The 432,265-nt window shown below is 35.1% G+C and overlaps 1 protein-coding gene and 1 pseudogene across 4 annotated transcripts; both read right to left on the bottom strand.

The window, feature by feature from the left end:
- Positions 1 to 16,740: 16,740 nt before the first annotated feature.
- E(Pc) (Enhancer of Polycomb) lies at positions 16,741 to 388,578 on the bottom strand. Of its 4 annotated transcripts, none has more exons than XR_016550343.1 (16): positions 388,217 to 388,578; positions 316,034 to 316,193; positions 286,756 to 286,901; positions 255,246 to 255,341; positions 191,469 to 191,576; positions 182,170 to 182,237; positions 150,556 to 150,636; positions 142,152 to 142,284; positions 119,865 to 120,026; positions 104,393 to 104,479; positions 78,530 to 78,678; positions 78,288 to 78,416; positions 74,595 to 75,040; positions 38,425 to 38,716; positions 20,661 to 21,042; positions 16,741 to 19,535 (listed from the first exon to the last, which is right to left on the bottom strand). XR_016550343.1 is itself a non-coding variant. In XM_090413190.1 (16 exons), exons 2-16 carry the CDS (start codon positions 331,648 to 331,650, stop codon positions 19,451 to 19,453), a joined length of 2,241 nt encoding a protein of 746 aa, XP_090269316.1. In that variant the 5' UTR covers positions 331,651 to 331,725; positions 388,217 to 388,245; the 3' UTR covers positions 16,741 to 19,450. The 4 variants fall into 4 exon arrangements, 3 of the variants coding, with proteins under 3 accessions (XP_090269316.1, XP_090269315.1, XP_090269317.1); XM_090413190.1 differs by lacking the exon at positions 20,661 to 21,042 and adding an exon at positions 331,552 to 331,725 and having other exon boundaries at positions 388,217 to 388,245; XM_090413189.1 differs by lacking the exon at positions 20,661 to 21,042.
- Positions 388,579 to 390,065: 1,487 nt separating this feature from the next.
- Positions 390,066 to 390,184, bottom strand: LOC150093610 (5S ribosomal RNA; annotated as a pseudogene).
- Between the last annotated feature and the right edge of the window lie 42,081 nt (positions 390,185 to 432,265).

Raw genomic sequence — 432,265 nt, 5'->3', positions numbered from 1 at the left:
ATATTTCCACTAGATATCGTTGCCAAAGCAGATAAAAACAAAGATTGGTAAGTCCTTAGTGTGGCACTATCTTAACTTAGTGATAATGTGACCTCTCTGTCAGAATAGGAGAAAAGTGATTAATCATCATCTTCGAATTCCTGCCATGTACCCTCAAGGGATGTACAGGATATGACATTACTACATGAAAAAATTACATCATTACTAACTTCCTATCTACAATTTTCCTCCAAATCAGTCTGTTACTTGTCAAGACTCCAACATTATCAGATCTTATATTTCTATCGTCTAAGGCACTTTTTACCGTATCAATCCACCTATATCTTGGTCTTCCTCTGGGTCGTTTTCCTGCCAACCGGGCAGAGAACACTTGTTTTGCTAATCTTTCCTCGCCCATTCCGTTTAAGTGACCATACCACCTGAGATTAGCTCTGCTAATACATTCCTGGATGCTGACAATGTCAAGTTCTTTCCTAATATCCTCATTTTTAATATGATATTTCCATTGATGCCATCTGTTCACACCTCTAATCTTTCTCAGGACTCTCATATCTGCGGTCTCTAGTCTTTGGTCAAGTGTTTTACTTCTGACCAAGCCCTCAGATCCATAAGTTAAAACTGGTTTGAACACTGTCTCGTATACAGCTAATTTAGTCTTCCGACTAATTTCTTTCTTATTCCATATGAATTTATTCAATTGACTTCCCACCATACCAGCTTTGCTGATTCTGTTGTCTATTTCTATATTTAATTTACCATCTTCAGTAAAAATCATGCCTAAGTAGCTGAAACGTTTTACTTGTTCCACAGGTTCTCCATTCACAACACAGTTGACATTTTAAGTGATTCTACCTATTTTCATTGTCTTTGTCTTTTTATTGCTGACTTTCATACCATATCTATTACAACAGCTATTCAATTTAGTCAGAGAATCTTGCAGACTTGTAGCGGATTTATTTAGAAGTATAACATCATCCGCATAAAGCAAAGAGCTGACATTAACATCTCCAATTTTGATATCAGGTTTAATACCACATTCCTTCATAATGTGAACCATATAGATAATGAATAACAGAGAGGAAAATGTACATCCTTGTCTCACACCAGATTTAACATTAAACCATCTTCCTGTACTTCCTTCAATTCTAACTGCTGACTTACAACTCAAATAAAGATTAAGTATTGCTTGATATAATGCCCCATTGACACCATATAACTGCAGCGTATTGAATAGCTTCTCTCTTGGCACCTTGTCATATGCATTTTCCAAATCGACAAAACTTAAATACAGATCTTTGTTCTATTCCCATGCTTTCTCGACTATTTCTCGTAAAGTGAAGATCTGATCCTGATAGCCTCTATTTGGCCTGAATCCAGCTTGTTCTTCACCAAGCTTTTCTTCCACAATTCTTCTCAACCGTTTCTCAATTATACTTGCATAGATCTTGCCAGGAACACTCAGTAGGGAAATACCTCTGTAATTCTCACATTCAGTTTTATTTCCCTTTTTATATATGGGTACTATGAGAGCTCTACTCCAATCATCGGGAATTCGTCCCTCTGTCCAGGCTTTCTGAACTATGCAGTGCAGCCACTGTAAGACTTATATACCACCATACTTCAGCATTTCTGGTCGAATATCATCTACTCCTGCTACCTTTCCACATTTCAAGCCTTTGATAGCTTTTTCTACTTCAAGTATGGATATGTATTCCTGACTGCATGCCTGGTCAGTGTTTATCACTGTGCTGTCATCACTGCTTGTTTCATTTAGCAGTTTTTCAAAGTAATTACTCCATACTTCAAGGATATCTTTTTCTCCTGTTTTCATGTCACCTTTATCATCTCTAACTCCTTTTACAGCACTCTTTTCTCCATTCCTAAGCTGCTTCAACAACCTCCAGAATATTTTGCCACCTTCTTGATATTTATTTTCTATATTCTTGCCAAAGTCCTCCCATGACTTTTGTTTAGCTAGTTTTACACACTGTTTAGCTTTCTTACATTTGTTTCTGTATTCTGTGAGAGTAAAAGCTGACTTATTTGCCAGGAACTTTTGATATGCTTTCTTCTTTTCCTTCACTGCCTCTTTAACTTCCTGTGTCCACCAGGGAGTTCTGATTTTTTATCCTTGCACACAACCTCACCACATGCCTCTCTGGCAGAATCAACCAATGTTTTCTTCAGAGTTTGCCACCGAATCTCCAAGGTTTGATTCCTGTTCTCAAACTCTTTCATTTTCTTTTCAATAATCTTTCTGTATTTTAGTCTACAGTTCACATCTGAGAGCTGCTCAACTTTTATTTGCTTTAAAACTTTCTTACATGTTATTCTTTTCAATATGAAATTCAATTTTATCCTGCTCAAGACTAAATAGTGATCACTTCCAATTTCAAATTCTCTGTACACTCTGGTGTCCTGCACCAGGGAGAAAACATCACTATCAACCATAACATAGTCAATGAGACTTTTCTTATTCCTTGCCTCTTCTCTCCATGTGAATTTGTGCACATTTTTATGTTGGAACATGGTGTTAGTAATAACCAGTCCATGTCCTGAGCAGAAATCCAACAGATATTTGCCATTATTATTAGCTTTGCTCTTTTCTCCGAATTTTCCCAAAATATTTTTGTATGTCTCACAATCATTTCCTACTCTGCTATTTAGATCCCCAACAAGGACCAACTTTTCCTTTTTCATTGTGTTAGTTGCTTTTTCTAAAGCGTCAAAAAATTCCTCCACTTCTACCTTAGTAGAACCTTCTGTGGGACCATAGGCACAAATAAGTCTCATTGTCCAGTTCCCCATTCTCATATTTGCCCACATTACTCTACTTGAGACTGACTGCCATTCAAGAAGATTAGCCTCGTATTTTGTGTTGAATACTATGTCTACTCCTTGTTTTCCTTGATTGTCATTGCCTGAATATAACATTTTGTATTTATTGCTCAGAAAGATCTCACCAGTTTTGGTCTTTTTTGTTTCAGTCACCCCTATTATGTCGATCTGGTACTTATCTAATTCCTCAGCTAGCTCCATTTCTTTGCCATTCAGGCTTCTTACGTTGATAGTACCGATCTTTAACTCTGGTGATGAGTTGGGGTTTGTTTTCAGATTTGTTCCAGTAGCTGACTTTTCGCTGTTCGCCCTGTTTAACCGGGCGACGCCCCAGCCGGCATGAAATTTTGTCATGGTGTACCATCATTTTTTATTTTGGTTTAACCAATAAGAATACAATTTGGTCTGCAAAATTGCAAATTGCCAGCCCATCCTCGTTCGTTCAGTATCAAAGTAGATACCCAACAGGGTGCACCACGAGAAGGTGAGGATTGGACATTAGGTCAGAAGCCGTGGTCGGTTCTCCGCATTCCTTTAAAGGCTATGTGGAGGTCTCCTCTCAGTTATACAGCTTTGACCCTTAAGCACCCCGAAAAGTGATTAATAAAATATTTAATTGCTTCAAGGACAAAATCATCTCGCTATACATTTTTTTTTTTTTTTTTTTTTTTTTTTTTTTTTTTTTTTTGCCTTAATGCACCGGAACGGCGTTCCGGCACCTATTTTTTTTTTTACAGATTTGTAAATTTTTCAAAAGTAATATTTGAAATAATGTTTCCGCGTACATAACACGTCTACAGATGCGCACGCCATTAAGCATCTACGTTCGTGGCTGTATGGACGTGCGATTGACAACATGCGAAAGATTTTCGGTAAAACACTTATTTATCTAAAAAAATATCTATTGAATTGGCGTAAATTTAACGTCATTATTTTCATATCCTTTTAGCATTTTTTTTTTTTTTTTTTTTTGTTACTCTTTAGTGTAAAAGTCTGACCCCAAGTTTGAAAATGAAAAAGATTTCCAATTACTTCTCAACCACCGGTCCCATTAATAAAAAGCCCAGAATAATAACAGACATGACGCCAAAAAATATGGAAATAATGGTGCCAGTTGATGTTTTCGAATCATCTCAAGCTAATCTTGAGGACGAAGGTCAAACTGAAAATGACTGGTAAAATTGCTGGACATTACATCAAAAAAATGATTTTTGCTCGAAAAATGAATGGATGTATATTTGCAAAAAGAAAATTGGCTGTACGCGTTGCAGAAAAGTTAGAACCCTTTAGATTGAAACAAAGATGAGAATGGAAATTTCTAAAGAATGGGCCAACAATGAAATTACATATTCTGGCAAAGATATTAAGCTACAGATGAGCTCACTTCGAAAAAAAAATGTTCGATCACAGAATTTTCTGCACAAAATTAAATTATATTTAATTCATTTATGTGATTGTGACAGCAACAGCTGCTTTATATTTCATTTAAATTAAGATCTGAATAAAAGCTTAAAAAGATGTGAGTTCCGGTACTTTTTTTTCTAGAAAAAAAGCACTGCAGCTATAGATATATAAATTTGATTGGATAATGAGCACCTTAGTCTTGTTATAGTGAACTAGACTAGCAAGACTTACGACTTTGAATTATCACCTGGATGGTTATAATTTCGTTTTGTTAATTTCAAGGGAGGCTTAAAGTCGTGTTATTACCATTGTTGCTTTGAACTTGTATCGTTAGATCAATAATTTAGCTTTAAAAAGTTGACTTGCCCATTTCTAACAAGACTTACAATAAAGTTTTTTTTGTGGACTTTGATGATTAAAATAATCTCAGTTGGTATTAAAGTCCTGATATTGTCTTAATGTAAGCACCAGGGCCGGTTTTATCATTAGGCAAACCTGACAATCGCGTAGGGGCGACAGATTTTGCTACATAGTTGGGGAAAAATCATAACCTTCGAAAAAAAAAAAAAATTAGTTAAACCTTGATTAATAATAAAAAAAAACTGAAATAAGTCAAGCCGTCCTGGTGTTTGCTGATTAACCTACATTTTTTTCGCCTTTCTCTATTTCTTCCACTTCCCTACTCTTTGTATACTTAATCTCAAGTGCAGAGATTTTTCCTCCTGGCATATATACCAAGATGAGCAGGGAATGATATCTCTGCTGCACACGTACACGTTAGGCGTACGTGTGCTTGTGTGAGTATGACAAAATATATAGAGAGACAACGTATAGGGGCACCTAAATTTTCTTTGCCTAGGGACATCAGATACTCTCGGACCGGCGCTGATAAGCACCCAAGATCTTATTAGTATGTATAAGATACTGGTTGGTTCAGTGTGAGAGAGACTGGCCACTGAAATTATGTTTGAACTTAAGCCATGATTTTAGTTTGTAACATCACTCTTTTGAATCTTCTTTAGTCCTTTTGTTCATTGGATTCCAAAAAAAAATTTTTTTTTTTCTAAATCACCTTTTATTCCCTATAGGGCAGTGGTGGTGAACGTTTTTATGTGTGCATGCTAAAAATTTACAAATCAAGTTGTTGATGTGCCAGGCAGTTTTTAATAGGGAAAACATTAATAGAAAATTAATATAACTTAATTTATTTATTTGTGATATATATATAATATATTTTATTCATAATATTATTCAGTGTAAAATTGATTATTGTATTAAATTGATTTTAATGATGGTTTGAAAAAAAAAAAAACACTAGTGAGAAATATATTTAGTATTGTTCAGCTGACTTCTATGGTGACCATAGAAGTCAGCTGAACATGGGAAACAGCAAAAGGATGTCAACTTGTTAGCAAAATGCTTTACCGTATTTACACGAATATAACTTGCACCCCTGATTTTGCTTTACAAAAAGAGACATCAAAAAGTTTTGCATATACCTTGCACACGAAAAATGTTTAGAGATGTTCACGTCGAGGCGATAGTAACTCACTCCCCGCAGTTAACAACACGCCCTCCCCAACAGTCATTATACTGTAGATGCAATAAAAACAAGTAATTTTATTATATCCGTGTATAAGGTATAGAGCCTTTTGCAGTCTCTGTAGTATATTTCTCAACAAATAGTGCAATTACAGACAGCTGGAATAAAAAGGTTGTTGACTAATGAATCACATGTCCCCTCTCACAGAAACTATGCTGTATATCAAGCAAAACCAAATGTTGCACCGGAAATCTAACTAAAAACTATTGTCCAATTTTCAGTTACTTGACGCAGTCTCAACTCACGAAAAGTTTCAACCCTTGGTTGAAACTTTTCCTTCGGAACAATAAACGACATCCGTCGTGAATGAGTTAAAACTAAGAAATATATAGTGAATGTTGCTATGACAGTTTCAAATGTTATGGGATTTGGTTGAAGAGAATTAGCATTTCAACTCAATTGTCGGTTGTGTTTGGATTGCATGATCTTTTGTTAATACTGCACCAACCATATGCACGTCTTCATAGCTGCTCTCTCGTGTAAAACAAAATTTAACTTGTACATATTGTAACAATTAAAAAAAGAAGGGTGAATAATTTATAAGCATATAAAAGGATATCACCTGTAAATCATCGACGTGCCAACAAAATTCTTGGACGTGCCAGCGGTTTGCCATCAAGGCTATAGGGAATGTAGCAAGGTCATTTTTGCTCTATTTAGCTTTTGGAGACTGAGGAGAAGTCAGTCTTCACTGTAGCCAATCAGAGATATGAGGTAGGTTCCGAAAGTTTCCAGCCTGAAATACAAAATTCACTCTAATTTTAAAATGCTGTGTGTGACAGATACACCATCTATGGGGGAGCTTAGTGTATCAGTTTCAACATTCTACCTATGTTATTCAGTTAGAGGTACTCGTTTGACTAATGTGGCACGCTAAGTGGCTGTAATGTTAAAAATTGAGTATCACACTGGGATAAAGTTTTTCACCAAAGAACAACTTTCTCCAAGGGCTATCAAACAGCAATTGAAGTGTTTATATAGAAGTTTCTTCATATTCGACCATGAAGGAATGGGCTAAACAGTTTCACCAAGGAAGAGAGAGCATTGAAGATGATCCTCATGATGACTGGGGAAAACATTTTTTTGTTGAGAAGAAACTGCTCTGAGAGATCTCTGAATCTCAGCAAGGTTGGGGCTTTCTATAAAGAACAGCTGTCTTTCACATCATTCATGAGAAGCTTCATATGACAAAGGTCAGTGCAAGTTGGATGCCCAATTTCTCTGTTCAGGAGCATTGTGCAAACTGTTCCCACACGATTTTAGAGCTTTGCCAAGGGAATCCAAGAGAAGTGTTGGAATCCATTGTCACCAGGAATGAAACCATGGTCCTTTGTTATGATCTTTCCAAAAGGAAATCCATGGAGTGATGTGAAGCACTGCCGAGAAAAGCCAAGGTCATTCAGTTTGCATGTTCACCCAAGGAGATCATGGCTACAATCTTTTGGGATTGCCAGGAAATTCTCTTGACTCCAAGGAAAAGAATACCACTGTGAATGCAGAATATTATGCTTCACTCCTGTGCAAAGCAGGAATGAAGCATAAATTGTTGCAAAGGCTGTGGAGAAGGACTGTGGCTTCCAGCAGATTGAACATCCACCCTACAGCCCAGATCTAGCACCCAGCAACTACTACCTCTTCTCGAAACTGAAGAAAGACCTTCGAGGAAGAAAATTTGCAGGTGACAATGAGGTGAAAGATGCAGTTTTAGGTCATTATGCAGACAAAAGTACACACTATTTTTTCAAGTGCATCATTTATTTATTTTTAATTTTACAATTATAAATAGGAAAACCAATCAAAACATAAGTAGTCTGTATACAGTAAGATAAGACTTGGAGGTTGTTATGATGTGAAGGAAAACCAGGCTTCTCTGGCATATGCTAATTGAAGGATCTCTGATGCAGAGAGTTGGGGAGAAACTGGGAGAATATTGCTGATGTATTTCTAATATGGAGTTCGGGGTCTGCCTCTTTTTCTATCTGTAGGGGCGTAGAGGACCAGAGCATGAAAGGATACAGAGGATGAATGTCTAAGTTGGTGGCTGAGCCATTTTATTTTTGAACAGTGCTGACTAGAGGATCTTGCTGGGTTTCATCTAATATAGTAGAGTTGGGGATGTGGTCTTCCCAGGAGTAATCCAGGATATTTCTTAGACAAGTAGTTCCAAAGCTATTTATAATATTTTATGCTGCTTTTGTTGATATGTTCCAGGTCTGGGAGCCGAATAGAAAGATAGACTGGCTGGGGTGTGCTTATAAAGACGAATCTTCATCGTCTTTGAGATGAGGCTAGAATTCCATACTTTATTAAGACTTCTGTGGAACTGCAGTGCTTTCTGTTTTCTTTTTTTAATGTCTATTAAGGAATCTGATATACAAGGCTTCTACTTCTTCAAGGTGATCATTTTGATTTATGTAGATGTGCCCATTTATCTGATGTTTTAATATCTTTGTTTTTTGGGAGTTTAGTCCAAATATTTCTGCCTCATTGACTCCAACATTACAGATGCCCAAAACCACTTCAACAGCCTTAGGAGAACTGGTATTGGGCATTTGTAATGTTGGAGTCAGTGAGGACCATGTCTGCAAAGCTCAGGTCATCAAGGTACATTTGTATGTGGGTCTTTGATAAGAATTCCAGATTTAACTTGCATTAATTTGAAAATATAGTCAATCACTATGATGAAGAGATATGGAGCCAGAGTATCTCCTTGCAGGACTCCTGTGGTAATAGGAAAACTGTTTTGTCTCCGTTTAACTAGTAGTGTGGCTTGATATCCCTGGTAGGGTGCCCTGATTGCTCTGATAAGTTTAGGTGGAATGCTATAAAGTTTGAGCATTTCCCGTAGTCGTTCCCTGTCAACAGAATCAAATCCTTTAGTAAAGTCAAAGTTCAAAAGCAATGGTAAATTCTTGTCCTCTGAACCTTCTATTTTTTAGCTGGCAGCTAGTCTTCTAATGCAGTGAATGTGTTCTAGAGTACCACGTATTTTAAATCCTGCCTAGTTTGCGAAGTAATGGAGTTATATGTGGTTCAATTCTATTGTAGATTTTTAGTAGTGTAGAGAGGAGTGCGATTCCTCTGTAGTTTTCAGGTTTGTTTAGGTTATCTTTTTTGGAAATGGTATTATTAGACCCTCTTTCCACTGTTCAGGAATTTCCCCAGAGGAAAGCGCAAAGTTATATGTGTGTAGAAGTTGTTCTTTGATATCTGTGAAGCAGTGCTTTAAAGCCTCGACTGTGATGTCATCTGCTCCTGGTGATTTTCCTGCTTTTTGTTGTTCGAGGGCCATTGTGAACTCCTGCATGGTGAAATCGTCGCAGTTGATGCTAAGAGTTTCTATGTTATTATGGTTTTCAAGATGAAATGAATGTTTGGGGTTGGTGTGTTTAGAACAGTTTGGGAGTGTGCCTTCCATTCATCAAGTTCTTCGGTCTTGTTTTCAAATGAGGTTCCATCTTTTTTCTTGATTATCAATACTCTGGGTTTTCTTTCTGCTGTGCTCAGGGACCGTCATTTTGTTTCTCTTGTTTTGTGCAATTTTTGACAGTTTTCTAGCTTTTGACAGACGTTCTAGATGTAGGTTTCATTATCTTTTGAGAGAGCTTCATATATCTCTGTGTTTAATTGCTTTAGTTCATTTTTATATTGAAGGGAATCTTGGGTTTTTTACTTTGAGTTTTATTTTATTGCGCTTGTCAATCAGTGAGTTTGTTTCTTTGGTTACCTAGTCTTTATCTACACGTTTTGTGTCTGATTGAAGAAATGTTTGCAAGACTGCTTGATGAATCATGTTCATCAAGCAGTCTAGCTATTGCTTTAAATATGTTGTCTGCCTTTTCATTCGATACTGCTTGTGGGTGGTTGTACTTTGTGAGTTGCTGGAATTGATTTGCCTTGTTAGAGTCATTAATTCTTCTCAATTGTAAGATATGATCAATTTGAGCCTTAGTTCCATTGGGATGTTGCCAGGTCAATTTTTTTTCTAATTTATTTGGGAATTTTGATTGAAGAGATATTAAGTTCTGAGAGTTGCAAAAGTCCACAAGATGGCCATTTCCATTGGTTGAGTCATGGTAGATATATTGTCCTGTTTTTTGTTTTCCAGCTTCATCTTTTCTGATTTGTGCATTGAGTCCCCTCCAAGTATGTGCATATTATGTGCAGGTATTTTAATAATGTAGTCGGCTAGGTTTTGATAGGGTTCTTTGTCTTTATCCTCTGCTTCTGTAGGTGCATATGCCCATGTAATTGTTATTTTTGGGTTTGTGTTTATTATAATAGCTGTTATTCTTTTTGAAATACTTTTTATTGATAGAATATTTTTGTAGACTCTGTTGTTTACGAGGATTCCGAATCTGCCATTTCAGATTGATCTGCAGATGAGTACACAAAGGTCCATTTATGATTATGGGACCTGATTTCATTGAATGCCAGGTGGGTTTTCCATCGATGCCCTGTATGCAGTTTGCGTCCACTTGTTCTGCCTCTGCTCCCCTGCAAAGTTCATAAAAATTTCCACATTTTAGGAGGGTACGAACATTATATGTTGAGATGATTATGGGTTTCTTCCAGAAATAGTGTTTAGGGAGCTACTTTCCTTTATCAGGTTGAAGGCTTCCCTGTGGGATTTGACCTCCAGCCACCATAGGGGAAGGATTGAAGTGTGCTGTGTGGTTTCGTTTGGACTGTTGTTTCCTTTCGTAATCTAAAGTTATCCACGTATCGGGTGATTGGCCCTAATGTGCTAAAGGGCAGAGAGATTTCAATTCCAAGAGGTGAAAAGGGTATTGAAGTAAAGGGAGATTATGTTGAAAAGTGACACGGTTTTCTTTCTGTCACTTCTAAAAGTTAGGCTGGAAACGTATGGAACCACCCCCTCGTAGCTGGCCTAAGACTATCACTAATTTGTAAATGACATCTGATGAAAAGGCAGACATGTGCACCATCTTGTGGTACCTAACTGTAACATAGTATATCATTGTATATATAGGTGGCGGCTAGTCCATAAGGGCTGCAACCACTCCAGTATAAAATGTAAGTCCTGTTTTATTATCGCCGTTCTTAAATTTTCATATATTTATCTAAAAACCCTTATTTTCTTGTTTGTAATACAATACCGCTCGATAGTATTTTATACAATTCATTTTGTAGCAATAATTGTATTTTGCAATAGTCAATGTGCTGTGCAGGCTAGGACTAGTATCAGTACTGGCTGGTATACTCCACGCTGGAGCTGCAATCAATGCAGACCGCACCAAACCGCTACCTAGTGGGGGTAACATGTGATTTACGTGCAGTTTGGGCTGGTAGCATTGCAACCCAAGATAAGTTGCTTCCACATGAGCACAAACAACACAAATTAAGGTCGTTATCGTATAAATATATTGTGCGGTTTTCTTTTTTCTATTTAATTTATATCTTTGTAGAAATGAACGAAGAGAAGAATTATGATAAATATTGTTAAATTCTGTTATATTTCAATTTTATTAGTGATATAATTTTTTCAATCTTAAGTGGATAAGAAGGTGACTGCTGGACATATGGAGGGGCAGAATCGAGGAGAAAACCGGTAACTGAACTGGCACTAAACATAGTAATGTGCCACAAGGTTCAGTGCTGGAACCAGTGCTGTTTAATTTATACATAGATTTAAGTTCAAGTCTAGTCGCTGACTGAAGGAACTTTTTCTGAGCCTTTCTTCGACCTGTTCCAGAGTTAGTCGATCTCTGGTATGGGCAAGCGGGGTTTTTTCATATAATATATTATTATATGAAATTATATATAGGGAAATTATATTTTAATTATAATTAAATAATCCCTATAATTATATATAGGGAAAAATTATATATTATAATTTTTCCTATATATAATTATAGGGAGAGCCTGTGTAGCTCAGTGGATGTGGCGTTTGCACACCACCGCGCTTGGCCGCACGAAGGAAGACTTCATTTCGAGTCTAGTCGGCGACTAGAGGAAATTTTTCTAAGCCTTTTTTCGATTGGTTCCCGAGTTAGTCGATCTCTGGCACGGGCAAGCAGGTTTTTCCTCCCGGAAACTCGGGTTTTTCGTCCTGTAAACTCAAGAAAATCGACCGTAGAACCCACATTATTTCAGACATTAAATATATTGTGTTAGGGTTAGGGACCACGAGATGGCGGCACATTTGAGCCGTCTCTCTTCACTGCGTACCGCTTCATTAGTGATAGCTTTGGGCCATCTGTCTCTGATTGGGTATCAGTGGAGATTGAACTGCCCACTCAGTCTCCAAAAGTTAGATAGGGCTAAATGGCCTCGCCTACTCCCGTGTACGGGAATAAAAAGGCGTTAGCTGATTTTTTTTTTTTTAATTATAGGGAAAAAATACTATAATTACGGTATTTCTTTTCCTATTGTCAATGGAAATATTTAAAAATTCCATCTAATTCCAGTGTTTAAGACCACTAGCCGCTGCACAATTCCTATCACTACTGCTATAAGAATTATCTACATGTTAGCACAAAAAAAAAGTATATTTAATATACTGCCAGATATTTCATTTTGAAAATAACAAACTATCTTCAGTAGCTAGAGGGAAAACAGTTTTTTTACAAGGTAGAATAGAAACAGTTGATCATTCAAAATTAGAAACTACATTTCTCGACATTAAACTAACACCCATCAACTTTTGCCATACTGAAAACCATATTTTAATCTTCCTGCAAGCTCTCCACATCACCTTGATTAACTGTTACTCTACCTAATTTCGCATCATCAGCAAATAGCTGAATATTTCTTTTCAGGTTATTTCCCATATTATAAATAAATAAATAAATCTAACGCCTTTTATTTCCCTATAGGGAGTAGTCGAGGCCTTTATACCCTATCTAGCTTCTGGAGACTGAGTGGGCAGTTCAATCTCCACCGGTAGTCAAGCAGAGATAGCTGGCCCATGTCTATCACTAATTATAGCAACCACTGATGAAGAGGCTGGAAAACAAGTGCTGCCATCTCTTGGTACCTAACCCTAACACGATATGTTAATGTCTGAAATAATATGGGTACTACGGTCGATTTTCTTGAATTTACGGAATTTATGGGATTGCACTTGTAATGTGCAATGACAAGCGTAAACGAATATCGGTGAGTCTAGCTGCAATTGGCGCGATAATTCTCACAATTTGTTTCGTGTAATTGAAAAAATATAATTCTTTTCATATTTTCAACAGTGACACTCGTCATAATTCAGGCTTGTATCTATAATAAATAAATTATTATATGTTATTTTAAGAAAATAAAATAAGATTTACAAAAAATAGTTTGCCCTCACCATGAACACACACCAATAATAAGTTTCGTATCTCACAGAAATAACGCGCACAAGCATACGATACACTGCCCAAACGAGCAGTGTCGAAATCACTTGTAACATGCAATGAGAAGTGCAAACGAATATCGGCGAGTCTAGCTGCAATTCGTCGATTGTGATAATTGCGACACTGCGTTAGATTGCAGTGCATTTGTTTCGTAATTTAAAGCCTTAATCTAACAATTCCAATTAACTATTCAATGTCAAACCATAAGCTGTAACCTTTAACATGTTGTACTGCATTTATATAATGTTGTAAGCATTGTTATTATTTATAAACATAAACAAATTTAATTTTTTCATTTTTTCCTTGGAGTACTGCAGTGTCGCAGTGCTTATCTACGAGCCGCCACCTACTTGTCAAAGTATTCTTCATTAACCAAGTAATCTGATGAGCTGCTTTAGCAACTTTTGCTGTGTTGCCCCTAAACTTCAACTCCATATCCACTAACACTCCCAAGTCTGGCTTCATTCAATTTCCTGAAGTACAATTCCACCATTGTGGTATACAGCTGGTAATATTTTCACCCCAAAATGCATAACCTTACACTTTGCCACATCAAACTGACATCCATTCTCCTTTGCCCTGTCTGCCAATCTATCCAAATCATCCTGCAAAATTTTGACATCTCTATTAACTATTGCTCTACCCAACTTTGCATCATCGGCAAATAACCGAACAGTTACTCTCAGATCCTTTCCTATATTGTTCATGTATACAAATTAAACAGTAACGGTCATAGAACAGAACCCTGCAGCAAATCACTAGTCACAGGTCTTCTTTTGGACTACTCCTGAATAAACTACGCTCTGATATCTCTCCATCAACTACCCTCCTATATATCTCACCAACCCTATATCCATCCCCATGTGCTGCACTTTACTGATTAGAATTCCATGCAGTATCCTGTCAAAGGCCTTTTAAGTCGAGCAGTATCACTGTAAACCCATTACCTTTATCCAACTCAGCTGTCACTGTATTATAAAACGTGAGCAAGTTACTGAGGGATGACCTACCCTTCATAAAACCATGGTCCCCCATACAAAACAAATGAGTGACAACCACTTACTTAATCAAGTGCAGTTGCTGTGCATGCCGAACATGGAACAAATATATGTGGAATGGAGGAAAACATAAAAATAAAAATATTAACAATTCCAGTTTTGACACCTGAAGGAAAATATCAGAATTCTGAAAATTCATATATATATAACTTTTCATTCAACGTATCAGTAAAGTAATTTAATTGGTATGATTAACTTGGATGATCTTTAATTCTACTATGTTATTTTTAAGTATGATAAATTCCTTAACCAGGTAAGCATTATTTTTCAACTGCATACACCAATCTAGTTTCTGATTTGTATATATGTGTAAAGCATTTGTGTAAGAGCTGTGCACAGGTGTTCAGATGGTTTTCAATGTTTAAAGAGGGCAGGGAGTCCCTGGAAGGTGAACCATGCTGTTAATGGCTAGTTTCTGCATGGACAAATGAAAATATGATGAGAGCTAGGGAAATTGTTGCCCACAACATGTGAATAAGTAGGCTACCCGCTGTACTGCTTGGTCAGTAAAGAAACGGTCAGATTCATCTTGGAAAGAGATTTGCACAAGAGGAAGATTTGTTTGAGGCATGTGTCACACACGTTGACACAAGAACAGAGAGAGAGAGAGCACCAGGTCTCATGTCAAAATTTCATCCATGCAGTTGATCAAGATCATGATGTGTTGCAAAGAATTGTCACCAGTGATGCAAGTTGGTGTTTTCCATTTGATCTGGAAATGAAACACCAGAGCATCGAGTTGCAAAAATCACATGTCAAGGCAATGGTCATTTTTTCCCAACACTGCTGGAATTATCCACGACAAATTTGTTCCTGAGGGTATGACAGTGAACGATCAATGCAACATCTGTATGCCTGCACATAATGTGAGAGGAAAGAACTATTCCGCAATTGGTTTCTGTTTCAAGGCAATGCACCCTTGTACTTCCTGATGTAAAGCAGTTGCTTTACAGGCAGCTTCAAAGTCGATCTGTGTGATTGACCCCCCCCCCCCCCCCATTCACCGGATTTGACTCCCACAAACTTTTCCTCTTCCTATCCTAAAGATGAAGTGTGCTTTGAAAGGGGGAGCCCTTTCAAAGCACACTTCATTCAGAGATAGTGGTTCAGAGATATTGATGATATCGATTGCAGGGTGTGACCCAGAGACTGAAGGTGGTTCCCATTCAGGACTTCCACCATGCCTTCGAACATCTCTAAACATTGTATGGAGTTGGAGAGAGGTTATTTTGAATTTATGTAATTGATAATGCCAAATAGTTTCTTTGGCATTTGATATGTTTTGATATGATTGTTTCATTACTTAACGGGCACACTGTGTATGTTGTGCCAACTGTGAAATTTGGTATAGGCAACACCAATGTCCAGGGATGTTTGTCATGGTTTGGGGAATCTAATGCTACAGCTTAATCAGAGGCGTAGCTATGGGGGCAGCAGTCTGCCTCCAGGCAGCACTTTGAACCTTTTTGAACTTTTGCAGTTAATTCTAAAATACAGTCTCAAGAACTCATTTTCAAATATTGTAATACTACTGCGAATATTCCTCACAATTGCTGTAAGTGTTGCTAGTTTGAGAGGAATTTTTCTAAGTAAAACTGATTAAGAATTACCTACATTACTATGAAATAACTTCGCCAATATCATCACCAATTTTGCTAACAGAAAAATAACATTTTAGAATGTTGAAGTTTTACTTCAAAAATAAACACAGTGTTTTAATTTTTTCCGTATACGTCATTTCGACTTTATGTAGTATTTTTCGTGCGTATTGAGAGGGGCGGCAAAAGCTCTAGCTACACCAGAGCTTAATACTCTACATTTTCTGTGCTTCACCAAACTTGCCAACTTTATGGCAAATTCAGAACACCTGTAAAGTGTTCTGAATCAACACAACAATGTCCACGTCCACAAATGGGGTTTGTGCAAGAATGGTGATTGCAAGACAGATCAAATACTTGACATCAGTAACTGACTTCACTAAATGCTCTTCTGGATATTTTTGATCACATAATGTATTTAAAAATGAATAGATTACAAGCACTATATATATAATAATCAGCCCAAGTGCTTTAGTGTGTTGAAACAAATAATTTTCTGTGCCACAGTACTATAGAACTTAGCTATCCAACTCATTTTCTCTAAAATAATTTCATTCACTTTTCTTGATTCTTTCATTTACCCAATTTTGTTCCCAAGCAAAGTTATCTAACATATTAACAATTAAATTTTTACCTCTGTTGTTAAAACTCTATTTATGCAATATTTTAGGGTTTAGTTTAATGTGTACAAAGTGTTACATTATCATTTACATATGCATAAGTTATGAAATATAAACAAATATATAGATAATGCAGAAAAACTTAAAAAAGGAAAATTAATTCAATGTGCACGTGTGTTTTGAATCATGTTAAGCTTTCCAGTATGTTAATGATTTCAGAACTAAGGCTAAATTTATTTAACACAGACCAAAGAAATTGAAAGGTTCAAATTATTATTATTTTTAATTGCATGCGAGCTACGGTGCTATTTACAATGATACACAGTTTTTCTTGAAGTAAATACAAAAATTATATTACACAACTGCAGGGTTTTCCAAAGAAACCACACTTCATACAGGCAAAATCAGTGGTGCACAAACGGCCTGTACATAACACCATATCTTTACACAATGGCAAGGTTGTAAGTGTTCCCCATCAAGGAAAGTGATACTTCATAATGTTACTCTTCAACAACAGCACACTCACATCATTTATATGGGTACTCTTTAAATACAGTATGGTATCATTTCTAAATGATCCTTCCAGTAATGTATCATATGAACATGTTTAAAAGAATCTTCAATTTTTACATCATGATTACATAGCATACAATACAGAACTGACAAGGCTATATATTCTTAATACAGTGAAGGAATTGTAAATTGTCATCAACAAACCACCTACTGTATGACTTTTTTTTTTTTGTTTTGTTCACAATAATTTGAAGTTCTGAACTCTTTTTAACAAATTTCAGAGTATTTGTGCTATTTTCAAGTTAATCTAATTTTAAAAGTGAACTGGACTTCAGCAAAAGACTAAGATTCTGCTACATATACAACAATTTTTATTTATTTCTTCTTATTTATTTATTTTTTTATATATATATATACTGCAATAAATACAGGTATCTGAAAAGTGTGGGAAAGTGAGGTTACTCAAGTTCAAAATAAAACTAAGATTTTTTTTATTTGATTAAATACTGCTTAGATATCACAGAATAACAAACATTTGAACATCAATAAGTACTTTTCTTTTCTTATATTATGGCAATAAATATACAAAGATGTAACAAATTCTTGTACTGAAAATTAAGAGGGTGAACATTGTCATTAAATGTAATTGAAAAAGGAAGAAAAATGACATTATTTCTTCGCTTCAATATTCAAAACTTTAAACATTTTTGAATTCAGAAGGATGGAAACGCAATAATTTCATATTCATGTTAGTTAAGATTTCATGTAGAAAGAAAAAAAATATATAACTTGGCCTCTTTCTGAAATTAAGACAAAACTCAAGTTAAAATAACAGTTATACATTTTTGACATTCCTTCAGTATTAAATAAAATAACATATAATTAAACCACACTGATGACTTCCATTGTCTATCAACACATAAAGAGACCTGTCACAAGAGGAAATTAAATGTGTTCAACATGACATGAACATGACACTATAATGTTTAATGTTTGTAGAATAATAGTTCACATTTCTAAAATGCAAGAAGAATGCACTACCATTACAATAAATGTAGTTTCTTTTAGAATATTCTTACTGTATGAATACTACTAAAAGATATTGTTAATCACTGTATTTTTCTTATAACTGCTAGAAAAGTTGTTACTAAGCAACACATTTTCTACCTAGAATTCTGAAAGAGTATAAAATTTAATTTTAGGATAAACCAATGAAATTCAGATACTTGTTTTTTTGAAGCTGCACTCTCTCAAGTGCATTACTTCCATATTAAGTCATGAAAGTACTTGAGACACAGATAAACTTCATATTTAGACAGCAAGAATAAATAGTGTGAAAATGCAGCGATGTAGATTATAGCAGTTTATATAAAATTCTCTAATTCAGAGAATACCTTGCCAAGAACTATGGATCACAGTTTATAAATAAACATATACAATATTCAAAACAATAAAGATGTTTTAAAATGCATGAAAAAAAAAAAAATGAAAGTTCACAAGTCTACATTTCTTGATTCAATAACATAAATCAATTTTCTCCAGAACAAGGAAAATCAGACATTTTAATTTTTTTTAAAGTTTTAAACCAGTTATTTAATAAAATTATTAATTTCATCCTTAAAATAGAACAGTATTTGTATAATCCAATTTTTATTAATGTTCTAATCTTATTTTCATCTCTTAAAAGTGCAAGTGTTTATCAACTTCTTTCTGTTCATGAAAAACATATATACATTGCATTTCAATTATGCTAATTTCTATAGAAATACAGAAAGAATTTTTTTTCTTCTTTTGAAGAACAGCAATGTTTAAGTGGAAGAGCAACTTATTCTGAAATGCAAATATTTGTTTCAGATGTTTTAACCAATTTCTAAATCCAATTTTATTATATATATAGATATATATATATATATATCATTTTTTTTTTGAAATTTTCCATTTCAGCATTTAAAGAAAGGTTTACACAACAAATATGTATATGCATGTGTATGTAGATAAATAACACATATACATAGATTTTGTGTGAGGCAAATGTAAATGTGTGTGTGTGTGTCTATTACTGAAACTGAGTACCCTCATCTTTCTTCTACACATTCACATTATAAGAAGTAGACTTTGTTTTTAAAAACACTGGTTTCAAACTGATGCATACAATGATATCTAGTCCTGTACAGTTCACAATGCTACATGAGATGAAAAGTGAAATGTTAACAAATACTTAATGAGGTGACGGGAACATTGACACAGGAACTACCAGGAACTTTGGGCATTATTTCAAACATCATGAAGCATCACTATTCCTTGCTTATGAGCTTGCGAGGAAGATATTTGGTATAGCCCGGATTCACCACTTCATTAGGTACCAACGGAGTGTTTCAACACTATCCTGTGCGCGCAACTTGCTCCAACTCGTTGGCCAGAAGAGGGTCACATGTGCATACCATTCAGATTTCATCGAATATCAAGTTACATCCATAGGCAATCCAGTGCCACTAGGTACTTTTTCCATTTTAACTTTAGCTAAGTTTATGTCTCCTTGTTGCGACCTATAATAACATTAAAATAATAAAATAAGTAAAAAAAAATCATTAAAAAAACATGTTAACATTACTGGCTAAGAAAATTTAATGCTAGTCAATTTAGAAATTGAATTTGTAAGTTAATTTAGCCTAATTTAAATTTAATTGTTTATAAGGGTATCAGCCAGAAAACCAGAAAGAAACCTAGCCATCTACCTGTGATCTATGATTTAAGGCAATGTTCACTTAGGAATAATGACAAAGCTGGGATGGTTGGAATTATGGCCAAAGCAATTAGATCAGTATATTATATCTATCATTGCATATATTCTTCTGGTAGCCCCCCCCCCCCCCAAAAAAAAAACTGGCAAATGCTTGTTCCTTAAAGAAATAAATGCTTGTTTAAGGGACAAACAACCTCTGTATGAGGCTTACAAACTCACTTCAATTGAAAAGCCCTTACAAAGGTTCCTTGCATCCAAGAGGATTTGAACCAAGGTTTTCCAATGGAAAGCAAATGTAGCAGTGTCTTCATAACCACAGGGGTATTGCCATGATGGGATTTCAGGTTTGCTACAAAAAAGCTTAAGAGCAGAAAATGGCTAAATTTATATAATTCTTCACTTCTACCCTCCCCATTTAAAATGAGGTAAATGATAATTCAGTTCAAATAGTACTTATCCATGATACATATGTTTTGCAGAGATGATAATACAGTTTCAGTCAACAAAAATTACATTCCTAATTAAAACAGTAGTTTATGCAACTTAAATATTTATCTATTAATACGCAATTCATTGAATTTTAAAGGTTTTTCATATATTCCTATCCATTCAAAGAAAATTCGGAATGACATTTACAAACATTTATATGCAGAAATGAATGCACATTTCAAATGACCAATGACTGTTGTTTTGTGAGTCAATCAGCATTACCTTTTTTATTCTAATTTTTTTTTACTGTAATCACTCGAAGAATTTTTTTTTATATCCATCAAACTGATTCATCAACATTAAGAATCAACTTTGCATTACAAAATTGATGCTTAACTTTGCAATGCTTTATGCTGTACTATGGAGTCTTCAGTACCATAAATCATGGCAACTTTTAAGCTTTTAGGATAAAAATTGTATAAATTTGTACAAAAATTACCTGTCTTCATGATGGTTATTCTGCTCATAACATTACAGTAAGCACCAGCTGTAGTAACTCAGGTATGTTATTTGAATTCAACAACCGCTTTAGACATCTGATGACAGAGTGTTTCTCTGAGGATGATCCATTGCTGACTACCAGAGGTTTATACACAAGGATGCAAATCTGTGATGACACTTCTCATTCATGTTCAGTGCAAATGATGTGATGTGTAGAACAGTCATTGATATTTTGCAGAGGAATACACTGCCATCAGCTGCATTTTATTTTCCAAGTTTCCAGAAGAGGTTTTAGATTTCAAGACAATATTATCTCTTGTCACTAGGCCAAGAAAGTACAGGAAAGCTGTGGATGAATAATAGTGACAGGATGTCCTAGCCTGGAAAATCAACAGAATTAATTGATAGAGACTCTGATTAAAACATGGAACCATTCCATTTTTCAGGACTAGCTAAAGAGCTTGATTCATTCCAAGAAGATGCACTGCAAAAATAATATGATCCAAAGGAGGCCTAAAGAGTACTAACTGTCTTAGAAATAAATAATAATGTTTGTTTATTTATTAAAATTAAAAGTGTCTATTTTTTGTAAAGATATGTTATGAATGTGGTGTCTGAACACGTAAATTATTATTTTTACATATATTTTTTTCAGACTTTTATGGTACTTTCAATGAAGGACTTGCTCATTAACCAAGTTAAAGTTTAATTTATTTATGAAAGAACAGAAAAAAAAAAAAAAAAAAAAAAGGTATGGTGGAAATTTAGGAAATTAATAAAAGTAATATTTGAAAATGAATAACCAAATTATAAATTTTACATATAAACTATATTCACCTAAAAAATAAAAACAGAGAATACTGCAAATATTAAAAGAAATAAATAAATCCAAAACTAGCATGGCATATATTCTCAATTCCAGTTTCTTTGTTTCTCGAACAAACAAAAATCTGTACAGATTCCAAAAAGTATCTGAAGCACATAAGACATATTGTTACATAAAGAAGAATTTAAATTACTATTAAAGCTCTTTGTATACTAAAAGCAGTTGACTTTACCATAAATACAATGCATACTTTCTATTAGACAATTTTTCTACTGGACTGATCAGCATATCTATTAACATATTTTTATGTGATAGACATTTTCAGTTATGAAAGTACACCTCTCAGTAAAGAATCAGCTTGTCATGCAGATCATTTCTAAGATACGTGGGCTTTTAATGGGTATAGAATTTAATTGTAAAAATATAGATGAAAGGCAATAATATAAATTGGCGATCTCTCAAGGTCTAAATTTCCACCAATGAGATTTCATTGGTGGAAAAATCTACTCCTGCTGCCTTTCCACATTTCAGGCATTTGATAGCTATTTCTACTTCAAGTATGGATATGTATTCCTGACTGCATCCCTGTTGAGTGTTTTTTACTGCTGTGCTATCACTGCTTGTTTCATTTAGCAATTTTTTGAAGTAATTACTCCATACTTCATATCTGTTTTTCACGTCACCTTTATCATCTCTAATTCCTTTCACAGCACTCTGTCTTCCATTTCTGAGCTTCTTCAACAACCTCCAGAATATCTTGCCACCTTCTTCATATTTATTTTCTATGTTCTTACCAAAGTCTTCTCATGAATTTTGTTTAGCTAGTTTTATATAGTGTTTAGCTTTCTTACATTTGTCTCTAAGAGCACAAGCTGACTTATTTGCCAGAAACTTTTGACATGCTTTTTCTTTTCCTCCACTGCCTCTTTAACTTCCTATGTCCACCACGGAATTCTGATTTTTTCTATCTTTGCAGAAAACCTCACCACATGCGTCTGGCTGAATCAATGTCTTTTTCAGGGCTTGACACTGTATCTTCAAGGTTTGGTTCCTGCTTTGAAACTGTTTCATTTTTTCTTCAATAATGTTTGTGTATTTTAGTCTGCAGTTTACATCCGAGAGCTGCTCAACTTTTATTCGCTTTAAAACTTTCTTACATGTTATTCTTTTCAATATGAAATTCAATTTTATCCTGCTCAACACTAAATAGTGATCACTTCCAATTTCAAATCCTCTGTACACTCTGGTGTCCTGTACCAGGGAGAAAACATCACTATCAACAATAACATATTCTTATTCTTTTCTTATTCTTTGCCTCTTCTCTCCATGTGAATTTGTTCACATTTTTATGTTGGAACATGGTGTTAGTAATAACCAGTCCGTGTCCTGAGCAGAAATCCAACAGATATCTGCCATTATTATTAGCTTTGCTCTTTTCTCCAAATTTTCCGAAATATTTTTGTATGTCTGACAATCACTTCCTACTCTGCTATCTAAATCCTCAACAATGACAAACTTTTCCTTTTTCATTGTGTCAGTAGCTTTCTCTAGAGCCTCAAAAATTCCTTCTTCTACCTTAGTAGAACCTTCTGTGGGCACAAATAAGTCTCATTTTCCAGTTTCCCATTCTGATATTTGCCCAAAGCACTCTACTTGACACTGCCTGCCATTCAAGAAAATGAGCCTCGTATTTTGTGTTGAATACTATGTCTTCTCCTTGTTTTCCTTGATTTTCATTGCCTGAATATAACATTTTGTATTTATTGCTCAGAACGATCTCACCAGTTTTTGTCTTTTTTGTTTCAGTCACCCCTATTATGTCGATCTGGTACTTATCTAATTCCTCAGCTAGCCCCATTTCTTTGCTATTCAGGCTTCTTATGTTGATAGTACAGATCTTGAACTCTGGTGATGCTGAGTTGGGGTATTTTAGAGGTATCAACTGTCTAAGAAAGAAAATTAATCTCATTTTGAGATGCAGACATTATTGAGGTCACCCAAATGACAAGTACATCAGCATTTAAGGTAATGATATATGATGACTGGAATGAACACCAGAAGGTTGTGTGATACTGTTCCAAGGAGAGTCAAATGAAAAAGTAAGAAGAACATGTTCTGTCAAGAGTGAACATGTTAGCTTTGCCAAACCTTTCCATTTCCTGTGTCCAAATACCTTGTAAATCAAGAATGGACATTATATGGGATTAAGGACAAAGCAGTTAAGGCTATGAGTGATATGTCCATAAATTGCATGTGTTTTTCTGACCAGCTTGTCTGTTTTCATGGGATGAAAAATTCAAGTTTCTAGGAGGAAACCTGAGTTTCACCATCATTTTCACTCGGGTTTTTCCTCCTAAGTTTCCAGCAGGGGAAAATTCATATTGTAAGTGGCTTAAGATAAGAATTCCAGCTTTATTCATAGCCTGCATCGATGCCCACAACACTTGATCCCCTGCTAAAGATGGTTGGCATAATTTCTGTTCATCTGTGCTCTAACTCTTACTCAACCTGATGGCAGAATTACAATATCACCTAAAGATAAAGCATACCTCTTGGCATCATTCTTCTCATCCAACTCTTGCACAGAGACAAATTGCCATCACTGTTATCTGGAACAGTGCGCTGCATACTACCTGTAGCCTTCCATAAGAAAGACATCAGAAGAATCTCAATCAACTGGATTCAAAAAAAAAAAAAAAAAAAGCTTCTGTTCTTGATTGTAGACCTGTCCTTTATCACTTCTACACTATATTACACTCAGTTGTCATCCACCCCACAAGTAGGAAGGAAGCCCATATACAGCTGATTTGAGAGTGAGAGCGAGAGAGATGTACAATCAAACTATCGACCTGCTGCTTCACCACCATGCTGTATAATTCTCGTGGGAAGGCTTAGACGTTGGTTATACATTCTTACTAAATAGCTTAAGGAAATTACAACGTACAATAGAATATACATTAAAATAAATTTGAATACACTTCCAATATTTTGGCAACGTCATGTTGCCATTATCACAGGAACTTAAATACAAGACACGTGCACGCAGGCACAACACACAGTAAATGAGGAACGAAGCAGGAAGCTATTCTTTCTCCTAAAAGTCCTGATGGTGCCCCCTAGCAGGCAATGTTGGTATTCTTGGCTGATTGGGCTGAAGGTCTTCTGATGTAGGTTTCCCAAATTTGGGGCAGTCTCATGCAACTTCAACAAATTTGGTTGCATGAGACTGCCCCAAATTTAGGAAACCTACATCAGAAGACCTTCAGCCCAATCATCCAAGAATACCAACATTGCCTGCTAGGGGGGCACCATCAGGACTTTTAGGAGAAAGAATAGCTTCCTGCTTCATTACTCATTTACTGTTTGTTGTGCCTGCGTGCACATGTCTTGTATTTAAAATCATCCAAGAATACCAACATTGCCCGCTAGGGGGGCACCATCAGGACTTTTAGGAGAAAGAATAGCTTCCTGCTTCATTACTCATTTACTGTTTGTTGTGCCTGCGTGCACATGTCTTGTATTTAAGTTCCTGTGATAATGGCAACATGACATTGCCAAAATATTGGAAGTGTTTTAAAATTTATTTTAATGTATATTCTATTGTACGTTAATTTCCTTAAGCTATTTAGTAAGCATGCTGTGATGAATGTAATGTGAATGTAATGTGATGGGTACACTATTTTCAGGGAGGATAGAGAAGATAGAACAGGGGGAGGAGTACTGTTGATGATAGCTGATGTGTTGCAGCCAAAGAAAGTAGTATATCATGATGATAGACATGTGAATAAGAGTTCATTTGAGGCAGTCTGGTGCGAAATAGCGACCAACGCAACCAAATATACAGTTGGATGCTGCTATAGGCCAGGGAGTACGGGGGGAGATATTGAATTCATGCATCAGCAACTTAGTGCAATGAGTGAAGGCTTGGTGATTATTATGGGGGATTTTAATTACGGTGATATCAATTGGAAGGAGGAAATATCACGTAGCAAAAAGGAAATGGAATTCATACATCTTCTACGAGATAATTACTTGAAACAGCACGTAACTGAAGGGACACGTGGTGTGAGAGTGTTGGACCTGGTTATTGGTTCAGAGGTTATATGCATAAGTAAGGTGTCCTCGTTACCTCCAGTTGGTGAAAGCGATCATGTGGTATTGACTTGGGAGGTTGCAAAATCTGTGGATTTTTCTATTAAGAAGGGGTATGTACGGAACTACAGGTTAGGCAATTATAACAAGCTTCGGAGTGAGCTTGCAGCCATCCCATGGCAGAACATATTGCAAGGGAAAGATGTTAGCAGTGCTTGGGATAAAATCAGCGGGTATCTGAGGAAAGCAATATCAGATTGTGTCCCCATGGTTAGGAGGTCAAACAAGGCAGGCATTAGATGGATGAGCAGTAGTATCAAGCTTGAACTGCAAAAAAAGAAAATGTTATGGAGAATTTACAAGGAGAAAGGCGATCAGGACACCCATGAGCAGTACAAGGCTCAAGCTAGGAAAGTTACCAGCATAGTAAGAAAAGCTAAATCAGATTATGAGAAGACCTTAGCCAAAGAGATCAAGGGTAATCCCAAAGAGTTCTTCCGCTATGTGGCAAGTAAGAGGAAGAATGACTTCGGAAGGATAACCTTAGTGGGTGCTGATGGTATTGAGGTGACAAAATCAGATGTAATAGTCGAGTTACTGAGTGATCACTTTTCAAAAGTCTATCACCCAAGTGAGGATATCTCTATACCTACAGCAATACCTAATGTGAGAATTGAAGCTAAAGAATCAGAGGTATTAAATATATTGCAAAACTTAAATGCAAACACTGCGGTAGGCTTAGATGGAATATCAGCTCGGGTGTTGCGTGAATGTGCAAATGAATTGTCAACCCCTCTCACCTGGATATTTAACTTAAGTTTGAACTCTGGTATGGTCCCTAGGGAGTGGAAGTTAGGCAAAGTGGTTCCTTTGCATAAGGGTGGCTCTAAAACTGCGGTATTGAATTACAGACCAATCACCATCTCAGGAGTAGTGGTAAAAGTATTGGAAAAGTTGGTTAAAGACAAAATTCAAGAATGGGTGGATCAGGATATGATACTCTATAGAGGCCAACATGGTTTTGTTAAAGGTAGATCCTGCCTTAGCAATCTATTAACTATTCATAATAGAATAACATCTGAGTTGGACAAAGGAACTGGCTACACAGTGGTACTTCTGGATTTTGCTAAGGCTTTTGACAGGATACCCCATAGAACACTGTTACGCAAATTGGAGCAGATGGGAATGGATATTAAATTGGTGATATGGATAGGAGAATGGCTCAGGGAGAGATACCATAAGGTGGTGTATGGAGGAGCCGAGTCCAGAATGAGGCAGGTGACCAGTGGTGTGCCTCAGGGCTCTGTGCTTGGGCCAATGTTGTTTAATTTGTATATAAATGATATAGGAAAACGGCTTAAAGGGAGATATTCAGTTGTTTGCTGATGATGCAAAGTTGTGTAGTGCAATAAAAAATCAAGCTGATGTTGAAAGTTTGCAGGAGGATTTAAATAAGCTGGTAAAATGGGCAAAAGAAAATGGATGTCAGTTCAATGTGGAAAAGTGTAAAGTCATGCATTTTGGGATTAAAAGATTACCAGCTGTGTACTACATCGATGGAAAGGTACTCCAAGAGATTGATGAGGCTAGGGACTTAGGGGTATTGGTAGATAGGGAGATGAAGTTCAGAGGACACATTGCTAAGGTGTCCAAGATTGCACATAGGATTACTTGGTTGTTGAGGAACACACTGACATCCAGAGATAAAGAGGTTATTATTCCCCTTTATAAAGCATTGATACTTCCACATTTGGATTACTGTGCTCAGGTCTGGTCACCTGGATTCCTTGGAGATGAGGAGGCTGTGGAGAGGGTTCAGAGAAGAGTGACCAAGTTGGTGAGTGATATAAAAAATGCTCCCTACATTGATAGATTGAGAGCTTGTGGATTGCAGAGATTGGTTGATAGGCGAAGAAGAGGGGATATGATAGAAACATTCAAATTACTAAAAGGTTTTTATAGGATTGATGCAGGGGAAATGTTTCAGCTGTGTGAAAGTGATGGAAGAACAAGAGGTCATCTCTGGAAATTAAAGAAGAGTGTGGTTAACAAAGGTGTCAGAACAAGGTTTTTTGCCTGGAGGGTGGTGAATGAGTGGAATTCATTGCCTGACTTAGTTGTGAGCTCTTCGTCTGTAAATGAATTCAAGAAGAGATATGACAGATATTGTTTTGCTAGTTTGGGTCTCCCGCGATGAGTCTACTGACTCCATGGAGATACCCGTAATAATAATAATAATGCTGCATAATATAATGGAGAAAGGCATCAACAGTCAACTTCTTCAATTCCTGAGGAACTGTCATCTAATCAATGACCACCAATATAGATTCCATTAGTTCATGTCTACAATAGATCACACTGCTCATATATCATCCACCTTTGGATACATGCCATGAAAAGATCTGGAGAAAGCTCTGCCATTGCACATAAACATTTCCAAGGCACTTGATATGGTTTGGCATCAAGGAATTCTCAGCAAGTGAAATTGCTTTTGGGTCATTCAATGCATGTAATGGTAGAGGGTGTTTTCTCTTCAGATTTTCTTATTAATGCAAGTGTTCTCTGCTCTGTTATCTTACCTCATATACATAAATTACCTTTCTCAATTGCTTAAACCCTACCTACAGTTTTGTTGGAAATAGAACTCTCCATTCCTCCTACAATCATACAACCTTGCAGTGTTCAAACATCTCAAATTTCAAGATTATCTTCAATTGGTGTCCTAAACTCCTCAATGAGGTAATGACAACCTAGTCACCTCCAATGCTTCCAAATCACTATTTGGCCATTTTTCTTGCAAACCAAACCTTAGTTCTCTCCTTACCTTTGATAATGCTCAGTTGAATAGTCAACATGAGATTTCTCTTCTCAGGCTGACACACTTCGCATTTTCTGGAACAAACACTTCTATAACATCCTTGAGTACCAAAAGACTTGGCTTTTTTTTTTTTTTTTTTTTTTTTTTTTTTTTTTTTTTTTTTTTTGCTCAAGACCCACTGAATACAGCTTTCACATTTGGGGTGATTCACCAAAAACCATTCTAAATATTCTTGGTGCTGTCCAGAAGAGAGTACTTTGCCTAGCTAATGGTGAATTTCTGCATCATGTCTTCTATAGATATTTCACTGGGCACTGTTCAGCAGAACTGGAATCCATTCAGTTAAACCTACAATAACCATGAGAAACAGCTGCCTGCTGAGTTGAACTGCTAACTCATTGAACCTACTATTCCCATTCATCTTCCACTGCATGTATCTCACCATTCTCATATTCAATTAGGGAGCCATTTTCTGATCCATTTGACAGTACAGCATAAAACAGTTTTCTGAAGGCTGGCTGTTAGATAGTGCATGGGACCAATCCCAATGGTAACACATCTGTTGGAGGCTTTCCAATCAGCTGGTGAATAATCATGCTGCCACTTATCCTGCCAGATAGTGGCTGGGCACTCCCTGTGTGTGAGTTGTGTTCACAAGTCCCTCACCCCAGCTGCATGCCCCTTCTCTTTGTTTTCTGAATCAACCACCCTACACATGAAAATCAATCATAAAATTAATTACTATAATTTTAACTGCAGATACAAAAAAATCTCCCATAAAAAATTTAAATGTGAAAAATATAACAACAACAAAAAAAAAAAAAAAAAAAAAAAAAAAAAAAAAAAAAAAAAAAAAATTGGAACACTAATATTAATCGAGGCATTAATACAAACATTAGTGACATACATCACACACATCAAAACCTGATCACTTTTTCCTAACAGAACCTCAGCTGGCATCCTCTATGACCACCCCCCCCCCAAACTATTCCCACTATATCCTACATGTTGCATTTCACAAAAAGTACAAAATGTGTGCTTTTGTGAAATCCGATATCCCCTGTCAGAGGATATCTGATTTAGAATCCCCACTTTTCAATCTGCTCTGGCTCAAGATTTCCATACCTCACTTTACAGCCTTTTTGCTGCCTCTGACAATCCTGCTTCTCTTTTTTGACTACCTATCACTAAAAATTTTATTTCTTACAAACTAATCACTCAAGCTGTGAGATTATCCTCTTTGGAGATTCCCACCATGGGAATGGATGTTTATTATTGTCCTACTAGGTCTGTATGGAAAGGGAATCTGCAGCCCTGCCACTTCTTCTAGCAGAAGGCTTCGCTCCCAGAACATAGTGAGGTACAGGAGTGACCATGCAGCATCCACAGACGTCAAATGTGAATTCTTTAATGCAAATTGGCTCCCAACTTTAACTTCACGGATCCAGATGATAATGAAGCTGAATCATTTGCCATCAGTCATGACCTAACACAGTCAATCTATCAACCAGAATACCAGACAATCTTTATTATTCTACCAATGTTTTTGACCTTTTATTAACCAATTCCCCTCTAAATCTGGATATCTGATTTACCCTTGGCAACTCTAACCACAATCTTATTCAAGTCTCCTTCTCTACAGTATGTCCTCCACACAGCCAATCTCAACCTTGTACCCTATGGCACTATAATTGTGCCAACCGGGATGACCTCTGGAATTTTTATGCTGCTTTTCCATGATTAGATTAGTGCTTTTGCTCTCATGATCTAAATACCTGCACTGAAATAGTCCTCATTGGAATGAGAGAAATTCTTACTCCACTGCAAACCTATATGAAAGCCCTGGTTCACAAAAAAAAAAAAGTGCTTCTGCTGTCCATGATAAAAATGCAGCATATGCTCAATGGCTTAAATTAAAAATTCCAGCTTCTCATTCAGCTTACACAACAGCTAGAAACATGTAAAAAAAAGTTACCAACAATTCCAAAGCAGACTTCATAAGAATGAAATGCAATAAACTCATCTCCTGCTCAACTAGCAGTCAAGCCTTCTGGTCCCTTGCTAAGGCTGTTGGGCGTAACTTCTGCCTTTCCATGTTATAACCTCTCTTGCATTCTGACGACACCATGGTAACCTTACCCAAGGAAAAGGCAGACCTCTTGGTATCAGTTTTTTCCCTCCAACTCCTGCCTGAATGACCAAAGCAAATCACCTCCCATTCTTCCACAAATTGCCCAATGCAATGCTTCTTCTGAACTTTCTCCAAAAGGACATCAGAAACACCCTCATTAATCTTGATACTAATAAGGCTTCTGGTTCAAGAATCTCTGGTTATGCTCAAGATTTGTGCTTCAGAAATGACACTCATCCCATCTATGTAAAGTTTCATATTCCACTGGCATCTTACAGCATGAAGCCCACATCCAGCCTGTACCCAAAAAGAGAAACAAAAGTCAGCCATCTAATTATTATCCCATTGTTCTCATCTCAGTAATTTCAAAAGTGATGGAGAAGGTTATCAACAGCCAGCTTCTTCATTACTTGGAGAATTTTCAGTTAATTAGCAATCACCAATATTGATTCTACTATTCTCATTCTACAGCAACTCCTAGCTAATCTCACCTACCTTTAGACAATGGAAAGATTTGGAGAACCTTATGTTATCGTTCTTGATATTTCTGAGGTATTTGATTGTGTCTGGCACTGATGCCTTGTGAACAAACTGCCATCTTATGGCCTCCCTTCTACACTCTGATTGGATTGTCAGCTTCCCTCTCATCAGATTTCCCCATCAATGCTGGAGTGTCTCAGGATTCTGTGTTCTCGCCCATGCTCTTCCTCCTTCACATCAACGACCTCCCTTCTCTGACTTCAAATCCTATTCACAGCTTTGCCGATGACAGCACTCTTCATCATTTGATAAACCATGCAGTACCCTAATGTTAGATGCTTAAAGATAACCAGTGACTTGAACAGTGATCTCCTCATTCTCCTGAAATGGGATGAAGACAATGCAGTAAATTTTAATACCAGAAAAGCTTAAACCTGACTTATTGCCTGAAGAAAAACCCGACCTCATCCCCTCTCATTTTTGATATTGTTCCAGTTTCCTTTCAAGATCAACTTTCTCAGGTTGACTGTCACATCCAGTTTACCCTGGCACAAATATATTAACTCATATAGCCTCCTTAGGCTCTAAAAAGCTTGGTGTTTTTTTTTTTTTTTAAATATTACTTCTCTTCCTCTCAATTCCTAACACTTTATAAGTGTCAGATCCACCCAATAATTGGAGTAATGTTCTCATATTTGGATGACGCACCCAAGACCTCCCAGAGAATTCTTGATTATATTCAGAAGAGGCAATCTCTTAATAGGTGACCTTTCCTTCACAGACTCCCTTCAGTCACCTGATCGCGGGCGCTCTGTTTCAGCACTGTGTTTTCTCTATAAGTACTTTCATGGGCATTGTTCTCTAATTTGGCTGCTACAATTCCTTCACTTTCTTCTAATCACAGAAAAACTAGAACAGTCAATCAATGGCTAACACCCATACACTGCCCAGTTTCAAACACACCAAACAAACATCTCATTAGCTTCCTTCATTTCATCGACCTCTATTCTTTGGAATAAACTCTCCCATACTGTTTTTCTCACTGAGTACAACCTCACACTCTTTAACAAACATATCAAAGGCTACATTTTCTCCGTAATCACTTGCCCACACGACAGTGTGGTGTTAAAGGTCTCGTGACCTTCATGTATGAGGGGAAAAAAAAAAACACTTAGTTCTGTGAAACAGCCTTCCCCGTGAGGTATTCCCCAAGGAAGTACCTCCAACTTCTCAAAAAATCATATCAGCAAATCGTTATTCTTATTAGCATTGATCTGTTGTAGTCCTAGCATCCTCTCGGGGGGGGGGGGGGGGGGGGGTTTGATATATATATATATATATATATATATATATATATATATATATATATATCAAGAGTGTATATTCAGGGTGTGCTAGGTGTGTGGTGTACACCCACGGAAGAGCAATATCACACATATCACATTTTTGCATTTATTACTGTCAAAGACTCCTTTAGTTGTTTCCTGGCTTTGTGATCATCATCATCATCAAATTCCTGCCATGTACCCTCAAGGGGTGTACAGGATATGACAGTACTACATGAAAAAATTACATCATTACTAACTTCCTATCTACAATTTTCCTCCAAATCAGTCTGTTACTTGTCAAGACTCCAACATTATCAGATCTTATATTTCTATCGTCTAAGGCACTTTGTACCGTATCAATCCACCTATATCTTGGTCTTCCTCTGGGTCGTTTTCCTGCCAACCTTGCAGAGAACACTTGTTTTGCTAATCTTTCCTCTCCCATTCTATTTAAGTGACCATACCATCTGAGATTAGCTCTGCTAACGCATTCCTGGATGCTGACAATGTCAAGTTCTTTCCTAATATCCTCATTTTTAATATGATATTGCCATTGATGCCATCTGTTCACGCCTCTAATCTTTCTCAGGACTCTCATATCTGCGGTCTCTAGTCTTTGGTCAAGTGTTTTACTTCTGACCCAGCTCTCAGATCCATAAGTTAAAATTGGTTTGAACACAGTCTTGTATACAGCTAATTTAGTGTTCCGACTAATTTCTTTCTTATTCCATATGAATTTATTCAATTGACTTCCCACGATACCAGCTTTGCTAATTCTGTTGTCTATTTCTATATTTAGTTTACCATCTTCAGTAAAAATTGTGCCTAAGTAGCTGAAATGTTTTACTTGTTCCACAGGTTCTCCATTCACAACACAGTTGACATTTTCAATGATTCTGCCTATTTTCATTGTCTTTGTCTTTTTATTGCAGACCTTCATACCATATCTATTACAACAGCTATTCAATTTAGTCAGAGAATCTTGCAGACTTGTAGCGGATTTATTTAGAAGTATAACATCATCCGCATAAAGCAAAGAGCTGACATTAACATCTCCAATTTTGATATCAGGTTTAATACCACATTCCTTCATAATGTGATCCATATAGATAATGAATAACAGAGGGGATAATGTACATCCTTGTCTCACACCAGATTTAACATTAAACCATCTTCCTGTACTTCCTTCAATTCTAACTGCTGACTCACAACTCAAATAAAGACTAAGTATTGCTTGATATAATGCCCCATTGACACCATATAACTGCAGCGTATTGAATAGCTTCTCTCTTGGCAGCTTGTCATATGCCTTTTCCAAATCGACAAAACTTAAATACAGATCTTTGTTATATTCCCATGCTTTCTCGACTATTTGTCGTAAAGTGAAGATCTGATCCTGACAGCCTCTATTTGGCCTGAATCCAGCTTGTTCTTCGCCAAGCTTTTCTTCCACAATTCTTCTCAACCGTTTCTTAAGTATACTTGCATAGATCTTGCCAGGAACACTCAGTAGGGAAATACCTCTGTAATTCTCACATTCAGTTTTATTTCCCTTTTTATATATGGGTACTATGAGAGCTCTACTCCAATCATCGGGAATTCGTCCCTCTGTCCAGGCTTTCTGAACTATGCAGTGCAGCAACTGTAAGACTCTTATACCACCATACTTCAGCATTTCTGGTCGAATATCATCTACTCCTGCTGCCTTTCCACATTTCAAGCCTTTGATGGCTTTTTCTACTTCAAGTATGGATATGTATTCCTGACTGCATGCCTGGTCAGTGTTTTTTATCACTGTGCTGTCATCACTGCTTGTTTCATTTAGCAGTTTTTCAAAGTAATTACTCCATACTTCAAGGATATCTTTTTCTCCTGTTTTCATTTCACCTTTATCATCTCTAATTCCTTTTACAGCACTCTTTCCTCCATTCCTAAGCTTCTTCAACAACCTCCAGAATATTTTGCCACCTTCTTGATATTTATTTTCTATATTCTTGCCAAAGTCGTCCCATGACTTTTGTTTAGCTAGTTTTACACACTGTTTAGCTTTCTTACATTTGTCTCTGTATTCTGTAAGAATAAAAGCTGACTTATTTGCCAGGAACTTTTGATATGCTTTCTTCTTTTCCTTCACTGCCTCTTTAACTTCCTGTGTCCACCAGGGAGTTCTGATTTTTTTATCTTTGCACACAACCTCACCACATACCTCTCTGGCAGAATCAATCAATGTTTCCTTCAGAGTTTGTCACTGAATCTCCAAGGTTTGATTCCTGTTCTCAAACTCTTTCATTTTCTTTTCAATAATATTTCTGTATTTTAGTCTACAGTTTACATCTGAGAGCTGCTCAACTTTTATTCGCTTTAAAACTTTCTTACATGTTTTTGTGTGATCATGATTCCTAAAATGAAACACATTTTGCTAATGATTCATAAAGAGGACACTTTTCAATACACAAACATTGCATCACATCACACTAATAGCCCAGTTGGGCAGTCACAAATACATACACCTTTGGGTCCTTTGAACAGACATACAGATAGCACAATGGGTCAAATTCTTAGCGTTCCAGTGGTTTTAAACCATCCAAAAGACGAGACAGGGTGAGTGCTGAAACAATAAAACCTACAAATCAGTGGCTGTGATTGGTTATTGTATAATAAAAGCACGTAAACACAAGAAAGGTATTTAATAAGCCAAATATTTTGGTCTGAAAATTGTAGACCATCTTCAGTGGCACTACAAGAACAGTTTTAAAAAATACAAGGTGAAATACTAACAATAGACCATTAAAAATAGAACAAGTCGCATGATGTTATATCACTAAGTATTGAAGGGAATATTATTAAGCCGAGACATGATTGAAATAAAGATATTAATTAATAATATTAAATAACATAAAATTAATATGAATTAATGAGTTATCCTGATTAGACTTTCCCAGATTTTTGATACAGATATACAGTCATTCTGATTCAGGTTAGGATGATGGAGTAATGCCTCTATGCTTTCTTTGAATAAACGTTCAAATTTATAGCGGGATCTATGTAAGAGGCGAGTTTTTGACCAAAGGATGTTGTGGTTAGTTTCAATCCCGTGCTGAGCCAATCCAGATTTTTCAGGTTTGTTGTGATGAATGGAGGATTGATGTTCTTGGATTCTTTTTTCAAGAGAGCGTCCAGTTTGTCCAAAATAGGAGAGATCACAGTTGCATTGAATTTGATAAATTCCAGGAAGAGACATAGTTGAGCGTTTGTCTTTAGGAGAAGGAAAACGGGAAGATAATTTGTTAATAGGTGAATACGCAGCTGTTAACTCATATTTCTTCAGAATTCTTGAGATAGGTTCTGAAATCCCGGAGATGTATGGAATTGGAACTCGACGTATTGAATCTTTGTTGTTTAGTGGTGGATTATAAGAATCGAGAAGATGTTGTGTACTCTTTTCGGAAAAGCCATTGCGTTTCATATGTTGTTGGATAGTAGAAAGTTCTTTCTGTAGAAAACTAGAAGTAGAACAATTAGTTTTGGCTCTTCTGATTAGACATTTTATGATTCCTGTTTTTTGACAAGGATGATGGGCTGATTCTTTAAGAATATACCGACCTGTGAACGTTGGTTTCCTGTAAACTGTAGTTGTAAGAGTATTTAAAGGTGACCGAATGAGGAGAACGTCTAAAAATGCTAACTGGTTGTTTTTTTTTTTCCATTTCCATAGTAAACTTTATACGATGATGTAAGGAATTGATACTGTTTAATTTTTTTTTTTAATGTTTGTTGTGAGGACATATAGTAAAGATGTCATCTATATATCTTACCCAAAAGGATGGTTGAGGGAAAATAGATGAGAAGAGGACTTTTTTGGATGTTCTAAATAAAAGTTGGCTAAAGCAGGAGAGAGAGGACTTCCAATGGCCGTTCCTTCTACTTGGCTGTAAATTTGTTTTGACATAAGAAATATCCAGAGTGTATTACGAAATCGAATAGTTTTATAATGTCTTCTGGAAAGATGTCAGTCAGTAATTTTAAAGTCTCCTTGAGAGATACATTTGTATATAAAGATTCTATATCAAAGCACACCATAAGATCTGTAGGTTGCAATGAGATATTTTTCAATTTTTCTAAGAAATCTGAGGAGTTTTTAAGAAAGGAACTAGAATTGCTATGTGAGATTTCAATAATTTAGCTAGATATCTGGCTATACGGTAAGTAGGAGAATCAATACATCTACTATTGGACAAAGAGGAAAGTCAAATTATGTATTTTACGAAGACCATAAAATCTAGGAGGTCTTGCAAAATGAGTTTTAAGTCTTTCAATTATGTCTCTATCTAAACTGATGACTTCATCTAGGAGAGAATTTAATAAAATTTAATTTTATAAAACTATTCAATTTTGTAAACTGAATGAAAAATGGCACTACAACACAGTAACTGAGAATGAAGGTATGAAGCTATCGTTCTCCTAGAAGTCCTGATGGTGCCCTCTAGTGGGCTAAGTGGGTGTTCTTGGCTGTTGGGCTGAAGAACACCTACTTAGCCCAACAGCCAAGACGGCTCAAATGTGCCGCCATCTCGTGGTCCCTAACCCTAACACAATATATTAATGTCTGAAATAATGTGGGTTCTACGGTCGATTTTCTTGAGTTTATGGGACGAAAAACCCGAGTTTCCAGAAGGAAAACCCCGCTTGCCCGTGCCAGAGATCGACTACCTCGGGAACCGGTCGAAAAAAGGCTTAGAAAAATTTCCTCTAGTCGCCGACTAGACTCGAAACCAAGTCTTCCTTCGTGCGGCCAAGCGCCGTGGTATGCAAACGCCACATCCACTGAGCTACACAGGCTCCAGGTGAGGTCATGTTTTTTTAAAATTTTGGTAATTTTTATTGAGGTGCCTCGGATGTAGGGAATGGTGATGGACTTAGAGTAATCTTTGTTGTGGAGGGGGGGGGCTGTGGTTTGTAGGTTTTATTATTTTTTGGATTTTTTTGGGGGGGGTAGCCATTGGCTGAGAAAGTGTTGAGGATGTGATTTAGTTCAGTGTTTAGGGCCATGTCGTTAGAACAGATTAGTTTTGCCCTGTTGTATAGTGTTTTCACCACTCCATATTGTTGTGGGGGGGGGGGGGGGAATTGTTGGTGAATGTATCTGCCTTTATGGGTGGGTTTTCTATAAACTGAGAAAACCAAGGTTCCATCAGGCTGGCAGGTGACTCGTGTGTCTAGGAAAGGGAGGCTGTTGTTTTCCTCTTTTTCCAGGGTGAACTTGATTCTGGAGTGTTGGTTGTTTAAGTGTGTAAGGAAGGAGAGGAGTGTTTCAGAGCCACGTGGCCAAATAGCGTTGATTGTTCAATTCCCTAAGTGATTAGAAATGCATAACCAACGTATAAGCCTGTCTACGAGAAGTGTACTATTATATAAAGAATAACTAGTTTTTATAATTAGAATTAACATTTTAATCATAGTGAGACTATGGAGAATTATAGCATAATAGTCTCCTAATGTGTTATTAAATAACTGATATTGTTTTGATAAGTTACTGTATTTTTGAAAATCAGATATGTGATTATATAATCAGTAAACTAATGAAGGACAAGTGAATATTGTCAAATATTATCATCACTGATAAATTCTGTGTATTCATATGGGCATCAAAGAAAACAGTGATTTGATAAGACATTTTATGATACATAATTAGCCCTTCTCAACATTGTTAGGGATGAGAGGGAATGCAAGCAAGACATGAATGTGGAGAAGCACCATCCTATTTAAGGCGGAGATTCAGAAAGATGATCATGTGTTTTGGTTGTTGCCACAGTGGTGCTCAATTATTAGTATATGGGGTTGGTTTTTTTTTTATCCTCAAAACATGAACATAGTCCAGAACAATTTTTTAAGTTAATCGAGAGTTAAAGATGTAACCACCCTTGATGGACTGAAGAGATTTGAAATAGTAATAAAATTGTCTACATTAATGTCAAGACACCTACCCAAACAAACATACTTTTCAAAGCACTGCATACAGTGCTATGAAAATTGTGTGTAAAATTAAGTAAAAAAAAAACATTCCGATAAAAATATGGTGAAACTTACCTACTTTCTTCATTTCCATTCTGTTCTGTGTTTGTAAGTTTTAAGTCTGTACAAGCTTGGGTGTTTAGAGTTTTAGCTGCTATTAAGCCAACACAAATGCTGTCACTAGTTTCACTAGCAGTTACAGTTCCCAGATCTGTGGACGGTACTGCTGGTAAATACTGTTCTATTGATGGGACATTAGGAAGTGTAATTTGTATCACTGAGTCTAGAGGTGAATCTACAACCATGGAATCCTTAGGCATAGTATGAGAACTTCCTGCAACTTGATTTTTCAAATTTGTGTCTGAATCTATAAAGAGAAAATTAAGTTACAATAAGAATGCACTTTGTCTTGAAAAACATGAGTAATGCATTCTTTAGTAATAATAATATTTAAATGCTGAAATTTAGATGCAACAGACATAAATATATATTGGAAGTTTTCCACTTGGTTATACTATAATTTAAAGATACCAAGAAAATATATACTTGGTTTAATCCTTTATCCAAGTGTAAGCAAATAAGTCTGCACCTGAACTATTTCAGAACTGGAACAACTCGTATAAAGAAGCTATGACTTCACATCATTTGCCTTAGTATCCCATAATGCAAAGCACGTATCCTTACGGACATGTATAATGCTATGCATTATGGAAAGGGTAACTACCCAGACCAGTTTGACCTATATTGAGGTCTCATCAGTGTGAACCTGATTAATAATATGGTGTGACACCTTTTAGCTAGTCGTATATGAAAATATGACTTCTGCATTACTTCAACCTTAGTATCACCTCTGGGTCTGGCTCCCACTGATGAGACCTCAATAAAGGTCGAAACTGGTCTGGGTAGTCACCCTTTCCATAATGCAATGCATTATATATGTCTGCAAGGAGATCTGCTTTGCATTATGGGATACTAGGATACTAAGTAATATGAAGTCATAGCTTCTTTATATCTTCACATGTTTAAGTTTCCCAGTCCTAAAAATACTTCAGGAACAAACTTGTTTGCTTACACTTGGCCTCGTTGGCTGAGTGGTTAGCGTATCCACTCTTCAGCCAAAAGGTTGCGAGTTTGAATCCTGCCGTGAGCATGGATGTTGTTTGTGAAAATATAGTGGTGGTTGGTCGGCAGTAGATGGCATTGGTGTAGATCAAGGGTCTCCAAACTACAGCCCACGATATGATTTTATCCGGCCTACCAATTGGACTAATTTTTCAATAAGAATCTGCAAAAAAAAAAAAAAAAAAAAAAAAAAAAAAAAAAAAAAAAAAAAAGGGTGTTGATAGATTTCAAATGCATTAATTAAAATTGTGTTCAAAATATATTCCCGAATAGCAAAAAGTAACCATAATCCAAGTTATGGTCTTTCTGACTGTAAAAGGTCGGTTAAAATGGACTAACGAAGAAAAAAAATTTAAAAGAATTCAAAACGAAATAAAAAGTTACACCCGAATAAACTTTTTTATCAACAAAAAAATTTGTCGCACAAAATAAGAACACTTAAAAAAGTTGTTAAAAACATGGTTAAAATGAACTAACAAGCAAAAAACAAAATTTCCCGATCTGTATTCATTGACAAAAAACTCAGTTATACGAGTTTTTTGAAGCACTTCAAAATTTGAACCTGAGTTTAATAAGACTTTAAAAACACAAACTCAGTTACATCATTCACATTAATGGTTTTATTATAATTTGTGAAAAAAATATGAGAATTTGCTGATAGTGTTCGTTGTCATTAATATACAATAATTTCATCTCACATACTCTGTAATTAGTTTTTATCTGCTTTCAATAAAACTCATGTATCTAGTTCTAGAGTTTTTTTTTTTTTTTTACTACGGCCTGCTGTAGTAAAAAAAACAGTGCTGAAGTACCCAAAGTGGCCCGCATGGCGAAAAGTTTGGAGACCACTGGTGTAGATGATGAAGATAGATGCGGTTGGTGGAGTGTTGGAGACGGAGAGTTGTAGAGTAGGTACCCTCCCTCGATGAGTCTTTGGACTACTTACTATTATAATAAGGGAATTAACTAATGTAAAATATTCTTTATTAGTAGAATTTTCGCCTGAGTATCACAGGCATCCTCAGTACAAGTACAAAGGCTAATTAAACAATAACTGATATATTCACAAAGTGCCACCTAAGTAGCTAAAGTACGATAACTAAAAATGATTCTTAAAATTTCCTAAATTTATTTTGAAAAAAATAAAAAATAAAAAATTATATATAAATATACAGTGGAACCTTGGTTGTTGAACATAATTCATTCCTAAAGGCTGTTCGGAAACAGAAACCATTTTCTCATAAGAATTAATGTAAAATGGATTAATCCATTCCCGAACCCCAGATGATTGTTTATTTAAACCTTTAAAACAGTGCTTCATGCATAAGATCGTATACAAACACAATGAAAATGCATAAAATCTTACATAAAAAGAATAAACGAAAATTTAACTTCGTCTATATCTTACTCACCGGAAGGAGGTGAGTAAGGGGAGTCCGCTTCCATAAAAACATCAGGTTACTGTCCTTCTGGGTTTTTCTTCTCTTTCTCTTTTCTGTCTCTTGGCACCACTCGACTCTGCTTGAGACACACTGGGCCCCTGTCTCACTAAAAACTTGTAAAATGAGATTTGTTTTTGCCTGCATTTTAAAATGTTCCTGAAGTGAGACATAGCACTGTCATTGAAAAGGTTTATGATGCGGTTTGCTACAGCTCTGTGAGGGTGATATCGTTCCACGAAACTTTGCGCCTCACCCCATTTCACACACATTTCTTTGATCAAAGAACTAGGAACATCCTCAATCCCTTCCTCTGTGTCTGAAGACATTTCCTCCACCTACGTCTTTCGCTGCTCCTTCTCAAAGTGTTCCAGTTCTTCCGTGGTGAGCTAATTCCTGTGATCCTCCGCATCAGCATTGTCAACTTCCAAGCCCATGCTTTTGCCCAGAGACACAATATCACTGACAAGAGCAACATGCTCAGCCTCAATCTCTCTGTCTGCTACAGTCTGGCCACAATTTCCTCCAAGCCGAGTTCATGGCCCTGTAAGTTACTTGCGCCTAGGCTTTGTCAAGGATACTTAAGCAATGGAAGATGTTGAAGTGATTTTTCCAGAATTCTCTGAGTGTTAATTCTGTGTCAGAGGTCACTTCAAAACACCTTTGAAACAGTGCGTTGGTGTCGAGTTTCTTAAAGTTCGAAATGATCTGCTGGTCCATGAGCTGAATTAGAGAAGTTGTGTTAGGGGGCAGGAACTTCACTGTGATAAAATCAGACTCCTCCACTAACTCGTCCTCCAATCCTAGAGGGTGAGCAGGAGCATTGTCCATTACAAGAAGGCATCTAATTGGCAAATTTTTTTCTTGGAGGTATTTTCTCACACTTGGGGCAAAGACTTCATGGATCCACTCAATAAACAATTGCCTGGTTACCCAAACCCTCCACATAATAGGCAATTTACTTTTCATCACGTTATTTTTCTTAAACACCCTCGGATACTCAGAGTGGTACACAAACAATGGCTTGACCTTGAAGTGCCCACTTGCATTTCCACATAGCAAAAGAGTCAGCCTGTCCTTCATTGGCTTGTGTCCTGGCCATGCTTTTTCCTCCTGAGTGATGTAGGTCCTCTTTGGCAATTTTTTTCCAAAATAGGCTTGTTTCATCACGGTTGAACACTTGTTGGGTAAGAAAACCCTCAGCCTTTACATAGTCACTAAATTCTTGCACATATTTCTCAGCAGCTTCTTGGTTCAAACTCGCAGCCTCCCCATGCCTAACCACACTATGTATGCCGCTTCTCCTCTTAAATTTCTCAAATCACCCTCTACTAGTTTTGAACACATCAGTATCAGCACTCGTACCAGGGTTTTTCTTTAACAGGTCATCATGTAATTGCCTCGCTTTTTCACAAATTATAGCTTCAGAAACTATTGCTAGCTAACTGTTTCTCATTTATCTAAATCAGCAACAATTTTTCCACTTCTTCAATCGTCTGCGATCTTTGTTTAATAAGAACTTTCACTCCTCTTGCAACATCAGCTCTCTTGATCGCCTTTTTATTTTTGAGTATTGTACATATCGTTGATTTCGTCATACCAAACTGCATAGCAAGGGTTGAGACACAAACACCATTTTCATGTTTGGATATGATTTCTTTTTTTCATCTCTATCGTGGTTCTAACAACTTTTTTTTTCACTTTGCTGCTATCACTATTCTTCTCCGTCCCCATGGTGGCTTAATGAATAATAATTTATGGAGAAAAAAAACACAAAGAAAATCAAGAAAATGCACTGCAAATTTGAGCAAGTGGCTGCACTGAATGAAGGCTGCCATGTAACTGACGCTTTCTCGCCTTGCAGCTCAGCACGCGGAGCATGTGGTTGCCATTTGCCTGTTCAGAAACCGAAGCATTTTTTGTTTGGAAAATATGTTCGGGAATCGAATTGTTCGAGAAAAGAGGAGTTCGACAACCGAGGTTCCACTGTGTGTGTGTGTGTGTGTGTGTGTGTGTGTGTGTGTGTGTGTGTGTGTGTGTGTGTGTGTGTGTGTGTGTGTGTGTGTGTGTGTGTGTGTGTGTGTGTACACTTACAAAAGGTAGGAAAGATTAGCTGATTTATAGAGTACTATCTCCCACAAACAGGAAAGACACAGACCCATCGATCTGTTTAGGTTAGGCTTCACATGTTTCTTTGTAAAGCCATTCCATGAAGAACCGACTTTTGTGAATGACTTTTGTCTTTTTCCAATGAACTCTATGTCTAGTGTTGATGGCATGCTCTGGAAGTCCAGACTGTTCAGGTTCAAGATACTGAATATACAACTTGTGTTCTTGTAACCAGATAAGAGCAGATCTTCCTGTTTGCCCAAAATATGATATATTCACAAAGATGATATATCCAGGTGTCTACCAGGGAATCTGGCATACATCTGGATAGCTGAGATGTAGGAGCTTGTCCTTTGGAGACATGAGGAATGTAGAGATTTTTCTGATGGGGTCGAAAGGCAATACAAATACTTAGTGGTTTTAACACTTTAGCTATCCATTTGCTAACGCTTTGCACATAGGGGATAGGTATATGTTATTTCTTCTGTATTTGAAGAGGATGCTGAAACATGACTATTCAACGCTCTTTTTATGAAGGACTTCTTATAACATTGGATAAGAAGGAGGGATTAATATATTGCAATTCTTTCTGTAATAGTCCTTCTGAAGAACAAAAGGAGTGGGCTCTATGAACCAGTGTTTTTATAGTATCTGCATTTTGACTGGGATGGTGATGTAATTCAGCATGGATATAATGGCCTGTATGAGTCTCCTTCTTATAGGCTGTGAATTGTAGGTTACCATTTAGTTGGCGAAGAATTAAGAGATCTAGAAAGGTTAACTGCTTATTTACTTCTAGGGACCTCCAGGAAGTCTTTGGTCTCCCTGGAGGTGTTATGTAATAGTAATAATAATACGTGTGTAAAGGCTTAAGTGCTGTGAGGACATCATGTTGGAGGCTTAATGGATTTTTTACAACACTCAAAAAGAATTAAAATAGAATTTAATACTTCCTATATTTCGTCCTAGTCACTAGGACATCTACGGGGATTACAAAAACAATTAATGTAACATGCACACACATATCAAACAATACTAAGCCCAACCACGTGGGTGACACTAAAGTCCTATCTAGGTGGAGCACCCTCTAAGGGCGGTAGTAGGTGGCCTGGAATGTAAGGTGGGAACTCTAGTGATGAGTGTTTCCCAAATCTTCAGAAGCTTAATGCAACCGTATTTATTAAAATTTGGTTGGTTTTTGAGAGCTGCTGCTGCTTCTAAGAAAAGTCTCTCTTTCTTGAATTTGCTGTGGTGGAGCATGATGGTTTTCTTCCATGATACCCTGTGGGTGGTGTCCAAAACATGGTCAGCCAAGCCTGAATGACCATAGTTGTGTTTACAGATGTAAGACTTGTGTTCCTCCAGGCAGATGGATGCAGATCTGCCTGTCTGTCCAAAGTACGACAGCTTACAGGAACAGGGTACTTTGTAAACTCCAAGCAGAGAGAGAGAGGAGGGAGCTGATCTTTCGTAGAACGGATAAGGGTAGCAAGTTTGCGGTGGAGCTTATATGCTGTGTGTAGGTTGTACTTTTTTAGTATTTTGGCTATTTTTTCGGATGTGCCATGGATGTAGGGTATGGTGATGGCATTTTTAAAATCTTGTTGATGAGAAGGATGGGGAATGGGGGAGGAACTGATTATTTTTTTGATACTGTGTTCGCTGTAGCCATTGGAGAGGAAAGTGCTGTGTATGTGGTTAAGCTCAGTAGTGAGGGCGGTTCCACTGGAACAAAGATTGTGGGCTCTCTTGGTAAGAGTTTTAATAATGCCATATTGTTGAGAGGGGTGGTGGTGGGAGAGTTTGTGAATGTATATGCCTGTGTGTGTGGGTTTTCTGTATACAGTGAAGGCAAGTGTATCATTAGGCAGGCATGTGACTAAGGTGTCTAGGAAGGGTAAACAACTGTTCCTTTCCTTTTCCATAGTAAACTGGATTCTTGGATGTAGGCTATTGATATGACTGAGGAAGGAGTCTAACATGTCTGGGTCATGAGGCCAAATAGAGAACACATCATCTACATATCTTAGCCAGATAGAAGGTTTGAGTGGGGCTGAGTCTATGGCTCATTTTTCGAAATCTTCCATATAGAAATTGGGAAGGGGGGGGGGGGGGGAACCCATGGCAGTTCCCTCTATCTGCTTGTAGATTTTGTTCTTCCAAGAGAAATACCCAGATTTAATGGCAAAGGAAAAGAGATCTAAGATGTCAGAGGGAAAAATGTTTTCTAAGAGAGATAAGGTGTCAGTTAAGGGAATATTGGTAAACAAAGAGGAGATATCAAAGCTTACCAATATGTCTGTATTATTCAAGGTTAAATTTTCTGTGAGGGCTTTAAAGTCGGTCGAGTTTTTTTATATAGGAAGTGGACCTTCCGGTGAGGGGGATGGGGGTTCAGAGAGTTGGCCAGCTGTTTAGACAATCTGTAGCAAGGTGCATTGGTGGCATCTACTATAGGCCTGAGTGGGGAATTGGGTTTGTGTATTTTTGGTAAACCTTATATTCGGGGGGGGAGCGGAAAGGTTTACGTTTTTTCGTGACATCAGGGGGCCAGGAAGATACTTTTGTAAGTAAGATTTTTAATTTCTTAACTTGTGTTTTTGAGGAGTCGTGTTCTAGTGGGATGTAGGTAGCGCGATCGCGGAGGATAATGTTCATTTTACGATTGTATTCACTGGTATTAAGAATGACTGTGGCATTACCCTTATCCGCTCTGGTGATGATCCGAAAAAATAGCCAAAATACTAAAAAAGTACAACCTACACACAGCATATAAGCCCCACCGCAAACTTACTGCCCTTATCCATTCTACGAAAGATCAGCTCCTTCCTCTCTCTCTCTGCCTGGAGTTTACAAAGTACCCTGTTCCTGTAAGCTGGCGTACTTTGGACAGACAGGCAGATCAGCATCCATCCGCCTGGAGGAACACAAGTCTTGCATCTGTAAACACAACTATGGCCATTCAGGCTTGGCTGACCATGTTTTGGACACCACCCACAGGGTATCATGGAAGAAAACCATCATGCTCCACCACAGCAAATTCAAGAAAGAGAGACTTTTCTTAGAAGCAGCAGCAGCGCTCAAAAAACCAACCAAATCTTAATAAATATGGTTGCATTAAGCTTCCGAAGATTTGGGAAACACTCATCACTAGAGGTCCCACCTTACATTCCAGGCCACCTACTACCGCCCTTAGAGGGTGCTCCACCTAGATAGGACTTTAGTGTCACCCACGTGGTTGGGCTTAGTATTGTTTGATATTTGTGTGCATGTTACATTAATTGTTTTTGTAATCCCCATAGATGTCCTAGTGACTAGGATGAAATATAGGAAGTATTAAATTCTATTTTAATTCTTTTGAATGTTGTAAAAAATCCATTAAGCCTCCAAGTTGAAAAAAAAAAAAAAATAATTTCTTGGTATCTTTAATTTATAGATATAAATAGATATGCCTAATAGGGATGGCTCAAGATTTGCTCAAGCTGAAAGGGAGGAAACCTCCACACAACTTGCAAGAATGCGAAACTAAGTGAAGCTTCCTGTGGCACATCCAGTTAATAGGTATTCATATCCACCTGGATACTGAAAAAATGATGACCTGGCAATCAAGCACTTAGCTGACCAAACTATGTTCTATATCAGCTTAAAGCAAACTTTCTTACAATATAATCAAATGTGGCGGGTTGAGTAATCTCCCAGAGAAACAAGGTGCTGCTATGCTCATCAGGGAACCAGGATAAATAGAATGAGAACCCTATGGTTGATGCTATTCCAGTTATTGGAAAAATCTCAGTCTCAAGAAAATTGAAGCAGGTACCATCAATGTAAGAAGCTTCCTTGAAGGGAATATTGAATTAGCAAAGAAATTAAATAAATTTTAAAAGAAAGTTAAAATAGACGAGAGACTTCTAAATAATCCTCCTTAATGGTATCTCTACCTTGACATGGTAAGGAAGCTTGTGCACACCAGTGTCCTCAAGAGCTATGACAGTGGTAGCTAAGCTACTGGTAGAACCTCTCTAGCTGGACAGGTCAAGAGGTAGGGGACTAGGCTAAGATTTCTATAACTCAGATGCTTGAAGTGGAAAAATTCATTGGACCAAAACGACAGAAAACAACCAAGTAAAGAAAAAGGAAAATGTCTGAAATTAGGAATCTTGGCCATTTTAAAAGTAGCCACGTGGAATGCAAAGCATAACAACCAAGGAATTAGAATTAGTAAAACAACTAAAAACTAAAAATATTAATATAGCTGTGATAACAGAAACAAAACAGATATTAAAAGGAACAAAAGTTATAGATGATTTTACTGTGCTATATAGTGGAGTGGACCAACATACTTACAATATACAACATACTTACAATATAATCAAATGTGGCGGGTTGAGTAATCTCCCAGAGAAACAAGGTGCTGCTATGCTCATCAGGGAACCAGGATAAATAGAATGAGAACCCTATGGTTGATGCTATTCCAGTTATTGGAAAAATCTCAGTCTCAAGAAAATTGAAGCAGGTACCATCAATGTAAGAAGCTTCCTTGAAGGGAATATTGAATTAGCAAAGAAATTAAATAAATTTTAAAAGAAAGTTAAAATAGACGAGAGACTTCTAAATAATCCTCCTTAATGGTATCTCTACCTTGACATGGTAAGGAAGCTTGTGCACACCAGTGTCCTCAAGAGCTATGACAGTGGTAGCTAAGCTACTGGTAGAACCTCTCTAGCTGGACAGGTCAAGAGGTAGGGGACTAGGCTAAGATTTCTATAACTCAGATGCTTGAAGTGGAAAAATTCATTGGACCAAAACGACAGAAAACAACCAAGTAAAGAAAAAGGAAAATGTCTGAAATTAGGAATCTTGGCCATTTTAAAAGTAGCCACGTGGAATGCAAAGCATAACAACCAAGGAATTAGAATTAGTAAAACAACTAAAAACTAAAAATATTAATATAGCTGTGATAACAGAAACAAAACAGATATTAAAAGGAACAAAAGTTATAGATGATTTTACTGTGCTATATAGTGGAGTGGACCAACATAGCAGAGCTTCTAGTGGTGTGGCCATATTAATTGATAATAAATGTAATACAAAAGAATAATTTTTAAATGATCAGATTATAACAGTTAAATTAAAAATAAATAAAATTACTTAAATATCATTAGAAGATATGCCCCTGAAGAAAGTAAGGAAAGGGGATTCCGAACAGTTTTATGAGGAACTAGAAAAGCAGTTAAATAAATGTAATAAAAATGACTATATATTAAAGCAGGAGATCTTAATGCTAGAGTTGGAAATAATCCAATTCCAAATGTCTTAGCAAAATAAGGAGAAATTTGCAAGAATACCAACAGTCAAGAACTATTAGATTTCTGCACTTTCAATAATTTCAAAATAACCAATGCTTTTTTTTTTTTCAAAAAAAGAATATAAATAAATATACTTGGAATGGAAGAGGAACAAGATCTATAACTGATTATATCATTACTAATCATAAACTAACTCGATGAGTGAGAGATGTACATGTTTACAAAGGAAGCAAACTTTTTTCAGATCATTGCTTAGTAGTTTTAGAAATAGAAACTACTAAGGTGGAGAAAGGAAGTAAATAAGAAAAAAACAAGCATACAAAGTATATCTATTACATTAGAATGCTATATCAATCATGATTAACAGATTATCTAAAAGAAGTCAAAATGAATGAAAATATAGAAGAAGAAGAATGGAAAACTGATTAAAGATAATTTATAAAGCAGCCTTGGCATACAAATCACTTCTTCAAAAAAACCTACAAAGAAAACAGAAGAAATATAGCTAAAACCATAGTAAAGAAAGCTCACTAAGATTCTTGGGATAGATTTATTAACCTTTAATTAGTCACATGGAGTCTATTTGAATGTGAAAGCACTATTATAACGAGGTAGCTTGGTGGCAGTAACGAAACATTTTCGTACAACCTGATACTGTTGGTTACCACCTGCAGTAAATGGTCATAAAAGAACCTCATAATATACTTCCTCTTGCAACAAGACATATAATCCTGCATAATCAGCGTTCTCGTGAATTCTTTTTGAGACAGAAATTGCAAAATATATTAGTACTAGTGTTAAGAAAATGAAACTTCAAGCTGATACATAAGTTGATTCTACTTACTTAGAATGTTAATAATAACAAAAAGAAAAAGGAACTTTTTAACAATGTGGTTGAGTCAGCGTTTCAATTTGTTCAGAACATATGAGGGTGATCTGAAAAGTTCTCAGCCTCAACCATAGATGGCAACACTATCAGCAAGATTTTTTTTTCCCTAAGTTCATACATCTGTTATAAGCATCCATGTGAAAATGCAATTCATTCAATCAAGCAGTTTTGTTTTATACAGCTGCCTGAAGCAAAAGTGTTATCTGTATCCCTTGAAATAGATAAAATTGAGTTTCATGCAGTTATAAAATTCTTTGTAAAAAAAGGTTTAACACCAAAAGAAATTCATTCAAAGTTCATAAACATTTATGGGCACTCTTCTCCTTCGTTTTCGACAATTAAGAAATGGGCCACCAAGTTTAAACGTGGCCTTTGAAGATGATCCACGTGAAGAACGTCCAAAAAGTGTAACACCACCAGAAAGCATTCATTAAGTGCACGATATGGTATTGAATGACCGGCAAGTCAAAGTGCATGAAATTGCTGAGACTAGGCATTTCAAAAGAATGTGTAGGATATACTTTGCATGAAGAATTGCAAATGAAAAAGCTTTGCGTGCTGCGCTTGCTCACAGCAGATCAAAAATGCACTCACATGAAATTCTCTGAACAGTGCTTGGATCATTTTAACAAGAATAAAACTGTTTTTGTGTGTCAATTTATTACTATGGATGAGACTTGGATTCACCATTACACACCAGAATCCAAACAACAGTCAAAACAGTGGACAGAAGCCGGTTGTTCAGCACCAAAGAAGACAAAGTTGGTTTCATCAGCAAGCCGGGTCATGACATCGCTGTTTTGGGATGCTAAAGGCATTCCGTTTGTTAATTATCTTGAAAAGAGTAAAACAATAACCAGGAAATATTATTCTAATATTTTAACCAGACTAGAAGAAAAAATTTGTGAGAAAAGATCCGGTTCTAGAAGAAAATAAATCTTCTTTCATCAGGACAATGCACCTGCCCACAAAAGTGTTTTGGCAATGAGAAAATTAAGGGATCTGCACTATGAATTGTTGGAATATCCACCCTATTCCCTAGATTTGGCTCCCTCTGACTTCTATCTCTTCCCAAAACTAAAACTCTTCTTCACTGGTCAGCATTTTTTTTTTTTTTTTTTTTTTAAATCAAGAAGTGATTGCAGCTGTAGAGGGGTATTTTGCAGATCTTACTCTGAGTGGAGCATCGCAGGAATAAATGTATTAGTCTTCAGGAAGATTATGTTGAAAAATAAAAATAATTTTGAAATTATAAATTAGTTTTCTCATTATTAGGCCGAAACCTTTTAGATCACCCTCATATGACGGAGAATATTTACATCACAGATTCTTAAAATTAATAAATAATTATTGGAGGAAATCTGAGATTCCATCAGATTGGTTAAAAGCTAAAATTATATCTATATTTAAGAAAGTTTATTAAATACATGTGTTATTAAATTACAAAATTTACAGTAAAACCCTGAATAAAAGACTTTAAAATATTGCAAACTATCTACTCTCAGAAGGACAAAATGGTTTCAGATGTGAAATATCAAGTGGAGATGGCCAAATATTAGTTGTGAGCGGGCCATCTCACAAACTGAGATGGCCCAGGATGGGTGTGGAGAGTTTAGGTGTGAGGAAAGTTGTAGAATTTTTGGTAATATAGAGGAAGTGACTGGGGAAAGTATTGAAGAGTCACAGCAGAGAAGTGACGTTCGTAGGACTTGTACAAGCAGTAATGATTTCTTATGTTTATATACTAATGCTAGAAGTATTCAAAATAAGGGAAATGAAATAGTTGCTTTACTTGAGTTTACTCACCCCAAAACTCTTGGTATAAGCGATACATAGTTAGATGACGATGACATCCTGACAGGAATAGAGATGAACGGATACGATATTTTTTGTGAAAACAGACAGGGAAGAAAGGGAGCAGGGGTACTGTTGATGGTAGCAGATGAGTTGTGCCCATCTACGGTGTTATTTGCAAGGTGCAAATAGTGGCCACGGTTTTGAAGCAGTATTGGTGTGAGGTAGAAGTAAATTACAAAATTTACAGTAAAATTAAAAAAAGTAAACAGGATGAAACCTATTTACTTTTTTATGGACGACCTTAATTATGGTAATATAGACTGGAATCAAGAGACATCTCGGGGTAAAGAAAATGAATTTTTGGAGTTTTTGAAAGACAATTACCTTAGGCAATACATAACGGAGGGTACACGAGGATCAAGAGTATTGGATTTGATCATCTTGTCAGATGATGTTATTATAAATGAGGTGTGAAATCTTCCACCAGTTGGTGAGAGTGATCACTTGCAGGGTGACCAGTCATTAAAGGACATCTTTTAGAAAGGGATATATGTGGAATTATAAGAGTAATAATTATGAAAGCTCAAGAAACAGTTTGTGATAATAAATAGGAAAGAGGAACTGGATGGAAAGGATATCAATGCTGCTTGGGCCCTACTCAAGAACTATTTAGTGAAGGCAATATCAGAATGTCTTCCAAAGGTTAAGAGGGTAAATAGAGCAGGTGTGAAACTGATGAATGAAGAGATTAGTTATGCAGTCTGGAAGAAGAAAGTGTTATGGAAGAAACACATGATGAGTAGATAACAACCAGTTGCACGAGAAGTACAAAGAACAAGCGAGGAAGGTGACTCGCTTGATAAGGGTAGCAAAAGTGCGGTATGAGTAGTAGTTAGCTAAAGCAGTCAAAAAAAAAATCCGAAGGAGTTTTTTTTGATATGTGCCCAGTAGAAAAAAGAATGATTATGATAGGATGGGATTGATTGATGAAAACGGAGGAATGATAACCACTACAGTAGTTGAGATATTTAATGAGCAATTTATAAAGGTATTTCTTTCTTATGAATGTGACATCATGCAGAACTTGAAAGCAGTGGGAAAGGAGGAGGAGGAGGAGGAGCTGTTAGTAAGTGAACAGGAGGTATATGAGGAATTGAATAGACTTGATATAAATAAGGCTGTTGGATGTGATGCTATTTCACCACGTGATTTGAGGGAATGTTCCAGAGAGTTAACAACAGCGTTTGCATATCTTTTCAACATGAGTATCTCACTGTGTCAAGTTCCAAAAGAGTGGAAAGAGGGTAAAATTGTTCCAATTCATAAGGGAGGTGATAAGAGTAGGGGCTTTGAATTATAGACCAGTCTGTGTGTCTGGAATTGTGGTTAGGGTATTAGAGAAGTTAGTTAGGACTAAGATTCAGAATTGGGTTGACAACAGAAAAATACTATTTGGCAGACAGCATGGATTTACTAAAGGAAGATCATGCTTTAGAAATCTACTTACTTTTTATAATAAAGTGACAAATGCATTGGATAAGGATGTTGCATATACAGTGGTATATTTAGATTTTGCAAAGGCATTTGATAAATTGCCACATGACAAGCTCGTAATTAAGTTGGAACAGATGGAGGCTAAACAGTATATTAGTTCGCTGGATTGGAAATTGGCTGTCTGATAGGTATCAGCGAGTTGTCTTTGGAGGAGCGATATCCCAGAAGAGGAAAGTTACTAGTGGTGTACCCCAAGGGTCTGCTTTATGTCCACTGCTGTTTAATTTGTGTGTAAATGATATTTGGAGAGGTCTGAATGGTGATATGCAGTTGTTTGCAGATGATGCAAAGTTGGGGAGAGCTATCAGGAGTAAAGCAGATGCTGTAGCTTTGCAAGAGGACTTGAATACACTGGCTGAATGGGTAAATGAGTGGGGATGTCAATTCAATGTTGCAAAGTGTAAGGTTTTGAAATTTGGGAAGCAGAGATGGGATGTAGAGTACACAATCGGTGGAAATATCGTGGAAGTGGTAGAGTAGATGAGAGATCTGGGCGTAAATGTAGACAAGGACCTAACATTTCAGGGACATGTTACTAAAATTGTGAGGACAACACAGCAAATAATGGGAATGATGCGTAGGGCACTGACTTGTAGAAGTAAGGATGTTATGGTTCCTTTGTATAAGGCTTTGATCAGGCCACATAAGATGAAGGTGTGTTGGAAAAAGTTCAGAGATGATTGACTAAGGTGGTTTCTGGTCTCTTGAATATTGAGTATGAAGACGGATTGACAAAATGCAATTTGCAGAAATTGGTGGATAGAAGTAGGAGAGGGGATATGATCGAGACATATAAGCTGTTAAGAGGTTATTACATGATTAATGTAGGGGAGGTTTCGCACAGAACATGTGAAGATAGGAAGAAAACAAGAGGTCATCCCTGGAAGCTGTATAAGGAGAGTGCGAGCAAGGGAGTGAGGAGCAGGTTTTTTGCATGGAGAGCAGTGAGCGCAGAAACAGTGAATATATTTAAGGTGCAGTATAATAAACTGTGTGTGTATAACAGTGGGGCTTCTCACGATGAGTCTTTGACTCCACGGAGGTTTTTTTTTTATAATAATAATAATAATGTATAGACAATATTTATGTGTTAAAATAAATTATTGAAAAAAGATGAGAATTTGATTTAGAGATTCGCATGGCCTTTATAGATTATGAGAAAGCTTTTGATAAAATATACAGAGAAAAACTATTTAATATAATGAAAAAACAAGGACATCCATTATTTGGTACAAGGTTTATATAAAGATACAAAAATACAGTTACAGTTAAGTAATAAATTGTAAGAAGAGATTGAAATAAATCAGGGTGTCAGACAGGGATGTAGCTAATATCCAACTCTATTCAATATATAAATTGATGATCAGATTATTAAAATATGTAAAATAACAATGAAACAAGGTATCTATCCAGTTAACTAGAAGAACTGTAATCAATACAATGCTGTATGAAGACGATCAGATTATATATTACAAGACAACAAAGATGACCTTCAAAAATCAGTTTACGAATTAAACAAAATAAGTCAACAACACAATTTAAAAATTTCATAAAAGAAAACAAAATTCATGGCATTTAAAGGTCGAGATCATGTTAGATAAAAATAGTTATAGAAAATAAAATAATAGAACAGGTGACACAGTTTAATTATTTAAGCTGCATAATAGCATATCTAAAAGATAAAGATATAGATGAAAAAATAAAGAAATTTCATAAAATCTGTGAAACAGTTAAAAGGACACTGAATAAAAAAACAAGACGAGAAACTCGACTAAAATTTTACAAAGTAATGGCCACTCTCACTCTATTATATGGTTCAGAAACATGAACTGTTCACAAGAAAGACGAAAGTAAAATACAAGCTGCAGAGATGAGAGTTTTTAGAGCAATAAAAGGACACATATAAGAAATGAAGACATCAGTAAAGAACTAGATACTTATAATGTAAATGAAAAGATCAAGGAATATAGAGAGAACATCTATTTAGGATGGAAAGATATCAGCTACCAAAAGAAGTGGATAGATATAGACTAAAGGGAAGTGGGGAGGAGAGAGAGAGAGAGAGGAAGACCAGCAGTAAGAAAACTCAAATGCCTAATCCTTGAAGAGAAGAAGACTTCAAAATTATAAGAAGCATAAGATGATTTATTCAGAACTCAGGGAAAGAAAACATTTGCTATAGCACAGATAAACTCTCTGAATGGGGGTAAATTTCAAGCAGTGAAGTAAACAAATTTCAAAATGGCAAACTAGACAATGAAACATTTGTGCTTATGGTCCTATGGAAGTTCTAAATAATGATGTAATAGGGCAATTTTTCAAGTCATCAGAGACAATTATGACATACATGTAAAAAGGAAAACTCTTGATAAAAAGTTAAACAGTGAGGTAGGAAATTAATATCAAATATCTGCCAGCATAATTACCCAAATGGCTAATGAACCTGCTCTTCAAACAACAGGCTCTAGGTTAGTTAAACATAATATGGATTTAATTTAAGTAAATATGTTACTGGCATGAAACTTTCACCCTAATATCAAGGGCATCTTCATGTATGACTTTCAAATTAAACAACAAGAACAGAAACTGGCAGATTCAACAATGAAATACGTGAACTACATGTAAATGATGTTAAATGCCATGGTCGATATACATTAAGGTTTATAGTAAAAATAATATTAACAAGATATTTAAAAAATAAATAAATAAAATAATTTAAATAAGTAAAAATTAGATTAATTCTGGAATTCACGAAGCACTATTTAACATAAGAGGGATAATTTAAGCCTAGCGTTTCTGTTTAGATTTCGTAGATGTAACAAGCTTTTACAACTTTCTTTGTGAAAGACATTCTAAGAGATTAATACTTTTATGGAGAGCCTAAATTTTCTTTCAAAGGATTCAGTGTCTGGTGGTGATAGGGTGTTTTGCAAGTCCCAAATGTTCTGGCTCATGGAACTTAAAATAACCTAGTCTAAATGTTCATCATGGGCACAGCAGTGATGAACTTGCGTAATTATTCTTTTGGCATAAAATTTTTATCCTAGTATCAAAGGCATCTTCAATATAACATTCAAATTAAACACCAAAAACAGAACAACAAGACTATACCTTCATCCTCTTTCACATCATCGTAATTGCCAACAATTTTGTGGTGACATGGTGTTCTGTAACTCCCAACTGTTCTTGCTCATGGAACTTAAGCAAGAACAGATAAGCTCGACATACAGTTTTCATGGACTGTATGTGAAGCACACACTCTGCTCCACTGAAATGCTGCTCTCTCAAGAAATAAATCACATCAAGTCCACCTTCCTTAATAATGGCTTTACTGAATCGTATATCAACAAGATAATTGATAATTATAGTTCTCCTGTCATCATGATAGGGATACAGAGGTCATCCATTATATCACCATTCCTTATGTTAAAGGCATTTCAGAAGGTAAACCCAAATTATTTAGATCTGTTGGCCTGAAAGTGTCCTTTTATTTTTATCAGCAAGATATCTACTTTTCTAAGCTTAGCGAAAGATAAGCTTCCGCCTTTGGTCCACACCAGAGAGTATCAAATTCCTTACCAGTGTGTATATTGTATTTTGGCCAAACTGGTAGAGATAATATAAATTAAAGATACCAAGAAATTATATACTTGGTTTAATCCTTTATCCAAGTGTAAGCAAACAAAGTTTGCACCTGATGTATTTTCAGGTTGGAACAACTCGTATATAGAAGCTAATGACTTCATATCACTTGTCTTAGTGTCCCATACTTAGTATCCCTTAATATCCCATGATACTAAGGTTGAAGTAATTCAGACGTCATATTTTCATATACGAGTTGCCAAAAGGTGTCACACCTTATTATTAAATTACTCTGGATTAGAGAAAGTTGTTGGAATCTTTATAGTATAACCAAGTGAAAAAACCTCCAACAACTTTTTATAATCCAGAGTAATTTAATAATAAGGTGTGACACCTTTTGGCAACTCGTATATGAAAATATGACTTCTGCATTACTTCAACCTTAGTATTATCTCTGGTCTGGCTGCCACTGAAGAGACCTCAATAAAGGTCAAAACCGGTCTGGGTAGTGACCCTTCCCATAAAGCATAGCATTATACATAAAGGTGTAATATAATGTAAACCACATGATATGTGCTTTGCATTATGGGATACTAAGGCAAGTGATGTGAAGTCATTAGCTTCTATATATGAGTTGCCGCCATCCTGAAAATACTTCAGATGCAAGATTCAGATTACACTTAGATAAAAGATTAAACTAAGTATATAATTTCTTGGTATCTTTAATTAGTGAACATCTAGGTTAAGTTCCATGAGCTAGCACAATTGAGAGATTTGGAACACACAATCACCAACAGACACCAAATCCTTTGAGGAAAATTTAGATTCTCCATAAAAGAAAATAATCTCTTAGAAAGTGTTCATATGAAGAACATTGTGAAACTTTGCTGCATCAACTGAATCTAAATAGAAACAATGGACATAAATTATCCTTCTTGTGGGAAATAGTTCTTCTCCACAAGTTCCAGATTTAATTTAATTTATATTTATTTTTGTGTTTTTATCTTATTTATTATTATTGTTTTTTAAAATCTTGTTAAAGTTATTTTTATTAGAACCTTAATGTATTCAAAAAAGAGTAAAAAGACAAGCCATATAAAGTGGTGGGACTCGAACCCACAACCTCTTGGTTGGAGAGCAGGTTTGCTATCCACTGGTCATTGTTGGATATTTAAACAACAGAGTAGGAAATGAACAACTGGATATCTGAACATTCTGCGAAAATTTGGAGAAAGGGCAAAGCTAATAATAATGGTAAGCATTTACTGGACTCCTGCTCAGGACATGGACTAGTCATTACTAACACTATGTTTCAACATAAAGATATGCAAAAGTTCACATGGAAAAAGACACAAAAAATAAGAAAAGCCTCACTGACTACATCATTGCTGAGAGTGATATTATCATGCTGGTTCAGAATACAGGAGTGTACAGAGGATTTGAAATTGGAAGTAACCATTACTTCGCAAGATAAAAATGGGTATCAGATTGAAAAGAACAGTATGTAAGAAAGTTTTTAAAAAGAATTAAAGTTGGGCAGCTTTTGCAGGTAAACTAGACTCAACTATACAAACAATTAACTGCAAGTGTTTGGAGTTTCAGTGGCAAATTCCGAAGAATGATTGATTCAGTTAGGGAGGTATGTTGTGAAGTTCTTTGCAAGTACAGGTAACCCTCATATAATGCGGAAGTTAGGTACCATGGAAATGTTGCATTATATAAATCGCATTATGTGAGACTTAGATCACATAGAAAAAGTAGGGTTAGGTTCTGAAATCGTTTTTTTTTTTTTTTAATTATATAAACAGGGGTGCTTAAGGGTCAAAGCTGTATAACTGAGAGGAGACCTCCACATAGCCTTTAAAGGAATGCAGAGAACCGACCAGGGTTTCTGACCTAACGTCCAATCCTCACCTTCTCATGGAGCACCCTGTTAGGTATCTACCTGGATACTGACTGAACGAGGATGGACTGGCAATTTGGGATTTAGCAGACCAAATTGTATTCTTACTGGCTTAAACCAATATACAAAATGATGGTACAACATGACAAAATTTCATGCCGGCTGGGGCATCACCTGGTTAAACAAGGCCCGCGTTCTTTTCGCCAAGGAACCAGGGCGAACAGTGAAAAGTCAGCTACTGGAACAAATTTGAAAGCACACCTCAACTCAACATCACCAGAGTTAAAGATCGGTACTATCAACATAAGAATCCTGAATGGCAAAGAAATGGAGCTAGCTGAGGAATTAGATAAGTATCAGATCAACATAATAGGGGTGACTGAAACAAAAAAGACAAAAACTGGTGAGATCTTTCAGAGCAATAAATACAAAATGTTATATTCAGGCAATGACAATCAAGGAAAAGAAGGAGTAGCCATAGTATTCAACACAAAATACGAAGCTAATCTTCTTGAATGGCAGGCAGTCTCAAGTAGAGTGATGTGGGCTAATATCAGAATGGGGAATTGGACAATGAGATTTATTTGTGCCTATGGTCCCACAGAAGGTTCTACTTAGGTAGAAGTGGAGGAATTTTTCGATACTTTAGAAAAAGCAACGGACACAATGAAAAAGGAAAAGTTGGTTCTTGTTGGGGATCTAAATAGCAGTGTGGGAAATGATTGTAAGACATAAAAAAATATTTCGGGAAAATTTGGAGAAAAGAGCAAAGCTAATAATAATGGCAAATACCTGTTGGATTTCTGCTCAGGACATGGACTGGTTATTACTAACACCATGTTCCAACATAAAAATGTGCACAAATTCACATGGAGAGAAGAGGCAAGGAATAAGAATAAGAAAACAATAAGAATATGTTATTGTCGATAGTGATGTTTTCTCCCTGGTGCAGGACACCAGAGTGTACAGAGGATTTGAAATTGGAAGTGATTACTATTTAGTCTTGAGCAGGATAAAACTGAATTTCATATTGAAAAGAATAACATGTAAGAAAGTTTTAAAGCAAATAAAAGTTGAGCAGCTCTCAGACTAAAACACACAAAGATTATTGAAGATAATATGAAAGCGGTTGAGAACAGGAACCAAACCTTGGAGATTCAGTGGCAAGCCTTGAAGAAAACCCTGATTGATTCAGTCAGAGAGGCATGTGGTGAGGTAGTCTGCAAGACGAGAAAAATCAGAACTCCATGGTGGACAGAGAAAGTTAAAGAGGCAGCGAAGGAAAAGAAGAAAGCATATCAAAAGTTCCTGGCAAATAAGTCAGATTGTCCTCTTAGAGAACACAGAGACAAATGTAAGAAAGCTAAACAAAAGTCATGGGAAGACTTTGATAAGAACATAAAAAATAAATATCAGGAAGGTGGCAAAATATTCTGGAGGATGTTGAAGAAGCTTAGAAATGAAGGAAAGAGTGTTGTAAAGGAGTTAGAGATGATAGAGGTGACATGAAAATGGAAGGAAAAGATATCCTTGAAGTATGGAGTAATTACTTCAAAAAATTGCTAAATGAAACAAGTAGTGATAGCACAGTGGTAAAAAACACTCAACAGGCATACAGTCAGGAATACATATCGATACGTGAAGTAGAAAAAGCCATCAAAGGCTTGAAATATGGAAAGGCAGCAGGAGTAGATGATATTTGACCAGAAATGCTCAAGTATGGAGGTATAAAAGTCGTACAGTGGCTGTACTGCATAGTTCAGAAAGCCTGGATAGAGGGACAAATTCCTGATGATTGGAGTAGAGCTCTCATAGTACCCATATATAAAAAGGGAAATAAAACTGAATGTGAGAATTACAGAGGTATTTCCCTACTGAGTGTTTCTGGCAAGATCTATGCAAGCATACTTGAGAAACAGTTGAGAAGAATTGTAGAAGAAAAGCTTGGTGAAGAACAAGCCGGATTCAGGCTAAACAGAGGCTGTCAGGATCAGATCTTCACTTTACGACAAATAGTTGAGAAAGTATGGGAATATAACAAAGATCTGTATTTAAGTTTTGTCAATCTGGAAAAGGCATATGACAAGGTGCCAAGAGAGAAGTTATTCAATATGCTACAGTTATATGGTGTCACTGGGGCATTATATCAAGCAATACTTAGTCTTTATTTGAGTTGCAAGTCAACAGTTAGGATTGAAGGAAGTACAGGAAGATGGTTTAATGTTAAATCTTACATTTAACAAGACAAGAGACAAGGATGTACATTATCCCCTCTGTTATTCATTATCTATATGGATCACATTATGAAGGAAAGTGGTATTAAACATGATATCAAACTTGGAGAGGTTAATGTCAGCTCTTTGCTTTATGCAGATGATGGTATATTTCTAGATAAATCTACTACAAGTCTGCAAGATTCTCTGACTAAATTGAATAACTGTTGTAATAGATATGTTATGAAGGTCAGCAATAACAAGACAAAGACAATGAAAATAAGCAGAATCGTTGAAAATGTCAACTGTGTTGTGAATGGAGAACCTGTGGAACAAGTAAAACGTTTCAGCTAATGAGTCACGAGTATTAGTGAAGGTGGTAAATTGAATATAGAAATAGACAACAGAATCAACAAAGCTGGTATTGTAGGAAGTCAACTAAATAAGAGAGAAATTAGTCGGAACACTAAATTAGCTGTATATAAGACAGTGTTCAAACCAGTTTTAATTTATGGATCTGAGAGCTGGGTCAGAAGTAAAACACTTGACTAAAGACTAGAGACCGCATTTATGAGAGACCTGAGAAAGATTAGCGTCGTGAACAGATGGCATCAATGGCAATATCATATTAAAAACAAGGATATTAGGAAAGAACTTGATATTGTCAGCATCCAGGAATGTTGTGAATAGAGAACCTCTGGAACAAGTAAAACATTTCAGCTACTTAGGCACGATTTTTAAAGAAGATAGTAAATTAAATATGGAAATAGACAACAAATCAACAAAGCTGGTATGGTAGGAAGTCAATTGAATAAATTCATATGGAATAAGAGAGAAATTAGTCGGAACACTAAATTACCTGTTCCGACTAATACAAGACAGTGTTCAAACCATTAACTTATGGATCTGAGAGCTGGGTCAGAAGTAAAACATTCGACCAAAGAGTAGAGAGTCCTGAGAAAGATTAGAGGTGTGAACAGATGGCATCAATGGCAATATCATATTAAAAATGAGGATATTAGGAAAGAACTTGATATTGTCAGCATCCAGGAATGCGTTCGCAGAGCTAATCTTAGGTGGTATGGTCACTTAAGCAGAATGGGAGAGGAAACAATAACAAAACAAGTGTTCTCTGCCAGGTTGGCAGGAAAACAACCCAGAGGAAGACTAAGATATAGGTGGATTGATACGGTACAAAGTGCCTTAGATGATAGAAATATAAGATCTGATAATGTTGGAGTCTTGACAAGTAACAGACTGATTTGGCGGAAAATTGTAGATAGGAAGTTAGTAATGATGTAAATTTTTCATATAGTACTATCATATCCTGTACACCCCTTGAGGGTACATGTCAGGAATTTGATGATGATTATGATATAAACAACAATGACATATCCAACAGAAACAATATTTTTATTTAATTCAGGTAATTCATGTAAGTTAAGAAAACAAACTAAGAGACAAATACATAGTATAAAATTATAAAAATTACAAATTGTACATAAATTTCATTGCACATAATGCATAAATGTTTTAGACACAATAAAATAAAACGCATATTTTAATCATCATCACTGTTTTCAGAAATAACATTTTATAGATGTTCTTTAAGTGGCGGATGTCGTCACCACTTAAAATCTCTTGGACATCATTTGTTACAATTCTCATTACATACTTTGGCTGGTTTAATTCACATTTAATAAAGTTAATTCACATTCAATTTAATATCCAATTGTCTCATGAATTTTCCCGAGTGCTCCATTGAGGGATCATTATCCGTAAAATAACTTTCTTGCCAAGTTCAATCCTTCTGCTAATTTCTTTAAACTGAATTCTTTAACGGATTCATCACAATCAGAATCTTCGGCAGAACGTTCCCCACCATTTATTAATTGTACCTGTTCCTCCTCATTTAAATCTGTTTCCCCATCAATTAATTCACTAATTTCGTTTTCAACCATATCGCAAAAGCCCTCTCCACCAAAAATGTGTGCGACATTTATTATGCGAATTAGCTCGGCATCCACTGCAGGTACGAAATTTTGTTCTAGAACAGTTTCAGGCTATATTTTTTTGCCAGCAAGCATTCAGCGTAGAGGGTTGTAATTCCTTAATGGACAGAGAAATAATTTTCACACAATTCAATATTGAAAACTCTTTCCGCGCTGGAGGCAGTGTCACGTTTGGATTAGATTCCATTTTTTCCAAAATTAATTGGAATGTTCGCCGAATATAAATGTTGATATTACTCCTTGGTTGAGTGGTTGAATAAGTGAAGTAGTATTAGGCAGCAAAAAATTTATTTTAATATTCGGGTGGCTTAAATTTGTTGGGTGGCCTGGTGTGTTATCTAAAATTAGTAGAATTTTGAAGTCCATATTCTTTTTCTTCGTGTAACTTTCTACATCGGGTACAATACACTGGAAAAACTAATTTTCACACATGCTAGCTGTAACCCATGCCGTTTTGTTGGCCCACTAATAAACAGGAAGGATGGACGTCTAGCTCTTTCATCGTACGAGGATTTGCGGATCAGTTAATAAACATTGGTTTTGTCATGTAATCACCTGATGCATTACTACAAAACAGTAGAATAATTCTATCTTTGGAAATTGAATCCAGGAGCTGATCTTTCATTTTTCGAAATATAGGTGCGTTTTGGCATTTTTTTCCAGTATAACCCAGATTCATCTGCATTGAACACCTGGTCTGACCTATAACCGCCTTCTTCAATGATTTTTAAAAGTTCTGCTGGGTATTTCTGGGCAGCTACAACGTCTGCTGATGCTCCCTGGATTTTAAGATTATTCAAACAAAACCACTTTTTAAAGTTTTCGAACAACCAACCCTTACTGGCACGAAATCCATGCTGAGAGATTTCTTCTGAAGAATCTTGATCAAGTTCTTTTAAATGTCTATAAACTTTGAGAGCTTTTTTTTGCTTAATAAGGTGTCCATCCAAAGGAATTTTCTTTTGAGTGCAATCTTCTATCCAAATCATTAGATTTCTCCATTTTTTTCTATTAGGATATCACGTATATGAACAACACACTTTGTACTTACTGTTGTCCCAGCAATAACACTTTCTCAGATTTCATGTTCATTTTGTTTGATTGTTCGAAGTGTTTTTCATTTAAATTCAGAGTCCTTACAACAACTCCTGGTTTTTCTCCAATTTTCAACCGATCCAAGATTTTAAATTTTTTCTTCAAGAGAAATGAATTTCCTATTCAATGTTGGTTTTTTCCCTTTCGTTGCAGTTTTAGTGGCCATTACAATAAAAATAAGCTTTTGTATATAAAAAAAGCATTATATATGTATATAACTCACCAGAAAATAAACTGCTCAGCTTGAGAATAACACACTTATGATTTTTAACGGCAGAAAACGAAGACAATTTTCAACAATAAACACTTTATATAGTAAACCCTAGATGGCGAACCTATGGCACTCGTGGCACGTCTGAGAATTTTGCTGGCATGTCAACAATTTACAGGTAATATCCTTTTATACGCTTATAAATTATTCAATTTTTTTTTAATTATTACAATACGTACAAGTTCAATTTTGTTTTACACGAGAGAGCAGCTATAAAGACGTGCGGTATTAACAAAAGATTGCATGCCCCAAAGACAAAGACAACCGACAAGTGTTGAATTGAAATGCTAATTCTTTTCAATTGAATTTCATAACATCTGAAACTGTCATAACAATATTCACTATTAGTTTTAACACATTCATGACAGGGTGTCATTTATCGTTCCGACAGAACTTCTCATTACTGACTGGCTCAACTCACACAAAAGTTTCAACCTTTGGTTGAATTTTATGGCTGCTTGTTTGCGTTTGAGGTGGCAGGCAAACTCAGACTCATTACATGACATGTTTCAATTCTTGATAGAATTTTATTTTAAGTTAGCCTTGGTGATCTGTCATAATGACATCGAGAATTTCAAATGCAATAAAACACACACTTATTTCATAACTGAAAAATTGGACAATAGTTTTTAATTAGATAGTGTTTCAATGCAACATTTGGTTTTGCTTAAGTCCGTTGCACTATTTGTTGAGAATTACACAGACTGCAAAAGCCTCTGTACAGTACCTTATTCAGGGATACAATAAAACTAAATTTGATACTTATAACTACCTGCGCGAATGGGCAGACACAAATTTAACGAAGATAAAATTTGATTTTTAAGTCCCGTGGTGAAAAATATATGAAAAAAAAAAAGGGGGGGTTACTAGAAATTGTAGACCACATTATATCGAAACCACGTTGAACAAGGGTTACTAAATTTGTAGACCGCATTATATCGAAACTGCGCTGCATAAGTACCGCATTATACGAGGGTTACCTGTATAGTAAATAAGAACACCATGGTGGAGACAAGAAGTTAAAGAAACAGTCCTGAAAAAGAAGAAAGAATACCAAAAGTTTCTGGCAAATAAGTTGGCAGATGCCCTAAAAGAATATAGAGAAAAATGTAAGAAAGAGATAAGCTATGTGTAAAAGTAGCTAAACAAAAGTCATGGGAAGACTTTAGTAAGAGTATGGAAAATAAATATCAGGCAGGTAGTAAAATGTTTTAGAGGCTATTTGAAGAAGCTTAGAAATGGAGGTAAGAGTACTATAAAAGGAATCAAATATGATATAAAGGTAACATGAAAACTAAACATAAAATGAAATGTATGGAATAATTACTTCGAAAGACTGTTAAACAAACCAAGCAGTGACAGAACCATACTAGAAAATTTTCAAGAGGAATGCAAAGAGGAGTACATATCAATACTTGAGGTAGAAAAACCTGCCAAAAAACTTGAAATGTGGAAAGGCAGCAGCAGGAGTAGATGATATTCGACCAGAAATGCTTAAGTATGGAGGTATAAAAGTTTTGCAGTGTCTATACTGCATAATTCAGAGGGCCTGGATAGAAGGTCAAATTCCCAATGATTGGAGTAGAGCTGAATGTGAATATTACAGGGGAATTTCTCTACTAAATATTCCAAGTAAGATTGTAGAAGAGAAACGTGGCAAAGAACAAACTGAGATCAGGCCAAATAGAACTTGTCAAGATCAGATTTTCACTTTAAGACAAATAGTTGAGAAATCATGGGAATATGACAAGGATCTGTACTTTAGTTTTGTACATTTGGAAAAGGCATATGACAAGGGGTGCCCAGAGAAAAGATTCTCAAAACACTACAGTCTTAGAACATTATACAGAGCAACTGATAATCTATATTTAAATTGTCAGTCAGTAGTTAGAATTGAAGGAAGATGGTTTGATGTAAAATCAGGGGTAAGACAAAAATGCACACTATCTCCACTCTTATTCATCATCTTATATGGATCACATTATGAAAGAAAGTGGCATTAGGTCTGATATTAGAATTGGAGATGTCCAACTTAGCTCTTTGCTTTAAGCAGATGATGTTGTACTCCTAAACACATCTAGTATAAGTCTCCAATATTCACTAATGAAATTGAATAACAGCTGCAACAAATTTGATATAAAAATTAGCAATAAAAAGAACAAAACTATGAAAACAGGAAGGAGCATAAAAACCTTCAACTGCATTCTGAATGGCGATCCTATAGTACAAGTAAAATATTTCAGCTATTTAGGCACAGTTTTTAGTGGAAGATGGGAGGTTTAAATCTGGAAATAGACAACAGAATAAGCAAAGCTGGTACTGTGGGTAGCTAGCTGAATGAATTTATATGAAATAAGGGAGAAATTATCCAAAACACTTAACTAGCAGTATTCAAAGACAAGTATTCAAACCAATTTTAAGTTATGGATCTGAGGAGTTGGGTCAGAAATAATGAACTTAATCAAAAAACAGAGACAACAGATATGAAGGTTCTGAGAAAAAATTAGAGGAGTGAGCAGATGGCATCAATAGTAGAATTATATTAAAAATGAAGATATTAGAAAGGAACTTGATGTTGTTAGCATTCAAGAATGTGTGAATAGGGCTCATATTGGTATGTACACTTAAATAGAATGGTTGAGGAAAGGTTAGCAAACAGGTGTTTGATGCCAAGATGGCAGGAAAGAGTCCCAGAGGAAGACCAAGTTCTTAGTGGACTGATTCAGTCAGAAGTGTCTTAGAAGCACGAAATGTTAAATATGACAATATTGGATTGCTCACAAGTAATAGACTGTTTTGGAAGAAAACTGTTGATAGGAGATTAATAATAATATAAACTTAATCATGTAGTGCTCTTATAGTAACCTGAACATCTATTGGGGCTACATATCAGGAAAGTGATGATGATGATGATGATGAAGTAAGTGCTAAATGTCTACAGGACACTGACTATTCATTCCTAATACAATAATTCAATCAATGCTCCTCTGATTTTTGATGGCCCATGTGCATGAAAAACATTTTGTGTGCAAGTTTCCAGTTCCAGATTGAATGTGTGAGGTAGTCTGTGCTCACAATAGTGAAATTCTCAAGCCACAAACTGTTAATTTGATATGTTTAAAATTGGTAACAACATCCTTATTAAAAGATCCTGCACTCTGCATGCAAAATATTTCTATACAGTGGAATTTTGATAGTTTAATGCATGATGTAATATTTCTCATATTAATGTTGCTTCTTTTTTTTTTTGTCTAGCTATAAACAGCAAAATTGTTAGCACTAAATTAATTCACTTAAATCTGCTTAGCTACAAAAATCCACCACCATTTTCACAAGTTCAAGTGGTTATACCGTCTAGACAGTAGACACTAAATAAACATGCCTCTGCAACTTGCTGATGTTGGCATCAGTTCACTTACATAGAGTGGAGACACCGGAGAAATTACTAAATAAAATAAGTGACAAGTATGATTTATCATATAATTCATTTTATAGTACATTCAAAAATGATTGACTGTAAATTAAAAATTCTAAAAGGAAAAATTAGTGCACACAGTTACTCGATTTGTGCACTCCCTTTTTGGGGCAAACCGTTTTATTGGACAAGTCTAGAAGAACAAAAACAAAATGAGAATATAACAAGAATTTGCTTTGTTTTGGACACAATGCCAAATAAATGGATCAGCCAGTAACCACATGGAGTGTTAGAAAAATTACATAATCTTCATTTAAAAATTTATTGCTGATGACAACTACAATTCTGAAGAAATAGGGCTATTTTATCATGTCACATTGGATAGTTACCTGTGTGATACGTGTTCCCTGTGGATCAATGAAAGCAATAGATCATATAACAGTGTTTAAGCATGTCAGGTAGTAAACAAAAGTTGTTAGGCATTGGAAAAAAAAGGGCCAGGACTTGTTAAAGGGATTAGAATGGAGAGTTTACCAGTTGAGTACCATGTGAACAAAAATGTGTAGATGATATCTGAATGTTTTTAAGAATTGACTGAGTTGGGACATGGAATTATAACAGAAAGAAAAATTTTACTGCTTTAAAATTTCATTTTATAATTCTTAGCAGTTAATGATGTTGCAAGAAATGATCAAGCATAGTTTGTCCGATTTTTTTTATTTATTATTACTACTTTTATTGACTGAATGACTGCAATTAAACAAAACTGGTGCAGGTATTTAGTGCAGATATAATTAGCGTCTTCCTGTGTCATGATCCAGTAATAAATTTTCTAGCATCTTGAGTAGTCACTTGTTCAAGCTCAGAAATATCATGCTAATCAGGTTCTTTTTCTTCTAATATCATCTGATGTTTTGCTTCAATTTCCTCCTCAAAAGCCTCATTATAGTAATGAAGATGAATGCCAATGGATGCAAATACTTCATAGTTTCTGATGCGGCTCACATCTAATGTGACATCATTTTTACTACTGGACAGGCATATCTATGATTGAATGCTTAAAACCACAGCGGGAAAAAAAAAAAAAACCCAGCTTTGAATGGTCCTGTTGCTTATTCCTCACCAACTATCAGCCATAAACTGCATTACTTATAAAAGATTAATTTTTGCATTGACCTCAATAACTGTCAACAAGAGACAATTGCCAAGAAATAAGTTTTGAATGGTCCCATTGCTTATTCTTTGCCAAATATCATCCATAAATCATATTGCTTGTAAAAGATTAACTTTTAGAGTGCAAGTTAATCTTTTACAAGCAATACAGTTTATGAGCTGATAGGTTGCAAGGAATAAGCAACAGGAAAAAGTCATTCAAGACTGTTTTTCTCACTTTATTGTGCATTTTATTTTCCACATTTTATTCATTAATCAGTAAACCATGTATATTATATACTCATATCACATGCATTTTAGTATTTAGTAAAAAAGTTATTTCAGCTGGGTGGGGATGAAAGATATATACATCACATATAATTGAGGCCTGTGAAGCCCTGCAGAAATGGTATTTGCATCCAGAGCACTAGGCCACCCAAAGAAAGACCACTCTAAGTTCTATTCTAATCACTGATTAGAGGAACTTTTCCCAAACATTCCCCCAACACTATATATTATTGTCAGAAATAGTGCGAGTTCAACTTCAAACAATAATATATAATGTTAGGGACCATGAAATGGTCCCTAACATTATATATTATTGTTTGTATAGCAGCACTTGTCTGCTACTCTCCATCCCTGATGCGAATTAAAACCATTCAAAGTTTTGGACCAGCTACTGTCATTAGCTAAGGGGGAGCCTGACTACCCTATGCCTGTGCTAGTATTATGAATGACTGGCATAAATTCAACATACAACTGGTAGTTCCATATCCCAGCCACACAGTACTAGATACCCTATGCGGAAAAAAAAAGAAGTGTCCAGACACCCCATTCTGCAACAAAAATGGAACATTGAATAAATCACAAGTGCCAGAATTCCTTTAAAACTGCAGATGAGCTCTTCAGATATACAGCTATATATCATCAACTCATGAGACATGGCCACATGTTGAGCTTTCTGACTTCCAATGGGGTATTATTATAGGGTGCAATACCAGCAACCTATCCATGCATACAATTGCAGAAAAATTGCAACAACATCCATGGTCAATTGTTCAAGATGTTATTAGTAAATGGAAAGGTGACAGAGTTAGGACTACCAAGAGTTCTGAAACGTGTCATTCGTGAGTGCTGTCATTCCTCTGCACAAATCATCGCCAAGGAATTCCAAGAGTCACCAGAGGTCAGTGTGTGTGTACACAAAGACTGTTCATAAGGAACTGCACAAGTTAAATTTCCATGGCTGAGCTGCTGCATACAAGCCATTAATAACTCGTATGAAGACAAGTAAATGACTTGCTTGGTGCAAAGAATATCGTCAATGGACCCTAAAACAGACAAGCCATTAATAACTCCTACGAATGCAAGTAAACGACTTGCTTGGCGCAAAGAATATCGTCAATGGACCCTAGAGCAGTGGAAACGAGTGGTATGGAGAGAAGAATCATGCTACACTGTTTTTAAATCCAAAGGTCATTGCTTGGTCTGGCAGGTGAACAGTATCTGCCAGCAAGCATCAACCCAACAGTTAAATTTGGTGGTGGCAGTGTCATGGTCTGGGGATGTTTCTCATGGTATGGACTCAGACTGTTGTAGTTATGGACATGAATGCCATGAAATACCATGACATTCTAGAAAACGCTGCACTGCCTACACTTTACAGAGATGGGCCATTCTTGTATCAGCACAACAATGCACTGTGCCATAAAGCATGCTCCATTTCAACATGGTTTGAGGATATGAGTGTACAGAATTTGGAATAGACAACTCCAAGCCCTGACATCAATCTTATATAGGCCCTCTGAGATGAAATTGAATGTCAGATTTGGGTTAGAATGACGTGTCCAACTTCTCTGTCTGAACTGACCACTGCTTTGCAGGTGGAATGGAAAAATATAATGTAATAAGTTACCAGCATCTCATTGAAAGTGCACTAAGGAGAGTGCACAATGTAATTGTGCACTCTCCTTGGTGGGCCAACTCCTTATTGATTTTGCAATAAATGACATTGTCTAAACAGCACTGGTGTCCAGACACTTTTTTCCACATCGGATATGTAGGTTTTAATTTAGCCAATTTATTACATGCACCATTCTCATAACAGTCTCAACTTGGACATGGATTCCACAAGGTGCTAAAACAATTACGTCAAAGACGTCAGTGATATAACTACATTGCAGAGTAGCTGAGTAAGTCATAGAGCATGATAAAGTCAACAACTGTTGCTGACTGACCATGGTGCACCAGATTAGCACAATGTTAACATATACAATGACAACATTCTGCCAGTATGAGGGATTCTATGTAACAAGAAAATACTTCCTGCTCCATTACACTACCACCATCCTGCCATTGCAGGATGGTAGTAGCGTAAGGTAGTCTACTATTGCCAAATTCTTAGCATGAATTTGATGATTCATCAGACTAGGAGATCCTTTTCTACTTCTGAAGCATTCAGTATAGGTGTTTCTGTTAAGTGCTGTATATGCATAACTGAAATTGCTTGTTTTCAGTTGAAAGAAGCAGAATTCAGTGAAGTTGCGCACTGCTATATCACATCTGCAACAGGATCCAACACACATATACATAGACAAAATATTTACCTTTAGAGAATACGTATTTTAGATATATGAAAAGAAAGAGTGATAAGAAGTAATGCTGCCTTGCTCCTCTTTGTTATTTCTTTTATTTCAATCGTTTCTCCATTTTACTTATTTTTAGTAATTCCACCCATGACCACATTCGACCGCAATAAAGGTCGAAATGGGTCTGGGTAGTGGCTCTTCCCATAATGCACAGCATTATACATGTCCATAAGGATACTAATGTGAAGCCATTAGCCTCTACATACAAGTAGCCCAGTCATGAAGTTACTTCATGTGCAAACTTTGTTTGCTTACATTTGGATAAAGAATGAAACCAAGAATATTATTTCTTGGCATCTTTAATTTAAAGAGAAAATTTAGTAAGGTTTTTATGTTGGGCAAGAATGCATCTTCCCATTGTAATATGGAATTATATGGGAAAATAATTCTGTTCAAATCCTTGTCCACTGTATTTACAAATTATGTTGACCAAAAGTGGACCACCATAATGAAGCACTAATGAGGAAAGGTCATCTTTCTAGATGCTATGTATATAATGGAGACATCAGTAACCACTATGAGTTTAAACTAAAATGGCATGCGAAACAGAATTTATTAACTTCACATGTGATAAAAAGGAGCTCATGCTCACTGGTAGTTGCAGTGGTATATACGCTGGAGTCTGGAAATTAGTATTTTGGAGAAGAATCTCACTAGTCGGTTTTTACTGGATTTTTGACAGGCAAGATGTGGATCTACCTCAGCCTGCTGAATGCTATGACTGCACCACTGAAAGCATGGAAGTAGTGGAAGCATAATGATGTAGCAAGTTTTGTGGTATGGAATTAGTCTATTGGTTTTTACTGAGATAGCCAAGACTGGAGAGGTTACTCCAACCTTCTAAATAACACTATGCTGAAGGATTCTACAGTGAAAGATGTCTGCTTCAGCAAGATGTTTCCATATGATGCACAACAAAACTTATTGCTGTTTGATTGGAGAATGCTTAGTTTATCCAGAATAACTATCATGGGGTGGCCCCTTTGTGGAATGTGGTGGACAACAAAAAAAGGAACTGCACCAGAGGTTATTATCACTGGCAGAACTCGAGACAGTTCTGCACAAAGACTGGACATTAATTTTGTATGTATGTAAGAGCTGCTTGTATGTTAGAGTTTACCATGTAAACTAAATGCTAACATGGTCGCATTTAGTGTGCCAACCAGACTGGCTAGTGTGAAAGTCTGGTTAGCATATCCACTCTCCAACCAACAGGTTGAAAATTCAAATCTCACCATGACTGTCTTTGGGTGAGAAAATGAATTTCACTGTCCGGTGTGAGACCACCACCTGGCTTATTGGAGGTTTGAAAGATATATATATAAAATATATATATATTTAGTATCTAGAGCAGAGTTTCTGGATTATGTTTAAAATAATAAATAAAATTCGTCAAAAAAAAAAAAAAAATTCATCAATACAGGTCATATTAAAATAAATTAAGCATCATAAGGCCAAAGGCGGATCTTTGATAATAATATTTTTGCCTGTAATTCTCGGGTATGGTGTTCACTTGATAGATGACCCTTCTCTCACTAATATTTTTCACAATGTGTGTGTGTTTAATAGCAGATATTACTGCATTACAAGTACAGATATATTAAGATGACAAGGAAAGAAACATATTACTGCATTTTCACACAGTCAGTCAGTCAGTAAACATACTTGTAAGAAACAGTGCTTCTTGCAAAACATTAGGGCAAGTCAATTAGGCAGTATCATAAGGCACTTGCTTATGCCATCATTCTACACCAAAAATTTATTTCTAACAAGATCAATAAGGCATTGTACTATGCAAACCAGCTAGAACTAACATTGATCAAACTTTCTTATGAGTGTGCTCATAAGAAAGAATTTGTCAGAAATATTTGTGTAGTCCTACTTACATCCTGATCAATGGATATAAGAAGGCCTCCACAAATATGCTTGTCCACATGGAAAGCATATTTGTGGATCTCTACTTAACATCATTTACATCATTTTTCTGGTCTATGAAGAATGTGAACTTTGTGAATTTGCATGGAAGCTAGTCCCTGTTGATCTGATATTATTATCAACTCTCAAAAGTGATAGAGAGGGTCATCGACAATCAGGTTCTTCACTACCTACAGATCCTTTAGTGAAGTAGTGATCACTAATATGGATTCTACCATTCTTATTCTACAGCAGACCTCCTTACTAACCTTGCTCACTTTTCAGCACAGGCTACGAAAAAATCTGGAGAAGCTGGAGTTGCCTTTTCTTGATATTTTCAAGGCATGTGATCAGGTCTGGCATTAGAGTATAAGCTGCTATCTTATGGTCTCCCTCCTATCTTTTTGTGAGTGGATTTCCAGCTTCCTTCCTCTCAGGTTATTCACACTGTGCCAATGTGAATGGTTCCTTCTCATCTGATTTCTCCAAAAATGCCAGATCAACCCCAAGGCTGTTTCACCGCACTGTTTCTCCTATACATTAATGATCTTCTCTCACTAACGTCCAATCCAATATTCATAGCTTTGCTGATGACAATATAGTCTGTTCCTGTTTGTCATACACAAAACATTATAGTATGCAGATGACTTAAGCGTCAAGATCTTTTATGGCCAGTGCATGACACTTTAATGTCTAGAAGATCATTAAACACTGATCTTCTAGCCATACTCAAGTAGAGCGAAAATAATTTAGTAAACTCTGCTTAGTAACCAAAATCAATTTTATTCTTCTTTGGCTCACTTTCACATCTAACTTCTTCTTCTGACATAAACATGTCATGTCCATAGCCTGTTCATCCTTCAAAGAGCATGGTATTATTCCTTTTCATTCTAAACATCACTTCTCTTATGCTCAACTAGTGACTCTTTATAAATCTCAAATGTGCTCAACCTTAGAATATTGTTCTCCCATCTAGAATGGTTTGCCAAAAACCTCCCTTGAAATGCTAGATTGCATCCAGAACAGATTTGCTTAATAGATGACCCTTCTCTCACTACCTCTTTCCAACTGTATTCCCCATGGACACTCGGTTCTACATTATGTCTTTCATATAGGTATTTCCATGAGTGCTGCTCACTGAACTAGCCATCACTATTCCTCCACTTCCCTCCCATCAATTATGCACATTGGCAGCCTGGTTAACATCTCTATACTTATACTGTTCCACTCCAGACTCACCAAACCAACTTGTCATCCTTTTCTTTCATTCTGAATATCTTTGTCCTTTGGAACAGTCTTACCCTATATCATTTCCCATTGTATACCATCTCTAACACTTTAAGAAACACATTTACAGGTTTCTTTCTTCTCTCTAATCACTTGCCTACGCACAGCACTGTCATTATAGGCCTTGAAATTTCTCCAATGTGTGGGATCTGTGTTGTTTTAAGGATATGATTTACAGGATGCAATCATATTTATCAACATCTGCAAAATTACAAATAACTGATAATAAAATGAAAGGTGCTTTCTTCTCAAGTAGCAACATTCTGATTCATGAATTCTCGTATACCAGCAGAATCACTCTCTCACTCTCTCTCAGGCTATTACAAAAGTTATTTGATGAAATATAAATATTTTGTTTATTTTTATGTATTACAGGATGAAATGTATATTTTAAAGCTGAACTGTTTAGCTTTAAAGGAATTTCCAAACAGATATAAATATTCTTGTACAAAGTTCATAAAACATTTAATTTTTGGCATTTTTTGTGAAAAAAAAAAAAAAAGATAGAAAAAAAAATTAAGTTTGCAAGAAACTTACTTCCATCAATTGGTCCATTGGTTAATGTCCTGTCTTCTCTGGTAGTAGTAAGATTACTGTCCTCATTTGGTGTTGATGAAGAGGCAGACGGTGATGTTAATGAATTAATAATTCCAGTCACTTCACTAGCACTGAGCACAGCTGAAACGGCAAACTGAACACTAGCAGAGTCCAACGTAAACCGGGAGGTGGGTTGTGATGAAAAGGAATGTTCTGAATTATGAGTGCTATCAGGATTTAATTCTTCCTGTTTTAATCTTTCCAGCTGCTTCCTTTGCATTTCAAATAGTTCTTCTTGATGACTTTGAAAACTTTCCAAATCAAACTCCCTAGGCACAGTTTCAAAGGATTCACTTACTTCTTCAGTGAAACCTTGTAAATCTGCTTGTTCCACACTTGTAATTGCACTGTCCACATTTAACGGTGTCTGTGGTCGATAATGTAACCTAAAAAGAAATAAAATTAAAACACATTATATCTGAAAAAATAATAGAAATGAGAACTATTTGCCATTTAACTGACTAATACTTTTCATGAAATGTAATGAGACTACTTTAGATCAGTAAACTATCTCTCAATTCTATAAATGAAAGGGTTAGGTTGAACAAATAAAATAAATTACAGTTCAGTTAAAGAATAAGTCATAAATAAACTGACATGTTATTGAACTAACTCTGATTTATCTATGAACTATCACATTTAACTATATTAAATTTTCTAGACCAACAAGAAAACCAATGGTTGATAGATATTCATTATTTAATTAGTAGTCTGTGCGGTTAGCCTAGTGATTATGTGCTTCGCATACCTGGGGAAGGAGTGTCATAGGTTCGATTCCCGTCGACAACGTGAGGAGCTTAAGAATCTTCCTCAGCCATAGTCATTAGCTGGTCTTGGGTGTGGACAGTAGGGTTTTCCCCCAGTTTATCTGGGGTTTTACATCCCGCAAGCAAGCAAACCAACCCTGTGAACACACAAGGATACAATCAGGAATACTTAAGACAATCCCTCCAGCCACAGGTCTGAATTGTCAGCTATGCCAGTCCCGAGCCCGGATAAAAATGGGGGGGGGGGGATTAGGTGGTGCTGTACCTCCCCGTAAAAGGGGCTCACAGCCATTGAATCACCATATGAAATGAATGAATGAATTTAATTAGTGACATAAAAAACAAAAACACCTTTATTTACTGTATAAGACAAATTTTGCAGCAGCTGCAGTTACTGACACAGTCAACTCTCAGCAAACTCCAAAGAGATGAAAAGTTTATTAGAATAAATTTCCATTAATATGGCACTGTAGCTATGAGCTATATGGACAGGATGTTTTGGTAGTATAGCAAATGAATTTGCTACAATGGGGTTTGAAACAGAGAGCTGACCATATTTCCTTTTTAAAATAAGTCACTATTCGTTGCATGTTCTTGCAAGTATGTACTGGTGATCCATATATTAAAAAAAAAAAAAAAAAAAGCAGTTCTCAATGAGGAAAATTAACAAAACTAAGGAAAAACGAAAGTACTGTTTGCCAAAATGTATGGTCAATTAACTATATAAATCAACTATATTAACCTTTTCCATCTGGCTGCAAATCCAATATATAGATCGGCAGATGACAATACAGTGCACTCATCTATCTCATTTAACTACAAAAATCACCAAAACTTTCGAATGGGCTTCTGATAAACTAATCAATAGTAGTGAAATTCAATCCTGTTTTATCTATAGCAAAAACCTTTTCTACAATTCTTACTTTCAGCAACACCGAAATCTCTAGATAAGATGAGATTTCTCCTACCTCAAATCTCTCTTGGGATAAACATTAAAAATATTGCCTTCTCAGTATGCAAAAAAAGTAGGTTCTCTCTTTCACTCGAGGCATCACTTTACCTCTGAACAGCTATAGCAAACTCTACACAAACTGCAAATCCATCTCGTCAAATAATACTGTTATCACATTTGTGGTGTTCCTAAGAGATATATAAAATACTTGACACAGCACAGATGAGAGCAATTACATTGATTAATGACCCACTGCTCACTAATTCATTCAACTCTCTTTCATACAGACATTCAGTTTCTACTGTTTGCATTTTCTATAAATATTTCCATGGCTATTCATCAGACTTGGTATAAGTAATTTCCTCACTCTCTTCTAAATCTGTTAATTTGTGGAGCAGCTATTCAACTCCTCTTCAAAAGTAAACTCTAAATTCACAATTTTTTCTTCATTTTCATTCAGTCTTTCTAATGTGGTCTTCTGAAATCTTTCCTCTTATGCACTTCCTAAAGAGCAAAATAAACCCTCTTGTGGATGGGATTACTTAAAAAATTAAATCCAGATTTATTTGGCTGTGCAGTATCATAAAGTATGATTATTCAAACTTGAATCATTTAATAACTGTGATTAGATATGTACAAAGGTTATATATCAATTTGCACTTAATGACATCACAGCATACACAACTGGTAATTGACTTAAGGAATTTACAACACATAAAAATGGATATTAATTAAAGGAAACTTTAATGAATACCTTCAATATTTCGGCAATGCCACGTTGCCATCTTCAGGAACATACAAATATGGTATGTGCATGCGGGCACTAACAAAAGCAAATGAGGAAGAAGGCAAGAAACTAATATTGTTCCTCAAGTCCTAATGGTGTCCCCCCTAGCGGGCTAATTGGGATGTCTTGTATCATGAGAACTTCAGCCCAACGGCCAAGACAACCCAATTAGGCCACTAGGGGGCACAATTAGTACATACCATATTTGTATGTTCCTGAAGATGGTAACGTGACATTGCCGAAATATTGAAGGTATTCATTAAAGTTTCCTTTAATTAATATCCGTTTTTATGCGTTGTAAATTCCTTAAGTCAATTACCATTTAAAATGCTTTGGCTTTATATTATTATTCTTTTATTTTTTTTAAAATGCTCATGTTAAAGGATATTGTTGTAATATCAAAGAATATTTATATAAATCATAATATATTTAGTTTAATTTTAAATGAATTAGTAGATTCAATTATAGTTGAAACAATAAACATACTTGAATTTTTTAAAGAATTATTACAGCTTAAACTTATATTTTGAGACTGGATAACTCACTCATCTGTTTTTGGTTGAAAATCTCTTATATATATTGCTCATGCTCTACACGAGATTTAAAGCTAGACTTTCAACCAAACAGTGTGCATGCATGCACATGTGTGCGTGTGTGTGTGTGTGTACATGCACACATACACCATTCCTACGTTTGAATTTTATGACAGTCAGAAATGTTTTAATTAGAACCAGCTGTCCAATTTGAGAATCAACCCGGCAGCTCTGAGAGACTTCAAGGATACAGTTAATTACTGGTTGTAATGAACACTTCCTTGTACTGTGAACGCAAGAGTAATGAAACTTAAAACTATTACATTATGTCTATGCAAAATAGCTGTTCATATTACAATTTCTACTTCAGAAATCCATGTTGGATTTCTGAAGTAGAGTCTCATTAAGTAAGGTTTATTGTATTATGATCCAGACTTTATCGTGATCATAATATACAATTTGTGTGGATTTCTGAAGTAGAGTCTCATTAAGTAAGATTTATTGTATATTATGATCACAACTTCCCTGGTGATGCTGCTAAAACATGCAATCATATTAATTGAAATTAAACTTGTGTACTTTAACCACACTTACCATTCATTTTTAATTTCTGTTAAAAACTCGTTTGAACACGGTAGGCCATTTGGTAAAGAATGTGAAATAGTGAAGTCGAGATCAGCCCAATAATCGTCCAAAGGAGTCCATGCCCTGTCTAACAATATTCTGTATAGAAAATAAATAAATAAGTAGGTAAAAGACACAAACTGATATCTTATTACACAGCCAGATCCAATATGCATGCAAAAATAATGCTTAATTTTAATCACAACTCTTACCTTCCTCCTCTACCTATCCTCCGCCTTGCAAATCCTATACATTGCCGCCTAGGTATAGAAAGAGATGTTAAACAGTATCGATACCTTTGTTCTCCTAGACCACCTTCTTCTGGACTATACCACGGCCAATTTCCTAACCTCTCCAGTGGCTAGAATTAAATATAAAATATGTTAAAAAAACAATAGGATTGCTATGATATTAAAATAAGTTAATTAAAGAACAAAAAATACATAGAAATATGACGAGATGGGGCTGAAAAGTTCTGAAAAATTTTTCAGCTCACAAAACAGCAAAAAAAAAAACCAAGCAAAACAACCCAATAACCAAAACAAACTTCCCAACACAAAAAAATTATCAAACTGCCATACATCCAGGACACGTACAAAGCCTACAAATACATTGACTATAAGCTGGTGTTCATCACAAACCAAAAATTGGCAACACTTCTAAAACCTACAAAATCTTACACACACAAAGAAATATTAGAACACCACAACGTTGTTTACAAATTTCCCTGCCAAAAAGACAGTGATATCACCTACACAGGTTTTATTATCAGGTCTTTATGGGCAAGACTACAAGAACACTTCTGTAACTGTAACATCCATATTCCAGAACATTTAAACAATAAAAAATGCAACAACAGAAAGAAAAACAGGATACAAAGTACAGGAAAAACTGAAATAGCAGTCCATGCCCTTGAACAAAAACATATCCTGCAAATCGACAAGGCCATAACATTAGACATACAAGACAACGAAACAATGCTTAGAATATCAGAAACGATAGCCATAAAATGTGACAAAAACTCAATAAACATCTACCTAACCTACATAATCTCTGAGAGTTGGAAGCTCCATAACATAAAAATTAGGTCACGACTCCAACCAATAGGAGACAACACAAGCACACCAAAGACAGAAACACCTATCTGACATGACATAGCCTCCACTTCCCCCATGAGTTCCGAAGACAACGCCTGTCGAAACAGATCACATCCTGTTATGGACCCAAAAATCCCTCCTCTTCCCCCCCCCCCAAATAATTTCTATCTTCAGACCCTTCTCTCACCCCCCCCCCTCCCAAACGCTCTCTTTCCGCCCTTAATAATAATAATATTATACATGTAAAAAAATATTAATAATTTGAGATATGCAGATGATACACCTTGATAGCAGAATGCAAAGAAGATTTGGAGGAACTTATTATGAAAGTTAAAGAAGAAAGTGCTAAGTATGGTCGTAAACTTAACCTCAAAAAGACAAAAGTTATGGCAACATGTGAACTTAATGATTCTGAAGTAGATGGGGAGAAAATGGAAGCCGTTAACAATTTTGTGCTCCTAGGATCCCGAATTGAGAAATATGGTTATTGTACTGAAGAAGTTAGAAGATTATTACTAGGAAAGAAAGCAAATTTAAGCAAGATCTTTAAAGAAAAAAAAAAAAAGATATTAGCCTCGCAACAAAAATCAGAATCGTGAAAGCAATGGTATTCCCTGTGGTACTGTATGGATGTGAAAGTTGGACCCTGAGAAAGAGTGAAAGAAGGAAGATAGATGCATTTAAATTATGGGTTTGGAGATGCTTACTAAGAATACCATGGACTACAAAGCAAACTAATAAATAATTGGTGATAGACAGAATAAAGCCAGATTGCTCCCCGAAGCTATGGTCATCAAGCAAAAATTGTCATATTTCGGACATATTATGCAAGCAAATGACAGTCTGGAGAAGACGATGATGCTTGCTAAAGTTGATGGAAGCAGGAGAAGAGGAAAACTAAGAATTAGATGGGCAGATGGAGTTAAAGAAGCAACTGGAGTGCACTTGGAAATTCTGAAAGATATGATCAGAGACAGATCTGAATGGAAAATGTATGTTCATAGGATCACCAGGAGTCGAAAACGACTCAATGGAACATAACAACAACAACAACAAAAGTTTTTTTTTCCCAAATAATTCTCCCACTTTCTCAAAAAAAAAAAAAAAAAAAACCCTTCCTTTAACAGCAGATGAATGCATATCGCCAGGATAGGGAGACAGAAAACAACATCCAAAAAGGTATGTCCAAATTTTCCTCCTATATTATTCTTCATATATTAGTTTTATAACACTTCAGTAATGGCCTAAGATTTTGGGTAAAGAGCCAATGACATTGTAAAAAAAGGGGCACTCCTAAGCGAAAGTAGGCTATATTAGCCATTAAAATAATAGTTCTGATAAACACCTAGAAAAAAAAAAATGACATTAAAGCAACTGATATTACCACGAGAAATAACATATCTTAAAACCCTTTAATCCCCATGTTTCATCAAATTGTAATGATGAAACATGAGGATTTGTTCTTTTTTTTTTTTTTTTTTCAGGATTTGTTCTTTTTGTTTTAGGATATATAAGAAGACATCATCTTCTTCTTGGCTTCCCATATTAGGCAATTATTTGCCTGTAATGTTTTCAAGGGTTTAAAAAGTCTTCTGCCCATCTCCTCTTGGGTCTTCCTCTTGATTGGTGTCCCTTTGATTTGTATTTCCAAGCAATATTTGGCCATCTGTCCTCATTCATTCTTTCTATGTGGTTTTTCCAGTTCTTTCTATAGTTTATGTCTTTTCTGTTATGTTAATTATGGATAACTGTTTTCTTATTTCTTATCTTGTCTATTCTTTTATAGCCTGCAAGCGGTCATAGGAACTTCATTTCTGCAGCTTCCACTTAAGAAGACATAAAATTAATTAATTTTTGTTCTAGGTATTTAATCAGAACCTTTCAGCCCCCCCCCCCCATACATACATACAGAATATAAATATTTTTATTTATTTTTTTTAATTTTATATTTTATATTTATATTTTTATTACTTTTATTGGAGACCAAATCTTAGCAACAATCAAACTTACAATTTCATGTATGTAGTACAGTAAACTCAATTTAACGAACTATTAGGGACTAAGGGTTGTCGGTAAAATCAAAAGCCCATTAAATCGCGAACCTTAGGAATAGTATTGAAAATAAAATACTTTCAGTAGTATACAGTATTAATATATTTTAATGAGAACATTTTTATGTAAATACCATTTTACTGAGGATTGGGCTTGAAAAAAGCATCAAGTTTCAATTGCTTTTCACTTTTATACTGTTTCTTAATAATTAATGATCAAAATTGCCGAAAATGTTCATAATAAGCAATCACCTCTACATCTGAAGATGTGGCTATGAAAGAGATGATGTCGTCCATGTGTTCTCTAACCTGTACCTTCGACAGGGTGTAGCATAGAGGCAGCCTGCCACATGGTGCCGCTAAATAAGGGCGCTCGTTCAGGTTTATTGCAGTAGGTAGCGTATTATGACAACAAGATATTTTACAAATATATGATGTTTAGTTTAGTTTATGTGCATATTATATTTTAATAATAAAAAAAGTAGTCATACATACTAAAAACAAAACATTTTAGAACCCAATTATTAGATCAGTATTTCTCAAAGTGTGGGGCACGTACCCCCGTGGATACATGAAAGGTCTTCAGGGGATATGTGGCAATATTCGGCTACGTATCATTAGCGCATGGAATCATTACTAAGAAAAAAAAGAATTAATTTAAATGTTAATTAATTGAAACTACTACTCAAATTGCGAGTAACAGACCAACTGGAACTGCTTCTTCCTCCTCATTGTCAACCTCCTGATCATCCAGTAGAACATCTTCAAAAATCTCTTCCTGCTGAGAATTGGTAGCCTGGGTCACCCTCATCGATGTCTAGCCATTGTTCAATGTCATTCTCACTGACATTATCACCAATTTGCATCAAAGTTTCATGGAAATCAGAGGTTTCAAAACTTCTGAAATCGTATTCTGGTTCATTCACTCCCATTTAGTAACTTGGTCCAGCCATTAGCCAATGCTGTAGTCTTTATCTCCTTCCAAGTGGCAGCAAAATTAAAGAAGGCAGACTTTATGTTGTATGCGCACAAATTCTGAAGTGTCCCGGCCCCCCTGTATCTTCTTTGGGATACAGGGGGGCCGGGACTTTTATTTATTTTTGTATTAATTATTTCATTATCTGTATTTATTTGTCAAATTATGTCCGTTAAATCCGAAGTCTGTTGAATCGGGGTCCGTTAAATCGAGAGTTTAATGTATCAGTGATTTTCTTTCACTTCTTTTGTAACCCCTGTATCAACTAATGTTGATCATAAGTTTCATTAAATATTATACAAAATTAAGCATCATAGCCAGCCTAGAATCGTAGTTGATTACTAATCATTCTACAACTAACTTTGCTACTCTACAACTGAATTCTGAGATTCAGTTTAGGTCTTTAAGGAAGCAAATGAAGCAGCCACAATTGATAATGGATTTTTATTTGATGACTTGATTATTCAATAAAATTTTTCATTTGTCATAATGATAATTTATCTTTCCTAATAATTATAATAGGCAAAATAAGAAACAAAAACATACAAAATAGACCTAGTTAAAATAAATGAAACACATCAGGTTTCTATCAGTGCCAAATTTCATTGCAAGAATAATAAAATTAACTAAATAATTTAATATATGCTGCTTATCACAATTCATTTTTTGCAGAGGTACTTACCGTTATGTGAATGTGAGTGTAATAATGAAACAAATTTATATTGGTTATACATATTGGAGACCAAATCTTAGCAACAATCAAACTTACAATTTCATGTATGTAGTCTCAGGGACTTTCTTTCACTTCTTTTATAATGCCTGTAGCAACTAATGTTGATCATAAGTTTCATTAAACATTATACAAAAGTAAGCATCATAGCCAGCCTAGAAGAATCTTAAAAAAATGACACGATTTTTTGTGATTTATGGATACACACCAAAATGACTATGGGTATTAAAAAAACAGTAGTTTCCAAGACAGTGCTCAGATATACATGCATTCATTCCATAAAAACTAATAATTCATAAGTTTCGTTGCACCAATCATCACTTGCTTCAATATGTACACTGAATCGAGCTGGAAAGAAGCTACATCTTTGTCTTACTTGTGGATCAATTACTATCTCGTCTGTCAATTTATTATCTAATTGTAAATTCCCTTTTCTATTAAGCTTGTGCTAAATGTACTGGATATTCTTAAACCTGCACACATCCCTCAACCCAGCTGTTCCTCTCCATGAAACACTGGCAAGGAAAAATTGGTCAAGCAAAATTGAAATTGTTCTTATACTATATCTTTTTTATTGTGTTTTTTCTTAGAATAATAGTTTTTTATAGTATAATGCTGCTAATCATCTTCACGTTTTTATTATTTAATATATCAGCTGATATTTTGTTGAAATTGCAATACTAAAGTAGTATCATAAAACAGCACCAAAAATGCACAAGAACAATAGAGCAGCAACAAAGATATGATAGCCTGAATAGTGAAGCCGGAAACAAGGAAGCTCGCCCCAAATAAACAGAAACATGCCAGCACTGAAACTAACAAGTATGTATTGAAAATCAATTAACTTTTGAAAACTCAAGGTTAAGAGAGATTATTCAGCAGACAATGCAAGAATTATAAAATGTTGAAAAGCATAGGAAGGACAAGAAAGCTAAACAGCAAAAGCAGAAAAACAAAGCAAAGCACTGAAATCTGTATTAAAGAACAAATATATCAATAACAAATATTTCACACCATGGAACCTTCAATTTACTGATAATCAGGTGAGTAAAATATAAAAAATAAAGTTCTAAGTAAAGTAAAATGCAAAAAAAAAAAAAAAAAAAAAAAAAAAAGAATTGTTATATAGTATGGCAACTATAAAAAAAAAATAATAATAATAATAAAAAAAACCCATGCAACTGATAACTGTTACCATTTTGAGTTTTCCAGGTTCTAAAATCAAAAAAAAAATCAGAAATTCATTCGAAGTTCATAAATGTTTATGGGCACTCTTCTACTTCGTTATCGACAATTAAGAACTAGGCTGCCGAGTTTAAACATGGCCATACCAGCCTTGAAGATAATCCACGTGAAAGACATCCAAAGAGTGTAACAACACCAGAAATCATCGATCAAGTGTATGATATGGTATTGGATGACTGGCGAGTCAAGGTGTGTGAAATTGCTGAGACTATAGGCATTTCAAAAGAAGGTGCAGGATATATTTTGCATGAAGAACTGCAAATGAAACAACTTTGCACAAGATGGGTGCCACGCTTGCTCACAGCAGATCAAAAACAAACTCGCATGAAAATCTCTGAACAGTGCTTGGAATGTCTTAACAAGAATGAAACTGATTTCGTGCATCGATTTATTACTATGGATGAGACTTGGATTCACCATTACACACCAGAATTCAAATAGTGGACAGAAGCCGGTTGTTCAGTGTCAAAGAAGACAAAGTCAGTTCCATCAGCGGGAAAGGTCATGGCATCAGTGTTTTGGGATGCTAAAGGCATTTTATTTGTTAATGATCTTGAAAAGGGTAAAACAATAACCAGGGAATATTATTCCGATCTTTTAACCAGACTAGACAAAAAAAATTCGTGAGAAAAGACCAGTTTGCAGATGGTAAAAATCATTTTTCATCAGGACAATGCATCTGCCCACAAAGGTATTTTGGCAATGGGAAAATTAAGGGATCTGCACTATGAATAGTTGGAACATCCACCCTATTCCCCAGATTTGGCTCCCTCTGACTTCATCTCTTCCCAAAAGTAAAACTCTTCCTTGCTGGTCAGCGTTTTTCTTCGAATCAAGAGGTGATTGCAGCTGTAGAGGGTTTTTTTTTGCAGATCTTACTGAGAATCACTACAGGGATGGGATAATGGCACTGAAGCATCGATGGAATAAATGTATTAGGCTTAAGGGAGATTGTGTTGAAAAATAAAAATAATTTTGAAATTATAAATTCATTTTTTCATTGTTAGACCGAGAGCTTTTCAGCTCTTTCAGCTTCCACTTTTGTACTTTTCAATGAAAAAGCATGGGTTTGTAAAGGGAAGGTCATGGTTGAGTAACTTGCTCACATTTTATAGTAATGTTGAGTTAGACAAGGGGAAATGAATACACCATGATACTTTTGGACTTTGCTAAGACTGTGGATGGGATACAGCATGGAAGACTATTGCATAAGTTGCAGGACATGGGATTGGATTATAAACTATTAGCTTTATAAGAAAATGGTTGACTGACAAATATCAAAAAGTGATGTACGGGGAATCAGTCGGCAATAAGGATGAGTAGTGTACCTCAAAAATTAGTCCTTGTTCCTTGATATTCATTCTTCACATTAATGATATTGGGAAGATTTGACAGGATACACACAGCCATTTCCTGATGATACAGATATGCAAGGTAATCAAGAATAAGACTGGCAAGTAGAATGATTTGGATAAGACAGAATTGTGATGTGGAAATGGACCAGTTCAATGTTAGTAAGTGTAAAGTTATGCACTTTGATGAGTGATGATATATCCAATGGCTTATTATAATCACAGAATTATGTTACAATACACTAATCATGCTAGGGCTCTTGGAGTTTTAGTAGATAAGTTGAAGTTCAGGATTCATATAGTTTCTCATTTTGCCTCTTTACAAAGCTTTGATGACTGCATCTGGAATACTGTGGAATAAACTGGTGTCCTGGTGCAAAGGAGAGTGTTAAAGATGATATGGAGATTGTGGAATGCAGATTATGAAAACCTGGGAATTTATGGGCTTCAAACACTAGCAAATAGGAGAAAGAGGAGTGATGTGATAGAGATCAACAAACTTTTGAAAGGGTTGTACAGGATGCCAGTGGCTGGAAGTTTTCATTTCATGGAGGGTGAGAAGAGGATAAGTAGGCATCCATGGAATTTGAGAAAAAAATAGTTTTGAAAAACTATTCTAGTCGTTTGCATAATTAGAATAGCTTTCCTTTGGAGGTGGTGAGTGCAGATAGTATGAAAGAATTCAAGAAAAGGTATGACAACTGGTGTGGGTGATATGTGACTTCTCTCCATGAGTCTCTGGTAATAATTAATATTTAAATATTTTTACTTTAAGATGGACAAAGGATTTAGAAATCAGAAAAAGGCAAAACATAAGGTGCCAAAAGAAATTATTTATATATATATATATATATATATATATATATATATCACATGACCCATGCCCACATAAGGATGTAAATCTATAGTACATGAATACCATTGGTGGGCTAAGAAAGTTTTAAAAAAAATGAATTTTTTATTTGTTTTTTACATAATCTGGAACCCTACGCTAGAGACTAAACAGAACTGTTTCAAAACACATCAGGCATCCAATAGATTTTGGGTAGTGCTCTCTTGCTGACAAATGAAATTCATCCCCCACCTAAAGATATTCCCAAACATCCATACCAGGGGAGTTGAAGGAAGAGTATGCTAAGCACTCAGCCAACCAGGCCAGTTAAATATATAATCACTGTATACAATTATCATCTAAAATTACATGGTAATCGTACATTATCAGATGATTAGGGTGTAGCACACCATCTTCACTGTTATTCATGATGTATATGGATCAAATTATGAAGGAAAGGATATTCAACCTGATATCAAAATCAAAGATATTTAACTCAGCTTTTTATTCTATTAAAATAATATTATATTCCTAAATAAATCCAATAAAATCCTCAGGATTCTTTAACTAAACTGAATACTTGTCGTAATAAATTTGAATGAAAATCAGCATAAAAAATACAAAACATATGAAAACATTGACTGCATTTTCAATGAAGAACCTATATAACAAATAAAATATTCCAGCTATTTAGTAACAATTTTTTGTCACAGATGACAGATTACACATAGAAACAAATAATAGAATATGCAAAGCTAGTATGATGGAAGCCAGCTGAATAAATTTATATAGAATAAGAGAGCATTAACCAAAACATTACACAATCTAAAAGATAGCCTTGAAACCCAATTTTAACCCAAGGGTCAAAAGGAGTTGGGGCAGAAATAAAACAGCTGTTCAAAGACTCACTGATAAATGGAATATCCTGAGAAAAACTAGGAGAGTGAACAAGTGGCATCAATAATAGATCATATTAAAAATGTAGATATTAGAAAGAAACTTGACATTGTTAGCATTCAAGAATGAGTAAGGGGATAACCTAAGGTGGTAAATTAGCCAATGTATAGTCAGAAGGGAAATAAAAAGCTAGCAAAAATGTTTGGTGACAGGAGAGCAGGAAAGGCTGAGAGAACAAGATCTACTTGGATTGATGAAGTTAAAAACATTTAGAAGAGAAAATGTAGGAAGTGACCATAAAGGACACCTGACAAATAAATCAAATGGGAAGAAACTTATATCATACTATCCCAGTATTCTGTATACCCAATGAAGTTACATATTAAAAAATGATATTGATAATAATAATATTATATATGTGTGTGTGTAGCATTCCATGATCAGTCACCAACATCCTAACATAAAATTTACCTATGAGTTAGAATCTAATGGTTCACATCCATTCCTGGATCTTTGACTAACTAAGGAATCTGGTAAATTAAAAGTCTCCATATTTTGAAAATCTACACATAATGACAGATATCTACATGCCTCTTCCCATTATTACAGACCTCAAAAATTGAGGATTATTTGATCACTAGGAGCAAGAGCCCACCACCTCATTACTGACAAGGATGAACTAGCTAAAGAACTCCAATATTTAACAAACAGTTTTCTACAAAATGACTACAATAGATGCATTGTCTCAAGACTGCTTAACCAACATGGGATTTAAGATATTTCTAATAATGAGGAAAACAGAGGCTTCATCACTCTTCCATTATAGCTCTATTCCCATAAAACTTGCAAAAATGCTTAGAGAACATAAAATCGAAACAGTATTCATCCCCTTTGGCAGGATGAGATCACTACTCCAATCTGCAAAACCTCGACATGGCCCACTAAAATTCTTGGTGTTTACCAGCTATGATGTGAATGCCAGTCATCTTATTATGGATAGACAGAAATAATTATCAAGCAATGCATTTGAGAACATATTCAAAATACTGAATGCCAAAGAAGTGAGGCCTCAGTTTGTCATCACATTTACTCTCTTCATCCAAAAGACACTTCAGCAATGAGACATCATGTTATGAGATAGGTCTGAACTATTGCACTGAATCCAAAACATCTAAATGTAAACCCAAGTATCAACTTTTCAGAATACATCCTAGCCATCATTAGCCAAATGTGTGTTACGTGAATGCATAAACATGCACAACAATGCAACACAATTAGAAATATTTTTAATATTGTCAGACTCTTGTATGACTACATGGTGGGACTCACTTTTGTTAATTTCTATGGTTTGTCTCCTAGTTTTCACTCTTACACCCTAAAAAATCCCATGTAATTAGGCTGAAATGTGTTTTTTAATTAAAGTAACTGTTAATATCTCATTCCGGTTTTCTGCCTTCCAAGCTCTTATTTATCTATCCATGAACTGGCAAAACTTACATGCTTCTACATACACACACACCTATGCTAACACGGAATTCTCCATCACCAAAACCCCACAACTATCGAACCTTGCTCTAGAGACCAAACATGGAATGATTTTTTCATGTCACTTTAGGACTCCAAAATGCCCTTGAAGCACTGAAAAACATTGGGTGATGTAATTCATATCCACCAAAAAGACATTCACAAAATATCCACCCTATAATTTGTAAGGATACAAAACCAGAGCCTATTAGTTGGAGAGCAGTGATGTTAACTAAACAGCCAACCAGTCCGGCAGAGTTGATAAATTGAATTAATTTAACACCTGAAATAAATATTTGTATTTTATTACACAAACATATTCATGATGATGGATTCAACGTGATAAATTCTGAGCTGCATTGAGCAATTAACCTTTTCTGGAATAGCCACATAACTCCTTGACAAATGCTAACAACAACATTAGCAACATCTCCACAAACTGCAGTAAGTGCATAAATAATTTGTGTGAATTATTTTTTTATATAGGACAGATAACTTCTGTTATCTTGTCTTTTTATGCAGAAAATAATTGCAACAAATTTTAAAACATCATTGCAGAAACAAGATAGGAATACTGTATTTAAGTCTGTTATTAAGCTCACAAGTCATTAGATCTCCAAAAATACTATGCTTGAGAAGAACCTATGCCTGCATAAAACAATCTCAAGAAATATGTCAAAAAAAAAAAAAAAACACAAAATGATCGTAAAACTAAAGAAAAGATAAGTAAAATCTTTCTATCAGTATATGGTACTTCAACCAAAAGCATACCTAGCAGTCTGACCTCATGTGATACAGTAGAACATCAGTTATCTGAACTAAATGGGACAAAGATTGGTTCAGTTAATCAAATAGTTCAGATAATGAAACAGACATGAGAATACCAGTATTCTGAGAGATATTTTGAGAATACAAAACAAAGTGTAAGGTTATTACTACTGTATTTTGAAATTATTATTATTATTACAAAATAAAGATTAATTGTTACATAGACCATATATTTATAACGTACTTAAGCTCTTACAATTGCCTACCGGTTTCGCTAGTAACTGACTAGCTTTCTCAAGGCTTGCATAGTACAAAAAAAGGTAAATGTAAAAAAGGTTTAAAAATATACAAAGATAACCAACAAGAAAGAACAGTCGCTCAGCAAATCTCAACAGCAGTCATCCCCTTTATAGGTTCAACTTCCACAAAAATTGCAAGATTGTTAAAGACACATAACATCAGGGTTGTATTTAAACCAACAAATAGCATAAGACAGGTCCTAAGATCTCCTAAAGAGAGTGTGCCATTTTATAAATATCCAGGTGTGTATAATATTCCATGCACGTGCGGTCTTTCCTACATCTTATTTCCAGACTTCGAGAAGCCTGGAAATAAGACAGAAAGAACATGTAGGCGATGTTAATCACAACAGAATGATCACCTCAGGATTGGCACATCACTTTTCAACTTCGAACCACACTATAGACTGGAATAAAAGCTCCATGCCCTACATAGATGAGGATTACAGACATCGAGTATTTAAAGAAGCGGCAGTTGTACTACGTACGGGAAGTAACCTAAACAGAAATCAAGGGGGCCATTCTGAACGATACCTGGAAAAATCTAATTAACTCCCTCAGTTCAACAGAGCTACAGTACGCAAATAATCATATTACGCATTTGCATGTAACGCATGTTCATGATGCTGAGTAGTTATGTCACGCGAATGTGTCACCCTAGCTACCTAACAGGTACTAACGGTTCTTTGTATTTTTAAACCTTTTTTGCATTTACTTTTTTTTGTACTATGCAAGCCTTGAGAAAGCTAGTCAGTTACTAGCGAAACTGGTAGGCAATTTGTAAGAGCTTAGGTACGTTATAAATATATGGTCTATGTAACAATAAATTTTTATTTTGTAATACTTTATGACCACAACATGTACAATTTATTATTATTATTATTAAGAGAGGCCTTGAAGAAATCAGGGACTCATTAGGGGAGGCCACATACTACAGCACCAGCTATCATACTTATTCTTGAATTCATTCACACTACTTGCACACAAAATCCAACAGCAATCCATTCCAATCATGCAGCACCCTATGAGAGAAAAATCAAGTCCTCATAGTGACATTCATTCTCAGCTTCCAAGGACACTCTCCATAAAATGAAAAATTCCATCAACTGAAATCCTGTATGACCCTTTCAGAAGTCTGTAAGACTCAATCATATCACCTCTCTTTCTCCTGTTTGCCAGTGTCTGTAGTCTTGAATTTTCAATCTGTCTTCATAAAGAGCATTCCAAAATTCTGATATCATTTTTAACCTGCATACAATAGTTCAATATCAAGGCCTTGTAAAGAGGCAAAATGACATCCTTATCTTTACATGTGATTTGTTTCACAGCATTGCAATTATCTTTTGAGTTGTATTTGCAATCTTTGCTGCACGGCCCTGAACTTCAACTTGCTATCTATTAACACTCCAACATCCCTAGCCTGATCAGTTTCTTCTAGCATAATCCCAACAATATAATATGACATTGAATATCCAATCATGTCAAAGTGCATGACTTTACATTTACTGACATACATTTTCATATTTTATTATAACCACAGCATATTTCATATGCCTACAATTCCAGTCTATTCAAATCATTCTGCAAGTGCTGCATATGAGCAAATAGTTGTATGTTGGCTGTCAAATCCTTCCAAATATCATTGATGTACAGACTGAATAACAGTGGACCAAGCACTGATCCTTGTGGTACACTACTGGTTACTTTAAATCTTACAGACTCACATCCCTCATATACCGCTTTTCAATGTCAGTCAGCCATCCTCTTATCTACACTAATATTTTATAATCCAAATCCATATTCTCCGATTTATGCAACAGTCTACCATGCTGTATTCTGTCAAAAGACTGAGCAAAATCCAAAAGTATCATGGTGTATCCATTCCCCCTTTTCTAGTTAAATGGTAACATTATTATAGGATGTGAACAAGTTGCTAAAACATGACCTTCCCTTCGTAAACCCATGCTGTTCATTGCAAAGTAGAGATTCATAGTCAATACATTTCTGAATGCAAGCCCTAACCAATTTTTCCAAATTCTTCACCACTACTCCGGAGATACTAATCGGTCGATAGTTAGATAAGTCTTTGCATCATCCTTGTGCAGTGGAATTGCCATACATTCTTCCGATTCCTGCAAAATCTTCCCTTCTGAGATTCATATTATATATCCTGGTCAAAGGAATAACCAGTTCAGCTGAACACTCTTTTAGCACCAATGCTGATATTTCATCAGTCCCTATTGCTGAATTCTTATTCAGTTTGTGCAACAGCTCTAATTCCTTGTCCTCATACACTAGAGTTTCTACATTCAGTGTAGAGGTAGCAGTGAGCTTAATGTTGCATACACCAAGTTGATAGCTTTTAACAAAATGGGCACTTATTAGTTGAAGAACCTCTTCTGCATCTGTCACCTTCATGCCATCTGCATTTAAATATGAAATATAAAGTATTATAAAAAGTAACTAATCTAAGACATGGTGTTGAAGAAACAATGTATATGTTATATTTATTTGAACTTGTCTAATTGTTTTACATAGGTTCAACTATAAAGCTCACTTGTTTGTACATAAACAGAAATAAATAAATGAAGTAACTGCACACAAATATGAATATAATGAATATTAAGACTTATTTTTAAAATATGTAATGTTGAATTTTTCTTTGAACTATGCATGATTGTCTATCGTCTTTTTGTAATGAGGTCTCTCATCCTCTTTAATAGCAGTATCTGCTATTAAAGAGAACCACTGAAGTTTCTAGTGCAGTGAATGCTGTATGAATTGACCCACTGTCAATTTTGTTGCACATGAAGAATAAATTGTGCACAAACATGTTGCACAATTTATTCTTCAGTTAAAATATGATAACCAGGATTATCAGCATCATTGTTTAACCATGCCTCTGTATTATCTTCCCCACACTCGGAAAAGTGTGAGATTTGAATGTGATCATCTCTTTGGTAGTACAGAGTTTATCCAATACCTTTTTCATGTTCTTGGATGGAAATGTTACAGGCACCTGCTAACATGCAGTAATAATCCATAATGCTGAGCTTCTTAAAGTAACTAAACCATAGATCTTTTCAGCTCCCTCTGGTAGCAGCAAGTGATGCAAGACTAGTTTTTGTACATCTTTTTTCAGTTTTTCTATAACATCTTGATACACCGGCTGCAGCAGAGCTAAAATATTTGGTAGTAAAAAGTTGACAATCAAGTTCTCATGAATTAAATTCAATTTGTCAAGAGGAGGGTGAGATGGTGCAGTATCAATAATAGGCAAAATTTTACCAGCCTTTTGCTTTTTACACCAGTTTTGCCCTTTTCCAGTTTATTAAAAATTGTTATCTTGTCTTTCACTGACAATGCATTGCAGGATTTTTCATTTGTCAGTAGGCACCATTATTAACACAAAGGAGCAGCGGCATTATAATTAAAAGATGAAATGGCATGGTATTTCACTTTGAAATAGTCACAAACAAAAAAACTTGAAAATTAACTGATTGAAAACAAAATGAATGCCATAACCTCATGTTGAGGTGGCTTGCAGCAGAGAGTGAAAACTAATCCCTCCTCCCCAGCACCAACACACTTCAGCACTCACAATGGACAATAGTATAAAAGACGATGATGTATTAAGGTCATGCCAGTGGTTTGGATAATCAACATTCTACTGATATAAGCAAAGATAGTTCTTTAAGAGATACTTGTGCCATAAGGTTTCTTCAACTGACATGATGACACAAGGAAAGTGAATAATATTTATTCAAAAGCCATATATTTCAGCCTGAAAATTATAGGCCATTAGTTGCAACAAAAGTGGCAACATTAGTTACTTACAAAGTAGAATGTGAACAATGGAATGATTTGAAACAGTGAGAGCCATGTGATGATACACATAAAACAACGGAAAAGAATAACTGAGAAAAATTGTATTATTAGTTATTAACTACATTATTAATTTTTAAAAAAAATGTAATGATGTGTGATAAAAATAAGACTCTCCCACATATGGGAGAGTCTTATTTTTATCACACATCATTAATTTTTTTTTAATTAATAATATATATAATATATTATTAATTTATTTAATTTATAAATTGATTTATTAATTTATAAATTAATAATATACTAATTCTGATTCAATTTCAAACAGTGAAATATGGTTTCATCACTTTCTTTAAATAAACGTTCAAATTTATAGCAACAAACATGAGAAAGCACATTTCAGACCATAGGATATTGTGGTCTGCATTTATTCCATGTTGTGCAAGGCCAGATTCCTCAGATTTACTGTTGGTGATGATGTACGATTGATGTTCTTGTATTCTCCTTTCCAGTGAACATCCAGTTTATCTAAAGTAAGAAAGACAACAGTCACAAGGAACTTGGTTGATGCTAGGAAGAGCAAGAGGTGAACATTCTCATTTCAATAAACAGAAGTAATTAGTTCACCTGATGATGAGTGGAGGAGTAGGATATCAAAGAAGAATAATTTCTTATCTTTTCTATTTCCATAATAAAATTAATTGGTGGATGTAGATTATTTATGTTAGATAAAAAAGTAAGATATATGCAAGTATACTTCAGAAACGGTTGAGAAGGATTGTGGAAGAGAAGCTTGGTGAAGAACAGCTGAATTCAGGCCAAACAGAGGCTGTCAGGATCAGATTTTCACTTTACGACAGATAGTTGAGAAATCATGAGAATATAACAAAGATCTGTATTTAAGTTTTGTAGATCTCGAAAAGGCATATGACAAGGTGCCAAGAGAGAAGCTATTAAAAATGCAACAGTTATATGGTGTTAATGAGGCATTATATCAAGCAATACTTAGTCTCTATTTGAGCTGTAAGTCAGCAGTTAGAATTGAAGGAAGTACAGGAAGATGGTTTAATGTTAAATCTGGTATCAGACAAGGATGTACATTATCCCCTCTCTTATTCATTATCTATATGGATCGCATTATGAAGGAAATTGGTATTAAACCTGATATCAAAATTGGAGGTGTTAATCTCAGATCTTCGCTTTATGCAGATAATGTTATACTTCTAAATAAATCCGGTACAAGTCTGCAAGATTCTCTCATTAAATTGAATAACTGTTGTAATAAATATCGTATGAATGTCAGCATTAAAGACAAAGACAATGAAAATAGGAGGTAAGAAACATTGAAAATATCAACTGCATTGTGAATGGAGAACTTATAGAACAAGTAAAACGTTTCATCTACTTAGGCACAATTATTAGTGAAGGTGGTAAATTAAATATGGAAATAGACAACAGAATCAACAAAGCTGGTATGGTAGGAAGTCAACTGAATAAATTTGTATGGAATAAGAGAGAAATTAGTGAAAACGCTAAATTAGATGTATACAAGACAGTGTTTAAACCAATTTTAACTAATGGATCTGAGAGCTGGGTTAGAAGTAAAACACTTGACCAAAGACTAGAGACCACATATATGAGAGTCCTGAGAAAGATTAGGGGGCATGAACAGATGGCATCAATGGCAATATCATATTAAAAATGAGGATATTAGGAAAGAACTTGATATTTTCAGCATCCAGGAATGCATTAGCAGAGCTAATCTCAGGTGGTATGGTCACTTAAGTAGAATGGGAGAGGAAACAATAGCAAAACAAGTGTTCTCTGCTAGGTTGGCTGTAAAAAGACCCAGAGGAAGACCAAGATATAGGTGGATTGATACGGTACAAAGTGCCTTAGACGATAGAAATATAAGATCTGATAATGTTGGAGTCTTGACAAGTAACAGACTGATTTGGAGGAAAATTGTAGATAGGAAGTTAGTAATGATGTAATTTTTTCATGTAGTACTGTCATATCCTGTACACCCCTGAGGGTATATATCAGAAATTTGATGATGATGATGAAACAAAGTAGGCAATGTTTCTTCATTATGGGGCCAGAATCAAAAATGTCGTCTATGTAGAGAGCCCAAAATGAAGAAGTTGGCAAGAGCGGGAGAGAGTGTGGACTTCCCGTGGCAGTTCCTTCAACTTGAACTATAAGACTTGTTTTGACAAAGAAAATAATCCAGAATGAATAACAAAGTCAAATAATTTCATTATATCCTGTGGAAAGCCTTGTGAAAGCAGATGTAGTGCATCTTCTTGAGATATGTTAGAGAGGAATGATTTTATATCGAAGCTGACAATTAAATCAATGAGTTTGAGGGAGAGATTTCTCACTTTATCTAGAAAATTGAATGGATTTTTTATGTAGGAGCAGGAGTTACCAATCTAAGCATTTAATAAACATGCCAAAATTTGGCAATGTGGTAAGCAGGAGAATCTCATCATCATCAAATTCCTGTCATGTACCCTCAACGGGAGTACAGGACATAGTACTACATGAAAAATTTATATCATTACTAACTTCCTATCTACAATTTTCCTCCAAATAAGTCTATTACTTATGAAGACTCCAATATTATCAGATCTTATATTTCTATCATCAGAGGCACTTTGTACCATATCAATCCTCAGGGTCGTTTTCCTGCCAACCTGGCAGAGAATACTTGTTTTGCCAATCTTTCCTCACCCATTCTGTTTAAGTGACCATACCACCATAGCTCTGCTAATGCATTCCTGGATGCTGACAATATCAAGTTCTTTCCTAATATCCTTGTTTTTAATATGATATTGCCATTGATGCCATCTGTTTACGACGCTAATCTTTCTCAGGACTCTCATAAATGTGGTCTCTAGTCTTTGGTCAAGCGTTTTACTTATGACCCAGCTCTCAGATCCATAAATTAAAACTGGTTTGAACACTGTCTTGTATACAGCTAATTTAGTGTTCCGACTAATTTCTCTCTTATTTAGTTGACTTCCTACAATACCAGCTTTGTTGATTCTGTTGTCTATTTCTATATTCAATTTACCACCTTCACTAATAATCGTGCCTAAGTAGCTGAAACGTTTTACTTGTTCCACAGGTTCTCCATTCACAACACAGTTGACATTTTCAACGATTCTGCTTATTTTCATTGTCTTTGTCTTGTTATTGCTGACCTTCATAACATATCTATTACAACAGTTATTCAATTTAGTCAGAGAATCTTACAGACTTGTAGTGGATTTATTTTAGAAATATAACATCATCTGCATAAAGCAAAGAGCTGACATTAACCTCTCCAAGTTTGATATCATGTTTAATATCACTTTACTTCATAATATGATCCATATAGATAATGAATATTGAACAGAGAGGATAATGTACATCCTTGTCTCACACCAGATTTAACATTAAACCATCTTCCTGTACTTCCTTCATTTCTAACTACTGACTAACAACTCAAATAAAGACTAAGTATTGCTTGATATAATGCCCCATTGATACCATATAACTGTAGCGTATTGAATAACTTCTCTCTTGGCACCTTGTCATATGCCTTTTCCACATCTACAAAACTCAAATACAGATCTTAGTTTTATTCCCATGATTTCTCCACTATTTGTCATAAAGTGAAGATCTAATCCTGACAGCCACTATTTGACCTGAATCCATCTTGTTCTTCATCAAGCTTTTCTTCCACAATTCTTCTCAACCGTTTCTCAAGTATACTTGCATAAATCTTACCAGGAACACTCAGTAGGTAAATACCTTTGTAATTCTCACATTCAGTTTTCTTTCCCTTTTTATATATGGGTACTATGAGAGCTCTACTCCAATCATCAGGAATTCATCCCTCTGTCCAGGCATTCTGAACTATGCAGTGCAGCCACTGTAAGACTTTTATACCACCATACTTCAGCATTTCTGGTCGAATATCATCTACTCCTGCTGCCTTTTCACATTTCAAGCCTTTGATGACTTTTTCTACTTCAAGTATGGATATGTGTTCCTGACTTGTATACCTGTTGAGTGTTTTTTTACCACTGTGCTATCGCTGCTTGTGTCATTTAGCAATTTTTCGAAGTAATTACTCCATGCTTCGAGGATATCTTTTTCTCCCATTTTCATGTCACCTTTATCATCTCTAACTCCTTTTACAGCACTCTTTCCTCCATTCCTAAGCTTCTTCAATAGCCTCCAGAATATTTTGCCACCTTTCTCATATATATTTTCTATGTTCTTGCCGAAGTCCTCACATGTCTTTTGTTTAGCTAGTTTTACACAGTGTTTAGCTTTCTTACATTTGTGACTGTATTCTCCCAGAGCACAAGCTGACTTATTTGCCAGGAACTTTTGATATACTTTCTTTTTTTTCCTTCACTGCTTCTTTAACTTCCTGTGTCCACCATAAGTTATAATTTTTCTATCCTTGCAGACAACTTCACCACATGCCTCTCTAGCTGAATCAATCAGGGTTTTCTTCAAGGTTTGCCACTGAATCTCCAAGGTTTGGTTCCTGTTCTCAAACTCTTTCATTTTTTCTTCAATAACCTTTGTGTATTTTAGTCTACAGTTCACATCTGAGAGCTGCTCAACTTTTATTCACTTTAAAACTTTCTTACATGTTATTCTTTTCAATATGAAATTCAATTTTATCCTGCTCAAGACTAAATAGTGATCACTTCCAATTTCAAATCCTCTGTACACTCTGGTGTCCTGCACCAAGGAGAAAACATCACTATCAACAATAACATAGTCAATGAGACTTTTCTTATTCCTTGCCTCTTCTCTCCATGTGAATTTGTGCACATTTTTATGTTGGAACATGGTATTAGTAATAACCAGTCCATGTCCTGAGCAGAAATCCAACAGATATTTGCCATTATTATTAGCTTTGCACTTTTCTCCAAATTTTCCCAAAATATTTTTGTATGTCTCACAATCATTTCCTACTCTGCTATTTAGATCCCCAACAAGGACCAACTTTTCGTTTTTCATTGTGTCTGCGTCAGTTGCTTTTTCTAAAGCGTCAAAAAATTCCTCCACTTCTACCTTAATAGAACCTTCTGTGGGACCATAGACATAACAAATAAGTCTTATTGTCCAGTTCCCCATTCTCATATTTGCCCAAATCACGCTACTTGACACTGCCTGCCATTCAAACAGATGAGCCTCGTATTTTGTGTTGTTTACTATGGCTACTCCTTCTTTTCCTTGATTGTCATTGCCTGAATATAACATTTTGTATTTATTGCTCAGAAAGATCTCACCAGTTTTTGTCTTTTTTGTTTCAGTCACCCCTATTATGTTGATCTGATACTTATCTAATTCCTCAGCTAGCTCCATTTCTTTGCCATTCAGACTTCTTATGTTGATAGTGCCGATCTTTAACTCTGGTGATGTTGAGTTGGGATGTGTTTTCGGATTTGCAGGAGAATCTATAGTCTACAATGCCTTCCTTATGGATCTTACGTAGACCATAAAACTGAGGGACTCTAGCAAAATAAGTTTTAAGTTTTTCTATGGTGTCTTCACCAAGGCTTACAACTTCATCTAGCAGTGAGGTTTTCTGAGTTGACTGTTGGTGGGGGGGGGGATCCATTTCTTGGTACATAGATCTATATCCCATAGCAAAAGAGATATTTTTAAAATGTGGTCTCAGCTTTCCATTGAGGTATTTTTCATTTATAATTTGCAGTATCCATAACTACTGTGGCTTGCCCCTTGTCAGCTTTTGTAATAATGAGATGAATGTTGCATTTTAAGGATTGTAGAGCCACAATTCCAATAGTCAACTCAGAAAATGAAAATCTTAAAACAATTCTGTTAGAACCTCTCAGTTCTGGTCAACCTAAGATCAATAAGGATAACAATCCCTCTTTGTGTCATTGTTGACTATTCGGATTCTCCTACTTACCACACAGCGAAATTTTTAGCACATTTATTAAAAGCTCAGAATGCCAACTCCCACTTCTTTATAAAAGCTCGGATATCAGTCCAACATCATCAACATGAAATCTGACTTTGCACAACATGGAATAGATACTGACCACAATATCCTATGGTCTGAAATGTACATACTCTATCTCTGTCACTATAAATTTAAATGTTTATTTAGAGAAAGCACTGAAACTTTGCTTCATCATCTGAACTTGAATCAGAACAATGGTCTTTCACTGTCTAAGATATGGGAGAGTCTTATTGTGTTATTCTAATCACGCATTATTCGAGTTTTTTTTTTTTTTTTTTATTTAATTTAATACAGTTAGGAATGTGAATAATACATACAGGAATGTGTTAGCAGAGCTAATCTCAGGTGGTATGGTTACTTAAACAGAATGGACGAGGAAAGATTAGCAAAATAAGTGTTCTCTGTCAGATTGGCAGGAAAACGACCCAGAGGAAGACCAAGGTATAGGTGGATTGATACAGTACAAAGTGCCTTAGACGATAGAAATATAAGATCTGATAATGTTGGAGTCTTGACAGGTAACAGATTGATTTGGAGGAAAATTGTAGATAAGAAGTTAGTGATGTTTTAAGTTTTTCATGTAATACTATCATATACTGTACATGTCAGGAATTTGATGATGATAATACAGTTAGTTAATAACTAATAATACAATGTTTCCTAGTTATACCTTTGTGTTGTTTTATGTATAACATCACACAGCTCTCACTGTGTCAAATCAATCCGTTGCTTGTTCTACTTCGTAATTAACTAATGCTGCCACTGATGTTGGCCTATAATTGTAGTACTAGTAACAGCATTTCATGTGGCAGTGAATTTGAAGCCATCTGGTGTGAGGTGGAATCTAACAAGATCAATTACAGTGAAGTGTTATTACAGACCTTGTGGGTCGGTTGTTTGTGATGAAGAAATGCATCACCAAATAGAGACGATGGGCACAAAAAGAGTAATCATAATGGGAAACATTAATTATCCAAGTATTGATTGGGTGTAAAATCTCATGAGAAGAATGAAACTTAATTTATTGAGTTGTTGCAGGACAACTTCCTGAAGCAGCATGTGACAGAAGGAACTTGAAGTCAAAGAGTGTTAGATTTGATTATAGTGTCAGAGGATGTTTCAGTTAAAGACGTAACTATTTTGTCTCTGGTTGGTGACAGTGATCATGTGGTACTCACTTGGGAAGTGACTGTTATATGAACGTTCCATTCAGAAAAGGTCACATGCTGAACTACAAAGCAGGAAATTATGACCAATTTAAAAGTATAGTGAGTTCAGCTGAATGGTATCAGTTGCTGGATGGAAGAATACTGATAGTGCATGGTAAGCATTTAAAAAAATACTTAAATGATGAATTATCAGAATGTATCCAAAGAGTCAAAAGAATAAATAGAATAGAAGTGAAATGGATGTGTAATCTTATTAAGCAAGAGATTTGTAAGAAACAGAAGATGTGGAAGGAATGCAGTGTGCATAAGGATCATGTAAATTATGAAAATTATAAGTAGCAGGTTAGAATAGTCACAACTGTTGTACGGAAAGCTAGGTCTGCATATGAAAAGAAACTGGCTCTGCAAGCTAAAGGCAACCCACAAAATTTCTATCAATATACTGCAAATAAAAGAAATTATGAATATGAAAGAATAACTCTTGGTTGTTCAACTAATGAGTAGAAATTTTGCTAAAAGCTATCAACCTGGTATATGCAACATTGAACTCATTGCTACCTCTTCAATGGATGAGGAAACTCATGTGTATAAGGAGGAAGTACTAGAGCTATTGCACAAAGTCAGTAAGAATTCTGCAATAGAAAGTGATGGGATATCAGCACATGCTAAAAGAGTGTTCAGCTGAACTGGCTATTCCTTTGACCAGGCTATATAATTTGAGAATCACAAAAGGGAAGATTCTGCAAGAATACTAAGAATGTATGGTAATCCCATTGCACAAGGATGGTGCAAAGACCAATATATCCAACTTTGACCAATCAGTATCTCAGGAGTGGTGGTGAAGATTTTGGAAAAAATTGGTTGGGGGGGTGCTCATATTCAGAAATGGGTTGAGTGAATCTGTACTTTGCAATGAACAGCATGGGTTTACTAAGTGAAGGTCATGTTTTAGCAACTTCCTCACATTTTATAATTCTATAATAATGTTATCATTGAACTAGACAAGGGGAATGGATACACCATGATACTTTTGAATTTTGCTAAGGCTTTTGATAGAATACAGCATTGTAAACTGTTGCATAAATTGAAAACATGGATCTGGATATTATCCTCTTATTTGTGCTAATATTATAAAATATTAGCGCAGATAAGAGGATGACTGATTGACATCAAAAAGTGATATATGTGGATGGAGTCTACAATATTTAGGGTAAGTAGTGGTGGTGTACCACAAGAATAAGTTCTTGGTCCACTGTTATTTGATATGTACATTAATAACATTGGGAAGGACTTCACAGGTGACATACAGCTATTTGCTGATGATGCAGAGATAAGTAGGGTAATCAGGAATGCTGCTGATATGCAGTAGTTGCAGAATTATTTGAATAGGCTGGAATTGTGGACATGGGAAAATAAATGTCAGTAAATGCAAAGTCATGCACTTTGACGTGATTAGATATTCCATGTGGTATTATATTGGTCGAATTATGCTAGAAGAAACTGATCAGGCTAGGGATCTTGGAGTGTTGATAGACAGCAAGTTGAAGTTCAGGGCCATGTAGCAAAGATTGCAAATATAACTCAAAAGATGATTGCAATGGTGAAACAAACTTTCACATGTAAAGATAAGGCTATCATTTTACCTCTTTACAAGGCCTTGATAAGACTTCACTTGGACTATTGTGGTCAGGTCTGGTCTCCTGATTTTCTGTTATGATTCCAATACAGTGAAGAGAGTGCAAAAGAGAGTGTTAAAAATGATATCAGGATTGTAGAACACTATGAAGACAGATTGAGGATTTGTAGACTGTAGACACCAGCAAACAAGAGAAACAGTGGGTGATATGATTGAAACTTATGAAAAGATATAAAAGACACATCATATATGTACTTTTTTTATGGTAAATCTCACGCTAGAATGGAAACCTATGGCATCAACATTATATGCTAAGGGTTATATGAGCTAGCAATCCTGCTCTCAAGAGCAACATGGCACTTTTCAAACCATTGACAGTTAAACTTCGTAACTATTAACTTGTCTTTAGTATTTTTCCATAAATTATATCTTGAAGAAATTATCAGTTATTGATAAATAATGATACAGCTAGTTCTCACTACAGATCAAATCAAAGTTTACTGCAGTGGATGATTTGCAATAGTGAAATTCTTTTAGCATGGCACTGAATTAATTTGATAGTAATTGCACATTTTATTCTGAATTCTATGTCTATTCAGAAACTTCAGTTTTAAAACACTTCCTGTTTCTTAAAAAATGAAAGCCATCACTTAACACTGGTTTTATCCTAGAGCTAAAAATAAAAAAAAAATAATAATAAAGTCTACATTTAAAACTGTTAATTTTGTGTCTGTGCATGAACCACCTTGTAAGTCGCTGTAATGATGCGTCTCATATTTATGTCCCTTCAAAAAAAAAAGGGGGGGGGGCAGGTGGCCAAACATAGATGGGAACATAATATCTTATATGCATTTGGGATTATGAAATTTTGTAAAATTCAAAAAATAAATATATAAATACAAAATAAACTCAAAAAATGTAACACAGAAGTAGTCATCACAAAACATCCACATATCTGTTTAGTAAATTATGAATCAAGATCTTTAATGCTTCATATATCAAATCTTAAATTAACACCATTTTTTCATTCACCTGATTCTATATTAAAACTGAGATGAAGGATTCTTTATACTCAAAAAATGTGCTTTAATCTTGAATAAAACCATGAAAACATAACAGGAACATAGCTTATTTTTAGTAGCTGTATCTATAAAGTAACTATATATTGATATTTATAGCTTTAATTAGCTATAACAGCTAATCATAACTCTAAGTTGTTTCCTAGTTCTCACATAATTAATTTCACAGAAAACTCACCACACTCCTTGCTTTCAACTGACTTCAACATTTGGTAAATAAAGGAATTTTAAAAAAATCTGATTAATCATACAATTAGAGAAAAAAAAACAAAAAAACATTTTTCTTGCAAAACTCAAACCTGAATCTAAAGGAATCCATTAAAATATCTTCAATATTTTAATGGATTTCCCACCCACCCTCATTTTTTGTCAAGACAAATTATTTATGCATGATTTTTAATAATCTTGACATTAAACCAAATGTATGAATTCAGTGCTGTAGACTGAATTTAGTTAAAATTAAGTATTACAATTAATAATGAAGCAAAAAGCTTTCATGAAATGGGAATTTAGTTGACACACCCTGCTAACAAATGTATTTCTTCAGACTCTTGAATTTATCACACACAAGATTACTTCCTATCAACTTACCGCATGATAATTACAGTACTTTTTTCTTCGAAATGCAAATGGCCCATCTGGATCATTTTCATCATCTTGATCTGATGGGGATGTTGCCTGCAAATAAAGCTAATTAAATGCGTTCTATTCTAACAAAGATATTCATCTTTTTATAGAAGGGAAAAGGAAGGATTTGCAGTTAATATGTAACTAAGAACATTATACATAATGTTTTTAATGAGTCTATATTTTAGTTGTTTTCTATGAAAATTCCGTTAAGCAATTAGTAATAACATGAAAATTATATGAAATAATATCATAAACAGAAACCACCAAGAGACTATAGCACTACTATTAATGCTAATACTTCCTGATTAGAAAGACCTGGGTTGGATTCCCACCTAGGATGCAAGGAATTAGAAGTGAGTCCCACCCAATGCTGTTGTAGCCTATAGTACATTAGTATCATGAATAGACTAAGAGAATAGAAATCCTGAAATAATCCAGAAATCATGCTCCAGAGGCCAAATGTGAAACTTCTAAGTTTAATCTCATCTAACAACACATCCATCTCCAAAATGCAATATAATAACTTATAAGTTCATATACTTTGATGACAAATAATAATTAGAGAATAACAAAAAGTACACATTACAAATTTTTTGCTATAACTTTCATAACAAATGTATTTGATTTAGTAAGTAGTTTATTTCATCCATATTATATAAAAAAAGGTAAACATTTATTTTCTAATATTATTAGCAAGACCCAACTTGTTCTAATAGATGATAACTTACTAATAAGTTGAAACAAATATCAGTGCATTATTCCTTATTCTGGATCACATTGGCATTTAACCTATTGAGGAATTTGATCCATTTTGAGAAAAAATTGTGCAAATAAAGCGTGTTAGAGGAACCCCCCCCTCCATCTATTAAAATTTATGAAGTTTGTTAAAAAAATTTTTTTAAACATGATTATTTTAAAGGCAAACCCTTCTACAGCTCAGTCAGTTTCGATAATATCCTTTGGATGGAAAGACCTAATAGGCTCAAATCCCACCTATGATGTGAAAAAAACCTTAATCAGGACTTTTCAATTAGGGTTTTTCATCCCATAAAACAAGAAAACCAGTCAGAAGCCCATGCAACTAAGAACCCTAATACACTATGCAGACAGGATTAACCAACCATTAGAGCATTAATTAGGTTTCAGAGAAATCAGGTTACTTGGCCATAACAGGCCACTGGGCCTAACACAAAGGGAAAAATTGGAAAATTAAGCAAAACAAAATTATGCTCTAGTACAAATATTGTACTAGAGCATAATTGTAATAAATTAATAAATGGTAACATTTTACAGAAAATGCATCATTTCTTTTTACAGGAACTGTTAGTTATAATCCTTGGGGAAAACTTAGGAAAAAGTATTTCAAACATGGTTTTTGTATGTTTTCTTGCAAAAGCAAACTTAGTTCTGCACTTACCTTTGATAATGCTCACCTTAACAGTCAAGATCAGGTCTCTCTCTCTCTCTTCTTGAATTGACTCTTACTTTTAGCTTTTCTTAAACTTTATCTTCTTAAATATTCTAGCTTTATCAATGTTACCATAAACACATCGTCTATATAGAATCTTTAGCTTCCAAAAAACTTTTCTTTTTTTTTTTTTTTTGCTCAAGACATTACTTCTCTTCTTTCCAGTTGCTTACTATGCACAAATCTCAAATCTATCCAACCTAGGAATGCTGTTCTCACATTTCGGATGACACTTAGGACCTCACTGATATGGCAACATCGATAAGAGAAATATCACACTTTACACATCGAGTCTGAGACTGGAAACATTTCCACTTTTGTGTTCCCAAGACAGTCAATCTCTACCAAAGGGCAAGTTAGTGCACAAGTTTCCTCACATGGAAACTTGTGCACAAAATGTTTTTCATGCAAAAAAATATGGGCTAGCAAAGAGCAGAGGAAATATTGCTTAGCAACATTTTTCTTTTCTTCTTTGAGAAAGCACAGCAAAATAAACGCCAGTCCTTCAAAATCAATATTGATAACACCAAGTAGATCAAACCAGCCAAAAACGAAATAGCAATCGATATAAAGGTTATACATACATACATACATACCACTGGCATTGTATGCTCATTTAGGTTGGATGTGTTGTCATGTGGCTTATGCAACACACAGTACAAAATTCATGTCAATTTGACTGTGTGATTGCATTTTTATCGATGTATAAAAGTTTTAAGAGTGCACAGCACATTGGCGCTCATCTTAATTTGTCCAATGCAATTAATTGTAGGATAACTTCTGAATACTTTAATTTATCAATTAATATAAGTTTAAATATGGAAAGAATAAAGTTCAAATGAACAATAGCTATGATTCACATGTGCTATTTATGTGAAAAGCACAAAGGATTTATGCCTCACGATGAGATTAAATTATCACTGGCAAATACTAGAGTGAGATATAAATAATTTGAATTTTAATACGGTTTTTAAATACCACAATATAGTATGTACAGAAAATGGAAACAGTAATAGCTTGAGAAATTATTATTTATGCCAGATTGAACTAAAGAAATGCTGATATAACTCGTTTTATTTACACATTTATAAACAAGTTGCAACCTTGTTTGACTGTAATCAATCATACAATCCGCAAAAGCTCTGGCAGAAAACAAGACATTCAATAGATCATTAACACTGTTTAACATTGTAAATATGGAGAAAAAAGTTATTAATTATTTACAGAAAAATTACTTGTCTATATCAGTGTCTTAAATACAAAAAACAATAACTCGTGACAATGACACCGTTCATACAATCACAGTCACTGATTAATAAGTTTTATTGTCTCAATGCTCACCCTACCTTGCCTTCTGTGCAGTTTAAAACCACTGGAACTTTAAGAATTTGAACCGCTGTGCCATCTGTACGTTGGCTAAAAGGTGTACGTATTTGTGACCACACACCCGGGCTATTAATTTGAATGTGATGTGATGTTTACGTATGCAAAGTGTCCTCTTCGTAAAGCATTAGTATACTGTGTTTAAATTTAGGAATTACACGAAGCCAGGAAACAATTAGGGGAGTCACAGGAATAAATGCAAAAAATATAATTACTAAAAACAGGCATACAGTGTAAAATCTACTGCGGTAGATTTTAGTGAAAATTTATGTGAAATCAATATAGGTGAAATATTTTTCACCTATACTGATTTCACATGGGCCATAAAATACTTATAATTAGAAGTGTATATAGCCTACCTTAATGTAATAAATTTTGTAATATAATGTAAGAATAACTGAGTGTAGAATCACAAGCATTTTTAAAAAAAAAGGGATCAGACAGGATTATGATAGTAAACTGAAGGTCAACAACAGTCTCAAAGGTCAATGAATTATAGAAGTTTTACTGCCAAAATCTAACGTAAGTGTGGGTGACGTCAGTTCGCTTCCAGAAAATCCGGGAAGTTTTAGAAGGTAAAAAAAGCTAAAAAAAGGCTCTCTTCTTTTTTTTGGTTCCTGTGGAAAGTTTTTTTGGAAAGGAGGAGTCCCGTGAGCAGTTGTCCGGGAGATCGTGGGGAGTTCGCTGGCAGGAGAGGCCGTATTTCAAGGTATCCTTCCAAGGTATTCTTCGACGAATGTACAGGTCCATGTGCATACTGATTTGTCGCAGCTGGAGCAGTTCCTAACATCGTCAGAGAAATGCATTACTTGTCCAAGAAAGGAAATTGCAAGACGACTACTGTCGGATTGTGCCCAATCACAGCTGTCACGCAAGATTGAGAAAGGAACCAGTGGAAATCACCCTTAACACTTTATGATCCAGGACTGTACATGATATTGTGAGGTTGTAAGTAAATTGCTTTATGATAATAGCCTAGATTGCATGTATAGACGATAGATGTTGATTCTGTTTAACTAATGGCATAATGTGTTTAAGAGGTCAGAAAGCCAAACGTGAGTTTGAATGTGCTCAAAAGAATACTGTAAACTTGAATAGTGCTTGTGTTACATAATGCTTAGAACGTATATAATATAATTTGCCTTATATTAATACAACAGAGAGCAGGGATATGTTTGTTAAAAATCCATCCACGTGTCTACTAAGTTGAGTGTAAAAGGTTTCTTTGTTTAGTACCTTAAGTGAATTATCTTACTGAATATGTGGAGAGTCAGGCACGTGAAATGTCCAATTACCTTTGTATATTAACTGTTTTAGTTAAAATAAACATGATTGGTTTTGTTAATAGCTTGCCTGATCTTTGTTAGCCAATGTACCATCTCATAAAAAATAAATGAACCTGTGTAACCAAAGTGAAGTAACCACCACGACTGAGTAATTCGGAATTGCTTGAGACAAAGATTGATTTAAGGTTATTATACGTGCTTAGCTAAATTATTCTCATGTATGTAAAAGAAATAAAAATTCTTTTAGACAAATCCTTAATGGCATAGTTGTTAACAAAAATAAATTACGAACGGACTGAAATAGGATAATAGTATTAAAGTGAGCTTAAGATAAGAGCATAGAGGCATTTTTATATTAGCTCAAGCAGACACGAAAATAACGAAACAAGAAGGGAAATACATTGAAGTAAAAAGTTATACACTTAAACAAACATAAATATACGTATATAAAACATTACAAATGGCGCAGTTCGACATAATAATAATTATTACAATGGCTTCATTTCATCAATGTAAAATTAGATAGGCAATGTAGATATTAGATCAAACAATATTTCAAAGCTGAATTTTTGTAGAAACTATAAAAGTTTCGTAAATTGGCCAGAGAGCTTATGAGAATACAATCCTCAGCATGGAAGTTGCCTTAGCTTGCAGCATTTGAAAGACAAGAGCGCTAGCCAAGTGTCCATATATTTGCCTTTTATTCAGTGCCGTAACGAAGGTGTGGCGAAAGAGGCGCCCGCCACGGGCGCAATTAGGTTTGGGGCACAAAACGTAAAAAATAAAAATAAATAAACAGATATAAAAGTCTGCTATTTTATATTGTGTTTTTAAATTTCGGCAATACGCCGCTTTAGACACACAAATTCTGCAACACACTGCAACTCATTTTGATGGGGTTAATAGTAAGTATTTAACATATTGCATTTAGTAAAATTTAACTTGTTACATTTCAATTTTTCAAAATTTTTGTCATTTTTGGGTGGGTGGGGGGCAAGTAAGATACTTGCCACAGGCGCTTCATACCCTTGTTACTGTACTGTTTTTATTAGTGCATTTTTTTAAGGTTCCACTAGCTTGATAGATGTCTTGAATTGGTTGGTTCTCTTCAGAGACCAGGCAGAAACCTTAAGAGAGCAAAAACTCTTGTTCAGCTAAGGTAATCAAATGTCAGAGAAATGTATTTTTCATAAGTGAACTCTCCGTCAGTGTGTAAAAAGTAATTAATAAAAATAGCCATATGGCTTCATTTCAGTGATGTAAAATTATACAGCTGAAGTAGATGTTTGATCCAACATTATTTCAAAGCCAAATGTTTGTAGAAACTATAAAAGTGTCATAAATTGACCAAAGAGCTTATAAGCTTTTCCATCTGTCTATGAAGAGAACCAACAAGTTCGAAACAGCTGTCAGGCCAGTGAAACCTTTAAAAAATGCACTAATAAAAGGCGAATATATGGACGCTTGGGCAGCAATCATGTCTTATAAGTAGGGAAAGCTGCTAAGGCAACTCTGACGCTGAGGATTGTATTCTCATAAGCTCTCTGGTCAATTTATAAAACGTTTACAGTTTCTTCAAACATTTGGCTTTAAAATAATGTTGGATCTAATATCCACTTTGCCTATGCAAAAATATAATATTGGTGATATTGCTATTTCGTGGATGTGCACTACACAATTAGCACATCCTAAATATTTGCCCAATACATACAATTCCATACTCTCAAGACAATAAATAAATAAATAAAAAAATACCCATATCACTTTTCAAGCCCCCACCAAAACTGTCAATATTTACTCAGTTACCTCAAAGATAACATGCCTCCATTAAAATTATTGAAGAATCTACACATTTCATAAACTTTACTACAGGATCGCCTGCATCAGAAATCCCAAATCACACACAGTATGAATCACAGAAGTGACTGGAAAAAAAGCCAGTATAGTGGAAATGGAGTTTGCACCCATATCGCTAGACTACTCAAAGAAAGATATTCTAAGTTCGATTCTAGTCTTCAACTACAGGAACTTTTTCTTATCGTTCTTAGACTGGTTCCTGAGTCAACTGTCCCCTAAGAATCCCCCCCACACACACACACATACACCATCCCTAAAACTGATTTTTTTTCATCCTATAAACTCAAGAACACTGACCCTAGAACTTAAACTATTTCAGGCATTATACTGTGTTGTGGGTTAGGGACCACAAAATGGTGGCACGTGTCTGCCTGTTCATCAGATGCCATTTACAAATTAGTGACAGTCTTGGGCCAGCTATCTCTCTGATTAGTTGCAGTGAAGACTGACTGCCCCTCAGTCTCCAAAAGTTAGAGCTAAAACAGCCTTACCACAGTCCACATGGGGAATAAAAGGCACTAGCATTTTTTTTTAAAACTAAATGAACATGAATCAATGAAAATGACTATATTCAAATGAATGATTAAACTAATCTTTTAAAAACTAAATTTATAGCTAAGTTAAAGCATCATTTCAGTATTTAGTCTCTCTCTCTCTCACTGAACTAACCAGTATCTTATACACACTAATATGATCTTCAGTGCTTACATTAAGACAATATCAGGACTTTAATAACCACTGAGATTATTTTAATCATCAGAGTCCACAAAAAACTATATTGTAAGTCTTGTTAGAAATGGGCAAGTCAATTTTTTTTAAGCTAAATTATTGATCTAATGATATAAGTTCAAAGCAATAATGATATGACTTTAAGCCTTTCTAGAAATTAATAAATAATAATAATAACCATCCAGATGATAATTCAAAGTTTAAGTCCTACTGGTCTAGTTCACTATAACAAGACTTAGGTGTTCATATCAGACTAGCTTTATACCTAGTCTAGCCATAAATACTGTTACAACCTGAACAGTGCATGAACCTTTAATCTATCAGTAAATCATATACAACTTTCAGCACATACAAACCACATGTAAGGCATTTATTTAGCAGTATGTTCAAAATGTCTCTCTTTTGCCTTCATGCACATCCAATGTCTGCAAAGCCACACACTGATGATTGCGCACACAACATCCAATGGGATCATTGCCAGCACTTGCTCCAAATCCATCTTCAGTTTGGTGATGTTAGGGTGTCATTTCTTGCATGCTATTCTTAAATTCCAACCACAATTTGAAATCCAGTGGATTAAGATCAGGACTTCCAGATGGCCAATCAGATGGTGATATGGGGTTTGGGCATATCTGCCTCCAATCACTGTTGTGTAATCCTCACCTTGTGTGAACTTACTTATTGGAAGGTTCACTGCCTACAGTGAAACAAGGTATTGTTCTGGGACCATACCACAGGTTTCAGCATGGCGTATAAAAACACCATGCTGAAATCTGTCGAACCCCTCCACCATGCTTTGGCAGAGGTTTAACCCTTCCTCACAGAAATGTAACTTGGATACTCCAATAAGTCACGCCTGCCATCCTCCATTAAACCATCACTGACATGGGATGATGACCTTGCCGAATCTTAGGTATTATGGCATATGCTGTGTGACCACCTGAAACATATACCCAATCATTTTGGCAGTTAAATGACTCTTCAGTGGTGAAAATCTTCTTTTGTGAAGATGATATCTCTGTGTCTCTTGTTCATGTACTGCCAGAGAAGTGTCTTTGATTTTATCTCCCTCTGCTGCATAAGTTGTGATGTTAGGAAGTATCCAGTAGACTGACGATAGGCTCATCCCCAGGTCATCAGTTAATGCATGTGACATCATACGTCTATCGCAACATCACTTTCTGCATTCTCATAGGATTATGGCAAAGGCATGACATCACAAGCTGTTGCATCCTAACACAGCGTGGTCAACCTGTTCTTTGGTAGTTAGATACATCTTCTGTATCATTATAATGATAAATAGTCAAATACACAAACATCCTATGGTCCTGAGTGTTAAACATCCTGAGTGTTTCTGGCATGATGAAAATAACAGGTAGCTGCATTCCAACCTTCAGAAGTGCAATTACAGCTACACAGTTCTCATAATCTCCCCACTGCACATTAACCCGTTTAACTAGTAGACAACTCTCTCGCTCTTTCTCTATACTGAAACATGCAAATGTTGCAGGCTCACAGTTACATAACAGAACTGGGTTAAGGATTCTCCTAATTACAATTCTACCCCTGTGGGTAGAATTGTAAATTGTAAATTCTAACACTATTTATAGCAAGATTATGTACATGGGTGGTCTAAAAAGTTCTCAGCCTAACTATGAAAAAACAAATTTATAATTTCAAAATTATTTTTATTTTTCAACATAATCTCCGTTAAGATCAATATATTTATTCCAGCAATGCTACAGCACCACCATTATCCAGTCCCTGTAGTGGCTCTCAGTAAGATCTGCAAAATACCTCTCTACAGCTGCAATCATGATTCGAAGAAAAATGCTGACCAGCGAGGAAGAGTTTTAGTTTTGGGAAGAGACAGAAGTCTGAGGGAGCCAAATCTGGGGAACAGGGTGGATGTGCCAACAACACATAGCGCAGATCCCTTAATTTTCCATTTAACAAAACACCTTTGTGGGCTGGTGCATTGTCCTGATGAAAGATGATTTTTTTTCTTCCTCAAACCGGCTAAAAGATCTGGTTAAAAGATCAGAATAATATTCTCCGGTTTTTGTTTTACCTTTTTCAAGATAATTAATGAACAAAATACCTTTAGTATCCCAAAACACCGAATGCCACGACCTTGTCTTCTTTGGCGCTGAACAACCGGCGTCTGTTCACTGTTTTGACTGCTGTTTGGATTCTGGTGTGTAATGGTGAATCCAAGTCTCATCCATAGTAATAATCGACGAACAAAATCAGTTTTATTCTTGTTAAAACGCTCCAAGCACTGTTCAGAGATTTTCATGCGAGTGCGTTTTTGATCTGTGCAGCACCCATCTTGTGCAAAGCTTTTTCATTTGCAATTCTTCATGCAAAATGTATCCTACACATTCTTTTCAAATGCCTATAGTTCTCAGCAATTTCATGCTCTTTGACTCGCTGGTCATCCAGTACCATATCATGCACTGATCAATGATTTCTGGTGTTGTTACACTTTTTGGACGTCCTTCATGTGGATCATCTTCAAGGCTGGTACGGCCATGTTTAAACTCGGAAGTCCATTTCTTAATTGTTGAAAACAAAGGAGAAGAGTACCCATAAACTTTATGAACTTCGAATGAATTTCTTTTGGCATTAAACCTTCTTTTACAAAGAATTTTATAAATGTATGATACTCAATTTTATCCATTTCAAGGGATACAGACAACACTTTGGCTTCCGACAGCTGTATAAAAAAACTACTCGAGAGAATGATTTGCAATTTCACATCGATGACAGATGTACCAACTTAGAAAAAAAAATCTTGCTGATAGTGTTGCCATTTATGGTTGAGGCCGAGAACTTTTCAGACCACCGACGTATATGCTGAATAATCACAATTGTAACCAAACCAATGTAACACAGTGTCAACACTCACATATAGTTAGGAATGTGTGTATGCACTCTTAATTTATCTCCTGCCTCACCTTCATTTTCTTAACATCCTTTTACTTTATATATATATATATATATATCAGGGGATATTTCAGGTCGCTAGGTGTGCAGTGCTCATCTACTGAATAACAATATCACCGATATTATATATTTGCATTTATTGCCATTAAAAATTCCCCTAATTGTTTCCAGACTTTGCGTGATTCTTAAAAGTAAAACAATACACTAATACTACATGAAGAGGACACTTTTTGGTGCATAAACATTGCATCATATTTGCATTAATAGCCTGGGTGTGCATTGAAAATACAGACACCTTTGAACCCTTTGAAAAGGTTACCTTGTCTCACCTTCTGAGTGGTCAAATTCTTACCATTCTAAAATTTAAACCACTCAGAAGGTGAGACAAAGTGAGCTATGAGAGAATAGCATCTAGAGGATGTGATTGGCTATTAAGTCAACCAATCTAATTGAACATTGTCATTTGTCATAAGTTGCTATTTTTGTTTTCTGAGTTTCATTTGTTTTGTGTGCGTGAAGTGTGAACTAATGTGATAGGCAAGTTTTTATGTAAAATATAGACAAGTTTTTAATATATAATTTTCTATAAATTTATAACTTTTTTGCTCATATTTACAATGGGAAACAGTATTGTAGTCAAAGGAGGTAAGCCTCATCCTCCTCTTCCAAATTTTGCACTTTTGAGTAATTTAAATATACCAATGAAATATAGCATTCTCCTTCATTATTGTTTTCTAATATACAGTATCTTAAAACAAGCATGATGTCCCTCGCTTTGCACAGATTTGGTTACAATTAATTGATAAAAGTTATCCTACAATTAATTGCATTAGACCAACTAAGATGAGCATTGATGTGCTATACACTCTTAAAACTTTCATACATCGATAACAATGCAATCATAAGGTCAAGCTCATGTGAATTTTATAGCGTGGGTTGCATAAGCCATGACAGCACACACAACCGAAATAAGCACGTGACGCCACTGATATTATTATTATTACGTGACACCTCCAGGGAGTCCAAAGACTGATCGAGGGAGAGCTCTTACTCTACAACTCTGTCTCCACCACTCGATCCACCAACTACAACAACCTGCAACTACACCAACTCCATCTACTGCTCACCATCACCACTAGTATATTCACAAACAATCAGAAACATCCATGCCCATGGCGGGATTCGAATCCGCAGCCTTTTGGCTGGATATGCTAACCACTCGGCCAACCAGGCCGGCTAAAATCACTACAGTGTACTCATGTGTTATGAGTGTAATTATGCCACATTTATTTAATCGAACAAACTTGTTCATACACGGTACACCTAATCACATAAGACACATGCTTACAATCGTGGATATGTATATTTTAATATACACACTTTAGGCAATTGCATAACAATACTGAAATGTTCAACACTTCTAAATTAGATAATCGTTATATTTAAATTTCAATTAACCTGTCTTCCAGCCATAACAGCTAAATCTTTCTTCAAGTCAATCAGTCAGTGCCATAAATTTAAAACCAAGTGGAAAAAACTTCCAACATCTTTCTCTAAATCCAGAGTAATTTAACAATAAGGTGAAACACCTTTTGGAAACTCTTATAGGTAAATATGACTTCTCCATTACTTCCACCTTAGTATCACCACCTGTGGGTCTGGCTCCCACTGACAAGAAATCAAGGCAGTTATGTTGGGGTTTGCCTATTATAAAGATACTTCAAGCACAAACTTTGTTTGCTTACACTTGGATAAAGGATTAAACTAAATTTATTATAGTCTAATCAAGTGGAAAAAACTTCCAACATCTTTCTCTAAATCCAGGGTAATTTAATAATAAGGTAAGTCACCTTTTGGCAACTCGTATAGGTAAATTTGACTTCTCCATTACTTCTACCTTAGTATCATCACCTCTGGGTCTGGCTCCCACTGACGAGACCTCAATAAAAGTCAAAACCGGTCTGGGTAGTGGCCTTCCCTTAATGCATAGCATTATACATATCTGCAAGGAGATGTGGTTTGCATTAGGGGAGATACTAAGACAAGTGATGAGAGCTTAGTCCACCTTTACCATGAGTTGCCTCAGTCCTGAAGATACTTCAGGCACAAACTTTGTTTGCTTAAACTTGGATAAAGGATTAAACTAAATTTATTATAAATTTAGTACTTTTCTAACCCACTGTAAATTATTGTACATCTTTTCATTTTTCAGTAAAAAATTATTTTTATATATTTATAGTTTTATATTTTTATAGTTTTTTTATTACTGTTATGTGCCATCCAGTCATTTTCGACTCTTGGTGATCTTGTGAACAAAGGCTCTCCATCCCACTCGGCCTCTTGTCCTTTCTTTCAGCAACTGTAAGTTCAAGTTTGAAAGTTCTTATATATTGTCCATCCAAATCTTCCCCAACATAACTGCCTTTTCCAATGATCCATCAGCTCACATAATATGTCCAAAGTACATCAACTTCTGTTTAGCAATCATCACCACCAAAGGAGCATTCTGTCTTTATACTCTCTAAAACATTCTTATTGGTCATTTTTACAGTCCAGTGGATTCTTAATAGTCTCCTCCACACCCATAATTCAAATGAATCAATTCACTTTCTGTCTTTCTTCTTAATAACCCAACTTTCACATCCATACATCACCACTGAACAATTTTAACTTTTGTGGACTTACTCACACCTCTATATTTCATAATTTTTGTCAGTTTAACAGAGCTCTTTTTTCCATGACTATCCCCTCTTTCAATTATATCTTCACATTTACCATCATTTCTGATTCCAGACCTAGTAAATCATAACTTTCAATTATTTCTATTTTATCACTTTCTATTATAAATTCATTTAGATTGCCTATTATGAAGGAAGGTGGATTAAACCTGATATCAAAATTGGAGGTGTTAATCTCAGCTCTTTGCTTTATGCAGATGATGTTATACTTCTAAATAAATCCGCTATAAGTCTGCAAGATTCCATGACTAAATTGAATAACTGTTGTAATAGATATGGCATGAATGTCAGCATTAAAAAGACAAAGACAATGAAAATAGGCAATGTAAGTTCTCCATTTGCAATGCATCAACTGCATTGCGAATGGAGAACTTACAGAACAAGTAAAACATTTCATCTACTTAGGCAAGATTTTTAGTGAGGATTGTAAGGTAAATATGCAAATAGACAACAGAATCAACAAAGCTGGTATGGTAGGAAGTCAACTGAATAAATTTATATGGAACAAGAGAGAGATTAGCCAAAACGCTAAATTAGCTGTATACAAGACAGTGTTTAAGCTAATTTTAACTTATGGATCTGAGAGCTGGGTTAGAAGTAAAACACTTGACCAAAGACTAGAGACCACAGATATGAGAATTCTGAGAAAGATCAGGGGAATGAACAGCTGGCATCAATGGCAATATGAGAAACAACTGTTTTTTTTTAAATGTTAGCTGCTTATCTAATGACTCAAAAAAATAATAAAATTCTTACACTTCTTCCCTAGTAAAGATTTTTGTGGAACCACATGGAAAAATAAGTCTCACTGCCCAATTTTCATTATGATATTTATCCACATCATTCTGATATTGTCTGCCAATCAAGAAGCTTATCGTGTTTAGTGTTAAATAATGTAGCTATTCTTTTCCTTGATCTTTTTTGCATGAATATAACATCTTATAATTTAACAATTTTAGAAGAATCTTACCTATTTGTGTCTTCTCTGTTTTGGTAATATAGTGCCTCTCTTAATCTTCTGCTAGTTCTATTTCTCTTCCATTGATACTCCTTTTGCTGATGCAACCTATCTTGAATGCTGCTGATGGTGAGCTTTGCTCTGCTTTTCCTCTGAAAAGCAGAGCAGAGTTTAACCTTGTTTAACTAAGCAACATCCCAGCCTGCATGAAATTTTATTGTGTTGTGCCATCGTGTTTGTTTCCAGTTTAAGACAATACTGCATAAACTTGTCAACCAAATCCCAAATTGCCAGCCTGACCTCATTTGTTCAATATTCAGGCAGATAGCTACTAATGGGATGGATAAAGGCAAGAATTGGATATTAGATCAAAAGCCTCAGTCTGTTCTCAACATTCCTTAAAAGGCTATGTGGAAACCCCCCCCCCCCCCAGTTATCTAGCTGTGACCCCATAAAGACACTTCATAGAAATACATCATGAAGATACTTCACAAAAAAACTTTTGTATGCCAATGCTCGGGAAAAATAAGGATGAAAACAATGACAATATTTTTTTGTCAAGAATAATTGATTATTACATAGATTTAATGCTGAAAATGCAGATGTTTCCCTGCATATTTTCAGAGTTGTGTTTTTTTACTGCTAATTTTCACACAAAATTAGCCACAGAATTATTTAATTTGGCTAAAGATGTTTAAAGACTTGCAGCAAATTTATTTAAGTAATTAATAAAAGTAATGTTTAAAGTAAAGAAATAATATTTCTTTACTTTAAACAGATGGCATTATGCAAAGTAAAGAAATATTATTTCTTTATGTTAAACCAAACAGAAATAATAATAAATATAGCATAAACCTGATATAACATCATTCTATCTTTCTATGCACCTTTCAGTTCTAACTGCTTACTTGGCATTTGAGTATATGTTATGGATCAAAATTAAATTGTCTGTATGGTATAACTATTCTGTTTATACAAAAATAATTAACACTGGGTTATAGGTTGTAATAGTTATTTAATTAAACCCACTAGTTTTACAATATATGCTAGTGGCTTCTTCTGAGTTAGACAAAAATAAAAGTAAAAACAGAAACACATGGAGCGTGGAAGCTGGCATGGGTCAGTCATTGTTCAGCAGGTGTGCATGATAGTTTGAAGAAAAATTAAAGTCCGATGTGTTGAAAGATCTAATAAGTACCTTCCAAGCATCACATAAAAATCATTCTTTGGTTTCTGTTGAGAGCGCCTTGTGAGAAGATTACCATTGTAGCCTCTTTGATGTTGCAGGTGCTGAAGTTGTCTTCTGTGTAAGGCATGAGTTCTTGTCCCATTCAATGGTAGATTTAATTAAATAATTATTATGACCTATAAACCCAGTGTTAGCTATTTTTGTTAATTCGTTTTTAGTCGAAAAAAACCAACATACTTATCATATTCTACTTATATACCAATTTAGTGTTATATACTATATCTTGGTACTTTACCATGCACTTTTTCAAGTTCAACAAATCTAAAACAGAGATCCTTATTATATTTGCATGATCTTTCCCCAGGAAATATTTATGTAAGTATGCATAGTAACACTCAGTAATTCCTCTATAATTCTTAGAATCTTTGTTCTATATTATATATAGCCATAAATCCACTCATAAGTCCAGAATTCTTAACTGTATTTTGACTTCACTCAAGCAATTATACCTTTTACTGTAATTCCTATAATTTGGAATTCATATATTGATGACACAACAAGAAGCTAATATGAAATATTTTTCTACAACTTGATTAAGTTTGCAAATAAAATTATCATTTTATTTATTTATTTTAATAAGAATTTAACCTGCTAAATGCAGACTGGCATTCAATTATATTAATGATTTAAGTATCAATTGTGCACTTTTGCTTATTGTTATTAATTCTGTAATAAACATATATATTGTGCACTTTACAGCATAAAATAAAAATAAAATAATATTATTTATGAAAGCAGGACACTAAAAAGAATCTCAAGTAAATGCTGAAAGTAACCTAAAATTAGTGGCTTAAAAAGGATGACAACAAAGATTACCGGAGACAGTCCTTCATCTTCTGAACTAATAGCATCTTGATAACTTATGTCTCTTTCTATCCTCTGACTCGCCGTTATTTGAGGCTGTTTTGTTATCATGTTTTCTTGTTTGTTTTTTCTTTTAGTATATTCTCTCTTTTTTCTAGGTACACCTTCCTCTTGCTATATAAAAAAAAATAAAAGTATTATATATATATATATATGTGTGTGTGTGTGTGTGTGTGTGTATGTGTGGAGGAAATGTGAATGTTTCTTTCTTTCTTATTAAAAATATACATTTTTTTTTTAATTTACTTAAAAATTTGTCAAAAAAGAAAAATCAGTTTTCCAATTTCTTGGTGCATAATGTCCTCTATGTAAAACAGAATGAACACATAATCACAGTAAAAATAATTCAATAAATTAAACAGTTATATGATTTAAATTTGGTTTGTGTATCACAAACTATCTTCAAGTGAGTGATACCCTTCAAGAGCATGCCAAACACACTGCAGGGATCCAGTACTTAATAATTAACATAAAACAGATTTAACTTATATATATAGATATATATATGATGAAAAAAACCTTTAATGACTAATACCGAGAGATAAAAAGATGACAAGATATATTTATAAAGATACTACTAGTTTCATTGAATAGATCAACATCCTCATGTATCACAATCAAAGAAATATATAAAAAATTACAGATACTTAAAATTGTAATAACAGAACAAGTATAAAAAGACAGTAGCGTGTTTGAAAAACAAATGCGAGTATGAGTTCCAAACAAACGTATACTACGCGCTGTCGTGAGTGTAACAGAAGAAACGTGTGCGTCAGAGGATTGTAATTCAGGCTGTTGTTGATATGAGAGGAATCTAGAGAAATTTCCCTGGATTCGACAATCTTTCTTTCGAGTTCATCATAGCACACATGGATGTTAGACGTTTGAGTCCAGTTTACAGTGTTGGCGGCCTTCGTCTGAGTTAGCTGAAAAGAGAACATGGCTAGAGAGAGAGAGAGAGCGCTAGCTCTAGTCCTGTTATAGGAGATATCTCTACAGTGTTCATCCAAACGTAGAAGGATGGATTTGGCAGTCTGCCCATAGTATGGCTTTCCACAATCACACAAAATCTTGTACACTCCTGGAAACTGAGTAGGAAGATGTTTCTGTTTATGTTTGCTAAGTAATGAATGAAGTTTTGGAAGCATAGTGAAGCTAGTTTTGAAGTTAAATTTCTTGAGAATCTTGGCCAGTTTTGGTGAAAGAGAGCTGATGTAAGGCAAGGAGATGAAGGCTCTTGGGGAAAAGGGATCTTCAGAAGTAGTTGAGTGCCTGGGGGAAAGAAATTTGTCAATTTCTTTGTCAATTTACCATTGTTGATAAAAGTTTTTTTAAGAAAAAAAGAGTTCATTTTCAATTTCTGTTTTTTCTGTAAGTAATGATTTGGCTTGGTGAGCTAAGGTGGAAATAATACCACATTTTTGTGGCAGATAGTGATGGGAGGAAGCATGAAGGTATCTATCAGTATGAGTAGGCTTTCTAAAAATTGAGATTTTAATGCTCTCAGCACATCTGGTAAGTTTGATCTAAAAAGGGAAGGCAGTCATCTGATTCCAGTTCGAAGGTGAAAGAGATTTTTTCATGGCACTTGTTTAGGTGGTCTAAAAATAAATAGAGATTATTGACACCGTCTTCCCAGATGAGGAAAATATCATCAATATAGCGGTACCAGCCTTTTGGTTAAAGTGAAAGGAGTTAATGGCTTTTTCTTCAAAATCGTTGAGAAATATATCCGCGAGAATCGGAGAGAGTGGGCTGCCCATAGCCAGACCTGAGTTTTGTAAGTAGATCTTATTATCATATTTGAAGAATCCTGACTTTATGCAATGGGAGAGAAGAGCAAAGAGTTTTTTTGATAATTTGTTCTTGAGAAGATCGAGGACTTCTTGAGCAGGTACATTTGTAAAGAGAGAAACAATATCAAAACTGGCCATTAAATCTGTTTTATTAAGTTTGATGTCCTTGATTTTAGAAACAAAATCTGCAGAGTTTTTAATATGTGAAGAGGAAATTCCAGAGTGATTTCTTAGAAAACTCGCGAGGTATTTGGAGAGATTATAAGTAGGAGAGTGTATGCCCTCAACTATAGGTCTGAGTGGGCAGTTAGTTTTGTGAATCTTGGGGAGACCATACAGTCGAGGTATTAAGGGATGAAGTGACCTAAGAGAAAGCCAAATGTTTCTTTGTAATTCTAAGGTGGTTTTTAACAAATTATTAGTTCCATCATAGGGTCACTAGCAATTTCTGAGTAAGTATCACTATTTAAAAGTTCCAAGATTTTATTATAGTAATCAGACTTGTTTAAGATGACAGTTGCATTCCCTTTGTCTGCTGGAAGGATAATTATGTTACTATTATCTTTCAAGGACTTGATAGCTCTCCTTTCAGAGTAAGAAATGTTGTCAGGTGGAGGTCTAGCTTTATTTATAAAGAAAATTGCTTTCATACGGAGGAGGTTAGCTTCTTTGTTTGGTAATAAAGAAGCTGCCTTTTCTATTTTTGTTAAGAGATGTTCTTTAGGGATGGGTGTAGGAGCAGTGACAAAGTTGAGACCTTTAGCAAGTATGCTTTCTTCTGCCAAAGATAATTGATGGGAAGACTTATCAATGACAACTTTTTTTAAATAGGTAGAGTCAAAATGAGAAGTTTTGCTATCTTGATTATATTTAAGAGAATCATATTTTCTAATGAGTTTGATTTTATTTAAATTCTGTATTTTAGAAGCTTTAAGAGTGCTAATTTCTTTTAAATAGTTCCAAGATGAACTGTCTAGAGAATGAGAAAAACGTGTTTCGTGATAGGTCTTCTTAGTTTGGAACTCATACTCACATTTGTTTTTCAAACACGCTACTGTCTTTTTATACTTGTTCTGTTATTACAATTTTAAGTCTCTATAATTTTTTATATATTTCTTTGATTGCGATACCTGAGGATGCTGATCTGTTCAATGAAACTAGTAAACTAGTAGTATCTTTATAAATATATCTTGTCATCTTTTTATCTCTCAGTATTAGTCATTAAAGGTTTTTTCATAATATTCCAACCGAGTAAAAATGAATTCTGAAAATATATTTATATATATATATATATATTAGTATAATATTTTTGCTCTAGTATCAAGAGCATCTTCAGTATGACTTTCAAATTAAAAAAGAACAGAAATCAGTATATTCAACAATGAATTTTGCGAACTGTACATACATAATGCAGAGCATTATGGTCTAATTATATTAAGGTTCTAATAAAAAATATCTTTAATAAGAAAAATAAAATAAATAAATAAACAAAGCTAATTTTGGAATTCGTGAAGAAAGGCTATTTCCCATAAGAGGGATAGTTTAAATCCTTTGTTTCTATTTATATTTTTACCTTTAATACTAAGGCAAAATTTCATAATAAAAAAAAAATTTATGAGTTAAATCCATTTTATGTAATTTATTAAGTCTTATGTTGCTATATGTCAAATTAGGACATAATTAATAAATTACATAGGCTGACCACAGGCTAACTAACAGTTAGTGTATGGGACTTTATCAGACAGCATTGTGTGTTTTAAGAGGATTCCTATCACACACGTAATCTCTCTCTCTCTCTCTCTCTGTCAACCACATTGACAGCTGTGCCTGGAAGAAGCCTGTGTAATGGTGTGGTTTGGATACTAGATGATCTCTGTATAGATGATATGTTCAAACGTATTTTCTCCCACCATGTTTCCCTTCTCTTTTTCTCTTCACCTTTTATAACATTAAACATGAAACTAAGTCTAAATAAATATGGTGTGACTATGATTAAACTAATAAACCTCCATCCAAAATTCAAAATCTTTCAGTCACTTTACCAATATTCGTGGCATCAACAGTAACTTAAATGATGTGCATCATCATCTTCAGTCATCCAAACCTGATGTTCTGTTTCTGACTAACCTCAATAAAAAATTAATAATGGAAAAAACTCACGTACAAAGATTATTTAATAGTATAATTTTCGCCTGTGTGTCACAGGCATCTTCAGTACATTAAGCTCAAATTAAACAATAACTCTTCTCTTCTTCTACAGCTTCTCCCACTTAAGTGGGGTCACTGTTTGTTATGAGTCTCCTCCACACCTTCCTGTCTTGGGCTGTCACCACATCCAAGTTCTTCATCTTCAAGTCCTCTTCTACCAGCTCCCTCCATCTCTTCTTTGGACGCCCACGCTTCCGCCTTCCTTGCACATCCATCTACATGACCCTTCTTCCCACATATTCGTCCTCCCTCCTCATCACATGACCAAACCATCTCAACCTTGCCTCCTGTATTTTCGCTCCTAAGTTCGTAACTTTCACTGTTCCCCTGACATAGTCATTTCTCAGATGATCCTTTCTGGTCACACCGCACATCCACCTAAGCATTCTCATCTCTGCTACTTACATCCTGCTGATGTTATTTTTCCTCAGGGCCACAGTTTCTATAGCATATGTCATAGCTGGCCTCACTACTGTCCTATAAATTTTGCCTTTCAGATTGATCGGCACCCTCTTATCGCATAACACTCCAGCCATCTCCCTCCAGTTCCTCCAACCCGCTTGTATCCTGCATCCCACTCCCTTCTCAGCTCCTCCATCTTCTTCCACTGTTGAACCTAAGTATCTAAAGTCTCTCACCTTCCTGATGACATTTCCTTCCAGCTCCAGATCTATCTTCTGGCCACCGCCCACTGCGCAACACATATACTCTGTCTTACTTCTGCTCAGTCTCATACCTCTCTCTTCCAGTACTTTTCTCCATCTTTCCAGTTTAGTTTCCGCTTCTTCTCTTGAATCTACACACAGCAAGATGTCATCTGCATACAACATTGTCCAAGGTGCATCTTCTCTCACCTCCTCTGTTACCACCTCCATCACAATATTAAACAGAAACGGACTTAATGCTGGCCCTTGATGTAAGCCAACTGTTACTTGAAAACTTTCTGTCTGTCCCAAACAGGTCCGAACACTTGTCTTCACATTTCTGTACATTTCCCGCACCAACCTGACATATTTCTCCGGCACCTTCTTCTCCCTCAGACACCTCCAGACTTCTTGCCTTGGCACTCTATAGTATGCTTTCTCCAGATCAATAAATACCAGATGTAGCTCCCTTTGTTTCTCTCGATATTTTTCCATCATCTGTCGTAACCCAAAGATAGCATCTGTTGTTGATCTACCAGGCATGAAGCCAAATTGTTCCTTTGCAATCTCCACCTCCTCCCTCAATCTACCATCAAGAACCCTTTCTAGGATCTTCATTGTGTGGGACATCAACTTTATTCCTCTGTAATTTTTACAGTCTTGTGCATCCCCTTTACCCTTGTAGATGGGAACAAGAGTACTCTCCCTCCATTCCTCGGGTATATTTTCCTGTTGGCAAACTTTCATGAACAGGTCCCACAGCAGGTCAATTCCCTCTTCCCCCAGTGCCTTCCGTGCCTCCACTGGAATTCTGTCAGGGCCCACCGCTTTTCCATTCCTCATCCTCTTCATGGCCTCCGTCACTTCCATTCTACTGATGTTCTGCACCATCCCCTCAGAAGGCTGCCCATCTCCTCTGTGAGTCCTTGCATTTTCCTCATTCAAAAGTCCCTCAAAGTATATTTTCCATCTGTTTCTTATGTCCACATCCCTCCATAATACTCTTCCTTCAGCATCTTTGATCTGCCTCACATGTAAGATGTCCTTAGCTGCTTTATTTCTACATTTCGCTAGTTGGTAAATTTTTCTCTGTCCTTCCTTTGTTTCTAATTGATCATACAGATCTTGATATGCCATGGCCTTCGCCTGTGCCACAACTCTCTTGGCTTCTTGCTTTCTCTCTTTGTACACCTCTCTGTCCTCTTCCACTCTTGACTCATCCCACTTCTGCTTTGCCTTCCTCTTAGCTGTCACTGCCACTTGTACATCATTATTCCACCACCAACCCTCCTTCTGCTCTCTAATCTTTCCAAATGTCTCACCAAGCACCTCGATTGCACAGCTCAGGATTACTTTTGAATTATGTTTCCACCAATCTTGTACACTTTCCAGTCCATCCGAAATCCTCTCTAACACTCTCTCCCTAAAACGATTCCTCACACTCTCCTCTTTTAAGCGAAACCACTTAATTGTCTTCATCCCATGGCAACCAGAAGTTCTTATCTTCAATCTTATTTTAAAGTCTGCGCACAGCAGTCGGTGTTGTTGTGCTACTTGATCTTTTGGAATTACTTTACAATTTGTCACAACCTTAAGATGTTTTCTTCTAGTCAAAATGTAGTCAATTTGTGAGCTGTTGTTACCACTTCTAAATGTTATCAAATGTTCTTCCCTCTTGAAGAAAAACGAGTTCACAATTGCCAGATCAAACGCTACTGCAAAGTCCACAACCCTCTCTCCTTCCTGGTTCATCATTCCCACTCCGTGGCAACCATGCACCCTTTCACAGTCTCTATTCTGTCTTCCTATGTGCCCGTTCAAGTCTCCTCCGACATTCACCATCTCAATTCCCTCATTTCTTCATCTAACACGTTCCAGAACTCATCTTTTCCCTCTGCTGTACAACTAACTTGCGGGGCATATACACATAATACGACCACCCGCTCTTCTCCAAGACCCAATTTCATTCGCATGATCCTGTCGTTCCTTCTACCCACGTCCAGTACTTCACCCTTCATTCTGCCACACACCACAATTCCAAATTAAACAATAACTAAACAATTCCAAAAAGCGCCACCTAAGTAGCTGGTGTAAGATAACTAAAAAGGTCAATAAATTTCCTAAAAAAATAAAAAATAAATAAATAATATAATAAAAAGTTAGAAAAGATTAGCTGATTTGTAAAGTACTATCTCCCATAAAGGGGATAGATGTAAGCCGTCAGATCTGTTTAAGTTAGGAGAATGAAGTAGAGTTTCACATGTTTCTTTATAAAGGCGTTCCATGAGAAACTGACTTTTGTGAAGAACTCTTGTCTTTCTCCAATGAACTCTGTGTCTACTGAAGATGGCACGTTCTGCAAGTCCAGACTTTTCAGGTTTAAAGTATTCAATATAAGATTGGTGTTCTTCTAGCCGAATAGAAGCAGATCTTCCCGTTTGTCCGAAATAAGATAATCCACAAGAGAACGGAATCTGGTAGACACCTGGATGATTAAGATGTGGAAGCTTGTCCTTAGGAGAAGTGAGAAAGGTGGAGATTTTTCTAAACAGTCGAAAGGCAACAAAAATATTCAGTGGTTTTAAAACTTTTACTATATGTTCACTGATGCCTTGTACATAAGGGATAGTAATGCGCGTTATTTCTTCTATGTTTGAAGAGGAAGACATTAAAACTACTCAAAGTTCTTTTAATGAAGCAATTCTTATAACCATTTAGATAGAAAGGAAGAAGTTATATATTGTAGTTCTTTTTGTAAAAGATCGTCTGAAGAACAAAAGGAGTGGGCCCGATGAACCAGTGTTTTAATAGTTCCTGCCTTTTGCCTGGGATGGTGATGAGATTCCGCATGGATATAATGGCCTGTATGAGTCTTCTTTCTATAAACTGAGAAATGTAGGTTACCACCTGGTTGACGAAGAATTAGAAGATCTAAAAAGGCTAACTGCTTATTTGATTCCACTTCTAGGGTAAACTTGATCCTAGGATGAAATGCGTTTAACTTAGTGAGAAATTGTTGAACTTCATCCGAAGAGCCATTCCATACAGCAAAAATGTCATCGACATATCTGAACCAATGAGTAGGTCTGGGAGAAATGTTGTCAAAGATACGTTGTTCAAAATGTTCCATAAAGAAATTGCAGATAGCAGGAGAAAGAGGATTGCCCATTGCTGTTCCTTCAATTTGTTGATACAACTTATTTTTAAAGGAAAAATAACCAGAATGTATTGCGAAATCAAATACGTTTACAATGTCTGAAGAAAATTCCTGTTGTAGTAATTCAATGCTTTCAGAAAGAGGCACATTTGTAAATAAAGAAACAACATCTAAACTGATCATGATATCAGAAACGTCCAAATGAAGATCTGAAATTTTATTTTTGAAATTTTTAACCTAGTTTTTTAACTTAGAGAAATTGCTGAAGTTCATTCGAAGAGCCATTCCATATAGCAAAAACGTCATCGACATATCTGAATCAATGAGTAGGTCTGGGAGAAATGTTGTCAAAGATACGTTGTTCAAAATGTTCCATAAAGAAATTGGAGATAACAGGAGAAAGAGGGTTGCCCATTGCTGTTCCTTCAATTTGTTGATACAACTTATTATTAAAGGAAAAATAACCAGAATAACCAGAAATAAGATTTAGTAGAAATTTGAGGTTATGACTAACCTCAAATTTCTACTAAATCAAATCTGATGTTCTGTTTCTTGACTGAACCTGAAATTTCTACTAAATTGACCACAGCTCATCTTAACTATATAAGTGTACTTCCTCAATTCTAAGTAGCTCCCTTTTGCGAATTTCACTGACCAAGCTGGAAGCATGGTCAGGAGGCAAAGATTTTTGCTGTAAGCAATGACTTAAAAAAAATAAAATCGTTCATCTCCCTACCAGAATTCCCAACAATCTGGATCTCTTCTTAATTAGTTCTCCTTATATGTACTCTGTTCAAGTGACTGCACCACTTAGTAATTCAGACCACAACTTCATCCAAGTTTCATCTCTGGTGGAATATCTTCCCTTCAACCATTCACAACCTCATGTGTTTAGCATTACAACAATGCCAAGTGGGAGGACTTACATGGCTTTTACTCCTTTTCAGACTGTTTTCATTCTTCAGATCCAGATATCTGTTGTGATCTTTTTACAGAAATAATCCATTTTGGAATGGAAACTGCTATTCTTCACTCTGTTCAAATTTCCCGATCCATATCTAAACCATGGTTCTCCGAGAAGTGTGCCAGGACATCAGGGCTGTCCAAGAAAAGCAAATAGTCTTTCACAAGTGGCTTGAGACTAAAACACCAGCTTCGTTCATAGCCTACATAACCATTAAAAGGGCAAAATCTGAATTCGACAAAGATAAGTGTACAAAAACTCACTGCTTGTGCCACTGCAGTCACGCCTTCTGGTTCCTCGCCAAAGCTGTTGAGCATAACTTTTGTCCATCAGTGCTACCTCCTTTATGTCACTCTAACAGTAGCATTGTAACATCACCTAAAGACAAGACTGGGTTCATTCTTTTCTTCCAACTCCTACACAGATGTTCATGGCAAATCACCTTCTTCATTGCCTAGAACATTACATCTCACATCTCCTATGACTGTCTGCCAGAAAGACATCAGAAGCACATTCAATAATTTGGACACCACAAAGGTAGCCAAGTGCTGATGGAATCCCACCAATTGTGCTCAAGAGATGTGCTCCTGTTCTAACACCTACTCTCTGTTATCTATTTATTAAACTGTACTCAGCTGGCATGCACCCTTCAGCATGGAAAAAAAGCTAATATACCAGTTCCCAAATTAAATGTTTACTATCAAGCTCTTGACCTATTACTTTCACATCGATTTTGTCTAAAGTAAAAGAGAAGGTTATCAAGAGTCAGCTTCTTCAACACCTTGAGAACTGCTATCTAATTAGTGAGCAGCATTATTGGATTTTGCCACTCTAGATTCACAGGTGATTTCCTAGCCTATGTCACACATCTTTGTATCCTTTCCATGGAATGGGTTTAAAGAAACTTGTGTCATTACTCTTGACATCTCCAAGCCTTTTGAGGGTCTGGCAATGAGGTTGTCTTGACAAATTACCATCACTTGGACTGCTGTCTTTATCCTTGTGTAAAAAGAATGCCACTTTTCTCTCTGATCAATCTCTTCATATAATGGTGGATGATATTCTCTCTGCAGACTTTTTTCACCCACCTTCTTCCTGATTTATACAAACAACTTCCTCTCATTGCCTGCAAACTGTTGTGTCCCAATTTACGATTTCTACTCTAATCTTATGAATTCCTTTTATCTATATTCTTCTAACTTCTATGCCCGAGATTTTACCAAAACTTATACCAATATCCAAGTTATTGCTCCCCGTAGTGCCCCTAATATTTGTATTTATACTGCGCCTTTTGGGATATTTAGTTTAGGATATTACATACATAAACAAGGAGAAAGAACTCAAATATATCTGAAAGTGTAACTATTGCAGTCGTGGCACTTAACTCGATTCTCAACTTAAATTTTCCGCGTGACTAAGTACAATATTTTCAAGTGGTTATCAACTGCACCATTTATGTTGTCATACATAGGGAGAAAGTCAATCTCGAATATATCTCTTAGTATTTAAATATTATTGCAGTCGTGACTCTTAGTCTCTTTCCTCAACATTAAATTTTCCCGCGTGATTAGGTACGATGATTTTAAGCGGTGCATTGGATTAGCAACATCAGACAACTCTTTTATCACTAAACAAAAGGTTTATGAAGTTTCTAAACATGGTACAATTCAAATACTAAACTAAAATACTTATAGACTAACATTAAATTATTACAAGCAATATGGCTATTTGTGATTATGCCGCCATACACATTAATTCATAAATTCACCTGATGTGAACAAATTAGATCAATTCACACTATCTGATTATTCATACTGAAGTAGATTAACAAATCATTCACTGCTAACACATACTTGTGACATTTCAATTATTTTATACATTACATTAGGCATTCAATTCTTAGGATACGTAATTACTTAATTCACACTATTCCGTTATATCGTTATTTGCACTAACACAGAAATATGTCATTTAAATATCTTGTGCAATATAATAGACATGCAAAAATACCTTAGGACTCTTAATCATTCACAAATCTTTAACACTAGTCAATCTACACATAACACATTCTATCATATACTAAAGTCCTAGTATAACTTCAACAGATCTGTATTGGAATCACGAAACTTTTCACAGACAAATTTCTAGCTAACATAGGTTATGATTTACAGTACCTTTCTTGAGCTTTTCATATGGGCCTTTATCCTTCTTCTAACGAACCTCTGTTATAACTTCTCGTAACTCTGGAATACTTTAACACACATATATTTGCTCTACTATTAGCAACGAGGACATCGATCTCTTTACAGTTTTCTGCTTTGCGTAGTTATCACTAGTGTCGAAACGAAGAAGATCCCTCCTTTTCTAGGACTCTACGGCAATTTTTCCTTTGCTTCCTACTCGGGAAAACGGGAATTGAAATCCCGCTCACTTTCGTTTCCGTGTTGTGACGAGGAGATATCACCCCTGTCGCCACTCAGGAAAACCCCGTGAACTCCACCGGAACCAAAACCAAACTCCAAGGCCAAAGCGACTATCCAAAAAAAAGTGCCCCCCAGGGGGTTACCAACCCTTTTATAGCTGCTCCCCTAACGGCACCTTTTCTTACTTTCTTTCTCCTCCTTCTACTTGTTTTTTAATCATCGACCAATTAGGGTGGTGTTTTCTCGCCAAACGTCATTTGATCGGCAAGCCCGTTCTCAATGTTTCAATCCGGGGATCGGCCCTAAGCGATAGCTTTGCTTTTCTTGTGCTAGCCTGACTTAATCCCCTTTCAAACTTTTTCTATGAATTCTACTTAATAACTTAATCTCTCACATAACGTATTTTATGACTCACCCATTTCTACTTATTTACTTAACTCTCTCATTTTTAATCGTATTACAATATTAATCTATACTTTCCTTTGTTAGCTACTTATTTAGTTAGAATTCCTTATTTTAAGTCATATTACAATATTAATACATTCCTTCCTTTATCAGCTACTTTAACAACAACCCTTACGTTTTATACATATTACTGGATGCAAGAAATTTTCCATTAAATAATTCATTTTTTTATGCAGGGGTTTTAATTTGTGATATTTATTCTTCATGTTACACCATGATAGCTGAGAATACTATATTCCTAAGATATCAGGTGTAACAAAACCCTATTCATAATTTTGCTTATGATAGCACACTCCACTCATCTTACTTCATATGACAAGCCTTGCAGTGCTCAAACATCTCAAGCTTCAAGACCATCTGTAAGAAGTGGCCTGAACACTGATCTCCATAGTATCCTTGATTGGAATGAAAGCAACTTAGTCAACTTCAATGCTTCCATAAAAGACCTCATATCTTCTCCACTTAGTTTTGATAATGCTCAGTCAACAATCAAGACCAAATTTGCTATTTTGGAATGAGTCTTACTCCAAATCTTTCCTGGCAAAATCATAGTACTTCTATAGCATCATCAAATTAAAAAATAAAATAAAATAAAATTGACATCCTTTTCTGTTCAGGATGGTACTTCTCTGCTGAACAGTTACTCACTCTGTATAAATCCCAAATCCAAACAACACTGGAATACTGCTGTCATGTTTGGGGTGGTGGTGCACTTAAGACTCCCTAAAAATTCTTGATGCTGTTTAGAAAAAGGCAGTCAGGTTAATTAATGCCACTTCTTTTAGACACTCTTCAACCACTTTTTCATAAAAGACCACTGTCTGCATAGTCTCTCTTCTATAGATAATTCCAAGGCCACTGTTCAGCAGAACATTCTAGCATCCATTATGCCTCACATTTCTGCCAGATCTACAGGAACTTGAGCAACAATTGCTTGACATCCCTTTACAGTCGAACTGCATACTTACTGAACCTAGTACTCTCGGCCATTTTTCATTCCTTCTACCTGAACTGAATTCTGTGGAACAGCATCCCCCATTTCACTCTCAGTAGGCAGAAGAGCCTTTCATTTGGTGCAGAAATATATATATATATATATATTTGTATAAAGAGAATTTAATGACTGAAACCGAGAATAATTGTAAGGTTTTAATGGTATAACATACTACTAGTTTCGGCTTTTGACAGCCTTTGACAGGTGTCTTTTAAAAATAGGAAACATTGTAATAAAAAAAAAAATTGTAATAAAAACAACATAAATGTAACTACAACATTTTTTCATGTTAATTATGTACTGCAATTTTTTCCTGTGTTTCTCAGCTTTTTTTAAGCTTCAGTGTTTTTAATGCTGTTTCCTATTTTTAAAAGACACCTGTCAAAGGCTGTCAAAAGCCGAAACTAGTAGTGTGTTATACCATTAAAACCTTACAATTATTCTAGGTTTCAGTCATTAAATTCTCTTTATACAAATGTATCAAAACAACCAAGTCAATGTTCCTCAATACATACATATATATATATATATATATAGAGAGAGAGAGAGAGAGATAACATCTGCATGGATTACATTAAGGAAAATGACAGTAAGTTTTGCTTCAGGAAGTTCAGTCCTTAATTTCCATGCAAATGAGACTCTTAAATGCATCCCACTAGAAGTCTTCAGATTTTATATTATATATAGACTAAAAAGGAAATAAAATATCACAACCAGAATTATATAAGGCAGTTTTTTCAAACCATTTGAACATGTGGGCTTGAGAGTTAAGTTGGAGAGAGAGAGAGAGAGAGAGAATTCAACAACTCAGGACAGCAGTTATTATATATATATATATATATATATATCACTTTTAACATGAAAACAAATATCATTCAAGACTTATATATCACTGTTTGGATTACATTAAGAAAATTGATATTAAACTTCATATTAGAAAGCTTGTTCTTAACATTATGCAAATGACAGACTTCAATGCATTCTACTACGTCTTCATTCTAACCCATGAAATAATATTAATAATAATAAAACATGTCAGCTATTTTAAACAGTTTTTTGTGAAACTGCAAATTATTGTATGGAAACAAATCAAATAACAGAATAAGCAAGGCATAACTATTAAGAAGAGAGCCAGGTGAATACATACACACACACACACACACACACACACACACACACACACACACACACACACACATATATATATATATATAGCAAGCATACTGCGCCGGCCTGGTTGGCCGAGTGGTTAGCGTATCCGCTCTGCAGCCAAGATGCAGGTTCAAATCCTGCGTAGGCATGGATGTTTGTGATTGTCCCCTCCCAATATGGACTGGGTCACCATGGGAGTAGCAGATCCCAAACCTCCCACAATCTACCCACTGCAGGGAGAGGCCTTCACCCTGCAGTGGGTAGAAAAATAGGCTGCCCAGCATACTGCAAAACCCATTACATTCATTTTTTGTGCACTTTTTTAGTTATCAGCATAGTTAAGTGCAAAATACATAATCTACTAAAAAAAAATCAAGTCCTTTAATTAATCAATCAATTAATTTGTAAACTTAATGGTTCAAGTGCTAACAGTCAAAATTTCTAAACCAAAACAGTGAATGTATGTGGCGTTCGTTATACTAAAATATAACAAATGCTTCTACAGTTAAAACCCAGGAAGTCCCTTTATGGGATTTTATCTGTGAAGTACTCAACTCTTGAAACAAATTATTATGCAAAAAACCTGCTAGTGCACTATATATATAGTTAGTTAGAGGGAAAATAACAATAGAAGAAAAAAATTTCAGGATGAAACAGAATAAAATAAAATATGTAAAGATAAATAATAATACATTAGTAGCCAACAAAACATTATACCAAGAAGAAATTGCCAAAAAAAAAAAAAATTACGCAATAAAAGAAATAACATGAATGAAAACAGAAATCTATAGATAATATACAGAAAAATCTAAATCTAATCATCATAGAAAGCATACATAAAATTGCAAAAGATAAAAATGTTAAAACTAAAAAACAAAACAAAACAAAACAAAAAATCTGTTGGAGAAAAAAAGACAACTAATTGGTGAAGGAAAAAAATAAAATAGAACTTACAGAAGTAAATAAAACAAGCAGAAAAAATATTAAAGGAGATAAAAAGAAAAGAGAAGATAGTATGATACAAAAAACAATAGGTCTGTAATTCTGACCTATCCAAAACAATCAAAATATGAAAGTACTGCAAAACAGTCTCACACTAGACAAAAAAAAAAAAAAAAAAAAAAAAAAAAAAAACACTAATATCGAAAGATTAAAATGGACAAGATATCAAAGATAAAAAAGCATATTTGAAAGGGCTAGACAATACATACAATTGTATGTATACAATGTCATGCAATTCTGATTATTTTTCAGAATTGTATGACACCACCCACACTGTTGAAAACACTATTATATGAAAGCCAGAAGAACATGAAAAAAGAAGAAAGTCTTCCAGAAATACAACATTTTAAAAATGAACAAGCAATGAAAGATATGAAAAATAATAAAATGCCAGGAAAAGATGGAATTACAATAGAAATCATGAAAGCAGCAGGAGAACTACAGAAGTAATAAACACGCTATTTAATAAATGCCTAAAACAGAAAGATATACCAATTAGCTGGAACAATGCTATCATGATACTCTTGTTCAAAAAGGTTAATAAGAAAAATATAGAAAATTACAGACCTATAAGCTTGCTATCATAAGTATATAAACTAGTTATAAAAATAATAACAGAATCACAAGATTCTGTTATTATTTTATTATTTTTATATGAATATTGAATCAGCTAAAAGGAAAAATGTAGATTATAACTAATCATTGTATCTAGATTTTATAGATTATAAAAAAGCCTTCGCTTCAGTTGAAAAACAAGCAATTCTAATAGCAATGAAGCAACATAGAGTAAGCCAAACTAATATACAGCTAAAAAACAAAATGTACAAAAAAACAACTGCAAGTATCCTTATAAATAAACAGAGCAGCCTATTCCAAATAAATAAAGGAGTATGCCAAAGAGATACTATTTTACCCCAATTATTCAATGCAGTATCAGAATATGACCTGAGTGAATTAGATTGGAGTGATATTTTTTTTTGCAATTAATAACACGAAATCATTTATGATATGCTGATGATACTGTGGCAATAGCAAAAAACAAAAGAGAACTAGGAGAAATGAAGAAATGAATTAAACACAGACAAATAAAGTACGATTATACATAAACTATGAAAAAACTAAAATACTGACAAATATTGAAGGAAACCAGATAACAGAAGAACAAATAACAACAGAAAATAACAAAATAGAGCAGTACAAAAATATGTATACCTTGGTAGAACCTTTACCTTAGGAAAAAGAAGCATTTATGAAGAAAGTCTGCCAAAAGTCATTATTGAATGGCTTTTGGCAAACTGAAATATTCCAGTGAAATAAAATAAAACCAGAAAATAGAGTTCAACTTTCCAACCAGTGTATCATTCCAATTATGACATATAAATCCGAGACATGGCTAAGAACCAAACAAATCCTAGATAAAATGAAGAAAACTGAGCAGAGAATGGAGAGAGAGCCATGCTAAACATCAAACTGAAGACAAAATAAGGGATGAAGACATGTGTTGGATATATGGGAAGAGATTTTAACAAGTTCATGTTAGGAAGCGTTTCACACGTTTATCGTACCTACAGGACTTCTCATTACTGTTTGAATGCTGCTTTATTACCAAACAGGCTCACTGACACAAAGTTAATATAGAATGTTAGTTGCAACTCTTTCAGTAGAATTTAAGTTAGCATTTGCTAATGTCTTAATGACATTGAAAATTTTAAATGCAATCAAACAACACTTATTTCATCTTCATCAAATTCCTGATATGTACAGGATATGATAGTACTATATGAAAAACTTACATCATTACTAACTTCCTATCTACAATTTTCCTCCAAATCAGTCTGTTACCTGTCAAGACTTCAACATTATCAGATCTTATAGTTCTATCTTATAAGGCACTGTATTTCACCGTATCAATCCGCATATATCTCGGTCTCCCTCTGGGTCTTTTCCTGTCGACCTAGCAGAGAACACTTGTTTTTTGCTAATCTTTCCTTTCATATTCTGTTTAAGTGACCATACCACCTGAGATTAGCTCTGCTAATACATTCCTGGATGGTAACAATGTTAAGTTCTTTCCTAATATCCTCGTTTTTAATATGATATTGCCACTGATGCCATCTGTTCACGCCTCTAATGTTTCTCAGAACTCTCATATCTGTGGTCTCCGGTCTTTGGTCAAGTGTTTTATTTCTGACCCAGCTCTCAGATCCATAAGTTAAAACTGGTTTGAACACTGACTTGTATATAGGTAATTTAGTGTTCCGACTAATTTCTCTCTTATTCCATATAAATTTATTCAGTTGACTTCCTATCATACCAGCTTTGTTGGTTCTGTTGTCTATTTCCATATTTAATTTACCATCTTCACTAAAAATCGTGCCTAAGTAGTTGAAATGTTTCACTTGTTCTATAGGTTCTCCATTCACAATGCAGTTGATATTTTCATTGTCTTTGTCTTTTTAATGCTGACCTTCATACCATATATATTACAACAATTATTCACTTTAGTCAGGGAATCTTGCAGACTTGTAGCAGATTTATTCAGAAGTATAACATCATCTGCATGAAGCAAAGATCTGAGATTAACATCTCCAATTTTGATATCCAGTTTAATGTCACTTTCCTTCATAATGTGATCCATACAGATAATGAATAACAGAGCGGATAAAGTACATCCTTGTCTGACACCAGATTTAACATTAAACCATCTTCCTGTACTTCCTTCAATTGTAACTGCTGACTTACAACTCAAACAAAGACTATGTATTGCTTGATATAATGCCCCATTGACACCATATAACAGTAACATTTTGAATAGCTTCTCTCTTGGCACCTTGTCATACTTTTGCAGATCTACAAAACTTAAATACAGATCTTTGTCATATTCCATGATTTCTCAACTATTTGTCGTAAAGTGAAAATATGATCCTGAGAGCCACTATTTGGTCTGAATGCAGCTTGTTCTTCACCCAGCTTCCCTTCTAAAACTGTTCTCAACTGTTTCTCAAGTATATTGCAAAAATCTTAATATGAACACTCGGTAGACAAATAGTTGAGAAATCATGGAATATGACAAAGATCTGTATTTAAGTTTTGTAGATCTGCAAAAGTATGACAAGGTGCCAAGAGAGAAGCTATTCAAAATGCTACTGTTATGGTGTCAATGGGGCATTATATCAAGCAATACCTCTGTAATTCTCAAATTCAGTTTTATTTTCCTTTTTATATATGGGTACTATGAGCTCTATTCCAATCATCTGTAATTCGTCCCTCTGTCCAGACATTCTGAACTATGAAGTGCACCCACTGTAAGACTTTTATACCTCCAAACTTGAGCATTTCTGATCGAATATCATCTATTCCCACTGCCTTTCCACATTTCAGGCTTTTGATCGCTTTTTCTACTTCAAGTATATGGATATGTATTCTTGATTGCATGCCTATCAAGTGTTTTTTTTTTACTACTGTGCTGTCACTGATTGTTTCATTTGGAAATTTTTCAAAGTAACTACTCCATACATCAAGGATAACCATCTTTTTCACTAGTTTTCATGTCAGCTTTATCATCTCTTCCTTTTACAGCACATTTTTTTTTCCTGAGCTTTTTCAACAGCCCTTAGAATATTTTGCCATCTTGTTGATATTTATTTTCTGTGTGTTTGAATAAGGAAATACCGTGAACAGGCATATTTAAATAAATTATAATACCGAAATTAACACACATAAAATATTATTTTTAGTATAATTTTTCACGAGTATGAAGGGCATCTTCAGTAAAAAAAAAGCTAATAGAACAATAACTGACAATTCAAAAAGATGCCACCTAAGTAGCTAATGTAAGATAACTAAAAAAGGTCATTAAATTTTCTAACTTATTAAGTAAAATGAAGATGCCTTTGATACTCAGGTAAAAATTATACTAATAAATAATATTTTAAGTGAGATAATTCCTATATTATAATTTATTTAAATTTATTTTCTATGTTCTTACCAAAGTCTTCCTGTGACTTTTGCTTAGCTTTCTTAGATTTGTCTCTGTATTCTCTAAAAGCACAAGCTAACTTATTTGCCAGGAACTTTGTGATATGCTTTCTTCTATTCCTTAACTGTCTTTTTAACTTCCTGTGTCCACAATGGAGTTCTGATTTTGTAACCTTGTAGACAACCTCACCATTCTTATCTGGCTGAATCAATCAATGTTTTCTTCAGGATTTGCCACTGAAACTCCAAGGTTTGATTCATGTTCTCAAACTCTTTCATTTTTTCTTCAATAACCTTTGTGTATTTTAGTCTACAGTTCACATCTGAGAGCTGCTCAACTTTTATTCGCTTTAAAACTTTCTTACATGTTATTCTTTTCAATATGAAATTCAATTTTATCCTGCTCAAGACTAAATAGTGATCACTTCCAATTTCAAATCCTCTGTACACTCTAGTGTCCTGCACCAGTGAGAAAACATCAATATCAACAATAACATAGTTAATGAGACTTTTCTTATTCCTTGCCTCTTCTCTCAATGTGAATTTGTGCACATTTTTATGTTGGAACATCGTGTTAGTAATAACCAGTCCATGTCCTGAGCAGAAATCCAACAGATATTTGCCATTGGTTTTGCTTTTTTCTCCAAATGTTCCCAAAATATTTTTGTATGTCTAACAATCATTTCCAACTCTTCTATTTAGATCCCAAACAATGAACAACTTTTCCTTTTTCACTGTATCAGTTGCTTTCTCTAAAGTCTCAAAAAATTCCTCCACTCTATCTTAATAGATCTTCTGTGTGATCAGAGGCATAAATAAGTCTCATTGTCCAGTTCCCCATTCTGATATTTGCCCACATCACTCTACACCTTCCATTCAAGAAGATTAGCCTCGTATTTAGTATTGAATACTACAGCTACTCCTTCTTTCCTTGATTGTCATTGCCTGAAAATAACATTTTGTATTTATTGCTCAGAAAGATCTCACCGGTTTTTGTCTTTTTTTGTTTCAGTCACCCCTATTATGTCGATCTGGTACTTATCCAATTCCTCAGCTAGCTCGATTTCTTTGCCATTCAGGCTTCTTATGTTGATAGCGCCGATCTTGAACTCCAGTGATGTTGAGTTGGGGTATGTTTCAGGATTTGTTCCAGTAGCTGATTTTTCGCTGTTCACCCTGTTCCCTGTCAAAAAGAATGGAGGGGGGGGGGGGGCTTGTTTAACTAGCCGATGCCCCAGCCAGCATGAAATTCTGTCATGTTGTACCATCATTTTATATTTTGATTTAAGCCAATAAGAATACAGTTTGGTCGGCTAAATCCCAAATTGCCAACCCATTCAGTATCTAGGTAGATACCTAACAGGGTGCATCACAAGAAGGTGAGGATTTGACATTAGGTCAGAAGCCCTGGTCGGTTCTCCACATTCCTTTAAAGACTATGTGGAGGTCTCTTCTCAGTTATACAGCTTTGACCTTTAAGCACCCTATATACTTATTTCATGTAATTGAAAATTTGGGCAAATGTTAGGACAATTGTTTTTAGTTAGATACTGTGTTTGGTGGTACAACAAACAGTTTTGCTTGAGTCAATGCAGCATAGTTTCTGTGATAGGGAACATGTGTTTCATTAGGTAGTGCCATTTTTATCCCAGTTGTTTCTAATTGCACTATTTGTTGACAAATATATTACAGATGTTTTTCTTGCATCTGCAGTTGGGGAGGGTATGTTGTTCGCTACATAGAGACAGCTGCTTTCAGTCTTTAGACAGTATATGCAAAGGAGAAAAAATTTATCTATTCCTAACTGAAAATGAATCCTTCTATATTCTATAAGAAGAATGCATCTGATGAAAGCCAACAAACTAGAAACATATGTAAAAAATCCACCTGAACCACTGTCAAAAAGAAAAAAAAAACAACATGAAGTTCAAATTTTTGAAGATGTAGTGAATAATTCAGATGATGATCCGATTTCAATCAGGTATTGTATTTACATAGCAGTTTCTCATCTGACGAGGAAAATATTTCAGAATGCAAGGTTCTAAATTTTCACTTTCACATGAATGAAATCCAGTCAGTAACATGGCAGTACTGGTTCAGGAGTACAGTAGAGAAGATGAGCTATTTTTACATTTGATGCAGAAAATCCATCTGCATTATATTTTATTTCTAACTGATGGAATTTATGGTAAGAGAAACTAACAGATATGCAGATCAATGCTTATCTATAACTCAGGATTGTGAAACTCCAGGTTGACAAGTGAATTCCAAGAATTAAACTTATTAAGAACAAAATTATTTATGCATATATTATACTACTATGAAAAAAAAAAAAAAAAAAAAAAAAAAAAAAAACACTGATCATTAGTGAATAAAAGAGTTATCAGAAGATAAAGTGAAATATATTTTAAAAAAAGAAAGAAATACATATGACAGGCACAATAAATTGTACAAGATGATTTTTTTTCCTCCATGAACCACACCTATTCCTGTCACATTCACACAAATCACCTGATCAGCATTATCAGATTAGATAAGCTTCTTCCTATAGTTATTTACTGAGCTAGCAATGTATACAGTCGCTGTTCTTATTAGTTAGCGATTTATATTTCTCAACCAAATCCCTTTCCATCTATTCATAAGTTGTTGTTGTTGTTTTTTAATTAGTCTTATTTTTAAAAATATCTTATATATATAGCATTCAGGTATTTATACTGCCCTCACAAAAAACAGTGAGAATGGCATATTTAAATAAAGATTTAAATATGTGCCATTTATGAGTTTATCTATCTGAAGGATTCTGTGGTTGTTATTCATATAAATTTGCAGTATTATCACCATATGAAATACCACCCGTCTTGCATGTCAGCATATAAGATAGTTGAAATTAAAAAAAATTGTCGAAACATGAAGTGGTCTTATATTCCAGGTATAAAATCTGAACCACTGAACAGATAAAACAGCTTTAGTTCTTGAAAGTGGCAATTACACCTTTTAAAAAGTATGCTCTATATACATATAAAAATAAAATAACCAAGCAACCGCATTAATCTTTGAAGAAGCCAGGATATACAAAATTTTCTGCTTTTGTGGTATCTGTGAAGTCAAAAAAATCCATTTGAAAGAGCAGTTTAAGGATATTCAGCAAAGAACTTATAAATTAGATTTAGTCTTTCATGAAACAAAAAAGGGCATGAATTAGTAGTAGTCTGACTACAACAACGTCTCACACAGGAATTACATCCTAGTTGTTTCCTAAGTGGTCTTGAATTACTACTGTTTCATTTACTCATGAGGATGCACATGCCACAGTATGCAAGAAACTAGTACAAAAACCTAAATTCATGTATATGCTAATAACTTTAATTTAGTCATTAAAGAATGAGTTCATTATTTAAAAATATGACACTTCAAATACACCATGTTCATTAGTATTAACATCTATTTCAAACTCACCTTAAGTTTGGATACCCGTGTTTCTTGTTTAGATACTGCCTGACTGTTATTGACAGGAACAAAGCTTGGTCGAGGATGCTTGATAGCTGAAACTTCTGCTAAAATTTGTCCACTAAAGTCACCAGCTTGATACCTAATTAAAAATAAACAAAAACAAAAGAGTATAATTCATAAATTAATTTAAGCATCCATGTACAGAACTTCTGAAGGCATCATCATAATCAATAAATTCCTGTCCCTGTAAGTGGGTGTAACAAGATACTGTGACATAAAAAATTTACATTATCAGTAACTTCTTTTCAATAATTTTCCTCCACATTAGGTTGTTATCAATCAAGACTCTAATATTGTCAAATCTTATATTTTGATCTTTTAAAACACTTCTAACTACATCAATGCACTTAGATCTTGGTCTTCCTCTCAATCTTTTCTCAATTATCATGAGATCAACACCTGTTTTGCTACTTTTCCTCTCCCATTCTGTTTAGTGACAATGCCACCTTAAATGAGCCATGCTCACATATTCCTGAATACTAACAATGCTAAGGCCCTTTCTAATATCTTCATTTTTAATACTAGTCTGCCATGGATAACGTGCTCAGTCACCAGATTTTTCTCAGAAATTTCATATCTATGAACTCTGCTAGTCTTAAATAAGTGTTTTAGTCTAACCCAGTGTTTCTCAACCTTTTTTGGATCATGCCCCACCTCAACATTTCAAAGATTTTGATGCCCCACCTCAATGTCTCAAAGATTTTGATGCCCCCAACTCCCTCTAGCATAATAGTCAGCCAAATTCTGAAAAAGTATAATATAAATATGTACATGTACATTTTCTAATTGCCCCCCTCCCCCCAAAAAAATCTTCAAATTGCCCCACTTTGAGAAACACAGGTCTAACCGAATTCTCAGATCCATAAATGAAAACTGGTTTGGCCACTGTCTTGTATTCTGCTAGTTTAGTGTTTTGGCTAATTTCTCTCTTATTCTATATAACTTTATTCAACTTGCTCTCCACCACAGTAGTTTTGCTTATTCTGTTGTCTATGTCCATATTTTTCATGCTTATTTTGATAAGTATTTCCATATTTAATTTGTCATCTTCACTAAAAATTATACCTAAATAACAGAAAAATTTTGTTTGTTCTATAGGTGCCCCCCATTCAGAAATTTATTATTGTTTATCATACCATAACTTAAATGAATTCACTGCTACCACACACACAGTATCTGAATCCTTTCTTGTCCACTCACACATCCACTCCCATAACCATCATCTTCAGCTCTAACACAGCACTTCTCCCTGTCTCCCCAATTTCCCTGTCTGTCTGTCTTGTGCTCTCTCTCTGCATTCATTGCACTCACCACTCTTTAAATCCAATGTTATTCATCACATAAATGGATCCCATTGTGAAGGAAAGTAGCAGATATCAAATGCACTTGATATTTTCAGTGTTTTCCTACCTATTTTCGTAGTCTTTGTCTTTTTATTGTTGATTTTCATACAAAATTTGTTAAATCAAATATTCAATTTAGTTAAGGAATCAGAATCCTGAAGACTTGTAATGGATTTACTTAAGAGGATAATATTATCTGCATAAAGTAAAGAGCTGACATTAACACAATTTTGATATCAGGTCTAATGCCACTTTCCTTCACAATGGGATCCATTTAGATGATGAATAATAGTGGATTTAAAGAAAAAACCTTCAATTAAATTCAATATCACTAGGATAAAAAACATCAGAAACTGGATGAAAAAATAAATTCTGAAGATTCATAAAAGTTATTAAAAAAAAAGGCAATACAGAGATGTGAGCAAGTCAAAAACATGACTAGCATATTTGCCATATGCAATACACTGTTTCATATGGCCTTTAGATGACTGTTGGCACATAATTCATCTGATGTATGGCACAAATGATAGAATGAATTTCAAATGTTGCAAAAATGAGAACTTAAAGGCAAGGCATCATTTCATGAGGTTCCATGAAGTCATGGGAAATAAGACCTGAGTTATATTTGCATTTGTAAATGATGATGCTATGATGTTCACCTTCTTGAATTTTGTAAGTTCCCTGTCTGATCTGAGGTTATACACAGTAGAATATTTTCTTGGAAATTTTAAGACTGGTTTAAAGATTTTGATGATAACTTGTTATTGATGTATGTAAACATATTGTTGTGTTGTGTCCCCCTTTTACTTTCCTATAATTGTTAATTACTCTTACAAGTTTATTTTTTATCTTGTTTGTAAAACAAATTTCTTACTATACGTGATATCACCCAAATAAAAGGTGTCCAAGCTCTTGCTCCCCTTAGTGTCCTAAAACATTTATATTTTTTAGCTGCACCATTTTAGGACATTTAGTTTATGAAAGAAAATCAAAATAAGAAGCAAATTCTTAAATATGTTTAGGTGTGAAACAATTGTGCAGTCGTGCCTTGAACTCGCAACTTAATTGTTCTCCCCCCCCCACCCACCCACCCCCGGCTAGATTCATACATTATTACAAGTGGTGCATTGGATGGCAATTTCAGACAACTGAGTTTTCAATGAGCAAAAGTTTATTATACACATAAGCACAATGCAATACATTAAAATCGTTAAAACTTAATTCAATACTAAGCTGAAACAATACAAAGCAATACTAGCAAAACACAAACGATAGATTATAAAATTCTACGTGGGAAGGGTGATTATGCTGCCACAAAAGACTCCACACATATGATAAAAGGATATTGGCATGATAATACTAATTGGTATGAGTGGGCTTTTTGTAAACATCAAATAATATAACACTGCCTATCTTTTAATTGATTAACATATCTAAAAACAGGAATTTGTTATTCTGCTCTTTATTATAATATAGCTTTCTGCCATAGTTATATGGTGATCAGCATTCATTTTTGAAAAAGTATGAAAACAACTACTGCGTTATAGTAAAACTTAAGTTTCATATGAACCAAAATAATCACCTGACATTTGACCTTCATATCAAGGTATCATCTGGACTACACACACACACACACACACACACACACACACACACACACACACACACACACACACACACACACAAAGAACAAGCTACGTTCCAACCTACAAGTATGCTAATGTGACGCTTATTTGTTAGCGTGACTAACTAAGAGACAAATTAAGCTAGAGATTACTCACAGATAAATTAGAACAAAAACAGTATTGGTGGTGGGCAAATAAGAGCTGAAATGATTGTGTTAGTACTAAAGTGAGAGTTTACTAGAGAATTTGAGGAAGTTATGAGGGCTGGATATGTGGCATCCATATTCTTGGGATTTTTATACTGCCATGATTGTTTAGATTAGGATGGTTGATCAAAATTTCACAAGTTTCCTTAATTTTGCATTCATACCAGATTATGATGCAAAGAACAGAAACCTTTCCGATCAATATTTGGCATAGAGTTTAAATATTTGGTAAAGCAGGCTTCTCAGATCTATAGATCTGAGAAGCCTGCTTTACCAAAATTGTTAAATTTAATGTGCTGTTTGTGTTCTTTTTTTTTTTTTTATAGATTGGAATTGTGCATCCAGTTTTACCAATACAAGGTGAGTTACAGGTATGATGGATTCGGTATACCCCAGGGTGGGCTGGAGTCATTGAATATGTTTATTATTATTATTTATTTATTTTTAATACTTGGTTTAAAAGTAGCATAACTGTTATTAAGGTTATAATTGTGTAGAATTCTGTTTATTTTATCTGGTAACCATTTAAAGTATGGGATAGCTATGACTTAACTGTAATCTATATTTGCATTTCTAAGTTATGAATTTTATTAATGGTAATTTTGCTATAGCCACTGTTTATGAATAAATGAATTATTAATAATTTGTAATAATTCTTGCTTAAGAGCTTGCTCATTAGAACAAATTGTTATAGCTCTGTTTCTGAAAATGTTAATGACCAAGTGGCAGTGGTAAGAGTCGGTGTATATATTGGTGTGAATCTGTAGGCTTGTGGTAGGTGGTGAAGGATAGACTGCCTGAAGGTAGATTTGTGTTTAGTATATCCAGGAAAGGAAGTGAGTTCTGATTTCCAATTTCAATGGTAATTATATGTGTTCATGTTGTTTGTTCATGTGGCTGAGGAAGGTGTTTAAAGTTAGGCAGCCGTATGGTCAGATGAAAACATCAACAACATATCTAAGCCAAACTGTAAGTTTTAAAGTAAATGAAGCTAGATCAAAAGTTTCCAGATAAAAAGTTAGCAATGGGGGGGGGGGCATGGTGGTGAACCCGTGGCTATACCTTCTTTTTGTAGGTAAAAATAATTTTATCACTGATAAATACATCAAGTTTCCACTCATCAGACCTCCCAAAATATTAGGGTTGTCAAATCCTTAATTAATAGAGTACATATATTACATTTGCTCTTCTCCTTCATCCTAACAACAAAAGCTTCTCACTATCAAAACTTTAATGGAATTAAATGGTTACAACCTCTTATGAAATTTAAGGGATAACTGACTCCAATATTCCTATACTGAAGGATATTTTAGCAGAATGCAAGGCTTCCGCATCCATCTATTTCTGGCATCACCAAATCTTCAAGTAGAATCTTAAATAAGATAATGCCTATAGATTTGGAGAAACCTACATCTTTTCTTAAATTTCTATTTTCCTACCATCTACAAAATATAAACTTTCACCTCAGTCTCCAGCTGGTGTTTAGCAGATTCCTTGTGAATGTAATTTAACATACTTTGGACAGACAGGCTTCTGTAGTAAAAAAAATTAGCAAACAGTACTACACTGAATATGGTAAACTTCAAAACTAATCACGTACAACATAGTATACTTGGGGAATGAGGCTCTCCTTCTCCATAAAAGTAGTTATAAAAATGGACATCTCTTCAAAGAAAATTCTGTAGCTCTTTTACACCACTGGCTTAATTCGAAATGATTGCTCCACCCCCCCCCCCCCCCCAAAAAAAAAAAAGTTTAGGAGATTTTCATCCTATGTAATCGTAAATGATTTTTATGAGCAACACACTATTAAATGTCACTATCAATCCTGAAATAATGAAGTTAATAAGTGCATAATACAAGAAAGTTTAAGCCATTAAGTCAACTTTCTGTGAAACTGTTAAACAGAATGCTACTAGTGTAATCTGTCTAGAGCAGGCATTCCCAACCCTATGCCCACGGCCACCATGCGGTAATGACACACGATGAGTATTAAACGCATACAATGTAAAGTAGACGCACGTTCGAAGTTGTTCAGTATCTGTTGCTAGTTATATGCACATAATTTTAACGGTGTCTTGTACTTAAATTTTTGAAATATTTTGATTTTTAATCCTAAAATGAGTGAATCAAGTAAAAGACAATGAACCTATAATTTTAACACTGACCTATAATTTTAACGATAATTGTGTTTGTTGTGCAACAGTAGCGTTGCAATTCTGAAAAAACATAATGTTGAACATCACTTCCAGACAATGCATGCCACCTTTAATACGAATTATCCACTTAAATCTGAAATAAGAACAAAAAAAATAAATCAACTAAAACTGAACCTGTCTGCCCAACAGTCAGTTTTCACTAGACATGTGGTAACATCTAAAAATGCCACCATTGCTTCTTTAAAAATTTCTCACATTCTCACAAAGAAGAAAAAACCATTCCAAGATGGCGGGTTGTTAAAAGAAGCATTTTTGACTGGTGCCGATTGTTTATTTGAGGGATTTTCTAACAAACGTGAGATTATGTCAGCAATACAAAATTTACAATTGTCAAATAACACCGTCACAAGAAGAATACATATAATTTCAATGGACATACAAACTCACTTAAAAAGTGACTTGGAAATATGTAACTGGTTCTCTTTACAATTTGACGAGTCAACAGATGTATCAGACACAGCACAGTTAGCAGTTATGGTGAGAATGGTATTTAATAACTTCACTGTAAAAGAAGATCTACTGAAAATATTACCCATGAAAGGAGGAACAACAGGTGAATATATTTATAATACATTCAGAATATACGCCAAGTCGATAGATATGCCTTTGCACAAGCTGTCTGTGATAACTACTGATGGGGCACCAGCAATGGTTGGCAATATCAATGGATTTATTGCACTCTGCAAGAAAGATCATTCATTTCCAAACTTTATGTCCTACCACTGTATTATCCACCAGGAAGCTTTGTGCAGTAAAATAATACTGCCCTTTGGACATGTTATGAAAGTTGTTACAAAAATAATCAACTCTATTCAAGCAGCCCCTTTGCAGCACCGACTTTTCAAGGCTCTATTGCAAGCCATCGAAGATAAAGAACCTGATCTCATCCTGCATACCGAAGTACGTTGGCTCAGTAAAGGTTTACTTACTGATTTTTATAATCCTTAATTAATGATCCTTACAAGATTTTTAAGCTTAATTGAAGAAAAAAAATATCTTCATGTCTAAAATGAAAATTTTGATGAACTAAATGACTTTTGCCGGCTGTTGGATTTATGTTTTCTCACAGACATCATGGAAAAATTGAATTCTTTAAATTTGGAGTTGCAAGGAAAAGATAGACATGCCGCTAAAATGATAGGCTCTGTAAACTCATTTAAAGCAAAACTGGATTTGTGGATATCACATCTGCAGATGGGAACTCCCGTTCATTTCCCAAATATGACAAAAATGGTAGGCGTTAGCGAATTTAACTTGTCACCATTTGTTAAACATCTTCAAGCGCTTAAAGAACACTTTGAAAAGAGATTTCAGGAATTTACTATCATTGAGCCAATGATCTCCTTTTTTTATCAATCCTTTTACTTGCCAAGTAAATATAATGGAAATAGCTGCATGCATTGCAAAGCTTGTTCAAGTAATGCTGAAGAACTGGAGCTAGAAATTTTGGATCTTCAGAATGACATTATGCTAAAATCCCATATAACAGATGAAAACTTCTGGAATCAATCTAGTGGATAGAAAAAAGTTTCCATTCTTAAAAAGAGCAGTGTACAAGATAAAATCATTTTTAGGTTCCACATACCTTTGCGAATCATTGTTTTCAACTATGAATATCATAAAATCATAGTTCATTTCCCAAATATGACAAAAATGGTAGGCGTTAGCGAATTTAACTTGTCACCATTTGTTAAACATCTTCAAGCGCTTAAAGAACACTTTGAAAAGAGATTTCAGGAATTTACTATCATTGAGCCAATGATCTCCTTTTTTTATCAATCCTTTTACTTGCCAAGTAAATATAATGGAAATAGCTGCATGCATTGCAAAGCTTGTTCAAGTAATGCTGAAGAACTGGAGCTAGAAATTTTGGATCTTCAGAATGACATTATGCTAAAATCCCATATAACAGATGAAAACTTCTGGAATCAATCTAGTGGATAGAAAAAAGTTTCCATTCTTAAAAAGAGCAGCGTACAAGATAAAATCATTTTTAGGTTCCACATACCTTTGCGAATCATTGTTTTCAACTATGAATATCATAAAATCAAAATATAGATCATGACTCACTGATGCACATCTTGATGATTGTTTAAGAACTGAATATCCTCATATTCTCCTAATTATGAAGCACTGGCCAATGAAATGCAATGCCAAAGATCACACTAACTTACATATATATATTTAAATTTTTATATAATGTAAACTATTAAGTAATAAAATATTTGATTATAATGTAAACTTTGTATGTATTCATTTAACAAAAGAATTCAAAAAATTTGCTTGAAAAAATAGATGATGCCCGTCACCCTACTGGTATTTTAGAATGTGCTCTAGGAAACAAAAAGGTTGGGAACCCTAGGTCTAGAGCCTCAGTAGCTCAGTTGTTATAGACAAAGTCCTTTGGTCAGAAAGACCTGGGTTCGATTCCCATCAATGACGTGAATCGAACCTTTATCTGGTTTCTTTCGGCAAAATGTGAGTTAGCCAGTCTCAATACAGAGGTAGAGTTTTTTTTTTCACCCAGAAACTCAGGTGTTTCGTCCCCCAGAACAAGCAAACCAGCCCCATGAACATGCACATCTATAGACATGGGACACACCGGAAATAAGAAACCTCAACACTGTAAAAGGTAGTAGAGGAGGATTAAGAAAGAAAGTAATCTGTCTAAAGGACATTTAAGTTATAACAGGATTATAGGAAGAAATTTTCAAAACAATAATTCTCAGTCAAAACAGAAATCTTTCTCTAAAGTGACTAAAGAAGGCAGATTCCCTTGTCCCCTTTCTCTCCAAAGTCTGAAAAGTTTCTCAAATATAAAATGTTAGTATATCATATTTTTAACCTATGTGCTTCTTCCAATCCACACTCTGTATAGATATCAATTCCATAAATGAATCACTAAACATATAAAACATAAAACAATATCAATGGTTTATTAATTTAATAATACTTACCTTTTCTCAAATATTTCTATGGTTAAATGTAGCTGTTCTCGTTTTGTTTTTTCCCTTCGTTTGACCATTTCAAGAAGAGTGCTAAAACAGACAGACAGTCTGATTATAATATAAAATCAGGGCCAATTATTTGAGGTATGACTATTCTGCCAAACAAGCAATAAACAATTTAAAACATTGACTAGAATAGTTATTATTTCTTTTAATATATACATACATACATAAGCAACATAAAAACAAACCTTAAAAAAATCAAATCAATTTAATAATATACATCACTTCATAACACATTACTGAAATTTTATCAAAACAGCATTGTTCAAGAATCAATGCTCAACAGCTAATATTGAGTTAGCTATGATCAAAAAGGGTAAACAAAAAACATTAACCAGATTTTTTCTCTTTATAATTTAAAGTGATTAAATAACAAAAAATCAGGCTTTTTTTTTAGAATACACAATCAACAAAAACAGAAAATAATTTTTTATGAGACTGAAAAATTATTGTATTACTAAAGTGGATATTCATTAAAGAATGTTTTATTCATACTGAATATGAACATTAGCCACTGTAATATATGGATAACAGAATGAGAAAATTAGAAAATGATAATCCAAACTCAAAGTAGAATTGAGCATTCAATGCCTTTATGCAAAATACTGAAATAACATTTTCTTTAATACTGCTATATTACATTCCATATCCCTACATTCAAACATAAAACAGGCTAGGAAAGAAACTGATAGCATTAAAATAACCATATGTAACATTTATTGCGGTTGCACTATATGCAACTTTAAATGGCTTATATGGATTAGTGACTTCAAATTTTAAATAGCTTACAAGAACCAAAATTATTATTTTTTTTTAATTTTAAGGATATGCTTCTATACCATATTTTGCTGTCACAAACATCTTGTTGATATACACAGTAAGCTACACAAATTCAGTCTATAAATTAACCAGCAACAAAAGACATAACTTTCAACAATTTTCTGGTTCATTCCTTAAAGTACAAGGATTGCTGACACAAAGCATTTCATGTTTGCAGCTGCTTCAAAAACTGATGATTGTTATCTATTGATTATTTTTTTAATATGATTTGTTTTGAAAAAAATTCTGTCTGTATTTGAAATTTAAAAAGGAACCTGTCAAGGGAAATTAATAATATATACATGGTTAGTGTAAATTATTACATTCCTCGGTATATGCATAGAAGAAAAATAAAGTCTGTTCTTTGACACTTTAAAAGTAACAAATCTCTGTTGCAATCACCATGTAATCACCTTTTATTAATGGCTTCATGTAAGGGCTCAAGTGGCACAATGACATTGATTCAAACTCATTGTTTTTTTCCCAGAGGATATGTAGAAATTCTAGGCTCTCCACTCCCATACATACAGTGACTTTTCAGAGTTTTATCTGACAGGAAATCATGGAATCTTAATTGTGTTAGAATGTCACAGTATCCCATTCCAGATATTCATCAGACTACACACACACACACACACACACACACACACACACACACACACACACACACACACACACACACACACACTGGGGGGGGCTCTTAGCTGTCTTATCTCTCACTCAAATTCCCAGACAAGATGAGATTTCTCTTCTGAGATGTACTCTGATATCAAGCCTCTCCTAGCATAAACACATCACAACCATTGCATCCTCAGCTTCCAAAAAACTAGGTTTTCTCTTTCGCTCAAGCTGCTACTTCACTTCTAAACAGCTGTTAGCACTATACAAGTCGCAAATCTGCCCAGCTCTCGAATACTGCTCTCACATCTGGAGTGGGGCTCCAAAAAGCTCCCTCAAAATGCTTGACTCAATATAGAGGAGAGCAATTAGACTAATAAATGACCCATCCCTCACCAACTCGCTCCCCCCACTTTCACATAGATGCTTTTCTATAAATACTTTCACGGGAAAGGTTAATCTGAAACAGCATCAATAATTCCCCTACCCTGTACCAAGCCCATTGGAACATGTACAGCTGCCGCCCAACATCCTTTTACAGTACACCTCGAAACCCACAGAACAAGTTTCTTCTCCTCCTCATTCATCCCTGCTACTGCAGTACTGTGGAACAGTCTTTCCCTGATGTATTTCCCAAGGAATACAATATACAGGCATTCAAATCAAATGTAAACAAGTTTCTCCTTTCACAACCCATCACCCATATATGGTACTAACGTACTATAGGTTGACCAGCCAACCTCCTGTATATGGGCCCAACATAAAAATAAAAAATAAATAAAAAAAAAGCTGGAGAGTAACATGTTCATGCAGAAAATAATAGATAAATAAATAAACAGAAAATAAAATTACTTATATACGTATACATATAAATTGCAACTGGTATGGATAGTGGCCAATAAAAAATTAAAATTGCTTAGAGTCCTAAAGTCAGAGTTTGCTGGAAACTAAGTGGGCTGAATGTGTGCCATCCAAATTCTTGAGATTTTTAAGACCCAATTATTATTAAGATTAGGGTGGTTAATCAATATTTCACAGGCTTCTTTAAATTTCCATTCATACCAAGTTTTTGTATGATGCAAAGAACAAGTACTTTTCCAATCATTTCGATGTAGGGTGTTAGAGCGTAATCTGAGAGGCCTGCTTCACCAAAATTGTTATATTTAATGTATTATTTGTGTTCTTTTTAATGGATAGGGGTTGTACGTCTAGTTTCCCAATATAAGGTAAGTTACAGGTGCAACAGATGCAATAAACTCCAGGATGTGCCAATGGGGGAAGAGATCAGAGGTGTTGAATATGTTTTTTAATTTAAAGGTGATTTAAAAGTGGCATTAAGATTATAATGATGTAGGAGATCTGTAACATCAGGCAGAAATTTGTTCTGTAGAAGAAGAATTGTGTCATTGATTGGGACATTTGTGAAAAGGGCATTAAACTAAAGTTTTACTCTAACAAGGTAGAGTTGTATCCAAAATTTTTGCAATGTATTTTCTGATCACCATGTAAGCATGAAAGAAAGGATATATATATATATATATATATATATACAGCAATCCCTCGATTAGTGTGCCTAATGCGTTCTTGAAAACAGGCGCATTAATCGAAAATGCACTAATCGAATATAATAACGCTATGGGGAAAAAGTATAATTCGTTCCTCAAATTTCTTTTTTGGACCTTAATTTTTTTATAAAAGAATTAAGGTATGTCTCAGGCCTAGTTAAAGAAAAACCATGAAGCTGAAAGATAATAAAACATATTCAGAATATAAATTTTATTATTCTCCTTCTTAACAAAGAATTGAGCTAACTAGTTTAGCAGGCATTCTCTTTCTTTTTTTCATACAATTGATGGTATGGCCCAATTGCCTCTTCTACTCTTCTGCAAATTTTACTGCTTCTCTCTTCATCAGGGTCCCTTTAAGCATTTCTGCTTAAAAACTTTGATTGTACGAAAAATATTTTCAAATTGTTTCTGCGAAATCTCTTTTGGCTGACTATCAGTGGTTAAATTTTCTTCATATTCTTTGGGATCTTCCCGCTGTGCATCTAAATTTAGCAAGTCAGAATCACTCAATTCTTCAGAATGAGATTTAATTAACTCTTGGATATCATTTGAAAGGGAGAAAGAAATGAAGGACGTACGAATTGGTCGCCAAAACCAGAAAACACGTATTTTATAGATAAAATTTCCCAACTGTTATACAAGCAAAATGATTACCACTTTAAAAACTACAATGATCATAAAAGAGAAGTTAATTTTCCGATGTGTAATAATAAACAACTCATCCCAGAAGATGGATTGATTACCCTATTATCGGAATGGATTCTCCTTTTTGTGACATGCGCAGAAGTGTCGAAGGGTCTCGAATCTGTGGGCATACTATAGCAGATGACATAAATTTTGGCAGTAAAATTTTGGAACATAGTATACATAGTGCACATGGAAGTAGTGTAGTATGCCATTAAAAATAACTTTGTAAAATGTTTTAAATCGGTAACTATATTATTTCATTCTGATGAGTGATTTTTTTAAAATAGTTAGCCATAAAAATGTATAGATAGAAAATATGTAAAATCTGTAACATTTATTTTTAAGATGTATATAGGCGTACTAATCGAATTTTAGAGAGGAGCACTAATAGAATTTGTGTATTGAAAAAAAATGATGTACTAATCAGGACACATTAATCGCGGGATTATTGTATATAGCTGTATAAATGACAAACCAAAGACAACTTGTTTAGTGAAATGCGCATCCCTTATTCAATAACTGGTTCTCCAAAAGTCATCGACTTTAGTTAAAATTAAACTATCAAGTTCATGCTAGAATTCAAAAATACAAATTCTCTTCTATTTTTTTTATTAACAAGCACTTTAAATTCTTGTTCTTATCATATCTTAAGAGTTTACTTCTGTGAAGAGCAAAACTTTTACAAACTAGACTAAAAGACAACAAAAACATTAAACTTAATTTTGAATAAAAAAATAAAAAAGTAAAGTTGTAAAATATATATATATTTACACAATACATATATTAATAAAAATCTCAGAACAGACACAGCTAGTATGAAAGCGGAATGGGAGAAGCAGTTTTGGTGGGGTCTGAAGTTGGGATGTAAAAGAATGTTATTATTGTAAAATAACTGGAATATTAATTAAAAGAAACTTTAATAAATATCTCCTATATTTGCTTTTTGTAGTGCCTGCGTGCACGTGTCATAGTTGTATGTTCCCATGAAGATGGCAATGTAACATTGCCGAAATATAGGAAGTAGTCATTAAAGTTTCTTTTAATTAATATTCCAGTTTACGTTGTAAATTCCTTAAATAATTTAACAGTCAGGTGTTACCAATGTATAAGCCTATCTACAAGAATTATAATTATCCACGGAGATTCTATCTCACGCAAGGCCTGCCAATACGGCAAACTAAAGCTAAGATAGTGAGACAACTAAATCGTTTGACCTTCTTAAAACACTGCAGGGATAATGAGGTAATCTCAAATAGTGTAATATTAAAGAACCATTTCTCTTCACAGAAGGCTCTCCGCATTTATAACTGACCTAGCTTTGCACTACTATAAAAACAAATTACCACTGTGTATGTTCTCCTGGCCAACGTAAACAAAGCTATTCAGGTGCTAGAGGAGGGGATTTTCCAACACACTCAACCACAACCTTTGGACGATTCTCTACGGCATCTCATGCACTTTGGCAGCAAAAGATTTGAAAAGATACAAAGTCGGCACATCAAAAAAAATTTTAAAACTTGGAAAAGGACTCTATCTCCAAACATCAACAACCACTCAACACCTTTCTTCCATTCAATCAACCTTTCTTCCATTACTTTGAAGCCTGAGGCACTCAACGCACTGGCAAGTGGCCACAATTTCACCATAACTCCTAAGAAAATACTGGCCGAGGAAATAATGATTCAGATAGAACATCATATTTGCAACCTTCCAAACCATATCGCCAACAGCCGGTGTTCTCACCAAAGCAACACCACCAAAAACCAACCTATCCAAAGGAGAATATAAAGCTCTACAACAAATGAAGAAAAACAAAGAAACAGTAATCACCAAAGTGAATAAGGGAAATGCCACTGTGGTTCTCAACCAAACCGACTACACAGGTAAAGTTAATGCTTTATTGTTAGATCGGGTTACCTACCTCCCTACTGAGTATAATCCCACCAGCTCCCAAATTAGAACACTCCAAAGGCTCCTTAAGAAGGTCACTTCTTGGCCTGTGGAAGTTATCAACAAACTAAAACCTTTTAACTCTAGACCCCCCCCCGAATATATGGACTTCCAAAAATACATAAACAAAATGTGCCATTATGTCCCATACTGGATGGCATTGATTCCCCCACATACAAATTAGCCAAACATTTAGCCAAAGTGCTCACACACTATAACACACAAAAAACTCAGCCCATTTTAAAGCCAGTATAGAAACCTCTCACTCCAACATACTGACAAAATGGTCAGTTTTGACGTCTCCTCCATATTCACAATGTCCCACTCAAGGAAACTTTAGAACTCATCCAAGCCAAATTTCCTCCCGATATCTCAGCCCTATTTCAGTTCACAATGAACTCAGGCTATTTCGTTTGACAAGGAAAATTCTACAAACAGATAGAGGGGACAGCCATGGGTTCACCACTCTCCCTGCCTCTGGCCAACTTCTTTATGGAGACTTTTGAAGAGAAAGCCTTAAACTCAGACCCACAAAAACCCACTGTTTGGCTTCGCTACATTGATGATGGGTTCGCTATTTGGCCACATGGCTCAGATACACTCCACTCCTTCTTAACACGCTTAAACAACCAACGCTCCCAGAATCCAGTTCACCTTGGAAAAAGAGGAAAACAACAGCCTCCCTTTCCTAGACACCCTAATCACTCACCATCCTGATGGATTCTTCCTTGGCTTTCTCTGTTTACAGAAAACCTACCCATACAGGCAGATACATTCACCAGCAACCTCTCCCCCCCCCCCCCTCACAACAATATGGGGTTATAAAAACACTATATAACAGGGCAAGATTAATCTGTTCAGATGACAATGCCCTAACCACTAAACTAAACCACATCCCTAACACTTTCTTAGCCAATGGCTACAACCCCCAAAAAAATCAAAAAAATATCAAAACCAGTTAATCCCCCCCCCCCCCATAACAAAGATTACACTAAATCCATCACTCCCTATATCCAGGGCACCTCTGAAAAGTTAACCAAAATCGTAAAAAAAATATGACCTGACTTCTTGTTACAAACCGTATAAGAAATTGGCATCCCTTATCCACTCCACCAAAGACCAGCGGCACTTCCCCTAGACCTACCTGGGGTATACCAGGTCCCTTGCAGCTGTAAACTGTCCTACTTTGGCCAAACAGGCAGGACAGCATGCTTTCAGAACACAAAGACTACATCCGATTTCACTAATACAGCCACTCTGGGCTTGCATTATATCTGGATACGCACCACAGAATACGTTGGAAGAAAGCCACGTTAATACACTGCAGCAAATTTAAATATGAAAGACTGTTAATCAGCCTTAGCTCTAAAAAAACTTTCCAAACCTCAACAAATTTGGGTGCATGAGACTGCCCAAATTTGGGAAGCTTGCATCTTGAGAACTTCAGCCCCAACAGCCAAGACAACCCAATATAATCCGCTAGGGAGCACCTTTAGGACTCTAGGAACAACAGTAGTTTTCTCTCTTCTGCCTCATTTGCTTTTTGTAGTGCCTGTGTGCTGTGTCATAGTTGTATGATGCATGCACGTGTCATAGTTGTATGATACGTGCATGCATGCCAAAATATAGGAGGTATTTATTAAAGTTTCTTTTAATTAATATTCCAGTCGACGCTGTAAATTCCTTAAATAATTTAACAGTTAAAAAAATGTTAGTGGTGTTAAATTTTGAATGAAAGAGAAATTATTCCATAATTATTTCATTCAGATTTAACAAGTCACAACATTCCCAGAGCTAATAATTGTGCATCAGAGAACAGAAAACTAAATGTAAATTATCGATAATGTTTATAACTTAAGTAATTTTTCTCTATCCTTTATACTCTTACTGGTCATTGTTGGATTTGCCAGAAGTTGGAAATATGTGAACCTTGTGTTAATGTATAGTATCTGAGTTATATCGCATGTAAGATAATCGGATTAAGCATTGAAGGCCTGAGGCGAACACGTGCGCCAGAGTCGAGTTACACGTGGAAGATTCCAGCAAAGCATGCTAGGTGAAGTGGTCGCACTGGTACTGGAGGAGTTAGGTGCCGAGTGCAAGAAAGGAGGAGAAATCTTGATGTAGTAAAGTGAAGAAGCACACCTCGGATATATAGAGCTTGGTGGTGCCAGCTCAGGGCTTTTTTCTCTTTGTTCTATGGATGTGAGTTCTGGATTTCCAAAGGAAGGTTGCAAGAGCACGCGGACATGTCGTTGGGTGGCCCACCGGTCAAGTAGTAGTTCAGTGAGCACATATCTTGGCCCTGCAGAAGGCACAGCGCAGACCGACAAGTCATGCAGAACCACTTGGTCCGATAGCGGCAAGCTATCGGACCAAGTGGTCCGATAGCGGCAAGCTAGAATAACTTACTTCGAAGGAGGCAAATCGTGTCCAAGCCCATCAGTTGATTCTTTCAGATGATGCAAAGCAGAAGCATGCTCAATGAGACAAAAGCACTCCAGAGACAAATGAGGAGAAAACCAAGTATTTCCACGGTCCCTGGTAATGTAAAATTTTGTTTTATTATATATTTGTACTGAGAGGGGGGATAATCTGTGTTTGTGCAAGGAACTTTCTAGTTAGTCATGTTTCATTAAATGAAAGAACTCTAGGGCTTAAACAAGAAGAAAAAGGGGAACCGTATGTTCTAAGAAAAAGGATTGTGTAGGAATATGTTAATGCTATATGGTGTACTCAGTCTGTCAATTCATTAGCCTCTAGAAATGGTGATTACTGAATGAATGTTTAGCTACTAGTTGGAGCTCTAATCTAGTTTCAATTGAGATTTTGAGGCATGTTATAAAATGTTAAGAGAGAGAGAGTTTGTATCATTTAATTAATTGAACTCAATCTGAAGGATAGTTGTGATTCGAAGCTAGCAACTGTTATCTGTAAAATATTTGATTTGATGAATAAATGTCTTTCTTTTTATTTAATCTAACGAATTGCTGATTTTGATCTCTTTGCACCGCTCATAAAGTCAGAACCAAAGCGGGAGTTAAGACATAAGGATAGCTACGACTGTAATGAAATATAGATGTTGTAAGATTTAAGTACTTAATGAACTTATCAAGGAATTAGATAATAGTGTACAATTCTGAGTGTTAATTCTCTGATTATTGAGTTATTCTCTTGTCTAGAATTTAGGATGGCGCAGCATAATATAAATTTTTCCTAAATCCGAAAAGGGATTAGCGCCAGAAATGAAACAAAGGAATTGGCACTACCAAAGGGCAATCCCTTTGTCTTCCATACTTTGCACACTCTTCATTAAATTAATTGGTGGCCTAGAGTTGAAAGTGCGACTGCATACGAATACTAACGTTAATAATAAACAAGTAGAAATTTAGAACAAACAAGAGTAAAAAGATATTACAGTGGCTGCTGCTCATGTTTTAACTTTGTGGAGAGCAGAGTAATGATGGAAGGTCAGTTCAGGTATTCTTACATAAGGCTTTGAAATAAAACATTATAACACAAAGTAAAAATAAATACATATCAAATATAAATAAATAAAAGTAAATGAATGTACAAATCAAATAAATGTATTTTAAGTGCAGAAGAAAAAAAAAAAAAAGCTAAAGCTAATGCATAAGGATTTTCAAATGATACAAAAGAATGGGACTGGGAATTTTGTTGGTTGATTTGCTGAGTAATTAGTGTACCCTCTCTCCAACCAACAGGACGCAGGTTCAAATCCTGAATGTCAGTGATTGTCTTTAAATGGGAGATAAATTTCATCACCAAGTGTGTCTACTTAATGAGGGCATGGAGTGACTTGAAAATAGTCCATGTTAGGCCTCTACAACAGGATTTTCAGATTATGTAAAAAAATAAAAAATATATAACATTAATAGAAAAAAATTCTTAGCATGCCAAAAGTACTAATTAGTATAATAAGCTTACAACTTTTTTTGGGGTGAAAGACTTTTTTTCCCCCCTTTATTTGACTGAGGATAAAAATCAAAATGCAGAATTAAACTCTAAATACAATAAGAGTCTGACAACCCACAGGATGGAAAACCGAAAATAGAAAATTGAGAAATTTGAACTTTTTGGTGTCGAGGCTAGCTGGTGAACGGACGTGCTATCGGAGAGCTCCTGAGAGATTTGTGATTTTTGTTGATTTATTGATGTTTTGGATTCAATGTAATGGACTTAAGTGTGTAATTTTGGTATAATATTGCAGCTTTATTAGCGTGGTTAGTGTACTAAAGTGTTTTATAACATAATCTATGTCGGGAAGTCGTGCAAGCGCCAGATAAGATAAGTATCATTTTCAGTTATCGATACAAATTACTTAATATTGTGTAGTTTTGTTTTGTTTGCCTTGCGTATTTTAGTGCGTCTGTTTTTGGTGTGTTATAATGTATAATTTGACAAAACACGTTGCAAATAAGTATGGTACCTGTGCGAAGGAAAATAGCGGCCAGTAATGATGGTTCACCATCCTTATCAAAGAACGGTAGTATAAAAGAAATGAGTCAGTGTACTAGCTGTGAAATGTACGCTTTGCGGAGTGCGGTCGGAGTATGGTTAGATGATAATAAAGGATTGAATGTGTGTAGAAAATGTAGGGAGAATGAGGAATTGAAGTGTATTTCGGATCGTGAGTGTGATATTTTTGTCAACCTTCAGAATGAAGGAAATAGGGATATGACAAGAAACGGCAAGGTTGTACATGAAAATTGTGAGAGTGTGAATGTAGAAAGTGTGAATGATAGTATAAATGGTTTCTCAGAGAATAAAAAAGATGAGATAGATGCATTGAGTGAGATCGCGTTGTTGAATAGTGCAATAGAAAGAGCAAAACAGCAGCTAGAGTGCATGAACAAAGTGGACTGAATGAACCAACCAATAATAAAAGGTATGACAGGAAAAATAGACATATGAATGTGAACATGAACAAAACGAAGGATAGAGTGCTGTATGGAGACTCGTTAGTACGAGGTGTGTTAGTAGAGGATTTGACAAAATCGTACCAACCTGGTGCGACCATAAAGGACGTAACTGAGTCTATTAGAGAGCAAAAGGAAATGGTGAAAGAAATGATTGTTGTGGCAGGTACGAATGATTTGAAAGGAGATAAAATGGAAATGATAGAAGACCTGAATGAATTGTTTGAGGTAGCAAAAGAAAAAAGTGAGAGAGTTAGAATGATTAGTCTTTTGCCACGGTATGACAGTGAAATGTTTAAAAGGAGAGCCATAATTGCGAATGACTTTATGCGTGGGTTATGTATGACGAGTGGTGTGGAATTTGTGGATGTGTGGAGTGAGTTTGATGGGTGAAAGGATCTATATAAGATGGATGGCTTACATTTGAATGGTTACGGTGTAAGAAGACTTGAGAAAGTGTTGCTGAATGTAGTGGATGTGCAAATTCAGGGAAACTAGATTTGTTAAGGGGGGGGGGGGAGTATATATACAGTCCTTATGGAGGCAGTTGAATGTAAGAATGAATATAATATGCCAGAGCAAATAAGGACAACAAATCTGAGCGGGATAGTTAATATAAGGCATCAAGGTAGGGTTGGGGCTAATGGGGGTCTTAAATTCATGTACACTAATACTAGGAGTATTAGGAACAAGAAGGAAGAGTTTTTGGCCATGGTTGGCACTTCCAGACCACAGGTTATTGGTATTAGTGAAACATGGCTGACTGTAGATGATATAACTAGTGGGATTGAATGTGATGGGTATAGTGTGTTCAGGAATGACAGAGAGAATAAAATGGGGGGGAGGAGTATTGTTGATGATAGCTGATGAGCTCCAGCCAAGGAGAATAGAAGTTGAATTGCAGGATAGAGAAAAGAGCACATTTGAGGCCATTTGGTGTGAGATTGTGGCTAGCAGAACTAAATATACAATTGGGTGCTGCTATAGACCAGGTGATGGAAAAGATGGTGGTGACAGTATGCACAAGCAAATAGAAGAAATGGGTGGAAGGAGGGTGATTATTATGGGAGATTTCAACTATGGTCGCATTGATTGGAGTGAGGAGAGGATACACGGAAGGAAAGAACTGGATTTTATGCGGTTATTAAGGGATAACTATCTGCGACAGCATGTAATGGAAAATACTAGGGGTCAGAGAGCGCTTGACCTAGTAATTACATCTGAGGATTTGGCTGTAACAAATATGACCACATCGCCACCAATCGGTGAGAGTGATCATAGGGTCTTAACTTGGGAGGTGGCTAAAGGTGTAGAATTTTCAATTAAGACAGGGTACATGTGGAATTATCGGGCAGGAAAGTACGACAAGCTTAGGAGTTTGATTGGTTCAGTGCCATGGCATGTACAACTGCAAGGACTAGAAGTTGATAGTGCATGGGAGGTAGTTAAGAAGTGCTTGCATGAAGCAATGGCTGACTGTATACCTAGAGTCCGAATAATAAATCAAGTAGGGGTTAAATGGATGAATAACACCATTAAGCTTGAGCTGCAAAAAAAGAAACAACTATGGAGGGAATTTAAGGAGAAGGGTGACCGGCAGGCACATGAACGGTTAAAGCGCAGGCCAGAAGGGTGACGAGTGTGGTAAGAAAAGCAAAAAAGGATTACGAAAGAACATTGGCCATGCAGGCTAAAGAGAATCCTAAACAGTTTTTTAGATATGTAGCAAGTAAAAGGAAAAATGTACATGGCAGATTGATTTTAAAGAATATCGATGGTAGGGAGGTAACTGAATCAGTTCAGATAGTTGAGTTACTGAGTGAGCACTTTGCAAGAGTATATCATCCAGGTGGTGACATTGCAGAAACGAATAAACCAGTAGATTATACGGGAATTGTGGTTAATGAAGTGGAGGTGAGTAGTCTATTGCATAAACTCAATGTCAATACATCTGTGGGATTGGATAGTATACCAGCTCGTGTTGTACGAGAAGCAGCTAAAGAATTGTCAGTACCCTTGACCATTTTGTTTAATTTGAGTCTCGGGTCTGGGTTAGTCCCGAGCAGGTGGAAAGAGGGGAAAATAGTTCCACTGCATAAAGGTGGTTCCAAGACTGCTGTTGTAAATTACCGACCGATTAGCATATCAGGAATCATTGTCAAGGTCTTAGAGAAATTAGTCAAGAAAAGAATACAGGATTGGATAGATGAAAATGGGATATTGTATGGGGGACAATATGGTTTTGTGAAGGGTAGATCATGCCTCAGTAACTTGCTCACGTTTTATAACACAGTGACGGCTGAACTGGATAGGGGTAATGGGTTTACAGTGATACTACTGGACCTTGCCAAGGCCTTTGATAGGATACCACATGGAACCCTAATCAGTAAACTGGAGCAGATGGGTATAGATATAGGGTTGGTGAGATGGATAGGAGGGTGGTTGAAGGAGAGATATCAAAGAGTGGTTTATTCAGGAGTGGAGTCTAAAAGACGTCTCCTGTGGCACTCCACTAGTCTTGTGACTAGTGGAGTGCCACAGGGCTCTGTTCTTGGACCACTGCTTTTCAATTTGTTCATCAATGATATTGGAAAGGATCTGAGAGGAAGTGTTCACTTGTTTGCTGATGATGCAAAGTTGGGTAGAGCAATTGTGAGTGCACAGGATGTCAAAATTTTACAGGATGATTTGGATAGTTTGGAGGACTGGGCTAGGAAAAATGGATGTCAATTTAATGTGGCAAAGTGTAAGGTTATGCACTTTGGGGTGAAAAGAATAGCAGCAGTATATCGCATTGGTGGAACCATACTCCAGGAGATTGATGAGGCCAGGGATTTGGGAGTGTTGGTGGATAGGAAGTTGAAGTTTAGGGGGCACATTGCAAAAGTAACTAAAACAGCTCACCAAATCACTTGGCTTCTGAAAAATACTTTAACATGCGGAGACGAACAAGTTGTTGTTCCTCTGTATCGAACCTTGATAAGACCCCATCTGGACTTCTGTGCCCAGTTATGGGCACCAGAGTTTCTTCATGATGGGGAGGAAGTGGAGAGGGTCCAGAGACGAGTGACCAAGATGATAGCAGGTCTGTGGAATGAACCTTATGAGAATAGGTTGAAGATTTGTGGGTTGCAGAGATTGGATGATAGGCGAAGGAGGGGTGATATGATTGAGACATTCAAATTACTGAAGGGTTTTTATAGGATTGATCCAGAAGATATTTTTGAAAATATGATTGGTGGTGGGACGACTAGGGGCCATGCATGGAAGCTGGGCAAGAGCGTGGTTGACAAGGGTGTTAGAGCTAGGTTCTTTACTTGGAGAGTGGTGAATGAGTGGAATAAGCTTCCAGAGTCTGTTGTGGGTGCTACGACCGTGAATGAGTTCAAGGCGAGGTATGATAGATACTGTGTGAATGTTGAATAGTTGTTCTTGACATGATGTTAGGGCCTCCCTCAATGAGTCTGTCGACTCCTTGGAGTTTCCCGGAACAATAATAATAATAATAATAATAATAAAAAATTTACAAAATGTTAAAGTGTCTTCATCAATAAAACTGTCTAGAGATTGAAATGCAAAAATAAGAAATAACATAATACTAGGAACTGGCCTAATGTTTAAATAAAATGACTGAAAACTCAGATGAAATAAGAATACCTCAATTTTGTGCAAATAAATAAATAAACAAATAATTTAATTATTTAGTGTATGACAAAACAACAATCATGCAGCCCACATGGGCAGGCATGGTACCATCTTATGAAACCAATATAATGCTATTGGTTGTAAAGTAATTTTTCTCTGTAAATTGTGCATTCCAGAGCCTTCTCTTTGAGGGCCTTTCCCCAGGAGGGGGGAGGCACTCTATATGAGACCAGTTAGCTTGTCTTCAACTGTAAAGCTCTGCTCAAAAATAATGAACTTAGAATAAAAAACATGCCATGTCAAGGGGAAAAAAAATCATTGTCGAGCAGCTTCATTAATGGTGAAAAAGTGAAAGAGTTTGAAAATAAGAAACCAAAACAATACCGACCAAAATGGCAAATAAGAGATCTCTCAAGAAGGAGCCAGTCTAAGAAAGCTAGGAAACTAACTAAGAAAGCTAGCACATGTACTCAAAGAATACATGTATTATAAATTATACAATTATCAGCAAAATAATTAAACAGATGGACCACTGGATAAAGTTCTAAGATTTACAGACAATGGTGATCAAGACTATGAAGCCTACTGATTGAAAAAGTTTATGTCAAAACATGAATGCTGTGATGATGGAATTATGACATGAAAACAACATAAAAATGCTATAACAAAAAAGACTTTTTCAAAAACTTTTATCAACAATGAGAAAGATACAGAATTTCACTGAGAAAATTTAAAACAAGCATTAATCAAGCAGCATATGAAATATTAAGATAAAAGCAAAATGGAAACTGGTATGCAGAAAAAAATGAGTTATCAGAAACCTAAAAACTAGCATTTAATAAACATTCATAAGATTACAATGATATAAATAGACAAATCTGAAAGGGTGGGGGTCATAGAAAGCACAAATATTAGGAAGGTTATTCTAAATTGAAAAATATAGACCTCACACTATTGTGCACAGGTCTGGTCTTCTGGTTTCCATTGTGATTCTGATAGATTGGAGAGAGTACAAAAGAGAGTGTTAAAAATAATATCAGGATTGTGGAATACTGATTATGAAGACAGATTGGAGATTTGTAGACTGCAAATGGCTGCAAGAAGGGAACTCACAGAGTTTAAAAGAACCATATTGCAGTTTAAAAGACACTATGTTGCAGGCCTATCTCTTCAGCAAACTGTTAAATGTGGCCATCCCAAGTCGACATTCAGTGATACCATACTGAGATGGAAGCACAGGAAGTCAACTGCAAATGCTACCTGCAGTGCAGACAACCCACAACATGACCCTAATAATAGAAAATACCTAATGGACTGTTCAGGACATGGACCAGTCATTATTAACAACTGTTCTAATATAAACATGAGCATAAATTCCGATGGAAAGAGCACACAACGACATTGCTGTTGATCGCACAAAAGTCATACTGACAACGTTGCTGTTGATATCTTCTTAAAGATTCTCAGTATACAAAAAAGTATACATGAGATTTGAAATAGAAAGTGTTCACTATTTTGCTTTGAGCAGAATAAATAATGAATGACATGCTGCAGCTTCATTAATGGAGAAAAAGTGAGAGTTTGAAAATAAGAAACCAAAACAATACAGACCAAAATGGCAAATAAGAGATCTCTCAAGAAGGAGCCAGTCCTAGACAAGCAAAAATAATACTGAAAGTTTGAATAAGAAAGCTAGCACGTGTACTCAAAGAATACAGAGGAAAATTAACACAGCTCTGTGAAAAAGTAGCTAAAGAGAAGTCATGGGTACACTCTAGTAAGAATATACAAAGATGGCAAAACATTCTCGAGACTATTGAAAAAGCTTGTGAAAAAGAAACAAAGATGATAGATATGTAAATTGTGAAGATATTCTAGATATTTGGAGTTCATAGTCTGAAAGAACTGTTAAATGAAAAAAGCAATTACAAAACAGTGGCAGAAACAGCAGAGTAAAACTTGAAATGCTAAAATTACAAAATTAAAAAAAAAAAAAAAAACTGCGTGTTTGTTCCAGGTAAGATTTATGTACGTATACTTGAGAAAAGGCTAAGAAATTTGGAAGAGAAACTTGTAAAAGAACAGTCTGCACTCAGAGCAAACAGGAATTGTCAGGACTGAATAGAGCTTCTGACCTAATAACCAATCCTCACCTTCACATGGTGTGCTTGTTACTAGGTGCTGGATACTGAATGAAGGATGGGTTGACAAATTTGGGACTTAGCCAACCACCACAAAAGTATATGATGGTATAACATAATGAGATTTCATGCTGATTTGGGTGTAGCCAGGTTAAACAAGAATCCCTGCTGTTTTTGTCAGGGGACCATGCTGAACAGTGAAACGTTAGCTACTGGAACAAGCTCTAACTCAACATCTAGAAGAAGAAGAATAAATCCAATATCAGAAGAACTGGAGATAGGAAACCATCAATATAAGGAATATTAATGGAAAGGAAATTGAACAGAAGAAATAGAAAAACACCACATGGACATAATTAGCATTACTTAGAGAATGCAAAAATAGGTGAGATCTTACTAAATAATAAGTATATGATGTTATTTTCAGACAATAATGATCAAGGAAAGGAAGGAGTAGTGATAGCATTCAACAACAAACATGAAGATTGGAAGGCAGTTTCAAGTAGAGCTATGTGGGCAAATTTCAAAATGGGGACATGGACAATGAAACTCATTCTACATCATTGTTGATAATGATATCATCATCATGCTCATTTAGGACACAAGAATGTACAGAGGATATGAAATTGGAAGTGACTAATACTTAGTACTCAGCAGGATAAAAAGTGGATATCACATTGAAAAGAACAGTATGTAAGAAAGTTTTAAAAAGAATTAATGTTGAACAGCTTTTACAAGTAAATTGTAGACTCGAATATACAAGCATTATTGAAGAAAAAATAAAACGAATTGAAAACAAGAACCAAACCCTTGGAGTTTCAGTGGCAAATTCTGAAGAATGATTGATTCAGCTAAGGAGGTATGTGGTGAAGTTGTCTGCAATAGAAAAATAAGAACACCATGGTAGAGACAAGAAGTTAAAGAAGCAGTTCTGGAAAAGAAAAAAGCATACCAAAAGTTTCTGGTAAATAAGTTGGCAGATGCCCTAAAAGAATACCAGGAAAAATGTAAGAGAGCTAAGCTATATGTAAAAGTAAACTAAACAAAAGACGTGGGACGACTTTGGTAAGAGTGTGAAAAATAAATATCAGGAAGGTGACAAAATGATCTGGAGGCCATTGAAGAAGCTTGGAACTGGAGGAAAGAGTACTGTAAAAGGAATCAAATAAGATAAAGTGGATATGAAAAACTGAAGATAAGGATATCCAAGATGTCTGGAGTAATTACTTTGAAAGACTGATAAATGAACCAAGCAGTGACAGAACAGCAGTAGAAAATTTTCAGGGGAAATGCAAAGAGGAGTATATATCAATACTTGAAATAGAAAAAGCTGTCAAAAACCTGAAATGTGGAAAGGCAGCTGGAGTAGATGATATTCCACCAGAAATGCTTAAGTATGAAGGTATAAAAGTTTTGCAGTGGCTACACTGCATAACTCAGAGGTCCTGGTCTGAAGGGAATTATTGACAATTGGAATAGAGCTCTCATAGTACCCATCCATAAAAAAAAAGGGGGGGAATAAAACTGAATGTGAGAATTACATAGAAATTTCTCTACTAAGTGTTCCAGGATAAGATTTATGCAAGCATACTTGAAAAAAGGTTGAGAAAGATTGTGGAAGAGAAACTTGGAGAAGAACAAGCTGGTTTCAGGCCAAATAGAGGTTGTCAAGATCAGATTTTCACTTTAAGACAAATAGTTGAGAAATTGTAGGTCTATGACAAGAATCTGTACTTAGTTTTGTAGATCAAGAAAAGCTTCTCAAAACAGTACAATTATATAGGGTTAATGGAACATTAGACAGAGCAACACATAGTCTATGTTTAAGTTGTAATTCCACAATCTGAATTAAAGGAAATACAGGAAGATGGTTTCATGTAACATCAGGAGTAAGACAAGGATGCACATTATCTCCACTCTTATTCGTCATCTTATATGGATTACATTATGAAAGAAAGTGGCATTAGGCCTGATATTAGAATTGGAGATATCAAACTTAGTGCTGTTTGCTTTATGTAGGTAATGTTGTACTCCTAAACACACCTAGTATAAGTCTCCAGTATTCACTAATGAAATTGAATAACCGCTGCAACAAATTTGATATAAAAATTAGCAATAAAAAGAACAAAACTATGAAAATAGGCAGGAACAAAGAAAACTTCAGCTGCATTCTGAATGGAGACCCTATAGAACAAGTGAAATATTTCAGCTATTTATGACAGTTTTTAGTGAAGATGGCAGGCTAATCTGGAAGCAGATCACAGAGTAAACAAAGCTAGTATGGTGGGTAGCCAGCTGAATAAATTTATATGAAATAAGAGAGAAATTATCCAAAACACCAAACTAGCAGTATACAAGACAGTGTTCAATATTAAGTTATGGATCTGCAAGTTCGGTTAAAAATAAAGCACTCGATTAAAGACTAGAGATCACAGTTATGAGGGTTCTAAGAAAAATTAGAGGAGTTAACTGATGGCATCAGTGGCAGAATCATATTAAAAATGAAGATATTAGAAAGGAACTTGACATGTTAGCATTCAAGAATGTGTCAACAGAGCTAATCTAAAGTGGTATGTCCACTTAAATAGAATGAGTAAAGAAAGGTTAGCAAAAAGGGTTTTTGATGAAAGATGGCAGGAAAGAGACCCAAAGAAAGACCAAGGTCTAGGTAAATTGATTCAGTCAGAAATTATCTTAGAAGCACAGAATGTTAGATATGACAATATTGGAGTATTCACAAGTAATAGTTTGATTTGTGGGAAAATTGGTGATAGGTGATTAATAATAATGTAAATAAACATAATCATGTAGTGCTGTCATTGTAACTTGAACACTCTTTGAGGGTACATATCATGTACCCTCAGAAATTGATGAAGGTGGTGATAATGACAAACAGGCAAGAAATCATGGAAATATAAAACCCATGTATATGGTATGTATTTTCAAGTTTGTATATCTAGAAAAAGCATACTATAAGCTGCCAAGAGAAAAACTGTTTAAAATACTATAATTATAAGGTGAAAATTGGGACATTATACAAAATATATAAGTTGAATGTCAGCTGTTAAAATTGAGGAATGTTATTATGTAAAAATCAGCTGACAACAGTACAGCATGTTATCTTCCATTTGTTTTCCTATATGAATAACATTATGAAAGAAAGTGGCATTAAACTCATCTCATCTCTAAGTGTATAAAATATTTTGTGCTTAAAAAGTGTTATACTCCTATTAAATCCAGTGATTAAAGCAAGTAAGTCTTCAAAACTATTTAACTAAACTGAAAAACTACTGTAACAAATTTTGTTTGAAATCAGCAGTAAAACAGGCAAGAGCTATGAATATATGAAAACAAGCAGGAATATAGAAAAGTTAGCAAAAGAAGTGTTTGATACCAAGATGGTAATAAAAGGCCCAAGGGAAGACCAAGATCTAGCTACACTGATGCAGTTAGGAATGTCTAAAAAAAACCAAAATGTAAGTAAGATCAACAATTATTAGAGTCCTGCCCTAATAGATTAATTTGGAAGAAAATCATTTAAAAAAGGAAATAAAACCTGAAGCTAAAAATTTAATGAGAAATAAATGCACTATGCATTATCATAGAAATATGTGCAAAATTACAAAAACGGTTGCATCTGAATTATGATGAAAAAGAAAGATTCTTTCTCTAAAGGGTGAAGATGTATGTAATGCTATATTTTTTAAAATAAATAAATAAAATAAAAATATAGAAATAACTAGCATATAAAAAAATACAGTTAAGAATTACATGGCCTCAATTATAAATGAATTTCTTCACCAGTGTGAGACTACCACCTAACTTTGGAGGCGTGAAGTGGGCTGAAAATTTTTTATGTTTAATTTCTACAAAATTTCAGGATAATCTAATCTCTCATAACATAAATAGTACTGTACTATAGGCTAACAGCCTTTGGTAAGTAGGATTTGTATTCAAATACCCACAGAATTGGTTTTTGATAGAATCAAATTACCATACATTTTGAAATTTCTGACATGAAAATATATATCAATGAAAATTGCTGGGGGGGGGATGTATAATAATATATAACAGTAAAAATAGACAGGAAATCTCCATAAAAGGAATCAGATAAGGGGATTTTTTTTTTTCCAAGTCTATCTTTAATTGACATAATTACAGATGAAATAATAACACAATTTAACAAAGAGAAATTAAATAGAATAAAAATCAAAAAGGAGAATTTGAACTTGGTTCAATAAGCATATGATATAGAATTAATTTCTCAGAAAATGAAATTTAAGTCAAGAGGACCTGGCAATTATTTAAGCTACAAGAGACATGCAGTAATTTTGATATGGAAATATCAAAAGGGAAAATACACAATACTTAAAAATGAGCCAACAACTGAAACTGAACAGAACAGCACTGAAACAAGTAATGGAATTTAAATAATTAGGGAATAATCATTAACAGTGACAATAGCACACAAAGGCACAAGAAGATAATGAACTATCAGAATCTAAATTTAACAGTATGAAAAAAAAAGAAGTAACTCTACCAATACAAAGATATACATTCATGCGAAACAGGAACAGATCGAATATGTCAAAAATATAACAAATGAATATAACGTCATCGTCATCATCATCAAATTCATGATGAATACTTGGGGATGGGGGTTCAAGCATTATATGAGTTGACATCATTACTAGCATCCTATCAATAACTTCCCTCCAAATTAATATGTTATCCATCAGGACTCCAATATAATCAAAACTTATATTTCAGGCCTATAAGGAACTTCTTACTGTCCATCCACCCTAGATCTTGGTCTTTTTATTGATCTTTTCCCTGCCAACCTGTTGTAGTTAGAATCAGCAGTGCTCTCATTGAAAGACTGCTAAATAAAACAAGCAGTGTCAGCATGATGGTAGAAAAATCCCAACAGGAATGCAGTCAGGAATACATATCCATACTTGAAGTAGAAAAAGTCATCAAAAACCTGAAATGAGGAAAGTAAGCTGGAGTAGATGAAATTCAGCCAGAAATGCTCATTCATTGGAGCAGAGCTCTCATAATACCCATATATAAAAAGGGAAATAAATCTGAATGTGAGAATTACAGAGGTATTTCCCTACTGAGTGCTTCTGGTATGATTTATGCTAGTATACTTGAGAAACGGCAAAGAAAAATTGTGGAAAGGAACCTAAAAAGGAGATCTGTATATAAGTTTTGTTGATCTGGAAAAGGCATATGATAAACTGCCAAGAGAAAAGCTCTTCAAAACACTATACTTATATTGGTGTGAATGGGACACTATATCAAGCAATACATAGTCTCTATTTAAACTGTAAGTCAGCAGTTAGACTTCATAGAGGTAGAGGAATATGTTTTGAGGTAAAATCAAGTGTGGGGGAAGGGTGCACATTATCTCCACTGTTATTCATAATCTATGTGGATCACATTATGAAGGATTTGGTATGAAAATCAACAATAAAAAGACAGAGACAACGAAAATAGACAGAAACACTGAAAACATCAACCTATAAAACAAGTAAAACATTTCAGCTATTTAGGCACAATTTTCAGTGCAGATGGTAAATTAAATATGGAAACAGACAAAAGAATCAACAAAGCTGGTATGGTAGGAAATCAATTGAATAAATTCATATGGAATTGGAAAGAAATTAGTCAAAACACTAAATTAGCTATATACAAGACAGTGTTTAAACCAATTTTAACTTATGGATCTGAGAGACGGGTTAGAAATAAAACACTTGGCAAAGACTGGAGACCACAAATATGACAGTTCTGAAAAGATTAGGGAACTAAACAGATGGCATCAATGACAGTATCACATTAAAAATTAGGATATTAGGAAAGAACTTGCCATTGTTAGCATTCAAGAATGTGTTAGTAGAACTAATCTCAAGTAGTATGGTCACTTAAACAGAATGAGAGAAGAAAAATAAGCAGAACAAGTGTTCTTTGGCAGGGAAAAGACCAAGATGTAGTTGGACTGATACAGTAAAAAATATCTTAAAGTATACAGAAACATAAGATCTGATAATATTGGAATCTTGACAAATAACTGATTAATTTAGAGGAAAACTGTTGATCGGAAGTTAGTAATGGTGTAACTAATTTATGCAGTACTATCATAATTATTCTGTGGTGTACCCACTGAGGGACCATATCAGGAATATGATGATGATGATGTATCTAAAAAATAAGTAAAATGTACATGATAATTTTTGATAAAAATTTTATATAGTAAATAAAGAAACATGTAAAAAATTACTGAACATTAGAAATTTCTAACTCTGCTGCAGAGATCACCATAACTTACATATCAAGTCCAATTATGATTCTAATATATTATGACAAGTGCATACTATGTTTACATGAGTTTAGTCACACAAATTTAATTTTCTAGTAACCAGTATGACTACAGCCCTTGGTTACACACACGCATGAAAAATAATATTGTAAAAACTCACTAACTTATTTTAAACATTTTTTTATAGACTATGAAAACAATCTGATAATGTATTTTACTTGTATATATAAGGAAAATAAAAATATATTTATTCAGTGGGGAAAATCAGTTTAGCGTTGGACTATTTTAATAACAAAATTAGGCAAAACAAAACTGTCTATATTAAATGTAAAATGAAGCTCTATGTTCAGTTGCTATGATAACAAATGTTTCTGCAAGATAACTGCAACAATCTTTTTTCTTATCACTGTTTGCAATCACTTCATTACTTGTTTTAACCTTCTTTAGCTTCCTCATTTTATCGTCTTTTTTTTTTTTTTTTTTTAATCATTTGCTCTTTTCTTAACCTCGTGAATCATTTTTAAATTCAAGTTCTCATTTATATTCAGAATTTCTAATATAGCTACTATCATAAGAGAAAACCATCTTCTTGGCAAACTAAATATACATTATCTAAAGAAGAAGAAGAAGAAGAAGAGAAAAAAAAAAAATCAGCTAACGCCTTTTTATTCCTGTATACAGGGAGTAGGCGAGGTCATTTAGCCCTATCTAACTTTGGAGACTGAGTGGGCAATACAATCTCCAATTCAATTCAATCTCCCCGAGATAGGTGGCCCAAGGCTATCACTAATTAAGCAGTACACAGTGAAGAGAGACGGCTCAAATGTGCCGCCATCTCATGGTCCCTAACACAATATATTTAATGTCTGAAATAATGTGGGTTTTACGGTCGATTTTCTTTGAGTTTACAGGACGAAAAACCCGAGTTTCCGGAAGGAAAAACTCACTTGCCCGTGCCAGAGACCGACTAACTCGGGAACCAGTCGAAAACAGGCTTAAAAAATTTCCTCTAGTCGCCGACTAGACTCGAAACCAAGTCTTCCTTCGTGCGGTCAAGCGCCATGGTTTTTGCAACACAGGCTACACAGGCTATTAATATTACCAAAAAATAATAGCAAAAATACATCTAGTTGCATGGTAAATTTTTCTTCTTATAGCAACTGAAATCTAGTAGTATTTTCAACAAAATGCAAACACCAATAACTGGGATCAATTATACATGCTTCGTGAATTACTATATTTTGTACCAGTTACTTCAATTAACCCAGTATTAACTATTTTAACTTTTAAAAGCAATAGCAAATGATATGAAAGGTGAGAAATTTTGAAAGGTAGACTAATATAATATTTCTTTTATCGATTTTGCCTTTTTCATCTATAACTTGTACAACTGTGAGCAATAAATTAATTCGCTTATGTCTGCATAGGTACAAAAATCCATCACAGTTTGCACAAATTCAAGTGACTGTGCCAACTACAGTAGTGTTGGATTCTAAATGAAGAGAAATGAAAATTGTTAATACTTCTTTCAGAATCCAACATAATCCCCCAAGTCAAAGGCAAGACTTGTAAATATTATTTATTGCTTGTCTCTTGCTTATAGTGTGTTATTCATAACTGCCTTGAATTTTGTTTATTATTATTTAATAATATAGTCTTAAGTAATGTAATAGTAATAAAAAGGCTCTGTATAAAAATATTATTCTTTTAATTTACTTTATTATATAATAATATTATAAGAAGCTGTGCATGTATGTTATAGAATTTGTGTTTGAATGATTTATGATTGAATGTGATTTATATGAACGATGGATTATTTCTTTATTTGTATTTCTGAAAGAGAATGTGTATATATGTAAGTTTAATGTACCCTATGTGAACTATGATTTTTTTTTTATTTATCATTACTGAAAGAGAAATTAATTTTATGTAATTCTTCTGATTGGATTTGATTGGCTGTTGTCAAGGAAACAGAGTTAATTTTAGATAACGCGTGCGTGGAGCGTGAGCTGCAGTATTCGAAGGGAGAAGGAGTTGATATGAGCTGAACTGGCTAGAACCGGATTTTGGCGGGAAGAATGAAGGTATTTTATTGGAAAATGAAAGTAAACAGGGAAGAAGCATTCAGGACAGCACAGAGTGAAGTAAGGGCGGCAGTAAAGGGAATTTGGAAATGCCATAAATAAATTAAGAAGGGACCGGGAAATTAATAGGCAATTAGGAATATTTCTACGGAATTCTAAAATTACATCGAATTCCAATTGTTTTGAGGAAGAATAGTGCAAAGCTGAAATTAATGCATAAAAGAAAATAAGGAATAAGTAGATTACTTTTGTTTAATATTTCAGTTATATAGTGAAGATTCCTTTTGAATAGTGTTACTTCTAAGTGATAGTTAACTTCAGTTTTAAGTGTGCCTATAGTGAATCCAATGTGCAAAGGATATAAGATTTATATTTCAGCGTGAAGAAATAGGAGTTAGCTCCATCCGATATATCTTAACATTAACTGTGGTGTTCTACTAAAATTAGCCGAAGTATGGAGCTTTAAAGTGTTTCCCCCTTGAAGTGATAACTGCCACATAATTGAATTAGTGTTTGTTGACTAAGAGAGAATTAGAGAATTCTACTTTAAGAATATTTACTGTAAGATTCTGTAACATTGAACTGTGTGAACCATTTTTAATTATTCGGAACAATGTAAAATTGACAGCTGGATGTCTGATGCCTAATGTTTTATATTTGTTATGAGTATTTGAACTAAGTTGATTTGCATTATCTTGTTTTCAAAGTTATACTTAATGTACACGTTATGTAACCCTGCATTAAATGTTTTGTTTTATTGATTCCAATTTGGTGTTTGCCTGATTCTCTTTCATTGCACCACTCAAAGTTTATCGGACCTTGTGGAAGCCTTAAATGATAATATTAACCTCGGCCTGTAGAAAAGTGAGATTGCAAAAGTTAGTTGATGATTGATATTGAATGATCTATATTATATAGACTAATCTGAATATAGGGTGGCACAGGATAATATAAATTTCTCTATATTTGGATCAGTAATCAACCAACAATTAATAAAAAAAATAAAATAAAATAAATAAAAAATAAAAATGGATAATTTAAATAAAAATAACGTTCCAACAAGATGGCGGATTCGAAGCTAGGATGTACGACACAACAGTAGGCACTCTAATCAAATATGCTCTGCAACTTGCCGAGATAAGCATCAGTTCACCCACATGGTGCAGGTTAAAGGTCTAGCATGTATTAAGTTGAAATGGGTTAGAGTAATATTGGAGTGGAAAAATTGGAGAAATTACTAAATAAAATAAATGAAAAGTATAATTTATCATATGATTGTTTTCACAACACATTCAAAAATTATTGACTGTAAATTACAAATTTTGAAAGCAAAAATTTTGTGTGTGTGTGTGCAGTTACCAGGCATGTGTGCTCTCTTTTTTGACCACTGTGTGCACACAGTGAGGGAACACTGGAGAGGAGGTTTTGGCATTGGTCAGCTTCACTTGGCCAAAATTATGAGCATCAGTGAGACCTGTTGACAGAGAATTATGTAATTACAGGGATAGAATGAGAGGAATATTGTTTTTTCAGTGAAGATACATGGAACAAGGCAGGAGGAGGGCATTATTAATGATAACAGAACTCACATACAACAAAAATACAACAAGGATTGTAATTGAGGCTATCTGGTTAGAGACAAAAACAGGACAAAATATATTGTGGATTGCTACTATAGACAAGGGGGCTCCAGAGGAAGATATGGATGCGGTGCATCAACAAATTAGCATAATGAGTATAGGCCAAACAATATCATTGGAGATTTCAACTATGGGGATATATATATTACAAGGAGGAAAGGGCACATGGCAAGATGGAAACGGAATTTATACAGTTATTAAGGGATAATTACCTGAAAGAGTAAGTGATGGAGGGGACCAGGGATTTGAGAGTGTTGGATCTGGTAATAGCATCAGAAGATCTCTCTACAACTAGAATAGCAACTCTACCTCTAATTGGAGAAATTAACTGTGCAGTCTTGTTCTGGGAAATTGCTCAACATGTGGAATTCTCAGTCAAGAAAGGGTTTATGTGGAACCACAGAGCTGGTGATTATGAAAACTTAGGTAGACCTAGAGCAATGCCACAGCATAACAAGCTACAAGGAAAGAATATCAGTAGCACATGGGAAGTGGCGAGAGATTGTTTGAGAGAGGCAGTATCAGATTACATACCCAGAGTCAGGAGGATAAACAGTCAGGATTAAATGGATGAATAACAGCAGTATAGCAGGAGCTGGGGGGAAAAAAAAAAATTGTGGAGGAAATATATATTAAAAAAAAAAAAGTTGATCAACATGCTTATGAGCAATACAAAATCATGGGCAAGAAGGGTGATTAGTGTGGTAAGGAAGGCTAAATCAGATTATGAGAGAAAACTAGCTAAGCAGGCCAAAATAAATCCAAAACAGCTTTACGCTATGTAGCAAATAAAAGGGAGAATAATCATGGAAGAATGATTCAAAATAATCAAAGCATGACTTTAATCAATGCTGATGAAAGGTAGGTAACAGAAGCAGAAAAAATGGTTAAGCTACTAAACAATCACTTTGTAAAGGTGTATCATCCAAGTGGAGACTTTGCAGTTACTAATGTGAGAATCAAGGTAGATGAACTGGAGGTGCTCAGCATGTTGAAAAATATCAGCATGAATACAGTAGGAGTAGGCAATATGTTGTTCTGTGTGCTATCAGAATATGCAAGAGAACTTGTAGTGCTTATGGGAAAGCTGTTTAATCTAAAACTCTGGCAAGGTTCTAAGGGAGTGGAAAGAGGGTAAGATAATTAGATTACATGAAGGTAGATCCAAGGCAGAAGTAGCAAATTATAGACCAATTAGTATCTCTGAAGTTAAAGTATTGGAAAAGTCAGTTAAAGATAAAAATCAGGAATAGGTAGACAGAAATATGATACTCTATAGGGCAAAGCATTGCTCTATAAGTATTTAGTCCTGCCTTAGTAATTTATTGACATTTTATAATAAACTGACAGCAGAATTGGATACAGGAAATGGTTACACCATGATAATGCTTTACTTTGCAAATGTATTTGACAGAGTAACACATGAAAAATTATTACATAAGTTGGAGCGAATGGGAATGGAAATGAAACTGGTGGCATGGATAAGCAGTAGCTAACAGACAGGCATCACATGGATTGGTGTATGGTAGAGTAGAATCAAGGTGAATGAGGATGACTGGTTGGGAACTGCTCCAGAAATCCATACCAGGGGCAACTACTCGTATATTAATGATATAGAGGAAGATTTAAGGAGGAGGGTTCAGCTGTTTGCTGATGATGCAAAAGTGGGGAGTGCAATATTTGATAAAGACGATGTAGATATCCTGCAGGATGATTTAAACAAATTGGTAATGTGGGCAAAGGATAACGGTTGTCAATTTAATGTTACAAAATGTAAGATAAGATATGAAAAGATCACAGAATGAAAATGATGAGAATGATCACGGAATGAAAAAATCACACAGTTTGTATCATAATGATGGTACTGGATTCCAGGAAACTGTCAAGGCTAGGGACCTGAGGATGATAGTGGACAGACATCTGAAGTTCAGAGGATATATTGCTAAAGTTGGCAAAATAGCTCAAAGGATTAATTTGATATTAAAGAACACATTGACAAGTAAAGATAAGTTCACATTGACAAGTAAAGTTATTATTCCTCTTTATAAGGCTATGATTCAGATGTATCTTGACTACTATGCACTGATTTGGTCACCTGTGGATCAAGAGGTGGTGGTGGTGGTGGAGAGGATTCAGAGATGAGTGACCAAGCTGGTGACAAGTCTGTGCAATGTTCTCAATGAGGATAGATTGAATGGGTGTTCGTTACAGAGTTTAGTAGAATGGCAGAAGGGGGAGAGGGGAGGGTGATAGAAACTCATAAGTTAGAGGGATTCTATAAGATTGACACAAAAGAAATTTTTTCAATGCATGAGGAGTAGGAAGAAAACAAGGGGTCACACCAGGAACCTGCATAAGAATGTGTGGACTAGGTTCTTTGCTTGAATGAGTGGAATGGATTGTCAAAACTTAGAGGTAGTTTTGAGTGCCCCAACAGTGAATGAGTTTAAGAAGAGGTATTATACGAATAAGGATTAGTGTGTGGTCTCCTACAATGAGTATTTTAATATGTTTTGGCCATTGATGCCATCTGTTCAATCTCCTAATTTTTCTCTGAATTTTCAATGTCTGTGGTCTCCAATCTTTGATAATCCGCATGTTTTATTTCTAACCCAACTCTTTCAGATAAAAAAAAATACATCCTCGGTAGTATAGCAGTTAGTATCACTGCCTGTCATGTGGGAGACAGGGTTCGATACCTTGCCAGGGAGAGTTAATTTTACTTGTCAGCAGCCAGATTGGTTTGAAAGCACTAGTTCTCGCCTGATCACTGAAGTTAACCTAAAGATCACTGATAACTGAAGCAAATCTGACCCCAGTTAGTACTTGGGAGGGTGTCCACCTGGGAACCCTGGATGCTGTTGGCATTAAAGGGTAAGAAGGGTTAATCAGGTAGGAGTCAGATGGATGAGCAATATCATTAAGCAAAAGTTGCAGAAGAAGAAAATGCTGTGGAGGGTATATAATGAGAAAGGTAACCAGCATGGTAAAGAAGCCAAGTCAGATTATGAGAAGAATCTAGCTGAGCAGGCCAAAGGAAATACCAAACAGTTCTTTTGTTATGTGGCAAGTAAGAGGAAGAATGACTATGGAAGATTAACCTTAATCAGTAATGATGGTCACGAAGAGACAGAAGCAGAAAAAATAGTTTAGTTACTGAGTGACCACTTTGCAAGGGTATATCATCCTAGTGAGGTTAATAATTTAACCTATATGATAAACACTAATGTGGGAACAAGTGGATGAATTGGAGGTTCTTAGGATATTGAAGAATCACAATGTAAATACAGATGTGGGATTAGATTGGATATCAGCCAGGGTTTTGTGAGAATGTGCAAGGGAACTGCCAATGCCTTGGACTAGGCTCTTTAATTTAAGTCTCAACTCTGGTTGAGTTCCAAAAGAGTGGAAAGAGGTTAAAATAATTTCCTTGCATAAAGAAGGTTCTAAGACTGCCAAGCAAATTACAGACCAATCAGTATCACAGGCACAGAAAAAGTACTAGAAAAATTGGTCAAAGAGAGAATTCAAGAATGGGCAGATAAAAATATGATACTATAAGAGGGTCAACATGGCTTTGTGAAAAGTCAGTCATGCCTCAGTAATTTACTAACTTTTTATAATAGAGTAACAGTTGGATAAAGAAAATGGCTTCACGGTGATTTTGTAAAGACATTTGGCAGAATACCTCATGGAACTCTGTTACACAAATTAGAACAAATGAGGATGGATATGACACTGGTTAAGGGATAAGAGGGTGGTTGCTGGACAGATATCAAAAAGTAGTATATGGAGGGAACAGAATCAAGGCAAAAGAAAGGAAATATTCAGTTGTTTGCTAATGAAATAGGTAGAGTAACAGTTAATCAAGGCAATGTTGTGAGCTTGCAGGACAATTTAAATAAGCTATCAGTATGGGCAAAAGTTAATGGGTGTCAGTTTAATGTCGAGAAATGTAAAATTATGCATTTTGCGATAAATAGATTACAAGCCATGTATCACATTGATAGCACTGTACTCCAGGAAATAGGTGAAGCTAGAGATTTGGGGGGTGGGGGGTGGGGTAGACAGAGTTAAAGTTTAAAGTCAGTGCTAAGGTAGCTCATAAGATTAATCACTTGACTATTGAATAACACATCAACAAATAGAGATAAGGAAGTTGTTATTCCTCTTTATAAGGCCTTATATGCTAAGTCTGGTCCCCTGGGTTTCTTGGGGATGAGGAAGTGGTGGAGAGGATTCAGAGGCAAGTGGCCTGTGGAATGTTCCCTATGAGGATAGACTGAAGGTGTATGGATTGCAGAAGTTGGTTGATAGGAGAAAAAGAGGAGATAGGATACGAGGGGATAAGTGGAATGGGTTGCCAGAGTCAGTTGTGAGTTTTTGTCTCTGTTAATGGGTTCAAGGGAGAGGTATGATAGATTGGGTCTCCCGCGATGAGTTTTCGGACTCCATGGAGGTGACCATATAATAATAATAATAATAAATTAACTCTCATTTTAGAATTCTTTCTTTTGGTTTTCTGAAAGAAAGAATAATAAATCAAAATTGGTCTGAACACTGACTTAATGCTAGTTTAGTGTTTTGGCTGAATTTATTCAAGTGAGCCCCTTATAATATCAGTTTTACTTATTCTGTTATCTATTTCTAAATTTAATTTGCGATCTTTCCTAAAAATTTATGTGGAATTTGATCTGTACATGCTGATTGTTTATCATCTGTTTTAGACTGCTGTCACCAAATCTTATTATCTTCTCAATTTGTAATTCTAATACAATCACAAGACAAAACATCTTCTTTTATACTCAAAATTCATGATAATCACTATTTACAAGAGATGGGAACAAGCAGATATCCTAAAATTGAAATATTTTACTTTCTATAAGCTCTCCATTCATGATGCAGCTATTTTCAATATGCCTGCCTATTTTCATGGTTCTGTCTTCTTACTGCTGATTTTTCATGTCAAATTTGTTATAGTAGACATTCGATTTAGTTAAAGAATCCTGAAGACTCACTCATGCTGGATTTACTTGTTGTTGCATTAAAATGATAAATAGCAAATAATCAGAAAGTGATTACTACTGCTTAGTTAATCATATCTACTTACAGCAATGACCAAATTTCATAGAAATAATTTACTTACACTGCTCTGCTAAGATCCCTTCGTAATTTCAGCATTTTTTCATATGATGCTTCATCATTTTTCCTGTTCTATAGAAACAAACCATTTTAAGTACATGTGCTTTCCCCCCAGACATATGTAAAAAAAAAAAAAAAAGAAAAAAAGTCTAATCCTAAAAAGAAGAACTAAAAGTTATCTTAATAAAATATCTCAAATGCTTCAACAGTAACAAAAGGGGCATAAATCAATTACATCAATTAGCATGTTAAGTAAACACCAAGCCAAAGTGTAAGATATTAATATTTTACATTATTGGATAAGTTAGTGTATGTCCATCATTAAAATAACATGTTGTTATCCTAGGCCAAGGAGGATACTCAACTTGCAGTCATGCAATACATTTATCTGCCTATACCTTAATGTGCTTTAGTAATATTCCATCACAAAAAAAAGTGCATGAATAAAGCAAAAGTGTATTTTTTTAGTTATTTGACATTAAGAACTAAGTTTATAGACTATTAGAGACTATATTTGGAGTCAGCAGCAAGGAATGAAATACTCCGCTAACCTCAACAGGTACAGTAGCATTAACTGATCAAAAAGATCAGTGATAAACTAAGAGTTATAATTCATTTATTTATTCTTTTTTTAAAAATGGGGGATACCATAATAGGAAGGCAACCTCATCTCATCTTCCTTTCTCTCTTTTACCTTGCGGTGTCGAGGGTTTATTAATCATCGGACCTCAAACCATTAACAGGATAAGGTGGTCAGCCCTACGCCCCGGTGTATCCTATGTCTGTAGTGTTGAGTTCTCAAGGTTGGTCTGTCTGCTTTGCGGGATGAAAAACCCAAGGATAAACTGTGGAAAAAACCCTACTGTCCACGCCCAAGACCGGCTAACTTGGCTATGGCTGAGGAAGATCCTTCAGCTCCTCACATCACTGACGGGAATCGAACTTAGGACACTCCTTGCCCAGGCATATAGTTGAGAAGTGCACAGCCACTAAGGCTAACCACGTGGTAGAGGACACATGATAGGCTTTAATTATTTTTTCCCCCTATTACAATTTTGAATTGCTTCCACAACTGCTGGATTGTTTAGTGTCTTGTGTGCTGTGATAAGTTTTTTGTACTCTAACCTGAAATATGGTGAAATAAAAATAATCAACTTTATTTTTTCTTATGGCATTACATATCGTGCCATTTGTTTTTACCCATTAAAAACTGTTTTAAATTTATTTATAAGTACCGTACTAACTCTTTTTTCTGGAAGATTGTTTCTAGAAAGTTGCTAAACCTTGTTCACCAATCTGTCTCCAGTGTGAGCTTAGACCGCATTGAGATATATCACATGCAAATTATTAAGACTAAGAAACAATTAAATAAGATCAATTGAGAAGCCTGGCAGTCTGCTAGTGTGTTTCCAAATCTAGTGAATATTCTCTATTGGAGGTTTATATGAAGTGCCTTGCCTTGTTACTAAGAGTACTTAGTTTTTTTTATGAAATTCAAGCTGAAAATATTGATTTATTTAAGCACATGAAGCAAAAGAAAAACGTTTATTTTTTGCGATGCTTCTGTCTTGTATAATTTTTTCATTACTTTAAAAAAAAAAAAAGATGTCTGCAAATAACTGGTTGCTACCCTAAATTCAAGCCAGCCTGATTGGTCAAGTGGTTAGCATATCCATTCTCCAGCCAAGAAGCAGCAGGTTTGAATCCTGCCAAGGGTATGGATGTTCATGAATGTCTTACTAACTGTTTGGGGAAAGGGCATCTGTGACCCTATCAGTTCTTCTAGCAGAAGGCCTTCCAAAACCTTGAGAGATATGGGAGTGGTACCATACAACATCAAAATGACATCACATGTGAATAATACATGTGAACTGCTCTAGTGTGATAATGCCCCAACATTCAGTACTTTTTTCATGAAAAACTTCTGATTTCAATATGACTTGAGAAAAATTAATAATCAACACACACACACACACACACAGCGAGTTAGCTTTCTGATGGTAAAAAGTGGCAAAGTCCTTGAGAACAGAAAATTCTCTGCCAAACCCATAATACTCAAAAGTGATTAGAAAATTTCTGTCAAATGTTAAATTAACATTAACACTGGGCCATGTCTTATGCATGCTGAACACCAGGTAAGAAACATGACTGACTGTATATTATTTCCCTTTCACATCACACAGGTGCATTTTAAAACAAAGGTATCAATAGACTTAGCATTCCATTTCAGCATTTTCAGTAAAATTTTATTTGTAAAATTAATATTTGCATATCCAGGATTTATTAATATGCAAGAAAGTATACACTGATTAGATCAGAAAAACATTACTAAATAAAAGAAATTTCTTCTCAAAAGACTTGTTCATCAAGCACACAAAATTTATGCATGAATCAGGATCAACATTATTAGCATGATAGATTATGCCCCCTAATAGTCATTTTAGTTCATAATGTATGCAGGTGCTGGTATTACTGGTCAGTTATTTATATTTCATAAACAAATCTCTTTTCCTTCCTCATAACTTTTATTATTATTATGCCCAGTGGCAAAATGGCAAGAAAAAAAAAACCAGCCTGGGAAATTACGTAGGAAATGCCTACAAATGCATTATTTTATATTACACATTTTTAATTACTTTTTGATACTAGTTCATTAAGAACATCCTTATTACTTATTTTATTAAGTCTTTTTTGTATGATTCTAATATGATTAACATGATATTATTCACTTTTATCATTATCCTCAATTTGCTATATGTACCCTGAAGGGTAGGTACAGGACACGATTAATTTTACATTATTACTAATATCCTGTCAATAATTTTCCTATAAATTAGTTTATTACTTGTCAGCACTCCAACACTGTCAAGCATTGTTAGTGTTTCATTTCAGCAAATTATGGAGACTAACAACCGTGTTAGGAATAATTAGTTTAATTTCTTTCCCAATGTTTTGCCCTTCATATTAAGATCATCTGGAGTATACACATATATACAAAGACAAGCTTATATTACATTTCAAACAGTAAGCCAACAATAATTTGATTAATCATTATTATACTGGCCTGACCTCTAGTAAAAAACAACAAACAAACAATTTGATTAACCATTATTGTTGTAAAAAACAACAAACAACACAAATGCATATAATTTACAATTCAAATTAAAAGTCATATGCTTCCTTTTCTTGATACACCTGTCACATGTCTTCCTTCTAGCAGTCTTCCCTTTACTGTTCAATATATACCTACACATATTGGCCAACACATTCACAAACTCTTAGCATTAGTCAACATAAAAATTAGGTATCATTAACACCACTAAAAAAACAGGGTTTTAAAAATCTCCTCCAGTGAACAAGCACTTAAATATGAATTAAAATTATCAGCAATACCTTCCTGAAAAATGGTTACAGCAAAAATACATCAACAAAATTCTTCATAAGATCACTTCACAAAACAAAAATAAATTAGATTACAATAAAACTGTAGCCAACCCATACATTAAAGGGATTTCAGATAAAATAAACAGAATACTACAGAAATACAACCTTAATGTCACATTTAAACTTCCTGCAAAATTAAAGAACTTATTCAATTCATCCGAGGAACCACTTCCTCCACTAGACCACCCAGAGTATACCATATTCATCGCACCTGTAATTTGCCAAAAAAAAGGAACATGAATGGTACAGCAAATTTAATAACTATAGTAAATCTGGCCTTTCTGATCATGTCCTGAATAGTCTAAGTAGAAATGACTGGAAAGGCACATGTTCTTTACATTACACCAAAATGTGGGATGAGTGTAAATTTAAAGAGGCCTGTGAAATTCTTATCAACCACCCTAGTTCTTGACAAAAATGGTGTTTTAAAAATCCCAAGAATATGGATGGCACATATTCTACCCACATAACCTTTTGGTCTAAGAGTTAATTATAATTAGAACTGTAGCAATCTAGTATCTTAGCTTTAAATCACTTATGTTAAAGTATTAATTAGGCCACCAATTTTGCCGTATTAAAAGTATTAATATGAATTTGTTCTCTGATGATGTTATAAATAAGATATAGCTTTGATGTAGTTTTTTTTTCCCCACTAACTTTACATTTTGAAATGTAAGATAGCATGTCTATGTATATATGTGTATACTACAGATGATGATCTTAATATGAAGATCAAAATGTCAGGAAATTAAAGTAATTATTCCTAACATGGTTCTAGTCTTCATAATTTACTGAAAAGAATTGTCCAATATTACTTTTACTATGCATTTTATTATTTATTTATAATTAATGTGGATACCCATGCTTCAGAGAAAACAAACAAAGAACTTTATTCAAGCTATTTCATGCCTCCAATAAGTCAAGGCAGAGGTCTTGCAATAGGCAACAAAATTCATCTCCTACCAAAGGTAGCATAAATATCTATGCCTATGGCAGAATCCAAATCTGCAGCCTGTTGTTTGAAAAGAGGATATGCTAGCTAACCATTCAGTAAATGCCTACACATATTTATACATTATTTTAAAATATCAATACATATTATAATTCATCTTTGAAAAAAAATTATTTTTGATACTCATTCATTAAGAATATCCTAGCTAATTGTTACTTTTTTTTTTTTTTTTTTGCAAGACACTAATTAACATGAATATTCATGATTTGACCATGTAAGACAATTTCATTATGCAGGCTTCTATGGAATGAAGACATGATACAATTGTATTGCCTGTATTCTTGCCACATGCTGGAATTTGATATCAATATTTCAAATTCCAGCTGTTTCATGTGTAATGACACTGGGAATCCAATTGTATTGCATGCAGTGTAAAACAATTTCTCAGTCTATAGAATGCATTTAATTTTCAGAAAGACCTGTCATTGGACACCTGATCCAAAGATAAATTTTATAGCTAAACAATGATTCTTGTATGCCAATGTGTGCAAATTAAATTTGCACACATTGATGCAAATTAAACCTGATGACAGTATGACATGGTTTTTTTGCAGGATTTACAATTTTCAATAGTACAAATATCACTTCCTTGCAGTTATCAATGTCGGTGTCAATATTTCCACTTTCTGTAAATGATGAATTGAATTTTCTCCATTTTCTTGAAAAATCGAATCAGCTCTTGCAAATATTTCTTCTGTGATATTGTAGCTATTTTTTTTTAAATAGTGCATTTAGTTTTAGAAGTTTTAGTTGTTGTCTGCCCCCCCCCCCCCCCCCCCTGCAATTCCCATCCACAAAGGATTGTGAGCCTATAATACACCATGGGCAGTTAAGGATTTTTTTTCCCTATTTTTATTAATTTTCATAATTATTAATTCATTTTTGACATGGCCTGGAAACCCTACTCTAGGGACCAAACATAGAACGTTTTCAAGCAACTTCAGGCCTCCAATAAGTAAAGTAGTGGTCTCACAATGGGTAATGCAATTCATCTGCCTAAGAACAATCACATATATACATACCCATGATATGATATGATCTTAATCCATAGCCTGTTGGTAAGAGAGCAGATATGCTAACCACTTGGCCTACAACATTCAAAATTTTGGAATCCAATATGAAAATTCTTCATAAAAGATCATGGTATTTTAAGTATATTTCATTAAAATAATGAAATAAAATATGCATTGTTACATTACATAAATTTATGCAATTTATTCTTATGGCTACATGAAACTGGTAAGTGAAAAATACAATCACAATTTCCAGAAACAAATGATGAAAATCTTAACATATAAAGGGGGGGGGGGGGTGAGCGCCAGCCTTCCCGTGAACTATGAAAATAAGCTCAGGACAATACTGTATTACGATTGCACATCTACTTAAGGTGTTGGAAGGAATAAGATGTACAGAGGTACTAGAGCATCAGTTCCCAACTGGTTCAGTACAGGTACCCCCCCCCCCCCAAGGGGGTACGTGCTCGGCCGTTCAGGGGTACACGAAAAATAATCGGTAATGGAGCGAAAACAAGTAAAGTAAACAAAATGCAAAACATTAGTTATGGAACAATAAATGTTAAGTTTGAATCACTGCTATTTAAAAACAAGGGGTACACAAGCATATTTAATCAGAATGTGTCAATTTTAGTTTTTATGCTTAGAATTACTGGTTTATTTTGTTAATGGAATTATATTGTATGAAAAGTACAATAATTTTTTTTTTTAAAAGAACGAATCTCTTAGGAACGTCCATGTATGAGGGCTGTTCAATAAGTAATAAGACTAATTTTACTGTCGCGAAACCACTCATCACAATATTAATTTCTGTGGAATAAAGAAATTTTGCTGTCTGTGTTAACAAAAGAGGTCGATAGATGGCGTATATGGGCCGTTGTGCCAGAGTGTCACGTGACTAAATGCAAGCTTGTTTCAGCGTGCCTACGAGGCGCGACCAGTTGTCGAAATGGAAGCATCCTTGGAACAGCATTATGCGATTAAAGTTTGTGTGCATTTGCAAAAATCGGCATCGGACACTTTTAACATGATACGTGAAGCTTTCCACGATGAAGCAATGTCGAGGGCAAGTGTTTTTCGCTGGCATAAAACTTTTAAGGAAGGTAAAATGTGGAAGATCTTGAACGTGAGGGAAGACCTTCAACATCCATCACAGAGACAATGATCAACACAGCAGTGATTATCATCAAGGAGGATGACAGAATTACAGTACGCCAGCTGTATGTTGTCCTGAATATTTTTGTGGGAAGTGTTCACTCAATCATGGCTGAACATTTGGGACTGAAACGTGTTTGCGCCCGATGGATTCCCAAACTCTTGACACGGGAGCAAATGCAGCATTGAGTGGATGTGTGCACAGAATGGAAAGAAAGACTGGAACAAGAAGGCGACAACTTCTTAAAACGCATCATTATAGCAGATGAAGCTTGGTTGTATCACTATGACCCTACAATGAAACAACAAAGCAGTGAATGGAAGCATCCATCTTCGCCTACCCCCAAGAAAGCAAAAACTGTAAAATCGGCTGGTAAAGTTATGACCATAATGTTTTTTGACTATGAAGGCACTGTTTACCAACACACTGCAGAACCTGGGAATACCGTAAACGGCTCATATTATGCGGATGTTTTACGGATAATGGTACAGCACGTCAAAAGGAAGCGTCCATTGCTGAAGAATGGCTTCTTATTGCACCACAATAATGCAAGGCCACATATTGCTGGTGGTGTAGTGGACGTTTTGCAGAAGAACAACATAGATATCCTACCACACCCTCCATACAGTCCTGATCTCGCACCATGCGATTTCTGACTGTTTCCTCAGCTCAAGAAACCACTAAGAGGCCGCCATTTCGAAAGCAACAAAGCATGTGTAAAAGCTGTGGAGGTGGTTTTGAAAGAACTCTCAAAAAAAGGACTTTCACATGTGTTTAAGAAGTGGACGCAACGTTGGGACAAATGCATCGTGTCTCACGGTAGTTACTTCGAAAAAGACCATGTAAATGATGACGATTAAAGGTAATCTGTTTTCTGTATAAATATAGTCTTATAACTTATTGAACAGAATGAATGCATCGATTTGATTCTAAAATTCATTTATTGAAAATGATCATTGTAGTTTAATTTAAATGTATTAATATGAAAAACTTACTTGTTTTGCTTGGTGTGAGATTTACTATTTTCGAATAAAGCATGATCATAATGATAGCACGTAATAGTGGGTCATTTTTATCACTTCAAGAAAACTGGACTATGACAAGTAGTGGAGTATGCATGAAGTGAAAAGAACCCTATAATATTGCTGTGAGAGAAATGGTGAGATTTTTGGAACTCAAAAGTGGATATTTATGAAGTCATTCGCATAGAAAGAAAAATATTTAAAAGTTACCAGTTGTGCTGTTATGACAATGACAACAAAACAACTGTTGTGCATGTGGAGAGGGGGTTGAGTTTCTGGTTGAGTTTTTAAAAGTGAACAGTCTTTCATACAGAAAGAAAAAATGAAGTTATGAACTTTAAAGGAGATGTTTTGGTGATTCTTTAAAAGAGAATATAGTAGTGTTCAAATTAGGGATTTCCAATCCAGAAGTTTTATTTCCAACTCTCCGGAAATAAAACTTCTGGGGTGGCTTGGGATGAAATCAAGCAGACAACAATGAATGCTGTGTGGAAGAAACTCTGCCCAGAAATGGTCCATAATTTTAAGCGTTTCATGGAAGGAGAGCAAACAATGACTAATATGAGTGTTGAGTTGACACAAGAATTACAGCAGGCGATGGAGACGTGTGTGCAACTGGCACAGCAATTAGAGCTGGAAGTGGATAACTGTGACATTAATGAGCTTCTTTTGAGTCACGATGAAGAGCTAACTAATGATGACCTTATTCAGTTGGAGGCATTCCAGACAAGAAGTGTGTAAACACACAATCTACTCTAGACAAGTTTGTGAGATGTTCACAACAAAGTCAAGATGACAACTCAGACGACCCCACTACCATCAGCCTTCAACATCGAAAGGGGTAAAACTTCCTGCAGAACAGCATTCCTTAGATCAGCCAACTTAGCCGTCATAAGACATTTTTTTATTTGAAAAGTGAATATTTCGGTTTGTTTTTATATTCTTTTATATTATGTATTTTTCATACTTTCATATTTACAGTATGTATATTATTCAAATACAATTGATACAATTTTTTATAACTGAATTTTTTTATTAATCACCCCAAAATTGAAAAATATTAAAAATGGAAAATATCTGATTAATGGCAAAAAAATTAAGGTAAGACAGCGGCATGAAAAGCCATTGGACATTTTATTGTATGTATGTAATTTACAAATTCAACTTATGTAAAGGTTTACGGAACGCATTACTCACGTAACTCGGGGTGCAACTGTATTTTGAATGGATTTAGAGGGAGGCTGAAAATTCACTTGCCAGTTGTCTCTGTTAACTGAGACAAGCGGATTTCTGGAGCCTGATTATGTGTGTATTTTGCATTTGCCATGCATGTTTGAGGAGTATTTTTATTTGCAATTGTATTATCTTAATAAAAATGATGATTGAATGATTAAAAAATAATGATAAAAAGAGCTCCATGACAGAATTTAGGCCAATTCGCACAACAGTCCAGTGAGAAATTCCCAAAAGCCAAACAGGCCAGTTTCACACATGATTATGTCCATCATAAATGCAAGCATGTATATAACTAATATTACTATAAATAACGTTTCCTTGAAACTCATTCCAAGTAATATCAATGATAATGATCAGAAAATAACTAGGAATGAAGTTATTGGGTATAATATTTTATTAAATAGCAAAATTTATACTTACTTTTCTTGTTTGCATTTTTTCTGTTCTTCTGCGAAAGGCTACATAAGGATTATTATTTGTAGACCCATCACGCTTCTCAGTTTTCACTTGTGGAATTAATGGATGTTGCTAAGGGATTGAAATAAAAAAGCGAGTAAATTTACCACATCTGTCATTTACTTTATAACTAAAATAAAATAAAAAGAAGTATCATAAATTGTCAAAATTTATAGCAATCTCCACAACTAGATACTACTAGCAGAGCAATAAACTTCATCACACTTTCACAAAATGCCTCTCACAATGGATGCATCCTTGGTGATTATTGTTGGTCTAGTTCAGGGGTCGGCAAACTGCGGCTCGCGAGCCACGTGGCTCTGAAGTAAAACTGAAAATGAAAATAAAACTATCATAGTTTCATTTATAAAATTTTTAAAGGATTTTATTCACATAATGGTGATTTCATTTGTTTTATAGGTCTCGCAAAGCTTCGTGGCACTAAGATGCGCGATGTCAGGGAGGGGAAAGCAAGCGTGGAGTGAGTATACAAAGGGAATGGTTGCACACTATTCCTCGACAACAAGGATGTCCAATATCCAGAATTGACAGGTAAAAGAAGATTGAGCTGATTCAGAATTAAATGAATCAGCTCAATCGTAAATTACAAGGCAAGAGAAATACTGCTTTTTCAATGCTAGAGGAAGTTATTTCGTTTGAAAAGAAATTGATTCTGTTCGCTGAAGATTTAGAGAGGGGAACTTTAGTTCATTTCCCAAACTTGTCTCAATATCGCCGAGAAAACAATGCCCTCATTAAGAAAGATTATTTCAAGACAGCAGTTTTAAACATGAGAGAATCTTTTCTTCAAAGGTTTCAGGAATTCAGAAATAATAAAGCGACTCTAGCTTTTATTACAAATCCTCTTAATGCCAATGTGAAGGAATTAAATTTTTCTCCGTTTGATATTGACACAGCTAATTTTGAAATACAATTGCTGGACTTGACAAGCAAAGACTTATGGAGCTCCAAATTTGTACATCTTGGTACTGAAATAGAAGAACTGGAAAAAGAAAAATGCAGTCTGATCTCACAGCGCAGGCAGACTGCTATAAAAGAACTACAGAAGGCAGACTCAATGATTTTCAATACTTGGAATAGTGTTCAGGACTCATATCATGAGTTGAAAAAATTTGCATTTGGTGTTCTCGGTATCTTCGGGTATACATATTTATGTCAGCATTTGGTTTCTAACATGAATTTCATTACGTGTAAATTGAGGAGCCAAATTACTGATGCCAACTTGGAATCGTGCCTTAAATTAAAAATGACTAGTGACAAATCGGATATACAGAAACTTTGTAAGGAAATGCAAGCTCATTGCTCACACTGATTAAAACCAATGAGAGCAATTTTTTGTGTGATTTTTTCTTCATTTAATAAAGATATAATTAATATTAGAACTTGTTATATATTACTATAAATTTACTATAATATTACTTTAAATTTTCCTTATTTGTAAAAATATATTTATGGCTCTCGAATAATTTTTAAATTGTTGTGAGGGACAGGTTTGGCTCTTCCGTCTCAAAAGTTTGCCAACCCCTGGTCTAGTTGATAGAGTGGTAGTATCTCTACACTCCAACCAATAATCCATGAGCTTGAATTCCATTATGGACATAGAAAGTAGCATAAAAGGTAGCTGTGTAACACTTATGGATAAGTCTTTTTATTATTATTATTATTTTTTTTTAATATCTGATCCACACACGAAAGAGCCACATGACCTATGGCACATTAGTGCCATGTGTGAACATAAAGGAATAGAAGAAAGGAGGAATCTCTTCGCATTTTTCCTGAACAGCTCAGGGTTGTAATTTTGGGGGAAGGCAGAATGAAGGAGACTGTTCCAAAAAACAGAAGTAGATGAAATGAAAGAGGAGGTAGTGAAGTTGGTTCAGTGAGTTTCAAGATTGACTGTAGAAGAGTGGCTCGTTTTAATGATTTTCGAGGAGAGTAAAAGAATAATAACAGGCAATATTCAGCAGAGCACTGTCCATGAAAGTATCTGTAGAAGAGGTACAAGACAGAAACTGAAATTCTGTGAGACAGAGGGATCATTAATTAGCTGAATTGTCCCCTTCTGGATAGAATCTAGCAATCCTAGAGGATACTGGTGCCCCCCAAATATGGGAGCAATATTCCATGGCTGGGCAGATTTGGGCTTTGTATAGAGTTAGCAGCTGTGAAGGCTGCAGAAGCTATAGTTGAAATGTGGTTGTGCCAGCAATGATTGGAGGTGCAAGTCAATTCCAAGAGAAATCTGATCATGCTTGGATATCTCTATATTACTGAAGGTAAAGAGGAAGGATGTGAGCTCTATTTCAGTAAATATTAGTATTTTAATAATTATTATTCCTAGTATTTTACTTTAGACTGTGTAGCAGTGAGTGATGAGAAAGATGGCAACTAAGGCTTCCTTGTTCACTGAGCATGAGAGATTTCATAAAATGTAGTGCATTTCAATGTAGATATTGCAAGAATGAATGGTTTATGTATGAAAGCAAACATGGAGTGAGTCAGAAATTTTTCATGTACAAGTTCAAGAAATGCAAGTAGTGTCAAATGCAGGAGCATGAAGTAACTAATAATAACAATGTAAGTTAGGATAGTAAAATGGTAGAATATAGTGAAAGTAGTGAATGATAGTGGACAAAATCTAAATGAGAGTATGGAAGAAGTGGATGAAGATAATGCAGATGATGAGGTGACAGTGAGAAGAGAAATAATATGCTTACACAGTCCTTCACAGACAAAACATGAGGTCAGGTGACTGGAGAAATTATTGGTGTGTGGTATGGCATAAGGGAAAATAAAAGAAAAAGTGGATGGAAAAAAAGGATGAAAGTACAAAAAACTGAGATCAAATGTCTGAGTAGAGCGTTATTCAGTGAGAGGTTGAAAGTGCAAAATCAGGGAAATAGAACTACTATAAGCAGTGCACTCCAGTGTAAGTTCAGCAACCCCTGGGACGAGAGAGAGAAAGAGTGTAGAAAATTATGCCATGCCAAAGCAGTTTCACAAGTTTCAAATAAGAATAGGTTGGTGATGGTATTATGATGAGGCAACTGTGGGTGTAATAAGGCTGCTAAAATTCATAGATATGAATGCCAGAAGTATGCCAGAAATAAAGGGTAGAAGTTTTTGGCATTGGTCAGCTTCATTTGGCCAAAAATTACTCTGTGTAAGCACTAGTGAGACCTGGTTAACAGAGAATGATGCAGTTACAGAGGAAAGAATGTGAGAAATATTGTATTTTCAGAGAAGACAGATGGAATAGGACAGGATGAGGGGTATTACTAACGATAGCCAAAGAAACCAACAAAAATACAAGGAGGATTTTAGATTTGAGGGAGATAGTTCATTTGGGGCAATCTAAGAGGCAAAAAACACAACAAAATATATTGTTGGTTGTAATTGTAACATAAATAGATTAGAACAATGAGTGAAGACCAAACAATTATTATGGGAGAATTCAACTACTGGGATATAGATTGCAAGGAGGAAAGGGCACATGGCAAGATGGAAACAGAAATTATATAATTACTAAGAAATAATATGTTAGGGATAATATGATAACTGTATAAAGCAATGGTTAGACCACAATTAAGACTACTGTGCTCAGATTTGGATACCTGGTTTTCAATGCGAGTTGGAAACATTGGAGAGGGTCCAGAGACAAGTGACTAAGACAATATCACGACTCTGAAATGCTATGGAGAGAAAGAGAGAGAGAGAAGTTGAAGAAATGTGGATTGCAGAGTTTTGCAGATAGAAGGAAACGTGATATGATAGAAATGTTTAAGTGAGTGGGGGAATTTTATAAGATTAATCCAGAGGGGATTATAAAGAGAGTATAAGGTGAGAAAAAAGAACTAAAGGCCATCCCTGGAAGTTATGTAAGAGTGTGGTGAAGAGCAGTATGAGGAGTAGATTTTTTACATGGAGAATTGTCAGTGAATGGAATGCATTACCTTTCCATTCACTGATATGTTGTTAATGCATGGAGCGCTAAGGATTTTAAGATTCATAGCATGGGCTGCATATAAAGAAAGCATTGCAAAGTGAATATAAAAAAGATAAGCATGCCCATGAACAATACAAAGTCAAGAAGGATAATAAGTACGTAAGAAAGGCCAAATCAGATTATGAGAGAAGATTAGCCTTTTTTAAAAAAAAATATGTAGAGCAAGTAAAAGGAAGAATGATTATGGAAGGATGACTTTAATCAATGTTGATGGTAGGAAAAGTAACAGAAGCAGAAGAAATAGTTAAGCTACTAAACGATCACTTGGAAAGTGTATATCATCCAAGAGGAGCCTGCAGCTACTGATGTGACAATTGAGATAGATGAACTAGAAGTGCTTAGCATGTTGAAAAATATCAATGTAATTACAGCAGTAAGACTGGAAGGTATGTCATCCTACGTGCTATGAGAATGTGCAAGAGAACTGGTAATGCCTATGACAAAGCTGCTTAATCTATGTCTCAGCTCCGGAGAGGTTCCAAAGGGAGTGAAAAGAGTGTAAGACAATTACATTACATGAAGGTGACTCCAAGCAAAAGTAGCAAATTACACATCAATTAATAGCTCAGGAGTGATGGTTAAGATATTGGACAAGTTAGTTAAAGGTAAAATCCAGCAATCTTCTTCACCCATACTCTATATAGATCATTGGGGAACTATAAAGTGGCAGCCACAACATGCTCATTCCAGGTATTTCTGTCTTGAGATCTTATTAACAAGGTGAAGAAATGAGAATTAGTCCATTTTCTAATATTATCTAGCCAGGTGATTCTAGCACCCCCCACCCAGCATTTTTTACCAGAAGTCAAACCCTCTAGTGCTATTTTAGGTAAACTATTTGATCTAACTGCGTGGCCTAGCGACCAGAGATATTTCTTATGTTATGGCAATGGAGCAGATTTTATGGGTAGACAAAAATATTATACTCTATAGGGAGCAACAGACAGCTCTAATATAAAAGGTTGGTTTTCCCTTAGTAATTTACTCACATTTTATAACAGAGTGACAGTAGAATTGGAAATGGCTACAACACGATACTGCTGGACTTTGAAAAGACATTTGACAGAATATCACATTGAAAACTATTAAAACGTTGGAGCAAATAAGAATGGATATAAAGCTGGTGGCATGGATAAGGGATGGCTGACAGATAAACACTAGAGCTCTGTAAGCTCTGTTTTTTGGAGTATTAATGACACCTAGTTTTTGTGTTGGTAGGAGTTTATGTGTATATATTGGTCAATATGTGTCGGTTTCAGGTAAACAGTGAAGGAAAGATTGCCAGCAGGAAAGCATGTGACAAGTGTATCTAGAAATGGAAGTGTGTTCTGTTTTTCAATCTCAATTGTGAACTGTATGCGTTTGTGTTGTTTGTTTAGGTGGCTAAGGAAAGTGTCTAGTGGCCATAGGGCCAGATCGCGAAAATATCATCAACATATCTAAGTCAGACTCTGGGTATTAAAGTAGAGGAATCTAGAGCACGTTGCTCAAAATGTTCCATATAAAAGTTAGCAATGGGGGGGGAGATAATGGCAAGCCCATGGCCGTGCCTCCTTTTTAGTAGGTAGAAAGCGTTTTGCCATACAAAATAACCAGATCATAATACATGTGCAAAGAGCACTGTGATATCTGGAGGGAATTTGTTCTGTAAAAGAAGTAAAAGAAGGATTGTGTCTTTAATTGGGACATTTGTAAAGAGGGTGGAGACGTCAAAACTGACTAATAAATCATCTTTTTCTAATGTAATGTCTGATTATGTTTATGAAGTGTTGTGTGTTTCTGATATAAGAGGGGGAATGACCTATCAACTCCTTGAGTGCTGCCACTAATTTCTTGGCTAGGTAATAATTCGGGCTGTTTATACCTTCGACTATTGGCCGGAGTGGTGTGTTTTGTTTGTGTATCTTTGGGTAGACCGTAAATTCTTGGGGAACGAACTTAGTGTGGAAGTTATTTTTTGACTGTATCTTCAGGCCATGTAATAATTGATTTAAGTAGTTTCTCTGTTTTCTTTTTTATTCTATTGGTTGGGTTGTAGTTAACAAGTTGGTATGTACTATTGTCTGAGACCTAGCAAATTCATTTTTTCTAAATATGTGGTTCGATTTAGAAAAACGGTGGCACTTCCTTTATTGGCTCTAGTTATTACGATGTTCGGATTTGATTTTAATGATTTCACCGCTGTTAATCCGTGTTTTGTTAAGTTGCTTGTTATTGTTTTCTTGTAATTTATATTTAAAAAGTTGACGATTTCTAAACATATTTTATCTGCTATGGTATTTGGGATGAATCTTAAGCCTCTTTCAATATTACAAATAAAATCCAGTTTGTTTTTCGATCTGAGTGCTACGGCAAAATTCAGACCTTTGCTGAGTAGCGAGAGTTCATCTTTGTTTAAAGCATGGTTGGATAGGTTAACTATGTTACTGTTAGTGTTAACCACCTGCATGCAATTGGTGGCTCTTGTTGTTTCTTGCTCCTGGTTGGTTGTTAATGTTCACTGTAGGGAAATTTAAACATGTCCATTAGTTTTGCTGATCTTTTAGTCTATGAAATTTGGATATGAGATTTTCTTTCTTAGTTTCAAGGATATAGTTCGGCGTGTTGTTCGTAATCTTTTCGAGGATAGTCCAAATATCTTGAAAGTTCCCTTTAAATCACCTTGAAACTTCCTGCAAAATTAAAAAGCTTACTCAACTCATCCAAAGACCCACTCCCTCCACTGGAGCACCCTGGAGTATACCGTATTTATGTACTGCACCTGTAATCTACCATATATAGGAGAAACAGGACAAACAATTCCTATCAGACAAAAGGAACATAAACAACGCATTAAATATAATAACTATGGTAAAGTTTGCATTTCTGATCATGCCCTGAACACTTTACATAGAATGGAAAAGCACCAGTTGTTTACATCACACCAAAACATGGTATGAATGCAAATTTAAGGAAACCTCTAAGATTCTTATGAACCACCCCAACCTGAATAATAATGAGGGTCTAAAAATCCCAAGCATATGGAAGGCACATATTCTACCTACGGAACCTTTCTCCCTAAGCGCTAACTATAAACAGGACTGTAGATAATCCAGAATCTTAAATCTAATATAACAATTGTCATGGTAAAAAATAGGACATCATTGTTACTGTAAGAAAACTATCTATATGAAAGAATGTTTCTCCTATCTTATCTTAAATAGAATTTAGCTTTGCTGTAGTTTCTAAATATTTAATTAATTTTTAATTTTATCTGCTTTACTAAATCACTTAAGGAATTGACAACGTAGATATAGATACGAATATAAATTAAATTACACTGATGCACTCCTCTCCGTATTAACACACTTAAACAACCAACACCCCAGAATCAAGTTCACCCTGGAAAAAGAGGAAAACAACAGCCTCCCTTTCCTAGACACACTAGTCACCTGGCAGCCTGTGGAACCTTGGTTTTCTCAGTTTATAGAAAACCTACCCATACAGGCAGGTACATTCACCAACAATTCCCCCCCCACACACACACACAACAATATGATGGAGTGCTGAAAAAACTACACAACAGGGCTAAACTAATCTGTTCTAACGATATAGCCCTAAACACTGAACTAAATCACATCCTCAACACTTTCTCAACCGATGGCTACCCCCCCCCCCCCAAAAAAAAATCCAAAAAATACTGAAACCTGCAAACCACAACCCCACAACAAGGATTACTCTAAATCCATCACCATTCCCTACATCTGAGGTACCTCAGAAAAAATTACCAAAATCTTAAAAAAATATGACTTGACCTCCTGTTTCAGACCATACAGAAAATTCGCATCCCTTATCCGCTCCACTAAAGACCAACCACTTCCCCGAGACCTACCTGGTGTATACCAGGTCCCTTGCAGCTGTAAACTGTCTTACTTTGGCCAAACAGGCAGGACAGCGAATATCAGAATTTCGGAACACAAAGACTACATCCATTTTCACAAGTACAGCCATTCTGGTCTTGTAGACCATGCTCTGGATACACGCTACAGAATATGGTGGAAGAAAGCTACAGAAATACACCATAGCAAATACAAATTCGAAAGACTATTTATGGAATCAGTCTCAGCCCTAAGAAACTCTCCAAACCTCAACAAATTTGGTTGTATGAGACTGCCCCAAATTTGGGAGGCTTACATCAGCAGACCTTCAGCCCAACGGACAAGAACACCTACTTAGCCTGCTAGGGGGCACCATAAGGACTTTTAGGAGAACAATAGCTTCATTACTTCATTCTCAATTACTGCATGTGTTGTAGTGCCTACCTGCATGTGCCTTTTTTGTAAGTTTCTTTTGAAGATGGCAACGTGACGTTGCCGAAATATTGGAAATATTTATTAAAGTGTAATTTAATTTATATTCGTATCTACGTTGTCAATTCCTTAAGTGATTTAGTAATGCATAACCAATGTATAAGCCTGTCTAAATTAATTTTATCTGCATTTTTTTTTTTTTTTAACTTGAGGTCATGCCAGTAGAATAACTGGTGATCAAATCGTTGTTTCTTTAGCTTACTGTGTGAAATCTAACTCTCAGCTTGTCCTTGTATATACTCCAGATGATGACCTTAATATGAAGGTCGAAAAGTCATGGAATTAAAATAGTTATTTATAACACAGTTGTAAAGTCCATAATTTCTAAAATGAATGCTGATTACCGTGCAACAACTAAAAGAAAGGTTTTTTGTGTTCTTCCATGGGGATGTTGTGTGGTCTGTCCATAGTAGGCTAACTTGCTTAACTCTATTAAGCCTCTAACATGAGTTTCACCCAGCACTTAATCTTCCTTAAGTCATATTAACACAAATACTGACAGATAAAGTGTCCTGTTAGAATGCTGATTTTAAGAAAAGACCTAACATGGAAATCAATCTAGATTGTATGACTTTCCTAAGATTCATAAGTCAGGCATCTCATTAAGACTGGTAGCTGACTACACCATGGGATATTATTTTTGTGGATTCTGGATGGATCACAAATTCCAGAAGAGCACATATAACATGGACTATTATTTTATCACTCTTAGTATAGACTAATAGCAACTTCTAGATGATCAATGGTTTAATGTCATATTGTCATTCTGTCATATTTCATTACTTCATGTGAAAACAATCAGAAAATGAGTGAATATTTTTATTACAGTTAATGAATAATTAATATTCGTTAATAATAAAAATGTTTCCTCAATTATCCATTGTGTTGTTTTATGTATAACATCATGAGGCTCTTACTGTTTCAAATCAATCCACTGTTCTTGCAATTATCTGGACTCGAGGTTATAATGTGAGTAGTCAGTGTAATTTAGCACTTGTGTAAAACTCGTGATTTTTTTCTGTTTTATTGTGTTTTTCCTTAGAAAATCGGTGATTTATATTATATTAGAGTAGATTTTCATGATTTTAGAGTATTTAGTGTCTTTGTAACATTTTTATTGTGATATTGTAATATTAAATATAGTTGTAAAATGGTGCCAAAAACAGAAGAAATGGAATGCTAAAAAGAACAGCGAAGTAGCGAACAAGAAGGTTTCTCCACTAAAGATGATATTGAAAATAATTTAACCTCTGAAATCGTAAGGTTAAAGCAGTTTATTAGACAGTCGAGTAGCATTTACAGGAACACAGAAAAAACAAAAAAGTCCAGCAGAAATTGTTGAAAATTATAGTCCAGCAGAAAAATGGAAAACAACAAAGCAGAGAATCGGGTAAGTTAGTGCATAATATTTATTTAGTATGGAAAAAACACATTTGCATAATAATGAAAATCTGATAAGTAAAGCTGATTGTAAAGGATATCATTTGGTATGGTGACTATCATAAAACATACCGTTAAGACTCCTGATGCCAGTCAGGCAAATGGAATTCTGATGGAAGGAATGGGGAAATTTGTGTATAAGAGCAACAATATCAGGTAACTTTTGCTAATTTTGGGAATGGTTATTATTATGAAAAGGATTATGAAGAGAGAACAATTCTGTGTTTGTCTAGTTCAAACCTATCAAATATGTGTAAAGATGTCTCCATAAGTAAGGGACTACAAGTTGTCAAACTGTGTCATGCAGCCCACAGACAAGGGCACATAAAAGGCATGCCAGTAACATATTATGTTTTTACAAAAATGCTAGGAGTAACAGAAACAACAGTTTGTTGCTTTGGTTATTATATTGTGACCTCATATTATAAGCATTAGTGAAACTGGCTATCAGAATCAAACATACTAGCTGGTATCAAGTGCAAAGAGTATAGTATTTTTAGAAAGGATAAAAAGGATAAGAGAGGAGAGGGTGTACTGCTAATGATAGCAGAAGAGTTGAATCCAGTTAGAGTTAAGACCGATGAATGCAATACTAGTAACTGTTTTTCATATGGCAGTGATTTTGAAGCCATTTCGTGTGAAGTAGAGTCTAACAAGATAAAATACATAGTTGGGTGTTGTTACAGATCTGGTGGATCAGTTGCTAGTGACAAAGAAATGCATTACCAAATAAAGACAGGTACAAAAAGAGTAATCATAATGGAGACTTTAATTATCTGAACACTAAATGGGTAGCTGTGAAATCGCATGAGAAGAATGAAACTAACTTATTGAGCTGTTGCGAGACAACTTCTTCAAGCAGTATGTGACAGAAGGCACTTATGGTAAAAGAGTGTTAGATCTGATTATAGTGTTTGAGGAAGTTTCAATTAAAGACGTAACTATTCTGCCTCTGGTTGGTGAGAGTGATCATGAGTATTCACTTAGTAAGCGGCCAAGTTTATGAATGTTTCATTCAGAATAGGTTACATGCTGAACTACAAAGTAGGAAATTATGACCACCTAAGAGAATGCTGGGTTCTGCATCATGAGAGCAGTTCTCAGATGGGAAGTGTTTAAAAATACTTAATGCGATAACAGAATGTGTCCCTAGAGTTCGAAGAATAAATAGAGTAGGAGTTAAATGGATCTAATTAAGCAAGAGATTTGTAATGAAAAGATGCATGGAAGGAATACCATGTGCATAAGGATGATGTCCATTATGAAAATTTGACTTGCTCTGCAAGCTAAAGACAACACAAAAGAATTCTATCATTATGTTGCTGCAAGTAAAAGAAAGGATGAATTTAAAAGAATAACCCTACTGAATGCAGATGGTATGCAGGTGACCGATGCAGAAATGATTGTTCAACTAATGAGTAACCATTTTGCTAAAAACTATCAACCTGGTATATGCAACATTGAACTCACTGCTACCTCTTCACTGAATGAGGAAACTCATGTGTATAAGGAGGAAGTACTAGAACACAAACTGAATAAGAATTATGCAATAGGAAGTGTTGGGATATCAGCATGGATGCTAAAAAAGTGTTCAGATGAACTGGCTATTCCTTTGACCAGGCTATATAATTTGAATCTCTGAACAAAGAAGATTCCACAGGAGTAAAAAGAATGTACTGTAATCCCATTGCACAAGGGTGGTCAAAGATGTACTATTTGATGTACTACAATAATGTACTATTTGATGTACTATTTATTGATGTACTACAATAAAGAGCCAAGAGGCTATTTTTTTTTTGGCGATGTAAATTAAGTCAAAGGGTTAATAAATTTCCCGACTAGATACTGGCAAATTTATTTGTTTCGCTGCGCTAACCAATATCATTAGTTAGAAGGTTTTCTTAACCAAGGAAAACTCTCAGATAAACATACAGCGATGTTCAATCTACCATTAATACTTAGCACTTAATTATCTATATCACCTTTGTCGATTGTCGTTTGCAGTCGTGGTTATTGACATACTATTCTATCCCGCTCTGGTTCTAGACTAAATGAGTGGTGCATTGAATTCAATCTCAGGCCAAATTTCAGGCAAAATACAAAGCACATTTTATTGAGATCATAAGATTACAAGTTCACATACATACACTCTACTAAATTAATATCATTCTAAGTTATAGAGCAATTTAGGACAACTAATCTCAACTCAACTGGATTCTATCATGAGCTCTTTCTACAAGGTTAAACATTCCCTCTATACAATATGCTGACAAAAATTTTCATCCATACAACTATTCTACTTAATTTCATTAATCACTTCACATAACATTATTGACACAATGCTTCTATTTAACATTCTCTAAAGAAATGTTCATTGGAGTTATGCAGTTGCTATCTACAATAATCGCTTAAGAGTTCTGCACTAAATGTCCTTGCACACTATCTTACAACATTTCTTCTCTTCAAAAGGAAAACTAAAAGCTGTACATTACCAATTTTCAGGATGTTCAACAGGTCCATTACTTAGTTCTTCATTCAGCTTGCACTGCTAGGTCCTACTTCCTCTAATGTGACTAGAATGTCTTAGTCTGGCTTTGACCAACATGGTCACTCGTGGCTGTCCTTCGATCTGGCTATCTTGAAAGGCTGTCGTTGTGGCTGCTCTTGACTTGTTCCGCTGCCGTTTGTTGTCGTCTGCATTGTCGACTCGACTGCCATACTCAGTTATTCCTTTCCGAAAACGTACCGAGCCAGGACTCCGGAATGACAGTTGTCGACATCAACCTACCAAAGGCAGTCCGGAATCCATGAAGAGGTGAGAGAGAGATCTGACATCCACGAAGAACAAAAAAGCCTTCTTGAATGGGAGCAGACTCCTTTTATGTTGCACCTTTGGCGCCCTCTTTACTGCTATGTTTTTTCTCACTCGGTACCGATCTTTTCCACACAGGACGGTCCCCTATACCGTGTCTCCTTGTGCACACAGGACAATCCTCTCCTCTGCGACTTCTGAGAAATACGAGCGCGCACTGTTCTCCGTGCAAGTGCCACTGCCTTAGACCAAGTGTTCACCTGAAAGTTTTGCCAGCAGACTTTGAACTTTTGATTTTATCTCACAACAAATATACCATATAGAATACCTCTTGATTGTTACAGTTTACTAAACTGATCATATTACTTAGATTAAATAAATTCCATATTAGGTATCCAATTTATAGCACCTTTCACAGTCTGCTTCTTTACTTAAGCACAAGTATCTCTTTGTAGATTTATTATATTTATTAAATCCTGAATTAAAACTCTTCATTTAAGATCTAACAGTAGGGTTATTCTTTTAAATTCATTCTTTCTTTTACTTGCAACATAATGATAGAATTCTTTTGTGCTGTCTTTAGCTTGCAGAGCAAGTCATGTTTTCATAACGGACATCATCCTTATGCACATGGTATTCCTTCCATGCATCTTTTCATTACAAATCTCTTTCTTAATTAGATTACACATCCAGTTAACTCTTACGCTATTCTCTCTTTCTCGAACACAAATTCCTTCAGTAAAACTTTACACAAGCAGTTGTGGTCTATTTGCACTTAACTATGTGCTTCGGTTATCTCACTTGGTTTCCCCCTCACAAGTCCGATATTTTTTTTAGGAACAGTCCATTGTAAAATAAACAATCAGGTGGCACTCTATTGACATATAATTAAAACGCATTTATTTACAAAATAAAAAAAAAAAGCACATTAAATAAGCGATAGGGAGATTTCTTTCTCTACCTATCCTTTGTACTTTTGGTATAAAGAAACAAACTTTCCCTTTACTTCTCTGCTTAAAAAAATCAAATTGCCAAGACTAAATTACTCATAAAGAGATTAGCTAGCTATGGCAAGTTATTTTACAATTTATATTCCAGTTAACAACAAATCAGAGGACTCTCTTATAGATATTTCTTATTACTATTTCTTATCAGTCCATCTATGGCATATCTCCTAGATTACAAAAAGAATGTACATTAGAGGTTGGAACACACTTACGGAGGCTCTTTGTCATGACACCCTCCAAAGGTCCTGCATCAAAGTCACTATGGTTTTTCTTTCATCTTAGGCCTTGTTTCAGGGGGCGTTTCATCGGAGTATTAGCGGTTCTTGTACGGCAATTTTTCTGGTACTCAAAAGCTCGGGCAAGAAGTTTCAGCATACAGGCTTGAAGATCGTTCTGCGGCTTTTGGCTTCAGTTGACTTCCCAATTTTTTTCCTCTGGCGTTCACCGTAAAGTCCGTTTCTCTGGGTCAGTATGCTTCTGGTTCTAAGCCAACTGCCTCTGGCTCTCTTCAGTAACAGCACTTTGCTTCTCCTGCTTCGGTAACCGGACCTCGCGTCTGCTCTCTCGGCAGCTGGATCTCGCCTCCCCTCTGTTAGCAACTGGACCTTGCCTCCCCTTCTGTCAGTAACTGGCCCTCGCCTCCTCTCGACTGCCTCTGGTTCTCTGCCGGAAACTGTCTACGATGTTCAGCTCAGTCCTCTTTTATTTTCGCCTTCTCGGGACCTTGCACCAAGGGTTGTAAACCCCGAAGGAATTGGCAATTCTGCTTAATCCTTTTGTTAAGGCCAGCCCATTCTTTCTTCACCTCCGCGCGCTTTTTTCCTTGTATTGTCGGGCAGCAGAAACCTCTCTGAAACTAGCAGACCTCTTTGATACTAGCTTTAAAGGTGTTCATGCGCAGAGCGTACAAACAACTTTCTCACACACTTAATTGTAAATAACTTTCTTGTCCTCTTATACATGGCTATTATACATCATACAAATTCCAATGGCAAAGCATGGCCTTTGTTTTTTGACATTCTAGAAACTTTAGTTAAAACGCTAAATACAATCAATTCCCATAGGGTTATTTACATTAATAAAATACACAGAGACAAACAAGGTTATTTTTGTAACAGTTCACATGAGACTTGTAAAAATCTCTCTGTAAAAATCAATGTAAAGCGCTTTGGTATTTTTAAGCTACATCGAGTTTTACAGTGCCTCAAGGATCAGTTCTTGTCCACTGTTATTCAATCTGTACATCAATGACATTGGGAAAGATTTGATATGCAACATACAGCTATTTGCTGATGACACAAAGATAAGTAAGGTAATCAGGAGTGCTGCTGATATGTTGTACTTGTGGAATGATTTGAATAAGCTGGAATTGTGGGCATGGAAAAATGGGTCAGTTCAATGTTAATAAATGTAAAGCACTTTGGTGTGACTAGACATCCAATGTCATATTACACTGGTGAGATTATGATGGAAGAAACCGATCATGCTAGGGATCTTGGAGTGTTAGTAAATAGTAAGTTGAAGTTCAGGGGCCATGTAGCAAAAATTGTAAATATAACTCAGAGAATAATTGCAATACTGAAATGAACCTTGACATGTAAAGATAAGGAAGTCTTGCCTCTTTACAAGGCCTTGATAAGACCTCACTTGGACTATTGCATGCAGGTCTGGTCTCCAGGTTTCTGTTGTGATTCTGATAATACGGTGGGGAGAGAGTGTATGCAAAAGGGAGTGTCAAAAATGATATCAGGATTGTGGAATAACGATTATGAAGGCAGATTGAGAATTTGTAGGCTGCAGACACTAGTAAACAAGAGAAAGGGAGTGATATGACTGAGACTTACAAACTTCTGAAAAGGTTATATATACAGAATTTCAGTATAAACCTTTTCAGGTGGAGAAAGAACACAAGGGTATCCGAAGTTGAAATGCTGTCAAAAAGGGGGATGAGAGCTAGATTTTTTTCTCATAGAGTATTGAGTGAGTAAAATGGGTTGTCGTTGGATGCTGTGTGTGCAAGCAGAGTGAATGAATTCAAGAACAGGTATGACAGCTGGTGTGAATAGTATCGCCTCCTTTGATGAGTTCCTGACTCTCTGGAGGTCCTAATAATAATAAAGTCCTAATAATAAAAATAAGAGTGAGTAAAATGGGTTGTCGTTGGATGCTGTGTGTGCAAGTAGAGTGAATGAATTCAAGAACAGGTATGACAGCTGGTGCGAATAGTATTTCCTCCTTTCATGAGTTCCTGACTCTCTGGAGGTCCTAATAATAATAACTTATCATTACCACTGATGATGGCTGTAATATTCAGGTTGAAATCTATGGCTTTAAATAATATTATTAATTATTTCCTTGTGTTTTTCTGTGAATTAAAGAAATCGCTCATGGCACAAGTATCTCTTAAAGAATAATTCTGTCGCGTTACAATTAACAGCTTGTAGATGTAGCTGCTCAAGAAACCAATGAAAATGTCCGAAAACTGATTGATTCAATAGATGGGAGAAAAAGGGAAAATATTCTGACAGTCATCAGAAGAAGACAGATGAAATGGTTCGGACATGTGGAGAGGGCTAATAGCATTCCAAAGCAAGCACTAGAAGGAATTGCTCTGGGACCAAGGGTTAGGGGTCGACCTCGATTAAAATGGACTGATAACATCAAAAAATGGACAAATTCCTCCCTTTCTCAACTGACATCACAAACAAGAGACCGAGATGACTGGAGGAGGCTAACCAAGCCTATCACCTACCAGCCATGAATGACCAAACAGTCCATTTAGGACTACGGGAGAAGAAGAAGAAGATGTAGCCAGAGATGAAAGAGGACATTTCATTAATGTCAATGGCTTTCAGACTAACTTCAGCCTAAACCAACAGTGACATTTACTCTCACTGGTGTAATATGGATATCTTCATAGGCAAGGTTTTGCAGTAATAATTTCTTCATTGCTGAGATTAACAGTAGGCCTTCATACTTTGCATATAAGATTTGATTGCTGTTTTTAATCTGATGTTGTCAGCTACAAGATATGGACAGATATAACGCCGCCTTTTTTTTGTTTAATATGACTGCCTTACTGTCACTACTCTACTCTGTCTTCTTGACAGTTCTCTCTACTTTGTAGAGAGTACTGTCAAGAACATAGATTCAGTATAAGAAACATTCAGCTCTCTACTGAAATGGATATTTCTGCATTATTCAGGACATGGTTAAAGAGGTTAACCACATAAATAACAGCAATGTTCACCATGAGTGCCAATTCCTGCTTTATTATTGTTTGAGTTGTCAATATATGATGATTAGGCTATCCATATTAGTATGGAACAGCATGTTATCATTACTCTACCAAGAATCATCACCATAAATTCCTGAAATGTTTTCATCATTACCAACTTTCTAGCAACAATTTTTCTCTAAATTAAAATGTAATCTGTCAGGACTCTGATATTATCAATTCTTCTAATTTCAGTGTGCTCGAAAGCACTTCTTACTGTCAAATGATGTAGATATTGATCTTACTCTGGGATTTTGTTTTGTCTTGCTAACCTATCCTTTCCTATTCTGTTTAATTAACCATACCACCTGAGATTAGCTCAGCTCAGACATTCCTAAATGCTAACAATGTCAAGTTACTTCCTAATATTCTTGTTTTCAAAATGGTTCTTAGATATAGATGCCATCTACCCATTCAGAACTCATATCTGTGGTCTCCAATTTCTGATCAAGCATTTTATTTCTAATCCAGCTCTAATCCCAATGGAAAATTGGGAGTAAAGAGCAAGCCTAGTAATAATGGTAAGGTATCTGCTGGATTTCTGCTCAGGGTATGGCCTAGTCATTAGTAAAACTGTTCGAATATAAAGATTGTGCAAGTTCACATAGAGAGAAGATGAACAAAATATGAAAACGTTTACATCATTGCTGAGTGATATCTTAATACTGGTTCAGAATACAGGACTGTACAGTGGATTTGAAATTGGAAGTGATCATTACTTACTTTTAAGTAGAATAAAATTAATATCACACTGAAAAGAACAGTATGAAAGAAAGTTTTAAAAATAATTAAAGTTGAGCAGCTTTTACATGAAACTCTTACTTTTAGACTCAACTATACAAACATTACTGAAGAAAAAATGAAAGAGTTCAAAAACAAGAACCTGGAGCTTCAGTTACAAACTCTGGAAACAAAATTGATTGATTCAGCTATGGAAGCATGTGGCAAAGTTGTCTGCAAGGACAGGGGAAAAAAAAAAAAGAAAAGAAGAACACCATAGTGGATACAATAAGTTAAAGAAGCAGTCTGGAAAAAGAAGAACGCATACTAAAATTTACAAGCAAATAAGTTGGAAGATGCCATATGAGAATACGGAGAAAATGTAAGATTGCCAAGATGTGTGTAAAAGTAGCTAAACAAAAGTCATTGGAAAACTTCAGTAAATATACAGAAGATAAATATCAGGAAGGTGGCAAAAAAATTATGGAGACTATTCAAAAAAAGCACAGATATGGAAAAAAGGATATGTTAAAGGAATCAAAGATCAATAAAGGTGACTTGAAAACCAAAGATAGTCTAGATGTCTGGAATGGCAGAACAGAAGTAGATAATATTCAAGTGGATTGCAAACAGGAGAATATTTAATGATATTCACCAGAAATGTGCTCATATACAGAGATATAAAAGTTCTGCAATGGCTACACTGAGTAATTCAAAAAGCCTGATCAGAAACTGAATTCCAGATGACTGGAGAAAAGCTCTCCAAGTCCCCATCTATAAAAAGAGAAAAGTGAATGCAAGAATTATGGAGGAATTTCTCTATTAACCATTCTAGGAAAGATCTATGCAACTATGCAAGCTTACTTGAGATACTAAGAAAAATTGTCAAAACTTGGAAAAGAATAAGCTGGGTTCAGGCTAAACAGACATTGACAAGTCCAGATGGTCACTTTAAAACAAATAGTCATGGGAATACAGCATGCATCAGTGCTTAAAAATTTTGTAGTTGGATAAGGCATAGAACAAGGTGCCCAGCAGAAAGCTTTTCAAAGAATTAAAATCATATGGGGTAAACAGAACATTATACAGAGCAATACATAGTCTACATTTAAGTTGCAAGCAGACAGTTAGAATTGAAGGAAATGCAGGAAGATGGTTCAATGTAAAATTAGGTGTAAGACAAGAGTGCACACTAAAGTGACATTAAACTTGATATTAGAATCAGAGACATCAAACTTAGCTCTTTGATTAATGCAGATGATTTACTCCTAAACAAATCCAATCAAGTTTCCAGTATTCTCTTACTAAACTGAATAGTAGTTATAACAAATCTTGCATGAAAATGAGTAAATAAAAGACCAAAAGTATCAAAATAGACAAGAATATAGAAAATTTCAGCTGTATTCTCAAAGGAGAACCTATAAGACAAGTAAAATATTTCTACTGTTTAGGCACAATTCTAAGTGAAGATAGCAAATTAAATATGAAAATAGAAAACAAAATAAGCAAAACTGGTATGGTGGGAAGCCAGTTATATAGAATAAGAGACAAATTAGTCAAACCAGTGCACAGACAATGGTCAAGTCAATTTTAACTTATGGATCTGAGAACTGGGTTAGAAATTATTATTATTATATGGGCAACTCCATGGAGTCAGACTCATCAAAGGAGGCCCTAAACATTATGCCAGGTACCATCCAACATTCATGCAATATCTATCATACTTTGTTTTGAACTCATTCACAGTTTTGGTATTCACACCGTGGCAACCTATTCCACTTATTCACCATTCTCCAAGCAAAAAATCTAGTCCTCACACTCCTGTTAACTATTCTTATTCAATTTTCAAGCATGGCCACTAGTTCTCTGACCACCAGACCTGTTCTGAAAATTTTTCTCTGTATTACTGTAATATTTTAAAAACACTTCAATAACTGTTATGTCTCAATCGATACTATCACCCCTTTCTCTGCACCAATTTCTGTAAACTACAAATCTTCAACCTGTCCTCATAAGGTTCATTCCATAGACCTACTACCATCTTCATCATTCGCCTCTGGATCCTACACATCCACAAGAAACCCAGGTGACCAGATCTGTGCACATTAGTGAAGATTGGGTATTACCAAGGGTCTATAAAGAGGTATAATAACCTATTTGTCTCTACTCATCAGGGTATTCTTGTAATCCGATGAGCTGCTTTAGCCACTTTTACAATATGCCCTCTAAACTTTAACTCCCTATCCAACACCCTCAAATCCCTGGCTTCATTAATTTCCAGGATTACAGTTCCATCAATGTGGTACACAGCTGGCAATCTCTTCACCCCAAAATGCACAGCCTTACACTTTGCCACATTAAACTGACATCCATTCTCCTTTGTGCATACTGTCAGTCTATCTAAATCATCCTGCAAAATTTGAACATAATTTTTATTAACTAGTATGCTACCCAATTTTGCATCACTGGCAAACAACTGAATAGTTCCTCTCAGATCCTTTCCTATATTGTTAATGTACAAATCAAATAGTAGTGGCCCAAAAAAACAGAGTCCTGTGGCATGCCACTAGTCACAAGCCTTCTACTGAACTCTACTCCTGAATAAACTACTGTTTGGTATTTTTCCTTCAACCACACTCTTTGTACCTCACCAACTTTAATATCTGTCCTCATGTGCTGCAATTTATTGATCAGTAGTATCCTGTCAAAAGTCCAGCAGTATCACTGTAAACCTATTACATTTATCCAACTCAGATGACACTGTATTATAAAAAGTTAATATGTTACTGATGGATGGCCTACCCTTCATAAAACATGTTGAATGTTTTATGAAGGGTAGGCCCCCCCCCCTGCTCACCATCCTCATATAGTATCCCATTTCTGTCTATTTGTTACTGTATTTTTCTCTTGATCAACTTCTCCAATATTTTCACTACAACTACTGATATGATGATCAGTTGATAATTTGCTACCTCAGTCTTGGAGTCTCCTTTATACAATGGAAGCAATTTCTCCCCTTCTTTCTATCCCTTGGGTCAAACCCAGAGCTGAGACTTAGATTAAACAACGTGGTCAAAGGCACTGCCAATTCCCTAGCTCTCTTAAACTCGAGCTGGTATAAAAACTAATACCATAGCTATGTTCACATCAAGGTTCTGTAATATTCTATGTACCTCCAGTTCATTTACCTCAATTTCCATATAAGCCCTTGCCTCTCTTGTTATTGATATCTCCACCTGAATGATAATACTCCTGTAAAGTGTTCATTTAGTAATTCTATTAACACACTTGGTCAAATGACTGGAGACCAAAGATATCAGAGATGTGAAGGGGAGTGAACAGATGGTAATGACATTATCATATTAAAAATGAGGATATTAGGAAAGAACTTGACATTGTTAACATTCAAGAACGTGTCAGCAGAGCTAATCTCAGGTGGCAACCTTTCCTCTCCCATTCTGTTTTAAGTTATTCCTACTTAACACATTCAGATCAGGGCAATCGTAGCTCGCTTGCCACAAACCTAACCATCTGTTGAAACAAGCAAATTTACTGGCAATTTGGTTCCTGTGTGCCATCAGACTTTTCTTAACAGTTTCTTCAATTGTAACTAATCCTGCACTGAGGAGAGGGAGATAAGTGAAAAGGAATGTTCTTTTCAGAATATATTAAAAAACAATAATGAAAGAGAACGATATATTTGATTATTAGTTACTATATTTGATTTACTAAAACATGTAAAGAATAGCAAATATAATGAAGAGAAAGAATAGGCGTGAATAGAAATACTTTCAGTACTGTAAAATTATTATGAATAATTTACATATGTGATATTATGTGTGTGCTTGTGTTAGTGTATGGGATAATCCTATAAACTCAGATTTCATATTTTCATTTATGATGGGGCATAATTTAAAAAAAAAAAAAAAAACTTACGAAGAGATGGAAATGGAATTTGTTTGCAAAATACCATTTTGCATACCAACCATCAGAACTAAGAGACTTTTTTGAAATCCAGTTTCGAAAACTCTTCTGATCTTTCTGACAAAAATAAATATATAAATAAACAAATTTTTAAAAAATCAAAGGAGAGCGACATCAGATGCTGTGCATTAGAATAATGAGAGGACATTTACTAATATAACTGATGAAAGATTTTAACTAAAAGTAAAAAAGTCAGGAAACTGTGTGTGTGTGTGAGTGAGTGAGTGAGTGAGAGAGAGAGAGAAAAAACAGGACTGGGCATTTACTAGCCAACTTTACCCTAAAATTGACAGAGACCATGTGATAGATAATTGCATTTTCCAAAAATAAGTTCCCTGTAACAATTTAATGGTATGAAACATATAATTCTAGCATCAGCAAGGAAGTAGTAAAATAATTATATACAAAGTACCACACAATGTGATAACATAAAAAAATTAAGGAACTATTTTATGCAGTGTAAGCCTATAGTACGAATGGTAAGAAAAGCCAGAAATGTAGCTTATTCCGCTACTTCCAAGATAACCTGAAAATGAGTATAGTAAGAATACTAGATCACCTAAAAGACAATATCCACAGTATATTTGGAATGGTCACTTATGTGAGAGGAAGACTGCCTTTTGGACAAGATACAAGTTTTCTGCTTTTATTGATTTCAAAATCAGTTTTAGAGATTTCAACAAAAAACAATTGTGATATGCTTGGTTTTCCAAGAAGTATGCCAAGCATACTTCTTGGAAAACCAAGGCTTAGATAAGGGAGGAGAATTTAAAGCAGAAGCGAGAACAAACTGACACCACATCAACAAGTATTGCTTCATGATACGTTTAGTGCAAATAATTGGATCAAGAGACTGAAAACAATAACCCAACCAAGAAAATGATGTACTGAAGATTATCCCACTTGGCATTCTTATGATGCTAGAAAACTTACATGAGAGTGGCTGTGTAAGTGTTACTCCATCGGAGAAAAAAAAACCAACACTAGATCACCTGAAAGCCAATATCCACGGTATATATTTAGAATGGTCATCACTAGTGTGAGAGGAAGAGAGAACTGAAGTGAGTAGTGCTTGAAGAAGCTGAAATTTGAGTTTCTGTCAGGAAACTCAAATTTTAGCTTCTTCCAAGTAGATGCAGTTATGGATTGCAGACAGAAATAATCATTAATAAAGTGAGAAATAAGACCACAAATATTTGTGAAGTCAATTTGGAATGTTTTGGGAAGTTTCCTTTATCTAGCATGTAATTTATTTCTTTTTGCTTGACTTTTCATAGCAGTTAATTTGAAATTAGGAGGGACATGGAATATATATAGCAATGGATTTTTTAATGAAGAATATCAGCAACTCTTCTGCAAATTGCAAGCATTGGCAATGTCCATACCACTGGATCCCACAAGCATACCTGGCAGAATAGTGGCAGTAAAATTATTCACTAGCCTGAGCTCAAAAAATGTTACCAACAGGTTCACCAACATACTATCTAGGCCAGTCTGTGGAGTGGCCTAGATATGATGGCACACCTTGATCTGTACCTATGTTAGTTTCAATCATTCTAATGTGTGTGCGCTTCGCAACCATATGACTGGGGAAGGAGTGCCCCAGGTTCGACTCCCGTCAAAGACGTGAGGAATTTGAGGATCTTCCTCAGCCATAGCCAAGTTAGCTGGTCTTGGGAGTAGGGTTTTTTTCCACCAGTTTATTTGGCATTTTTCATCCCGCAAGCAGGCAAACCGGCCCCGTGAACACACACGGATGTACAGCCATAAATACCTAACCCCCCCATGAGGAGCTCAACTTGCCCCCAATAGGGACGGGGAAGAAAAAGGGAGGAAACTCCATACAAATAAATAAATAAAATCATTCTAATGCATGCAACTGGGATTTGTGTGTGTGTGTGTGTGTGTGTGTGTGTGTGTGTGTGTGTGTGTGTGTGTGTGTGTGTGTGTGTGTGTGTGTGTGTGCGCGCGCGCGTGCGTGCACAGATTTACAGATTTCTCTCTATACAGAAAGATAAGACTCAACTAACCAACACAAGGCAGAGGATTTTGCAGAAAACCAATCGACCTTTCATGAAGTTTGGCATATTCCAGATTGTGGTAACAGAAGTGCAGTTCCATCAGCAATTTTAGTCTTTTTAAGGTTCAGTCCAGGCAGAACAATCATTCAATATATGGCTATTCTGAGAAATGTCTTTAGTCCTTTTTTAGGTCTAACAGGGGGGGGGGGGGTGCATAGTATCAAGGAGCTCTAGCATTTCCTCTAAGGGGTGTGGGAAGTAGAAGAAATTTCGAAAATTACGTCTACTTGATAATGGTGTGTGAGATTTGATGAGTGCATATGGTAAAGAGGTGATAGAGGCAGATGAAACTGTTGAGCTGCTAGGTGACCACTTTGCAAAGGTATATCATCCAAATGAAGATATTGATATGCCAGAAGTGACAGGGACTGGTGTGAGAACAGAGGTTGATGAATTGGAGGTACTTAGGATACTGCAGAATCTGAATGCAAATACAGCTGTGGGATAAGGTGGAATATTGGCTCACATTTTAAGAGAATGTGCAAGGGGAACTGGCTATGCCTTTTACTAGGCTGCTGGTAGCAAATTATAAACCAATTATTATCTCAGAAATGGTGATAAAAGTACTAGAAAAGTTGGTCAAAAGATAATTCATGAATGGATGGATAAAAATACAGTAAAACCCCAAAGTTATGCAGTAAGTGGGACCAACAAAAAGTGCATAAGTCGAATGCATGTAACTCGGGATATAATTTTGCATGTAATTTATATATACAAACATACAATTGGGACCAAAGGTTTACAAAAACACCTATATTTTTTAAGAAATATAATCATAATTGTAGTTTTTCATACATAAAAAAGAGTCATTTCGATGTCGATGGTTTCATAAAATCTAATAGATTCGTCTGATGGCGTAATGTCTTTTTCTTGTCATGCAAAATTTCTTCATAGCAAGATAATGATTTTTTTATTCCTTGCCTTGTGGCTACAATTCGTTCTTCATTAGAATCTGTCCTCCAAAATCTGTAAACCTTTCTTTTATAATTGCTCTTACTGTGGATTCCTGTAGATCGAACTTCTTTGCTAGCTCACAAATTTTCATTCCGCCTTCAAAATCCTTAATAATGTTGAGTTTTGTTTCCAAAGTCAATGCTTTTTCTTTTCTTGCTAGCTGTAGAAGAATCGAACTTGCTTCTTTTGGATGACATTATTATTTTTTATGTGATAAAATTTTTATCAAGAACATAACATTAAACAATCACAAGGTTTGTAGACTATAAAAATCGTGTATGAATGGAGACCGCGCGAAACACATCAGTGCTTGTTCACAGCATGGGCGACACTGGCGAATGCGGCCGGCGCCTGAAAGATACAACTAGTGGTGAGATGTGAAGCGGGATGTGAATACGTACATATAAGAAATCGCATAACTCCGAATTCGCATAAGTCAGGGTAGCATAAGTCTGGGTATGACTGTATTATATTCTATGAGGGGTAGCATGTCTTTGTGAAGGGTTAGTCATGCCTTAGTAATCTACTAACTTTTTAAAATAGAGAGACAGCTGAGTTGAATAAAGGGTATGGCTACACGATGATACTGCTGGATTTTGCAAAGCTGTTTGACAGGATACTACATGAAACTCTATTATGCAAACTGCAATAAATGGAATTGGATATGAAACTGACGATATGGATAAAAAGGTGGCTAACGAACAAATATCAAAAAGTAGTACACGGAGGTGCAGAAATCCAGGAGAAGGCGGGTCACTAGTGGTGTGCTGCAGGGCTCTGTGCTTGGACCACTGCTGTTAAATTTGTACATAAATGACATAGGAAATGACTGAAGGAAGGTATTCAGTTGTTTGTTGATTATGCAAAGTTCGGTAAGGTAAAAGTTAATCAAGGTGATGTAGACAGCTTGTATTGTAGGCTGACAGTAAGGCCAGAACATAATGAATGCCAATTTAATGTATAAAATTGTAAAGTTTTGCATTTTGGGATACAAATATTACAAGCTGGGTACAACATTGAGGAAATTGTACTCCAGGAAATTGATGAAGCCAGAGATTTTGTGGTAGTAGTAGATAGCATGTTGAAGTTTAGAGGACATAATGCTAAGGTAGCCAGGGTAGCTCACAGAAGTAGTTGGTTATTGAAGAACACACTAACAAGCAGAGATAAGGGAGTTATCATCCCTCTTTATAAATCCTAGAAACAACCATATCTGGATTACTATGCTCAGGTCTGATCACTTGGGTTTCTTAGAGATGAGGAAGTGGTGGAGAGGATCCACGGGCAAATGACCAAGGTGGTGAGTGGTCTGTGGAATGTCCATTCTTAGGATAGATTGAGGCTTGTGGGTTGGAAAAGTTAGTTGATAATTATTTAAATTAAGGGGATATTAAATCCCACATTGATAGATTGAGGCTTGTGGGTTGGAAAAGTTAGTTGATAATTATGTAAATTAAGGGGATATTAAATCCCACATTGTTTCAAAACCGAATAACAAACTCAAAGATCAGAATCAAAGAGTTTCATGCCAAATATAGTAAACTAAAAATATTGGTGGATACTAGCATAAGCTAAAGCACGTGGTACAAACTAGGGCAACTCGTAGCAAAGGTGGATAAAGCTCTGATCGTTATTCTTAGTATTTCCCATAATGTAAAACACATCTTCTAGGAAATGTATGATGTTATACATTATGGTGGAAGGTCACTACCCAGACCGGTTTCGACCTTTATTGAGGTCTCATCAGTGAGTAGGTAGACCTAATTAATACTGAGGGTATAGCGAAAAGAACATATATATACTTTGCTATACAAGTTGTCAAAAAGGTGCACCCATTAAATTACTTAAATAAAGAGCCAGTAGGCTTCACTTCAGAGATGTAACATTATTTAAATTAAGGGGATATTAAATCCCACATTGTTTCAAAACCGAATAAGAAACTCAAAGAAACCCGAATATAGTTATACTAGCTAAAGCACTAGCATGCTTTAGCTTACGCTAGTAGTCGCCGATATTTTTATAGTTTACTATATTCGGCACGAAACTCTTTGATTCCGATCTTTAAGTTTCTTATTTGGTTTTGAAACAATGTGGGATTTAATATCCCCTTAATTTAAATAATGTTACATCACCAAAGTAAAGCCTATTGGCTCTTTAATTTAAGTAATTTAATGGGTGCACCTTTTTTGACAACTTGTATAGCAAAGTATATATATTCACCTGTGCTACGAGTTGCCTTAGTTTGCACTACGTGCTTTAGCTTACGCTAGTATCCACCGATATTTTTATAGTTTACTATATTCGGCATGAGACTCTTTGATTCCGATCTTAATTTAAATAATGTTGCATCGCCGAAGTGAAGCCTATTGGCTCTTTATTTAAGTAAGTTAGTTGATAAGTTAAAAAAATGGGGAATATAATAAAAACATTTAAGTTACTTAAATGCTTTTACAGGATTGATGCAGGGGAAATGTTTCAGTACTTGGCTAGAGGGGGCAGAACAGGAGGTCATCCCTGGATGTTGAGTAAGAGTGTAGTTAGCATGGGCATAAGGACTAGATTTTTCACTTAGAGAGTGGTGAATGAGGACTCAATGGAGGTGCTCATACAATAATGATAATTATTATTATTTAGTCCAGCTATAAAAGAAAGCTGCATAATCCTATGAAACCTAGTTATGTATTAATTTGAAGAGCTCAATCAACTGCACTGCATCATTCCATCAAAAACCAGTCTTGCTAACCCACCTTCTCCCATTCTGTTCATATGATCATGCAACCTGAGATTAGCTCTGTCTACATTCCAGAATGCTAACAACGACAAGTTTCTGCCTAAAATCTTCATTTTTAATATGATAATGCCATTGATGCCTGTGTTCATTCCCCTAATCTTTCTCAGAACTCTCATATCTGTGGTCTCCAGTCTTTGATCAACTGTTTCATTTCTAATCCAAATCTCAGGTCCATGAGTTAAAAATGGTTTGAACAATGTCTTATATACAGCTATGTCTTTTATTTCTCTCTTAATTCCATATAAATTTATTCAGTTGACTCCCTATTATGAAGGGTTGGGGGACTTGAAAGTTCTGATAAACAACTAGAACAAAAATTATATTAAAGCAACTGATATAACCACAAGATAGAGCATATGAGGATATAAGAATATAAGACCATAAGTTACCTTCATAACTCTGCTACTAGAATGTTCTTTCTTGTGGTTATATCAGTTGCTTTAATATCATTTGTTCTAGGTGTTTAGCAGAACTTTTTCAGCCCCTCGTATAGCAACTTTACTAATTATGTTGGCTATTTCCATATTTAATTTGCCAACTTTAAACTGTGCCTAATAGCTGAAATGGTCTACCCATTTGGGATACAGCTGATGTTTTCAATGCTTCTGCTCATTTTAAATGTAGTGGATTTATTTAAGGATATAACATTATTTGCATAAAGTAAAGCAGTGAGTTGAATGCCTCAAATTTTGATATCAAGCTTAATACCACTTTCTGTCATAATTTGATCTACATAGACAATGAATGACAGTGGTGATAGTGTGAGCCTGATATAATTTCTAGTTTATGCCACATGACTATAGTGTTTTGAACACTTTTTCTCTTGGTGCCTTATCAGATGTTTTTTCCATATCTACATAAATTAAAACATATCCTGATACCTGTAATTCAGGGGTCGGCAACCCGCGGCCCGCGACCCAAACGTGCATTTTTCGCGGCCCACAAAAGGTTGACCATACTTGCATGGCATGTGCCCCATATATTGAATTATTTAAATAATACATTTTATAATATGAATAATAAATTAAAAATAATTTGATACCGATACTTCGTGATATCGCCCTGCAACTTGACGCGAGTCGACCGTGTCAATCATTACGAGCAGGGATAACAAAGGCGACTTCATCCGATGACAACCGAGATTTTGGCGCACTTTTGCAGTCACGTTCCCTGGTCCGTCTTATATATTTGTTAAAAATAATTTCAAAAATGGGTTCAAGAAAACGTAAATTTACAGATGAAGGAAGATGGTTTAATGATGAATGGAAAACAGCAAGTACTTCTTTATTGAAAATGGGGATAAGCCCTTTGTCTTATTTGTTATAAAAATGTTGCTGTTAGGAAAGAATATAATATCAGACTTCATTACAAGAATGAGCATGAAAGCCAATACAAGGGTTTGAACTTTGAACTTAGAAAAAAATCATTAATAAATTAGAAGCTTCTTTGATTGCTCAGCAAACATATTTAAGAAGCAAAGTATTCAAAATGAATCGGTTGAGTATAAGGACGTTACACAACTATCTGATAAAAATGTATTATGTCTCTTGCATTTATGGTAGATATTACAACCTACCTTAATGAATGAACTTAATTTGAACCCACAGGGCCAAGTTAATTACTAGTAGAACTGTTTTCTGACATAAAAGAAGGCAAACTATGTCTGTTGAAGAAACATATGATGGAAGAAAATCTACATGATTATATATGTTGCAAATCTGCATCTACAGTTGGAAGTCAAGCACAAAAGGAAACTTTTGTTGGTATCATTGAAGATTTACAAACGAAATTTTCAACAAGATTTGTGGATTTTTATAAAAATAGCATCGAAATGCAATTATTTTTGAACCCTTTTAATGTTGACATCGATGACATACAAAACCAACTACAGATGGAAGTTTTGGAATTACAACACAATGAAACATTAAAGAATGCATTTTCATTAGAAAATATTCAAAAATTATATCGATGCTTACCAAAAAAATTTGAAGGATTAATTAGTATCGCAAAGAAGATGATAGTCGCATTTCAAAACATAAACATTTGCGACAAGCATTTTCTGCCATGAGTTTTAGAAAAAATAAATTTTTTTCTCGACTGACCGATGAATATTTGCATGCTTCGATTCAAATTTACACCTCAGGTTATAAAATGGATATAGATAATCTGGTTAAGGGAAAACAATCACAAAAGTCATATTAAGCAGGGAGACACACATATTGTGATGCATAAACTCTATTACTTTGTTTTTACATGATAATAATTTTCATGATTGTTTCATATCTCGTATTTTAAATATTTCTGTGTTTTTGTTAAGATTGATATAATAAAAATTGATAACTTAAGTATTTTTTTCACTCACTATTTTCTCTTAATTTCGCTTGCGGCCCGCATGCCTGAAAAGGTTTCCGACCCCTGCTCTAATTGGTCTAAGCACAGCTTGTTCTTATCCTAGCTTCTCATCCATAATTTTTCTTAGCCTCTTCTCAAGTACACTGCATAAATCTTACTTGGAACACTCAGTACCAAAAATTGCTCTGTAATTCTCACACTGAGTTTTTATTTTCCATTTTTAGATAGATACTATGAGTGCTCTGTTCAAATCATTTGGAATTCAACCCTCTGACCAGGCCTTCTGAATTATGTAGTGTAAAATTCTGAATTATACCACTGTAAAAGTTTTACAACTCAATATTTGTGATTTTGTGGTCGAATATCACCAACTCTAACTGCCTTTTGACATTTCAGGTTTCTAATGTCTTTTGCTATATCAAGTATTAATATATGTACTTCTGATTGCACCTTTTGAATATTTTCTACCACTGTTTTTTGACTGCTTGTTTGATTTAGTAATCTTTCAAAGTAATTACTCAAATAGTTACATAAATACATAAACTATACTGGAAAAAGTAGCATTGGTGATGCAACCAGTCAAATATTTAAATTAAAAGATTAGTTGTCCATACCCACACACCCAAAAATAAAATAAAATAAAATAAAAAACAGCAATCACAAAGATGCCTTCTGAAATCATTATTATAATATCAAGCATCATGAGGTTAAATGACTGTGTGCACTGTGCTGAAATCCTAAAAGGTGTGCCACAGGAAATTGTGAATTTGAACTGCTAAGAACATTCAACATCTACTCTGTCTGTCTCTTTCTCTCTCTGTGTGTGTGTGTGTGTGTGTGTGTGCGCGCGCGCGTGTGCGTGCGTGCGCTGCAAAAGAGCCTCCATAGCTCAGTCAGTATAGACAAAAAGCCCTTTGGATGGAAAAACAGTTTTTGGATAAAAAGCCCCATAAGGTCCTGAGGACCTTTATTGGGGTTTTTCAAATTTAGGTGAGTTAGCCAGTCTTGTATAGAGAGTTTTTTTATCTTTTATTAGTGCAATGACTAGGTTTCACTGGCCTGATAGGTGTTATGAACATTCATTGTCATCCCTGACCATACAAAACTCTTAAAAGAGTAACAACCTTCTGTACCATACGTAACATGAGCTATGTCAAAAAGTTCAATTCATCCTAAGTGACATAAGTGGATTCCTAGTTGGTGCATCATCACAGAGCAAAGAGAAATAACTTGGATTAAATAAGATAATAAAAGTGCAGAGAATATTATGGATCCATCTGTATGTTAAAGGTCAAATGTGGAAAATGTAAGTTTCAAAAATTACCAGTGAGCTTATGTGAGAAAGTTATGTTTTCATAAATTCTGTTAAATATTTCTACATTTGGCTATAAAATATGGATGGATCCATTTCTTCCTTTCAGTATCTTAGCTGTAATATTTTTGTGTACTACAGGTCCTAAGGACACCAGCTAATGTTGTCCATGTCTCTATGAGTATTTCCATAATTGTCTTTTTTTTACAGGTAATTTTCCAAAAAAAATTTATTGCAGAAGCTATTCAATTTATTAAACAATCTGATGGATTATTTAGTAATATAACATGATCTGCACAATGCAAAGAGCTGAGATGAATATTTCAGATTTTAATATGCCTTTCATTCCTATGCACCCTTGAAATATATGTGATTTTACGCCAAACAATATTTCTCTCTCGCTCATTTCTAGCACATGACACACACATATATATATATATATATATATTTTTTTTTTTTTTTCAAAATTCATTTTTACTCGGTTGGAATATTATAAAAAAGCTTTAATGACTGTTACCGAGAGATAAAAAGATGACAAGATATATTTAAAAAAGATACTACTAGTTTCGTTACATGAACATCCTCAGGTATCACAATCAAAGAAGTATATAAAAAATTACAGAGACTTAAAATTGTAATAACAGAACAAGTATAAAAAGACAGTAGCATGTTTGAAAAAAATGCAAGAATGAGTTCCAAACAAACGAATACTACGCGCTGTCGCGAGTACGCCAGTACTGAACAGAAGCAACATGTGCATCAGAGAGATTGTAACTCGGGCTGTTGTTGATATGAGAGGAATCTAGAGAAATTTCCCTAGATTCAGCAATCTTTCTTTCGAGTTCATCGTAGCACACATGGATGTTAGAAGTTTCAGTCCAGTTTACAATGTGCTGGCGGACTTTTGTAAGTAATGATTTATAAGTAATGATTCTGTAAGTAATGATTTGGAAGAAACAGAAATTTTCAATTTCTGTTTCTTCCAAATCATTACTTACAGAAGAAACAGAAATTGAAAATGAACTCTGTTTTCTTAAAAAAACATTTATTAACAATGGTTTCTCTCCAAAGAAAATTGACAAATTTCTTTCCCCCAGGCACTCAACTGCTTCTGAAGATCCCTCTTCCACAAGAGCCTTCATCTCCTTGCCTTACATCAGCTCTCTTTCACCAAAACTGGCCAAGATTCTCAAGAAATTTAACTTCAAAACGTGCTTCACTACGCTTCCAAAACTTCGTTCATTACTTAGCAAACATAAACAGAAACATCTTCCTACTCAGTTTCCAGGAGTATACAAGATTTTGTGTGATTGTGGAAAGCCATACTATGGACAGACTGCTAAATCCATCCTTCTACGTTTGGATGAACACCGTAGAGATATCTCCTATAACAGGACTAGAGCTAGCGCTCTCTCTAGCCACGTTCTCTTTTCAGCTAACTCAGACGAAGGCCGCCAGCACATTGTAAACTGGACTGAAACTTCTAACATCCATGTGTGCTACGATGAACTCGAAAGAAAGATTGTTGAATCTAGGGAAATTTCTCTAGATTCCTCTCATATCAACAACAGCCTGAGTTACAATCTCTCTGACGCACACGTTGCTTCTGTGCAGTACTGGTGCACTCGCGACAGCACGTAGTATTCATTTGTTTGGAACTCATACTTGCATTTTTTTTCAAACACGCTACTGTCTTTTTATACTTGTTCTGTTATTACAATTTTTAAGTCTCTGTAATTTTTTATATACTTCTTTGATTGTGATACCTGAGGATGTTCAAGTAACGAAACTAGTAAACTAGTAGTATCTTTTTTAAATATATCTTGTCATCTTTTTATCTCTCGGTAACAGTCATTAAAGCTTTTTTATTATATTTATATATATATACATAGGCTATATTGCTTACATAATGTCCTATAGGCTATATTGCTCTACATAATGTCCTATAGGCTATATTGCTCTACATAATGTCCATAATGTTTTATATTGTTTTGTGTATGTTTATATTATATAACTGTGGTGATTTGAACAACTTTTCTTTTGGCACCATATCATAATGCTTTTTCCTCGATTCTGAAAATCTTAGGTAGAAAAGAGACTTTAACATGTTTCCATGATTTCCTGACAATCCATATTTGGTGAGTCTAGATTGTTCTTCTCTTCAAAGTTTATCTTCAAAAAATTTTCCTTAAACAATCATTAGAGATATAGTCTGAAATTCTTACATTCAGTTTGATTTCTCTTTTTACAGATAACTTGGTACTATAAGAGCTCTACATTAATCACCTGGAATTTGATCTCCTAATGAGGTCAAATTCCAGATTATTATTATATCATCATCAACAGACCTCCATGGAGTCAAGAGACTCATCATGGAAGGTCCCACTCTCACATGCACAGCTCACTGTACCTCAATTTAAATGCACTCACAAAACTCTTAAGCAATGCATTCCAATCACCCACCACTTTCCATGAAAAAAAATCTACTAATCATCCTCCTTGCTCACCCCACCTTATAGAGATTGTAGAGATGGCCTCTTGTTCACCGCATGTCCAGATATTCCATGAAAAACTCATCCAGCTAATCTGATAATTACTTCTTACCAACTTATACATCTTGATTATTATTATTATTATTATTATTTGACACCTCCAGGGAGTCCAAAGACTCATCGAGGGAGAGTGTGCCAACAGAATCGAATGATTGGTCCCCTTCCAACTACTAACCGTACTGAAACTTACTCAACTTATGTCTTTTATTATTCTGATTATGTCTCTTTTCTTAATTCTATCCACTGGACTCTGCAATTTGCATTCTCTCAATCTGTCCTCATATTCCAGATTCCAGGGACCAACTTAGTCAATTATCTCTGGATCCTCTCCAACATCTCATCATCCTTTTGAAAACCTGACAACCAAATCTGTGCACAGTCATCCATATGAGGGCTGATCAAAGTCTTATACGACAGAATCAAAACATCCTTACTTCTACACATCAGTGTTCTCTACATCATTCCCATAATCTGCTGTGTCATCCTCACAATTTTAGCAAAATGTCCACAAAATTTCAAGTCCATATCCTCCACAATATCCCCACAAATTGTATATTCTACATCTCATCTTTGATTCCAAAATTTTAAAACCTTACACTTTGCAACATTAAACTAACATCCCCCATACACTCACCCATTCAGACAGTCAATTTAGGTCCTCTTGCTAAGCTACAGCATCTGCTCTACTCATAACTCCCCCAACTTTCATCATCTGCAAACAACTATATATCACCATTTAAGCCTTTTCCAATGTAATTTACATACAAATTAAACAACAATGGCCCCAAAACAGACCCCTGGGACAACTAGTGACGTTCCACTTCTGGGATATTATTCCCCATATACACAACCTGTTGATACCTATCAGACAGCCAATCTCCAATCCAACCCCATCTGTTCCAATTTAACTACCAGTTTCTCATGCGGCAATCTATTGAAAGTCTGCAAAATCTAAATATACTACTGTATATGAATCCCCTTGTCCAATATATTTGTCACCCTGTTATAATAAGTAAGCAAATTGCTAAAACATGATCTTCCTTTAGCACACCCATGCTGTCCACTCAGTTCTGAATCCTTGTCCTCACTAGCTTCTCACACATCTTGACCACAACTCCAAACAAACAGATTAGCTCTTTAATTTGAAGGCTTAGTCTTATCACCACCTTTATGAAGCAGAACAATTTTGCCATTGTTTAATTTTTCTGGGACCTGGGCTAATTTAAGACTCATATTAAAAATGTATTATGTTAAAGCTGTTGTTAACTTCCTGGTACATTCCCTCAAGACACACTGTGATATACTATCATGTCCCACAGCCTTGTTGACATCAAGTTTACTCAATTCCTCATATACACCTCCTGCTAACTCTGATGGTGAGTTAGCATATACACCTCCTGCTAACTGACCATCAGAGGTTCCTCCCCCATTCCCACTGCTCTCAAGTTTGGCATTATGTTACAATCACAGGGATGAAATACTTTAATGAACTACTCATTTAACACCTCTACTATATCATCCTCAGTGTTTATCATTCTTCAATTATCAGTGACCAACATCATCCACCCATAATCATTCTTCCTTCTACTGGCCGCATATCAAAAAAACTCCCTAGGATTTCTTTTGCTAACTGCTGTTCATACCACACTTCTGCTACCTTTACTAAGTGAGTCGCATTATTTGCTTGCTCCTCATACTCCTCGTGTAATTGATTATCTGCATTCATCTTGTGCCACCACCACAATGCCTTTTTCTGTTTCACCTCTTCAGTCATCCATTTTACACCTACCTTATTTTATTACTGCCTCTGCCAGATAATTCCTGAGTAGAGACCAAGCAGCATTGATTTCTTTCCCATGCAATTCCTCATTCCATCATATCACTACAAGCTGCTTCCTGAGTTTGATGAGTTATGCAGCATAACCAGTGTAAAACGTTAAAACTCCATATTTGGACATTTCTGACTGAATATAATCTACTGCAGTTACCTTTCCACATTTCAGGTTTTGGATGACTTTTTCTAACTTGATTATTAATAGGCACTCAGATTACATGCCTCTTGAATATTTAAAAAAAAATTTTTTTCTATCAATGTTCAAATTTAAACAGTGGTGACTTCATACTTCAAATCAATATACTCTTCTATCTGAGCTAATAAGGATATCTTGTGTGTTTCTCTTATTGTCTTATTGAAAAAGTCAATAAAAGTAGACATAAAAGTAGAAAATACATCTTCTGATAGAGCATGCTATCAGAAAATGTATTTTCCAGAACAGAAATCTAGCAGATACTTATCATTATTACTATATTTGCTCTTTTCTCCAAATTTTCCCAACATATTTTTATGTGTGGTATTTGTTTCCTGCTCTACTGTTTAGATCTGACTAGCCTATTCTTTTTCACTACATCAGCTGCCTTCTCCAATGACTCAAAAAAAAAAAAAATTCCTCACTTCTTTCTTAGTAGAATCTTCTGTAGGACCACAGGCACAAATAAGCCTCATTATCCAAATGTCCATTTTGGAATTTGCCTACATTACTGTGCTTGAAATTGCCTACCATTCAAGAAGTTAGAAGTATCTGTGGTATTTGTTTCCTGCTCTACTGTTTAGATCTGACTAGCCTATTCTTTTTCACTACATCAGCTGCCTTCTCCAATGACTCAAAAAAAAAAAAAAATTCCTCACTTCTTTCTTAGTAGAATCTTCTGTAGGACCACAGGCACAAATAAGCCTCATTATCCAAATGTCCATTTTGGAATTTGCCTACATTACTGTGCTTGAAATTGCCTACCATTCAAGAAGTTAATCTTTTTATTTAATATTGAATGCTATTGTTATTCCTTCCTTTTTTTCATTATTTATTGCCTGAATATATCAAATTATGGTTATTATTTAAAAGAATATTACCTATTTGTCACTTAATTAGTCTTTAATTATGTGATTTCTCATTTAACTTATTTAACAAATATTTTTCTTCTCCCTTCTACGTGTTAAGCCTGTTACAGAGTATCTTAAGCCCTTCTAAGTCATACCTGTCCTGAGGATAAGGTGACTAGCCCTATGTCTCCCGGTATATTCTATGGCTGTAGCTGCATCGTGTTCACGGGGCCGGTTTTTGCCTGCTTGCAGGAGGAAATACCCCAGATAAACTGGGGAGAAAAACCCCTGCTGTCCAGCACAAGACTGGCTAACTTGGCTATGTCTGAGAAAGATCTTAAAACTCCTCACATCGGCAAAAGGAATCGAACCCAGGACACTCCTTTCCCAGGCATATGGTTGTGAAGTGCATAGCCACTAGGCTAACTGCACGGACCAAAATATTTTTAAGAGGATTATATCATCTGCATAGAAAAAATTTTAATGGATTGATATCATCTCAAAAAAAAGCTACAGAATGGGACTCTTAACAAATTAAATACAAAAATTGGCAAAAACAGCAAAAATCTATATAAAATAGGTAGAAAAAAAAATACAAAAGAATTATCTGCATCCCCAAACAGGCAAACTGATAAAACACTAACCCACTTTTACACAAACTTTAGAAAAAGAGTAGAAAAAAGTTACATATATTTTTTTACTTGATAATTCCACCTGAGAATGGCTATAAATCTATAACACAATTGATGCCATAGGCAGGCTAAAAATTAAATACACTACAGTAAAAAAAAAAAGTAAAAAATAAATAAAAATAAAAAAACTCTCACAGTATTAAATAAAATGAAATAGTATATTATTAATTAACTGAAATAATATGAAAGTATGATATCCTATACTGGGATCCTTTTAATGTTTGTGTGTGGGTGGAGGGGGGGACTATGTAATGCACACAAACTTCCGCACTTTTGGAATAGCTAACCCATCTTTTCAAATAGTTGCGGGCAATGCAACTGCCTTAGAACTTGCAAATAAACAAACATTAATGTCTAAAAACTGCTTCTGGAAATTATTTCATTCTAAAAAATTCTATAACCAACTTACTGCTATTCTCAATCCAAATGTGTGAAGTTTGATAAACTTGAATATAACTTTTGTTCAAAGTGAAAAAATTTATGGAGACACGTATTAAAATACTTTACTTAACATTAAGCAAGTAACAATCAACATTTCAACCTCTGTACGAGGGTGGTCTGAAAAGTTCTCGGATTAACAAGGAAAAAATGAATTTATAATTTAAAAATTATTTTTATTTTTCAACATAATCTCCCTTAAGACTAATACATTTATTTCAGTAATGCTCCAGCGCCATTATCCTGTCCCTGTAGGTTCTCAGTAAGATCTGCAAAATACCCCTCTACAGCTACAATCACCTCTTGATTCGAAGAAAAACGCTGACCAGTGAGGAGCAGTTTTAGTTTTGGGAAGAGATTAGCAGAAAGACATACTGTACGCCCACAGATATGAGAGACCCTACGAGTCCCTGTAGGTTCTCAGTAAGATCTGCAAAATACCCCTCTACAGCTACAATCACCTCTTGATTCGAAGAAAAACGCTGACCAGTGAGGAGCAGTTTTAGTTTTGGGAAGAGATTAGTAGAAAGACATTCTACTAATCTTTATTTTTCTATTAGCCTTTACAATTTCCCCTATGTAAAGTAGGTTACAGGTACACTGAATTTTGTAAACCCCTGGGTGGACAAGGTATGGAAGAGGATCTTTAAAGGAGCTAAGTAAATTTCTTAATTTTGCTGGGATTTGAAGGTTGTCTTGATGTTGTATTTAAGTTAGAAGACTACTTAAATCTACTATCTATTTTTTCTGAAATGTCCCTAATGTAGGGTATGGCTATGGCATTCTTGTAATCTTTTTTTTTTTTTTTTTTTTTTTTGCTTTCAATGGTTTTTATAGACAATCTTGTGAACTTTTTTTTTATCATAGCCATTTTTTAGAAATATTTGGTTAATGATTTAAAATTCTTAGTTCAGAATGTTAAGTAATGTTCCTAATGTTAAATAAAGTAATTATTCTTACGCATGTGTTGTGTCTCCATAAATTCTTCACTATAAATGCTGACCATCGTGTAACCTTAAAAGAGAGTAACTTTTGTTCAATCCTCTTTTTTAATGAATGGTTTGTCTAATCAAAACGGGAAAGGCTTCAATTTGCATAGCACTCAATAACTCAGAAACACAAAAACTAGATAGTTTACTGAAAGGTTTAAAGCACAGTAGAGAAATGAAACATTCTTATATCTTGGGAGAGTTGTTCTGAAGTATCCCAATATGTATGGGATGGATTTCTTCTTTCAATTATTATTATTATTATTACATAATACCTCCAGGGAGTCCAAAGACTCATCGAGGGAGGGCATCTACTCTACAACTCTTCGTCTTCACAACCGCAACTACCTTCATCATCTACACCAACGCCATCTACTGCCGACCACCACTACTAGTATCACTGACAATCACAAACACCCATGCCCATGGTGGGATTCTAACCCATAGCCTTTTGGGTGGAGAGCGGATATACTAACTACTTGGCCAACCAGGCCGGCAAAACATTATGCTAAACATTATTATTTACAATTCTTTGGATGGGATAACTTCAGATTGTATCCATTCTGCTCCATTATAGATTAAACTGCATAGTCTTAATACAGTTCAGATTTTATACGGTTAAGTCTGTAAAACAATGATATGGGCCCTGTTCAATGTATTGTTTCTATAATCCATCTTTTTTGTGATAGATGATGCACTTATCTATGTGCATCATCTAATAATGGTAAGCTCAAGATTTCTGTTCAGAATATGAAATCATTGCTAACACAATCTTCCAGCAAAAAAAAAGTATGTATAATTTTAAGTGAAACGAACATATACAAAACAAGAAGTTTTATTGATTTTGACTATTGATAGACACTAGATGCAAACTGCATAATTCAGAAGGCCTATCGGAAGGTTAAATTCCAGATGACTGGAGCAGAGTTTCTAAAAACTGCTTTTGAAAATTCCTACTTATCTATTATCTACATACAATCCTACTTATCAATAAAAAATAAATAAAACAATGTATAAAAATTATTCCAGTATGATTTATGTAAACATACCCAAGAAAGAGGGTTCAGATAAAATGCCAAAGAGAGCCTTACAGTTACAAGACTACATTAGATAAACAGTTCAAGAAATTATGGGAATATAAGGATCTGTATATCCCCTCCCCTTTCGGTTGTCAACTCCTTTATTATTACTTTTAAATTCATATGTACTTGTATATTTATATATTTTAGATTTTTTATGCTTTTTAGAATATTGATTTTATTCCAACTTGCCTCTTTTCAGTTTTACCCTTTTATACTTTTTATATCCTTTATATTGTGATTTTTAGCTTTCATTCCTACACTCTGTTTTATCATTCTCATATCCCAAAGTCACTCATTAAGTTTTCATGCCATTTTTTTGATATTCATTATGCTTATACTTTGATGTTTATTTGATGCACTGCTTTCCATTTTATATTCCAAAAGTTTATATAATTAGTCTTCCACATTTTAAATTTCATATATTTTTCTTTGAACCATTTATTCTAATCTTAAAGATAAATTACTGCACAGTCAATTTAGTTTTGATGCCTCCATACATCCAGAAGAATTTAAAATTACCAAGGCAGGTTCATGATATCCTCATTCCCTAATAAGAAAAAACCGTCGTTCATTAACACAATTTAAATCAAATGTAGCCAAAATTTGGTCAATAAACGTAGAAGTGCCATAAAAAAACGTGCTTATACATTCTCTTTTATGTGGCTCCTACCCACAATTTTTTTTTCGAAACCTGCAAACCTATAGTACATTTTATCACAGTTGGACTAGAGTTTTGTAATACTAGAAAAGGCTTGTGAACGCCATGAAGCCCTTCAAAAACATTAGTTATAATGCATAAATAGGACATTTACATATCAAGACACAGACTATACTTATGCAGGGCAGCAATTAAAATTCAAGTTATGCAAAAAGACAGCTTTATGAAAAGAAGGTGTCAGTCAAGTATAAATGCTATCTACACTGTCACCTATACAGGTCACATTATGTAGGTAAGTGGAATTACAATCAAAGACATTAAAGTTAGCTCTTTACTTTATGCAGATGATATGTACTCCTAAATAGCTGCATTACAAGTCCTTAGGAGTCTTTAATAAAACTGTATAATTACTGCAATAAATTTAATATGAAGACAGGCAGGAACATTAAGATATTAACTACATTCTCAATAGAAAACCTATAGGAAGATAAAACATTCTAGCTGTTTTTGTCATAATTTTAATGAAGATGGTAAATTAAACATGGAAACACATAACAGTACCTCTGTGAAAAATTCTGTTCACCTGGAAAGGCCTACATGTGAATTCAATTAGGATGCAGAGAACTTTTATAAAAGATTTTCAACTAAAGGTGAGAAAAATGGTCTTAAACAGTGGTAGTAGTGTTTTTCTTCCCAGAAACGTCAGTTATTCATTCTGCAAATGGACACAGCAGCCTGGGAATACAGGCACTTCAGAGACATAGTATGCATGTATTGGGTGTATTAGTAGCAAAGATGATATAATGGGAAATGAGCTGAATAAGCTTATATGGAATGAGAGAAAAATAGTTAATGCACCAAACTAGCAATATATGAGATAGTGCTCAAACGAAATTTGAAGTTATAGATCAGAAAGCTGGGTTAAAAAAATAATTGCTGACTGAAGACAAAAGATTACTTTGGCTGGAAAGACCTGGGTTCAAATCCCATCTAAGATGTGAAGAACTTTTATAGGAACTCTTCAACTGAGGTGAGTTAGCTAGTTTCATATGGAGAAAGCTGACTTCAGGTTATTTTTTATTCTGCAAAACAGGCAAACCAGACAGAATACATATAATTTACAGATACAATACACTAGCCTTACAGCCTTAGTTGCTTTGACTGTAAATTCAAAAACAACAAACAAGTGAAGACTTGTGTGAATGGTGATGGTAATATCATCTGTTGATTTCATCAGATGGACGTCTGTTAACATCATTGGAAAGTCATTACTGTCAGACAATCACATACGTGATTACTAAAAAAAAGTTGTGTATTTAACTGAGATTTTGCATGTTCAAAATTTCAGGTCTTTCTCTGGATTCCAAATGAATCCCCCCCACACACACACCCAGTTTTTTGTAGCATAAGCAACTTGATTATTTCTTTCAAAACTCTGTAGTAGTATAGAAACAAAGAGATTTAATAGTTTTAGCTAATTTTAATTATAGATTTTCAATGTTTTGGATTCAATAAAATATAGCAAATCTGCCTTACAGAAAAAAAAATCATAAATGCCCTCCCCATTACAGCCTTTTCATGTTCTTTGCTTTATTTCATTCCCATTCATACCAGTGTACATGCTATGGCAATCAACTCTGAGTATAAAGCAGAATATTTTGGGTTAAAGCAAAATAGTACCAAAACAAAAAAAAGTGTGAAATAAAATGGGTAGAATGTTTTTAGACATTCTTTATGTTCAAAATTTAATCGTAATTAATGAAAAGTTTAGATAGATTTGCAGAAACTTCAAAAGATTTAATTTTGATGTGCATAAATGCCTCATGAACAAAAACATTATGACCAAATAGTCCTGTTTCAGGCCAACCAGACTGCAAGCAGAAACAGACTGGTGGTGGTAGTAGCATCCTGCTATAGCAATTGTTCTCATGGACATCATTAGATCCTCTCATCCTCACTGAACTCACCTAGACTGCTCATTCTTACCTGAAAATTCCTTTGGCGCAGTTACTGCCCTATGCAGGACAATGTGGCTCAACAAAATATTGAACCACATCTGGAATCTTCCAGCAAGACAAAGGCCTTCATTTCAATGATGATTATTTGAAACATTTTATTTTAATTTATAAGACATGTGTTGTACAATGGTTTGAAGAACATATCTGAGCATTCCAAATGCCTTCCTGTTCCAGCTCCTAATTCAAATCCCATTGAACATTTGTCGGATTGTGTGAAACGCAGCATCTGCCAATTGACACTAGTGGGAGCCATTCCACTAATGTGTTTAGAAAGGGGAAACAACTGTTAGTTTGTTTATCTACCATGAAGTGTATTTTTGGATGCTGGTTGGCTGTTTAAATGCACTAATAACGTATCTCATGTGGATAGGCCATGAGACCAAATAACAAAAAACATATTGTGTACATAGCACGCCAAACTACTGGTTTAAGTGTAGCTGTGTCGAGTGATAGGTTTTCAAATGTTCCATATCATAATTGGCAAGCGGGGAAGAAAGAGAGAGAAGAATTTGAAAAAGTTAAGATTTTTAAAAATATGAAACTCTCTAACAGCAAAGCACTTTCTAAATGCAGCTGCAGCAAGCTCACATACTAATGAATGCGAGCTTGTTGCAGGAGTGTTTTAAATTCTTCACACCGCTTTCAGAAAATGCAGTCAATATGCTTAGCTATTTTTGCCTTCACTGCTAAAAAAAAATTTACCAGTTTTAGAGATAATGATCAGCATGAATGTGGTATCTACAATCTCTCACCAACAGTGGCAACAACGTTCATTTGGATGTGGCCAGAATTCTGTCAAAATCCAAATCCCAAGAGCAACATCCTACTTAAAAGCACTAAATTTACACTAAATTAGCACTAAATTTACACAGCAATTTAGTGTAAAAAATTATCATAACCAAAGCAGATAAGAGAAATGAAACTGTTGTCATTACGGACCAAATGGATTACAAGAGAAAAATGAGTAACATTCTTAAAGACTTACCAAAGTATTTATAGTCAGATTAGAGATTGGTGTACCTACTATTGCTCAAAAGAAAAAAAAAAGTATATAAATTACATTGCCAAAATACTAAAACTTTATTGTGCCAAACCACCTCAGATATATGAGTCCCTAAAATTCACAAACCTAATGTCCAATAGTTGACAGCACATAGACAGCCTCATCTACAAACTGGCCAAATATTTATCCAAATAATTCTCTTCCTCCAATCATGGACAACTCTCCCTCACTCATTAATTCTTTTCACTTTAAAACATTAATAATTTAATGTTTTAAACAATCTAATCCTACAAATTCTGACATTATTTCACTGTTTACCAATGTACCTTTGACAGAGACCCTTGAACTTCCTAAGCAACACTTCTCCTCTGACTTTTGTTAATTATTTTCTGTTATTTTTCAGGGAAAGGAAAAATATACAAACAGCTAGATGGGATTGCAACAGGTTTCCCCTCTTCCTCAACTAGCCAATTTCTATATGAAACATTTGGACAACCAAGCACTCAACACAGTTACACATAAACAAGTCTGCCTATGCTATGTCATGATGTGTTTGTTATTTGATCACATGGCTTAGAAACATAAGATACATTTTTTGCACATATAAACCAACATCCAAAAATATTTTGGATGTTGGCTGTTTAGATCAGCAATTGCACCACTACCACCACAACCCTGCCCAACAGTATTTGTTGGGCTATTTGTTCAAATGACACAGCCCTTGAAACTGAGCTCAGGCGCCTTTGCAACATTTATTTATTTTTTTAAATAAACCAATGGTGAAAATCTTTATAAAACAAATAAAAATACCACATATCTCTCTGCAACAACACAAAACATCACCGCAAAACTATTCCCATTCTTTGTATTCAGGGTCAGTAAAGATAGCTAAAGTTCTCTACAAATTTGTGGAAAAGTTAGCTATCTAAAGTTTTATTCCCCCAAGAATTGACGACTTCATCCTATTGCAGAGGAGTGTTTTAAAGTCTTATGTGCCTGCTGTTTAGCATACTTTGGACAGCCTGATAGATTTGTTAAGATCCACTCTAAAGAACATAAAAATTACATCCATGATCATCTGTATGGCAGGTCAGGACTGGCAGATCATTCTGTGGATATTCTTTCATACAGGATTAAATGGAAAAAAGACATCTGTGCTACACCAAAGTCACTACAGGTCTGAGAGACTATTTTTACAATCAACATCAGCTATAAAGCACTTCACCAAGTATGGCTGCATTAATTTGTTGAGACTGTTATTCTCAGATCAAATACAGCCAGACTTCTCCAAATTAACTTTATGTTATCCAATCTCTAGAGAGTACCTTGTTAGGACATTACTCCTTTTTCAGTTACAATTTGAATTGTTTATAATAAATATCTAGTTGAATGCTTTGTGCTTGCCCACAGTTGTAATTTGTGCTCTGATGATGCTAGTTCAAAAACTAGCAAAATATTAGCAAGTTCAATTAATTGATTGTATTCTTTTTTTTCTCTTGGTGATGGTTATACAATGAAGCAGTTATGAATTTGTTCTAATTACCTTTTTAATTACACCTTTGCATAGGTGCTCAACTGGTGGTTTGCCCTAGAGACTTTTATTTACTTAAATTTACATTGGAATATTTCTGCAAACTATAAGATAGTTTAATCTCAATTTAAGGTTCAATTCAAAATTTATATTAGGTTGTCGTTTGGGTCATATGTCATTACATAGCGAGAATGTGTGACACAACACTTGGGATTTTGGGGGTGGGGGACATTACACCATTCAGACACACACTGAATAAAGTCCAGTAAACAATGCCGGCAGCTGTCTGTGCACACATGTGCACTGTGTTGGACTGGAATGTCATATGGAATTAAATTGTTTTTAACATGAGTTCATAGTATTTTTAAACTTTATAAATCATTATGAACCATTTTGGTTGAAGAATAGAAGCATAAAAATATATTGATGTACAAGTAAATGAGGAGCATGAAAATAAAAATCTTCCCAAGATGACCATCAAAAAAAAAACCCTGTAAAATTCATTAGATTGTCAAAGTTTCCAGCAAGACAGAATACAACATTTCGTGCATTAAGGGCATTGTTCTTGAAGACCGACAAGTGAAACTGTGTGAAATTGCAAAAGTAGTGAACTTGAGTAAGACCACTGCTTAAAAAATTGTTCACAATGTCCTTGGCTTTCAAAGTGTGCTCTCACTGGCTGCCCGACAATTGTCAGAGGAGCACAAGGTAACACACATGGGGATGTGTCTGAAAGTGAAATGTGGGTTCATCAATTTACCCTGGAGAGCAAACAAGATTCCATGACCTGAAAACATCCACAATCTCCTGTGTGCAAAAAATTCAAAACTGTTCCCACTGTCCGAAAAGTTATGGCCACAGTGTTTTGGGGTCGGGAAGGTGTTCTGTTGGTGGAATTCTTGCCAAAGGGAGGAACAATCAATGCAGAGCTTTACTCTGATGTTGGACAAACTGAAGTCAACATCATTTGATGACAATGACCAGTACTCCTGACAAGCAGCATGATTTTAATGCATGACAATGCTACTTACACACTGTGCACACTACTCATGAGTGGTTGCACTGTAATCGGTGGGAAAGTCTGCCACATCCCCACTACAGCCCAGACTTAAACTTAAGTGCATGTTCACTTATTTCTTAGTATATAATTTCAACTTCCTATTATTAAATCATCAAGAAAAAAACTGTGTTACCTTACTTTTAATTCTCTGCATCACTTGGAAATCAAAAAAAAGCACTTCAGACATCATTCTTGGCAAGCTATGAAATACCAAAAGCTGGAGACACCCATACTATTTACGAAAAAAAAAAAAAAAAAAACTTTTTTCATGTCAGGTGTATGTTAACAATTTGGTGGGGAAATTGGATATGATACCATTTTCCAATAACTGTCTGGTGAATGCATGACATGTCTGACAATGTTGAAAAATCCCAACATCATTATTATAGATAGGATGATAAAAAAAAAAAAAAAATGTCAAATATATGTCATCTCCTGAAAAAATATTTCAGTGTGACAAATATCTCAACTACTTTAAAGTATGCCTGATGATGCTGTCAAAGTAGTTAACTTTATAAAATTGAGGTCAACAAATTCCAGACTATTCACTTCTATATGTAAAGAAATGTATGGCGAGCATGTAACCCTTTTAACAAACATAAATATTAAAGCTGCCACATGGCAAATTATATGTTTATCTAACTAAAACAATTAGTTGTTTTCTTTGAGGATCATTCTTTTCAGATATAAAAAGTGTATAAAAGACTAAATATGACTTCAAAGTTTAGCTTATTTGTCAGATATTTTTTCAAAGATAAATACAAGGCACAGAACAGTTTTCACTGTTCAAGTCCGAGTGGAAATAATGATAAAAAAAAATTAAATTTTTGGACAATTTTATTGATAGCAGTACTGAGTTTTAGCATGAGATTTTTTTTTAACCAAAATGAAATGACTTTGTATCAAGTTGCTAAAAACTATTAAAAAGCATTTCTTCCTACAGGTTAGTTTAGAAAGTAATTTTCCACAAATAACAAAAAATCTGAACTGCATTCACAATCCATTTGATGAATCTTTTGTGGCAATGAGCGACGACCTGAAATTGACAGAAAAAAAGAAACCCTTTTGATATATCAACATAATTTGAACTTCAAAGCTTATTCAAGACTGAAAATCTTATAAATTTTTGGCTTGGATTAAAAACAGAATATCCATTACTTAGTGAAAAAAGCTGTGAAAATCCTTCTGCCATTTTTACCTACCTGTATATGTAAGGAACCTCCACAGCTCAGTCAATTTCGATGATGACATTTGACTAGAAAGACCTATGTTTGAATTCTGTCAAGGACATGAAGAACCTTTATCAGGGCTTTTCATCCGAAAGTGAGTTAGTCAGTCTCATACAGAGGTAGCAGGATTTTTTCTCCTACAAAACAGACAAACCAACCAGATGAATGCATGCAACAAACAGACATAGGAGACTATGGGAATAAGGATTAACCAGCCTAAGAATTATAAACATGTTAACACAAGAATATTTTAATGTTTGCCAAATATTTCAGTCTGAAACTAACAGACTATCCTCAGTGGCTTGATAGGAATGGTTTTTACAAGGTGGAATACAAACAATTGATCATTCAAAAGTAGAACGAGCCAGGTGATGTTACACTGCTAAGCATTAAAGAGAGGTAAATTTCATCAGAGTGATGAATAAATTCAATCTTAATTTATAAATTCAATTAAAGATAACATTAGACTAATGTAAGAATTAAAGGTCTCAATTAAAAAAAAAAAAAAATTTTTTTTAGTGTGCTATCCTGATTAAACTTTCCCATATTTTTGACAAGGATATAACAACATTTCGATTCCACTCAGGGCATTGAAGAGGCCTCAGCACTCTCTTTGAATAGGCATTCGAATTTATAGCGACATCTGTGTAGAAGGCAAGTTCTGAACTAGAGAATGTTGTGGTTTCTCTATCCCATGCTGCACCAATCCAATTGGATTTGTTGTGAAGAATATATGATTGGCGTTCTTGCATTCCTTTTTCTATAGAGCGTCTAGTTTGTCCAAAGTATGACAGATTGCAGTTACAAGGAACTTGATATACACCAGGGAGAGACATAGTTGAGCATTTATCTTTAGAAGAGGGGAAATAGGTTGTTATTTTGTTAATAGGAATATAAGTGGCTTTAGCCAACTTTTATTTGGAACGTCTAGAAGACGTCTTGTTTTCATCTATATTCCCTCAACCATCCTTTTGGGTTAGATATATATAGACGACATCTTTTCAGTGTGGGCTCACAACAGAGATTTCTCACCTTCCATTTTAGCCAAAATCAATTCCTTACATCCTCGTATTAAATTTACCATGGAGATTGAAAAAGATAACAAGTTATCCTTTTTAACATTCTCCTCATCCACTCACCTTCAGGAATTCTGACAACAACAGTTTACAGAAAACCCACTTTTACTGGATGTTACATTCTAAAATAATCTGCCCATCATCCTTATCAAAAAACAGGAATCATAAAATGATCACAATTTGACGAGCTAGAACTAATTGGTCAGCTCCCCATGAATTACAGAAAGAACTTTCAACTATCAACCATCACATGGAATTAAATGGCTTCTCCAAAAAAACTACACATCTTTTCGATTCCCACAATCCAATCCAGAACAACAAAGAATCAATATGTCGAGTTCAAATTCAATATATTTCTGGGATTTCAGGACCAATTTCAAGAATTCTGAAGAAATATGATTTAACAGCCACTTATATCCCTATTAACAAAATATCCACCTATTTCCCCTCTTCTAAAGATAAACGCTCAACTATGTTTCTGCCTGGTGTATATCAAGTTCCTTGTAACTGCAATTGGTCATACTTCGGACAAACCGGACACTCTATAGAAAAAAAAATATAAGAACATTAATCATACATTCTTCACAACAAATCTGATAAGTCTGGATTGGTGCAGCACAGGATAGAGACAAGCCACAACATTCTCTAGTCCAAGACTTGCCTTCTACACAGATGTCGCTATAAATTCGAACACCTATTCAAAGAGAATGCTGAGGCCTTACTTCAACACCCTAAATGGAATCGAAATGACTGTATATCCTTGTCAAAAATATGGGAAAGTTTAATCCGGATAACACACTAAAAAAAAAAAAAATTTTTTTTAATTGAGACCTTTAATTCTTACATTAGTCTAATATTATCTTTAATTGAATTTATAAATTAAGATTGTTATATGAAATTGTGAATTAAAACCTATAATTAATTCATCACTCTGATGAAATTTACCTCTCTTTAATGCTTAGCAATATAACATCACGCAGCTCGTTCTACTTTTGAATGATCAATTGTTTGTATTCCACCTTGTAAAAACTGTTCCTATCAAGCCACTGAGGATAGTCTGTTGGTTTAAGACTGAATATTTGGCGAACATTAAAATATTCTTGTGTTAACGTGTTTATAATTCTTAATGTAACGTCACAAGTGTCTCTCAAGAATAGGATTAACCAGCCTATTCCATCAGATCTGGTTTTGAAAGCCTGTTTGTTACTATGTGGGTCTACACATAATAAGAGTAAAACAGGAAGGAAGTGAGTGTACAAGAGATCTTTTTCAACTAACTCTTTGTTCCGAAATACAGGTATCCCCTCAATTAACGCAGTTTATTAATCCCTCGATGTTACCACGTATATTAAAATCGCGTTAATCAAATCTAATAAGCAATGGTAAAAATTACAATTGATCCATGATCGATTACTGTATTAATAATTCATACGAGGAATGACGTCATCATGCTCAAGGCACGAGGCTCGCATGTTTTTGCATGGTAAATGTAACCCTGCGGACCTCACGGCAGTAAAAATTGCAGCGTAGGTCGCAGTATATCTGAGAGATACATTCATTACTAGTATGCGCTAAAATGCAATAAAACATAAAGAAAAAACACTGCAAATATAATATGCATGATAGTACAAATTAAGTGGATATTGAATCCAACATTACTTCATAGCCGAATATAGAAACTACAAGAATTTCGTGCCGAATATATAGAAACTAAACGTTTCAGCAGATGCAAGCATAAGCAACCCTTATGGGCAACTCGTAGTAAAGGTGGAGTAAGCTCCAGATCACTTTCCTTAGTATTTTCCATAATGTAAAGCACATCTCCTAGAGGACATGTATGATAAATAAGCCTTTGGCTCTGTCCGTAACAATCTTCAGTTACAATCTAGAAATTATTGAACAAAGAATAAAAAACAACAACAACTAAGCCATACTATACAATTTACTGTCAAATATCACAAACCTTTACATAACATGTGTTAAACCAAACTGAAAGCAAAAACCAGTTCCAAATTCACCCGTAACATATGAATGCACAGCTATTCATGACCTCCAAGCTATACACTGAATTGTGTAAGAATATTTATATTAAACATTTTGCATGTATCTGTCAGATCAGCTGCGAGCTCCGCAGGGTTAAAGGAGCGTTAATCAAAACTCTTCCCTCGTATATCAAGGGATTGGCACAATTAATTTCGGCACGTTAAGCAAGGGATACCTGTACTAGAACAAACTTAATGCAGATTAACAAATACGCTACACTTTGTTCAGTTAAACAGCCCAGCAATTACATTAAATTCATTATTCTAATTTATAACTACATATTAACATTATGTTAAAGAATTTTATTACATACACTACTTTTAACTAGTTCATTATCTTAAATTGTATTGTATTAAATATATTTTCCATAATAGGTTTTTTTATTTTTAATTCTCGAAAAGTAATGTTACATACAGATACTTAACTATTTTCATATTATAGAGAATTTGTTAAATTTTTGCATATTAGAAATATTTTATAATAAAAATTTCAGTTCTTATAGTGGATTATGATAAAAATATGTTGGGGGGGGGATACACGTTATGTTAAAAAAATTAGTCGAAATTTGTTTGCAAGTCAAATAAGGTTGTGGAAAAAACCTATGCTAATATATTTATTACAAGGAACTACAATTCATTTTGAATTTTGATAAAATTATAGACTACTATCGTGTTAACAATTACTTCAATTTCCTGATGTTTTGATCCTCTAATTAAGGTCATCATCTGGAGTATACATACATATATATATATATATATATATATATATATATATATATATATATATATATATATATATACACACACACACACACACACACACACAGATACAAGCTACATTACAGTATGCCAAAATGACACTGATTTGATCATCCATTATTCTGCTGGCTTGACCTCTAGCAGTGGTTGCGGGAGTCCTACAGCAAAGCTCTATCCTATTTTTACATGGCAGAGAACAAACTCACATTATCTTTTAATAGAGCAATAGGGGTAGCTAATCAATAATTTGACATAAGTGTTTGTTATATTAAGGCTAAGAACCCAGTCCGAATTATAATTTTTAATAGTCTCTTAGAACAAAAGGTTATGTGCCATCCATATTCTTGGAATCTTTCGACAATCATTATTGTTCAGATTAGGGTGGTTGATTAGAATTTCGCAGGTCTCTTTAAATTGTGCTCATACCAAGTTTTGGTGTAGTGTGTAATGAATAGGCACCTTTCTAGTCAATTCTGTGTAGAGTATCCAAAGCATGATTAGAAAGGCCAGATATACCATAATTATGAAATTTAAACATGTTGACGGTCTGCTGCTGGATACCCACTACAATCATTCTCATAGCAAATACGTACTAACTATATGTATTGTCTACAAGCCCATTCAAAGCTTTGATGGCAGCAGGAAATGAAACAAGTCATAAATAAAATGAATTTATTCAGAAAATAAAAAAAACGTTCAAATTTTCAACTAAAAGTTTTCTAATAGCAAAGAAAAAAAAAAGGTATATAAAATATTTTTTTATGCATGACGTTTCTTGAAATATTCTTCCACACATAAGGTGAGTTTTCTTCACAAACTGGACAAAACTATCTCATTTCTTGCTGGCGTTTTTCAGTCAAACTAACACGGCAAGGTTCAGTTGGATGTGATTTTTTTTGTCGGTGGTGTGGCCTTCAGGTAATGGAAATTTGAAGGATTTGTAAATTTACTGTTGTTTGTCTTGGATATTTTATCTCCAATTAGATGGGCTATGAACATACATTTCTATAATATGTAGAAATATTTTCTTAGGCCACTTAATTGTTTTTTGCATAGTAGAATAATATGATAGCATTGGATCTGATCTCAATGCCAGACATACCATTGTTATAGTCCTTGATAATGTTCGACTTTATTGATATCTTACCATTCCTATTTTGAACTTCGACAGATTTCACTTTGTGCACGTTTGATATAGCTAGCAAGTCTCTTTTATCTTTCCACTTGCATACAACAACTGATTCATGTCTACTCCATGAAACTTCACCTTTTTTTTTCAGTTTCTTTGTTACCAAATCTTTCGGATTCCCTTTCCTGTTGGATCTTAGGCTCCTGCAAACATATATTTTCCTAGCAGTGAGTCCCTTTGTTAGTGAGACAGAGCTCTAAAAGTTATCTGTGAATAGCATGTAGCCTTTTGTCCAAGTAGCCTTCCATCAATTCAAAGACTACACCTCGGGCAGGGCCCATTTCCGTTGATATTTCGGTCTTGCCACAATGACGCAAACAAGGAGATTCAAAAATTCTTTTGTGAGGAAAAGATCCACAAAATTTTCAATGGTCAAATTTTGGGAGTTGAATTGCAAACCACAATCCTCTAGAAAATCTAATTCAGGTGGATCTTGCTCAGTTTGACACCAAGAAATGATTTTGTTAGTAGTTGCGGGTTGCTGCTGAATGTCTTCATCTTTGTTTTCTTCAGATTCACTTTAGGAAGTATATTCGTCATTTCCATGTGTATTTGTATCTGATGGCTGATAATTTTTGTTGACATCTGAGGAATCCAGCAGAAAGTCTACCCAATCTGATTCGCTCATATTTGCATAAATTTCTATTTCTCTTTCTGTTAGTTTTCTTTTGTGTGACATGATGTGTATGTCACAAAAAAGTTGTTATATGTGCACCTTACATAAAACTGAATGATATCAAGACTGAATCTACACTCTACAAGAATTGACTAGTTCGCACAAGCCACCACAGTGAAACAATACGCAGCGATAAGTAGAACCAGTAGAAGGGGCAATACGAGATAATTCGTAGTTGGCATACAAAAGTACTACTTCTTTCAGGACGCAAACTAGAAGATAACTCAAGGGATGCTTTTTTTTTTTTTAGAAAAAAAAAGCAGACTCATTTTGTCATAAAAGGTATCAAAAATTCTAAATTCCTCATTTTCCTATTGAATAAAATAGTTTACAGACCGTGTGGTATCAGGGATCGGACTTGAAAAATCCCACGTGGCAAGTCAACGTGTTAATGTTTTGTTTACATTCCGTTTTCCTAATAGAAATTGTGCATCCAGTTTCACTCTACAGGGCATTGTTACAGGTGCATTGAATATGGTATACTCCAGCGTGGGCAAGGGAAAGAAGGGGGTCCTTGAAGGAGTTGAATAAATTCTTTAATGTTGCAGGAGGTTAAAGATGGCATTCAGATTGCATCTGTGTAGTATTCTGTTTATTTTTATTACTATTACTACGGGCAACTCCAGGGAGTCATTAGACTCATCGAGGGAGGCCCCAAATCATATTCATCACAACTATCTGACATTCATACAGTATCTATCATACCTCGCCTTAAACTCTTTCACTGTCACAGCATCCACTACAGACTCAGGGAGCGCATTCCACTCATTCACTACTCTAAAAGTAAAGAACCCAGCTCTAACACCTTTACTAACCACACTTTTGCCCAGTTTCCATGGATGTTCCCTAGTCCTCCCACAACCAGCCCTGTTCTCAAAAATATCTTCTGAATTAATTTTATAGAAACCCTTCAGTAATTTGAATGTCTCAATCATATCTCCCCTCCTCCGCCTATCAACCAATTTTTGCAACCCACAAATCCTCAACCTGTTCTCATACGGTTCATTCCACAGACCTGCTATCATCTTGGTCACTCGCCTCTGGACCCTCTCCACATCCTCCCCATCAAGAAGAAACCTAGGTGACCAAATCTGAGCACAGTAGTCTAGATGGGGTCTTATCAAGGCTCGATAGAGAGGAACAATAACCTGCTTGTCTCTGCTTGTCAACGTATTCTTCAGCAACCAAGTGATTTGATGAGCTGTTTTGGTCACTTTTGCAATGTGTCCCCTAAATTTCAATTCCCTATCCACCAACACTCCTAAATCTCGTGCCTCATCAATTTCCTGGAGCAGGGTTCCACCAATGCAGTAAACTGCCTCCAATCTTTTCACCCCAAAATGCATAACCTTACATTTTGCCACATTAAACTGACATCCATTCTCCTTAGCCCAGACCTCCAATCTATCCAAATCATCCTGCAAAATTTTGACGTCATCTGCATTCACTATTGCCCTACCCAACTTCGCATCATCCGCAAACAAATGAACTGTTCCTCTCAGATCATTTCCTATATCATTTATGAACAAATTAAACAGCATTGGTCCAAGAACAGATCCTTGTGGCACACCACTAGTCACAGGCCGTCTTGTGGACTCTACTCCCGAGTAAACCACTCTCTGATATCTCTCCGTCAACCACCCTCCTATCCATCTCACCAACCCTATGTCCATTCCCATATGCTGCAATTTACTGAGTAGAATTCCATGTGGAATCCTGTCAAAGGCCTTGGCAAGGTCCAGTAGAATCACCGTAAACCCATTACCCTTATCCAGTTCAGCCGTCACTGTGTTATAATACGTGAGCAAGTTACTGAGGCATGACCTACCCTTCACAAAACCATGCTGTCCCCGATACAGTATCCCATTTTCTTCAATCCAATCTTGTATTTTCCTTTTGACTATTTTCTCTAAGACCTTTACAATGATTCCTGATATGCTAATCGGTCGGTAATTTACAACAGCAGTCTTGGAACCACCTTTATGCAGTGGAACTATTTTCCCCTCTTTCCACCCGCTCGGGACTAACCCAGACCCGAGACTCAAATTAAACAAAATGGTCAAGGGTACTGACAATTCTTTAGCTGCTTCTCGTACAACACGAGCTGGTATACCATCCAATCCCACAGATGTATTGACATTGAGGTTATGCAATAGACTACTCACCTCCACTTCATTAACCACAATTCCCGTATAATCTACTGGTTTATTCGTTTCTGCAATGTCACCACCTGGATGATATACTTTTGCAAAGTGCTCACTCAGTAACTCAACTATCTCAACTGATTCAGTTACCTCCCTACCATCGGCATTCTTTAAAATCAATCTGCCATGTACATTTTTCCTTTTACTTGCTACATATCTAAAAAACTGTTTAGGATTCTCTTTAGCCTACATGGCCAATGTTCTTTCGTAATCCTTTTTTGCTTTTCTTACCACACTCGTCACCCTTCTGGCCTGCGCTTTATACCGTTCATGTGACTGCCGGTCACCCTTCTCCTTAAATTCCCTCCATAGTTGTTTCTTTTTTTGCAACTCAAGCTTAATGGTGTTATTCATCCATTTAACCCCTACTTGATTTATTATTCGGACTCTAGGTATACAGTCAGCCATTGCTTCATGCAAGCACTTCTTAACTACCTCCCATGCACTATCAACTTCTAGTCCTTGCAGTTGTACATGCCATGGCACTGAACCAATCAAACTCCTAAGCTTGTCATACTTTCCAGCCCGATAATTCCACATGTACCCTGTCTTAATTGAAAATTCTACACCTTTAGCCACCTCCCAAGTTAAGACCCTATGATCACTCTCACCGATTGGTGGCAATGTGGTCATATTTGTTACAGCCAAATCCTCAGATGTAATTACTAGGTCAAGCACTCGCTGACCCCTAGTATTTTCCATTACATGCTGTCGCAGATAGTTATCCCTTAATAACCGCATAAAATCCAGTTCCTTCCTCCCATGTGTCCTCTCCTCACTCCAATCAATGCGACCATAGTTGAAATCTCCCATAATAATCACCCTCCTTCCACCCATTTCTTCTATTTGCTTGTGCATACTGTCACCACCATCTTTTCCATCACCTGGTCTATAGCAGCACCCAATTGTATATTTAGTTCTGCTAGCCACAATCTCACACCAAATGGCCTCAAATGTGCTCTTTTCTCTATCCTGCAATTCAACTTCTATTCTCCTTGGCTGGAGCTCATCAGCTATCATCAACAATACTCCTCCCCCCATTTTATTCTCTCTGTCATTCCTGAACACACTATACCCATCACATTCAATCCCACTAGTTATATCATCTACAGTCAGCCATGTTTCACTAATACCTATAACCTGTGGTCTGGAAGTGCCAACCATGGCCAAAAACTCTTCCTTCTTGTTCCTAATACTCCTAGTATTAGTGTACATGAATTTAAGACCCCCATTAGCCCCAACCCTACCTTGTTGCCTTATATTAACTATCCCACTCTGATTTGTTGTCCTTATTTGCTCTGGCATATTATATTCATTGTTACATTCAACTGCCTCCATAAGGACTGTATCTCTACCCACCCCCCCTAACAAATCTAGTTTCCCTGAATTTGCACATCCACTACATTCAGCAACACTTTCTCAAGTTTTCTTACACTGTAACCATTCAAATGCAAGCCATCCATCTTATATAGATCCTTTCGCCCATCAAACTCACTCCACACATCCACAAATTCCACACCACTCGTCATACATAACCCACGCATAAAGTCATTTGCAATTATAGCCCTCCTTTTAAACATTTCACTGTCATACCGTGGCAAAAGACTAATCATTCTAACTCTCTCACTCTTTTCTTTTGCTACCTCAAACAATTCATTCAGGTCTTCTATCATTTCCATTTTATCTCCTTTCAAATCATTCGTACCTGCCACAACAATCATTTCTTTCACCCTTTCCTTTTGCTCTCTAATAGACGCAGTTACGTCCTTTATGGTCGCACCAGGTTGGTACGATTTTGTCAAATCCTCTACTAACACACCTCGTACTAACGAGTCTCCATACAGCACTCTATCCTTCATTTTGTTCATGTTCACATTCATACGTCTATTTTTCCTGTCATACCTTTTATTATTGGTTGGTTCATTCAGTCTACTTTTGTTCATGCACTCTAGCTGCTGTTTTGCTCTTTCTATCGCACTATTCAACAACGCGATCTCACTCAATGTATCTATCTCATCTTTTTTGTTCTCTGAGAAACCATTTATACTATCATTCACACTTTCTACATTCACACTCTCACAATTTTCATGTACAACTTTGCCGTTTCTTGTCATATCCCTATTTCCTTCATTTTGAAGGTTGACAAAAATATCACACTCACGATCCGAAATACGCTTCAATTCCGCATTCTCCCTACATTTTCTACACACATTCAATCCTTTATCATCATCTAACCACACTCCGACCGCACTCCGCAAAGCGTACATTTCACAGCTAGTACACTGACTCATTTCTTTTATGCTACTGTTCTTTGATAACGATGGCGAACCTTCATTACTGGCCGCCATTTTCCTACGCACAGGTGCCATATTTATCCGTAACGTGTTTTGTCAAATTAAACATTATAACACACCAAAAATAGACGCACTAAAATACGCAAGGCAAATAAAACAAAACTACACAATATTAAGTAATTTGTATCGATAACTGAAAATGATACTTATCTTATCTGGAGCTTGCACGAACACTACTCATTACGAATTCATCTAGCGGCGACTTCCGACATAGATTATGTTATAAAACACTTTAGTACACTAACCACGTTAATAAAGCTCTAATAATATACCAAAATTAAACACTTAAGTCCATTAAATTGAATCCAAAACACCAATAAATCAGCAAAAAACACAAATCTCTCAGGAGCTCTCCGATAGCACGACCGTTCACCCTCGGTCTGATTTTATCTGATATTCTCTTTAATGTATGGAATGGCCAAAGTTTTACTGTAATCTAGTTTATTTTTATTAAAAGATGTAGGCTGTGAAGAATTTTGTTGATAGTATTTTTGCTGTAGCATGTGTTGATAATTTTAAATTCATGCTTAAGTGCTTGCTCATTGGAGCAAATCTTTAAAGCCCTGGTAAATGATGAAGGAAAGACTGCCAGAAGGAAGACGTGTGATAAATATATTCCAGAAATATTTTATCCAGTATTTAACCACAAACAAAGATGCCAAATAAAAACTATCATTTTATTTTTGTGAAATGCTTTGTATCACTTTGTTAGGAAATAACAAATAAACTAAAAAAACTGGAAAGCAAGTAAAAACAGTTACCATCTCTAGTGAAAGTATTTAACTGTTTAAACAATGGATAATGTGTAATTGCTATTACACTGGCTGCTGGTTCATGGGTTGCTGTATACTACTGGTAGATATGAATGTGCCATGATCAATTAATGAAGACAGACTTTATGTAAAATAGTCCCTTGTTTTTTGTTACACTGTAGAGGATGCTTCTTCATTTCAGCTGATTCTTTGAATACACTTGAGTAAAAACGGTAATTAGGTGAAGCATTTTTGTGTTTTGCCATTCTATTTGATGTTTTGTTTCTGTTGCATATGCTGCTAGCTCTGATCTGTGCTTTCTTTCTTTCTTTCTTTCATTCTCAACATCCTTGAAGTGTTCCAACTGGCATATCTTTCCAGATCTGCCTGTCTGTCCTATATAGTACAGATTACAACTGATCTTGTAGGCACCTGGATTTTTAAGTGACAGATGTGGAAATTTAAGGTAGTTAGAGATTTTGTTAATTGGGTAGAAAGCGACCTTCAAGTTTTGTTGACAAAGCAATCTTGCTATTTTATCTGTGACTAATATGTGTTTGTGTGCGTGCATGTGGTGTGTGTGTGTGTATGTGTGTGTGCGCGCGCATGCGCATGTGGGAGAAGCATTGCTCCCTTATAGTCTTGGTTTGCTCGTTCTTCTCAGTGTTTGGAGGTAGAAACAGGATGTTTTTGACTAATGTTTTGTTGCAGCCATTTTTTGGAAGGACTGAAATAAGATACTATAGCTCTTGGTTTCTTTTATCTATGTTGGTGGAAATTCTGTGGGCTCTATCGCACAAGAAATAATGATGTTTATTTTTGCAATAGTGGTGATGAGAAATTGCATGTAGGTAACATCCTGCATCGGTTGGTTTCCTATAGACTAAGTTGAGTGATTTTCAATTGTGAATTGTGTGTTTGGGTTGTTTGAAATTAAAGTCATTATTCTGAACATGGTAGTATTCGCCATAATGTTGTCAAAATGAATGCTGATTACTGTGTAACTTTCAAAGAAAGGAACAACTATACTATTTTAATATACAAGTTAAAATTTACTTACATTTTCATTTAGAGATCAAAGCCTCACAGCTGTCAATTCAAATACAGCAAGTAGACTAAACAATCAATTCCAACAGCAATTATTTCCAAAATTAGTCGCAATAATTTATTCATATTATTAATATATTTTAATAAGATATTAAAAGTTGCAGAAAAAAAATTAAAAACCTTTAATCTTCTATAGTTTTCCACGGGATATTTAATTAAATGTAGATAACTGTAGAAATATTTCATTAAAAGTTAAAATTTTCAATTAGCTATCCTAGATGGTCTTGTGTATCACTTGGTATACACACATGAACTCATCTTTGCTAGTAAATAAAAAATACTTATGAGCCTAATTCTTGATGCTTATATTATTTTTTATAGTATTTAGAGTTAGATAATATTTATTCTAAAATGAAATAAAATAAGTCCCAGGATATGAACTTAGTTCTAGTATATGAGTTCTAGTACAGTGAGACAAGTATCAAAATCTAATTAATGATTCCATTTAATATATTATATTCAGCACATTGTGCAATATGAATGTAAAAATAGACCATGCTTATAATTATGATCTAGAAGTATAATTTTTACATGACATTTTTTTTTTTAATTACATCAAATGCTTTCAGAATATGATCAGTATTCATACACTGAATTTAAGTTTTATTAAGGCACATTGAGTTCTGCATAACAGTGATATAGGGTTTCTGTTTTCTTGGCTATGCAATATATACTCCTAATGTTGTGATGTAAAAAGACATACTATTTCATGTCCATTTTCAAATGCTAGTCTATAATTTGAGTTATGATTATTTAGCATTATCACCAAAGTGGCAAAACCAAGAGGCAAGTGAATTGTGTTTGTGCACATTTTATTTACCATTGTTTAATATATCTGGGGGGGGGGGGGTGTCAGTGAGCTTCATAGGAATGGAAGTATTCCTCATGTGTTCAACAGGATTCTAACCCAGAGTTAATAAGATGAAGAAAAGAAGAACAAAAACTATTACATAATACAATCAACTCTCGCTACAACAAACTCACAGAAACTACAACTGCATAACAGTGATATAGGGTTTCTGTTTTCTTGGCTATGCAATATATACTCCTAATGTTGTGTGATGTAAAAAGACATACTACTTCATGTCCATTTTCAAATGCTAGTCTATAATTTGAGTTATGATTATTTAGCATTATCAACAAAGTGGCAAAACCACAAGGCAAGTGAACTGTGTTTGTGCACATTTTATTTACCATTGTTTAATATATCTGGGGGGGTCAGTGAGCTTCATAGGAATGGAAGTATTCCTCATGTGTTCAACAGGATTCTAACTCAGAGTTAATAAGAAGAAGAACAAAAACTATTACATAATACAATCAACTCTTGCTACAACAAACTCACAGAAACTACAAGAACAATTTGTTATATTAGATAGTTTGCTAGTCCAGTGCAGTTAGCCAAGTAGCTATGCACTTCGCAACCATATGCCTGGGAAAGGAGTGTCCTGGGTTTGATTCCTGTCACTGACATGAGGAGCTTAGAATTTTTCTCAGGCATAGCCAAGTTAGTCAGTCTTGGGCATGGGCTGCAGGGTTTTTCTCCCCAGTTTATCTGGGGTTTTTAATCGCGCAAGCATGCAAACCGGCCTTGAGAACTCAATGCTTCTACAGACATAGGATACACTGTGAGGGACAGGGCTAACAACCTTATACTTGTGTACGGTTGCAGTTAAATTAATAGAAAACTCTCAACACCGCAAGGTAAAAGAGGAAGAAGAAGAAGATAGTTTGCTATAGAGAATTTCTTTTAGCAAAGTACTATACTGGTCTTAGGATGGGACTCTGATAGTTTGTTATAGTAATTAAGTTTGTTACAGAAGTGTTTGCTATCTTGAAAGTAGTACAATGTCAGGTATATGACCTCTAATAGAAAATGAATATTTTATTATGATAATCAAGTGATGTATTATGTGATTAACACAAAATTACAGTAGTCTGTTTATAAATACACTCAGGTCTCTCTTTATGCAGCTTTGAAGTTATGCGGTGCACGCCCACAGATACGAGACCTTTCGACACTTCTGCGCATGTCAACAGAAGGAGAATCCATTCCGATAATAGGGTAATCCAGCATTTCTCAAACTTTTCCTACAATGAAAGCACTTCACAAATCCTGAAATTTTCATGGAACACCTTGGATATTTTGTGATGTATTCATTAATAATTAATTTTAATTTAGCTGATATTTTATTAATTAATAACTGATCATTAATTATTGATTAATAATTAATTAAATTTGGCCCAATGGAGAAAAAAAGAACCGAAGAAAAAAATTTTCTTTGGAAATGAAAATTGCAATTTTACATCACTTAGCAAAAGGAGAGGGATCTACGGTGGTTGGTAAATATTTTAATTTAGGCGAATCTACTATAAGAGCAATTAAAAAGATTGAAGTCACAATAAGAAAATCTGTCATTTCTGGCACAAAACTAAGTGCCAAATTATCATCATACTCAAGAGATGCTTTATTAGAAAACACAGAACGAGCGCTCGTAATTGGGATTGAAGAATTAACTCAAAGGGGAATTCCTATAAGTGGTTATTTAATTAAAGAAAAAAGATCTTCAGTTTTATGAACAGATGAAGCTTGGAGCCGTCTACTTCTGCTTCCCAGGCTGATAAAATATTTTCAGCTAGCAAAGGATGGTAAACCGGGTTTTTAAATATGGAATGCACTTCATAAAGTGAAAATTACAGGTGAGGTTGCAGCAGTAGATGAAGCAGCAGCCAAAAATTTTTAAGAGAAGTTAGCCAAAATTATTGAAGATGGTGGATATTGTCCAAATCAAGTGTTTAATGCTGACGAAACAGGATTGTTTTGGAAGAAAATGCCTAGTCGAACTTACATCGCAAAGTCTGAGAAAAAAGCAAGTGGGGTTAAAAAAAAATTAGTGAAATCATCATCGCAAAGTTTAATCCCCGATTACATTGTCAGAAGAAAAAAATCAGCACAGAACGATGGTGAAGCTAATTCTGTTTGTGAAGAACCATTACCTTACCATACAGATTTGATGCACTGACTATCTCTTCTGGTGATGAAAGTGATTTTGCACCAGTTCGCAAACGTAGCCGAATATTGTCTAATAGTGATGATAATTCTGATGACAAAATGTTAAAAAAAAAATTTTTTTAAAATGTTACTTTTCAATAAAATTAAATGAATAAAGCTTTAAAATAGACTTAGGCATTCTTATTTTCCTGAATTTTTATAAACTTTTTTATGCGATTTTAGGTTTTAATTTATTGCTTCGGTTTCATGCGGTTTTAGAAAATTATGGAACGTATCCCTGATTTTTCAATGTAAGTTATGCCTTTTTTGTGAGATTTTTTGTATGCAGTTTTCTGTGGAACATATCTACCGCATAAAAAGAGACCCGAGTGTATACTGCAAACATTTTACTGTTTTTGAGACATTTTTTTAAGTATTAAAGAAAAATGACTTCTTAATCAATTAATAACTATACTATAATGATATTTAATACACATTTTAAAATTTAATTTGTACGTTAAAAATACTATATGAAGAATCAAGAGAAAATTTACTGCAGCTGTTAATAGCATGTATATTTCAAATGCAACAGCATAGTCAAGAATTATGAAATTTTAAAAAGCATTTCCATACAACATGCCTTTATAGCTTTATAGCACAATTCAGAAGAATGATAGTTTTTAGGATGCATGAAAATCATGTTTTTAGGATGCATGTATTTTCATGTGTTCCCAGTAAGAAATGGAGATAACAGAAATCCTCCTCCCACAAATACATATTTCCATGCTGTCTTCAATACAAGCTAGCCAGACAGAGAACATGAGTAAGTGATGAACATAATACACTGATATCATGCCTTCTCTGTTTTCTTCTCATAAAATGTTGACTTTCATTTTTAACAAATATGTTTAATTATGAAGACAATGCCTTAACAAAAATTTTGCAGTGTGATACATGTTATCAAAATAATGATAACAGCCTGTTAAATAGAGAAATAGCTAGGATGCATTAACCAGCAAATGTTATAGATAATAATCAGAACCAATCCTTATATTTCAATAACGGAGCTTTCCTTATGTACACCAAATCTAAGGTATTCCCATAGTAAAATGTCATTATATCATAATAAGGGATGGACGGACACACACACACACACTTATACATACAGGTGTTAACAGTAATAAGGAAATTGAAAGCATGTCAAAATAACCAAGCAATTAAATTATCAAGATGTACCATCAAAGTTATAGAGAAATTCTGAAAAATGGTTGCTTTGTAAAATATATTATACATTGAAAACATAACAGCATACATGATGAAACAGAAAACATAAAAACTATATTAAAAATGTACCTACCGTTTTTAACCGTTTGTTTAGCCAGTAATCATACACTGCAATTATAAGATCATCATCTTCTTTAAGAAGTAACTTTGCTTCTTTCAGAGTTATTACCTGAAAAAAAAAAGTTCAAATTTTGCATAAGTTAGGAAAACTAATACATTCCTTTTTTAAAAATACTGGCACATCCTCTCACCTCTCCACAACCTCATTTTATATAAGGAAGCTAAATTCGCATTTAAAATTGTTGTTGTTGCAAAGTCACCTGACGTGAAGTCAATCTTGACTTCACATCAGGTAGTGATAATATTTTTTAAATGAGATATCATCACTGTATTTACCTGTGCACAATAAATCTAAAAAATAAAAATTCATTTGTGACTATCTATTAATACAAAACCAAGAAAACAAAGTTTATAAGAATGCATTAAAATGTTTTTTTTTTTGTTTTTTTTTTTGAGAAGTCACATAAGAAGAAAATGTTCACAATGTTAAAAGGATAAAAATGCTTGAGAGAAAATACTAATTTAGTATCAGATAATTCCTGGAAAAAGAGGAAGGGGTAGACCGTCAATGAGATGGATGGTATGTCTGGAGTGACTGATCTTCAGAGAGTTGACATCTCCAGAAAGACATACAACAGGACCATCTGGCACGGACTGGTGTAGAACATTACCAAGGAAAGAAGTAACCATATGGCATCTGATGATCTCCAATGAGCTGATGGATGGATTATTGCATGTGCTTTATAATCCTGAAGAACTCATTCCCAGCCAACCAAATTAGTTTTGTAATGCTTTTTGGCACAATTTTGAAATACAGTTAATTTTTAATCTTAATTTAAATTATTATTATGTGGCTTCCACCCACAACAGGTTGTAAACCTAGAGCACACTACTACTACTGTGATTGAGCAAAGGTTTCTTTTTATTATTTTTTAATTTTAATATTATTTACATTTTGTTTTACATAATTTGAATACTCAGCTCTAGGTTTACAACCTGTTTGATAAGTATTTTAGATCTGTCTTTTTCAAACTGTGGGTCATGAAATCAATTTAACAGGTCAAAGCCCAACTAGCATTTTTTTAAAATGAAACATTGATTTAAAAAAAATCAGTGTATCACAGATTTCATAACTTAAGATGTTCATGCCCAAGTGGCCATATTCATTATGTTTCAATCAAGCGAGTCATCTTTACAAACTTTAAATATATACAGGATGCTAGCTTAACGTTTCCAAGTAGTGCCACCTTCTGCCCATTTAGGTTGGATGTGCTATCATGTGGCTGATGCAACCGGATCTACAAAATTCATGTCAATTTGAGGTGAATTTTTGCATTTTTATTCATGTATGAAAGCTTTAAGAGTGCACAATAGTCATCTTAATTGGTCCAATGCAATTAATTGTAGGATAACTTTGAATACTTCATCAATTAATATAATTTTAAACATGGAAATTATCACGTTCAAATAGCTATGCTTTACACATGCCATTTATGCGAGAAGCACAAAGGGTTTACACTATGTGATGAGATTAGATTATCATTGGCACACACTAGAGTGAGACAAATACAATTTGAATCTTGATATGATTTTTAAATACAGCCATATAATACACACAGAAATCAGAAAAAGTAATCTAATCAGTTGGAAAATTATTATTTTTCCAGACTGAACCAAAGAAAGGCTGAAATAGCATGTTTCATTTACTTATTTATACACAAGTTCCAATCTCCTTCGATTATAATCATACAATCTGCAAAAGCTCTGGCAGAAATGGGACATTCAGTATATCAACACTGTGTTCCCATTGTAAAAAAATTTATGATCTATAGAAAATTACTTGTCTGTATCAGGTCCTAAACATGTCAGTTCATACTTCACATGCAAAACAGATGAAACTCAGAAAACAAAAACAGCAACTCATGACAAATGACAATATTCAACTGGATTGGTTGACATAACCAATCACAGCCACTGATTTCTAGGTGCTATTGTCTCAGCACACCCTGCCTCACCTGGATGTTTAAAACCACTGGAATGCTAGGAATTTGATCTGCTGCGCCATCTGTATGTCTTTTCAAAGGTGTCAGTATTTGTGACTGCACACTCGGGCCATTAACACTAATGTGATGCAATGCTTAAGTGCTGAAAAGTGCTGTTAAAAAGTTGTTTCTTATTATTATATCCATGTTCTATATTTATTTATCTCTTTATACTTAATTTTAATCATATTTAATCATTAATTATGTTCAATACTAAATAAACTCGAACTAAAAGATTAACACATTCGAACTAATTAAAACTTATAAGACATGCTAAATACTGTAATTATGCATTGGGATACAAATTGAATGATAATAAGTTAAGCTAAATTCCTTCTAGCAGTATTACTCATAAGAACAAACTATCAACCATTCTAATGTTACTGAGACTCTAAATTCCACCTTTCATATTGCATCAAATTAATTCTATCACATACAAGTTCCAAAATTCTCTCCTAAACAATTCTTCTTACTCACAAACAAGGTTAACTTTCTACATAGTGACTGTCCGCAGAGTTCCTTATTATAAAGTTCTTAATTTCATAATTGTAAACAATCTTCTTTCTTCTAATGAATGTTCACACAAAATTAAAAGAATAGCACCTTACCGAACTTTTTTTCTCTGTGTCGTTCTGACCATGTGTTTGTCTGGATATTTCTCATCTATTTTGGCTGTCTATATGCCAACATAGGGGTTACGCTATCTTCATTCTTTCTTCCGGAAACGGACTCAAAATCCTCGCGTTTCAGGAACAACTCGATGGACTTTCCAGCAACGGCTTGATTCTGCTAGGACAGAAATTTTCTTCCTTCAGCTTTGCATGGAATCCAGCTTCATTTCTTTACGAATGCTCGGTGCCCGAAATCACAGACTTCATCCCCTCCTTCACGCGAAACTGCCCGCCAACTTCCAAACCACCCAACAGGAAAACGATACGACAAGTGATCAAGAAAAAGCCCCCTTGTTCCAGGCTCAACAACCTTTTATACTCCTATCGAGCACCCTCTTTTTTAGTCCCTTTTTGCACATGAACCTTACTAATTTCACCCTTTTGCTTATCCTTTGTTTCTACGATGCTGATATACTCTGATTCATGGAATACATGGTTAAGTGATTTTCCGAGTAAGCTATACCCGCCAGCGTTAAGGTGTAAGCGTGTAGCTTTAGGCCTTCCAGGAATTAATACTTAACAGCTTTATGATGACTCACAATAGATTTTACATAACTTAAATAAGGGTTAAATTCACATTATCCCTCTTTTTAAAGACATACAAAATGAAATCTTAAATTAATCACAATAGCTTAAATATAAGGTGCTTAAATAAAGAATACAAATTTTTTCATAAAGTGAGGAAGTTTCACTTTTAATCACAACTGATGTGCAGGTATTTCTCTATGTTTGCCTTTTTTATATGTTAGATCCTAAATGAATGATTTCTATCCAAGATTCCTTCATTTAGGATCTAACAGTGCCTTCATGAAGCATTAGTATATTGTGTTTAATTTCAGGAATCACACAAAGCCAGGAAACAATTAGGGAAGTTTATATTCTATAGGTGTGATTTTTGATTTTGAAAATTTGCTTTACAAAAATCATTTGGTTTCTGCACCCAACGACTACTTTATGAACAGTTGTTACCATGTATTTTCTGCAGCTGACAATTTGAAATAGGTTGTTAGGACAAATGTATTTAGTTAAATATTTGGCACTACAATAAAACTGTTTGCTTGCCTGTATCCAGTAGGGTGTACATGAGAGAGTAGCTGTTTTTTTTTTTTTTTAATAAGCAGGGTTGATTTGTCTATCTCAAATTTATGCCAATTCTCACTACATAAAGCACATACACTTTGTCTCCATATTGTATTTAGTGAAACAATAAGGCTACTTGTTTTTCTTGCACCTGCAGTATGGTATCTGTTGGAGAGGGGAGGAGATGTTTATCACTACTGTCTGACCATACATGCGAGACCCTCCCCTCAAAACGTCTGCATATGGCAGAAGAAGAAAAATTTATTTTGATAATAGGTTAACCAATGCGTTTCGTAGGATGAGTGTTTATTATTATACTGTAAAACTCGATGTAGCTTGGAAATACCAAAGCGCTTTACATCAATTTTTACAGAGGGCAAGTCTCATGAGATTGTTACAAAACTAACCTTGTATGTCTCTATATATTTTATGCTATATATTAATGTAAATAACCCTATGGGAATTGACTGCACTTACTGCTTTAACAAAAATTTCTAGAATGTAAAAAAAAAACAAAGGCAATGCTTTGCCACCGGAACTTTGTACAATAGCTCTATGTAGGGGCATAAGAAAGTTGTTTACGATTTAAGTGTATGAGAAAGTTGTTTGCAAGCTCTGCGTATAAAAAGCTTCAAAGGTTAGGGTCAAAGAGATTGACAAGTTTTTGCTGCCCGACAAGATAGGATTAAATGAGTGCACAGAGGAGAAGAAAGAGCGGGTGGGTCTTAACAGAAGATAAAGGAGTCGTACCGAATTCTTCAAGGGTTACAACCCTTTGTGCAAGGTCACGGAGAATGTGAAATAAAGAGAGACTGAGCCGAACATCAGTATCGGCAGTTAGAGGCAGAAATATCGGGAGTAGGATCCAGAGGACTGGATGTTACGCCAGAGGAGAAGAATGGGAATGACGAGAGAACAGTCGATGTAAATACCCGAGACAGTATCAGTCGGATGTCTTTTTGTCGCAGGAGGTCAACCGAATCCCAAAAGCCGCAGAGCAATCTTCAAGCCTGTATACCGAAACCTCTTGCCTGAGTTTTTCAAGAACCGGGAAAATTGCAGTCCAAAGTCCACCAATATCCAGACGAAATGCCCCCTGAAGCAAGCCTCTCCAGATGGAAGCCTAAGGCCCGAGATGAAAGGGAAAGCATAGGTACTTTAGTGCAGGACCTTTGGATGGGTGTCCGACAAAACCTCTAAGTTTATTCCATCTTTTGTTGTACACTGCTTTTGTAATCTAGGAGATATGTTCTTGTTGAGAGGCTTATACGCTGGTTAAACATGATAACTAATATTTAAGGAATTGACAGCGTATACTAGAAATATAGATTAAATAAACTTTAATATATACTTTCCGATATTTCGGCGAACGTCACGTTGCCATCTTCTTGGGAACTTACTACAAAGACACGTGCACACAAGTACTAATAACAGCAAATGAGACTGAAGCTAGGAAGCTAGCGTTTCCTAAAGTCCTGATGGTGCCCCCTGGCGGGCTATATTAGTAGTTCTTGGCCTTTGGGCTGAAGTCCTTCTGATAAAAGTTTCCCAAATTTGGGGCAGTTTCATGCATCCAAATTTGTTGAGGTTTGGCATGAAGAGAAAGCCTTAAACTCAGCCCCACAAAAACCTACCATATGGCTTCGCTACGTTGATGATGTTTTCGCTATTTGGCCACATGGCCCGGATTCACTCCTCTCCTTCCTAACACACTTGAACAACCAACACCCTAGAATCAAATTCACCCTGGAAAAAGAGGAAAACAATAACCTCCCCTTCCTAGACACACTAGTCACCCGCCAACCTGATGGAACCTTGGTTTTCTCAGTTTATAGAAAACCCACCCATACAGGCAGATACATTCACCAACAATCCCCCCCCCCCTCACAACAATATGGAGTTATTAAAACATTATTCAACAGGGCAAAAATAATCTGTTCTAATGATCAAGCCCTAACCACTGAACTAAATCACATCCGTGACACTTTCTCAGCCAACGGCTACCCCCTCCAAAATATCCAAAAAATATTTAACCCAGTTATCCACAACCCACCACCCCCTCCCCTTCACAAAAAAGATTACTCTAAATCTATCACTATTCCCTACATCAGAGGCACCTCGGAAAAAATCAATAAAATCCTAAAAAAACATGACTTGACCACTTGTTACAGACCACATAGAAAACTGGCATCCCTTATCCGCTCCACCAAAGACCAACCACTTCCCCCTAGACCTACCTGGTGTATACCAGGTACCTTGCAGCTGTAAACTGTCCTACTTTGGCCAAACAGGCAGGACAGCAAATATCAGAATCTCAGAACACAAGGATTACATCCGATTTTACCAGTACAGCCACTCTGGGCTTGCAGACCACGCTCTGGATACTCGCCACAGAATAAGATGGAAGAAAGCCACAGTAATACACCGCAGCAAGTTCAAGTATGAAAGACTATTCATGGAATCAGCCTCGGCCCTTAGGAACATGCCAAACCTCAACAAATTTGGATGCATGAAACTGCCCCAAATTTGGGAAACTTTTATCAGAAGAACTTCAGCCCAAAGGCCAAGAACTACCAATATAGCCCGGCAGGGGGCACCATCAGGACTTTAGGAAACGCTAGCTTCCTAGCTTCAGTCTCATTTGCTGTTATTAGTACTTGTGTGCACGTGTCTTTGTAGTAAGTTCCCAAGAAGATGGCAACATGACGTTCGCCGAAATATCGGAAAGTATATATTAAAGTTTATTTAATCTATATTTCTAGTATACGCTGTCAATTCCTTAAATATTAGTTATTAGGAGATATGTTATAGACAAACTGATAAGAAATAGTAATAAGAAGTACTATAAGAGAGTGCTCTGATTTGTTATTAATTAGAATATAATTTGTGAGATAACTTGGCATAGCTGGTTAACCTCTTTGTGAGTAAATCAGAGTTTCAATAATTTCATTTAATAAGCGGAGAATAATTGAGTAATTATATTGTATAGTTATTTAGTATTGAAAAGGGAAAGTTTGTTTCTTTATGCTACAAGTCTAAAGGATAGGTAGAGAAAGTAACCTCCCTATCGCTTAATTAATGTACTTTGTTATTAATGTAAATAAATGTGTTTTAATTATATGTCAATAGAGTGCAGCCTGATTTTTTATTTTACAATGCACTGTTCCTAAATAAACTCAGATCTTTGAGCAGGAAACAACTAAGGCATTAAAGGTGTAGTTTAAGTACTTCAGAACCATGCCTGTTTATTGAAGGAATTTATGCTAGTAAGAGAGAGAAGATCTACCGGACGCATTACTGAGTCTTATGCCGATATAGAAATACTGGTGGCACAGTCTTCACAAATAAATTTTCCAGTGTACATAGGCATACGACTAGTAAATGCGAAAGGAATTAGGATAAAGAAACACCCTGTCTACAATAAAGCAACAGACATTCAATACGTTACAATAAGTCGGGAAAATTAGCTTTTCTTTTCTGAAAATTCTAGTTTTTAAGGTGGTAACTATTTTGCTTGTTTGGAAAATTATGCATATAAAACATGTGAGTTCGCGTCTTGGTGACGAATTTGTACATTGCCTTATTTCTTTCTCCCCTTCAACATGAAATGACTCTTGTTGGCAATGTGCAGCCGAGGCTCTAATATCTGAGGTCGGACAGTATACAGAAAAATTTGACTTTCAGCCTTCCAAAAGAATAGGCATAATGAGCAAAACAGGCAAGCCTACCATCACATTAAATAACATATTTCCTAATTCTGTTTTTTTGTATTTTATTTTATTCTATGTTATAAGTAAATGTTAATAAAATCATATTTCATATTAAATTTGCTAGGTTTTTATTTTATTATATGTAGTACGGGAACATACTGTTTAGTGAAACATTTAGTCATCATCATCATCAAATTCCTGACATGTATCCTCAAGGGGGTGTAGAGGATATGATAGTACTACATGACAAACTCATATCTTTACTAACTTCCTATCTAAACAATTTTCCTTCAAATCAGTCTGTTACTTGTCAAGATCCCAACATTATGAGATCTTATATTTCTATCGTCTAAGGGACTTTGTACCGTATCAATCCACCTATATCTTGGTCTTCATCTGGGTCGTTTTCCTGCCAACGTGGCAGAGAACACTTATTTTGCTAATCTTTCCTCGCCCATTCTGTTTAAGTGACCAAACCACCTGAGATTAGCTCTGCTAACACATTCCCGGATGCTGACAATCTCTAGTTCTTTCCTAATATCCTCGTTTTTAATATGATATTGCCATTGATGTCATCTGTTCACGACTCTCACGTTTCTCAGGACGCTCATATCTGCGGTCTCTAGTCTTTGGTCAAGTGTTTTACTTCTGACCCAGCTCTCAGATCCATAAGTTAAAACTGGTTTGAACACTGTCTTGTATACAGCTAATTTAGTGTTCCGACTAATTTCTCTCTTATTCCATATGAATTTATCAATTGACTTCCTACCATACCAGCTTTGTTGATTCTGTTGTCTACTTCCATATTTAATTTACCATCTTCACTAAAAATCGTGCCTAAGTAGGTGAAATGTTTTACTTGTTCCACAGGTTCTTCACAACACAGTTGATATTTTCAATGATTCTACCTATTTTCATTGTCTTTGTCTTCTTATTGCTGACCTTCATACCATATCTATTACAACAGTTATTCAATTTAGTCAGGGAATCTTGCAAACTTGTAGTGGATTTATTTAGAAGTATAACATTGTCCGCATAAAGCAAAGAGCTGACATTAACATCTCCAATTTTGATATCATGTTTAATACCACTTTTCTTCATAATTTGTTCCATACAGATAATGAATAACAGAGGGGATAATGTACATCCTTGTCTCACACCAGATTTAACATTAAACCATCTTCCTGAACTTCCTTCAATTCTAACTGCTGACTTACAACTCAAATAAAGCCTAAGTATTACTTGATATAATGCTCCATTGACAACACCATATAACTGTAGCATATTGAATAGCTTCACTCTTAGCACCTTATCATATGCCTTTTCCAGATCTACAAAACTCCAATAGAGATCTTTGTTATATTCCCATGATTTCTCCACTATTTGTTGTAAAGTGAAGATCTGATCCTGACAGCCTCTATTTGGCCTGAATCCAGCTTGTTCTTCACCAAGCTTTTCTTCCACAATTCGTCTCAACCGTTTCTCAAGTATACTTGCATATATCTTACCAGGAACACTCAGTAGAGAAATACCTCTGTAATTCTCACATTCAGTTTTATTTCCCTTTTTACATATAGGTACTATGAGAGCTCTACTCCAATCATCGGGAATTCGTCCCTCTGTCCAGGCCTTCTGAACTATGCAGTGCAACCACTGCAAGACTTTTATACTGGTTGAATATCATCTACTCCTGCTGCCTTTCCACATTTCACGCCTTTGATGGCTTTTTCTACTTCAAGTATGGATATGTATTCCTGACTGTATGCCTGTTGAGTGTTTTTAACCACTGTGCTATCACTGTTTGTTTCATTTAGCAATTTCTCGAAGTAATTACACCATACTTCACAGATATCTTTTTCTCCCATTTTCATGTCACCTTTATCATCTCTAACTACTTTTCCTGTACTCTTTCCTCGATTTCTAAGCTTCTTCAATAACCTCCAGAATATTTTGCCACCTTCTTGATATTTATTTTTTTTATTATTTTTTTTTTTTATTATTTATTATTTTCAGCTAGTTTTACACAGTTTAGCTTTCTTACATTTGTCTCTGTATTCTCTAAGAGCAAAAGCTGACTTATTTGCCAGGAACTTTTGATATGCTTTCTTCTTTTCCTTCACTGCCTCTTTAACTTCCTGTGTCCACCATGAGTTTCTGAATTTCCTTGCAGACAACCTCACCACATGCCTCTCTGTCTGAATCAATCAAGGTTTGCTTCAAGGCTTGCCACTGAATCTCTAAAGTTTGGTTCCTGTTCTCAAACTCTTTCATTTTTTCTTCAATAATCTTTGTGTATTTTAGTTTACAGTTCACATCTGAGAGCTGCTCAACTTTTATTCGCTTTAAAACTTTCTTACATGTTATTCTTTTCAATATGAAATTCAATTTTATCCTGCTCAAGACTAAATAGTAATCACTTCCAATTTCAAATCCTCTATACACTCTGGGGTCCTGCACAAGGGAGAAAACATCACTATCAACAATAATATAGTCAATGAAACTTTTATTTCTTGCCTCTTCTCTCTGTGAATTTGTGCACATTTTTATGTTGAAATATGGTGTTAGTAATAACCAGTCCATGTCCTGAGCAGAAATCCAACAAATATTTGGCATTATTATTAGCTTTCCTCTTTTCTCAAAATTTTCCCAATATATTTTTGTATGTCTGACAATTATTTTCTACTCTGTTATTTAGATCCCCAACAAAGACTAACTTTTTATTTTTCATTGTGTCAGTTGCTTTCTCTAAAGCATTAAAAAATTCCTCCACCTCTACCTTAGTCGAACCTTCTGTGGTACCATAGGCACAAATAAGTCTCATTGTCCGGTTCCCCATTCTGATATATGTCCACATGACTCTACTTGAGACTGCCTGCAATTCAATATTAGCCTCGTATTTTGTGTTGAATACAATGGCTACTCCTTCTTTTCCTTGATTGTCATTGCCTGAATATAACATTTTGTATTTACTGCTCAGAAAGATCTCACCAGTTTTTGTCTTTTTTGTTTCAGTCACCCCTATTATGTCGATCTGGTACTTATCTAATTCCTCAGCTAGCTCCATTTCTTTGTCATTCAGGCTTCTTATGTTGATTGATAGTACCGATCTTTAACTCTGGTGATGTTGAATTGGGGTGTTTTTTTTCAGGTTTGTTCCAGTTGCTGACTTTTCGCTGTTCACCCTGGTTCCCTGGTGAAAACAACGGGGACCTTGTTTAATCAGGTGACGCCCCAGCCGGCATGAAATTTTGTCATGTTGTACCATCATTTTAGAATTAGGTTTAAGCTAATAAGAATTACTATTTGGTCGGCTAAATTCAAAATTGCCAGCCCATCCTCATTTGTTTGGTAGATCCAAGTAGATACCCAACAGGGTGCACCACGAGAAGGTGAGGATTGGACATTAGGTCAGAAGCAATGTGGAGATCTCCTCTCAGTTATACAGCTTTGACCCTTAAGCAAATAGTATTACTTATTCCTTGTGTTTTTCTTGTTAATTTAAAGAAACCTCTCATGGCACAAGTATCTCTTAAACAACAAGGCATAACCCACTATTTTATTTGATATGTTGATTAGGCACTTTACACATGTTGCATGAACATAATTATAAAAAGAAAATTCTTAAATCAATCAAAATACAAGATCGTGTTTAGTTCAATAACTGAATACAATCCAATCATGTAAAAACGAAACTTAAAGCATCATTTAGTGTTAATTTCTGACCAGTCAGTCTTGTCTGTTTTTCTGTTGTTAGGAAAAATAACTGGTAGTTATACAGCTAGCATGGTAAGAAACAGATCAGATCTAAAACTGCATTTAATATCAACTTTTTAAATGCCTCAAACTACTTAGAGACCAAAAGAGAGTGATTCATGTAGAAAAAACAGTTATTATTGGCTTTATTCTTGTTAAATACTTACATAAAAATGTCTTTTCTTATATGAAAAACAAGTAATAAATGTATTTTAAATCCCTTTCAAGCAAAAATTGCAGCATCACAAGTGATAACTTTGCAAAAAATTTTCAGTTCATTAAATTTTTGAAGGTGGAAACTTGCTTGTCCTTGAACTTCGAATTAAACATGTTTCATAGTATATGTATTTTTAAATGCCATTGCTGGTCTGAAATAAGACTTCTTATTTCAGACCAGTATTTTAAGTTAAAACAACTGTCTTCAAACATTTCTATACAACTTAGTGTCAATGAATAAATAAACTATCAGAAAATATATTATGGAATTAACAAGATTATGATAATTAGGAAAGATTAATTGTAAGGGAACCTTAAATAACTGACAAGAAAAATCCATATCTTGTAAGAAATGGCACGAAATGATTAGCACTTCTGACTTGATGTCTAATCATTGCCTTCTCTTGGTGCACCCTGTTCATAAGTATTTATCCAGATAATAAAAGAATGAGAACAAGCTCACAATTTCAGACAGCACCAAATTATATTCTGTATTGGCTTAAACCACAAACAAACTTTGGATATATTATTGCCAATGTACATATAATGAACATTGGCAATATATGTACATTGGCAATGTACATATAATGAAACAAAATGAAAATGTAATACTGGATGAACAAAAAAGTAAAAAAAAAAAAAAAAAACAGGATGACCAAAAAGTCAATATTAAAACAACCTGAAACTTTCACATATTCAAAAGAGATAATGTCACAGAAGAAAAATGCCATATCTATATTAGTGTTACTGAGATGAAGACAAACGAAGTGGGGCACTTTTAAACACTAACAAAATGTTATACTAAAGAACAGTGATCAGGGAATGGGAGTAAACTGCAGTTGATCAGTAACATTAATTGTGGGCAAATTTCAAAACAGGAAGCTGTACAATGAGATTATTTGTACCTAATGTACAAACAGGAAAGAAAGAAAGAGAAAAATTCTTGGAGTCATTAGAGAAAGGGCAACTAACAAAGTAAAGGGAAAGCTGGTTTTTGTTACACAACTAAAAACAAAACAGGAAATAAATCCTAAAACATATAGAACTGTTATTGGAAAATATGGAGAAAATGGCAGGGCTAATGATAACTGAAAAGATTTCTGCTCAGACGTGGACTATTTATTACTAACACTATATTATTCCAACAAAGATGGGCAGAGAGAGTATAAAATAGCATATATGTTCTTGTTGAAATGATATCTTCAGATGGGTTAGAGATATGAGAATATATAGGGGATTTTTTATAGGGACTGATTACCATTTGTTTTGAGCAGGATAAAAATGAATATTACATTGAAATACGCATGGATAGGCTTATGTGTTCATCAGACATGTTGTAATAGGTTTCACAGTATGATAAGAACATAGATGGTTAAGAAAATAACTATTTCTTAACTTAAAAGCTAATATTTCGCTGGTATTATATCCAGCATCTTCAGAGCACACAACACAAAGTTTATAACAAATGCAAGACAACCACAATCCGGTGTAACAGTGGGGCTAGTATAAGTGATTGCAGCGTGCAACACAAGACTAAAGTCCTAATATGGCGCCATCTAGGTTTAAAAAAAAAAAAAAAAAAAATTCAAGTTTTGAAATAGTAGTCCAAATGATAGTCTTGGAAAGTTCGAAAAAATATAAATTAAAAAATAAAAGTAATAAATATTAATTTGGTCTTAGGATGACTGTCTCCCAAATCTTTGGTAGATTTATACAGCCATACTTGTTAAGGTTTGGAGTATGTTTTAAGGCTTCTGTTGATTCCAGGAACAACCTCTCTGACTTTTAGAAGCTTCTGTGCATTACTTTTGTTTCTCTCCAATTGATCCTGTGTGCAGGGGTATCCAAAGCATGGTTTGCCAGACCCGACTTACCATAGTGAAAGTGTCGGATATATTTTTTGTGTTCACTGAGGCGGATGTCCACATTTCTTCCTGTCTGTCCATAGTAGGCTTGATGGCAAGAACAGGGCACTTCATAGACACCAGGATGTGATAAAAGAGTGCATTTGTCCTTAGGTGAACGGATGAGAGTTGCTAATTTTTTATAAGGTTTAAATACTGCAAGTAATTGGTGTTTGTTAAGCACCCTAGATATCTTTTCAGATGTGCCTTTAATGTATGGGATGGTGTTTGTTTTGATGTAGTCTTCTGTGGTAGATAGAGGGGATTTATGGGTAGCATTTAGTATGTTATCTATTTTATGGGGATTATAACCATTGTTTAAGAAGGTTTGACGTAGGTGAGAAAGTTCAGCAGTGAGAGCAATGTCGTTGGAACAGATTCTCTAGCTCTACGGGTTAGTGTTTTCAAGATACCATATTGTTGAGAAGGGTGATGGTGTGATTGTTTGTGTTAGTATCTCCCTGTATGTATGGGGTTTCTATAAACCGAAAATGATAAGGAACCTTCTGGAAGACGTGTGATCAGTGTGTCCAAGAAGGGCAGGCAGTCATTGGCTTCTAGTTCCATTGTAAAGTGAATTTTAGGGTTAAGTGTTTCAATCAGTGCTACATTAGTGAATAATGAGGTGATATCAAAACTCACCATCAGGTCTGAACTATTTAAGGTGTGGTTTTCTAAAATACTTTTTAGGTGAGTAGAATTTTTAACAAAGGAGGGAGAATTGTTTGTGTAAGTGGTTAGTAATTTTGCTAAATGTTTAGCTATTCTAGTAGTAAGACTTATACGTTGGTTAGACATAACTGGTAATTATTTTACGGAATTAACAACGCATATAAAGTATATTAATTAAAGGTAACTTAAATGAATAACTTCTATATTTCGGCAATGTCACATTGCCATCTTCAGGAACATAAAGATATGGTATGTGCACTCAGGAACTAACACAAAGCAAATGAGGAAGAAAGCAAGAAACTAATATTGTTCCTAAAGTCCTAATGGTGCCCTCTTGCAGGCTAATTTGGTAGTCTTGGCAGTTGGGCTGAAGTTCTCATAATGAAAGCCTCCCAAATTTGGAGCAGTTTCATGCACCCTGGGCTGGCAGACCATGCCTTAGATACCCACCATAAAATTCATTGGAAGAAAACAAAAATAATCCATCGCAGCAAGTTTAAATACGAAAGATTATTCAAAGAATCTTCAGTAGCTCTAAAAAACGTTCCTAACCTCAACAAATTTGGGTGCATGAAACTGACACACCACTCAGACACACTCCACTCCTTCCTAACACACTTAAACAACCAACATCCCCAGAGTCCAGTTCACCTTAGAAAAAGAGGAAAACAACACCCTCCCCTTCCTAGACACTTTAATCACCCGCCAGCTTGATGGATCTTTGGTTTTCTCTGTTTACAGAAAACCCACCCACACTGGCAGATACATTCACCAGCAATCCCCCCCCCCCCTCACAACAATATGGGGTGATAAAAACACTATATAACAGGGCAAAATTAATCTGCTCAGATGACAAGGCCCTGACTATTGAACTAAACCACATCAACACTTTCTTAGCCAATGGCTATAACCCCAAAAAAATCCAAAAAATACTAAAACCTGTAAACCACAACCCCCTCCCCCCTCCACAATAAAGATTACACCAAGTCTATTACCATCCCCTACATCCAGGGCACCTTTGAAAAAATAACCAATATCCTCAAAAAATATGACCTTACTTCCTGTTACAGACCATATAAAAAGTTGGCATCCCTTATCCGCTCTACCAAAGACCAACCACTTCCCCTAGACCTACCTGGTGTATACCATGCAAATTGTCCTACTTTGGCCAAACAGGCAGAACAACAAATATCAGGATTTCAGAACACCAAGACTACATCCGGTTTCACCAGTACAGCCGCTCTGGGCTGGCAGACCATGCCTTAGATACCCACCATAAAATTCGTTGGAAGAAAACAAAAATAATCCATCGCAGCAAGTTTAAATACGAAAGATTATTCAAAGAATCTTCAGCAGCTCTAAAGAACATTCCTAACCTCAACAAATTTGGGTGCATGAAACTGCCCCAAATTTGGAAGACTTTCATTATGAGAACTTCAGCCCAACTGCCAAGACTACCAAATTAGCCTGCAAGAGGGCACCATTAGGACTTTAGGAACAATATTAGTTTCTTGCTTTCTTCCTCATTTGCTTTGTGTTAGTTCCTGAGTGCACATGCCATATCTTTATGTTCCTGAAGATGGCAATGTGACATTGCCGAAATATAGAAGTTATTCATTAAAGTTACCTTTAATTAATATACTTTATATGCGTTGTTAATTCCGTAAACTAATTACCAGAAATGTTCAGCTAGTTTATATGTAGGACTGTTTATACTATCTACAATAGGACACAAAGGTGTACCTTGTTTGTGTATTTTAGGAGCACCATATATTCTGGGTGCTTTAACATGCATGGGTTTGAGTTTTTTAACAATTTCTTTAGGCCAGGAAGTGATTTTGTTCAGTAACTTGCACACCTTATTTTTTTGTGAGTTGGTGGAATCTCGATCTATGATTTGATATGTAGACCGGTCTTGGAGCAGTGCATGCATTTTGCTTTCATATTCTGTTGTATCCATTACTACAGTGGCGTTTCCTTTGTCTGATTTGGTTATTGTAATGTGGTTATTATTGCATAGTTCTTTTAGAGCTATTATTTCTTTATGTGGGATATTATTTTTGGGAGGCTTAGAATGGATAAGGATATTGGCCACGTCTAACCTAATATTATTGGCTATGGCTGGAGGCAAGTGGTAAATCCCACGTTCAACGGAAGCATTATTTTGGTTTTAGGCACATCTTTTGGAGTAATGGCAAAATTGTGTCCAAGACTTAATGCACTGTATAAATCTACCAAAGATCTGGGAGACAGTCATCCTAAGACCAAATTAATATTTATTACTTTTATTTTTTAATTTATATTTTATCAAACTTTCTAAGACTATCATTTGGACTACTATTTCAAAACTTGAATTTTTTTTTTTTAACCTAGATGGCGCCATATTAGGACTTTAGTCTTGTGTTGCACGCTGCAATCACTTATACTAGCCCCACTGTTACACTGGATTGTGGTTGTCTTGCATTTGTAACAAACTTTGTATTGTGTGCTCTGAAGATGCTGGATATAATACCAGTGAAATATTAGCTTTTAAGTTAATAAATAGTTATTTTCTTAACCATCTGTGTTCTTATCATACCGTGAAACCTATTACAACATTACATTGAAATAAACTTCTGTGGGATACATTCAGTGTGAAGATGCTCTGGAACAAACCACATATAAAAAATCAAGCTTTTTTTAAAAAAAAAAAAAAAATTTATTGCCCTGTTAGTTTCACATTCCTTGTGACACACTAATTCAAAATTATTATATTATAAGCATAGAAAACTGAGAACATTTCAACTCTAACAGAACATAATGACTGGATAATTTATCAAATATAAGCACATTAATTCATATATCCCAGTTCCATGTAATGTAATTCTTTATTGAAAGATGACTACATCTAGTTAATAAAAGACCTTGATTTCTGTTATGCATCTCTAATCTCTACTTCTTGAGTAGAGATGCATAACATATCCATATGCTATGGATCTTGAAACCTTTTGTGTATGTATATATGTGTACATGTTAAAAAAAATGAATTTCTCCTATAGAATTGGCTGATTGCCACATATGTAGCAGCTTTGGTGAATTTCTGTTTTTTTTTTTTTTTAAGAGGTGGATACAGGAGGAGAAGGAGGGAGAGAGAGGGTGTTTTTTTTTTTCTTTTCCCTCCCAATAGTAACCCTACCAGGAGGTAATTTATTCCTACATGCTCCATTGCATTACAATGCTTATATTATATGTAGCTTACAAGTACTCATTAACATTTCTATTTATATTTTTGTATAAATTTTCATATTTACATTTATATTTTTATATATACATATATTAACACAACACTATAATTCACATAATATCAGTATTTATGTTAGATCACAAGGACTGGAAATTGAATTTATTAGCAAATTTAATTAATTCTATGTAATACTTTTCGATAAGTCTCAGTTTTGACACTGGCCACTTGTCTCCGGAAGTGATGAAGGTGTTGAAGGTGTGGACTGCAGATGCATGATGGTGATTCCAGGATATGGAAACTGTGTAGATTTTATCTTAGTTTTCCGTGTCCCGTTAGTAGCGTGGTTAAACCTGGAGAAATGGCATGTTTTTTCAGCCGGAGTCTGCTTCGGATGGTAGGAAAGAATTCTTTTGTTGTTGATCCGTTTTTTGATGTTTTTCATTCTTCTTCCCACAAGTCTAGGCTTTTCTCAGAAAACTGCTAATCGGAAACTAGTAATAATGTAAATGTAACAGTGTGGCTATCAAGCAGTCTGTACACTCCATAGAAGTATAAATCAAGAAACAAATTGTCAATCATCATCTTGGTATATGCTTTCAACAAATGTACTAGATATTAATCGCAGTAACACAATTAAGATCTCATGACTAGTTTTCAATCAACAGTCTTCCAAATCCATCTATTGCAGGTCTCCTGACCAAACTGGGAAGTGTCATAATGAGAGTTGACTATATATAGTTTTGGTAACTCTAAGTTTGTCTGGATTAAGCTTATTCTTCACCAATTTTCCTCTTCAAAAATTTGTTTCTCAATATGTGCATTAGTCTTTTCTGGAACAAAGAAAAAAGATTGATCAAGTATACTTAACAAAAGAGGAATTTTGTGAATTACAGAAATTCCTCTGTAATTTTTATATTCCATTTCATTTCCTTTTTCCAAATTGGCATGACGACAGTCCTATTTCCACTATTCTGGGATTTGTGGTTGTGACCCAGCCTTCTGGATTATGTAATATAACCAGTGCAAAACTTTCATAATACCATCTTTCAGCATTTCATGTCCAATACCATCTATTCCAGCTGCTTTTCCACATTTTCTACCACATTTCTGATGGATTTTTCTATGTCAGATACTTACATGTAATCTTAACTGCATTCCTCATGGAAATTTTCTACCATTTATCTATGTTTAGTATCTCACCTTTATAATCCTCACCTTTGATTCCTTTTATAGTGCTCTTTTCTCCATTTCTAATTTTAATTAGAACTCTGCATAAGATTTATTTTCTAGAATTTGTCTAAAACCTTCCCATGACTGTTTTTAAGCAATTTTACAACTAACTTACCATTCCTACATTTTCCTCCAAATTCAACATTTCACATGATTTTTTCTTTTTGCAGACTGCTGTTTTTTTTTTTAACTTTGTTTCCACCGTGAAGTTTTTTTTTTTTTTTTTTATCTTTGCAAACAAAGGCACCATATGCTTGCTTGAATCAATATTTTCTTGAAACTTTGCCACTTGGTTCATGTTCTCAAACTCCTTCATTTTTTTCACTTCAATAATATTTATCAATTTGCTACTGTTGAACTATAAGAGGTGTTTGATTCTTATCAAAACTTTAATAAACATTTTTCTTTTTAATTAGTTACTTATTCTCATACTACTCAACAAAAGAACCAGCATTTCCTTATTTGTTATATCAGCTACCCTGTCTATTGACTACAAAAATTCCTCTAGTTCTAATCTAATAGAATTTTAATGTGACTATGGGCTCAAATAAGTCTCACTGTTTTGTTTTACATTTTAAGTTGTCCAAATCACTATATTTGAATTCAGTTCCAATTTAATCTTTATCTAGTTTTGAATGTTACAGTCATTTCCTCCTTTCCATGATCTCTAGCACCTAAATATTATCATCTCACACTTATTATTGAAGTGGATCTTATCTAATTTGATCTTCATAGTCCCAGTAACACTAATTATGCCAACATGATGCAATCAATTCTCACTAAATCAAACTCACAGACACCACAAGTGTAATTTGTTATAGTCCGTAGTTTACGAGTGGATTTCTTTAGATATAGTACTGTACAGTCAATCAACTCTGTTTTTTTCCACCTTTCAGTCATTTCCGACTCTAGGAAACGTTTGTTCTGGTGAGATTTTTTTACAGGATAGTTTACCATTGCCCCCCCACCGCCATCCATTTTATCTGGGCATATGGGACCAACATATGGCTGGGACGTATTCATGACTGTAATCCATGTGTGTTCACTGAGCCAGTTTATCTGCTTGGGGGGGGGACCTGAGTTTCCAGGTGAAAAAAAACCCTACCTCCGTATGAAACCGGCTAACTCATTTTTGTCGAAAGAGACCAGATAAAGGTTCCTCACATCACTGACCAGCAACTTGTTGTAGTGAATGAGTTTGCTATGACAAGAGCTGACTGTGCCTATAGGACTTTAATAAGAATTGGCTGAATTTCTTGAAATCCTCTATTCTCTATTCTTTTCCATTGCTTCTTCTTACGCAGTTGGTACTTGTCTTCAATTCTGTTTAGGTTGTTCTAGTAGCAGGCTTTTCACCACTGGGTTCCCTGATGAAAAGAACAGCTGGTATATGACAGCCAGTATATCCAATTATGTTGTATCATCACAATGCAGTGGCACTACAATGACAGACATGCATCTCTGATGTTCACACTTGTCCAGGAGTAGACTGCGGCATAGATGACCAACTATTAAGAGCTGAAGTAGCACTGAATCTCTGAAGCCCTCCAAGTCAGTCCCAACCTAACAGACTGGATATCAGAGTGATCCCCCCCACCACCACCACAAACGGTTCATGAAGGAAACCTCAAAAAGGTTGAATGCTCTTTTGGAGACTAAAGAGGAGAACACACCTAAAATACTCTGAGAGAAAGTCTCAATTATAATACAGGAAACAGCCAATAAACATCTAGGCCTAATTAGAAGACCAAGAGATCCATGGATCTCAGAATTAACACGGGATCTGACCAAGAGGAGGAGGCTAGAGAAAGCAAACATTGATGGAAGAACAGAAAAGATTACATAGAGAAATCAGAAGAAGAAAAAAAAGGCAGAACAAGAATAAATATTATGCTAAGAGAAATGTGAAGATATGAGTGCCATTGAGGAAGCACAATTACAAATGGATGTTTAGGTAAGTCTATGAGTTTAAAAACATGCATAATCCTAAATTGAATGTTATCAAGGATGGGAATGGAGTATTACTAACAGAAGATAAGAGTGTCTCATACATTGATTATAAGGAATGGGAGATAGGGATATGGCCTAGAGAATGGATAAAATCAGTATTCATACTGCTGTGCATAAAAGGAGATATGAAGGACTGCAAGAACTATTAGTTTACTCTCTCATGAAAGCAAGATTCTACTAAAGATTATTCTAAATAGGATTGAGGCCAAAGTCAAGGACAAGATACGTGAGGAACATGCAGCCTTCAGGAGAAGAAAAAGTACTACCAGAGTTCAAATCTCTACCTTAGACAAATCAATGAGAAATATAGAGAGCTTAATTCCTTTAGTGATGTGCTTTATAGACTAATTCATTACCTCCCATTTCATACGTCAAATAGGAGAAATTATGGAGGTAATGAGGTAATGGATTTTCCTCAACACATTATCAGGTTGATAGTTAACATACAATGGGCATGAAACCACAGTAACAGCAGATCTTGGACTAACTGATTGGCTTTGGGTAGGTAAGGATACCTATTTTCTCCTCACCTGTCTATGATAAGGCGATCACGTGTGGCACGATGGGCTGAAGACTGGAATTAGGATAGGTGGCAGGTGGTTTGCAAACTGAGATATCTTGATCATATACAGGACTCCTCTGTAATGAAAACAAAGAACTAGAATGAATTCTTGAGAGAGTTAATGAGATCACCAAGAACAAAGGGCTCAGACTCCACTTTAGTAAGACAAAGATATTACTCAAAGGAAATATAAACAGAGAAGGTTCAGAGAAACAAGTGTACCTTAATGGAGAAAGAAATGAAGAAGTCAGCAAATTCAAGTAATTCGAGTCCATCATTAATGTAAAGAAATGCTGTTCAGAAGATATGAGAAAAAGATTAGGAATAGCCAGAGACTTCTCTAAAGTCTGGAAAGACAGATCAATCACCACAGAAATAAAGCTTAGGATTCTTTATGCAGCTGCTTATTGATGTGCAATGTGAAACTTAAAGAAGTCTGATAGCAAAAGCACAGCTGTTTTTGAAATGTGATGTTAGGGGAGGCTGTTGAGGATCTCATGCAATGAAAAGCAGACAAACATGGATTGGTTCCAGAAATAATTGGTAGAACTGTAAGACTGCTTAGAGCAATGAGAGAAGAAAGCTGATATATATGAGGTGGTATCAAAAGGTTTCAAGACTAGGTTTGTAACACACCAACAGATGGCAGCACAAGGCTGCGCACACAGTCACAGGGAGTACCTACCTTCATAATTCAGTGTGCCGAAAGACATCGTCCTGTGTACATTGGGAGCTGTGCAACTGATGCTATTCTGACCACCTGCATTACCACATCTGCAATTTCATCATGGACAGCAAGTTAGAACAAAGAGCAAACGTGAAATTCACATTTCAAAAAATGTGAAATTCGAGGATCATCACCGGTGATGAAACTTGGGTGTACGGGTACAACCCTGAGACGAAGCAACAGTATTCACAGTGGAAGAGCCCATCATCTCCACGACCGAAAAAGGCGAGGCAGGTCCACAGCTTGACCAAGTGCATGCTCATTGTCTTTTTCGACATTCGTGGCATTGTGCATCGAGAATTCATCCTCAGGGGCCAGACCATTAATAGCAAGTTCTACTGCCAAGTTTCAAGGCGTCTGAGGGAGGACATTCGGTGAAAGCGACCAGATCTGTGGTGCATGAAAAACTGGATACTCCACAACGACAATACACCCTGTCACCGAGCTCTCCTCACACGTGAGTTTCTTGCCAGAAACAACATGATCTCACTTCTGCACCCATCCTATTCGCCAGATTTGGCTCCTGCAGACTTCGCCCTCTTCCCGAAGATGAAGATCCAGCTCAAAGGTCACCGTTTTAACACCACTGCGGAGATCCAGCGCGAATCGCAGAAGGTGCTTGACATGCTTTGAAAAGAAGACTTCCAGGACACGTTCCCGAAGTGGCAAGAATGCTGTACTGATATGCAAGGGGACTATTTTGAAGGTGATAGTGTGTAAATGTACACAAATAAAGTAATTTCTCGTAAACAGAGCTAGTCTCGAAACTTTTTGATACCACCTCGTACTATGGGAAATGAAATAAAAAGAATGAAAGGAGGACTTTGCAAAATGGTAATAGAAGACAAAGTTCCTGGAAGAGAAGGAAGTTGTAGAGCCTCAGTGAGATGAACAAAGAGTGTGTCTGGTCATTGGAGAGTTATAACAGGACCACCCGGTGAGAATTTTCAGAATCATCAGAAATTCAGAATGCAGAATCATCATGTAGCCATTCCCTTTATCCAACTCAGCTGTCGCTCTATTATAAAAAGTTAGCAAATTAGTAAATCATGAGCGATGCTGCCCCTCAGAGTATCAGATTCTTCTCTACCCATTCTTGAATTCACTCTCTGATCAACCTTTCCAGTACTATTATATATTTTGTCCTCTTTCCACTCCCTTGGGACTCTGCCAGAGCTGAGACTTAAATTAAAGAACCTAGTCAGAGGCACTGCCAGTTCCCTTGCACATTCTTATAAAATGTGAGTTGATCCCATATAATCCCAGGCCGTATTCACATTAAGATTCTACAATATCCTAAGAACATCCAATTCATCCACCTCTCTTCCAACATCAATCGCTATCATATATGTTACGGCAGTACCCTCCCCTGAATATATAGCCTTGCAAAGTAGCCATTCAGTAACTATTTTATCTGCTACTGTTACCTTTCTACCATTAGCACTCATTAAAGCTATCCTTCCATAGCTATTCATTCTCTTACTTGGCACATAACGAAAGAACTCTGGGATTTCTTTTGACCTGCTCAGCTAGTTTCTTATTACGATTTTATTTTGCCCACCAGCTGTTCACCTTTCTTGTTTGACCTTTATACTGCTCATGAGCTTGTTGATCATCTTTTTTTCCTTATATATATATATATATATATATATATATATACACCTTTCACAATACTTTCTTTCTTCGTAGCTCTTGACACTACAAAAAAAGATCACTGATGAAGGATTAGGAAGATACCCTTTTTGATTATTATAAAATTTAAGCTAAATTATCACTAAAATTAGCAAAATTAGCAAGATATTTTTACTCAAATTTAGAGATAAGGAACGTTTTAATAAAATCTAAATTTTTAGAGAAATTTATTAGACATCCTAGAAAAATGAATATTTTTCTAGGATGTCTAACACTTAGAGGGCTAAAACTTGCTGGCTTATTTGGCAAAGTAGTAATGTACCCACATCCCAACCAACAAACTGTGGGTTCAAATCCAGCTGTGGGCATGAATGTTTGTGATTGTCCTGATGTGAGAAATGAATTTCATCACTGCCCATTGTCTTTAGTTAAAAAAGTTCCATGTTTGTTCTCTAGAATGGGAATTTCAGACTGTACAAAAATAAATAATATAGTCCCACTGAAAGTCCCACTCATGGAGACCAAACACGGAACTTTTTCAATAAAAACAATGCAGTTGTAATGAAATTCATCTCTCGCATGACATACTACAAGAAGGTCAGGAATGGACATTGCATCAGAAGCTGTGGTCTGCAATTTAGTGAACCAAATTATATTCTCTATTGGTTTAAACTACAAAGAAAAATTAAAGTACAACATCAGGAAAATCAATGTCAGCGACAACAACTGTTTTTGTCAGGGGAACAGTGAAAAGCCCAATAGTGTTCTCTTTCCCTCTCATAGAGCTATTACTCCTAATGGTTGAATGAAAAAGAGAACACACTATTAGAATAGAATATGGATGCTATGTAGCTTACTATTACTTTTAGATGTTATTTATAAACATTCCTTATTATACTATCCAATGATGCTCTTGTCATAAGTATCAAAATAGTAGAAGCAATTTGTTAATCATTTTATAACAGTTAATAAAAAAAAAAATGATTAACTGATTAACAAACAAAGTTTTATTTGTCATTATACATAACATGTGTGTGTGTGTGTGTGTGTGTAAAAAAGAAAATATTCTGCACAATGTCAGATGTTATATTTCTATCTTCTAAGGCACTTTTTACTATATCAATCCACCTATATCATGGTCTTCCTCTGGGTCTTTTTCCTGCCAACCTGGCAGAGAACACTTGTTTTGATAATCTTTTCTCTCCCATTTTGGTTAAGTGACAAACCACCTGAGATTAGCTCTGCTAATGCATTCCTGGATGCTGACAATGTCAAGTTCTTTCCTAATATCCTCATTTTTAATATGATATTGCCATTGATGCCATCTGTTCATGCCTCTAATCTTTCTAAGAACTTTCATATCTGCAGTCTCTAGTCTTTGGTCAAGTGTTTTACTTCTGATCCAGCTCTCAGATCCATAAGTTAAAATTGGCTTGAATACTGTCTTGTATACAGCTAATTTAGTGTTTTGGCTAATTTCTCTCTTATTCATATAAAAAATATTCCAGATTAAAAGCACTTTAATCCTAAAAGAGAACATCAGGGATGGCATTTTTTCCAGTGAGCACGACTGTTTTGTTTGAAATCTCATAAACCCAAATACCCTCTAGAAAGTAAAAATCAGGAACATACCAAACCTCTAGTCTAATTCAGAAAATACTATACAGGGTGTTCGGGATAAATTTGACATATTTATAATTAATTATATTTTTCCGTAAGTTACATGTATTAACACACACTTCTCTTCATTTAAAAGTTTGGACCCTTCTTCATTCATATACAAGATGTCAGAAAGGATGGATAGCTGGAACCCACCTGAATCATGGAAGAGAATAACTCGTATCATGATGATTCGTGCCCGCCATCAAAATAAGGATATTACGACTGCTGCCCAATGCTCCCTGAATACAGTAAAAACAATCAGGCATGAACTAGAGACTTGCAATGGTGACTACGAGGATGTAGCAAGAAGAAAGAACCCTAGCAGACGATCTGATTGCGTTCGTACAGCAGAATTCCTCGCAAATCTGCAGGAACAGGTGTTGAAGAACCCTGGCATTGGAATTCGGGCTTTGTTCGTAGAGTTGCTAACTGTAGTCAAGCCCTGGATAACAAGGGTAGCCAATGGTAGGCCGTATGTATGGCAGCAGGATTCGGCCCCTTGCCACACCTCTGGGAAAAGTCAAAAATGGTTGTCTGAAAATTTCTACGACTTCACCAGTCCAAATGTTTGGCCTCCAAACTCCCCAGACCTTAACCCCATGGATTATTTTGTATGGGGCGCAGTTGAAAAAGACACCAATCGCACTTCCAGTAATACAAAAGCCCAGTTAATGGATAAAATTAAAACAGTTTTTGCGGCCCTTCCCAGGGAGACTGTAGCATCAGCTTGTTCGAGGTTCCGAAGCAGAATTGAAGCTGTGATCGATGCTAATGGTGGTTATTTTGAGTAAATCTTGTTGATAGTATTGTAATTAACTCTGCCTGTAATGTTTTTTTGTCAATTCATTAAATTTAATAGATACAAAGAAGATTTTCTTTTTCCTTACGAAACTGTCAAATTTATCCCGAACACCCTGTATATACCAAAGAGAGAGAAACCGAGTCATCTAATACTGCTATTAAAACATACTGTGTTTCTATTACATATTTCTCAACTCTGCTTTGTCTTTGTTTTCTTTACTTAACAGAATGAATGGTTGACTGCATTAACTATCAACTGCTGCCAATTATTTATTTCTACTAGATCTTATATTCTCATGCTCTACAGTCCAATAAATTTATTTGTTTTACGACTGCACCAGTTAGACTATGTATTGAGTGCGAGATTATAAGATTTTTAACTAAAGACAAAGAAGATATTGTTAACATTCTCTGCTTATGTTAATCCTTACCTTTAATTAACCCTTTCTGCCCTAGTGATTCCAATTGGAATCACTAACTTTCTTGGCCTTCATAGCCCATATTACATGGTGAATGATTCCAATTCTGAAATGATTCATTGAAAATGAAATTTCCATGAATTTTTCCATGAAATTTCCATAAATTGAAAATTTTTCAGAAAAATACTTGATATCCTTGCTTTTTTAGACCTAAAGACAAAATAAATAGAAAGAAAATTTTTTTTCACTTGTAAAAAAAAAAATTCAGGTCAGAAAGGGTTAATCATGGCTTGATTATACTTTATCTTATGCAGGTTCAAAATTTTCAGGATAGTGCATTGACAGAATCAGTCCAATGTGTTGTTCACAAACCATTTAATTAAATCAAGAGGCATTATTTACACAGTTTGATTCACATTAACATATATATATATATATATATATATATATATACACAATTTCATTACAATTCTATGTTATTTTCAATCCTTATAATTCAAACTTAGTTCTAATTTTCTTCCTTTAAAGTTAAATCACCATCTAGAATATCCTGCTAGTCATACATACTCAAAACTGAAAAATAAGGCATACCTTGGTCAAGCTTAATTCAATATCAATTTACATTATCTTATTGTACCCATAAACAGACACACTTGATGTACATTCTTGTTCGGAATTATCACGTATATAACATAAGTACTTACAATTCTCATTCAGAACTGCCTTTTACATGAATCTTTTGTTCACATGAAAGTGCTCCTTTTTGTTTTTCTTTCCTTCTGCTGGCTCGTTCTTGATTTCCTGCCTTGAATTTCTTCTTTGTCCGAGTCATCGATTATTCCATGCCCTATAGGGACCTTAACATGGCAGCATTGTTTAGCTCTTTCCTTTCGATCGCTGATGTCAAAACTTAAGTGGCAACAACAGCAGATCTCACATGGCAGCAGACCCAGGTAAGACCTATGGTGCTTCACTTTTGATTACCGACAATGGACCTCACCTGCCGGCAGACCTAGGTAGGAGAAAGCTGAGAACCCTAAGACAAAATCCTTTTCGACATCTTGCCTTATATAGGCCTGGACCTCTGTGTATGTATTTGTCTCTTGAAACTTACATATATGGTCACAAATTGACATCAGACCATGATGAAGTCGTACTTTCGTGGCTTTTGAAATTCCCGTATATGGCAATTCTCAGAATTCTTCACTCTTCTTCTTCTGCAGCTTGTCCCACTTAAGCAGGGTCGTTGTTTTTGGTGAGTCTCCTCCACATCCTCTTTTCTTGGGCTGTAACCACATCCAAGTCTCCCTCTTCCAGCAGCTCCCTCTATCTCTTCTTTGGCTGCCCACGCTTCCTCCTCCTCCTCTGCACATTCATCTGCATGACTTTTCTTCCCACATATTCGTCCTCCCTCCTTATCACATGACCAAACCATCTCAACCTTGCTTCCTGTATCTTCACTCCTAAGTTCGTAACTTTTACCATTCCCCTCGCATAGTCATTTCTCAAATGATCCTTTCTGGTCACACTGCACATCCATAAGCATTCTCATCTCTACTACCTCCATCCTCCTGATGTTATTTTTCCTCAGGACCGTTTCCATAGCATATGCCGTAGCTGGTCTCACTACTGTCCTATATATTTTGTCTTTCAGATTGATCGGCACCCTCTTATCGCATAGTGCTCCAGCCATCTCTCTCCATCCTCTTCCACTGTTGAACCTAAGTATCTAAAGTCCCTCACCTTCCTGGTGACATTTCCTTCCAGCTCTAGATCTGTCTCCTGGCTGTCGTCCACTTTGCAACACACTTCTGCTCAGTCTCATACCTCTCTTCCACTACTTTCCTCCATCTTTCCAGTTTAGCTGCTACTTCTTCTCTTGAATCTGCACACAGCAAGACGTTATCTCATACAACACTGTCCAAGGAGCGTCTTCTCTCACCTCCTCCATCACAATATTAAACAGGACCGGACTTAATGCTGATCCTTGATGCAAGCCAACTGTCACTCGAAAACTTTCTCTGTCCCAGGACAGACAGAAAGATAGCATCTTTTCGTAACCCAAAGATAGCATCTGTCATTGATCGAACAGGCATGAAACCAAATTGCTCCTTTGCAATCTCCACCTCCTTCCTCAATCTTCCATCAAGAACCCTTTCTAGGATTTCATTGTGTGGGACATCAACTTTATTCCTCTGTAATTCTTACAGTCTTGTGCATTCCCCTTTACCCTTGTAGATGGGAACAAGAGTACTTTCCCTCCAATCCTCGGGTATATTTTCCTGTTGGCAAACTTTGATGAACAGGTCCCACAGCATGTCAATTCTCTCTTCCCCAAGTGCCTTCCATGCCTCTATGGGATCCTGTCAGGGCCTACCGATTTTCCATTCTTCATTCTCTTCATGGCCTCCTTCACTTCACTCTACTGATGTTCTGCACCATCCCCTCAGAAGGCTGTCCATCTTCTCTGTGAGTCCTCGCATTTTCCTCATTCAAAAGTCCTTGAAAGTATATTTTCCATCCGTTTCTGATATCCACATCTCTCCATAATACTCTTCTTCCAGAGTCTTTGATCTACCTCACATGTCAGATGTCCTTTGATGCCTTATTTCTACATTTTGCTAGTCAGTAAATTTTTCTGTCCTTCCTTTGTTTCTAATTGATCATAAAGATCTTGATATGCCATGGCCTTTGCCTGTGCTACAACTCTTTTGGCTTCTTGTTTTCTCTCTCTGTACGCCTCTCTGTCCTCTTCCACTCTTGACTCATCCCACTTCTGCTTTGCCTTCCTCTTAGTCGTCACTGCTTCTTGTACAATATTATTCCACCACCAACCCTCCTTCTGATCTCTAATCTTATCAGATGTCTTAGAATTCTTAACTATTCTTAGAATTAGACTTACTAGACATGAGTTAACAGCATTGCATGATGACATCATGAGCCACATTATTTTAACAAAGGCTCATGGTTAATTTATTACAAATACAAGATTATTACAGATAAAATTTGACATTTCTTTAATTGCAATCTCCTTAGAAAAATATGTAAAGGCAAACATGATAAAGTACATAGTTACATATCATGAAAGATTTTACGCTACAATAACAAAGATATGACTTATGAAAACTGTTAAAGCAAAAAGGAAACATGTCAACAATCAAGCCTATACAGGACTTGCACTGAATGCAACTATGAATCCAAAACTTAGAAACATGTTTCTAAAAGTTTGCATTTATGAGTAGTGTTTGAACTTGAATCAAGCTGAGTGATGTTCACATTAATTTATATACAGCTATTTTATACAACTGTGTGTTAATTTTTAGAAAGCTAGGATTAATGCACAAGAAACTTTCTTGCAGATCATATAAAGTTTTGTGGATATACAGCAACAAAAAGAAAACTTAATATTATAAAAGTAATCTAGCAATATGCCATTCCATTTAGTAATCATGCTAATATACAAGTATCCCTTGATTAACGCGGTTAATTAATCCCTCGATGTAACCGCGTATAACAAAATTGCGTTAATCAAATGTAATAATCAATGGTAAAAAGTACAATTCATCCCTGATCGATTACTATACTAATAATAAATTTAGTTTAATCCTTTATCCAAGTGTGAGCAAACAAAGTTTGCACCTGAAAGTATCTTCAGGACTGGGGTAAGGTGGTACAACACCAGGGCACCTCGTTGCAAAGGTGGAGCAAGCTACCAACACTCCTGTCAGTATCTCCTATAATGCAAAACACATCTCCTTGCGGATATGCCTAATGTTATGCATTAAGGGAAGGGCCACTACCCAGACTAGTTTCGACCTTTATTGAGGTCTCTTCAGTGGGAGCCAGGCCCAAGCTGAGATACCAGGCAGAAGCTTTAGCAGGTTATCTCTACCTATAGGAGTTGCCAAATGGTGTGCCACCCTTTTTTAATAAATTACTCTGGATTTAGAGAAAGATGTTGAAAGTTTATTTTTCACTTGGTTAGAGTATAATAAATTTAGTTTAATCCTTTATTGGTAGCTTGCTCCACCTTTGCAACGAGTTGACCTGGTGTTGTACCACCTTACCCCAGTCCTGAAGATACTTTCAGGTGCAAACGTTGTTTGCTCACACTTGGATAAAGGATTAAACTAAATTTATTATACTCTAACCAAGTGAAAAATAAACTTTCAATACTATACTAATAGTTCGTTTTATATGGTACTCTTTTAGGAAAGATAAAAAAATGAATGCAAAGTAAATGTTTAATAAATACTTGTACCTACATTAGTTATTGCAAATTTTTTAATCAAAAGAAGTTATAAAGAGTCGTTTGAACAGTTTTAGTTTTTCTTATCGGCATAAATTCTACGATAACAAGCAAAATGACTCTCCAGACCTCGGCAAACAAGCATTCTTCAATTAACATCTGGATCCATATCCATTACTTGCTGCTTAAGCGATTCTAAACTGCGAAATTCCATCCAGTTCTTTGACTGTTATTTCCTTTGGAACCTTATCTTCACATTCCATTTGTTCGTTGTCTTCATATGTGCGTTGTTCAATTTCAAGAAGATCGTTGTCACTGAAATCTTTTGAATTTGAATCCAATAATTCTTTAACATCTTCTGCATCAACACCATTAAAACTGAGGTCTTCACTAATTGCAACGATTTCTTTGACCACGTTGTTCACAGGATTTTGAAAACAACCCAAGTCATTAGCGCATTCTGGCAGAAGGTTTTTCCAAACAGCTTTCATGCAACTAGAAGAGACTTGCTCTCATGAGTCACGAATGTTCTCAATTGCGTTTTTAATGTTAAATTTTTTTCCAAAATTCATGGAGCGTAATCACATTTTCTCCCATTGTTTCTACTGCCTCTAAGAATGTCTTTTTAAAAAAATAGGCTTTGAAAGTTGCAATGACTCCCATGTCCATAGGTTATAACAATGATGTTGTATTTGGTGGGAAAAATAAAACTTTCACATTCTCACACAGATCATTAAGAGAATTTGGATGACCACTAGGCTAGCAGCCTCGTGGCGTGAGCACGATTTTGCGTGGTAAATTTAAAGGCGCGTTAATCAAAACTCTTGCCACGTATATCAAGGGATTGCCACAATTAATTTCGCCGAGACAATCGAATCCACGTTAAGCAAAACCGCATTAAGAAAGGGATACCTGTATCTGATTTATGTTTAATACATAATATAATAACAAAATACTAACCTGCTGTCCACTACTTTTTTCTAACCTATCCATCATTTCTTCAAACTGCAATGGACTGATATCCATTTTTTTAGCTTGTTGCGTTAACCATTTTTCATCATCTGTATCCATGTCGTAATCAGGAATGTCCTGGTCCATTGAAAAAGCTACAAAAAAGTATTTATTTCTTTTAATGTAGAATTTTTTTTGTTATGTTTTGAAACAATGAAAATGGAATAAACTTTTTTTTCTTTTTTTTTTGCTCAAAAAATTTAATCCATGGTCACAATCATCAATTAATCAAAACCCATTCCATAACAAGTCTTCTGGATACTGGTCGGTTAATATTTAGGTCAATGAAAGCAGCATTATTTGTCTATTGCATTAACTCATTCCTGGTATTTTTGCACATGATAATAATAACTACCAATTTCAATGATCTTGTTAATCAACTTGTTCTGGATTGACCACAACTTCTTGCCTTGCACCTCCTACCAGAGGTGCAAGGCTAGAGGAACATTTGGATGTTGGGCTCAATTAAGTATTAAAGCATCACAGTTATAAATTGTGGCATACTGATTTTTCAACTTTCTAATATCCCTTGCTTCCCACCCACCACCACCAAATACTAACGGATTATTTTGGTTGTGAGAAATCATTTGCTCCACACACATCACATGGAGTCAATACATTTTAAAAGTTGAAAGACTCAAGCTATACACTTGAAATTATGCTGATTTGCCAGTTTCATGTTACACTACATAATGTGATATCGATACCACTGCACAACCTGCCATCAGATTTACAAAAGGTTTTATATAAGACATTTTTCTTTTAATTATATTTTGATTGTTACATTAAGATCACTGGCAGAAGTTAGTTCTGGAAAAAATTAAAATGAAAATTGTGTATCATGTATGCATCTCACTACTGATGAGCCTGGAGGTTTGTTGCAATACTAATAATGGTAATAATCATACATCGATCAGCAGTGAGATATATATATGATACACAAATTGCTTTTTGAGGTCTCACTCAGTGAACAATAGGTATTGTTCACTGAGTGAGCAAACTTCAACGTCTGGGAATGGCTTCACATCCCTCCCATTCTCTGCTACATGTGTAATCTGTTTGTATTACACCAGTAAAATTCCCTTACAACCTTAAATGTCTCAATCATATTACTTCTTTTCTGCCTAACCACTAAATCCCATAATTTACATTTCCTCAACTTTTCCCTATAACAACATTCCAGAGCCCTGGTGGCCTTAGTTACTTGTCTTTAATTTCCACTTTCCACATGTGGGCTGAACAATGCTTTATAGAATGGCATAGATATCTTTACTTGTCAGTGTGCTCCTTATTACAACAAGAATGTGCTATATAGCTTTTGCAACACTTGCAACATGTCCTCTGAACTTCAAGCAATTGTCAGCCATCTTTCCTAGAAACAGAAACCCAGCCCCCTCTCAAAAAAATAGTTCCACCAGACATCACCAGAAAAGTGATGATTGAAATATGATTGTACTATGATTGAAACATTTAAGATTGTAAGGGAATTTTACTGGCTTAATAGAAACTGATTACAGATGTAGCTGAGGATGGGAGGGATGAGAAGTATGATCAGTATTTGATATTATCTCCTGGTTTCTGTTAAACCATGTTAAGAATTGCAACTCCCACTCACCCATTCAAGCTAAAAGTCTATTTAATTCTTCCTGAAGAGAATTAACATCAACATCTCTCCTTGTAACTCTTCCCAACTTTGCATCATCAGCAAACAATTAAATAATAACAAATGTGTAAATTCAAAATCCATAAATTAAGCATGACAGTAAATGTTTTTCATAGTCCATTCTGTTTATAGTGAAATAATTTTATAAGTGAAGCTTATAAAATGTCATCCCCTTGCTTATATATATATAAATATTGTGTTGGGGCACACAACATGATCTCAGCTGATTTCTTAAACCTTTTGTGTAGTTATTATATGAGATATAGAACATTTTTGTTTCATCACACCACATGATGCTTTTCCTTTATGGTATAAATAAAATGCTAAGTCCAATTTACATGTATTCTTTAAACGTATTTATTATTATGCCTAGAAATGAATGAAATGAATAGCTATAGGATCTATACTCATAAAAACAGTAAACTTATTCAGATACTGCCTTCTTTTATATCTGATTCTGAAAGAAATAGTGTTGTCTGGTTATGTGATTAGCCATTTTTCAGCAGCTTACAAATCTATATATGGAATTCTTTGAATAAAGCGCACTGTCCAGCTATCACAAACAACCTAAAAATTGGATGAGATACATAGATATATCTTCATAATCTGTCACCAGGGTCGTGTTAAGAACTACGAGCATTCAATGAGCCCTTATACCAAATACATCTTAGAAGAAAATTCACATGAAATTAAAAGAAATGGACTGCTCCATTACCTAAATATTCTGGTAATTTTTTCCAACCAAACATTGGGGAGGGGGGGGGAGTATAATGAATTACAATAGAGAAATGAAAAATAAGATGACTATTAAGAAATAGGGATTATTCTACCTCAAATGATCATAACAGAAGAACACAGGAGCCAGGCTGCATTAAAGAGATCCCGTTTAGAAATAGGATGATGCCAATTCAATAAAAAGAACTGAACAAAAACTGGCAATCACCAGCCAACAGAAAACCACAAACTTATAATGATACAATCGCACTTTCTTATATCAAGCATGTGACAAATAAAATAGTAAACACACATTAAAAAAAAATTATGAGTGAAATCAGAATTGCCTTTACATTCCCTGAAGAATGTTAGTGACACAGCCCTCCAAAAACCCTCAACATCTGCCTGAAAGTCTATAAAAATTTACTGTGCCATGTACTATATAACTCAGAATGGCAGATAATGAGAAATTTGGGAGGATAAGCATCAAAATTGTAGATATAAGGTTTAAGGTAGCAGTGGAAATAATATAAGTCCAAACAAAGTGTAAGAAGAACTAAAGGATAACACTTCATTGCATATGATCTCACTTATTTTGACACAGATTAAACAAACTATAATAAAACAGTATTAAAGAACTTGCCAACAACAAGGCAATATTGTAAAATGTAAGGTTGGGATGAAAATGTAAGCACTTTGGGATGAAAAGATTACATACTTCATATCATATTGATGGTACTAGTTCACAGGAAATTGATGAGACTAGGGATCTGAAAAAGGGCTGGATAGAGATTCGAAATTCAGACATATTGTTGGCAGAATAGCTCAAAAGGATGCTGAAGAACACACTGACAAGTAGGATAGGCAGGTTATTATCCCTCTTCATAAAGCTATGATTTGGGCACATTAATGTTTCCTATGGGGATATATTGAGGATGTGTAGGTTGCAGAGTTTAGCTGACAGGCAGAGATGAGGGGATATGATAGAAACTTATAAGCTACTAAAGGGATTCTATAAGATTAATACAAAAGAAATTTTTCAATACATGGGGAATAGGGAGGGAAAACAAGGGGGTCACACATGGAAGTTGTCTAAGAATGTGGTTAGAATGTGCAGACTAGGTTCTTTACTTGGAGAGAGGTGAATGAGTGGAATGGATTACCAGAGGCAGTTGTGAGCACCTCAACAGTGAATAGGTTTAAGGAGATGTATGATAGGTATTGTGTTAATGGATAGTGTGTCTCCTGCAAGTGTTCACACAATGGAGTACCCATATAAATAATAATATTTCAACTAAATTCAGCTAGTTTCAGGATTCAACAGCAATGCCAAATGATGTTTAGATGTGTCGTCTGAAGTTCAGCACAATCCATTATGAGATGAACAAATAAGCAAGGAGATATGAATTGTAATATCTGGAAAGATAATACAGAATTTCAAGTGCTCTTGGTATTTTTTTTTTTTTAATTATTCACAGATCATCACATGCCTCCTGTTCTTTCTGACACTTTTTTGCATTATCCAAAGTTACTCCATACTGAAAGTTCTTCAAATCTTTCATTCTAGAGTGTACTATATACTGTGTACAGTGCATAGTTAGATATACTGCAGATTGCAAAGTGATTCAATTAATTTTTTTTTATTGCAACAATGATAATTTACATCAAAAGAAAAATTGTAATTTTTTTGTGAGGGGGGGGGGGGGGAATGGACACTGAGAAGAAGTACAGCACTCTACATGATGCCAGTGATAATAAAGTGACTTTATTACACAGATATTACATCATACCAGCTGCCATACCTTTTACTGAATTGATTAACACTACCTGCATTCAATTCCAATCATGCACCACTCGATGACAGAAAAATCTAGCTCTCACCCCTTTTCATTCACTACATTCATTCTTGACTTCCATGGATGCACTTTCGTCCTCTCCCCATCCTCCATAAAATTAAAAATTCCATCTACTGGTATACTATATGACTCAGAAATTTGTAAATCTCTTCATATCACCCCCCATTTCACCTGTTTGCTAGCATTTGCAGTTCACAAATTCTCAATTTGTCCTCAAAATCTACATTCTGCAGTCCTCAAAATCTACATTCTGTAGAAGATGATATTCCCAATATCATCTTCTACAGAACTGCATCAGCATAGAAACCAGACCAGATCTGCACACAATAATCCAGGTGGGGTCATATCGAGGTCTTGTAAAGATGCAAAACGCTTACTTTATCCTTACATGTCAATGTTCATTTCTGAATTGCAGTTATCCTCTGAGTTGTATTTGCAATTTGCTGTATGACCTTGAAATTCAACTTCGTAACTATTAAAACTACAAGAACCTTAGCCTGGTAAGTTTCTTCTAGGATAAGTCTACCATCACTACACCAAAGTATATAACTTTACATTAGTAACATTGAACTGACAGCAGTTCTCACATGTTCACAGTTCCAACCAATTTAAATCATTCTGTGCTACATGTCAGTTACATTCCTGATTACCCTGCCTATCTTTACATTATCAGCAAAAGGTTATGTCACATCTCTCCATTGTCATTAATATAAAGACTGAATAACAGCGAACCAAGGACTGATACCTGAGGCACACCACTGGTCACCTCCATGGGATATTTGCACAGATGCTGATATCCCATTGGTCCCTACTACTGAATTTTGATTCAGTTTATGAAACTTCTCTATTATCTCTTTCTCAGACATGAGTTTCTTTCCAGTGAAGAGTTAGCATTAGACTCATGTTCAATAATTAGTTCAACATCTCTTCTACATCCATTAGATGCATACCATCTTCATCCACAAATTATCAATCTGTCCTGAAAATCTGGGAGTAGAGAAAACATTCATAGTCATTCTTTCATTTACTTACAGTATAATAATAAACTTCATTTGGGATAACAAGGTCACACACTCTACTATTTTTTTCCACTAATACTCCTGGCATTCCTGCACAGACATAATAAGTTACCTCTTCTTTTTTATACACTATTCTGTAATCCATATGACCCAGTTCGATAACATGAAGATTTCTATTTTATTTAATGCTTTACTTATGCAGTCAAATGAATGAACAAGACAAACACAGAATCATTCTTTCATCATAATCACCTCCATGATTAAAAATATTCATTACATCAGTTGCGTAATCTAGTCACTTTTTTGCATAGATTCTTACCACTCCTCCCATAACGATAAATAGATAATTTCTCCTAATATCAAACATGTTCAAGTGCAGGCCATCCCTCTTATATAAATCCATTCTTCCCTGTGTGCTGTCATGGCTTATGCAACCTGCACTACAAAATTCACATCAGTTTGACCGTATGATTACATTTTTGTCGACGTATGCAAGTTTTAAGAGTGCATAGCCCACAATTTCAGTTAAAGACATAACTATTCTGCCTCCGGATGATGACAGTGATCATATGGTACTCACTTGGGAAGTGACTGTTATATGAATGTTCCATTCAGAAAAGGTCACATGCTGAACTACAAAGTAGGAAATTATGACCAATTGAGAAGTATATTGAGTTTAGTGGAATGGTATCGGTTGCTGGATGGAAAGAATATTGACAGTGCATGCCAAGTATTTAAAAAATACTTAAATAATGCAATATCGGAGTGTGTCTTGAGAGTTTGAAGAATAAATAGGGTAGGAGTCAAATGAATGTGTAACCTTATTAAGCAAGAGATTTGTAAGAAACAGAAGACGTGGAAGGAATACTGTGTACATAAGGATAATGTCCGTTATGAAAATTATAAGCAGCAGGCTAGAATAGTCATAACTGTTGTACAAAAAGTTAAGTCTGAATATGAAAAGAAACTAGCTCTGCAAGCTGAAGACAATTCCAAAGAATTCTATCATTATGCAAGTAAAAGAATGAATATGAAAGAATAACACTACTGAATGCAGATGGTGTGAGGGTGACGGATGCAGAAGAGGTTGTTCAACCGATAAGTGTCCATTTTTCTAAAAGCTTTAAACCTGGTGTATGCAACACTGAGTTCACTGCAACCTCTTCACTGAATGAAGAAACTCAGGTGTATGAAGATGAGGTATTAGAGCTGTTGCACAAATTGAATAAAAATTCAGCAATGGGGACTGGTGGGATATCAGCACATGTGCTAAAAGAGTGTTCAGCTGAACTAGCTATCTCAGAACAGGGAAGATTCTGCAGAATGGAAGGAATGTATGGCAATTCCATTGCACAAGGGTGGTGCAAAGACTGATGTACCAATATCGACCAATTAGTATCTCAGGAGTGGTGGTGAAGATTTTGGAAAAATTGGTTAGGGCTTGCATTCAGAAATGGGTTAACAGTGAATCTCTACTTTGCAATGAACAACATGGGTTTTACTAAAAGAAGGTCATAACAAGGGACCATCCCTGGAAGTTACGAAAGGAAACTGTGAGAAAGAGGGTGAGGAGTGGTTTCTTTGCATGGAGGGTGGTTGAACCCTGGAATGCACTGCCTAATAGAGTGGTGAGAGTGAGAACAGTCAATGTGTTTAAGGAGTGGTATGATAGACTTTGTGTTTCCTAGGAGGGACCTCCCTCGATGAGTCTTGATAGACTTGTGTTTCTTAGAAAGGACTTCCCATGATGAGTCTTTTGACTCCATGGAGGCCTGAATAATAATTTAGCAACTTCCTCACATTCTATAACAATGTTACCATTGAACTAGAAAAGAGGAATGGATACACCATGATACTTCTGAATTTTGCTAAGGCTTTTGACAGAATACAGCATGATAGACTGTTGCATAAATTGGAGAAAATGGGTTTGCATTATATGGATAAGAGGATGGCTGACTAACAGACATCAAAAAGTGTTACACGGGTGATGTGAGTCTGCAGGATTTAAGGTAACTAGTGATGTACCACAAGGATCAATCTGCATATTAATGATATTGGGAAGGATCTGACAAGCGACATACAACTATTTGCTGATGATGCAAAAATAGGTAGCATAATCAGAAATGCTGCTGATATGCAGTACTTGCAGAATGCCTTGAATAGGCTGGAATTATGGGCATGGCAAAATGGATGTCAGTTCAATGTTAGTAAATGTAAAGTCATTCACTTTGGCGTGATTAGATATCCAATGTCTTATTAAATTGGTGGGATTATGCTCAACCTGTGGTCCACGATGATGGGACAGGTGGTCTGCAGGCAGACTTAAATTAAATGAATAAATATATATGTTTTAATTAAACCAAACAAAACAAATTAAAATTGAATAAGTAAAAATTATTGAAATAAAATGGATACTTAAAAAACCCACAAATAGCAGCAGAATGGTGAGTAATAAAAGAGGGGTGAAGTGAACAACAATATGGTTTCATTGCTTCTGCGGTCCCTTGCTGTTTTGTCAGATTTGAAGTAAACATGTGTTATCCACATTTCAATCAATTGCTTATTGTTTATTGATTTTTATTATTGAAGGTTTTTGTCCTTCAATGAAGGCTCAGTATATTTTCAGAAGTGCTAAGTGATGCTTGAACAAAGTGTGTTGTGAGTTTAACCCCAGTATTTATATATTTTTCGGAAACGTTTTTTAATAATGGAAAAGTGGCTTAGAACTAGAACTTTGAAAAGAAAAGCAAATGAAACAGGTGATGCTCACTCTAATTATGATACACGTTGTAACGGCGAGTAAATCTGATACTATTAAAGTAGAAGAAACAAGCAGTTCAAAGAAAAAATACGGTAGGAAATATAACAGTTTATATATCGACACCAAGTTAACCAGAATTCTGGTTAACTTGGTGTCGAGATGAAAGTGAACAGAAACCTCAATGTGTTTTGTGTTATGAAGTGTTGTCGAACGAGCGCATGAAACCTGCAAAACTCCAACGACATTTAGAAACTAAACATTGTGACGTGAAAAATAAGTCAGTGAATTTTTACAGCGACATTTAGAGACATTAAATCATGGGAAAGATATAGTTTCGGCCATGGGTTCGATTAATAGCACGGCACCAGAGGCATCCTATCTCTTAAGTTTGCACATAGCGAAAACAGGGAACCTCATTCTATCTGGGAAAATTTACTACTTCCAGCTATAAAAGATGTGGTAAACACTATGTCTGGCAACAAGTTACTAAAAGATGTTGATTTGATTCCTCTTTCAAATGACACTGTCAGTCACAGAATTAATGATATGGCAGGCGACGTAGAATTTCAGTTAATCCAAAGAGTTAAGAAGAGCTCTTATTATGTGTTACAAATAGATGAGACTACTGATGTTACAAATGATGCGCAGTTAATATGCTATGTAAGATATACACACAACAACAACATTCATAACAATATTCTGTTTTGTAGAACTTTGTCATCCCAAACAACTGGAGAAGAAATATTTCACACACTCGATAATTACTTGCTATACAAAGGGATCCAGTGGGAAAAATGTATGGGCTTCTGTTCGGATGGACTCGCACCTTTACGGGCAGACATAGTGGAGTTGTTTCTAAGGTCAAAGAAGTAGCTTTGGATATGAACTGGGTACATTGTTTCATACATAGGGAAGCATTAGCCTCCAAAGGAATGCCACCAGAATTTAAAACTGTGCTATACAATGCTGTAAAGCTGATTAACTTTATTAAAGCTTGACCGTTATATAACAGGTTATTTTCAGTATACTCTGTGATGAAATGGGCAGTGAATATATACAACTTTTGCTTCATTCCAAAATTCGCTGGCTTTCCACGGGCAAAGTACTAACAAGGTTATTTCAATTAAGGCACAAAGTTTTATTATTTTTTAAGTCAACATAATTCTGATTTTGCATCACTCCTTGTTGACGAAGAATGGTTATCAATACTATCCTATCTTTCAGACATTTTTTCGAAATTAAATCAACTAAATCTCTCCCTTCAGGGAAATTCTTCAACCATTTTTGATGCCTACGACAAAATAAAGACATTCGTGAAAAAACTGGTGTTATGAATTAGTTATGTAAAAAACACACAATTTGCACTTTTTCGAACATTGGAATCCTTTTTAGTGAAAAATTATATTTTTGTTAATTCTCAGTTTCTGAAAAGGGATTGTGACCACCTCAAAACTCTGAAACAGAATTTGAAACATATTTTCCAAATAACTTTTATAAGAAATTTCTGTGGATTCACTCAGGCTTACAAGTCACAAGAGCAACCTTTCGTTATCGAAAAAAGAACAGTCAATTGAGCACTCAAGTAACAGTGGTCTTAAAATGCAATTCCGCGATCTTGGTTTGGCTCAATTCTGGATCTCGCCTTCAGTGAGAAGTGAATTTTCTGAATTATCTGAAGAAACATTGAAAATCGTCATGCAGTTTTCACAACCTATCTTTGTGAGAAAGGATTTATCGCTCCTACAAATAAAAACAATATACAGAAATCATCTTAGCGTGTGTGTGCCGATCTTCGACTGAAGTTGACCAATATTGAGCCAGATATCCAGCAACTCTGCAAGGGCCGAGAAGCTCATCCATCTCATTAAAAGTAAGCAGTAACATAATTATATCATATTATTTATTTGTTTAATAAAAATTAAAACTTAATTCAATGATGATACACTTTTAATTGTTTACTTCCAATTTAATCAATTATGTTTCCATATGTATTCAAAACATGCTTTTAGATTTATTATGTTATAAATGGCACAGTTTTTCCTAAATGTTGGTAATCCCCACATAGGTTTTTTAAAAAATTACATAACTTAGGTCCCTAGAATTGTTTTAGGAATTTTACTGGTCCTTGGGCTTATAAATGTTAAGAAATGCTGTGCTAGAAGAAACTGATGAGGCTGGGGATCTTGGAGTGTTTTGTAGATAGGAAGATGAAGTTCAGGGGCCATGAGGAAAAGATTGCAAATACAACTCAAAAGATAATTGCAATGTTGAAACAAACGTACACATGTAAAAATAATGATGTCATTTTGCCTCTTTACAAGGCCTTGATAAGACCTCACTTGGACTATTGTGCACAGGTCTGGTCTCCTGGTTTCCGTTGTGATTCTGATATGTTGGAGAGAGTACAAAGGAGAGTGTTAAAAATGATATCAGGATTGTGGAATATTGATTATGAAGAAAGATTGATAATTTGTAGACCGCAGACATTAGCAAACAGAAAAATGAGATGATATGATTGAGACTTACAAACTTCTGTAAAGGTCATACAGGATTTCAAGTGATGGAATTTTTCAATTTATGGAGGGTGGGGAAAGGATGAGAGGGCATCCTTGGAAGCTGAGAATGAGGACTGCCAAGAAGGGTGTGAGGGCTAGATTTTTCTCTCAGAGGGTGGTGCATGATTGGAATAGATTGCCATTGGATGCTGTGAGTGCAAGCAGTGTGAATGAATTCAAGAATAAGTATGATAGCTGGTAAATGTAGTATGTGGCCTCCCTCGATGAGTCTCTATTCCAATCATGCACCACCCTCTTATTATATCCCAAATTAGTGGTGCAATAATATGTAAAAAGACATTACATTTCAGAAATCTTTTATCCTGAGTGGCAAACCTGAGGGTACTCGTTGCTGGACTTTGTCCTAATTCATGCATATGTCTTAAATGCTGCATGTTGATCAGTCACTGCCCTTTTTTCATTCTCATTTCTCTTTCACTTTCACTCACTTCCCAAAGAAAGGTGATAAAAGTCAACCAATGAACCAATTGCTCTCACTTCTGTTCTCTCAAAAATTATGGAGATCATCAACAACCAACTCTTGAACTACCTGGAGACATATGAACTAATCAATGACCAGAAGTATGGATTTCATCACTCACAATCTACAGCCGATCTTGCTTTTAACATGCACCTATGGACTAAGGCCATGGAGAAATTTGTAGAAACTCACGTAGTTGTCCTCAACATTTCAAAGGCATCTGATCAGACTTGGCCCAGAAGCCTACTTAAGAAACTGCCATTCTATGATCTGATTTCCTCCCTCTGCAACTGGATTGCCAACTTTCTCACTCACTCATGTCATGGTGGACAGTTTACTCTCCTCAGATTTCCCCACCAATGCAGGAGTACCCCAGGGTTCTGTTCTTTGACCCTCTTCCTCTTGTATATAAATGACCTGATCTCACAGACTTCCAATTCTATCCATAGTTTTCTGGTGGCAGTGCACTCCATTCCTCCTTGACATTTGACAAGCATTGTAGTGCTCAAGTATTAGAATCCTCTAGATCTACCACAACCAGGGACCTGAGCTCAGATCTCCTAGCTATATCTCAGTGGGCAAAGGTCAGCTTTGTAAACTTTTCAATACCACCAAAACTCATCCTCTCGCAAGAAAGAAACAGCTTGCACCCACCCACCCACCTTCATAATACTGAAATATCCAAATATGATCAGATTTCTCTTCTTGGACTGACCTGCACCTCTGATCTTTCCTGGCAGAACTATATTTCAACTACAGCTTCTGCAGTCACCTAAAAATGTGGTATACTTTTTTGCACAAGACATTGCTTCACACCCTCAAAGCGCCTAACTCTATACAAAGCCCAAATCCATCCAGCCATGAAATATTGCTCCCATATTTGGGAGCAATATTTGGAGCACCAAAATCCTCTATATGATTGCTTGATTCTATCCAAAAGAGAGCTTTCCGGATAATTAATGATCCCTCTCTCACAAAACCACTTCAATCCCTCTCTCATAGGCATTCAGTTTCTACTTTGTGCCTTTTCTACAGATAGTTTCATGGACAGTACTCTGCTGAATTAGCCACTATTATTCCTAAGCTGTCCTCCAAAATCATTAAAAACAAGAGCCACTGCTAACTAACACTCTTTTACAGTCCATCTTGAAACTCACTGAACCAACTTCACTGCCTCCTTTTTCATTCCATCTAATTCTCTCCTTTGGAACAGTGTCCCCCACTCTCCCTTCCTCAAAGATTACAACCCTCAGCTGTTCAAGAAAAATGTTAACAGACTCCAACTCTCTTCTATTCCTCTTCCCAACACATGGCACTAACATGCTATTGGTCTTGTGGCCCTTTACATGCAGATCAGATATAAAAAGGAAAAAAAAAAACTTACCTGCCCTCTCTTCAATGCTATTTGAATACTTAAAAACTAGGGTGAATATATTGTTAAAAGAAAGCTTAAATTCAAAATAAACACCAATAGGAAAAACCTGAAAGCTTTAACACATCAAAATTTTTTTATGAGTCAAAATTCTTTGACACACACCACCACTTCTTCCTCAAGAATGAATAAGCTACGTTAAACTTGTGCTCTACATTTTATCGTAATTGCAAGTGTTTTTTTTCTTTTGTGCAAAATAAGCAGTAAACGGAAAACTAACAGAGAGTACTAAGGAACCGATTATTTCCGCACAACTCGTAAGTACCCACAGTCCATCAAATCGGTTATTTTTTACAATTAAAATTCCATATGAAAGCGCCCGCTATGCCTACCATGTGAAGTAAAGATGGCGGCAACAAAGGCTGACAGCAAAAGATTACCTTAAGTCCCGTCAGCATAGCAGCGCTAATCACTAACAAACCGAATGCCAATACAAAGTGCCATAGCTGTGAAACAGAAGTTACCGAAAGGGAAAAAAAAAGGTATACTGTGCAATTTCTATTGCCACTGGCTACATATTTCCTGAGTGAAAATAGATGAACTGGCACACAAGCTTTTTACCAATCTCAACCAGCCTTACTTCTGTATGATGTGCCTCCCTTCCATAAAACATCTACTAAATCTAGGCAAATGAGTTCAAAACCACGAACAACACCCTAATACTATGATCGATAACTTCACCTCCAGAATCTGAAAGTTGGACACTAAGCTTGAGACACTGACAACCAGCGCTCTATCGCAAGTGCACCCGTCTCCGCTAACGAACTTTGCAAACTAATCGCATCAACAGTACACAAGTCACTCGAGACTGAAAATAGGAGACTAAACGCCATTATCCTGAATTTTCCGACAGAAAACAGTAAATCATTAAAAGAAGACGTCAGCAAACTAGCTGGAGAATGCAACTTTGATCCCAGAAATATCGTCAAATGCCATCGTTTCGGACCCATAAACAAAAGGAAGGAACGAACTTTCCACATCTCGTGAAAGTGACCTGCAACACACTGACAAACACATCCAAATTTATAATGGCGATAAACAACAAGCTAAAGGACACTTGGCCCCCAATCACGTGTACATGCTCAACCTGATTTAACTTTTGCCCAGAGAGAACAAAGATACCAACTCCAAAGACAACTAGAAGAAAAATGCCAAAATGGAGACAACAGTTGGATGACAGACTACAAACAAACCAAACTAGTGCAAAAACCAAGTGATGCCACTAGTAGCCACCAAGGAATACAGAAACTGCATAGGAAACATGCAAGACTCTTGCAGTAAAATCCATGCCTCACAGAACTTTGCATATCCACTTCACCAACATCAGTGGCCTCAACTCCAACCTTAATAGTGTCCACTACCATTTGCAGTCCACCAAACCCCACCTACTCTTTTTAACAGAAACTCAAATCTCACCTTCCCCCAGCACTATCCATCTCAACCTTCCTAACTATACACTATTTAACTCCTTTCAACCCAAAGGTGGCATCTGTGTATATATCAGCTCTGACATACCCTGCTAGAGAGCACCTAACCTAGAATTGCCCTTTTCAACCTTCTTTGGTTGAAAATATCCCCTCCCCCACTCACTCAAATTCATCTGCTGTCTCTATCGCTCTCTTAGTGGACAGTTTACTGCCCACTAGCTACTCTGAGCTCTTTCATTTCCTCTCCTTAAAAGTGATTTTCTCCCTCCCACTCTCCTAACAGTGAAATCATCCTACTGGGTGCTTTTAATGCCCATAACACCAATTGGCTTTCCTTTTCCAGTTGTACAGATCCTGTAGGCAGAGATGCTGAAACATTTGCCATCACTAATGACCTTACACAAATTGTTCAAAAGCCGACCAGAATACCAGATAACCCTAACCACTCCCCAAATACCCTAGATCTCTTCCTTACCAATGATCCCTCCAAATATGCAGTGAATGTAGTGAGCCCCCCCCCGACTAATTCTGACCACAACCTAGTGATCATCTCCTTTCCCATGCAACAACGCTCACACAGTCACTCCCACACAAGAATAGTTTGGCATTATAACAGTGCCAATTGGGACAGTCTCCGAGACTACTATGCTTCATTCCCATGGTTGGATTATTGTTTCCGGTCTTCCAGTCCAAATTCCAGTCCATTATGTTTTCATGCCAGTGAGGATTACCAAAGTAATCCTCACTGGTTATGAAAACATACATTCCCCACACTACTCCGAACTGCCATTCCCTATCCAAACCCTGGTTCTCCAAAAGATGTGCCAAGGCTGTACAAATGAAAAATCAGGCATACCACAACTGGCTCAAATCAAAAACCTCAACCTCCTTTAATGGCTATACCGAAGCCTGAAACAGATGCAAGAAAATTATTAATGTTTCTAACACAGAATTTGAACGGACAAAAAAGCAGGTAGCTTGCAACGTGTTCAAATGGCAGTCACGCCTTTCGGTCTCTCGCCAAGGCAATTGGTCGTAACTTTTGCCCTACACTATTCCCACCCCTATCATACCCAGATGGCTCAATTGCAAGATCACCCACAAAAAAAGCTAACCTCCTGGCTTCACATTTCCTCTAATGCACACATAACTGACAACAACAAATGCCCTCCAGTTATTCCAACTGCCCAACATACAATGCCTCCTGTTCCTTTTGCCAAAAAGAGATCATAAACCTGTTGTCTAAATTAGACACAAAAATGTCTCCTGGTCCCTGATGGCATTCCTCCAATTATCCTGAAGGTCTGTGCACCAGAACTGACTCCTATCCTATGCCGTCTGTAATCTTACTCCACTGGTATATATCCTAAAGCCTGGAAACTGGCCTATATTCAACCCATTCCTAAAAAGGGTGACAAATCACTGCCATCTAACTACAGGCCTATCTCACTCACTTCAGTCCTATCCAAAGTGATGGAGAAAACAATCAACTCTCAACTCCTATTCTACCTTGAAGGTACCCAGCTATTAAGCAACCACCAGTACGGATTCCATCAATGCCGATATCAATAAATCAACACCAGATCTACTCTCATGCATCACCCGTCGCTGGACAAATGCCATGGAGAAATTGGCAAATCCCAAGTAGTTGCACTTGATATCTCTAAAGCCTTTGACCGGGTGTGGTACAAAGGTTTACCAAGCAAACTCGCATCATTTGGACTGTCTCGAGACTTCTACAGATGGATTGCCAGCTTCCTGTCTGGATGCACACTATGTGTGATGGTAGATGGCTCCCTATCCTACCACCATCCAACTAATGCTGGGTCCCACAAGGTTCAGTTCTCTCACCGATCCTCTTCATTCTGTATATCAATGACCTATTTCGGTTGACCTCCAACCCATGTTTTGCAGACGACAGCACATTGCACTCCTCCCTTTCATTTGACAAACCCTGCTCTATACAACTCACTTCAACCATCATTGCCCTTAATTCTGACCTCCAAGCCATCCTCCAATGAGGCTCAGATAGCCTCGTCAACTTCAACGCCAGTTCTGTCTTATCTCTCACTCAAATTCCCAGACAAGATGAGATTTCTCTTCTGAGATGTACCCTGATATCAAGCCTCTCCTGGCATAAACATATCATAACCATTGCATCCTCAGCTTCCAAAAAACTAGGTTCTCTCTTGCATTCAAGACGTTACTTCACCTCTAAACAGCTGTTAACCTTATACAAATCACAAATCCACCCAGCTATCGAATACTGCTCTCACATTTGGAGTGGGGCTCCTAAAAGCTTCCTCAAAATGCTCGCCTCAATACAGAGGAGAGCAATTAGACTGATAAATGACTCATCTCTTACCAACTCACTCCCCTCACTTGTTACACCTTGAAACCCACGCAACAAGTTTCTTTATCTCTTCCTTCATCTCTGCTACTCCTGTACTGTGGAACAGTCTTCCTCTGACGTATTTCCCAAGGAATACAATATACAGGCTTTTAAATCAATGTAAACAAGTTTTTCCTTTCCCAACCCATATATGGCACTAACGTACTACAGGTTGACCAGCTAACCTCTTGTATATGGGCCCAACATAAAAATAAATAAATAAAAAATACAGAAAAACAGAGAGAATACATTTCATGAAAAAAATCAAACAGAAAATGGAAACCTCAACCCTAAAAACAAAAGAATTTTGAGAAAAAGGGGAAAATGCAGGGGTTGCATAAAGGCAAGGATGGTAAGGAGGAGACCTCCAAGTAGCCCTTTAAAAATGAGGAGAAATGCTGGCTGATACATCACAGTTAAACTATATTCCCTAATTTTGTAAGAAAACCCAGATAACCCAACAATGAGTGACCCAAAGGATCATTTAACTGAGTGGTAGTTTCACTCAGTGACGGGCCCAACCTGCTACTGAGAACCCTCAGAGGTGGCTCTGCCCAATGGCAGGCTCACTCCACCACCACCATGCAGAGCTGCTCATATCTCAGGGAAGCCAACCACTTCAGCACAAAAGCACATCAGTGGAAGTCAGACCCAGAGGTGGTGATACCAAGGTTGAAGTAATGCAGAAATCATATTTCCATATACAAGTAATATATATTTTATCATCATAATCATCATCATCATCAAATTCCTGTCATGTACCCTCAAGGGGTGTACAGGATATGATAGTACTACATGAAAAAAATTACATCATTATTAATTTCCTATCTACAATTTTCCTCCAAATCAGTCTGTTACTTGTCAAGACTCCAACATTATCAGATCTTATATTTCTATCGTCTAAAGCGCTTTGTACTGTATCAATCCACCTATATCTTGGTCTTCCTCTGGGTCGTTTTGCTGCCAACCTGGCAGAGAACAATTTTTTTGCTAATCTTTCCTCGCCCATTCTGTTTAAGTGACCATACCACCTGAGATTAGCTCTGCTAACGCATTCCTGGATGCTGACAATGTCAAGTTCTTTCCTAATATCCTCGTTTTTAATATGATATTGCCATTGATGCCATCTGTTCACGCCTATAATCTTTCTCAGGACTCTCATATCTGTGGTTTCTAGTCTTTGGTCAAGTGTTTTACTTCTGACCCAGCTCTCAGATCCATAAGTTAAAACTGGTTTGAACACTGTCTTGTATACAGCTAATTTAGTGTTCCGACTAATTTCTCTCTTATTCCATATGAATTTATTCAATTGACTTCCCACCATACCAGCTTTGCTGATTCTGTTGTCTATTTCTATATTTAATTTACCATCTTCAGTAAAAATCGTGCCTAAATAGCTGAAATGTTTTACTTGTTCCACAGGTTCTCCATTCACAACACAGTTGACATTTTCAATGATTCTGCCTATTTTCATTGTCTTTGTCTTTTTATTGCTGACCTTCATACCATATCTATTACAACAGCTATTCAATTTAGTCAGAGAATCTTGCAGACTTGTAGCAGATTTATTTAGAAGTATAACATCATCCGCATAAAGCAAAGAGCTGACATTAACATCTCCAATTTTGATATCAGGTTTAATACCACATTCCTTCATAATGTGATCCATATAGATAATGAATAACAGAGGGGATAATGTACATCCTTGTCTCACACCAGATTTAACATTAAACCATCTTCCTGTACTTCCTTCAATTCTAACTGCTGACTTACAACTCAAATATATATTTTAGTAATAAGTAATTTTTTAATTACTTAGTCTTTTAGTAACAAGGTGTGACACCTTTTGATGTCACACCTTATTACTAAAATACTCTGGATTAGAGATAGTTGTTGAAAGTTTTACCACTTGGTTATACTATAAATCAAAGATGCCAAGAAATTATATTCTTGGTTTAATCCTTTGTGCAATTCAAGAGTTAGTTAAGCAACTGTTGCTCAAGTTACTGTAGATCTGGCAGAAATGCAAGGCATAATGGATGCTAGTTCTGCTAAACAGCAGACATGGAAATATCTGTAGAAGAGAAACAATGCAAAACCTAGTCTTCTATGAGAAAGTACTAAAGAGATTCTATAAGAGATGTATCATTAATCAACTAAACTGCCCTTTTCTGAACAGCAAAAAATTGTTTAGGAGAGTCTTAAGTGGATTACCCTAAACATGAGACCAATATTCCAAGGTTGGACAGATTTGGAGATTTACACAAAGTAAGTAACTAATCAGAAGAGATATCATAATGAGCAGAAAAGGAGGTCAAGTTTTTTTGGAAGATGATGATGATAATATTGAAGTGATATGCTTATGTCAGGAAAAGAGTGGAATAAGAGTCAGTCGAAGAGAGATTTGGACATGACTGTACATCTGAGAATTATCGAAAGTAAGTAGAGATCCAAGGTCTATTTTGCAAAAAAAAAAACATGCAAAACAGTGTTTTTGGAAGCAACGAAGTTGACTAGGTTGTTTTCACTCGAATCAAGAATATTGTGGAGATTAGTATTAGTGTTCAGGACACTTATTGCAGATCATTTGAAGCTTGAAGATGTTTGCACGCCGTAAAGCTTGTCACATGAGGATAAGTGGAGTGCTATGATCAGTAAAACTACGAATACAATTTGAAGTAAATGAGAGCAAGTTGTTTATATAAATTAGGAAGAGTGGGTGAAGCGACAAAGCCCTGAGAGACACGAGCATTACGAGAAAACCTGAAGAGCAAACACCATCCACCATTACATATAGTGATCTGAGAGGAAACTGATGATCCAATTACACAAGAATGAAGGCAGTGTGATGGTAATTTATCCAGAAATCCTTGATTCCAGACCCTATCAAAGACTTGGAGAAATCAAGTGCAATGGCACAGATTTCTCTAAACCTTTTTGTGAATTAAACCAAAAGTAAATGATGTAGGCCAGGAGATCTGTGCATCTAGATTTTTCAAAATCCATACTGGTACTCACTAATAATACGACAATTCTCCAAGTATTGATGAAGGTGACTGTTGATAACCTTTTCCATTACTCTGGACAAAACTGATGTAAAAGAAATAGGTCGGCAGCATGTATTACTTATTATTATAACAGCGAAATTAACTCACGTATAATATTCTTTATTCGTAGAATTTTTGCCTAAGTATCACAGGCATCATCAGTACAGGTACAAAGGCTAATTAAGCAATAACTGTTATATTCACAAAGCGTCACCTAAGTAGCTAAGATTAAATTCCCTAAATTTATTTAAAAACAAAAAAAAAAATTTTTCTTTATTTTTTCTGTGTGTGTGCGCGCGCGCGCGCATGTGCGCACGAGAGAGAGAGAGATTACAAGTTAGGAAAGATTTGCTGATTTTTATAGAGTACTATCCCCCACAAGGGGGAAAGACGTAGACCATCGGATCTGTTTAGGTTAGGGGAGTGAAGTAACGTTTCACGTTTCTTTGTAAAGCCATTCCATTAGGAACCGACTTTTGTCTTGTTCCACTGAACTCTATGTCTAGTGTTGATGGCATGCTCTGCAAGTGCAGACTGTTCAGGTTCAAGATACTGACTTATGATATGACATATACGACTTATGTTCTTCTAACCAGATCAGAGCAGATCTTCCTGTTTGTCCGAAATATGATAACCCACAAGAGCAGGGAATCTGGTAGACACCTGGATAGCTGAGATGTGGGAGCTTGTCCTTCGGAGAAGTGAGGAATGTGGAGATTTTTCTGAAGGGTCGAAAGGTCACACAAATATTTAGTGGTTTTAACACTTTAGCTATGCGTTCACTAACGCCTTGCACATAGGGGATAGGTATATGTGTAGGTTCCTCTGTATTAGAAGAGGATGCTGAAGCATGACTACTTAAAGCTCTTTTTATGAAGGAATTCTTATAACCATTGGATATGAAGGAGGAATTAATATTGGCAGACAGCATTGTTAAATCTTGAATAAAAGGGATTTTAATAATATAATACCTTTTATTCAGATTTTACAAGTATACTAAATCCTGCTAAAATACTTGTAATCAATGAATAAACTTGGTGTAATTGTAATAGAAATAATGTTTTTTTTTTTTAATTATGAATAATGTACACGTGCAACACGATATTACACGGGGGTCTCCCATCTAATTGCACCGATAGACGTGGGTGTCGGGTGCAGAAAATTACGGTACCCAGTGGACGATGTATTATCAATGGTTTTGTGTAAGAACAAAGGAGATTGTATTGTGTCTAAGTATGCCATAGTGAACAAAAAATTCCAGACAGGATTAAGAAGATTAAGTCATGACCTGAGGCTACTGTACACGTGCAGCACGATGTTACACGGAGGATCTCCCATCTAATTGCACCGATAGACGTGGTTGTCGGGTGCAGAAAATTACGGTACCCAGTGGACAATGACATAAGCAAAAATGAAGGTCATCGGGACGGTATAGATAGCAGTTCCCTATGTCGAAACGGGGTCTTGTCTTGCCCTTTTTCTTGGAGTACGAGTTTGAGTCGATCCCGTTCCAGGGTCAGCGAGAAGTTTCGAGGTCACGTGGGGGTTCCGACCTGAAGTTATGACGTACGCTACGGCAGCGGTGTTTTGCTAACATCATGGGAGATAATTTGTAATCGCCATCGGAAATCTGTGTTCCAGATAGAAAATGCCAAGAAACAAACAGTTTTAGAAGAAATTAGATGTCGAGTTTTCATGCCGCCAAGATCCAAATGTTCGCCAATATTAAGAGGAGATCTCTTGAAATCCCGGAGATGATATCTAAGTGCAGTACTAAAGTCGGACGGTAATGAAGGAAGTAATTTCAGGGATCATTCAGAAAAGGCCAGACATCTGTTCAAAGTAAGATTTTTCTTTTGTTTAGCTAGAAATAAGAAGATTGTGATGGTGATTTAATTAAGGGGCTTGTTTTATAGTGATACTTGAGGACTTTAGGCCTTATGCTGATATCTGAAGTATTTTGTTATATGTGAGAGAAGAAGGTCTGACTGAAATTTAAGGTGAAACATATCGTGTATTTAATGTTATTGCTATTGCCTAAACCTGCAGAATGTTATGGAAAATTAATCTGAGTATAACCAAGTTTAACGAGAGAAAATTTTAAGCATGTGGTCTTACTAGAATTGATTATGATAAAGAACTAAATTGTAAACGTAGTCGTTAGTTGTGATTTGAAGCATAGAAGCTAATTTACTTAGTACTTAAAATTGACCCATTGTACATTTCATTGATGTTAAATAAATTGTTTTCTTGTTTAAATAACTTGCCTGATTTCTAATCCAATGCACTACTCATTAAACTCGAATCTGTGTGAGCCTTAAAATTAGATATTGTCACAACTGGCATAACAGGAAATTTAAGTTGATAGATTTACTTAGAATTAAGAGAGAAAAGTTCCGTGTGGTTTACTGTGTGTTATTCTTTGGAGGGAGATTCACCTCCCACCCATGAATTTGGTGTGCAGCTAGAAACTAAATAAATTTTCCAAATTCAGTTGAGAATAAACACCAGTAGGTCAGACAAAGAGATTCGCCCCCAGCCAGAGGCGATTTCTTTGTTCTGTAAGTTTTGCACATGTGAGCTTTATTATTTGCGGCCATAAGTCAGGTGTATAATAAAGGTTAAGTAGAAAGGTTTGCACGAGATAACTATAGTTTTTACAAAGGCGCAGAAGACAAGATATAATTGACGATTTGATAACACATTTTAATAAGATAAACATTTAAAGTAAACACAAAATTAACAGGCACTGAATTACTGCACCAAGAATATCCTCCAGACCAACGATTTGAATTTGTAATAAAGTCTGGTTATTTTTCCTTCAAAAACTAGTTATACCAACAAATCGAATAAACAGCAATGGGTAATCCAATATCTCCTGTTATTGCCAACTACTTTATGGAGCACTTCGAACAACATATCTTTGACAACATTACACCCAGACCTTTGGTTCAGATATGTGGAAGACATTTTTACCATATGGAATGGCACTTCGGAATGCACTTCATCCAAGGATCCAGTTCACCCTAGAAGTAGAAGTAAATAAGCAGTTAGCCTTTCTAGGCCTCTTAATTCTTCGCCAACCAGATGGCAACCTACAATTCACAGTCTATAGGAAGGAGACTCATACCGGTCAGTACATCCATGCTGAATCACATCACCATCCCAGTCAAAAGGCAGGCACTATAAAAATACTGGTTCACAGAGCCCGCTCCTTTTATTACAAAAAGAATTACATTATTAATTCCTCCTTCATATCCAATGGTTATAAGAATTCCTTCATAAAAAGAGCTTTAAGTAGTTGTGCTTCAACATCCTCTTCTGATACAGAAAAACCTACGTGTATACCTATCCCCTATGTGCAAGGCATTAGCAAATGCATAGCTAAAAGTGTTAAAACCACTAAATATTTGTGTGGCCTTTCGACCTGTCAGAAAAATCTCCACATTCCTCATGTCTCCAAAGGACAAGCTCCCACATCTCAGCTTTTCCAGGTGTCCACCAGATTCCCTGCTTTTGTGGGTTATCATATTTCGGACAAACAGGAAGATCAGCTCTGATCTGGTTAGAAGAACATAAGTCATATATCCAGTACTTTGAACCTGAACAGTCTGGACTTGCAGAACATCCCATCAACACTAGACATAGAGTTCAGTGGAACAAGACAAAAGCCATTCACAAAAGTTGGTTCCTAATGGAACGGCTTTAGAAAGAAACATGTGAAACGTTACTTCACTCCCCTAACCCAAACAGATCCGATGGTCTAAGTCTTTCTCCCTTATGGGAGATAGTAGTCTATAAATCAGCAAATCTTTCCTAACTTGTAATTGGATACACACACACACACACACACACACACACACATATATATATAATTATCATCATCAACAACCATTGGTCCAAAGACCGTAGGTGTCTGATGCCATCTTGATATGATTCTTCCATTGCATTCTATTTTGTGCAAGATGACTCAGTTTGTGTATAGAGTTTCTGCACCATTTGACTATGTCATCATCCCATTCTCTGTTTGGTCTTCCTTTTTTGTTCTTTCCTTCAATCATTTCCTCCCATCGTTCATTCTACATATATGGCCAAAGAGATGTAGTTTCCTTTTGATTATTTTCTGGATCAGGTTTTCGTTTGGTTGTATTTGTCTGTAGATTTTCTCATTGTTCACTTTCTGGATCCAGCTTATTCTCAAGATCTTTCTATAGCATTTCCTCTCAAATACTAATATCCAACTTTCAGATTCTCTCAGGAGTACCCAGGCCTCACATCCATAGAGCATGCTGCTGAAGATACAGTTTTCTAAAATGCGCAGTTTAGTTTGAATCTTTATAGCTCAGCTCTTCAACATTTTGTCCATGGCTAGTATATAACAGCAGTGTATATATATATATATAAAAATTAAATAAATAAATAATTCTAAAAAAAAATTTTTATCTTTTTTTTGGAGTCCAAGTCATGCATCATGTGGCATCCAAGATATGTGAAGTTTTCCACATTTTCCAGTTGAAATCTGTCTATCATAACTCTGTTCAGTAACTCCTGTTGTCCAAATATCATTGTTTTAGTTTTTTTAAAATTGACATTTAGTCCATATCTTTTTCCTTTGTGTATAGTGTTTGTAATGTCTGTTCCAGCCTTGCTGCATCTTCTTCAATCAGGACGATGTCATCTGCAAAGCAGAGGTAGTTTATTTTCATGCCATTTATTGAAATGCCTCCACCTTCTTCTTTAATCTTATCTAGTGTTCTTCCCAGATGTGTGATGAAGATGACTGGTGATATCGGGTCCCCTTGTCTTGTGCCTTGACTAGTGGCAAACCAATCTCCAGTCGCACCCGCTATCCTGATTTTTGCTTGTGCTTGGCTGTTTATATCTTTCAGCAGGCAGATCAATTTATTGTTCACACCACAGGATTCCAAGACAGCCCATGTTATATTTTGGTCAATATTATCAAACGCTTTTTGAAAGTCCACGAAACAGCAGTGTATGTATTTTTGCTTAGGCTTGGCTGTTTATATCTTTCAGCAGGCAGATCAATTTATTGTTCACACCACAGGATTCCAAGACAGCCCATGTTATATTTTGGTCAATATTATCAAACGCTTTTTGAAAGTCCACGAAACAGCAGTGTATGTATTTTTGCTTATGCTTGGCTGTTTATATCTTTCAGCAGGCAGATATCAATTTATTGTTCACACCACAGGATTCCAAGACAGCCCATGTTATATTTTGGTCAATATTATCAAACGCTTTTTGAAAGTCCACGAAACAGCAGTGTTTCGTGGATATATATATATATATATAAATTAAATGAATAAATAATTAAAAAATAAATAAATTTAGGAAATTTAACCTTAGCTACTTAGGTGGCGCTTTGTGAATATAACAGTTATTGTTTAATTAGCCTTTATACCTGTACTGATGATGCCTGTGATACTCAGCCGAAAATTCTACGAATAAAGAATATTTTACGTGAGTTAATTCCGTTATTATAATAATAAGTAACACAATTGGGTGGGATTCCATCAGGGCTGCCTGTGGCATTCCAGGTCATTCAAGATTCTTCTGATGCTTTTCTGGCAGAAGGTCACAGGAGGCATAAGATGCAATGCTCTAGGCAAAAAAAAAGGAGAGGTGATTTGCAGGAAAAGAAGATTAATGCCAGGACATCATCCTTGTCTTTAGGTGATGATACAATGCTACTGTTAAGGTGAGAAAGAGGTAGCACAGATAGAAAAAAGTTTTGCCCAACACCTTTGGCAAGAGGGACGAGAAGGTGCAATTGCCAGTGGTAAGTGGTTTCTACATTTATCCTTGTTGAATTCGGACCTTTCCCTTTCAATGATAATTTTATAAGTGTTGCAGGTAGCTATGTAGGCTGTAAAGGAAGCTGACAAAACCAGTTGCGAGAGTTTGTTAGTTTGCTGTTCTTTGACTGCCCTAGCGCTCTTCTCGGAGAATCATGGTTTCGATATCGGATGGGAAATATGAACAGCACGAGAAATGAAACGTTCCATTCCAACATGATTATTCTTATCTGGATAAGAAGAATGACAGTTGTCGGACCAGGTTCAAGATCAGTACTATCAACAGAAGAAGCCTGAATGGCAAAGAAATAGAGCTAGCTGAGGAACTGGATAAGTACCAGATTGAAATAATAGAGGTGACTGAAACAAAAAAGGCAAAAACTGGTGAGATCTTTCTGAGCAATAAATACAAAATGTTCAGGCAATGACAATCAAGGAAAAGAAGGAGTAGTCATAGTATTCAACACTAAATATTAGGCTAATCTTCTTGAATGGCAGGCAGTCTCAAGTAGAGTAATGTGGGCTAATATCAGAATGGGGAATTGGACGAGACTTATTTGTGCCTATGGTCCCACAGAAGGTTCTACTTAGGTAGAAGTGGAGGAATTTTTCGATACTTTAGAAAAAGCAACGGACACAATGAAAAAGGAAAAGTTGGTCCTTGTTGGGAGATCTAAATAACAGAGTAGGAAATGATTGCCAGACATACAAAAATATATTGGGAAAATTTGGAGAAAAGAGCAAAGCTAATAATGGCAAATAATTGTTGGATTTCTGCTCAGGACCTGGAATGGTTATTACTAACGCAACGTTCCAACATAAAAATGATGTGGATGATGTTATACTTTATGTGGATGATGTTATACTTTGAAATAAATCCACTACAAGTCTGCAAGATACTAAATTGAATAACTGTTGTAACAGGTATGGTATATGAAGGTCAGCAATAAAAACAAAGACAATGAAAATAGGCAGAAACATTGAAAATATCAACTGCATTATAAATGAGGAACCTATAGAATAAGTAAAACATTTCAGTTACTTATGAAAGATTTTTAGTGAAGATGGTAAAGTAAATATGGAAATAGACAACAGAATCAACAAAGCTGGTATGGTAAGAAGTCAACTAAATAAATTTATATGGAATAAGAGAGAAATTAGCCAAAACACTAAATTAGCTGTATACAAGACAGTGCATTATATAGCTTCTCGCAATCAAGTCATCTCACTTTCTCACAATTCTGCAAATGGTGCTTTGCCGTATCTGGTGACCACTGCCACCACAGAAGCATGTCTTCCCTAGTTGGAGGAAATGCCAATGACCTCTACGTGGTAGATGTCTTTCATTGCCCGGTGAGGCCTGAGGTGGCTTGAAGCATGATTGGTCGCTAGAGCAAGGACTCAAGTTTCCACCCCCCCCCATTCTCACATGCAGTATGATTGGCATATCCTTGATACACGAGGGGTTTCTGAAAAGTAAGTTAACACATTTTTTGTCTCGAGGATGTTTAATAATAGAAAGTTGAAATCATACATCAAGAAATAACTGTAAAATGCACTACTTCTCTGCAAAGTCTTCAAATTTATTGATGCACTTGTCCCAATGATAGATCAATTTATCAGTACCACTACTGAAGAAATCTGTGGCCACACCCAGTAACCAACATCGCACTGTCTTTTTAAACTGACTCATCTGAAGTGAAATGTCTCCCTGAAAGGTGTTTCTTGAGGTGGCCGAAGAAATGGAAGTCTAAAGGCACTAAGTCGAGGCCAAGTCATTAGCATGAGTTGCTGTGATGAGGGCTGTGTGTGTGTGTGGGGGGGGGGTTGAGTTTCATAATGATTACAGCACATCCACTCGTGAAAGGCATGCACACGGTGTGTGGAGTAGCATTCTCGTGAACCAAAATCATGCCGCTTGTCAGGAGTCCTTGTCGTTTGCATCAAATGTTAAATTTCAGTTTGTCCACCATTGCACAGTAAAGTTCTGCATTGATTGTTCCTTCCTTTGGCAAGAAGTTCACTAACAGAACACCTTGCCAATACCAGAACGCTGACTTTTCGGACAGTGGGAACAGTTCTGAATTTTTTTCACATCGGAAATTGCGGATGTTTCCAGGTCATAGTCTTGTTTGCTCTCCAAGGTAAATTGACAAACCGACATTTCATCTCCTGTGAATAGATGAGCAAAAAAATCCTCACCTCTGTCGCTGCATCATAACATATTCTCCAGACACATCCCATGCGTGTTGCCTTGTGCTCCTCTGTCATTGTTGGGGCACCCAGCAGGAGCACACACACACCTTTCGAAAGCCAAGGACATATGAACAATTTGGTAAACAGTGGTGTTACTCAATTTTACCACTCAATCCACCAACTACAGTGAACTGCATCATTTACACCAATGACATCTACTGCCCATCACCACCGTTACTAGTATTTTCACAGACAATCACAATCCATGCCCACAGCGGGATTCAAACATGCAGCCTTTTGGCTGGAAAGCGGATATGCCAATGACTTGGCCAACCAGGCTAGCATGTACAATGTGTAAAATGTGTAAAATTGCACATTTTGCCCATTTTTCATTGCACCAAAAACACACCTGCTTCTTTGACATTTTGCTTGCAATAAAACTAATAACGTACCTGTTTTGGACTACACTCGCACGGTAGCCGCCATCTTGCAAATAGAATTAGCTAAGGTGATAGTAGTGCCGCACTGCAATGGCAGTCTTTTTGAATGTTATTAATGGGTCTATATGTCCACTCATTCCCTTTTGACATTATTAAGAAAAAAAAATGTGTTACTTACTTTTCGGAAACCTCTTGTATCACTAACTACGCAGATATGTGAGATATAATTTAAAAACAAGAGATGACAAAATACACTGAAATTTCAGATATCACAACAACTTTCAATGTCCAAATTTAAAGAAACTAAAAGGCAACTTACTGCCTTACTTTAATGTGCTGATTATTACTTTAAAACATAATGCCAAATACATGTGCCCTTTAAGTCGCGAGACAACAATTATATCAAAACAAAGAATTATATTTGGAATTGCCAATTACACAGATTCAAAATAATATGTGTAACTCCAACCCCCACAACATTAACATGTCATGCAGGTGTTCGAAGGCACAGAAGTCCTGAACAGGAACCTCCTTCAGTCTCTGGGTCACACCGCATTGGATGTCCTCAATGTTGCTGAAGCACTCCCCTTTCAAGGCACACTTCATCTTTGGGAAGAAGGAAAAGTCTGCAGAAGCCAAAGCTGGTGAATAGGAGAGGAGGGGTCGATTACACAGACTGACTTTGAAAATAGAAACTGCTTCACAGACAGTACACAGGAGCACTGTTATGCAACAGAAACCAATTGTTGTTTTGGAACAGTTCTTTCCTAACATGTCGCATGTGGGCATACAGAAGTTGCATTACTCCTAAATAATACTAACCATTCACTGTGGTGCACTGAGGAACAAATTTGCGGTGTATAATTCCAGCAGGATCGAAAAAAAAAATGACCATTGTCTTGATATGTGATTTTTGAAACCTGACACCAAACTATATAGAGAGTAGCCTAGTGGTTATTCACCTGTCATGGGCAACAATTTTCCTAGCTTTCACCAACATTTTCATTTGTCCATGCATGGCTCAGACAGTCATCACTGTAAACTTTTTTTTAAGGTCTTGGTACACTTTGTAGCAGTTTTTCCTAATTTATAGTAAAATTTTATCACAGCTCTTTGCTCCATAACGCAACTTCTGAAATGCTCCACTTCACTCTTACTTCAACGGTTGCCACATGAAAACTGATGCATCACCCTACTCAAAAGTTGCATCTGTGATTACGACACACTCTAGTGGTCAAAAATATAAACGTTTCAAAAAGCTGTTCTGTAAAAAATCAATCTCATTAAATGGGCACACTGTTTATATGACATATAGTGTCTTTAATCTTCTTTCTTTGGCACCATTTTATAGTTTAAAATTTCATAACATAAATAAATAAAATATCTAAATGTTTCTTAATGATAATAAAATTTATTAGAAAGACTTACGCTGCACATGTATGAGTTGTCGTGAATTTTTATATGTGGCCGGATATAACTCTTCGTATATTTCCAATTGAGTGGCATAAACATCAGGTGTAGGAATAACCAGCTCCCCAGTGTGACCAAATGCTTGTTGGGCTGAAATAGCTCTTTGTAAATGATGTTCCTAGGCACAAAACATTATAAAATTAATAATGATGATACACAAACCTTTAAAGATTTTTAATAATCATACCTTTCATGAAAAAAAAGAAAAATTACTTTCAATTTTGCATGAAAATAGTTCATAATAAGAATTACAAATCAATTGAAGAAGTGCTTTTTTTTCCTACCTTATTGTGGCACTAATGTTGGAATGTTTCTGGGATATCTGATGAGCTATTGGTGAGAGAAATACTCTTGCACGTAAAAATAAACTGGACAAGTTCGTAGTAGGCATCACTTAAAAGGTTAAACCTAGATAGAAGAGCTTCTGATTCAATGTCCAATAGTCATCTTCTCCTGGTATAAGAGAAAAGCTTTTCACATTGCTTACATGGGGTAAACAGTGGAAAGGAAAGAAGATAAACTTGGAGAAGAACAAGCTAAGTTCAGGTCAAATAGGGATAAGGATCAGATTTTCACTCAAAACAAATAATTGAGATTGAGACATTACTGGAATACGACAAGGATCTGTATTATTTAAGTGTCTTAGATTTGGAAAGGGCACATGACAAGGCACTAAGACAAAAGCTAATAAATATGTTAAAATTATATCATGTAAATTGGAGATGAGCAATATGTATTTCATATTTAAGTTGCAATCAGCAGTTAGACTGAAGGAGATAAAGATATTTTAAAGCAAAATTAGGTGATTAGAAGACAAGGATGCACATTATCTCCACTTCTTCATCAAAAAAAATCACATTATAAAATCAGCTTTCATTTCATATTTCAGCTGATTTGAAACCGGCATTATTTGCACGTTTCATTAAGCTCAGCTCTTTTATGTAGATAATGTTATACTACTAAATAAATCTAATATGGGTCTTCAGAAATCTTTAACTAAACTGAATAATTGTTGCAACAAATTTGACATGAAAATCAGCAATAAAAAGACAAAAACTATGAAAATATACAGAGTAATGAAAACATCAGCTGCATCCTGAATGGAGAACCTATAGAACAATTTAAACATTGTAGCCATTAAGGCCCAACTTTTAGTGAAGGTGGAAAATTAATATCAAAATAGATAATAGAATTAGAAAATTATAGTTGGGAACCAGCTGAATAAATTTATATGAAATAAGAGAGAAATCAGCCAAAACAAGCAGTATACAAGAAGTGTTCAAACAAATTTTATCTTATGGATCTGATAGTTGGGTTAGAAATAATATAGATTAAAGAGACTGTGTCACTGGAAGGATCATATTAAGAAGATATTAAGGTAGAAACTGACACTGTTAGCATTCAAGAATGTGTGAGCAGAGGTAATCTGAGGTGGTATGATCTTTAACAGAAAGCAAAAAAAACAGGTTAGGAAAGACCAAGACCTGGGTGGATTGTTGCAGTTAGAAGTACCCGAGAAGACTGAAATATGTATGACAACACTGAAGTACTTACAAATAAAAGACTAATTTGGAGGAAAATTGTTGATAGGATGTTAGTAATAATGTAAACTTAATCATGTAGTACTATCATATCCTGTACACTCTTTGAGGGTATCTATCAAGATTTTGATGATAATAAGATCCTCAGTAAATGATTACACAAAATGGATGTGACTTAGTCTAGCAAGATTTCAGGGATTGCTAGGAAAGGAACTTGCCAATGCAAATAAACAGAACCTTAAAAAAAATGGATGAATGTAACACTGTGCAATCAATGGATTCTGAGAAGTAGCTAAGTAGTGTAGTTTGGATATGGTAGTATGTGGAATAAAAAACAAAGATCAGGATATGAATATTTGAAAAAAGTTTGAACATTTGTGGAGCAGAATGTATAAATGCAAAACAACAAACTATGGTGCCTCCATATTAACACAAGAAAATATTTTTCTCGATTATGAATCATTAGACTCCATAGAGGTCTAGTGTTAATAATAGTAGTAGCAATAATAATAATAACTGACTTGCATTTAAGAATAACTTATAACACAATGATATCATTCAGCTGCAGAGTGATGTGCTCAGTTTAAGTCAACTGTGGATGCTGCTGCAAACTTTAATAAGGCCCATATCATGCAATATTACTCATACCTGTGATCCTAAAACATAATAATATTGTCTTTTCAGAAGCAGCAATGTCAATTTTTATTATAATTCTGATGGTAATGCTTATATGTTGGTTATACATAATGATATTACTTAAGGAAATTATGACGTACACCATATATAAAATTAAAAAACTTAATATTTCAGCAAGTAAAACTGTTATCATCAGAGAACAATGAACTGATATGTGCAAGCAGGCACTACATAGGGTAAGTTTATCTGAAGAAGAACAACAAAGACAAGTCAGCTATTAGGCTGAAGTTCTAATGACAAGCAAGCTTCCCAGATATCAGGCAGTTTCACACACATGCCAAGCCTTAAGTGCTGGGAGAAATTCATGTTACAGCCTCTAACATGAGTTTGAAACAGCACTGAGACAAAATGAAGTGAAACAGCACTGATAAAGGATTAATAATATAATAATAATAATATTATGATAATAACATGATATAATATGATAATAATATTTACTGTATTTGCCGGTGTATAAGACGCACTTTTTTTCTTTGAAAATAGGTCTGAAAAACACGGTGCATCTTATACGCCGATACTCAGTTTTTTATTACTTTCATTTCTGGAAATTTTCTGTTCAGAGTTACGCAATTTCTTTTATGCTTCCTTGCGGTGTGTGTGAGCCCATTCCAGTTATGTAGAGTTCAGTGGATGCGCTCGCAGTTGTTGTGAACGGTGATAAATTTCTGCCGTTAAATTTTCTCTAAATTTCTTGGCAAATTATGGCTGAAAAACGTTGGCATTTCTACAATATTGTATACAAGCTACATGTGATTGCATATGCTAAAGAACATGGAAATGGGGCTGCAGAGAGGCATTTCGGGCTACCCCCAACTGAGAAAATGATAAGAACTTGGCAGAATCAGGAAGAGGACCTAAAATAAGCAACTCACAGTAAACAGTAACCTACGAAGTGGAACTGCAAAATGGCCAGAACTCGAGGCAGAACTGAATACTTGGATTTTAGAACACAGAAAAGCAGGACTTTCAGTGTCTACAAAAATTATTATTCATCAAGCGAAAACGATAGCCACTAACAGAGGGATCACCAACTTTACTGGATCAACATCATGGTGTTCAAGATTCACGAAAAGAAACCAGCTATGTATGCGGACTAAAACAAAAATATCACAAAAGATGCCAGCTGAATATGAAGAAAAAATTATTGAATTTCATCGATTCGTCATTAACACAAGGAAACGAGAAAATTTTGAACTTGCACAAATTGGAAACATGGACGAGGTTCCACTGACTTTTGATGTGCTCTCAAACAAAACTGTAGATTCCAAGGGCACAAAAGGTGTTACTGTTAAAATTTCGGGGCACAAAAAAACTCACTACACAGTTGTTTTATCCTACTGTGCTGATGGGACAAAATTGCTGCCACTATTGATTTTTAAAAGGAAGACACTACCCAAAGAAAAACAGCTTAAAGGAGTGTTTGTACATGTTCACGCAAAAGGCTGGATGGATGGAGGAGGAATGAAGTTATGGATGGATAAAATTTGATCTAGGTGCCCTGGGGAATGTTGAAGAAGCCTGCCCTGATAGGATCAGTTTTGTTCTCACAGAACAGATGTTAAAAATAAACTCAAGGAATTGAAAACTCAGTTAACTGTATTTCCAGGAGGACTAACCAGTCAGCTTCAACCTTTAGATGTCTGTATTAATAAACCATTTAAGGGATTTATGAAGGAGAAGTGGAACAGCTGGATGCAGTCTTCAGATTTTGAGGTTACGCCATCATGAAGAGGCCTAACATTTTGCAAGTTTGTGAGTGGGTCAAAGCTTCGTGGGATGCTGTGAAAACTGAGACAGTGGTTAAATCATTTAAGAAGTGAGGCATTAGTAATGCACTGGATGGTACAGAGGACAATTTGCTGTATGAGGACTCGGATTCTAATTTAGAAGACGTTTCAAGTGTCTGATGAATTTCTGGGTTTTGACAAAGAAGATTAAAAGGCGGGTATTCTTTCCTAGTTAGATTAGGTATTTGTTGAAAGTAGATCTACTTATTACTTTATATTGGAAATACTGTAAATTCATTATAATATTTAGTGATAAAATTTTTTTTCCTAAAAAATGTGTACAAAAAAAAGGGGGGGCATCTTAATAGGCCAGTGCATCTTATATGTGCCTGCAAATACGGTAATTCTTTCAATATTTCGTGTCAGTCACTGAAACCTCATCAGGAAATACAATATGAGACTTGTAACACATGCACGCACGTTGACCGAGTGGTTAACATATCCGCTCTCCAGGCATGGATGTTTGTGATTGTCTGTGAAAGCACTAGTGGTGGTAGTCGGCCATAGATGGCATTGGTGTTAGATGATGAAGGGTGGTGGAGTAGTGAGACGAAGAGTTGTAGAGTTGATGCCCTCCCTCGATGAGTCTTTAGACTCCCTGGAGGTGTGATATAATAATAATAAACACAAAACTAAGTGAAACACATGCAGACAAAAGACCAGAGTCCTAACTAGGTGGCACACCCTCTGTGCACACCTGTAGATTAAAATCTCACCAAATCTCAGATCAAAAAATTGAAAAAGTCTGCTCAAAAAAAAAAGTTTCTTCCTGGCCTTCTGAAATCACAAAATCACTCAAACCCTTCAAGTTCTCATCCCTTCTCTCCAGATATATGAATTACCAAAAAGTACACAAAACCAATTCCCCCCCCCCCACACACAAGATCTATAGTAGATGCTACAGATTCCCTATGCTATAAATTACAAAACAGCAAGCACTCTTACCTCTCCCCACTGATCATACCATTTCCTATATAACAAAATCTACCCATTTGAAAACTTCTATTGAGAATTTAATATTAAATAATACAGATATTTTGGAGAGTTATGATATCACCTCACTGTTCACCAATATTGCCTCAAAAGACACCTTATCGCTTATAAAAAAAAGTTTTTCTTCCCGATACTATTGATCTCTTTTCCTTTGTTATCCATTCCAGATATTTCTCTTGGAAGCACAAAATGTATAAACAGATAGAGGGGGGTGCCTCTATGGGTTTTATATAGAAGTTTCATCCAAACTTCTATCTTAACCAGATAGAAGTTTGGATGAAAGAGTCTCATGGCTCAAACACATTAGACTCTTTCATCTCTCTCTCTCTCTCTCTCTCTTCAACAGTCTTCACCCCAGAATGAAGCCTCCATAGCTCAGTCAGTATAGACGAATCCCTTTGGACCGGCCTGATTCATCAGCTAGGCTGGTCCCAAGCCCAGATAAAAAATGGTGTGTGTGTGTGTGTGTGTGGAGGGGGGGGGGGGTGAGATGGTGCCGTACCACCCCATAAAAGGGGCTCACAGCTATTGTATCATCATAAACTAAATAAAATAAATAAATAACCTTAGAATCCAGTTTACCATGGAAAAAGATTTGGGTAGACATGTTACCAAGGTGTCTAGAAAGGCTAAACTATTATTAGTTTCTAGACACCTTGGTAACATGTCTACCCAATGGTAATCTGCCCTTTTCACTTGATATTTCCAAGACATCTGATCATATCTGGTATCGAGGCCTTCTGCACAAGTAACATAAGAATTATGGTCTCCTTCCTGCTGTTTGTGAATTTATTTCTCACTTCCATTCTGGTCATTCACTGTATCATTATAATGGCTTCATCTCAACAGTTTTTTTTTTTTTTTTTATAATATCAATGCTGGAGTACTGCAGAGTTATGTACTCTTACCCAAACTCTTCCTTCTTTAAATCAATGGCCTTCTTTAACTATAAATCCTATGCACATTTTGTTGATGATAGTACTCTTGATTCCTCTTCTCCATTCAAGAAACCCTGTAGTACTCAAGTGATTCAAGTCTCAAGATCTTCCATAATTAATAAATAAATTCACTTCATCCCAATTGAGAATGGTAAGGTGATAAATATTAAAAACAATTAAATCAATTTTAATGTTATACATCTTGTCTTATTATTTGCAAAAAAAGATCATACTTCACTCCCTCTTTCTTTTGATGATGTTCTGATATTCATTTAAGATCAGCTTTCCCTTCTGAGGCTAACTTTCAGCTCCAGCTTATCCTGCCTTAAATAAGAAAATTAAATAAGCAGGCTTGTCGGCTTTTAAAAAAAACAAGTTTTTTTTTGTTTGTTCTTGTTGTTGTTGCTATTCAAAATACTAATTCTCTCCTGATGACAATACTCAAATCCAAAGGACCTTAGAATACTGTTCTCACATTTGGGTACATACAAAATCTGCCAAAAAATTCTGGACTGCATACAGAAAACAGCAATCTGAATAACAGGTGACCCCTCTCTCAGAGAGGCTATCTAATCTCCTTCTCAGAAGTGTTCCATTTCTTATTCTGCTTTTTTTTTTATTTATAGGTGCTTTCATGGGCATTGCTCTGCTAAACAATTTCTACAACCATTTCTCCACTTTCCTCTAATCTTGTAAGAATCAGTGCAGCACAGATCAGCATCCATAAATAGTTCAAAAACAATGCCAAACACAACCTTCCATCTTCATTCATTCCAGCTACCTCTGCACTAACACTATCTTCCAAACATAAAAATGTGCACAAATTCATGGAAAGCATGAATTTGTGCACATTCACATGGAAAGCAGAGAGAAATTAAAATAAATAAATAAATAAATAGTGGAAAGATGTGTGGCAATGATAATATAGTGACAAAAATGCTTAAGACAACTAAAGAAATTGCAGTTGATAAATTGCAAGTAATCTTTATGTACTAGAGAGAAAGTAGATACCTAGATTTATGGTTATCATAAGTCTAGGTATCATATTGCTTCTTATCATTCTAACCAAGAAAAGAAATCTCACTAAATGTGAAAATTGGAAGAGAATTAATCTACCCTACTATTAGTTCAAATAAAAACAAATTCATAAAATTTGTATATAAGATTAAAATATATTAAGACATGAGCAAGTTGATCGTAGAATAGGCAGAAGTACTTTGCATTGCATTTTCATTAAGGAATATCATTCAACAAAATACAGAATTTAAAATCTTCTTAATACCAAATTTTATAGATTTTGAAAATTTAAAAAAAAAATTTTTTTATAGTACTGATAGAAAATATTATCAGTAATTATTAGAAGCTATGGAATTTCTGATAAGTGTGAGAATAATGAAAGAAATATAATTTAAAAAAAAAAAAGTGTTTTGGCAACATAATCATGACTGGATTATGTAAAAAGGTAAGAAGTATAAGCAGAGGAATAAAATAGCATCTCGCATCACAACTGAAAGATCTAGATTACCCAGATGAGAGTTTAACATCATTAACACATACACACTGATATACAAGCAAAATCATAAGCACTGTATTCTTAAGAAAGCTGAAAAGTTGGACTTAAAATAAATTCCAAAAAGAAATTAAAATTTACCAACATACAGTAGAAGAGGTTAATAATTTTACATACTTTGGAGGTAATATTGATACTGAAGTTAAACATGACATGCATATGCACAGACTGACAAAAGTAAATACTGCTTTTGGAAAACTGAATACAAATAACTCTTTTCATCTGCACACCTATGAATTCTTTAAGGACTAGCTAGGCACAAACTATGCAAAGAGCAGCCCACAACAGAAACAGATGGAGATTCATAATAGCCAACCTCCTGAATGGAGATGGCACTTGACAGGGTAGATTTCATTTCAGTACATAAGGACTATTCCTGTTTCCTACCCAAGGTTGTGGAAGCTTCTGCACATGCACCTTGTTTCGTACCACTGTCCACCATGCTCAGTGACCATTTTGTGTCCTACCTGCCTTCTTGATCTATGTGGTATTGTCTATCTCCAAATATGAAGAGCTAACAAAAGATGAAAGCAACTTATCAGTTACTTTCACCTTTCATCAGATCTTTGCTGCAAGTTGGGGGGGGGGGACTTCTACTGCTATAAGAGTTGCTAAATGTTCCACAATCTCAGCTGCGAGACAGCAGATCACTTTGCTGCTGAAGAATTGCATGAATTCTTCAAAGCAAGGTACAAATTATGCAGAGAGCAACCCACAACAGAAACAGATGGAGATCCATAATAGCCAACCACCTGAATGGAGATGACAACACTTGATGGAGGTTGGATAGCAGAAGGAAGTTACACAGTAGGTGTTTAACCTAAATGAAATTGCCTGTTTTAGCATAAGTCCAGTCATGCCTACATATCCATTGAAGAAAAGGCAGCACCTGGTTTAAAGCTCCATAAGACTGCTGCACATTGCTTTTGGGACCTATAAAATAAGACCTCTAATGGTGTATCACTCAGAAAACCCGTAGTCACTGAAGGGATACATGAAGGCAAGATTGTTCGTTGTTTGGAGAGTGAATAAAGAGGAATGGATAACATAACAGATTTTTAGTGAATATTTTTCAGAAGAGTTGCACAATGTATTAATCTTGAAAATAATGAACTACTTTAATAGTTACTTGTTTTATACATACTGAATATTCTATTTGCTACTTTTATGCCTTAATGTGTATGAAAAATAGATGGGTTTTAGATTAAATTAATCTTGAAAGATCTGAATCGCTCCCATTTGGGAATGCAAACTCTATTGTCCTATAAGTCTCCTGTTTTACAAATTTTCAATACACGGCAATTCTAGAGAAGACAACCACTGTGTATAATGAGAGTTAACTGTATGTATGCAATCATCCATATATCATAATAAAACCAAAATAAGGATCTTCAAATAGCAATGTGAAAGGCCATTTTATTATATGGATCAGGAGAAATGGAAATTAACAAAGAAACAGGAAGCCAAATTAAAATAAGTTTCAAACATACATAAAGTATTAAAAATATTTTGGCCATAACAATTAAAAAATTGTGATGATTAAAAAAGAAGAAATTCCGAAGGTGGCTTTTACATGGATACCAGAAGGAAAAAAAAAGAAAAGTTTCAACTAACTTGGCAAAGAATGACTAACTGGAAGAGTTGAAGAGAAGCAGAATGTTACAAAAGAGACAAGGGTATTGGGGGGAGGGGAGCTCTGATAAACACCTAGAACAAAAATGATATTAAAGCAACTGATATAAACACAAGAGCACATCTTAAAACCATTTAACCCCCATATTTCATCAAATTGTAATAATTTGTTCTTTTTTTTTTTTTAGGATATATATAAGAAGAAATGTCAGAGGTTTTGAAGAAATTCGAAGCTACAGAGATGCAGGCCATCATCAAATTTTTCAAGCTGCAAGAAATGCCCTCAACTAAGATTCACCAACATCTGGACATGCTGATGCTCTCAGTAAAGTGGGTCCCCCAAATATTTGAATGCCAATCAAAAGAGAGAACGTGTGCTGTCATCTGAAGGGATGGTTTGAGAAATCAGGTGCAAATTTTTTGGCTCGTATTGTGACTGTTGATGAAACATGGCTTCATCACTATGACCCAGAGAACAAACACAGTCAATGGAGTTGAAACACAAAGGTTCTCCACAGCAAAAGAAGTTCCAAAAGTCAGCAGGGAAGGTTCTTGACATTGTCTTAAGTAGTTTAGTTATCTCGATAGGATGGAGATGGATAAAATACCAAGCAAAGATAATGAAGTAATGAACCAGACCAAGGAACCACCCCAAATAAAATGGGAAGAAAATGTGAAGACAAATCTAGAAAGAGTAGAAAAGAGAATGACATAAAATAAGTTAGTTCCTGCAAAATCTCTGCTTCTTTGTGTAGAAAAGGAGCAATTAATAAGTTAATAATTGCCTTTGTTTTGAATTACTGGCAATTCATTTAGTTTTTAAGAAAAAATAATTGTGTCATGAGTATGAAAAAAATGCCTTTTACAGGTAACAGACATTTTTTATAGACAAAATGAAAAAAAAACAGATTACTGTGACAGAAAATTTTCAGGTCTCAAAACTGAAAATGGTATTTTGAAAAGCTAGAGTGTTCAATAGCATAAATATCATTTAATAAAATAATAGCAATACCTGGGTGATAGAAAAAAAAGTGCAGTAACTATATATTAACTCACTCACTCACGAACACAGTATTCTCCACCATTTATTACCATAACAGGATGTGTTATAAACAGCTGTATCATTCATATGATTAAATTAAAAATGACAAGAAATTATATTTTTGTTTAATCTTTTATCCAAGCATAGGTAAACAAATTTTTGTGCATGTGAAGTTCTTCATGACTAGAGTAATTGTATATAGAAGCTAATGACTTGACATTAAATGCCTCAGTTATCATATAACACAATATAGGATTGTGATTAATATTATTTATTAGCATTGCAAGTTATCTTAGTGTGATTAAAAGCCACCCTCACTCCCAATAAAAACAATCTTGTTCCCAAATTTATTTACCTTTTGTAAATAAATCTGGGATTTATTTACAATATATCCCAGATTTACCCAATATAGCCTCTTGGCTCTTTATTGGGTATACTATTAAGTTAAGGGGATAATAAATCCTCCATTATTTTAAAGCCGGATACGAAACTTGGAGATCGAAATCTAAGAGTTTCATGCCGAAGAACTATCGGCGAGTACAAGCGTAAGTCATCACCTGGGTAGTACAACACTAGGGCAATTCGTTGCAAAGGTGGAGAAAACTCCGTCACTATCCTTAATATTTTCTCATAATGTAAAACACAGCTACTAGGAGATGTATTACTGTTTTACATTACGAGGAGAGGTCACTACCCAGACCGGTTTCGATCTTTATTGAGGTCTCATCAGTGAGTAGGTAGACACCTGGAATACCAAGGTTTAAGTGAACTGAACTTACATATGTGTATACCTAGTGTTGTACTACCCAGGTGGTGACTTACGCTTGGACTCGCCGATAGTTCTTCGGCATGGAACTCTTAGATTTCGATCTCCGAGTTTCTACCCACTACCCAGAGTGGTTTCGACCTTTATTGAGGTCTCATCAGTGAGTAGGTAGACCTGGAATACCAAGGTTTAAGTGAACTGAATTTACATATGTGTATACCTAGTGTTGTACTACCCAGGTGATGATTTACGCTTAGACTCGCCGATAGTTCTTCGGCATGGAACTCTTAGATTTCGATCTCCGAGTTTCGTATAAGGCTTTAAACTAATGAAGGATTTATTATCCAATTAACTTAATTTACGCTGCCAGAAAAACAGCCTCTTGACTCTTTATTGGGTATACTATGTTAAAGATACCAAGCAATTTTATAAGCTAGGTTTTAATCCTTTTTTCCCAAGTGAAGAAAACAGACAAATAAGTCAAGTTTGCACCTGAACATAGTTCAAGTCTGAGGCAACTCATAGTAAAGGTGGAGTAAGATCCAATCACTTTCCTTAGTATTTCCCCCTAATGCAAAGCACATCCCCTTGCAGAGATGTATGATGCTATGCATTAAAGGCAAGGGCCACTACCCAGACCAGTTTCGACCTTTATTGAGGTCTCGTCGGTGGGAACCAGACCCATAATTGCCAAGGTTGAACTGATGTAGAGCTTATAGACTTTACCTAAACAAGTTGCTTGGTATCTTTTACCATAGTATACTACATCTTACTCTCATCCGGAGATTTTTATTTAATAAGGTCAAAGCACCTTGTTTAGGTAAAATCTATAGGTCTACTATTACTACATCACTTCAACCTTCGTATTTATGGGTCTGGCTCCCACTGACGAGACCTCGAAACCGGTCTGGGTAGTGGCCCTTGCCTTTAATGTATAGCATCATACATCTCCACAAGGGGATGTGCTTAGCATTAGGCGGAAATACTAAGGAAAGTGATTGGAGCTTACTCCACCTTTACTACAAGTTGCCTCAGACTTGAACTACGTTCAGGTGCAAACTTGAATTATTTGTCTGTTTGCTTCACTTGGGAAAAAAGGATTAAAACCTAGCTTATAAAATTGCTTGGTATCTTTAACATAGTATACCCAAGTTAAAAAACTTTCTACATCTTGCTCTCATCCAGAGATTTTTATTTAATAAGGTCAAAGCACCTTGTGGCAACTTGTTTAGGTAAAATCAATAAGCTCTGCATCACTTCAACCTTGGCATTTATGGATCTGGCTCCCACTGACGAGACCCCAATAAAGGTCGAAACTGGTCTGGGTAGTGGCCCTTGCCTTTAATGCATAGCATCATACATCTCTGCAAGGGGATGTGCTTTGCATTAGGGGGAAATACTAAGGAAAGTGATTGGATCTTACTCCACCTTTACTACGAGTTGCTTCAGATTTAAACTACATTCAGGCACAAACTTGACTTATTTGTCTGTTTGCTTCACTTGGGAAAAAAGGATTAAAACCTAGCTTATAAAATTGCTTGGTATCTTTACATTACATATATATATTTAAAAAAAAAATCTATCATGGGAATAAAAACCATAAAGTATTGACACTACCACTTCAAAAAAGGAGAGGGAAGTAATAAAAGTAATTATGATATGCAAATAGGTCTTAATGGTTTGATCAAACCAATACTGTAACTACCACAGAGTTTCTATCCCATCCCCTCACATACAAAAATACACCTAAATAACTGATATTATCATTATTATATAGGCACCTCCATGTGGTCTGAAAACTAATCACAGGAGACCCAATTTATCATACCTCTCCTTGAACCCATTAACAGACAAAGCACTCACAAATGACTGGCAACCCATTCACAACTCTCCAAGCAAAAAATCTAGTCATCATACCCCCTACTAACTAAACCTTTATTCAACTTCAGGGATGACCCCCTTGTTCTGGTCCCTCTAGCAAAGTGCTGAAACATTTTTCCTGCATCTCTCCTATAAAAACTCTTTAAGCAACCTAAATGTTTCTATCATATCCCCTCTTTTTCTCTGATTAACCAACTTCTGCAATCCACACATCCTCATAGGGAACATTCGACAGGCCACTCACCATCTTGGTCACTTGCCTCTGAATCCTCTCCACTGCTTCCTCATCCCCAAGAAACCCAGGAGACCAGACTACAGCAGAGTAATCCAGATGTGAGCATATCAAGACCTTATAAAGAGGAATAACTACTTGTTAATATGTTCTTCAATAGCCAAGTAATCTTATGGGCTACCTTAGCAATATGCTGTCTAAACTTTAACTATCTGTCTACTACCACTCCTAAATCTTTAGCTTCACATATTTCCTGGAGTACAGTGCCAATCAATGTGATGCATGACTTGTAACTTATCCTAAAATGCATAACTTTACATTTCTCCACATTAAACTAACACCCATTATCTTTTGTCCATACTGAAAGCTATTTAAAGCATCCTGCAGTTATTTATAGGCATTAATGAGACTTAGCTAATAGCAGATGATATAGTTACAGAGTTTAAATGTGAAGAGTTTAGAATTTTCAGGGAAGACAGGATGGGGGGAGGAGATAATAGCAGATGAATTACAGCCAAAAAGAATAGGAGACAGGTGGAAAGGTGGTTGTTCATTTAAAACAATCTGGTGTGAGATTAAGACAAAATATACAGTTGGTTGTTGCTATAGGCCAGGGAGTTCCACAGAAGATCTGGAAGCCATGCACTGCCAAATTAGTACAATGAGTACATGTCAAGTGATTATTATGGGGGACTTCTACTATGGAGATATAGACTGGAAGGAAGAAAGATAACATGGCAGGAAGAAAATAGAATTTATACATTTATACATCTGCTAAGAGATAATTACTTAAAGCAACATGTGATGGAGGAGACTAGGGGTGGGAGAGTATCGGACCTGGTCATAGGATCAGAAAAGCTATCCATAACCAAGTGACCATGCGGTCTGGACTTGGGCAATTGTAAAACATGAGGAATATTCTGACAAGGAGTATATGTAGAATACAAGGCAGATGATTATGACAAGCTTAAAAAGAGGCTTAAATCTGTGCCATGGCATAAAACACTGCAGGGTAAGGATGTTAGTAGTAGTAGTGTATATATGGAGAGGCAGAATCAAGGCAAAAACAGGTGACTAGTGGTGTGCCACAAGGTTCAGTGCTGGAACTATTGCTGTTTACTTTGTATATAAATGATATAGGAGTTAACCTGAAAGGAAAATTTCAGTTGTTTGCTGATGATGTGAAATTAGGTAGAGTAATACTTAATCAAGTCGAAGCTTAGCTCTTGTGATGTATCTATAATACATCACAGGAGCTAAGCTAAGGAGTATATAATTCTATTTAGTGGCTAGATCTTGAAAATTTATGAAATAAAAATCAGGCAGAGGCATTTAAAATGCCAAAAGAACAAGACAGCTGCACAACTAGTACTGACAACATTTCTTCTAGGTCAGGTAATACAAAAGTGTAATGTAGGGATAAAGAAACATCATCATCATCATAACACTAGTTACGAGTATAGACCATATTGGTCTGTTCCGGTCTCATCATCCATTCAATATCCTTTTTTTTTTTGAGGTATACCCTGCCTTCTCTTTCCAATTAGCTTATATTTTAGTATTTGCTTAGGTTGTCAGGTGTTGGCCATTGGGTTTATATGTTCAATCCATTTTTGTTTATAATTGTTTAGTTTTTCTTCTATTGATTTTGTTTTTAGTTCTTTTAAAATGTCTGTTCCTTTTTTGATCTAATAATGTGTATTTTGCAGTTCTTCTCTTAAATCTCATTTCACTTGTTTTTATTCTTTGTTCATTGCCCAACTTTCACTGCCATATAATAATGTGGGCACTGCTAAAGTATTGTATATTTTCAAGCATGTTTCTTTTTGTACTATATTTGGGTAGGGTGTTCTATTTATCAGGCCTATAATCTGTAAAAATTTTGAAGTTTTTAATTTTATGTCTTTTTCTCCTTCATATGATATTTCACATCCAAGATAACTGAAAGTATTTATCTGTTCTATTATTTTATTATTAATAACTATTTTGCTTCTAACTAGAGTTTGTCCACAAAATGCCATTGTTTTAGTTTTATCTATGGAAATTTTCATTCCAAACTGTTCTACTATAATGTTTAAATTATATATTGCTCTTTGTAAATTGTCTTCATTATCTGATATTATTACCTGATCATCTGCAAATAATAGTGTATTTATTTTGTTATTCCGGTAAATTTCTATACCTTGACTGTTTAAGGTGTTCTACTGTATTAATATTTCATTAATGTAAATATTGAAAAGTGCTGGAGACAGAGGGCATCTAACTCCTTGATTTATAGTGTTTTTCAGACAACTTTTCATTTATTTTTATTATCTTCATATATATTCAATATTGCATGTAGTAAAATATTAGGTATATTTATTCTTTGTAATATATCAAACAGTATATATCTTTTTACTTTGTCAAATGCTTTTTCGTAATCTATAAACAAAAGATGAGTTTCCAAATTAAATTCTCTTCTTTCTATAAGTAGTTTTAAACAGAAAGCTGCATCCATTGTAGATCGTCCTTTTCATCCATTGTAGATCGTCCTTTTCTAAATCCATTTTGACATTCTAATTATTTTTTTCCACTGTATATTTAAAAAAAAAAAAATACAGAAACATAATAGAACTTAAGTATAGAATAATATAGTGTTTGAAAAAAAAAAAAAAACTGATACTGAGAATTATGGGTGACATGAATAAACAAGATAAACATTTATTAAGATCAAAAGATTTATTGTTTTGAAGGCAAGGAGGATCAGAATTCAAATGGACAGGGATATTTTACCTTACTCACCCATCCTATTTAAAATAGGATGGGCAAATGAGGTGTTTCAAAAGTGTTTCATGAAGATTTAACCATTACAAATGCCTATATAACTACTGTTACTTTAGAAGTAATAACAAATCAAACATCATAGGGCCGAGTGAAGTATCAAGTTTTCTGCTAATACAGGTATTAGTTGTAGACTGATGCTGCATCCACATACATAAGTGAGAGTGCTCTTCAAGGTGCAATTTTGCTTCTAGTATATTGCTGCAAAATCTTAAGAAGTTAGTTACTTCTTAAGCTTCATTAAGAAGTAACTAACTCCATTAAGAAGCACTGTGGAAAGCTTGGGAAAGGTGCCTATGCAAGAAGAGTGAATTAAGGAAGCCATGAAATAGTGATGCAAATATGGAATGAGCAAGAGATATTTTCACAAATAAGCCTTAAGTCTGTTCAATGAGCCAGTTAATAGCTATAGTAGCACCCAGAAAGAGAAAGTTGCTCATGCATATGAGGAAGAGTATTTGTGTGAAACAGCAGAAAATCCCAAGGAACACCTGCACTACTCAGAAAATCCAACAAGAGAACACCCTCTGCCATCACACACAGTGAAAGAACTAAGAAAACTGGTATTCCAACTGCATAGGCAGGAAGGAAGGCAAACCATAGCATGCCTAGAAATCATCAATGCCAAGCCCTATCAAATACCTTGGAAATATCCAGTGCAATACAACAGATTTACCAAAACCTTTTCATTATGGCACATGACCAGAGGTGGTAAGAATGTCTGCTACAGATCTTGATAGGCAAAATCCTTGCCAATAGCCAATGAACAGCTGACATCAGGTGTTGAAGAATTTAACCAATGATGACCCTCTCCATTGATTTAGACAACATGTTTATTTAGAAATGACTGTATACAGGCCTACCTCCATGTGGGGTGGATGCCAGCTGAGTATAACATAGTGTGAAGATGATAAATAACAGCTATCTGCCTAAGAGAACACTTTCTGGGCATAACAGGTGCAATACCAGCACAACCAGAAGCCTTTTTGACATCTAGGTTGTTCAAGACTTCTGATGTCTTTATAACTGAAGGCCATAAGCGGCATGAGATGCAATGTTTCATGTAAAGGAGGATGTGATCTATCAGAAAACAAGGTATGAACCTTCACCAAGGAAATCATTAAAAGGAACTATCTATATGGACATGGTTATAGCTTCAATGACAGCCAGAATGTTGGATCAGATGAGCAGGACTAATTCCTAACTTCCAAACCTTACATCACTAGATTTCAAGTGAGGGGGGGGGGCAAGATACATATTCACATTTCACCACTATCAAGAACACAGTAGTAAAACTATCATATCAGTATATGTAATATTACATAAGACTTGCAGGATTTTAACTCAATGCTAACATTTACTGTGTTACTAATGGTGCATATAAACATGTAGAAAGGCTTATGTGTTTGTCATACATGTTGACTGATTTTTACAGTAATATATCAGAACACAGAAAGATAAGTAAATAATTATTTATTGACTTGTGATGGATACAACAGAATATGAAAACAAAATGCACACACTTCTACAAGACCAGTCAACATCCAAAATTATAGATTGCAATCCCACCAACACACAAAAGGTGCATAAATTACTAAAAAAAAAAAAAAGTCACTTCCTGGCCTAAAGAAACTGTAAACAAACTCAAGCCCTTCCACATTAAAACACCCAGGATACATGGAGCACCAAAAATTCACAAACAAGATACACCCTTACACCCTATTGTGGATAGCATAAATAGTCCTACATACAAACTGGCTAGACATTTAGCTAAGCTATTCTCACAAACAATTCTCCCTCCTTTGTCAAAAGGTTTGCCCACCTAAAAAGTATTTTAGAACACCATACCTTAAAAAGTTCAGACATAATGGTGAGTTTTGATATCATCTCACTATTCACAAATGTACCACTAATTGAAACCCTTGATCTGCTAAAGTCACACTTTCCCCCTGATATATTTGAACTTTTAAATTCACAATACATACAGGATATTTCACATGGAAAGGGAAAATATACAAACAATTAGATGGGACAGCCACCCCCCCCCTTAGCCAACTTCCATAGAACACCTGGAAAAACTAGCTATCAATACAGCCACTCTCAATGCTTTGGCTATGCAATGTTGACGATGTGCATGCTATTTGGCCACATGGTCTAAGCACATTGGATATATTCTTAGTGCATTTAAATAGCCAACACCCAAAAATCCACTTTACAATGGAACTGGAAGCTAATAACTGTCTGCCCTTCCTGGATACACCAATCACGCGTCTTCCAGATGGTTCCTTATCACTCTCGGTTTTTAGAAACCCCACATATGCAGGGAGACATTTACGTAAACAATCGCATCATCACCCTTCTCAACAGTATGGTATCTTAAAAATGCTAACCCACAGAGCGAGAACAATCTGTTCCAATGACAATGCTCTTGCTGCTGAACTGGCTCACTTACGCCACACCTTCTTAGCCAATGGCTATAATCCCCATAAGATAGACAAAATACTAAATGCTCCCAAGAAACCCTTCCCACTATCCACCATGAAGAACTACAACAAAACAGTCACCATCCATACATTAAAGGCACATCAGAAAAGATATTTAGAATTCTCAATAAACATCAACTATGCACTGTATTCAGACCGTGTGTCAAATTAGCAACTCTCATCCGTTCACCCAAAGACAGCATCTCTCCTTTATTACATCCAGGAGTCTACGAAGTATCTTGCTTGTGTGATCAAGCTTACTAGTCGAACAGGAAGAACTGTGGACATCAGCATCAGTGAACATAAAAGATACATCCAGCACTATCAATATGGCAAGTCGGACAGGCAGACCATGCTTTGGATACCCCTGCACACAGGATCAACTGGAAGAAAACAAAAGTACTACACAGAAGCTTTTACAAGTCAGAGATTGTTCTTAGAAGCAACAGAAGACTTGAAACATACTCCAAATCTTAACAAATATGGCTGTATAAACTTGCCTAAGATTTGAGAGACAGTCATCTTAAGGCATAACTAGTACCTGCTTTCTCTCTCTCCTTTTTTTTTTATTTATTTATTTATTTTTATTTTTAAACATATAGGGTGGCTAATTAGGACTTTAGTCTTTGCGTTGTTGCTGTTTTGTGCTCTGAAGATGTTGGTCATAATACCAGCGATTTATCAGTAATAAGTCAATAAATAATTATTGACTTATCTTTCTGTGTTATGATATATTACTATCAAAATTAGTCAACAATGGTGCATATAAATAACAAGTTATTAATAAATAATTTATAACTATATAATAAATTATATTATATCATATAATAAATAAATTACATAACAAACATAACATATAAATTTATAAATAAGTTTTTCATAATTATTTGCAGTACTCAGAATAAAAACTTAGCATATTTTCTTGCTAAATAGTGTTTATTTGATCACTAAAAGCCAGTAAAGTAATTCTAGAAATGAGCATTTGTAATTGGTGGGATCATTATGAAACATGCACATGCATGTATAACTCCCATACACAAAAGATTGTAAACCTACAGGACATCAGTAACGTGGGTGGGCTAAAGATTTTTTCTTCTAATTTTAATTCTTTAACTCCCCTCCCCCATAATCTAGAAACCCTGCTCTAGAGAACTTTCCAAGCTACTTCAGGCTTCCAATAAGCGGTGTAGTGGTCTCACACCAAGCAATGAAAGTTATCTCCAATCTAAAGACAATCACAAACATCTATACTCATGGTAGGATTCAAATTAACGGTATGTTGGTTGAAGAGCAGATATGCTAACTACTCTGCCATTTGTGGAAATAGCTATGAACGGATGAAACAGACAGTTAACAGAAGAAAGCAGATAATTAAGCCAGCTTATTCACTGCTGTATCTAACATGCTCTTTTTCCTGGTGCTTGTGGTGATTGTTGATGGGAAAAAGAAAGGTGAGAAATAGGAACTGAAGATTTAGTTTTAGAAAATAGAATATCTAGTTACTGGTGCTAATGAGTAAATGGAAAGATTAGTTATTAATAGGTATGAATAACAAAAGTGAACATGTGTCTAAGTACTTTGGTTTATTCTGTAAGAGAAAAAAAAAAAAATAAATATATATATATATATATATATCAAAAGAAGAAATCATAACATTTCCAAAAGTGACAGAAAAGTTATCAGGATTTCAATGCAAACTGAAATTAACTCAGGTGGATTTCTGGCAAAGATGTCTTCAAACAACATTAAAAGACTGCACATTGGAGATAACTGCAGATATAAGAATGAAGAGCTCGATCAATAGTAAATATGAACTGTGACCACCAACAATTCACGAGGATCAAGAATAGTGAAGAAAATTAAGAAGTGAATGTGTGGCATTTACTTTTTTGCATATGTGAGATTTGAAATAGGAAGTGATCCCCTTCTAGTTTTGTTCAGGATAAAAATGCGTATGACACTAAAAAAAGAAATGTGTACAAAAGTAATGAAAAGAATGAAAGTTGCAGAGCTGGTCGTTGTGGTCCTTGAGGAAAACCATGTAGTGATGATGGCTGGACAAAGTACAAGGGTAAAAGGAATGAAGGAGAATGATGATTAAATAAATGATGAAGAAAAGTTGGGTCAGTAAGTATTCAAGCTGAAATAGGTGCAGATGTTTGCCAGCAACTCTTCTTTTTACACACTTACAGGAAACATATTCATCTTATGTTTGATAGTGTTAAACCAGCAAGACTAGTTTCAACCTTTATTGAGGTCTCATCGGTGGGAGCCGGTCTGGGTAGTGATCCTTCCAATAATGCATAGCATTTATATATGTCTGTAAGGATATGTACTTTGCATCATGAGATAATAAGGCAAGTGATGTGATGTCATTAGCCTCTCTATATGAGTTGCTCAGATGTGAAGTCACTTCACGTGCAAACTTTGTCTACTTACACTTGGATAAAGGATTAAACCAAGAATATAATGTCTTTTCATCTTTAATTTATAGTATAACCAAGCAGAAAAACTTTTAGCATGTGAAAACAATATTCTCAGGGTTGGAAGATTTGGGATGTTACAACTGAGAAGTAGTACCTTGAATGGAAAATAGGAACTAGTATTTTGGAAGCTGAAGAGGTGTTTGTGACAAGAAGTCAGAAGTATAAGTTAGCCTAAAAAGAAATCTGATCTTATTGAAGATCTAAAATGTAAAGGGAACTGAAGTGTTATGAGAAATAAAACAGGATTGTGTCTTATAAGCAAGGAAATGAACAGCAAGAATACTATTATGAAAAATGTGATCCACTCATTCTTGTACAGTACCATTCATTATAACAAATGAATTTACATAGCCATTTATGGCATACGTACCGTAAAGAATTACATTTTGCCTAATTCTGCAGTTAAAATTATTACACTAAAATAACTTGAAAAAATTTAACAGAATCCTAAATGCCACATTTTATTACATTCCATCAAGCTATGCAGAAATTACTATTATCATTTCAACACATTTGCCAATAAAAATGGAATTACAGCATATGGGAAAGAATATTTTATAAATAAGTCTTGGATCTGGTTGAAGAACAAAAATTACTAAACTATAGTGTATCCATAATCCACTTAATCATAAGCTTAACAGGCCCTTACATAGTATTTACATACAATACAGTGTGAAATTAAGAGAGAGACAGGTACAAAATAAATTTTCTTTTCAAGTATTATATACTGTTCAAGAGTTGAATTTCCAACATTTTCCTTGTTTTCACAAAAATGATCATAACAACTGTAGCAAATTTTCAGCATTTGAAAAATGCTGTCATTTGGTAGCTAGCTTAGTTGGCTGCATAGCCTAGAATCTCTAATCAAGAGACTATGGAAAATTTAAATCCCACTGTGTGCATAGACATGGATATTGTTAATGTCTTTAGATGGGAGATGAATTTCATTAGCTGATGTGAGACCACCGCACTGCTTACTGGAGGCATCAAGTGGCATGCTTAACCCTTAACCATCAATGTGCTAAATAATACACAATGCTGCTGCTTTGCTTAATTTTGTCAATAAAGATAGTGTAATTGAAACCAAAATTGAAATGAGTTGACAAATTAAAAAAAACTCTACATACCCCCCCTCCCTCCAAATTCTATCACACTGTACAGAATTATTAATATCAGTTCCATTCATTTTACAAATTCTGCCAATAAAAATGATCTGACTGAAACCAAAACTGAACCACATAATCTTTACACCCATCTTAAATATCACTTTTAAAAAAATTCATCTACTCAGAGCAAAGTTAATATATAATTTAACATATTCTGATTCTCCACAGCTCAGTTGGTAAGCCTTTGGTTAGAAAGACCTGGGTTCAAATTCTCTAGGACATGAAGAACCTTTATCAGGACATAACACTTTTCAACTTAAGGTGAATTTAGTTAGTCTCATATGGAGATGACAGAGTTTTCCCATCCTGGTATCTTGTGTTTTCATCCTGCAAAACAGGTACACTGACCAGAAGGAAAAATTGAAAGACATAGTAGATAAGATTAACTATTACTTGGCTGTGACAAGCCATCGAGCTTCACACAGAAGGGAAGATGAAATAAAAATTTCAGACAGCTCAATAAATTTTTGTATGGATTCCAAATACAGATCTCTTAATTATCCAACTTTCAAATTAATGGACCTTCAATTAACTAACCCTCGAATGTGCCAAATGACTTGCTACAGCATCCTGTGTTGGTACCTTCAAGATAATCCTTCAATTGTCTGAGTGACAAATTGCACTCCTGCTGTGGATGGTTAATTGAATGATTACTGTACCATATGCACTTATGCATTTTGAGAAGCAAACCTAATGAAAGGAAGTACAAATCATAAAGATATACTTTCGGTTTATTATGTAATATGTATTATAACCGAGGTTTTTGACTTTTGGAAAAGAAAAAACATCAAGACTATTAGTTCATTTATCACTCTGTCATACAACACCAGCCAGATTTGTTTCTGCTACTCTTGAAATGGTTGTGGCAGAGGATGATACATGCAAACTGTACCTATGTAATAATGCAGTGGGGTCAGGTCAGGAAGGCAGAATTTATTGATATTGCCTCAAAAGCCAGAAATAGTGACTCATCTCACCACAGTACTGTAAAAACAATAGTTAGTGGGAGGCCACCATGGAACCAGAAATCCTGTTGAGGAAATAGTTGGAAGAAAATTCCAGCACCACCATTAACCATAATTCCAAACTACTCATGATAAGCAATGCCTTGAAAGAGAATGACATAAATCCTGGCTAGATAATGTGCAAAACACATTAACCTTCAGGCTGTCTCTAACATACTCAACATTGTCACACAGTTTATTGTCATGTTCACATATCCACGGAGATAAATATAAATTCATCAGGAACCATCAGTTTATACATAACTGTTTCAGGAGATGAATTTCATAACCTGGTGTGAGACCACTGCCACATTCATTAGAGGCCTGAAGTAGCTTGAAAGTATTCCATGTTTAGTCTCTAGAATAGAGGGTTCTTGATTATGTCATCGTCTGAGCAATTCAGGTACAGGCTTTTTAATGTCGTGTTCTGCCCTGCAGATGAAGTTGATCCTTCCACCTTAATCTTGGATATCTGTGGTCTCTTCTCCCTGTAGGTTTATATTTATATGCTAATTTGGGGAGATCCTATTATTATTCATCCTTTCTATGTGTTGTAGCCAATTTTGCTGATATTCTTCTATTTCCTGTATCTAATTGTTCTCTTATTTTCTGTGTTTTTCTTTTTATCTAACTTAGTGAGTCCCAGGAGAGATCTTAGAAACTTCATCTGTACTGCTTCTAGTCTTTGTTTGTTTCTTTGTTTTAAAATCCAAGTTTCACTTCCAAATTTGAGAGATCGTTTAGAGGTCATGTTATGTAATCTTAATTGAGTTCCTTAAGTCATTTGTTTTCCAAAATTTCTTTTAATTATGGCATTCATTCTATTGTAAATTTGTAGTCTTGCTTCCAATTGTGAATCAGTATTGTATTGCGAGATTATATTTCCCAAGTATTTGAATTCTGTAACTTGTTCTATTATTTTATTGTTAAGCATAATTTTGATGTTTTGAATGGTGTTTCCACACATTGCCATTGCTTTTGTTTTTGTTTCAGAGATTTTCATTTAAAATTTTTTGCTATTTCATTTAGACGGTTAGTTGCAATTTGGAGTTTATCTTCTGAATTTGAAATTAGTACTTGATCATCTGCATAAAGTATTAGATTTAGTTGTTTATTATTTGTTAGTTTAATTCCATCTTTGACAGTTGTTTTCCATTCATTTAGGATTCTGTTTATATAAATGTTGAATAGGATTGGGGATAAGCCACAACCTTGTCTTGCTCCTTTATTTATAGTTATAGGTTCTGATAATATTCCATCTGCAAATTTTTGTTTCTCTGTATAGACTTTTATTGCATTAATTAATTGAGGAGGTATTTTATCATCTTGTAATATTTTCCAGAGTAGATTTCTGTTCAAGTTATCATATGCCTTTTCATAGTCAATAAATAGAAGAAAAGTGGGCAGATTATATTATTTTCTTTTTTCTATGATCTGCTGCATTGTGAAAGAGGCATCTGTGCATCCTCTCCCTCTTCTAAAATCACACTGTTCTTCTTCTAAATAATTTTCTATATATTTAATTAGTCTGTTCTTCAAAATGTTTGCATACAGTTTAGATGCTGTTATTAAGAGAGTAATGCCTCTGTAATTTCCACATCTGTCTTGGGACCTTTTCAGTGAATATTTATTACTGCTCCAGTTTCCCATTCTTTTTGGGATCTTTTGATATTTCCAGATATTATTGAAGAGTTTAAGTAGGTTTTCTTTTAAGGCTATTGTCTGCATATTTAAAGAGCTCAATGTTTGGTCATTGTTCTGTATTTCTTGTTTTTCATTCCACAATGTTTTATAGTGTTCTATCCAATCTGCTTTGGTGGAAATTAGATTATTTCTTAATTGGTCATTTTCTGCTGTTTGTAGTTGCCTGAAAATTTTAAAACCTATTCTTTGTGGTCCAGTGATATCTTGCTCTAATGATTTAACATATTTACTCCAATCTCCTGATTATGTAAATATATAAATAAACAATGTACTAAAATTAAACAAAAAAAAAAAAGTCTACCAAAGTATTGTTGGTAGCCTATTAGGCTTCTTTAGCTAACTGAACCTATTACTGCAATATGTGCCTTTACCAACAGAACTTAATTTCTGATCCCTCAACAGTATGATTTCTTACCCAATTTCTTGCTTGCTCTATTAACAAGGCGATTGTTTTTGGTTTTTTATACAATCTATAGTACTGTCACTATAAATTGCTACAGTCTTTTGAAGAGAGGTGTTCAATTCTAATTCCTGGAGACATGACAGTGAATAAACTATGGAAAGTTCATGTTCTACTTGATTGTTTAAACAGATGAGATATAGTTTGAAACAGCTTGCTTCTAACAGATCATCTGTGATATACAATGAAAGAATTACTGACATTCTCTTACATTTTACTCCTGTCAGTGCATATATTACATTCTTCAATGCTTTCCTTCTTCCTTAATATATGTTTTCTTACTTGAGTGAGTAAACTTACTGTAGTGAAATGGAACTTACTTCATACAGCATATAGAATTACATCAATGTTGGCATTTCTGTCATATATTCCAGAAGTAACTGAAGTTACTGTAGACAGAATTCTTGCAGATATTAAGACCAGTAATGATGTTGAATGTTTCAAAAGATATCAAACCATATCCTCTAATTATTCATATAGCTATAACATATTGAACTACGTTAAAATTTTGCCTATTTTTCTCACATTTGAGTGCCTCTTTACAAACCGGAACAGCATACATTATGAACAACAGAATGGCTCCTGTATATAGTTTAATCTTGCCAATTTCACTAAGTCTACTTCATGGAGGCTTTTGTTGGCAACAATATGACTTGTGATTGTTTAAGTTGCATTTATTGCCACTACATATTTTCTCACTAGCTACCTCTAGCATTTTCCTACTTAGGGAGACCATATCAGTTGTTTTAATTGTTTATGCATAATGTGAAGCAATTTAAATATGTACTACTGAATGTAAAGTTCTTCTCCTTTGCCTGTTCTGCAATTAAAAACAGTTCCTTATTGGCCATTGCTTCTATTTTGTAAGCCATCTCATGCTCAAATCCTGACCATTACATCATTGGCAAAAGCCATAATTTTTATTTCAGTAGTACAAGAAAGTTGCAATAATGAGTTGTAGTGGATGTTCCATAATCTTGGTCCAGAGTAAGAACTTTGCAGACAGACTCATTTGACTTATTTACTTATAGTTGTGATTTTCAATGTCATGGCTATGCTTCTATTTTGCAATAATTGTTTTGTAAGATTCAATAAGTTTTCTGGGCATTCAAGATCTCTTAATTGATTTATTGTGGTAACATCATGAAGTACAGAAGGTTCTTTGGACATTAAAAGAGATCAACAGCGAACTTTTTAACTTCCAAAATGGCATCTATTATGGAAGTTGCAGAATGCAAGGAACAGACAACGGCTTCTGACTTGATGTCCAGTCCTCACTTTCTCGTCGTGTTGGGTATCTACCTAGATACTGAACTAATAAGGATGGGCTGACAATTTGGGATTTAGCTGACCAAATTGTATTTTTATTGGCTTAAACCATAACTCAAAATGATGGTACAACAAGGTGAAATTTCATGCTAGCTGGGGCATCACTCAGTTAAACAAAGCTCCCATTGTTTTCATCAGGGAACCAGGGAAAATGACAAAAAGTCAGCTATTGGAACAAATCCCAACTCAGAAGGGAGCAAGATTCACACCATCAAAATAAGAAGCATCAATGGAAAAGAAATGAAACTTGCAGAAGAACTGGATGAGTACCAGATTGACATAACAGATGTTATCTTCTTTGTTTTGGTAACATCTGTTATGACAAAAACAGGTAAGATCTTTCTAAGCAACAAATACAAGATGTTATATTCAGGAGATAACAAGCAGGGAAAAGAAGTAGTAGCTATAATATTAAACACTAAATATGTGGATAATATTCTTGAATGGCAGACAAGAGCAAGAAGAGTGATGTGGGCTAATATCAGAATGGGGAATTGGACAATAAGATTTATTCATAAGTTAGAATGAGACTTATTTGTGCTTATAGTCCCACAGAAGCGCGGTTAGCCTAGTGGCTTTGCGCTTCGCAACCATATGCCTGGGGAAGGAGTGTCCTAGGTTCGATTCCCGTCAACGATGTGAGGAGCTGAAGGATCTTCCTCAGTCATAGCCAAGTTAGCCGGTCTTGGGCGCTGGCAGTAGGGTTTTTTCCACCAGTTAATCTGGTGTTTTTCATCCCGCAAGCAGGCAAACCGGCCCCGTGAACACACAGGGATACAGCCAAGAATACCTTGAGGCATAGGAGTGACCATTCTATCCTCGTATTTCGGTTATGAAATCCAAGCATGCTTGGAAGGTTGTGGGCCTTAAAAGGCCTGTTAAAGCCATTGGGATGGGATAGTCCCACAGAAGGTTCTACTAAAGAAAAAGTGGAGGAATTTTTTGAGGCATTAGAGAAAGCAGCTGATACAACAGAGAAGGAATAGTTGGTCTTTGTTGGAGAGCTAAACAGCAGATTAGGAAATAATTACCAGATATATAAGAATGTTTGGGGAAAATTTGGAGAAAAGAGCAAAGCTAATAATAATGGTAAATACCTGCTAGATTTCTGCTCAGGACATGCATTAGTTATTACTAACACCATCCTCCAACATAAAAATGTGCACAAATTCACATAGAGAGAAAATCCAAGGAATAAAAAAAAGTCTTGTTGACTATGTTATTGTTAATAGTGATGTTTTCCTGCTAGTTCAGGACACAAGAGTATACAGAGGATATGAAATAGGAAGTGATCACCATTTAGTGTTGAGCAGGATAAAATTGAACTTCATACTGAAAAGAACAATGTGTAAGAAAGTTTTGAAACAAATCAATAAGTTATTGATTGTTGGCGACAGTGATGCTTTGAGATTAGCCTCACAAATTCTCCTTTTGGTGAACAGCTATCAGATGTGAACTGTAGATTTAAATACACCAACATTATTCAAGAAAAACAGAGTTTGAAAATAAGAACCAAACCTTGGAGAACTGATTGATTCAGTCAGAGACATGTAATGAAGTAAGAGAAAAAACAAGCCAAGAAAAAGAAGAAAGCATATTGAAAGTTCCTGGCAAGTAAGCCAGCTTGTGCTCTTAAGAAATACAGAGAAAAATGTAAGAAAGCAAAGCTTTGTGTAAAATTAGTTAAATGTCATGGGAAGACTTTGGTAAGAACATAGAAAATAATTATCAGGAAGGTGGTAAAATATTCTGGAGGTTATTGAGAAACCTCAAAAATGGAGGAAAGAGTACTGCTTAAGGAATTAAAGGTGGTAAAGGGGACCTGAAAACTGAAGATAAAAATATTCTTAATGTATGAAGTAATTACCTTGAAAGACTGCTAAATGAAACAAGCAGTGACAGAATGGTGGTAGAAAACACTGAACAGGAATGCCCATCTGGAATATATATCTATACTTGAAGTAGATATGTTCATCTTTTTTTGACTGACTGAAACCTAGATAACAAGTTAATTTAATGGAGCACACAATATGTTTCGTCAAAACGACTTCTTCAGGTGTGGTAACACTTAAAGCAAATTAAAAAAAAAAACATAAAAACACTGTGCCATTATAATAACAGACTTGTAAACTGAAGTTAAGTTTGAATTGTCATTATAGTCTGTTCTATAGTTCTATTCTTGTACAAATGTGAGAGTATGAGTTCACGCGTACGCCAGTATCTAATGGCAGAACTATGTGAGTCAGGTAGACTATAACTGAAGTTGCCGTTGATGTGAGAAGGGTCTAGGACAATTTCTTTGGATTCAACTATGCGCTGTTCCACTTCATCGTGACAAATATGAAAGTTTGATGTTGTGTTTCAATCTACTCCGCGTTGGCAGCCTTCATTGTTTGTGTTCACTGAAAATAAGACGTGACTTGAGAGTGCGCTTGCTCTGATTATATATGTGTGTGTGTGTGTGTGTGTGTGTGTGTGTGTGTGTAGAAAGTTTTTTTGTTTTTTTTAACCTTGAGTATAATATATGTTAAAGACACCAAGTTATTTTAAATATAAACCTGGTTTTTTTACTCCATTTCCCAAGTAAGCAAACAGACAAGTCAGTCAAATTTGCATCTGCAAGTCTAGCTGACCCTGCACATAGTGCAAGTCCAAGGCAACTCGTGGTAAAGATAGAATAAGCTCTGATCACTATTCTTAATATTTACCCTTAATGCAAAGCACATCTCCTGGAGGAGATGTATGATGCTATGTATTAAAGGCAAGGGGCACTACCCAGACCAGTTTCGACCTTTATTGAGGTCTCATCAGTGGGAGCCAGGCTAAGAAATACTAAGTTTTAAGTAATACAATAAAAAAAAGCAGGTTTGTATTAAAAATAACTTGGTATCTTTAACATACATATATATATATATAAAACCTGGTATGCAGAAAGGCAGCTGGAGTAGATGATATTCCACCAGAAATGATAAAATATAGATGTATAAAAGTTTTACAGTGGCTACACTTGCATAATTCAGAAGGCTTTGTAAGAGAGTCAAATTCCAGCTGACTGGAGTAGAGCACTCATTGTACCCATATATAAAAAGGAAAATAAAACTGAATGTGAGAATTACAGAGGTATTTCTCTACTGAGTGTTCCTGGTAAGATTTATGCAAGAATACTTGAGAAACAGTTGAGAAAAATTGTGGAAGAGAAGCATGGAGAACAACATGCTGGGTTCAGGCCAAACATAGGATGTCAGGATCAGATTTTCACTTTAAGACAAATAGTTGAGAAAGCATGGGAATATACCAAAGATCTGTATTTAAGTTTTGTAGATAAATACAAAACTTAAATACAGATCCTTAAATACAGACATATGACAAGGGGCCAAAAGGAAAGGCTGTTCCAAATCTCCAGTTATATGGTATAAATGGGACATTGTATCAAACAGTTAGATTGAAGGAGATACAGGAAGATGGTCTGATGACACGTCAGGTGAGTGACAAGGGTGCAAATTATCTCCACTGTTATTCATTATCTACATGGATCACATTATGTAGGAAAGTGGTATTAAAACATATCAAAATTGGAGATGTTAATCTCAGCTCTTTACTTTATTCAGATGATATTATACTCCTAAATAAATCCAGGAAAAGTCTGCAAGATTCGCTGACCAAATTGAATAGCTGCTGTAATAAATTTGGTATTAAAAAGACAAAGACAATTAAAATAGGTAAAAACTGAAAACATCAACTGCATCCTGAATGGAAAACTTATAGAAGAAGTAAAGTTTCAGCAATTTAGGCACACTTTTTGGTGAAGATGGCATTTTAAATTTGGAAATAGACAGCAGAATTAGCAAAGCTGTAAGTCAACTGAATAAAGTTATATGGAATAAGAGAGAGAGAGATTAATCAAAACACTAAAATAGTTGTATACAAGACAGTGTTCAAATCAATTTTAATTTGTGGATCTGAGAGCTGGGTCAGAAATAAAACACTTTGATCAAAGACTGGAGACCACAGATATGAGATTTCTAAGAAATTATAGGAGTGTACAGATGGTATCAATGACAATATCATATTAAAAATGAAGATATTAGGAAAAAACTTGACATTGTTAGCATTCAAGAATGTGTTAGCAGAGCCAATCTCAGGTGGTATGGCCACTTAAACAGAATGGGAGAAGAAAGACTTGCTAAATGAGTGTTCTTTGCTGGGTTGCTAAAAGGTAAAAGATCAAGAGGAAGACCAAGATGTAGGTAGAGTGATACAGTACAAAGTGCCCTAGAAGACAGAAATATAAGATCTAATAATATTGCAATGCTGACAGATAACAGACTAATCTGGAGAAAAATTATTGATAGGAATTATATATTTAGTTTAATCCTTTATCCAAGTGTAAGCAAACAAAGTTTGCACCTGAAGTATCTATCATCTTCAGGACTGGGGCAATATATAATTTATACTCTAACCAAGTGAAAAAAACTTCCAATATATTTCTCTAATTCAGAGTAATTTAATAATAAGGTGTGACACCTTTTGGCAACTGGCATATGGAAATATGACTTCTGCATTGCTTCAACCTTGATATCACCTCTGGATCTGGCTCCCACTGAAGAGACTTCAATGAAGGTCGAAACCGATCTGGGTGGTGACCCTTCCCATAATGCATATCATTATACATGTCCTCAAGAAGATGTGCTTTGCATTATGGGATTCTAAGGAAAGTGATGTGAACTCAATCCACCTTTGCTTCAAGTTGCCCCAGTCCTGAAAATACTTCAGGAGCAAACTTTATTTGCTTGCACTTGGATAAAGGATTAAACTAAATATATAATTTATAGTCTAACCAAGTGAAAAACACTTCCAACATCTTATTGATAAGAAGTTAGTAATGATGTACCATCAGATAAGATCATGTACACCCTCTGAGGGTATATGTCAGGAATTTGATGATGACGATGATAGCATGTAGAATAACTGACTAAGTCTAAATACGAGGGTTGTTTGAAAAGTTGATAAATTTCCAATAGACGGCGACACAATTCATTCATTCATACCAGTGTCAGCACGTATTGTGACCCCTGGAAAAACTTTAGCCACGTGCGGCGTGCAGTTTTCGTGTGGCAAACATTTAAAATGACCGCGTTCGCATTTTTCATAAAAATGGAGAAAAACGAGTTTCATGCAGTGATAAAACACTTTTATTTGAAGAAGGGGACAGCGGCGCAGATCAAAGGCGAGTTAGATGCAGTTCATAGGAACTCTGCACCAGCATTAAAGACTATTTATTTTTGGATAAATGAATTTAAACGTGGTCATAAGTCCATCGATGATGAAGCGCACTCTAGACGCTCCACTGAGGTCACTACGAAGAAAATGATTGCCAAAATCCATGGTATCGTTATGGAAGACTGCCGAGTGAAAGTGCATGAGATTGTAGGTATCTCAACTGATAGGTGTATAATATCCTGCACAAAAAAATTGCACATGAAAAAGCTGTGTGCATGATTGGGTGCTGCGATTGCTACACACCTGAGTCCAAGCAGCAGTCGAAACAGTGGCCAATCACTGATGAAAGAGCACCAAAAAAAGTGAAGACCGTTTTGTCAGCTGGGAAGGTGATGGCCACTGTTTTTTGGGATTCCCAAGGAATTATCTTGATAGACTATTTGGAAAAGGGGGTGAGACAATAACAGGAGTCTATTAAGCATCATTGTTGGACCATTTAAAAGAAGAACAAGATTGGTGCACAAAAAAGTGCTCTTTCATCAAGATAATGCACCGTCCCATCGGTCGTCGCAATGGCAAAATTGCAAGAATTGCAATTTTGCCATTGCGACATTCCTAAACTTAAAAATTTGGCTCGATGGGAAAAAATTTTCTTCAAACAAGGATGTCATCAAGACTGTCAATGACTATTTTGCACAATTTGACAAATCCTACTTTTTAGATGGGATGAAAAAATTGAAAACTCGTTCGACCAAATGTGTAGACCTCGATGAAGACTATGTTGAGAAATAAAGGCGATTTTTTCCAAAACAAAATGTGTTTAACTTATTTTTTTTACCAAACTTTTTAAACAACCCTCGTACATATTGATTGAGACAACCATTTGAATAAACATGTGGATAAAATATATCAAAAATATATGCTTCATATCCATATTATTTCCATAATATACAAAAGTTATATTAACTTCAATAGGTGCTTCTTATCCATGTAATTATTCATATCCTGTACAGTGGTTAATAGGTCTCTTGAAAAGATAAAATGCATTATTCAGTATATTAGAAGTTTTCTATTACTCTTCCAGGACACTTATGAGACTAACTGGCCTGTATTTATTAATTTCATCAGATTCTTATTTTCCATATTTGATTAACAGTATGATTTTTGAGCATTTCCATATAAAAGGAAATCATTATTCTGTTTTGGGACATTCACTGTAGGACAGTTATTATAAATATGGGGAATTTAAAAAATGTTCGTTAGAATATGTCACCAGTTATCGTGTCCTCATCAGGGATTTTTTTGAATCCACTGATTTTCGTATTGATAAGATTTCATTGTATGTTTTGCAAATTTCTTCAGTTGATTCATGTTGTCAGGAATAAACTTATAATAATTGCAGTTTCTACTAAGTTTCTTTTTGTTTTAATTGTTCATAATATGGGTGTTATTGTTATTTTATTCTTGTTTCCTACTAACTTATATATACAAAGGCAAGAATTCAAATGCAGTCAAAATGTTACAGAATTTTTTTTTTTTCTGTAATTCTATTTTTGCATTTGCAATTTTGAATTGATAACTGTATTGGGCTTTATACAATTTTGTCATCTAGTTTGTTTTAAATCGTGAAAGGTCTCTGATATAAATGTCAGAGTATACTGACGTGTTTTCTTAAGACTGTTAATTCATTATTCCACCCAAGTACTGATTTTAACCACCCATTAGTCTATAACTTCTTACATATTCAGTGATTGATTCCAGGATTTTTTCAAAGATGATAGTTCAGAGACAAGGAAGTCTATTGTACTGTGCTGATGTCCAGAAGGCTAAGCTTGTCTAGGTTGTCTAGTTCTAAATGCATTTAGAAATTTGGTTCCAAAGAACAATGACTGAGAGAGATAATATGCTCAGCAAGACTGCTTGGGTTCATTGTATTTCTTGTCTGTTTCCAAGCAGATGGAAAAATGATCTTCCAGTGCATGATTAAAATGCCTCTAATTGAATGGTCTGTGAAGCTCACAACATGCACGATAAATCATACTGTTATACTCTCACTTCAGTGCTGACAAAAATTATCAAAGGTAAATTTTTTCTACACTTGGAGAAATGTCATCAAATCAGTGACCACCAATATGGATTCTGAAATCAAGATCCACAGCAGATCTTGGCTAGATGACTGATCTTTGTACAGGTGCCATGGAAAGATTTGGAGAAAAACTGTATTGTTGCACTTGCCTAAGACGTGATAAGGTTTGCCATTAAGGGCTTCTCATCAAATTGCTAGCTTATGGTCTACCGTCCACCTTTTGTAATTAGATTATCAGTTTCTTTTGGGCATTCATTGCATGTGGTGGAAGGTGTTCTGTCTTCAGATTTTTTAAATACAGGTGATCTTCAGAGTGCTATTAACTTACTCACCCCCTTCCTCATATACTTAAACTACCTACACTCACTAACCTCAAACCCTTTTACAGTTTTGCTGATGACAGCGCTCTTCATTCCTTCAAAGGAAAATTTTGCGGTATTCAAACATCTAAACCTTCAAGATCATCTGCAATCAGAACCCTAAAACTCTTAATACCATCCTTCAATGGGATGATAATAACCTGATCACTTTCAACACTTCAAAAAACACTATTCTGTCTTTGGAAGAGGAAAAAAAAAAAAAAAGACAGCAGTTCTTCTCCCCTTGTCTTTGATAATGCTCAGCTCAATAATCAAAACTAGATTGGACTTCTCTTATTTCTCTTATTCTTACTGACACTTACCCCTAGCCTTTACTGACACAAACACATCATTTCCATAGCAACCTCAGCTTCCATAAATCATCAGATTCTTTTTCACTGAAAACTTTACTTCATCCATCCAGCTGCTAACTCTATATAAATTCCAAATCTCCAAAACCTTGGAATAACACTCCCACATTTCAGATGGTTCACCAAACTTTAAAAATTCTTGATGCTGTCCAGAAGAGGACAATTCACCTAACTGATAAATCCTCTTTCCGGTCACTCACAGATGGTCACTTTCCACACTTTAACTCTTCTAAAGCTATTTCTATGAGTGTTGTTCAGCAGAAATTACATTAATTATGTCCTCAATTTCTGTTAAACCTATAATAAGTGAGCTAGAGCTGCCCAGCATCCTTTTACAGGTAAACTGCTCACTCACTAAACCTAGAATTCAAATTCAACTTTCCTTCCCATCTAAACCTTCCCCAAGGGACAACAAACTCCAGCTGTTCAAAAAGAATATAAACAGATTGCATTCCATTTGATCCCTGCCATTGCATAGCACTGATTTGCTACAGGCCTTATGGCCTCTTGTGTGTGGGATATATTATCATCATCACCGGAGATCTCTAGAATCAATGACGCTCAAGGAGGCCTAACATCACTCCCACCATCTGTCATACCTTCTCTTAAACTCATTCCCACTAGATGAACTCATCTCCTCAAGAGGCAAACTGTTCCATCCACCTGCTAAAGAGAAAAATTTACTGTTATTGACCATACACACAAACTTGTTTTGATCGATAACAAACGAACTTTCCCATATAATACCAAAAAATTCCATCAATCCTATAGGATATAGGACTGATGCAATTTTTATATGATATTCTATAATATCCCTTCAGAAGTTTATAGGCCTCCATCATATTATCCCCTCTTTCTTCTGTTTACCAGTGTCTGCAGTTCACATACTTTCAATCTGTCCTCATAATCTACATTCCATAATCACATCTTTGTAACTCTTCTTTGCTTCTTCTCCACAGCTTCTGTGATCTTTCCAAGAGACCAAGTGATTTCATTATCCTTACACATGAATGTTTATTTCAGTATCACAATTATCCTCTAGGTTATATTTGTAATTTTTGCTATGTGATATATGAATTTCAACTTTCTATCCACCATAACTGCTAGATTCATAGCCCTGTCAATTTCTGCAAGCATAATCCCACCAATATAATATCCCATCATACCAAGATGTATAAGTGTAAACTTATTAAAACAGTAAATTGACAGCCATTACCATTTGTCCACAGTTCCAGGCCTATTCAAGTCATTCTGAAAGTGCTGAATATCTATAGCATCTTTAATGCTATAGATCCTTCATGATATCATCAATGTATAGATTGAACAACAATGGTTCAAGGACTGATCCTCCAGATACAACACAGGTTACCTTAAATTTTACAGATTTATCTCCTCCATTTATCTCATCCATTTTTGTATGTTTTTTCTGATACCTGTCCATCAGCCACCTGCTTATATTCCAATCCTATATTTTCCTGTCAAATGCCTTAGTAAAATCCAACAGTATCAGAGTATATTCATTCCCTTTATCGACTCAGCTATAACATTATTACAAAATATCATGAAAGTGCTGAATATCTATAGCATCTTTAATGCTATAGATCCTTCATGATATCATCAATGTATAGATTGAACAACAATGGTTCAAGGACTGATCCTCCAGATACAACACAGGTTACCTTAAATTTTACAGATTTATCTCCTCCATTTTTGTATGTTTTTTCTGATACCTGTCCATCAGCCACCTGCTTATATTCCAAACCTATATTTTCCTGTCAAATGCCTTAGTAAAATCCAACAGTATCATAGTATATTCATTCCCTTTATCGACTCAGCTATAACATTATTACAAAATATCAGCAAACTACTAACTAATGACCTTCCTTTAGTAAACTCATGCTGTCCCTTGCCAAGTATAGCTCATCTGTCAATCCATTTCTGTATGCAAGTTCTTATCAACTTCTTTAAAATCTTCACCAACTTTCCAGAGATTAGGTAGGTGGTCAGCACCACAATTTTTGGACTGCCCATCTACAACAGGAGTATCATACATTCTTTCCATTCCTGTGGGATCGTTTCTGAACTGAGACTGAAATTATTTAACCACATCAAGGACTTAACCTGCTCATGCATGTGTATTTCTTCATCCAAATGTGGTAGTAGCACTGTGACCTTAGTGAAGTGAGCATACATTATTTGAATAACTGCATATGCTTCTGACACAAGCATACTACCTACATTCAATCATTCTTCCACATATATTCTTTCTTTTACTTGCAGCATAACAATACAATTCTTTTGGGTTGCTTTCAGGCTGCAGAGCCAGTTTCTTTCCATACTATAACTTTCTTTCTATACATTTCACATAAGTTTTCTAGTCTGCACTTTATATATTTCATAACTTCTCATACTTATTCTCACAATATTCCTTCCACATCATCATCTTCTTATGGATCTCTTGCTTAATAAGGTTGTACATCCATTTCACTCCCGTTCTATTTTGAACTCTAGGGATACATTCACATATTGCAACATTTAAACATCTTTTCAAAGCTTCCCACGCACTGCTGAAATCCTTTCCATTCAGTATCTGATCCATGGGATCAAACATAGTATTCTCTCTCTCTCGAGTATGTCATAATTTTGAGCTTAAAAGTTCAGCATGGAACTTTTCTTATTTGAAAAATCCACCCAGGTCATTATGACATGATTACCATCTCCAATTAGTGACTAAACCATCACATCCTTAAATGAGACCCTACTGCTGCTCTGATAAAATCTCTTTGGCATCGAGTTCCTTCTTTCACATGCTGCTTGAGAAAGCTGTCTGGCAACAGCTCAATAAATTCTCCTTCATTCTTATCATGAGTCTTTTTCTGTTATCCAATGAATGTTCAGATAATTTGAGTCACTCAATGATTACTCATCAGGATAATAATGCAAATATTATCAAATGTAGCAAAACCCACCATATATTTCATCCTGTTAACCTCAAACTCACTGCTTCACAGAACCTTATTACTGTTATTGCATTCATGAGTTTCTGCCCTAACTGCACACATATCTGATATCATTAGGAATATCCCCCCCCCGACCTCTTTTATTTTTTTCAATCCTTCCTAACAATACTGCATTCTTTGACGTTCGATTTCAGTGTTACTACATCTAGCTCTGAGAACCATGTTTCATTAATGCCAAATCTTAGGCTACAATGTATTCACCAAAGCAAGTCCCCCCCCACACACACACACAATTGTTCTTGCTGTATACCGACATTTAACAATGTTTCTCAATTTTTAAGTTTATGCATATTATGAGTTAAACCTTGATAATGATACTGAAAATGAGTATACAAACATACTTAGTGCTACATAAGATTTTCCGTCATGTTTTTAAACAATGTCATCGATTTATATGCATTTAATTAGCATCAAATAATTTGCCTTTTTAATTATTTAAAATTTTAATTAGCATTTATAATATCATGCAACATAAAATCAGAAATTGTTTTTTGATTTTATAGTTTATGGTTATGGTAAAATCAAAAATGGTTTTTTATGTGATGTGCTATGGAAGAGAAAATTAACACCAAACTGACAAAAGGAGAAACAATTGAGAAAATATTTAGAAGGATCATCAATGAAGAACAGATCAAGAGTGATTGTATCATACAATTATTTGATATTCTAGAATCATGTAAATTATCTGTGTGAGATTAGTGCAATGGCAAAAGCCTTTGCATCTCTATCAGTAGTCAGAATAGGGAAGCTAGTTGCAAGTTGGAAATTATTAGACCGTGTATATTTATGAAATGCCGGCCTGGTTGACCAAGTGGTTAGCATGTCTGCCCTCCAGCCAAGAGGATGTGGGTTCAAATCCTGCCTAGGGCACGGATGTTTGTGAGTGTCTTTCACCTTCATACATTCATATAAATATGTATACACTCCCAATATGGACTGGGTCACCATGGGAAAAACCTGTAGTGGGTGAAAATATAGGCCAATCATCATCATATTTATGAAATGGTTCTGGAAAGTCTTCAGGCTCTCCCCCACCCACCTAGCGAATTGCAATATATTTCTCTTTGGTTGAGTTTTTGATGACTTTGTTGAGATTCTCCAAAATGTTGCCATATTCGATATTACCTGATGAGAGGGGGGAAAAAAAAAAAAGAAAAAAAAAAAAAGAAAAGAAAAAACTGGGAAATGTGCTCTACGATACTTATGTCTTTTGATTGGCCAGTTTGTATGTGACCTCTGACCTCAGCTGCTTCTGCGTAATTCAAAACAACTCAATCCAAACCTGGATAAATCCTGTTAGGATGTGGAGAAAACTTTATTATGGAGTTTTCAAATGAAAGCAAATTAGATCTCAAATAGAGACTCGAGTTTTTGCTAGAACCTCAAGTTTTCACTCCTGAAAAATAGATAAACTAGTCAATTAACAAAGAAAATATACTTTCATCACAGATGTAGCTACCTCAGCTTCAAACCAAAAGCTTTTTTTCTGAGCGATTAGGCTTTGACTCATATCTATGTCACCAGAATAACTGAAAATATGGGAATAAACTCATGGCTGTAAACAGGCCTAACAAATTGAAAATATGGGAAGTAAGCATACAAAAGTTCAGCATATACCCATCTCATGGCCTGATCATCAATTTCAAGATATTTTAGATCTCTGAGATCTGGCCAAGTTGGAACTATAAGCTGTTTATTCTTCCCCAGCCATCTCAGGTCCTTTCCCCCTCCCCCAGAATGAGCACATAATTGTCGTTTTTTGAGTCAGTATTATCACTGACTCAAAAATGTCTTTCACATGTATATTAGCTTCTTTGTAAAATAGTTTTCTTCCATTTAATCTCTGTAAAATACACACTAGCCCAATTTGTTATAGTGATTATGTGTATATTATAGTGTGTCAATATGAGAGATTCTTACATTTCTACTTTGAACATTTCTGGAAATTAAGAAAATTTCCAGCATGTCCAAAGTAGGCCAATTTAGTTTAATATTCATAGTACACTATTTACACTGGAAGTTGCCAACAAATGGAGAAAAGTTTTGGAGAAAGGGTTGTGAGGGTATTTTCAAAGTTGAAAAAGTGTGTGGATGCAGATCATATTTAAGCAATACTTAAGTCATAAATTTTTCAAGCCATTGGCCTCTCGCATTGGGAGATGAAATTCATCTCCCTGTGTCTTTACTGTTTTGCAGAGTCTATACTGCTTACTGGATGATGGTATGACTATTTTTTTAAAAAAATTGAAATAGCATGCATCTGAGTGGCTTTTCACTCACTATTTCCATAAATAGTGAGTGAAAAGTAATGGTACAGACATCAAAAAATGTCTGTACCATTCAAAAAATGTGTAAATGTGTATCTAGGAAGAGCAAACTATTTTGTTTCCAATGCTGATATGTATTTGGGGTATTGGTTATTTCAATATATAAAAAATAATATCCCTAACATGAATAGGCCAGTTTGGCCAAATCACAAACATATCATCCACAGAATAACAGATAAGTCAACATTTTTGTGGTCATGTCAGCATGTGAATAACTGAACCATATTGGTACTAGCACTGGAATACCTCAATTATTACAAAAACTATGTGAATCTAATAGACAAGATTGGGTGTTGAAAGTTATTCATAACTTATTTTAACAGTATAACAACAACAAATGAACTAAATTATAAAAAAGATGTTTATTAAGTAGCTTATATTTTGCTGGATTTCAAATCAGAATCTTCAGAGAACAAAGCAACATGTTACAGTTTACATGCAACAATGAGTAAGTGAAATAATTCATGTAACAAGCAAAAAAAAAAATCTGAAGTCCTAATGTAATTTTTTTGTGCTCTGAAGATGCTGGTTTGAAATCAGCAAAATATAAACCAGTTTAAAAACGTCTTTTTTTTATTTATAATTTAGTTTGGTGTTGTAATATCATTAAAATAAGTTATGAAAAATTGTGTGAAACAGAGTTCCAAATCAAAAACATCAAAAAATGTCTGATAAATTCAAATACATTCAAAAAAAATTTTAGAAGTATACAGATTTAGAAGTAATACTTTCTATAAATTAAAGAAAAAAATCCTTTTATAGGTAAGTAGATATAACAATTGCCTTGAAAGAGAACTTGAATTTAAATTCTGCCTATGATGGAAGAAAATGTACATAAGAACCTTTTCTCAAATGATTTTACCTCCTACAAAGCAGATAAACAAAAACATGCATATATTTATGGATATATAATACACAAAAATATGCTACTAACACAGACAGCAAGTGGCCAACATAACAGGATGCAAATATCACCCCCATTAATTTGTGCAGATACTCATTTAAATCAAAACAGCAGAGTGAATAATGAGGATAACAAAAATGAAATAAAGAACTTATAGGGTAAAAAGTTACTGCTACAAAGATGTATAATTTTCCAAATCCCTTACTAACAGTTGGCACTTAAATTCATATTAGTATTTTTTTTTTAATTTTGTCATTATTTTTTATGTAAAATATATTTTATTTATTTATTTTATTGAGTGGTCAGGGAAAATATCAGTATATTTTTTTTTCTGCATTAGAATTTCCGTAATACTGTTTGCTATATATAATTCCTTATTTCTATTCTATATCTACTGAGGGGTGATTTGGTTCTAAAACCATCCACTAAATGAGTTAAACATGTCACTAACCATTCAATTAATTGACTATCACATACAAATTTCCCAACAACTGGATAAATGACATGTTATTAGAGCAACGATCTTCTCTCACACATTCAGTGCGTGAGTAAAATCTACTGTTGATTCAACACTAAACTTGGCAATGCTTAAAAGTGTAGAGGGGGAAAAAGCATCGGTGGCAAGTATATCTAAGTTTCAAATCTTTCTGCCCTATAGGAAATTCTCCAAGCATTTGAATGAAAGCTTATGAACAAAAGTAGTAATTAGATATTCCAACATTAACTTTTCCTTCATTAATACTTAGCTTCTATTCAACACTTTTCAAAACGGGTCAGGTTCAGGTGCCCAAATTCCTACATAATGCCAAAACATGATATGAATGAAAATTTAATGAGACATGCATCAATCTAACTTCAATAAAAATAGTGGACTAAAAGACAACAATTTAACAGTGAGCCTAGGAAAAGAGACTAGAGAAAGTGAAGACTTGACAGTGGAGATCAAAAAGTACAGAATGCGATAAATTTAGGAGATTGATTGATTGAAACACCAAAACAATTTAATGAAACTGAAACTTTTATCCAAAAAAAAAAAAAAAGAGGTTATTCCTATATGATGCACTCTCTGACATGATATAAAAGGTCATAATTTCAGAAGATGCCACTTTTGATACGGAGAGAGAAAACAAGTGCAGTTTTGAAAAATGAGATAGGTGCTGAATGGGAAAATTGATAGACAAGTTTCAAAATTAGATAATCCTAACCATTGTCCAGGTATGCTCCTATAATCTGTACTTTAGCAACAAACCTTTTAGATATATTATAATGTGGGATGTCCTCTATGTAACTTAGATTACCACTTGATTGATTTCTTCTCCTATTTGCTGGCCTGGTTGGCTAAGTGGTTAGCATATCAGCTCTCCAGCTAAAAGGCTGTGGATTCGAATCCTGCCATTGACATTGATGTTTGCGATTGTCTATGAAAATACTAGTGGTGGTGGGCAGTAGATGGTGTAGATGATCACGATAGTTGCAGTTCGCTGTAATTGGTGAATTGAGTGGTGGAGATGGAGAGCTGTAGAGAAGGTGTCCCCCCCTCGATGAGGCTTTGGACTCCATGGAGGTGTCATGTAATAATAATAATAAATCAAAGCTGGACAATGCTAATGACTGAACTGAGAATACATGTTAGTGAAGTGGGTTTAAAAGCATCGAAACTTGACATTTTTTAAAAAAAATTCCTGTACATTGAAAGGGGGATGGTAAATCCCATTCTATTTTATAGCCAGGTCCGAAACTCGGATCGAAATCCATAGTTTCATCCCGAAAAAACTATCGGCAGGCCCAAGTGTAAATGATCACTTGGGTAGTACAACACCAGGGCAACTCCAAGCAAAGGTGGAGCAAGCTCCATCACTAACTTTAATATTCTCTCATAATGTAAAACCCAGCTTCTAAGAGATGTATATATATAGCTCCTAGATATATATATACATCTATTTACACTTGGGCCTGCAGATGGTTTTTTCGGCATGAAACTCTATGGATTTCGATCCGAGTTTCGGACCCGGCTATAAAATAGAATGGGATTTACCATTCCCCTTTCAATTAACAAATTCGCTGGTAAAATAGCCTTTTGGCTTATTATCTTAGTAATTCCAGTACATATTCTATTATAGTCGAGAAATCGTGAGAATATAATAAGGATCTGTATTCAAGTTCTGTGAAAGATTGGAAAAGGAACTTGATATCATTTACATTCAGGAATGTGTAAATAGTACCAGTAATCTAAGGTGTGGTATTGGTCTACTGCCACCCAAACAGAGAAGAAAGGAAGAGAGAGAAAAAAAAAAAAAAAAGATGCTTGGTTGTCAGGAAAAGATCCAGAGGATGACCAAGATCCAGGTGGATTGATAGAATTGTGTTTTTGAAGACATATATGTGAGATGTGACTATATCGTTGATCTGACAACAGATTAATCTGAAAGAAAGCTGTTAATAGGAAAACTTTAATCATGTAGTGCAATCATAGTATCCTGCCTACCCCTTAAAGGAAATATACATGCGATGATTATGATGTATTCTGTTTTTCTATGCCTTTCCACAATTGTCTCAGATAAAAGTTTCTGGATTACCTAACTTAACTCACTCATGAAATCGATAATTTTTTTTTATAAAATAGTTATTAATTCTTTCTCCTAACATCTTGCTCTTCAGCTGGCAAATACACTTTTAGAGACACTGCAATACTACTTTAATAATCATTTCAATCTTCTGATTGAAATGATTATTAAATTGAAGTGGATATTAAATCCAGCATCATTTCAAAGCTGAATGTAGAAACTATGAAAGTTTCGTAAAATGTAATTTGATTAGTAGTAATTTTTTTAGCCATTCGAGAGGACAGCAGACAAATTAAAAAAGGAAAACCTGCTTCATGCTGGAGAGTTAAACAGCAGTGGGAAATTAATCAAGGCATACAGAAATGTTTGGAAAAATTTGGAGAACATGCAAAGCTAAGTGCATACTATATTTATGTTCAAGGCATGGACTTATCATTACTATGTTCCAACATAAGATATGCCGAAATTCACATGGAGAGAACACACAAGAAATAAGCAGAGTCTTATTGATAATGTTACTGTTAACAGTGATAGCTTCACACCAGTTTAGGATACAAGAGTAAGCATAAGATCTGAAATAGAAAGTTGTCATCATCATTTTAGTTTTCAGTAGGATAATAACGAGCATGTTTTAGAGTTAAAAGAATCACAGTCAGGTAGCTTTCAAAAGAACTGTAAAACAAATATACAAAAAAATTTTGGAAAAAAAGTGAGACTTGGAAAACAAAAACCATTGAAGACTGAGTAGCAAAATCTGAAAAGAAATTCCTTCAGCCTGGGAAGAATGGAATGCAGCAGTCTACAAAGATTTAAAAAAAAAAAAACTCCAAAGTGTGTGGACACAGCAAGTTAAAGATGCAGTCTATGAAAAAAAGAAATTGCATAAAAAGAATATAGCTAGTAAGTCAACATATGTGATCTTAGAGAATATAGAAAAAAATGCAATAAGGCTACATGGAAAAGTAGCTAATCAAAAGTCATAAGAATTAAGAGAGAATACAGAAAACAAATATTGTGAAAGTGAAAAAATATGTTTCTAGGCTACTAAGGAAACTTAGAAATGGAAGACAGGGGAACTTGAAGGAAAAGAAAGTGATGATTCTGGATGTCTGCAGAGTAATCACTTTGAAAAATTATTAAATGAGGTAACAATAGAAAAACAGAAAAGCAATAGAAAAATGACTAAAAATATCAAGGAAGAATGTAATGAGGGTTTTGAATATCAATCCTTATTTTTGAGGTAGAAAGGCCATCTAGAACAAAAGATATTTACTATAGAATATGTTGATATAAAAGTTTTACAGTAATTACAATGCATAATCCAGAAGGCTTGGTCACAAGATCAAATATCAGATGATTGGAATAAAGCTAAATATCTGCCAGCATATCAATTTATAAAAAGGATATAAAACAATTTGAGAATTACAGAGGAATTTTCTTACTGAGAGTTCCATAAAGCATTTATGCAAGCATACTTGAGAAAAGGAAAACTGGTGAAGAACAAGCTGGATTTAAACCAAACCATGACCATACATTTACTTTAGGAAAAATAACCAAGAAATCATATAAAAAAAATAAAGATTCATTTTTTTAAGCTTTATCTTTCTTGGGGATGGGATGGGGGAGGATATAACTTATGAAGGGAGAACTGTTTAGAACACTAAATTTGTTTGGTACAAATAGAACCTTCTTATATATTGGGGTTGCCAGTTCAATGTTACAAAGCATCAAGTTTTAAAATTTGGGGAGTAAAGATGGGATGCAGATTATACAGCTGGCAATTTCTTGCAGGAAGTAGTGAAAATAAGGAATCTGGGAGTGATTATGGATAAGGACCTAAAATTTCGGGGAGACAATGCTAGAATCGTGAAGACAGCAGAAAGGCTTGTGACTAGTGGTGTGCCGTAGGATTCTGTTCTTGGACCACTACTTTTCAATTTGTTCATTAACGATATAGGAAAGGATCTGAGAGAAAGTGTTCACTTGTTTGCTGATGATGCAAAGCTGGGTAGAGCAATTGTGAGTGCACAGGATGTCAAAATTTTGCAGGATGATTTGGATAGTTTGGAGGACTGGACTAGGGAAAATAGATGTCAATTTAATGTGGCATTTTGGAGTGAAAAGATTAGCAGCAGTATAACACATTGATGGAACCGTACTCCAGGAGATTGATGAGGCCAGGGATTTGGGAGTGTTGGTGGATAGGGAGTTGAAGTTTAGGGGGGCACATTGCAAAAGTGGCCAAAACAGCTCATCAAATCACTTGGTTGCTGAAAAATACTTTGACAAGCAGAGACAAACAAGTTATTGTTCCTCTATATCGAGCCTTAATAAGACCCCATCTAGACTACTGTGCCCAGTTATGGGCACCAGGGTTTCTTCATGATGGGGAGGAAGTGGAGAGGGTCCAGAGACGAGTGACCAAGATGATAGCAGGTCTGTGGAATGAACCTTATGAGAATAGGTTGAGGATTTGTGGGTTGCAGAAATTGGACGATAGGCGAAGGAGGGGTGATATGATTGAGACATTCAAATTACTGAAGGGTTTCTATAGGATTAATCCAGAAGATATTTTTGAGAATAGGATTGGTGGTGGGAGGACTAGGGGCCATACATGGAAGCTGGGCAAGAGTGTGGTTAGCAGGGGTGTTAGAACTAGGTTTTTTACTTGGAGAGTGGTGAATGAGTGGAAGTTGCCAGAGTCTGTTGTGGGCGCTATGACTGTGAATGAGTTCAAGGCGAGATATGACAGATACTGTGTGAATGTCGAATAGTTGCTCTTGACATGATGTTAGGGCCTCCCTCGATGAGTCTGTCGACTCCTTGGAGTTGCCCGAGATGATGATGATGATAATAATAATAATTATGGCAATGATGCAGGACACTGATGTAAAAGTAAGGATGTTTATGGTTCCACTGTATAAGACTTTAATTAGGCTACATATAGACTACTGTGTGCAGATCTGGTCACCTGGTTTTCAAAAAGATGAGAAGATATTGGAAAAGGTCCAGAGAGATTGACTAAGATGGTTTCTGATCTCTGGAATGTTGCATATGAAGACAGATTGAGGGAAATGCAAATTGCAGAGACTAGTGGATAGGAAGAGGAGGGGGGGGGGGGATATGACTGAGACATAAGTTATTAAGGGGTTGTCAAACTGATGTAAATGATGTTTTGCATAGAATGGGGAAAAATAAAGGGAAAACAAGAGGTCTTTCGCGAAAATTATTCAAGGGGGTAAAGAGCAGATTTTTTGCATGGAGATTGTGGGTGATCGGAATGTATTGTGTGAGACTGTTGTGAATGCAGAGACGGTGAATGTATTTAAGGCACAGTATGATGAACCATGTGTGTGTGTGTGTGTGTGTGTGTAATAGTGTGTATAACAACGAGTCACTTGACTCCATGGAGGTCTGATGATAATGATAATAGTATAGAGAACTGAAAAATGCACAAAAAATGGTTCATGTTACATCAGGTTTAAATCAATTTTCTCCACTGTTATTATAGATAATAACAGTGGAGAAAACTGTGGATAATGCTATTAAACCTGATATTCAAATAGCAGATATTAAGTTTTGTGCATTATTCTATTCAGATTACATTAGCACCTTAAACAAATAAATGCAGGTCTTCAAGAATCTTTAAAGCCAAATTATATAACTGATGTGCCAAATTTGGCATGAAAATAAGCAAAAAAAAACAATAACAAAAATAGACAAGGAAAGAGAATTCATCCACTACAATTTCAGTGTGAACCTATATAAGAGGTTCTACATTTTAGCTATTTAGGTATAATGATCAGTTAAGATGGCAAATTTAAGTACCGACATAAATAACAGAGTAAATATAGCTGGTATAGCAAGAAGACCAAATGAAGAAATTTATAGGCAACAAGGGTTAAAGCTGATTAAGAACTATACATATCAGATGTCAAGACTCTCAGAAAAATTAATTAATGTACAGATGGTATTAAATAAAGATACTAGATACTAGAACCATAGTAAATAAAGATACTAGAAAAAGCTACATGGTCTGAATGTAGTGCGTAGTTTATGTTTATTGAGAATTCTTGAGATCTTTCTAAACATAAACTACGCACTACATTCAGACCATGTAGCAAATTAGCCACCCTCATCCGCTCACCCAAGGACAGCATTCCTCCTTTATCACATTTAGGAGTCTACCAAGTACCCTGCTCATGCAATCAAGCCTACTACGGTCAAACAGGAAGAACTGTGAATATCCGCATCAACGAACATAAACGATACGTCCAGAATTATCATTATGGGAAGTCGGGCCTAGCAGACCATGCTCTGGATACCCCTGCACACAGGATCAACTGGAAAAACACAAAAGTACTACACAGAAACCTGTATAAATCAGAGAGATTGTTCTTAGAGGCGACAGAAGCCCTAAAACACACTCCAAATCTCAACAAATATGGCTGTATTAACTTGCCAAAGATCTGGGAGACAGTCATATTAAGAAAAAACTAGCACTTTTCTAGGACTCTAGTAATATATGATTTTTTTTTTTTCAGATAGAGGGTGCCAAAATCAGGACTTTAGTCTTTGTGTTGCTGCTACAATTTTGTTTAAGTACACCATGTTGTTTTAGTCTCGCATATTGTGACAAACAGTGTTTTTGTGCTCTGAAGATGCTGGTTATAATACCAGCGAAATATCAGCATCAAGTTAATAAATTAATTATTTACTTAGTTTCTGTGTTCTATTATACCGTTAAAATAATAAACAACATGTTCGAACACATAAGTCTGTCCACACGACTAAAAAAAGCAATGTTATTAATATTCAAGAATGTGTAAGCTGAGCTAATTTAAAATGTATAGGTCACTTAAATACGCGGTGAAAGATAAACAACAAGAAAATAATAAAGAAATAAAAAGTAAAGTAGCAAAAATTGCAGGAAACAAAAACTTAAAAGAAAGAATAAATAGATAAATAAATAACTGATAAATAACAGAACAATCTGGAAAAAACTTCTGAATGGAAATAGTCATAAAATTTTAATTGCGTCAGACTGTCATCTGGAAGTTAATTATCCTAAAATGAGTGAGCAGAATGATTGAGAAGTGGATATGAGAAGTAAGCAAGCAAAAGACTGGTAGTGGTAACAGGAACAAGGAGAATATGAGAATGAATGTGAGGAGGTTGCCAAGGAGAGTGAAAGATAAGAGTGTAATAGGAAAAGTAGTGTGTGTTGTCCAGGCAGGATAAGTTGAGATGATGAGCAAAAATTATGAATAGTATGTTGGTAGAGCTGTATAAGGAGAAAAGAGAGTAGTTTGTGAATGTGAGGGATAGATGGAACTGTACATGAGTGATAGTCTGCATCTAAATAGTTTCGATGAGACTCAACTGAAGAGTAATGACTGCAGTGAACAGAAAATCTGAGGAAGTAAAAGACAATGTGAAAGAACAGGAAAGAGTAGAGAAGAAATTGAAGGAGCATTCGTGAATGAAGTGTGTGAGTGAGAATGGGAGAATGAGAAAACAGAATACAGGACAGATAGGAAAATAGGGGTCAGGATGAACAGGAAGACACTGCATGAAAAGGGATGCTGAAAGCAGAAATGAAGTAAGTAGACAAGATGGCCTGGGATGCAAGGGAATCATTTAAATCTGGAAAAAATTATAGGATGGGTGCTGATAGAGAGGAATGGCCAAGAGGAGGTGTGAAGGAGTCACATATGAGTAGTGACAGCAGGACTTGTGATAAACAGAGAACTGACCTACTGTGCCAGAAGCATAAGAAATAAGAACAAAATTGTTGCATTGATCAAGGGCATTTGTCCAAAAGTTATTAGAATAAGTGAGCCATGGTTGGATGAGGACATCTTGATGAGAATACAGACAGAGAAGTATGATGCATTTTGTGAAGATGCCAGATAACAGAGAAGTTATGCCCATGCAAGGGGAAATGGTGGCAGTGGTTTTGAGGCAGTATGATGTGAGGTAGAGGCAGACTGGATGAAATATTTAGTTGGATGTTGATATAGTTCTCTCAATGTGGTGGGCAGTAAAAAGAAAATGTATGGGCAAATTAGTATAACAAATAAAGGGTGATCATTATGGGTAATTTTAATTGTGATATAATACAAACTGGAATAAAAACAGATAGCATCTGGAACAAAGCAGCATGAATTTCTGGAGTTTTTGAGGGTTAACTATCTAAGCTACTGTGTAACTGAGAGGATATTATTATAAATGGGATATCGAATCTCCGTCCAAATGGTGAGAGTTGCCCATGAAGAGATCACCTGGGTTTGTGACCAGCATTTTGAGGACTTCTGTGAGAAAAGAATGTGAACCATAAGGCTGGTGATTATGAAAAGCTCAAAAGACAGCTTGAAGTTATATCATGAAGTGAGTCAATGAGAAACAGATCATTAATCATGCCTGCTTCTGTACCAAGTAAGGAGCTTTGAGCTCATAGGGAAGCATCACTCCACTCAAAATTTTCAAAGGTTGAACAGACTGGTGATTTATATATAGGTTTAATAGATGTTCAGAGATAAAGTAATGCTTGGGGGGGGGGGGGGGGGAGAACTGAACTGAGAACATTTGTGATATTTTGTCATGAAAGATAGAAGATCAGAGTTGCCTAAGAAGAAAAATCTCATCTCATCTAGAGATTTGGGTACTGTCACATAAGAGAAGAAGAAAACAGTCAATGAAGTTTTTGTTCACATGGAGTGTTAAATGGAATGATCAGTGCAATGTACTGTCATCAAAAGAAAATTGTACATAAGAATTACAGTCAAACAGGTTAAAAAACAAAATCTTGTGGTGGACTAGCATTATTATTGAATCTTTATCCTCAAAGGTGATACTATTACAAATAATGTGCAATCAGGGAAAAAGGAGCATTTGTGAATGAAGTGTGTGAGTGAGAATGGGAAAATGAGAAAACAGAATACAGGACAGACAGGAAAATAGGGGCGTCAAGATGAACAGGAAGACACTGCAAGAGAAGGGATGCTGAAAGCAGAAATGAAGTAAGTAAACAAGATGGCCTAGGATGCAAGGGAATCATTTAAATCTGGAAAAAATTATAGGATGGGTACTGATAGAGAGGAATGGCTGACAAACCCAGATGAAAAAGACAGAAATCAGTCCGTAAGATGGGAACTAACTTAATAGGTCCCTGCACTAAACTCAATGAAATGCTTATATATATATATATATATATCAAATACCACTTCATTTTCCAAACTTTTCTATTGCATTTGTCTAAAGATGAATGACACAAGCAAGAAGATCTATCAGTGATGGAATCAGCAGTAGTGATAATTTATTAGTGGAGAAGTTTCGTGCAGTACAGAAGTTCGTCATTAATGTAGTTCTTTGTTACTTTAGAAAGGATTCGAGTAAGAGCAATAGGAGTAAGATGATAGTAAAATTTACCAAGTTTCATAGGTGAAATACGGCTAATTTTCAAGATGGTTTCATACCAGCTACTTTGTTTCCAACTGTTTTGTGCTTTGGTATATGAAAACAAAAAGTGAATGTTTTGATCGAAACCCGTTGCAACATACTTGCTTCTTATTTTGGAGCCATGATGCACTTCACAGAAAACCAAGGCTTAGACAGGGGATTAGAAATTTAAAATTAAGTGAAACCATAAGAACTACAAGGTGTGCCAATTAAATTCCTAGAATGACTTTGATCTATTATGTGTATGGTGACTCAGGCAGAACTAAGTGACTGTGCATGCATTCTGCAAAAAAATATGTGAATGGAATTTAGAACTCTGCATTAATATAAAGTTTTATGCAAGGTTAGACAAAAGTGCAAGTGGAGCTCTAGATATTAAAAATGGCTTATGCCAATGATACCATGAAGATTTATGGCAGTCAAAAAGTCTAGTGTCTTCAAGTGGCATAAGAGATTTAAAGAGAAATGGGTAGATATGAGATGGCAAAAAAATTGGGTGACCACAAAACACATGAAAATGCAGAGAGTGTGGCTATTAGTTCAGTCCAAAACATGTGGATCTGTGAAATATGACTGAGGATCAAAGGTAGCTGCAGCTTGATGTTCGTTCTGATCTTTTCTTTCTTCACAATTGGCCATTTTTGGTAGTTATTACTGGTGAAGAAATGTGGTACTTTTGGTATGATCCTGGAACAAAATACCAAAGCATGCAATGGAAAACATCTTCACCAGGACAAAAAAAAATCATGAATGTTGCAATCAGAGATCAAGACAATGCCTGTTTGTTTTTTAATCATAAGGGCACAGTTCACTTTGAATTAATTCAATATACAAAGTCAAATAGTGAGTCAACATTGTTATTTAGAAGTTTATTTAGTGTTATTTATATCTCATTAAATAGCAAGTATTGTTGTGGAGAATCTCAAAAAAAAAAATTTAAAAAACAAATACATTTTCAGATGCATCCAAGTCATGCTGATAAAGAAACTGCACTTCTGTCATGATGTAGCTTTTTGTATTAAATTCTAGGAATTTAATACAAAAAAAACATTTCAAAATTGTTATGGAAGATTTTAATGCTAAAATTATACACAAGAATCAGATGAAAGCTCAGTGGAAAATTAAAAAAAAAAAGCATTTAGAGCATAAAGCATCAACAAGAAAAACCCTGACTACTATCCACTGGATATCAGGGCAGCTCTGAATATAATAAAGAGCCACAGTTTATGGCTCATTAATTATTATATATAACTAGTATAGGTAAAGAAGATAAGTTGAATGCAGGAAGTATGATAGAGAATAATTACAGAATGACTTCGTTGACAGAAATAGTAATAAAGTGACTAGGGTTGTAGGCATAATGAAACTATTTGGTATTCATTTTGTCATGGTATTGAATGTACACAATGTGATTACCAACAGGGAATTAGGAGTCCAACCCAATTAACCTCTCATCGTTTATCTACATGGAACATCCTTCCCCCAGATAGTGTTCCTCGGTGGACAACTTCCAGCTGTTCAAGAAAAGAAGCAGTAGATTGACGAATGGCATTAATTGTACTCTGTTCTGCAACTTTATGTGTGTAGTATTAATATATATATATATATATATATATATATAGAGAGAGAGAGAGAGAGGCTCAATTATTGCTGTGAAGAGAAGCACTTTGGTAAAAAGAATTCTGACAATCAGAAAAAGTGGTGGTCACGTTATGTAGTCTTGGTTAGATCACATCTGAATTGCTTTGCACAAATTTTTGAACACTTAAATATTAGTAAGTAGGTAGGACTGGATGAGATCTCATCATGCATTTTATAGGAATATTCTGGAAAATTAGATGTGTCTTCATTTTGTTGTTTATGGAAAGACTCACAGCTGGAGTCATTAAGAGTAGAAAGATGATAACACAGTGCCAATGTAAAGGGAACTTGTTATCTAAAGGGTGTCCCAAAATTCACGCAAGATTTAAATTTACCGTCATTTGTGCGGTAAAGTGTTGCCACGAGAAAAAAAGACAGCGTGACAGCTGACAGTTCAGGGTTATTAAAAATGGAGCGCTACAAGAAAGAACAACGCATTTTCATTGTTGAGCAATATTTTAAAAATAATGAAGGTTTGGCAGCTACAGTTCGCAATTTTCATACAAAATATGGTCGGAATAGTGATTTAACTTCATCAACTGTGAAAAGATTAATTAAAAAATTCAAGGAAACTGGATCAATTAGTGATCTTGTACACTCTGGCCATCCTTCAAAAAAGTCGTTCAACAGAAAACATCGAAGTAGTTCATGAGAGCGTTGCTGAGAGTCCATGAACATCAATTCGGCACCGTGGTCTTGAATTGGGCATTTCGAGAAGCTCTCTACAGCGTATTCTCACGAAAGATTTGCATCTTTATGCTAACAAAGTTCAATTGACTCAAGATCTGAACCCTACTGACCACACACAGCGAAGAGAGTTCGTTGAATGGATTATGGAACAACAACAAGTGGATGCTTATTTTTCGAACAAAATCATCTTCAGTGATGAGGCTCATTTTCATCTTGATGGCTTCGTTAATCAACAAAATTGTTGCATTTCGGGTTCAGAAAATCCACGAGTGATTGTTGAGAAACAAATGCATCCACAACATGTCACTGTTTCATGCGGATTTTGGGCTGGAGGCATCATTGGTCCATTCTTCTTCGAAAATGCAGCTGGTAAGGCAATAACAGTTAATGGTGCTCGTTATCGCGACATGACAATCCAGTTTTTTGTGCCTAAATTGCAAGATATGGATGTGGACGACATGTGGTTTCAACAAGACTGTGCCACATGCCATACAGCCCGAGAAACAATTCAATTACTACATGAGTCATTTCCTGGTCGTTTAATTTCCCGTTTTGGTGATCAGAATTGGCCGCCCAGATCATGTGACTTAACGCCGTTTGGACTTTTTTTCTTTGGGGTATTTTGAAGTCTAAGGTTTATGCCAACAAGCCCATGACCACCCACGCATTGAAGGAGGAAATTGAGCACTCTATCAATGAAATTCAGCCACATTTATGCAAAATGGTCATGGAAAATTTCGACAAAAGAGTGCGTATGTGCCAGCAAAGCCGTGGAGGCCATTTACCCGATATGCTATTCCATGCATAACCCTATACTGTATACTTTATGAATCAATAAGAAATTACAATTTTTAATTAAAAACCTGTGTTTTCTATCAAAATTACTTCTTGCATGAATTTTGGGACACCCTGTATAAATGACATAGATATAAAAAAAAGTTAGGACTAGGATATGAGTGGATGGATGAAGACCAGATTGATTAGACTGTTCTGGACTCTGCACTGATTTGGTTGCCTTGGTTTCATAGAGAGAGAGAGAAAAAGAGATGAAGAAACTGATGAAGGGCTCAAAAGGTAACAAAGTTAATACTGGTTGTGAAAAGCATAATCTAAATTTAGGCTGGAAAAATGTGGTTTATGAATAGAATAAAGAAGGATGATATGATTGAGAAATAAATTGTAAATAGGAGTTTATTGGAATGGATACTGCTGGAATCTTTCAAAGGATAAAATAAGAATAAAGCCCATTTTTGGAAGGCCTTAAGTGAGAAAGGGAATTTTATTTTTTTTTAATTTTTTTTAATAGAAGGCAATGAATGAGTGGAATGTTGAGAGAAAGGCGTGTGACTGCTCATTTCTTTAATGATTTGATCATTGAAGAAATGAAAAGCATAGGACAGATGTAGCATTTTGGTATGCGCTACCTACCTGCAAAGAGTTTTTTTTTTACTTCTGGCAATAATAATGTGATACACCTACTTATAGACAAATGTCTGTAATGCCTGTTTTAAAGGAAGTAGGTTATTTGTTTCCACACTATAGGATTAAATATTGGTAGACCTTTGGTCTACACGCTACCCTCCTGGTTGTTTTACTGCATGTCATGGCGAATGACTCCGTCTCTTCAAGCATCACCAACAATACAGGCATACCCCAGGGCGCTGGCCTATTGCCTACTCTTTCTCCTGTACATAAATGATCTTCTCTCAACCACTAGTAATCCAATCCGCAGCTTTGAAGAGAATAGTACTCTCCATCCTACCATCCTGTAGATGATCTTGACAGACATACGTGTCAAGATCATCTACAGCTAATGCATTAAACACTGAGCTACATACTATTCTACAATAGAATGAGGAAAATCTAGTCCCCTTATGTGCCACCAAAATGCAGGGGATTTTTTTTCTCTTTTTCCCACAAAAAAGACATCAGCTCACCTACCCTTACCCTCAAGTAATACCCAAATCATTAGACAAGAACAGATCTCTCTGCTTGGACTATACTTAACTCCATTCTCTCCTGGTATGAACACACATCAATAGCTTCCACAACATCCAAAAAACTAGACATTCTCTTTCATTCAAGATGCCATTTTACACCCATCCAACTCTTAACTCTATACAAATTCCAAATCTGCCCATCCTTAGAATACTACTTGTATGTTTGAGGTGGTGAACTTAAAACTTCACTAAAAATTCTTGACACTATCCACAGGAGTGCAATTCAGCTCAGAAATGATATCTTTTACCGATTCACTTCAACCTCTATCTCATAGATGCAATGTTTTGGCACTATGTCTGTTTTACTGGCACTCCATTTGAAATACCATAGTGAGATTCATATTCACAACCTGTTAGCAACAAAGCAATTAAAGCCAGTATATCTCTTATAGACAAGTCATTAAAAACTCAAGGAGATATGCAAGTTTATTCAGAATAGGCTTTTATAAACAACTATGCCTTAAGCATGATTTGAACCCATATCATGTACAGAAAAAATGCAGTCATGTGAGACCTAAACAACTCAGCAGTTCCCAAACTTTTCATGACACCTAGGATTAGTCAGTTAATAAAGGACCTAACTACATTACACTAATGGTAATCAATCAGAGAGCAGATTCAAACCATACCTCTCCTACCAAAAATCAAATGGACAAATACCCTGTTCAGATGTTTTTCTATACAATATAGATCTAATATTCATAGCAAGATGACCTCAAGAGATGCAGACAATCCTGGCCTAATTGCATCTGTGGCACTGCTATGGTAACATCAATCTGTGTAAAATTATTAATAACAGCATTTCACAGTAGGCACCAGACAAACTGTATCATGTGCTTGTCCATGAGGTGGGATATGACAAATTATGTGCTTCCTATCTGCGTAAATGATAGTTGTACCTATCATGTATATTTATTTATTTCTTTTATTATTATTATTATTATTAGCATTATGGACAACTCCAAGGAGTCCTTAGACTCATCGAGGGAGGCCCTAAACATCATGTCACGAACTATTCAGCATTCGCACAGTATCAATCATACTTTGCTTGGAACTCATTTACAGTCATGGCACCCACAGAACAAAAATTTTTATTTATATTTGTTTTGTTTGTTTACTAAAATTAATATTTCTAGTGAATAATACTACTATACTGCATCAATTCCCTCTAGAGGAAATTGGTGTGTATAGTATTATTCACTAGGAATATTAATATATTTAATGTGAAAAGTATTGTAGCATACAGTACAATGTCCTAACAATCTACTTCAAAATAACTTAAGTTATGAGAGACATTTATTCTAAGAAATTTCAAAGATCCTTCTATTCTTTTACCCCAAGAAAGAAAGAACAACTTTCAGTTTATGGAGTTTTATTTACAAGAAAATACTTACTAATCCTTTAATCTCTTTTTATTTTTTGGAAATTACCCGAGGTAAAAGGGACAAAAATAAGAAATCATGAAGCATTATGCAAAATCTGCATTTTGAAACCTATTGATATGCCAATGTCACAGAATACAGAATTTTCTCTTGTAAATCTAACCAACTGTGTCAATGTATTAAAGCAATATTGAATTGCATTTTCAGTCACTGTAAAGTAGATAAGAACAGAGGCTCTATCTATCACCTGTGCATTCACCATATGTAGATAAAATCATCGCACACTCAATGAAGTGATTGACAATCAGAACACAAGCAAATTTTTCTTTCTATGGAGTTCACATCCTGATTCCCGCTTTCTCAAAGCACCATTTTATTTAACAATATTCAGTTGTAGAAAATATAAGTAATCACAACAGTTCTTAATTATATGTAGTCACGCTCTGATATTGTTGGAGTTAAGTGGAGGAAAAACCTGATTGTAATGCCTGCTTTGTTTTCTTTTGTTATTTTTGCTGATAATGTAGGATGATGTAATCCTAAAATTAAATCACTAAACACTGATAATATACATCATCGTTTAAAGAAACCAGCTCATTTTATGTAATGCATAATATTTCATTATAAGTAACCTCCGTGGAGTCAGCAGACTAATCATGAGAAGACCACTTAACTAGCAACATGTCTATCATATTGAACCCTGAAATCATTTACACTCCCTGTATTCACAATGCATCCCAGCAATGAGTTCAACTCATGCACCACTCTTTATGTAAAAAAAATTCTTCTATCATACATCTCTTTTCCTCCTATCCACATCGTTATCTGCATAACCAACATTCCAGAGTTCTGATATTAGTTTTGTCATTTCATCTTTTAATCCTCTCTAGTGTTTTGACAACAGTCAGAATGTGGTCTGATCAATACCTTATGCAGTGACACCACCACCTTATCCCTACTTGTCAATGTACTTCTTATTATAGCAGCAATATAACATGAAGTCTTTGCAACATGTGCCATATGTCCTCAGAGCTTTGGCCCATTGTCAACCATTCCTCAACATCCTGAATCTCATCCACTTCCTGAGGCACAGTTTCACCAATACAGTACATTAGCCTTATATCTCTGCATTCCAGATTGCTACACCTTGCATTTATTAATATTAAAACTGAAATCTCACTCATTTGTCCAAGCTAAAGGTCTATTCAAATCTTCTTGAATGGAATTAATATCAGTAATACTCCTTATAATCCCCTCCCCATAAGTTTTCATCATCAGCAAACAGTTCCAAGTTCTCTAGTTGATTTATGTGAAATATCATTAAACAGCAGGGTCCAGGAAGAGAACTTGTCTTCTGGGACACTACTCCATCTACACAACTTGCTAGTATCGTTCACAGAGCCAATCTTCATTCACTTAACCGATATGTTATCCAATTCCATATTCTCAGCTTATACATAAACATGTCGTGATAATCTATGCTTCTGCAAAGTCCAGGAATATCACTGTATATGATCTCTCTCTCTTGTCCAACACATTCATCACTTTATCATAAAATGCAAGGATTGCTAAAATAAGACCAACTCATGCTGACCATCATAGAAAATCCTATGTACATCAACTCAATCCTGTATTCTATTCTCTAATCAGTGTCTCCAATGTCGAGACCACAACTGCAAATATACGGAAACTTGAACTGGAAACTTCTGTCCTTGAACCATGCTTGTGGAGTGGTACTAATTTGCCTTCTTTTCACTTCTCAGGAACCTTTCCCAATGGAAGACTCATTAAATCACTATGTGAAGGGCATAGCTAACTCTTTTGCACATTCCTTAAAAATACATGGTGATGTCATCCATTCCAACTACCTTATAATCATCTTACCATAGCAACAGTTATCATTAATGATCAATTCTTTCACCTCTAATTTTTGCCCCCCCCCCACCTCCTGCATGTTGCATAGCACCATTTATAAGAACAATATGCACTGATAATGTGCTCAATAAACATTCCCATTACATCCCTTGCTATGGTCACTTTATTACCATAACTATCGACAAGTGTCACCGTTCCATATTATACTTCCTCTTGCATGCCACATAGTGAAAGAATTGCCTCGATTTCCCTTCCAATCTGTTCTTATATATATAAAGGGTGTTACAAAATTCACACAAGATTTAAATTTAGCCCCATTTGTGCGGTAAAGTGTGGCCAACAAGAAAAAAAAAAGACAGCGTGACAGCTGACAGTTCAGGGTTATTAAAAATGGAGCGCTACACGAAAAAACAACACATTTTCATTGTTGAGCAATATTTTAAAAATAATGAAGGTCTGGCAGCTACAGTTCGCAATTTTCGTACAAAATATGGTCGGAATAGTGATTTAACTTCATCAACTGTGAAAAGATTAATTAAAAAAAGTCAAGGAAACTGGATCAATTAGTGATCTTATACACTCTGGCCGTCCTTCAAACAAGTCGTTCAACAGAAAACATCGAAGCAGTTCGTGACAGTGTTGCTGAGAGTCCAGGAACATCAATTCGGCACCGTGGTCTTGAAATGGGCATTTTGAGAAGCTCTCTACAGCGTATTCTCACGAAAGATTTGCATCTTTATGCTTACAAAGTTCAATTGATTCAAGAACTGAAGCCTACTGACCACACACACAGCGAAGAGAGTTCGTTGAATGGATTATGGAACAACAAGTGGATGCTTATTTTTCGAACAAAATCATCTTCAGTGATGAGGCTCATTTTCATCTTGATGGCTTCGTTAATCAACAAAATTGTCACATTTGGGATTCAGAAAATCCATGAGTGATTGTTGAGAAACAAATGCATCCACAATGTGTCACTGTTTCATGCGGATTTTGGCCTGGAGGCATTCTTCTTCGAAAATGTGGCTGGTAAGGCAATAACAGTTAATGGTGCTCGCTATCGCGACATTATAATCCAGTTTTTTGTGCCTAAATTGCAAGATATGGATGTGGACGACATGTGGTTTCAACAAGACGGTGCCATATGCCATACAGCCCGAGAAACAATTCAATTACTACATGAGTCATTTCCTGGTCGTTTAATTTCCCGTTTTGACGATCAGAATTGGCCGCCCAGATCATATGACTTAACGCCGTTTGGACTTTTTTCTTTGGGGTATTTTGAAGTCTAAGGTTTATGCCAACAAGCCCACGACCACCCACGCATTGAAGGAGGAAATTGAGCACTCTATCAACGAAATTCAGCCACATTTATGCAAAACGGTCATGGAAAATTTCGACAAAAGAGTGCGTATGTGCCAGCAAAGCCGTGGAGGCCATTTACCCGATATGCTATTCCATGCATAACCCTATACTGTATACTTTATGAATCAATAAGAAATTACAATTTTTAATTAAAAACCTGTGTTTTCTATCAAAATTACTTCTTGCGTGAATTTTGGGACACCCTGATATATACGGAGGCTGTTCAATAAGTTATAAGACTATATTTATACAGAAAACAGATTATCTTGAATCGTCATCATTTACATGGTCATTTTTGAAGTAACTACCGTGAGACGCGATGCATTTGTCACAACGTTGCGTCACTTCTTAAACACATGTGAAAGTCCGTTTTTTGAGAGTTCTTTCAAAACCGCCTCCGCAGCTTTTACACATGCTTTGTTGCTTTCGAAATGGCGGCCTCTTAGTGGTTTCTTGAACTGAGGAAACAGCCAGAAATTGCACGGTGCAAGATCAGGACTGTATGGAGAGTGTGGTAGGATATCTATGTTGTTCTTCTGCAAAACGTCCACTACACCACCAACAATATGTGGCCTTGCATTATCGTGGTGCAATAAGAAGCCATTTTTCAGCAATGGACGCTTCCTTTTGACGTGATGTACCATTGTCTGTAAAACATCCACATAGTATGAGCCGTTTACAGTATCCCAGGGTTCTACAGCGTGTTGGTAAACAATGCCTTCGTAGTCAAAAAACATTATGGTCATAACTTTACCAGCCGATTTTACAGTTTTTGCTTTCTTGGGGGGGGGGGCAAAGATGGATGCTTCCATTCACTGCTTTGTTGTTTCATTGTAGGGTCCTAGTGATACAACCTAGCTTCATCTGCTATAATGATGCGTTTTAAGTAGTTGTCGCCTTCTTGTTCCAGTCTTTCTTTCCATTCTGTGCACACATCCACTCGATGCTGCATTTGCTCCGGTGTCAAGAGTTTGGGAATCCATCGGGCGCAAACACGTTTCAGTCCCAAATGTTCAGCCATGATTGAGTGAACACTTCCCACAGAAATATTCAGGACAACATACAGCTGGCGTACTGTAATTCTGTCATCCTCCTTGATGATAATCACTGCTGTGTTGATCATTGTCTCTGTGATGGATGTTGAAGGTCTTCCCTCACGTTCAAGATCTTCCACATTTTGCCTTCCTTCCTTAAAAGTTTTATGCCAGCGAAAAACACTTGCCCTCGACATTGCTTCATCGTGGAAAGCTTCACATATCATGTTAAAAGTGTCCGATGTCGATTTTTGCAAACGCACACAAAATTTAATCGCATAACACTGTTCCAAGGACGCTTCCATTTCGACGACTGGTTGTGGCTCGTAGGCGCGCTGAAACAAGCTTGCGTTTAGTCGCATGATACTCTGGCACATCAGCCCGTATACACCATCTATCAACCTCTTTTGTTAATATGACAGCAACATTTCTTTATTCCACAGAAATTAATATTGTGATGAGTGGTTTCACGACAGTAAAATTAGTCTTATTACTTATTGAACAGCCCTCGTGTATATATATATAGTCATCCCTCAACTTACGTCCATTCGAGTTACGACCTTTCGAAGATACATCCGTGATCCCATAAGGGAATAAATAACATTTTCAGCTATACTTTCGAACAAGACGCAAGTGAGCATAAGGTAAAGCACGCACAGTAGCAACAGCGCTTTCAGCAGCAACCTCCCTCGGCAGTAGACACGTGTTTTCAACAGTTCCTCTGTTGATTTTGTGTTTGAGAAATGGTTTATTTCTGTATTTATCATTAAATATTTCGCGATGCTTTGTGCAACATAGTCCCTACAAGCCTAGTCAAAAAGCCTAGTGAAGAATCACAAAAAAAGAGACAAGCAATTGATCATGAAACAAAGTTGCAAGTTATAAAGCAACATGATGCTGCTAAGCCTATCAATGTGATCACACATTGATGGGCTTACCCTCGGATGGTCTCATTCTACAGTAACAACCATTTTGAAAAATAAGGATAAAATCTTAGAGGCTGTGAAAAGATCTGCTTCCATTAAATCAGCAATAGTGACGAAGCAACAACAAGGTCCTATCGGTGATATGGAAAAATTACTTGCATCATGGATAGAGGACCTGAACAAAAAGCTCATATCCCTGTGACCATAACCGCTAAGGTACTTAGTCTCTCTTCAACATGTTGAAGCAGAAAGCAGAATCCGATTATGACTACGAATTCAAGGTTTCTTCCAGTTGGTTCATGAGATTCAAGCAGCGTTTTGCACTGCATAATGTGAAAATGTATGGGAACCTGCAAGTGCTGAGAAGGCCCAAGGAGTTTGTGGAAAAATTGGATAAAATTATTACAAAGGAAAATTATTTGCCATGCAAATATTTAATATGGATGAGAAGTCCTTGTTTTGGAAAAAAATGTCTAAGCAGACAAAATTTAATTCATCCGCAAAAAGCTAAAATCTATACTTAGTTTCAAAGTTCTTAATGTCCGTATTACAATTCTGTTACGGGTAATGGGACTGGATATAAACTGAAACCATTTGATATGGCACAGTGAGAATCCATGAATCTTCAAAAACATTAGCAAGCATACTCCTAGTTCATTATCGGAGCAATAAGAAGTCGTGGATGACTCAAAATTTGTTTGAGGATGCCTTAATTGACTGTTATGCGAGTGAAATAAAAAGCTTCTGTGTGAAAGAAAATGTAGAATTTAAAATTTTATTAATTCTAGATAATGCTCCAGGTCATGTCTTATAGGGGTGATCTTCACCAAGTTCAAGGTCATGTTTCTCCCTCCAAACACTACTTCATTGATCCAACCAATGGTTCAGGGAGTTCTTGCAATGTTTAAGGCTTATTATCTATGGAGAACTTTTTCACAAGCCATTTCTGCTACTGAAGGAAATGACCAGACTTTCATGCAATTCTGAAAAACATTCAACATTTATCATACTATTAAAAATATTGCTGTGGCTTGGGACGAAGTGATATATGAGTGGCTTAAAATGGTTTGTGTATGATTTTGGAAGTTTGTAATAGTGGGCCTAGCAAACAATCTGAATCTCGAGGTGAATAATGATGACATAATTCAACTCATAGAAAGTTCCCCTGAAGAGGTGACCGACAAAGAATTAGTCAAAGTGGAGGAACAACTGTTGCAGAAGAGAAAAAACGAGAAAAGAAGAAGGAAAGCAGAAACAGGAAGAGGTAGTTAAACAATCTAAAGTGAAGCATCTTGCAGAAATGTTCTTTGCAGTTAGCGATGTTCTCAAAATAGCTGAAGACATGGAGGCTAATGTTGAATGCTACTTAATAATATAATAGAAACGAAAGTACATGAGGTGTTTGCTTGCTATGAACAAATTTATGATGAAAAGAAGAAGAGGAATAAATCAGTAACATTGGACATTTTCATCAAAAAAAAACAAAGGTTACACCAGAAGAGCCACAGCCTGATCGTTCACACAGGGAAGGTAATGAAGATGTGATTGTGGAGGAAGATTTGGGTGATTATTCTCCTGTTTTATAGTGGCAGTAACACACAGTGCATTTTTATAATATAATAAGGTTTAAAAATTAAAATGACAGTATACTTATTACGGTTAAGTCCCTAACCCCTATAACTCTGTTGATTTAACATATCGACTTAAGTCCAGCCGGACATAAGTCGAGGGATGACTGTACACATATATATATATTTACCATGCTTGTCGCCTTTCTGGCCTGCACTTTATATTACTAATACATCTGATCACTACAAACTGTCTCATACTTCCTCCATAACATTTTCGTTTCCAATACTCCTTATCTGATTTCATTCATCCATTTCACTCATCCTATATTTATTCACATAACTCTTGGTATGTTTGTATGCTACGTGTATCAGATGTTTCTGAATCATTTCCGATTTATTTTCTATCAGTCTCTTTTCCTCATAGCTCATCAACCTGTTACTGATGTTAGCTGACTTTGGAGCTGTTCATAATCTCAAACTTGTAAGTCCACATATATTCATTCCACACTGTTTCCCCACCCCCACTCTTCTCCAAGTAGTGTGAGTGTGATACCCCTCAATGTTATGCAACATACTCAGAGATCTACAACCTCCTCCATTTGAAGGGTTGGTGCTGCAGACCAGCCGATGGGTAATTCACAGGCCCAAACCTGTCAGTAACTAGTCAACAGACTTCCTGATCAAATAGCGCATAATCTTGCTGCCACACAACCCTGCCAGGTCATGCCTAGAGAGGGAGTGATGGTATGAGGAGGCAATAACAAGGCTGTTATGGTAAGGAGACTGGTTATTCTCTGTATGGATGTCATATCCAAGAGACTACTCCTCTCGCTGCACATCCCCACTCTATCCTAACCACTAATGAACTAATGTCCAATTTTACAAACAATGACAGTGACAAAAAGGAATCTCCTTCATAAACTGATCTCAACTAAAGTCACAACATACAAACCATGCCAGAATCTCTCCAATAAAAACTTACCTCACATCCACTTTACTAACATCCATGGCATGAACATCTACAGATATGACATTCACCATCACTTACAGTCATCCAAACAAGACCTCTTACTCTTGAGTGAAAATAACATCTACATCCACTATTGTCCACCTCCAATGTTCAAATTACACACTTCACAATTTCTTTTGCAACAAGGATAGCATCTGTGCCTTTATGAGATTGAACAATGCATGCCAGAGAGTAGTAATTTAGAATCCCCTTCTTTTGACCTCCTCTGGCTTTCCTTGTCGCTTTTAGTAATATTCATCTGCTGCATTTACCCATTCTCCAAACTCTGACCTCTTCAAACCATCAAACCTCTTCACATTCCTTTCCATGAAAATCAACCATCTGAAATCCAGCCACCCAAATAGTGAGGTCATCTTCCTAGGCAACCAAACTGGATGGGGGGTTGAAATCTTTGCCATGAGTAATGACCTAATGCAAACTGTTCATCTACCTACACAAATTTCTGACAACCCTTTTCTGTCTCCCCCCCCCCCATTCTAGATCTCTTTTTAACCAGTTCTCCTTCCAAATACGCTGCAGAGGTCACCTCTTCTCTCGGCAACTCAGACCACAATCTTGTGTAAATCTCCTCTTGTAGAATGCCATTCCTCAAACTACTCCAACCCTGCATCCTCTGGCACTACAAAGGTGCTAAAGTTTCTACTCCTCTTTCCTTTGATCTGACTATTGCTTCTGCTCATTTGATCCAACACCTGCTCTGAACAAGTCACAGAAATTATCCTCACTGACATGAAGTTCTTCATCCTCAATTCAATCCAAAATCCTCATCTGCTTTTCAAGTCTTGGTTCAACTGAAAGTGTCAAAAGCAGACATGAAAAAAAAAAAAACTCAGCTTACCAGAGGTGGCTAACATCAAGAACTCCAGCTTCATATTCTGCTTATACTGAAGCACAAGAAATGCAAAATAGTCATCAGCAGATCTAAATCTGATTGCATAAAGACCAACAGCAAAAAACTTGTCCCCTGTCCAAAGAAGACATGTCTTCTGATCGCTTGTTAAGGCTATTGAATGCAAGTTTTACTCTCCTGCACTTCTACCTCGCTTTCTCTCTCTCTCTTTCTCATCCTAGTGGTACCACTGTTACTTCACTCAAGAATAAGGCTAAACTCCTAGCATCACTATTTTCCTTTCCTCAAACTCTTCCGCTGTATTTGAGCACTGCTGTAGTCTATGCCTCCTGTAGTTTGTTGACAAAAAGATATCAGAAAATGATTAAATAACTTGGATGTCATAAAGTCTTCTGATCCTGATGACATCTCTCCATATGTTTCTCAACATCGTGCTCCAGAGCTAGCACCTGTCTTGTATCATTTCTATAATCCATTATACATAGCTGGTATTTACCGCAATGCATGGAAGGAGACAGAAGTTTAATGTCAAACTCTGACCAATTGTCATCACTTCAGTCCTTTACAAAAAATGGAGAAAGTCATCAATAGCCAACTTCACCACCACCTAGAGACTCATCAAATAATCAGTAACCACCAATATGGATTCTGCCATTCAAGATCCATAGCCATCCTCTTAGTTTATATCACTCACCACTAGATGTGCTATGGAAAGGTATGGAGAAACTTATGCTATCACTGTTGCCCATTTCCAGAGCTTTTTGGCCATGTCTGGCATCAAGGGCAGCTAAACAAATTGCCATTTATCTGCCATCCTATGTTATTGGTTTTCCAGCTTCTTCTCTGGTCGTTCACTGCATGTAATGGTGATGGCTCCCTCTCTTTGAGCATCAACAACAATAGAGGAGTACCCCAGGGCTCTGGCCTGTCACCTACTCTTTTTCCTGTACATAAATGGCCTCTCAATCACCACTAATCCTACACATAGCTTTGCAGAATATACTCTCCATTCATCCTACTCATTTGACAAACCATGCAGTGCACAGACAACTGAAGTGTTAAATCATCTACAGCCAATGCCTTAAACAATGAACTATGCACTGTCATTCAATGGGGCAAGAAAAATATGGTCATCTTCAATGCCACCAAAATGCAGTTGTTGCTCTCTTTTTCAAAAGAAACATCAGCTCACCTATCTTTACCCTCAGTAATACACAAATCACCAGACAAGATCAGATCTCTCTGCTTGGACTTACCTGTAATCTCCCCTGGCATGAACACATCACATCAATAGCTTCCTATATATCCAAAAAACTAGGTATCCTCTTTCGTTCAAAATGTCATTTTACAGCTTTATATAAATTCCAAATCTGCCAAATCCTTAGAATACTGCTCCTAAAAGTTCACTAAAAATTCTTGATGCTATCCAGAGGAGAGCTATTCAGCTAATAGATGATCCCACTCTTTAAAGATTCACTTCAACCTCTATCTCACAAATAATGTAATATTTTGGCACTGTCTGTTCTACAATGACTTCAACAGTCAGTGCTCCAGTGAACTGGCAGCCATCATTCCATGAATTTCTACTGCACCTCTTATTACAAGAGCAGCAGCGGTCCAGCATCCTTTACAGTGCAACTGCAAACACATTAAACCTGTTTCTCCTCTTACTCTTTTATTCCATCTATCTCTGCACTCTGGAACAGTCTTCTGCAAAAAGTATTTATTCTCAATCAACCACAACTTTGACATTTACTTTCAAGAGTTTGCAACTCTTCAAAGAAAACATCAATAAACTTCTATCTGGATCCTCACCTGTATCCCCACACATGGCACTGATGTGCTTATAGGTGTCCTTCGACCTCTTGTGTATTGGATCAATATATACCTTATTGACAGCAATCTTTTCCTGTTTCAGTACCTTCCAAAGAAGCCTCATGATCACTCTCACCAACTTGTGACAGTGTTGATACCTCATCCCCATTGGTGAGTGAGAGTGGAGATGAGGTATGATGACACTAAATCCCACATCAAACACCCTAATTTTGAAAACTAAATAGCCCTTGACTATTTCAAGAAAATAGTTCAAGAGTTCATCTATCACCTCCTAAGCCAGTTCCACAGGAACTAGTTTTACATGAAAATTTAACAAAAAAAAAAAAAAAAAAATTGAAACTCTAATGTCACACATATTGGCTAGTTTGTAAAAACATGCCTACCCAACGTGATAGGGACATGATATACAGTCAAGTGAGTTTACGCCTGACGTGCAACATGCACAAAACCCAGCCTGGTTTGAACATGTTAAATATGGTATTTTCGTTGAGGAACATAAAGTTACAATTCCTACACTACACTGATAGTAAGAGGGGGGGGTCGCACTCCCACAATTACCTGTGGGCAAAGGTCAGGATCAGTTTCATAAAACCATAGTGATAACAGCATATAGCGCACCTCTTGCTGGTAGCATAATCATTTTTAAATCTCCAACTCTCAGCTGATTTCAGATTGTGGGTTTTTTTTAATATCTGAAAAAGGGACAGAATTTTTTTTAAAATTCAGTTTTTTTTTTGTTTTGTTAAGGTGAATCCAACCTGCAAAAGGTTATAAATGTAAAATACATTAGTGACACAGGTGGGGAGTTAATAATCCTGAAGCCCTCTCTAGATACCAAATATACTGAAGCCACTTCAGGCCTCTAATAAGTGATAAGTCTCATGCCAGCCAATGAAAATCATCTATCACCTCAAGACTTCTACAAACATCCATACATATAGTGAGATTCAAACAAGCTACTAATTAGAGAAAATACTAACCGTTTGGCCCATATCACTGCATTTGTGTACTTTGTGTTAGCCACTAATTGTAAATATTATAGAATCATCTTTAATGGCAATAAATATTTTTTATATCATACAAAATTTGTATATTTATTTTCTGATACCATTATGTATTTATTTCCTTTAAGCAAGAACAAGTCATCTACAAACTGTGTCCATAAATACTACCAAAATTATAAAAGATTCAAAAATCCTGCTTCATGCCAATGAATGATACACAAATTCCATGTGTTATATAAGTTGTTGTTGTTATCAAAAAAAATAGTTAAAAATCACATGATTGTTTCATCCTAGTTCTCTAAATATAAAGAGAGAGAGAGAGAGAGACAGAGAGAGTGATGAATCAGCAGAGGAGGTATGATGATTTGCATTCTGCACTTGAAAATTAATGCAATTAACAACCTCACCATCACAACTGGAAGAATGATAGAATACTGCATCCCCTTTGAGTGGAAAAGACCAAAGTTTGATTCTTGTCATGACAAGAGGAATTTTTATATAGGCTTTTTTCTATTGAAGATAAGTTAGCCAGCCAGCCTCATATTTTTTCTCCAAGAAACTTGGGTTTTTCATCTCACATCTACACAAATCAGCCTTGAACACATTCAATTTACACATAGAGTGGAGTGCCCTCCCACAGTGAGTCCTTGGACTCCTTGACAGTGTCACATAATAATAATAATAATAAAACATGAAGAAACAGCTATAATAAGTGAAAGTGTGATATAGTATAATTGGCATTCAGAAAAAGTGAACTGCTTTCATCTGACAAAAATCGTGCTTCATGCCAATGAATGATACACAAATTCCATGTGTTATATAAGTTGTTGTTGTTATCTTGTCCTGACTCTTAGATGTTTCCATGTGCTCCTTGAACTGCTTTGGTTATGTCGATTATTTTGTTTGTATAGAGCTCTTGTTCAGGATTAGGATCTATTTCTTGCAAGGATGCTGTAATTGCTGGACAGGTAAAGATGTGAGTGGGTGTCAGTTCAGTATTGGGGCAGTTGTTGCAGTTTCTATATGTTCTCGTATGATCTGTGTCCTGTTCATAGTCTTGCTATCATGGTGGAGGTCTTTCTGTCAGCATTGACTTTGGGAATTTGATGTTGTATCACTGATTTCAGTGGAATTAGTTTAGCTTTTGCTAATGTGTTAGCATCAGCAAGAGTTATCATGCGAGTTTCTTGGTTGAGTTCTCTGGCATCATGATTAAAAGCAGGACCAATACTTAGTCCTTCATGGGATTTTGCAAGTTGGCAGATATTTGAAATGGTTTATGTGTAAATAATGTAATATTTTTAAAATGTCAGTATTCCGTCTTCTAATTTTCTTTCTTTCTTTTTTTCTAACAAGCTTTAAGAAAAATATGAGCAAGAGGCTATTTCTTTAATATAAATTCTCAATTAACAGTGTTTAATTGTTGCAATTTGTAAAAAAAACGCAAGCAGCTGTACACAGTATAAAGAACTGAGATTGTCAGATAAATATTTATTGACAAATATGATCTGCAAAATCCACATCACTCATGCTTTTAGGAAGATCTGATTTCAATCCTAGAGCAGTGTACTATTTGTTATAGGCCTCTGCCGTTCATGTGTGGGAATAATAAATGTATCATAACTATGATGTCAGAATTATATTCAAAATCTATATAAATTTTTAAATTCGCACATATTCTATATAATCAAAAATAAGGGGCATTCATTATTTTTCTGAAAACAAAGCCTTCAACTTTAAAGCAATAAGTCCAACTAATATCCAACTGAGAATCTGCATTATCAAATGGAAAAAGAAGATATTAAAAAATGCAAGAAATAAATTATCACTTAATGATATAAAATTCTTAGCAAGGCTTTTCATCTCAATGTCACATTAACCATATAAACAACATTAAAAAATAAAGTGTCTGTTATGCAGTATGAAAAACCCTGTCACCTTGTCCATATAAGACCATTTTTAACTCAACTTAAACTGAAAAGCACTCCTAAATGTTATCTGCATCCTAGACAGAATTCAAACCCAGGTCAAAAAAGGATCATTGTGAATTATATACAGAGAGAACTATTTAAAAAATGTTCTCATACCCAGCACTATGTAATATATTAGAAAACAAGGAAAGAAATGAAATAATACTTACTGGAAATAATTATCAAAAAAATTTGCTTGTATGTGTGTGTGAGTGGGTCTTTATGAATATGCAATGGGGATTTATAAATTTTATTTGGCTCAGCTGATAGAATTAATCACTGATCCAGTAAGCAGAGGCATAATAGTATAATTACAGGTGGGGAGAGAAGAATGTCATATAATAAATATATATAAGAAATCTGAAAAAATATAAGATCTCTGAACAAATCACAATGCTCTTCACCTCACATTTTAATAAGATACAGTTAATGTCAGAAGCATACACTGTATTCACATGATAAAAATGTATATGAAAAGCAATTACAAACACTATTGACTTCATAAAAGCTAAAATAAAAATTCAAGACATCATTACTATTATTAAGAAAAGAATCATTGTGAATTATATACAGAGAGAATTATTTAAAAAATGTTCTCATACCCAGCACTATGTAATATATTAGAAAATGTTTCCTAACTACAGTACAAATAATATAAAAATTATCACCTTACTTTCCAGTTTAATAACATAAAAATCATTTGATTTGCTGATTGCTTTTTGTGTGATGCAATTTTCTTATATTTATATTCATCTTTCAATATAAGGATGAAAATAGCAAATAGTGATAAATAAATAAATAAACAGTCAAATTATTTTTCATGAATGAGATTATTTTCTATTCTCATCCTTCAAATGGAATTCTAAAGTTTAAGTGAAACTCTATATATGTAACCTTTACTTCAAAAACTAGTGTATTAAAAAAAGGAAAATTCTACAAGCAATTGAATTGTACTTCTGAATGTATTGCATTGATGCTCTGTTTATAATATAAAATTCTGTTAAACGTTTTGTTTTTGTTATTAAACTTTTTAAACCATTTACCAAAATTGTTAAAAATGATTATTCTGAATAGTCAGCTATTATAAAGGATTAAAAATATACAACATAATATATACCACGGCACACACACACACACACTGTGTATATATATGCATGTATGTGTTTATGTGTGTGTGTGTGTATATATATATATATATATATATATATATATATATAAATTCCACAATAAGCTGAATGATGAAGGAATTTTAATGGTGGTATATAAATTTAAAATTTTATATATATATATATATATATATATATATATTAAAATTTTATATAAATTTTAATTCATCTAAACTAGCAGTCTTCATTGTTTTCTATCTTTAGGCTTCACAAGTAATATCCATCATCCATATTCATATGTGAAGAAAACAAAAAGTATAATAATAAAACTGACAAGTCAAATCCTGAATTTCATTGGGGGGGGGGGGGGATGACTACATTCAAGTTAAAAATTTATATTATCACAACTAATCTATATGAAAATATTCTTTGTAATTTTAATTCACTGTTAACAATACAGATTTAAATCATGTCTACGATGCAAAGTAAGAATAATAAACTAATATAGAAGGAAAAAATACGTGTTATTCCGCTTTGTAGAATGATGTGTTTGCCATGTGTAGGTTTGTTTACATTTGAGGTGATCTGATGTGACAGGTGAAAACGTATGCGTTCTGCAACTGAAGGGCCACGATTTTATTGTATTAATCATTTATATAATTTATATGGTTATTTAAATTACATCACTAAATGAAATTCCCTTTAAAAATTTCTTTGAATATGTTGGCATCGATATATTTAATAACTTAATGCAACACAAAAATGGCAATCACAGTATTGCGCATGTGGCCTGAGAGATGGATAAAACAATTATAAGTTTAACTTAAAATGACACTTTAACATGCAAATATTTGAAATGTCCTTAATGGTCTTGGTTCGTATATTCCCAGTTTCATTTATGACAACGGTATCCAAATATAAACAAAGAGGTGCTGTTAAAGCCCACGATTCAAGTACCCGCCACTAGGAATCGCCAGCCAATCAGAACTCAGTATATATTCTTTGTATAGTTTACTTACACATTCTTCCTCTTTTTCCATTCCAGTCGGCATCTGTGGCACTGCCCGATTAATGGCAGCAAAATCTGGAAGATCGGGAATCTCCTCAGATCGGTAAACTGGCATAGGTTTAGAGGCGTCCAGCGCCCTAGCCCTAAACGACAACTTACTCATCTTGCCCGGTGGCCACCAAACCAAAGTGGAGACCAGAACACGAGGCAAAATTAAGAAAATTAAAATACTGAGTCTTTTCGCCCGTTAATACGGGCTTTAGTGGTTATTTCACGTATTTTAGATAATCTAAATTTGCGCCATTGTAGTTCTGCTTCCCTAGCCTCCCAATGGAAAATATAAAACACTTACAACTTCACCAAACACACCAAATTTTTCTACGTCCATAATGGCGGACGACTGCCATTCAATCCCACAACGCACTTCGAGATTTGACGAGGTGCTTTCAACGCCACCTTTTCACGGAAACATTTTATTGTATTTTTGTGAAAAGGTGGTTCAAAAAAAATATCTGGAAATAAATACAGATATATCGTCTGTTTCTGATCTTTACTTTTAGAATGTTTAAAGTAAATTATAAATCAAACAACTAAGATAATATGGTCAAACTCGACATTAGCAAAAAGAATGATTCTCCAGAAAGGAAGGGGCAGCTAAGAAGATGTTTGAATCACTATTCAACTACTAACAAACCGTTCTATAAAATTATAAACAATATTGCTCGTAGGTGCGATACTTTTTTCGTTTATTTTTAAAGTGAATCCATAAATACAGCCTCCGTAACTCAGTCGGTAATGACGATGCTCGTTAGTATGAAAGATCTGTGTTAGAGTTTGAATCCTATCTGGAATGAAAAACATCTTTTATAAACTTTTCAACTGAAGGAGAGTTATTTGGTTCCCCACGGAAATAACAGACTTTCTCTCTCCAAGAAACTCGACTTTTTCATCCTGCAAACAGACAAATCGCCAGAAGAACACGCGTAGTTCATTTATTCTATTAAATTCAGAATATGGAAACCAAGAATACTTAGCTAGTTATGGGTCTTAAAGGTGCAAAAAAAAAAAAATCGAATATAACAAGAAGCATTAACAAATCGTGTAATTTCAAAGGAAGATTGATCTTGTAAACAATAGGCCTGGAGTCAGTTACATTTCCAACTTTCCAGACAGCAAGTATCTCATTCAGCCTATCACGTTACAGGACAATTGAGTTATGCTAACTTTTATTTATAGGCATCGTTTTCTGTAAATAAGTATAGAAATGATTCGAAACAATCACAAAGAGGTGGCCTTTCGCAATATGATTAGTATACAGTGAGGTGGTTCTAGCAGCTTTTGAATTATGCATACAGAAGTTATTGCCTTTCTTTGTAACAAAAAAAAAATCAGCTAACGCCTTTTTATTCCCGTATACGGGAGTAGGCGAGGCCATTTAGCCCTATCTAACTTTTGGAGACTGAGTGGGCAGTTCAATCTCCACTGGTACCCAATCAGAGACAGATGGCCCAAGGCTATCACTAATTAAGCGGTACGCAGTGAAGAGAGACGGCTCAAATGTGCCGCCATCTCGTGGTCTCTAACCCTAACACAATATATATATATTTTTTTTTAATGTCTGAAATAATGTGGGTTCTACGGTCGATTTTCTTGAGTTTACAGGACGAAAAACCCGAGTTTCCGGAAAGAAAAACCTGCTTGCCCGTGTCAGAGATCGACTAACTCGAGAACCGGTCGAAAAAGGGCTTAGAAAAATTTCCTCTAGTCGCCGACTAGACTCGAAACCAAGCCTTCCTTCGTGCGGCCAAGTGCGGTGGTATGCAAACGCCACATCCACTGAGCTACACAGGCTCAAAAGCTGCCAACAGTACACGGTATTCCCAAGTGGTTACCCTCCCAAGTACTAACAGAGCTCAACGCTGTTTAACTTCGGTGATCGGACGAGAACCGGTGTGTTCAGCGCGCGATGACCGATGACCGTCTCTGTAACATATAATCTAAATGATACAAAGTGATTTTGACATGTCTTGCGTTTGCAAATAATATAATTTTTAAAGCAAATGGGACTGCTCCACAGAGTTCATAGACTCAATTCTCATCGATGACTAAAGGTGGAAACATTGTATTCACGTATTTCGAAACAAGAGATATATAAGGCTAAAAGAGCTCTGTTTATTCCTATTGAAGAATAAAAATTCGTTAGAAGTTCATTTAATTTTATTTTATTCAACTAGAACCGAGTAATTATGTGTCAAAACACTGTAGATTGGAAGATTATGAATTCTGAAAAGCATGCCTCAGTTCAGCCAATGTAAAATGGAGCCATTGTAATAAATAAATACTTGAATTGCTAGCAGGTATGAGACTAGTATCCGATAATGATATGTTACCAATTCCTAAACCACTTGAGACATACACTGTGGGTGAACACAACTATTCCTATGTACCTGAAAGTGCACTGCCATATTACTGTGAGTTGGAACAGATTTTTAACCTTCAGTTCAGAGATGAACGATCTTGTAGAGAGATCTGATTCTTATCAATTACAAGCTGAAAGCTTAGGATATCTTACACTGCAAATTCTTTCTTTTTGGTTGATCTCTTACGAAAAGAGCACGAAGTCTACCTTGTTTCGAAAGTTTCAGCAAAATATATAACTTATTTTTTTATCTATGAGTGGTGTTAACGGTTCATATTGTTTACAACGATGTTACCAGAAGAAAACATCCCAAGGATTACCGTTAGTTTATATATGCATCAAAGATTAGTTTGATCGCTGTAATTCTACATGGCAATCAAACTCCATGATAAAATATCTTTGCGTCTTGAAATGTGAAAGTGATAATGGACATCTACAGTAGCTAAGCTTCGAATCTACATAGCTCAATGTATAGACGGATCCTTTGGTTACAAAGACCGGGAATTCGAATCCCCTCTATGACGTGAGGAACCTTTATCCGGTGTTTGAATCAAATGGTGAATTAATCTATTTCATAGAACGGTGAAGGGGTTTCCTACTAGAAATTCGGGTTTTTCATCCCTCAAAGCAGGCTAACCAATTCTGTGAACACAGATCTATAAGCATATATACTCGCCTTTGAGGATGCAGCAAAGGAGTGGAATGCCTGCTATATATATAATCTGTAGATCGAATACATTCTTTTTTTTTTATTCTTTGCACACTAAGCAATGAAAATAATTAAACTCATTTGCTACTTAAAGACTTTCAAAAACATATCACGCTATAATGAGAATCGAATTCATAACCTACAGAATCTGTGGATTCGATTCTTATTAGCAGTGGTATAACTGTCATAACATGAAACATAGTGAGGGGATTCATCACATAAAAATTGGGCCTATCACATAAAAATTCTCTTCCCACAGGGAAGAGAATTTTTATGTGATAGGCCCAATGGGCATTTGGTTTTATTAAATAATATAAATTTAAATAATTTATATTATTTAAAACTGACTACTTTATCTAATTCATATAACATTTGAAGACACCGAAGTAAACCATACAAGAGGTTTGTATACTTTCTATACTCGATTTTAAATATGAATAATAAATCTTTTGAAAGTTATTTATGTCACTATTTCACTACTTTCAAAAGATTTATTATTCATATTTAAAATGGAGTATAGAAAGTATACAAACCTCTTGTATGGTTTACTTTGGTGTCTTCAAATGCTATATGAATTAGATAAAGTAGTCAGTTTTAAATAATATAAATTTTTAGGAGGAGGGGAGTTTTGTACCTCTTCTTTCTTATTACAAAAGGTTATAAAGCATAATATCCTGCTTTTCAATTCATAAATATCATTTTTTAAAAAAATTAATAAATAAAATAAATAAATCTGCTAAAGCCTTTTATTTCCTTATAGGGAGTAGGCGAGGCCTTTATACCCTATCTAGCTTTTGGAGACAGAGTGGGCAGTTCAATCTCCACCAGTAGCCAATCAGAGATAGCTGGCCCATGTCTATCACTAATTATAGCGGCCACCGATGAAGAAGCTGGCAAACAAGTGCTGCCATCTCTTGGCTTGGTATCTAATCCTAAAATATAATCGTAAAAAAAAAAAATATATATATATATATATATATATATATATATATACAGCCAAGTTAGCCTGTCTTGGGTGTGAAATGCAGGTTTTTTTTCCCAAATATATCTGTGGTTTTCATCCCACAAGCAGGCAAGCTGGCCTTGAGAACTCAACGCTTCTACAGACATAGGATACACCAGTAGGCATAGGGCTAACCACCTTATCTTTGTGTACGGTTGCGGTTAAATGAAAATCCCTCATCACCTCAAGGTAAAAGAGGGGAAAAGGAAGAAGTAGATATATATAGCTTCTTCCTTGTGGTGATGAGGGCTTTTCATTTAACCGCTATGCCTACTGGTGTATCCTATGTCTGTAGAAGCGTTGAATTCTCAAGGCCAGTTTGCCTGCTTATGGGATGAAAAACCCCAGGTATACTTGGGGAAAAAAAACCTGCATTTCACACCCAAGACCGGCTAACTTGGCTATGTCTGAGAAAGATCCTAAGCTCCTCACGTCAACAACGGGAATTGAACCCAGGACACTTCTTTCCCAGGCATATGGTTGCTAAGCGCATATATATATATATATATATATATATATATATATATATATACTTTGTTATATATATATATATATATATATATATATATATATATACTTTGTTAAAAAAAAAAAAACTTCCGGATAAATTAATCTCATTATTTCTAACATTTAATACTTACATGACATAATATCTATACCACCATATTTACTATCACAGGAAAATCAATAACTGAATTTTGTTCACATACAGCGATTTTTTGAAATATAAAAAATTCCTGAGAATTCTAAAATATGTTAAGAAGCTGTATGTACCATGATATTGTTTTGAAATAAAATTTCTTGCCTACACATAGTGACGTTTTTCAAATCCTTCCGAATTCACGCACATACAACTGAAAGAGCATCACATGATTTCAGTATGATCTGGTATGATCTGTACATTACAATAACTCATTTTCGACATTTTCAACCTTACTCCACTAATCAGTATAGAAAAGGATTTTTATTTTTATGAATCCACAAAGATTCATAAAAAAAAAACTTCACAGATGATGATACAAGAGTTAGTCAGAAAGCATTTAGTTTTTTTATTGGTCGCAGTACAGAATTCGAACGTAAGTGTGCATCCTTAGTCCTTATTATTTAGCCACAGAAACATGACCGTTTCTATTGCCTATAGTGCACCAAAGGAGATAGCAAGCAGTAGTCCGATTTTTATAGACTGAAGAGGCAACCATTGCATAAATTTTGGAAAATATAGCAGCGCACCTTTTTCCACAATGGTCAAATAAGTGTCATTGACAGAGATTAATCAGGGCGCCTATTCACATTAATGACTGAATAAGCACATTGAAAAAAGAAATGAAAAAAGTCCTTGCACTTATTATGGACAACATGAGAATGGCATTGATAAAATGATAAAACAATTGCAAAATGGTCATGGTTGATCATAGTTATGATTATAAAATTATCCCAGCGATCAAGAGAAGAAAGAAAAGGGGCATCCGTGATTTACATCTCAGCTTTTTATTTTTCCACTTAATGCGCTAGTGGAAATCAATTGTTTAAAACCAGAAGAAAATTCATATTTAAACTATGGGTCGAAAAAGAAACCAGTAAATAACTAATGAACAGATTAAAATCTGTTCAGACAGAACGGTGTCACTATGTGCATGAAAACCATGCACATAAAGGTGCAATATATGCAAAATTGGATCAAATACTCAATACTTATGAATCAGAATACTACAATAACAATAAACAAAATATGGAAATAATTTAAGTCTGTACAAAAAGGCGTTTTCTCTTGTCCTACACAATTCGTTATTACAGCAACCAAACCTAGACGACTCTTCATATTATTTTATGTACTATTGAGTTTACTTAATGCAGTGTTTCTCAACCTTTTTTGGATCATGCCCCACCCCACCTCAACGTCTCAAAGATTTTGATGGCCCCACTCTAGCATAATAGTCAACCAAGTTCTGAAAAAGTATAATATAAATATATATAAATGTGTACATGTACATTTTCTAATTGTTCCCCAAAATATTCAAATTGCTCCCCTGTGGGACGTACGCCCCGCGTTGAGAAACACTGACTTAATGTCATTCGTAACATAACTTTGTGTCGTTTCTGATCATTTGCCCAGCTTTGCTATGAAAGGTGAGACATCTAAAACCAAAACTGAAATCACCTGACAAATCTTAGTAGATGGTCGGTAGATGGCGTTGATGTAGATGATTGGTAGAAGAGGCTCGGTGTAGTGGTGGAGACAGTTGTATAGTGGGTGTCCTCCCGCGATGAGTCTTCGGACTCCTTGGAGGTGTCACGAATAATAATAATAATAATAATAATAATAATAATAATAATAATAATAATATCTTAAATAGAAAATTTCATGCAAAATTTCATAAAATAAACAATATTTCTAAATTTTACTTTATCTTTTACAAGATATTTTCTTCTACAAACAGTCCGATTTAAATAAAAATAAATTACTACTAAACACTTTCTGTAATGATCTCAAATACCAAATGTCATTAAAATCTGTTGAGACAGAACGTTGTCATTATGTGCATGAAAACCAATGGAGAGAAAACGAATCTAAGTGCTTACCTATTTGTCAAGACATAACTTAAAAAGTAGGAGACTTGTAATTCGAAATTAGGAGACTTTTCTTAATCAAAGCACTAATAAATGGCAATTATATGGACTTTTGAGATGTCTTTTAAGAAGTGCAATATCAAGACAAATTCATTGCGGACGGTTATTTGTGTTTCCTATATTTATCATTTACTTTTTGGAATAAAATTCTTCCGAAGTTTGATAGAGCAAAATTAATTTCTCCGTCTAGCTTTCATTAAAGAAGAGGGCTTTTAAGGATCTGCTTTTAATCAAAGGTAATTGTGATGTGACATAATCATTATGCTATGGCTATTTGAATTTTTTTTCAATGACCACCTCAGGTGACAAGCAGTAGACTACCGATAGTTTTCGGCCAATCCAGCTTTTGATTTCCTCCAGAGTATTTTCTTTGTACTTGCTAAATTCTCAGCATACAAAGACCAAAGTTCAGATTATGATAGTTTCATTTTGACCCTATAAATCATAAAGTGCACATCAAAATATGGCTTCAGATGTTATTCTTCAGTTCGGGACAATTTTATTTATGACTATATCCTACTTTATTTGGTCCTAATTGTCCTTCTCCCCTCCCCTCTCCCAACAACATTTAAAGAGTTTGTAGTTTTGGATAACATGTATCACGCGAAAGTCTAGGACTTTTAGAGGCAAGAAATTAACCAATCAGATAATATTATGACGAACTTTAAAAAAAACATGTATTAATACTAATACTAGTACTAATTAAAAAAAACTATCTTTCTGTTACTTCTATTAAATTTCGGATGACATTTTTTTGTTAAAGAGGGGATTTGAGAAATCAACAGTGTTTGAAAACTGAATCGAGCGAAAAAATCAAATAATGTAATCATAAATGAGAACACATCAATTTACAGACAAAAAATACTCGTGGTAGTAATGGTAGTGGCCAGTATATGATGGTAGTGGTGTTCTGTATAGTTGGTGAATTAAGTGGTGGAGACGGGGAAATGTAGAAATAGAATGCCCTACCTGGATAAGTCCTTGGACTCCTTTGAGGTGTCACGTAATAATAATAAATGAAGTGGTCATTCTTTCTTCGCTTGGAACAGTATATCCAGTGATACAGATGTGGCATCTAGGTATGTGGGACTTGAATAGGAAGGGATATGTATGTGTGGGGGGTGGGGGGGAAGAGGGGGTGTTTAGAACTTCAGACCAGGAGAGCATAGCCAGTTCAAACTTGGAATATCATGGTACGAGAAATTGGAAGTGAACGAAGTCAATACTTTAGTACTTGGGACTAATTCAAAGGAAGATGTTTGAAAACAGTAATCGGAATGCATTCCCAGAGTTTCGAGGGAAAAATTACTTGCGATTTAATTGATGAATGGCATCATTTAAGTATGCATTGCATAAAAGAAGAATGTTATATGAAAAGGATACAAGAAGAAAGGTGATAAAAGGTAAAAAGCCAAGGTTGATAGTAGGTGAAAATATGGAAGGCAAACCAAAATCACATTATGCATCAAAAAGTTGAATGAAAGAATCCCAAAATCAAAGAGGATACCATTAAAAGGTACTCGAGAAAGTTATTATATTGTGTCATCAGTAAAGTGCAAAATCATTATGGAATAATAAATTGAATGGGTGCAGCAAAAGATATTCTGGAATTACAGAATGATTGATTGGAAACTGGTGAAAATTTATAATAAATTGGTGAAAATGATACGCTATCTGACAACAGTAGCAATAATAAAAGGATGAGAAAATAGTTGGTATTAAATATACTGCACTAATAATGCTGTCAGAAGATCGGCATGTGTTAAACGAATGCGTGTAAAAACCCTCTAACACCTTTCATTCATCAAATGAATTAGCCAAATGGATTTTAATCCGTATTCAAACGTTTTGAACTCAGTAAGCAATAGGTCACCACCCTATCTCCATCGCGGGCGTTGAATACATTCCCCCGGCATGATAGGAAAGACAGAGAGAGAGAGAGAGAGATTATTTGTAATCCTAACTTGTATGTATCCGTTCTATGTTCTCGAATTTCTTTTTGGAGAAAATATCATAACTATCCCAAAGATACGTTAAAAATACTGGAAACAAAAGGATCTGGAGTGAAATTCAATATTTCACCTACAGTTAGGAAATTGGAGTAAAATACTGATAATACCAAAATCTCTATTTATTGAAAAAGAGGCCTAATAAAAAAAAGTTCCTGTAGTTAGCGAGTGAAATTAAACCTTTAAGAAATTTATTCTGCCAATCAGGCATCGTAGAAGTTATACAAAGATGACATAATCCTACAAAAGTGATTGGAAATCACTGATATCATCTTTGAACTATTTAACATAAGTTTTAACAGACATCGAATTATAGCTCACCTTGAATGTATGATGTTTTGATAACGGTCATGTAGATGACCAAAAATTGGGAAGAGACATTCAGGTATGGAATTCATTGGTGGGAGAAGCATGGTTCATTAAGTGAAAGATTTGTTTCCAGTAAACCTTTGACATTTTATAACCAAGAAATTGGCATTTTATTAGGACTAGAGAAATGTATATATGTGTACGTTGATGATATTTCTGGATTTTACAATTTGAAAGAATTCCACATGGAGGCTACTGCATGTAAATAGGAATTTGAAAGAAAAAAAAATCCCATAATTTGTTGATGATGCAAATCTGTGAAGAATAATAAGAAATGGCTTTGATATAGCAAAGAGGAGATAACAGGTGCTTCGTAATGTGGCAAGTAGGGAAAGTGTAGGCAGCTGAACTGCACTTTCATCATGGCTGCATTTCCGAAAATTCATGTGAGTGTGGTTGGATAGACAGATAGAATCAGTAGTTTGGAGAGCGGAGATACTATCTGTTCAGTAAACAAGGATGGACGAAACGTTAAAAAGAGATCATTTCCATTCTAATATACTCTTGCACTATTTAGTATTCGTGTTGGAGAAAAAAGCAATGGATTATGTTTGTCCAGGACATAATTTAAGGTTGTTGTGGTCCCTAAGTTATAACTTTAAAGAGGCCCCTCTCTACTGAGTAAATTTTAGGTTATCTAATCTGAGGTAGAAGCTCCTTGTAATATGTGTGGCCCCTAAGCTGTAGCTTGTCTAGCTTAGGCCTCAATCTAGTCCTGTGTATATCCATAGATTGTGTTCTCTGGGCAGTCAAATGGGTAGAAAACTCCAAATTTCTGAAAAATGTCAATTTAAAAAAATCCAACTTTTCATAAATAAAAAAAAAAGGTAAAACAAAAGAAAAAGGAAAACCTACTACCTCTGCATAACATAGGATAGCTTGCATAAATTCAAATGTCTTTATAAGTCCCTTTATGAACAGAGCTCGAAAGCTAGGTCTTCCATCCAAAGGACACGTGTTTGAATGCAGTAAAAGACTCCTCCCCTTTCAACACTGATAATTTTTTTGTTGATGAAAATCAACAAAGATGTGGTATAGCCAATATTACAGCTAGGATAATTTATACGAAAATAATCTTTTCAAGCAAGACTTTTATGGAATATATAAAATTTAATTTAAAAAAGCAAGGTCTGAAAATTAGACTTTTTGGATTCCATGGAGGTGTCATGTAGTAGTAGTAGTAGTAATAATAATAATAATAATAACGTTATTGAAAAACAACTAGATACAATTATTAAGTTTACTATACTTTGTTGTGTTTATATGGGTTCTGTTTATTGTTTTCTTTTTAATTATTTTTATGCTCAAATTCTATTATACTGAACGTTTTCTAAGAAAGCGTGACAGAATAATAATAATTTTTAAATAATAATAACACTTCTGACTACAAATTCTTTCTACATCAAAACAACGTTACTTCAGGCCAGTCTCTTTAAAATGATTTGATTGTTTAGGATTAGCATGCAACGACACAATCAAATATATCATGTGTATAACTTGTGTGTGTGTTTTCACCGGCTGATTTTTCTCTTTTGCTTCCTCGAACCCTGCTCCTTTTATAAAAGCAAAGGGCATGTGTCGTTTTGAAACATCTCTGAAGAAGAAAATTAGGAAAATTGCTCACTGTCTTATTATTATACCTTCTCGCAAAACCATGCATTTCCGCATTCAGTATATGAAATAAATTTCGTATATTTCTCACTTCATGTTTATTCTCCTTAGTCCTTCGATATCTTGTTTTAAAAATTTTACGTGATTTACCTGCCTGCTTTCTCTTACCTGTGTAGAAGCAAAAGCTTGTCGCTTAACCAGCAGATGGTATGTATATATGTGTGTGCGTGCGCGCGCGCATGTGTGTGTGTGGGGGGGGGGAGAGTGTTCTTTCTTTCTTTTTTTATTTATTTTTATTTTTTGAATTGAATTTGGATTTATTAACGTTAACACATAGTGCAGATGGATAGATATACCTTGTTAACATTAAGACAAAATTGCAATATATAGTGATATAAAATAAGACAAAATTTAAATACAGGATGATTCAAATAAGACAAAATTTATAGTATAGGATGATACAATTTACTAAGTAAAATTTATAAGAATAAATATAAATTACATATGTGTAACCATGGACGAATGCCATACTGATTAAATATATAAATATATATATACGTGTTGAGGACAGGTTACACAGTGTAACTGACATTATTTACATGTCCATAGATATGATAATGAAATCACATAAATTGTTATATGCATAATTATATTCTACACAATTTATACATTGGATTCTGTATAATTTTAGATACATAATTATTGTTTCATTTGTTAAGATAAATATTTTTAAAAACTTCTTTTTATTTTATTTTCAAACACAAAATAATAATAATAATAATAATAATAATAATAATAATAATAATAATAATAATAATAATAATAATAATAATAATAATAATAATAATAATAAAGCTTTTCGTGTGTGTTTGAAATATAATTCAATGTCATTGAATTTCATGATATAAATCCTAAATCTTTTCTTTTAATATATAGTAAAGTGCAGTGATTTTATATCCTCTGATAATTTATCATAGCTGTTTGTGGATGTATGTTCAAAAGATTTGTGGATTCTTTCTCTCTCTCGTTTACTAACAACTTTCTCCCATAACGCAGATCCATTTTATATATGGGAAAAAAGTTAATGTTTTTTTTTTTTTAAGCATAGCAAACAGCAGTAAAAGTCCTGTAATGGTAAGATACAAGGATGGCGCAGTTCTTCGGGGATAGGAAGTGAGCATTGCTCTTATTCTTTTGGGTGGGATTATTATCAGGGACAGAAAGCTATTGTAATGATCTTCACCCCAGCAAGTGGGGAAGATTTTTTTTAATCTAATAGATTCTGTTGACGTTAGAGCCTCCGTAGCTCAGTCGGTATACACAAAGCCCTTTGTTCGGAAAAATCTGGGTTCGATTCCTGTCAAAGGCCTCTTTATATGGTCTCTTTCGACTAAAGGTGAGTTAGCCGGTCTCATATGGAGGGGGTTCACCTGGAAACTAGGGTTTTTTGTCCCCCACAACAGACAAACAAACCCCGTGAACACATCTACACTCATAAAAATTGTTTTTTCCCCAGACCCCGCAACAAACCGGTTGGCGTTTCCCACAGTCACATAATTATAGCGGATGCTGCACTAAGCGGGATAAAAGCGCTATAAAGAAGTAGGTTCTGTTGATGTATCTTATTTTGTTTTCCAAAAATATAACTTGGGCATTCCACTTTAAGTTGCTGTCTATATTTCTTTCTTACAAAAACACGTTATTACATTTATTATAGATCACATTATATATATACAGTAAACGCGCGATTTAACGGACATAATTTCCGGTCCGTATGTCACATGTGAAAATTAAGACCCTGTTAATTTTAAAATGATTTTAACCAAGATTTGCTTATAATTAAATTAACAAGTTTTTTTGGTTATTAATTTCCTGTTTTTTATGTTGGAAAAAACTTTCTGGGGCAGTTTTATTACACACATTTTCGTAATTTTAGGGAGTTAATTATTAAAAAAAACAGCAGAATTCAAAAGTTCAAAAAACTTGATAGTTTTTTCGAAGCAGGATTGCCTAAACCAAGCGCCTCAATATCGAACATTAACTTCACATTAACTTATATAAAAGTGTAAAAATTGTGTTAAAAATTGTGTGTAAAACAATTTTTTTGTTATTACATATGATATTAGTGTTATTACACTAATATTAATAAAATTGCAGTATAATGTTACAGATATTTTCATTTTAAAAAATTCGCGATTTAACGGACACCCCTTAGCCCTTATTAGTCCGTTAAATCGAGGGTTTACTGTATACATAATAATTAATTAAAGTTTCGTGATACATTGGCTGTGAATCTTCTTCAGGAAACTACACCACAATCTTTATGTTGGTTAAAAACTGTTGTGCGTTTAAAACAGCCTCACTTCCGGAATGATTCATGATTCACCTTTAATTTAAAATTTAGTTTTAATCTTAAAAAGACCCCTCTCGTGCTGAGACGAGACCGAAAAACGAATGTTTATACAACTGAAGAGCGTCATCACTATTGGATGTGATATGGAAGTAACTTCACCATGGTGGCACTCATTTAAAAGTTCACTATACTTGTTTAAGGTACGTAAGTATCAAACGACTGAACTGTGATTCAGAACTTCAAAATACTTATCCTTAGTATTCACACACCCAATTAAAGAATTTCGAAACAGTTTCCAAGGCCCTTTTTTTTTTCTTTCCTTGATTAAAAATGTTAATCTGTGAGATAAGACTTCATTTTTGGAGAGAGGTGGAAGTGACAGCAGTAAGAGCCTGGTGAGTACGAAGGATATTACAAACTAAAAGTTATGAGGAATTGATGCTTAACCAGTCGCATACGATTGTGGCAGGGTTTTTTTATTCAGTAAAACGTGTAAACTGGAAAGTAGAACATGCGTAAAATACGCTTAATACACAGGTCTCATAGTCTTAGTTTCTTTGACCATCATTATCAACTATAAGATTTTAAAAACTTTCCTGGTCCTCTTTAAAAGCACTTAAAAACAAGCTGAAATGATATTTCAATTTTTTTTATAACTTTTTAACTTTAAAGATTTTATACAGAAGTCGACATCAACACCCAATTCGACATCCGTCATTGTAAAGATACAACAAGGCGCTGTAAATAAATGATGCAAAAAAACTGGCATAAGATAATCATGTGATTTTTAGCAGATGATTAGCAAACAAAATAATAATAATAAAATCATAACGTAAAGTCTGTTGAAACAAGAAAAAAATAATCTGTCCACAGATTATTTTTTAATAAAAAATAAAATTGTTTAATAAAAAAACAGAAGTTTTTTTTATTAAACTTCGCATACATAATTGCTTATAACATAAAGTGGTATGACTAGATAATTTGCTGGTAGTGCCAGGGACTGTTGTTACCATCTCCTTACTCCCACCTGTAAATCATGTAATCAAAATCAATTCTTAGTTTTCCCGCCTTCTGAATTAAAGGATAGCAAACGCGAAAAAATTGTAGAAAAACATTTTTTTGAGTTGTTTACGCCCACTGGATTTTGACGCCCATTGTGATCATTCTACTTGATTCCGTTTCTCATAGTTACGCATGCTACATAACCAGAAATTCTAAAGAGTAAATACTGTGCTATAATTAAGTTTGAACTACAAAAACGACTTTTAAAAAATATAATAATAATTACGGTACTTTCCGACGAATTCAATTTGTAGTCGTTAAAAAGATAATAAAGCATTTAAAACATTTACTCAGGGAATTTTTCTGATTTACTGTTTACTAAGAAAATATTATTATTATTAGTAGTAGTACATGTCACACATAGGCTCCTCCATAGAGTCCGTCAACTTATCGCGGGAGGTCCATTTCAAACACATTACTTATTCACATTTGATGTCCGTAGAGGCCGTATGGTCACTCCCGTACCTCTGTAGGGTTGCCTTCTGCTTCAAGAAGTGGTAAGGTCGCAGACACCCTAGCCACACAAAGTTAGTAGGACAATCACAAATATCCATGCCGCAATTCGAACCCGCAGCCTCTTGGCTAGAGAGGGGATACCCTAACCACTCGGCCAACCAGACCAGCTCAGTTATCAATCAAATCAAAATATCATCCTGAAATGCTTTTGTTAATCAAAAAGATTTTCCATTAAAAGAGAATAACAGAGTGACAAAATAGACTGCAAATAATTATGACTTTGACAGCCAGTAGAATAGATATAATACACATTGTAGTTGTTACTGTAGTAATCGCAAACGTCAACTGTTCCTTGACTTTCAACTACATGTCACAGTTGTACAATAGTAGGCGTGTTGTGTTAATCATGACGTCAGGAACAGATAAAATTACAGAATAAGCATTTTATAGGGTTAATATTAACTGCTAGAATATTGTGAACATTATATACATTGCACAGCAATAATGTATTTCCAATACGCTGTTGATATATGCGAATAATATCTCACTGTACTTATACGGTATATACGAGTATTTCAAGAGGACTGTTTTGAATTTAATCAAACGAAGAATATGATATACTAAACCATACATTATGGCCTTGGTGGCTAAACCTTAATTCCAACTAATACAAATATTTTCATAAAGATCCATTTATTGCAAGAGTATTAAAAAAAAAAAAAAAGCAGGAATGTCTCAACTAGTCGCATATTTAATGATTTCATTTTGTTTCTAGTGAAAACATTTGATGACATTTCGATTTCCGATTGGACTCATTGTCACAAATGGGATGACGATCCTTTTAAAATAAAAGTGACGAATGTGTAGAAAGGGGAAACTGTTAAAGATCGGTTTGTCTTGAAATTTTATTCTGACAAATGAGCTTCATTTTGTTGTCTTAAAAAAAAATATTTAACATTTTATTCAATTTGTTCCTAGGAACTTAACTGTGAATTTTTAAAATTAGTAATAAAAATATGAAACAGGTAGGTCTATTGCACTGATTATGTATGTTCTTAATTAACATAATCAATGCAAAAAAAAATGCATACAAAATCATTTTCGCGAGTCTGATATCGCTGGATAAGGTTATTACACGCGATGCATCACCAGTGAGACTTACAAATATCCTGCAAGAAACAGAAGCAAACTATTTTCAGGTCATCCTCACTTTCTCTAAATACGATAAGCGTCAATTCTATAATAGTTCGGTTTTACCTCCCTCAAAGCCTTTTATAACTGACCACACTGACAATTAACCGACGTAATAATAATATTATTATTATTACGTGACACCTCCAAGAAGTCTAAAGACTCATCGCGAAAGGACACTACGCCATTCCATTACACAATCTAACCGTCTCCCCTACTACTTACCGTAATTCTCCTACTACACAAACTACCATCAACGCCATCTACCGCCCATCACCACTACCAACAGTATTTTTTGTCTGTAAATTGCGTGTGTTCTGAAGGCCGACTTGCCTGTAGGCGAGATGAAAAACCAGAGTTTCCGGAAGAAAAAGTCCTGCTATCTGAGCATGAGATTGGCTAATTCACCTGCAAATGAAAATTCAAATAAACGTTCCTCTCGTCACGACGAGAATCGAACTTAGCCCTTTTCCAATCGAACGGCGCAAGATACCATAGTTCTTCCAATTGCGCAATCTTAGAGGGTTTGATTATAATTCAATCAATCCACACTCTTAGGGAATATAATGAACGGCTCAAAGATTGTAATAAGACATTTTCCATGAGGCGTGGCGTCTAAATTAATGAATATGTATTTACGAGAACAGGTTGCACTCGTAGAACAGGTTGCACTTGTTTCGGCTCATGAAGACACGCAGTATCTTAGCCACATCATAAACTTTTGAGAGTTTTGCTCAAAATAATCAAATCGTCACAGAAACAATTCTGAAAAGCTCAATAGTCCACTTTATAGTCTTTTATAAATTTATAAGGTCAACATGTCTGTAAACAACTCTTCTCCAATATTTGTATACAAAATTCATTTTGTTCAAAAGTAAAAAAAAAAATTATCTTATGTTTGCATTATACATTCCTGGTATAGAAGTAGATCCGTGTGTCGTCTTAGCTCCAATTGAAAAAAAAAAAAAAAAATGCACATTTTGCTGCAGAATTTAAACACACTCAAAACGGTAAACAGTTCAAAACAAAAATCACTCAAAACGGTTCAAGACAAAATTCATATACGACAGAGCCAGATTTTCTTTTGATGCTACACTCTGACTATTTATTGCTGTTTAGCAACCAGCTTTATCGCTGAATGTGTTCATTTCTTTTTAATCAGTCAACAAGAAAATGGAAATGCATATATGTTATCATAGCATGTTATGCATGTATATAGTGGTGTATGTTATCAAGTCACATTTACAAACCGCATTTATACTGTACCCAAGATACATTGCTACTTGTTACAACTTATTACAGCAAGCAATTACTTTCATGTAGAAAGCTTCTCTACATTCTGATAACGGCTGAAATGCACCTTTTGATTGATCACTCATAGAATTCTTTGAAATTGTCTCGTTCACTAAAATGTAACATAAGCATATGTTATTTACCCAAGGAAAAGCGTAGAAGCGTAGCAAATACTCTTAATCTCTGTAAAAAAAATATACATATATATATATGTGTGTGTATATATATAAAAATCAGACTGAAGTCCAGAGCTATTACACTGTTAAGGAAGATGTAATAGCTCTGGTGTAATAAGAAATCCAGTTTCCCATTTCCCTTCAAGATCAAGTTTCTAATCTCTGATAGAATCTCTTGATCTTGATTCAATCTCAGAGATTCTATCTCTGATTCAACTCCCACACAGGCAATCTTCAGCACAGATCTTGCTTCCCTATTTCCTAATCCAGGTTCCTATTCGTGACTGCTATAATTAACGTGAATCTGTACCTCGCATGCCGCACCCTCTCATTGTTTGAGGCGATAGGTGGCTGTAAACAGCAATTCTTTCATGGAAATCGAAACTATGGAGTTCAATTAATATCCTGACAAAACTTCTATAGCTGGAGTACCTTCTCCTGAATAGGATAATAGACTGATCTATTTTCAACATTTTCTACTCCTTTTCGTCAGTGTATGGGCTTCCCGACTGTTTCTTGTATCTTTTCACCAATAAGCTTTCATCTTTTAATGAAGTTGATCTCAGAAATATTCTATTTTAGTCAGTATAGACAATGCCTTTATGACTGTAAAAGCTTGGATTCGACTCCTATCTAAGACGCAATAAACCTTTATAAGATCTTTTCAACCAGAATATTGGTTTCGTATGAAGGCGAAAAGGTTTTCTTCTGAAAACTTGGATTTTTCATCCAACAAAACAGGCAAACCAGCCAAAAGAATACACTCAATTAACAGAGCAAATACACTGGCCTCATAGCCTTAGTTATAAGTCATTCAGTTATAATTCCAAGCAGCAGCAACAAACATTCTAGTCACACGGCAGCCAATGATAATTCCTGTTAACCCTAAAGCATGTTCAATTTCCAAAATTGTCTTTACAGTCATCATTTTAACGTGTCCTTTGCCTTTATACCTTGTTATGCTACATATCTCACTAGTAATATTTGTTATTAAAGGATGTACGTATAATTTTTACAATGTAGTGTATGTGTTTATCTATCTTCACTCTAATCTCTAATCTGTACAGCTAGTTTATAATCTTAAGACTTCAAAGCTTAATTCTGTTAGGCAACAAAATTAAAAATAATCATAAGAATTATTTTAATTATTCTAAGTGAATTTCCAAAGTGCTTCCTTCTATTTACTTGTAATTTTTTCTCCCATTCTGCGGGGTCTTATTATGTGTTGTTCGTTGAAAGATTTAATTCTCTCTGCATTTCATAATTATATCGTTTATAATTGCAAAACATACGAAGTCATATATAGAGGCTCAAGAGATAAGAGAGAAAGACATGTTTCCGGTTTTCAATGACACGTGGATAACCTGTATAATTTCTTCTTTATGCTTACGAAGAATGACAAAGATTCTTACTATTTTCACGGACCTAGAAATAGTAACAACACTCATCATGAACAATGAATGCATGGAATAAAAATTACATAAGAAGAAAAATAAAAACAAACGATTCGCTGGTATCGTTAACCAATCATTCAGTGGTTAAAATGGTAAACTAATCAGGATTATGATGACGTCATAAAATGGAGCGTACCTCCCTAACTGAATTACCTGTATTATTATTATTTTATTATTTCGTGACACCTCCAAGGAGTCCAAACACTCATCGAGGGAGGACGCTTACTCTACAACTCTCCGTCTCCATTATCTACAGTTCTACACCAACGCCATCTACTATCTGTATTATTATTACAATTTATTTGTTATTTATTTTGGTTGTTTTTGCCATTCTGATGATTATGATTTTTTTCTTGTTTTTTCTATTATTTTATTATTAAAGCAGTCTTCAAAAATTGGAAACTTTAATGAACGCTTTTGAGTAATCAAAATTTTTATTAATTTGGTCATCAGACACATCTGATCATTGGTGAACTGTTACTGGTTATTCTTGATACACAAGGAAAAATTTCTTGTATACCGAGGAATACGAAATTCTAATCTCGTATTCTAATACGTGAAAGTTGCGATAGTTATGAGTATTTTTAAATGATCTGAATTAAATTCGTTTCTATGTTGATTGGATTTTAACGGTATAGATATCTACGTACCTCCGTTAAAATCCAATCAACATGTGCGACGAACACATAAGCCTTTCAACACGGTTTAAAATCGTTTCTAGTTCATTCTTATGCAACTCCATTTTTTAATGTTTTATTTATTTATTTATTTTTTCATTTACTGAAAAGCAAAGAAACTTCTGAATGCAGTAGATGTCAAATATGTAATAATACGTATATATTTTAAGGCCTTCCTATTCGTCAACACGCTGTTAGCATTACATAAACAAGATCGATATTGAACTATTACACGAAATTATTTCATTTAAAAATAATAATAAATGGAATTTATTGCTTTTTATCAATTTAAATATTAACACCACTTGTTATCGGACACTCCTGGCAATGTTGAACAGGCTAAAATATTTCTCGCAACAAAAACAAAGTAATTAATTATTTAGTGTATAATAATATATCAGTCGTGATTTATGTCTATTACGACTGACTGTCGTAATAGACATGAAATGTACTTTTGCCGTAAATAGATTGAAATGTACTTTTGCCGTAACTTGCATGTGCTCTAATTAGTTGCATGTCTGCAGTATAAACACTAAAGATTCAGGATGGAATGGATGTCTGATTAAATTCATACCATCTCGAATAGATGAAAAAAAAAAAAAAAGTAGATGTCTTTATAGACATCCGATCCCTCTCCGTTTTCTGTGTGTTTGTTGTTGTTGTCGTCGTAATACTCTCATTACACAAACTAGATAGTTACAAAAATCCCTGATTACAAAACTTAAACAGACGAGAGGAGGAAAAACATCCTTAAAATTGAGAACTACTTTTCATACGTGCAACATTTTTTTCTCCTCATACGATCACATTGAGAAATCGTAAGATAAATCAGTTCCGCACATAAGCACATATTTCATACTTGAAATAATTTGCAAGTTGTATCATGGCCGACCGTTCCAACAGAAATGCTAAGGCATAAATTTGTTTTCGAAACGAGAAGAATATTTCAAAACTAGAGGAAGAAGGGTTTTTATTCTCAGGCAAAATCGGGTTTTTCATCCAGCATACAGACAAATTGGTCATGAGAACACACGTAATTTACAGACAAAATGTATTATATTAGAGGCGGGAGATATTGTTCTGTATAGTTGATGGATTGTGACATAGTGTACAGTGACGTTGTTTCTACCCGTACATGAAGGATTAAGTACAATCGTGGGTTGTGTGGAATGGCGTGCCCTCTAGCGATGAGTCCTTAGACTCGTGGGAGGTGTTACCTAAGATTAATAATAATAATAATAATAAGTACCAGAAACCAATGAAGTTTTATTTTAAAAATAAATTTTAAAAAATCGAAATGTTATTCCCTCGGAATACCTCTAGCACCTGTAGTCCTCAAACTTAAAAGGTACTCTTTTTATTATCCGACCATTAAAAAAAAATTTTTTTTTAATCGGTTTTCCGTTTGTTAGTCAGCAAATAATAATATGTAACTCTGGCAACTAAAACTATAACCTCTTGCTTTCTAATACAAGTACAAGCACCAGGTACGTAGAAGAACTCAGAGATGAAAATACTAACCGAATATATGCGAAGGATTACCGATTGATAACACAGTAAAATAGTTAGGACTATCTCCTCTAGATGCACATAAACATATAATGCTCACTGCTGAAAGCTGGTCTACATATCAGCCAATGAGATTTGTAATCAATTCTCGTAATGTTGGCATATTGTGTATTTCGAATAATTGTCGGAGACTGTTTTGTGTAAATAAATGAGTGTGGTATTTTTCCTGAAGAGTACCAAAAGTTTGCATTTTCGTAGCTATTATTGAATTCGTAAGAATTTCATTCTGTGGCCTTTCTTCGCTTCCTTTTTTTCGACATTTTAAAGAGTTGCTTTATTACATATAATGATAATGTAAATACGTAAACAAATCTGAAAGGATAATTGGCATAATAACCACAAAATGCGATTTTGCCCTGGTTGGGTTTCACATTTCAGTAGGGCAATGAATTGCTGTAAATGCAAATCGATTGTCTTGGCAACGATTCGCTGTAGTCTCTTGCTGCACATGTAACTTCCTGATATGCGTTCGAAAATGATACGGTTAAGATATGTGTTTATTTATTGAATTATAGATTTATTTCTTTTATAGTACGTGTATATCCATCGTATGAGTTGTGCGTTGTGTGGTACGGACTCTCCAACTCAAATCAAATTATTGCAAGAATAGTATTCACTACTTTCCTATAGAAATTATACATTGCCTGTATTTTTCTCTTTCTTTCATTAGTTTAATATTCATCCAATTTGTAATTAGTTCTTCGTGGTTATTTCTTGTGTCTTCATAGGCTCATTTCTTAATTTGTGCACGTGATCCTAAAATCCTAACGATATCGCATTCCTGATTATAATTCTTTGTTAATTTAATTTTTTTTCCTTCCTTTTCCTTAATTTTTAAGTGCGACAAATTTTCTGTTCAAAATTGTGTTTAAAACTCGGTAGTTTCTGAAACTAAAACTTACTAAAATATCACGTGACAAAAAGTACAGTAAAACGTAAAAAACAGCCCTAAAATACTTCTTTTAATGGTTCAGCGGCTTCGCTAATATCTCTTTACGTCGATTTTATCGAGTCATTCCATGTACATTTCATTTGCCTTTCTTTAGCTGTTTAATTATCACTCTTTGTCTATTACAGTTAGACTACCCTATATTATTTTTTGTCATTTTTTCCCTCATGATTCAGTTTTATTTTTATTTGGTTCTTCGTACTGCGCTTTTCTACTCTCTGCATTTTTCTCCCTCTTTTATACATTCAAAACATTGTTTTTTTTTATCATGAAAAAATGGTCTTTTAAAGTTTGCTAATTGCTATCATTACAAATTCTGTTACCTCATTTGTTTTTTATGTAATTTGGTATGTTTAAGAGTTAGCTTTTAGTGAATTGATTTTAAATGTTACTTTATGATCTTCTTCAAAAAGAGGTTCTTTCGTAGTTTAATAATGATAATAAAAATAAAATCCTTCGATGTCTCTATTATCCAGTTATTCTCTTTATAACAAGGAAATATCGGCTTTCTTGTTCGCTTTTTTTTTCTTTCTAAAAAAGCCATTTATACTTTAAATTTGCTTCTAACTCCAACTTTGATTAATCGTAACATAATACATAAATAAACGATGGGATGATTTTGTATAGATATAGATTTCTGTGTCTTTTATGCTAATAGACAGAAATGATTATTGTTAAAGGACAGAATTTTTCACTTGCTCTTTCTTTCACCAGCTAATGTTGTTTTAGCTTTATTACTTCAATAATAGTAGCACTCGGTTTTCAGTATACTCTGCATTAAAATGAGTTAACTGATACTTGTGAATAATATGCCCTCCTAGTTATGTGCACAGACGGAGAAATTCGAACTAAGACAATTTAGCCCTTAAAAGTTAATATAATAAGTTTTCTGTTATTTGTGTGTGTGCGTATGGATAGGGAAAGTCGTTCGATGCCTTAAGGCCCGTTTTTTTTTATTTTATTTTTTTTATTACTGTTGTTGTTGTTCATGAGAGTACAATAAAATTTGATGGAAAACCAAATGGAAATTATTTTTATTAAAAAAACTGCTTAGAAAGTCTAATAGTTCTTGAAAAGTGTATTTTAAAAATTTTTCTATACGTTTTAAGAAATTAGTTTTTAGTAAATTCTGTCATTTAAAAAAATAATAATAATAAATACGGGAAATTTTTTTCTTAGAAGTTTTAATTTTTTTTTTTAATTTTAGAAAATTTTTTACTTCTAAACAGTTTTAAACGATAAAAAATTTAAATGTTATAAAAATTTAAATCTTAAAATAATTTACATTTTTGAAAATTACTGAAATGTTTGTATTTTATGAAAAAAAAATTAAAATTAGCAAGTTAAAAAATTAGCCTTTTATTCTTGTCGAAAATTTTTACGAGCAATTGCAAGAAAAGAGCATACACGAAATTGTTAAATACAAGCGACACTTTGGCTGTAATAGAAATTTTTTGTTTATGACAATGGCGATGCATGCTATTACTGCATGTATATAAACAATATTTCTGCTTTTTCGTGCAGCTGCAAGCCAAAATTAATTCTTTCATATTCTAACTGCTGATGTAGTCACATGTTAACTGACCATGACTGAAGCAATCAATTCTGAAATGAATCCCATTAACTTTGAGTGTTTGCCCTTGCACTTTATTCGATTGATGCAGCGAATGCAAGGAAGGCAGAAATTGCTGTCTTATGGGTTCGAATGGCACATCAGTCGGTTTAATGACTCGTTCCTACTCATCAAAATGGTTGCTTCGATTATGTTTTGTTATGTTTGCTTAATAAAAATAGTCCAGTTTTATTGCAAAATGTAGATTTATTGAAATTTCTTAAAATAATGTACAATAAAACTGAAGGGTAAAATTTATAATAAAACTAACATTAAAGTAAAAACTAACAGCTCTGTGGTTAATTTTGATTATGATTATAATTATGATTATTATATATATATATATATATATATATAATCCACCACCTTATTGGACCATATGGAGAAAATTAAGTATCACCCACAGATATGAAAAACATGTCTAACATAGTGGGGTTCGAACCAAGGTCGTAAACTGGAGAGCAGAGATGTCATTCACTTTGCCAACTAATTCGGCAAACAATCATCAGTTATTTTTTTGACTTCGACGGCTGCGCAGTTGCTTTCCGTCAGAGACAATACGCGAAACATATTTTTGCAACCTGCATGTAAAGCTCTTCTCATTTCATCAAATTTGAAGTGCGCTTAGGCAATTTCTAGCTTATGATGATGGAAAAGTTGCGCATTCTCTGTGACAGTATGACGGAAGATATTCTGTTTTATACAATTCGGTAACTGTAAGCGCAGCACCTTCGTATGAAAAGTCCCTTAAGATCAGATGTCCTTAATTATTGTTATTATCATTGCGTGACACCTCCAAGGAGAGTCCAAAGTCTCATCGGGAAGGACACTCCGCTCCATCATATTAGCTACCAGTTCTGAGTCACATACAACCGCCGCAACAACTACGACGTTAAGACAACTTGATTCGCGAATACAACAAAATTTGTCGGAACCCATTGCTTCCTACACACTCTGATACTGACAGCTTTACATCACAGAAGCTTAAGTCAAGACACCCGCCTATTATTTATTTCGTATGGGGTTCACCCTTTCCTTCCCCATCCTTTAGGACGATTTGGGCCCTCCTAATGAGGGACTGAGTATATTTTATGACTGTGGATCCGTGTGTGTGTGTGTGTTCACGTGGCCGGTTTGCCTGTTCTGAGGGACGAGAAACCCGAGTTTCCGGGTGAAAAAACCCTCTACCGGATAACTCATACCGGGTGAGTTAGCCGGTATGAGTCCAGCTAACACATCTTTTGTGGAAAGAGACCAGATAAAGTTTCCTCACGCCACTGACGGGAATCGAACCCAGGTCTTTCTGATCAAAGGGCTTCGTCTATACCGACTGAGCTACGGAGGCTCACCCTCCTATTATAACGGCACAACGACTTGCCACTGAGGGCTATGATGCAACAATAGCATGGCAGACGGAATGGACTGTCCAAGCCACAGTAATCTGGCAGACTGTCTTTAGCCCAAACAGCCATCCATCAGGGTTCGACCTACCTCGAAAAATATGGACCTCCTAAATAGGGTCCGTACCAACTACGTAAGTACAGAGCTTCCTTGTTTACTTGGGAGATAAGACCAAACTCATCTTGCGACTGTGGTGAGTATAACCAAACTATACAACATATCACGTTTGGCTGTCCTCACAGAGCCTATACGGGAACTGTAACTGACTTCATAACAGTTTTTACAGATGCTGTTGATTGTCTGTCGAACTTAGACATTCAATTTTAATTTTATGCTTATTTGTATATCTTTATATGTATATATGACTATAGTGTCATTTCACACTATTGTATTCTTTTATCTTTTATAATTTATTGTCTTGTACGTCTTTCTTTGTGTGTGTGTGTGTGTGTGTGTGTGTGTGTGTGTGTGTGTGTGTGTGTGTGTGTGTGTGTGTGTGTGTGTGTGTGTGTGTGTGTGTGTGTGTGTGTGTGTGTGTGTGTGTGTGTGTGTGGCAGCATATTCATGTATTCTTCTTAGCCAAACGTTAAATCAATCAATCTACTCGGCTACAGATCTCTCCGTATCTCCTACTACTTAATTCTCGCCTACACACGACACTACTACTACTACTACCAGCAACACCATCAACAACAATATTTTCTGTCTATAAATCACGCGTGTTCTCACGGCCGATTTTCCTCTACGCGTGATGAAAAACCGAGTTTCCGGGGGAAAAAAATCTTTTCTAACTCACCTTCATTTGAAAAAGTCCATAGAAAGGTTCCTCTCGACAGAAACAAGAATGGAAGAACCACGAAACCTTGTGCCCTTGAAGGGCACAGAGTTCCGTGGTTCTTCCAGTTGGGCTACAAAAGTCTTAAATAAATAAATAATAATAATAATAAAATGTACAGAAGTAAATGTATATCTCTATCAAATCTTCTAGTAAGTGTCTTGTTTCTAGTAATCGTTTCTTTTTTCCTCCCTCTCTCTCCCTCTCCTTTATAATTTAATTTCCGGGCCACAAAAAAAAAAAAAAAAAAAAAAAAAAAAAAAAAAAAATTACAAAGCGTCTCGGACGAAAGGTGGTGGTAACGACGTTCTTGATCCTTCCCTAAATGCTTTTTGTAAGCATAGTTTGCTTCTATTTTTGAAATGAGTGTTGAAAAGTTATATTGATTTGGAAACACATCGACAGAAGCTTTTAACTAAGTGATAAGAAAGAAAAGAAAAGCAATAAAAAAGGAGCATTCCTATAAAATGATTTTTCACGCAGCTCGATGAAGGTTATACGAGTGTCTTTCTTTTATATGGCGAAAAAGATTATAAATCAAGGGAATGTTTTTGAAAAGTAGACTCAAAGAATAGATTATTTAGTTTATTGTATTGAAAGAAGAAAGATAAAATATGAGAGTTAAATAAAGCATAGGAAACAAAAAAGAAACTATTACTTAGGTAATGGCTTTGTGGTCCGAATCTTTCATGGACTTTCACTGATGAGCGATGCAGAATGCTATGTTAAGATTTCGGCAGAAAGTGTAAAGGACAGCACATGGCACGATGAATAATTGATAAAACAGAAAAAAAATGTGAAGTTGAAGAAATAATGGTAAGATTTGGATGAAGACAAGAATTAAAACTGTTAGAAAATACGTTTTTTTTTTTTTAATTTTAGATTTTCATGCCGACATGATTGAAGTTAGGATGAGACTTTTTTTTTTCCTGTTGTTTTCCAAATCAGGTAACGTAACAAAAGATTAGGCTATACATTAGGTGGAAGATTCTGTTATTTGAAAAAAAAAAGTTTCATCTTTAACAAAAAAATCCACAAAGAATATTCCATCCGTTATATAAAGTAATCTCTGCATTTTCAACAAAACAATCGTGAAAAACTCAGTTTCAGTTCAAATCTTAGCAGAAGTGCACTTGCATTTTTCTATTTTGGTGAATTTACCCCCTCTTGCTGATAAAGAATGCCAAGACTACAAGAAGATGGTTTCATTAGAAAATAATGATTTTTTTTTATTTGCCTGTACTTATTTATTTGTGTTGTATCTTCTATCGTGCAATAACTACGTACGCTTTCCTCAAACTTCCTTGGGCTGCAATATTTTTTGCGAGGTTTTTGTCGCAACCTTGCACTACCCTTTTCTTATGATCTTTACTATGCAGCCATCTGTTGTCGCATAATGATACTATTTCTAAAAACTACAGAAATTATTGCTTTTGTTGTTGTTACGTGATAACACGAGTTCAAGGACTCACTGCCAGAGGACACTCCCCACCACAACCCATCATCTACACCACTGTCCACAGTCACCCACTATCCCATTACCGTCTATTAATAGTATTTATCTGTTAATTACGTGTGTTCCCTGGCCGATTTGGCTATATGCGGATTGAAAAGCCACATTCCGAGTTTCAGGGGGAAAAATATCCTCTTACTTCCACATAAGATTAGCTAATTCACCTTCAACTGAGAGAAAAAAATTCCTCTCTTCATGAGCAGAATTGAACTTGTCTTTTCGAATCAGAGGGCAGTGTCCTCTCATTCTTTCAATGTGCAACGGAAGGGCCGTCTAAGCAACCAACAAGGAATGATGAGTCATGATTGAGTTCCCCTTATTCGTATTTATTTCATATTTTTTAATTTGTTACATATTTGTTTCAGAAATTTGTTAGTTCGGATGTGACATTTTAAAGAACAAGCTTCAATAAAATAAAATAAAATGTCTTATCTTATTAAGTTATTTATAAAATAAGATTTTTCTGGAAAAATATATACCGGTCCAAGAAGAATTTATTGCTCAAATAAATTATCCTAGGTTTTCTTGTTTGTTTTGAACTACTAACTAAAAAATCTGTCAATTCAGCTACTATGGAGTGTCCAAACAGAGAGCGTGGTTAGTCATTCGATATTATAGAGGATTCATTAGATTGAAAGCATTAGTTCACAATGTGTCGTAGTTTTGGAAGCTGGATTGGGTTGGATTGTTTAGAATTAATGCGAAGGCAACTAAATCCACGAGACTAATATATTACGTCTGCCAATTGTTCTTTTTGTGTTTCTGTATAGAAATAATTACTAGGAAATTTCTTCTGAGATCAAAAGCCTAGAATATATTCTTGGCAGGATTCGAACCAAGTTTATTTTAATCAAGAGAAGCCTGTCAGGAGTTCTGAGACGTACGTGGAAGTCATAGTTGGTTCACGTATTTATACTTGATAAATACGTGAACCAACTATGACATACTGTATAAGATAGATTAAGAATAAAAGAGAAAGACATAAAAAAAATGTGTAAATATTTCATTTATATAAACACCAGCCTAGGAAAGAATTTGTTACAAAAATGAATAAAAACAGTATGAAAAAAAGGACATGTTTTGAAGGGATAACTTCATAAAAGAAGATAGAATATATCTACAGAAGATATTCGAAGAGAAAAAGCAGAACTGGGGGGGGGGGGCTAATCTACTTGGCAGAGTGAATAGTATTTCCGTTTTTTCTTGTTTTTTTTTCCTACCTATTATAGGTTCGAATCCATTGGGACGTGAAAGTTTTTGAATATGGTTTTCATCGTCCGATACGCGACCACCTCTTTGCTTATTCGGCGGTCTAAAAAAAAAATTATAATTTTTTGGATTTTACAGCAGCTTTCCTGAATGGTCTGTTTATCTATCCACAGTACAGGGTGGCCCATAAGTCCCCAATGGATTTAAACATTTAATAATTTTTTTATTAATTCATTAATTATTTTTATTCTTTTTTTTATAATGAAATACAGAACCTTGGGATTTTTTTATTAGTTATGAAAAACCAAACCTTAGCTTCACAAAGACGGGCCCTTTCTACGGCACGTTCCATGACAGATGTTAATGTTTTCGCTTGCAAAAAATGTTTTTCCAAATATCAAAATTTTGTTTCGTTGTTGAGTTGGGAACTTTTCCATGATTAATTTCCCAGATGTTCCTTAAAATATCTGAAAAGTTAAATAAATAAAATGAAAAAAAAAAATCAATAATCAAAAAAAAAGTTCTTTACATTTTAAATCTCTTCCTGAGAAAAGATTTCTTCGGCTTGCAACGTTTCATCAGTGGAATTGCTATAAAAATAAATAAATAAGAAAAAGGTAAAAGACCAGTTGAAAGAATAGCACATCAAGAGTTGGACCTCAGAGAAAGCGCACATTAAAAGCTGTTTAGCATCACAGGTTGATCGACAGTTACAGTCCATTAAGTAATAAGCAATACGTATGGTTATGATTACACCACGGATAAAAATAATAATAAATAAAATAAATAAACAATACAATACTTTTCTTTTGACCTTGTAAATGAAAGTGTAATAGTGTTAACGTAATTTAAAAAAATAAATAAATAAAAGCTCACTAAGCAAATATTGAATATCGATTATTTCATTTGCTGATACAAATGCTTTCGACAATTGTAGAAACGTTAGATTTTAAAAGTTGAAATTTATCGTTTTAATTTCATCGCTAAATGAATATTAGAATATGAAATCTAACTTAACAACTGACTTAACAATTATTTGGCATCTATTCAGGGTTGAACGCTTGAGCAGGCATGCAGAATATTTTTCTCAGACAATAAATTAAAAACGCTCCAGTTTACAAAGATTTAATTACAGCGAATATTCCTGTCGCTACAAGCTTAACAACGGATCCATACCTAAGGAATGAGCTAGGTGTGTGTGTGTGTGTTTTCTACAAGAGCTTTTCATCGCATACAATTCATATAAATACATGTATTTACGTAAACTTAACGCGAATATTTTTATTGTTTATACTTTATGTATTTTAACCCTGATTTCATTATGTTACGCTGATGCTAATATATTTATAATTTTGTTTTGATTTTAGTAAATTTAGTAAATGTTAATTGAAAATCAATTCTGTTGTCCAAAATAAAGCGTACTGGATCCTACTTTTAAATGAGCATTTGTTTTGAAACCGACCACTCGTCTTCTGAAGTGATGATGCGATGTATTAGAGACATTCTAATAAAGTTCAGTAACTGATCAACAGTCTGTTCGATATGCAGGATGTGATTCAACGTGGAATTTGTGCAGGTTATGTCTTATTATTAGTTAAGAGAATGTTGGAATCCGCTTTTAACACTTGGGAAAAAATTTCTTTGTTGTTAATCCGTTTCCAAGTGTTTCATAGCTGATTTTTCCTTAGCTTATTTCTAACTGTTAGTTCCTAGCCGCTTCCTTAGGCAATTTATTCTTTTCTCTCGTTTCCTGCTATTCCAGTATGTACAGGAAATGAGTTGAGTTGGCTAAGGAAACGGCTATGAACGAATATTTAGAAATAAGTTATGAAAAGTATTCAAAAATTTAAATAATTTTTAAAGATGAAAGGCATCTCGCGGAGAATTTAAGAGAACTTGTGTCAATCTACAACTCCAATATTATACAAGAAAGCGAAGTGGAATTTGGGCAGTAGATGGACGCCAGTTGCATTAATACGTGGCACTCATTCAACCATTTTCAGATTTATACTACTTTTGCACACATTCAACTAATTACGGCTCAAACCTTTTCATTCATAAGCATCTTTTAACAAACATTCTTATGATGCCTACAAAAAAAAAAAAAAAAAAATCACACCGCAGTCGCAAAGAACACGCATATGCTCCTTATTCGCGAAGATAGATTTGATTCGTGTGGAACGGAAGGAACCTTTAAATCTATGGTGGCGGGGTTTTCTTCCCAAGAACTTGAAAGCTTCATCTACTAAACAAGAAATTAAAAGACATAATGCACTGCTCAATATCCCTATCCCTAGTCACTTAGAATATGATTGACACTAACCTGTCGATGCTTAATAATGCAATTTTCATATTCGTAAAATATTCAAAAAAGTAGACATTATTCTTCGTGGCAGTGCCTATTTAAACATGTGACTTCATGATCCGGTGGCCTCGCTTGTTCCAACATGTTATTGCTGTAACTATTTGAATTCACTTCATTTTGTAATAATAGAGTACAACGTCTTATTGCATCAATGATTTATATTAATTTGTCACAAATTGACGAAAACTAGTACAGCAGATAACTAACATTAATTTTTAGTGAAATTCTACAAAGAATTCCTTAGAAATTAAGAAAAAATATATGCTATAACAAGCTCTTGGAGATGTGCATATAGAACACAGACCGGTGATTGCGAGAAGGAAGAGGATATTAAAGATGACGAACAGTCCGACAGTCCTGCAGCTTTAAGAGATGTGAAAAACATTACTTGACAAGTGATAGTCGTCAGTTCATTGGACTGCAGTCTACATATGAAATGATACGAACAAAGAATTTGTCAGGCTGATTTTGACTGAAAATCTGAACATAAACAAAGTCTGTATGAAGATTCTATCAATAGTGTTGAATCTATCTACATTGCTGAATATATTAAACCACTCACAGTTGCAATATCAATATAGTAAGATTACAATATAGTAAGAGAGAGCAAGGTTTTTTTTTTCTCCCTGAAACTCGGGTTTTTCATCCCGCATAAAGGCAAATCGGCCATAAAAACACACACACAATTTAGAGACAATATATACTAGTAGTGGTGAAATCTGTATGAATTTTGTTTACAACATTTCAATTTGCCGTTTATTATCACTGAAATTTTAATTATGATAAATGTTATTTGCCAAGAAACATTGGATTTATAGATGTCATTCCAATATATATATTCAATAAATACAAATTTAATTATAGGTTACATTATTTTTAACTGCTCTGTCATCAATAACGAGCAAAAAATAAAATAAATTATCTTACATTTATTAACAGTCGTTCGAACTATAGAAAGTAAACAGTTCTTTTATTTCTTTTTTGTTATCCCCCCCACCTCTATTATTAGTAAAGTGAGTTTTGAAAGTCCATCATTATATTGACTGAACAGCAAATGTTATTCGCTCATTATAAGTACTGCTATCGTGTAGGATCATTCAACTCGGATTGCTTGCAACACCGATCTCTTTTGAGAACCATTTTAAGGTCACATCTCAGCCTGTTACATTAATTTGTCTCTTCACGTTGCCAGTTACTAAAGAATAATAACGATTTTGTTTACAAAAGATGAATTTTGAGTAGGTTGGCGAATGTTATGTTGCGAAATATCATAACTGTGTATTCTGATAATAATATAATGAACGATTTTAGTCCTATTTATTAATAAAGCAATATAATAATATATACATTGAGTAACCACTTTATTAGGTACACATCTGTCATCGTAGAATCTATGACTTCATCAGAGACAGTGCCGCATGTTTCAGTCAGGCTATATAAATAAATAGTTACAATATAAATAAATAATGGTTGCAGCTTTTAGATAAACAGTAGGAAGGCTGTTACAAATGGTAGATGAAAGAAAAAAATGAGAAGTTGCCACTTCAACGGAGCAACGTCTATGAAACTAATTATAAAAATATAAAAAGCAAAATCAGAGCTTCTATGAGAAAGTGAACGAGGAAATCTCTGAGAGGTGTCACCTGTTAAGCGGCTTCTGTATATAATCAACAATTCTCAGTGAGGTTTTGGGTATACCACTCCAAATGGGAGAAGCACATTTTAAGATTATTTTAGTGTTTTGAGAAGTCCTCTTTCCATTCTTTCTGTATGTTCGAAGTATATCGGCTTCCTTCTGTCACTGCTCTTAACGAATCTTGAAGTCCTGCTTCATTTTTTTGATCCGTTTATTTTTCCACCTTTCACTATGAAATCCTCAGTCTCCTATAACACCAGATCTCAAAACAGATTTCCTATCAGATTTATTTAGGCTCCGAATTTCATATTTATCTTTCCAGACTTGAGATAAGTATCTAACTATTGTCTTAGCCATTTCTAACCTTTTTCTGAAATAGCAATATTAGATAGATGTACTTAAATCTGGGCATCAGGGGCGAATGCTGGTCTTGAAATTCACGCTTGCTCTTGTTATCATTCAGGGAGTGAGAGGTGTGATTGAAGTCTGATTAGCGGAATAATGAATTACTGACCATTTAAAAACTATATATTTAGAAATGAATCATACAAATACAACATTTATTTTACAGATGATATTCTATCTTTTTCAATTTAGCTACTTGAATACAAATTCTACCCTACGGTTCTTCTTTATGAAATGGTCAATAACATCGTCATAAAAAGTTGGTTGTAACTTAATTTTCCCAAGCAGCACACTTGTAAAGGCTGGCTGAAGCTCACTGGCTAGAGCTACGTTGACTGCGTATGGCCCGTGTTTAAGCAACAGAGTGAGACGAGGTGAAATGGCTATGCGCGCGCATGAAATCACAGTGCTGCTGCGAGGACCTGGAAACTCCTACAACAGAGCGAGCCAAGATAGCTTTGACTAGACGAGCAAGCATCGGCCTTCGATACACAACGCAAAGCTCAATTATTGCCGCGCAAGCTTAAGACGTCTTCTGTCTACAAAAATAAAAGCCTAAATGGAATGCTTATAAATGCATGCATTTATTAACAAATAAATATTATTTGTTAATAATATAACATATAATAACAAATATTCTTTCTCAATTAATGAGCTTGCGCAGCAAGCATAGCAAGCATGGAGAATTTGCCCCTGTTGGGCATCCAGTGTATCTTTACAAAATTCGTTTCAATATATCACTGTAATTTTTTGATATGCAATCCCTAGAATATTCGTTTTCTATTCTAAAAAATATTCCTTCGTGCTTTTCTTCCAGAAAATTTTCTGTTCATTTTAGAAATATAGAAATTTAATAATCTCTTGTCAGTAATGCTAACGATATCATGGCAATTACAATCATAACAGACAGATCGTTTTATGAAATTTTGGTTAATACCGAAATATGTTTTAATGTTGATTCACACAATAAGCAGAAATATTTATTTTAATAGTTCGATATAATAAAAACAATAAGTATATAAAAAAAAAACTGAATTATGTTAGAGCTCTTTTTTCTTTGTGTGTCGATCCGATATACTTTATTTTGAAATATAAATTGTGAGTAGGAGAGCACGTAAGATTTCCTGTTACGTAAGATGTCTATCTCGGGAAGCAGTAATAGAGAGAGAGAGAGAGAGAGAGAGAGAGAGAGGGAAGTAAAGTAAATAAGTAAAATTGTCTTTTGCATTTTTGAACAGTCAGTTTAAACATTATCATTATTTGAAGACTTAAATTTGTTTCAAACACTAAAATCCTCGAGAATCCTTTCAAGATGCAATTTCTTGTGTAAACATTACCGCAAGAAGCCGACTGAATCAAAATTCAATATACTCACTTAATGAAATGGAGTGCACATGCTTCGTTTCACACCTCAGTCGTAGTTCTACAAAAGTAAACCGGATTTCCAGAAATGTTTCTTTTGACAGAAAATGAAGGATCGCAGCAATCTTTGATGGATTAAAATTTAACTACTTTCCACTTATGGCGATCTATTACTGAATAAAAATACCACATTATTAATAAATATGTTAACACATGGCAGCTCCCTTTCAAAATATTTCATAAAAATGCTCTAAAATAATTGATTGTTCGAAAATTGTCCCTTATTTTTTTAGGATCGAACACAGCCTTATTGCAAACCTTGATCTTCATATATTATTGAACCAAGTGTAATTGATTTATTCGCTTGGCGAACATATCGCACCAGGCTCTAAATATATGCGATTTAAATCATAATTTATGCGAGCACTTTTAAGGCTGCTTGGGTCTATTTTTAATTTTTTTTTCAAGTGTCTCGATTAAATCGACATTAATTTTAATAACGTTTCGTGTGGTGAGACGCTATCTCGCTTTCCTGAATGTTGTTTTTATTTCTAGCTAATATGGAGATTTTAAAAGGGTGTTAGTGATTTTATCAACAAATAAAGAATATATTTTTATTATTTAGAATTTTTATATATATATTTTATAATTATTGCACAATTTTATAAATCAGAACTATAATCTGTAAGCTCCTTAAAACATTATTAACCATGGAGTTCATTACACGGCTACTCCGTAGACATGCGTACATCCCATTCAACTAAATTATTTAATTTGTTAATTTCAGTTCTTTTTGGTATTTTTCGGGAGGAAAACGAGACTGGATAACTTACCCTCATTTGAAAAAAAAAGAAAAAAGGATAAAGTTAAGAATTCAGTGAAGAATTTATTTTGAAAGAGAAATCGAAAAAAAAAAAAAAAATGCGCGCTGGGCTATTTGGAATCACGGCCAAATCAACTAAGATTATAAATCAGAATATTATGTTTCTTAATTGTGTTATTCTTCTAGTCATGTTTCTCTATTTTGTGGAATGAAAACGAGTTTCCTGAATTCCTGCCATCTCTGATGACATCGACAAACTCCAAATGGGATATCCCGCTATGGATTCAGGTCAATAACAATTTTCTTTGCATTTATATTTTTTAAAAAAAAAGCTTTCTTAGGTTCTTCTTAGATACTAGTTGTAATTTAGGAGAGATTCAGACAATTATAGCCATCGGGTTTTTATATCTCAGTTGCATGCGGGGCCATCTCAACAAGTTTGAGCGATGGGCTAAAAATATTTGGCATCTTAATCGCATTGGATTGAGCATTAATTACATAATACATATAATTAATTAAATAACTTTCATTGCAAAAAAATTATTTTAAAATATAACAACATTGCACATTTTTATTTAATTCAACAATATTTATAATATAATAAAGGTAGTTTATTTGTATTTATAAAAATACATACAATAGAAAAAAAGCTTAAAAAATTCTAATTAAGATTCTTTTTTGCGGCATTTACTTTCGGCAAATTTATTTATAATTTCACTATGATCTATCGTTCCTAATATATCGTATTCGGATCAATGGCGCCCCTGGGCTACAGCCTATTCAGCCCAATGGTTAAGGAGGCCCTGGTTGCACGCATTCTCTGAATGGTTTTATGTGTTTTCTCATTATTCCTCTTGTTTTATAGAAGGTGCGAATCGAAGTCTTTCGAAACATGTAATTCTTCCGGCAGTGCTACGGAAAGATCGGATCCTCTTTAGTCGAGTCCAGTTTTTGACAGATTCAGATAGACTGTATGATGATACCATACATTGCACTTTCAACTGTAGTTTGACTATAACTGCTTTTTGTTGTTGTTAATTCATTTTATTTGCTTCGATTTCTTTTGGCTATGATATGAAATGTAAATATTTTTGAACAAAAATAATTCACTTTAATTGGGAGAATAATTTATCGAAAGCATGCTTATTTGGAGAAATAAAGTTTGGTATGATGCTATTTCGTTTGACATAAATTTATAACAACAGTATCTTCAAAATAAATATATTTGTATCTTCAAAATATGTTTGTATAAATATGTTTGTATACGCATAAGGCACTTCTACGGCAAAAGTTTAATTTATCCATTACGAAGAAAACTCCTCTCCTCACTCGAATGAAATATACCAAACATTTATAATACCTGAATAAAATATTTCATAGCGTATATCAGCGTTTCACTAGAAGTACGCACACTACTGTTGAATATCATGCTCTATAGGATATCCATGTCTTTTTTTATTTTTTTAAATTATCGACTTCTTAATTTTTATATAAAGATATTTTTATGGGCGTCTTTCTGCCAAAATGACTACCTTTATACTTCATTTTACTTTATATAAGTAGCTGCTGGAAATTTTGTGGTGTATAAAGATCGACAAAAAAAAAAAAAAAACTTTGCATTTTAAAAATATAGGAATAAGTAGTGATACTTAGTATTTTTCAATGTTTATTTAAATGATTTATATTTATATTTTCCTTAGAGTAGAAATACAGTTCAGTATTTTACCTGCTTACTTATAAATTAGTAACAAACATATATGCAACAAAACAGGAGCAATAGTCGTTTCTATTTTTGTATAATTTTTTACATGTGATACATAACTTCGATACTAAGTCAGTTGCACCTAAACTATGCAATAAACATCATCATCGGATGTTAGACGTAAAATAATATCATCATCGGATCTTCATCGGATTTACTATTTGAAATGATAACTATTTTTATGTTAACTCTATGTTATGCTTTTATGTTATGTTAGACGTAAAATAATAATAAATTAAAAAAATTTTAGAACAAGTTTATTTTTTACACGATTTCATATGAATATGAAAAGGACGTAAATATGAAAATTGCAAAATACCTAAAAATAACAAAAATAATAGGCATAATAAATTCTGTTCTTAAACCCAACCACGTACAAAAGCAGATTCTGTTAAAATTTTATAACTCACTAGTTTTATCAATGCTGCTATGTGGAAGCAAAATTTGAACGAACAATAAAATAACAAAAAAAAAAAAAAAAAGCTAAACAAAGATTAATAACAGCTGAAATCAAATTTATGAACAAAATAGCAAAATATGCCCTATTCAATCACAAAAGAAATGAAAAAAAAAATTAATTCAGAAACCAATAATAGAGAAAATTAAGAAATATAAATACAGTTGGACGGAGCATGTTCAAAGAACGCAAACAGAAAAAGGCCACTCAAACAAGTTCTTCATTATAATCCATAAAAAAAAAAAAAAAAAAAAAAAAAAAAAGATACAGATTGTCCATCGAAGAGACTTGTTGATGGCTTCTAGGCTGGAACAGACAATGCTAGGCCTAAATCCTTAAAGTGCTTGTTCATGATGATGTTGACTCTCTTTACACACGAAAGTTTAATGGCCTCTAGTATACTGGTATCACATAAGCAGAGCAGAGAATCTTGCTCTGAAACCCAACATTGGTTTTATACTACTGCTCCAAGCCTCCAATAAGCATGGCAGTTTCACACCTGATGATGTGAAGTGGTGCCGACTCGAGGCGCCATTAAAGTAGGAGCATGCTTGGGAAGCACGTTCACAAGGGCGGCATTCCATCCAGATACAAAATAAAATAAAATAATAATTTGAGATCTTTGCTATTGCCAATTTTGTAATTATGATTATATTAAAATAAAACGTGTCTTTATTTTATGAAATCCAAATTTTCTATTTTGAAGTAGAAAAAAATGCAAAAGTCAACAAAAAGAGAGGACAGTTTAATTTTTTTCAGGATATGCCAAAATACTTAGACTCAGTTCTGGGACAATGAATTACCTCAGTTTTTTCTTTTAATATAAAAGAGAGAGCGACGTAATGTTTTGATGTTCCAGATGGTGTTAAACAATCCCATTGATTCCAGTTCTAAGGACTCAATCATGGAAAAGAAATAATTTTTTAGCCTTAAATGACGATCTTCTAACGTCTAATAGAGAGAATATCTTAAAAATCACATGGAATATAAGAAAAGGGAATTCTCTGTAGTTCAGTGGATATAGACGAGATCTTCTGGTTGGAAAGACACGGGTCTGAATACTGATCTATGACTTAGGGAACTTTTATCAGGTCTTTTCAATCGAATAGTAAGTTTACCGTTCTCATATGGAGATGGAGTTTTTCAACCCTCAGAACAGGCAAACCTACCCCGTGAATGCTTGCTTTAGGGGATGAGAAGAGTATGTATCAATTCGCTGTAACTCCTAATCAAAGGAGTTTACCCGTTCTAAGGAATGGATAGGGTGAAGAAGAGGATGAGTCGAATATTCAGGAAGCAGGAGGCGGCCGGTTGCAATTCAGAAGTGGTTGCTTGGCTGACATTATTATTATTATTATTATTATTATTATTATTATTATTATTATTATTATTATTATTATTATTGTTATATAGTTCTTGTTGAGGTCTTGTTATATATTAATATATATATAACAAGACCTCAGACTACTAATTATATCACATATAAATACAATAATCACTACGGAAAGGCCACGCAAAACTTCTACATCTCAGACATGATAAACAAATTACCTTTTGAATACAGAAACCTTACAAACTACAATAGCCTGAAAAGAGCTCTAAGGACATACTACGAACAAGAAACCCGCACCCAAAATACCATACAAACTTAATGAAACACAATATATTCGTTCAGGCTTCCAGTTCAGCGACGCATCAATACATTCCAAGTTATCGTGTGTGTGTGTGTGTGTGTGTGTGTGTGTGTGTGTGTGTGTGTGTGTGTGTGTGTGTGTGTGTGTGTGTGTGTGTGTGTGTGTGTGTGTGTGTGTGTGTGTGTGTGTGTGTGTGTGTGCGCGCGCGTACGTGCGTGCGCGAATTTCTCAACCATAGATTTCGCAGCTTCCCAACACAGCAAAAAAAAAAAAAAAACAATACATAATAACCAACTGGTGTCATCCTCAGATAAGCTTACATATATATAAGCTTCGAGGATGAAAGCAAAAAAATTAGTTCTCATCCAAGATGTATCATATGTAACGAAATGCATGTAATGCACATATCACATGAAAACCAATGTATGTAATTTATGTATTATATGTAAACCAATGTACGTAATGTAAATATCACATGTAAACAAATCTAAGTAATGTATCATATGTAATCAAATGAATGTAATGTATATAATAACTGTAACAAATGTATGCAATGTAATAAAAAAAAATTATTTTAAATGTAAATCACGAGTTTACACTGCATGTTTGTGAGAATAAGGAAATAAAATATTTAGATTGCATATGTGTAAATACTGTTGTATAATCACACCTTTTCAAACTTGGAAAAAAAAAAAAGTAAACTATAACATGTAATATTATGCAACTTATGTAACTCTGAACAATATAATTGTAAATTATTACTGTGATTGTTACTTACAAAAAAAAAAAAAAAAAACTGTTATCAGCATTACTATTTAAATCTCATTATATGTAGCACAAACCTTGTAAAATAATATAATGAATAGATGATCATTGTACATATGTAAATATTTGAAAGAACAATAAAAAAAAATTCAAAAAAATATTATTATTATTAACGTTTTATTAAATGTTCGGGACGTTGTGGATATTATGGTATTGATCGAAATTTTAGGGAAATTTTACATACTTAGTAGTAATAAAAATAAATAAATAACGCAAGCCGCATCTTTTGCTTTTGGTTCTCATTTTTTTAACGTATGAAATGTTTGTAAGATATATCACTTAGTTTTTGAAAAAGAAGATAAATCAAAGCCAAGAAATAACAGTCGAAATTGATTGAACGACACAGCCTAAGGGTGTCTGCAGAATACGAGGAGGAAAAAAAAAAACCTTTTTTATGTAACTTTTTTTGGTATTTTCAAAGTGCTTTACTTCGTGTCCAAAATAGGGCTTCAAGTTTGTGAAAGCTGCACCCTGTTGAATAGCTCTCTCTCTCTCTCTCTCTCTCTCTCTCTCTCACTCTCAAATAAACGTGATCGATAATATTCGACATAGAAACCGAAGTTACAACAAGGAGAATTTGAGCCCTAATGATTCTTGTAATGAGAGTAGTTAGCGGCTGTATGGTACTTGGCTTAATCTTTGGAGAAGATACTAATGAAGAGGCACTGCCTCGATTCCCGATTATTATCTGCCCCGAAATGACACATTTGATGATACTGTCAATATTTACTTACAAGAGGTAAGATTTAAGAGAGAGAGAGAGAGAGAGAGAGAGAGTTATTTGCATCATTTCTCGTCTACCATGTAATTCTTGATTCAGTCGATCGATTGTCATCATTTATTATTCTTAGCCTATCAACGTTTTCCTGTTTTTAAACCTTTGGCTTCCGATATTTAAACAAAATATGATATGCCTTTTACATTTTTGTTTCTGTTTTTTATTTTGATAGTTTTCCAGATGAAATATATTAATAGGCTGACCATATTTCCTTGAGACAAAAATGTGACATTCGGATGGCAAAAACGGGACGGGTGTTATGTAATATTCTGCATTAATGAAAAAGTAAGACGATAAAAAAGTTGTATTACATAAACATATTGAGCTTACCATTATTCTTCAGTGACAGAACCCATACAAAAATTTAGGTAGACGTAGAGGGGGGGGGGGTAGGGGAGGCTGTATATCACCACAATAGTACCGTGAATATTTCTCCGATGAAGTGATCTTACGCAGCAAATTTCGTTATTTCAACATCTTATCATAAAACTTCTCACACTCGATAATACAATTTTATCTATTATCAATTAACATAGTCCTCATTGTCTCAACACTTAATCTAGATTTCTCCTTTGACCACATACTATTCATAACAGAAAATATTTTTTCAACAGGTGCTGTACTTCGTACAGCACCTGTTGACAGAATATTTTATTATTAATAATATTGTAGAGTCTATTTTTTGGAAGACAAAAAATAGACTCTACAATATTACAAAAGTCTTAAAAATCTAGGAGGTTTTTGCTCATTTCAGAAAAAAAAAAAATCTGTACTTTTGTTCCATCACTGGTACACAGCTTGTCCAATTAAATAAATTTGAATTCCTTCTTGAGATCCTCATTAAAAATGCAGTTTCGCCTCTTTGACATTGCAAGCATAGACTTAAAGCTTTAAAAAAATAAGGCTTAAAACTTTAAAAAATATGAAATTTAAACCGCCAGCATTGAATAACAAAGCCACCGGTCGGCATTACAGACAAAACAAAAACTAACGCTACACAACAACAGACGCCGCGTCTGAGACTCGCAAATGTTGCCAACATGTTTTTTTTTTTTTTTTTTTTTTAAATTTTCTCTGCATAAATCACTGCAAATATCGATATTTAGTATCGAACAATGCGACTCCATGGTTATACAAATTACTGGCATCCATGATATTGATATACGATTATAGGTTATGAATAATAATTTATGATTCACCAATATGAAAGTATATTTTTCATTTTTATTAAAAACGGGACAAAATTGACATTTTTATTAAAACATATGACAATGTTTTATTAAGTCGGTTGTTCGTTCAAGTAAACCAATCAGTGAAAGCACTTTTCTTGATATTACAGTACGAGAAATATGAAAAAAAAACCGGTATTATCCCGTTCAAAACGGTACGTATGGTAAGCCTATATATTAACCAAAATTGTTTTCCTCCTTCAGTACCTTGATGTACAATATTTTTTTAATGGTATTATTTTTCGATTGGAGTCACTGGACTTACCGCTAGAGGCCGCTCTGTTATAGATAGTCAGACTTTAAAATTGCATTCACAGTGAAGAAATGATCTATCGAAGTGTTGTACAGTGTTGTCTGTCAGTTGCTTGAAAACGCACACACGCGCACACACACACACACACACACACACTTGATAAACATGAGACGCTAGATCTACATCCAAACCTCCAGAACTGAACGATTTAAGCATTCTATATATAAGGTAATTATTTTAGCTTATTTTTGCCAGTCTCTTTATCCTGACGAGTGATAATGTTTTGTTAAGTCGGTTGCACGTTCAAGTAAACCAATCAGTGAAAGCGCTTTTCTTGATATTATAGTACTGACGAAATTCAAGTCATGCGCGTTATGAACTTCAGCATTTCTCCTAAATAATAATAATAATAAATTACTTAGCGGCGCACTTTTAAGAAAACTAGCTTCGTCAAAACCAAGTTTCGACCTTGGCTAACGCATAATTATCTTCAAAATCTGTTAAATATGAATTATTTCTGCTTCATATATGTTTTTTTTTTATTCCGTTATAAATTCTTATATTGAATTGATAGTAGAAAGTTGTATTATGATGAATTTCAGTTATTTCTCTGCATGTAATATAAAATAAAGAAGCGCCACTATTTTCATCAATTAATACACATATTTTCAATGTAATTTAAATATCGTCTGAAATTACCGAGTAATAATTTCAGAACGTGTCGAAATATAACTACCTGATAGTTTCGGCTGCTAAGGGATTAATACCTGAAGAAGTTATTTGTTTCTTAATGTCAGCTGCAAAGAGGTCTGATCGGGAATACTTGGAGTGGTTTGGAAAGAGAATCTCCATTACTCTTGCGAGTTCTACTTGGCTGATAATCGTGCAAAACGCCCTCGGACATCGGATACGACCAAATCTCTTATTAGGCCTAACGAAAATCATTTAACTGTAGCAACGTTTTAAACAGTGGTTGGGGTTTCGATGGCAACCTTATTTTCACCCGAACGATTGTCACTTCAATATTAAGCAAGTTTCGCTATAACTCCAGAATGAAACTACTTGGTTATCTGAGACCCACAACGCCGGCGAAGAACCTGCGATCTAATTTCGCGTCAATGAATATTTTGACGTCATTAAGCCGAATCGAGGTCTGTTATAAGTGGATCTAATGATACGAATTATGGAGTGTCAGTATGAATAATCATATGACATGAAGTAGTAAGTTAGACTTCATGTTAGAGGTTTAATGGAATATTCTTCACAGCACTTAATCCTCAACACACGTAGTAAGTTACAGTTTAGAATTTCCCATTTAAAATTACGAGAAAGTATGGTATGATCATAGTGCTACGAATGGATCGATATTTTACTCAGAATATTTTTCATCCGTTTATTTTGATGTTTTGTACATATTTAAATATCTATATGTGCATATCTTTCTTAAAAAACTACAGTTTTTTTTTTTTTTTTTTTTCCAAAATGATGTAATAATTATGGATGTTGAAACTACTATATCCAAGTATGGGTGTTTGGGTGCTCAAAAGTTATAAAAATGTATACGCAACTACAATTTTTTTTGTGAATTTTAACTTATTTAAATTTCATTTAAGAATCAAATATTTCACGTATTCTTAATAACATTTTTATTTTATTTTAAAATTTAAAATAATTCCTTTCACAAATACTTAGTAGGACTCAGCTTATTTTGAAATAATAAAACAAATCGATTAATGGATTACGAATGTATTCATCAGTTTTTTTTATTATTATTTGTACCAGTTTAATATGTTTAAAACAAGCTAATGTACTGTGATTCCAGTCTGAAAAATTATATATATATATATATATATATATATATATATATATATTTCTATATTTTGACAAATTGTGTCATCTACGACAAACTGTTGCACAATCTCGTATGACTACCGGTCAATAATACCGAAATAGAAACTTGTAGCCTTAAAAACCGTGTTGCGGTTAAATAAATAGATAAATAATTTATTATTTTAATATGAAAGAAAAATTC

This window comes from Typopeltis vanoorti, chromosome 23 (assembly GCF_054136105.1).
Source record: "Typopeltis vanoorti isolate ZY-2024b chromosome 23, IOZ_Tvanoo_1.0, whole genome shotgun sequence".
Lineage (NCBI taxonomy): Eukaryota > Metazoa > Arthropoda > Arachnida > Uropygi > Thelyphonidae > Typopeltis > Typopeltis vanoorti.
The sequence above is the reverse complement of the archived record's forward strand: the minus strand, read 5'-3'. Positions and strand labels throughout refer to the sequence as shown.